The 560,282-nt window shown below is 41.4% G+C and overlaps 9 protein-coding genes and 1 pseudogene across 35 annotated transcripts; 3 read left to right on the forward strand and 7 right to left on the reverse strand.

The window, feature by feature from the left end:
* Window positions 1-40,208: 40,208 nt before the first annotated feature.
* On the reverse strand, window positions 40,209-124,284 carry LMLN (leishmanolysin like peptidase). Of its 3 annotated transcripts, none has more exons than XM_046002429.1 (17): window positions 124,066-124,284; window positions 113,583-113,680; window positions 112,893-112,923; window positions 111,971-112,053; window positions 111,346-111,463; window positions 108,827-109,005; window positions 104,982-105,087; window positions 101,790-101,884; window positions 96,503-96,620; window positions 93,777-93,884; window positions 88,963-89,039; window positions 75,440-75,550; window positions 64,746-64,878; window positions 62,345-62,504; window positions 59,690-59,820; window positions 55,064-55,274; window positions 40,209-44,195 (listed from the first exon to the last, which is right to left on the reverse strand). In XM_046002429.1, the coding sequence occupies exons 1-17, from the start codon at window positions 124,282-124,284 to the stop codon at window positions 44,095-44,097; spliced, it is 2,079 nt and encodes a 692-aa protein (XP_045858385.1). In that variant the 3' UTR covers window positions 40,209-44,094. The 3 variants fall into 3 exon arrangements, with proteins under 3 accessions (XP_045858385.1, XP_045858386.1, XP_045858388.1); XM_046002432.1 differs by lacking the exon at window positions 40,209-44,195 and adding an exon at window positions 57,036-57,114 and having other exon boundaries at window positions 55,176-55,274; XM_046002430.1 differs by lacking the exon at window positions 93,777-93,884.
* Window positions 124,285-127,965: 3,681 nt separating this feature from the next.
* On the reverse strand, window positions 127,966-131,363 carry RPL35A (ribosomal protein L35a). Of its 2 annotated transcripts, none has more exons than XM_046002434.1 (5): window positions 131,294-131,363; window positions 130,522-130,569; window positions 130,154-130,306; window positions 128,667-128,811; window positions 127,966-128,014 (listed from the first exon to the last, which is right to left on the reverse strand). In XM_046002434.1, exons 2-5 carry the CDS (start codon window positions 130,530-130,532, stop codon window positions 127,991-127,993), a joined length of 333 nt encoding a protein of 110 aa, XP_045858390.1. In that variant the 5' UTR covers window positions 130,533-130,569; window positions 131,294-131,363; the 3' UTR covers window positions 127,966-127,990. The 2 variants fall into 2 exon arrangements, with proteins under 2 accessions (XP_045858390.1, XP_045858389.1); XM_046002433.1 differs by having other exon boundaries at window positions 131,249-131,341.
* Window positions 131,364-131,614: 251 nt separating this feature from the next.
* IQCG (IQ motif containing G) lies at window positions 131,615-172,284 on the forward strand. Of its 4 annotated transcripts, none has more exons than XM_046001471.1 (11): window positions 131,615-131,802; window positions 137,561-137,629; window positions 138,915-139,182; window positions 144,670-144,884; window positions 147,348-147,476; window positions 152,856-152,937; window positions 158,958-159,119; window positions 160,108-160,182; window positions 170,018-170,149; window positions 170,861-170,962; window positions 171,811-172,284. In XM_046001471.1, the coding sequence occupies exons 2-11, from the start codon at window positions 137,622-137,624 to the stop codon at window positions 171,946-171,948; spliced, it is 1,311 nt and encodes a 436-aa protein (XP_045857427.1). In that variant the 5' UTR covers window positions 131,615-131,802; window positions 137,561-137,621; the 3' UTR covers window positions 171,949-172,284. The 4 variants fall into 4 exon arrangements, with proteins under 4 accessions (XP_045857427.1, XP_045857428.1, XP_045857429.1 ...); XM_046001472.1 differs by having other exon boundaries at window positions 144,673-144,884; XM_046001473.1 differs by lacking the exon at window positions 170,861-170,962.
* Window positions 172,285-173,231: 947 nt separating this feature from the next.
* On the reverse strand, window positions 173,232-297,990 carry LRCH3 (leucine rich repeats and calponin homology domain containing 3). 10 transcript variants are annotated; one of them, XM_046001999.1, is made up of 21 exons: window positions 297,719-297,990; window positions 248,812-248,956; window positions 246,708-246,834; window positions 243,624-243,729; window positions 239,454-239,590; window positions 238,064-238,173; window positions 229,125-229,218; window positions 228,047-228,167; window positions 223,901-224,049; window positions 220,122-220,198; window positions 213,503-213,554; window positions 212,954-213,103; window positions 210,113-210,163; window positions 208,554-208,607; window positions 203,839-203,910; window positions 201,887-201,935; window positions 201,272-201,379; window positions 199,405-199,523; window positions 198,617-198,754; window positions 182,678-182,755; window positions 173,232-176,160 (listed from the first exon to the last, which is right to left on the reverse strand). In XM_046001999.1, exons 1-21 carry the CDS (start codon window positions 297,978-297,980, stop codon window positions 176,038-176,040), a joined length of 2,322 nt encoding a protein of 773 aa, XP_045857955.1. In that variant the 5' UTR covers window positions 297,981-297,990; the 3' UTR covers window positions 173,232-176,037. The 10 variants fall into 10 exon arrangements, with proteins under 10 accessions (XP_045857955.1, XP_045857958.1, XP_045857952.1 ...); XM_046001996.1 differs by lacking the exon at window positions 173,232-176,160 and adding an exon at window positions 177,156-179,257; XM_046002002.1 differs by lacking the exon at window positions 203,839-203,910.
* A 2,869-nt stretch (window positions 297,991-300,859) lies between these two features.
* On the reverse strand, window positions 300,860-301,321 carry LOC123940159 (small nuclear ribonucleoprotein Sm D2-like). Its single transcript, XM_046002670.1, has one exon. The coding sequence runs from the start codon at window positions 301,270-301,272 to the stop codon at window positions 300,919-300,921; it is 354 nt and encodes a 117-aa protein (XP_045858626.1). The 5' UTR covers window positions 301,273-301,321; the 3' UTR covers window positions 300,860-300,918.
* A 2,648-nt stretch (window positions 301,322-303,969) lies between these two features.
* FYTTD1 (forty-two-three domain containing 1) lies at window positions 303,970-336,897 on the reverse strand. Its single transcript, XM_046002669.1, has 9 exons — window positions 336,671-336,897; window positions 330,955-331,083; window positions 320,325-320,473; window positions 314,626-314,738; window positions 312,993-313,089; window positions 312,476-312,537; window positions 310,345-310,419; window positions 308,989-309,115; window positions 303,970-306,359 (listed from the first exon to the last, which is right to left on the reverse strand). Exons 1-9 carry the CDS (start codon window positions 336,774-336,776, stop codon window positions 306,261-306,263), a joined length of 957 nt encoding a protein of 318 aa, XP_045858625.1. The 5' UTR covers window positions 336,777-336,897; the 3' UTR covers window positions 303,970-306,260.
* Window positions 336,898-348,566: 11,669 nt separating this feature from the next.
* RUBCN (rubicon autophagy regulator) lies at window positions 348,567-405,814 on the forward strand. Of its 11 annotated transcripts, XM_046002343.1 has the most exons (23): window positions 348,567-348,807; window positions 358,416-358,468; window positions 363,760-363,913; window positions 374,909-374,995; window positions 376,501-376,675; window positions 377,300-377,406; window positions 378,434-378,590; window positions 379,220-379,753; window positions 381,053-381,097; window positions 383,182-383,277; window positions 383,982-384,097; window positions 384,816-385,026; window positions 385,523-385,627; window positions 388,145-388,219; window positions 394,055-394,115; window positions 394,854-394,986; window positions 395,848-395,993; window positions 396,583-396,647; window positions 397,140-397,378; window positions 397,944-398,005; window positions 398,473-398,626; window positions 399,504-399,597; window positions 399,821-405,814. In XM_046002343.1, the coding sequence occupies exons 3-23, from the start codon at window positions 363,875-363,877 to the stop codon at window positions 399,997-399,999; spliced, it is 2,880 nt and encodes a 959-aa protein (XP_045858299.1). In that variant the 5' UTR covers window positions 348,567-348,807; window positions 358,416-358,468; window positions 363,760-363,874; the 3' UTR covers window positions 400,000-405,814. The 11 variants fall into 11 exon arrangements, with proteins under 11 accessions (XP_045858299.1, XP_045858289.1, XP_045858290.1 ...); XM_046002333.1 differs by lacking the exon at window positions 358,416-358,468; XM_046002334.1 differs by lacking the exon at window positions 358,416-358,468 and having other exon boundaries at window positions 385,526-385,627.
* Window positions 405,815-419,260: 13,446 nt separating this feature from the next.
* Window positions 419,261-421,004, reverse strand: LOC123940671 (annotated as a pseudogene).
* Window positions 421,005-439,518: 18,514 nt separating this feature from the next.
* Window positions 439,519-449,295, forward strand: MUC20 (mucin 20, cell surface associated). Its single transcript, XM_046003004.1, has 4 exons — window positions 439,519-439,632; window positions 443,579-444,907; window positions 447,081-447,172; window positions 448,839-449,295. Exons 1-4 carry the CDS (start codon window positions 439,536-439,538, stop codon window positions 448,905-448,907), a joined length of 1,587 nt encoding a protein of 528 aa, XP_045858960.1. The 5' UTR covers window positions 439,519-439,535; the 3' UTR covers window positions 448,908-449,295.
* Window positions 449,296-458,053: 8,758 nt separating this feature from the next.
* On the reverse strand, window positions 458,054-513,939 carry MUC4 (mucin 4, cell surface associated). Of its 2 annotated transcripts, XM_046003844.1 has the most exons (24): window positions 513,858-513,939; window positions 480,918-481,067; window positions 479,185-479,318; window positions 478,102-478,266; window positions 477,660-477,815; window positions 476,575-476,705; window positions 475,158-475,246; window positions 473,297-473,476; window positions 472,972-473,097; window positions 472,099-472,218; window positions 471,566-471,774; window positions 470,981-471,071; window positions 470,360-470,527; window positions 469,705-469,806; window positions 469,069-469,302; window positions 467,896-468,033; window positions 466,311-466,492; window positions 464,460-464,619; window positions 463,408-463,587; window positions 462,872-462,945; window positions 461,701-461,765; window positions 461,378-461,616; window positions 459,203-459,365; window positions 458,054-458,308 (listed from the first exon to the last, which is right to left on the reverse strand). In XM_046003844.1, the coding sequence occupies exons 1-24, from the start codon at window positions 513,937-513,939 to the stop codon at window positions 458,113-458,115; spliced, it is 3,534 nt and encodes a 1,177-aa protein (XP_045859800.1). In that variant the 3' UTR covers window positions 458,054-458,112. The 2 variants fall into 2 exon arrangements, with proteins under 2 accessions (XP_045859800.1, XP_045859801.1); XM_046003845.1 differs by lacking the exon at window positions 480,918-481,067.
* Window positions 513,940-560,282: the final 46,343 nt, after the last annotated feature.

Genomic DNA, 560,282 nt, shown 5'->3' on the forward strand with positions numbered 1-560,282 from the left:
CCCCGGTTTGTGCTCAATCTCTCTGTCAAACAAACAAACAAATAATTACACACACACACACACACACACTCCATATTATAAAATGGAAACAGTAATAGTACCAACCTTGAAGTGTCATTGTGCCATTCTATAGAGGAGGAAATGGAAGCTCAAGGGCACGAGCAGTACAAGGGATGTTCCCAGGACAACACAATTAGTACGTGCTTAAGCTTAAGTCTGAATTTAGAGCTGCCTGTTTCCAGATTCCCTACACTACTAACTGCAGGGATAGGTTCTACTCTGGGCCAGCTCATCCATCAGACGAGCCATGTTGAGAACAATTTGGGACCACATTGGCGCTGGAGCCACTTAGGCAGTGGCTCCTGTGAGCACAGAAGGGGGTATGTCATTTCCATTTGGCACATCCATGGACAGACCTGGACATCAATTAAGAAGAGGACCCCAACCTCGGAGCCCCTCTAGGGCAGGCACCATGTCTTACTGATAGCTCTCAGCAAGCACCTGGCCCAAAGCAGGCAGGAAATACATATTGAACTACACTGAATGGAGGTGTAGAGAGACCTGCCCTCAAGGACTGGTGCTCTCTGCTCTGGGTTTGGGCAGCTTCCTTTGGTTTGCCTTAAAAAGACAAATGTCTAGTCCTTAAATGAGACATGGGGAAGCTCATATGCCCAGATTTTAAGAGTTTTAATGGCTTCCATTCTTATTTCAAGGGCAAATTTAGTACAAGACAGATACCAATATGACATTTTGATTATAGTTTACTTGAGTCATTACAGTGAAACAATGGACAGTTTGCCCAACCTCGCCTTCATCTCTACTGTGCCTGCTCACTCTTCCTCTATTGCCAATTACAAAGGCAAATGGGTGTTACCTTAAGGGTGAAAAGTAAAAAGGATTGATGGGTGAGAGTTTAGAAATAACATCCTCTCCTTGAAATAGAATCAGTCTGGGACCTTTGATTCTGTTTCAGTCTTCCTTCCCGATTGATTTACTTCATAAATTCTTTTTTCTTCTTTTCCTTTTTATTTTTTTTCAGTGGTCTCCACACCTAACATGGGGCTCAAACTTACAGCCCCGAGATCATGAGCTTCCTGCTGTGCTGCCTGAGCCAGCCAGCTGCCCCCCCTTTCCTGATTTAGAGAGTGGTGCCAAGTCCGGAGTGTTACTATTTCAGGAGCGTCTAGGTAAAAAGAGCATGTGACTTTCATGTGCAAACCCTTCTCACCTACTTCGGTGCAGCCCAAGGTGAGTGCACTCTGGAGAACTTGCCCTACACAGGGCTGTTTCTCTGGACGGAAATCTCTTGTCTGGTGTGCATCCCCAGAAAGACACACATCGCCACCATCTTGTTCCTTAAATCTACAATGGTATCTAGATCCTGCAGCATGAGGAGACTGGATTGATTGTTTTTGATGATGAAAGCAGGAGGCTGCAACAGATAACTTCTTAAATCCTTTTTTAGCTCTAAAAAGATTACTGATCACATCCTATCAGCAGATGCTATACTAAATGTTTTTACATACATTATTTCATTTAGTTCTCTTAACAGCCTTAGGGAGGAGGTATCATTACCTTCTTGTCTAGATAAAGAAATCTTCAGATTCTAGAAGGTTAAGTGATTTGCCAAGGCTGCATAGCTCCCAAGTGATTAAACCTCATCTAGTCAATAAATGGTTCAGTTGTTAAACATCTGCCTTCGGCTCAGGTCATGATCCCAGGGTCCTGGGATCCAGCCCCGTGTTGGGCTCTCTGCTCAGCAGGGAATCTGCTTCTCCCTCTCCCTCTGCTCTCTCAACCTCTCTCTCTCTCTTTCGCATATGCGTGTGCTCTCTCTAATAAATAAAATAAAATAAATAAAATCTTGAACAAAAGATACATCAGATGATCTACTCAGAGGGAGGAAGACCTGTTGTAGCTACCCGGAAAATCATTTCAGCTCTAATGGGCTCCTGGGCCATCTCCTAATGGACCAAGTATCAAATGAGGTAAGCAGCTGAGAGCTAGGAACATGGATTAAAGTCAGTGTGTAATAGTGGGTGATTCTTCTGAAGCCCACACCCCCACTGAATGCAGTAGATAACTTCAACTTCCTGAGTCTCCCTTGCTTCTCTCATTCTGGCTTTCTCCCTGTCTCCAGCTTCCTACGAACTATCTATGCATCTCTGCCCTTTTTATCTTCACTGTTCCTTCCTGTGAAGCCTGTCAACACTGAGATGAACTGAATGCATGCATATTGACCTCCAGAACAGCGTTTCCCCAACTGAACTCCAGCGCCACCAATCAGCTATTTAAATCTGTTGCCAGGGATCCAGGATTAAGAGAGGATGAGATGGAATCTTCCAAGTGGGAAACATGCAGCTAGATCAGGGTTTCTCAAAGTGAGATCTGTGGACCACCTGCATTGAAGGTGTTTATGATAAGTAGAGATTCAAGGATCCCAACCCAGCCCTATTGATTCCAAATATCTTGGGATGTAGCCAAGGGTGTTGTATTTTTAACAAGCCCCCGGGAGATCTTTGAGCAATACAGTAGGGACAACTGCCTGGAATCGGAATCACAAAATGGCAGCAGTAAGTCAAATCCACTTGCAGATACATTTTGTTTGGGCCTTAGAGTATTTTATTTATTCGTTAAGATTTTATTTTTTTAAGGGTTAATAGTCTTTTTTTTAAAGATTTTATTTATTTATTTGACAAAGATCACAAGTAGGCAGAGAGGCAGGCAGAGAGAGAGGAGGAAGCAGGCTCCCTGCGGAGCAGAGAGCCTGATGTGGTGCTCCATCCCAGGACCCTGAGATCATGACCTGAGCCGAAGGCAGAGGCTTTAACCCACTGAGCCACCCAGGCGCCCCTTCATTAAGATTTTATTTATTTATTTGAGATAGAGAGAGAGTGAGAGAGCACAATCGGGGGAGTGGCAGAGGGAGAGGGAGAAGCTGAGCAGGGAGCCCAATGTGGGGCTTAATCCCAGGACCCCAAGGTCATGATTTCAGGCGAATCAAAGGCAGATGCTTAACCAACTGAGGCACCCTGGTCTTACAGTGTTTTCTTAAAAAATCTCCTTTTCTGGCATCTTGAAAAAATTCTTAAGGAGGCAACCCTAAGCCAATATTCAGATGACGATCATGTTAACGCTATGGTAGGGACCGTAGCATGGTCACTCAGCAGGCTCTCAGTCCCCAGTGCCTCCAGAGTCTTCCATGGTGTCATGTCCTTACCTTTTGACCTGGGCTCTTCTAGGACAGATACCAGGTTTTGTCATCCATGAATCCTCAGTTCCTAAAACCAGATATATCTATCTATCTATCTATCTATCTATATATATGTATGTACTTTAAGATTTTATTTATTTATTTGACAGACAGAGATCACAAGTAGGCAGAGAGGCAGGCAGAGAGAGAGGCGGAAGCAGGCTCCTTGCGGGGCAGAGAACCTGATGCGGGGCTCGATCCCAGGACCCTGAGATCATGACCCGAGCCCAAGGCAGAGGCCCAACCTCTGAGCCACCCAGGTGCCCCTAAAATCAGATTTATAGAAGAGAATGAATAAATGAGTGCTGAATGAATGAATGGGCACAAGTTTGATGATGTTTCCCATAGCTTGGATAACTTAACTGCAGATTTTCAAAAAGTCTGTTCCCGGGCATAGGATGGGTGTCTCATCCTGGTTTTGCTGCTGATACATTTTTCTATCACCTCACTACTCAGAGTCTAAGTTATCTTAACTACAAAAAGAATTATGAGGATGGGTTTGTCCCTGAATTCTTCCATCTCGAACAGTGTGGCGCTCTTTGGCTGCAGGTGGGCATTACGGTTCCATTCTTAAACTGTATGTGGAGAAGAGACAATTATGAAATTCAGTCCCAGCCAGTCTCTCTCTCTGAAGCCCCATACCTCAAAATGCCATGTGTTGACATGGCGGTTTGGAATCTTAGTTGACCTGAGGAGGTGGCTGAGCCTCACACAGTCGCCAAATGGCAGGTATTCATGGAGGCAGACTGGGCGAACTCACAGAGGAAATTCAAACAGCTCAGCCTAGAGCAGAAGGCTTGTCAGCCTCAGATCCCTGCTGATTAACCCGGTGACTCTCCCCTTCCCACTAACAACACTCAATCTCAAAAAACAAACAAAAAAACAAAAACAAAAACACAACCCAATTTCCTATGCTGATCCCAAGCACTATGTTGTTTTCCCCTTCTCTGCCCTTGTACATGCTGTTCTCTCTTCCTCAGCCCATTCTGCCATCTAGTAAATTCCCACTGGGCCTTAACACGCAATGAAAGGGATGCCTCTTGGAAGTGATCGTAGCCACTGTCCTCTCAAAGACCTAACTTTTCACTCTCTCCCTCCTCTTGCCTTGACCTTTGCCTTGTCCGTGTTCCTGCCATTGCATCTACCACAGTGCTCACTCCTTTATGTGCTTGTTCCCTACTAGACAGTGATGTCCTTGAAGGCAAGAATCTAGGAAACCTCACAGAAGCACAATCACTGCATGTCGAGGGAAGGCTAACCAGCCCTAAACCCCAGATATGCTGAGATGAGTCAGAGAAGAGCTGACCATTAACTCTTGCCCCGCCCTCCCGCCCACTTCCCTACCACACACACTTCTGCATTTTGAGATGCGGAGCTCACTGCTGATATTTAAAACGACAGGTGAGGTCACCCAGCTGCTGAGCATGCTGGGTCTCAACATCAGGACAGCATGACATGGGTTGTAGGGATTATGTGTAGGTGATTTTTTGTGGGTAGCACTTAACAATAACAGTACGGTGTAGGGCAGTATTTCCTAAGCTGTTATGAAGAATCCTTTCATCCTCTTTTGGAGAATGTAAATAGATACCGTATTAAAAAAGTAATCTGGTCAAAAAAAGTTTGGGAATGTCTGTAAACTATATTCCCCTCCAAGAAAGAAAAGTTACAGATGAGCATATTAAAGATTCAAAAGTCCAGGGATATGACCATATTAAAGACTAGAAGTCTGGGGATAAAGAACATGGTTTAATTTTGTTTCACCCAGCACTTCCAAAGGACGGTGTTGAGGAAGGAGCGCTGGCTTGGAAGTGAGAAGGCCTGCGTTCTCATTTCCCCTTTTCACTAATGCAGCTGTGCCATCTCAAAACAGACCCTTCCCCTTTTGCTGCCTCAAATTCTTCATTTGTAAAACGAAAGAATTGAAAATGAAAATCTAAATGTCATGGCTGGATTCAATTATTTCTAACAGCCTTTCTAATCCCCATTTCTCTCCTGCTCCAAGAGATGAACAACTCTGGCTTTGAAGCCTTTGCTGGTGCTAAAAGCCTCACACAGTGGGTACTTAGCAACCCACCCCAGGAACAGCTGGGAAGGAGCTTGGCCGTTCTCTTAACGCAGCTGTTTCTGTCAGATGGCTAGATCTGAAGGGGAATTATCTGGCAATTCTGAGCTGATGTGCCAACTCTGGGATGACTTTCAACATTGTAAGAATCGGTCAACCACTTTTCCTCTCCTCCTTTGCAAGACATTCACCATTGCAAAATCATTGCTCAGAGTGTCCAAAAAAATGAGAGATTTGACATGAAGTGAAACTCTGAGTTAAGAAAGAGCTTTGAGGAGGAGAGATTTGATAGCTATCATCAGTCAGGACTGTGAAAATGCCAAGTACCCGCAAGGAGACCAGATACCCAAGAATGTAGTGAGGAGAGTAAGGTCCCAAGTTCTGCTGGTTTTGAGAGAAAATACAGCCAGGCCCTTTCCCTTTAAAGTGCATTTGTGGGGGCGCCTGGGTGGCTCAGTGGGTTAAAGCCTCTGCCTTCAGCTCAGGTCATGATCTCAGGGTCCTGGGATCGAGCCCCGCATTGGGCTCTCTGCTCAGTGGGGAGCCTGCTTCCCCCTCTCTCTCTGCCTGCCTCTCTGCCTACTTATGATCTCTCTATCAGATAAATAAATAAAATCTTTTTTTAAAAAAAGTGCATTTGTGGAAAAGAAAGTACATCTGGCTCAAGTCAGAATTCGGTATCACGGAGTTCCTGTGGACAGGGGTCAGCCCACTTCCGCTGATGGCCCTGTTAGCATGATTCACATTCAAGAGCAGAGTCCACACTTCCTTGGCCAAAGGACAGCCCCCAAATAGCCGCCACTGAAGGCCCATATTACACATATGCAGAGTGGCGTTTCCCTCTGAATATCATCTCAGTGAAGTCAGAAATACTCAGCATAACCTATAGCCAAGATTTGCTTCATGTGTAAGGTGCACCCAGGCCAGGATCCTTCCTTCTTTCTTTTCCGCTGTCCTGAAACATTGCAAAGCGTTCCTATTGTTTTATTTGTTTTTTTTTTAATATTTTATTTATATATTTCACAAAAAGCGAGAGGGCATAAGCAGGGGGAGCAGGAGAGGGAGAAGCAGGCTCCCCGTTGAGCAGGGAGCCCAATAGGGGGGCTGGATCCCAGCATTTTTGTGGAGCCCAAAGTGGAGCTTAAACCAACAACCCTGAGATCAAGACCAGAGTTGAGATCTAGAGTCAGAAACTTAACCTGTTACTAGCTGAGGACAAAGCACAAGCTGACACCCTGCCACCTTCCCCCAACTCCTGGGTGGGACGTGTGTGACACTCTTTCAGGAAACTTCCAATGATCTTAATGTTAATGCTTTGCTAGAGGGAAAAACACCCTTGGTTTGATAATAGCAAGGCCTTCAGTACCCTGAGGTTCTCTTAGCATATGAGAGCCTTTTAGACACCTCCTTTTTTCTTTACCTCCCCCAACCCCATAGTAACCAATTGCTCCTCACAACCCCAGTGCAGCTCTTTCTGTCCACAGGTCCTGTCCCTGTGATGAAGGATAGTTGGAAGGCCAGCAGGCAGGGACAAACCACCCCGCTATCCCCCCACCCAGGAAACCATCCTTAAAAGGATTTTACACCACCCTGGAAGGAGTCCTCCACCCTTTCCCATGTGATAGATAGATGACAAAAACCTGATTGGATGACAGGTGCAGGTTAACCAGATTAAAACAGCCCACCAGGGGCACCTGGGTGGCTCAGTGGGTTAAGCCTCCACCTTCCGCTCAGGTTAAGATCCCAGGGTCCTGGGATCAAGCCCTGCATCAGGCTCTCTGCTCAGCAGGGAGCCTGCTTCCCCCTCTTTCTGCCTGCCTCTCTGCCTACTTGTGATCTCTCTCTCTCTGTCAAATAAATAAATAAAATCTTAAAAAAAACCCCAAAAACAAGAACAAAACAGCCCACCAACAAGCCCATAAAAACCCCGAGACTTAGAAGACTTAGAAACTCCAGTGGCAACCCTCTTGACACCCCTTCGTCCTCAGAAGCTCTTTGCTACTGCTCAATAAGCTTTGCTGCCCACCACTCTGTCTGGCCAATCTCTTCATTCTTCAAAGCAGTGTGATCAAGAACCACAGGGACCTACAGAGAAAAATTCTTGGAACACCCATGCTTTAATTAAACCACCAATTTGGAACGCCTGGTTGGCTCAAGTCAGTTAACCGGCTGCCTTCTGCTCAAAGGGTTGCGATCCCAGGGTGCTGGGAGTCTGGGGATTTCCTTATAAGGCCAACAGGTCCTGTTTTCTAGGGTAAGATAAACTAGCTAAAGCTGAGTTGGAAGATTGTGATTGGCATTAGGTTTTTTAAACGGGGAAGTGTTACCCTCATTGCCAGGTGTGCTGGGCCACGGGGGCAGCCTCCATTTTGTGGATCCCAATGTGTGAATTGACTTTATTACTATTTCAGGACTTGGCTCTGGGTATCATGGTCATGGAGCCAGAGTGGGTGTATATGGTACTTTTAATAGGAGTTGGGTTCAAAGTTAACATGTAGAACAAAAAGCAAGTATTATCAGAATTATTTTTGGAAATATTTTAAATCATCCCCATGGATAGTGAAATGGTCCCACTCTGAGAAGTACAGGACAGTTGAGGGACCTGGGTTTTAACTGAGGGATTATGTCGTTCATCCTATATTTCTCCAGGCCATTGATCATTGATTGATTCAGTGTGTGGAATGGTATTATTTAAATTGCTATTTCTTTCCTTTTTAAAAAAAAAAAAAGATTTTATTTATTTATTTGACAAACAGAGATCACAAGCAGGCAGAGAGAGAGGAGAAAGCAGGCTTCCCGCGGACCAGAGATCCCGATGTGAGGCTTGATCCCAGGACCCTGGGATCATGACCTGAGCTGAAGGCAGAGGATTTAACCCACTGAGCCACCCATTTTTAAGATTTTATTTATTTGAGAGAGAGCATGCAAGCAAGCAAGTACATGCCTAGGGGAGCAGAGGGAGAGAGAGAAGCAGGCTCCCCACTAAGCAGAGAGCCTGATGAGGGACTCCATCCCATGACCCTGGGATCATGACCTGAGCCAAAGACAGACACTTCGCAACTGAGTCACCCAGGTGCCCTACACTGCTATTTCCTGCCCAGAGTCTTGTTTTGTTCTGTTTTGGCTAAAACTGGATTTGTGTAAGTTAAGTATGTACATGACACCATTCGGTGAAATACAGAGAAAAGGTGTCTACATTCATTCTACTTGTTGGGTCCATAATCAAAGGAATGAGGCTGATACAAAGCAAAGGTCAAGCAAAGCTTTATTTCACGCCAAGCATCGAGAATCAAACTGACCGGCCAGGGCTGTCTCTTACAAAGAGGCGACCTCTGCCTTACAGACTAACTTTTATAAAGCAAAGGCCGTGTGGTTGGGCCTGGCCACACACAGGTGGCCAATGAGATTGTAACACACAGAGAAAGCTGCACAGTCATGCTAGGTCACACACGGGTGGCCAATTGAATTACAATTCACCCTTGTAGCTATTTGAACTAGCCTATCACCTTGGTCAGAATTGGCACCCAACAGGCACCCAAAGGGCAGGTCCCATACTCCTTGGTAGCTAGGGAGATAGTATGCGAGCTTTACTGATTGGATATCTCCACCTGACCCGACTCATCCCTGCATTCGGGCTCTTATCTCCACCTGACCTGACCCACCCTTGTATTTGGGCTTTGTTACCTGGGACTGGTTTCCCGGACTTGCTTTTAAGTAAGTTCCCCCGTTGGGGGGGTGGGCAGGGTCAGTTTAAGTTTTACTGCATAAACAAAATCACTGTTTAACTGGATGAAATCGCTCTGGCTAAATAGGTCCTTACATACTGACAGAATTTATCCCTTGGGTGTTGACTAGGATTAGAGGTGCCGGTACCAAAAGGGTCAAAGGCCTTCAGTCTTCTCTGGGATGTGTTTACTGTTATTTAAGAAGGAAAATGTTTCATATTTTTCTTCTGTAACAGGAAAAGATCCTTGACTCCAAGTCCCTCACACGTAGTCAGGGAAAGACAAGCATGGAAAGAAAAAAAATGATAAGATAGTGATAGCAGTGTGCTGTGGGAGGCTTCAGGGTGGGGGAGTAACGAATGCTTCCCTGCTAGTTAATCTCATGACTGTCCTTTTATTCTGTGCTCAGGGAGCGAGCATTGGTTGGATGAAGCTTTGCTTATTCTGCTTCAGGGTGACCTAGATAAGGCTTGGGCAGTTTGGCTTGTCTTGCCAGGTCCCTCCCCTGCTGCAGGGCAGGGCAGTTCTTTTTGTATATAGGTAGATGAGGAGCATGGACACCAGAAGGAGGCACCGGCAAGAGTCTCCAATCTGCTCTTTTTTTTTTTTTTTAAGATTTATTTACTTGAGAGAGAGTGTAGGTATGTGAGGGAGGGGGAGGGGCGAAGGGAGGGGGAGAATCTCAAGCAGGTTCCCACCATAAGCACAGAGTCCCATGTGGGACTTGACCTCGAAACTCTGAGATCATGACCTGAGTCAAAATCAAGAGTCAGACGCCCAACCGACTGAGCCACCCAGGTGACCCCGAATCTGCTATTTCTTTAGGCATCACAGGGTTGTTGCTAAGGGTGAGGGGGGCCTTAGGGCGGGTCACAGCAGTGTGGCTTTCCTGCAGGCTTGCCTTTGGCCATGCATTTACCTCCTCTTTGTCCTTTGTGAGGTGAAATGGACTGGAGTTATTATTCCCATACTAGAAACTTGGAACAAAAGCGTAAGAATCGGAAGCAGAGCGGTATACCCAACACTGGGTTGATTGACCCCCCCATTCTAGGGCCCTGTCCCTCTAACTACCTTCCATGTTCTTACTAACCACCTCAGAAGGGGGTTATAGATCAACTGAGAATGGAACCCTAAATCCACAGTAACAGAATCACAGAAAGCCCACTGGGTGAATATTCAGATAATTTTCCTGACACAGGCTATAGTGTGAATTCTGTCTCAGGCCTAGTGGGAAAACTCAAGAACTTTTTTCCTGTAAGTGAGGAACTTCTCAGTTGAAGGTTGTGCTTGGTTTAGTATAAATTGCAGGTTCTCTAGACTGAGATGGAACCCATCACATTTTACCTGTAAGATACTGGACAGGTTACGTGACCTCTCTGAACCCCAGCTCTTTATCTGTTGAATGAGAAAAATACTACCCACTTCACAGATGACTATGAGGAATGAAGAGAAGACAGACACCTGGCCCACAGCAGGTACTCATCATCCATTAGTCCCTCCCATTCTCTGGGCCTTTCCAAGCAGGGTCCTGGCTACCAAAACATCTGGTAGGACCCAGCTGGTTTGGTGAGTTAGCCTAGCGGGAACAAGAAGACCCACAAGTCATTTGGAACATTAATGTCTGAATCCATTGAGAGACTCTTCACTCAACTGTGCCTCTTTTCAGGAGAAGTTAGGCCTATGAGAAAAGGAGGAGGAGGAGAGAAAGAAAGAAGGAAATCCTGAGGACATCATTTTTACTGCCCCCCCCCCTTTTTCAAATACGTGAAAAGAAATTAAGATTAGCTGGCCATGACTATGGCCATCCTGTACTCATCTTTTCTTTGGATACATTTCAAGAAAGGATATGATGCTTCTTTCAGTGCTTGATGTTGGCAATGATCATGTAGTATAGGTTTTCATAGACTTTCTCCCGGATGAAGGTGTTTGATGATAGAGGACTCCAGTCATCAAGATTTTCAGGCATCTGGCTCAGCAATCAATGAGGTGAGGGCACAAGGCAGTATTCATATTAAATAGTTTTCCTCTAGTGTTAATACTGGATGGAGCGTGCTATTCTTGAAGATCTTTATTTATAAATTGGCTGAAGCCCTTTGGTCATCATAACAAAATTCAATTAAAGTTGGCTGAGGGGAAAATTGAGAATTTTATATTTATCTATGTTAAAAATGATTAAAGAAGACAATTTAAGTGACACAAACAAACATTATTTCACACTTCATGAAACAAGCAGTCTCCATGCCCAAGGTTCCAGAGAAGTGAAAAATGGGAGGAAGGCAGGAAACTTTTATAAGATAAAAAAATACAGAAAAAGCAGAAAAAAATAGAAAGTATCTGGCTGAGGCCACATAGGCAGCCTCGCTTTGGGTAAGAAAGAACAAGGAGATAAGAACAGAGTCCAGAGTTAGCTTGGTGTTTGGAAATCAGCTGACTGGATATACTGTGTTTCTGGTCACGTGGAACCTTTACAAGGACAGGAAAGTTGCCTATGTCCCTTTTGCTGACATGGCAGCCTGGCCAGGAGCAACTCCATTTCAGGCCATTTATCTCAGTATGTACATGTATATTCTGTATACACATTCATGTATATGTGTACTCTATGTATGTAAATTACATATAAGGATATAACATATATAATAATATATATAATAATATATATAATAAATTACATATAAGGATATGTATGGGAGTATCTCATGAGACTGGAATACAGGAATACAGTAGTGCTATAGGAAAGGGCTAGAACAGGGAATTGCAGTGCCATTGGGACATCTCCCTGCAAATCTACTGAGTTCTTTCTTCTCTCCTCCTCTCCCTCTGGTGAAATATGGCTATTAATCAGCCTCCTGAGAAAGTGATTGATGCTTACGGTTCTAACCATTTCTGAATCAGGGCAGTTTAGGTCACAAATCCCAAATCCTAACTTGGGCAGTTGTCCCTCCTGAGCCAATGAGCTATTAGAGCAAGCGGAAATGAGATACATAGTGCAGACATGGCTGGTGGAGCCTATCCACTGTGAGCAAGGAAGACACAGTCATTACGATTTAGGACCAAGAACTGGAAACTCTACCTAGACTGGGTATCCCTGCTGCATAAAGAAAGAAAAATGATCAAATATGAGCAAATATATCCAAAATGACCGGAGTGATGACTGAGAAGGATAAACAAAACAGGGGCTTGGCCTCTGGGTGAGATGAGATGGAGAAAAAGAATCAGGGCCTGATGGGGATAAAGGGGATAGGGCCAAGGGAAATCTTGAGTGTGAAACCTGGAGGTTAAGAGCAGGATTGTGCCGCTGAGAGTAGAAGGGAGAGAGAAAGGACAGCCTGGCCTGGTGCTTGGTTCCCTCGAATAGAACCTCCCTTAACTACTCCCACCTAAGCATTTTGCAATTCCTTCCCCTTCCAACATCTTGCTTCTAAATGGGGTCTGTGTCTCTGGTCTCTTATCTTCTTGCCTAATTAAAGGAAAGCTTTCAAAAGAAAATAGTGATGGTGGGCGCCTGGGTGGCTCAGTGGGTTAAGCCGCTGCCTTCGGCTCAGGTCATGATCTCAGGGTCCTGGGATCGAGTCCCGCATCGGGCTCTCTGCTCAGCAGCGAGCCTGCTTCCCTCTCTCTCTCTCTGCCTGCCTCTCTGTCTACTTGTGATCTCTCTCTGTCAAATAAATAAATAAAATCTTTAAAAAAAAAAAAAAAAGAAAATAGTGATGGCAAGAATAATAATAGTTTCCACTTACTAAGTGCCTCCTCTACCCCAGCTGTTTCACACAGTTTCTAATTTTCACAACTTTGTGAATCAAACATTACTATCCTCACTTTATAGACCTGGAAAAACGAGTCTCACTGTGATAAAGTAACTTGTCCCAAGTCACGTAGCTACAGGGCACAGAGCACAGAGTCAGATCCATGTCTGCTGATTGCTGCCCACCATGCCAGTGTCCTTGATCGGGGGATAAGGAATTGTGTTAGTTTCCTACTGCTGCTGTAACAAATTACCACAAACTTAGTGCCTACAACAACGCACACCTATTATCTTAACAGGCTGGAAGTCAGAAATCCTAAGGTCAAGGGTTTGGCAGGAATGCACTCCTCCCAGAAGCTCTAGGGAAGAATGTGCTTCCTTACCTTTTCCAGCTCATTGGCCACCTGCATTCTTTGACTCATGGCCTCTTCCTTCATCTTGAAAGCTGGCCATGTAGTGTGCTCAAATGTCTGTGTGACTTTGTTTCCATCTTCACATCTTCGTTCACTCTGATCCTCCTGCCTCCCTCTTGTAAGGACCCTTATAATTACACTGGGCTCACCAAAGAATCCGGAATAATCTCTCCATCTCAAGGCCCTTAATTCAGCCACATCTGCAAAGTACCTTTTGGCATGTAATAGAACATATTCACAGGCTCCAGGATTAGGGTGTGGATATCTTTGGGGACCATTATTCTACCACTGTATGGACATCCATCTCTTTGCTATATCTCCAACACCTAACACAGTGCTTGTCGCATATAAGTGCTTAAGAAATACTTTGTTAAACTGAGGAGTGAGGAATAGTAAACTAGATTGACTCTAAATCTTATCCTCACTTTTGTTTTCATTTTTATTTTAATTTTTGGTTCACCTATCTTGAGATATGATAGGATCAAAGGGACCAACTCCACGGCCAAGCCATCTGTTCTTTCAGTTGGTCCTAGATTTTAAAACAGACAGCCCTCAACACCTGAGTCTGTCATCTAAGGCTGAGTGGAGCACTAGGTTGTAAATAAAATCCTCAAAGTGTAGACTGGCTGCCTGTGACCTACAGTGGTGAGTGACCTACAGTGGTGAGGGTTTCAAAACTTTAAATTAAAACAGCCCAAAATTTAAAAAATAAGCAAAGGACTTCTTTCTTCCAAAGAAGACAGACAAATGGCCAATAAACATATGAAAAGATGCTCATCACCATTAACCATCAGGGAAATACAATGAGATTACTTCTCCTGTACTATGATGTTTATAATTTAAAAAAAGAAAGAAAGAAAAGAAGTGTTGGTAAGGATATGGAGAACCTGGAACCCTCATACCTTGCAAGTGGGAATATAAAATGGTAGAGCTGCTGTGGAAGATAGCTTGGTAATTATACAAAAAGTCAAACACAGAATTCCCATATTACCCAGCAATTCCATACCTAAGTATATGATGTAGGAAAGATGTTAGGGTTCGAAGCTGACAGCTCAAGAAAGAATTCTTGATCTGTCTTTGGTGCAAAAAGGTGGTTTTTTTAAAGCACAGGGACAGGACCTGTGGACAGAAAGAGTTACAATGGGGTCATTAGGGATAGTGATTATATACCTCCAAGTTGAGAGGGGTTAGGGATAGAGTAAGTCTCTAAGGAATTTTGGAAAACAAGGTTTCCAGGACCTTGACGGGGTTAGCTATTGTTAGGAAAAGGTCATTTATTACCATCTAATAAAACTTTAACATGAGACCCTTCAGATGCATATCAGTGGGCCATATGCTTGGGGGATGATTGCTGTATCTTGCACGGGTTTAGAGAGAAAGGAAATTTCCAAAGGAATTTTTTTTTTTAATATTTTTAAAAAGATTTTATTTATTTATTTGAGAGAGAGAGACAGGGATAGTGCCTGATGTGGGGCTCAATTGCAGAATCCTGGGAACATGACCTGAGCTGAAGGCAGATGCTTAACCTACTGAACGACCGGGTGCCCCCAAAGGAATTTTTATATGTTAAGGTAGACTTAGAGGATCCTGGCAGTTAGGTTAAGATTGCCTTTTGCCCTTAGCAAAGTGTCAGCATCAGGGCAGTTGGGTCCATAGATGAATGTCACTCTGCCTCTTCAAGGGCTTGTCAGTGGGCCGCAAGTAGTAAGGAAATTTAATAATTTTTCTTCTGCCTTTGTTTCTCACATCCTATATACCAAAAGAATTGAAGTCAGGGACTCAAACAGATGTCTGTACATCCACGTTCATGTCAGCATTGTTCACAAGAGCCAAAAATGTGGAAAAACCCCAAGGTCCACCAATAGACGAATGGATAAACAAAATGTAATATATACATGCTATTTAATATTATGCAGCCATAAAAAGGAATAAAATTCTGATAAGTGGCACAACATGGGTGAACCCTGAAAATATTATTTTAAGTTAAATAAGCTAGACACAAAAGGACAAATATTGTGTGATTCCACTTATATGAATTATCTAGAATAGGCAAATTCATCCAGACAACAAAGTAGATTAGGTTTACCAGGGGCTGAGGGGAGAAGGGGTTGGGGACTTATTGCTTAATGGGTACAGAATTTCTTTTGGGGGGAGTGATAAAAATTTTTGGAAACAGTGGTGACAGTCACACAACATTGTGATATACTTAATGCCACTGTATTGTACAGGTGAAAATGGTTAAAATGACAGAATTGATGAGGTTATATATTTTTTACCACACTTAAAAAATAATAAAAAGCAATGAATGAATAAATCATAAACCTTTTTGTAGGGGAAAGAAAGGCTTTCAGTGACTCAACACTGCTACAATGTAAGAAGCATAGGTCCTGTGAATCCCAAGATTCATAAAGGACAGAACGTTTAATTATAGGGGCTTGATGGAGACAAATACTTGGAGTCCTTTGTCATGTAACATAGGGAGCAGCTAAACTAGTTTTATCAAACCTCATCAGCCCTGGGACTGATACAAGTAGAACTGTTTCAGGATAAACTGATTTTAGGGTTTAAAGAAACCAAGCAGGAAAAACAAACAAACATCAGATGTTCTGTCTTCCATCTCACCAGGATTTAACACCACCGGGAACAGAGTGTGCTTGGGATGATAGATGATAGTAGAAAGTACAAAGGGGCGACTTTCAAGGAGGATGTGGCAAACAGAACTGCAAGCAAAGGTCCATAAGCGAAACATTAGAACAAGTTCCATGCAGAAATTTTTCATGTGCAATCATAGAAGAGAGTTCAAAGCCACATAACCAGAAGATATATTTGGTCTACGCAGTATTTAAATTAGTAGCTAATACTTACAAATTAGAATATTTCACTTTTGAAAAATCAGAAGGCCTGGCAAAAGTGGGTCCACAGTCTTGCCTGAAAAGCATCCCTGGCACTGAGAGTGGCTGCCCCCTTGGAAGGGCTGGGTGGTCTGTAGGTTGTCCCTTGCCCGGAAAAGCAGGCTTCATTCACCCATAGGTGAATACCACAGTACCACCAGGGCCAGTCCCCCCAAAACATCTGGCTCTTTAACATGGAAACTGTTAAAACAAAACAAAACAAAACAAATTACTGGGTACGCAAATATATTTTCTTTGACCTGTGTAAGGCAAAAACGTATTTAATTAGTTTAAATTTCGATATTGAAAAAAGGACTTCAACTTCCTCCATTTTTAAAAAGGATTATATTTATTTATTTGAGAGACGGAGAAATAGTGAGAGAGAGAAAGGGGGGTGGGGAAGCAGCAGAGGGAGAGACAGGCTCCCCTGGGCAGGGAGCCTGACATGATCCCAGAACTCTGGGATTATGATCTGAGCCCAAAGTAGACATTTAACAGAGGAGCCACCCAGGCGTCCCTCAACTTCCTCCATTTTGACCTCTAACTTTCTAATTCTGTTCTTCTTTCCAGCTTATCTCTCAATTCCGGCAAGACTCCGCCGGCAAAGCATCTCCTAATGGGAACCGAAACTACCCCGCTGGCAGTAAGGACAGCCCTGCGCCAGCAAGCCCCTCCCCCCATAAGAGTGATCCATTTGACCTTCACTGCCCACCTGCACTACCCAGCAATCTATGTCTTACATTTTCCGTATATAAACTTGGAACTATTTTCTGTATCTTGCAAACAGTCTTTGAGACCTAGTCCACGGTCTTCCCAATGTTGGCTTCACTGAGATAAGTTCCTTTCTTATTTCACTACCGCTTGTCTCTTTGCCTTTGGATTTTGTCAGCAGCAAGTGGCCAAACCTAGTCTGTTTGGGACTCCCAGAGCAGGGGCTCCTGTACCCTGGGGGCTCCAGCTACAGTACCCTGTATTGTTCTAGAACATTCAGGCGAAACAAGGGAAGGGCTGTAAGCTTGGGACTGTGTCTGCTTATTTATTGCTGAGTCCCTCATGCTTAGAACATTACTGATGCCCATAAATACAGGAGGAGGGGATGAAGACAACACGTGGTATTGCAGTAACCAAAACATTCATAGGAAAAACAGAGCAAGCTTGCCGTAAGGGAACGGTGCTTGAAGAAAGAAAATACAGAAGCACAAGACTTTCTGACAGATGTCACTGATTTGGGGGCAGAAGCCCACAGAGATGAGAATCACGACAGAGAACTGAGCTGGACTTAAAACTCCGCTTACTAGGGCACTAAGGCAAATGACAGCATTTACAGAAAGAATTTTAGTTATGTGGGGGAAAAAAAGGAATATAAATAAGTAAAATGGTTCCATAAACTTGTACGCTATATAAAATGTCCTTGGTAATAAAAGAAAAATGAATCTGGGGATCTCTGGTCATGGAGATGTCTCAGTGTTTCTCTCGGATTTGTGGGGGACAATCGAAGATGGGCTGCTTTGGCATAAAGATTGAGTTAAAAGCAATCAAGATGGCTCACCTGTCTGGCTCAGCAGGGTTGTGAGTTCGAGTCACTCATTTGGTGTGGAGCTTACTTAAAAAACAACCACCACCACCAAGACCCAGAAGATTCAGGTAAAGTGCTTTATCTCCCCCAAAAGCTGCTTAAAAAGAGTTTAGGTAGAAGACCTACTCCAGGAAGACAGCACGTATAACTGCATTATGATATGAACTAGGTATAGTGGACAGAGAGGAACCTAGCAGGGCCTTTTTGAGCAAAGTCCTCTCTGATGTGGAGAACAAAGGCGAAAGAAAAAATTAAACTTCTTTACAGCTTACAGCCCATGGACAAACACTTGAGACAGGCAGAGTGACCTGGAGCTTAGCTGTCTCAAAGTTAATACATTGCTAGAGGCAAAAGACAACCTTGGCTTGTTATTAGCCTGACCTCCACTATCCTATAAAAATCCCTTTGGGAACTTCCTTTATCTCTACCCCTTCCCAGCCAAATACATGTTAGTAATCATCCTCTAAACATATGGCCCACTGATACCCATCTGAAGGGTCTCATGACTAAGAGTTTGCTATGTTTCACAATTTCTTTTCCTTCGTGCCCATGGTTCTTGGTCACATCGTTCAGAAGAATGAAGGCATAGACCCGATAAAGACTGGTGGGCAGCAGATCAGAGTTTATGGGGCGATAGTACAAAGGTCCCAGAGAGGGAGAGGACCCGAGAGGGTTGCCACCAGAGTTCCTAAGTCTAGGGATTTTTATGAGAAGGTTGGCAGGTGGTTTTAATCTGATTAACCCCCCATACACCTGTCATCCATCGGATTTTTGTCCTCGTGCCGATCTACCTATCAGGTAGGTAGTTGTTCACTTGGGAAAGGGTAGGGGGCTCCTTCCAGAGTGGTGTAAAATCCTTTTTAAGGGTAGTTTCCTCTTAGGGTGGGGGCCCCTTGTCTCTACCTTCCTTTCTTCCGACGATTCTTCATTAATATAATGGAGAAGGGCTACTGTGGGTCTGAGATTACGCACAGGTTCAGTTGTCTAGTGAGACAAGGGAACTAAAGGAACCCCATGAAAAACTGCTTTCTTCACTCCTTAACCTGTTTCTGTGCTTGCTAGGACCTACACCCCTGCCTTACACATGCCTTAGAGAACAGATAATGTTATGAACTTGTAAAGGTCAAGGAGATAATGACCTCTCTTTTGTTTCCGGGTACCTGAGCGGACCACAATCCTCAATAAAAACCCCAGACCCCAAACAAAGATGAGACTCACCTTTCCTTTCCAGGTCTCCTCGACACTGCACCTGCACTCTCCATACCTTTGATACACTCAGCTCTCACTTTCTCTCGCCTCACATTTGATTTCTATCCTGTGCAAAGCCAAGAACCCTCTTGACTCGTCTTGTGGTACCTCTTCTGGACCCTTGAGGCTGGTCAACCTGCATCATCTAGCATCTTTATACACTCATACACACACACACACACACACACACACACACATATTCATTAATTCATTCATTCATTTTCCTGCTTATTGCTCACACTGTTTGAATACCACTGTCTCACCAAGACTGAAACAAGCTCCATTTTGACTGATGAATTTAGGGTTTGAGGCCTCATACGGCCAACATTTTATAAGCTTATGGGCCAACCAATGCTCCCAGACTTTTCTGGTCACCCTCCTTGCATTTGCAAAGCTGAATCAAGAAACTAGCTTTGCATGAGGTGTTCCCCAAGCCTCACCCTTGTCCTGTAAACAGGGCTGCCCTGAGTGTCTGGCTGCACAGTCCAGAGTGAAGATACAGACTTTAGGGCTCCTGGGTGGCTAAGCCTCTGCCTTTGGCTCCAGTCATGATCTCAGGGTCCTGGGATCGAATCCTGCATCGAACCCTGCATAGGGCTCCCTGCTCATTGGGGAGCCTGCTTCTCCCTCTCCCTCTGCCCCTCCCCACTGCTCTCTCTCTCTCTCACTCTCTCTCAAATAAATAAATAAAATCTTTTAAAAAGGACACAGACTTTAGGGAGCAGAGTTTGGCTAATTACTAAATTATTTCCTGAATTATTATTTATTAAGTATCCATGGTTTAGGTATAGGGGTGTGAGGGTGAACTTTAATGGATAAAGGGTCTGTCCTCATGGAACTGAGGTGCAATTGAGGGTGTAAGGAGGGAGAAAAAAATAAAGAATGATCCTTGTCAATGTCTTCTACAAATGGTACTTTTCAGATTCTAGCGTGCAGTCCAGCTGCTTGGCAAACTCATTGAAGCGGATTGCTGGACTCCACGCCCAGAAACTGATTCAGTAGGTTTGAGGAGGGCTCAAAGAATTTGCATTTCTAACAAATTCTCAGGTGATACTACTCCAAATGGAGTTTGCACAAATCATAGAACTCCAAGGTCACCTGTGAGGTGAAGGATTTCGTACTTTGCTTGCTCCTCTAAGTGTGGTTCCCAGGACTCCCTGGTGATCTTTATGAAAAGTACAGAAAGAAGTAAATTATTGATCCCTTCCCTAAAGGGAAGCTGCTCAGCTAATAAAAAAGAAGGAATTACTTAGTTAAATATGGAGAAATGACAATGTACTGCTATGTTAAAACTTTGAAGAAATTAAATGCTGATGAGAAACAATTTTGTTGATTGAATTAAAGGGTGTTTATAATAAAAGCATTCAGCGTTATGAGGTAGGATTCTTATACTATTGGCATGAGAATAAATAGCCATCTGTACCACAAGCCTTCAAAATAGTATTTTAATTCAGTAATTCCTCTTTTGAAATTTTGTATTAATAAACTAACCATTGGTGTGCATAAATTTTTTCGCCTTTAGAAAAACTAAGCCATTTATTTTGAGATAATTGTAGACTCACATGCAAGAAATAAAATCTTTAAAAAATTTTATTAAGTGAAAGTCTCACAAATGTATTTTTATTTTCTTCTTATTTTCTGAGTTCTACAAGTACCATCTATTATTCAAAAATTGTTTTACTGTGGTAAAATACGTACAACATTTTTAAAAAGATTTATTTATTTATTTATTTATTTATTTTAGAGATAGATAACAAGCACAAGCGAGGGGAGGAGCACAGGGAGAGGGACAAGCAGACTCTGCACCAAGGGCAGAGCCCAACGTGGGGTTCAATCCCACGACCCTGAGATCCCGACCTGAGCCGAGTAGGACACCCAACTGACTGAGCCAGGCAGGTGCCCCACATAACATTTTGAGTGTACAGTTCAGTGGCATTAAATACCTTTACACTGTTGTGAAGCCATCACCAGTATCCATCTCTAGAATCTTGTCATCTTCCCATACAGAAACTCTGTACCCATTAAGCAATAACTCTCCATCCCCCATTTCCTCCAGATCCCAGTAACCACTGTTCCAGTTTCTGTCTCTATGTATTTGACTACTCCACAGAAGTGGAATCCTATAATATCATTTGTGACTGGCTTACCTCACTTAACATAATGCCTTCAAGGTTCATCCATGTTGGAGCATGTATGTGATGCCACACTGATTATGAACCCATAGGCTACCACTAAATATAAGGCCACTTATAGTAAGCCTCATATTTATGAGATGTTCGCATGTTTGTAGCTGTGAATTACGAAGCTAAAGGTGAGTCTGGAGTCCCCAGGCTAAAGCATCTTTTGGACTGAATTTGGTGGGGGTGACCTGGTGGGAGACAGGCTGGGGAAACGACACATTCATGAGGACAGAAGAGTGGAGACCCAAGAAGCCAGCTCACCTGGCTATGCTCTGGAGCCTGAGTAGGGCAATACTGAAAAAAGCATAGAAGATGCTATGGTTTGAATGTTTATGTTATCCCCAAATTAATTTGTTGGAAATCCTAATGCCTGAAGTGATGATATTAGGAGGTAACATTCAGGAGATGCTTCGGTCATGAGGGTGGAGCCCTCATGGTTGGGATTAGCACTCTTTCTAAAGAGGTCCCAGAGAGATGCCTCATCCCTTCTGCCCTTTGAGGTTACAAAGAGAAGTCTGTGACCTGTCAGAGGGCCCTTACCCTACCAGGCTGGCACCCCGTGCTCAGACTTCCAGCCTCCAGACCATGTGAAATAAACTTCTGTTGTGTAAGCCCCCTAATCTGTCATATTTTGTTACAGCAGCCTGAATGGACTGAGACAGATGATAAAGGCAGAGATCGAGAGGCAAAATGTACATATGAACAGTTTTCATGTAATAAGAGATGCCGTTTCAAGCCACAGGGAACTGAAGCTGAGATGAAACATGTTCCAACTACTGTTTAGAGAAGGAGGTACTGCTGATTTGTGTAGTTTGGGTGGCAGGAGGCCAGGGCAACCACGCGGAAGAGGAACAACCTTTCCACTTGGGTTCGGATGGGCTCATACTTGCCCTGTGAGGCTCGTGCATGCACCACACTCTACCATGCTAATCGGGATTTGTTGTGTGGACTGCATGCCGAGTTAAGAGAAGGAAACTGAATGCAACAAAAGAGAACTGTCAGAAAACAGAGCAGTCAGGGGAGGTCAGGATCAAGTATGGTTTTGGAGGGCTGAACTTGAGGCAAGGTAGAGAGACCCCTTTCCCAAAATGTTTGCCTGGAGTTCTGCGGATGCTGGATTTCACTCTGGTTTGAACCAAAAGATAAAGTCTGGAGGACATAGGAGAACCTTGCTTTTTATGGCCATTGCTGGGGATGGAACCAAAGGCAAAACCTAGGACAGATGTTGCCCCAGGCACCCCAGTCTAGCTGGTGAGTCATGCCCTGAATTCTGATGGGAGTCAAGAGGCTGAGTTGGGAGATCACCTGCCTAATCTTAATTTGGTTCCTTGATATTTTTTTCACTGTTTTGCAGAACCACAGAGTAAGAGAGTCGAAGGAGCTGGAGCAGATGTGAAGAGGAAGGGCTGGTAGTTAAGGGATCCATGGGGACAATAGGAAGCTCCCCCTTTTGTTTCACCCTAACCAGCACAAAGATATAGTCCTGGACTGGGGCATAGCTACTGAAATGGGTAGGGAAACACAGACCCAGATGAAGGGGAAAAAACCACAAGATTAACAAAAATATCTCACAGCATGAAGGACTTTGGAAGCCACCCAAGGTCAACTTCCCATCTAAAGAAAATGATTACTAACATTTTTTGAGGACTCCCTTCACATTAGGGTGCTCTACTGCTTTAAATATAAGTCCTTTAATCCCCTCCAAATCCCAGGGACAAGAAAGAGGTGCCTCCTCACCCAAAAGGGAACCACAGAGGAACAAACAGAAAGAAATATTTTGCTTTGTCCTTTAGAGTCTTAGTCTCATAGTTTAGGCTCACAGGCCAAGTTTGAGCCCATCCGAACCCAACCGGAGAGGTTGCGCCTCTTCCGCATGGCTTCCCTGGCCTCCTGCCACCCAAACTACACGACAAGGCAACAGAGGTTAGGCAGCCAGCCTGGGATGGCAGATGGTGAGTGGTGGAATCTGGTTCAGAACCTGGGCATGCGCTCCAACACCTGCAGGTCAGCCATCAAGCAATTTGACTTTCCTTTTGGTATGCGTACTTTCAGAGCCCAACATCGCCATACACTTCTGCTCCCGCGTCCCTCCATTGGTGCCCCCTCGCAAACACATTCAAGAGTCTAAAGGACACAGCAAAATATTTATTTTTGTTTGTTCCTCTGCATTCCCTTTTGGGTGAGGAGGTACCTCTTTCTTGTTCTCTGTCCTTTTTCTATCCTTCTCCCAATGCCCAACCTTAGGAGCCCACCTGGCTTCATCCTATCGCACCATCTGTATTTAGGCCAGCAGGGCCCATTTGCCCCTCATATCTGAGATTGCCAAATCCCTCTGTCCTGGTCCTCACATTCTTACGAGGAGAAAGGCCATATTAAAAGACAATCACCAAACTGTGGAAAGAGCCAAGATGCCCTTCAACAGATGAGTGGATAAAGAAGACATGGTCTATACATACAATGGAATATTACGCAGCCATCAGAAAGGATGAATACCCAACTTTTCTACCAACATGGACAGAACTGAAGGAGATTATGCTGAGTGAAATAAGTCAAGCAGAGAGAGTCAATTATCATATGGTTTTACTTACTTGTGGAGCATAAGGAATAACATGGAGGACATCAGGAGATGGAAAGGAAAAGTGAATTGGGGGAAATCAGAGGCGGAGATGAACCATGAGAGACTGTGGATTCTGAGAAACAAACAGGGTTTTGGAGCAGAGGGGGTGGGGGATGGGTAAGCCTGGTGGTGGGTATAATGGAGGGCACATATTCCATGGAGCACTGGGTGTGGTACAAAAACAATGAATTCTGGTACACTGAAAAAAATAAAATTAAGATATTAAAAAAAAAAAAAGGTAAGCTTCTGGGCACCTGGGTGGCTCAGTTGGTTAAGCATCTGCTTTCCACTGAGGTCATAGGACTCAGGGACTCAGATTCCTGCTCAGCAGGGAGTCTGCTTCTCCTTCAACCTTTGCCCCTCCCACCGCCCCCCCCCAAATAAATAAATCTTAAAAAGACAATAAAAGATAAGCTTCCATCTTGCTAATATTGCTTACCTTTGTTAGAAGGAAAATTAATTAGGACCCAAACAGTCTGAAATAGGGGCTCTTCAGGCTGAAAATGAAAGTACTAGATACACCAAAGCTGTATCCTATTATTTATTTTTTATTTATTTATTATCTATATTATTTAGGGCAGTATTATGAGTTCAGGTCTCTGGCTGGCTCAGAGGGGAATTATAAACTCCTGTTTGCCATCAGCAGCCTTCAGTTTTCATGTTACTGGTGCTGGGAAACCAGGTTTCAAACAGGTCCAAAATGGGTAGCATATGACTCCACTGGGTCTAGGTTCACTAAACAGAGGTGCTGGTATGTGTCATATTTGAAGCTCAGCAAGCTGTTTCCCTAAGAGTCCCATAGAAGTTGAATATATCTTCTTGCTGAAATCCTCGTCCTCTAGGCAGGAATGAGAATGGAAAGAACAAGTAGATGAGACAGGGACAGAGAACCCCAAATGACTGCACCCCACTGGCAAGAACTCTAATCCTCAAAATGTCCTTATGTTCAGCAGAAATCCACTTCCAAGGGATCAAGTCTGCACTTCAAAACCCACAAAGAAAGGACCTTCTCTTCCCAATGACAACATTTAGGCTTCTGTTCTAAAGGAGAAAACTCCCTATTTCCTTTATATACATCTCCTCATTCTACTAGGCCACTTCCCAGACTTCCGTCGTCCTGTTCATTCTGCTCTGATCTACTCGAGTTTGCCAATATACTTTTTAAAATATGGCACCAGGAATAGAAAGATGTTTTCTTCAGAAAACAGTTATGTTGCACCCACAATGTCTGAACAAGGCAGAAGGAGACAACAAATGGAAGTGATTTTAAGGAAGTGAGCTTGAGGACAGGGAAGATGGTATTGAACCACTGTGCATAGAGGTTCAGATGTAAGATGATTTGGGAGTGGCTGTGTTTCCTGGTGGGAAACAGGAAATACAGACCTGATGGGAGAAGAGATGAAGACCAAAGGTATAAAGAGTCTTCAGCCTAGATGTAGGCAGTGATAACAAATCCACTGAAGAAGGGGGGATATTCCCATTTGCAGAAGACAAGGATGATCAGGCCATGCCAGACCCTTCCCCAGAGTCAGTATCATCTAATCGTTGCAATTTTGTAAGGTAGGAGTCCCAGCCCTCATGAGGAGGATGAGGCTGATAAAGTTAAGTAACTTGCCCCAGGACACTGAACCACTAAGTGAAGGGACTGGACTCCTATTCAAGTGAGTTCTCAGGGAGTGTGATGAAAGTCTTAAGAACTTGCGCCCAGACCTAGAGAGTCAAGTATGAGTCACGAGGAGCACAGGGGCATGACGGTTTCCCATGTAGACGGAGTGCAGATTTAGTGCTTAGGAAATACAGTCTATAATTTGTTGGGAAGCTGGGTGAGCACAGACCTTAATGGTTAGGAACACAGGCTATAAGGAGACCCGGCTTCAAACCATAGCTTTGCCCCTTGCATGTTGTGTGTTAATGGGAAAATTTCGCCACCTTTCTACCTTTTCTTTGTCTATACATTGGTGTGAGTAATACCAACTTTGTAGCATTGTTACCAGGATTAAATTAGATTGCTTTTGTAATGGGTATATTTTCATATATACGTAAGCAAAAAATATATACAAAGTATATATGAGAAATGCTTAAGTAGTAACCATTCAACAAAGGATACCTGTTTCTTTCTATGTAAATTACTCACTTATCTTTGGCACTCCACATTGAGCCTCTTTTTATTATTTAAAACAACTTTTTAAAGGATTTTTTTGAAGATTTTATTTATTTATTTGACAGACAGAGATCACAAGTAGGCAGAGAGGCAGAGAGAGAGAGAGGAGGAAGCAAGCTCCCTGCTGAGCAGAGAGCCCGATGTGGAGCTTGATCCCAGGACCCTGGGAACATGACCTGAGTGGGAGGCAGAGGCTTTAACCCACTGAGCCACCCAGGTGCCCCTAAAGGATTTAAAAAAAAAAAAAAAAATATATATATATATATATATTAAAGATTTTATTTATTAGTTTGACAGACAGAGATCATAAGCAGGCAGAGAGAGAGGAGGAAGCAGGCTCCCTGCTGAGCAGAGAGCCCGATGCAGGGCTTGATCCCAGGACCCCGAGATCATGACCCAAGCCGAAGGCAGAGGCTTTAACCCACTGAGCCACCCAAGCGCCACTCCCAAAGGATTTTCAAATAAGTAATCTCTACACCCAATGTGAAGCTCAAACTCACAGCCCGAGATCAAGAGTTACATGCTCTACTGACTGAGCCAGCCCGGTGCCCACTGGGCCTCTTTTCAAAATGGAGAACGAGTGTGGTAGGTTATAATGTGTCACTTGGCTTAGGTTGAGCTACTCTTCCCAGTTCCTTTCCATGGGTGTTTCCAGTTAGGATGATCCATGAGAGTTTCCTGAGATGGAGGGCAGAAGTGAAGGGACAGCCATCGTGTAGCTTGCACACGTTGTCATTTATTTTTGTCAGGAAGCAGCCAGGCCTACAACTGCTCCAGCTTCCCCTGTATCCTCCTCCAGCATCTCTGGCTTCTGGGCCAGGAGTGTGTGGTTAGCGCTCTGACGAAGGGTCCCAGCTTCCGCAGGACATCCATACCATCAAGGCTGGAGGCAACAAGGACTGTCCCCGTTTCATTTCATCTTTTGGCTCCAGCACGCACCTGCTCTCTTCCACCTTAGATCTGGCTTCTCTTCCCCACTGGCTGCCTGCTGACTATATATACACCTCCTCGTTATATACACACCTCTGACTTTATATACACCTCCTCGTTAGGGTTGCCAGACTTAACAAATAAAAATATAGGATGCTCAGTCCAATGGGAATTTCAGATAAACAATACATAATTTTTCAGTGCGGGTTTCTCTATAATTCACATTTGACTGGGCATCCTGGTTTTTTGTTTTCATTTCTGTTTTTTGTTTGCTAATTCTGGCAACACTAAGAGTGGAAGAGTAAGTGATTAGAGAAAGATGATTGCTGGCAGAATCCCATAGAGGATAGTGACTGTGAGTTTACAATGACACCAGTTAATACCCAGCTGAATGCTTTTCTCCAGCTGGGCTCAGCTGCTCAGGAGCAGGTAAGGCCTAGAAAACTGGATTCCTCCAGAGTTATGGTTTTACCAGGTAGATGCTGGTAAAAAGCACAAGAGAGTTTAGGGCAGAGGTCTGCAAACTTGAATTGATTGGTCACAGGGTCACTCAGAGGACTTTGTCAGAATGCAGACTGTGGGGCCCTTACCTGTCCCCGAAGTTTCTGATTCAGTAGGTCTGGGGTGGGACCCAAGAATGTGCACTTCTAATAAGTGCAGCACTTTAAGACCCACTGGAGTAGAAGGAAATGGGGGACCATGAGACTGAAAGTAGACAATGGGAGGGAGTGACAGTGGAGGGCTGACATATTCCCTGCCTGCACAGTGAGCACGAGACTGTGATGGTGACTTCAGGGGGGTTGTGTTCCTTCAATCTGTTCTTTGCTCTCTAATTTTGGGCTATGCATGCACTATCCCTGTCCTTTCCTAATGCTGACATCTGCCTCCCTTCTAACCAGGGAATTTTTGAGAACTCTGGTGTCATGACACTGGTGTCCAGTGTATTCTACGCGAAGCTGGCCATTAAAACAGATGCACTGGGGCGCCTGGGTGGTTCAGTGGGTTAATGGCTCGGGTCATGATCCCAGGGTCCTGGGATCGAGCCCCGCATCGGGCGCTCTGCTCAGCAGGGAGCCTGCTTCCTCCTCTCTCTCTGCCTGCCTCTCTGCCTACTTGAGATCTCTGTCTGTCAAAACAAAACAAAACAAAAAAACAGATGCACTGATGGAAGCAACAACCAATCACAGAGGTATGGAAGTGAAGGTCACAAGATCACAAGGTCACAAGATCCCACACAGAGACCTATAGGAAGGGAGGACGAGAGAGGGGAGAGGCAAAGGAGAATATGTGCACAAGGCATGAAAAACCAGAATGCACAAAGAGAAAAGCAAAACCCAAACAAAGAAAACTGCACAGAGCTAAGAGAAGTACAAATATATGAAGGTTAGGAAAGCAAAGAGGCTAACTGCCTCTGAGAGTTATCCCAAAGGAACTGAGTGATGAAGGAGAACAATGAGGCATCAGGAGCCATAGGGAAGATGAATAGAATCTTGTCATCTAAACTGTGTGTGCTGAGAGTGTTTGATCATGTCTCATGTACTCATCCTATATGCTATTGAAAAGTACACTACAGAGAACAAAATTGCCAAATTGAGGGCTATGAGTGTATGGGTGTAGGTGTGTCATTTTTGATTCTGTGCTTTATTACTCATGCTGTTTTTCCTTTTGCATGTCTCATTTACAATGACCTGGCAAGATAGTGAGAGCCATCATCAACATCACCATCATCATCATAATCATCGTAGGAATAACACAGTAGTGACAATAATAGCTACCATATGCCAGACCTGATGCTGCTCATATAAATTATCTCAATCAGTCCTCCTTTCCTTTCACAAACCCATGTGATTGGTAAATCATCCTCCTTTTTCAGATGAGGATACTTGCCAGTAATGGGATATGAGGCAAAGTCTCCTCCCCAAATCCTCCCACCTGTCCAACACTAACAGTCCAGGCCTAAGCTCTATATTTGTTCTGTTATGATCACATTTCTGAATTCAGCAAGGCAGACTTCCACTTGGGAGGTACAAGGGAAGGCTGGTCTGGAAAGCCAGGAAATGTGAGGTTGCGGAATGGGGAGGAGAAGGAGAAGAGGAAATTATTAATCTTACCTCAAATTTATTCCGATTTTCCACATTCTTCTCTAGGGTGTATAAATGAGAAAAGACCTTTAAGTAACTGTTCAAACCCCCTGCTTTGAAATCACAATGACAGAAGACTGGCACAGTGGATAGAGCTCTATGGGGGTACAGAACATAGAGCAAGGGGATATTGGGGTGACAGGGTCAGGGCTGAGGAGCTCCCAGAAGAGGAAATTCCTAAAGGCAAATAGCAATGATAGGCAAAGGGCTCCTATTCTTAAAATGTATAATGCACTTAATTGCAAATCAGTAAGAAAAAGGCAAACACCTCTAAAGGAAAAATGGTCAAAGCTGAATATGCACATCAAAAAGAAGAAATACAGGCAACGAATCAGGATGTGAAATAAAGTCAACAAAAAAAATTTTTTAGATAGCATTCATGGTTAGTGGTTGTGAGGCGAAATGAGTTATTTAATCCAGTAGAGGGCAGTCTGCATATAGGTATTTACGTTTACTTTTATTTTTTTACTGTGGTAAAGTATACACAATATAAAACTTACCACTGAGCTATTTTAAGTATACAGTTCAGAGGCATTAAGCACACTGACACTGTTGTGCAACGATCACCACCGTCTCTAGAACGTTTTTTACCATCTCAAACTGAAACTCTACACATTAAACAACTCTCCACTCCCCCCTATATTCACATTTTCATATGCTTTGTGATTTTATTTCAGTAATTGCTCTTCTAAGAATCTATCCTAAGGAGATAATCAGAAAATGTGAAAAACATATCTGTACAAGGATGTTCCCAGTTGAAACAACCTACATATCCATCAATAAGGATTTGGTGGGCACCTGGGTGGCTCGGTTGGTGACTGCCTTCAGCTCAGGTTATGATCCCGGAGTCCCGGGATTGAGTCCCACATCGGGCTCCCAGCTCCATGGGAAGTCTGGTTCCCCTCTGATCTCTCCTCTCGTGCTCTCTCTCTCAATTACATAAATAAAATCTTTTTAAAAAATAAGGAATTGGTGAAATAAATTATGCTGCTCAGGTACAATGAACACAATACAGTCTTTAAAAATTATGACGTTGATTATGTACACTATCAAGAAAACATGTCCATGATCTATTTAATGAAGGACAAAGATGATAAAAATGGGTATCATGACCCCATTATATAAAACTATGTATGTGTGTATCTGTGGTACTTCATTTTCTAGAGAAAAATAAATACTCAGATTCCCCAGTTGAGACAACATCATGTTTCACTTGATTAGGAAATATATTGTCCCTTTGGCATAGATGAGTGAAATTTCCAAATGTATCTGGCTATGCAAAATAGAATGTCTCACCTGTTGTCTACTACAGAGAAAGAATACCAGGTGCCTGGCTGACTTCTTGACCTCAGGATCATGGGTTCAAGCCCCATGTTGGGTGTAGAGATTACTAAAAAATAAATAAAAAACAAACCCCAAAAAACTACTTAAGTAATATGATAGCAATTGCATCATATTGGTTGACTAGAAATATCCTTCACTCCTCTCCATCTACTGTTGCATATTAGAATTTGAGCAAGTTATAACAGATTGTGATGTTGCAATATTCTTTAATATGCATAGATTGGTTATATTGTCTTTAATTGACTTGGGATGCATTTCTGCCCATGCTGGGTACAGCAAAACCAGGAAAATAATGTTATCTCATTACAACATTATAATGGCAACAAATCATATCTGTCTAGGACGGAATGGGATAGTTTTAAAATGGATAAATACAGGAGCACCTGTGTGGCTCAGTCAGTTGGACTTCTGCCTTCGGCTCAGGTCGTCATCCTGGGGTCTTGGGATCAAGCCCCACATTGGGCTCCCTCTTCAGTAGGGAATCTGCTTCTTCCTTTCTCTCTCTGCCTTTCCCTTCCACTTGTGCTCTTTCTTGTACTCTCAAACAAATTTAAAAAAATCTTTTGGAAAAAAAGGATGAATACCTCTGTTTCAATAGAGGAGACATATACTGCCTCTTTTTTTTTTAAACAAGGAAATATCAAAGGCTCGAGATTTATAAAATCTTGGGTCCATTTGTGACCAGAAGTGTGACTGTGAGACTAAAGTGCTTTTGAGAACTTCCCTGAAACCATCAATGCTTTAAGCCATCACTCTACCCACTTGCCCTTCTCTCCTGAGAAGAATCCACTGAAATTCTTACCCATAGCTCTTCCCTTGTTCTTCTTGTCTTCTATTTCTTCACCCTCCTGGTTTTTTCTCCCCTCTCTTTATTTATCTTTTCTGCCATGGTGGTTTCTAGATTATTGAGGCTCTGGGAACTGGATTCACAGATAGCCAAAGATGCCCTCTGTTGGGACTTATTTTTGCCAGTGTATTCTCCAGGGATCCAGTGGTTCTTTCCACTTTCCTGGAGAGCTGTGGTATAACTGACATCATTATCACTTCACACAGTTTTGGGATGGTGGTGTTGCAGGGTGGTGTGCAATGTAGGGTTCTGGCTGAATACTTTGTGTTCAAAAAGGATGACTCCTTCTAGAGGAGAAAGGTCCTGATGGGAAGAGAGTCTCTGGATAGGTTAAGAAGACCACAGTTGTGTCCCTTGGTGGTAGTGTTTGGCTTAGCTATGAAGCCTGGGCTGAATTTCAGCCAATGTAGGGAGGAGACTCACTTAATGGAAAATTTAATGTACTCTGTAGTCACTTTTTCATTTTTATGGAAATCATGTTGGAGAGAGGTTTTGCCACCAGCAAATATTTGTGATCTGTTTCCATGATGCCATGGGGGTATGCAGAACACTAGGGAGAGTTGTCTTTTAAACACTGAGTGATGAGAAAATCAATGCATATTTTATGGAATCAGTGGACCAAAGTGCACCTTGACCAAAGATGGGTTATTTCAGCACCAGCACCAGATCTCCCCCAAGAGCTGGGACCCACTGGTTCTACCTCTGCCAGGGACCATAGATAGAAGGAAAAAACAAATCTTTCTTTACAATCATAGGGATAAAGAAGAATTTTCTATTTTACGTTTATTAACCACCTCTCCATATGTTGGGCAAAATAACAAAAGCCACCTGCCTTCTGTGTTGCTCACAGCATAAAGAGGAAGACAAACTACCAAACATATAATTACCATCCAGTATGGGAGCAGAGAGAAGTCTTCATTCCACACTAAGATGTGGTGGTTGAAAGGCCAGGGAAAGGCTTTCTGCAACAGGTGATGCCTTGGCTGAGACTTGAGACAGAATTGAATTTGGCAAGTGTGGGCTGATGTGGGGAGTAAAGGCCTGTTCCCTGTCTCTGTTCTAATAATGCCTCTAAAGGCACCTGGGTGACACAGTTGGTTAAGCATCTGACTCTTGATTTCAGCTCAGGTCATGATCTCAGGGTTGTGAGATTAAATCCCGTGTCAGGCTCCGTGCTGAATGTGGAGCCTGCTTAAGATTCTCTCTACCTTCTCCTCTTGCCCCTTCCCACCCTCTAAAGAAAATAATAATGCTTCTAAGTATAACCATTAATCGCTATGCCCTTATTTACATAGTGCTTGTGGACTATATTTGCATACAAGTTTCTGAATGCACAAAACCCCCACAATGTTAATTTGGCTATTGGATGAAAAGCTCTTTTCTGTGGTTTTGAGCTGAATTCCTTTTGTGATGGACATATAGTGAAGTTCTTGCCTAGATGCACTCCTGTAGGGCTGGGACGGCAGTCACTTTGGATGCCTGGCTAACTTTCTGCAAGAAATTTATCATGGAGACGTGGGGTGTTCTGCAGTGCTCTAGGACCTTGTCCCTAGTGCATGGCAAGCAGGGCAAAGTCGCTGCAGCTGACAGAGCAGTCTCCTGACTCTCTACTTTCCCTTTCTTGTGGAGGAGACAGCAGCTCCGATGGAGCCAAGTTCTCCAGGATTGTTCTGGAAGACATTCTTACAGAACTACCACAGAGCCCCCTTTCTCCAGCTCTTCCAAGCGTCCTATAAACAGCTTGTTCCCGTAATAAATCACTCACAGCTTAAAAAAGTGGTTTCTGCTTCTTGTAACTGAACCCTGACTGATAAATCTTTAATGAACATTTTTCCTACTTTAGAATGGACGCTATTAACTCCATTGAGAAAAATATAAAATTCGAGGGGGTTTTAATTTTTTTTAGGGAGGGCAGAAGAAGAGGGAGAGAGAGAATCTGAAGCAGGCTCCATGTTCCACATGGGGCTTGTTCTCACAACCCTGAGATGGTGACCTGAGCTGAAGTCAAGGGTTGGACACTTAACTGACTGAGCCACCCAGGTGCCCCTTGAGCTATAATTTATAAAGACTCTGAGTCACAAAAACTAACTCAAGTCTTAAAGCCAGATCTCTCTGCTACCAAAGAATTTGCTATTATTTACCACATGTTAAAAAACAAAATTCAAATGAGTAAATTTGAAGATCTAGTTGGTTTTATTAAGCAATTCATGAATCTGGCAGCATCCCATCTAACAAGTAGAGGGGAGTTCATAGGAAGGAAATTGTTAGCAAAAGACAAGAAAGGACTGTTTTAGGCAAGATCACCTTCATAGATGGAGAAGGGCAGAGGTCTTGTTATGCAGAATACCTCATCTTCCTTTGGGGGATGGAGAAGGCCTAGGCAACAGATGACCAAATTTAGATTTCTCGGGGAGGTTAGAACTGAAATTAGGTTAGGTATTATGCTCTGGTTTGGTGACTTGGTCTGGCTCAAGAGTTACCATTTTGGGTCTGCGGTTTTCTTTTTAACATACCTTATGTTGATTCCCCAAAATACACATACATACTACTTCACACACAAAATCTTCTCTGCGTTGGTGGATAGTGTGTTCAAATTGTCTTTCTTTTTCAGGTTTCGTTTGTCTCTGTCTTCCAAATATGTTGTGAGGGGAAGCCAGCTAGGGTGGAATATGCCTGAAGAATCACCCAGTACGTAGCAGTGAATAATTTGTAGGGTCAGCCCTTTAACCCAGTTTAACCACTGGCGAAGGGAGCCAAGGCAGAGTGAAGCATGCAGCCCCATAGGACTAGGCCAACCTCAAAGCCCTGCTGCTTTCTAATGACGAGAAAGGTATCTATGAACCTGGAAAAGAAGGGGACTAATTTCTGAGAAGAGGTGATTTTTGGATTTTTATGTTTGAATTCTTTTTGGCATTTGGCTATTTTGCTTTCTTTTCCATGCAAGTGTCTTCCATGACTCTTCAAAAATCTATTTCTAGTGGTTTAATAAATGACATTAGAATTGTACTTGGGGAAAAAAACTAAGAATCCCCAGACCAAATGTCAAAATTAATTCCTGTTGGGACACCTGGATGGCTCAGTTGGTTAAGAATCTGACTCTTGATTTCAGCTCAGGTCATGATCTCAGCGTTGTGAGATCAGGCCCGACATTGGGCTCCATGTTGCATGTGGAGCGGGCTTAAGATACTCTTTCTCCCTCTGTCTGTTCTTCCTACCCCCAATGCACACTCCGTCTTAAAAAAAAAAAAAAAAGTTCCTGGCATATTAAAGAATAAAATGTAAAAATTAAAAGAACCAGAATAAAATATAGGCGAATAGTTAAACTGGAAATAACATAAATGCCCATCAGTAGGGGCAGTGGGGGAATGGCTAAATAAGTGATGGGTACCATAAAATCATTACAAACTATGATGTAAATCTAAGTTTACAGACCTGGAAAGATGACTGTTGAACCCGTAAGTAATAACTACAAGATATCAAACACTGAGTACAGTGATATCATTTTTATTTTTAGTAATCATATACCTCATCTAAATTTATGTGTATACATAATAGTCAAGTTTGAGAAGTGTTAGAAAAGAAAATACAGGCCAAAAATGGAGTATTTTTGTTAAGCCCCACATCAGTAAACCAAGACTTAACACTAACCTAACCTAATGGCTGTTTCAGCCTCTCCCAGGACTATACCCAACTAGTCAATCTGAATTACCTGGTCAGCACTAGTGAGGTAATCCACCTGATAGACTCCCACCTTTCCCCAAAGCATGGTGACCCTGACTGAAACAATCCTTCTTTGCTAGAAATGTCCTTTCTTTCCCCATCCCCTTCTGCAAAAGCCTTCTGCTGTACAGCTTTTTTTTTTTTAAGATTTTATTTTATTTTATTTTTTTAAATTTTTTTTTTATTTCTTAGACAGAGAAATCACAACTAGGCAGAGAGGCAGGCAGAGAGAGAGGAGGAAGCAGGCTCCCTGCCAAGCAGAGAGCCCGATGCGGGGCTCGATCCCAGGACCCTGGGACCATGACCTGAGCTGAAGGCAGAGGCCTTAACCCACTGAGCCACCCAGGCGCCCCAAGATTTTATTTATTTATTTGACAGAGAGAGAGATCACAAGTAGGCAGAGAGGCAGGCAGAGAGAGAGGAGGAAGCAGGCTCCCTGCAGAGCAGAGAGCCCGATGCGGGGCTCGATCCCAAGACCCTGAGATCATGACCTGAGCCGAAGGCAGCAGCTTAATCCACTGAGCCACCCAGGCGTCCCTGTACAGCTTTTTGGAGCTCCTTTTTATTTGTTGGATGGAATGTTGCCTGATTCATGAATCTTTGAATAAAGCCAATTAGATCTTCAAATTTAGTCAGTTGATTTTTGTTTTGCTTTAGATTAAAAAAAAAACACCACCATAATCTTTACACACAACGTGGGGCTTGAACTCACAACCTTGAGATCAAGATTTGCATGCTCCACTGACTGAACCAGCCAGGTGCCCCTTGAATTTTGTTATTTAACAAAGACTATGTACCAAACTGAGGCCCTCCAGGTTACCTTTGGAGGGATAGAAATGGAGGGGCCAGAAGAAGCAGGAGCACTTTTACTTCTTTCTGTATATAATAGTTCAAAGAGTGGTAGAACTATAAATTATTTCTATTATTTGTGCTCAGTAATTCTCTGAAGAAAAAATTTAAGCGACCTTTCAAAAGTGAAAAAAATATATAATAGGGGTAAGGAAGTTTTTCTAAGCATAACACCAAAGATGAAAACCATAGAAGAAATCATCTAAAGAGCTAAAACTTTCATCTAACAGACAATAAACTTGTAAAAGGCATTTGCAACCTAGAAAATCGTGGTGGATACTGTGAGTTAGCTCACTCAATCTCCATTCCTTCATCCTTCTGTGTATAGAGGGTATAAGGCTTAAAACTACATTTCTGAGATTTCCTTGCAGTTAGGATTCTGGATGTAAATTGGGTTCCGTCAGTCAGATGCACTCTCGGGATATTTAGAAGCAGCTGTGAAGCAGAGCCCATGTATCAGCTGCTGCTGCTACTGCTCCTGCTATTAGAAACCAAGGTTATGGAGACCTCCGTCTTTAGAGGCAGTTGCAGCCACACCCGGAGTTTCAGTGTCGAGTCATCATCCCCTTTGTGGATACTGAAGGCAGCTGTGGGCTCAGGAAACATACCAAAGGAAAGTAAAATCACAGAAAAGAGAACAAAAATGAAAGGAGCGTAAGGGACAAGAGACATTGTTGTCAACACCATAAAAAACACAGTGGGCAGAAATGAGAAAAAGACAAGGAAATAAAAAATTAAGGAGTAGAGAAAAAGTGGTAATATTGAGGACAAACATATACATAATTGGCACTCCTAGAGAGGAGAACTGAAAACAGTAAATAAAGATGAAATTTTTTAAAAATTAAATGAAATAAAAGATTTGAATCTACGGACTAAAAAGGCACATACTGTCTTCCAGGAAAAACTGACTCAGAACAGTCACAAAAAAAAAAAAAAAAAAAGTCTCCTTGCAAAAGCTTAAACCTTCAATATTCTCCAAATCTCAAACCGTATGCATAGCAGACAATGATGACTTCCTTTCTGACCTAGGAGCTTAGCTTCTAGCCACCAGACCTAACAGATGTGCTCCTGCTTCCCTCCATGTTCTATTTTATAGTGAATGGGGCGCTCCATTCCCCATGCTCTGCTCCCAGCTTCTATCTTCTCAGAGCCTAACTTTATCGGGTGTCTCAGTCTCTTGGATCTTCAGCCTTGCTCTCTCCACTATTTCCCATGCTATACATTTTATCTCTCCATCTTCAAGTGTATACTTCACTGTAAATGTTTGTTCAATTGTCCCCATCCTTCACTGGCTCCAGGACAGACACCATGTCTGTGGGTTTCTTGTGGACTATGGGAAGGCCTGTAGGGTGCCTGACAGGGTTGATGCCCAATACATGTTGAATAGAGTAAGTACCCAACAAAGACTATTCCCAAATTAAATCACTAGATTCAGTATCTCCACTGTGCTTAGGTATCAGAAAGCACTCTCAGTGCACTTAAACCTGGGAGTACAGAACAAAAGGCAGCCCCTCCCCAGTCCAACAGAACAGTCTGGTCATTCTGCATTCACTCGTTTTCTCTGGTCCTGTTAGCCTAATCTTTGGCTAATTCCAGCACTTCTTTTTCCTCTATGTATAGATTCACCTTCACTGTTTCTGCCTCTGGCCTAAATGATTTCTGAACCTATGCCTTTGGCTTATTGAGCATCTGACAGCCACAGCCAAGTGGTACCTACCCATCCCGGAACTGACCCACTGTTCTCAGCTCCGGAGTCTCCAGTCCGCTCATTTTCACTACCATGCCTCCTGGGGCATGGTGCACGGGACAGCCACACCAGACACTGCCATTCCAGACCTGGAAACTGAACGGTGGTATGGACATGATAAAACAGCAGGAGCAGACTGAAGGGGCATGGGAGAGTCTGGTTTCTACCAGATTAGTAAATTAGTGAGGGTTGCTGGCTCCCTCCCTCTGTATCAGTCTTTGAGAAATAATGGATGGATAGGATTCCCCATCCCACTTCCAAGCAATGATGCCACCAAACAGATATGTACACACACTTGAGAAAACAGGGCTGTTTTGAACTGGTGATGGGGAAGCACAAGGCATGACTACAGGCTCAAGTGGCGTGAGAGAAAAATGAGGCAAAACCAGAGAAAAGCCCCATCTATGGACATACAGCATGGTGCACAGTGCTGGTGCAGGGACTCTGGAGCAAAAATCCCAGTGGGGCAAAGCCACTAACTCACCTCAGTCTGAGCACTGACTTGCTTCAGACATTTCACTTTTTTTTTCCACTGTGAAGATACTTACCCCTAAGGGTTATTTAGCATCTATATAGCACTTAAGTGGCTCCCTCTTCACTCCTTTGTCAAACCTATTATAAGAAACGCAGATTTTACAGATTTTATTTACTTAATAGCAAGCATAAAACTTCACAACCACCCAATAATTTCATTTATTTTTTTTTTAAGTAGGTTCCAAACTGGGCCTCATGAGCCTGAGATTAAGACCTGACCTAAGATTAAGAATTGGATGCTTGGGGCATCCAATGGGTGGTTCAGTCAGTTAAGTATCAAACCCTTGATTTCAGCTCAGGTCTTAACCTCAGGGTTGTGAGTTTGAGCCCTATGTTAGGCTCCATGCTGGGTGTGCTGACTTTAAAAAAAAGAAAGAAAGAAAAAAAAGAGTCAGATGTTTAACCAACTGAGCTAACCACCCTGCCGCCCCGCCTCGCTTTAGAATAGTGGCATAACCTGTTTAAGACTCTGGAGACTGGGCTGGCAAACCGTGGTGTGGTGTATGACAATATACCCAACTCTCTTCTTCGTGGTTTATCTCACATTAAATTTTCATCACCTCAGTCAAATACATCAAAACCTTTGCTGTATACACACTCATGAACGACTGTAGGTGTGGCCCATGTAAAAATCTCCTCTGGGGTGCCTGGGTGGCTCAGTGGGTTAAGCCTCTGCCTTCAGCTCAGGTCATGATCTCAGGGTCCTGGGATGGAGCCCCGAATCGGGCTCTCTGCTTTGTAGGGAGCCTGCTTACCCCCTCCCCGCCTGCCTCTCTCCCTACCTGTGATCTCTCTCACTCTGTCAAATAAATAAATCTTAATTAATAAATAAATAAATAAATAAATCTCTCCGAAGCTGATTGTGGCCTTTTTGAAATGTCACTAGGGGTGAGGGAGAAAAAGCCAGGAGGTGTTCAGATACTGTGATTTGAGTATTTCCAAATGCGATGTCAGAAAGTTGTTGAGTCACTGTTTCTGTCTAAATTTAATAAAATTAACTGTTAGTGGCATTGAGTATTGAAGTGGCATTGAACCTAAGATATACTAAAGTCTGTAGGCAGAAAAATACCCATTTCTATACATACAGAATGGGAAATGTCGTGGCTATCTACTGGAACATCAGAGCACATATTTGGACTACCATCTCCAAATATGTCCAATTTAATTTAAACGTTAACAAATGAACTTCTGGAGCGAACACTTAACAAAATAAACCCTTCTGTTTCGGCAAATCTATCAGAGAGGCTGTAGACAAAAGACAGCTTATGGATAATGCCTACTAAATAAACTATATTTGATGAACATATTGGAAGGTAAACAGTGTAATATATAAGAAGTAGACAGTTTCCTCTTCAGTATGCTATGCAAATAATATTGGCTTAATTCAACTACTTGAAGTAATTTATTATATATAGTTTTAGCTACTTTTATGAACTATTTAAACTTCTAAAAATCTAAATATTATTATTAAAATTTTCCACAAGGGTCTCAGCTCAGCAACTAGTCACAAAGTGCTTGGATCCATGCCACAGGGTGGAATGCCTTCAAGTGCATATGAAGGCATGTCTAGGATATCCTTTATCAAACTACATTCAGGTGATGAAGGAGATTCACACCTCAAGAGTACTGCCACAATCTACTTATTGTAACTGCACTGAGTATGGTACGTGAATGTGCCAGGGTGCTCATGCAATGGGACTCGTGGCCCACAGCATAAAACAAAAGGGACTGGGATAATCTGCAGCCAGAGGAGCTTCCCCTGAACTGTTTTAGACTGCTCTCTTTTCTACATAACTCTTTGAGGAGGGCTACTCCCTACAGCTTTACATAAAACCTGTTCCCAATCTTTAAGTAGGACAATTCTAATCCATTAAAGTAGAAATCAAATTATTTCACAATTAACACAAATAGTGCTGTTAACAATTCCCCAAATAGTGCACATGGCTTGTGTTCTTCATCCAGGTTTTAAAAACTGATGGTAAATGGGCGCCTGGGTGGCTCAGTGGGTTAAGCCACTGCCTTCGGCTCAGGTCATGATCTCAGGGTCCTGAGATCGAGTCCCACGTCGGGCTCTTTGCTCAGCGGGAGCCTGCTTCCTTCTCTCTCTCTCTCTGCCTGCCTCTCTATTTGTGATCTCGCTCTGTCAAATAAATAAATAAAATCTTTTTAAAAAAAATAAAAAAAAATTAAAAAAAACTGATGGTAAGTAAAGACAAGATACAGATTAGTTTCCATTTTTATTAGTTTTTTTTTTTTTTTTACCAAGGAATACATTACATTTGAAGTTCAATAACACAAATAAAGATTAGTTCTTAAATCTTCTATTTACCAAAAATGTAAACAAAAAGAAAATAATTCATCACTTCCTTCCCTATTCCGACTGTATCAAATAAAGAACAAAACGAAGAGGAAGAGGAAAAAGAAGAAGAAGAATAAGGAGGAAGAGGAGGAGGAGGAGAAAAGGAGGAGGAGGAAGAGGAGAAGGAAAAGGAGAAAAAGTAATAGTAGCAGTAGTAGTCGTCGTCGTCCTTTCAGGAGATAGGTTCTTTCTTCAGAATGAGGAGCACAATCTTATTAAAATATATTCATCTTCCAGGGCTGCAAGGACATGGTATGAATGACTAGTGCCTACTATGAAATGGATCTGTGGGGTTATGACTAAAGTCCACCTCCTTTACCAGGACAGCTCAAATGCGCTCAGAGATGGCTCTTCTCTCTCCATTCAGTGTCCAAGGACACGGACAGCACCAGGGCACTGAGCCCGAGACACTGTCATGAACATGATGCGCAAGCTGGCATACTCTAGGACACAGATCAGAGCCAGCAGTGACCTACTGAGTCTGGATGAGTGTTAGTCATAGAATATTAGAACTAAAAGAATCTGACAAGGCAGCTAGCCATTTTACAGTTTGGTCTTCTAATAGTGAGGAGAATATTGATAAAATTTTATGGAATACTCAGATATGTTTATTTATCTTCCTAAAGCCATTTAAACTTCACTAATTTATGTTTCATCTTCAAATATTGATAAACTCTAAGCCAACATACTAGGCTGAAACTAATTTTAGGCATAATTTATAACATTTTAAGAATGTCTATTTGGTCTTAACAAAAATAAATATCCTTAAGAAATAAGTAAGGGAAAAGGATATTCTTCAGGAGACTATTAGAGGAGTCTACCTTAAGACTACCTGTTTGCCAGTTTCTTTAAAGCTGTCAGCTTATGTCTGCTCACATGGCTTTTGCTACCTTCCTGTAAATTCTGTTCTTGAAAACCTGAGAGACAAATTCACTTGTTATTTTTGACAATTGGGACCTTAATACTATCAAAATGAACCTAAATCGAACTGAAAACTGAGGTAGTCTAGTCCGTTTTTACATGCACTCCACACTTTTTGAGTCAGAAAGAGACTCCAGTCTACTGTCCCCAAATCAGCTAACTTCTCATTGTCCTTTAACGCCCCGTCTTACTTCCACCATGGCTGCAGTCTGCTAGTCTTCTCGGTGAACTGCTTTTGTTAATATAAAAGGCATCCTGCCACAGGATACCAACATATAGGCCATTTTGAATTCTTCAGTTCAAAGCTGAATTCTAGCCCACTAATTCAGCATGGAAATCTCAGATTTTAAGTCTGTTTTTATACTATGGCCATATTCTAAGTGACTCAAATGCTCCTCTTAACATTTCTTATAGGTTCAGTGATCTTCTAAGTCTTCACGGAGTATGCTACGAAGAATCAATGATAAGCAACCACTCTCAAGACTTGTTGAAGAGGAAGGAAGACACTGGAGCTGCTAGTTACCCTCAGAAACTCAAGATTTCTTAGCCATATACCTTATCAAGTTCCTTATTTGTGCAGAGAAAACACTAGGGTATTAGATTCCAAGCTTAATAAATATATATATAGAAAAAATGTCATCTATATTTTTTCCAGAAAGTCATTAGTGCAAATATAATTATATCAATAAAAAATAAAGCAAAAATATATTTCAAGTATAAAAAGCACCATGCTCGGAAACAATACTACCTAAATGGCATTACTGCACAACAGTCAAAATATAATTGAACCTACCACTGTGAATCTCAAATATATTATCCATCATATTTTTGGTGAAATTCTTTATACAACTTCGCAGGATGATTCATAATCACAATCAATATATAAGTTTAGAGTTTTATAATTTTCCTTAAAAATATACTCTATACTTTTCTTTGACCATTAAAGTAATGTGTGACAAAGGCAGAAAACTGAGCACTGGCCTGACACCATTACTATCAACTTGTCTTTTGCTGATGTCGGCTATGCTAGAGACGCCCAGCTTTTTCTTTTTCTTCTTTTTTTTTTACAATGACAAATACCTCCAATTTAAAACTGCTTGCAAATACATATTTAAAATTTATGCATTAGAAAAAGGTGACTTTCCTCTATTCTGGGTTGTAGTTTGGCTCCAATGTTAAATGGTCAGCTGGAATTACTTTTTAGTAATTATACTGCTTGCTCATTTAGCATAATCTCTTAAATGGAGTGCTCAATAACTATGCTAAATTAAAAGGCGAATGAATGAATGAATGAATGAATGAATGAAAAAATACTGTTCAGGTGTTTATAGGACTTCATTAACTTTACAGAGAACTGGGCATTACTCATCACTAAAAAACTTCGAATTGGAATTACTAAGAAGGGGTGGTAAGCTTTAGTACCAGAGCAGAATTGCTTCTGAGGATGAGAATCTACATGGTAACAGGAGCAGTGTCAAAAGCAGGAAGCAAAAAACATCACCTCCTTTTACCATTTGTTTGTTTTTGTTTTTTGTCTGCCAAACCCATTCCCCTGTCTGGTTTCTCTGGATAGTACGTAGGGACAGTGGGAATCTCGTTCATCCATTCATGTGCATTACTAATGTGCATTACTAATTAGATAATGAGGCATTTTGCTACCTTCAGAGAGTCATAGTTACTCTTGCCATTTACCTGAGCTTCACTGAACTTCTTCACTTTGACACTCAGAGCAATGGGCGGAAATCACATCATATCAAGAATATCACCTCCTTTTAAAGCACAGGCAATTTTCTGACTTCTGTGGACCGAGCCTTATATTGTGGGTGATGAATAGGCCCTACAACAAACTTATACTTTGCTATTAGTAAACCACCTTGTTTTGACTTGTATTTTTCTTCTTATATATAATTTTAAGATAGTAGATATTCTTCTGTAACAATTTCTTAGCCCACTTGAAAATAACTGCATATCTCTCTATGTAGTACCATAATTTCTTTTTATCTTCATTGGTCAAAAAGGAATATTCTATTTTCTTGGGTTACAGTTATCATAATTATTATTTGAAAAACATACAATTAGGTTTTCTTCTGTTTGCATGTCTTCAGTGTTACATGGCAGAGTATTTTTCTCTCTCTGCTCCCACAGTTTTTCATGTCATGATTAAACTACTGGAGAACACAACTGGAAGGGCTACCAGTGTCTAATGGTTCAGCAGTAAACTGCCACACAGCTGGTGTGAAAAAGCCAAGCACGGTCAAATCATAAGATTTAGCAAAACATTAAAAAAAAAAAAAACCTTTTAGAACAATGACAACAATGATTTAAGTATACCATGCACAGCCATTAAATTCAATATAACAGTGATACAGAAACCCAATTCAATTACTATCTGTAAGTCAAAGGAGAATTTAACTTTTGAGGACAGGATCCATAATTTATAATCTTATAATAGCCATTTTTTAAATTACTGCAGTATTAATGAGCTTTCCCACCATTTTAGGTTAATGAAAATGCTGGGGTATGTAATCACTCTGAAAATTTCACCAATTATTCCATTTTCAAAGGCAAATTTCAGGCAGGTTATATATTCTGACAAATAAAGACATGGTGACTTAGAATTCCTTCTCCTCCTCCAAGCCCTGAGGCTGTTGGGCTGCTGATGAAGAGTGACTGCTGTGAAGTTCTGCTTCAAGGACTGATTGTGGTCAAAGCTTCCAAGCCAAAGTTAGGAACGCCTCTTCTGCCATCTGCCTAGGCTGGCACTCTCCCAGATTTGTGCTTTGTTCAGAGGAACGTAACACAAAAGAATGTCTTGAGAATTCACTTTTCCATTCCTAGTGCCATACACACAGAAGAAATCCAGCCAGCAGAGGAAATAGATTGCCTAGCAGAAGCCAGAGAGTGACCACCAGGCTAGAGGAACGGGAACACAGATCTAGGATTGAAAAAAAAAAAACAAACTGACTTTCTGGAGACATTTTTAGACAAAAATCACACCAACTAAAAATTGACAGATGAGTACAGGTGACTATTAAAAGGTGAACAAGGACCACCTTGGAGAGCAGAATCAAGAATAACTTCCTGAAACCTATATATGCAAAGTCATTTTTATACATTTATAGAAAAAGAACAAAATATCTTATGCAAGAAGAAAAGACGATGTACCCACCATATTGAGGTTAAAAGTAGCACTCCAGAAAAGAAAGAAGTATCTTTAGGAAGTATCCCAACAAAGCTAAAGATGCTACACAGGGAAGTAAATTAATATCTTGGCTATTCTAACACGGGATGCAGGATCTTCTTCCTCTATTCTTGTCCTTTTTAAGTAGGGTAACCCTATAATTTATCATCCCAAATCAGGGCATTTTGAGACAAGCATTGCAATAAATTTCCCAAGATGGAGCCACTGGTGCCCATGGTGCCATGTCAGCAAACTGAAACTTAGATGACTTTTGTGTTCCCCTGCTTAACCAGAAACACAGTATAACTAGTAAACTAATCTACAACTGTCAAGCCAACTCTGGGACCTGCAGTTATTTCTTTCTTCCTTGATATTTCTAATAAGGTCAGATATGCCACCCCAGCCAATCAAATTAACCCAAGTATTCTTGTTTCCTGCTTGCAGTTCTTTTCCCTTATTTTGCAGTTCTCTCTGTACTCTTGAGATGGAGACTGCCTGCTTTATGAAGTGTGAAATAAAAATAACACAAGGGAACGCTATTAGGAATTATACCAAGACCATAGGTATATGGACTGTCCCAGGTAAACCAGCACATATGGTCCCTGATCTCTAAATATCTACCCATCTATCCATATTATCCCAGGCTGATATGGAAATGGCGAAAGAGGGGATCCTGGGTGGCTCAGTTGGTTGAGTGTCTGCCTTTGGCTCCGGTCATGATCCCATGGTCCTGGGATCAAACCCCATGTCCAGCTCCCTGATCAGCAGGGAGCCTGCTTTTCCCTCTCCCTCTGTCTGCTGCTCCCCCTGCTTGTGTGATTTCTCTCCCTGTCAAATAAATAAAATCATAAAAAAAAGAAAGAAAGAAATGGCAGAATATTCTATGGGCTTTGGGCACTAGGAATATATTTTAATTTAGTCCTGAGTTGTTCTCAGGGGTAAAATCTTCCCAAAACAATTCTCAGAATGGAAAGCATTTTTATTGCAGTCAAGAGACCAAGTTAACCTGACTTTATTTCAGAATAAGTGTCCTTTCTAATATTTTTATCAATAAAGAGCCAACCAAGATTCAAGTCTGACTTGCTTAAAAGGTAGGAAAAATAGGACTAGTCTTCAGCTATGGAATGAATGCAGTGAAAATGGCAAGGTACTTCTGAGCACTATACTACACAGTGTGGAACAAGTATTTTTAAAGAATTATTTTAATGCCCATAAGTCAGGTAAACCATGGGGGAACTTCTATTCTTCCTCAATGGAATCATGCTGGTATTTGTTAAATCTTAAAAAAAATCCCACTTAGAGAGGGCATCAAGATGACAGAGGAGTAGGAGACCTAAATTTTGTCTGGTCCCAGGAATTCAGCTAGATAGTTATCAAACCATTCTGAACACCTACACACTCAACAGTATAGTTGAGTTGTTATTTAGTTGCTGCTAAACAGCAGCAACTCTGTGAATAGAAAAGCAACCACATTCTGGAAGGCAGGATATATGCAGAAGTGAATCTGAGGCGATATACAGGAAGATAGAGTGTTAGAGTATTAGAGGGGCACCTGGGTGGCTCAGTGGGTTAAAGCCTCTGCCTTTGTCTCAGGTCATGATCCCAGGGTCCTGGGATCAAGCCCTGCATCAGGTTCTCTGCTCAGCAGGGAGCCTGCTTCCCTTCCTCTCTCTCTGCCTGCCTCTCTGCCTACTTGTGATCTCTGTCTATCAAATAAATAAATAAATAAAATCTTAAAAAAAAAAAGAGAGACAAAAAGCTTCCAGGACAAATAGAAACTGAAAGAATTTGTGATCACCAAACCAGCCCTATAAGAAATATTGAAAGAGAGAATGCAAAGAAATAAGCAAAGAGAGAATGCAAAGGTAACATAGACCAGAAAGGAACAGAGACAATATACAGTAACAGTCACAGACAATATACAGTAACAGTCACCTTACAGGAAATACGATGGCACTAAATTCATAATTTTCAATAGTCACCCTGAATGTAAATGGGCTAAATGTCACAATCAAAAGACACAGGGTATGAGATTGGATAAAAAAGTAAGACCCATCGATATGCTGTCTGCAATAGACTCATTTTGGACCCAGAGACACCTCCGATTGAAAGTGAGGGAGATCGAAAACCATTTCCCATGTTAATGGACATCAAAAGAAAGCTGGGATGGCAATCCTTAAATCAGACAAGTTAGATTTTAAACCAAAGACTGTAATAAGAGAAGAGGAAGGACACTGCATCATACTTAAAGGGTCTATCTAACAAGAAGATCTAAAATTATAAATATTTATGCCCCCAATATGGGAGTAGCCAATTATATAAGCCAATTAATAACAAAATCAAAGAAACACATCAACAATAATACAATAATAGTACGGGACATTAACACCCCTCTCCCTGAAATGGACAGATCATCTTAAGCAAAAGATCAACAAGGAAATAAGGGCCTCAAATGAAACATTGGATCAGATGAACCTCACAGATATATTCAGAATATTCCATCCCAAAGCAAAGGAACACACATTCTTCTCTAGTGCACATGGAACATTCACCAGAATAGATCACATTCTGGGTCACAAATCAGGTCTCAACTGGTACCAAAAGATTAGGGTCATTCCTTGCATATTTTCAGACCACTCGACCTCAATCACAAGAGGAAAGTTGGTAAGAACTCAAATACACGGAGGCTAAAGAGCATCCTACTAAAGAACAAATGGGTCAACCAGGAAATTAAAGAAGAATTTTTAAAAAGTCATGGAAACAAATGAAAATGAAAACACAACTTTTCAAAATCCTTGGGATGCAGCAAAAGGGGTCCTAGGAGGAAAGTATATAGCACTACAAGCCTTTCTCAAGAAACAAGAAAGGTCTCAAATACATGACCTAATCCCACACCTAAAGGAGCTGGAGAAAGAACAGCAAAGAAAGCCTGTGTTAAGCAGAAGAGAAATAATAAAGATTAGAGCAGAAATCAAGGAAATAGAAACCAAAAGAAACTAGGAGCTTCAGTGAAACTAGGAGCTGGTTCTTTGAAAGAATTAGTAAGAATGGACAAACCTTTGGCCAGACTTATCAAAAAGAAAAGAGAAAGGACCCAAATATAAAATCATGAATGAAAGAGGAAAGATTACAACCAACACCAAAGAAATACAAACGATTATAAGAACATATTATGAGTAACTCTATGAGAACAAATTAGACAATCGGGAAGAAATGGATGCATTCCTAAAGACATATAAACTACCAAAACTAATGTAGGAAGAAAGAGAAAAGAACAGACCCCAAAACAGGAACGAAATTGAAGCACTAATCCAAAACCTCCCAACAAACAAGAGCTCAGGGACTGATGGCTTCCCAGTGGAATTCCACCAAACATTTAAAGAAAAATTAATACTTATTCTTCTGAAACTGCTCCAAAAAACAGATATGGAAGGAAAACTTCCAAACTCCTTTTATGAGGCCAGCATTACCTTAAGCCCCAAACCAGACAATGACCCCATCAAAAAAGGAGAATCACAGACAAATATCCCTGATGAACATGGATGCAAAAATTCTAATGAAAATACTATCCAAAGGATTATTCACCATGACCAAGTGGGATTTATTCCTGTGCTACAAGCTTGGTTCAACATCCAGAAATCAATCAATGTCATACACTACATTAATCAAAGAAAGGACAAACACCATATGATACTCTCAACAGATGCAGAAAGAACATCTGATAAAGCACAGCATCCTTTCTTGATTAAAACTCTTCACAGTATAGGATAGAGGCTACCTATGTCAATAACATCTAAAAGCCATCTATGAAAACCCCACAGTGAATATCATTCTCGTCAGAAAGATGGCAGGGATGTTCACTATCATCACTGCTATTCAACATAGTACTGGAAGAACAAGCCTCAGCAATCAGACAACAAAAAGAAGTACAAGCCATCTGAGTTGGCAAAGAAGAAGTCATATGCACTTCTCACTCTTTGCAGATGATATGATACTTTATGTGGAAAACCCAAAAGACTCCACTCCAAAACTGCTAGAACTCATACAGGAATTCAGTAAAGTGGAAGGATATAAAATCGATGGACAAAAATCAGTTGCATTTCTATACACCAACAATAAGAGGGAAGAAAGATAAATTAAGGAGTCAATCCCATTTACAACTACACCCAAAACCGTAAGATACCTAAGAATAAATCTAGCCAGAGAGGCAAAGGATCTGTACCCAGAAAACTATAGAACACTCATGAAAGAAGTTGAAGAAGACTTAAAAGAAATGGAAAAACATTCCATACTCATGGATTGGAAGAACAAATATTGTTAAAATCTCTATGCTACCTAGGCCAATCTACGCATTCAATGAAATCCCTATCAAAATACCATCAACTTTTTTCACAGAAATGGAACAAATAATCCTATAATTTGTACTGGAACAAGAAAAGAACCCAAAAGAGGAATGTTGAAACAGAAAACCAAAGCTGGTGGCATCACAATTCCGGACTTCAAGCTCTATTACAAAGCTGAATCATCAAAACAATATGGTACTGGCACAAAAACAGACACAGAAATCAATGTAACAGAACAGTGTGCCCAGAAATGGACCCTCAACTCTATGGTCAACTAATCTTCGACAAAGCAGAAAAGAATATCTAATGGAAAAAAAGACAATCTCTTCAACAAATGGTGTTGGGAAAATTGGGCAGCCCCATGCAGAAGAATAAAACTGAACCACCTGCTTGCACCACACACAAAAATAGACTCAAAATGGATGAAAGACCCAAGTGTGAGACAGGGATCCATCAAAATCCTTGAGGAGAATATGACAATAACCTCTTCCACCTCAGCATAGCAACTTATTCCTAGACACATCACCAAGGGCAAGGGAAGCAAGGGCAAAAATGAACTCTTGGGCTTTATCAGGATAAAAAGCTTTTGCAAAGCAAAGGAAACAGTCAACAAAACCAAGAAGGAATTGGAAAGAATGGGAGAAGATATTTGCAAATGACATATCAGATAAAGGGCTAGTATCCAAAATCTACAAAGAACTTATCAAACTCAACACTGCAAAGAACAAATAATCCAATCAAGAAATGGGAAGAAGACATGAACAGACATTTCTGCAAAGAAGACATCCAAATGGCCAAAAGACACATGACAAAGTGCTCAACATCACCTGGCATCAGGGATATACAAATCAAAACCACAATGAGATATCACCTCACACCAGACAGAATGGCTAAAATCAACAAGTCAAGAAATGACAGGTGTTGGTGAGGATGCAGAGAAAGAGGAACCCTCCTACACTCTTGGTGGGAATGTAAGCTGATGCAGTGACTCTGGGAAACAGTACGGAGGTTCCTCAAAAAGCTGAAAACAGAGCTACCCTATGACCCAGCAATTGTAGTGCTGGGTATTTACCCCAAAGATGCAAATGTAGTGATCCAAAGGGGCACGTGCACCCTAATGTTTATAGCAGCGATGTCCACAATAGGCAAACTATGGAAAGAGCCTAGACGTCCATTAGCAGATGAATGGATAAAGATGTGGTGTATATATATAAAATGGAGTATCATGCAGCCATCAAAGAAATGAAATCTTGCCATTTGCAGTGAGTGGATGGAACTAGAGGGTACTATGCTAAGTGAAATATGTCAATCAGAGAAAGATAATTATCATATGATCTCGCTGGTATGTGGAATTTGAGAAACAAGGCAGAGAATCACAGGTGAAGAGAAGGAAAAATGAAATGGAATGAAACCAGAGAGGGAAACAAACCATAAGATGGACACTGGGGAGGGTATGTGTTATGGTGAGCATTGTGGATTGTGTAAGACTGATGAACCACAGATCTATACTCCTGAAACAAATAATACAGTATATGTTAATAAAAATAATATAAAATTGTGAATAAGGAAAAAAAATCCCACTTAGCTAAGAATGGTTCTTTTTATTATTTTTTTTAAAGATTTTATTTATTTATTTGACAGAGAGAGAAAGAGCACAAGGAGGCAGAGAGTCAGGTAGAGAGAGAGGGGGAAGCAGGCTCCCCAGTGAGCAGGGAGCCTGATGCGGGACTCGATCCCAGGACCCTGGGATCATGACCTGAGCTGAAGGCAGACGCTTAACCGACTGAGCCACCCAGGCGCCCCAAGAATGGTTCTTTTTAAAATGTAGTCTTTGTGTCAACAATATCAGCATCACCTTGTAGTGGACAGTGCAAACTATTGAACATCAAGCCAGAGTTGATGTGGTAGAGTGGTGTGGGCTGCATTAAGGAATAGACCATGAAGTGACTAATAACATAGGCATATCCCTTTATCTCCTGATTTTCATTTTGGCCCAAAGGAACAGGAGAAGTAGGCAATGTTTATCCACTGTTAGCACTAAAATTTAACAAGCTATTAAAACATTAATGGCCATTCTGGAACATTTGTTCTTCAAAAACACTGCACTTTCTGTGCTAGTACTAATTAAAACGAAAAGATTAAAAATGAGGGTTTCAAAATAAATTGGAGACAGTAAGTTCTGGGTTTTTATCTGAACTTCATTATTTATTAGTTCATGGATAATACATTACTTGATCTCTTTATACTTTAGTTTTCTCAGTTGTAAAATAATAATTCCTACATCATTAGTTTTTGTGATGGTTAAATGCAATAATAAAGACATAAAGCACTTGGCAAAGTGTCTAGCATTCAATAAATGGAAACAAAAATAACCTCTACGATCTGAAGAGACTTGAAAGAATTCAGAAAGAAATCTTTCATAGTCACTAATGGAAACTATTTTAGGCAATACAGAACAACTATCTAATCACACTCTAGCGTTTAGTAGTGTCAACTAGAAAAAAGAAAATAAAGTCAGAGTTTTACATTCTTTTTTTTTTTTAATTTTACCCACCCATTTGAGAGACAGAGCAACAAAGGAGAGGGGGAGGGCACATGAAGGGGGAGGGGGAGAGGAAGAAGCAGGCTCCCAACTGAGCAGGAAATCCAATGTGGAGCTTGATCCCAGGACCCTGAGATCATGACCTGAGCTGAAGGCAGACGCTTAACTGACTGAGTCACCCAGGTGCCCCCAGAGTTTTATATTCTAAAAGAAATTACAAATATTAGAAAAAGCTATGCGAACTAACACCTAAGAACACCAATAACAAAAATCAGAAGAATTTAGGGAGAATATCTTTTTTTTTTTTAAAGATTTTATTTATTTATTTGTCAGAGAGAGTGAGCACAGGCAGACAGAGTGGCAGGCAGAGGCAGAGGGAGAAGCAGGCTCCCCGCCGAGCAAGGACCCCCCAATGTGGGACTTGATCCCAGGACGCTGGGATCATGACCTGAGCGGAAAGCAGCCACTTAACCAACTGAGCCACCCAGGCGTCCCTAGGGAGAATATTTTTTACACTTCCTCCAGAATATTAGCATTTTTAATGTTTTAAAGGAATGCTTAAAAACCTAAAAAAATACTTTCCTAAGACAGATTAGGGATGATCATTTGTTTATTAATAAGGTTCATTATAGGTTAATTCTAATTATTAGTATTTCTCACACAAGCATATTTAAAGCATCAAAATAGTTCTATGACTTTAGTGGGTCATTAAAAAAGTATTAAATAGAAACAAACTATATACCTGAAAGAAACACTTGTCATTGTTTCTGGCACACAGTTCAATAAATATTCAGTAAAGACTCAATATGCTCAGTGAACCCATTAACAAATATGGTAAGTCAGGATATTTTAGAATTTCAACAGTGATGTGTGTATTTAAAAAGCAATGCCTAAAATGTATCTATTCTTGTAATATTTACACATTTTCAAAATTGCAGTAGTGATTTGGTGCTTTTGACCATGCTTCCTCATAGAAATGGGCAAGTTAACAGGGAAATCAATCACATTATAGCAGCACCATATCAGAAGGGTGACTGGTAAAGAGGGAGTAGAAGAAGCAGAGTATAGGTGCAGACTGCGCAGGTGGACGGGGCAGGTGATTTGCAATCTCCACCTCCCACCTCCTTTGAATAGATTCATTCGTCTTTGTCATGCTCCAAAGACAGGAAATGATCATCTCATAGCCCTTTGACCTGGTTCGGATTTTCTCTCATTCCTAGACACTCTTCTACTGTACTCCTAAGATTCTTACCCCTGAACCAGCGGGAATAACTATTTCAACTCTGCCAATGGCTCAATCCTTGCTCATGTCTTGGACAATGAGATGGTGACAGATTGTTACAGTTAACTGGGATTAGGCCTGAGGATAGGAACTCCCATCAGAACTGCTTTAACTTGTGGACTATCAGCCTTCTTATTCTAGCCAAAGCAATTTAACAGTAACAACAAAATTAAGTCATCATATCAGCTTTGCATTAAAAGTAAAAGTTAACTAAGAGTATTTAACACTACTTATACTATTTACCACACGAAAAGGGCCCAAGATCTTTTTTAAAAAAGATTTTACTTACTTGTCAGAGAGAGAGAGAGCCGAAGGCAGATGCTTAACCTACTGAACCACTCAGGTTCATTAAGATCTTTTGTTTTAAAGATTTTCTTTATTTGAGATAGAGAGAGAGAGTGACAGAATAAGCTGGGGGAAGGGGCAAAGGGAGAGGGAGAAGCAGACTCCCTGCTGAGTGGCGAGCCCCATGTGGGGCTCAATCCCAGAACTCTGGGATCATGACCTGAGCCAAAGGCAGATGCCTAACCAACTGAGCCACCCAGGTGTCTGGAAGAGGGATGTTCTTAATGACATCGAGAATGGTGAATCCTTGCAAGAAGGTTTTCAATTTCCCTTGCTCGAATCCATCAGAGTCACTATGTACGGCAGTTATAGCTTTATAAAATATATTTCTTAAATAATAAGACTCAAAAGTCAAAATTCCTCCTTGATCTGTGGGCTACAGAATGGATACTGTATTAGCAGGTATAAAAACAACATGAATCTCCTTGCTCATTTCCGATGGAGCTCTTGGATTACCAGGTGGATTCACAATGAGCAGCAATTTTAAAAGGAATCATTTTTTTCTGAGAAGTAAGCCTCAACACTGGAATTAAAATAGTAAATCATGCTGCAAACAGATAGGCTATCATCCAGACTTTGTTGTTCCACTTACAAAGCAAAGGCAAAGTAGATTTGGTTTAATTACTAAGGGCCCTAGGATTTTCAAAATGGTAAATTGGCACCAACTTCAACTTTAAGTCATCAGTTGCATTACCCCCTACCAAGAGAGCCAGCCTGTCCTTGGAAGCTTTGAAGCTAGGCACTGACTTCTCCTCGCTAGCTATGTATGTCCTCGATGGCATCTTCTTCCAATGGAAGCTTTATCTACATTGAAAATCTGTTGTTTAGTGTGGCCACTTCCATTATTCATCTTAGCCAACTCTGTATAACTTGCTATAACTAATACAACAGCACCTGCTACTTTCCCTTACACTTCTATGTTACAAAGACGTCTTCTTTCCTTAAACCTCATGAACCAACCTCCGCTAGCTTCTGACTTTTCTTCTGCAGCTTCCTCACCTCTCTTGGCCTTCACAGAAGTGAAGAGAGTTGGGGCCTTGCTGTGGATTAGGCTTTGACTTAAGAGAATGTTGTATCTGCTTTGAACTTCTATCCAGACCACCCAGACTTTCTCCACGTCAGCAACAAGGATGTTTCATTTTTTTTTTTCAATCATTCATGTATTCACTGTAATACCACTTTTCATCTCCTCCAAGAACTTTTCGTTTGTATTCACAGCTTGGCTAACTGACAAAACCAGCTGTTGACATGCTTTCTTCACTAAGTTGAATAATTTCTAGCTTCTGATTTAAGTTGATAGACATGTGACATCTCCTTTTACATAACACTTAGAGGACATGGTAGGGTTATTAATTGCCGTAATTTCAATATTGTTGTGTCTCAGGGAATAGGGAGGCCTAAGGAAGAGGAGGGAAATGGGAATTGTTGGTTGGTGGAGTAGTCAGAATACACACAATTACCAATTAAGTTCCGTTTCTAATGAGTGTGGTTCCTGGTGTCCCCAAAGAACAAAATTACAATTGTAAAAGCAAAGATCACTGATCATAGATCACCATCACAAATATAATAATAATTAAAAGGTTTAAAATATCATGAAAATTACCAAAGTGTGACACAGAGACATGAACTGAGCCAATGCTGTTGGAAAAGTGGTGTCGGCAGAGTTGCTGCCAAGGTTGGCACAAACCTTTCATTTTAAAAAATGCAGTATCTGTGAAGTGCAATAAAGTAAAGCAGAATAACATGAGGTATGCCTGTATAACTGAAATACATTTAATTGCTTTTTGTGTTTAATGAGAATTTTGTTTACACTTAATTTCAAAATGAATGGTTGAAACATTCAGTTTTTGTAATCCTGAATGATTTTTTTTGCAAATCAGAGGTCTTTAGAAAGGTTCCTTATCCTTCCTCTTACTGAACGGAAGTGTTGTTTACTCACCTTCAATTTCTAACAGTGGTGGTAAGGAGGCTTTCCCATAAAACTGCAATTAGAAGAGAAGATGCTCCACCTGTTTTAAGAGTTTCCACCTTTCAAGAGATTCCTTGAAGGGAATTTCCAACATTATATAAGAAAAGTCTTGTCTTTACTCCAACCATAGAGACTACTCACCTAGTGGTAGAGCTCTGGTCAAGTTAGTAGCTGGAGGATCTCTTTCTGGAGGACAGAGCTCACAGAAGTCCCAACATGATGGGCAGAGCAGGTTACCATCATGAATCCAGCCATTCATCTGAATACTGACAGGGAGGACCTGCCCAGCTCGACTACACAAATATGAAGTGTTCTGAACCCAAACTGTCAGACCTTGAGAAGAACAAGAAACCTCCAAATAGGAAGGGGAAAAAAACCAGATTAGTAAGATTCTCAAATAGGATATATGAGCCTTTTTCATCTACAGGAAAATACATTAGAATTTACTAAAAATACTGACTATAAAACACAACTTGGAATATAGGCATATCTTTAATCTCATATAAAGAAAGTTAAAATATTCAGGTTCTAAAAGAATTTTCACTCTGTGGTAGTAGCTCTTAGACTTTTTGTTTAGCATTTTTAGAAAAAATCTGAGGAAAGCTACAGACACTACTCTTTTTTTTTTTTTTTTTTTTTTTATTTTTTTTTAAAGATTTTTATTTATTTATTTGACAGAGAGAGAGATCACAAGTAAGCAGAGAGGCGGGCAGAGAGAGAGGAGGAAGCAGGCTCCCTGCGGAGCAGAGAGCCCGATGCGGGGCTCGATCCCAGGACTCTGGGATCATGACCTGAGCCGAAGGCAGCGGCTTAATCCACTGAGCCACCCAGGTGCCCCCAGACACTACTCTTTAATGATACAAGACAACACACAACTTAAAATACAATTTGGATTTATAGACCCTGAAGCCAAGTTGTCAAGAGTAACATTTCTGTAGGGGTGCCTGGGTGGTTTATAGTCTGTAGAGCATGCAACTCTTGATCTCAGGGTCCTGAGTTCAAGCCCCATGTTGGGTGTAGAGATTAAATAAATAAAACTTTAAAAATATTAATGATAATGATGATAATAAAATCTTTAAAAAAATAACACTTCTGCAGATTGTAGTATCCTCATTATACTTCAGCTCAAACCTTTGTCAAAGAGCCATTACTCATGTCATTTTCTCCACAAGTCATAAATTTTGTAAATCAAATTTTTATTAGTTATTTTAAATTGTAAAAATAATATCATTGTAAAAAAAAGTATTACAGCACAGAAATGTACATAATACAAATTTTTTATACGTTTTCACTATCACAGACCCTCTGCTCAGGTATAAAAAAGGTCCTAGTGATTTTATATGGACTGGTAACATCTTTATTTATTTATTTATTTAAAAGATTTTATTTATTTGACAGAGAGAGAGAGCACAAGTAGGCAGAGAGGCAGGCAGAGGAGGGCGGGGGAAGCAGACTCCCTGCTGAGCAGAGAGCCTGATGTGGGGCTCGATCCCAAGACCCTGGGAACATGACCTCAGCCGAAGGCAGAGGCTTGACCCACTGAGCCACCCAGACGCCCCAGGACTGGTAACATCTTTAAAGGTAGGACTCACATCTTAACTGCAAGGAGTAACTAATAAAGTCAATTTCACTTTATATATTTTTTAAAGATTTTATTTATTTATTTGACAGAGGGCGAGATCACAAGTAGGCAGAGAGGCAGGCAGAGAAAGAGGGGGAAGCAGGTTCCCCGCTGAGCAGAGGGCCCGATTTGGGGCTTAATCCCAGGACCCTGAGATCATGACCTGAGCTGAAGGCAGACACTTAAGTGACTGAGCCACTCAGGCATTCCTCAAAGTTGTTTTCTAAAAAGACTTCACATTCATTTCAATTGTGCTACTTCAGTTTAAATATTTCTGGAATCTCTCTCCTGGGCCCATCTTCAAACCAAGTGTGTGATTATGAATATGTCTAATGGTGGCAAATTTTTTACTTAGCAAGTTAATGTAATTTTTAGAAATAACTAAAAGTTGGCCAGAACCAAATCTAGTAAAGGTAGTTGACTAAACTAGGTAACATTAAGTTAGTATAGGTACGGGGATGTCCTTGTGTATAAGAAATACACAAGAAATACCTGGGGAAGAGGGTGAAGCAGGTCAGCAGTTTGCACTTAAATGACTCAAAAAAACTTTTGTACCATTCTTGCAACTTTTCTGTCAAAATAAATAAAACAAACAATAAATAACAAAATAGCTAACTCATGTTAAGTGTTTGGAGATTATACACATTTTCCCACAAAATGGTGGTTAATATTGTTAGCAAAATTAACTGACAACTCTAAGTACAGGGAAGCCAAGTACATTTATTCAATCTTTATACACAGCATTGCAAATCTGCATAATCCCTTTGCGGTGCTGTAATGGTGACAGACTTTTAAAACAGCCTGAAGGGGCGCCTGGGTGGCTCAGTGGGTTAAAGCCTCTGCCTTCAGCTCAGGTCATGATCCCAGGGTCCTGGGATCTAGCCCCGCATCGGGCTCTCTGCTTGGCAGGGAGCCTGCTTCCTCCTCTCTCTCTCTCTCTCTGCCTGCCTCTCTCCCTACTTGTGATCTCTATCTGTCAAATAAATAAATAAAATCTTTAAAAAAAAAAATAAAAAAAAATAAAACAGCCTGAAGATGGGATGCCTGGCTGGCTCAGTCAGTAGAGCATGTGACTCTTGATCTCAGGATCATGAGTTCAAGTCCCACATGGGATGTAGAGCTTACGTAATTAAAAAAAATAATAAAATAAAATAGCCTGAAGAGGTCATCCTCCTCTACCCTGCCACTATTCTAGCCTTATCCCCTTTAATATTTTCACTTAAGGTAATTTATTTCAAAAAAATTTTTTAAAATAAATGTGCTTATATGAATATGTTTTTTACACATATACATTTTACATCTTACATAAATGTGCTTATAAAAGCACATTTTTATCATGAAAAGTGAAAATTAGCTCAATATATAACAGGAAATGACTTCCTTAATTATATTTTAAAAAGATGTAATGTCTTGGGGAGCCTGGGTAGCTCAGTGGGTTAATCCTTTGCCTTCGGCTTGGGTCATGATCTCAGGGTCCTGGGATTGAGCACCACTTCGGGCTCTCTGCTCAGCTTCCCTTCCTTTTTTCTGCCTGCCTCTCTGCCTACTTGTGATCTCTCACTCTGGCAAATAAAATAAATAAAATCTTAAAAAAAAAAAAAAAGATGTAATGTTTCACGGCCATAAAGAATAGTAATTATTGGGGCACCTGGCTGGCTGAGGTGGTAGAGCATGCAACTCTTGACTTCAGGGGTGTGAGTTTAAGCCCCAAATCATGGGTAGAGTTTACTTAAAAAACAAAATAGAACAACAGTAATTTTTATTATTGGAAAAATTTGGAAAAGGTGTTTTGCTCCACACTAAGTGAAGGCAGTAAAACAAAATTTTGTATTATGATTACAACTAGGTCAAAACTATGAATTTAATAAATACATAAATCTGCAATGTAATTTATCAGAAAACGGTTGCTAGATTATAGCTGTCAGATTATAGCTTAAAAGTTATGTATTTTGAATTGTCTTTTGTAAGATTTCAAAGATAATTTTATATGAATTGGATAAAACGTGAATTTTATCTCAATAAAGCTATTATCAGTAACTTCAAAAGTAACAGTGAAATTACCAGCTATAGAAGTCCATTTAGATCTTGCAGCTGAAATGGTACAAAGAATTCTTATCTTTCAATTCTCAGGATCACACTTTCCTCTCTGAGATTCATAAGCAGAATACGTAATACTCTTTAAGTTGGATGCCCCTAAGTTACAGAATGCCTCTATCTTCATAAATTTTTTTTTAAGAGTTTATTTATTTGATGGAGAGAGAGAGAGCACACAAGCAGAGGAGCAGCAGGCAGAGGGAGAAGGATAAGCAGGTTTCCCCACTGAGCAAGGAACCCGAAGCAGGGTCTTAATCCTAGGACCCTAGGATCATGACCTGACCTGAAGACAGACCAACTGAGCCACCCAGGTGTCCCTCTTACTAAGCTTCTAATAAGAGGATACAGTCATTTCAAATCAGATGTGCAAATGAGACAACTAAGAAAAAAGTATTGGGGCACCTGGGTGGCTCAGTGGGTTAAAGCCTCTGCTTTCAGCTCTGGTCATGGCCCCAGGGTTCTGGAATCGAGCCCCGCATCGGGCTCTCTGCTTGGCGGGGAGCCTGCTTCCTCCTCTCTCTCTGCCTGCCTCTCTGCCTACTTGTGATCTCTGTCTGTCAAATAAATAAATAAAATCTTAAAAAAAAAAAAGAAAAAAGTATTTTGCTACTTTTGGATTTCTAATTACAAAGGAGAAACCTATTATTAATCTGTAGCTGACTTATTAATTCTTAAATCCATGCTTTCCTCAGAGCTTATGAAATAAAATTGCAAATTTTTTCCATTACAAAGTAATATTTGTTCAAAAACAAAATTACATATATTCCATTATTTCCTTGGGATATATGTCCAAAGTAAAATTACCATAAAACTTGCTGATATATAACAATTATATGTTTTTGTAAACAAATGGAAAAAGGTAATTTCTCTCAAGGAAATGACAATATTTTCATGAAACATAAGCATCCAAGCTAATATTTACATAAATAAGTTGAAAGTGTTAATCAGTACCTTGTATAAAAATATAAACTATTTTAAAATGTAAAAACCACTGATAACAAGATAAAATCATATAATATTTGATAATAATTATTAACAATCATATAGTTTACCTGATAACATCCACTCCCCCAGTCTGGGTAACTCAGCTTCCTCTCACACTTTTCCATGACAAATGCTGATTTCTGAATTAGACAAACTGAATGAGGTCCATACTTTTCAGCACCATAGTTTTTAAAAAGATCTGAAGCAAACCAAAGAATTTCTCTTAAAAATTGACTTTTGGCTCAAAGAAGAAGTTGAAGCATTCCATTCTCATGGTTAAAAGTTGCTTTAAAAATAGAATATGTTTAATGGAAATTTTCAATTAAAAAAAATCAAGAGAAATGGGCTCCAAAATCAAACTGGATTCTCAATAAAGGACTTAGTGGGAGGAAATTATTATATCAAAAATAGGAGATAAAACAGGCCTAAAGTATCTAAATGAGATTTACAGAGGAAATGGCACTAAAAATCATCTTTACTGGTTATCTAACTAGGAATCACCTCCAAGATGAAGCCAAGTAATTTATCTAACGAAGGCTTTTTTGTGGTGCTACAGAAAGTTTTTACAAAGTTCTTTTATTTTCATTGTATGCCATCTCCTGGAGGTCCATACCTAACATGCTGATGCAGTCTCAGACTCAGCACACCCATGCAGAGATACAGGATTAAAGGACCTCCAAATATCTAATAGACAAAGGAATGAGGCTCTTTACCCTGCTTAGCAACAATTTGTTCTCTTTAGGCTTAATACAATTTTCATCTTTTGAAAGTAGAGGTCTTAAAGATAGGTATTTTATGTCAGTTTTGAGAAATCTTACTTACATAACCTAAGAAAGAAAATATAAAACAGAATAAAACTTTTTAAAAAAAATTTATGAATATGTCAAAGTCCTTGAAAAACAAAGTGATCAGTGTCAAAAAAAGAAAAGGGGGTGGTTAGCTAACTACAGCCCTCAGGCCAATCCTGAAGGCTACCTGAAGGTTTTTATAAAGTTTTATTGAAACACTGTCATTAATTTACATATTGTCTATAACTGCTTTCACACTGTAATAGCAGAGTTCAGTAATTGCAACAGAGACCGCATGACCCACCAAGTTTAAAATATTTACTATTTTTCTTACAAAAAATTTTACTATCTTTCTTTTTACAATAAACGACTGCCAACTCCAGATCTAAAACAATAATGTGTGATACCATATCATTGGCAAACCCATAACTGACAGATCTCTGTATTTCTTGGCTTTAACATGGAACTGTTGAATAGTTATAAGTTTTTAGACATTTATTGAACAGATGAGCGATGAAAAAAAAATGACTGTACAAATCCAGTTAAATCTACCAGGTTTAATATAAAAAGAAAACCATTTTGAAAATTTAAAATGTAAATAACAGAATCTGTAATAAAGTATGGAATAATTGGGGATTAAAAAGGATCAGGTTTGGGGGCGCTTGGGTAGCTCAGTGGGTTAAAGCTTCTGCCTTCGGCTCAGGTCATGATCCCAGGGTTCTGGGATCGAGCCCCACGTCGGGCTCTCTGCTCCACAGAGAGCCTGCTTCCTCCTCTCTCTCTGCCTGCCTCTCTGCCTAGTTGTGATTTCTGTCTGTCAAATTAATAAAAATATTAAAAAAAAAAAAGGATCAGGTTTTGGGGTAACTGGGTGATGGACACTGGGGAGGGTATGTGTTGTAATGAGCACTGGGTATTATATAAGGATGACAAATCACGGACCTATACCCCTGAAACAAATAATAGACTATATGTTAATTAACTGAATTTAAATTAAAAAAAGAAAAAAGGACCAAATTAGAAATTTTGATGACCACAGAGTAAAAAACTACCTATTGCTCTTTATGTACATATCAGATGTGATAACATTTTGTTTACAGAAGTGAATACCCAATTGGCAATATATCTTACCACAGAGTATTATTCTGATATCCGGAGAATGACATGTTACTTCTAAATTACATAAAATGGGGGCGCCTGGGTGGCTCAGTGGGTTAAGCCGCTGCCTTCGGCTCAGGTCATGATCTCAGGGTACTGGGATCGAGTCCCGCATCGGGCTCTCTGCTAAGCGGGGAGCCTGCTTCTCTCTCTCTCTCTCTCTGCCTGCCTCTCTGTCTACTTGTGATCTCTCTCTGTCAAATAAATAAATAAAATCTTTAAAAAAAAAATAAATAAATAAAATGCACACTCCTCAGAAAAGAAAGCACAGGATACTTAATATGATTTAATAAAAAGAGCTCTGCACTGGAGGACCTTAGGCTGGTACCAATTAATAGTATTACATAGTTTCTCTTCATTTACTTGTGTGTCTCTCATCGGGTTTTTAGAAAAATAAAATGAAATGATAAAAATGAAAGTGCTTTGCAAATGGAAAGTGTCATGCAGATGTAAAGTACAACAAAAAAGCAGGGTGCACACATCTGCAAATATATCTAAACAACTAAATACGTGTTATGTGTCAGTTCTAAGCATTTATTATGTGAATTCATTTAGTTCTCGCAAGTACTCTATAAGATAGGTGTTATTACTCACTTGGTACAGAGGAAGAAACTGAGGTACAGAGAAATTAAGTTACTTCTAACAAATGGATACCAGTGGAACCATAATACAAATTTAAATAGTGTGACTTCTGGGTCCGTGCCCTTAATCCTACTTTATATTGCTAATATGTAATTTTAATATACGTACAACATTCCATTTCACTAGACTACTAACCTGGTTGATTCTCCAATATTCTACAATCTGAGCTGCGCTGATATTCACCACTTAAATGCCAACTGAATTCCTGACTGAAAGGGCAGTAGTCAGCGATTTCTACTGAACCACCATAATAAGGCAAATCTTCTGTAGGTATTCCACTTAGTTCATCGAAGTACTATAAAAAAAATTGTTAGGAAGACAGGAAAGTAAGAAACATTCTGTGTAATCAAAACAAAGTCCACAGACAATTTATAGTAACCCTCTAATGCCACATAATATAAAAAAGATATCACTGTATTTTTCTTCATATACAATAGAATATAAAGGCAATATGCTGCCTGAGCAGTATTTCAAGGTTGTTGTAGTGTTAGAAATAAATAAGGTAAGTATCTTAGTCTAAGTTTTTTACTAGATGATAGATTTGACTAGTGTTTTAAAAAGATGAATAGGAGGGGCACCTGGGTGGCTCAGTGGGTTAAGTCTCTGCCTTCAGCTCAGGTCATGATCTCAGGGTCCTGGGATCAAGTCCCGCATTGGGCTCTCTGCTCAGCGGGGAGCCTGCTTCCTCCTCTCTCTCTCTGCCTGCCTCTCTGCCTACTTCTGATCTCTCTCTGCCAAATAAATTTAAAAAAAAAATTAAAAAAAAAAAAGATGAATGGGAAAAGTTTTAAGAGTTGAAAAAACACAAAACTAATCCAGAGAATTAAGATACTTTAAATATAATGTACTTCAAGTATTTTTAGAAGACTTAATTTATGTGTTGTTTTGATAGATTTGAAAAAAGTAAAACTGTGATAATATGAATGAGATCATATATATAAAATACTTTGAGGGGTGCCTGGGTAGCTCAGTTGGTTAAGCCATCTACCTTCGGCTCAGGTCATGATCTTGGGGTCCTGCACAGGAGGGGTCTGCTTCTCCCTCTCCCTCTGCCTCCTCCCCGCCGCCTCCCTTTGCCTCTCCTCTGCCCCAACTCCCCCTGGCTCCCTTTCCTACTCCCGCTCCCCCCAAATAAATAAATAAATAAATAAAATCTTTAAAGGAAATACTTGGAACACCAAAGGATTGAGGCACCAGATGAAACTTAAAGATTTCACATTTACACCAACTCCTTGAATTATATTACTATGCCTAGAAATACAGTTGCCATCTTATGATATCTGAAGCATTCAGTGTGGTCATAAACATATGCAGGAAGTTCAAAATTTAGCAGCGATCGTTTTAAATTATCTACTAAGATACAACTTCTGACTACAGAATCCTTTGTAAATGTCAGGCAGAACTGAGGTTTCTAGAGATGGCCACTGCAGGAACAAACTTAAAGGTCCAATCAGAGATTCAGACTGAGTATGTGGGACCATGTCCTTCACCTTTTTTTGTTGTTGTTGTTAGAGAGAGAGGAGGGTCAGATGGAGAGGGAGAAAGAGACTTTTTTTTTTTTTTAAGATTTTATTTATTTATTTGACAGAGAGAGACAGTGGGAGAGGGAACATAAGCAGGGGAAGTGGGAGTGGAAGAAGCAGACTTCCTGCCAAGCAAGGATCCCGATGTGGGGCTCGATTCCAGGACCCTGGGATCATGACCTGAGCTGAAGAAGATGCTTAACCATCGGAGCCACCCACACGCTGGAGAGAAAGACTCTTTTTTTTTTTTTTTTAATATTTTATTTACTTGACAGAGAGAAATCACAACTAGGCAGAGAGGCAGAGAGAGAGAGGAGGAAGCAGGCTCCCTGCTGAGCAGAATGCCCGATGCAGGCCCGATCCCAGGACCCTGGGATCATGACCCGAGCCGAAGGCAGAGGCTTTAACCCACTGAGCCACCCAGGCGTCCCTGGAGAGAAAGACTCTTAAGCAGGTTCCATGCCCAGTGTGGAGCCCAGTACTGGGCTAGATCTCACAACTGTGATAATATGTTATGTGATAACATGATCTGCGCTGAAATCAAGAGTCAGATGCTTAACTGACTGAACCACATAGACACCCCTCCTTCACCTTTTGGAATTCACCTGTCTTTTTCTAAAGAACTTCCAAGACTTTTAATTAATTGAATTAGAGTGTCTCAGTTATTTTCTTTGAAAAATTTTGTCCTTTTGTGTTAATTCGAGGAAACTAAAGATGAAGACTTTGGAAACAATTAGAAAAAAATACAAACTACTTAAAAATAGATCTGATAAATATTCTAAATGCCTTTTGCCATTACTACAAGACTTTGCTAGATATTAATTGTTGTTGATTAGCACATTGGGTTTAAAGAATTTTAAGAATTCTTCTTTTTCTTTTTTAACTTATAGAAAACAAATGGGGCCTTTCATAAGTTGAAAAACTCAAGAGAATTCACTCTTCTAACTCAAAATGGAGACTTCTCTTTAAAAAGTTGAGTTGATTTCTAAAATTGTGCCCAAAACAAGTGTTACCTGGTACTCTGGAGGTAAAGGTTTTGAAAACTTCTGCAAATTACACACTGCAACTGCTCTCTGGTCCTGTCTGCAAGTTAACTGCAATGGGTTACTTCTGAGTGTGTCACAGAAAGGGCTCAGCATCTGTCTCCTGCACACAAAGATAAACACCATGGTATCAAACTCTAAAGAAAATATAAGAAATCCATTTTTGAGCTTATCTTTTCTATTATCATTTCAGCATACTTTTTAATAGCTTAATACTAAATGCTACATCAGGTTATGAAGTTATTTTTAAAAGTGTAAAAAGAAATGCTTAATGTAGATATGAAAGATTAATGCTACATGCACTATAATATTATTCTACCAGTATTAAACGTGATTCTATTTATCTCTTTCTCCAATTTTGCCAGTAAAATGGAGTTATGCAGACCTGATCTGCATGTTAAAGACAAATAATAAAATTTCTGATCTTGCTTAGAAATGCAAATCTTCATAACCAATATAATGGAGTCTAAGAAAGAGATGGAGATGATGCATTTCTGTCCTGCAGCTACAAAGAATTTTTTCTATGCCACAATCCAGTTCAAAGACTCTCTGTTGACAGTTTATTAAACTGAACACATTCACAAGACATCTTGTTTTCATGTGCAAAATGAAGACTGTGTGAATACTCCTAATTATTACAAGTTGTTCTGTTCTGTTAAACCTAATCTTGAAAGTACAATTTGGAAAAGATATATTGTAATTTTCCAAAGACACTGGAATCTATTGCTTTGTTCTGTAGAAATAACCTTCAAGTTAGTCATCTTATTGATAATTACAATATAAATTATATTAATATCATAACGGTAATATTATAAATGAAATTCCAGTGTTCTTAAACAATATAAATCCTATTAAGACTGACTGCCAAATTGTAATAGGAATATTGTTATTTTTCCTCTTCTCCCATGTGCTTACTGGGGAAAAAAGCCTAGGTTAGATTTCTTATTTTAAGGAAAACTGATACTTGCTTCATTTAAGTTAACACAGTATAGCAATAAAACATCTCTAGGGGAGTTACAGCTTCTTGAGATAAAATATGTAAAAGACCTACCACAGTCTTTGATAAACATGAAGCAGCACAGTGTAACAGGAAAGCAAACATCTAGAAGTCTTCACATAGACTTGGTTTCAAATACTAGCTTATTTGATGTTTATTTAGTTTTCCTGAGCTTCAACTATAAAGTGCTCCATGTCTAGCACATACAAGTTACTCAATAAATATAATTTCACTGTCCATACCACTTGTGTAAAATCTTTATATAAGGCAATCTTATAGCTTTCTATGATAAAGTTTCCAATGAAAATGACCAGTAGTTCTTACTGAGTCACTTCCTCAATACCACAAAATTCATTTCCTTTTTCTCTAACATAATACATAATTTACCTTGAATTAAAATATGAGTTTTGGCTAACTGGATAAAAAGGAGTAAGGAACTTAAAAAAAATACTGATTTAAAAAGCTCCAAAGTTGGAGTTGTTCAAGATTCATGGCATATAATTCTACAGCAGTTTGGCTTATTGAACTTTCTGCAGTGTGCTGTCCAATATGTCTAATTATATAGTGGCTATTAACCACTGTTCATAATAGCAATGTCCACATTGCTATTGGCTCTGTGAAAAGAGCCAAGATGCCCTTCAGCAGACAAATGGATAAAGAAGATATGGTCCATATATACAATGGAATATTATGCCTCCATCAGAAAGGATGAATACCCAACTTTTTTATCAACATGAACGGGACTGGAGGAGATTATGCTGAGTGAAATAAGTCAAGCAGAGAAAGTCAATTATCATATGGTTTCACATACTTGTGGAGCAGAAGGAATAACATGGAAGACATTAGGAGAAGGAAAGGAAAAGTGAGCTGGGGGAAACTGGAGGGGGAGAAGAACCATAAGCGACTGTGGACTCTGAGAAACAACCTGAGGGTTTTGGAAGGGAGAGGGGTGGGGGGATGGATGAGCCTGGTAGTGGGCACCAGGAGGAGGACACGTATTGCATGAAGCACTGGGTGTGGTGCATAAACAATGAATCTTGGAACACTGAAAAAATAGAATAAAATTTTTTTTGAAAACAGCAGAGAAAAAAGAAAATCCTGAAAGCAACTCCAGACAAGAGCTCTGTAACCTACAATGGCAGAAACATTAGATGGGCAGCAGACCTATCCACAAAGACCTGGCAAGCCAGAAAGGACTGGCGTGATATTTTCAGGGTACTAAACTAGAAAAATATGCAACCAAGAATACTATAACCAGCTAGGCTGTCATCAAAAATAGAAGAAGAGACAAAAATCTTCCAGGACAAACAGAAAATGAAAGAATTTGTGATCCTCAAACCAGCTCTACAAGAAATATTGAAAGTGTCCTCTAAGCAAAGAGAGAGCCCAGAAGTAACAGAGACCAGAAAAGATCAGAGACAATATATAGTAATAGTCACCTTACAGACAATACAATGGCACTAAATTCATAACTTTCAATAGTCACCCTGAATGTAAATGGGCTAAATGCCCCAATCAAAAGACACAGGGTATCAGATTGGATAAAAAAGCAAGACCCATTGATATACTGTCTGCAAGAGACTCATTTTGGACCCAGAGACACCTCCAGATTGAAAGTGAGGGGGATGGAAAACCATTTCCCATGCTAATGGACATCAAAAGAAAGCTGGGATGGCAATCCTTAAATCAGACAAATTAGATTTTAAACCAAAAACTGTCATAAGAGATGAGGAAGGACACTGCATCATACTTAGAGGGTCTATCCAACAAAAAGATCTAACAACTGTAAATATTTATGCCGCTAACATGGGAGAAGCCAATTATATAAGCCAATTAATAACAAAATCAAAGAAACACATCAATAATAATACGATAATAGTACAGGACAGTAACAGCCCTCTCACTGTAACGGACAGATCATCTAAGCAAAAGATCAACAAGGAAATAAGGGCCTCGAATGAAACACTGGACCAGATGAGCTTCATAGATATATTCAGAATAGTTCATCCCAAAGCAACAGAACACACACTCTTCTCTAGTGCACATGGAACATTCACCAAAATAGATCACATACTGGTCTCAACCAGTAACAAAAGATTATGGTCATTCCCTGCATATTTTCAGACCACAGTGCTTTGAAACTCGACCTCAATCACAAGAGGAAAGTTGGAAAGAACTCAAATACACAGAGGCTAAAGAGCATCCTACTAAAGAACAAATGGGTCAACCAGAAAATTAAAGAAAATTTTAAAAAAAAAGTCATGAAAACAAATGAAAATGAAAACACAACTTTTCAAAATCCTTGGGATGCAGCAAAAGGGGTCCTAAGAGGAAAGTACATAGTACTACAAGCCTTTCTCAAGAAACAAGAAAGGTCTCAAATACAAGACCTAATCCTACACCTTAAGGAGTTGGAAAATAACAGCAAAGAAAGCCTAAACACAGCAGAAGAGAAATAACAAAGATTAGAGAAGAAGTCAATAAAATATAGACTAAATAAACTGTGGAAGAGATTAACAAAACTAGGAGCTAGTTCTTTGAAAGAACTAGTAAGAATGGACAAACCTCTGGCCAGACCTATCAAAAAGAAAAGAAAACAGATCACAACCAACACTGAAGAAATACAAACAACTAAGAGAACATATTATGAGTAACTCTATGCCAACAAATTAGACAACCTGGAAGAAATGGATGCATTCCTAGAGATGTATAAACTACCAAAACTGAACCAGGAAGAAACTGAAAATCTGAACAGACCCATAACCAACAAGGAAATTGAAGAAGTAATCAAAAACATCCCAACAAACAAGAGCCCGGGGACAGATGGCTTTCCAGAGGAATTGTACCAAACATTTTTTTTAAGGATTTTATTTATTTATTTGACAGAGAGAGAGAGAGAGAGAGAGATCACAAGTATGCCAAGAGGCCAGCAGAGAGAGAGAGGGGGAAGCAGGCTCCATGCTGAGCAGAAAGCCCAATGTGGGGCTTGATCCCAGGACCCTGAGATAGATCATGACCTGAGCCGAAGGCAGAGGCTTAACCCACTGAGCCACCCAGGCGCCTCAACCAACAAACATTTAAAGAAAAATTATTACCTATTCTTCTGAAACTGTTCCAAAAAACAGATATGGGGGTGCCTGGGTGGCTCAGTGGGTTAAGCCTCTGCCTTCGGCTCAAGTCATGATCTCAAGGTCCTGGGATTGAGTCCCGCATTGGGCTCTCTGCTCAGCGGGGAGCCTGTTTCCCCCCAGCCCCCGCCTGCCTGTTTTCCTACTTGTGATCTCTGTCACACAAATAAATAAATAAAAACAAAAACCAAAACCAAAAAACAGACATGGAAGGAAAACTTCCAAATCCATTTTATGAGGTCAGCATTACCTTGATCTCAAAACGAGATAAGGACTCCACCAAAAAGGAGAATTACAGACCAAGATCCTTGATGAACATGGATGCAAAAATTTTGACCAAAATACTAGCCAATAGGATCCAACAGTACATTAAAAGGATTATTCACCAAGACCAAGTGCGATTTATTCCTGGGCTGCAAGGTTGGTTCAACATCCACTAATCAATCAGTGTCATACACTAAATTAATCAAAGGACAAGAACCATATGATCCTCTCAATAGATGCAGAAAAAGCTTTGACAAATTATAGCATCCTTTCTTTTTTTTTTTTTAAGATTTTATTTATTTATTTGATAGAGAGAGTTCACAAGTAGGCAGAGAGGCAGCGCGGGGCAGGGGCGGGGGGTGAGGAGGGAAGCAGGCTCCCCACTGAGCAGAGAGCCCAATGTGGGGCTCGATCCCAGGACCCTGAGATTGTGACCTGAGCCGAAGGCAGAGGTTTAACCCACTGAGCCACCCAGGCGCCCCGCATCCTTTCTTTTTTTTTTTTTTAAGATTTTATCCATTTATTTGACAGACAGAGATCACAAGTAGGCAGAGAGGCAGGCAGAGAGAGAGAGGGAAACAGGCTCCCTGCTGAGCAGAGAGCCCGATGCGGGGCTTGATCCCAGGACCCTGAGATCATGACCTGAGCCGAAGGCAGAGGCTTTAACCCACTGAGCCACCCAGGCGCCCCTTTTAAAAAAATATTTTATTTATTTATTTGAGAGAGAGAGAGAAATAGTGACAGAGAGCATGAGTGGGGAGGAGAGGAGAAGCAGACTCCCTACTAAGGAGGGAGCCCAACATGGGACTCGATTCCAGGATCCTGGGACCATGACCTGAGCTGAAGCAGATCCCAACTGACTAAGCCAATGATGCTCCCCTCCTATCTTGATTAAAACTCTTCTCAGTGTAGGGAGAGAGGTTCTATACCTCAATATCATAAAAGTCATCTATGAAAAACCCACAGCAAGTATCATTCTTAATGGGGAAAAACTGAAAGCTTTTCCCCTAAGGTCAGGAATACAGCACGGATGGCCACTATCATCATTGATATTCAAAACAGTATTGGAAGTCCAAGTCTCAGCAATCAGACAACAAAAAGAAATAAAAGCCATCTGAATCCACAAAGAAGAAGTCAAACTCTCACTCTTTGCAGATGATATGATACTTTATGTGGGAAATCCAAAAGACTCCATTCCAAAACTGCTAGAACTCATATAGGAATTCAGTAAAGTGGCAGGATATAAAATCAATGCACAGAAATCAGTTGCATTTCTATACACTAACAACAAGACAGAAGAAAGATAAATTAAGGAGTCGATCCCATTTACAACTGCACCCAAAATCACAGGATACCTAGGAACATATCTAGCCAGAAAGGCAAAGAATCTGTACTCAGAAAACTATAAAGTACTCACAAAAGAAACTGAGGAAGACACAAAGAAATGTTAAAATGTTACATGCTCATGGAATGGAAGAACAAATATTGTTAAAATGTCTATGCTAGAATGATCTACATATTCAATGCAATCCCTATCAAAATACCATCAATGTTTTTCACAGAACTGGAACAAATAATCCTACAATTTGTATGGAACCAGAAAAGACCCTGAATAGCCAGAGGAATGTTGAAAAGGAAAACCAAAGCTGGTGGCATCACAATTTTGGACTTCAAGCTCTACCACAAAGATGACATACTGTCATCAAGACAGTATGGTACTGGCACAAAAACAGACACATAGATCAATGGAACAGAATAGAGAACTCAGAAATGGACACTGAACTCTATGGCAACTAATATTCGACAAAGCAGGAAAGAATATTCAATGGAAAAAAAGACAATCTCTTCAACAAATGGTGTTGGAAAAATTGGACAGCCACAAGTGGAAGAATGAAAATAGACCATTTCATTACACCATATACAAAAACAGACTCAAAATGGATAAAGACTTAAAAGTGAGGCAGGTATCCATCAAAATCCTAGAAGAAAACACAGGCAGCAACCTCTTTGACTTCTGCCACAGCAAGTTTTTCCCACACACATCACCAAAGGCAAAGTAAACAAAAGCGAAAGTGTACAGACTGAGACTTGATCAAGATAAAAAGCTTTTGCATAGCAAAGGAAACAGTTGACAAAACCAAAAGACAACCAACTGAATGGGCGAATATCTTTGTAAAGGACATATCAGATAAAGGGCTAGTATCCAAAATCTATGAAGAACTTATCAAACTCAACACCCAAAGAAAAAATAAGACATGAAGAAGACATGAACAGACATTTCTGCAAAGAAGACATTCAAATGGCCAACAGACACATGAAAAAGTGCTCAACATCACTCGGCATCAGGGAAATACAAATCAAAACCACAATGAGATATCACCTCACACCAGTCAGAATGGCTAGTATGAACAAGTCAGGAAATGACAGATGTTGGAGAGGATGTGGAGAAAGGACAAAACCAGAGAGGGAGACAAACCATAAGAGACTTAAAAAAAAAAAAAATTAACATATAATGTATTATTTGTCCCAGGGGTACAGGTCTGTGAATCATCAGTCTTACACAACACACAGCACTCACCACAGCACATACCTTCCCCAGTGTCCATAACCCAGCCACCCTGTCCCTCCCCTCCACCCGGCAGCAACCCTTAGTTTGTTTTGTGAGATTAGGAGTCTCAACCTTAAGAGATAATAATATTTGAAAACCAAACAGTGTAATCTATCATATTAACAGAGTTTTTTTTAAAAAAAACACATGATTATATCAACCAAAGCAAAAAAAGCATTTGACAAAAGTCAACATCCATTGTAATAAAAACTCTCAGAAAAATAGGTAAAGAGGGGAACTTCAACTTGAAAAGAAGCATCTACAAAACACCTACAACTAATATTATACTTAACAGTGAAAAACTTAATGCCCCCCTCCCCCAACTGAATCCATGGATTAAAAAGCTCAACAGACTGGGTGGCTCAGTGGGTTAAGCCTCTGCCTTCGGCTCAGGTCATGATCTCAGGGTCCTGGGATGGAGCCCCACATCGGGCTCTCTGCTCAGCAGGGAGCCTGCTTCCCCCTCTCTCTCTGCCTGCCTCTCTGCCTACTTTCGATCTCTTTCTCTCTGTCAAATAAATAAAATCTTAAAAAAAAAAAGCTCAATAGAGCTAAGTTGTCAATTCTCCTAAAATTGGTATATAAGTTTAACACAATTCATAGAAAAATCCCAGCAAGATTTTTTGTAGACACGGTTATTCTGAAATTTTATGAAAGGCAAAGGAACTAGAACAGCTAACATAATTTAAAAGAGTAAAGTGAATCAGTTTAGAGGTTTTAAGACATAGTATCGCTACAGTAATCAAGGACTGTGTAGTATTAATGAAGTGACAGACACATAGACCAATGGAACAGGAAGCGAGAGCACAGAAATAGACCCATATAAATACACCCAGCTGATTCTCTGACAAATGCAAGAAAGCAATTTAATAAAAGAAAGACAGTCTTTTCAACAAATGGTGCTGGAGCAACTGAACATCCACATACAAAACAAAGAACCTTGATCTAAGTCTCCCACTTTATACAAAAATTAATTCAAAATGGATCTCAGACTGCAATATACAACATAAAGCAATTAAATTTTTGAAAAAGGAATACAAGAATCTTTGAGATTTAGGGCTTTGCCATTGACTTGATATTGAAAGTATGTCTCAGAAAAGGACATACTGATGATCTGGACTTCACCAAAGTTAAAAACTTTTACTCTACAAAAGACCCTATTAAGAGAATAAAAAGAAAAATTATGGATTAGGAGAAAATGTGTGTAAACCACATATCTGACAAAGGACTAGTACTTAGACTATACTAAAAACTTTCAAAACTTAACAGTTAAAAAGAAAGAAAAAAAGCAAACATTTCAATTAGAAAATTGGCCTAAGACATGAAGAGGTATCTCATCAAAGAGGCTATACAGACATCAAATAAGCACATGAAAAGATATTCAACATCATTAGGCATTAGGGAAATGCAAAGTAAAACCACAATGAGATATCACTACTATCTTTCAGAATAACTAAAATAAAGAACAGTGACAACATTAAATGCTGACAAGGATGTGGAAAAACTGTCATCACTTATACATTGCTGGTAGAATATAAAATGGTATAGCCATTCTGGAAAAGAATACTGGAACTCTGGAAAAGAGTTCAGCAGTTCATTAGAGAACTAAACTTCCAACTACCACATGACTCAGCAATTGCACTCCTTGGCATTTATCTTGGAGAAATGAAGATTTCTTTCCACACAAAAACCTGCACACAAATGTTTATAGCAGCTTTATTCATAATAGTCCAAAACTGGAAACAACCTAGGTATCCTCCCACATGTGAATGTTTAGGGCACCTGGGTGGCTCAGTCCATTAAGCAGCTGCCTTCAGCTCAGGTCATGATCTCAGGGTCCTGGGATGAGCCTGCAATGGGCTCCCTACTTAGTGGGTAGTCTGTATCTCCCTCTATCCTTATCCCCTGCTTGTGATCTCTTTCACTCTTTCAAATAAATCTTTAAAACAACAACAACAAAACATGTGAATGTTTAAACAAATTGTGTTACATGCATATCATGGAATATTATTCAGCTATTAACTTGAGGAAACTACTGATATATACAACCCAGAAAATTATGTGGAGTGAAAAAAGTCAGTCCCAACAGGTTATATATAGAATGAATCAATTTATATAACATTCTTTAAATGGCAAAATTATAGAAATGAAGAACAGATTAGTGGTTTCCAGGGGTGTAAGAGGGGCTGGAGTGGGAGGAAAGTAGGTATAAATCTATAAAATGGCAACATGAAGGATTCCTGTGGTACTGAAATGTTCTGTGTCTGATTGTATCAACGTCAACATCCTGACTGTGTTACTATACTACAGTTATTACAAGATGTTACCAATTAAGAAAACTGGATAAAGTATGTATGGAATCTCTGCATATTTCTTTAAAACTACATGTAAACCTATAATTATCTCAAAATAAAAAGTTAAAAAATATACATTTACAAGGGTACCTGCTGGCTCAGTCCATGAAGTGTGAGGCTGAGGCTCTTTTTTTTTTTAAAGATTTTATTTATTTAGGGGCACCTGGGTGGCTCAGTGGGTTAAGCCGCTGCCTTCGGCTCAGGTCATGATCTCAGGGTCCTGGGATCGAGTCCCGCATCGGGCTCTCTGCTCAGCGGCGAGTTTGCTTCCCTCTCTCTCTGCCTGCCTCTCTCTGTCTACTTGTGGTCTCTCTCTGTCAAATAAATAAATAAATAAATAAATCTTTAAAAAAATTATTTATTTATTTATTTGTCAGAGAGAGAGAGAGAGAAAACACACATGCAGAGGGAGAAGCAGGCTACCTGCTGAGCAAGGAACCCAATGCAAGACTCGATCCCAGAATCCTGGAATCATGAGCTGAGCCAAACACAGCCACTTAACCAACTGAGACACTCAAGAGTCCCAAAATGTAAGGCTCTTGATCTCAAGGTTATGAGTTCAAGCTTCACAGTGGGCATAGAGCTTACTTTAAAAAAAAAAAAAAGGCATAAACATATGAATGTGTGGGTATACACATCCCCCAAACTTGATGAGTGGACTTTTAAAAAGTTTGCTAGGTGATTCTGATTTTCATCCAGATTTGATAGCCATTATTCAAAAGTATTTTCATGTTTTTGGATACTGAATTAACAGCTGCATCTATGTTTATGAGTGCATTCTCTGAAGAAAATAGTAAGAATGATAGAATATGCAAAAATTTTACAGTTTATAATTTATTCATTATAAACTAAATAGAAATGCCTATGGCTCTCATTCCCACATTGTGGATTCTTTTCGTATATGATTTAAAACAATAATGTATCAGGACGCCTGGGTGGCTCAGTTGGTTAGGCAGCTGCCTTCAGCTCAGGTCATGATCCCAGCATCCTTGGATCGAGTCCCACATCAGGCTCCTTGCTCGGCGGGGAGCCTGCTTCTTCCTCTGCCTCTGCCTGCCACTCTGTCTGCCTGTGCTCACTCCCTCTGATAAATAAATAAATAAATAAATAAATAATCTTTTTGAAAAATAATAAAATAAAACAATAATGTATCTACTTATTACCACGAAGCACCACAGACGGTTTTCTGTACATTTTGAAATTGAACTGTTTAGGTAACATTTTCAAAATAGTGACATTTTAGGTTTAGGATAAAGAACAAAATCAGAAATCAACCATGTTATCAAAGATATAATGAGGAAATGTGTTCTTACTTTTGTTTCTGCTGGTCAATCCAGAATTTGCAGCTCTTCCTGACGAAGTCACAGCCCATTCCTCGGCCCCAGTCTAACTTCTCAGCCATACTGTAATTAGCCTTATACCAGCTGTGGAAATAATTCAAATAAAGAAGTTATAAATGTCATTTTAAAAACAATTCCAGCATACTAATTACAAATCTCAACAATGAGCAAACCAGGACCTCAAGACAGAGGAGCATTTACAAGCAAAGCACTTACATGGGAACTGTTGCACAAAATCATGTAATAAGCACTGGGAAACTTTGTCTTATGGTGAGGGTACTTTCATATTTGAAAAAAAAAGAAAATCAAAACCAAAATACGTTGTCACTGTAATTTTCAAAAATGACAGAAGTCACAGAGTAGAAAGTGGTTAAGGTGTGAGACAAAGGGACTAAGGGCCAAAGAAACAAAAAGAGAATGAGAAAAAAAGAAAAGGGAGTAAACTAAGGAAGAAATAGTGGACTTACTAGTTGGATAAACATTACCTAATCTCATTCAGTTGGCCCTAGTTTCTTGCTTTGTGGCCTTGAATTCGTGATATTCCATCAATACAAGTTCTCCTTGTGACTAAAAATTACACTATTATAATAAGACATATGAATACTTTTGTCTAAAATTAAAAATTTTTTTAAATGTTCTAATTTCAGAAAAAAAACCCCACATTTATTTGGTGTCCTGGCAAATTTATTTATTTATTTTTATTATTTTTTTAAAAAATTGTATTTATTTACTTGACAGAGATCACAAGTAGGAAGAGAGGTAGGCAAAGAGAGAGGAGGAAGCAGGCTCCCCGCCCAGCAGAGAGCCCAATATAGGGCTGGATCCCAGGACCCTGAGATCATGACCTGGGCCAAAGGCAGAGGCTTAACCCACTGAGCCACCCAGGTGTCCCAGTTTCCTGGCAATTTAATCAAAGCCTAGGAAGTACTTTTATTAGTTTTTTTTCCCCAAGATTTTATTTGAGAGAGAGAGAGAGCATGAGAAAGAGCACAAGTAGGAAGAGTGGAAGGGGGAAAGGGAGAAGCAGGCTTCACGCTTAGCAGAGAGCCCAATGCAGAACTCAATACCAGGACCCTGGGATCATGACCTGAGCTGAAGGCAGACACTTAACCAACTGAGTCACCCAGGTGCCCCTTTCTTCTTTATTCTTAATAATAATAAGATTAGTTTACAAAAACTATAAAATTATAAAAAATAGATTCTTACCATATATACACACACGCACACACACACACATACTATGTATATATACATATATATATATGTTTGAGAGACAGTCAAAGTGTGCACATTCATGCTAGAGGTTGGAGCAGAGGGTGAGGGAGAGGAGGGGGGAAGAATCTCAAGCAGTCTTGGTATGAGCCTGATGTGGGGCTCAATCTCATGCCCTGGAGATCATGACCTGAATTGAAACCAAGAGTTGATGCTTAAATGACTGAGCCACCCATGTGCCCCAGTTTCTAAACTTTTCATATTATATCTGTCCCTTTAGCATTACCAAAACAGTACATTAAAAACAAAGGCTCAAAGGCCAAGGGAATGACAAGAATTTTTCTCTCCATTCCAGCTACCTTCCCACAAAATCAAAATAAAAAAAGGAGCATCTTCAAAACATTCTCCTTTTTTAATTTTAATTTAAAAATTTTTAAAGATTTTATTTATTTATTTGAGAGAGAGAGAGCAGGTGGGGGGAGCGGAGGGAGAAGCTAAGAGGGAGAGAGAGAGGGAGAAACTGAGAGAGACACTGAAGACAAGAATCTCAGCATTCCAATAACCAAAATGCCAGCAGCCTTTGCAGCTATAACATGACTTATGTTAATCAGTTAATGTAGATCAAGTTGTCCAGATAGTAACAGATGCCCTCAGTATTGCACACTAGCAGTCATTTTAGTAGTGCCTAGGTTAGCCACTCCTTCTCCCTATGGATAAAATGTAAATAAGATTTCCTTGGGAATACCTAATATAGGTTGAGTACAGAGCATAGTATCAGCACTATGTTACTCAATCACCAGCTAAGTACTCCACCTACATTTCTTGAAACCCTCCCGATACCTTCTTTGTAGCTCTTCCTATGCTATGAGTCAACAGTTATTAAGCATTTCTTCTATGGTAGGCACTTTGTTTAATGATAAGGCTCTACCAGTGAGTAAACAGACACAGCTCCTCCCTTCATGAAGATTACAATCTAGTGGGGAATTCCCGACAGATGTTTTAAAAAAAATTACAACTGGGATGAGTGCTACAGAGATTAAGTATAAGCTGGTAATAGCAGCACATTAATAGGAAAATCTACATTAGTCTGGGGAATCAGGAGAGATCTGAGGAAGCAATTTTAAGCTAAACCCAAAGAATGAGCTCGAGTTAGCCGAGGGAGCAGGGGAAGCACTGGAAACAGAGTTTCTTAGGGGCATTAGAGGGTTGTGAAATCAATTTATTGTATCATTTACATTTATTGTATCATTGTAACATTTATTTCGCATTCTTCTAAAAATCAATAAAATAGGAAAAAAAGAACTGCATTGTTGGTAGTAGGGTAAATATATTTCCATGAACTTTGGTTCAGTTTTGTATACAATAGCTAATACCTGAGTTGGCACCTACATGGGCCAAACACTTTACTAAGGACTTTACATGTATTAACTCACAAAACGCTGAGGTAGGTATCACATTTTACAGATGAGAGAACTGAGGGAAAGAAACAGCAAGTAAGTAGGGTTCTGGTTTCAATGTCAGTGTTTTTTATAAAAAATTGGGATACAATTCATATCTTATAAAATTCACCCTTATAATGTATATAATTCAATGTTTTTAGTATATTCACAGGGTAGTACAACCATTACCATTACAGGCATATTTCATTTTCTTGCATTTCACTTTATAACACTTTTAGATACTGTCTTTTTATTGTTACAAATTGAAGGTTTGTGGCAATCTTGTGTCAAGCAAGTCTACTGGCACCATTTTTCTGACAGCATTGGCTAACTTCCTGTCTTCGTATCACACATTGGTAATTTTCACAATACTTTGAACTTTTTCATGATTATTATATTTGTAATGGTAATCTGTGACCCATGATCTCTCGTGTTACTATTGTAATGGTCTTGGGGCACCAGGAACCACACCTATATACAACAATAAATGTGTGTATTCTGACTCCTGCACTGACTATTCCCAGTCTCTCTCCCTTTCCTCAGGCCTCTCTATTCCCTGAGACACAACAATATTGAAATTATGCCAATTAATACCCTATGGTGGGCTGCCTGGGTGGCTCAGTTGTTAAGCATCCAACTTTTGATTTTTGGCTCAGGTCATGACCTCAGTGTTTGGGATCAATCCTCGTGTCAGACTCTAGATTCAGCGCAGTACTCCTCCTCCCATTCATGCTTTTCTCTCTCTCAAATAAGCAAATAAATCCTTAAAAAAGAAAATAACCTAAAGTGGCCTTCAAGTGCTCAAATGAAAGGAAGAATCATGGGGCGCCTGGGTGGCTCAGTGGGTTAAAGCCTCTGCCTTTCGCTCAGGTCATGATCCCAGGGTGCTGGGATCGAGGCCTGCATCATGCTCTGTGCTCAGCAGGGAGCCTAATCCTCTGCTGCACCAACCCCGCTCCAAGCCCCCACCCCTGCTCTGACTACTTGTGATCTCCGTCTGTCAAATAAATAAACTCTTTAAACAAAAAAAGAAAGAAAGAAAGGTAGAATCACATGTTTCTCACTAAATCAAAAGCTAGATATGATTTAGTTTAATGAGGAAGGCATGTCAAAAGCTGCGAGAGGCCAAAAGCTAGGCCTCTTGCACCAATTAGATAAGCTGGGAATACAAAGGAAAAGTTCTTGAAGGAAATGAAAAGTGATATTACAATGAATACATGAATACTAAAGAAAGTAAACAGCCTTATTGATGATAATGAAGAAAGTCTGAGTGGTCTGAAAGAATTCTACTGTGGGTAAAAGGCTACCAAACAGCACCCCATGCTATAGAGAAGTTATTCATTAAAGGAAGAGTCCACCAGTGTGACGAACTTCATTGTCTTCTCTTAAGAAATTGTCACAACCACCCCAACCTTTACCACCCACTGCCCTCATTAGGCAGCAGCAATCAACTAACTGAGCCACCCAGGCACCCCCTATTTTTAAATTATGGCATGTACATTGTGGGGTGCCTGGCTGGTTCAGTCAGTACAGCATCCAGCTCTTTATCTCAGGGTCATGAGCTCAAGCCCCATATTGGGTGCAGAGATCACTTTAAAAAAATAAAAAGGTATGCACGTTGTTTTTTGAGATATAATGCTATTGCACACTTAACAGACTACTGTATATTTATATGTACTGGGAAACAAACAAAAAATTCATTTGATTTGCTTTAGTTAGTTGAATGGTCTGGAACCAAACATAGTATTTCTCTAAGGCAAACCTATATCTAATTTCAGAACATTTACAACATCCCTCAAAAAACTATGTCCCCATTAGTAATCACTAATAATTGCTTGTGATCTCAGGGTCAAGAGATCAAGCCCTGTGTCAGGCTCTGCACTCATTGTAGAGTCTGTTTCAGATTCTCTCTCCCTATCCCTCTGCCCCTCCTGCTTGTGCTCTCTCTCTAAAAATCCTAAAAAAGAAAAAAGACAGAGATACTAAAGTGGCTATACCATTTTGTATTCCCACAAACAACGAATGAGAGTTCCTGTTGCTCCATGTTTCTGGCAGCATTTGGTGTTGTCCGTGTTCCAGATTTTGGCCATTCTAATAGGTGTGTAGTAGTATTTCATTGTTATTTTAATTTGCATTTCCCTGATGACCCTTTTTTCTCTGCTTTTTCTTTAATACAATTGCCATCTTCCATGATATATGATTAGGTGCCTTCTTAATGGCACCAAATAGCATCCTAGGATAGAACTCTGATTACCAGTCATGTTCACAGAGTACTGTTCTTAAGTATAATACAGCTAACTCATGGTTAGGCCATAATTAATGGATGATGGTCTTTTCAAAAAATGGATTAATGCACATATCTAAACCACATTAAATTTTAAACTTAAAAGTTCACAAACAGGGGCGCCTAGGTGGCTCAATTGTTGGGCATCTGTCTTCAGCTCACGTTATGATTCCAGGGTCCTGGGATGGAGCCCTTGTCTTGGGATAGCGCCCAGTATCAGGCTCCCTGATCAGCAGGAAGCCTGCTTCTCCTTCTCCCTCTCCCTCTCTCCTGGCTTGTGTTCCCTCTCTTGATGTCTCTCTCTCTGTCAAATAAATAAATAAATCATTAAAAAAAAAAAAAACAAGAAAAAACAAAAAAATTTAAAAAAAGAGTTCACACATAGTCTATTTCTTTCCTATAGTTGCTATCACTCCAAATTGTAGTTTTGAAATCCAGAAGTGGGAAGAATCCTGTTGTTGATGCTTCTTTTTTTCCTTCCTTCCTATCTCCTTCTCTTCCCCTTTTATTTCTTCCTTCCTTTCCCTTTTTCTTAATAAGATGAAAAGAAATGGTTTATTAAGGAAATCAAAATATAGTAAACATCAAAAACTTACAGAGTAACTATAAGTTTGTTTTTTTTTTAAAGATTTATTTACTTGACAGAGAGAAATCACAAGAGAGGCAGGCAGAGAGAGAGGAAGGGAAGCAGGCTCTCCGCTGAGCAGAGAGCCCGATGTGGGACTCGATCCCAGGACCCCGAGATCATGACCCGAGCTGAAGGCAGCGGCTTAACCCACTGAGCCACCCAGGCGCCCCTATAAGTTCTTATTTTAAGATTTTATTTATTTATTTGACAGAGAGATTACAACCAGGGGGAGGAGCAGAAGAAGGGTTGGGGGAAGCAGGTGCCCCGCTAAGCAGAGAGCCTGATGTGGGACTCAATTCCAGGACTGTGGGATCATGCCCTGGGCTGAAGGTAGACGCTTAACCAACTGAGCCATCCAGGCACCCTACAAACTCTTTTTGTAATGATGTTAAAATTACTGACAAAATGTTTTTGTCATTAAATAAAACATGGAGCATTTTTTCATATGCTTATCTATATACCTTTTTTTGGTGAAGGGTCTGTACAGATCTTTTGCTTGTTTTTAACTGGGTTGTTCATTTTCTTATTGTTGAGTTTAAAGACTTTTTTTTAAAGAGTTTATTTGTTAGAGGGACACCTGGGTGGCTCAGAGGGTTGAGCCTCTGCCTTCAGCTCATGATCCCAGGGTCCTGGGTTCGAGCCCCACATCGGGCTCTTTGCTCAGCAGGGAGCCTGCTTCCCGTCCCCCTGTCTGTCTGCTTGTGATCTCTCTCTCTCTCTCTCTGTCAAACAAATAAATAAAATCTTAAAAAAAAAAAAGAGTTTATTTGTTAGAGAGCAAGAGAGAGGGAGAACAGAAAGAGGGAGGACACAGACACAGAGAGAAGCAGGCTCCCTGCTGAGCAAGAAGCCTGATGTGGGGATTGATCCCAGGACTCTGGGATCATGACCTGAGCTGAAGGCAGATCTCAATCAACCAAGCCACTCAGGAGTACCTTGAATTTTAAGTTGTTGTTGTTTTTTTTTTTATGTATTTGGGTAATAGTCCTTTATCAGATGTGCCTTTTACAAATATATTCTCCCTGTCTCTAACATGTCTCTTCAATCTCTTGACTTCATCCCTTTTATGGCTGAATAATATTTCATCGTATGTATATAACCACATTTTGTTTATCCATTCATCAGCTGATGAACATTTAGGCTTTTCTACTTTTTGATTATAAGTAAAGTTGCTGTGAATATTCATGTCTTGGTTTTTCTGTTTACATGATTCAGTTCTTTTAGACAGATAACTGGGAGTAAAATTGCTAGATAATATGGTAAATCTGCTTAATTTTTTGAGGAACTATCAATCTGTTTTCCAAAGTGGCTGGATCATTTTACATTCCTCTTAGCAGTATATGAGTTCCAATTTTCCCACATCCTCATCAGCATTTGCTATGGTCTTTTTTATTATAGTCATCCTAGTAGGTGTGAAATAGTATCTCATTGTAATTTTGATTTGCATTTCCCTAAGGACTAATGATGCCAAGAATAACTTTGTGTGCTTACTGGCCATTTCTGTATCTTTTTTAGAGAAATATCTATTCAAATCCTTCACCTATTCTTAAATCAGGTTGCCTTTTTATCATTGAGTTATAAGAATTCTTACTATTTTCTGGGTACTAGATATTTATCAGATAGATTATTTGTAAATGTTTTCCACATTTTGTGAGTTGTCTTTTCCCTTTTTTGATAGTACTCTTTGAAAAACAAAAGTTTTTAATTTTGATGAAGTCTAATCTATCTAATATTTCTTTGATTGCTTATGCTTCTGTTATCATATTTAAGAAATCACTGCTGGGATACCTGTGTAACTCAGATAGTTAAGCACCTGCTTTTGGCTCAGGTCATGATCCCACCATCCTGGAATCAAAGCCCTGCATCAGGCTCCCAACTCAGTGGGGAGTCTGCTTCTCCCTCTCCCTCTGTTGCTCCCTCTGCTTGAGCTCTCTCTCTCTCAAATACCTAAATAAGATCTTTTAAAAAATTACTGCTTACCCCAGTATCATGAAGATTAATACCTAGGATTCTAAAGAGCTTCCTAATTTAAATTCAATTAACATATAGTGTATTATTAGTTTCAGAGGTAGAGTTCAGTGATTCATCAGTCTTATAGAATACCCAGTGCTCATTACATCATATACCCTCCTTAAGCTTCATCATGCAGTTACCCCATTCTCCCACTCTCTTCCCCTTGAGCAACCCTCAGTTTGTTTCCTATGATTAAGAATCTCTTATGGTTTGTCTCCCTCTCTGGTTTTGTCTTGTTTCCTTTTTTCCATCCTGTTTTGTTTCTTAAATTCCACGTATGAGTGAGATCATATGATAATTGTCTTTCTCGAATTGATTTATTTTCCTTAGCATAATACCCTCTAGTTCCTTCCATGTCATTAAAAATGGCAAGATTTCAATTTTTGATGGCTGCATAATACTCCACTGTATATATACACCACATGTTCTTTATTTATTCATCCAACGATGGCTATCTGGGCTCCTTCCATAGTTTGGCTATTGTGGACAATGCTGTTATAAATATTGTGCTGCAGGTAGCCCTTCGGGTCACTACATCTGTATCTTTGGGGTAAATACCCAGTAGTGCGATTGCTGGGTCGTAGAGTACCTCTATTTTCAACTTTTTGAGGAGCCTCCATACTGCTTTCCAGAGTCACTGCATCAGCTTGCATTCCCACCAATAGTGTAGAAGAGTTCCCCTTTCTTCCCATTTAAAAAAATATATTTTATTTATTTGACAGAGAGAGAACACAATTAGGCAGAGAGGCAGGGAGAGAGAGAGGAAGGGAAGCAGGCTCCCTGCTGAGCAGAGGGCCTGACATGGGGCTGGATCCCAGGACCCTAGGATCATTGCCTGAGCTGAAGGCAGAGGCTTTAACTCACTGAGCCACCCAGGCGCCCCCCTTTCTTCCCATTTCTTGGTTGGATTATTTGTTCTTTGTGATCCAGTCATTTGTCAGTAGGATACTCTTTAGCCTCCATGTATTTGAGTTCTTTCCAAATTTCCTCTTATGATTTCAATTCAAGTTTCAAAGGAATGTGGTCTGAAAATATGCAGGGAATGATCCCAGTCTTTTCGTTCTGGCTGAGCCCTGATCTGTGACCCAGTATGTGATCTATTCTGGAGAATGTTCCATGTGCACTCAAGAAGAATGTATATTCTATCACATTAGGATGGAATGCTCTGAATACATCTGTCCAGTGTCCATGTCGTCTAGTGTGTCATCCAAAGCCCTTGTTTCCTTGTTGACCTTCAGCTTAGATGATCTGTTCATTGCGGTGAGTGGGGTGTTAAAGTCCCCTACTATTATTTATTAGTATCAATGTGTTTCTTTAATTTTGTTATAAATTGGTTTATATATTTGGCTGCTCCCATGTCAGGGGCATACATATTTATAATTGTTACATCTTCTTGTTAGACAGACCCTTCAATTGTGGTAATAGTTTCCTTCCTCATCTCTTATTACAGTCTTTAGTTTAAAATCTAATTTGTCGGGGCGCCTGGGTGGCTCAGTGGGTTAAGCCGCTGCCTTTGGCTCAGGTCATGATCTCAGGGTCCTGGGATCGAGTCCCGCATCGGGCTCTCTGCTCAGCAGGGAGCCTGCTTCCCTCTCTCTCTCTCTCTGCCTGCCTCTCTGCCTAGTTGTGATTTCTCTCTTTCAAATAAATAAATAAATTCTTTAAAAAAAAAATAAAATAAAATCTAATTTGTCTGATATAAGGATTGCTACCCTAGCTTTCTTTTGTTGTCCAATAGCATGATAAATGATTTTCATCCCCCTCACTTGCAATCTGGAGGTGTGTTTGGGTCCAACAGGAGTCTCTTGCAGACAGCATATTGATGGTCTTGCTTTTTTATCCAACCTGATACCCTGTGTCTTTTGATTGGGGCATTTAGTCCATTTACATTCAGGGTTACTACTGAAAGATACTGTATTACCTATAAGTGACTGTTACTGTATATTGTCTCTGTTCCTTTCTGGTCTCTGTCACTTTTGGGCTCTCTCTTTGCTTAGAGAACCCCTTTCAATATTTCTTATAGGGCTGGTTTGGTGATTGCAAATTCTTTTAGTTTCTGTTTGTCCTGGAAGCTTTTTATCTCTCCTAGTCTGAATGACAGCCTTGCTGGATAAAGTATCCTTGGCTGCATATTTTTCTCATTTAGCACCCTGAATATACCATGCCAGTCCATCCTGGCCTGCCAGGTCTCTGTAGACAGGTCTTCTGCCAGTCTACTGCGTCCACCTTTGTAGGTTATGGACTTCTTATCTTGAGCTGCTTTCAGGATATTCCCTTTTCACTGAGATTTGCAAGTTTCAGTATTATATGTTGAGGTGTGGATCTATTTTTACGGATTTTGAGGGGGGTTCTCTGTGCCTCCTGGATTGAATGCCTCTTTCCTTCCCCAGACTGGGAAAGTTCTCTGCTATAATTTGCTCTAATATACCTTATGCTCCCACTTTCCTCTTCTTCTGGGATCCCATTTATTCTAATATTGTTTCACTTTATGGTATTACTTCTCTCTGAAATTCTCCCCCTTGTGGTCCAGCAGTTGTTTATCTCTCTTTTCCTTAGTTTCTTTATTCTCCATCATCTATATCACTAATCCTCTCTCTTGCCTCATTTATCCTAGCAGTTAGAGCCTCCATTTTTAAAAAGATTTATTTATTTATTTATTTATTTATTATCAGAGAGAGAGAACACATGAGCAGGAGGCATGGTAGGCAGAGAATGGAGCCCGATGTGGAACTCAGTCCCAGGACCTTGGGATCATGACTTGAGCTGAAGGCAGACACCTAACCAACTGAGCTACCCAGATGTCCCAGAGCCTCCATTTTTTAATTGCTTCTCATTAAAAGCCTTTTTAATTTCAACTTGGTTAGATTTTAGTTCTACCATTTCTCCAGAAGAAATTCTCTAGTGTCTTCTATGCTTTTTTCAATCCCAGCTAGTATCTTTGTTTATAATTGTTATTCAGTTTTACAATCATACTTATGTCCATATTGATTAGGTCCCTGGCCATCAGCACTGCCTCTTGTTCTTTTTTTGAGGTGAGTTTTTCTGTCTTGTCATTCTTGCAGAAAGTGGTCACTTTTCTATTTGTAGAATTGCAGCAATTCTTTTCTTAGATGTCCACTTGAGTTCACAGGTGTTCAGAATGACTTAATAGCTATCTAGCTGAACTCCTGAACCAAAACTAAGGTTTCCTACTCCTTACCATCCTGGACTCTTTGATTCTAAGAGTTTTATAGTTTTAGGTCTTATATTTAAGTCTTCGATCCATTTTGAGGTAATCTCTGTATATCATATATAGTAGGGTTTATTCTTTTGCATGTGGATAACCAGTTATCCCAGCACCATTTGTGGAAAAAAATATTCTTTCATCACTGAATGGTCTTGATACCCCTATCAATGTCTTTGCTCTTAACCATAATATATGTGTGTGTGTGTGTGTGTGTGTGTGTGTGTGTGTGTGTGTGTACATATGTGTGTGTACACTTTGGTCAACTTTCTTACTGTGTGAGATGTTATAAAAAAAAAAACTTCTAAAGAATATTTGTGAGGGCGCCTGGGTGGCTCAGTGGGTTAAGCCGCTGCCTTCGGCTCAGGTCATGATCTCAGGGTCCTGGGATCGAGTCCCACGTCGGGCTCTCTGCTCAGCAGGGAGCCTGCTTCCTCCTCTCTCTCTGCCTGCCTCTCTGCCTGCTTGTGATCTTTCTCTGTCAAATAAATAAATAAAATCTTTAAAAAAAAAAAAAAAAGAATATTTGTGAAAAGACTTTGGGCAATAGAAGGATCATTTAAAATGTAGTGAGATAGATAAGAAAAAACTACTATGGCAATCCAGACAAAAGATAATGGTGGCCTTGATAAAGGCAGTGGTGACCAAAAAAGTAGACAGACTCCACGGATATTAAAGAGCTAAAAATCATGGAAGACTCTTGATTGATTGGCTGTAAAAGGTGGGAAGAAGGAGTCGTCAAGGATGATTTCCAGGTTTCTCGATTGATAAATAATAATTTTTTTACTGAGAGAAGCAACTTAGTTAACCTATACTTATGTCTTATGGATTTAGGAAAGTTAATTTCCATGTCTATAACTTTAAAATACTGCCATATATTTAGAAACATCTGGCTATATTACCGTTGTGCTGCCCCAGAAAAAGGAAAAATGCTATAAAAATCGCCAGTGCCATGATTTTACTAGTGACTCACACACTCCAGTGTTTCTGTAACCTACTGGTATCTTAAAGAAACTAGCATTGTTTATAAAAGGGCTATAAATAGGTTGTTAAACAGAGAAACAGGACCACTTTTGCTGGCCATTACTTGCCCAAGAATAAATGGGAAAGAGTTATAATAGTACTAAAAGAAATCCAGTGTTTTCTTTTTTCTTTTCAAAAATATGGATTTCCCAACTTGGTCCACTAAAAACTATGAGAAGCAATGGTAACCTAGTAGGAATGAACATGGTGCCTACGTGGTGGTTTTTAGGTAGGCTCCATGCTCAGCATAGAGCCAAACAGGCGACTTGAACTCATGACCCTGAGATCAAGACCTGAGCTGAGATTAAGAGTCGGACACTTCATCAACTAAGCCACCCAGACACCTGCAGGTTGTGGTTTCTAAAATCTATTCTCCACTAAATGGAACCGGTGATTCTTAGAAGATTGGCTGATGCCTAGATCTAGGATAGGATGTTTGCCCATCAGCCTGGCACATCCTGTTATACCAAAAAAAGGAAGGAAGGAAGCTATTAAAAACTAGTGAGTCTTGTCAAAAGGACTCAGGAGCCCACAAAGAAAAAGACTCCCATTGGAGTAATTTTTTTTTTAATGTAATTTAAATTTTATTTATTTATTTTTAAACCGACTTCTCCAGCCAACCGTGCTCTCCCCGGTGCGGTAACTTTCCTTTGAGTCAGACATCTGCGTGAATTCCAGGAACAGCACTCTCTCTCCGGCGCACGTGGCTGCGCGGTCCCCTTTTCCTCCCTTCCGCATTCGACCCTCGGCCGGGATCAGGCCCTGCGGAGGTCCGCAAGGGCAGGGACAGCGGTGCGTCCTCAGGCATCCTCCCCGCAGGCCAGCCCCCACGCACCAACCCTGGCTGTCCAGTGTCCGGTGCCTCCGTCCGCCCCATCCAGCCGCTGCAGCCCTGAGGTCACGCCGAGGGGTGCGGAGGGGACCCTGCAGGGGCTCCCGGCCGGGGCGGGGGACGGGGGGCGGGGGACGGGGGCCGGGCACGGAGGACCGGGGAGGGCGGGGTACAGGCGGGCCCGGAGAGGCAGGTGGCACCCCCCGCCCCCCCAGGGCCACGGCCCCGACCCCGACCCCAACCCCAACCCCGGGCAGGGCGGCGGAGGCTGCGGGGCTTTCACGGGCGGGCAGTGCTTGGAGAAGGCTGACGGAGCGGCCGGCCGCCCACCTCCTCCCGTCCCCGGACCTCCCAGCGAGGGCGCTACTGGTCACCAGGCACCGCGCGGGCACCCCGGGGACCCCGAGGCCTGGAGGCCATGCTCCGGGGGTCAGGACCCCCGCGGGGGAACCACTGGAGTAATTTAAAAACAGTATTCTACTGCTTTACCAGAAAGTTCTATTGCTTTAATAATCAGGAATCTACACATCATCAGTTTCATTTACAACTTTAAAAACTTTAGTCTTCCTTTATATTAGCACGGCCTCTACTCATTAGAAAATAAATCTTACAATGCCTGGAATTTTGATCTATTCATTACTATACCTAAGGGACTTAAAGATTTATTGAATGAATGAATGGAGTTGGTATAAGTAAAGATAGCTAACTGCACAAAATTCAAATATTCTACTTCAGGGTAAAATGTATATTCTTAAGCTAATATTCATTTCATCTTAATATTAAATTTAATATTCATTTCATTTTAATAAACAATGCATGTAATATTCTCATAGCTGTCTTACCCAGTGTCTTCCATTAATGCCAGAGTGATTCGAGAGAAGACTCGGTTCTGGGTGTGAGAACCAGTCATTGCTTCATTCTGAAAATCAACAGATTTTAAATTAGAAAACTAGACTTCCTGAAATTCCCAATAACTTCCATTACTTTGATGTATATGTAAAATGTCTCAAGTGTGAGAGACTGACTTACTCACTTAAACTAGTGAAACATATAAACCTTCTTTAAAATAACAAGGAAGCTTAAAGAAAGATTTGCTTTCTGCCTTAAATATCTACACTGTATACAGTTTCCTAAAATGGCAGACAACCACCATTTAGAACTTTGATGAAAATGAAGATAAATATAAGCAAACAGAAATACTGTAAAAATATTACACAGTCTAGACAAAGTAAAATGAGTGGTTGAGACAGATGCCCATAAAATATTGGAAGGGATGGTTATTTGTCTGAATTTTTAAAAAATGTTTTTATAACCCTCAATCTTATAATCACAGAAATATACATTAACATGTGAAGCAAGTATCACAGAATCATAGTATCAAAGGAGTTCTATGAGGGACCTAAAATGTCATCATGGTCTACTATCTACTCAATGTTTTGTTTTTGGTTTTTTTTTTTTAAGATTTTATTTATTTATTTGAGAGAGAGAGATCACAAGTGGGCAGAGAGGCAGGCAGAGAGAGTGAGAGGGAAGCAGGCTCCCTGCCGAGCAGAGAGCCTGTCGGGGCTCGATCCCAGGACCCTGAGATCATGACCTGAGCCAAAGGCAGTGGCTTAAACCACTGAGCCATCCAGGCGCCCCTCTACTCAATGTTTTTATTCACATCCTAAAATTCCTACAACAGCTCTGAGTATTCTTCAAATCCTTATGCTGAATGCTGGATGGTCACCTCAAGTACTTTAATATCATTAAAAAAAGTAGTTCAAGGGGGCACTTGGGTGGCTCGTGGTTAAGTGTCTGCCTTTGGCTCCGGTCATGATCCTACGGTCCTGGATCAAGCCCCACGTCAGGTTCCCAGCTCAGCAGGGGCATGCTTCTCCCTCTCCTGGCCCCCCACTCATACTCTCTCACTTGCTCTCTCTCTCTTAAATAAATAAATAAAATCTTAAAAAAAAAAAGTAGTTCAAAGACACAAAGTTGATTTCAGAGAAAGGCAGCTATTAATGAAATTAATACTCTCAAGTCTCCACTGCAGAGTGAATAAATTTTCATGTGTGACTAACGGGAATCACTTGGAAAATCTGCTTAAAGAAAATTAAAAAACTGAAATTCCCATGGGAGAAATGAATATAATGTGTCTTCCATAAGTTTCTATCACTATTGATTTGTTGTCACCTGATAAGAATAGTCAGCACAAGCATTAATTTCACTCTTTTGTAAGCCACAGTTTGGAACTTCCCCATGTGCACTGACTCTTATGGGGATGTCCCTTACAGAGATCTGGAAGTTATGTCTATCGAACTGTCAAAAAAACAAACATGTATTAGTTCTTATTTGGGACATAGTACTTCTAAGCCAGGCTGGTTCTTACATCCCTCTGTTATGGCCTTATGCTTCTGTATCTGAGCTGGAGTGGGGTGGGGGAGAGGCATGGATGACAGCCCCTTGTCTGCTGTGTGACGCACAAGAGAAATGCCTGACTTCTGTCATGCTCCCATGCTGCACATTCTTTCCTGTATCCTTCTAAGTGACTCTTTCTTCAATGTGGCCTGTTAGGTCTTGTGAGCATGAATGCTCCTTCTTCTTCTCTTTTTTTTTTTTTAAGATTTTATTTATTTATTTGACAGAGAGATCACAAGTAGGCAGAAAGGCAGGTAGAGAGAGAGGAGGAAGGGAGGCGGGCTCCCTGCTGAGCAGAGAGCCCGACAATGGGCTCGATCCCAGAACCCTGGGATCATGACCTGAGCTGAAGGCAGAGGCTTTAACCCACTGAGCCACCCAGGGGCCCCACTTGAATGCTTCTTTAGTTGAACCTAAGAACACCCACTGGAATGCCTGAAAGGTATCACAGATATAAATAAACTGCTCACCACAACATTTTAATTTTTTTAATTTTTAAAAATTAAAAAAATAATTTTTTTTGCATTTCATTTTTTTTTTTATAAATTTATTTTTTTCAGCGTAACAGTATTCATTGTTTTTGCACAACACCCAGTGCTCCATGCAATATGTGCCCTCCCTATTACCCACCACCTGGTTCCCCCAACCTCCCACCCCCGCCCCTTCAAAACCCTCAGGTTGTTTTTCAGAGTCCATAGTCTCTTATGGTTCGCCTCCGCTTCCAATTTTTTTTTTAATAAACATATAGTGTATTTTTATCCCCAGGGGTACAGGTCTGTGAATCGCAAGGTTTACATACTTCACAGCACTCACTCACTTCACATACCCTCCCCAATGTCCATAACCCCCTCCCCCTCTCCCAACCCCACCTCCCCCCAGCAACCCCCAGTTTGTTTTGTGAGATTAAGAGTCATTTATGGTTTGTCTCCCTCCCAATCCCATCTTGTTTCATTTTAAAGATTTTATTTATTTGAGAGAAAGTTCGAAAGAGAGTGAGCACAAGCAGGGGAGCAGCAGGCAGAGGGAGAAGCAGACTCCTCACCAAGCAGAGAGCCTAATGTGGGACTCAATCCCACAACCCTGGGATCATGACTGGAGCTGAAGGAAGATGCTTAATCAAGTCACCCAGATGCCCCATCACAACATTTTTAAAATAAAAAATTTAGGGGTGCCTGGTTGGCTCAGTGGGTTGAAGCCTCTGCCTTTGGCTCGGGTCATGATCTCAGGGTCCTGGGATCGAGTCCTTCGTCAGGCTCTCTGCTCAGCAGGGAGCCTGCTTCCCTTTCTCTCTCTCTCTGCCTGCTTCTCTGTCTACTTGTGATCTCTCTCTGTCAAATAACTAAATAAAATCTTAAAAAAAAATCTTAGAAATAAAATAAAATTAAATTAAATTAAAATATTTAAAACGTTCATTAACACAGGACTATTGTTACATTTCACATAATACTACGTAATTGTTAAATCATGTTGGTTTATAATGACTTTTCCCTGGATTTTAATATTTTGTGGAACAGAGCAATAGCAGTTAAATATAAAGTACACTTAGACAGCTAAACACAGCCAACTGAGGAATGCTGGTACTGTGCATGACCCATTCACTCCATGTTCTTCCATTTGGTTCAATATGACCAGAGGCTCTGTTTTAAAAGTGGTTATTGCATGGCTCCTTCTAATTTTGTACATGTTAGTCTTGCCCCCATTACTCAATTTATAGCCTTCCTTACAACTACCATTGCTTTTTGTTGTTGTCTAAGGTAAAGAAATACTAAAGTAAATACAGGAGCTTATTTATTGGAAATATGTTTAAAACTGAGCTAGTACTTTTATTATGACTTACTGCTTTTCTTAGCAGTATGTTATATGTTTTTTCCATGAGTCTTGTTATTTTTAGTGTTTAATTTTGAAGAAAGAGTTTTTTTAGGAAAGCATACATTGCATTACAGGAGGAGCCCTGTACTGCTTTGAAAGATGTCTAATATACATCATTAAGTGGAAAAGAGTTGCACAAATATATGATTCCATTAAAAAAACAAACTGTATGTTGGTGCGTGTATCTCTACATTTATGTAACATTTCTGGAAGGATATACAAAAAATTTAAATAGTGATTACATCTAAAAGTAGAACTGGAGCACTAAGGGGAAAAGGAACTTTAAGTCACCATAGGTTTTTAAGTTTACATAGGGTCTACCTTATGGAAAAGCAAGGGAAGTGAGTGGAAAAGAGGAGGAAGACTTATTTTAGTGGCTGCCTATCAAACATTCGAGTTTTAAAAAGAGGCAAGGAGTTAACTAACTTAGTTAACTAACAAACAATAACCAGGAAGGACAGTTAAGATTCATTCTAGTTCATTATTGAACTTATTAACCTGAACTTATTAATAAGAAACTGCTTGTTGGGGCGCCTGGGTGGCTTAGTGGGTTAAAGCCTCTGCCTTCAGCTCAGGTCATGATCCCAGGGTCCTGGGATCAAGCCCCACATCGGGCTCTCTGCTCAGCAGGGAGCCTGCTTCTGCTTCCTCCTCTCTCTCCCTGCCTGCCTCTCTGACTAGTTGCAATCTCTGTCTATCAAATAAATAAATAAAATCTAAAAAAAAAAAAAAAGAAAAAGAAACTGCTTGTTAAGGGGCAGGGGGGAACCAAACAGAAAAAAAAAGAGAAAAATAATTTTACTTCATAACCCATTATACTGTTTGAATAACTTGAATAAGAATTACTTTTATTAAAAAGAGAATTACTTTTATTTATTTATTTTTAAAGTGTTTTTTGTTTTTTTTTTTTTTTTTAGGATTTTATTTATTTATTTATCAGAGAGAAAGCGAGAAAGAGTACAAGCATGGGGAGTGGCAGGCAGAGGGAGAAGCAGACTCCCTGCTGTGCAAGGAGCCCCATGCGGGACTCGATCCCAGGATACTGGGATCATGACCCAAGAAGAAGGCAGGCACTTAAGCAACTCAAGCACCCAGGCATCCTGAGAATTATTATTTTTTTTTTCTTGAGAATTATTTTTATTAAAGAAAAATATGTTTTGTAAAAATTTTTAAAAATATTTTATTTATTTATTTAACAGAGAGAGAGAGATCACAAGTAGGCAGAGAGGCAGGCAGAGACAGAGAGGAAAGCAGGTTCCCTGGGAGCAGACAGCCTGATTCGGGGCTCGATCCCAGGACCCTGAGATCATGACCTGAGCCAAAGGCAGAGGCTTAACCCACTGAGCCACCCAGGTGCCCCTCTAGTAAAATTTAAAAATAAACTGACCTCTAATAATCGCTTTTCCCAATGATTGAGCTCAGTGCCCATACCGCCTTGATTTTCGAGTTCCATTCCCTCCAGAATTGGACAGTTAAAATGTTTTCGTGCTTCATCCTAAGAATCGAAAAAATTAAATAAACCCTACAGAAGTATGATAACAGCAGATTCTTTATCTAACCTAATCTAAATATAATAAAGTAGCCGTTAAAGAACTACTTTGGTGAGAAGTGAGAACATCTTTTAAAAATATGGTTTTTTTGCACAACACCTAGTGCTCCATGCAAAACGTGCCCTCCCCATCACCCACCACCTGTTCCCCCAACCTCCCACCCCTGACCCTTCAAAACCCTCAGGTTGTTTTTCAGAGTCCATAGTCTCTTATGGTTCGCCTCCCCTCCCCAATGTCCATAGCCCGCTCCCCCTCTCCCAATCCCACCTCCCCCCAGCAACCCCCAGTTTGTTTTGTGAGATTAAGAGTCATTTATGGTTTGTCTCCCTCCCAATCCCATCTTGTGTGTATTCATGCATGATCCAGGCAGCTGCACAGCAAAGAGACACCTGCCTAACTATCACTCCAACGGTGTTGGGCGAGAGGCACCTGCCGGACCAGCTGGCCTCAGTGACCAGAATCTCCTCCTCTGACCTCTCCCTGGGGCACGTGACCCGGGCTCTGTGCCGAGGCATTGTTCAAAACCTGCACTCCATGCTTCCATTTCAACAGCTCAAGGATTGGGGTGTGAAACGGGTGATTGGCAGTGGGAATGCTCTGTCCAGGAATGAGGTGCTAAGGCAGGAGGTACAGAGGGCTTTCCCCTTCCCAGTGTCCTTTGGGCAGGATGTGGATGCAGCTGTGGGGGCAGCGCTGGTCATGCTGCAGAGAAATCTTAACCAGAGGGAGTCTTAGTGCATTTTTTGGCCAAAAGACTGTTGCAGATTTTATCTAACTAACATTCCTGACATGACCTTGGGGTCATCCTTGAACTGGACAGTTTTGTGGGCAGCTTTTAAGCAAAGCTCATTTTCAGGGAACCATCTTGACCAAGTACCTATCTTCATACTCTAATAATGCAGGCAGGACTCATCAGCTGGATCTCAAATCAGCACTTCCCAAGAGACTCAGTCGGGAATTGGTTGCAAATGTACATGTGGAAAAAAGAGGGAAAAAGAAAGAAAAGGAACAGTAGCCCAGCATCATGGTCAGCAGACTCTTCTGTGATTCACATGTAGACAAAGAGAAAATAAATGTGGACTTCAGACACCAAAAAAAAAAAAAAAAAAAAATATGGTTTTTACTATAATTAAATAAAATATTTTGATACTATTACACTCTTCTTTGCTAGTAAATTATTATTTCTCTTAATATTTTTTTCCTCTGAAGATTTGGGCTTTAAGGGACATTTCAAAAAGGCTACAGACTAACATGATTGCTATTTGTAACTATTGTTATTAACAACGTTTTTAATGAAGGTATAAACTGCTCTTAGTATAGATACAGTCTTTGAAACAAAAATAAATTCTTCATTAAAATATAATTTTGCTCACTTGGTTTTTTCTCTCCTTTGGTTAGAAATTTCCAGTGATGAGAAATATCCCAAGAGCAGTGCAAAAGTTCCAAAGGCAGGGGTGTTGGCTGGCTCAATCAGTAGAGCATGTGACTCTTGATCCTGAGGGCATGAGTTTGAGCCCCATGTTGGGGTAGAGTTTATTTTAAAAATAAGGGTGGGATGGTTAATTTTACATGTCAACTTGGCTAGGCCACAGTGTCCAGATATTTGATCAAACATTATTCTGAATGTTTCAGTAAGGGTGTTTTTGGATGAGATTAACATGTAAATTACTTTAAGTAAAGCAGATTACCTTCCATAATATAGACAGGCCTCATCCATTCAGCTGAAGACTTAAAAAGAACAAAGACTGACTTTGTCCAAGTAAGAAGGAATTCTGCCTGCTTACTGCCTTTGGACTCAAACTGTAACTCTTCCCTGAGTGTCCAGCCTTCCAGCCTACAACATCAGAGTTTGAGCTCCCCAAACCTCCTTACAACTTAGAAATAAAATAAAATAAAATTAAATTAATTTAATTTTCATTAAGGTAGGAGCTATTTCATTAAAATCAATTTCCTTTTCTCCCTCCATTTCCCCCCCTCTTTCTCAGTCAACACATTCTGTTGGTTCTGTTTCTCTGGACAACCTTGACTAATACAGACAGCATAGGAAAGGATAAGCAATTACACAAACAGTACCAGCGATCCTAAGAGGTATGATAGTAGAGGAGCACTGGCTTAAAGCAATGGTTTAAAATGGAGCCAGGGGAATTACTGCCAAATTTCCATTTCTTCAGATTTCTCTTGGCTTGTAGCTTTACTGTACTGCCTTTATATCATTTGTCTTATTATAGGTCCTGAAATTTAATCTTAAATTCTTTTTTAAAAGATATATTTATTTATTTTAGAGAGAGAGAGACAGTGTTCATGCACAATTGGGAGGAAGGGCAGAAGGAGCAAGAATCTCAAGCAGACTCCACACTGGGCACAAGTCTCACGAGGGGCTTGATCCCACAATCCTGAGATCATGACCTGAGCTGAAACTAAGAGTCAGACATTTAACTAACTAAGCTACCCAGGTGCCCCTAGTCTTAAATCTTTAAACAATAACGATTAGTAAAGAAAGAACCGTAAGAAAGGAAAAGAGGAGATGGGTCAGGAAACGTGAAGAAGTTGGGTTAATACGTACGACAACACGAGGTGTTACTAGAAGATACACAGTGTGAGAAACGATCTTATTATCTCGAACATTCCACAATCTCTCCACCTTTCGAACTACTTTATCACTCCATTGATATAATCCAAGACTGCAATTAAAGAATAAAAGATAGTCATTTTGCAAATTCACAACTTTAAATAGTAAAAGTGTTTATGAACATCAATATGAAATTTAAATATTTGACTTTACTACATACCAAGTCTTTGCAAAGTACTCGACATTTCTAATTTAATCTTTTCAACCTTCTGAGGTTATCACTATTTTTGTAGATAAAAAGACAGAAGTTTGGAGAGATGAAGAAACTTGCTCAAGTTCACATAGCTAATACTTGGTTCAGATGACAATGAATTACTTCCTTTTAATAAATTTATTGGATTGGGGTACCTGGGTGACTCAGTGGTTTAAGCCGCTGCCTTCAGCTCGGGTCATGATCTCAGGGTCCTGGGATCGAGTCCCGCATCGGGCTCTCTGCTCGGCAGGGAGCCTGCTTCCCTCTCACTCTCTCTGCCTGCCTCTCTGCCTACTTGTGATCTCTCTCTGTCAAATAAATAAATAAAAATCTTAATAAATTTATTGGATAAAACAAAAGCAAGTCCAGAGACATATCTAAGTATATAAGGAAACTTAATAAATAACAACAAAATGTCATTTTAAGTTATTGGGAAAGTGTAATTTACTTAATAACTGTGCTATAAAACTGGCTATCCATTTAGGAAAAAGGTTAAATCCCTATTTCAGACCACATACAGAAATAAATTCCAGGAAAATTCAGCAAAAATGGTAGACCTCTGAAAATTCTGTTCATGAAAGCAAAGAGGAAAGTCGCAAAATGCCTAATCAACCTTTTCAGAACTTTGTAAATTAACTAAAGACCTGCAGCAATCCAGGAAGGATTTATTTTTTTTAAAAATGGATAAATTCAGTAAGAACAGTAAGCTTTGTAGCATTTTCCCATGCCCTCACTCCAGTCATAAGGCAGCCCTGAAAACTAAGAGCCCACAATCATGGTGAAAGCCAGCAACCTGACAGCCACTATAGAGTGGGCAGATCATGGCTGACTGGAAGAACGCATTTAAAAAAAAAAAACAACCCATAATCCAACCATGTCCACAAGAAACACAGCTCAGACTCAAGGACAGAATTAGGTTGAGTGTAAAAGAATGAAACAGATGTACCATGCAAACTGTACCCATAAAGAAAGCTGGAACGGCTATACCAATATCAGACAAAATAGACTTAAAACAAAAATTGTTAGTAGAGATAAAAGAGGGACATTTTACAGAGATGAAAGTGTCACTCCACCAAGAAGATATAACAGTTATAAACATATATGTATCTTACAAAAGAACCCCAAAATACACGAAGCAAAAATAAATTCTGAATGAATTAAAGCTATGAATGTAAAAAATTCAAATAATAATTTAACTGAAACTATGAATGTAAAAAATTCAAATAATAATTTACCAGAAAACATTTAGGAGAGTATTTTTATAATCATTGAAGGGCAGAAGTTTCTTATTTTTTTTTTTTTAAAGATTTTATTTATTTATTTGACAGAGAGAAATCACAAGAGAGGCAGGCAGAGAGAGAGGAAGGGAAGCAGGTTCTCCGCTGAGCGGAGAGCCCGATGTGGGACTCGATCCCAGGACTCTGAGATCATGACCTGAGCTAAAGGCAGCGGCTTAACCCACTGAGCCACCCAGGCGCCTGAAGGGCAGAAGTTTCTTAAGCAACAGAAGAAAAAATATGATAAACAAAGTAAGTAAATGGGATAAATATTTGCAACAAATACAAAAAAGAATTACTATCCTTAAATTATAAAGTACTTTAACAAAATCATTAGAAGAGGAAAAATAACCCAAGACTAGCCCAAAAACATAAATAGGCCATGATCAAAGAGAAAATTCAAATGGCTAAAACCTGAGCAGTAGTCCTAGAAATACAAGATACCATCTTTTACCAGATAAGCCTAAAAAAAAGATCTATACTATCCAGTAGTGGTAAGGTCAGCATTCATCCATCATTGGTAGGATATAACAACATCAATTATAATGGACATAAATTTTGCCTTTTCCTATAATCCATATCCCTTTTTTTATTTTTTTTTCCCTAGATGACTTTTTCTTTTTTTAAGATTTTATTTATTTGACAGATAGAGAGAGATCACAAGTAGGCAGAGAGGCAGGCGGGGGCGGGGGGGGGGAGGGGAGGGAGGAAGCAGGCTTCCTGCTGAGCAGAGAGCCTGATGCAGGGCTCGATCCCAGCACCCTGAGATCATGACCCGAGCCGAAGGCAGAGGCTTAACCCACTGAGTCACCCAGGTGCCCCAATTACTTCTATCATTAACCCTACGAATCTCTCATTTTTACCACCAAAACAGAATAAAGAAGCTATATATTTTCCACCATTATTTTATGGAAATTTTAAACAGACATAATGTTGACAGAATTGTAAAGAGAACACCTGCATCACGGATAACCATATAATTAATACTTTGCTATATTTGCTGTATCATATATCTGTTCATCTACCCATGCTTTGAAGATGTTATTCTTTTTTTATTAGTTTATTTTTTATTGTATTTAAATTCAATTAGCCAACATATAGTACACATCATTAGTTTCAGATGTAATGTTCAATAACTCATCAGTTGTAACACCCCAGACTCATTACATCACGTGCCCTCCTTAATGCCCATCACCCATTTACCCCATCACCCCACTTACCTCCCCTCCTGCAATCCTCAGTTTGTTTCCTATAGTTAAGAGTCTCTCATGGTTTTTTTCCCCCTCCATGACTTCCCATTCAGTTTTCCCTTCCTTCCCCTATGATCCTCTGTACTGTTTTTTTTGTTTGTTTGTTTTCGTTTTTTTTTTTTTAAAGATTTTATTTATTTATTTGACATAGAGAGATCACAAGTAGACAGAGAGGCAGGCAGAGAGAGAGAGAGGGAAGCAGGCTCGCTGCTGAGCACAGCCCGACGCAGGACTCGATCCCAGGACCCTGAGATCATGACCTGAGCCGAAGGCAGCAGCTTAACCCACTGAGCCACCCAGGCGCCCCCCTTTTTTTTTTTTAAGAATTTATTTATTTGACAGACAGAGATGACAAGTAGGCAGAGAGGCAGACAGAGAGAGGAGGAAGCAGGCTCCCCACCGAGCAGAGAGCCTGATATAGGGCTCGATCCCAGGACCCTGAGATCATGAGTGGAGCCGAAGGTAGAGGCCCAACCTACTGAACCACCCAGGCGCCCTCTCTGCACTGTTTCTTAATTGCTTTTATCTTTTTCCATGGCAAAGTCATGTTTAACCAACCATAGCAATCAAACGCAGCAAGAAAATAAACAGCTTTTACCTTATTAATAATTCCTAATATCCTCTTCACTATCTACATTTCTAGACAAATAGTTTCTCCAAATAGATATGGAAGGGACAAATCCAACTCTTCATATGTTTATCAACTGTATTTCCTATTATTCTCTTATATCTGTTTATACTGTAAGATTTCCTGCTTTTGAGGAATATCCTGAGTACAAGAAAGCACTGCAAATTATCAGCTTAACAATAGTTCTTATGAGTGGCAACCTCTCTCCTCCTTACCTACATCGCTTATGTAGATGATGCCTATTTCACCACTTATGTTTCTCATAAAGACCACAATTTTAGGAAAGGCCAGACTCCTGCTACACCACCAAATGAATACAAACTATCTAAGAAGAGAAAATATATTTCCAATTAAAATTTGTTTCTTCACATGTACTTTAAAAAATATCATGATGAATAAAACATTATCTGCTTTAGTATTTAATTCTAGCTATTTTAATAGAGATCTCTGTAATTAAAGCAAAATATACATCAAGTGAACAAATTTTAAGTGTAAGGTTTAACTGTTTATTTCATATCCATATACCACTAATCTGATAAAAACAGGGAACATTGTCAGTATCACTGCAAGGTTTCCTTATGCTCTATCCCAATCTATACTCAACTTATATGCCATTTAACAGCTTGGCCCTTCAAGACCACTTATCTACCTTTTATCACTGCTCTTTTTTAACTCCATACAAACGGACTATCTGACCTCTTTTGCCCAACACTCTATCTGTGATATTGATATATGTTATTGCATGTAACAAAAGTGTGTTCTTTTTAGTGCCTTATAAGTTTTCTTTTTTTTTTAAGATTATGATTATTATTTTATTTCATTTATTTGACAGAGACAGTGAGAGAGGGAACACAAGCAGAGAGAGTGGGAGAGGGAGAAGTAGGCTCCCTGCTGGGCAGGGAGTCTGATGTGGGACTGGGTCCCAGAACCCTGGGATCATGACCCAAGCCGAAGGCAGACACTTAACAACTGAGCCACCCAGGTGCCCTGTAGTTTTCCGTTATATGAATACTCATAACATATTTATTCATTCTTCTATTGATGGATCTTTTGATAGTTTCTATTCTTTGGTAATTAATTACAAAACTGCCACGAACATTTTTTTTAAATTTTATTTTACTATTTCTTTGACAGAGATCACAGGCAGAGAGGCAGGCAGAGAGAGGGTGAAGCAGGGTCCCTGCTGAGCAGAGAGACCGATGCATGGCTCAATCCCAAGACCCTGAAATCATGACCTGAGCCGAAGGCAGAGGCTCAACCCACTGAGCCACCCAGGTGCCCCTGAACAACATTCTTGAGCATGTCTTTTTGTGCACATATCTTCTTAATGTAGAGATCTAGAGATCTGTTTTTTATATAAATGTATGCAAATAGCTACAGTTCTGTGATTGACATGCTATAAAAATTTTTTGATAATTTTTTTTTAGTGTTTCTTAATATTATTTATTTTAGGCCCTGACTCTATAGATTGCTGGTAACATGCTGCACTAAATACAGTTTCAGTTCATATACAAATATTGCCATAAGAGGCAATAATTATTAATAGACCAAAACATAATCAAACCACATTTTCCTATGGCCTAACTATACCGTACAGTATTAGAAGTTACAATGTGGTAAAAAAGAGCTCTGCTGGCAAGAAGAGTCCTGGTTCTTTGGGCAAGTCACTTAAGTTTTCTGCATCTTAACAGCTTCATCTCTAAAATGAAAAGGTAATGCTAAGTGACCTCTTTTATCCCGTTTTAATAGCTACAGCTTTTTTAGGTTAGCCATGAAGCCACTATTATTTATGGCACCTAACATGCCATGAGTCTCAGATTCTAGTCTTAGTGCCCTTCTAAAAGAGAAGAACAAGAACAAAAATAACAAATACCTGTAATTAAAAGGTGGGAGACCATCTGCAAATCTTGAAGTCAAAGGATTTCCATCTTTATCATGGTAAAATGCAAACAGGCCAGCAGAGAAACCCTATAAAAAAGAAGTTCAAAATGCCTCACAGAGAAAAATATCAAGACTGATTATACGCATCATGACATGCTACTATCAAAAGAGAACACTGATAGAACCTCATAAAAGCACCTGGCAAATATTTTTAAAGGAATTTGCCACAGACTGGAACTAGACAAAACTTCAGTATTGCATCTTATGAATTTTAAATTTCAATTACCTGAGGTAATTGTAAGTGAAGAAATCCAAAGTACTAGTGACAACATTCTTTGGTACTGGTATAAATAAGAAATAAATGTGTTTAAGAATGATTTGGATTTATCACAGTTTATTCCCTTCACATGAACTTATTACATAAGCTCTACAATTGCATCCAGGGAATGTTACCACTGAGAACAATTAACAATATAGTTTAGAGTAGGGAGTAGGCAATCAAATGCATTCATAAAAATTCAAAGTCTTTAATCCTAAAGTCCACATTTAATATATATCTGTACTTAACAAGACTGGAAATGTGTGTGTGTGTGTGTGTGTGTGTGTGTGTGTGTATACTTAGGAAAAAATGGAAACATATATCAAAATATTAGCTGTGGTTCTTTTGATGGTAGGGTAATGTGTAAAATCACTCATAGTCCCCCAATTTTTTTGTAATGTAAATTTGTTATATTTAGAGTCACAATTTAAATACTATTTTTAAGAAGTCTTTAATGAATGAGATAATGAATACTTCACATAAAGCTTCCCATTCACTATCCTTACCCTCCCATAATAGAAGGGCACACACACACAAAATTATTGCCATTTGATATCTCTTATTTCATTAGTGAGATTTCCTTTCTTGCTGTCTTTCCTAATCTAGTAACTCAGACAAAGCACTTTTGTAACTACTTCTTTATGTATGTTTTGTACACTAAGAATATGTTATAGCTGATATCTAAATAACTATCAATCACAAATGATCACTTAATTAACCAATTTCTTTGGCAAATTTCTTTGCTTACACTACTGGGGCCTCTGTGTCATTCAAGGCTTGACAAAATGATTTATGGAATCCAGATTATTCTTTTATTCCTGCATTTCTTCTTTTTTAATCTCTGAAGATGCAAAGGACACTTAATTGAGACAGCTAAGAAAATCTGAATAGTTCTTTATATACAATTCACTGAAGTTATACAAAGCTTAAAATAGTTATGATTTGCCTCATCCTGTATAATATTCTAAATACAAATTTTTTCCCACTCTATCAGCTTGAAAATTCTTCTAAACACTCACATCTCAAAAGCTTATTAGATATTCAAAGCACCACTGTAATTGATAGCTATTAGCATATATAACTTTAGGGGGAATCTCTGTTAAAAATATAATTCTTGCCATTGTCCAAGATGGTTTTTGAGACTTAAGCTAATATTTAAAATTTCTCAGGTTTTTATAATTTTTAAAATAATTCAAATACACAAAAAGTAAAAAAGAACTGGAGGCTTATGTATCTTCTTTAAGGTTAAAGTGTTAATTTTACTGTATTTTCTTTAAATTTTTAAGAAATAAAACACTGCAGAGTAAATATGGCTGAAGCCCCATTACCTAACTCTTTCCTCCCTCTTCCTAGAAGTAACCACTACCAAAAAAAAAAAGGAAGTAACCACTACCTTGAAGTCAATGTGCATAACTTTCATACATGCTTTTACAGTCAATGATATCTAGCTTTAATTTGTGATTCCTTGACTGCTAAAGTAAGTCTGAATACCTTTTCATACATTTTTCAGTCAATTGGAATTTTTTCTTTTGTGAATTGCCTGTTCATAACATAATCTATCTCATGCCTGGGATCTCTGCATTTATATTCACTTAAAACCTGTTGTTTTTCTTTGTTTCTCTCAACATCAAGTAACTGTAGTTTTTAGATCTTACTTAGAATGATCCTTGTCTTTCACCTCAATTAGCAGGTTCAGTTTACTTTTTTAAATAAAAGAAAAGGACATGATTCATGTTAGAATCCCCTTCCTTAAAGGACATAAATCCTGTCTGGTTACACTGGAGTTTCACTGAGTCATTCAATGCTGATTTTAAGACAGGCTTGCTTTTCAAGGTCATACAGGACAGCTCACTAAGTAAGACTAATACATAATTGCCACTAATTTTTTTTTTTTTGCCACTAATTTTTTTTAACACCCTACTATTCATAGCATGGTCCTAGGGCATTTCGGTTTTATCTTATTTAATCTCCAAGAAAAAAAATCCACTCTAGTATGTACTACTATTATCATTTTAACAAATGAAACTGAGGCTTGCAATGGCTAAATAATTTACACAAGAGCCCAAAGATTTTCAGTGGTGGAATTAAGAAGATTCACACCTAAATCTTGTGTGATCTATTCTCTCTCAATGACTGCATTTAATTCCATCTATTTTCTAAATACATAAATGGCATCAAGATAACATTTCCTAGGATCTTAGATAACTTTAATTAATTTCCTGGACATATTATAAAAGTTCACTAATCTGGACAAATAGGGAAAAAGGAAGAAGAGGTTCTGAATAAGTAAATTTAAATTTTAGAAAGCCTAAGTAGCTCAAGAGGGCTTTTGCAATCAGATAATAGCATTAACAATTATCACTTTAGAGGAAAGTAAGTTTTTCTAAATTACTGTTGTTTTTTTTTTTAAAGATTTTATTTATTTATTTGACAGAGAGAGACCATAAGTAGGCAGAGAGGCAGACAGAGAGTGAGAGGGAAGCAGGCTCCCCGCTGAGCAGAGAGCCCGATGCGGGACTCGATCCCAGAACCCTGAGATCATGACCTGAGCTGAAGGCAGCAGCTTAAACCACTGAGCCACCCAGGCGCCCCCCTGTTGTTTTTTTTTAAATAGTAATCATTTTCTCAAAACTCCTATTTACCCAATTTACTTGCTTAATTATTTTAGGTAGTATAACTTAACCAAGCCATTATCTTAATCATTAAAAATTCTCTATTGGCAGAGGCCTAATAATCTATGTTTTACTGACATAAACCTAAGAATCCAAAATTTAACATACACATCAACATGAGAACATAATAAGCAGAAAATCAAAGCACAAAAAAAAAAAAAAAAAAAGAACAGTAGTTAACAGCAAAATTTACCAGGGCATGAATAATCTCATGTTTTACTGTGGACAGCATCCCAATAAACTCCTGAGGCTGGGTAGAGATCATATTTGGACACAGGTTAGCATATCCTGCTATTGGCCTGTTAAAATAGACATTGAATTTTTTATTACATTCCAGAAAAATAGGTATTATGATATTTACTAACCACTACTTTTATCACCCCCCAAGTTTTTATTTAAATTCCAGCTAGTTAATATACAGTACAATATTAGTTTCAGGTACTAACCTATACTTTTCTATAAAACATTGACAAAGGTAAGAGAAGTCTTTGCTAAATATCAAATGTCATTTTATACCATAACACTAACTCACTATCTTATATTTTCAAGACATATACCTCTGTTTTCCTATGGTGTGTTTCATTAGCACCAGTCCTCACAAAAGGAAAGTTAATATAAAAAGTAAAATACATCTCAGTATGAGTTTATAAAATATGTTAATATATACCAAAAGAGGACTGAGAAGCTTAAATTCTAACACTAGTTTATTGCAAAATCATTTTTGACTTCAGCATTTAACTATACTTACAGGCACAGGGGTAAGCAGGTGGGTGGAGAGGGAAGCTAGACATACAATAGGACAATAAGCAAATCATTTAGGGTGCTCACCTTTCTTATGCTCATCTTGCTATTCTCCTTCTCCTGCCCTAACATGGCCTTCATTCGCATAAAGATTTTTTTTTTTTATCTTCCCATCATCTTCTTTCACAGTCTACATTTTAATTCTATCACTTTCTGAGCCTAGAACCTGAGAGTGGAAGAGCTGATTCACCCCTAGCATAATTCAGTCAGTTCCACCATGCACCTGTCTTTCAAAACTGTGGCAAACAGACAACAGTAAGGAAATCCAAAGTCCTTTCTCCCACCACTACCCTAACATTTTACCACTTAAAATGTAATCATCTTTTCCAAAGTAACATTTGCCTTATTTAAGTAAGAAACACGTGGCATACTTTGTTCACACTTGAGAACAGACTTACACTTAAAAAGTATGACTGTTACTCACTTACCAGAACACTGCCACACTGACCTCTAAAATACAAAATGGATGTCATGGCCAGGTTTAAAACCCATAGGGACTTCCCACAGCATTTACAATAAAACAGCCCTATCTCTCCAATGCATCTCCTTAAGTTCTCATCCTCAAAGCCAGTGTCCACAGAAGTGGCTTCTAACAGCAACAGGCACACATGGATTTTTCCTAACATACATCTTTCTCAAGCTCTTTATTTGGCTAAAGTTTACCAATGCTCGGGTTACACCTAAAGTTTCAATTTCAAAGAGGCTGTCTTTGCCATAATTTAGATTATGTTTCCCCCTTTTTTCCTTTTATGTTACAGCACCCTTTTTTCCCCTATAATTTATCACATTTTGAAATGACATTTATTTGTAAGTATATTTGGTATCTGTCTCCCTCTATAATTTGTATGTTCTGTGATGCAGGTACATGTGTCTGTTTTGTTCACCCAGTCTGCTGGCAACATATTAGGCACTCAAATATTCATGGAATGAATTAATGTGGCAGTTTTGAAGGAAAGTTTCTCAACTAAAAGATTAAAAAAGAACTGAAGTTACTTTTTCTTCCAACATCAACATCAGAAGAAACCAAATTCTCTTCCCAGATATGAGAAGACAAAGAAGAGTAGCTTCATATTCATGGATACAAATAACACTTACTCTTTTAGTTACTCATTTATATCAAATATGAACTGAAAGTTAAAACTGCTTTAAACATAACAGCAGTGCAAAGAAACTGAAACACACCCCTGGGTTATGGGATTCTCATCTGTGTGATGGTTCCTATGCTGGATTCTCTCATGAAAAGACAACTAGATACTTTAGGTATGTTCAGCATTGTCAGATGCTGACAGGAGATGAACTAATCTACAATATCCATCTCAACATGGGATTTTTATATCCCTCTCCCGACTTTTCCAAGGAAGCCACTCTGTTCCTAATACATAAGGTTTACTTTAATATCTTTTATTAAAAAAAAGTAATAAAAACTCATTGTGAAAGGATATATATCAAAACAACATAGAAATATATAAAGAAACACACGAAAATTCTGTTCTACAACCTACTTCCCTCTAAATTTCACAATCAGAATTAAATGCTATCAATAATTTGGGGGGGGGGTGCCTGAGTGGTTCGGTGGGTGAGGCCTCTGCCTTTGGCTCAGGTCATGATCTTAAGGTCCTGGGATTGAGCCCCACACCCAGCTCTCTGCTCAGCAGGGAGCCTGCTACCCACCTCCTGTCCCTCTCTGCCTGCCTCTCTGCCTATTTGTGGTATCTGTCTGTCAAATAAATAAATAAAATCTTTAAAAAATAATTTGGGGTGCTTTATTTTTAGCGTAACCAGTCATCCCAGTTTGTCCAGGACTGAGGGGTTTCCCAGGACACGAGATTTTCAATTCTAAAACAAGGGAAGTCCAGGCCAAATTGGAATGGCTGGTAATCCTAATTATTTCTTTTTCCTTAGCATATTCAAGTACATATATAAACTTTAAAACAACATGTAATCATATTATATATACTGTTTTACAATGGTCTTTGACACTCAATAGTATATTGAAAATGAAATTGTGTGTGTATGTGTGTGCACAATCCATACAGTTTAGTTCAAATTAAGATAACCATGATTTTGTAGTACTACTATTATGAAGGTATATTTCACACAGACATCTACATTAAGAAAGTACCTCATTTTATGAGATAACTTATCATTCATTTAGCACTCCAAATACCATATTTCCTTGGTACCGAGACACCATTAATTACAAAAAATCATAAAGCTAATAACTTCTCAGGAAAAAAGGAATACTCTATTAAATGCATGTATTTTCACTAAATAATTGTGTGTGTGTGTGTGTGTGTATGCAAAAACATATAGCACTTTCTTTTTCAGTATTACATTCAATCATTTGACTCTAAGCTTTCCAACATTTAGAAGCTAAAGATTTTTGAGTAGATTTCACAGATCATCAGTTACATAGCATCATGGTAACAGACTGCTTTGCATAATCCATGATGCTGATTTTGACCATATCCTTAACACCTTTAGGTAAACATATACCAGTGTTTCCTTTGTATTGCCTACTTGATTCAACTAATAATTTCATTTTTCTTTTCCTCAAATGAACAACACATCAACAGAAATGAAACAGCTCTTTAAATTCAGCTAATCTTGACAGGAACATTTAAGACCTCAGCAATGGTCCTAATATACACATGAACTGGTCACATTAACTCTCCTAGATTTGAGAATATTACAATCTATCCTGAGACATGGCAATTTCTACTATCTTCAACCGATTTGTTTAGAGTGTGACAGGCAATCTTCTGCATATACAATAACATTTCATTTCAAGCCTGCTTCACTGAGAAATTTTCAAAAAATCTTTTGTAAATAGAGTCTCTAAATATTTTAAGTGATAATTTATCTAAGTGAAGGACACAGCAAGTAATATAACAATTAGATGAACAGTTATTTTGAACATCTTACAGATTCAACACAGAGGTGCCAAAATTAAAGTTAAAATTGTTTCCTTAGGTATTTATTTACTTCCAAAGGGCTCTCCACAGTAGACTTTTCTCTGGAGTTGGTACTGACATTACCATATGAATAATAGTTCTATCACCTGACACTCCCCACCCCCACGCCCTGCCACCCCCACTCCTCCATCCAAGCTGGGTAGTTTCTTACTACTGGAGGCAATCTGGAAAATGCAAACATCCTGTACTCTTAAATGCTTAGGATTCTTTTTAAGAGTTCCCATATTAGATCTTGGAAAACAAGTCTCAGGGGAAAGTTTACCTGTCCATTTTTGCTTCCTGCTGACAATATGCTGCATAAGAGATGATGTTTTCATGGCTGCACCTCTCGGTGGCCAGAGCACCAACATACAGAACAAAGTCTGCATCCCGGACGCCCTCTTCATCTTGCACACCCACTGCCACACAGGACCACTTACCCCCACGGCAGACCCTGCATCGCTGCACCCGTGGTGGGCAATGGAAAATCAAACCAGAAACAAGGTTAGCTGTAGGGACTTTAATTTTATGTGAATCCAGATTCAAATTCGTATGATTTAACAGTTATTACCCTTCAACTTTTATCAAAATCCATTCCTACCTCTACTCAATTCCTAGCTCTAATTCTGAATTTATTTTGCTAAAATTTCTACTTTATGAGTGATAATAAAAATCTATAATCTTAATTAAAACAATCAATTGTTTTTTTAAGGGGAGCCAACCAGGATGTAAAAAAAGAGAAACAGATAAGGTTTTAAACTTTTAAACTTTGACACTTAGTGAAATTTACAGAGGACCTTCTTGTGTATGCGTATATATATGTGCATATTCCTAGGAATCTACAGTTATTTCAAAATTAATTAATAAAAAGTTTTTTATCTAATGGAAATGTATTTTTCTATTATAAAGTAATTCATGTATCTTGTTAAAAATTCATATAATACAAACATACACAAAGTAAAAAGTTAAAGTCATCTTTACCCTTTAAAGATGAGTTTAAAGGGTAAAGTCACCTCACCATCACTCTTATTTCTAGTTTTCTAATCAAACCTTTGCCCTTGTAACATCTGTTTTTTAGAGAACTTCTCTCTAAGCTCCTAAACAATTATGATCTCCAACTCACAGATTAAAAAATCAGTAAATTGTGATTTTTTTCAGTGTAAATAATGTTTTCATAGAAAAAACAGAAATCCTCATTTCATTACATTGTTTAGTCTTGTTTCTCTAATACATATATTTATAATTTTTCAGTTCAATTACTTTAACCTATTAATAGTGTTAAAAGAAGTTGTGATTTTTTAACATTTTTTTCCATGATCATTCATGTATTAAAAAAAAAAAATCAGGAAACCCTCAACCCATCAAGATGTAAGAAGCAGAATTTGGAGAAGCCAAGAGAATGAGAAACAAAAAATACTTCAGAAAAAAAGGAAAGCAATGCCTTTTTTCCTTTTTTTTTAAGATTTTTACGTTTAAGTAATCTCTACACCCAATGAGGGGCTCAAACAAACTCATGACCCAGATTGATCTGCATGCTCTTTTGACTGATCCAACCATGTGCCCCAGGGACTGTGTCTTAAAATGTCTACAAAATGCCTCTAAATTTCTTGGGAAAAAAGCTGGATATGCAATTAACAAGTTTTTTAAAATTTTTAAACGTGTCCCTAAAACCTTTTATACACTCCCAAGAAGTCTGAGAAAAGAAATGAAAGCTGAGCAAATTAGTTTTATTAGGGTCAACATATAGGCCTCTAAAAGCCTTATGGAGCTTCAAATAACTTAATAAAAAAAAATTACAAAGAAAACTTCATCGAAACGTATGCTTAATTTTGGTTACAAAATAAATGTTCAGTAATATATTCACTTTCTAGAAGTAACCAGAGAACAGCTCAATAGAGAAAAACAGCTAAGGCAATAATCATATTTTCAAATGTATATGTATAATAAATTGGTTTTCTGGTATACACATTTAAAATTTTTATCTTTTTATTGATAAGTAATATATCCTTAATATGAAAAATCAGAACATTACAAAATTACATAACTTACCAAAGAAAAGTCCCCCCACTCCAACTCTTAAAGAAAACCATTAATATTTTGGTATGGCTCCAGATTCTTTAGTGTGTGTGTATACTTCTAAATTGTTTCATAATTTTTTATTGTATATGTACATACTTTTTAATTTTTATGTTTTTGTTTCAACTTTATTAAGTTGAATTATCGATTATAATTCTTAAATAAAACAGGCTAACTGATTTCCAACTTTTTTTTCATTTAAGACCTTAAATATCTTTCCAAGTCAGTAGATGGAGATCTACTTCATTCTTTAATAGCTGCGCGGTATTCCACTATAGGATTATACCATAATTTAATACTAATATAGGCATATTTATAGTTTTGCAAAGATATCCTTGAACACATATTGCATATTTGCAAGTATTTTTATGGAATGTATTTCCAAACTGGGTTGAAGCACACCAAACATATTTTTTATTTTAAGAGATAATGTCAAATTGCCCTTCAAAAATACTTAGTATATACCTGCTAAAAGATGTTTTGGAAGATAAAATTCTGAGCTGAAATGATTCAGCAGCCCCAGAGACAAGTTGAAAAAAAGAAAAAAAAAGGAAAGAAGGTATCATCAAATTCATTTGAAAATAAATGAAAGAATAAAATGAGAAAAATGAAGCTTTTGAACTTAAGACTATAAAAACTTTTTGGTGACACTCACAGATTCAAAATCTCCCTCTCTCAGTTTATTCTAAGAGGAAAAACAGAGCTGCTAAGAGGAGGGTGAATTACCTGGAGGTGCTCCTCAGGCACTATAACTGGGCCACATTTTGTATGCTCTGCAAATTCCCCAGTACAGTATCTATGGGGATCATTTTCCTTCTGTAGGTATCGGTTTGTTGCACGTTGTCTTCAGTTCATTTGTACATCAAAATTCAATTAAAAAAAAAAAAACATAGAAAAAAAGAAAGAAAACTAGTTCACAGCAGTTAAAAGCATTAAAAAAAAAAAACCCAGCTACTATATTAGTTCATTAATGATAATTACTATTTTTGTTAGAAAAGTGGACTAAGAAAAAATTTTGGTTGCATGGGAAATTCTCCTAAGCTAGGTTTTCAGACACCCAAATACTTCATAAGCCTCTACTGTAGACACATGAGGGAGGAAGGGAATGTGGAGAGTAAGCAACTACACCCCAGAAAAAGATCCAGCAGGTCACCTCATAATAGAAAAACAGGGAAAGAATGATTACCTAACAGGTGCTTTCTTATTCCCTTTAAAAACACTGCAGTTTGTTCACTAAGGACAAACATAATAAAATATCCTATATGAGTTTCATAATTTGTCATACTGACAGAATGGGGAGGTCAGAGTACCAAACAACTAAAGAAAATGACCTGTATAGAATGTGACGTACCTGCTAAGTAAGATAGTGCCCGCAGGTCTCCGAACCTGAAAAGTCTTCTCCAAATAAGAAATAGCTTGTGGAAAAAGTTTATTCTAAATAAAAGTTGAAAAAAAAAAGTCAGAATTATGGTTAAAGGACGAGTATATTTAAAACAAGTAAGCATAGGATATTAATGACCGAGGGAAAAAAAGGGAAAGCTTTACAATTCTGGAATACAGATGCTAGTTAGTCAAAGATTGTGTGGAAAAAGAATGAGTCGAGGAGCAAAGTAATTTCCTTATTTTCTTAGTTGAGCTTGGGGAAAGAAAGCGAAGTGAAAAGCTCCTTCCCCATCTCTACTGAAATAGAATATTAGAATACAGAAGTCTCAACTAATCTAAATTACTTCAAATTTGGGAGCAAATTAGATGACTCCAACATTAAGGTAATTTATGTTAAGAAAATCTTATGTTTAGAAGATCTACTTTAATTTCACTGTATGTGTGACTCTGTAACAACTAAGACACTGTTGATGTTAGCACCTCTATAAGCAACTTCAGCATGTTATACATCAGATACATCCACGGGAATGAATATTTCCACAAGACAATAGTGTCCTCAATGTATTTCAAAAATCGTCTTTTTCAGTCTATCTTTAGCATGTTCTATTCCCACAAAACATAAGAGAACAAGGAAGAAAACAAGAAGACTAATTTACTATCAAATTGTAAAATGAGAAGACTAATTTAGTATCAAATAAGGACAAAATTTTGGTGAATGCATCAAAGAGATGCCTTTGAAGAAAATGATAAAAATGTTCACTACCAACACCTTCTATTCATTCATTCATTAAATAATCAGCATATATTTTCTTTGTTGAGGTATAATTTATATATTATAAAGTGTACCCACTTCAAGTATCAAATTCAAGCCATAAGTATTTATGACATACCTTTACGAGGTATCTTTTCTCAGGGAGCAATCTGAAAATCAAGAAAAACAAGAAAAACATAAGAATTGCCATGGTGGGCACAGCACTGTCTCATTAGTTCAGAATATATTTGGCAGGAGCCCCAAGGAATGCTCTGTGGAAGATCTAGTATCAGTCCTCTAAAATCTTAATTTACCTCAAGAAACATGTGTACCAACACAATGCTAGGCATGATCATGTTATTCCATTCTGTTGGGAAATTAAGGAGAAGGAAAGACATCAGTTACTCCTAATAGCTCTTCATACATGATTACAGATTCATAATTTATCTATTTTCTGAACCCCTCTTACACTAACTGAAAGATTAGACTATTATCCCTTTGGCTAATAATTTTGTAAATGTTCTTATTATATATATTAATATTTTAATTTTTCCTCCATGTTCTTATTGAGGAGGTGCCTTCCAGGTATGTTATGACCACAGACAAGTAGATACATACTTGCTCTGTTAAAACTGTTTATGATGTATAGATTGATTTTAATCATATCCCATGGTCATCATCTTTCCAGACTAAAAGGCATTATTAGCTTAATTCCAGCTTGAAGGTGCATTAGCATGTAGCTCCATGTATGGATCTTCAGGGAACAAATGGAAACATCTTTACTACTTTGATTCTTAATTTTAAAAAGACAAAATAATGGTGTACTTACTCGTCAATACTTTTATCATAGACAGTCTTGATTCTTAAATGTTCATCAACATCTCTTTTTACAACATGATTTGCCTTAAGATGAACTTTATTTATGACCTGAAAAATATAGATTTGAAAAATGTTTAAAGACTGTTTTATAGTTAGCTAATGGAGATTCTAACCAGAAAAAAATAAAAGAACTAAATAAATGAAAAGTTGTTTCATGCTCACAGATAGGAAGACTCAATATTGTCAGAAGGTCAGTTCTTCCCAATTTGATCTGTAGATTCAATGTAATCCCAATTAGAATCCCAGGAAGTTATACTGAGGACACCAAACAAACTGATTCTAAAGTTTATATGGGAAGGCAGACCCAGAATAGCCAACACAATGTCAAAGGAGAAGAACGAAGTTGGAAGACTGATACTATCTGACTTCAAGATTTACTATAATCTATAGTGATCAAAACGTGGTACTAACAAAAGAGACAAACATTTATTGAAGTATTCTTTAAAACAGCTAAGATACAGAAGCAACCTAAATGTCCTTTGACAGATGAATGGATAAAGAAGATATGGTATTACACAATGGAATATTACTCAGCCATAAAAAGAATGAAATCTTGCCATTCATGACAACACAGATAGATCTCTAGGGTATTATGCCAAGTGAAATAAGTCAGAGAAAGGCAACATGATTTTAGTTATATCTGGAGTCTAAAAAACCAAAAATGAACAAACATACAGTACAACACATGTAACAAATACAAGATACATATTGTAATCACTAGTGCAAATGCTCAAATATATTGCATTTTATTGCAATTTAATTACAATTTAATTACAATTACAACTCAATTTAAAAAGTAAAGCAAAGAGATATAGCTAAAAGTCAACAGAAGAATCAAAATAGAATATTAAAGAAGAGAGGAAACAAAGAAAAAAGTGGAACAGAGAAACAGCTGAACTGCAGACCCAAATCCAACTCTCAATAACCATATTAAATGTAAATAGACTCTAGAGCATTTCCATTAAAAAGCAAAGATTGTCAGACTAAGTAACAGAGCAAGATCCAACAATTTATTTTTACAAGAAACCCATTTTAACTATAAAGACCTAAAGGGGTTGAAAGTGTAAGAATGGAACAAGATATATTATGTAAACATTGATAAAAAGAAAGCCAGAGTGGCTATACTAGTATTAGACAAAGTATATTTCAAAAGAAGGAATACTATCAGGGATAAAGAGAAGGACAATACATAGTGCTAAATGAGTCAACATAACGATCTAAAACATGTAACCACCTAACACACAGTTTCAAACTACATGAAGCAAAAACTGAAAAAATAAACAAATCCACAGTTATAGCTGGAGGCTTCAACACTTACACCTCAGTAATCAGTGCAGACCAGGGACAAAATCAGTAAGGATATGGGAGACCTATGTAGCACTACAACTAACTTAACTGAACCGACATTTATAGAACACTTGCCCCAATAATAGCAGAATGTACATTCTTCTCAAGTGCACATTGCAACATTCACCTAGATAGATCACATTTTTGGCTCTAAAACAAATCTTAAGAAATACAGAAAACCTGAATCATACAAAGGATGTTCTCTATCCATAACAAAATTAGAGTGCAATTACTGAAAGAAAACAGGGAAATTTCCTAATATTTGAAAATCAAACAACAAACTAGATAATCACTAGGTTGAAGAGGAAGTCACAAAAGAGATTAGAAAATATTTTTATAAAGATCTTATTTTGGGGGCACCTGGGTGGCTCAGTGGGTTAAGCCTCTGCCTTCGGCTCAGGTCATGTTCTGGTCCTGGGATCGAGCCCTGCACGTCTTCCATCTAGTTGTCCTTGAGTTATACTTTTTTTTTTAAAATAAACCAGTAATCTAATAGTAATTTTTTTCTCTGAGTTCTATGAGCTGCTCTAGCAAATTAATCCAACCCAAGGAAGGGGTTGTTGGAAACTCCAATCTATAATCATTTGGTCAGAAGCTCAGGTGACAGTCTGGACTTACAACTGGTGCCTGAAATTGTGGAGTGTGGGCCAGTCTTACAGAACTGTGGAATCTGATGCTCTCACTGGGTAGATAGTGTCAGAACTGAGTTTCGGTTTGTGTAGGAGAGTTACTTGGCGGTGTGTGGAAAAACCCCCACACATTGGAATTGATACCAGAACACTTTATTACAGACATTTAAAAGATCAAAAGAGAATATTAAGAAGAACGTTATGCCCATAACTTTGACAACTTTAATGAAATGAAATTCTCTGAAAGACATAACGTAATCAAAACACAATGAAGAAATAACCTGAATAGTCCACTATCTATTAAAGAAAATAGTTCATAGTTTACAACTCCCCAATAAAGAAAATTCCAGGTTGAGATGTCTTCATTCATGAATTCTATTAAACATTTAAGGAAGAAACAATAGTGACTGTATGCAAGCTCTTCCTTAAAATGGAAGGGGAAGGAATATTTCCAAACTTATTCTCTGAAGCAGGCATTACCCTAATACTGAACCCAACAGTTACCGGAGAAAAAAAAAATCTACAGACCAATATCCTTCATAAATATATACGCAAAATTATCAAGTTAAATCCAGCAAAATGTAAAAAGGGTAATACATCATAACCAAGTGGAGTTTTAATCTAAGGAATGCAATGCTAGTTTATCATTTAAAAATTTCAAACAATGTAATTCACAACATCAACATACTAAAGAAAAAAAGCTACACAATTATATATATATATATTTTTTCACAATTATATTAATTGATGCCAAAAAGACATTTAATAAAATTCAGGGGTTCCTGGGTGTCTCGGTCAGTTAAGCATCTGCCTTCAGTTCAGGTCATGATCCTGGGGTCATGGGATCAAACCCTGACAGGCTCCCTACTCGGCAGGGAGTCTGCTTCTTCCTCTCCCTCTTATCCTTCCCCATGCTTGTGCGCTTGCTCTCTTTCTTTCTGAAATAAATAAAAAATCTTTAAAAAAAATTCAATATCTATTCATGATAAAAACTAAGAATAGAAGGTAATTTTCTCCACATGGCAAAGCACATTTGCCAAAAATCTAAAACCAATACACTCTTTTCTTTTAAGGGTTTAAAAAAAAAGATTTTAATATTTAAGATTTAATAATATCTACAACTAATATTCTTCTTTTAAAGAGATTTTATTTATTTGAGAGAAAGACCGCCAAAGAGCGCAAGTGGAGGGGGAGGGGCAGAGGGAAAAGGAAAAGCCAACTCTCTGCTGAGCAGGGAGCCCAGACCTGAGGCAGGGATGGTGTCAATCCCAGGACCCAGGATCATGACCTGAGCTGAAGGGAGACACTTAACTGACAGAGAAACTCAGGTGCCCCTACAACTAATATTTTTTTTTCTTTTTTAAAGATTTTATTTATTTATTTGACAGAGATAACATGTAGGCTGAGAGGCAGGCAGAGAAGGGGGTGGGGAAGCAGGCTCCCTGCTGAGCAGAGAGCCCAATGCGGGGCTCGATCCCAGGACCCTGAGATCATTATCTGAGCTGAAGGCAAAGGCTTAACCCACTGAGACACCCAGGTGCCCCAATATTTTTTTTTTAAAGATTATTTATTTGACAGAGAGAGACATAGCAAGAGAGGGAATACAGCAGGAGGAGTGGGAGAGGGAGAAGCAGGCTCCCTGCCAAGCAGGAAGCCCAACATGGGGCTCGATCCCAGGATCCCAGGACCATGACCCGAGCGGAAGGCAGACGCTCAACGACTGAGCCACCCAGGTGCCCCAGTGCCCCAATATTCTTTATAATAGAAGACTGAATGCCTTCCTAAGATCAGGAACAATACAAGAAAGTCTACTCTCACCATTCTTATTCAACGTCATATAGGAGGTCATAGTCAGTACGATAAAGCAATATTAATATATTTAATATAAGCAAAAGATACATATTGTAATCCCTAAAGCAAATACACACACACACACACACACACACACACACACACAGGTTAATAGTAAAAGAATGAAAGAGATATATCACATAAGCTCTATCATAAACAAGCTCAAGTGTCTCTATTAATCAGACAAAACAGACCTCAAGACAGGAAGTATTACCAGAAATAAAGAGTGATATTTTATAATGATAAAGGGTTAATATATCAGGAATTATAAATATGAATGTATCTAATAACAATGGATTCAAAGTCTACAAAGCAAAAACTGACAGAAGTAAAGAGAAAAAGAAAAAATTTACAATTTTAAGAGATCTTTAAGACCTTTGTATGAGCATCCATCAATCACTTTACCTTATTGACACGTATAAAAAGCTATAATCAATAACTATAGAATATATAGTCTTTGCAAGTATACATGAAAAGTTAAATAGGATACAGCATATGCTGAGGTATAAATAAAACAATCTCAAATTTCAAAGGACTAAATTCTTACAGAAGACACTCTCTAAATAACAGTAACAATAAGATCTAGAAAAGGACCCAATATTTAAAAATTATATTTAAACATTTTTAATAACCCTCAGATTAAAGAAGAAATTACCAGGGAAAATAAAAACACTTTGAATGAAACACAATTAAGCTCCCCTACTCTTGCGCTCTCGCTCACTCTCTATCTCAAATAAATCAATATAATCTTAAAAAAAAAAGACAACTCTCAATTAAAGATAAATAAATAAATAAATTACCAAAGATAACAGTTGGTTATTTAGGATATCTTTATGCCAATAAATTTAACAGTTCTGATGAAATAAAGTCCTTAAAAAAACAAGTTACCAAGACAGGCGCAGAATCAAATAGAAAGTATGAACTGACTTGCTATCAGAGAAATTGGATTTATCTAAACTTTTCTACACAGTGGTTGCTTGGGGCCAGACGTGAAAACAGGGACTGACTAGATAGATAGGTAGACGGATAGACAGATAGAATTTTAGTAATTTCTACACCCAACATGGGGCTCAAACTCATGACCCTGAGATCAAGAGTCTCATGTTCTCCTGGCTGAGCCAGCCAGGTGCCCCAAGGATTAACTAAAAATGGGCATAATGGATCTGTTTAAAGCGATGGAACTATTCTAAAACTGGATTGTGCTGATAGCTACACAATTCTGCAAATTTATTGAAAGTCATTGAATTGGACATTTAAGTGGGTGAATTTTTTTTTTTTTAAAGATTTTATTTATTTATTTGAGAGATCACAAGTAGGCAGAGAGGCAGGCAGAGAGAGAGGAAGGGAAGCAGGCTCCCTGCTGAGCAGAGCGCCGATGTGGGGCTAGATCCCAGAACCCTGAGATCATGACCTGAGCTGAAGGCAGAGGCTTTAACCCACTGAGCCACCCAGGCGCCCATGATTTCAATTTTATACAAACTCTTTTAGAAAATACAAGAAGATGGAACACCTCCCAACTCATTATGTGAGACCAGTAAGAATTACACTTATAAGGGATGCCTAGGTGGATCAGTCAGTTAAGCGGCTGTCTTCTCCCAGGTCATCATGTCCTGCATCGGACTCCTTGCTCAGTGGGGAACCTGCTTCTCTCTATATGCCACTCCCCCTGCTGTGTGCTCTCTCTCTCTCAGTAAACAAAATCTTAAAAAAAAAAAAAATGAACAAAAACTTCACTAAAAAAAGAATTTATAAACCAACATTACTCATAAACATAGATGCATAAATCTTTAACAATCTATTAGCAAACTGAATTCAGAGGTACATAAAAAGAATAATACATCCTTAAGTTAGGACCAAGGAGGGTCTATCAACAAAAAGCAATTGCTATTTACACAATTTAGTACTGGAAAATTCAATGTATTCTATCATATAACAAAATATTTTACATAATTCCATTTGTATAAACTAAGCTCTAAAATAGACAAAACTAATCTTTTTTTTTAAAGATTTTGTTTATTTGTCAGAGAGAGAGAGAACAAGCAGGGAGGGCGGCAGGCAGAAGGAGAAGCAGGCTCCTTGCTGAGTAAGGAGCCGGATGCAGGACTCAATCCCAGAACCCTGGGAACATGCCCTGAGCTGAAGGAAGCTGCTTAACTGACAGAGCCATCCAGGAGTCCCGAGACAAAACTAAACTATGTTTAAAAAAAAAGGGGGGGGGAATAATTGTTGCCTGGGGTATATGAATAGGGAAGACTGACTGGCAGAAGATGGGGCAGGGATCTTTCTGGAGACATAGAAATAATCGTTATCATGTGGCTACAAGCTTCTCATGAACTACATGACTGCATTTATTACGTTCCAATACATGTAAATTTAGCAGAAAGCTTTTAGGGGCACATGGCTGGCTCAGTTGGTAGAACATGCCACTCTTGATCTTGAGGCTGTGAGTTCAAGCTCCATACTGGGCACACAGATTACTTAAAAAAAAAAAAAGGTTTAAAATAATATTCCTTCCCACCTTCCTTGCTTCCTTTTTTAGAGCACTGAGGGGCAGAGAGAGATGGAGAATTCCCAAGCAGCCTCTACTCCCAGCACAGAGACCCAGGTAGAGCTCAATCTCACAACCCTGAGACCATGCATGACCTGAGCCAAAATCAAAAGCCAGACACTTAACCGACTAAGCCTCCCAGGTGCCCCAACAACAAACTTTTAAAAGTAACAAGTGGGATGCCTGTGTGGCTCAGTCGGTTAAGCGGCTGCCTTCAGCTCAGGTCATGATCCCAGGGTCCTGGGATCAAGTCCCATATTGGGTTCCTTTCTCATGGGGTAGCCTGCTTCTCTCTCTGCCTCTGCCTGCCACTCTGCCTGTGTGTGCATGCTCTCTCTCTCTCTCTCTCTCTCTCTCTCTCTGACAAATAAATAAATGGAATCTTTAAAAAAAAAAAAAGTAACAAGTGAGAGGATGGGTAATGGGTAGAAGTATATGAAACATGAATGAGAGAATATGGTAAGAGTTAAAGCTGGTGATGGGTCCATGAGCGTTCGTAATACTATTCTGGTTTTTTTGTTTTGTTTTGTTTTCATTTATACAACTAAAAAATGAAACTTAGAGGTTTTGGTTGAAAACAAGTTAAACGTGTCAAAAAAAATTTTTTTTAGTTGGTTCTATACCCAACATGGGGCTTGAACTCTCAGATCAAAAGTCTACATCCAACATGAGGCCTAACTTAGAGATCAAGAGTCTCATACTCTACCAACTGAGCCAGCCAGGCACCTCCCTACACCTTCCCTCCTACTTCCCTCCCAACATGTTTTGTACTTCCAACCACACCCCCCAAAATGTTACATAATTTCCTATAGCATTTAACAGAGGTGTAGTCACTAGTACGAGTACAATGAATACTTTTTTTTTTTAAGATTTTATTTATTTATTTGAGCATGAGTGGGGAGAGGGGCAGAAGGAGAGGGAGAATAAGACTCCCTGCTGAGCAGGGAGTACAGTACTGGGCTCATTCCTAGGACCCTGGATCATGACCTGAGCCAAAAGCAGATGATTAACTGACTGAGCCACCCAGGCACCTACAATGAATTATTCTTGCCTATACTTTTTTTTTAAATTTATTTACAGCATAACAGTGTTCATTGTTTTGGCATCACACCCAGTGCTCGATATTCTTGCCTATACTTTATGTTTAGGTTAAAACTAAGACAATGGTTAGAAGGACTTGCTATTATATAGTTTATGAAGAACCAGGGGATTTATTAAGAATGATTAAGTCTCAAAAAGAACTTAATAGCTTGCTTTTAATATCTGAAGCACTATCACAATTGAGTTTGTTTAGTCAAGAGGCATGAATAGGAATAGTGGGTAAAAATTTCAGGAAGAGTTTTCAGCTCTATAAAAAGAAGAACTTTATACTGGTGATCTCTAAAAAGTAAAGGGGCTGCCTCTGGAGATAATCTCCCTATCCACTGAGATGTTCAAAAAGAAGTTGGAGTTTTGAACACTGGCAATAATCACTAGATGAAACTGCTATATATGTTTCCTCCAATGGAGAGATTTTCAGTTTTTTGAATAGTGTTCTCTTCCTGTTATCTAAATTCAAAGAAAGAAGCACAGGGTTTTGCAGGAATGGTTTTTGTTCTTTTAGTTGTTTTTAAAGAATTCATCGGGGGGGGGGGGAGAATTGTGGATATATTGTTAAAGGGTACAACCTTGCACCCAGTAAATAAATAAGCCCTGGAGCTCTAATACAGCATAGTGACTATAGTAAACAATACTGTATTATAAACTTAGAACTTAGAACTAAAAATAAATAAAATTCAGCCAAAATGCAGTGTCATGATAAAAGCTGAAATATAGTTATAAGCTCCAAAGTTAGTATTTTGGCACATATGGTTATAACAGTATGCATAGAACACTTTGGAAATAATCACAAAAATGAGTGGTCTTAGATTTCTGGGCTGAACTGAAAATTTCTAGATTAGTCTTTCTCAATAAATAAGACGAATTATGAAATCAATCATAACATGCCACCCTGCCCCAGGTACTCTATCTCCTTTCCACAAGGAACACTGATTATTGTGGGTTCTCTAACTACTGCTGAGGAATCAGACATAAACCTCATCCAAAGGAACCTTACAATTTAACTGTAAAAGCAAGACTACAAAGAAATGCCTGAGAAATAAATCTTCCCCATACAGCAGTATTTGGTTTAGTGCCAGAAGAGATTACAGATAAGACATACTATGAAATGGAAAAAAACATTCTGCTGGAGTGGTTTCAGCTGACTGTCTTGAAGGTAGGGAACTTTAACTAGGATTAAAAGAATGTAGGGCACCTGGGTGGCTCAATGGGTTAAGCCTCTGCCTTCAGCTCAGGCCATGATCCCAGGGTCCTGGGATCAAGCCCCCAATCCACCTCTCTGCTCAGCGGGGAGCCTGCTTCCCTCTCTCTGCCTACCTGTGATCTCTGTCAAATAAATAAAATCTTTAAAAAAAAAAAAAAAGAGAGAGAAAGAATGTAGAGAGGGAGAAAAATGGAAGGAGGCAGGCACTTGCAGGGTAGGAGAACAGGGTAAAGCAAGCAATGTGGTGAAGTAACTTGAAAATAAACCTGAATTTTGTCTTAGAGAGCCCCCCAATAGCCTTTAGTTCTCCTAACCTTTGGGTCAGTAGTTTCCAATGTGTGGTCTTTGGACAAGTATCAACATCAACCACCTGGGAGCCTGAACTGCAAATTCTGCGTACCATCCCAGACCTAATGAGTCAGAAAGTGAGGGAGTGAGACACCAAACTGTGTTTTAACAAATCCTTTAGGTGATTCTGATGAACTCTCAAGTTGAAAACCACTGCTCTAAAATTGCCTAAGTAGAACTCTCAGCACAGGAAAGCCATCATGTTCTGAGTGCCTAATTCAGCCATTTTGCTGGGTGCAGAAAGGGAATTAATACTGTTAGAGTAGGCAGTCTGTTAGGTTCTCACAAGATGCCGCGAGGCCAGCAAAGAGGAAGTCATGGCCATCTATGAAGAAGAGGCGGGGCGCCTGGGTGGCTCAGTGGTTTAAGCCTCTGCCTTCGGCTCAGGTCATGATCTCAGGGTCCTGGGATCGAGCACCGCATCAGGCTCTCTGCTCAGTGAGAAGCCTGTTTCTCCCTCTCTCTCTGCCTGCCTCTCTGCCTACTTGTGACCTCTCTCTCTGTCAACTAAATAAATAAAATATTAAAAAAAAAAAAAGAAAGAAGAGGCATGTCCTGGCACCACTCCAAAAGAAAACCACAAGGGACTGTCATCTTGACAGCTTGAGTGACCTCAGCTCATTATACAGTTGTTTTATCATTAGCACTGCGGTTATGAAGGAGCTCCGCCTCTGAAATCTCCACGAGAGTTCTTTATCGGGCAAATAAGGCAAGAAAAAGGGCATAACCTACATTCCTGGAAGAGACCACCCTGTTTCCAAGAAATCCTCACTTCAAGTAATGAATATTCCACCCCTTTGTTAATAATTGTCAATAACAGAAACCGAAACCCAGTGGGCTCAGACCTTCCTTGTGCGCACCCTCTCGCACATCTCTAGAATGTAGTTTTACTTTAAGAAACTTTCCTGCTTGGGGGCGCCTGGGTGGCTTAGTCTTTAGGCGTCTGCCTTCGGCTCAGGTCATGATCCCAGGGTCCTGGAATCAAGCCCCACATCGTGCTCCCTGCTTGGCAGGAAGCCTGCATCTCCCTGTCCCACTCCCCCTGCTTGCATTCTCTCTCTCTCTGTCTCTCCCTCTGTCAAAGAAATAAAATCTTTAAAGAAAAAGGAAAGAAAGAACGAAAAGAAAGCTTCCTGCTTGTATTGCTTTTGTACCGTTGTCTGTCCTTGAATTCTTTCTCCTGGCAGACCAAGAGCCTCCAGCGACATCTTTTGCAGGGGCTGGGTCAAGGGCTCAGGACCCAAGGACCACCCGGAAACAAGGGCAGGTCCAACCCAAAGAGTTCAGTTTCCGGTCCAATTTCGCTTTCTTCTCCAACACACCTTGTTCCAGCAACTACCCTCTACACCTTCGCCTCTCGTGTTACTTTACCCTCACAGCGCCCGTTCCCGCCCCTCGGTCGCCCTACCTCAGTCTCAGAGGGGACGTGGTGCCGGCAGGGAGGGGAACTGTCCAAGGAGACAGGAATTGATGTGGAGCTTGCCCAGAGGCCACCCAACAGGAGTAAAACGCCTTGGACCCATAAAGACCTGCTCCATCTCCACTGGCTAGGGCCAGGGCCTGAACCCGAGAAACCTGCAACTCCATTCCATTCGGCCGCCATCTTCGGGCCGAGCGTCGTTACCATGGAGTACGCGACGTCTTCACCCTGCCGCTAGCCCCGCCTCTCGCCGCCGGCGGACAGACGATTTTCGATTGGCTAGCATCACCAACCAGATCGCCCCGGATGTGAACTGCGTCACGGTCGTCGCGTCTCAATACGGGAAGCCTGCCAATAAATGCCTTTTCGCGGCCCACGTGAGTTGGGCTGTAGGAAGACTAGTGGGTGTTGCACGGCAAGGATTGTTTAAGGCCGGTTCTCTTTAATTCAGTTTCTCACCTTAAAGGTAGGCATCCACCCTGGGTGCCATGTGGCTTAAACAAACTGATGTAGAACCTTTAACGGTTTAGCCCTCATTTTTACTTTTTATTTTCAGTCACCAATTTTAGAAGCATTTAACTAGTCATTTCTTATAAAATCAGTGTGTTCGTTCCTATTCAACCCCATCCCTTAACTGCTATAAAACAAAACAAGAATTAGGGGTGTCTGGCTGTCCTAGTGCAGCATGTGACTTGATCTCTAGGTAGTGAGTTCAAGCCCCACAATGGTGTGGAGCCTACTTAACACAAAAACTGCAAAAAACAAACAAAAAAAACCCAAAACAACCCACAAGAATTGCAACTGCATTTAACCCAGGAAGAGACCAGGTGGATCCTTGCCATTAAGGAAACTCTACCTTCAATCTAGGCCATCAGTAACTCTAAAAAAAATTGAAAATTGGGATATTCTCCCCAAGGCCCTTTAAACAATTAAAACTAGTAACTGGAAGCACTGAACTGGAACAGTCATTTATCCAGAACTGAATACTGTAAATTACTATACTAGGAACTGGGGATAGGAAAGAATAGCCCCAAAATCATACAATTCATTGGTAAAGATCATGTACTGAAACTGAAAGGTGGTGCATTCTACCAGTAAAGGCTCATTACATAATGAGTCCATCATCCCACAACTAGTGGAAATTGGGACTCCAAACCAATTTTATCACTTTCAGGACATGTGCTTTTTCCACTACAAGATGACATAGAACCTGTGAGTTCTGAACAGAAAATACCACCAGGAAACATCAAGTTCCTAGTTTTAACAGTTGTGTCATGCTGGGGAGAGGCTGTTCCAGAGATCTAGCAAACCAACTGCTAGCCATTTGAGTTCATTTCTCTGAAACACAGGATTCCTCCAATGGTACCTTTGGCTTGAGGACCATTTTTGTACTACCAAATCTCATTATGGGAACAGAAATGCATAAAGCCCTCTCTAATTTACCAAGTGCTGTATTATTAAATCAATTCAAGAGGACGAATTTCCATGCAAGGTTGTCTTGCCACTGCATTTACTCAGGTCATCCCAAGGATTCTTTTTTTTAAAGATTTTTATTTGACACACAGGGAGAGAGATCACAAGTAGGCAGAGCAGCAGGCAGAGGGGGAAACAGGCTCCCTGCTGAGCTGAGCCCCATGCAGGGGTCGATTCCAGGACCCTGAGATAATTACCTGAGCCACCCAGGCGCCCAGACCTCTTCTTTGCTCAACTGTCCACTTCCTGTTTATCATCTCCATTACTCTATCATCATCCGACTCAATACCATTTTCACTTAACTCTGACAGACTTAAGGTGTCACTTAAGGTGACAGACTTTATGAGATTTCCTCCTCTGTATGCCTAATCCAGGCACGAATGCCCAGCTGCCTTCCTGGATGTGTTCACAAGTGAGTATCCTATAGCTTCCTCAAACTCAACACCCTTCCACCGAAGGATCTCCTAGTTACCCAACTTTGTAAATGCACTATTACCCACCCACAACCAAAGGTAAGAAATGTTACCGCTGAAGACTTAGTTGGTTTTGAATTCTCTTAATCCTTAGTACAGCTTATAAAACCTGGCATAATCCGGCCACTTCTACTTATTTTCCAATTATTGCCCACAATTAGGTTTCAGTTACACTACACAACCCAGTAGGAGTTCCTTAAATGCCCTCTTTCACATAAATCATAAAGGTGAATTTTTATGAAATACCTCCCTAAGCATTTCTTCCTCTACTCCTAATCACTCTAAGAGTACTGATACATCTTTGGGGCAACTGGGTGGGTCAGTGTGTTAAGCAGTCCACTTGATTTTGGTTCAGGCCATCTCAAGGTCGAGATGGAGCCCCACATCCAGCTATGAGTTCTGCAGGGAGTCTGCTTGAGATTCTTTCCCTTTCCCTCTGCCCCTCCCCCAATTCATGCACTCACAAATTTTTAAAAAAGTACCAAAACAGCTACTTAAATGACACGTTAGTGTACATACTATTAGATTATGCTGTTTCTCAACAACTAAATCCCACTGGAGTAGGTCTGGGATTGGTACTTCTTGCGAGTGACCCAATTTTTCAATGTCAATTTCCTTATGATTCTAATACTCAAATTGTGGCCCTGAAATATACTCCTTAGACCTTGTGAAGAAAACATTAACACTGGACCAAAGCTGCATCTGACACAACCACCTCTTTTTCCTTTAAGTCATTCTTCCGAAGTTAAACCCAAATGAGACTACAGTACAAATACAAGGCCATTTCTGTGATACCTGGTATTTTTCCTTCTAACAACTTTGGCTTGAGGACCACCATTGGGCTTAGCACACCTTTCTTAGAACTGTTGTATGCTACTCTAAGTGTAATTAAAAACTGTAAAAGGGCTCAGTTTGACCAATTCCCAGGTTTCTTGTTGGTATCTTCAGTGGAATGTCAAGATTTGGTGGTTAATAAAAGGACTGCCTGGCTGCTACTGCAACAATCAAGTATCTACAGCCACCATACTGCAACCTGATGCCTTGGTTCAAACTTTATTTCAACAATTCAGAAAACTGAAATACCCTGCAGCCCTGCTTTAGTTTCATCTTACACTAAAGTATCTCAATCCTGCACTTTACATTAAAACAGGAACCAAGCTACACTATCTAGGCAACTTCCCCCTACCCCAATTCACTATAACTTTTTCTTGAGGCATATATTATTTTGCTATTTTCAACTTCACACATTATTACCAGTCAAGTGTTTTATACTGGCATGCTTTGTCCAGTAACACACCCCAAGAATAATCGCATCCTTTCCTATCTAAACAAGTTGCCAAATACCATCAATACAATCCTCATTTTAAGTTCTCAGAAGTATCAAGTTTCCTAACCAATCTATATTGAACAAGTGCATACATGCAAGGTAATTAAGGAGGTTGTCAAGATAATCTTAAGTTTCTTTTACTGACTCTCAATCTAAAGAAGGCAATCACATGTGATAAACCACAGCACAGAGTTCAAAAAAACTTATCGATCCACTTTGATGTGGGAACCTGGGAAAGTATTATGTATTTGTATTGGCTAATATTTCTGGCTTCTGTCCTTCCTGGAATACATGGTCTCCATTTGAACAAAAGCTTTTCAGAGAATATGTGCTCCATCGCTTTAAAACTTCCAACATACTCCTTCCCACTGCCTCCAATCAAAGCTTGTTTCCCTCCCCCATTACATGATGCTTTATATTAAGACACTCTAACCTCCCTACCCTCATTAAAACCCTCCTACTGTCTAAATTGTTGTAACTGCCATTACATACAGCTCCCTGGCTTCCTTGTACTCTGAAAATGCTGGATAATCGCCACCATTTAAATATAGCAACTCGTATTCAGGAAAAAGAAAATGGTAATCCATTTAACAAAAATACAAGAGAACAAATCTACACCTTTATTTACTTTTCATTAAATTTAAATCCTTGAGGGGTACAGCATCTAGAAAGAAAAAAAACACGGTGTAATTAGATGCATGTTATATACAAATATGAAAATGTCAGTGCGTACAATATGGATCTCCTCCCACTGTCCCATTACGTATCTCTAAAAGGGATCCAATGACTACTTATATCCTAGCAGGGAGAGAACTAAGTTCTTATAATATCTACATGAACACACTTTAATAACCGGTACAGGGAACACTGAAAATCCATTTAATTTTGCTTCACATGAGTATCAGTTTTCTTATATAAAATACAGCTATTAACAACACCTATTCTAACAAAGACTGTCACAATGAAGAGATGTGAATATCATGAATTATGCCAGGAGAAGGTGAATTTTTTCCAAAAATCACTTCTGTGTTCAATAAATCTTTGCCAGAAAATTGTTCTTTAAATACTATCCTCCCCACGCCAAGCTTTAGCAAAATCTGAAATCTAGATACAATCCATTTGAACACTTTGCCTTCACTTTCCCTCTAATCTCAGGGATCTGTTGTTTCATAATACATCTACACAGCAATGGACGATTTTGAAGCACAACTCATGGGGTGATTTTTAAAAAATCACAATAGTCTTTAGAGGTCAGAGTCCAAACCTCTGAGCTTAATCTGACCCCAGAGTATCATACTGCTAATAATTTTACTTACCACACGGATTCTGTGGCCAATGGCTTTAGCAGGAAGGTTGCTTCGGAATTTGGCACGAACCATGCCGCTGTTTCCATGAGCACGAGTTACTTTTCCCCAGATTACTCTGGTTTTGTTTGGTTTGCCACCAGGAGTCACTGTGTTGCTGGTTTTGAAAGGGGATAAAAGAGGTATGAGAATGCAGGCAACAAGTGTAGGGTGATACAAATTCAGGGTGACCTAGACCAGTGGTCACAAACTCAACAACTGTAGTTAACCACTAAGTCACCTGAGAAATTAAGTCTGGGGCGGGGCACCTGGGTGGCTCAGTGGGTTAAAGCCTCTGCTTTCAGCTCAGGTCATGATCCCAGGGTTCTGGGATGGAGCCCCACATATGGCTCTCTGCTCAGCGGGGAGCCTGCTTCCTTTCCTCTCTCTCTCTGGCTGCCTCTCTGTCTACCTTCATCTGTCAAATAAATAAATAAAACTTAAAAAAAAAAAATAGTCTGGGGCATCATTCATTCAACAAGTATTTGAGTACCTACAGTATGCCAGACACTTTAATAATGTATTTTTTGTTAAGTCTGTAAAACACAAAATTGCATTTTACCAAAAAAAAAATCCCTTTCAGATAACCAAATAGTTATGTAAAACATATTAATGTCAGATGCTAATAGATGCAATATTTTTTAAAAAAATTATGGAAAAGCAGAAGATATCATGGAATGAATCCTAGATGGGCTAAAGTAGAAATAGGGAGCCCTGAATGCCTTAAATGTCTTAAAGCCTCCTTAAAGACCTTTGTTTTCACTAAAGACTGGGGGCGGGGTGGTATCTGAGAAATGGACAAGCGATCTGAGTTGTAATTTTTTTTTAAGATTTTATTTATTTATTTATTTGACAGAGATGACAAGTAGGCAGAGAGAGAGAGAGAGGAGGAAGCAGGCTCTCTGCTGAGCAGAGAGCCGGACCGGGGTGGATCCCAGAACTCTGGGACCATGACCTGAGCAGAAGGCAGAGGCTTTAACCCACTGAGCCACCCAGGTGCCCCCTGAGTTATAATTTTAAAGGTCTTGTTGCAGGAGGAATGGGTAGCAAAGATGAAAGCCATGTCCACAGAGATTTTAACTGGTTCAGTAAGTTTGAGAATCAATGATCTAGATACATTTTTAAGCATGTATACAACATAATTTCAAGAGAGCAACAAAATGAATTAAAGTACATGAAAAACTGCTCTATTAAGAAGAGACTTTAAGGAGCTGGTTGCTTCCTTCAAACAGTTAACAGCTGTCATCTTTCTAAAAGCATTAAGATACCTAAATTCAACACTGCCCAGACAAATTAACATCCTTCTATAACCTTCCACGAAGTTTCTTAAAGATCCAAAGTAGAAAACACAACAGTACCAATTACTTCACCAGTATCTTTTGACGATTATTCTTTGAATAGGAAAATGAGACACATCTCAACTAAAAATTTAAAAGCCATTATTAGTACTATAAACTTACTTCTTTGCTTTGTACACGTAAGCACATCTCTTGCCTAGATAGAATTCCGTTTCATCTCGAGCATATACACCTTCGATTTTAAGAAGAGCTGTGTGCTCCCTCTGGTTGCGGAGACCCCGCTTATAGCCAGCAAAAATGGCCTTGGACCACAGCCTAAGACAAAACAGAGGGTAACCGTTAAGTTGTTAAAGGATCTCGCTTCCCTTCACTGGTTAAGATGTGACTTGCAATGAACTCTACTCAAGTTATCTGCAGCAAACACCTAATTTTTTCCCACCAGCTTTAAGCTCACATTTTAGTTCATGCTTGACAGACCAAAAAACAACAACAAACTACAAATATAAAGCAATTATATTTAAAACCCGTACCTTCCAGACATTATTCGGCGTTTTAGAGGAGTCCTGTTCCCAGTAGGCCTTAAAACAAAAAGAACCAGTTTAAAATGTTTCAACTCACGTTTCTCACCTGGTCCTCTCTACGTTTCTTAAACTTGTCAAGCACATTCCTTTTTGCTCGGCATTTCACAGTAAGAGTACGGGGAAACCTAATTACCCCGTGACATCTACATGAAGCACAGTCGGGTAACACTTTCCAACCTCAAAGAAAAGCCTGACACCAGCAAACTCCAAAACGAAGGCTACAACGAAAGTGTCAAGATTCCACAGTAAAAGTAGTAGCTCCTGGAAACCCCAGAAGGAAGTCCTGAGAAAATACATACCACGACCAGCAGAAAAAAACGAAGAGCGAGGAATCAGAGAAGCGCGCAGAAAGTAAGACTGAAACACTGAGTGGGAAAGGAAATGCTGAGGAAACGGAGACCGTAGACACAGTCAGGTCTGGAGTGGGAACACACAGAAGAGCCACTGCTTCCAAAGGGGTATTACATACAGGCAAAGTGTATCTATGAGTCGGCCAAGGCCCAGGAAGCAACACCGGTTACAGGAGCTCCCGTTCTCTGGGCGTGCGGGGACCAGCACAATCAGTCCCCCATCTCCTCAATCCTGTCCTTCCTGTTACTGGAATCCATAAAAATCACTCGCCGACACGGCCTCCAAGCCGCACCAGTGCCCTGCCGAGGCATATGGTTGAGCTCACCTCACTTACTTGCGCCCAAAGTTCAGCAACAAGAATTCCACTCACCTCCACAGGCCCCAAGATGGCGGAAAAAGAAAGGCAAAGTCCCCCCGCGTGGCCTTGTGGGATAAACACCTCCCAGCCCCGCCCCAAGTTTAGGTATCTTCCGCAATCGCCAGAAGGGAAAAAAAAAAAAAAAGCAAAAAAAAAAAGCCTCGGATGTCGTTTTTGACTGAAACAAACCATATTCTGGAGCACTCTTACAGTTCTTTCTCTGTCCTTTCGTCTTTTTGAGCTATAACACGTATTATTTCGAAACAGAAGGAGGCAATATGGTAGCCAGCTAGAGGCTGAGCGTTGCCCGGGAAACACCAGAGCTTGGTTTCTTAGGTGGAAAAAAAGTGAAGCGGGATCGGAGGATATCTCCACGCCTCGGGTATCCCAGATTTGATTCGCCGACATGGGGGTATCTTCCCCTGCTACTACAGAGGAGTAGGTGTACGGAGACTCCAATCCTATCGTGGAAGAGAAAGGCCAGGAGCACGAAGGCAGGAGGAGCTCTTTCTTCCTTTAAGGTTTTCCCGCTTACTCCTTTCCTTCCGCTCCTTTATCTCTTTCAAGAAGTGACCTAATTTCTTACCTGCATTCTTTGTTTTTACTCCAGAGTGAATAGGACTGCCCTGAAAAGGGCTTAATGCCTTTTAAAGATAACGCATTCCTCTGCCAGACAAACTCTAGGGGCGCCCAGCACCGTGCCTACAAGAAATGGGTCTTCGGTAAATACTTGCAGACGAGAATGAGATGGATTAGTGGATATCAGATTTACGTTGCCTAATTATTGCACATTTATTTGGGTTTCTCTATGGGCTTGTTCATTTATTCAGCAATTTATGGATGAACTACTATGTACCAAGCTTTGTTCTTGGCTCGGAGGACACTGCTGTAAACGAAAAATCACAGAAGTCTCTGCCCTCATAGAGCTTGCTTACATCCTAGTAGGGGGAGCAAGACAATAAGCAAGCAAATTATATGGCACATTAGAAGGTGACGTGAGGAAAATTTTCTCTATGGAGAAAAAAAAATTAAGCAGGGAGACCACTGTAAAAAAAAAAAAAAGAAAAAAAGAAAAAAGGCTTTTACTCCGAGATGAGAAACCATTCGGGGGTTCTGTGTGGAGGAGTGCTCAATTTGACTTCCATTTTAACAGGGTCCCTCTGTTGAGACTGAAGGGAAGCAAGAACACCAGCAGGGAGATCAATTAGGAGGCTATTGTAATGAACCTGATAGATGACGGCTATTGTAATGAATCTGATAGACAGAGTTGATAAATACTGGAATTCTGAATATATTTTCAGTGTAACCCTGACAGCGTTTGCTGATGGATAAGGAATGGGAGAGAGGAATAAAGGATGGCTCCAAATTTTATGAGATATCTATAAATCATATTTGAAGTCCTTTCTTAAATACGTCAGGATGGAATGTTCATACCTTATACCCCACTCTGTCTATCCAGTTTTCTCTGTCCCAGAAATACACTAAAAATCCTGCTATTAAATGTACTAGAAATCCAAATGTAAGTAGTCCTGGGAGGAATAATGCATTAAATGTGAGTTTTGTTTCTTTGTTCTTTCATTCACTCTACACATACTTCTTGAGCACAGTGCCTGAAACAGAATATAATAGTGAGCGTCACTATCATCCTCCTGCTTTCATAACACTTAACAGTTTAATGGGGGGAAATGACAACATTACACATTGTGAAGAGAGCTCTGCAGGAAAATAGGAGTGCAATGGGTGTTTGAAGAGTGGAGTGCTGATCCAGCCTGATGAATTAGGGAAAGTGTCACTTACAGAAGTGTCATTTAGGACATTTTTCAAACTGCAGGTGAGGGCCAGTAGTAGATTGTGATTATAATACTTTATAGTTATAGGCAAAATATGATAGAATCAAAATTATCAGAATATCATACATATTAAGGGTAAATTGTTATGTGAAACTTGTTTCAGTTATTTGCATGTATATATATTTATATATACATGTATGCATGTGCACACTATATATAAAAAAAATCTATGTAGATAGGTCATTGCATCAGTCAGTGTTGCCCTGGATGAAAATAGTGATAGAGTTCAGAATTTCTTTTTTTTTTAAAGATTTTATTTATTATTTGACAGAGACACAGTGAGATAGGGAACACAAGCAGGGGGAGTGGGAGAGGGAGAACCAACCAGTCTTCCTGTTGAGCAGAGAGCCCGATGCAGGGCTCAATCCCAGAACTCTGGGATCATGACCTGAGCCAAAGGCAAACGCTTAATGACTGAGCCACCCTGGCACCCTGAGTTCAGAATTTCAAAAAGGGTTTGCTTACAAAAATGTAGGCAGGAGTGAAACTATAAGGGATGACATAGAGTCCAGGGACATGGAGCAGAAATAGTTACCCAAGCCCCCAAGAGAGGGCAATGTGGAGAGGATTGCCTGCCAGTTGCCATGGCCTTTGATAGAGAAACAGAGCCAGCCCATGGTGATCTGGCAGGGAGGGAGTTGAGAGGATAAACACTTGGTCTCACTCTTCTACACTTACCGAGTCTCCTGTTGATGCGCTCCATTTGGGTCAGTCTTTCAGGGCATAAGAAATGGTGGAGACTGGATTTAGAGCAAATGACAGATGCCTAGCCAGATGCCACTGATTTAGGTTGGTACCTGATGGATCAGTGGGACCTTACAAGGTGAAGAATGAGGGGAAGAATGGTTCAAATAGAAGAAATAGCATGTGCAAAGACCCTGAGTTAGAAGGGGTCATGATTCCATAGAAGAACTGAAAGAAGTCCCTTAAGCCTGGAGCCAGGAGAACAAGAAAAGGACAGTGCCAAGTGGTTATCTGAAGAGGAATAGAGCTGGCCAGATCATGCAGGCCTTATGGGCCAAGTTGAGAATTTTAGCTTTTGTCCTAAGGACATGAGAAACCACGGAAAGGTTCTAAGGAAAGACACAATTAGATTTTCAGCTTTAAAAAATTGATTTTCTATTTTTTATTTAAAAAATAAAACAAGATGAAATCAGAGAGGGAGACAACCATAAGAGACTCTTAATCATAGGAAACAAACTGAGGGTTGCTGGAATGTAGGCAGGTGGAGGGATGGGATGACCTGGTAATGGACTTTAGGGAGGGCGTGTGATGTAATAAGCACTGGGTTTTATATAAGACTGATGAATCACTGACCTCTACCTGAGAAACCAGTAATATATGTTAATTGAATTTGAATTTTTTAAATGGGAAAAAAAAAATAGTTTGGGGCTGGATTTAAGAGAAATGAAAACAATTAGAAGTGTAATTTCAGTTTAAATGTGCAAACTATTCAAATAGACTAAAATGAAACATTTGGAAATTTGATTACATATTTTTTCCTTTGAAGTAATAGTTTTTTTGTGTGTGGTTTTTTTTTTTTTGTTTGTTTGTTTTAAAATACTGACTTTTAGAAGAGGATATCAAGGTAATTGGGAAATGACAGTTTTTATAAGAATCATGAGAAGCCTAACAGCCCATTACAAAGTTAGAGCTGGAATACTCTAGATTAAATAATGAGCTATCTCTTGAAGGTATTGATACACCAGCCATCTCCTTAGAAAACAAAGAAATGTTATTCTTCCACCTTCTGGACCATAAGAAACTTTCGCTGTGAAATGCTATTTGGTAGGCCTTCTTGTTGATTTTCATAGGTAACTCTTGCTTCCTTATTAGAACTTATCTCCAGCTCCTTTACATCATCACTTGTATTTCCATTTATAAAATAAAGAATAATGCATAATTATTCTTTAAAAAGAAAAAAGATCACATCCAACTTGGAGGCTATTAGAGTTGTTCAAGTAAGAAATAGCATCGGTTCCAGCATGGCATTGGGGGACATGGAAATAGAATATAAAACCACAGGACTTTGTGATGGTTTGGATTAAGAAATGCTGGTGTCAAGATGAAGGAGGAATGGGGGTGCCTGGGTGACTTAATCAGTTGAGCCTCTGCCTCTTGGCTCAGATCATGATCCCAGGGTCCTGGGATGGAGCCCTGAGCTCAACTCCCTGCTCATCTGGGAGTCTGCGCCTCCCTCTCCGCATGGCTCTCCCCCTGCCACTTCTCTCTCACAAATAAAGAAATAAAATCTTTTAAAAAAAATTTAAAAAAAGATGAAGGAGGAATGATTCCTAGATTCCTAACATTGAGGAACAAAAAGGCAGAACAGTGTGAGCACAATGGATACTGCATCAGCACAGCCCTATCTTACCTGCATTGTTAGGTCCATTATTAAAGGAAACAAGACTGAGACAAAGTGAAAGTTATTTAAAGCTTTATTTTATGGTAAGTATTAGAAGTTAGACTGATTGGCCAGCGGAACGAGACTGAAACAAGGTGAAAGATATGCAAAGCTCTATTCTATGCTAAGCATTAGAAGTCAGACTGACGGGCCAGGGCTGTCTCTGAAGAGAGCGACCACCCCCAGCTTACAGGCTCAAGAATTCACTGACTGGGGGCGCCTGGGTGGCTCAGTGGGTTAAAGCCTCTGTCTTCAGCTCAGGTCATGATCCCAGGGTCCTGGGATCGAGCCCCACATTGGGCTCTCTGCTCCACGGGGAGCCTGCTTCCTCCTCTCTCTCTGCCTGCCTCTCTGCCTAGTTGTGATTTCTCTCTGTTAAATAAATTAAAAAAATTAAAAAAAAAAATTCACCGACTGACCGGTCAGGGCCACCTCGAAGAGGGCGACCCCTCCCCATCTTACAGACTACCTTTTATAGAGCAAAAGTCTGGCCACACATAGGTGGCCAGTGAGATTGTAGTCATGTTAGGTCACATGCAGGTGGCCAATTGAATTACAATTTACCCTATAGTAGCTGTTTGAACTAACCTATTACTCTGGTCAGAATTGGTGCTCAAGGTTGGCACCCAAACGGCGGGGTTTACATTCTTCGGTGGTTAGGGAAAAAGTATGTGTGTTTCTTACTGATTGAATGTCTCCACCTGGCCCGACTCGTCCTTGTACTCTGGACTCTGTTATCAAGAACTGACCGACCTGGCCTTGTATTCCGGGCTCTGTTATTAGGAACTAGCTGACCATATTTTACTGGTTTCCCAGACTTGCTTTTAAGTAAGTTTCTCTGGGGGGAGGAGGGCAGGGTCAGTTTAAGTTTTACTGCGCAAACAGCAAAATGACTTTTAACCAAGATGGAGTTGCTCTGGCTAAATAGGTCCTTACAGCATGAAGCACATTTATCTATGCCCCAAGCCTAAAAAAAGGAAAAATAGAGAAACAACAACAACACATCAAAAGAACAAAACGTTCTTTACACCATGATACTTCCTCTTAAGACCGCCCTTGTACCAGAAAATTGGGCTAGTTTGGAGTATCTTTTTTTCAATTTACATAAAGATTCTGTTTTATATGTTTTCATTTTTACATATGATACTTCTGTTGTATGAGATATATTTGTATCCCCCTTCTTAGAGTCACTTTGTTGTGGACAAAATCATACTGGAAATTTACCATGATTCATTTAGCATAGAGCAAAATTCTCCATAGGGTGTTCTCCTTGTAAAGCTTGTTTAAGCAGAACGGATTTTGGCTTATGGAGGGGTAATGTCTTGATAGTAGTCGTAGTAAACTGATTTTAAGGAGAAATACAGCTTTTCTAAATAAAATCTCAAGTGTTCTTCTAAGTCCAGGTGCAATAAATTTTGTTATCTAGCAGGTCAGTGAGATGGAATGATCAAGTCAAATATTTTAATAATCAGAATAACAGGAAATTAAATCTATTACATAGATATTGCCAGTTAAAAAATCAGAATATAATAAAATGTGAAAACCATGTTGTATATTAATTTACCATAAGAAGAGATTCAAGGGGCACCTGGGTGGCTCAGTAGGTTAAAGCCTCTGCCTTTGGCTCAGGTCATAATCCCAGGGTCCTGGGATGGAGCCTCGCATCAGGCTCCCTGCTCAGCGGGGAGCCTGCTTCCTCCTCTGTCTCTGCTTGCCTCTCTGCCTACTTGTGATCTCTGTCTGTCAAATAAATAAATAAAATCTTAAAAAAAAAAAAAGAAGAGATTCAAAAATTGCATTTATCAATAGTTGCTGTTGTCAGTAGTTAAGCTGACTACTTAATAGTTCTGCATCACATGATGTCAGGGGTTCTTCCATCTCTGGGACTGCTCTAATAAGCAAAAAGAAGAGATCAGCTGCAGCTCTTATAATTCTTTAATTTTCTCTTATTAAAAGGGTATAGGAGTAATTTAATTGTTATTCAACACTCCCTTAAACTAATGTCAATGTTTCTTCTCATTTTAGGTGACTGGGTTTTTTGTGAGATTGTAAATGTACCACGGAAGTTACAGTTAATTTGAGAAGAATGGACGAGTATGTTCAAAATTCCAATTTATTTTGTTACCTATTTCTTTATTATCTATTTATTTAAATTATGCCTTATGTTGAATTTATTTATCTATTGCTGTGAAAAAATTACCCCAAAACTTATTAACTTAAAATATCAACATTTATTATTTCACATAGTTTCTGTGGGTCAGGAGTTTGGAAACAGCTTTGCTGGATGGTTCTAGCTTTAGGATCTATCATAAGTTTGAAGTTGGCCAGGGCTGCAATCATCTGAAAATTTGATGGGCTGAAAGATCCATGTCCAACATGGCTCATTTACAGAGCTGGGGAGTTGATGCTGGCTGTAAGAGGGTAAGAGGCCTTAGATCCATGCCCTCACAAACTTTTCCAAAGAGCTGCTTAAGTGTCCCCATGGCAAGGCAGCCGACTTCTTACAGATTGAGAGATAGAAGAGAGTAAGGGAGAAGCTGCAATGTCTTTTATCACCTAACCTTAGAACCCACAGTATCCTCCTGGTTACATAGGTTAGGGGTCCTATTAATGTGGGGGAGACTACAAAAGGGTATGGATATAAGAAGGTGAGAATCCAATGGACCAATTTTGGAGACTGGCTACTACATACTGTTTTTGTTTTTTGTTTTTTTTGTTTGTTTGTTTTTTAAGATTTTATTTATTTACTTGACAGACAGAAATCACAAGTAGGCAGAGAGGCAGGCAGAGAGAGAGGAAGAGAAGCAGGCTTCCCGCTGAGCAGAGAGCTGATGTGGGGCTCGATCCCAGGACTCTGGGATCATGACCTGAGCCGAAGGCAGAGGCTTTAACACACAGAGCCGCCCAGGTGTCCCTGTTTTTGTTTTTAATGTATTTATTTTTTTAAGTAAACTCTGTGCCCAATGTAGGGTTTGAACTCACAACCCCAAGATCAAGAGTCACATGGTACATTGACTGAGCCAGCCAGGCACTCCTGCCAAATTCTGCTTTTCATTAATCATGAGACACTTATGATTAGCATTTAAAGATGTTGCAAAAAAAAAAAAAAAGTGATTTGGCCCAAATTCAATTTGGTTAACCCATAGTATGGGTTACATAGAGTTTGTTAAACAGTAAGTGGCTTGCCTTTGGTTGGTCAGGATGTCAAAGGGAGATATTTAGCAGAACCGCATGTAAACTCATACTTTCATTCTTTATCTTGGTTATATGACAATATGGACGTCACAGAGGCCAATCTATATGCTGCCTATGCATTTGAGTTGAAGCAACTTTTAAACATTTGGTGTCTGACTTCTTTCTTTCTTTCTTTTTTTTTAAGAGGCCAACTAGAAGGCTCAACTCTTCCAGCAAAAGTCTGGCATTCTGAGGTGACAGTGTCTGTAATAGGCGAGCCACCCAGTGCTGTAGAAGAAGAAAAAGAAACAGCTGAAGAAACAGACAGAGAAGTCATCCCGGAAGTCATAGAGCCACTCTCCATTCTAGATGTGCTGAGGATCTCTGCAGTTCTGGAAGATACCACAGACCAGCTCTCTATTCTAAACTATATCATGCCAGTTCAGTATGAAAGAAGACAAAGCATCAGCATGGTATATACACTCACTATTATATAACTTTTGCTTTCTTGTCTTTTTATTTCTCTATCACTTAGAGTACTTATGCTATCAAATTTAACATGGGACATAGCACCTTTATCTCAAATAAAAAGGATTATAATAATTACCTGAGATATGTACTCTGAACTGATGGAGTAAAATAACTATAGCTCAAGATACATTGCCAGTCAGAATATACTTTTCTTCCAGTATGTTGGCATTATTCAAAAGGCCTATAGTAAATCAATATAAATATAGTACATGTACTGAGAGTAGCTAGTTTACTGAATTGCCCCACCTGTTTTATATTTCTAGCTTCTGAAAGCTAACTGAACCCTCTGGGGAAGAAATTCAGCTGGACCTTCTCAATGTTTCTTTATTTTTTTTTTTTTAAGATTTTATTTATTTATTTGACAGAGAGAGATCACAAGTAGACAGAGAGGCAGGCAGAGAGACAAGGGGAAGCAGGCTCTCTGCTGAGCAGAGAGCCTGATGCGGGGCTTGATCCCAGGATCCTGAAATCATGACCTGAGCCAAAGGCAGAGGCTTAACCCACTGAGCCACCCAGGTGCCCCATGTTTCTTTATTCTAAAAAGACTTTGTGGTATTGTTGAATATGTTACAACCTGTTTTTGTGAATAACCAACCAGGTCGTTATGTCAACCTTTCCACTTTTGGTGATGTTATGGACTCCTCCTCAAAATGCTATTTGAGTTATCAAAAAACTCAGCTTGGTAGTGAGCAAAATCTTTATAAATTTTTAGCTCTTTTAAATTTTCTTTAAAGATTTGTGTATGTGTATTTATTTGAGAGAGAGTGTGCATATGAGCCATAGGAGGGGCAAAAGGAGAGGGAGAGAGAATCCTCAAGCAGATTCCCTGCTGAGCGCAGAGCCCTACACAGGCTTGATCCCAGGACCCTGAGATCATGACCTGAGCCAAAACCAAGAGTCCGTCCCTCAACTGATTGAACCACCCAGGCACCCCAAGCTTTTGTAAATTTTAAAAACTTAGGTTATAGATATAAAATGAAAAGAACTTTTTTTTTTTTTTTTTTTTGAGAGAGAGAGAGAGTGAGAGCAAGCAGGGGATGGAGGGGCAGGAGAGTGAGAGGGAGAATCCCAAGCAAGCTCCATTCCCAGCACAGAGCTGGACGTGGGGCTTGATCTTACAATGTTGAAATCATGACCGAGCTGAAATCAAGAATCATATGCTTAACCGACTGAGCCGCTCAGGCACCCCTGAAAAGAACTTATAAGTACATATACACATTTATTACGTTCAGCAAAATTACATTATATACTTTGTACAGCATACATTGTTTCTGATTCTCTAACAAATGAAAATTGCTATATAAACAACAGAATAAATTGCTTTCCACATCTAACAGAAAAGAAGTTCATATTTATTGTAACTAGATAAATTTCCCTTTCATTGCTCCTTACTGCTTTTAAATTGTTGTTGTTGTTGTTGTTGTTATATGTATAGTCTGGGTTTGTAAAGCTTTTTTTTTTGGTAAAGCTTTTATTAAAGTTTAAAAGTTAAACAAAATTTTAATAGGACACTAGATTTTGTGTCAGGTGGTCTTTGTGGTTTAGTTGTATACTATGTGCAGTTCATTTCACTTTCTCGGTTTTCATGTTCTTATTTGTAAAATGTGATGGAGCTTTTTGTGTTTTTTTAAGATTTTACTTTTAAGTAATCTCCACACCCAACATGGGACTCGAACTCACAACCCCAAGATCAAGAGTCACTCCACTGACTGTGCAAATCAGGGGTTCCTAAAGTGTAATGGAATTTTAACTAAATGATCCATATCATCCCTTCCAGTGCTAACATCCTATGAGTTTTGGGGTAGTTTTAAAGTGACATTAATGGGTATATCAAGAATTTTGTAACAAATTAGTTTTTTTTTTATCAATTTATGAAAGGTAAAGAGATTGGAAACCCAAGAACTAAGCCTTTCAGTGCATTTAAAATAAGAGTCTAATTCATACATTAATCTAGTTAACAAACAGTAAAGAAGAGTCTAGTGTTTCCTTCCTATTTATTGTCTCCCTTAGTAGGAATCAAAAATAAAAAGATAGTTAACAAGATAAAGTTTTATGATACTTATCAATGATAGTTACTGTATCAGGCTAAAAAAGGGTAATTTGCCTTCAAAGAAACTCAGGAGAGGATAGAAAACCCAGATTTATAAACAGTTCAGCAATGGTCACCACTTTAGTAAATTAAAGAACGAAACTTTTGCACTGTTTTATTCTGGTTTATGATAGTGATCTTCAGTCACAAAATTTTCCAACTTAACAGAGGCTCTGCTTATGATTCATAGTAGTGTATAAAATAAAGACTTACACTCTTACCTTTTTTTAACCCCCATCCACTCTTTTTTTTTTTTTTAAGATTTTATTTATTTATTTGACAGAGAGAGATCACAAGTAGACAGAGAGGCAGGCAGAGAGAGAGGGGAAAGCAGGCTCCCTGCCGAGCAGAGAGCTCGATGCGGGACTCGATCCCAGGACCCTGAGATCATGACCTGAGCCGAAGGCAGCGGCTTAACCCACTGAGCCACCCAGGCGCCCCCAACCCCCATCCACTCTTATCTTGATTAATAGAAGCTTAACAGCCCTTTCCTCAATATAAGTTAGTTCCACAACCTTATAAAATTGCGAGTCTTTGAAAATAATTTTTTGTTTTTTACTTCATAATACTAGTTCTAACTTACAAATTTTACAATTCCATTGCTCTATAAGTGCATAGGATATATATTTTAAATCCTTAGTATGTATGTGGATGTTTCCTTTCTTCAAGGGCTTCACTCATATTGTTTAGCTTTAGAACAACCTTGGGATGAAAGGTTAGTTAGCTTTATCCCTCCTTTATAGCTATTTTTATAGCTAAGGACATCTCCAAATAGATTTTCAATGGTAAAATCATGGACTAGAATGATGAAAAAAAAAAAAAACTAATATACCAGATTCTACCAGAAGTGGGAGTAATTTGACCAAAATTTGGAAAGAGCTCCCATGAAGAGATACTGTTTCTCTTACCTTTTCCCTTAGGGTCTAATACCCTACCCTGTACATAGTGTATACTATACAAAAATATTTTTTAGTGAGTGGACTAAAACATTTAGCTAGTTCTTTAAGTTCTCTCTTTAAAAAATTCATATTTGTTTGTAGTAATCAGTAAATCAGGCTGCCTGACACAGTTGTCTCCTTTTCCAGATGCCCAAGTGTAAAGGTAGAGGAAAAATAGAGAAATAGAAATAGCTTCTTAAGCCTTACACTTTTCCTTCCCTACCTAAGCAATATCTAAAATAATAACCACCTTAAGGTTTTCTTATGTCCAGGTAAGTTTCAGTTTAACTGTTGAAATGCAACTTTTCTGTTCTCTTTGTAGTCAGTCAAACTAATTTTAATTAATTAATTTTTTTAGAGATTTTATTTATTTATTTGACAGACAGAGATCACAAGTAGGCAGAGAGGCAGGCAGAGAGAGAGAGAGAGGAAGGGAAGCAGGCTCCCTGCTGAGCAGAGGGCCCGATGCAGGGCTCTATCCCAGGACCCTGGGATCATGACCCGAGCCAAAGGCAGAGGCTTTAACCCACTGAGCCACCCAGGCGCCCCTAATTTAATTTAAAGGACTATTTTATTTTATTATTTTTTTTAACGATCTTATTTATTTATTTGACAGACAGATCACAAGTAGGCAGAGAGGGAGAGAGGAGGAAGCAGCCTCATCGCCAAGCAGAGAGCCCAACACAGGACTCGATCCCAGGACCCGGAGACCACGACCCGAGCGGAAGGCAAAGGCTTTAAACCACTGAGCCACCCAGGCACCCCTAAAGGAATATTTTAAAATATAATTCTTGGGGTGCCTGGGTGGCTCAGTGGGTAAAGCCTCTGCCTTCAGCTCAGGTCATGATCCCAGGTTCCTGGGATGGTGCCCCACATGGGGCGCTCTGCTCATCAGGGAGCCTGCTTCCCCTGTCTCTCTCTGCCTGCCTCTATGCCTACTTGTGATCTCTGTCTGTCAAATAAATAAATAAAACCTTTAAAAATAAAAATAAAAAATATATACATAGTTCTTAATTAAGGCAGCATTTTGTTTTGTTCTTGCCTACAAATGTTTTCCCCCGATCTGAATCTTTGCTTATTGTTAATGTAAAGAAAAATGCAGTTGGGTTTGTTTATTAACCTTTCATGGATTGTTTTTTTAACATTTCTGGACTAGTTGAAGTTTAGCTAAGGAAGATCGAGGCTTTATCAATATGCAGATAAACCTCTCTTCTATACATTGGGTCAGCACAAGAATTTAACTAATCATAACAAGTACAGAACTGACATAATTCTGTGTGCTTTTCCAAATGCTTTATGTGTATTTATTTTTTATTTTTTTTCCATTTTATTTATTTTTTCAGCATAACAGTATTCATTGTTTTTGCACAACACCCAGTGCTCCATGCAAAACGTGCCCTTCCTATTACCCACCACCTGTTCCCCCAACCTCCCGCCCCTGACCCTCCAAAACCCTCAGGTTGTTTTTCAGAGTCCATAGTCTCTTATGGTTCGCCATGTGTATTTATTTAATCCTCATAATAACTGTGAGGGCAGGTATTAGTATCGCTGTTTTACCAATGGGAAAATGGAGGCATAGCAATATTAAAACAGTTGTCTACGTCAATCTGGCTTAGTAAAAAATAAAGCCAGGATCCAACAAGGAAGTTTGGTTTCGGAGTCTTTAGGCATAATCACTATGTTATATGGCCTCTCAATAGCTAAAGCTTTTAGCAACAGATGAAATAGGAATCATCAATTAAAAGACATGTGCTGTTCCTCAGGTTGATGTCTACCCCTTAGCGTTCAAGTTGGGTTCTGAAAAATGAATTATTTTAGCTTTTTCCCACATGACTTTTGAAATCTATACCGCACCACTAATTTTACCAGTTTATGCTCTTTGGTATGATATTCCTTTCATTCTTTATATTTCATATTCATGTGTTCAATGAACACTTGAGTTTTCTATACCCTAGGCATTGTTCTGGGCAATGAGACTACAAAGATGGCTGCATTTCTTACGCCATCTTTTTCCAAAAAGAATTTGAGGTGAACCAAGATCTCTAAGACACTGCCCCGCCCCTCACAGAATTTACAATCTAATGGAGACATAAATACAAATAATTACAACATGGTAAATATCTGCTAGTAGAGATATTTCACAAAGAACTTTACCTTTGATCTTAGTCTTAAAGTTTACCAGGTGGTAAGTTGAGGAAAGACAGGCAAAAGGAATGTTGTCTAAAGGTAGGAAGGCACAAAATAGCAGGACGTGATTTAGGTCGCTGAAGAAAAGGGTAATTTTCTTTGTGTTGAGTACAAGTGGCAGAAGGTGAGGTTGAAAAATGTAGGCAGAAGCCCTGGTATAGCATTGTTTCTTTATTTTTAAAATCTGTCTTACATAAAACATCATTTCTTTCTAGAAGAAAAACAAGAGCTTAGAAAAACTTCCAGAGGCCTCAAGACCCTTAAGAATAACCAGTCCGTTCTTACCTAAAGAAGAAACCAAGTTGCCAGAAATCCAAAATGGAAGCCAATTTACCAATGAGTTTAACAAAATGCAAGATCTTGTCTTCAAAACACCTACAAGACAGACCATTATGTCTGTGGAGATACTGAAGAAAATTCAGACTGATAGGTAAAAAAGGCGCCCATATTTGGAAATGTAATAGTATATTTATGATGGATGAAAAATGGGTGCAGGAGTGGCTGACTGCTGTCTTCTCTTAGGGATTGGTAATTAGATGCAAAGGTACTGCTGATAACAGGATTAGCTAAAGACTGCCTAGAAGGAGTGTGGTACAGGTATGGTGGCTATATGATCATAGGCAAGTTGTCGAGACTTTGCGTCCAGTTTTTAAAAAGTGAAAATAATTATAGCAACTTTGCAACATCAGTGTGAGGATTAGAAATAAGGCTGCAGCCAAGTGCCTGGCACAAATTAGAAGCTGTTATAATGGCTTATCCACGAGTAAGAGACACCATTCAAGTAGCCCAACTTTTTTTTTTTTTTTTTTTTTTGACAGAGATCACAAACAGGCAGAGAGGCATGCAGAGAGGGGGCGTGGGGGGGGTAGGAAGCAGGCTCCCTGCTGAGCAGAGAGCCTGAGGCGGGGCTTGATGCCAGGACCCTGGGAACATGACCTGAGCCACCCAGGCGCCCCTAAGTAGCCCACTTTTAAGCTGAGTTTTAATCCTGAGAATTTCTTAAAGGCAGTCTCGGTTTCCACTGTCTTAATTAATCAGTTTTTTATCAGACTTGCTGACAAGGAAGTCTGTTAAGTTTTAAAGAGGATGTCACATTATGGTAAGAATTGTTAGTAAATGAATGTTTATAGTAATGACCCAGGGCCACTAGCCATATCCAGCCTGTAGTCTGTTTTTGAAAATAAATTTTATTTGAATACAGCATTGCCCGTTTGTTTACATATTTCTTGCTGCTTTTGTGAGTAGCAAAGCTGAGTAGTTGCAACAGAGAATTTATGGCCTGCAAAGCCAAAAATATTTACAGTTTCCCCTTTTATAGGAAAAGTTTGCCAACTCCTGTATCAGAGGGCTAATGTTTCTTGTGAAATCAGTCTGGCTCAGATTTGCATACATGACAGAAGGGTGTCCTGCTTAAAAATACCAATCTAGTTAATGTCCTTTTCATTCTTTGTGGAATGGCTCATATCTTTTCAATTTTTTTTTAACTTAAGTGTACTTAACTTTTTTCTTAATATAGTTATTGAATCTTTCCGTTTGAACTATTATCAGTAAATTATTATGTAAAATAGTGAGTGTAATTCTTGCTGACTCTATATGAAAACATTAAATAGCAGTTTTTAAAATTCTGTACATACTAGAGTATTATAAAAAGTAATGGAGCCGCCTGGGTGGCTCAGTGGATTAAGCGTCTGCCTTTGGTTCTGGTCATGATCCCAAGGTTCTGGGATGGAGCCCTGAGTTGGGCTCCTGGCTCAGTGGAGAGCCTGCTTCTCCCTCTCCCTCTGCGACTCTCCCTGCTTGTGCTCTCTTGCTCTGTCCTTCAAATAAATAAAAATCTTTAAAAAATAAAATAAAATGAAAAGTAATGGACTATGAGTCAGGACACCTGAATTATAGTTCTACCTTTTCTCAAATTAGTTATGTGACCTTGGGCAAATCATTTAACCTTCCTGAGCCCGAGTTTACTCATCTCTAAAATGTGAGTGTTTTATTAGCTCTTTTATTTTTTTTTTAAAAGATTTTATTTATTTATGGGAGAGAAAGAAAGAGGGGAGGAGCAGAGAGAGAAGCAAACTGCCCGCTGAGCAGGGATCCTGACACAGGGCTTGATCCCAGGACCCTGAGATCATGACCTGAGCCAAAGGCTGGCACTTCACTGACTGAGCCACCCAGATGCCCCTATTAACTCTTTAAAATTTTTAAAAAATGATTTAACTTTTGCAAAGTTACAAAATATTTTTAAAATGCAGAAAAATATAAAGAATGAAATAATGAATACTTAGGTATGTAAACACCAAATCTTAACCAAATCTTAACATTTTACCATGATTACTTTAGAGGTTTGTTTTTTTTTTAATAAAATACTTAAGATACAATTGGAGCATCTTCAATTGTATCTTCCCCCAAAGACAAACTCTCTTCTGAATTTGGTGTTTATTATTCTTTTACTTTCTCTTGTGACACTTTTATTAGGTATGTATGGGTCTTATTTAAACAATACAGTTTTATATATTTTTAAATATTATATACATAATATCATACTGTACATCCAGTGTTTGTTAGTCCTTGGTATGTAAGATTAAGGAAGTTCTTTTTTATTTTTAGTTTGCTAGGAGTTTTTGTTGTTTATTTTCAAATGAGTGGACATTGAATTTTGCCAAATGTCTTTTCTGCATCTATTGTGATGGCCATATGGTTTTTCTCCTTTGCTTTTGTTTATGTGTTGCATACTATTAATAGACTTTCTAATGCTAAACTATTCTTGCATTCCAGGAACAATTCCAACTTAGTCATGGTTTTTCATCCAGGGTCTTAACCTGTGTGACTTCTGTAGCCCTTTGTAAATGTAAGAAAATATATCTTATTAACTCATCCTTTTTGTGTCTCCTTACAGGCAATTTCTCAGTGATATAATTGCAGATACCATGCAGGAGTTGGAAGAGTCAGGCACTTTCACTAGTCTCAAGAAAGCCCTGAGCAAAGAGAGGGAAAACAAAATGCATTTCTATGATGTCATTGCCAGGTCTGAGTAATATTAGGTTTATTTGTTGTGTTGTATTTTTTTCTAAAGATTTTTATTTATTTGAGAGGGAAAGTGAGCGAGAGTTTGAGAGAGAGAGAATGAGAGAGCAAGCAAGCAAGCGATAGAGCACGCACAGTGGGAGTGGGGCAGAGGGAGAAACAGATTCCTCCTTAGGCAGGGAGCCCAATGTGGGATTCACTATCAGGACTCCAGGATTATGACCTTAGCTGAAGCCAGACCCAGGTGCCCCTGCTGTGTTGTATTTTAAAGTGCCATAAAACTTTTATCAGAAGTTCTTGATTTCTAAAGCAAATCAAATTTGTGCTTTCCAGGGAAGATAAATAGAACTCAGAAATTTAGGTGCTAATCCTAGTTCTGCTGGGACAATAATTCAGATTTCTGGGCTCCAGTTATGTGTATCTACAGTATGTCAAGAATAGTCTTCCTACTGTACAGTAATCTTTCTTTTTTTAAAAATGTTAATTCCAGTTACTTAACATACAGTGTAATATTAGTTTCGGGTGTACAATACGGTGATTCAATACTTCTGTACAATACCCAGTGCTCATTATGACAATTGCACTCCTTGATCCCAATCATCTATTTAATCCATACCCACCCCCTGATTACCATCAGTTTGTTCTCTATAGTTAAGAGTCTGTGTCCTAGTTTATCTCTCTTTTTTTCTTTGCTTGCTTGTTTTATTAAATTCCACATATGAATGAAATCCTATGGTATCTGTCTTTCTCTGACTGACTTATTTTTCTTATTAGTTTTATACTCTCTAGCTCCATCCATGTTGTTGCAAATGGCAAGATTTCATTCTTTTTTATGGCTGAATAATAGTCCATTGTATATATACCACATCTTCTAACCCCAGTCTTCAATCGATGTTCACTTGGGCTGCTTCCATATCTTGACTATTGTAGATAAGCTGCTAGAAACATAGAGGTGGATGTATCCCTCTGAATTAGTGTTTTTGTGTTCTTTGGGTAAAAACCTAGTAGTGCAATTACTGGATCATAGGGTAGTTCTATTTTTAACTTTTTGAGGAATCTCGATACTGTTTTCTGTGGCTACATCAGTTTGCATTCCCCCCAAGAGTGCAAATGGTTCCTTTTTTCTCCACATCCTCAACCAACACCTGTTGTTTCTTGTGCTGTTGATTTTAGCCATACTGACAGGTGTGAAGTTGATACCTCATTATAGTTTTGATTTGCATTTCACTGATGGTAACTAATGATGAAATTTGATGAACATCTTTTCAAGTGTCTGTTGGCCATCTGTATGTCTTTGGAGAAATGCCTGTTCGTGTCTTCTGCCCATTTAAAAAAAAATTTTATTTTAAAATATGTTTATATTTATATCTAATATAATATTATAATAATATTATTTATAATGATATAATATATATTATATATAATATTATTATTATAATAAATATATAAACATTTTAAATAAATATCCCAGGTCCCTGGGATCAGGACCTGAGTGAAGGCAGACACTTAACAGACTGAGCCATCCAGGAGTCCCTCTTCTGCCCATTTTTTAACTGGATTATTTTTTTGGGTGTTGAGTTTTGTAAGTTCTTTGTTATGGGTATCAACCTTTTATCAGGTCATTTGCAAATATCTTCTCCCATTCTATAGATTGCCTTTTAGTTTTCTAGAGTGTTTCCATCACTGTGAAGATTTTTTTTTTAACGCAGTCCCAATAGTTCATTTTTGGTTTTGTTTCCCTTGCCTCAGGAGACCTATCGAGAAAAAGGTGCCATAGTCAATGTCAAAGAAGTTACTGCCTATGCTTTCTTCTAAGATTTTTATGGTTTCAGGCCTTACATTTAGGTCTTTAATCCATTTTGAATTTATTTTTATAGATGGTATAAGAAAGTGGTCCAGTTTCTTCCTTTTGCATGTTGCTGTCCAGTTTTCCCAACAGTTGTTAAAGAAACTATCTTTTTCCCATTGGGTATTTTTTTATGCTTTGTCAAAGACTGATCGTATAATTATGGATTTATTTCTGAATTTTCTATTCTGTTCCATTGATCTACCTGTCTGTTTTTGTGCCACTACCATCCTATTTTGATGATGACAGATTTTCTTGTAGTTGGAATCATATAGTATAGCTTTTCCGGATTAGCTTCTTTCACTTAGTATTATGCGTTTAAGTTGCTTCCGTGTCTTTCCATGCTTGACAGTTCATTTCTTTGTTAGCACAGAATAATATTTTATTGTCTGCATAAACCACAGTTTATCTATTCACATATTGTAGGACCACTTGGTTGTTTTCAAGTTTTGGCAATCATTGAATAAAACTACCTTAAACATCTATGTACAGGTTTGTTTGTTTTTTTAAAAACTTATTTGTTAGAGAGAGAGAAAGAGAGTGGGAAGGAGAGGGGCAGAGGGAGAGAGAGAGAGAAACTCAGGCAGACTCCATCCTGACAGTGGAGCACAATGCGTGGCTCAATCTCATGACTCTGTGATCAGACCTGAGCCCAAACCAAGAGTCAGACACTTTAACCGCCTGCACCATGCCACCCAGGCACCCCTCTATGTACAGGTTTTTGTGTGGATGTAAATTTTTAACTCATTTGAGGAAATACCGAGGAGCATAATTACCAAGTTGTTTTGGTAAGAGTTTGTTTAGTTTTGTAAGAAGTTGCCAAACCGATTTTGCATTCCTGCCCACAATGAACGGGAGCTCCTGTTGCTCCACATCTTTGGCAGCATTTGGTGGTGTCAATCTTTGGGATTTCTGCCATTCTATTCAGTGTATAGTGGTCTAATTGCTGTTTTTGTTGTTGTTGTTTTTTTTTTAAAGATTTTGTTCATTTATTTGACAGAGAGAGAGAGCAAGACAAGGAACACAAGCAGGGGGAGAGGAAGAGTGAGAAGCAGGCTTCCCGCTGAGCTGGGAGCCTGACGTGGGGCTTGATCCTAGGACCCTGGGATCATGACCTGAGCTGAAGGCAGACACTTAACAACTGAGCCACCCAGGAACCCCCTATTTTTTTTTTTTTTAAGATTTTATTTTTCAGAGAGAGAGAACACAAGCAGGGGGAGCAGCAGGCAGAGGGAGAAGCAGACTCCCTGCTAAGCAAGGAGCTGGACGTGGGACTCAATCCCAGAACCTAGGATCATGAGCTGAGTGGAAGGTAGACACTTAACCAACTGAGCCACCCAGCTGTGCCTTCATTGCTGTTTTAATTGGGCATTGCTTTTGATAAAGAATAAAAAGTGAGCTGACTGGCCTTTATCTCTTAATGTGCTGAAATTTCCATTCATTGTGATGATGAATCAAAGTGTAGTTGGATCCAGAGAGATGAGACATCTTTTGATTTGGTATATCTAAAAAGGATAGGAAAAGACAGTTCACTAAAGGGGACATGTGATGGGCCAATAACCATAAAAGAAATGTTTACCTTCAAATCAATAGTACATGGGGCACCTAGGTGGCTCAGCTGGTTAAGTGTCTGCCTTCGGCTCAAGTCATGATCCCAGGGTGCTGGGATTGAGCCCCACCTTGGGCGGGCTCCTTGCTCAGCAGGGAACCTGCTTCTCCCTCTGTGCTCTCTCTCTCTCTCTGACAAATAAATAAATAAAATCTTTTTTAAAAAAGTATACCTTTTTTCATTTCTCACACTGGCCAGTTTTCTTCTTTATGGCAAACAACACCAGTGGGAATATAGTTTTAGATGTAATCTAGTGAGTTTTTTCCATGCCCCTAGTATAGTTAGAGCATCATTTTTGGTTCAATTAATACTTAGTATTTTGATGATTATTATGTGTGAATAGTTCACAGATGAGATATACAGTATATAATTATTAAATTTCCTTTCTTGAACAGCTTTTTTTCTTCCTAGAGTTAGATCTTGCCAATTTTTTGTCTGTTCTGACATTTCTGTTCCAACACCAGCGCCCAGCTCTTCACCAGAGCCCTGGAACTCCTTAGGATAGCCATACATATTAAGCCTTTTCCCCTTCCTTCCTTCCTTTCTCTTCTTTCTCCCCTTCCTCCCATTCCTTCCCTCCCTCCCTCCCTTCCTTCCTCTTTCTTTCTTTCTTTCTTTCCTTTTGAGACTTTGTTCTGTTCTTTTTATTTATGTAACTGAATCTACCCTAGGGTTCTGAATTTATTATTAGAGATAAATATTTTAGATCTTTCTTACCTATTTCTTGTTAATCTATAGATGGGAATTACATCATCTATAGTTTGGCAATGACAATCTCAATCTCAAGATTCTAGTTAAGTACATGCTTACTAAACATTCCTGAATGATAATACTTATCTAGATGCTACTTAGTGGTAAGGTGTTTTGGTTGTCTATAGACTGAATGTTCCTTGTACCCCACCCCACCCCCAATTTATATGTTGAAATCCTGTCAATGTGATGGTATTAGAAGGTGGGACCTTTAAGAAGTTTTGAAGTCATGAAGGTGGAAGCCTCAGGAATGAGATTAACGCCCATATAAAAGAGAACCCATTCCATCATATAAAGATGCAAGTGAAAATGACCATCTGTGAACCAGGAAGCATTTTCTCACCAGACACTGAATCTGATGGCACCCAAATCCTGGTCACAGCTTCCAAACTGTGAGAAATGAATTCTGTTACTTATATACTACCCAATCTGATATTTTTGTAATGGCGGCCTAAGCTAAGATAGTTTTTATTTTGTTTTGTTTATTCTTACATTATTTTATTTATTATATTGCTTCGTTATTTTGTTTTTCTTTAAACCTAGATAATGGCATTACTAGAGGTAAGCAGAGTTCTGTTTCTGAGTGCAAACAGAAACCTAAAGTCGTCACGTTCTCCTTCAGATAGTTTGAATTTGAATCCTGCTTTGCCATTTATTGCTTGTGTGCCCGTGGCAAGTGTGTTAAGTCATGTCTTCTGAGAGCCACCAGGATGAGATTGTTCATGCAAAGATTTTATCCGGGGAAACACCTGTGTGAGAAAAAAGGTGGAGGGAACCTTCGGACTCAATGCTGAACCGACCCCAAGTGGGAGAGGGAAGGTTAGGTGGAAGAGAATGTCCTGCCCTTCCTTCCCCCCTTCCTGTTCCTCCTCCTCTTCGCTTTTTCTCAGAAGCAGCTATTTGAAATACAACCTATACACCAAAATCTCCCTTCTGGTTTATTAAAACAAATCGCAGTGATCTGTAAAGTGTGACTAAAAGTGTGTTCCATGGACCAGCACCACTGTCAACATCTGAGAACTTGTTAGAAATGTGAATTCCAGGGCCCCGTCCTACCAAATCAGAATCTCTGGGGGTAGAGCCCAGGAATCTGTTTTTTTAACACTGGGGGTGAGTCTGGTACACACTAGAGTTTGAGAAGCACCCTCTAAACAAATCATTCTCACTTCTTCTAGGGAGGAAAAAGGAAAAAACCAGATAAGATCTCTTCAAAAACAGCTACTTAATGTCAAAAGAGAACGGCAAGCTGAAGTGCAGGTAAGAATCACCTGGGCAACACCCGAAGTTACTGAGCCAAAACGGCCACATAGAAGCCATCTTTCTTAAGCAAAGAAAAACTACAAATGAGAAATTGTTGTTTCTCCTGGGATGACTTTACTAAGGAGAGTAATGTATAAAGAGAGTAACTAGAGAGTTGTCTGGGATATGTAAGTAAGTCCCCAGTAGAACTCGGGGAGACCACAGCCCTCGGGAATGCTCAGCTTGTTCTTATGCCTCCCATTGCACTCAGGCATACCACTGACCCCTTCCTACGGGAGACCTTATCTCAGGCAGTTCTCTTGTATTCCAGCATCCCAGATGTGAGACTAGTCCCAGATGGGACATTAAGCACATTACAAACCTTATACGTGATGGTTAGGTTTGATAATGTCATCTGTATTATATTTCAAGTGCAGAGTGGATTTGATGGGCTTTTATAGTCATTAGGAACTAACCTGTTATCTAATTTACCTCTATAAGAAAATGCATCCCAAGTTTTAAGCTATAACCTTAGAAAACAATGGTTGGGATACACTGTAGGCAGTTAGAAATTAGTTCTATTAGGATTTCTAACACACTTAACAGCTTAGAAAGTTATAAAATAAGGGCTTAATGTTAGCTTTTGCCTAGCTATTTGGACAAGTTTATGCTTCAGATCAGGGAGTCTTCATTATTTCTTATATAGAAGTTAGAAGACTTTTTTAAAAAAAGATTTTATTAAGATGGAGAGAGCATGAGCAGGGAGAGTGGCAGAGGGAGACTGCCGCTGAGCAGAGAGCAAAATGCAGGTCTTGACTCAAGACCCTGGGATCATGACCTGAGCCAAAAGCAGGCACTTAACCAACTGAGCCACCCAGGTGCCCCAGCCAGTATGTTTTCAGATAGTTTTAAAGTTCTGCTTGGTTGCACTCCTCCTACTAGAATTCCAATTATCCCTATTTAGACTTTTTGTTAGTGACCTTTAGGTCTCTCTGTTTCTTAAAAAATTTTTTCTCTTTGTTCATGTGATTGAATAATCTCTGTTTGTCTGTCTTCAAGTTCACTGACTTTCTATCATCTCCATTCTACTATTAACCCCTTCTAGTACTTTTTTTGTTTTAAAATTTAGAAAATTAGTTTTAGAATTTCCATTTAGTTCTTTTTTTACAGTTCTATTTCTCTGCTGAGGTTTCTTGTTTTTTATTTATTATGAGCATATTGCTCTTTATTAAGCTTTGTTTAAAATCTTTATCTATTGAGATGCCTGATTGGCTCAGTTGGTAGAGCCTACCAACAGGGTTGTGAGTTCAAGCCCCACGCTGGATATAGATATTACTTAAAAAGAAAATCTTAAAAAAAAAAAAAATCCTTGTCTTCTAGTTCCAACCTTTGGCATCTTAAGGTTAGTCTCCCTTGAAAATGGTTCATAGTTTTCTTTTTCTTCAATATGGAGTCATTTTGGAATGTGTCCTGGACAGTGTGAATATTATGCTGCAGAGGCTCTGCATTCTGTTCTATCCCCCAAAGTGTACTGACATTTTTGTTTTAGTGGTCAGTTAACTCCATTAAATTAAAACTAAAAACTCTCACCGACATTGGGCAGTAGCTTACCTCAGTTCATTTCCTTTTCTCCTTAGCAGGGCTGCCTATGTTCTTCCTGGCACCAGTGTGCCTCAGGAGTGAGCCAAAGATTTGCACAGAATTTATACAATAAATGTGAAGCTTTTTCTCTCCTTTTCAGCATTATTGAAAACTATTTGGCTGTAGTTGTCCAAAAATCTGTTTTCTGGTTCTTTAGACTGAAAAGACTGCGCTGTTTTGAATGAGGGTTCTCACTGCTTTACACAATCCACTGCTACCCTCCACTCTGTAGTGTTGACTATGGTCTAATCAAGGTCATGGAAAGTTAGAAACTCAGCACATGCTGCACCTCTCTTACAGGTGTCTCCTCCTTCAGGCCCTATAGTAACAGTATTTAAAAAAAAAGATTTTATTTATTTATTTGATAGAGAGCGATCACAAGTAGGCAGAGAGGCAGGCAGAGAGAGAAAGGGGGAAGCAGGCTCCCCGCTGAGCAGAGAGCCTGATGCAGGGCTCTATCCCAGGACCCTGAGATCATGACCTCAGCCAAAGGCAGAGGCTTAAACTACTGAGCCACCCAGGCGCCCCAGTAACAGCATTTTTAAAAGCTGTCTGCCTTCCTATCATCTGTAGACTTCGCAGTCTCCCTTTTACAGTGCTGCTTCTACTGGATTGTCCTCAGAAGCCTGACAGTCATGACCAGTCTTGTGAAAAGCATCTGAAGTGCTTCCTCTTTGTTTTGATTACTGCAGTTTGTGGCACTCTACAGTGCTTATACAACAGGGAAAAAAAAATACTCCCTTGTCCTCTGTTGTAGTTAGGCATGTATAATATTGTGTATAGTATTAGGCATTACATTTAAAAAAGTTTACTCAGAGGAGATCAGTCAAGACAGTGAGGTGTACAGAAACTTAATCACAAAAGGGAAGAGGAAATTGGTACAATTGGAAAGGGAATTGTTCAAATGGAAAAGAAGGAATGGGTGGAATTGGAGCCTGAAACTTTAGAAGTCTGGATCTGTTTCATCTGCATCTTAGAATGGGGGACTCTGTAGCTCAGAGTTTATTCAGAGAGTATTCTAGAAGCTGGCACTATTAGTCATAGACAACTACAGATGTTAACTTAATACAGAACTGTATTTTTTCCCGTGGCTTTTGCCACTTAAATAGACCACATTCCCATTTTCCTTTTTCCCTCCAACCAAACCCTCCTCTCTACTTTGTGTTCAATTATGAAAACAGACACCACCATTAAAATCTTTTGGCTCAAACTTTTGTGGCAGCTGTTGGAGCCTTATTAACTATAATTGGTTGGCTGCTTGTTTCCATTACTAAATTGTGCTCCTCTGAATTCAAATAATGAGTACAGATCTGAAGGCATTTTGGTGATTTGTAAGTCAAGTTTGGTCTGCTTGTGATCTCTGTCAAATAATAAATAAATAAATAAAATCTTTTTTTAAAAAATGCTGTTGCTATGGGGCCGCCTGGGCAGCTCAGTCGGGAAATCGTAGACCAATGTTTTAAGACCGTATTAGGTTACATAACGTAATATCTTTTTCTTGCCAGAGGCAGAAACTCATAGAGTTTTAAGTCTGCATTTATGATCTTCATATTTTTACTCCAAAAGACTCAATATTTGGTTTGATAAAGAAAACTGACCAGAACATTTTTTTGAGTCTTTGAAAGTATATCTGTGTGTCGATGCTATTTAATGAATATCTAACTGTTCGACACCGTTAGATTCTGTGACAAACAAAACTGCAGTTATTTATATGGGCTGAGGTTTTCTAGAAAAGGTTTTCTGGGCTTAAGTGGTGTATAAGCAGGGCATCAAAGAAAGACTACATGGTTAGATAGGTATAAAGATTCCAGCCGATGAGGAAGTGAAGCTGTCACATTTCGCTCTAACTCAAGTCTTCCTAGAAATCCAGACTTTATCACTGACCACCATACAGCTTGAATCAGAAGGGAGGAGGGAAGCAAAGTGGAAAGAGATGGGAAAAGGAAAGAGAGTGTAGAAAGAAGGGGGAAAGTGAGCCAAAAAAGACCTTTCTTAAAATGCATTTAATGAACATTTATTGAGTAGCTAAGTTGTGCAAGACACTGGCAGGATTTTACAGTTGAGAAAGGTCTTAGGTTAAGTAAATTGCCCACAATCCTACAGCTTTTAAGAGGTTAAGAAGTACTGCAATATGTTAGCCAGCTGGACTGGTAACATGTTCTCGGCCAGAGATACTCATCTCCTTGGAGGGCTCTGGTACTGGCAGAACAACTAAATAATTGGAATGATTCCACAGAGTTACACCAAGAAGTCAGACAAAATGACTTGAAGAAAGTCTGACTAAGTTTAGGGGCCTATAATCCTTTAAACCGTGTTTGCTTTTCATTGTGGATAATCCTGACCGATTTCTGCTGTTTCTTCTAATGCTTAGAACTAACTCCACTCAGCTTACACGGCAGAACTAAAGTTGGTTGGTATTTAGAGAAACGGTGATCTCTGACTAAAGCAGTGTGTTTTCATTACTAATTATGTTTGCTTGTCATGCTGTCAGCTCACCGATCATGTCTCTATGAAATTACTCCTGCTGCGTCTGTTCTTCTCAAACCATCAGATGTTATCTCCCCAACTAAAGCCCTTCTGAGGCTTCCCATGGCCCTTGGATTACAACTCAAACTCCATACTAGTGCCTCGGAGGTCCTACAGGGTCCGTCCTACCTCCCTCTCCAGCCTCATCTTGTCCCACTCTCAACACTCTCTGGGATACTCTCCAGAGTTCTCTTTCAGTTTCTGGAATGTATCCACGTTTTTGCGGCTTTAGGACTTGGGTACTTATTTTTCCTCTTTCTTAGACTCTTCCTTGATCCCACTTTTCATGTGACATCCGTACTTACCCTTCAGGTGTCAGATTTAACATTCCCTTCTCAGAGAATCCTTCATTGACTACCTGATCTAATGTGGGCCTCCCTTGTTACTCTCTCCCTTGGCCTGTTGTCCTATTCTTTAAGAGTGTTTTGTGCCTTTAAAAAAGTTTGCTTTCTTTTTTAAGATTTTATTTACTTAATTTTTTAAAAGATTTATCTTATTTGAGAGAGAGAGAGAGAAAGAGCAAGTGGGCAGAAGAGCAGAGGGAGAGAGAATCCTGAAGCAGGCTCCCCGCTGAGCAGGGAGCCCAACATGGGGCTCCATCTCACAACCCTGAGATCATGACCTGAGCTGAAATCAAGTGTCAAATGCCCAACTGACTGAGCCACCCATGCACCCCTTAAGATTTTATTTTTAAGTAATCTGTACACCCAACGTGGGCTTGAACTCATCACCCTGAGATCAAGAGGTGCACATTCCACCAACTGAGCCAGCCAAGTGCCTCAAAAAGTTTGTTTTATTTTAATCACATCTCTATCACTAGACTGTAAGCTCTATGAGGGCAAAGACCATGTCTATTAGGTCTCCACTATTTAGGTTAGTATGGTGCTGAATGAATAGTTTTTAAATGAATGTTGAAACCTTAAAATTGCCAAGCACTTTGGGACCTGCAAAGAGTTTTTACATATTCTTAATTAACTCCTTATAATCACTTGCTGAGATATTCCAGACAGGGCTGATATTACTGTTTTTATTTTATAGCAGGTAAAACGTGCAGAGTTTAACTGACTTGGCCAGGCTGACACAGCTATTGGGGGCTTGGTTGAGAAGACAGGTCTTTTGATCATTTAGAGCAGTGCTCTTTCTACCAAAATGAGATGGTAAATGAGAGATCTCTGTGTATACAGACTATCTAAATAGTGTACTAGGAAAAAAACTCCCATTCCTGATGCTTAGAACTACTTAGCCTTCGTTTTCATGTATACTGTCCATGATTATTGTCTAACTTTCCTGTAGTGCAATAATAGTAAAATAGATCCATTTTCTTGTTGATTTATAGATACAAAAGATAGGCTTTAGTCACTGGCTGAACTGAATGCAGGTAGAATGTATTTCTTTTTACTTTATTATTTTAAAAACGATTTATTTTTATTTATTTTATTAAAAGATTTTATTTATTTATTTGACAGAGAGAGAAATTACAAGTAGGCAGAGAGGCAGGCAGAGAGAGAGAGAGAGGGAGGCAGGCTCCCCGCTCAGCAGGGAGCCCAATGTGGGGCTCGATCCCAGGACCCTGAGGTCATGATCTGAGCCAAAGGCAGATGCTTAACCCATTGAGCCACCCAGGTGCCCCTGATTTATGTATTTGAGAGAGAGAGAGAGGCTGGGGGGAGGGGCAGTGGGTAAGGGAGGGGGAGAGAGAGAGAATCTCAAGCAGATTCCCTACTGAGCAGAGAGCCCAATGCCAGGCTTCATCTTATGACCTTGAGAACATGACCTGAGCCGAAATCAAGAGTTGAATGCCCAAGGAACTGAGCCACCCAGGCACCCCCTGCATGTATTTTAATTTAGAAACTTGGTCTTAACCTCTACAGAGTCGGAATGAATATATTGCTCACCTCAGGGACCAGTTGCAAGAGATGAAGGCAAAAACCAACATGGAAAATCGCTATATGAAGAGAAACACTGAGCTGCAGATCTCCCAGACCCAGAAGAAATGTAACAGAGCTGAGGAGCTTTTGCTGGAAGAGATAGAGGTAATCACTGCTGCATGAGGAATGAAAACATTCGAGCTGTCACTCTTCATATTGCTTCAGCTAACAGAGGAGGAAGGAGGGGGAGAGTATCTTGATCTTTGCTCCAGCTCTCCTGCAGCTCTCACATTTGAGACCAGAAGTAAAAACAGAATGAGGTCTTGTGTATTTGCAGGCAGAGATTCTGATGGGCTGTAGCTGACATCCACTGTTTTTTTGTGACGACTTTGAAAATCAGTTATACTTTCTTCCCTTGGTCACTTTATCCTTATTTTATAAAACCACTTGCCATTTCTCCTGGTAATGCGGGCAAAACAAGATGCTTATTAAGTGTGGGTTTTTGCTGCTGGTACCTTTTATCCCTCCATTAAGAAATATAAAATCAAGAGAGCTGAATTTCATTCAAACCTTAATTTATAAAGCTGGAAAGTCACCATGGAAAATAGCAGGAGAAAGAAACAAGGGGCAGACCCTCACTAGAAAAGGAAGGCTCCAATGGCTAAATGAACAGTAGGTAGGTGGGAAGGAGCAAACATGTTATCCCTGGGGAGGAGGACTGCTTTCTCTGGGCCCCCACTTATTTGAAAGCTTACTCCCCTGGGTTAGTCAGATGACCCTGACTACAAAATTTCCTTGCACTCTGGAATTTCCTTTTCTAGGTTAAGAACCTTGTGCCCTTGAAGCATGGTTACTCTCCTTCAATTGACATCACTTTATCCAATTTATCCAGGCAAGCGGATCGTGGTCCTTTTGTCCTGGGCACTGGCGTGTGTCCCACACAATGCCTGACACATGGGCCAGCGACGTTTGTGAACATGAACTGGGTTTAAGGGAACGATTTGCCAATCCTATAGCAATATGGCAGGATTCTTGGGATCCCAGCTGGTAAAGAAAACTGAGATCTGGCCACAGCTACATCTCTAATCTCGAGAATTTCTCATTCTGAACCCTGCTGACAAGAATTCCTGATATTGCTTTATTGTTGTCACAGAAACTGAGGTTGAAAACTGAAGAAGAGAACCGGATTCATCTGGAGATTGAAACGTTCCTTAGAAAAGAGCAGCAGGTAGGTCACCAAAACTTTTCCACTCTCTGATGGGTTTGTGTTCCACTTATAAAATACATATTTCTTTATTCATTTATTTCTTCTCGTGTGAATTATATGTGACTGAAGTGGTTTTAATTAGTATTTCTAAAACTAATAACAAACTAAGCTGAATGGAGTTTAAAAAAAAATCCCTGTTGGATGAATAAGGAAAAAATTTCTAGCTTACAATTCAGCTTACCTTTGAGAAAGCTAATAAATTTTCAGTAAACAGTTCCAAATTTGTGGTTAAAGAAAATAATTTACACCTGCTATCTCACAGGGCTTTACTAAAAACAAAAACCTGGGCAGCTACTAGGAATGGGATCTTATACCCAGGCAGTTTAGGGATTATGTACCATGTTCCTTGTTCAAGTGTTGGATGCATAGTTAGCACGTGTTTAATAACAATCAGATGATTTGGTGCATGAATGAATAATGGATGGATGAAGTCAGTGTTTCCCAGATCGTCAGCCCAATAACACAAGCAATACAAAAATATTTTTCAATGAAAAATTTGAGACAGCACAGAAATACATAGATTTTGAAAAGAAAGAGTAAAAGCTCTCATAATCACCCCAAATTATTCCAGTAGTTCTTCCACATCTTTTTCTTGATATACATACTGGTTTATGTACCTAAATACTTACGTTTTTAGTATTTATCTGTCCATCTATTTATTTATTTGTTAATATTTCTGACATAAATAGGATCATACTACACATATTGTTCCAGACTCTTTTTTAAAAATATACTTTGTCTTACTGTTTCCAATAGCAGTACAACTGCTATATAATATCCCATTGAGGGGCAGACCAAAATTTAGTTAACCAGTCTTCTGCCACTGGACGTTCAGGTTGTTTCCAATTTTGCTAGTATAGCAATGCTAAACATTCTTAGCTATGTCTGTAAATGCATGGTATATGGAAAGTCTATTCATTCTTGCATATCACTGTAGATGCCTTATGCCCTCTCATATTAGTTTTAATGTTTTTCAGTTAATTCATTTAGATTTGCTATCTAGAAAATCTTTTCGACTGCAGACAATAATTTAATTTTATATTTTCCTTTTTGTTATTTATATGTCTGTTTCCATTTTGTGGCTTATTGTATAGCTTGAGTGTCAAGTGTAATGTTGATTAATAGTAGTGATAATGGGGCACCATTGTTCTATTTTTGGTCTTAGTGGTATTTCAGTCAGTATTACACATGAAATCATAGTCCATCCCGGGTTCTCATGTGCAGGTTAGGCCATTCATTATTCATTATTCAGGAAATAATGGGATGCTGAAACTCATAATAGGAATATCTTGATGGATTCAGAAGTAATTGATAATCTTGAACTCCCAAGTAACTCTGAGCTTCCCTTCCCAGTGGAAGTAGTCTGCCTTTGAGGGTCTGAGATTAGTCTTACTTTCTGTGAAAATGCCATAGTAATAACTTCATCTAAGTCAGATGCTCACTCTCAACACCCAGCACAATCACTCCTCTTGCCCCTGGACCCAAACTAGAATCAAATCTCAGCAAGTTTCAGGGTACAGGTTATTCACATATCTATAATTCAGAGGGAAATAGCTTATAAACCTAAGGAATTACAAGACTTTGCTTGTAATTGGGAGACATTTGTGGGAATGGATTCTAAGGGTGCTAGATCAACGATGGTGGGATATAATGCTGGACTGAATCATGTTCAATGATATGGACATACTTTAACTAGAGATCGTGGATCCCATGTGATAACTTGTGAAGCTGGAGGTGACTCTAACGGTTCACTTGAAACTGGACTCAGCGACTCAGCAGTGGCCCGTATTTAATGAGGTAGAGATGCCACAGCTTCCCTACTGGAATTTGGTGGAGAGAATCCAAACCCTTAGGGAAATGGAATGTCAGAGTGAATTTGTATGACCTACAGATCTGCTGCTGAACACCTACATGTAATGAGTTTGTGTGAGACATTTCTTCCCAGAGGACACTCCCATACTAAGACATTGAGAAATTTGTTCGTGAGGGGAGCACTCACATCCTCAAAAAGGTGTTTGGTTGCTTTCATAGGTAGGCCAGGTAAGCTCATGGGTGACATCATCATTGAAATGGCTTCCCTGCTTTCAGTGGCGATGATGGGATCCTGCAGAGCCAGAGGACATGAGGCAAGCACTTAACTGCCAAAGAAAGGTGAACACATTTACCATAAAGGGCAGCAGGGATGTACTGGAAATCAGAATGCCTTTCCATAGGGATATTTGGCAATGGCTAATTAATCATGGTACCCTATGAACAAAACTGATGAGCAGCCTGATAAAGAATTACTTGATGTATGTAACAGAAGAAAGTCCAGGTCTAGAAGCCAAAACCACAATAAAGAGTCATGGTTTCTCCTCCAATTTCCAGAACTAAATCAATTCAAAGACCAAATCCCCTTAACTGAAAGGGCCAGGTCCCCCTGAAGATGAACTCTGCAGCATTATGGCAGGTATATACTGTGAATCTTCCCCTAAGCCTACTCAAAGGGACCTGTGGCTATTTATTAGAGTTACTATACAGAAAATATCCAGGCTCTTTCAGATTACTAAACATTGGCTCTGATTTGATATTAATTCCTAGGGACCTGAAACAACACCGTGGTCGTCCCTACTCAAAATGAGGGATTATAGTGCTCAGGTGATCGGTGGATCTGCTTTACTCCAGGCCCACTTGTTCTGTGGATCCACCCTGTAGTTATTTCCCATTACTGAACATAGAATTGGAATAGACATACTGGGCAACAGAAAGAATTTCCACATTGGTTCTCTGATCTATGGAGTGAGGGCCATTATGGTAGTAAGGACCAAGTAGAAGTCTCTGGAACTTCCCCTTCCTACCAGCATAGTAAATCATAAGCAGATGCTGCACCCCTACTGCAAAGGCAGAGATCAGTGCCAGCAAAAAATAAAGCAGCAGAGGTAGTGATACTTACCACATCCCCATTTAGCTAAGCAGTGTGGCCTGTTGAGTTGAATGATCTTGGATAATGACTGTGGACTATTGTAAATGCAATCAGGTGATGACTCCAATTGCAGCTACAGTTCCAGGTGTAGTATCTTGACTGGAGAAATTCTTCAGAGGCCACTGGCACTCGGTAGGCGGCTGACCAAAGCCTGTGTCTCCAACCCAGTTTGGAAGAACCTCCAGAAGCAGTTAGCTTTTACCTAGCAGGGTCAACTGTACATCCTCACAGCCCCACAGCAGGGCTGTGTCTCTTCTGTTCTTTCTGTCGTAATATGGTCTGCAGAGATCTTGCTTGCTTTAACTTTCTACAAAACATTGTAGTAGTCCCCTTGCTGATTCTATCTGCTGAACAGGACAAAGCAAGGACTTTGGGTGCCTTAGTAGGACTTATGAATGAGAAGGTGGGACAGAAGCTATTTTTGGTACCAGTTTTGAATCACTGTTCAGTTAGGTGACAGAAAACACAGGAGTTCTTTCAGCAGGGAACGTTCAGCAAAAGAATCATTAACTGAGAGTAAGGGATTGGCTACAAAGAAAGGATAAAAGGGAACTCTAAAGAAACACCCTGAAGAAAGAACTCTACAGAAACCTCCTCAAAGGAGGGTATCCAAGGAAGGGAGGAACAGAAATGTTTGCTTCATTGCCCTGGGTCAGACAGAGCAGGTTCATAGGTAGTGGGATAAAGTGGACAAACTGGGAATGGTGGGTTCTTTGGTAAGCAAGAATCCTCCTGTTGTGTCAACAAACCTTGTTGGTGAATAAGTGGCATCAGTGTCCCACACGCATGCCACTGTCAGCCCTCTGCCCCAGGAACAAGAGAGGAAGGACCTGAACAAAGGAGAGACGCTCTCCTGTCATGTCCTTTCAGCGCCCTCTACTGACAAGGCTTATCACTGTGCGGGGGGCAAAAGAACCAAGTTAGAGCAAGCATCCTGGTTGACAGAGTTGGCCAGTGAAGGCTGCATTTAGAGTTGAGAGGCAATAAATTGATAGCCGGCACGAATGGGGGTTGATGAGGTTTACTCTGTAGGTTTACGGTAGGTAAACTTTTATCAAGTTAAATAAGTTTCCTTTTGGTCTTGCTGAGTTTTTTGTTTTTTTGTTTTTCCTTTTTAATCTGAAATGAGTTTTGATGTTTTATGAGATGGATTTTTTCCCATCCATTGAGAAGATATGGGCTTTTTCTTTTTTAATAGGCTAATAAAGTAAAATATAGTAATGAATTTATTGATGAATCATCCTAACGTTCTTGGGATAAACCCTGCTTGTTCATAATGTATTATTCTTTTAACGGACTGCTAGATTGATTTGTAGATTTTTATTTTGTATTTACATATTCCATAAACAAGATTAACCTATAGATTTATTTTTTAGTGTTCTTTGTACTGTAACAGTTATGGTAGCTTAGCAGCTTGAGTTGGGAAGTTTTCTGTCTTTTTATGCTCTGAAACCTAACAATACCAATAGAACAAATAGATTATTAAACTTTTTTTTTTTTAAGATTTTATTTATTTGAGAGAGAGAGGAGAAGGTCAGAGGGAGAAGCAGACTCCTTGTGGAGCAGGGAGCCCGATGTGGGACTCGATCCCAGGACTCTGGGATCATGACCTGAGCTGAAGGCAATTGCCTAACCAACTGAGCCACCCAGGCGCCCAAACAAATAGATTATTACCTGTTCCTTGAAACTTTGCTAAAATTTAGTCATAGACAATCTTGTTTGAGTACCATTTTCAAGGGGAGATGGTTAGCTACCTTTTCAATTTTTTAAACGATTATTGATGTCTTCACTTAAATAATCTCTTTTTGAGTCATTTTTGGTAATTTCTTACTAGAAAGAACTCATTTCATCTAAAACATTCATTTCAAATTTATTAGTATAAAGATGTGCTCCACAGTCTCTCACAACTTAAAAGTTCCTTTATTTATGTAGTCATTGTTTTCATCTTTATTTTATTTTTTAAAGATTTTATTTATTTGATGGAGAGATTGAGAGAGAGCACAAGCAGACAGAGCAGAAGGCAGAGGGAGAGGGGGAAGCAGGCTGTCTGCTGAGAAGGGAGCCTGAGACAGGGCTCGATCCCAGTACCCTAGGATCATGACCAGAGCCAAAGGCAGCAGCCTAACTTACTGAACCACCCAGGCGCCCCTCATCTTTATTTTAAAAAATTTGTGTCTTCTCTCCCTTTTTCTTGCTTAAATGATTTGTCAAAGTTTTGATCATTTTATTGGTCTTTGCAAAAACCATCTTTTGGCTTTATTGAGCAAATACTTTTTTCATTTTCACATTGGTTTTTGCTTCAATTTTGAGTAACTATTTTCTTATACTTCCTTTGAGCTTATGTCGTTAATCTTTGTCTAGTTTTTTTTTTTTTTTAAAGATTTTATTTATTATTTATTTGACGGAGAGAGAGATCACAAGCAGGCAGAGAGGCAGGCAGAGAGAGAGGAGGAAGCAGGCTCCCTGTGGAGCAGAGAGCCCGATGCGGGGCTCGATCCCAGGACCCTGAGATCATGACCTGAGCCGAAGGCAGCGGCTTAATCCACTGAGCCACCCAGGCGCCCCTCTTTGTCTAGTTTTTTTAAATGCTCTGTTCATTGATTTTTGAATTTTATTATTTTCTACTATATGCAACCCAGCATATTTTTCTGGGTAGTGTTTGGCTGAAGTATACAGGTTTTGATACATAATGCTTATGTTATCATCCCTTTTTTTTTATTTTTAAGATTTTTATTTATTTATTTATTTAGAGAGAGCAGAAGAGAGTGTACAAGCGAGCATAAGCAGGGGGAAGGGCAGAGAGAGAGGGGGAAGCAGGCTCCCCGCTGAGCAGGGAGCCTGATGTGGGGCTCGATCCCAGGACCCTGAGATCATGACCTGAGCCGAAGGGAGACGCTTAACTGACTGAGCCATCCAGGTGCCCTTAAAAGTGTATTTCTTAAATGTCCAGGTAGCTGGAGTTGGAGAAGAAATGTGTAGGCTTTCTATTGCTGACAACCCTTTGAGGTCTACACTGTCTTCCACTGTGGTATCGTTATGTGAAATGTTAAGACTTATGCCTGTTGGCATTTGTTGAGCCCTTATTTGGGCTTCGTATAGGCTCAGGTTATGTGAATATTCCATGGGTATTTGAAAAGAATTTGTATTCTCTGTTAGGTATAAATCTGTACAAATCTGTAATAGTCTGGGGAGCCTGGGTGGCTCAGTTGTTTGAGTGTCTGCCTTCAGATCAGGTCATGATCTCTGGGTTCTAGGATCAAGGCCCATGTCGGGCTCCCTGCTCAGCAGGGAGTCTGCTTCTGCCCCACTCTCCCCCGGCTCATGCTCTCTCCTGCTTGCTGTCTCTCAAATAAATAAATAAAATAAAATCTTTTTTCAAAAAAGGTCTAATAGTCTGTCAGATTCTTCATGTTGTTATTTATTTTGATCTACCTGAGCTGTTAATTTCAGAGACTTATAAGAGCCTCCCAAGATGAGGGCCAGATTTTGAATCTGTCAATTTCTTATATTTCTAATAATTTTTGCTTTATATATTCTAAAATGGCATTAGAATATAAAACTTCATAACTATAATATCTTTTTAATAGAACATGCCTTTTCTCAGGACAAAATAGCCCTTTTTGTCTCATTTAATTATTTTTGGCTTGCATTGTTTTGCCAGATACTACTTGCTAAAACTGCTTTCTTTTTGCTGTGATTATATTGTTTTAGCTGTGATTTTTATAAATGGTTCATAGATTGACTTTTTTTAAAATCAGAGACTCTTAATTTTGATAGGGAAAATTTTTTTTAAGATTTTATTTATTTATTTGACAGACAGAGATCACAAGTAGGCACAGAGGCAGGCAGAGAGGGAGAGGAGGAAGGAAGCAGGCTCCCTGCTGAGCAGAGAGCCCGATGTGGGGATTGATATCAGGACCCTGGGATCATGACCCCAGCTGAAGGCAGAGGCTTTAACCCACTAAGCCACCCAGGTGCCCCTATTTTGATACGGAAATTTACCTCAGTTTATTTTTATTGTGATTTTTAATTTGTTTGTATTTATTTTTTTCATCTTATATTTCCTGCTTTTCAAGCTTCTTGGTGTTTCTTTCCTTCTTCTGTTGGATTGATGGAATTTTTAATTTTTTTCTTAGTTAATTGTTTTAAAGATTTTGTTTGTCAGAGAGAGAGTGAGAGAGAGAGAGAGAGAGAATGTGAACAAGCAGGGGGAGGGGGAGGCACGGGGAGAAGCAGGCTCCCTCCCTGCTGAGCAGGGATCCTGACCTGAGTGGAAGGCAGATGCATAACTGACTGAGCCACCCAGGTGTCCCATATTGTTTGGTTTCTTGCTGTCTAGTGCAAACTCATTATTTGCATACCACTTTCTTAGTTTTGTAATATCAGCATACTACATGTGTTATTATTTTGTATATACTCACTTCAAAAATTTTTAATTTTTGTATTATTACTGTAAAAGAAAACCAGTATCATTTGCCATAAATAGAAATTTATATATCTAGAAGTTCAATAAATATCAAATGATATTATTACATTTTAGCCAGTTCTTTTTACCTGCCTGGAGACTGTTTTTTTTTTTTTTTTAAAGATTTTATTTATTTATTTGTCAGAGAGAGAGAGAGAGACAGAGAGAGAAAGATCACAAGTAGGCAGAGAGGTAGGCAGAGGGAGAAGCAGGCTCCCTGCCGAGCAAGGAGCCCGATATGGGACTCGATCCCAGGACGCTAGGATCATGACCTGAGCCGAAGGCAGCTGCTTAACCAACTGAGCCACCGAGGCGTCCTGAGACTGTTTTTTTTTAAAAAAAAGAAAAAAAAATGTTAACAAGACTTAGAGATGTTAAAGACATGATTGCAACAAACTGATATGTTCTCTTTAACTTGATCAGAATAATTGACTCACGTTCTTAAAAAATTCCATGTCAATGTACAACCTAAAGACTCCTCCTTTTTTTAAAAAACTTTTGATTAATTATTAATTGATAATTAAAATAAGCATCATTTATTGAAAGCCTTTTAGTGCCAGGCACCGTATACATTTTATCTATTCTTCATAATATTCCCAGGACATAAGTAGTAATATTCCCATTTTACAAAAGAAACAAAGCCTCAGAGGTATTAATTAACATGTCCAATATATACAGCTAGAAAATGGGAGACTGAAGATTTGAACAGGCCTCTGATAGGCTCTGAAGCTTGTGTTGTTTTCCTTGCGTTATGCTGCTGTTCTTTTCTTATATTCCACTTGTTTTATTTTTTAAAATTTAAATTCAATTAATTAACATATAATGTGTTATTAGTCTCAGAATTAGAGGCTAAAGACTCCTCTTAAGGTTTTATTTTTTTTTTTTAAGATTTTATTTATTTATTTGACAGACAGAGATCACAAGTAGGCAGAGAGGCAGGCAGAGAGAGGAAGCAGGTTCCCTGCTGAGCAGAGAGCCCGATATGGGGCTCGATCCCAGGACCCTGAGATCATGACCTGAGCCGAAGGCAGAGGCCTTAACCTACAGGGGCCCCATGAGGTTTCATTCTTGAGGTACATGATCTAGGAGTTTGGAAGTTATGCATTATATTCTTGGAGTGGTAACCCTTCACATTTTAACATATATATTTATACTTTGTTCAAAGCGTATTCTTTATACTTTGTTCTGTACTTTAACATATATATGTATACTCTGTTCATCTTAAGTCTAGAGTTAATCAATACTTATATCTTGTCTTTATCAAAGCGAAGTTTTACCTCTTCTCTTCCTCCCTTACATCCCATGTTGAAATCATTCATTACGTATTTCCATTTTATAAATGAGGGAACTGAGGCTTAAAGAATTTAAGTTAACATACTTGAGTGCCAGAGCTAGGAGCGAAACTTAGGTATTCTGTCTTCAGAGCCTGTCTGGTTTTTCCAGGAGACTATACTGCCTAATTTGGGATTTTAGTTCCAGATTATGATTTATTTTAAAAAGTATTTTATGTAGCTTAAATATACATGCTGTCATTTCTCACATGTACTATCTCTTTCTAAAATGAAATTTTAGATTTCATTGCTAAAATATACTCTTGAGTAAATCCTTTGGAAAGACCAGGTATAGTCTTTCTTTCCTCACATTTGAATGCTAGGTTAGCTAAGTACAGAATCTTAGATTCACATTTATTATTTTCTAGGATTTTGAAGACATTGTATCCTTCTCAATTGGTATTTACTGTTTTTTTTTTAAGATTTTATTTTTCATTTATTTATTTGAGAGAGAAAGAGAGCATGAGAAGGGGGAAGGGACAGAAGGATAGGGAAAAGCAGATTCCCTGCTGAAGAGGGAGTCTGACGACGCAGGGCTCCGTCCCAGGACCCGATAATGACCCAATAATGACCCCAGCCGAAGGCAGACACCCATCCGACTGAGCCACTAGGCAGCCCTGTATTTACTGTTATTAATCAAAGAACTATCTGATGCCATTCCTTATCCTTTAGAATTTTCTACCTACCCTTTATTCCTTTCCAATTTCCCTTATCCAGACCCCTGGAAGGCCCTCTTCCTTCTGTTTTTAAATTGAATAATATTAAGTATACAAACATTAAGCATATAGTTTGATAAACATTTGCACACACACACACTCTCCTGTAACTACCACCCACATAGAGAACACGTTTACAACATCTCAGAGTCTCCCTCCTGTCCCTTCCTGATCCAATCAAGCAACCCATCCCCTAGAGGTAGCCATGATTCTGCTTTTTTTCACTATAGGGAAGTTTTGCTGGTTCTCGAACCTTATATAAATGATTTCATAATAAGGCTTTGTGTCTGGTGGAACCATGTTTTAATGTTTTTCCAAACAGAAACTTGAGGAAAAGCTAGAGTTCTGGATGGAGAAATTTGATAAGGACACGGAAATGAAACAGAATGAACTAAATGCTCTCAAAGCTGCTAAGGCCAGTGACTTAGCACACCTTCAAGAACTTGCGAGGACGGTAAGGAAGCAGTCTCCATAGTCTAAGGCTGAGCACGCCTGAGGAATGGGCAGTAGCTGAGCTATGGTAGCTGCGTGGAGCTATTTCTGGTGACAAAGTGGAGGTGTGTCTGTAAACCACTGAGCCTCTTCTCCCATGATGACGATGACGGCATCCGGCATCCTTGATGGGGACAGTATTAGCGGCATCTGACAAGCCTCCATTGTGCTCGTTCTGTCCCAGGCACTTATTAACATTCCAAAGGACTTACTTCACCCTCACCACCTCTTGAGATAGATACTGTTACTATTTCTACTTTATGGTCTCTGAAGCTAATCTGTAAATTATGAATTTTAAAAAGCTCCTGATTATTGTTTCATCATTGAATAACTGTAAAACTTCCCAAATATCTCTTTTAAAAGATGACTGCTATTTTATGTGTACTTTCTATAAGTTTAAAAAACATTACTTTGAGGTCATTAAGCACACAAGTTACTAGTTCATTTTTATGCAAGATTTTATAGCAAATTTGCTCCAAACTGAAACATTTTTATATAGTTAGTATATGGATATTTATACCATAGGAATCCACTTAGTTTTTCTTTTCACTGGTTTATCTTTAGGTTTGGCATGCTTTATTTTCAAATTTTATATTAAAAGTGCAGGAGGGCTGGCTAGGCCACACCTTGCCAGGATAGTCTTATAACCTGGGGTCCATGTTTACTTTTACAGATAAGGGAATATGAACAGGTCATCATCGAAGATCGGTTAGAAAAGGAAAAGACCAGGAAGAAGAGAGAACAGGATGACTTGGAATTGAAGAGCATCATAAAGGTAGAAAGCCAGAGTTAGCATCTTTTTTTTTTTTTTTAAGATCTTATTTTTATTTGAGAGAGAACACAAGAGGGGGGAGGATCAGAGGGAGAAAGGAGCAGGGAGCCTAAAGCAGGAACCTGATCCTGGGACTCCAGAATCATGACCTGAGCCGAAGGCAGTCACTCACCCGATGGAGCCAGCCAGGCGCCCCACAGTTGGCATCTGAGGGCAGGCATCTTCAATTCAATAGCTGGCCTAACACTGAGCAACACAAAGTCTCTTATTCATTTATTATGAAGCATGAAACAGATCAGTAAGGAAGGATGGCCTTTTGTTATTACTGGAATTTGCCTGCAGTCCTTGGTGCAGGGAGATGGTTCACATAGCAAGGGACATGTCCCTAACTCTTAATCCAGGGGAAAGTGGTGGTCAGCAGGGGAAGCAGGACCTAGAACTTACGCCCGGAGGTCAAATTTTAGAATATTATTTATAGTCAGAACAACTCTTAGAGGAGCTGTTTTTTTTTTTTTAAACCAACTCTATCCCCAATGTAGGGCTTGAACTCATGGCCCCAAGAACAAGGTCATGTGTTCTACCAACTGAGCCAGCCAGACACCCCTGGAGGATCTTCTCAAAATCCCATTTATCTAAGTTATCCTAGGCTATCTGCTAGGTTCTGATAAGACCTGTTTTCAAACAAAGGTGGAGGGAATAAATAGAGTTCAGCATGCCTGGCGGCTTCCATGCTTCAGACACACACCATTCTTCAGACATAAGTTACTTTATGACAAGACAACTCCCTTATGCAGAAAGGATGGGGATTGGCAGACCTGTCCTATTGTACTCACTCCCCCTTTCTCTTCCAGCTCCAGGCCTGGTGGCGAGGCACTATGGTACGGAGGGAAATTGGTGGCTTCAGACTGCCTAAGAAGGAGAAAGATGATGGCAAGGATTCTAAACGTAAAGGCAAAGACAAGGACAAGCGGAGAGGCAAGAAAAAGTGACAGAGTTCTCATCTTTTCCTCTGGTCTTCTGGCGATGGGGAGGAGGACTTGGAGGAAGAAACATTTTGGCAGCACAGACAACTTGTCTCTACAGGTTGTTTCTTATTTGAACATTCCCAGGCGCTGCCTGTTCTCTCCCATTGCCTGTTGTATTAGTTTTCAAACCCCGAATTAGGACTATACCATCAACTTAGGGCTTCTTCGTATTTTGAAAAACTTCCACTGGGAAGAAGGATTTCTAGGAGCCTTGTGAAGATTCCTCTTGCTTTTTCTTACCAGAAAAAAGTTCACGGGCTTATTAGTTGTGATGCATTAAAACTTCAGTAATTTCTGTAATGTCTCCAATTCTATCTTTTGACTACAGTGAAAAAACTCTTGAGCAAAAGTCAAGTGTTCATTCAGAACTATAAGATGATGTTTATAAAGTGTGTGGCAGAATACAGACACTGTAAGGTCCAAAAGTTGGTTCCTTCCTGCCTTTTAGGTTAGTATCACCTGAGTGTTTTGTTGGGGTGCCAGGGGCATGGAATACATATCTTAAGTTGCTTCAGCTCTTTTTCTGGGAAATAGGTAGGCATATAAATTATAAATTAAAAAAATAATAAATTGGAATAAACGGAAATGTTAGGACGTACAACCCACATAGTATAAAGGCGGGGACCCAGGCCTGCTGGAAAACTAGCCTGCAGAGAGTTTTGATTAGTGAGACACCGGGGTCTATGCCTGTTTTGCTCCCTCAACAATTCTCACCTTCAGGATATTATGACTAAAAGAGTACAGATAATCCAAGCAGAGTGTCTTGGGAAGCTAAAGCTTTTCCTATTGCACAGCTGGTCATTTCTGAGAGAAAAGTGTCCAAATGCATCATGTGCATTTCACGAATTAAGCCTTATATGTAATCCCAAACGCAGGGCAATATGGCTATCTACACTTCCTCAGAAAAATTAAAAAAAAATTTATCTCAACGGCCTGTTATGAGGACCCCATTTCTCCTGATGTTCTTTCAAGGAACTAAATAAATAATCTTTCATTTTTGCCAAGGAAACCACGCTTTAGGTATGAACATTTTCTTTTCTTTCTTTTTTTTCCCTAAAGATTTTATTTATTTATTTGACAGAGATCACAAGTAGGCAGAGAGGCAGGCAGAGAGAGGGGAGGAAGCAGGCCCCCCGCTGAGCAGAGAGCCCGGATGTGGAGCTCGATCCCAGGACCCTGAGATCATGACCTGAGCAGAAGGCAGAGGCTTTAACCCACTGAGCCACCCAGGCACCCCTAGGTATGAACATTTTCAATTCAGCCTTTATTTCATGCGATTGAAGTGCTGCCTTTTATTTTAATGTGAACATGTAAGGTGGCGTACAGGCAATTTAAAATAACATACATGATATTGACATATTTATACTTAGAACTTACGCATTATATTTACAGACATACAAATATAGGACAATGTTTTACAAAATCTTTTACTAATTACATGTTTGCAACATTTCAGAAATAAAATGAAATCTGCTGTAAACCATCTCACTGCAATACATATATAAAAAGGTTTCTAAATATCCATGTTTTCCTTCATTTCTATAACCATTTTAAGTACTTGGTTGCTAAAAATTTGTCCTACTCATCGGCAGAGTCACACATCATTAGTCACTGCTAAGCTGTAGCAAGTAAGAGAAATCATTGACTCCTCAGCTATGAGGCTGTATTTAAATAAGCTATTAAAGAGAGTGACCTTCTAATAAGCCCCCTATTCTCTTCTAGCCAGACAAAGAAAGGCTCCTGCACCCAGCAGCTGTCTGCAGAGAACCTGCTGACTGCCAGTCTCCAGGGCTGTCAGGGGCCCTAGTGGGTGGCACTTAGCCTCCTCCTGTTCACTGGTCAGCCACTGCTTCAGGAGGAAGGAAGCTCATCAACGCTCAGTGGAACCCCTACAGGGTCTTTGTCTTACACTGGAGTCTAGCAAGGCTAAATGTTACATTTTCTTTCCAGTTTATTAAAAAACAAAAAAATGGTACATACAGAACACTGAATATAAAAATTTTCTAGCAAAAACATCTTGATTTAGAAAAGAAAGTATTTTTTTCTTTATCAAACCAAAACTGTACACAATTTTTTCCTAGTAATTCAAATACAAATTTGCATTAGTTTGATGAAAATATGTGAATAAGGTTGCACGTTTATGTGTCAGTTGTGAAATAAGTGGTAACTTCCACTTACTCCTATGGGATAATGAGTGGCCGATGTTCCAAATGTTGCATTATGTATGTCTTCTGGGATTATTCCTTACATAATAGGTGATAAACAGTCCACTTCTTTGCTGAGTTTCATTTCAATTGGCTTCTATTATTTGGAAATTGTACTGAGGCTTAATGTTGAGTAGAAGGAAAAATCCTTATAGTTTAAAAATGTACATAGCTAAATTCTGAACAAGTCTCTCTGATTGGTGGGTCTGTTTAGAACTGTAAATTTAATGGGGTCTGGCTCTAAGCACTTAAAAAACATTTTACTTTTGTCCTGTAAGGTCAGTGAAGGTCAGTGGGCTTTGAGATCAGATGTTTTATGTTCCTTAATTTTAAATTTTGACAAAGTGGTAATGTTCTGCTCAACCTGTTTCCCAGCGAGAACAGGGAGAAAACATTATTTTGACCAGATGCTCAACATGATTTTACCCAGTTACTTTTAGATGTTGCACTTACATGATAAAGAGTGAACATTTTGCTCAAATGCATGCATTGGTAAAGAAAGTCCAGAACAGTTCACAACCCAAAAAACCTCAGATAACTAGTATCTTCACTTACTCTACTTACTTGATTTATAAAGGCAGTGAATACCAAAAGATATGCTAACAACTAAAAGGGGTTCAAAAAATAGGATGAGAGAGACTTTAGTGGTTTAAGCTTGAACCAATGCTCCTGGCTTTGTGGTCCATGAGCCTTGGGCCCTCTTACCTGGCCCACAAATGAGTGAAGGCACCAGTGGTAGAATTTGACGAGCTAGATACAGAGACAGCACGTGGTTTTTTAAAGAAGCCCCAAGTGCCTTAATTCAGCCATGGAAACTGGCAGTTACTTGAAAGAAATTAAGAAATTTGGCTACTCTTTTATTCCTTTTGCTCTGCTTTCATAATCTTCCATTAGTCGGGGAGCTGGAAGTGTATCCGCCGTGAGTGGAAGGTACCTTCAGGTCCCGGTATCCTGTGAGCAGTGTGGGGGAGGTGGTGGGGGAGCTCAATGCAAACGATGCTGAGTAGTACACGTTACCATCCTAAGGATTTGGAACCCTTGTGTAGAGTGCTTGTTTACAATGTTCAGGTAATAGCAGAATGTCACAGATGAGAATCAAGCTTTAGGTGGTGGTGGACAGAAGTTGGGAGAAGGCCTAGGACACTGGCCTTAAATAGAACTTACCTCTCTCATTGCTTTACCGTGCAAAAATCTAGGCCTTCTACATTATATCTGGTTTGCTTTAGACATAAGTTTTTTTGTTCTGTTATTTTTTGTTTTGCCTTGGACAGACAGTCCAAAGTAATATAGCTTCTGATTTCAAATGAGACTGATAAACACAGTGGAGTCATTACTCTCCACATCATACCAAAAAATACCCAGCTTGGGAAAGTGGTCTCACTATGTCTGTTGAAAAGCTCTAGACCTCCTGGAATGAGAATCTACACTTTAACAAATGTTCCAGGAGAATCTAATGAGCCACCAGTTCCAGAAACAGGAAACGGGTAAAGATAGTAGCATGTCTGTACTTTCAGCAAAGCTAACTATCCCTCTGAGAGGCTGTCTTTCTGGAATGGGAGACAAGCCTGCTCTCTAGGAAAGCCCAGCCAGTTTAGGCTTCGGTGTCAGGTTCTCAGTGACGAAAGAAGGAAGTTTCACTTGCGAAAACCAACCGTGTCTTCCTAACACAATTCAATGGAAACGGATATAACCTCCCCTAAAATGGAGAAATGAAGCAAAATATTCCTGTCAGGAATCATGGAAATAGTCCCTTTTAAGAACACGTAAGAGCTTTGTGGAAGCAGCCAGCTGGCAGCGGCGCTCGCGTCCTGCTCCAGGGTGGCCGGGCCAGCGCCCGCGCGCAGGGTCCTCATGCAGCAGACAAGTGGTGCTGCTGCTTGGGCGGGGCAAGCTCCAGGAGAGCCTGCACCGTCACTGCGACCTGGCTCAAACCTTTCTCTTCTAAAATGTGCAGAGGCAAACATAATTGCTCCTGAAATGGGACAACGTAACATAAAAACAAACAAAAGAGAAAACAGGATGAACATCAATGAACTGAAAAAAACAAAAACAAAAACATAAGCACCTCTTCTCTCTTTCCTAAAGGTCAACTGAGATAGGACAGATCAGCACCTGGGGAACTGACTTCTGTTCATACGAGTTACACAGAGATGGCATCTGACACTGTCACTTTATTAGAACAAGTAAAACGCACATACAGGTCATTTGGAAAACTGGAATAAGGACAAGTTACAGACACAATACATACAACAGAGGATAACAGAATCCTATGGGGTCAAAGAAACATCCTTCATCCCCGATAAATAAAAGGGCAATGCAGATTAATAACATGAGGCAGGGAAAATGGAAAAGCAGTTCCAAGTTACCAGACGGCTCAAGCCCAAGAGATCTAACATTGTAAGAAAGTGCTCCAGAAATTACATAACATGGGAATGCGAGATGGGTTCATGCCATAAGCCAGACTGCACGAGGGAGGGAGTGATGCCCTCCAGCTGCATTATAATCCTGATTGTGAAAAGCAGGGCTCTCGTGCCAAGTAGGTGACACAGGGAAAAAGCCACTATTTCATATCCTCTTACTGAATGGACTGAATTATGTTGGAGAACAATGATGTGAGTTTAGTCAGGAATGTCTTAATTACCGTATATGTGAAAGGTGTTTAGATGTTTCCTAAAGGATGTCAAAATACTTCTATTGTGTTTGCCTCGTTAATGTTTGGTTAATCCTTTTTTTTTTAATATTTTATTTATTTGACAGAGAGAAATCATAACTAGGCAGAGAGGCAGGCAGAGAGAGAGGAGGAAGCAGGCTCCCTGCAGAGCAGAGAACCTGATGTGGGGCTCGATCTCAGGACCCTGGGATCATGACCTGAGCCGAAGGCAGAGGCTTTAACCCACTGAGCCATCCAGGCACCCTGGTTAATCCTTTCTTGAAAAAGAAAATGGCAGAGCTCAATAGCACCGATCATTGGTTTTTCTTTTAAGACTACATATTCATAAAAACAGACACTGCTCATAAGGGACAGAAAGTAGAATTCAGGTTCCAGTAAAAAGGAGACTACACATGTTTATTAAAGAAAACAGCTGAACTCTTCATTGGCACTTTACCTTATTATTAAGGAAGTTTTACAAATTAGTTGCAATAAAAAATATAACATTTATTTTGAACAGTTATTAGTACTTGTGCCTCTTACTCAAAATATTAAGTTATCTTGATAAAACAATGTATTATGATCTTTTGATCTTATAAAACTAGCAACCTTGTATAAATACTTTGAGTACTTTGTCCACGCAGATGAACTACCCCAACGTGAACCTGCAGGGTGTTTTGCTCTTGGGAGAGCCGTATTTTCTCTGAGGCCAATTCCCTGGTCTCTTCTCCAGAGTGCCCTGCCCTGCGTGTGGTTTAGCCATTCCTCCCGAGGCTTATGTTTTCCAGACAGGCTTATGTTTTCCAGACGTACATTTACCTTCCAGGCAGCTTACAGGGAACACCATGTGCTCTGAAGAGAATGTACAACTACTTCCTCCAAACCACACACAAGACCACATTTTTTTTATTTCCAAAAGGGAAAAAACTCCACAAAACTGAATGATCTTTGACTCAAGACATCTTAAAATCAAAACAAAGCAAACCTCCCAAACTCTGGAAGGTACTACTACTGTACAAAACTGGCTTTCAACACAGTGTTTGGTGTTTCAGCATTAATAGGAGATAGGTTTTTAATGTGTTAAATAACTGTCCCATTTGATGTGGAAGAAAACCAAAGCAATCACACCCTTAGGCTAATCACTTCTACAACAGAGTGTTCTGTTCCCTGCTTTGAGTTCAGTAGATTCCTGAATGTTCAGAAACCCTATCTATGAGCAGTAGAATCTGAATGCAATCATAAAGTAGTTTCAAGTATTAAGGCCAGCAGCTCACATACTAAACATTCTGAAGAAGACAATACCCGCTCACTGCCTTGGGGACAGGACAGAGACTGCTGCCTGGTCCTTAACCTGCTACCGTTGTTCAGACATAACCTCCTCAATAGCTTAATTCAATACCAGCTCACCTACTAAGATGGTTCAAGTATATTGGAAATTACATATATTTCACTTGTAAATTCTCAATAGGACTCTAGAAGTGAAGCTCAGTTAATGGTAACAAGCGTAGTAAATCTGGACAGGCGCCTACTCCTGAAAGGTCAGCTCCAGATCATCTGCTTGTCACGGACCATTTTATACGCACACTGGGCTCAGAATAGCAATCTAAGGAACCTGCCTGATCTCTGAACTGAACATTCTGATCAAATTAAAATTATTGATTAAATGGCCAATGCTTCCAGACGCAGACAGTAAATGCTTAGGTGGACCTGTGCCTTCCAATACAGGGACATCTCAGGAGTTTAGGGCAAAGCTCAATGCAGAGATCTAAGTGACCAGGTGCCTCCTCAACCAGAAAGGGTACAAATATTTTCCTTATGTGCAGCTGTTTAAAATGCTGGAAAAAAGGCCGTATGGGAATTTTATTAAGTCATTTGGAAATAAAGTTCTAAGTCACAGTCTAAGAATAGGTCCAGGATTCTATGAGAGACACCTCAGCACTTTTGATAAGAGAAACTAGGCCACGGGCCAGGAGAATGGACAAATGACCAGGAGAAAAAAATGCTAGTCTTTTAGTCTTTGTGAACAATCATTAGTGATTACTAATGTGATGGGCTGTTCATCTGGACATATGAGGGTAGGATTTATCTGCTTTACTGGTTAGCTCTTTGATGGTCGGGGGTAAAAAAAAGCACCTGTGTAAGTACTTCGTAATGAGACACAAACCTCCTTCACCAAGCACAGGAATGAGGTGGGAAATCGCTGGATACGATCTTTCAGCTAGAGGGGGAAGACCCAGTAATAAAGCAGACAGAGAGTTAACATTAAAGTACAATAAAATGCCACAAAACCCAAAAGCTGGATAGACAGAGAGATAAAACTGGATTCTTCTGAATGTGCCCCAAGAGAAAGTAGGGTTTCAACAGTTCTTTTAACACGGAGGTTTAGCTGAAGGATGTCAGAAGGGGAACAAAGATTGTCCTGTCCAAAGTGTGAGCAGGAAAGGAAAACAGAAAAACAAAGTTAGTGGATCGAAAACACAGATTTGAATACAGAATCCAACATGATCATCTCAATCATACTCAGAGAAACACATCCTAGCAACATTTGTTTACTATGAGGTATAAAAATAAAATACTGAAAAACAGAACTACAAAAAGACTCCCTCTGTGTGCTGAGCTTGATTTTACTACTAAATGGGATGAAACTGGCTTGTTGGTGACCAGTACACACACTCAGCATGCAGAGAACAGACTGGGTGCTGGCTCAGGGTTGTGGGAGGTCTCTAAGTGGTGAGGTCTGTGCCAGGCAACAGCTTCTTTCTCAAGGCTCATTCTTTCCTATTGGGGAATGGGCCAGAAACCAGGACAAAAGCTGGGGGGTGGGCTGAAGAGAGGGAAGTATTTGGAGAAAGCCAGGTAAATCAGGGCGGTCCCAGAAGAGGAGAGCCTAATGACAAGGAAACTTATTCCCCGGAGGCCAGGTATACCGACTGATTTGATGTTTCTCTCAAAATCATGTCAAGCCCACCTTCAAGTCCAGGTTACTAATATGTACGAAATGAACCTAGAGGGGTAAGGGGCCTTATAGATCACCCAGACCTTCCAGCTCACAGACAAAGAAATTAAGTAAGTAAATAAAAACACAACTGGACTGGAGAACAAGAAAATATTCTTCAACACAGAACATACAATAACTAGGACATGAGATGCTGGACTCAAGAGATGTTTTTGTCACCCATTACAGTTTTCTGAATGTAACATACTTAATAAAGGCAGAATAATTAAGAGAATACCCACATGCCCAGCCTTATCAGAGGTTTTCAAGAGTCGTCTTATTCTTCAGTGTTTCATTCAGAACTTATAAAAACACTTCAAAACTTGTGCTGAGAAGGGAAACTGTTCACCTTTCTAGTTTCTGGACAGAATTCTGACAAATATTTACAATATTAAGTTTTATGTTACATATTTTCAAAAGTGACCATTATTATATCCCTGATTTTCTTTATAAGTCAAAGAGAAGTGGGGGTGTTTAGGTAAAGGTCAGAGGGACCTGAGAAGGCCATTGCGAATCTATGAATTGATGTATTCATTCACTTTCCTTCACTTTGTTCTAAGCAAATAACTAACTTTTTAGCAGAAGTAGCAGCGTACGAGGAACCTGTCTAAAAGTGGTGGTGGTGACAGTGGTAGAGACTCAGGTGGAAGGCAGAAGGGAAGAGGGAGAGGGGGCCTCCAGGGACTGTCCACTTCCTCTTTCAGATCGAGGAGACTGAGAGGAAGGAAGGATGTGTTAAGAACCCCAGTCTAACCACCCTAGAAAAATACCCAGTCTTTTAAATTTGTATTTTTTTTCTGTTTCCTGCCTTCAAATAGCGCAGCTCTGGTAGGAACAGATCAACCCTAATAACCATCGCTTGGCAAATGCTGAATCAAATGCACATTTTAAGGTAGACTGTATTTTGCTGATTGTTGGCAGGTACCTTTGGAAAGAACTTCAGTGTACGGAGTTTAAGTCTGAGACATGATGGTTCTCTAAAGCCCAGAGTGCAAGTACAATGACGTAAAGCTGGTGAACAGTACTTTGCATGGGTCTGACATTGGCCAGGCGTGCTCCCGTGTCGTGCTGTTTGGGGCAGGCCGTGGGCACGCGTGTGTGATGTGATGATCATGTAGGAACACCTTCAACAGATGCAAGGAAGCGCTGACTGATGTTAGTGTATACCTATGAATATTAGAACCTGCTTATTAGTATGGAGAAAATGCATGCTATTTGATAAGAAACCTTATTAAGGCTCTCTATGGTTAAAAGTGGTTTGTTCTAAATGAAATGATCAGTCTTTAGAAAACAGGGGTTTTCTAAAATATATATATTACATAAAATATATATATATTTATATATCTAAAATATATATATATACATATATAAAATATAAAAGTGAAAAATCTGCTCTGGATTTGTCCACAGAAACAAACAAAAAAAGGTCCTTGCTAAATACCACAAATGTAAATTTCAGTCATTTTTATAACTCAGATTTGGAAAAAAAAAAAACCACAAAAGAAAACAGTGAAAAAGTAGATTTACAACCTACTTAATAAAAGGGGAAAAAACAATGGCGGAAATTCACTGTGGCTCACAGATGCTCTATAGAGCCGGACTTGTTCTCTTCCACCTTTTGCAGCACATATAAGAGCTGCAACGGGAAGGCTGCCCATGGGACGAGTGGTGTTGTGACCTCCTCAATGCAAGGTTAGCTGCGAGAGAGGACCAGGGAGCCATGAAAAGGGAGAATCACTGTTGTGAAAGCTGTTAGGACAAGGGCTTCAGTTCAAGAGCAACACTGGGGTTGAGTCCAGGCCAGTCCTGGGGTTCTGACAGGAAGGTGACAGAGAATTCAGAAGGTGACAGAGAAGAGTCATGATTTTCTTTTGAAGGTTGGACACCAAATATGATGACAGGAACTGTTAGGGTTACAGTTAATGGAACAAAGTATCAAATAGCACCAAGTGGTTATTTCTTTAAGCGAATCTGTGTCTCATGTCATTAAATATAGTATTTTTTTAGGAGTACCATGCTTAGTTGGTTTAACATCATTGTTTTTAAAAGGATAACCAAATAAAAAGTGCATCAAGTTCATGTCTCTTAATCGCATGTATAAAGTTTAACTATTTGTACTATTAAAGGGCAAGAAAGTTGTAACTGAGGAACCTAGAGACTTAACTAAGTTTCAAGAGCAGGACAAATGCCTAGAAATGGCCTCCTGTGTGCTCAATTCCAAAGAATCAGAGCTTAGTGGAAACAGCTAGTGAAATCTGAGTGTGTTTTCTGATGTGGTTAACAGCATTGTCTCAGTGTTTGTCAGTTTGGATGACACACACTGTTTATGTAGATGATGTTAACAGGACCGGAACAGCAGCACAGAGAGTGACTATTCTAGATCTGTCCTATTTTTACATTTTTCTAAGTCTAAAATTATTTTAAAATAAACATTTTTAAAATGTATTAAAGTAAATGTCAAAAAACCTGAAACCAAAGTAAGCATTCTCAGTCTGAGATGCACTCATTCTGAAGCCCGGAGTCTTATGTATGAAGATGTACACAAGCAAGCAGGAATGTTTCAGAAAATGTCAAAATATCTATTTTGATTACTTAGCTTTAAGTATTATAATATATTTAAATTTATATGTATATTATTTTTTTCACTTGTCATTGGAAATAATTAAGGAAAACTGCTCACCAGTATACTGACTGACACTAGTAACACAACATCATGCTAAGTAATTACCAACTTTGTTTAAAGCGAGTCCTGTAAGATTTTAGATATACTCTCATTTCTGAAAAATTTTAGAAAAATAATACCCAAGTCTCTTTAGGCAACATAAGAAACGATAAATTTATTACCTGAGGTACACCAATTTTTCTGCAAGCTTCTAGGAAATTCTCCACATTCCGCCTGCATTTTGCCATAGTTAACTTAGGCTACAAAGGAAGGAAAGTGTTGTGTTACTCTAAAGTTTAAAAATATACTCTTGCCAGTTGCTTTGTAAATTCAACACTCTAGACTACAGGGTTAGCAAACTTTTTCTTAAAGGATCAGATAATAAGTATTAGTCTTCAAGGCCACAGGAGATCTGTTAAGAGCTTAAAAGCAACCACAGGCAATATATAAGCAATGGGTATTCCAGTAAAACTTCGTTTACAAAAATGGGGGCTAGCCTTGGGCCATAAGTTTGCCACTCCCTACTTTAGACATTTTACTTTGATTTTTTGTAAGGCAAGTGCAAAATACAGAAAAATTTTAGAGACAGCTATTTAATTTTATCCATTTTAAAATAATATTGACTGAAGAAAATTTGTAGTGACAGCAAAGAAATTACCCCAAACCCTATCATTCAAATATAATCACAGTCAAACTTTATTTCCTTGCAGTCTTCATGAAAGAAGATAATTTTTAAAAAAATCAACATCTTTTACTCATAAATATACTATGGGTGCATCACGTCTCTACTCAGTGGTAATTCTGGAATGTTCTTAAACATGAATTTTATTTTAATTTTATTTTTAAAGATTTTATTTATTTATTTGACAGACAGAGATTTCAAGTAGGTAGAGAGGCAGGCAGAGAGAGAGAGGAGGAAGCAGGCTCCCCGCTGAGCACAGAGCCCGATGCGGGGCTCAATTCCCAGGACCCTGGGATCATGACCTGAGCCGAAGGCAGAGGCTTTAACCCACTGAGCCACCCAGGCGCCCCTAAACATATGAATTTTAAAAGACTGGATTAAAGAACCTGTTTTCCAAAGGATGCAGATTTCCCATAGTTAATTTCCCTAGCTTCTACTTATTAAGCTTGTTTCTGGAAAGGTCTCTTACTAACAACAAAGTGTTATCACATGACCTAAAGTTGTGAAAAAAACTTTTTCACCTAGTGGGTTATGTATAGGTTATAATATAAGGAAGAAATATGAATTCCATTTCCCAGAATGATTAACAAATTCAAATGTTCAAATTCATTGGCTGTTCTCCAACATGTTTAAGCATCAGGCACAGAAGCCAAACATCTGCACGAACTCTACCTTAGCGTCTTTACACACGTAAGCAGATGGAAGCCTGTACCACCTCTAGAAAACAAAGGTTTCACTTGTGAATACCTGGGTTTTTCTTCAAAGATGGAATGAGATAAAAAAAAAAAAAAAGATGGAATAAGATACTCCATCACGAGCAAAGGGGAAATTAAATAAATATAAAATAGTGTCTGAAGAATTATAATCTCAGCCTGAGAAAGGAAGCAGGGGCTATGACTGGCTTTATTATAACAAATAAGAACGTGGGATAAAAGGAAAAGAATTTAAAGAAAATTTTTTAAAGGGGCACTTGGGTGGCTCAGTTGGTTAATTGTCCAACTGACTCTTCATTTTGGCTCAGGTCATGATCTCAGGGTCGTGAGATTAACCTCTGCATTGGGCTCCGCATCTTAGAAAGCAGTCTTCTGAAGATTCTCTCTCCCACTCCCTCTGCCCCTCCCACCCACCACGCTTTTGTGCACCCTCTCTAAAATAAATAAATCTTTAAAAAAAAGTTTAGGGGCACCTGGGTGGCTCAGTGGGTTAAAGCCTCTGCCTTCGGCTCAGGTCATGATCCCAGGGTCCTGGGATCCAGCCCCGCATCGGGCTCTCTGCTCGGCAGGGAGCCTGCTTCCCCCTCTTCTCTCTGTGTGCCTCTCTGCCTACTTGTGATCTCTGTCTTTCAAATAAAATCTTAAAAAAAAAAAAAAAACAGTTTAACTGAAAATAAATGTAAAAAATTTTTTTAAGATTTTGATTTTTTAATTTTTTAGAAGATTTTATTTATTTACTTGACAGAAAGAGAACAGCAGCAGAGGGAGAAGGAGAAGCAGACTCCACTGCTCAGCAGGTAGTCTGATGTGGGACTTGATCTCAGAACCCTGGGATCATGACCTGGGCCGAGAGACAGACACTTAACCAACTGAGCCAGCCGGGTGCCCTAAAGATTTTATTTTTAAAGTAATCTCTACACCCAAATGTGGGGCTTGAGCTCACAACACTGAAATCAAGAGCTGCATGTTCCACTAATAGCCAGCCAGGCACCCCAATAATAATTTTTGAATTTCAAATCGAAGCACTTTCAAAAAGGTCCCAAAAGGGGATAGGAATTAGGTTTCTAGGAGAGTACCCATTCTCACCCCATTCTCGCCTCTGCCAAGTTGTTTCACCATTGAGGTAAAAAAGGTTTTTTGCTTGTTTGTTTTGTTTTTTAAGAGAGTAAAATATTAATGGCAGAAACATTAATGGTAGAATCATGATCTTAACAGGAGGAAAAACACCATGGGGGTTCACACTGGCTAATTCACACTGGAGCTGGGTTCCTTCTCTTCCACTTTTTACATGTGAAAGAGCAGGTGTTCATTGGACAAGTGATATGGTCTTCTCAACTCCTGGCTAAAAAGGGAGATGTAAGGTAAACGGAGGCACAAAAGAACAATCACTGTGGTGAAAGCTTTTAGGACAAGGACTTAACTTTAAGGGAAGTTGGGCAAATAAACACAAGACAAATGCTTTTTACAAATGCTTTTCACTGGGAGACATTCCCTCTCCTATACCAGTTTCCCTTTCTGCCTTTAAAAATGGAAATAGAGGGGGGAGGAGTCAAGATGGCGGAGAAGTAGCAGGCTGAGACTACATCAGGTAGCAGGAGACCAGCTAGATAGCTTATCTAAACATTGCAAACACCTACAAATCCAACGGGAGATCGAAGAGAAGAAGAACAGCAACTCTAGAAACAGAAAATCAACCACTTTCTGAAAGGTAGGACTGGCTGGAGAAGTGAATCCAAAGCGACGGAAGATAGACTGCGGGGGGAGGGGCCGGCTCCCGGCAAGCAGCAGAGCAACGGAGCACAAAATCAGGACTTTTAAAAGTCTGTTCCACTGAGGGACATCGCTCCAGAGGCTAAACCGGGGTGAAGCCCACGCGGGGTCAGCATGGCCCCAGGTCCCTTAGGGTCACAGAAGGATCGGGGGTGTCGGAGTGTCACAGAGCTTGCAGGTATTAGAACGGGGAAGCCGGCTACGGAGACAGAGCCGAGGAGTGAGCTCGCAGCTCGGGGTTACCTTGAACCGGTTGCAGGCTGGGTGAGCTCGCAGTGTGGCCGGAGGCTGGGGATACGGGAGTGATTGGGCGCTGTTCTCTGGGGGCGCACTGAGGAGTGGGGCCCCAGGCTCTCTGCTCCTCCGGCCTGGAGACTGGGAGGCCACCATTTTCATTCCCGTCCTCCAAAATCTACGGAAAGTGTTCAGGGAACAAAAGCTCCCGAAAGCAAACCTGAGCAGATTACTTAGCCCGGCCCTTGGTAAGGGTGGTGCAATTCCTCCTCGGGCAAAGACACTTGAGAATCACTACAACAGGCCCCTCCCCCAGAAGATCAACAAGAAATCCAGCAAGGACCAAGTTCACCAAGGACCAAGGAGAGCAGCGGAATTCCAGTGGAAGAGAAAGCAAAGCAGGGAACTCATGGCTTTCTCCCCATGATTCTTTAGTCTTGCAGTTAATTTATTTTTTTTTTCAATTTTTTTTTCTTCTTCTGCTAAATTTTTTTAAACTTTTACCCTTTTCTTTTTTAATGTTTTTAACTAGTTTATCTAATATATATATTTTTTTCTGTTTTATATTTTTTCTTTGTTTTCTTTTTAATTTTTTCTTTTTTTTTCTGAACCTCTTTTTATCCCCTTTCTCCACCCCCCCCACGATTTGGGGTCTCTTCTGATTTGGTTAAAGCTCATTTTCCTGGGGTCTTTGCCACCCTTTTAGTATTTTACTTGCTCCTTCATATACCTTTTTTTTTAAAAAAACATTTTATTTATTTATTTGACAGAGAGATCACAAGTAGTCAGAGAGTCAGGCAGAGATTGAGGGGGAAGCAGGCTCTCTGCTGAGCAGAGAGCCCGATGCGGGGCTCGATCCCAGGACCCTGAGATCATGACTTGAGCTGAAGGCAGCGGCTTAATCCAATGAGCTACCCAGGCGCCCCAACTCCTTCATATACTCTTATCTGACAAAATGACAAGGTGGAAAAATTCACCACAAAAAAAAGAACAAGAGGCAGTATCGAAGGCTAGGGACCTAATCAATACAGACATTGGTATTATGTCAGATCTAGAGTTCAGAATGACGATTCTCAAGGTTCTAGCTGGGCTCGAAAAAGGCATGGAAGATATTAGAGAAACGCTCTCTGGAGATATAAAAGGCCTTTCTGGAGAAATAAAAGAAATAAAATCTAACCAAGTTGAAATCAAAAAAGCTACTAATGAGGTGCAATCAAAAATGGAGGCTCTCTGGGGGCACCTGGGTGGCTCAGTGGGTTAAGCCTCTGCCTTCAGCTCAGGTAATGATCTCAGGGTCCTGGGATCGAAAGCCACATCGGGCTCTCGGCTCAGCAGGGAGTTTGCTCCCCCTCTCTCTCTGCCTGCCTCTCTGCCTACTTGTGATCTCTGTCTGTCAAATAAATAGAATCTTTAAAAAAAAATAAGGATTCTTTTCATTTAAATAAAAAACTAAAAAAATAAAGACAACCTAATTAAAAAATTTAAAAAAAAGGAGGCTCTCACTGCTAGGATAAATGAGGCAGAAGAAAGAATTAGTGATATAGAAGACCAAATGACAGAGAATAAAGAAGCTGAGCAAAAGAGGGACAAACAGCTACTGGACCACGAGGGGAGAATTTGAGAGATAAGTGACACCATAAGACGAAACAACATTAGAATAATTGGGATTCTAGAAGAAGAAGAAAGAGAGAGGGGAGCAGAAGGTATATTGGAGAGAATTAGTGGAGAGAATTTCCCTAATATGGCAAAGGGAACAAGCATCAAAATACAGGAGGTGCAGAGAACCCCCCTCAAAATCAACAAGAATAGGCCCACACCCTGTCACCTAACAGTAAAATTTATAAGTCTTAGTGACAAAGAGAATCCTGAAAGCAGCCCGGGAAAAGAAGTCTGTAACATACAATGGTAAAAATATTAGATTGGCAGCAGACTTATCCACAGAGACCTGGCCGACCAGAAAGAACTGGCATGATATATTCAGAGCACTAAATGAGAAAAACATGCAGCCAAGAATACTATATCCAGCTAGGCTATCATTGAAAATAGAAGGAGAGATAAAAAGCTTTCAGGACAAACAAAAACTGAAAGAATATGCAAACACCAAACCAGCTCTACAGGAAATATTGAAAGGGGTCCTTTAAGCAAAGAGAGAGCCTAAAAGTAGTAGATCAGAAAGGAACAGAGACAGTATACAGTAACAGTCTCCTTACAGGAAATACAATGGCACTAAATTCCTATCTCTCAATAGTTACCCTGAATGTTAATGGGCTAAATGCCCCAGTCAAAAGACACAGGGTATCAGAATGGATAAAAAAACAAAACCCATCAATATGTTGCCTACAAGAAACTCATTTTAGACCCGAAGATACCTCCAGATTTAAAGTGAGGGGGTGGAAAACAATTTACCATGCTAATGGGCATCAGAAGAAAGCTGGGGTGGCAATCCTTATATCAGATCAATTAGACGTTAAGCCAAAGACTATAATAAGAGATGAGGAAGGAAACTATATCATACTCAAAGGGTCTGTCCAACAAGAAGATCTAACAATTTTAAATATCTATGCCCCTAACATGGGAGCAGTCAACTATATAAACCAATTAATAACAAAATCAAAGAAACACATCAATAATAATACAATAATAGTAGGGGACTTTAACACTCCCCTCACTGAAATGGACAGATCATCCAAGCAAAAGATCAACAAGGAAATAAAGGCCTTAAATGACACACTGGATCAGATGGACATCACAGATATATTCAGAACATTTCATCCCAAAGCAACAGAATACACATTCTTCTCTAGTGCACATGGAACATTCTCCAGAATAGATCACATCCTGGGTCCTAAATCAGGTCTCAATCGGTATCAAAAGATTGGGATCATTCCCTGCATATTTTCAGACTACAATGCTCTGAAGCTAGAACTCAATCACAACAGGAAATCTGGAAAGAACCCAAATACATGGAGACTAAACAGCATCCTTCTAAAGAATGAATGGGTCAACCAGGAAATTAAAGAAGAATTGAAAAAATTCGTGGAAACAAATGATAATGAAAACACAATGGTTCAAAATCTGTGGGACACAGCAAAGGCAGTTCTGAGAGGAAAATATATAGCAGTACAAGCCTTTCTCAAGAAACAAGAAAGGTGGGGCGCCTGGGTGGCTCAGGGGGTTGAGCCTCTGCCTTCGGCTCAGGTCATGATCTCAGGGTCCTGGGATCGAGCCCCACGTCGGGCTCTCTGCTCGGCGGGGAGCCTGCTTCCTCCTCTCTCTCTGCCTCTCTGCCTAGTTGTGATCTCTGTCTGTCAAATAAATAAATCTTAAAAAAAAAAAAAAATAAAATTAAAAAAAAAAAAAAAAAAAAAAAGAAACAAGAAAGGTCTCAAGTACACAACCTAACCCTACATCTAAAGGAGCTGGAGAAAGAAGAAACCCTAAATGCAGCAGGAGAAGAGAAATCATAAAGATCAGAGCAGAAATCAATGAAATAGAAACCAAAAAAACAATAGAACAAATCAACGAAACTAAGAGCTGGTTCTTTGAAAGAATTAATAAGATTGATAAACCCCTGGCCAGACTTATCAAAAAGAAAAGAGAAAGGACCCAAATAAATAAAATCATGAATGAAAGAGGAGAGATCACAACTAACACCAAAGAAATACAGACAATTATAAGAACATATTACGAGCAACTCTACGCCAACAAATTTGACAATCTGGAAGAAATGGATGCATTCCTAGAGACATATAAACTACCACAACTGAACCAGGAAGAAATAGAAAACCTGAACAGGCCCATAACCAGTAAGGAGATTGAAACAGTCATCAAAAATCTCCAAACAAACAAAAGTCCAGGGCCAGACGGCTTCCGAGGGGAATTCTACCAAACATTTAAAGAAGAACTAATTCCTATTCTCCTGAAACTGTTCCAAAAAATAGAAATGGAAGGAAAACTTCCAAACTCATTTTATGAGGCCAGCATCACCTTGATCCCAAAACCAGACAAGGATCCCATCAAAAAAGAAAACTACAGACCAATATCCTTGATGAACACAGTGCAAAAATTCTCACCAAAATACTAGCCAATAGGATTCAACAGTACATTAAAAGGATTATTCACCATGACCAAGTGGGATTTATTCCAGGGCTGCAAGGTTGGTTCAACATCCGCAAATCAATCAATGTGATACAACACATTAATAAAAGAAAGAACAAGAACCATATGATACTCTCAATAGATGCTAAAAAAGCATTTGACAAAGTACAGCATCCCTTCCTGATCAAAACTCTTCAAAGTGTAGGGATAGAGGGCACATACCTCAATATCATTAAAGCCATCTATGAAAAACCCACCGCAAATATCATTCTCAATGGAGAAAAACTGAAAGCTTTTCCGCTAAGGTCAGGAACACGGCAGGGATGTCCATTATCACCACCGCTATTCAACATAGTACTAGAAGTCCTAGCCTCAGCAATCAGACAACAAAAGGAAATTAAAGGCATCCAAATTGGCAAAGATGAAGTCAAACTATCACTCACTGCAGATGATATGATACTTTATGTGGAAACCCCAAAAGACTCTACTCCAAGTCTGCTAGAACTTGTACAGGAATTCAGTAAAGTGTCAGGATATAAAATCAATGCACAGAAATCAGTAGCATTTCTCTACACCAACAACAAGACAGAAGAAAGAGAAATTAAGGAGTCAATTTACATACCACCCATTTACAATAGCACCCAAAACTGTAAGATACCTAGGAATAAACCTAACCAAATTGGCTAAGAATCTATATGCAGAAAACTATAAAGTACTCATGAAAGAAACTGAGGAAGACACAAAGAAATGGAAAAATGTTCCATGCTCCTGGACTGGAAGAATAAATATTGTGAAAATGTCTATGCTACCTAAAGCAATCTACACATTTAATGCAATCCCTATCAAAGTACCATCCATTTTTTTCAAAGAAATGGAACAAATAATCCTAAAATTTATATGGAACCAGAAAAGACCTCGAATAGCCAAAGGAATATTGAAAAAGAAAGCCAAAGTTGGTGGAATCAGAATTCCGGACTTCAAGCTCTATTACAAAGCTGTCATCATCAAGACAGCATGGTACGGGCACAAAAACAGATGCATAGATCAATGGAACAGAATAGATAGCCCAGAAATAGACCCTCAACTCTATGGTCAACTAATCTTCGACAAAGCAGGAAAGAATGTCCAATGGAAAAAAGACAGCCTCTTCAATAAATGGTGCTGGGAAAATTGGACAGCCACATGCAGAAAAATGAAATTGGACCATTTCCTTATACCACACACGAAAATAGACTCAAAATGGATGAAGGACCTCAATGTGAGAAAGGAATCCATCAAAATCCTTGAGGAGAACACAGGCAGCAACCTCTTCGACCTCAGCCACAGCAACATCTTCTTAGGAACATCGCCAAAGGCAAGGGAAGCAAGGGCAAAAATGAACTATTGGGATTTCATCAAGATCAAAAGCTTTTGCACAGCAAAGGAAACAGTTACCAAAACCAAAAGACAACTGAGAGAATGAGAGAAGATATTTGCAAGCAACGTATCAGATAAAGGGCTAGTGTCCAAAATCTATAAAGAGCTTAGCAAACTCAACACCCAAAGAACAAAGAATCCAATCAAGAAATGGGCAGAAGACATGAACAGACATTTCTGCAAAGAAGACATCCAGATGGCCAACAGACACATGAAAAAGTGCTCCACATCACTCGGCATCAGGGAAATACAAATCAAAACCACAATGAGGTATCACCTCACACCAGTCAGAATGGCTAAAATTAACAAGTCAGGAAATGACATATGCTGGCGAGGATGTGGAGAAAGGGGAACCCTCCTACACTGCTGGTGGGAATGCAAGCTGGTACAACCACTCTGGAAAACAGCATGGAGGTTCCTCAAAATGTTGAAAATAGAACTACCGTATGACCCAGCAATTGCATTACTGGGTATTTACCCTAAAGATACAAACGTAGTGATCCGAAGGGGCACGTGCACCTGAATGTTTATAGCAGCAATGTCTACAATAGCCAAAGTACGGAAAGAACCTAGATGTCCATCAACAGATGAATGGATAAAGAAGATGTGGTATATATACACAATGGAATACTATGCAGCCATCAAAAGAAGTGAAATCTTGCCATTTGTGATGACGTGGATGGAACTAGAGGGTATCATGCTTAGTGAAATAAGTCAATCGGAGAAAGACAACAATCATATGATTTCCCTGATATAAGGACGTGGAGATGTAACATGGGGGTTGGGGGGGTAAGAGAAGAATAAATGAAACAAGATGGGATTGGGAGGGAGACAAACCATAAGTGACCCTTAATCTCACAAAACAAACTGAGGGTTGCTGGGGGGAGGGGGAGTGTGGTTATGGACATTGGGGAGGGTATATGTTATGGTGAGTGCTGTGAAGTATGTAAACCTGGGGATTCACAGACCTGTACCCCTGGGGATAAAAATAAATTATATATTTTAAAAAAAATGGAAATAGAAACAGTTTAACTAACTAGCTTCTCTTATTACAAAGAGACCTTAGCTAAGCAAACCAAGATGTTGGTCTGGGTTTGCGAGAGAAGGCCAGGGTGTGTCAACAGGGCACCATGGACTTTAGTAGAAGAAAGGGACTGGGCATTTCATTCTACAAAAGAAGAATCCCCTTTAAAAAAATATTTAAGGGGGGGCGCCTGGGTGGCTCAGTGGGTAAAAGCCTCTGCCTTCAGCCCGGGTCATGATCCCAGGGTCCTGGGATCGAGCCCCACATCGGGCTCTCTGCTTGGCAGGGAGCCTGCTTCCTCCTCCCTCCCTCTCTCTCTCTCTCTCTGCCTGCCTCTCTCCCTACTTGTGATCTCTATCTGTCAAATAAATAAAATCCTAAAAAAAAAAATATTTAAGGGGTGCCTGGGTGGCTCAGCGGGTTAAAGCCTCTGCCTTCGGCTCGGGTCATGATCCCAGGGTCCTGGGATAGAGCCCCACATCGGACTCTCTGCTCCACAGGGAGTCTGCTTCCTCCTCTCTCTCTGCCTGCCTCTCTGCCTACTTGTGATCTCTGTCAAAAAAAAAAATTTTTTTTTAAAAGGGGCGCCTGGGTGGCTCAGTGGGTTAAGCCCCTGCCTTCGGCTCAGGTCATGGTCTCAGGGTCCTGGGATCGAGCCCTGTTTTGGGCTCTCGGCTCAGTGGGGAGCCTGCTTCCCCCTCTCTCTCTGCCTGCTGCTCTGCCTACTCGTGATCTCTCTCTCTCTGTCAAATAAATTAAAAAAAATCTTTAAAAAAAGAAGAACCCCTAAATTTCTGAAACTCTACCATTCAGATGCCAACATTCATGGGAGGGGAGAGTGAAACAGGTCTGATTACACAGGTAGAAGAACAAGGTTTCTATGCAAACAACAGGACAAAAGGATGAAGAGTTCATGTTGCTAAGTTAAAACTGGAAAAAAAAACTCCGAGAAGGCTCAGAATAGTGATCATGGGAACTAACCAAACATTACCTCCACGAAGGCTACTAGCACCCGAAGACATAAAAGATGTCTCTGTGTTTGCTGGGGGTGGGGACATGGGGGAAGCAACAAAAGAGAAAATGTCCTTCGAATCCCCTATATGCAGCACGGTTCTGACTGATGAAGGTGAAGAGGAAGGAGGAACAATCAGCTCTCTCCCCAGTCATTTCTTCCTTCAGCATTTACCCAAATTCCAGGGATACAGGAGAGTATTTCATAAATGGGATCAAACTCCTTATAGCCTGGAGAAAGCTGTGAATCTCCTCTTGAGAAAAATACAAATGTATGCAAATTAGGGAGTTCATGGAGCCTGAAGAGCCCTGGGAATGTCTGATCCTAGGCTACAAATGTGTCCAACAGAATGGCTAGTCCAAAGAACCCACGCCATAGACCCCCCATCACCATGGAATGCAGGACTCATGATTTTGCCTTAAGTCAAGTCTCACAAAATCTGCTATCCTCTAAAGGTTTTCCAGAAGTTTGGATAACATAATACATGGTTTTACAGCCATGTATAGCCCGTTCTAATTCTCTAATGTACAGCCTGATCTGAATAAGAAATCTTATGCAGGTTTTGGAGGACAAAGCAATTTCAACAGGACCATAATCTAAACCAAAAGGAACAAGAAATAAATAATTCCCCACTATTCTGAAATTTGAAATGGTTCAGGAGTTTTTCAGGTCATTTACCTTGGAGATGTGGTTCATTCAGTGAGTTGTTGATGATTTTTGATATGATTCCCTAGTACATTTCTAAGAACGTGAACCATGCTACATAACACCTATGGCTATTAAACCGAACAGCAGTTTAGCAAACATCATTGACCCTCTCCCAAAATAACAAAGAATGATGAATTATAACCTATCATGCCTTTCTGAGTTTCTTCTGAAATGCTTGGACATAAGACCTCCCCTTATAATGAGGCATCTTTTTTTTTTTTTAATTGGGGAAAAGAAATCCTGGTTCTTAAAATATATAAAGAAAGTGGGTTTTTTTTTTTTTAAGTTATATACTCAGCATTGTAATTAGCCATTTTCCCAAGAATTACAATAAATCCTCATGCTTTAATGAGCCCTAAAGAAACTTCTATGGTTTTCCATTTGTATATGGCTTTAATTTTATAGTCCCCTCACAAAGTAACTTCTGCAAAGAAAGTAAGTTACAAAGCTCTCTGTATGGCCAGAAGAACAAAATAAGCAATATAGTCTAAGACAAAGGAAGGCAATCCACAGCAAGGAAAAACAGATGCAAATATTTATACTGAAATAGAGTATTAGAAAAGAAACCTCATTAAAACAATATTAACTTATTTATAAAATCATTATCACAATTTTAAAGTAGGGTTTTTGGTCTGAGGTGTTTTTTGTTTGTTTTAATTAAAATGCTGGATAATTTTCAGCTGGTTTACTCAGAGTCCATTTGTTTTTAACTCCCAAATGTTATAATTTGGAAAGTGTTAATATTTACATTTCTCTTAGCTGTGTATGTCATTTATTAATCAAAAAGATTCCCTCTTTTTTTTTAATTTTTTTTAATTTTTATTTATTCATTTGACAGAGAGAGAGATCACAAGTAGGCAGAGAGGCAGGCGGGGGGAGTGGGGGAAGCAGGCTCCCCGCCGAGCAGAGAGCCCAATGCGGGGCTTGATCTCAGGACCCTGAGATCATGACCTGAGCTGAAGGCAGAGGCTTAACCTACTGAGCCATTCAGGTGCCCCTCAAAAGATCCCCTCTTGAACAGTTTTATTTAATAGGCCTCCTTGAATTTTTCTTTTTTTAAAGTAATCTCTACACCCAGTGTGGGAACTGAACTCATAACCCTGAGATCAAGAGTTGCGTGCTCTACTGACCGAGCCAGCCAGGGACCTTTTAATAGGCCTATTTGCTTTTAAATGTCAAAGATATTTCATGAAAGACTTCTTTTGTTTTTGGTTTCTAAAAGAGAACTTAATGTTCTTGGGAGACTGCATCACTTGTATCTCATCTTTGTACCTTCTGTCCTGGCCGAATGCCTGGCACTGGATAGGTACTCACAAACAGGAGTTAAGTTTTGTTGTTGACTTCACTAGCAAGTTTTAAATTCTCTCATCTCATGTTATACCTATATTTCTAACAAGAAGATCCAACTGTTTTATTTCTGTAGGCAGTTAAGTATTTGTAAAACAGTTTTACTTTTCCTCTGTGTACTTTACACTCTTACACGGAAGGTGCAGTTTTCTGGTAATCAACGTAAAGAACCTCCGTCACCCTTACTCTCAAATTCCACTTTCTATATTAGCTGTTTGCTACTTCCTAGGCATCCCCTCTGGAAATGAAAAATGACAGGTTTGCCCTTTTTCGATTATTAAAACAAGTTCTCCCTCCTAACTCAGTTGACAGAAATGGGGAAGAACACAAAGTATGAATAAACCCTTTCCTTACTGGTGTTGTGAAGTAGCCCGTCAATGCCTATTCTTTCTATCACCTTTAGGACCAAAACCAGGTCCTTCCAGTCTCTGGGAGCACAGCTGACTTTGGTAGGACTACTGTTCCTCTCTGCCTCTCCTACACAAAACTGAAGGCCTGTTTTCAGAGGTCACTGAATTAAAAAAAAGTGGCTACCAGTTTTCCTTAGAAGCAAATGCAACCCTCCATTTGTAGATGTGCCAGAGGGGACAGGGCCACATCATCACCCCCGGGACCTTGGTACAAAGCAGCTTTTATAATTAGAAGAATACAAGGTCCTTGGGAGGGATAAATGATTTGTATCTGGAGGGGTAGCAAGCTGAGTGTCTGAAAGCGGCCATCTACAGGCCTATATAGAAGAGTCAAGAATCTGTAACAGGAAGTGCCTGCTAAATAATAACAAATGACCGGAAATGAGATGAGGTCAAACCTTCTGAAAGGTCAGACAATGTTTTAAGAATGTTACAAATGAACAGCATCCTTGGGAACCTTGATTATATTCTGGTTGTGTGTGTGTGTGTGTGTGTGTGTGTGTGTGTGCTGAGTAGGGGGGAGAGGATGGAACATAGCTGTGAAAGATATTCTTAGAAGGGCGCCTGGGTGGCTCAGTGGGTTAAGCCTCTGCCTTCGGCTCAGGTCGTGGTCTCAGGGTCCTCTGCTCAGCAGGGAGCCTGCTTCCTCCTCTCTCTCTGCCTACTTGTGATCTCTGTCAAATAAATAAATAAATAAAAAGAAAGAAAGATATTCTTAGAACAACTGGGGAAATGTGAATATAGCTTATGGATGCTGTTGGTGTTTTACCCAATAACACTTCATCTTACCTTATACCCTGACTCCCACTGGCTGCTAGTGGCTCGCTATATTCCCTCCTCTTTCAGCCTGTTCCCACAGGAAGCCCCTCTCCCACCTTAAGGCAGAAGGACTTGGCCCCCATGTCAGTCAGTCATTGGCTATAGGCTATAGAATGGAGCAAGATGGCCTAGGACAATTCTCTGAAATATTTTGGGGGTAAAGTTTTATATTATCTGCAACTTTTATTTTTAAGATTTTTTTTATTTATTTGTCAGAGAGCGACAGAGAGAGCACAAGCAGGGGCAGTGGCAGGCAGAGGGAGAGGCAGGCTCCCCACTGAGCAAGGAGCTGGATGCAAGGCCCTGGGATCCATGACCTGAGCCAAAGGCAGACACTTAACCAACTAACCCAGCTAGGTGTCCCTATCTGCAACTTTTAAATAGTATGATTGAAACAAACCACATACATACACACACAAAGCAAGACTGCAAAACAAAATGAGTGTCAGATCTAGGTAGATGTTTTAAGAGTGTTTCTCGTATTAGTTTCAATTTTTCTGAAGGTTTGAAATTTTTATAATGAAAATTTGAAGGGGAAAAAAAAGGAGAGTGTGTCAACCCTAAACTTGCTCCTGTTGTGGGTTACCAGCCTGATGCTGACTTCCAGATCTGACCAGTGGTCTTAAAAAAAAAAAAACCTGCCAGTCATCCTGAATGCATATTTTCCCTCATTTTCCACCCAAGGTTGGTCACTAGATCATGCCAATTCAACTCCCAAAATAGATTCATCATTCTAAACTGCAATTATAATTATATTTTCCCCCTCAAATTCTTTCATTGTTTCTTCATTGTCTCCACTAAGATAAACTTCTAACTCCCCAACATGGTACATAACACCCTTATCACATGGCCCTTGGCTTACCTCTTTAGCTACATCTCCTACCACATGTAACCACACTGTGTGTATCACCTACTCTAAACAACTTAGGAATTCCTTGAATATGTCATGACTGTCCCTATCCTTTGAATCTAGGCATATTATGCCAAGGATGCCTTTTTCCCCTTTCTGTTCCTTTTTTAAAGCAATAATCTTCTGAGTCATTTTATTTGTTTTTTGTTTTTTATTTTTAATTTAATTTTTTGCGTGTGTTCCAAGGTTCATTGTTTATGCAACACACCCAGTGCTCCATGCAATTACGTGCCCTCCTTAATACCACCACCAGGCTCACCCAACCCCCACCCGCACCCTCCCAAAACCCTCAGTTTGTTTCTCAGAGTCCATAGTCTCTCATAGATTTGTCTGTTTTTTAAAAAGTAATCTCCATCTTGATGAAGTCCCAATAGTTTATTTTTGCTTTTGTTTCCCTTGCCTCTGGAAACATGTCTAGTAAGAAGCTGCAGTGACTGAGGTCAAAGACGTTGCTGCCTGTGTTCTCCTCTAAGATTCTGATGGGATTCCTGTCTCAAATTTACATCTTTCATCCATTTTGAGTGTATTTTGATGTATGGTGTAAGAAAGGGGTCCAATTTCATTTTTCTGCATGTTGCTGTCCAGTTTTCTCAATACCATTATGCCCAACATGGGCAACTCAGTACTGACTGAGCCAGTGAGGCGTCCCTATGCTGGCAAATTCCTACTCACACTTTTAAGAACAAATTCAAATTCTACCCCCTCTGGGCAGGCTTGCCTGAACTCTCCAGGCAGAGTTAAGTGGTCCCTTTTTGTATTCCTACAGCAACCTCTTACATAGCTCTCTTATAACAACTGCTACTAATCGTTGTTACCATGCTGATCTTTTCTCTCACAGAAGTGAGACTTGGGAAGACAGGGACTGGACTATTCCTATTTGTATCCTGGGCATTCTGCACAATGCTTGCCATTGTATATAATAAATATCTGATGAATAGCCAGCTTTTTTTTTTTTTTTTTTAAGCATGATGTACTTACTACAGCTGGTGAGGGGACGTGGATGCTGGGGACAGATCGAGGCCGCACGTGATTGGCCAAGTGGCAAAGAACAACACCATCGGTTAGAGCTGCTCCAAGGTCACAAGGCAGTGATACTTTCAGCCGGTACTCGATATGCTAAAAAAACAGGAGAACGTGTAACATGTTAACTGAAGAGTGGCTGACACAGAGGACATAATGGAGTTACAGTGAAATATATTTAATTAGGAATCAAGATAAAAAGCAAATAACTTAAGTACCACAATCCCTATTTTATCCTTCTATGTCAAGTCAGTAACTTAATAAGGAGATCTAATACATATATACGGCAGCCAGGCCACAGTATGGGCAAAATACAGGAGAAATTCATTTACAATTTTCTGTAATTACAATTAAAAATACAACAGAACTAGAGTTTCTTTCAATTCCAAAATAAAACAAACACTACAGTGATGTTATATGTATACGTATTTGTGTTGTCCATACACGCAAGTTATTATTACTCTTAAAAAATGTCCTTACATGAGGCAGAAAAAAACTTTTAATTAAATTAGTAGGGCCAGGAATTGAGCTTTATAGAATAACTCATCTCATTTTCCTAGTAAAAGCTGAAAAGAATATCCTTCATAGCAAAATCTCTTTTACGTTTATCACACAATGGCCAACACAGTACACAATAGGCACTAATTGATTCTATTAAAAACTGTAAGCCAACGAACAGGTGATTGCAGGGTTATGAGCTCTAGCATTAACACTGCATAAGTGTAACTGAAAGGTAAGGTACACACTTTCCGAAGTTGATCTATTAATTCCAGCTCTTCTTCTCTCTGTCTTGAATTCGGTCTCATTATGGGATCTGTAGAATCAGTGGTAGGAGCAGAAGATGAAAGAAGGGGTGAAGCATGACCTAAAAAAATATGAATATGTAAGACAGAATGGCGACTGCTAGTGATGGAAAGATACTTAGATCCACGTGGTCACAGGTTCCGCACAAGTACAGCTCTTCCCACTTCTGGGCTCTTAAAAAAGTTTTTATAATGAAAGCTCTCAAATATACATAGTAACAGGGAGAAAACTGTGTTAAAAATTACCAAATGTCCATTACCCATTTAGTTCAACTACTTTTGTCTGATTAAAATGTTTTTATTGAAAAAAACAGAAAATTATGCAAATCATTAGCGAACAGCTCAATAAATTATAACAAAGTGGACACAATCAGGTCAATAAATGCAACATTACCAACACCCAGAAGTCCCTCTCATGCTCCCTGCCCATCAGTACCTGAAGGTTACTTCTAATGACACAGGCTTTAACTATGTCCTTGACTTGTAATACCATGATTAGTGTTGAGCTTTCTATAAATGAAGCTATAGTGTATATATGTATGGTTTCTGTGCTTGGCTTCATCTGATTGACAATGTTTATAAGGTTTATCCATGTTGCTGTATACATTAATCTGTTCACTTTTATGGCTTACATGGTATCCCATTACATGGATATGCCAAAATTATTCATCCACTGTATCATTAATGGACATTCTGTTTGGGCTATTATGAATAATGTTGCTATAAATATTTTTGTACCTATCTTCTGGTAAACATGTTTACATTTTTCAGAAAGCAAAACTACTGGTCACAGGATATACAAATGTCAACATTATTAGATAACATAAATAGTTTTCCATACTAATTTACAATCCCACATGCAGTGCAACTCTGGTTTGATTACAAATCTCACTGTTAGGGCACCTATTAGTTACACCAAAAGTAGTTTGTTTGTTTTTTTAATTATTTAATTAATTATTTACTTATTTGACAAACAGAGATCACAAGTAGGCAGAGAGGCAGGCAGAGAGAGAGGAGGAAGCAGGCTCCCCGCTGAGCAGAAAGCCTGATGCAGGGCTTGATCCCAGGACCCTGGGATCATGACCTGAGCTGAAGGCAGTGGCCTTAACCCACTGAGCCACCCAGGCACCCCCCAAAAGTAGTTATTTTTGACTTGAAATGTTTGTTCCTACTTCCAGATAACCTCTTTGGAGGCCAGGCAGATATATGTCATATTAACTAAAAAACATTAGACTGAGTAGATTAAAAAGAAGAATTACTTGGGCACCTTAGTGCCTTAGTGGCTCATTCAGTTAAGCATCTGCCTTCGGCTCAGGTCATGATCTCAGGGTCCTGGGATCGAGCCCCATGTCAGGCTCCCCTCTGAGCAGGGAGTCTGCTTGTCTCTCTCCCTCTCTCTCAGTACTCTCTCCCCTGTCCCTACTCATGATCTCTCAAAAAACAAATGAATAAAATATTAAAAAAAAAAAGTACTGATTCATTTCTTTAAAAACACATAAAACAGCTTTTATCACCAGAAAAATCTGGAAAGGAGCTCTTACAGAAAAGAAGAACATTCCCTAAAGCCCTGAAAGAGTATTTAATTTTTTTCAAACCTATAATCTCCTTTGGGTGTTACGAAGAAACTAGTTAGATTCAAACAAGATTCTCCTGCTTTAATGTTAGTGAGATCACAGACAAATGCAGAGTTTAAAGCTTTTGCCAAAGTGAGACCTCACAGTGAAAGTTGAAAAGCATATAATAGTTAATGTTATTATATAAAGCACCCCTCTCCCCCCGCTGCTGCCACTTTGTAGTCACTGTGACCTACCTTTATTTGCTTCTGCCCTGACAGCTGCTCGGAAAAGGAAGCTTTCAGGGCGCTGGGCCTGGTTTCTCTGAATAGCAGCAGGAAAAGAATATGCAGGGGAATGATGAACTACATCAGCATGGAAAAGCAAAATAAGATTAAAGGAGATGGAAAAAAAATAAATATAACAACAGACACACGTCACAGAAGTTCAATAAATAGTACAAAGATCGAATCAAACCTAGTAATGAAATAAGATGGTAATTTTGTTTATTAATACAAAATCTGGTACAGAAAAGTAACCTTGAAATCTAGAAGGCTGCTTGTATATATATTTAATAGTCATATTATTTTTGCTGTATAAATCAAGGTAGAATGAACGTTACAATGTTGAACAGATTCTCTTGTTGCAAGTGATGGCCCTACTAGCTCATGCTCATACATTCATATCATATGGCTGAGTAGTTAAACAAACAGTTGAATTAAAAAATGGAAAATGTGCAGGAAGTTCCCAATTTGGGATCTGATTTCTCCTCTCAGAAAAGGAAGCCACAGCTAGCTAAGAAGTTATTTATCAAGAAAGTCTCAGCAAAGAATTATTCTTCATGTGGCTAACTGTCCCTTTGTGTCTATTACCTGTTTCTGTTGCAGGTGAACTTGTTATGGCATTAGATCTGTCATCATTCTGTGGAGAAACAGAGATATGCTAATAATTATTATTCAAGACAGGGTACTTTCCACATTTATGATTACCTGCAATAAAAGAAAAACATGCAACTCTCCTTCAAAATTAAGTCTAGAAATGAGAATCTGGTATAAAGATTTTTAAAATCTAAGTGACTTGCATTCTAGGATATGGACATAATTAGTTCAAATCACTTCAAGCCCATGAACTATATTTGAGAACTCTTGGAGAACTGGGCCAAAAAACAGAAATTGGCAGGAACTCGACTTTTACTTGTCTGGTTAAGCAATAAAGAAATAAACCCATTCCTAGATATTTACCTGCTATAAAGTAACTGGGATACAAAAAAATTAGTCTTTTCAAACTAACCATTTACACCGCAGCAGGTCTTGACAGACAGAAAGGTAGACTTAACATACAACGGCTAGCACATTCAGATTGGGCCTTTTTCAACTATGATTCTGGGTGAGAATAAGCACGAGGTATCCATGGAGTGTAATGAATTAGCTTTTCTCCTATACATCTCCTATACTAGTTATACACCTTCCTTGAGAGAATTTTGAAAAGAATCCCTCAGTTTTCCGTGTTGTTATTCAAAAAGGAACCTAGCTGAGAAAGCCTAGCACAGGGTCAACATTGAAGAAAATTCCAAAGTTTCTTCCAAAGCCCTCCAAGTAGGTGGAGCATTTTCAATAACAAGTAGAGAGAAGACTTATCAGGTTTACAGATGTTATAAAGTCGGGGCCAGCATGACGCAAGAATGTGAAAGTATTCTGCTAAATCAGAGAAGTAAAAATGTTCAAAAAGCAAAATTACTATTTAGAAAAACAAGGTACAAGATATGGGAGTTAATGATCATTTTGGAGTGTAACGGAAATTTGAGAATTACAGTGGATACTGAACAAAATGAGAAGAGCCCACCTAATGCTCAGAGTAAGACGTGAAAAACCTTGTTTCATGCTCAGCACCACGTGGGCTCGAGTGAAAGATATGTTTCTGGTTGAGGACTGTGGAGCCAAAATGGAAGGCAGAGAACTTGAGAAAGCTCAAAAGAATTAAGAGACTGAGAAAGGCACATAAAATAACTAGAATTTCTGTAGTGAGAAGACAAGGGCAGCACTGTAATAGTTTCCAAATATAATGATTCTTACATAAAGAATGCTAAATGACTAGAAAATCTCCATACTGGAAAGAAAAGAAGAAATAAGTGTACACCACAGGGAGGCAGACCTACTAAGTCAGACAAGGTGAGAACTTTCTAACAGGGAAGATTATCAATAATTTCTTATGTATCATATGATAACAAATGTGGAATTACCATTCCTAGAGGCCTTCAAGAAATAAAACACCACAAGCTCTTTATATAGGCTTGCAGGCCCTATTCCAGCTCTGCTATTAAGCTCGAAAGCAACCACAGACCACACATGAACAAATGGGAGTGGCTGTGCCAATAAAACTATTTACATAAACAGGTGGCCTACGGGCCATAGCTTATTGACTTCTATTACATGAGGTTTTGAGCGGTGACACTTTTGGGGACTGGGACTGAAATTATTTTGCATACACATCAGACAACCAAATTAAGTTCACATTATTTATCAGCCAAAGTAAAATAACTCATGACAAAAAAATAACCTCTGATAGGAAAATCAGAGTGACATTTCCAACAGAATCTCAATATAAAGAATAACTGCAGGCTCCGTGAGTGTATCTAGTACAGTAAATCTTTCAAAAATTTCAAGTGGAATTAATGTTAAATTCACAAATAATTTCATAAGCTTATAGATATTTCATGCACTCCTATATTTTATATTGCCATTGGACCAATCTGTTGGAAAACTTAAGACCTCCCATGCACAACCCCTCCCCAAAGCTTCTGGTGCATTACAGGAACAAGCGATACCTTAATAGGCATGAAGGCAGAAGAATGAGGCAGGGCAGCAGCACAGCCCACTTGATTCAACCCTGACAGCGACTAAATTTTAAAAGAGAAAGAGAAGAAACAGAAGGCAGTATTTATGTTAGCAAAACATCAGGCAGGCAGGGCAGATCTGGTCAATGAAATTAGAAAAGGAAAGGTCATGGACAAACTTATAAATGGTTTACTAAGATTTTGATAAGGCAGAAAGAATATTTTGGGGGGAACTACCCATAGCTTATAAAATGGTTTTCCCACTTGTATAATTTAAACTATTTCAGTACTTCATAACACATGGATCAAGAAATGAAAGGGCGTTGGGTTGTCGGCTTATAGGAGGCCAAGGTACACTCTCTTCAGTCATCTTGAATCTGGGTTCATCCAATACCAGCTGCCTCCACCATGCCACCTAAGCTCAACCTCGAGGACCTCATACCTGAGGTACACCGCTGGGGAAGTCAGTGCCCTGTCTACACTGGCCCGCAAGGGCAGCCCTCTGGGTCTGTCTCCAAAAAAGATTGGTGATGAAAATGCCAAGGCAACCAGTGACTGGAAGGATCTGAGGATTATAGCACAACCGACCAACTGGCCATTCAGGACGGACAGGCTGAGATTGAAGTGGCACCTTCTGCCTCTGTCCCAATTATTAAATCCCTCAAAGAACCATTAAGAGACAGAAACAAGCAGAATAATAAAAAGCACAGTGGGTATCACTTTCAATGAGATTGTCAATACTGCCTAACCGATGTGGCACCAGTCTTTAGCCACAGAACTCTCTGGAGCCATTAACGAGATCCTGCAGACTGCTTAGTCTCTGGGATGCAATGTTGATGGCCGCCACCCTCAGGACATCATAGATGACGTTAACAGTGGTATAGCAAAATGCCTGGCTAGTTAAGAACCATAAAGTAAAATATTTTCATAAATGATTATGTGACAACCAAAAAAAATCCCCCCAAAACCCCAGGCATGATTTATTAAAAGTGGTTTTATGCAGAACTAAAACTGAGAACATCAAAATTTTTGAGCATAGTCACCTTAGAAACTGAACTATTAAGTCCTGTGTTCTTCCTATGATGGGGAAACAAATCCAGTCAAAGAGCTCATTTTAACTGAGCAGAACTGGCATGAGTAAGAACAATATTTTTTCAATGTTAATCCAAATTACATACATTATAATTCAGTGTAACAGCTCTGATGTGAGAAAACAGGATACGAGGATTCTGTGTCACACCTTAAGGATGAATTTCATTTCTGCCTCTGTGTCCAAATGACCTATAAGAGGATGAGTGGAATTCTCCTTCTCTTTGAATCCTGTATTTCTTCACCAACCTACATACAACTAGCAATATTTGCTATATCTATTAGGTAAATTAGAGGTATAATTAGAGACAATGTTATTAGAATCTACTGTACAGAATTTTGATTACAGATTAAACTGCTCAAAATGTGACAGTTATTTTAATCTGGCAAAGAGCAGAAATCAAAGAAGACAGCATTGGTAAAGAATGGGCATTGGTAAGACTGTACCTATTAAAACAACAAAATGCCAAAGGCTTAAATATATTAAAGCTTTTATAAGTTAAATAACTTTGAAAAATGTAAACTAGGATCACAAATACGTGAATCATGGAATAAATCAACTTAAACACATGTGGATGTTAAGAAAAAGGTATGTAGATTACCAATAAAATAGAATTATTTTTAAAGACAGTTGATAGTAAGGTTTCCTTTGTGGAAGTTGGGCAAAAAAAAAAAAAAGAAAGAAAGAAAGAAAGAAACACTGCAGCCTAATCTATCTTAAGGCAGAAAAAATGAAGGAAATGTACCAAAGAACAGGACTGTAAAAATAGTTAACACTGTCTATGCTTCACCTCTTCCATTTTCTGGGCCTCTTTATAATCAAATGCACTGGGATTACTGTCAATCTCAAATATGAAAAGGCTAAAAGCCACTACATTGTCAGAGACAACAGGAGTGGAGGGAACAGGAAGTGAAAGGAGCCTAGGATAGTCTCGAGTTTCTGAGATGAGACATAGATGCAGATGGGATAGAGACGAAAGCAACAGACGCCTGAAGGGCAGCCCTAAGAGAAGGTTTGTGTCATGGATATTAAACACCACTGATAGTTATTTCAAATCCTATACGTCGAGGTCTTTAAATCAAATTTAACATTTACACCTTGCTGAATCATCAGACCTTTTCATCATGAAACAATTTAATGAGCGATTATTATATAGCATTTATGTGTTCACTGAGGAAATATTTATTGAGCACTTAACACATCCCAGGGACAATGATAGGGACTGAGTATACACAGGTAATTGCAATAGAGAACACCCCTGTGCCCAGGAAGCTTACAGCCTGTAGTCTAATAGGGAAGAGATACAAAACAATAAATGCCCACCTAAAAGTACAAGGATGAGAAAAATGACAGTGGTGGTTTGGGGGTTGCAGGTTGCAGAAAAACTGTTTTAAAGGTGTGACATTTAAGCTGATACTTGGTAGACAAGTATCAAGGAATTACCCAATGGATCTATGCAGGGAGGGAGATGCAGTCCATGCTGAGGGAAACTGCATCTGCCAAAGGTTATGAGGTAGAAGCGGGTTGGCCTTATTTGAAAAGCTGAAAAAATGCTGGTATAGCATGAACCTAGAGAGATGAGACAGAATGTGCAGGAACTTGTAGGCCACGTTAAGAAGTTAGGACTTGGGGTGCCTGGGTAGCTCAGTTGGTTAAGTGTCCAGCTCTTGATTTCAGTTCACATCATGATCACAAGATCATGTCACAAGATCGAGCCCTGCGTCGAGGCCCAAGTTGGGCTCCATGCTAGTAAAGTCAGCTTAAGATTCTCTCTCCCTCACTCTCTGTCCCTCTCCAGCTCCCTCTCTAAAAAAAAGGAAAAAGTTAGGACTTAATTCTATCATATAAAGCCATCGAAGAGTAGTCTTGAGAAAATCAGAGGTATGCTTTGAAACACTCTTTTTTGCATAGTGTTGGCCATTACTTGGCATACAAAAGTACGTGAGATGTGGTGCTTGCTTTTCAAGGCCATCTCATTTAGGTCAAACAAGAATACTGATGAGAAAAATACAAGTGCGTGTGGTCTATAAATGGCTAAAATCCATTTTAAATTTCACACTGAGGGAATTCAGTTGCTTTTCCAAGTTTCACTTTTTCCTCGACAAAGAAGCGTGGGCACTCAGACTTCTATCACTTCCTGTATGTGTTATTAAATCTCGCCTCAGTCTCCTAAGTTGTTTTCAATTACAGTACCAGAGGCAATACACCGTGGTGTTTAATGCAGGTTCTCAAGTCAGCCAGATCAAGATTTGAACCCACTCTTGCACTTACTTACTTAAGTGATGTGACCTTGGACAAACTGCATTCTGGACAAAACATTCTGTGCCTCAGTAACAGTTTGTAAAACGTGACAGGTTTAACCCTCCCTGTTAAGACTGCTGTGAGGAGTAAAAGATAAATTCCGGTAGTGTCTCTCAATATTTTTCTGCATTAAGTTACTTGCTTCTCATGACAATTAATTTCCACTAAAACTCCAGAGGGTGGTGGTTTTATTTCGCTCTAAGACTGCCCAGTTAAAATGTGCTTTATCCATCTCAAAGGAACTTATCATTGCAGAACACACAGAAGCACTGACAATGGAAGTCTATGTGAGAAGATGCTCACACCCTAGTCTGCAGCCCACGCAGCGGTGCGCACAACGGCAGCACATACCAGCACGGAAGCCAGGAATTCCTATACACACTACACTTTTGAACTGCTAATTTTCAACATACTGTAAAAAATATCATAAAACATCATGGGGAAAGCAGTTTTGTAAATGTTAGGATTCTCTTGCAAGGCTGACAAAACTTTCTAAGATCTTCAATACAGCTCTTATGTTATACTCATTTTCAGCTGATGAAAGGCACTAAAAGTAAACCAGTGTTAAAAATGATCAGTAGGTGGGGTGCCTGGGTGGCTCAGTGGGTTAAAGCCTCTGCCTTCGGCTCAGGTCATGATCCCAGGGTCCTGGGATCAAGCCCCACATGGGGTTCTCTGCTCTGCAGGGAGCCTGCTTCCTCCTCTCTCTCTGCCTGCCTCTCTGCCTAGTTGTGATTTCTCTGTCAAATAAATAAAATATTTAAAAAAAAATGATCAGTAGGTAACATTCCAAGTTAATGTTTTCCCAGAATTTAAAAAAGGGGCGTGGAGGGATAATCCTGAGATGTAAGTTTGGGATTTTCAGTAGCTTAAAATAGATAATAAAACAGCACGGCAAATACACAGTTGTGTAATTAGTCATGGAGTAAGTTAATTCATTTGACACTCAGGTGATTCACCAACCAAATTAATGATTAATAAAGTAAATGCACCTGGAATTAGAAATGACATTTATAAAACAAATTATGCTCCCTCCTCCTAACCCACATACAAAGCCAACCATGGATCGCAACGTGAACGTTTTACTTTTGGAAACACTAACAAAGGTATCTGAATCAGAGAGGCAGATTGCTGGAATACTGGGTAAATCATGAACAGTAATGTACGAAACTGTTCTATCTATTTGTAAAGCATTTAGTAATGATGCTCATCATGTTTTATGATATTTAGATACTTTCTGAATGAGCAGTATAATAACTGTTCTCCAATCTCCAGACACAGCAATATATAACTCCATTTCATGCAAGGCTCTTACCACTAACAAGGCACTATCATCAGTGTGCTGAGACCTTCTGGATGGGAAGGGACACTGGAGAGGTGGAGAGAAATGGAGCAATGTCAAAAACAAACTATGCACACACATGACATATTTCACAAATACACAAGCGAAGAGATATATTAAGACACACTGAAGATGCTAACATATGGGATCACATTCACGATCATTTTGAATTCATGTAACCTAACAGCTAATAAACTGATTCTGAATCATGATTTTCTTCTAAAGAGCTTAAACAATTTCAAATATGATCTTATTGCTTAAAAACTGACTAAAGCAAGGAAGGAACAGGGATTATTCTCTATTCACAGACGAGCAGGCTGAAATATAGTTGTAGCAGTAACAAAGAATTAGTAGTCATTTAATGAGTCAGTAACAAAAGCAATAAACCCAAGAGTCATGAGTTCTAGCCTGTGCATCTCTTCATTACTTTTCTCGGACAAAGCAAGAGTACACCTGGAAAACTTAAAAACTGTACCTTATTTTCCGGAGAAGTTTAAATTTTTAAATAATGACTTTACTCCAGAATGACCATTAAGAAGGAAATTTGGGAGTAAAAAAAGAAGACGGTATTAACTTTGTCTGTGAAAGGTTTGTACCTTTATTATTACCTTGTGAAGAAAAGACTACTGAAAAAGCTGGGTTACTCTTTCAGGTATTATACCAATGGCTAATATCTGAGATAACCAGAAGTAGTGACTATATGTCCATTGAGATAAAGAAAAAAAAAAAAAAAACCTTTATAATGGATAATTAAAAACATTTCAAACAATGCATTTTACCATTCCAGTAACACCCGTGCTTTAAAAACCTCTGTGCTCAAACTTGTAAAGCCCCTTGTTAGGTTTTTAAGTAATTTACTTTATAGAAAGCAGATTCAAAAGTCATATTAAACAATGCCTTTATGCATTTTTAAGGAAACAATGATCATAAACTGAAAAAAACAAGAAGGCAAAGAGACAGAAAAATGGCTTTTAGTAAAAAAGCCAACTATAATAAAATATTCAGTAAGTTTCATTTTAACAGATCAAAACAGGTACATTTTAAAAAGGTTAAGCTATTAATTTTACATGTTTACTTATAATGAAAATGTACTACTTAATATTATAAAACTGTATATGCCATATAATCAATAACATACACACTCAGGAAGTGAACCCTGGAGCTGAAATCTATGTAGTATCTTTTACTTCAATACCAATAGCATTTACCCCTGTCACACACAGCTCTCAGGTCTCCCTCTCACTACACACTCTGCTTTGAAATGGATGAGGGAGATGATACCTCTGGTGGGCATATGGGAAGGGAATAAATAATCTCCAGATGCATTAGTCTAGATTAAAAAACCCCGATCTATAGGCTTGGATAAACTCCCTGGCCCATGTCACCTTCTCCCGAGTAAGTAGAATTTTGTGAGGGGTAAGGAAAATGGGAGTATTTTGACCACTGAGAACACATGATAATCACATACAGAACATTTCATTTCCATTGCAATAATAAAATATTCCAAAGAAAAGGTGATTATATAGACTTACCTCACCATCTAAGGGGGGTTGTTGTTTTTGTGGACTTTGTGACGCTTTGTGCTACACACCCCCAAACCCCCAAGAAAGGGAAGTTGGTTAGAATCTGGAACACTGGAAATGATAAATTCTATTCACCAAGATAATCACCCACATTAACTTCTGTATCTCTCACATGCAGCACTTTTCTAGATTTACTGGTTAGAAGATGCTGCCCTTCCCCTTAAACAGCTTATAATTTAAATGAGGAAGGCAATAAACTGACAGACAGTATTTCATAGATCTATAAGCATCTATAAACAGAAATAGAAAAAGTATGTTTTTCATATGTTCATGCACACGCACGTTCACAACCAGAATGGTAATCTCTCACTATATTCCCTCAATGAAACCATTCTCTTTTTGTCTAGTGTTAACACCTCTAGCTCTCTCCTTCGGCCAGTCTTCAGGTTTGCATTTTCAACAGTCTGTGGATATTCTATTTGTAAACCCACTGTCACGTTATGTTCAACATGCTCAAAAACAAACCCAGTTTTCCATATTAACTGGCTCTTTCCCCCAATTTGCTAATTTCTGTTACTATGTCAAATAATAATACTATATACCATCTCTATAGTCACTGTTTTACAATGTACTCTTCTTTTTAAATTAACATACAATATATTATTTGCCCCAGGGGTACAGGTCTGTGAATCATCAGGCTTACACACTTCATAGCACTCATTCTTATACACATTAACTTAAGTGATTCTTCATACTCTCAGAGATAAATGAACACCATAATCATATTTATTCAAAGACAAAAGAATTGAAGACAAGAGAGGTTAAATGATATGTGCAAGATAAGTCACCAAGTTGGCAAGTAGCATAACTGAGAATGTACCTACATCTTTTGACTACGAATCTTCTATATTCTTTCCACAAAGCTAGCCTCCTATTCAAACTATTCTTTTAGCCTCAAAATCTTGCTTTGGGATCATCGTTTTTTCACTCATCTTCAATGATTTATTCAACATTCACTACATTTATGTATAAAACATACAGATGCTTCTCTTCAAATCTCTCATTTATAGAATCCATTGTGGTGGTCAGGGGTGCGGCACTCACCACACTAGTAAAAGTTCTAGGTGCACCCATAATAATTCTGAGTTAATATTTAACAATTAAATACTACACCTATGGGGAAATTAAAGGCACAGAACCATTCTTTCCCAAAGTCGAGCACATACTGAGTAGCTAAGCCGGATTCAAATTCAGATTATTTCTGAGGCTAAACTCTTACCACTGTGTAACAATGCCTCTCTTTACGAACCTCAGAAATCATGTGGTTCTACGCCTTCATTTTGCACCCCAATTATTGCCAATTACTCTCTATTTCATTTACCTCATCTTTCTTTCTAACATATTCTAACACAAGTAGACTAGTTTTTTGGAAGTATCTTTTCCCTGTTTTTCTCCTGTTTTAGAACTTCTAATTGTTCTCTTCTACCCAACAGATCAAGATCAAACCCTAATTTAGCATTTAATCAAGACCATCTACAATGTGATTGTTTTTTACTAGCTATGCGGCTTCTAGAGAAGGCAAGCTAAGTGACTTAATTAATGTAGAATACACAGAACAGTGCTTAGGATATAGTATGTGTCAGCTGTTATTACTTACAGACAGCCAGTATAGCATTGTGATCACAGATTATCTAGGGTTTGGAGCCACCCTTTTTCTTTTTTTTTTTAAAGAAGGTTTTTGTTTTCTGCCAACCTTATTTCCATTTTCTGTTCAACCTGTCTTGATCAAAACAGTGCTCTGCCACTAACTAGCTGAGTATTTAACCTAGGCAAATTGTCATCCTCTCTGAGCATCAAAGATCATCCTGGGTTTGATACATTTGAGAAAAAATAAAAGAATTCTATCATGTGTATGGTACTTATACCATGTGTAAGTACTTACGGTACTTTCACTCATGTGTATGGTACTTACAAAGAGGGTTTTTGGCTAGAGTTATGAAACACAAGAGAGAAAGCTCTAGAGGCCAAGAGTGATTCATTCATTCAATCATTCCTTTACAAATATTTACTGAGCTTTACTGTGGGCTAAGACCTGCTAAGATCTAGGACTGCAGCAGTGAATAAATAAGACAAACATGCCCCCTGTCTTCATGGGGCTTACAGATAAATGGGAGAGACAGATCTCAAACAGACAAACAGAAAATGATGAGAAAAATCCAAGGTGATTTCTGAACAAAACGACTTTAAGTGATACAGGCAAGAGAAAAAAAGAAAAAAAGAAAAGAAAAGAAACAGGTTTAGATGCAACTATAGAGGCTGTAAATTTAAAAAAAAGAAAGAAGTATTAACAGGAGTTGTTGCCCGAATAGGTGCAGAGAGAAAAGAAGGGAAATCCTCAAAGATGATTCTGAAGTATTAAGCCTGTTAACCTCTAAAAGTTTGGTGCTCAGCAAAGGAAGTCAGAGACGGGCTTGGATAACAAGCGTTTACATGTACATAGCACTTTACAGTTTATGTGGCACTTTCCTGTCTTATTGATCTTTATTAATGTACTAGAGATTGAGGAAGTGGCAGCTGGACAGTAAAGTGAGACATCTAAAGAGAGACTGCTAATGAAGAGGAAGAGACTACTGTCCCAAGAACAAGATGATCACTTCTCAGCCTAGCTAGAGGAGGACAATTCATCTAATCACAAGTAGGAGACAATTACACTACTTACTCAAGATTCCTTATAGTGACTTAAAAGGAAGCTGACACTTTAAGACAAACACTGATAGCCTCAGCAAAACAAATAAGCACTTACTTCTAAAACACTTTAGGAATTTCAATGAAATATGGCAAAAATTTCACCTTGACAAAGTCCAGGACAGCATCTCTCTGGATCTGTTTGGTCCTTATTTTCTCCTCCTCATACTGTAGGGCGGCAAGCTGGGCCTCTCTCCGAGTTCGCTCTACTAACTGTTCTCTTCTCCGATGAAGTTCCAAGTCTGTATGTGATAACTGGAACAGAAGTATTTTGCACATGCAAGTGGGGATAAAGGTCCACTTGTCAATATTCCTAAGCAATTCAGGAAACTACTGCTGACCCAAACAATTTCTACTTTGCAGTCACCTAGAATTTCTTTACATGTGTTTATTGTGCATCTTTTCCCATCTTTGCACTGTGTTCTTGTATGTGCTATAGAGCCATCATGTCAGTAAAGATTTACCTTCTGTCTGGTGTCTAAAAAACACTGCTAGTAAGTATTAGCTGCACATGTTGCAGTGACTGTATTTCGGAGGATTCAGGAACTGAAATTTACACATATCTGGCAATTTAGGGTACTTAAGTGTTATAAAAATAGAAAATCATCTTAGTTTAAAAAAAAAATCAAAACTGAAACGATTTTTTTTTTTTACCTGATTGTGACTTGGTGATAGTGACATGACAGAAGATGGCTCAACTGGAACCCTGACCCAAAAAAGGGGGGGGGGGGGGAGACAGAAAAAATTCTTTGATAAGATAGGCAGATATATAAAAGCTAAATAAAATTTTATTGTTAATGTAGCAAACTATTAATCAATAGGCAAACTGGTCAGCAATGAAAGACTGACTGCATTTTGTAAACCTGAGCCCAAGTCATTAAATGAAGTTACAGGAATATGAGATGCCTCCAACTCACATTTCACGTGACGGTATCATTGATCAGTCTACAGACAGCTAACAACGGTCTATATCAGCCAGTGCTGACCAGACAGATATTTGAGATCACTTTTCAAACAGTATCATTTCTTTATAGCATACATAATTATTATCTCATTATTACCATGATTGAAACAAGACATATATAAATGAGATCATTTTATATACAAAGTCATTTTACCCATAGGATTCTGGAAGATGACAGAACCTGGCAACTGTTCTTATAAAGCACTCCTATTCCCATTTTCAACTGATGTAGCAATTTTAATAATAAAAGTAAATATTCTGATTTTTATTTTTAAGAAAGAGATAAAACCTGATTTGATGCTTTAAAAAAACCAGCAAAAGTTGTTTCTCAGTTTTATTAGTGCTAAATCTTACAGTTTGGTGTTTATCTTTTTCCTGAATTGGATTTAGTGTTTCAAGAGTCTGTTACTCATTTGTGTCTCACCTAACAAAGTTGGGAACAGTGACACTGTGACATTTAGGACCTGAAATTTTAAGCTATGATTATTAGCCTGTCAGGTTGACTTAAATGCATTAAAACAGTGTGTTACCAGGGAAATAAAAACAAACCTCCCAAAGCTGTCGTAGTTTCTTATTACCAACTAATAAAAAACCAAATTCTTCAACCTGGATTTCAGGAATCTTACCCCATTTCAGAAACACACCCACTATGGAATCTTTTCTCTAATAAGATCTCTTCACTTATCATATACTAATTCCTTACTTCAAGCCTTTTCTATAGATTCCAACCTATGGAGAACTTCTTAGAAAAGGTGTTTTTTAGAACCTTCTTGTTCTTTAAAATTGGGACTTTTCCTCTTGATGTACATGTGTAATCAATACTTCTGCATTTGTCAATCACGATTTGTGTCATTTTTTGGGCAACGTTCTTCAGAGGCACATAGAAACTAACAATCTTTGAGCTCCTACCATGTACTATATATTTGATACACAGTGTTTCTCAATTATTCTTCATGCAATTTTAGGAATAGAACTATTATAATCCTCATTCTACAGTTGAGAAGCTGAAGCATGGAAGTTAAGTAACTTTCTCAAGGTGATACAGCCAGTAATCCTTATCTACCTGATTTGAATTCTTATCTGACTCAGTGGTAGTCTGATTATTCTTCTATGTACGCTGCCTACGAGAATTGGAGGTACCTCAGAAATCATGGAGCCCATGCCACTAACTTTACAAAAGAGAAAACTAAGGCCCTCAGAAGTTCAATAATAGCTACTAGGGCCAGAGCCCGGATCAGAATTCAAGCTCCCTGACTTGGAGATTGGTGGCTTCTACTATTCCACACTTCCCCACTTTACAGTGGCAGAATGTAGGAAAGAGAAAGCGAAAAGCATGGAGACCTAAAAGCATATGGGCACACGTATAGAAAACAATTACCCGCAATGGCAAAAACTAAGCTGTGAAAAGTTAAAGATGGTGGCAAAGAGTGAAGCATGGCAGATGGGAGAATAAAAGTGGCAGTGACAATGGACAGCTCCCTCAAGCCAATCACCAGGTGCTAAGGTGGGCCCATCACAACTTGGCTTCTCCAAGGAGCAACCTTGGAGCCACCATGCTTCCTTATGCCATATGGCCTTTTCATCCATGAATATGGTTCTCAATAGGAGTGTCACAACATTTCAGATAATTGTTTTGTTGCACAAGATTGTCCTGCACATTATAGGTAGTTTAGCTTTAATGCCTGCCAGTAACACCTATAATCATTTTGGCAACTAATTCCCAAATCAAATAAATACATTTCAAATATCCACTAAGACTGGTACTAGAACCTACTGAGAAACACTGGCTTACATTATACTTCCCTAAATTTAAAAAAAGGTAATATGTAAAAAAGCAAAACTTAAGCCATACTCTTGTTCTCTTTCTCTTCACATTTCTTTTCTTATATTGGTTCCACATCTTTGAAGTATTCACAAAATTCTTTTTTTTTTAGTTTCCAGGTATTAAAAAAAATAAGTTTAAAAAAACCTGTTTTTGTTTATTTTTTTTTTAAGATTTTATTTATTTATTTGACAGAGAGAGAAGCACAAGCCAGGCAGAGCGTTAGGCAAAGAGAGAGGGAGAAGCACGCTCTCCACTGAGCAGGGAGCCCGATGCTGGGCTTGATCCCAGGACCCTGGCTGAGATTATGACCTGAGCCAAAGGCAGCCGCCTAACTGACTGAGCCACCTAGTTGCCCCTAAAAAAACCTGTTTCATATGACTTCAAGAGTATAGCCATATTTCTTACCTTTACTAAAATAATTAAAATACTAACCCCTAGGGGTGCCTCGGTGGCTTAATTGTCAAGCGTCTGCCTTTGGCTCAGGTCATGATCCCAGGGTCCTGGGATGAGCCCTGCATCAGGCTCCCTGCTCAGCGAGGGGCCTGCTTCTACCTCTCCCACTCCCCCTGCTTGTGTTCCCTCTCTCGCTGACTCTCTGTCAAACAAATAAAATCTTAAAAAAAAACCTAAACCTAAAAAGCTTTGACAGATTAAATCATAATTTTTTTAAAGGTATAGAACAAATTACTTAAACCTAAGACAAGGTTTAAAATAACACTGAAGTTGGAAAAAAAAAATAAACTTCCTTAAATTTTTCACTAATCCTTCCCAACATTTATCTTATTAGCACGCCCAGGCAGTACATTCTTAGTAAAAAATTTTCAAGAGAAGAGAAGAGTAGGTTGGTAGAGTAAGATTTCCGGCTGAAATATAACCAGTAAAGAATGAGACACAAGTGAGTCCAGTACCGTGACTAGTCTGGGAGAAGCAACATGGGGTAATTGTTAGAATCATGGACTGGGGCGCCTGGGTGGCTTAGTTGGTTAAGCCTCTGCCTTTGGCTCAGGTCATGGTCTCAGGGTCCTGGGATCAAGCCCCGCATCGGGGGTCTCTGCTCAGCAGGGAGCCTGCTTCCCCTCCTCTCTCTGCCTGCCTCTCTGCCTTCTTGTGATGTCAAATAAATAAAATCTTAAAAAAAAATCATGGACTTTAGAATTAATTGTAACCTAGGTTGAATCCAGGATCTATCATTCTTTAAAATTTTTAATGATTTTATTTATTCGAGAGAGAGAGAGAGCACAAGTGGGGAGAGGTACAGGGAGAGAGAGGGAGAAGCAGGCTCCCCACTGAGCAGGGAGCCCAACACAAGGCTCAATCCCAGGACTCTGGGATCATGACCTGAGCCAAAGGCAGAGGCTAAACTGACTGAGCCACCCAGGCACCACCAGGGTCTGTCCCTTAATAGAGGGTGACATAAATGAATATAGATGGCAAACTAGGTCTGGAAGCACAGGCTCCAATAAGGGAAGATTCCCTCAGTGCTGGCAGAGCAAGAATTTCTAAGAAAGTCATAAAAACAAGAATGTGTGTTGGAGAGGATGTGGAGAAAGGGGAACCCTCTTACACTGTTGGTGGGAATGCAAGTTAGTGCAGCCACTTTGGAGAACAGTGTGGAGATTCCTGAAGAAATTAAGAATAGAGCTTCCCTATGACCCTGCAATTGCACTGCTGAGTATTTACCCCAAAGATACAGATGTAGTGAAAAGAAGGGCCATCTGTACCCCAATGTTTATTGCAGCAATGGCCACGGTCGCCAAACTGTGGAAAGAACCAAGATGCCCTTCAACGGATGAACGGATAAGGAAGATGTGGTCCATATACACAATGGAGTATTATGCCTCCATCAGAAAGGATGAATACCCAACTTTTGTAGCAACATGGACGGGTCTGGAAGAAATTATGCTGAGCGAAATAAGTCAAGCAGAGAGAGTCAAGTATCATATGGTCTCACTTATTTGTGGAGCATAACAAATAACATGGAGGACATGGGGAGATGGAGAGGAGAGGGAGTTGAGGGAAACTGGAAGGGGAGATGAACCATGAGAGACTATGGACTCTGAAAAACAACCAGAGGGTTTTGAAGGGGCGCGGCGGGGGGGGGGGGGGGGGGGGAGGTTGAGGAACCAGGTGGTGGGTAATAGGGAGGGCACATACTGCATGGAGCACTGGGTGTGATGCCAAAACAATGAACACTGTTATGCTGTAAATAAACAAATAATAAAAAAAAATAAATTAAAAAACAAAACAAAACAAACAAACAAAAAAAACAAGAATACTGGGTTAAGGTTAGGTAGGCAGATTTTTGGCCCCTATGATTTCCACCTTCTGGTGTTATTTCAGTAAATGTGTTAAATGCCAAAAAGGACTCTGCAGATGAAATTAAGGTTCCTAACTGGTTGACCTTAAAGTGGGAAAATTATCCAGATGGGTCTAATGTAATCATGGGAACCCTTAAAAGCAGAAGGTGGGGGCAAATGGAGGGAGGTGGTCTAAGCTACAAACTTTAGCTATAAGATAAATGAGTATTAGGGATGTAATGTACAACATGATGACTATAGTTAGCATTGCTATGTGATATACAGGAAAGTTGTTAAAAGAGTAAACCCTGAAAGTTCTTATCACATGGAGAAAGAAAATTTGGTATTGTATTTATATGATGGCTATTAACTAAACCTATCGTGATCACTTCATAACATATGTAAATCAAACTATTATGCTGTATGCCTTAAACTTATGCAGGGACTTATGTCAATTATTTTTCAATAAAACAGGGGAAAAAAACCAGAAGAGGAAAGCAAGAGAGTTTGTGGGATGTGACAGAAAGGGAAATCAGAGGGGCGCCTGGGTGGCTCAGTGGATTAAGCCGCTGCCTTCGGCTCAGGTCATGATCTCAGGGTCCTGAGATCGAGCCCCGTGTCGGGCTCTCTGCTCCACAGGGAGCCTGCTTCCTCCTCTCTCTCTGCCTCTCTGCCTACTTGTGATCTCTCTCTGTCAAATAAAAAAAAAAAAAAAAATCTTTAAAGAAAGGGAAATCAGAGAGACTGAAAATGTGAGAAGAGATTCAAAATGGCTTGCCATTGCTGACTTGAAGATGGAGGGAGCTAGGAACCAAGGAATGTGGGCAGACTCCAAAAGCTAAAAATGGAGTCTCAGCTAATAGTCAGCAAAGTAACAGGGACCTCAGTGATATAACTATATGAAATTGAATTCTGACAACAACTGCATGAGCCTGGAAGTGGATTCTCCCCGGGGGTTTGCAGGTAAGAATCTAGGCCAGCCAGGGCCATGACTTTGGCTTATGAGACCCTAAGGGGAAAATGAAGGCAAGAATGAAGGTCTGCCCACACTTCTATCCTATAGCACTGAGACATTATAAACTGAGATATTAATGTCTTAAGCCACTAAATATGTGGTAATTTGTTACATGAGTATTAGAAAACTAATACATAAGGTAACTGAGGGGGAAAAATTAAGCTGGCTTTTACCTTGGGAGTTTCTATTAAATTCTAGAAATCTTGAGCTTTACTTATGATGGATGCAAGAGGTAAGAGGGACAGGAGATAAAGCACGGGACCTCCCAAAGTGGAAAAACACAACAGCAAACCCCCCTCAATATAAGGACTCATGGCAACTAAAAAGTCATTCTGAGATAAATTTCAAAGATATGAAATTAAACTAAATCCCCAAGAACTAACTGATAAGACTAAAGAAGGCAAATTAAGAGAATTTTCTCTTTCACTCTTCTCCCCACATTTTCTTTACTCATGTATATCTCAGTTTCCTAAATAACTTTAATATCCCATCAAGTGTAAGTAAAGATTTATGTATGACACTTTCTACAAAGGAAATTTACTGTTGTTTAAGAACAAGTTTATCAAGTCTACTGCTTTAACACTTCATAACAGAGAGGAAGCAAAGACCCAAAGACTGTGAATTTTTCAACTACTGTGATATGGTGTATGCAAGAAACGTTTGGAATTCAAAAATAAGCAACAGTGCTCTAATTGGTCAAGTTAATTTCAGAAATATTCTGTGAGGCACTAAGTGTAGTGAAAAGATCATACCAATTGAGATAGGAAGGAGGAAACATACTGATGTCTCTGTCTGGCTCCCTGTTTCTAGTCAAAAGTTTAAGCAAAAAATGAAAAATAAAAAATTCAGGACTCCTGAAACTCATTTAGCCTTCTTTATGCATAAATTCAGACATATCACCATAAAATATCACTGCCATTAAGTACTGTCAAATCACATAATTATACACATAATGGTTCAGGCAATCTGAATTTAGAATCAATAAATCAATTTTACTTCTTTTTCTATTATATGAGCACAAAGCACACTGTCACTCAGCTCTACATACATGGTATCTAAAACAGAGTCTAAATATCTTTGCCATACATATGTCTGCACAAAACCAAAACCATTTCATGCTCTTACTAATGAGTTTTAAAGATGGAAACAAATGAGAATTGGTTTTTTCAAACCTGTTTTGATGTGAATATCTTCTCATGTCCTCTGTTTTTTGAAACTCCCTCAGAGGTACTGGCTTTATGGGTAAACCCTAGGCCAAAAAAGCAGAAATATATCAATTTAACAGATGTATCCAAAATACTGTCACTGCATAATCCATATCTGACTTGGCATTTAGGGATCTGTAGATTACACTAAAAAATATTTTAACAAAATTTTCAAATGTGAATCTTTTTTTAAGTGTGAATTTTTATGTTTAAAATATTCATTGTAGGCTATATTACTGCCTTGGTAAACAAAACACTATTCATAATCCCAAAATACTCTTTAAAAAAGACTTCCTTCTCACTCTATTATATAATATATATATATTATATATATATATATACACTGACCATACAGTGATATCTACTATATGCTAAGATGTTAGAGCTTGGAGAGTATCTAAGGGGTCATCTAGTAAAAACTTCCATCCAGAACAGGAATTCCCACCTGCCCTTCCCTGACTTGTGCTCGGCCTCACTTGTGTATTTCTAGTAATAAGGAGATCATTGGACAGATTACATTAAAAAAAAAAAAAAAAAAGATTTATCTGAGAGAGTGAGAGAGCACAAGCCGGGGTGGACAGAGGGAGACGCAGATGTCCTACTGAGTAGGGAGCCCGACATGGGGCTTGATCCCAGGACTCTGAGATTATGAAGTGAGCCAAGGGCAGACACTCAATTGAGCCGCCCAGGCGCTCCAGGCAGATTACACTTCTTTACTTATTTATTTATTTACATTTCTTTACATATCATCACAAATTGTTACTTATGTTAATCATGCAAATAGTCCTGGGGATATTGGTGGAATATTAAGATACAGCAAAAAGTAATTTCTATTTACGGTAAAATATGGTATTAACCAAAAGAAGAATATTGACAATTTATTTATAAACTAAAGAATTAAGGTCATTTCAAAAAGACATGACTGAGGAAAACTGAACTGTCCTCAGTGATATGGACCACATATTGAGAAATAAAATTACAAAGAGGCTTATAGGTAATCACAGCATTTATTTTGTCAAATAAGAATGGAGAGAAACAATAACATCTGATTTCAACACCAAAAATAAACATTAAAATGGGTCAGTTAAAAATGGGAATCGAGTTCCACACCAGGCTCCTTGGTCAGCAGGGAGCCTGCTTCTCCCTCTGCCTGCCGCTCCCCCTGCTTGTTCTCTCTCTCTGACGAATAAATAAATAAAATCTTAAAAAACAAAAAATAAAAATCAAATGTAAAACTATTTATAGTCTATCTCCAAGAAATCTAGGTAATCACATAGAACTAGAAAATCTTCTTTGGTGAACCCTGCAAAGGGCTAAAGAAGACTGTTTTAAAGTCAGACATGAGGATCATATAAAATGAGATATAATTAGAGAACTCTGATCAAACAATAATTACTCTAATTTAAGTGAATATGCCTTCTTAAATAAACAAAAATCTCTCCTAGTATGTTAACATCAGTGATTCAATACACTGGTTTTACATACTGCCATTATCTAAAATTACTGCAAGAGGTACATGAAATTTTCATGACGAATATGACATTGGCTTAATTTTAAAAGTAAATGTAATACCCGGCCTCCTGGGTAGGGTAGCTCAGTTGGTTAAGTAACTGCCCTCAGCTTGGGTCATGATCCTGGAGTTCCAGGATTGAGTCCCATACTGGGAATACCTGCTCAGTGGGGAGTCTGCTTCTTCCTCTGACCCTCCTCCCTACATGCTCTCTCTCTCTAATAAATAAATAAAATCTTAAAAAAAGTGAACGTACCCTATAAACATGTTATACCCTATTTTATCATAATACCTCTATGTATGAGAAGTACTATAACAGAATTACGTAATAGCGGAGTGTTCAAAATCTCAAATAGATACTTTTCTGTAGCAACCCATTCTTAGATAGTATTCTAGAATGTAACACTTTAGGGGTGTCTGGGTGGCTCAGTCATTAAGTGCCTGCCTTTGGCTCAGGTCACGATCCCAGGTCCTGGGATTGAGCCCCACGTTGGGCTCCCTGCTCAGGGGGAAGCCTGCTTCTCCCTCTTTCTCTCTCCCCGCTGGCTTGTGTTCCCCTCTTGCTGTCTCTCTCTCTCTGTGTCAAATAAATAAATAAAATCTGGAAAAAAAAAAAAAAGAATATAACACTTTAGGTGGTTGTTAAACCATCTAAAATAATACTGCTTCATGGGTACCTGGGTGGCTCAGTGGATTAAGTCTCTTCCTTCTGCTCAGGCCATGATCTCAGGGTCCTGGGATCGAGGCCTGCACCAGGCTCTCTGCTCAGCAGGGAGCCTGCTTCCCCACCCCCTCTTTCTGCCTGCCTCTCTGCCTACTTGTGATCTGTCTGTCAAATAAATAAAATCTTAAAAAATAAAATAAATAAAATAAATAAAATAATACTGCTTCATCACATTTTTATAGATGCCAAATTTTAGAAAACCTTATGACAGAAGTCATAACATAAAGAGCGTTATGACAGAGAATCATAAAGACTACCACACAAATATAGCTGGACTTTAAAAAAAAAATTACAAAACAGCAAAAACAATGGATTAAAAAAAGATACAATTTTCCAGTAGTAGTATAATAGGCATTTTTATTTTTAGTAGAAATACCTCATCTATACATAAAAAAATAACTACCCATAAAATAATCAAAGAGAAAGACCACAAGGAAAAAGACTCCCTTTAAGATTACAATGTGCATTATTAATCTTCATTTTTTTGCAAAGTAGTCACCCTTTGTTCTAGTAAGAATGTTCATATCCTGAGAAACATGTAGTTTCATTAATTTCCTGGTATACTACTATTGCTGGGCTGCAGGACTTTGATTTAAATATCTTTATCCAACTTTGAATATAAGAGTGTCTTCTGAACACCAACAAAAAATACTGTTCAAAAGTCTTCAGACAGGGAAACTGAAGGATTCTTTTTTTTTTAAAGAATGATAATATCGTTCCACAACACATCCCACTTGAGTGATTATCCTCTATTTCTAAAAGGCTAAATACATCACTCTCCAAAAAGGCCCCAAGTGTTTCTCAAATAACCCCTGCTCAGAGCTTGGGACCAACTCCAGACATTAACATCACACACACTGAAGTGGAGCCGTTTCATTATGCTGACTAGATACACTGAAGAATGCAATTTCCACTGGAGCCCCTTGGGGGATTGGCAGTGATTCTACTGTGGGCTGAATGCTCATTTGTTTTCTAAGGCAACTCAATGCTCCACTATAAGCAATACCCAAGAACTATAATGGCAAACAATTTATATTCTGTGTGACTTAGCATAAAAGATCCAATATAATTAAGTACATTATAAAAATTCTATGGTTAAGTTTATATGTTGCTCCAAAGTCTGCAATTCGCTTCGATCCTTGTAATTACTAATGAAGCTATGATGTAGCAGTTGATAACAATAAAAAAAGCAGTAAGAACAAGATGAGTGAAAAGCATTACATTCATTTGCATTTTCTTCAAGGGCATAGAATACTCTTAGGACTCCTCCTATTCCTTCTCCAAGATTCTGAAATCTGTCTTTTTATTTGAAAAATAAAGCTAAACCCTACTTAAGACTACTGACTTTTTACAATAAATCTGAAAAATTCAGTCATGAAATTGGGACTGAACTTTATAAAACAAATAACTGGGCCTAAACCAATAAATCACTAATATGACAGAAATTTATATCATCATGAACTGTTTTTACTAGGGGACAGCAACATATTGAGGCTTAAAAGTGTGTACTACCTCATGAGAGATTCGCCGTTGTTCAATATACGCCATAAACTGGGAACTGAGGCTGTCTGGTTCCAGGCCCTTGGGCTGTCTCATCTCATCCTCTTCCTCCTCTGCAGTACAGCTATCAATGTAGTCGATCTGGTCCAGATCATGGTCCACTGTCCACACCACACAAACACACACCAGAAAAGAATAGTCAAATTCAACAGCCAATAAACACATTCAGTTGCATTCTTTCCTTTTCCCTACTATTTTCTATTCTGAAAGTGGGAGGAGTGAGAAGAAGTGTAAATTAGCTAAGCCTTTCTTTTTAAGTCCATGGCCACTCACAAAAATAAGTTCTAGAAAAATCTTAGTCCTAATTCACTAAAGAATGCAGTAATTGATAGTAATTATGGAATTACAGACCTCTAGTATTTCTTTTTTCTTTGGATAGCTCTTTACTGTTTTAAACCAGACAGTCTAAGTTTGTGAGACAAAGAGAGGAAGAATAATTTTTAAACATTGGGGGGTACATAATTCTTTTAGATTGCCCCCTTCCCTCCGTTTTAGTTTAAGGGCTTAATCCTACCCTTCAAGGAACTGGGAGGCAGAAAACCTAACACAGTCAAGTCAAAATGAAAGAGAAAGGCAGGAGGAAAGTAAAGAAACAGCTTTAGAAATCAGAAATAAAGAAATAAAGAAACAGCTGTTGACCACTGTTTCTCTTCCTGTAACTGTTGTCCATATTTAGAACAATGATTTTCTTATTTAAAAATTTATTTTCTAGAGTCAGCAGTGTAGATATTTTGTAGCAGTTTGGGGTCAGAGGGAATCTTTTGAGAATTTCTGCTTCTCAAAATGCTTTGGGGTAAAGGGCCTATAAGTAAGATATAGCCATATCATTTTTCTAATATGTTTGGGAGTGCCCTATTATTTTACGTTTAAAAAGTAACTTTTTTCTTTTTTTAAGATTTTAATTTTAAGCAATCTCCATACTCAACCTGGGGCTCAAACACACAACCCTAAGATCAAGAGTTGCATGCTCCATCAACTGAGCCAGCCAGGAGCGCCCAAGAGTAACTATATTTAAAAGCTGGCTAAAATGGCATAGTAGGGGGAAAAACCTTGCTACTAAGCTTTCTTTCTCCAGAGACTAAACCCCAACCATTATTGTACGATGTTCTACAGACTACTTATAAGTGACAGTTGCTGGGAATAAAGAACTCAGAGAAGTCTATTTTTCTGTTTTCACGTTCAATTATTTCTTTCCTCTTTAAAACAAGCTTTTATTTATTTGAGAGAGAGAGAGAAAGAGCAGGGGGAGGAGCAGAGGGAAAAGGAGAGAGAGAGACTCTCAAGCAGATTCCGTGTTGAGAATAGAGACCAAATGAGGCTCAATCTCACAACCCTGAGATCATAACCTCAGCTGAAATCAAGAGTCGGACACCTAACCATCTAAGGCACCCAGGCCCCTCAGATTCACTTATTTCTAAAAAATTCCATATTGGCCATTAATATAAAAATGAATTTTGAGTTACCAGAGTTAATAATAACAGGTAAAAGGATGCAAAGTTTATAAATCTATATCCATATTAGAAACCAGGTACATAAATCCATCTTTTTCAATGAGGTACAATTTGTGTGACTAATCAATGGTTCATTTTATGACTACTTCTCAAGAAAGCAACATCAACTTTACATACTATCTAGATCAGTACAGTTCAAGAGAAACAGAATGCAAGCCATAAAAGTGAACCATATAAGTAATAAAAATTATCTAGTAGCCACATTAAAAAAAGTCAAAAGAAAATGTGACACTAATTTTAATAACAGATTTTACTTTGTTTAATATATCTAAAATAGTGTCATTATAGCATATAAGCAATATAAAGTATTACTGATATTTTACATACTTTTTTCCCCCCGCATGTAAATTCTTCAAAACTCAATGTGTATTTTACAGTTATAGTACATCTCAATTTAGAAAGGCCTCATTTCAGGGGCACCTGTCTGGCTCAGTATGAAGAACAAGCAATTCTTGATCTCAGGGTTGTGAGTTTAAGCCCCAGGTCAGGTGTGAAGATTACTTCAATAAAGAAAACTAAAAAAAAAAAAAAAAGGTTAGAAAGGCCTCATGTCAAATGCTCAATAACCACATGTTGCTAGGGGCTACCATACTAGACAGCACAGATCAGAACAAAAGTATTTTAAGTCTGAAACTAACTAAGGGGAAAGATATCTCATATGAAAGCAAGATTAAAAAGAAAACCACTAAAATGTGAATGGAATGGTAAGTAACAGGAGTACAGAACATAAAATGGTAAGGAAAAAAAAGAGAGCAAGTCACTTAATTGAAATCATCATTCAGGGATGAAAGCTCTTTTTTTTTTTTAACATTTTATTTATTTTATTTAACAGACAGAGATTATAAGTAGGCAGAGAGGCAGGCTGAGAGAGAGAGAGGAGGAAGCAGGATCCCTGCTGAGCAGAGAGCCTGATGTGGGGCTCAATTTTAGGACCCCGAGATCATGACCCGAGCTGAAGGCAGATGCTTAACCAACTGAGCCACCCAGGCAGACCAAGAAAAAGACTTAACTACAGAGAATAAAGTGATGGTTACCAGAGGGGAAGTTGGATGGGGGATGGGTTAAATAGGTGATGGGAGTTAAAGGAATGCACTTGTGATGAGTACAGGGTGGCTCAGTAGGTTAAGCCTCGCCTGCGGCTCGGGCCATGATCTCGAGGTCCTGGGATCAAGCCCCGAATCGCACTCTCTGCTGGGCAGGGAGCCTGCTTCCTCCTCTCTCTCTGCCTGCTGCTCTGCCTACTTGTGTTCTCTCTCTGTCAGATAAATAAATAAAAATGTTTAAAAAAAAAGAATCTTTAATTTAAATTACACATTTTTATTAATTTTTTTATTTTTTAAAGATTTTATTTATTTGACTGAGAGAGAGAGAGAGAGCCAGAGGGGAACACAAGCCAGGGGAGAGGGAGAGGGAGAAGCAGGCTTCCCCCTGAGCAGGGAGCCCAACGTGGGGCTCAATCCCAGGACCCTGGGATCATGACCTGAGCCAAAGGCTCAGACACTTAATGACTGAGCCACCCAGATGTCCCTACATTACACAATTTTAAATATCAAAATAAATAAAACTTGGATTCAGATGCTGTTGAAGAATACAATCCAAGATGAATGAAAAGGTGAATGTTAAGAAATGCACTGAATTCCTAGAAGTGGTCAAATAATGACCAAAGGGAGAATCTTAAAAAGGGAGAATGGTGGGGCGCCTGGGTGGCTCAGTGGGTTAAAGCCTCTGCCTTCAGCTCAGGTCATGATCCCAGGGTCCTGGGATCGAGCCCCACATTGGGCTCTCTGCTCAGCAGGAAGCCTGCTTCCCCCCTCTTTCTGCCTGCCTCTCTGCCTACTTGTGATCTGTCAAATGAATAAATAAAATCTTAAAAAAAAAAAAAAGGGAGAATAGTACTTTAAAAGAGAATCATGATGAAATCAAGATTAACAAAGATCTATTCCAAGTAAACAGTCTTTAATGAAGTTTCCTTCCAAAATAAAAATAAGTGAGAAACACTGTATTTTTTTTTTTAAGATTTTGTTTATTTATTTGACAGAGAGACAGAAATCACAAGTTGGCATAGAGGCAGGCAGAGAGAGGGGGAAACAGGCTCCCTGCCAAGCAGAGAGCCTGATGTGGGGCTCGATCCCAGGACCCTGAGATCATGACCTGAGCTGAAGGCAAAGGCTTAACCCACTGAGCAACCCAGGCACAAGAAATACTGTATTTTAACTGAAAGCCTGAAAACTTAGAGAAATTAAAGTTTAATCTCAATGGAAAACAACTTTTTTTCAATCATATGAGGAAATCTTTAAAAGAAGAGCTGGAGGGGCACCTCGGTGGCTCAGTCACTTAAGCGCCTGCTTTCGGCTCACGTCATGATCCTGGGGTCCTGGGAGTGAGCCCCACATTGGGCTCCCTTCTCAGTGGGAGATCTACTTCTCCTCCCTCAGCTCCTCCCCTTGCTCGAGCTCTCTCTCAAATAAATAAATAAATAAGAGCTGGAGAAGCTACAGATACACAAACAAAAGAAACGAATGTGAAAATGACCACTTAAAAACACCAGAGACTGTAAAGACTGGCTGTGGTCAGGAGTTCCACTCACCTCCACCATTTGTTACTACTAAACTGCTCCGAGTCTCCTGGTACTGGCTTTCTCTTCGCAGTCTTTGTTCCTTAGTTATTTCTGCTACTCGAAGAGGCAGATCTGAGAATTCATCTGTAGGCTTAAAAAAAAAAAAGCGGTACTGTTTAAAAACATCATTTCAAACTTTAAACAACACAGTACTGAAAGCATGGATACAAGTTTATACTTAAGAAGAAATAGCAAAAAACTCCTGGAAATGAATAGTATTAACAGTGTCTCAACAATGTCAGTGTATTAATGTCACTGATATGTACACTTAAGAATAAAATGGTATATTTTATGTTATGTATATTTATTTTACGTAATTTAAAAAAAGCGATGGAGGGTTATACATCACTTCACAAATAAACATGAATTTAAACTATCTACATATATGTATCTGCATGGATACAGATACAATTATGTACACACCTGCTGGTACATACACAAGCAATTCAAAATTATAAATGGGTTGTGGTCTAAAGTTCATTTGCTTTGGAATGAATAAAATAATGCTACAAATGGGAGGTTATCAGTCTTGTTAATAAAAGCTTATTTCATCATTTAACCCAACTGAGAGCAAAAAAAGATAGAAAGCAGAACAATAACTAAACACAAGAGAAAAAAGATATAATTAATTAGGACAATTATTTATCTTGAGCATATTAATAGTCTTCACTGAGGTTCCTGTCTTATTACCCATCAGCCTATCTTGTCAACTTGCAGCACCCCTTCTGCAACCTCTGCTCAAGGTCACCCAGCCCTGCAAACTTTAGGCTTCAGTTATAATTGGCTCAATTCCCATTTGGCTTTCTAGGATATTAAACTATTTATACAAGACAATAAGGTAACAAACATGTAAAACGCGTGGTAAAAAGATGGCAAAGAAACAGAGCATCATTTCTGGATAGCAGTACTCTGTGGTTTTACATCTTCCTTGGCTTTTCCATATTTTATGTAAAGAGAAATTGAATCCAATTAAGATACTTTTCATTTTCATCATTTTATTATCTCTTAATCAGGTGTTACAACATGCAGAATAAAAGAAACAACTTACTTCATTCCCTGACCATCTCTTATCACCACTGTCCACACTATTGAAACCTGAATCAAGGGCTCCATAAGGGCGACCTGAGTACAGTTCTTCATGGCTGCCAAAGAGAGACTCTAGTTACTGGGTAGTTTGAGGTTTTAAAATTATCATTTAAAATAAATTAAATGCAATTTTACTAATAAACATTATCATGGCATTTATTGCTTTAATTCATTTAGAATTAAATGGGCATTCTTTTGACTTTTTAATATTAAAAATTCCAAACTAAAATAAACAGTATAATGTATACTAGTATATTAATATAACAGCATTCATTGTTTTCAAAAATGTCAACAGTGCCATTCTTATTTCATCTATGCTTCTAACCCATTTACCATGCCCTCCAATGCAAGGCTTGAGCTCACTACCCTAAGACAGAGACCTGAGCTGAAATCAAGAGTCGGACACTTAACCATCTGACCACCCAAGTGCCCCCCTCAATTCCTTTTTTTTTTTTTTTAAAGATTTTATTTATTTATTTGACAGAAAGACAGATCACAAGTAGGCAGAGAGGCAGACAGAGAGAGATAGGAGGAAGCAGGCTCCCTGCTGAGCAGAGAGCCCGATGCGGGGCTTGATCCCAGGACCCTGGGATCATGACCTGAGCCGAAGGCAGAGGCTTTAACCCACTGAGCCACCCAGGCGCCCCCCACTTTTTTTTTAAGAGAGAGAGAATGAGTGGGGAAGGGCAGAGGGAGGGAGGGAGAATTTTAAGCAGACTCCACACCCAGCATGGAACCCGACACAAGGCTCAATCTCATGACCCGGAGATTGTGACTTGAACTGAAATCAAGAGTCAGACACTTAACTGACTGAACCACCCAGGGACCTCTCAATAGTGCTTTTTAAAGGTAAAATTCATATACACTGAAATGTACACACCTTAGCTACATACTTGATAAATGAATTCATCCTTGTAATATACACTTCTCTCATGATGTAGGACATTTCTACTCTGAAAATCCCCACACATCCCTTTCCAGTCAGCTCCTCTCATTGTGCTATCGTGTGCTCTTAAGAGATAACCACTCTTCTGATTTTTTTCACATTAAATTAGTATGAAAGGCAAAATAACAATCCCCAAAGATCTCTAAGATCTAACCCCTGGAACCTATAAATATGTTTCTTTACATGGCAAAGGGGAACGAAGGTTGAAAGTAAAATTAAGACTGCTAGTCAGTGATCTTAAAATAGGGCAATTATTGTAAATTATCTGAATGGACACAATGTAATCAAAAGGGTCCTTACAAGTGGAAGAGGGAAATGATGGCTTGAAGATGACTTTTGGTTAAGAGACAAGGAATGTGGACAGCTTCTCTCTAGTAGTTGAAAAATGCAAGGAAATGTATACTACTCAGAGCCTACAGAAAAGAACAAAGCTCTGCCAGCATCTTGATTTTAGCCCAATGAGACCAAGACTTAGATTTGTGACCTAACAAAACCATAAGATAATAAATTTGTGTTTAAAAATCTAAGTTTGTGGGGGTGCCTGGGTGGCTTAGTGGGTTAAAGCCTCTGCCTTCAGCTCGGGTCGTGATCCCAGGGTCCTGGGATTGAGCACCGCATCGGGCTCCCCGTCTCTGCCTGCCTCGCTGCCTACTTGTGATCTCTCTCTGTTAAATAAATAAAATCTTTAAAAAAAAAAAATCTAAGTTTGTGGTAATTTGTTATGGCAGCAATGAAAAAGTAATACAATTAGTTTTGCTTATTCTGGAACTCAAAAAATAGAATCATATGTAATTTTTTTCTAATCTGGCTTTTTTTTGTTCAGCACTCTGTTAGTGAAATTCTTGATGGTTTTAATACCTTCAAGTAGAATGGATAAATTATTTAAGTGTAGGCTTAACTTAAAAACAAAACCAAAAAACCTCCCAATCTGTTTTTGGAAGTAGCTGTACCATTTTGCATTCACACCAGCAATGCATCTGAATTCCAACTGCCAACACTTGTGTTGTCAGTCTTTCATCTCAGCTCTTCTGGTGAGTGAAAAGTGGTATCTCACTGTTGTTTTACTTAGTATTTTTCTGATGACTGATGATATCGAGTCTCATTTTGTGTGGGTGTTGGCCATTCATTTATCTTCTTTTTGTGAAAGGTCCGTTCTTTTGCCCATTTCTAAATACACCAGTAATCTCAAAAATAGTCTGCTAAAAAAGCCAGCCACAAAACACTACATAATGCTTGATTTCATTTATATGAAACTCTAGAAAAAGCAAAACTGTACTGAGAGCAGATCAGTAGCTGCCTGGGGCTGAGTGAAGGGGAAAGGACTTATCTACCGTAAAGGGGCCCATAGGTGATGGAAATGGTATCTGTCTTGATTGTGTTGGTAGTCTCATGACTGCATCATTTACCAAAATTCACTGAACTGCACACTTAAAATAGATAAATGTTATGATTTGTACATTATATCTCAATAAAGCTGTATAAAAATCTTCTAAATTCTTTTGTCAAAGGGGATGTCCCATTTTACAATTTTGCAAGCAGTGTATGAGAGCACTCATTGCTCCACGTCCCCACTAAACATCTGGTGTTGTCAGTTTTTAGTCATTCTAGTAGGAGTGTAATAAAGTCTTGTGCCTTAATTTACATTTCCATGATGATTAATGATACTGAGCACTTTCCTGGGTGCTTACTAGTCATTTGTATATCTTTGTTAAACATCTAATCAAGTCTTTTGTCCAATTTTTAATAGGGTTGTCTTTTTAGCATTAAGTTGCAGATACCCTTTATAGTTTAGATACAAGTCCTCTGTCATATGTATGTGTCATATACATATATTGCAAAATTTTCTCCTGGTCTGTGGTTTGTGTATTCATTTTCTTAGTATTTTCTTTTCATGAGGATATGCTTATCATTTTGCTGAACTCTAATTTATCATTTTTTAAAAAATGGTTATTGCTTTCTGTATCCTCAGAAATCACTGCCTATCCCATGTCACAATGATATTCTTTTACACTTTCTTTGAAAAGTTTTATAGCTGTAGTTTTTGCTTATTCTTAAACATACTTTTAAAGAAATCTAAAACACGACAAGGCTTATTTTAAAAAAATGGTCTATTAGCATTTTATTTTATAAGCATGGGGCTGAAAAGCAACTTTCAAAAGTACAATTTTAAAATTATGTTCTTCTAGTACTGAATTTTGTATTTCATATATTCTTACATAGTTCATGCACATAACTTTAATTTTGTAAAAGGAGGTTAACCATTTCTACTCACATGACTTTATATAAATGAAAGCTTTATGTCAACTAAAAACAAAACAAACAAAAACCCTATGTGAACAAAAGACAGTCTTTGTAACTTATCACTTTATGGATAAAGATTTTACTTTGAATGTAGTAATTAATATATACATCTATTTGTCCAGTGTACTAAATACACTCTGATTATGAAGATCCAAAAATACAGGTACCTTCTGGCTATCTTCCTCATTTTCCCACCCTCCCCCATTGAGATAATTTAGCAAAAGAAAGTCTCCTAGCAGAATTCTAAAATTACTTTTCTAGCAGCGTCTGGATGGCTCCATTGGAAGAACATGTGACTCTTGATCTCAGGGTCATGAGTTCGAGCCCCATGTTGGATGCAGAGATTACTTAAAAACAAACAAAAATTTACTTTTCTAAAAGAAAGTAGTTAATTTCTCCCAACTTTTTACTTTGGAAAAATTCGTATCTATACAAGAGTTAGGAGAGCAATACAATGAATATCCATTTGCCCTTCATCTATATTTCCTAATTGTTAGTAGTGAAGTAAAATGTCTTATTTATAGCGGCTATGTGATAGGTCTGCTTTTATGCTTATTTTAGAGTCCAGATCTTACACATAGGTAAGATCTGTTATCACAGCAAAGTCAGGCCGAGGTACCCAATTTTAAAAGCTTTCTAATGAAATTATATATTAAGCCACACTTTAAAAATTCTGCAGCTGCGAAAAGATGTATGTATATTTCAAAATTTACTGAAAAGTATTTTAAAATATGTATTTTTTCCAAGTAAAGATTTTCCAATCTCTAGAAGACACTGTTCTATATAACGATTATTCTATCAAGTGGCCGACTGAGATAAACCTAAATTTACTGTAGTATTTTTCCAGTGGGTAACATAAACAGAATTAATAGAATCTCTGCATTAGCTATCATTTTATTTATCTCCTTTATTTGTTACCTTTAGCTTCTCCACATACTCTTGTTCAGAGTTTAAACTGATAAGATTAAAATGGGATATACAGGTTTACAAACCCCTGGGTTTGTTCAGGATTTTCTTGGTTTTAGAACTTGAAGTCCTGTGTCCCAGAAAAACCCTTAGTCACAAGCAAATCAGGACAGATGGTCACCCAATGAATAAATATGGCCCTCAGGAGGCCTGGCAGAGTTCTGCCAGTCAGGCTCCAGCTATGCCCTATCTGAAAGTCCAAACTCCTTAATAAACTACCTAGCATAACATGGACTCAGATGTGTAAGTGCCTTTTCTGTAACAGGAACTTGAACTGTGAGTCAGTCAATAGAGTGCAGTGAGGAACATAAAACATGGCTATTTTCATAGTTTAACAGATCTGAACCAATGACATGGCACCATCATTTACTAGCTTTGTGACTTCAATTAACTTGTTTAACTTCTCTCAACTTGTTTCCTCGTAAGTTAAAGAAGAAAAAAAGATTAATAACACCTACCTCACAGATTTGCTATAAAGACTGAGAAAATACAGGCTACGGATTTCCACAAATACTATTACAAAGGACTAAATAAAACTCATTATTATTGTTTCTATGAAAAATGTACCCTAAAGAGAGCATTTGCAGTTACAACAAGTCACTATATCTGCTTCATTTGGGTTTAGTTCACCAAACATTTACTGAATGTCACACAGTATTCTAGATGCTAAGAATACAAATATGAATAAAGGATGATCATTGCTTTCACAAGGTTGAGCTTGCTGGAGAGAATTAATTCTGTTACTCAGATTGCAGAAGAAGGACTTTTCTTACTAGTGGCTTAGTCTTTCCTTAGATTTGGTTCACTGCCACACTACCATACATGAATCTATTTAGTCTGTAATATATAGCTGGTCGGCAAAAAAGCATAGGTCACTATAGATGACTACTGAAAAATGCATGTGCCACCATGTAAAACTTAAAAGTTATTACAACAGTGCAACTTGCTGTAGGAGTTGGAAACATTTATATCTAGAAATAAATAAAACATTTGTGACCTTTATAAAAGAACTTAAGGAAGACTGGTTGTAGTTTATTTATTATGCAAAAGTAATTAGAAAGTTACATGTAAGGAATGAAAGAAAGTACCACCTAATTTGCACTGAACACCTGAAGAGCTACAGGATTAAGAAAAATTATCTTTAGCAAGACAGGACTCTTAGGACTAAACTGGTTCTAGATCACCATAGATAGCTAGAAACTATAATGCCTAATATTTACATAGGACTTTATGGTCAGCCAAGCATTTTCAGAAACAGGTCATTCAATCCTAGAACTACTGTTAGGGTATAACTGGGGTAAATAAAGATCATGTTGAAGAAACTGAAGTCCAGAGAGGTTAAGTGAACTGCCCAATAGTACAGACATTCTCACTCCATGGTGGCATTTTGAATAAAGATACTGCTAACTACAATGCAATTTCATGAATCTGTATTTCAGTAAAAAAGACATGAAGGTACAATATCCCATTCACCACTGCATGAGGAGTTGAAGGAAATGTTTTATTTATATTATATATAAAAATATTATCTAGGACATTCTGAAACAATTACAAATAATATAACATAACTCCAAAAAAATGGGAAATACAGAATACAGATTAATCTAGTAAGCACGGTGAGGGATTACTATAGGGACTGGAAGACATCAGATCTATAATTACTAATTCCTTTGGAGAGACACAACATGTTTATGCTATTTAGACTTTCCATTTAGGATACATTTCTCCACGGATTCAAGCCTTCTTTTTGTCTTAACAAATACACACGTCTCTTGCCAGGCTTTTTTGAAAAGTTTTATGTTTTTAAAGTATTGTGATGAGGATTTCTATATTAAAAAAAATTAGGCCAAGACCAATTACTTCTCAAGACTGAGGAGAGAATGGCAGAAAAAAAAAAGGCTCTGCAATCAGCACCACTGGCCTTAATCAAAGCTCATTATCCAAATAGGGGCTAGTGTTTCCTCTTTAGTCTTTGGACACCCTCATATACATGTCCCCAGTAGTCTTCATGAAATGCCTGACACTCAAATCTCAAAGGCAGCAGTAGCAGTTTCTGTTCCTACTCCCCTATTTCAGGAGAGGAAAACATTTTCTTAACAAAGATGATTAACTCCAAGGGGAAAAATCAATTAGTATAGATGTAAAATAAAAGCTACATTTTTTTTTAGATTTTATTTATTTATTTGACAGAGAGAGAGAGACAAAGTACAAGCAGAGGAACAGCAGGCAGAGGGAGAAGCAGGGTCCATGCTGAGCAAGGAGCCCAATGCAGGACTCCATCCCAGGACCTGAGCCGAAGGCAGAACCTTAACTGACTGAGCCACCCAAGTGTCCCTGTTTATTTGCTGTACATCTTTCAAGAGCATAGGACTAGAACACATTTAATGAAAATTTTGAATAGAAAAAAACAAAAATTTTCAACAAATAAGACAAGAGTTCTATATTATAAGCAATTTACCAAGGTAAGAGGAAAAAGACTTGTAGGAAAAAAAAGGATATAATGAATAGAGAAAATTTTAAAATTCTTGGCAATATAATGGTCTGGATCCCTTCATATTCTCTCCACTGTCAAAGTCCATTCTCCAAGAGAGGCCTAGAGCTAGCAGAGTATACCAGAGCTAATCCTTACCATCTGCCAAAACCTTTTATTTCTTAACCTTAAACATCACATACCTGCTTTTAGTCTTCTCAGAGTTAAAAGTGTTAGGACTGAGACATTCTTGTAGGAATCTTTTATGGTACATGTATGACACTGGTTAATTTCTCCTTGTGTATTTGTATAAATACATTAAAACTTGTACTACTGTATGCTTAAACCACCAGATTAGAACTAGTATTTTAAATACCCTTCATACTGTCTATGAAACTTTTTAATCTAATAGCCAGGCCAAAAACACCCCAGAATGTCATTACAAAATTGTTCTGATAACTTTAAGCAGAGGAAAGTTAGGAGGTAAATAACATTTGTGTGACCAAACTCACTGTTTATTCCTTTAATAAATACTTGTTAAGTATCTACTGTGTGCACCAAACACTCAGCTGAACTAAGGAATACAGTGGTGAAGAAAAAAGACATGGTCTGTGGCAAAGCGCAGAAGTCAAGTTCTTTTGGAGTAATACTTAATTTTCTTAAGAAATCAGGTTCTGGGGGCACCTGGGTGGCTCAGTCAGTTAAGCATCTGCCTTTGGCTCAGGTCACAATCCCGGAGTCCTAGGATGGAGCCCTGCATTGGGCTCCCTGCTCAGTGGAGAGTCTGCTTCTCCCTCTGCCTGCCCTCCCACCCTAGCTTGTGCTCATTTTCTCACTCATTTCTCTCTAATAAATAAAATCTTAAAAAAAAAAAATCAGTTTCTGTATTTTCAGATAGCTTGAAATTACTCCTTTATACCATAAGCACTTATTTAATTCTAATAATTTCTGATGAAAAAAATTTAAACTGTATCTAAAATTTAAACTTAATGCACATTTCCTTTTATTGGAAATTATATATCTAATATACTTAGTATTTACATGATGAGCATTAATTATGGTACTGTGCTCTAACATGGCAATAACTTAAAATATTACTGAACTATGGACGGTTCTTTGCATATATGCCTAATGATATCAAGGCACTGTTTTTAGAGTGTTACTGCTTTTAAATATCTTGTTAAAATTATGAAATATGTCATATAGATAAAAAATGGATAAAACAGACATAGCTTTTAAAACATTATGAGACATATGTTTAAAGCCCCTTTATGCCTCTTTCAGACTCAATCTTCCTTCCTCTCAGAGTTAAACACTAACTTGTATTTTTTGATATGTGTCTGCTTTTTACAGTTTTATTTTCCTTTCAAATTATTTTTTGTACTTTTAATATGTCTGCTTTTAGAAACGCTACCAAAATAGAAATCTGTGGATCTGTTTTAGACTAGGATACTGAGAAGCAAGCTCATTAGGAGTGTGCTCTTACATATAATGTGAGAGGTTCTAGGAGAAGGCCTATATGAATTAGGAATAAGGCTTATATGCATTATGGCACCTTCACTAAGACATCTATTTTGTCTGTTAAAAGGCCTTTTGAATTTATTTACTGCTGCTTAAGATTCTTCCAGATGGTTGGAAATGCCAAAGAGATAACCCTGTAATTCAGGTGTTATATAGCTGAAGGATTCATCAACTAAAAGATCCTGAAGTGACATTAATGGTCATCAAATCCAACCTCTCCATTCCCTAAAGAAAAAATGAACCCCCAAAAGTTTGAGTGACGTGTTTTAAGTCACGGAATTAACACAGAATTTAAAAAGAGCCAAGGTTGGCATTCAAGTCACCAAGACCAATGGTTTTCAAGTAGGAACCCTCAGCGGGTATTTGGCAATATCTGGAGTCATTTTTGTTTGTCACACTGGGAAGGTGCTACAGAAGCCAGGAGTACTGATAAACATCTTCTGATGTACAGGACAGCTTCCCAAAACAGAGTTATCTTGCCCAAAATATCAACAGTTGTGAGGTGGAGAAACTCTAACTTAGAACTACACTTTGTCAGATCTCTGTAATCGACTGTTTACTTAATACAAACATTCTGAGAAAAGCAGTGTCAAAATAGGTTATTTCCCTTTAGTTAAACATTTAGGCAGATTTAAGGGTCCAGTTTGATTCCCTATAAGATGGACTACATTAAATAAAGAAAATAAAATATACTCACCAGGAGCCAAAACCCAAGGGTCTCCTATCATAATCTGGCAGATCTGGAGCAATCTTACATGCCTGTATGTTCAGGTACTTAAATATGTGAATTTTGCCTTTAATACATATCTAAAAAAAGTAACACATACACGCAAATTATTACTCACCTGAAATGTAGGTGTCCCCTGTTAATCACAATCAGCTTTTTATTTATTATATATTAGAAACAGCAGGCATTTCTATCAACTACATATAGCGATATTAAAAATCAAATACTCATTATAACATATTATTAGTTATCCTATGTGTTTAAGTGCTATAAATACAGATTTTTTGTTTTCTGGTCAAGAATAATTTTCAGTAACATATAAAATAAATAACTTATGATTATAAACACTGAGAGAATACTAAATAAACTTATCACCCTGATTAGTTAGGCACAGTCAGGGATTTAAAGCATTGTACCCGACGGATTACACTGGCAACTTTTGCTTTAGAAATTCAACAATCATGCACAATTATGTTTTGAATCCTACTTTCTCTAAGAGGGAAAAGCAGAATGATTATTAAAATTCTATTTCTGTTGACAGAATTCAAAATACAAATTCTTTAGGATTATGAGATCCTTCTATAGTTATGAAGTTTACTCATAAAGCTTTATAGTTGCATCCAGAGGCCTGAACAAGACCATCATCAACTACAGAGTTCAAATGCTACAGTGAAAAATATAGGCTGGCACATGTTGTGATGAGCAATGGGTTTTATATACAACGAATGAATCACTGAACACACTGAACACTGTATCAAAACTAATGATGTACTATATGTTGGCTAACTGAACATAATAAAAGAATAAATTAAATTAAATTCAAAAATATACAGGCTGCTAAATTTTTTCAGATTATGGGATGGCTGGAATCTATATGTAAAGTTACCTTATAATTATTATTAAATAGTTTCATATCCATCACTGATAAACAAATGACCAAACTAACTAAACGAGGAACTTAAGATTTTAAAAAATAAAAAGGTACAAAAACACTGGTCAGAAGAAACTCACTGATAATCTTTAATTCTGAAAAACAAGTATTTTTATGTGTCTCTCGTGTTTACATTGCCTACATGCAAGTTTTACTAGAAAGAAATTAACTCAAATTGTATTAGAGAAACTTCAAGAAGAACCCTTCAGCCTAAAAAAGTAAGTTAATTTAGTGAAAGCCGAAACACTTCTGGAAATATTACCTGCCCTTCATCCCATTTATTCAGGGCTTCTAAAGAATACGTATGTGTGTGAGCTTATTTTAAAAGAACTTCATTTCCAACAAAAAGATAAATGCATAGAACTTCAGTTTGTAAATTTACCCTTTGTTGAAAAGTTCCCAACATACTTCAGACCCACTAGAGTTTACCTGGGCAGGAGGAGACTGTAGTGGATTGTTATCTAGGGTGATCATCTGTAGGTGCCTGAGGTTCCGGTAACAAACAGGGATTGCTGTAATTTTATTGCAGGAGAAGTCTAATCGTATCAACGGCAGTTCTGCCAGCTCTGCAGGGTGATAAGAAGGAAATGAACAATTCATGATATTTCAAAACTAGACAATTTTTACATGAGCTTCTAGTTAAATAATAGCAAATTTAATATATTTATCTCCTTTCTCAATAATGAACTGATATTGTAAAATGAAATCTAGTTGCTTACAGATGGGAATACTAGTAAAAAGCGCTCACAGAACTACAGAAACCAGAGGCCTGATACCACAGAAATGTAGGCATAACCAATGGATTAGATGATAGTATGTACAAAGAACAAGTTAAATGCCTAAATTCCCAACCTCAACTCATGCAGCACAACCCCTCTCTAATCACCACAAGGGTCAATAAGTTATTCTCTAGTGAAACCGAATCAAAAGCCTTTGAATTCAGGAATCTCAGGCACAATGGAAAGTCACGATGAGCTGCCAGTTGAAAATGGGAGGATTTAAGAGGAAGACTACGCAGTGAAGAGACCTCAACACTTTCCTACCCAACCCCATTCCATCCTTAGTTCTTGAATGCCTGTAGTCAGTCCCTTCTTATCTATGGGGGATATGTTTCAAAACCCCCAGCGATGCAGCAACTGCAGATAGTACCAAATCTGACATATACTATGATTTTTCCTATACATACATACCTGTATACATATACATGATAAAGTTTAATTTATGAATTAGGCATGGTAAGAAATTAACAACAATAACTAATAATAAAATAGAACAATTACAATAGTGTAATAAAAATTATGTGAATGTGGTCTCTCTGCTAGAAAAGGAGGAATTAGCATTAGGCACATAAAAAAACTAAGCAAAAACAAAACAAAACAAAGATGAAAACAGCAACAAAAATAAGATGTAGAAAAAAGGAATAAAATCATAGTACATCAACTGAGTTGGCAGGGAACAACATTTATATAGTTATAGTAACATAAACAATAATACTTTGATCAAAAGTTGTGATAAAACTACACTGGGAAGATAGTAGGAGGGAAGTAAAGCTATGATCGTGATAGTGTCTAAGAAAGTTAAACCATGGGGTATCTGGGTGGCTCAGTGGGTTAAAGCCTCTGCCTTCGGCTCAGGTCATGATCCCAGGGTCCTGGGATCGAGACCCACATCTGGCTCTCTGCTCCTCGGAGAGCCTGCTTCCTCCTCTCTCTGTCTGCCTCCCTGCCTACCTATGATCTCTCTCTCTCTGTCAAATAAATAAATAAAATCTTAAAAAAAAAAAAAAAAAGAAAAAAGAAAGTTAAACCATCATCTATCAGATCGCCTGGATGGCTCAGCTAAGCATCTGCCTACGGCTCAAGTCATGATCCCAGGGTCCTGGTATTGAGCCCCGCATCAGGCTCCTTGCTTAGCAGGAAGCCTGATTGTCCCTCTCCCTCAGCCTGCCACCCTGCCTACTTCTGCGCATTCTCTCTCTCTCTAATAAATACAATCTTAAAAAATAAAAATAAAAATAAAAAAAATAAACAGTCATCTACCATAACAGGAGCTGACATAAATGTCAAGACTGATGAATCCAGGGGCACCTGGGTGGCTCAGTGGGTTAAGCCTCTGCCTTCAGCTCAGGTCATGATCTCAGGGTCCTGGGATCGAGCCCCACATCGGGCTCAGCAGGGAGCCTGCTTCCCCGACCCCCACCTCTCTCTGCCTGCCTCTCTGCCTACTTGTGATCTCTCTCTCTCTCTGTCAAATAAATAAATAAAATCTTAAAAAAAAAAAAAAAAAAAAAGACTGATAAATCCAGTAAAGCCCGCTGTTTAGAAATGTCAGCAAATGCTAGTGGAAATAGTCAAAGGCAGAAAAGGTAGATGCTTCCAGACATTAAAACTGGGGAGGCAGAGGGGTGCCTAGCGGCTTAGTTGGTTAAAGGTCCAACTCTTGATTCCAGCTCAGGTCATGATCTCAGGGTCGTGAGATCGAGTCATACGGCAGCTCCACATTCAGCACTCAGCAGGGAGTCTGCTTGAAATATTCTCTCTCTCTCTCTCTCTCCCTCTTCCCCTCCTCCATGTGCATGTGCAAGCACACTCTCTCTAATAAATAAAATCTTAAAAAACAACAACAACTTGGGAGGGAGATGGTTGAGGCAGCAGAATGCTATTATTGATTTTGAGCTTTTTATACTCAACTTTCTGAATGATATATTTTTATACTATTTTTATACTATTTTATACTATATGTATTTTTATATTATTTGACTTTCTGAATGATATATTACTTTATAACAATTAAAATTTAAAATCAAAATGGCAATAAGAGACATATGTCTTATCTACCAAACCACCAATTAACAAGCATGAACTTACACACTAACATATGTAGCTACTGGAATAAAGTTTTCTTCCCATCTCAGTTTAGCTGAATATGCTGAGATTACAAGATAAGCTTTAAAGCCACTTAAAATTATATGTGTGACTCACCATTTTCCTGTAACATATATTTAAATTTTGATAGAGAAATCAATTAGATGATAAAACTATTAGACTGTAACTGTCATTTAAAACCCTGAATTTTCGGGGCACCTGGGTGGCTCAGTGGCTGCTGCCTTTGCCTCAGGTCATGATCTCAGGGTCCTGGGATCGAGTCCCCGCATGGGGCTCTCTGCTCGGCAGGGAGGCTGCTTCCCTCTCTCTCTCTCTCTGCCTGCCTCTTGTGTGCCTGTCTACTTGTGATCTCTCCCTGTCAAATAAATAAAATAAAATCTTTAAAACCCTGAATTTTCATTTTCACTAAAATCCCAATGTTTTCATTAATTGATTTTGTATTAAGTCCATATTATTATATTAATAAGCCTTTAAAGATCAATCACCGTAAGTGGGTCCTGAGTAGAAGGGTAATCTTGGATAGAAATTTTGGGTTATGAGACCTATGGCATGATTTTGGTCAGCTCTGCTGGGGCCCTTCATTCATATTCCTGAGGGGGTAGAAAGTAGACCCAGGAGGAAATGAGGAAGGGCTCTAAAATTAAAAGGTGTAGAGGTTACTGAATAAGTGAGTAAGAGGAAAGTTATGCAGGATTTTGGCTAGTCTGACCACACTAAGTATATAAAAGTGGACTAAAAGGTCACTTACTGAGACAGTTTGACATCCAAAATGTCAGTCACACTTGTACATGTTAGAAGTTAGAACTAAAAATCATACTGGATTAAACTGGTGTTAACATTTGGATTCCACAGTGAACAAAAGCTTCATTAGTTAATTCAATTATTTACTATACAAGTCGATTTTTGTAGAAGAACCTAGAGCATCACAGTCATGAAAACACCTTCTAAAGGACAGAGGTAAGGGAAAGTGGATGGGAGTACAGATGACACAGGAGCTTCCAGGAGCTGATCACTACTTTGGCTGGATATTCATTGCTCTCATTTATATATGAAATTTTCCACAATAAAATTAAAGAAATATACACTCTGATCTAAGTTCTCCCCATTTTCATTTCTTTTTATGGCTTCTTTCATGAATACATATTGGAAGGATTGATAAATTATTCTTAATTTGTTTAATCATTTTTATCATTTAGATACATATACCAGAGCCTATAGTAAGCCTAAGAGAACCAGCCTCCCAGTGCAGTCTCTCACTGCATTCATTATTCATTCTACACATCACCTCATTAATTAGCCACAACCATTAATTAGCCTCTCTCTGAACATTTCCAGGGAAGACAAAGTTCAAGTTAAGTCTATTTTAAGTCAGTGCAAATTGCAGGAATATTTTTCATTACACTAAACTATTTCCTCATCAAAAACATGATCTATTTCTCCCAATAGCTGCAAGTACTAAAACTTTCAGGGACCCTACCTTGCATTATTAATTAATTCTGACACGATCTAAAAATACAATCACTGGTTAACAGTTACTGGAATTTTTCACTGAAGACTCTAACTTTAAAATCTGTAAGGAAACATATAGTAGCTGAACTACTGTATCTCAAACATTGCCTATAACTCGTATACATTTTTGATTGTACCTATCAGTCTGAGAGATCTTCAAAATAAAAAAACAAGTAATAACAAAACAATTACTTCAGTTTCTTACCTTCAGGCAAACGTACTAAATGGTTTCTTCTTACATTAAGGTCTCTCAAGGCCTCCAAATTACCAATTTGGGAAGGTATTGTTTGAATTTCATTGCAGCTCACATCCTATCTCAAAAAGATACAATGTAAAGAGTTGTTCTACTATTACAAATTTGTCCACTTTAAACCATGTGTAAAATGAGGTTTGATAAGGTAATACCTATGTCTTAACTATTAAAATAAAAAAAAAAAGATTCTGTGTCCCCTTGTTAATTCTAAAAACGTAGAGGCTTCTGACTGATTTTACACATTTTATATGGATCTACACTAATTTTATGAGCAGAACAAAAATTAAATGACAAGATATGGACAGAAGGCCTAGGATCAAATCAAATGAAAATTCTAGTGAAAAGGTAAATTAGAAAAAATTATAACAACAGATCTATTTAGGACAATATTTTATAAGTGTTCTAATGAAATCAGAAGAAAAAACAAAATAATAATAAAAATTATAATGATAAAATTAATTGAAAGGAACTCCTATTTTCAAAATACCAGCTCACCTGCTCAAGAATGTAAAATAAAAATGCTCAGCAGGGAATCTGCTTCTCCCTCTGCCCCTTCCCCTCTCATGCTCCTTCTTTCTCAAATAAATAAATAAAATCTTTAAAAAATGCATTGAAGACAACTCAAAAAATTCTTTATCAAACTGAAAGTGAGGGAAAAAATACTGAAGTACACATAACTCATAGGCCATGGAAAAAACAGACACTGCTCTATTGGCATCTGATAAAGCTGGTACCAACACAAATATTATGTGGGCCTTCTGGTATACTGGTCAACATCTTGATTCCACTAGTTCTGAGAAGAGGCTGACTACAGATTCTAAGACTGACAAATTCAGAATTCCCTAATTCTGAGACCAGCCAGAAAATGTATAACATTTTTCCATGTATAACAGCAGGAAGTTGTCTAGGTTAGTAAAAGTTCCAAGATGCCACATTAACACTTAGAACTCCTTTAAGATAGGAGTTAAAAAGACAATATTAATAGACTTACTATTTGAAAAGACCACTTACCAAAACTTCAACAATTTTCAAACATTATTTTTATTTTCCCATAATACTCTTAGAGAAAATATTACTTTACTACAATTAATTACTACAATTAATGACTGAAGTAGAATCAATAGCTATACTTTTTAGTCCAATGCTCTGGGCATCAAAGTCAAAAGGAAGAGAAGTTGGGATAGGGAAAACTGAACCTGAGCCAGAAGGTAATAGTAATTTATAATATTTCTCTTGGAAAATGTGTATCTTGAAAGACTGAAGTTTACTTTCACTTAAAAATGAAGGGAAGGGTGGTTCAATCAGTTAAGCCTCTGCCTTCAGACCCGCACGGGATTCCCCACTTGATGGGAAGTCTGCTTGTCCCTCTGCTTCTGCCCTTCCCCTTGCTTGTGCTTTCTCTCACTCTCTTGCTCTAATAAATGGATAAAATCTTGCAGGGGGAAAAAAAAAACAATGAAGAGAAATAGAGGCACCTGGCTGGCTCAGTTGGAGAAGCATGTGACTCTTGATCTTGGGGTCTTTAGTTTAAGCCTCATGTTGGCTATAGGGACTACTTAAATAAATAAACTTAAAAAAAAAAAGGGAAATAAAGGAAAAAAGCAATAAGGATGTTGTGAAAACATGTTCTATCAAGTAGAAATCAGGAGCTTTGGGATTATTAATTCTCACTCTGAGGCGCCTGGGTGGCTCAGCTGGTTAAGTGACTGCCTTTGGCTCAGGTCATGATCCTGGAGTCCCTGTATCAAGTCCTGCATCGGGTTCCCTGCTTGGCAGAGTCTGCTTCTCTCTCTGACTCTCCCTCTTCTCATGTTCTCTCTCTCTCTCTCAAATAAAAAATAATAATAATAATAATAATTCTCACTCTGGCACAAACTATACGACTGAGGGTATTGATTTACCTCTTCTGTAGACAGCTAAAAGCTCCTTCTACAAGATATAGCTTAGGTATTTATGATTCAATAAGCAGATACAGGAAGGTCTGATTTGAAAAATCAGAATCTGAATCACAAGTAAAATTTACTGTTGGTTCATATTAATAACCCAAGCTCTGAAGAAATGCCAACAAACCTGTATTTTGGACTTTATTTCCTAGATCTTATTGTCTCTAAATAAATAGTGGTTTAGTATTTAGACTCCAGATTTAATATATTTGTGTATTTTTACATGTGACCTTTTATATTCATAATCCACCTGAAAAAAGGGAGCTAATGTGTGGTCCAGTTAAATTACATGTGTACTTTTTGTTCATGATGTCTATCTTTGTTAATAAATCTACATGAAACTATCCTTCCAAATCTCAATGGATATTATTTTATTTGACCATTTCAGAAATATAAAACATGGGCTCTGAAGTTAAGGTAGGTTGATTTCAAATTCTATTTCGGTTATGGAACCTTGAGCAAGTTACTTAACCTACCTAAGTGCTACTTTCCTCAGCTGTAACATGATGATAATTATAATACCTAATTCATAATGTTACTGTGGTGTTTAATGGGAAAAGTCCCATTCCCATGCCCAGAACATAAGTACTCAAGAGTAACAAGGAGTAGTAAATGAAAGTCAAGCTTCTCAGAAACCATAAAGCAGTAAAGAATAGTTTACTTTATAGAAGGAGAGGGGTGCTAGAGATAGCATGTAAGACAAAAAAAATAAGCCTGATCTTTGTAGTGCCCGTTCCCCTGTAGGGGCTCACCAAAAATCGGAACACTGACACTATTAAGATTTTGAAAAATTCAAATGCATTATTAACTTATATCTCAAAAGTTTAGTAACATGGAAATCAATGAATACTGGTTAAAATGTAATTCTAATGACTTTCTTGGGAGAAAGTGGGCCTATTAGACTTGCACTTTAAGTACTTTAACTCTGTCCTGAAGCACTTCAGTACTGATCAACCAGCAAAACTTCACTATTCATACCTGAAGAAAACTAAACAACACACCTTAATAATGGGTCTTTATCACATGACAGATTATGGTATGACTATGGATATACATATATGTGGGACAGTGAAAAAGTAAAACATTAACTTACAAGTTCTGTTAAATGTCTGAGATGTCCAATTTCCTCTGGAAGTGACACCAATTTGTTATTACTAGCAATTAAGACTTTCAGTGGTAAATTACACAAGTGCACTGGTAACGTTGACAGTTGGTTCCGACTAAATGGATAAGTAGAGAAAGAGAGGAGTAAGAACCCACCACTCAAGAAAGAAATTTCCATCTTTCCTATTCTACACTCAGTAAAGTGACAAACCTAAGTCTTGGAAGGAACAAACAGGATATTAGATTTGGATTCTGGCCTCCATTTCCTCACATATCACCTTTGTGATTTTAAGCACAGCATTATTCCCTTTTTACACAGATTCCTCATATATAAATTGAGGATCTTAATACCTCTTCTACCTATCCTACAGGACCCTGTACCATAAAACTCCTTTATAAATAATGATGTGCTATATAAACACAACATATATTATTTATTTAAATGACTGTTATGAATGATAAAGTGATTTAAAAATACAGCAGATGACTGTTATCCTCTCCTGTCTTCCAAACAAGAGTTATAAACATTAAAGTAGTTGTATCTACTTCCCTCACCATTACATACATTATAATCAAATGTATATAAATGATCCAAATATAGTTCTATGGAAAACAAGTGACAGGCTGTGATTTCAAATATGTCACACCAGCTGAAGTACAGGTATAGAAATCTTTTATGGGGCACTTGGTTGGCTCACTTGGTTAAGCAACTGCCTTCGGCTCAGGTCATGATCCCGGAGTCCCGGGATCGAGTCCCACATTGGGCTCCCAGCTCCAAGGGGAGTCTGCTTCTCCCTCTGACCTTCTCCCCTCTCATGCTCTCTCTCACTTTCTCTCAAATAAATAAATAAAATCTTAAAAAAAAAAAGAAATCTTTTATATATATAAAAATATGCAAAATCAGTACTAAAAGTACACATCTATCATTAGGATAAAAATAAGTTAAAATTTTACTTATAGAGATTTAACCTATATCTCTATGATCAGTTCACCCCATTTCCAAGACCTTTTGCTGATTTGACTAATATTGATCATGAGCCTTTAAAACTTTTTCAATCAATAATTCTATTCCGGGATGCCTGGGAATTAAGCATCTGCCTTTGGCTCAGGTCATGATCCTGGGGCCCTGGGATCAAGAGCAGGGAGCCTGCTTCTCCCTCTCCTACCCACTTATGCTCTCTCTCACTATCTCTGTTGCTGTCTCTCTTTCAAATAAAATCTTAGTAATAATAATAATAATAATTATTATTATTATAACAATTCTATTCCTAGACATTTATCTTAAGGAAAGAGAAAGATAAACATTTACATACAAGAGTCTCTGCCAGTATTACTTTTACCATGGCAAAAACCTGAAATAAACTAAATATCTGAGAGGGAAAATGAGTTTTAGAAGTATATAAACTACAGAATAAAATCTTTACATACAAAAATATTTCCAAAGAGTATATCATGCCAAGGGGAAAATCTCATTTAGAAATTTGATTGAAAGCCTAGAGAAAAAGGAAAACATCACTTATAATTATAACTCAAATACAACATTTTGATGAATTTTCTTTATATTTTTCTACATTTGCTCATTTTTTCCAGTGAACATTTATAACTTTTATAACCAAAAAAATAGTGAAAGAAGTCTTCCAAGATATGAAAAAATAGAAAGGAGTTAAATAAATGCATTTACACATTCAGAACTTAGTACACAAAAATGCAAAATCACAAGAATGAAAGTACTTTCAGATCTATTCTCATTTGATAAAGCTTATTTGAAAATGTAATTGAAGAATCACTACAAGACTACTGCAAGCCTATCAGGCCAATGACCCTCACAGTTTGTTAATTACTGCAAAGCTAAAGGCAAAGGGAGAAAACTAGAAGCACATAAGAAATATTGTTAATGCAGCCTAAGAATGAATATGAATAGATAATGTAAATATGAATAGATAATGTAAATCTGATATGAATAGATAATGTAAATTTCAGTGATACTGCAGATATGAATAGATAATGTAAATTTCAGTGAAAGGGAAGAGAGAACTGAAAATACCATATAAAACTAGAAATTAAAAAAAAAAAGAAAGAAACAGCATCCTTACCTAATATTTAAGAATGTTAGAGCTTGTAGGTTTAGAATTGCCTCTGGTATATACCGAATACAATTTTGGTATAAGTTGAGATTCTCGAGAGAAACAAAATGACATGCTTCTATGGGAATCTCTGAGAGACGATTTCGTGACAGATCTGAAAGAAAAAATAAATTAAGTTTTAAGGTCAAACATTAGAACTTATTTTACCAAAATGTTGGATAAATAAGCAGGTTTCATGATTGTCTGAATTCCCAAGAGTTTCCATGGTGAAGAACAGTCCAGAGTAAACATTCAAATATTTATTATTCAATTGAAAAAAACATTTTAATGTACTCCTCTTCATCTTTTTGCTGGGAAATACTGATTCCTTCTAAGTCTCCACATATACTTAAAAAATAAAACCAGTATTTTTTCGCAAGTAACACAAATTCTAAGGCATATCTGTCTACAATTACACCAAAGATCATACTAAGTATCAAATATCCTAGGAAACAAATAGATCTTAAAATCCACCTTCCCAAAAGCACAGACAGCATTCTGGGATTTTTAAAAAAAACAACACAGAACTTAAAAAAAAAAAATTGCCCCCCCCCGCCCTTTTAAGATTTTTTTATTTATTCATTTGAGAGAGACAGAGAACAAGCAAGAGCATGAGTAAGGGAGACAGTCAGAGGGAGAGGGAGAAACACACTCCCTGCTGAGCTGGGTGCCTGACACCGGCCTCAAACCCAGGAACCCTGGATCATGATCCAAGCTGAAGGTAGATGGTTAACTGAGTGACCCAGGTGCCTCATTATACTGCCCCTTTCTTTACCGTCAAAGACTATCAAGGTCATGTCAAAAGGAGTCAGGAACCATTCGGCTTCTAGGCCAAAGATGAGACAAATCTCAGCTTCAATGGAGATATTAACTACAAAGGACTCAAATGTATCACATAAGTTGAATTATATTAGTTTATAATGACATCTCCCCCTTCCCCCCAAAAGATGATAGAGAACCCATTCATTATCTCGTAAACTGATAAAAGTAAGGGGAAAACATTTAACTTGCCTTTCCTATATGAATTGTATCACTGAGTAACCAAACAGATGAAGTGTCTGTATAAGTGTTCCCCTTATAAATTAAAAAATGATAGAATGTCACCATTTTGCAACCCTCAATGAATTAATGGATCTAGAATTGAGTATTAACAGCTTTTCTTAAATACTTTTTAAAAATTTTTTAATTTATTTGACAGAGATCACAAGTAGGCAGAGAGGCAGGCAGAGAGAAGAGAAGAGCAAGCAGGCTTCCTGCAGAGCAGAGAGCCCAATGCGGGACTCGATCCCAGGACCCAGAGATCATGACCTGAGCTGAAGGCAGAGGCTTAACCCACTGAGCCACCCAGGCACCCTATTAACAGCTTTTTTTTTTTTTTTAACAACGAGACAATCAGAAATTGTATGCCTCCCTCTGGAAACATAGAAAATCCCTTACCATCTTGCCAGAGGGACAGAACCTGCATCTACTGAAGCTTTTGCTAACTTTCAGGAAATGGAGAAGACAAAGGCATCTGCTGAAATAAAGTCACTCTATCATTATCCATTTAGATCTAGTTAAATATACTGTGAGATTCACTTGCTTACCACTGTTTTCTCTCTTCTTCTACCCTATCTCAAAGTCTCTGTTGGCAATTATTGGTGAGAATCATTTACTGACAACTTCTCCTAAATGGAGGACTTGTATTACTGTGTGTCCACAAGTATCTTGGTTTCACCACAACATATGAATAGTACCTGCTTAGGTATAGGCACAGGTCTTTTCTTAGGAACCTGTAAATGTTATTTTACTACTGTCTAGCTTCCAGGGTCATATGGAGTACTCTGGCACATATACGATGATTTTTTCCTTTGTAAACGGCTTGTTTTTCTTGTCTCCCCACCATCCTCAACAGTCTGGTCTGGAACTCAGCAGGCTCTTTCTTTCAGTTTTTCTTTAAACCAGAGACATACTTGCCTAGTACAGCTTTAGTTACTGCACCTCCTCCATTTGTTGTCTCTCCTTCCATAGATACATATATCTATATCTATATCTATATATACCCCCACTGACTACCACCTTTCGCTATACTCTTCTACTTAATGTTCCAGACCAGGAATTTGAGTCTCACCAATAATCACCCTTTCCACAAGTTAATATATAAAAAAGCTCCTGCTTTTTGTTTTCTTTTACGCTATGATTAGAAGCATGTCTCTTGGGGTGCCTGGGTGGCTCAGTGGGTTGGGCCGCTGCCTTCGGCTCAGGTCATGATCTCAGGGTCCTGGGATCGAGTCCCGCATTGGGCTCTCTGCTTGGCAGGAAGCCTGCTTCCCTCTCTCTCTCTCTCTCTCTCTGCCTGCCTATCTACTTGTGATCTCTCTCTGTCAAATAAATAAATAAAATCATTAAAAAAAAAAAAGAAGCATGTCTCTTTGTTACTCTTGAAAATCTAAGATGATTTATTTTGTTTTGCCTGTTAAATCTGTCATCTATCTCTTCCAGTTTCTACTTCTGTTTTACTTCACTGAAATCACTTGTTCTAGATGCAGTCCTTGTTCATCCTGTCTCCGGCTGCTGGTGTTCCTTTAAGTGAACTATTTTCCTTTGCCATTTATGGCTTGCATCATCCTCAGAGCTCATCCTTCAAGCTGCTCAGAGTCCCTTGAAAGGCAGTTAACACCAAAATTGTAGAAGCAACCTCTACAATGGGATGGAATTAAGCTTTTAATCAAGGGACAATTCTTTCTGAGGACTCAAAAATTCTGACAATTGCCCCACAGGCTTTTGCCTCTTGTTTTCATTTGGATCACAGTATATTCCCCAAACTCACATATTCCCTCTAGGCCCCTCCAGCTTACATGCCTCAGAGCTGTTTCACTCTCAAGTGATAGTTAGTAACTGAAGTTGGGAAACAGATCACCATCTTGCCAAAATGCCTCCCCATATTGTATTCATTAGGAAAAAGTTTTAATGCCCTAGTTAACAGAGACCATCAAATACTTAAGACTAAAAATTTCCTATAGAATCACACTATAGTTTCTTTCATACTAAATGCAATAATAATTCTTTTTTATCAATTCCTATTTAAATTTTATTACTATAATTTTAAAAGTTGAAGAAATGAGGAGTGCCTGTCTGGCTCAGTTGGAGGAACATGTGGCTCTTGATCTCGGGGTCATGAGTTTGAGTCCCACATTGGGTGCAGAGATTACTTAAACAAATACATAAACTTAAAAAAAAGTTGAAGAAATTAAAAAAATTAAATTCATTGCAAACTGCTCCTTATTTAAATTTAACCCTCCAAGATGACAGCTCCAGGCAACAGATTAAATTTAGGCAGGGATTATGCTTAAACATGATTTAAGCTTAAATTAAACCTTAAACATGATTTAAACTCAGTCTGTTAAGCATCTGCCTTTGGCAGGTCCTGGCATTCAACTCTGCATCAGGCTCCATGCTCAGGGGGAAATCTGCTGAGTCAGCTTCTACCTCCCTCCCCACTCAAGTGTTCTCTCTCAAATAAATAAATACATAAATAAATCTTTAAATTACTTAAAATCCAGAAAAATGAAACAAATAACTTCCAACATTTTTTTATCCCCATGTTAAGCAGGGAAAAAAATAACAGCAAGATATACACTAGGCTTAGATGCATTTCAATAAATGGGTACTCCTTATTTTTTTAATATTTAGCAAATTTAAGACATAATCTATTTTTGAAACCAGAGTTTTGGATAAGGGTTCTTACAAGTTCTTCCACTTAAACTATTTTTATTTCAATTTGGGAAGACAAGTAGCTGCTTCCTTATGTTAAATAAGTAATTTTTTACATGCTATAAATCTATGATCATATTACAGAAAATACTGCAAAGAACTAATGGTTTATAAAAAACATTTTTGTCATACTCCCTCAAGGAAGAAATAATTTTATAATCAAAGAAATGTGTTTTAAAAAGCCTTCATGGGTGCCTGGGTAGCTCAGTTGGTTAAGTGTCTGACTCTTGGTTTCAGTTCAGGTCATGAGCTCATGGGTTATGAAATCCAGCCCAGGCTCAGCGGGGAGTCTACTTGGAAGATTCTCTCCCTCTCCCCTTACCCCCACTTGTGTGCTCTCTCACTCTCTCTCTCAAATAAATAAATTTTTATAGAAGCCTTTAAGAAATAAACTTCAGATTAAAAAATTATGGGTATGTAGTATTCTTAAAACTCTTTTTCTGGTTACAAAAGCAATGATGCTAACTTCATATGAAGAGAAGACTGCATAAAACATATACGCATTCGAAGAAATAAAAATATTGCCAGTACCCTAGAAGCTCCAATGTAGCTGTTCCTGATCATAATCTTTTCCCTCTCCAAAAGAGAAACCAATCTACTGATGTAGTGGTAATCATTTCCTTGATAGTTTTAACACTTTATAATTTTTAATACTAACTACCTATTATTCTGGAAATCAGAAGTCAGAAATAAGTCTCATTGGGTTAAAATCGAGGTGTGTTGGCAGGGCTACATTTCCTCTGGAGATTTAGGGGAGAATCTGTTTCCTTCTATTTTCAGGTAAGGTGTATCCTGCAGTAGTTCCTTCATTTTCACTGTCTTCATAGTTCATTTCTATATAAACATGCCACAGTTTATTTGCTTATCCTACTACTGATGAACACTTCAATTACACATTGATCTAGATAAATATCTAGGAGTGAAAATGCCATGTAATAAGATGTAGGGATCTTCAACTTCACAAGAGAATGACACTTTTCCAAAGTGGTTGCACCAATTTACACATCTACCAGCAGTGTGGAAGACTTCTTGTGGCTTCACATCGCTTCCAATACTTGTTATTATGAGATGTCTTAATATGTTTATTATATTTTAAAGATTTTCATACAGTGGCATTTCATTGTGATTTTAATTTTCATTTCCTTTATTATTAATGAGGTACTATAGCTTTTCATTTGTTTATTGTCCATAGATTTCCTTTCTTTTTTTTTTTTTTTAAAGATTTTATTTATTTATTTGACAGACAGAGATCACAAGTAGGCAGAGAGGCAGGCAGAGAGAGAGAGGAGGAAGCAGGCTCCCTGCAGAGCAGAGAGCTGGATGTGGGACTCGATCCCAGGACCCTGAGATCATGACCTGAGCCGAAGGCAGAGGCTTAACCCACTGAGCCACCCAGGCGCCCCCATAGATTTCCTTTCTTATAAAGTCTTTTGATTTGTTGGAGATCTTTATAAATTCTGAATATGGATCTGGTATCAATTATATCTGCTGCAAATCTCTTCCCCCACTTTGTGGTTTGAAGTTCCACACTCTTTGTGGTATCTCTGATGACAGTCTTCAATACAGTAAAATGTCTTATTAATCTTTTCCTTTATGGTTAGTGGTTTTTACAGTTTTAAAGGAAAACCTTCCCTTTCTAAGTTTATAAAAGATATATTCTTTTTTTTTAATTTTTTAAAAGATTTTATTTATTTATTTGACAGAGAGAGATCACAAGTAGGCAGAGAGGCAGGCAGAGAGAGAGGAGGAAGCAGGCTCCCTGCTGAGCAGACAGCCTGATGCGGGGCTCAATCCCAGGACCCTGAGATCATGACCTGAGCCAAGGCAGAGGCTTTAACCCACTGAGCCACCCAGGCGCCCCTATAAAAGATATATTCTTCTGAAAGTTTTATAGTTTGACCATCATATTTACTATACCAGGTATTGTTTTTCTAGTATAATATGAGGTATGAGGCCAATTTCAATTTTTCCTACAGGGATATCCATTTATCCCAGTGACCACTATTGAAAAGATCCATCTTCTCTCCTATTATTTGCCAGTAACACCTTTGTCATATACCAGGTGTCTGTATTTGTATGGGCCTATTTGAAGGCTAATACACTGCACGATTGTCAGTATTACTCAGTCTTAATTATACAGCTGGATAATAATTCTTGCCATCTAGCAGAGTGATGTGTTCCTAAACTGCTAAGGTATTCCTACCTCATCATTCTTCAAGTATTTCTTGGCTTTCTAGGTCCTCTGCATCTCCTTTTAAGCTTTAGAATGGGCTTGTCTAGTTTCATGAAAACACTTGCTGGAGATTGCAGTGAATCAAATATCAATTTGAGAAGAAATAACACCTTTACAATATTGAATTTTTCAATCCATGAACATTTCCACTAATTAATAAAAGTCACCTTTAATTTACCTATTAATAAAGTTTTATCATTTTCCTCAGGAGGGTTTTACACATGTTTACTTGCTTTATCCCCAGTTCTACTGAGATGATCATAAGATTTTTATCTTTACTTATATTAATATTTTATAAGTATATTAGATTAGAAATATTTTCTAGTTTCCATTATGATTTGTCTTATTCTGTCAGAAATGTATTCTTTAATTTCTGCATGTAAGGACACTCTAATTACCTTTTTTGTTGATTTCTAACAACTTTATTATAGTAAAAGAATACTCTTGGGGTGCCTGGGTGGCTCAGTGGGTTAAAGCCTCTGCCTTCGGCTCAGGTCATGATCCCAGGGTCCTGGGATCAAGCCCCACATCTGGCTCTCTGCTCAGCGGGGAGCCTGTTTCCTCCTCTCTCTGCCTGCCTCTCTGCCTATTGTGATCTCTGTCTGTCAAATAAATAAATAAAAATCTTAAAAAATGTACTCTTTATGTTTTTTCAATCCTTTGATATTTGTCTGCATTTTCTTTATGGATCAGCATATGGTCCATTTTTATAAATATTCTGTGTGAGTCTGAAAAGAATGTATACTCTACATTGCACATAATGTTCTAATTAGGTCTATTAGGTCCTATTTGTTTGACTGCATTGTTCAAGGCTCATCTTTACTTTTTGGGGGCAGTTTTTTCATATCAACTGCTGAAAGAGTTATATTACAGTCTTCTGTTACTATTACTATTGCTATCTTTTCTACTTATCTCTGCAATTCTTTAGCCTCTTTATATATTTTGGGATTTTGTTACTGTGTTCCTACAAAATTTTAAATTATTAAATTTTTCTGATAAATCCAATTTTTATAATTCTTTTTTTTCCTTAAGATTTTTCTTTATTTATTTGACAGAGAGACACACAGTGAAAAAGGAACACAAGGAGGGAGAGTGGGAGAGGGAGAAGCAGGTTTCCCCGAGCAGGGAGCCTGATGTGGAGTTTGATCCCAGGACCCTGGGATCATGACCTGAGCCAAATGCAGACACTTAACTGACTAAGCCACCCAGGTGCCCCTTTAAGTTACCTCTTTTATTTCTAGTATTGTTCTTTGCTTTGAAATTTCTTCATTTGCTTGGTTCGGTGGACTGATTTTAATGTGACTCCCATGATCCCTGTTCATGCCCTTGTATAACAACCCCTCCAATTGAGTATAGGTGGGACTTCATAAGTAGCCAATATACATTTGACCCTTGAACAATGTGGGTGAGTTAGGAGTGCCATCCCCCGACACAGCTGAAAACTGGGTATAACTTTTGACTCCCTCAAAACTGAACTCCTAACCTACTGTTGATCAGAAGCCTTACCAACAGCAGAAACAGTCAATTAACATACACCTTGTATGTTATATGTATTATATACTGTATTCTCACTATAAAGTAATCTAGAGAAAAGAAAATGTTTAGAATATCTTATGGAAAATACATTTATTGTACCATACTATAAAAAATCTGCATGTAAGTGGACCCATGCAGTGCAAACCTATATTGTTAAAAATCAACTTAGACTTGCTTTTAACCAACAGAAGACTGCAATGGAGATGTATGTCATTCCTGTGGTTATATCCATGTTTCTCTCTGTTGCAGCTTTGAAGAGTCAAGCTATCATGAATTCTACCACTGAAAGGAAATAAATTCTGCCAACAATCTGAAGGAGGCTGGAGGCAGACCCTTCCCGACTCAAGCCTCTTGATGAAAACACAGCCCTGGTCAACACTTTGAATGGAACCCTGCCGCAGACCTAGCTAAGCTGTGCCTGGATACCTGATCAGACACTTGATCCAAAGGAACCATTAAGCTCTTTAACTGCTAAGTTTATGATAGTTTGTTAAAGCAAAGGGAACAATATAGTTAATTTATCTACAGAATATCTTTCAACACTTCTGAATCATTATGTTTTACATGTGTCTCTTATAAACAGCATATAGATTTTTGCTCTTTTTATTGCCCAACAATCTTTATCTTTTAACTGATACACTCTATATTTAACATAATTACCTAATGTATTTGGATTTTTAAAACGGTCATGTTATTTCTAGCTGATTATCTACACTATTGCTAAAATCTCAATTATGTTCAAAATAGTGAAGTACTCAGCTAGAACACAGACTCATTCTCCAATTTTTTTAATCACTCAAGTTCAAACTAGTGGAATATGGATATAGAATTTAACTACATTTGACTTAGTGACTAATTAATGTAGGAAAATATCATTTACAGGCAGTGTCTTGAGTCCTGTATATAAACCAAATGCTTCAAAAGACCTCATGTTTTTCTGAAGAGGGAAAAAGACTTCTCAGCTTTGAGAACTATCTTTACACAATAATGCCAAAGAAATGCTATATATTTGCAAATATATCAGTTGTCCAGTATTTTCTATTTCATGATGGAAATGCTTTTGTCTATTCAGTTCCTTAGGACAGAATTCTGGAATCACTCTTTTTTTACAATCTAAACCTATCAACAAACACCATCAGTTTATTGGTCCAAATATATCTTGAACCCATTCATTTCTCCTTATCTCCTCTGTCACTGCCTAATCTAAGATTCAAATAAAACAACACATGCAAAATTATTTCATAAACTAAAAAACACAAAGAGGCACACATAAAGCCAGCTTCCTAGGGTTGAGAGCAATACAACAAAAACAAATAACAAAACTCCCCAAATTATATGGAATTGTGCTAGGTCTGAGTGCAATATAATAATTTATGATCTTTGGTCACCAAAATAAAGCAATATTGGGGCACCTGGGTGGCTCAGTGGGTTGAGGCCTCTACCTTCCGCTCAGGTCGTGGTCTCAGGGTCCTGGGATCAAGTCCCGCATTGGGCTCCCCCTGCTTCCTCTTCTCTCTCTCTCTCTCTCTGCCTGCCTCTCTGCCTACTTGTGGTCTCTATCTGTCAAATAAATAAATAAATTCTTTAAAAAAAAAAAAAAAAAGAAGCAATATTGCATTCAGTATACCCTACTTCTAAAAGGCAAAAATGCAGAAAACATTTACTTAATGATTTACATTAAAATGTTTAAAACCATTTCCTTATCTTTTAGTGACAGTTAAATAAGCACAAAGGTTAGTGTATCTTTGTGTTACTAAAGTAAGCTTTTGATTTCACACATACTCACAAGACTAGTTATTGTCACACAAACCTCCTAAGTTTTCAACTCTGTGTCTATGTAGTCAATCCTAGCTTGTTTTCTAGACTGCTAATTCAATTGAGATTTGCCAAGTACTACAAAAAGCCACAAACCGGATAATAAACAACTTTGCAATTAAGCTATTAAGTTACTTCTATGTATCATATCCTGCATGTGGCCTTGGTCTTTCACTAGCCATTATCTTTTCTTCTAATGCTAGTGACATGGGCCAACAACTATACCACTCTTTGGCACAGACCTTGGATGTATTATTCAGTTGAGCAAAGCATAAAAAATCCATTTTGGCCTGATAAAAATATGAGAAAATTTTTGGCTAAAGGATAAATCATGAAGTCTCAGTAACTAAACTAAATAACTAGACTAAATCATGATAAATCATATAGTCTCAATAACTAAACTAAACTAAATAAATAAATGTTTTAATAAAAAAGTTCTAGCACATTATGTTTGTAATAAAATGCCCAATTATTTTCCATATTTACAAAAGTCTTACCCTCAATGTCAAATTCACCTCAGAGATACTGCTGAGTTTTAAAATCATATGTTAAAGAAAAAAGCCTAAAAAAATAGTAAAAAGCATCCTAAATATTAATGGAAGGGGTGTATAAGAATCTAGATTCATACACCAAATATTTAATGAGTCTCTTATGTTATAAGGGTAGGGACTATGTATGCTTTGTTCGACTCCATACAATTGGCACTCAGTAGTGCCACTGCACATAGTATGGAGCTCAATAAAATATTCGTTCAAAAAATGAGCAAATAAATGGATAAAATAAATAAATAAATAAAATGGATAAAATAAATGGATAAAACTGTCAACTCAGAAATGAGTAAGAATCCTGTCCTCCCTTATCTATAGAGCTTCTATAGTAAGACTGTAACATGATTAACATAGCTAAGAAAGGCCAAATTACAATTTTATCTTCCTGATTTTTTTTGCTGTTTTAAGAAGCATTATACAACCTCGATTGAAAATAACTTACTTCTAAACAAGTACTTACATAAAATGAGTCAAATTCAACTCTTCAGGGAAAAACTGTTATGTCTTTCAAACTACAGATAAGTATCTTAGATTTATTTATTTGAGAGAGAGAGAAAGACAGAGAGAGAGACAGACAGAGCGGGGAGAGGGGCAAAGGAAGAGGGAGAGAAATCGTGGAACAGACTCCTAGCTGACTGTGGAGCCTGACGTGGGACTCAATCCCAGAACCCCAAGATCATGACCTGAGTTGAAATCAAGAGTCGGATACCCAGGTGCCCCAAATATCTTATAATTTTTAAAAAAGGCTGAAATGGGTTATAGCTGTAAAAGAGTGCTTTAGGTATATAAAATAGTAATACTGGACCTTTGTTCCATTTTGAAATATAAAATGTTTTTAACTTATGATATTCCCTTTCTTCCTATTTATAAAAATTACATGCACATTGATTTATAGTCCTATTTGCTACATGGATGCAGATTTTCATTTTATTTAAAGGGTTATAATCCATTAGGAGCCAGATTTGATTATGAGAACGCCTGTATCTTTTTGATATGCCATCTTCATTTTTTTGAGCATTTCCTCATATTCTAACACAACAAGATGTTCCAGGTTTATCTTGTAACCTTCCATGTCGCAGTTCTGCAATCAGCGATTTCTCTTTCACCCTTGTGTAACCAACTTCTGTGGCAAATTACATTTGGAGGATGGGGGCAGGAGACAGAAGGGAAAGCCTCCAACCCCTAGGAAAGTTACAGAATAAATGGTTGTTGGGGTTTTTTGTAAGCCAGTAAGCTTTATAGTGGTCGGTTACACAGCAATAACCAAGAAAACAGAAATTGGCACCTGGAACTGAAGTGCACTCTAACAAAAACTTATAACACCTGGTGTTGGCTTAAAAGAAGGCATCAGGAAGTGGCCCTAAGCCTGTTAGTGATGCAGGAGGGGCAGTGAAAAAAATGCTACTGAAGGCTGGAGAAAAGGGCACCCTAGTTCTGTCCCAACAGAACAATTCCGGCAGAACAATTAAAGAAACTAGAACCTGCTGTAATTTGGTAGGTAGAAAGGGTACCTAATGGGTTTAAATCACCATAAATACATGTGGCTATCTGTAGTGAAACACATAAGAGTTAAGAAATATATGACAACAAGGGCGCCTGGGTGGCTCAGTGGTTAAGCATCTGCCTTTGGCTCAGGTCATGATTTCTGGATCCTGGGATTGAGCCCCGCATCGGGTTCCTTGCTCAGATGGGAGCCTGCTTCTGCCTCTCCCCCTGCTTGTGCTCTATTGCTCTCTATCTCTCTCAAATGAATAAATAAAATCTTAAAAAAAAAAGAAATATATGACAACAAAGTATTATTAAATCTTTTTTTTTTTTTTAAAGATTTATTTATTTGACAGATAGAGATTACAAGTAGGCAGAGAGGCAGGCAGAGAGAGAGAGAGGAGGAAGCAGGCTCCCAGCCAAGCAGAGAGCCCGATGCGGGGCTCGATCCCAGGACCCTGGGATCACAACCTGAGCTGAAGGCAGAGGCTTTAACCTGCTGAGCCACCCAGGCGCCCCAGTATTATTAAATCTTAATGAGAAAGGGTGTACATATATTTACAACACACATATAAATATATTCCTGCAATCTTCTAATTACCCTCCCTTATTTTTAGAAATATATTACACATTTTTCCTTTTCAAATAATGTAGAGAAAGCAAAAAACATTAACCAACTTAAAAGATCCTTTTTGCTCACATAGTAAAGAACATGAATTTCTGCTTAGAATGGATTTGTTTCACACAGTATTAGAAAACAAACTCAATTATTTAGTCTATAAAGACCATCCCTAACTGTGACTGAATTCTTATATAGTTGACCCTTGAACAACTTGGGTTTGAACTGTGCAGATCCACTAATGTGGAGATTTTTTTACAAATGTAGAAAATGTATTCTCCTCTTATGATTTTAACATTTTCTTTCCCCTAGATTTATTGTAAGAATACTGTATATAATACACATAACATATAAAATATGTGTTAACATGTTTGTATCAGTAAGACCTTCCATCAACAGTAGAGGATTAGTAGTTATAGTGGGGGGAGTCAAAAGTTAGACTTAGATTTTCAACTGTGCTGGGGGTCAGTTCTCCTAACCCCCATGTTGTTCAAGGGCCAACTGTATTTGCTTCCATCTTGAAATAGTGTTTATCACATACTCTGCCAAAAAAAGTTTTCAAAACCAGGGGCGCCTGGGTGGCTCAGTGGGTTAAAGCCTCTGCCTTTACCTTGGGTCATGATCTCAGGGTCCTGGGATCCAGCCCTGCATCGAGCCCGCACTGGGCTCTCTGCTCAGCAGGGAGCCTGCTTTCCCTTCTCTCTCTGCCTACTTGTGATCTCTGTCTGTCAAATAAATAAATAAAATCTTAAAAAAAAAAAGTTTTCAAAACCATACCCAGAGGGGCACCTGGGTGGCTCAGTGGGTTAAGCCTCTGCATTCTGCTCAGGTCATGATCTCAGAGTCCTGGGACTGAGCTCTGCATCAGGCTCTCTGCTCAGCAGGGAGCCTGCTTACCCCTCTCTCTCTGCCCGCCTCTCTGCCTACATGTGATTTCTCTGTTAAATAAATAAATATAATCTTAAAAAAAAAAACCATACCCAGAAACAATAAAATTTAGAGAAACACTATTATCTTAAATGAGACATATAATCTAGTCAGATTTTAGTCCTAGTTCTACCATTTTTTTTACCATCTTAATTTCTAGCACATCTCAGAATCTCTTACTCTACACTTTCACTGAGACGCTTTCAATTATTTTACCTTTTTTGCAGGGAAGAAGCATACTAAGAGGTACTTTTTCCCAAGTCTATCTTTTCCATTATCTGTTTAAGAACCTTATGATTTTATGAATTAGAAGTGGTTAATTCTGACTTTCAGGGGACAAACTTAGAGCCCGAAGACCTAACAGTAGTATGGCTCCTTAAACAACATTTATCTATTTTCATCCCAGCTAATTTATTAACTTTCCATTTCTATAAAATGAGAATGTTTGAGACTATGAAAGTTAGTTACAAGATCCAGAAAAAAGAACATAATCATTTAACTAACATATTATTTATTGCTCACTTCTGATAAGATAGCAAAAAAAGAAAAATCCCTAATCTTTATAACACAAAAACTTGTTAATAACTAAAATCTCTTAAATGAAAACAATTATAAACATCTAAGTGGTATTTCAAATGTTTAATTCAACAAATTCTTTCTTTGTTCTTAGGAATCTGCTCAGTTTTTCTCCTTCTTTCAAACTGTTACAATTGCCATTCTCCACAGAGGACAACTCCTAGGACAGCCCAAAGCCCAACACAACCTTCTTTTTTCTCAGAGCAGTGTCCGACTTCTACACTAAACTGCCTGGGATCATTTTCTTTGACCAACCAGATCTAATTCAATCTCTCTTCTGACCCTCCGTTTTTCTCCCTATTCTCATGTAAGCTATCAGAAGAAATAATGTGATGCTGTATCTGTTAAAAAGGAGCCACTTATTTGAATCACAACCAAAGTAAGCTAAATTCAGTTGAATCAATTCATACAAATATCTTGAACTTAAACTTAAGTTTTCCATATCATGACAGATTGGTTTGAATCTACTCATCTATAAAGAACTTTTTCAAGTGTTTCTAGCTCTTATGTATGAACAGGTTACCTAAAGCATACAGGATAAAAAGGGGATGCCTGGATGGTTCAGTGGGTTAATAGGTGGTTTCTTCAATAAATTTTTTTTTTAAAGATTTTATTCATTTATTTAACAGAGAGCGAACACAAGCAGGGAGAGCATCAGAGGCAGAGGGAGAGGGGGAAGCAGACTATCCGCTGAGCAGGGAGCCTGATGTGGGGCTATATCCCAGGACCCCGGGACCATGACCAAGCCGAAGGCAGATGCTTAACTGACTGAGCCATCCAGGCATCCCTCAAATAAATAAATAAAGCCTCAAAAAAACAAAAAAAAAAACAAAAAACAAGCACACAGGGAAAAGGTACCAAGGAATATCTTTCCCAAACTTCTCTTAAAAAAGATGCTTTGGGGGTGCCTGGGTGGCTCAGTTGATTAAGTGTCTGTCTGCCTTCTGCTCAGGTCATGATCCTGGGACCCTGGAATCCAGCCTCTGGAATCCAGCAGGGGCTCCCTGCTCAGTGGGGAGCCTGCTTCTTCCTCTTTCTCTCCCCTCTGCTCACGTTCTCTCTCTCTTTCTCAAATAAATAAATAAAATCTAAAAAAATTAGATGCTTGGCCTACTGCTTATTAGCATACACACATACAGTAAGACATTTTTTAGAGTGTTCGCTTAGTTCACAATGTTCCTAATTCGTCTCATTCACAGGGGCTGGCTCTCCCTCCCTCCTTTTCAGAATTGTATAGACCAGTGATTCTTAATCCTAAAGACACTCTCAAAGGAAGTATCACTGAACTCTGGGCTCTTGTCAATCTCTATACCCTGGTAACTCCTGTCCCTCCTTTAAGAGCTATCTCAAACATAATTTCCTTATACCTTTCTTGACTTGTCTAGGCACTCAAAGGATTTTCTATTTCTGTTTCTATTACCCCACTACAGTAATTACCACATGGTACTGTTAATTCTTCATTAGAATTTAAGTTCTTTGAGACGAAAAGCTTTGTGTCTTTTGCATCTAACACAACACCTGAATTATTAAAAGGTCAATTTTAATTGCTAGAAGTAAGGTAACTCAACCCGCTAACATCAGTTATTTCATACTGAACAAATCTCTACTTAGCTATTTTGTTTTTTATTAAAAACTGAAAAATTAATCTTTTCTAAATAAAAAAAATTTATTTGGTAGGTAACTAGTTAATTTTTAAAATGTGGGCTCCATGAAGGGATTTATAAGAAAGGATCTTTAGTAGAGGAAATGTAGGAGACATACCTATAGACCAGGTCAGATTCCAACCACATCACTACCAACCCTCTGCAAGACAATTTAAAACTAAATGGATTATCTGATAAGAGATTAAAATTCCGGATATATTGTTTTTAAAAATCCTAAAACTCAACAACAAAGCAACAACACAATTAAAAAACTGGGCAAAGGAGTTCAAACAGAAGATACATGAGCAGCCAATAAGCACAAAACAGGACAGTCAATATCACTATTCGTTAAAGAAATGCAAATCAAAACCAAAATGAGATTCCACTTCACATCAATTAGAATGGGTATTATTTTTTTTTTTTTAAAGCTTGGAAATAACAAGTATTAATGAGGATGGGGTTAACTGTAACCCTTGTTCTTGCTGGTAAGAATGTAAAATGGTACAGCTACTACAAAAACACTATGGTAGTTCTTCAAAAAATTAAACATAAAATTATCCAGCAATTACATTTCTGAGTACTATACCCCAAAGAATTAAAGGCAGGGACTCGAACAGGAATTTGCACACCAATATTTGTACCAGCATTATTCACAAGAGACAAAAGGTAGAAACAATCCAAATGTCCATTAAAGATGAATGGATAAACAAAATGTAGTAAATGCATGCAACAGAATAATATTCAGCATTAAGGAGGAATGAAATTCTGATATATGCTACAATGTAAATCAACCTTGAAAATATGTGCTAAGTTGAAATAGACTAGACACAAAAGGCCAAATAGTGTATTTCACTTATATGAGGTACCTAGGACCGTCAAACCCAGACAGACAGAAAAGTAGGGTGGTTACCACAGGCTGGGAGGAGAGGTAATAGTTAGTTTAACAGATACAGTTTCAGTTTGGAAAGATGAAAAAGTAGTAGAGATAGCTATAGTGGTGATGGTTGGAAAACAATGCGAATGTACTTAACTGTACTTTTTTTTTTTTAATTTACTTGACAGACAGATCACAAGTAAGCAGAGAGGCAGGCAGAGAGAGAGGGGGGAAGCAGGCTCCCTGCTGAGCAGAGAGCCCGATTCGGGGCTTGATCCCAGGACCCTGGGTTCATGACCTGAGCCAAAGGCAGAGGCTTTAACCCACTGAGCCACCCAGGTGCCCCTTAACTGTACCTTTTTTTTTTTTTTTTTTTAGTATTTTATTTATTTATTTGACAGAGAGAGATCACAAGTAGACAGAGAGGCAGGCAGAGAGAGAGAGAGAGGGAAGCAGGCTTCCCGCTGAGCAGAGAGCCCGATGTGGGACTCGATCCCAGGACCCTGAGATCATGACCTGAGCCGAAGGCAGCGGCTTAACCCACTGAGCCACCCAGGCGCCCCCTTAACTGTACCTTTTAAAGACAGTTAAGATGGTAATAAATTTTAGGTTAGGTACATCTTACCACACTAACAGATTGAATGTGTAGTACTCAAAGTAACAAAATCAATGTAATCTGCCTCTATTTAAAAACTACCTTAAAAATCTCTTTAGGGGCGCCTGGGTGGCTCAGTGGGTTAAGCCGTTGCCTTCGGCTCAGGTCATGATCTCAGGTCCTGGGATCGAGTCCCGCATCGGGCTCTCTGCTCAGCGGTGAGCCTGCTTCCCTTTCTCTCTCTCTGCCTGCCTCTCTATCTACCTGTGATCTCTCTCTGTCAAATAAATAAATAAAATCTTTAAAAAAAAATCTCTTTATAAAATTATGAACTTTTCTAATAACAGTATCTTACAATTCAGCAATAAACTAAATAATACAGAAATGACAGAAACACAAATTCCAAAATCCTTGAACATCAAATCTCAAAAGTTAGTCTCACAACTGTGTAAGAGAATGTCAGTTGTTTATTAACTTCTTTCCTTCCTAATTCCACTTCTCTTTCCCAGAGAGAAAAATGTCCAACATTTCATTGTATTCAGTTATGTAATTATGATAGAATTTATCTCTTTAAATCTTTAGAGTCAAGCCAGGATAACCTAAGTTCATTCTAGTCCAAACACAAATGAATGTTTTCAACAGTATGGCATTTATTAAGAAACGTTAGCAGTCAAAAGTTCTATGTTCTTCTAATAATTCCTTCAGGCCATCCCACGCAATGACATCATCCTTACCAGATAAAGCCCATTATGCAATACCCACATATACAGTACTATCACTTTCTAAGAGAACAGTTGCTGTTATGAATGTTAAAAAGATTATGACAAATATTCTCTGTTAAGAGATTTTTAACACTGAACAATGTAAACTTTAACAGAATATAATAATATCCTTTAATATATTAAGAAAAGGTAAATACAAACTATAAAAAATTTCTAAAATACATACTCAAGATGAAATAAAAGATCAAGTCCCTAAAGAATTATGTAAAAGTATTAATTTTAAATATGATTTGGTAACTATTTAACAAACCACAATGATACTGTGCATGGTGTTTCCCACAGACTAACAAATACCAAGGAGAAAGACCATACACAGTTGCCCATTAATTGAAGATACTGTGATACCTGATAAAAGTTTGTTACACTTTTGAAACCCTCTTTTAAATTTGCCACATTAAAAAAAAAACAACCCTATACTTAGCTATTTTTCCTGTATGTTTTCAACTACTATTCATTCCCATGAAAATTTTATTGAAAGATAATGCAATGAAAATAATTTTTTTTGAAAATAATTTTAACTATTAGTAAAATTATGTAACCCAGGGAGGTCAGAAATGAGAATATTTTCTAATGTTTTTCATTCTAAAGTCACAACATTTGTATATAATTCTTGGGGTTTTTTTCTTTTTTTAAGATTTTACTTATTTATTTGACAAAGAGACAACAAGAGAGGGAATACAAGCAGGGGGAGTGGAGGAAGGGAGAAGCAGGCTTCCCATTGAGCAGGAAGCCTGATGAGGGGCTTGATCCCAGGACACTGGAATCATGACCTGAACAGAAAGTAGACGCCTAACGACTGAGCCAGCCAGGTACCCCAGGTTTTCTTTTTTAAATTGTTTTTAACTTTTTATCAAAGGCAGTAAATTTATACAATTTTAAATGCCAAGTAGATTTCTGCTTCCAGGAAGACAGAACAGATATATTGTTCCCTATTCCACCTGTTAAGTGCAAGTTAAACCGTGACCATTGTCTCTAACATAAACATAAGAAGACTCTAAAGGGTTAAAAGAAGACAACTAGGAACTTCAAGACCCAAGGAACAACATAATGATCAGTTCCCTGGGTTTTCTTTTTGCCTCATTTATCCTAGACTTGGAGTTGATGTCTCCAAGTTGGCAACCCAGAAATATCCATGGGCAGAGACCCAAAAAAGAAGAAAAAGGGTCCCAACAAAAGCCTGCTCTCTCTAGTCAAAGGACCATGAAAGGGGCAAATTAAACAATAACTGCCCTACTCCAGCCAAATACCTCAAAAAAATTATGGCCTCACCCTCACCTATGCCAAAAAAGGCGAGTGGGGAACCTAAACTTTGGTTTTCCACCCTTGCGGGACTAGATAACTCAGCATTTCTGTGGCTCCTCCCCAGTCTCCACTGGTGTGGGCAAAGGTCTGGTAGGGAGCTGGGACTTCCATTCCTGCCAGAAGGTCATGTGGTCCCCTCCCCACCATGTAGAGTCAGTGGAGACCACATGAACCTGGACTTCCACCACTCCCCAGCAGTAATGAGGCACCCTCCAACTTCCTACTGGTGTGATGTCAGAGGAGGACTAGTAAAGTCAGGCCTTTGACCACTGTCCAGGAGTTGGAGAGGCAGAAAGAAAAGATAAATGGCTTCTTCTAAGATTACCATTCCTTTTCAGAAAGTAAGGGCCATGAAGAAATCTCAGTTCCTCAGAGGAAAAAAAGAATGGGAAGTGTATAGGGTAAGTAGTAAAAATGTCAAGGACTGAAAATTTTTCAAAACCTCAACACGACGCTAATTTTAAGTGTTCTGCATTAGAGTTTAAAAATTCAGACCACCAAGACTATGGTGTCATTACTGAGATAGTGGGAAAAAATGAGAGAGGCATATTTCAAGAGAAAGTACCACTGAGCCTATTTGACTTCTGAGTGAAGCAAATACTTTAACAAGATCCAGTCCCTGTAATTCATAACCCCAAAAAGTCAAAAACAACTTGAACTAGAAGGACCCAGGAATTCAATGATGGAGATGATGATAATCAAATTTTGAAGCAGAGTATCAGAATAGGGAATTAGAGAAAATCCATTAATGTCTTATTTTATTTACAATATTGGAATTCATACTGAATGACCACTTGATACGACCAGTTCAGGGAATATCTATTTTTCTGTGAAAGCTATGAATTTAACTATTACAATTTATCATTCTTGTTTTATTTTCATGTAGTATTTACAGAGATACCAAACTGTGCCTCATTATGTGGCAGGTCTTACTTTTAACCAGCTGGAAAATAAAAAGTATATCTTATGATCAAAACAGTCATGTTTTTAAATGATATAATGACATAGTTTCATGTTTAACAGTTCTAACTCAGAAATTAGAACTTTACGAATGCTTTGAACAAAAATATTACAATCTCATCACAACGAATTAATGGCAGCAAGTCTGGCCTTCGTTGTGGCCTTTGCTAGGATTAGAAAATCTGGTCATGATTCTATAAAAAATTTCTTTGCAAGGAGGTTCAATTTGTTGTTAGCAGGTATTTGTTGAAATTAAGAACATCACATTAAATGAATCTGCTGTCAAATCTTTTTAACAGAGTAAGATATTATCAGAAAAATAGAGGTAACCTGTCCTCCCATTTTAAAATATCTGTGAATATTAGTAAATGACTTGCACATGTACATCTGAAAAAGTGTAATATAGAAACCTAAGGATTTCTACATATTCCTTTTTCATTAAAGACTAATACGTATTTTTTGGTATAAAGACTGACCAAGGGGCACCTGGGTGGCTCAGTGGGTTAAAGCCTCTGCCTTCGGCTGAGGTCATGATCTAAGGGTCCTGGGACTGAGCCCCGCGTGGGCTCTCTGCTCAACAGGGAGACTGCTTCCCCCCTCTCTCTGCCTGCCTCTCTGCCTACTTGTGATCTCTGTCTGTCAAATAAATGGATAAAATCTCTGGGGGAAAAAAGGGCTTTGGTGAGGCACCTGGATGGCTCAGTCAGTCAAGTGTCTGACTTCGGCCGAGGTCATGATCTCAGGGTCCTGGGGTCAGGCACCTGAATCGAGCCCTGCGTGGGGCTCCCTGCTCAGTGGGGAGTCTGCTTGTCCCTCTCCCTCTGTTCTTCCCCCTACTCATACTCACTCTCAAATAAGTAAAAAAATTTTTAAAAAAGAAGAAAAAGGTTTTTGTTGTTATCAATATTACCTTTTTCTTAGCATAAACTAGAATATTTCTAAGCTATAGAGTCTGTAATCCTTTTTAAACCTCTGTTTATGGTATACTTTCATCGAAAATACTGATACCAGTATCTTGTTACTAGTGCAGGTAAGAAAGGGAAGAATTTACAATAAACTGGTAATATATTTAGGTACATAGGGTTTATCTCTAATTAAATGTTTAAACCTACTTTCAAGTCCCATATTTACACTTAATTTCATAGAAATTTCTTATTGGATATGTTATATCCTCAACAAATACCATAAAATGAATATGTTTAACTCTCACTTCAGACTATTTTATGCAAAATTTTGACAATTTCAGTTTAATGAAAGAATTTCAAACTTGAATTTATAATTTATTATGATTGGATTAATTTCGGTCTAGTACTTGATATTGTTTCAACAGTCTTCTTTCATAATGGTATAGTATTTAATTTGAATATCTTTCATTCTGGTATAGTATTTAATTTGAATATATATTTCCCCCTACCCCGGCCCCACCTTGGTTTTTAAATGTTTGGCCTAAATTTATTTTAACTACATGAAATAAACATTTGTTTAGAACAACATTCATGTAAAACTCTCTCTGAAATATATGCAGAATTTCTCTCTTGGCTAAATGTATTATCATTACCTTCTTTATAATTTTAATTGGTTTTCCAGAAATGATTTCTTCATAATATAATTGTGAAATCAAATTGAGCATCTTAGCCAACAGACACATGAAAAGATGCTTAACAGCACAGATCATCAGAGAAATGCAAATCAATAACAATAAGACATTACCCCACAATTGGCAGAATAGCTTAAATAAAAACAGAAAAAAATAACAAGTGTTGGTGAGGACGGGGAGAAAAAGGAACCCTTGTGCATGTTGGTGGGAATGCAAACTGGTACAAGCCACTGTGGAAAACAGTATGGAGGTTCCTCAAAAAATTAAAAATAGAAATACCATATATCCCAATAATTCCACGATTGGGTATTTATCCAAAGAAAATGAAAACACCGTAATTTGAAAAGATGTATGTATCCCTATTGTTTACAATAGCCAAGATATGGAAGCTACCAATAATGTCCACCTATAGATGAATGGATAAAGATGATGTGAGATACACACACATACACACACACACACACACACACAATGGAATACTACTCGACCATAAAAAAAAATGAGGCCTTGCCAACTGTGACAACATGGATCCAGAGGGTATTATCCTAAGTGAAATAAATCAGAAAAGACAAATACCAAAACAAGACAAACAAAAAGCAGAAACAGACCCACAAATACAGAGAATAAACTGAGATTTGTCAGAAGGGAGGGGGTGGGGGATGGGAAAATGGGTAAAGGGAGGCTTCCAGTTGTGGAATGAATAAATCATAGGGATGAAATGTGTAGCCCAAGGAATACATTCAATGGTATTATAAAAGGGTTGTATGGTAACAGATGGTAGCTGCGCTTGTGGTGAGCATAAAATAATGTATAGACTTGTTGAATCACTCTGTTGTATAGCCAAAAGTAATGTAACATTGTATGTTAACTATACTGGAAATAAAAAGTATTTTAGTATTTTGGCTATTGTGGACATTGCTGCTATAAACATTGGGGTGCATGTGCCCCTTCAAATCACTATGTTTGTATCCTTTGGATAAATACCTAGTAGCGCAATTTCTGGGTCATAGGGTAGCTCTATTTTTAGTCTTTTGAGAAACTTCCATATAGCTTTCCACAGTGGTTGTACCAGTTTGCACTCCCACCAACAGTGTAAGAGGGTTCCTCTTTCTCTGCATCCTCACCAACATCTCATTTCCTAAGTTGTTCACTTTAGCCATTCTGACCAGTGTGAGGTGGTATTTTGTTGTGGTTTTGATTTGTGCATGTTACATTCTCCCTGATGCCAAGTGATGTTGAGCATTTTTTTCATGTGTTGGTTGGCCATTTAGATGTCTTCTTTGCAGAAATGTCTGTTCAGGGGCGCCTGGGTGGCTCAGTGGATTAAGCCGCTGCCTTCGGCTCAGGTCATGATCTCAGGGTCCTGGGATCGAGCCCCGCATCGGGTTCTCTGCTCCGCAGGGAGCCTGCTTCCTCCTCTCTCTCTGCCTGCCTCTCTGCCTACTTGTGATCTCTCTCTCTGTCAAATAAAAAAAAAAAAAAAAAAAAAAAAAAGAAATGTCTGTTCATGTCTTCTGCTCTTTTCTTGACTGGCCATTTTTTTTTTATTCCAGTATAGTTAACATAAGTATTATATTAGTTTCAGGTATACAATACAGCCATTCAACTCCATACATCATGCACTGCTTATCACAATGTGTACTTCTTAAACCCCTCGCCTATTTCATCCATCCTCCCACCATGTTTTCTCTGGTAACCATCAGTTTGTTCTTTATAATTAAGCATCTGTTTCTTGGTTTTTCTCTCTTTTTCCCTTTGCTCATTTGTTTTGTCAAATTCCACATGAGTGAAATCATGTGATATTTATCTTTCTCTGACTCATTATTAGCATTATAGCATTATACTCTCTAGCTCCATCCATGCTGTTGAAAATGGCAAGATTTCATTCTTTTTTTTATGGCCAAATAATATTTCACTGTATATACACCACATCTTTTTTATCCATTCTTCATTCAATGGACACTTGGGCTGCTTCCATATCTTGGCTATTGCAAATAATGCTGTTATAAACACAGGAGTGCGTGGCATTCCTTTGAATTGATGTTTTGTATTTTGGGGGTAAATACCCAGTAGTGTGATTACTGGATGGTACAGTAGTTCTATTTTTAACTTTTCAGGAAACTCCATAGTGTTCCAGAGTGGCTGCATCAATTTGCATTTCTACCAACAGTACACAAAGGTTCCTTTTTGTCTACATCCTCACCAACACTTCTTGCTCCTTGTGTTTTTTATTTTACCCATTCTGACAGGTGTGAGGTGATCTCATTATAGTTCTGATCTGTAGTGCCCTGATAATGAGTGATGTTGAGCATCTTTTCGTATGTCTATTGGCCATCTGGGTGTCTTCTTTGGAGAAATGTAGAAATGGAAAGTTTTTAAAAAGAAGCAACTGTTTCTGCATGCTCATAAAATCTTTAGGTCACACTGACAATCGTCACATTTTGATATGTGAATTCTTATTGCCAGAGTAAAGGTCTCATTTTTACAACACCATGAAGCACTGTATTTCTTTGGACCCTTCCATCCAATTTCTGTCTACCACCTGGAGGATGCACCAGGTCCAAGAGCTAATAACTGCCTGTGAGCAGTCAAAGTTTGGAGCTGGGTGCTTAATAAACACACAAAAAAGGGCTTACTGGAAGAGCTATTAAAGTGTCTAAGTCCAAGAAGCCCCATGCATCATGTTTTATCAGTTTTCATACATTTTCTCAGGAAAATAATGTATACTGAATAACTTGAAAAAGCAGCTTTTTTTCCACAGCTATGTTTTTCACATATCCTAGAAGAGTGGGATGCTGAAAAATGCATGTAGGCTGACAAAATTTTGGTACATAGTTCTAAAGCTGGGCTGTGAGAAAAATATTAAAGAAATTTAACAAGAGGAATGAAAAATTAAAACAAACTTTGAACTGTATGTTAATTTATCTAAGAAAACTATCCTTCTATTTTGGAGACCTGAGTTCTACTCTTGTTTTGCTGGTGACATATGCTGGACTAGGATGATACACAAACCACTTAATTGTGAAATGTAGAAATTAGGTAATGAAAAAGGATGAGAACTCTATTTTTAGAAAAAGGTATTATATAAATGCAAGGCATTATTATTAATGATGGAAACTTTGTTGCCAACATAAAATTACTATTTGATAACTTCTCATTTTAAATAATGAAAATTCTAAAAATAACTAAGATAATGATTTTTTCCAAAAGGTTTTAAAAGAAAACCTTAAAATGATAATCAAAAAGTACAAAGTAAAATACAACTCTTAAAGTAAATTCAGGAGGAAATTAAATCATATGTTACAAAAAATGACCAACAAAAACTTGGGGAAAACATGATACAATTACCAGTGCTAATAATCAACCATCTTACCCCTTGGTTGTGGGGGGGGGTATGTCAATTCAGAACCATGGTAATACAATGTACCAATTTAATCCTGGTATATATAGGTCTGAAATAGAACCCAGTAATATGTATTTCTAACAATTTCCCAGGTGATGCTGTTGCTGCTGGTCTAGGAACTATACTTTGAGAACCAATACTCTTTGGTAAGCTATGAATATGCCCAACAGAACTGTGTATTCACAGAGCAGACTTAGAATCCAATTTCTAGGGGACCTGGGTGGCTCAGTGGGTTAAGCTTCTGCCTTTGGCTCAGGTCATGATCTCAGGGTCCTGGGATTGAGCCCCGCATCAGGCTCTCTGCTCAGCGGGGAGCCTGCTTCTCCCCGTTTCTCTGCCTGCCTCTCTGCCTAATTGTGGTCTCTCTCTGTCCAGTAAATAAACCTTAAAAAAAAAAAATCCAATTTCTATCCCAAGACAATAATTTTAGTATTATCTGAATATTTGCAATATGCATATTTGCAAGTAATTTGAATATCTGCAACCAAGAGCAATAGTTTTTTTTCTTTTCTGAGAAAAGCTAAAAGATTGGTATTCTTTAATTATTTCTGTTTCTGTATTTGCCCGCATTTAGAAAATATATCAAGAAACTTGAACACGTATTACCACAAAGCTGTAACTGTTTGTGGCAGTAGGTTTCTTACTCCAGAAACATAAGAGAATAAAAATAATTCAAACTTTAGATACTCTAATGGTAACAGCAATACAATGAGTTAGAGAAAAATGGAAAATTATGAGTCATACCAAGAACCTGGAAGAGTAAAAAACTGCTTTTGGGACAAGACAGCATAACATATGATAGCAAAGAATATATTGTATTCTGCTAAAACTGTAATTGCTCACAGAGGAACAGATAATATGAAGTAATTCAGTACTATTTATTCTGGATAATAATATTATTTTATACTAAATTTATGTAAGAATTGTTAAATTACTTATTGTTTAAATATCTTTTTCTATAAAGTCATTATGCATATGGACTACAAATACTCCTTTTGCTTAAAGAAAGATATTAAATCTTTGATGAAATTGGTCTTGATTAAACTGCTGGAAACATGTAAAATTTGACTTAGTGTTGAGGAAAGGAAATTAAACTCAGGAAACTTCAAAAATATAGTTTCGGTGTCATTACATAAATGAGATTTATTGAAAATGAGCAGCCACAAGTTGGCATTTAGATGTTGGTATTTCTAAAACTTTTAAGATTATTTATTTACTTATAATAAAGTATTGAGGGAGAGAGCAGAGTATGTGAGAACATAAGTCGGGGTGGGGAGCAGAGGGAAAGAGAGAAGGAGGCTCCCTGCTGAACAGGGAGCTCCCATGCGATGCAGATACGGGGTTTGATCTGAGGACCCTGGGATCATGACCTGAGCCAAAGGCAGATGCTTAACCGACTGGGCCACCCAGGTGCTCATCTAAAACTTCTGACAGTATTTTAATTCAAAATATAGTTTGGTATAGTAATAAACAGTAACATAGTACTAATAACTAACAAAATTTGACTATACTGGGTATGAAAGAGAAGAAAGGCTGTTAACTCAGATGAATAGTAATAAACAGTAACACAGTACTAATAACTAACAAAATTTGACTATACTGGGTATGAAAAAGAAGAAAGGCTGTTAACTCAGATGAAAACATAAGTAAGAATCAACCAAAAAGCTTTAATGTTAGAGTAAGAAGAAGATTCGGTCAGAAGAGGGTTAAAATTGTCCATATTCATGGCTTTGAAAGGCTCCTGCTCCTTCACATAAATTATCTAAGCTGTCCCTGATGCCATCCTATCTGGTATCAGTTGTCATGTGAAATGATACAAAACAAGGTTCCAGGAGACAGGCTATATAATCCTATACTGTTCACTAAAAGAAGTCATGGCTCCTTAAGGATAATAAATGCCTTCCCTAGGGGAGGGGGAAACAGTATGGATCTAAAATATCTTTCTGTTCTTGAAACACAAGTTTTAAGTTCTCAGCAACAGTGCTGGCTGGCGTGGGGAAAGAGGCCTGTTCAAGAGGAAGGTCACCACACATGTGGGATGCAGGCAGTGACACTAACATAGAATACAACAGTTAGAAACAGCGCTGTGTAAATATTTTCAATCTCTAAGAGATCATAAGTCCAAAGGATCCTGAAAAAGAAAGATAACATGCAGGGAGCTGTGAAGAAATCAATACCTATTCTTTTTTTTTTAAGATTTTATTTATTTGACAGAGATCACAAGTAGGCAGAGAGAGAGAGGAAGGGAAGCAGGCTCCCCACTGAGCAGAGAGCCCGATGTGGGGCTTGATCCCAGGACCCTGAGACCATGACCTGAGCCGAAGGCAGAGGCTCCAACCCACTGAGCCACCCAGGCGCCCCAATACCTATTCTTTTGTGACAAAAGAAGAAGATAATCAAGACACCGTTCTACAGAAAATATTTTAGATTCTACTTGTCATTATCTTATGTTGTAAAATAAAGAAGTGTTTACAAACCGTGTGTTCTATTGTAAGACAGAAAATTTAATAAACCTATGCTGGTCATTGTTGATTTGTTCATCTCAGGAATGTTCAGTTCCTATTGTTATTAAACAATGGTAAGCAATTTGTCATTAAACAAATCAAACAATTGAGCTAGTAATGATTAGGGCTCTAAAAAGCAGGTATCAGGGCACCTGGGTAGCTCAGCTGGTTAGGGGTCAGACTTAGTCCTAAGATATGGGCTGCTCTCCCTCTCCTGCTCCCCCTGCTGTGTTCTCTCTCTCACAAATAAATAAATACAATCTTAAAAAAAAATATTTTTAAGCAAGTATCAGAAACAAACATACCAATGGGAATTAAAGGCCTGCTTATAGTGTAACGATTTTGATAAAAAGTCCCAATTCTCATAATAGAAGTAGGGACAAAATAACACAAGGAGATTGAACTCTGGACACAGGCTGGGTGTTTCCACCTACTAAGAAGACATACAAAGGTTTTTTTACCTTTTTAGCATAAACTTTGGCAAGGGCCCAGGTAAGCCAAGGCACAGTTCAAAAGGATTTGCTGATATCACCAGCCATATACATATCCATGATATGACCAATGATAAGCATATATATCATATCCTAGGAAAAGGTAACTGGTGTCATAACTTTGTTCTCTGACTACTGTACTCCCCCAAACAGTCTTTTCTCTTTTTTAAAATTTTTTATTTTTTTAAAGATTTTATTTATTTGACAGACGGAGATCACAAGTAGGCAGAGAAGCAGGCAGAGAGAGGAGGAAGCAGACTCCCTGCTGAGCAGAGAGTCCGATGCAGAGCAGAGGCTTTAACCCACTGAGCCACCCAGGCGCCCCTCTTTTTTTTTTTTTAAATAGACTGGTGTTAAAGGGCTCAATTTGGTCAGTATTTGTGGCATAGGGTTAGAATAATTGGGGCCAACTACTTGCTAGAGAACCTCTGAGAAAAGAGAGCAACCTCGATTACCTGATTAACTTTAGAGCAGTGCTTCTCAAACTGTGCTGTTTTTATTATTTTTTTAAATTTTATTTATTTATTTGAGAGCAAGAGAGAAAGCATGAGAGGGGAGAAGGTCAGAAGGAGAAACACACTCCCCATGGAGCTGGGAGCCCGATGCAGGACTTGATACTAGGACTCTGAGATCATGACCTGAGCCAAAGGCAGTCACTTAACCAAGTGAGCCACCCAGGTGCCTCTCAAACTGTACTGTTTTTAGAATCACCTGAGGATCTTACTGAAATGCAGATTCTAATTCTACCACAGGGTCTGAAAGTCTGCATTTTTTTTTCTCTCTCTCTTTTTAGGAAAGCTCCACACCCAGCATAGAGCCCAACTCAGGGTTTGAACTTACCACCCTCAGATTGAGACCTGGCTAAGATCAAGAGTCTGATGCTCAACCAACTGAGCCACGCAGGCACTCCTAAATTCTGCATTTTTATAAGATCCTAGGTGATGCCGTGTCTCTGATCCTTAGACCATACTTTGAATAACAAAACTTTAAAAGACCACAGAGCTTCCTGAAAATTTCAGAAGAAAACACTATGTAGTAGTATCCCAGGAAAAGCAGGGCAGAAAAATTTAAAAGAATAATCATGACTCTGAATAATATTTATCAACCAAGAAAACAGAAAAGCTTCTATTACTGAAACCAAATAATGACCAAGAATTATTCAGACCACAGATGTAAAAGGCTCATCAATCCTCAAGTAGGATAAATACAAAGAAAATCAAAGACAAAGAAAAAAAAATCTTATAAGCAGCCAGAGAAGAAACATGTTATCTTAAATCTATCATTAACAAAATAAACTGAAAGCTGATTTTTCAAAAGAGATATGGAAGTCAGAAGATGATGTACTGATACCTTTTTCTTTTAAAGATTCTACTTATTTGACAAAGAGAGAGAGAGAGAGAAAGAGAGAATGCACACAAGTAGAGGGAGAAGCAGAGAAGGCTCCCTGCTGACCAAGGAACCTGAGGAAGATCTCAATCCCAGGACTCTAGGATCATGACCTGAGCCCAAGGCAGATGCTTAACTGACTGAGCCACCTGAGCATCCCATACTGATACTTTTGAGTTGATATCAGTTGAGTTGAAATGGGGAAGGATGAAAGCCCTGCCAAGCAAGAATTCTGTACCAGAGGGGAAAAAAAAGAAAATTATAATTTTTCAGACAAAACTTAACAAAAATTCTGAATGAATTCAATGCCAACAGACCTAGACAAGTTTATGATACATCAAGTAAGGGGTCAATCATTTATTTATTCAAAAATCTAGGGATGCCTGGGTGGCTCAGTCGCTTAAGCAATAATCCCAGGGTCCTGGGATCAAGTGGGGCTTCTTGCATGCTTCTCCCTCTGCTTGCAGCTCCCCTTGCTTGTGCTCTCTCTCTCTCTCTCTTGCTCTCTGACAAATAAATAAAATCTTTAAAAAAAAAAAAAAGTCTAGTCTACAGTGTGGCACACACTACTGTAAATGCTAGGGCTACAGACAGACCCGGCTGTTATTCTAATGAAGCTTATATTAAAATGGAGTAAGCAGGGACGCCTGGGTGGTTCAGTCAGTTAAGCTACTATCTTCGGCTCAGGTCATGATCCCAGGATCCTGGGATCGAGTCCTGCATTAGGTTCCTTGCTCGGCAGGGAGCCTGTTTCTCTCTCAGCCTCTGCCTGCCACTCTGCCTGCTTGTGTGCTCCCTCTCTCTCTCTGATAAATAAATAAATAAAATCTTTTTAAAAAATTAATAAAAATAAATAAAATAAAATGGAGTAATCAATCAACTTAATAAAACATCTCCAAATAGGGACATACTAAGAAGGAAATAAAGAGTAGCACTAGAGGCTTTAAAAAAAAAGGGGGGGAGTGCCTGGGTGACTCAGTGGTTTAAGCCACTGCCTTCGGCTCAGGTCATGATTTCAGGGTCCTGGGATCGAGTCCCAGATCGGGCTCTCTCGGCAGGGAGCCTGCTTCCCTCTCACTCTCTCTACTCTCTCTGCCTGCCTCTCTGCCTACTTATGATCTCTCTCTGTCAAATAAATAAATAAAATCTTTAAAAAAAAAAAAAAGAGTAGCACTAGAGGGAAAGTGGTTCAGGACATCTGAATAGAGCTTATCATTAACCTTTGCAAAGAGGTGAGTTTTGAGGGTAAGGAGCTCATAACAATTACTGATCACTTACTATGGGCTAAGAACTCAATACTTTATATGTATTTACTCATATTTGAGCTAAGGATGAGAAGCATATTTGAATCTAAGGATGAGAAGGATCCAATCACACAAAGATTTGAAGAAGGGCATTCCTTGAAGATCTGATAGCAAGTACAAAGGACACAGAAGGAAAATAAGTTTGATGAAAAGGAAGAAGTGTAAGTGAACTAAAACATACTGAGCTAGGCCCAAGAATGAATCAAGTTAAGGCTTATGAAATAGGCAAAGGTCACATATAAAAGCCTTTTAGGCCCCGGTAAAGCATCTGCATTTTATACATATGGCAGCAGATAACTACTACAGAATTTTGTTTGATTTTATAGGGAAGTGACATGAGCTGATTGACATTTCAAAAGTATCATTTTTGGCTGTTGTATGGAGAGTGCTTTCAAGAGGCGAGAGTAGAAACTGGAAGAGTAGTTAGGAGGCAACTACAGCAGTTGATGGCAACAATGATAGGGTTTGGGCTAAAGCTTCAGCAGGGGAGACACATATGTGGACAGACTTAGGATCCACTGAGGTAAATATGTTTTGTCACTAGATTGAAGAGGGTAGGAGAAATAGAGAATAAAGGATGACAGGGCCTGAGCACAAATGGTGGTAACACTCACGGAGATGAGTTCCTACTTCAAGAAATGGATATAGGGGGCGCCTGGGTGGCTCAGTGGGTTAAGCCGCTGCCTTCGGCTCAGGTCATGATCTCAGGGTCCTGGGATCGAGTCCCGCATTGGGCTCTCTGCTCAGCGGCGAGCCTGCTTCCCTCTCTCTCTCTCTCTCTGCCTGCCTCTCTGTCTACTTGTGATCTCTCTCTGTCAAATAAATAAATAAAATCTTTAAAAAAATAAATAAATAAATAAAAAAGAAATGGATATAGTGTCATTTACAAGGAGAACAGGGTGTTAATGTCAGTTTCTTCACTCCATCTCTCTTTCTCTTGTTTTTTTTTTTGGTGGGGGAGGAAGTAGGAGCAGCAAATCAAGAGTTATTCTGTTCAAGGTAAATCTGAGAGGCCTCTTAAAACATCTGGTGCAAATATCAAGTAGGCAACTAAATATGTTAAGTCTGGAGCTCAGGTGGAAGGTCAAGGCTAAAATTATTTGTTAAATGAATACAACACAGTTCAAAGTTGACTAGCTGAAGTCAGTCTGGGGGAGAGGACACAACTTAACTCACACGCAGGCCAAAGCACAACCTCTGAGGAGATTCCTCAAAACCCTTAGGCCTCCTAAAACTTAAGAACTCCAACCCAGCCTACCCTTTTTATTTTCTAAATGAGGAAAGATAATAAAAGACTGCCTTAAGCCACACAATTAACAGTAACAAATCAAGGCTAAAACACGTAAATCACCTTATTTCCAAAGTAGCATTGCTCCATCCCCCCATCAAATCTATGTAAGCAGCTCAGCCATTACTAAATATCTCATCCCCCACTTCATTTACACACTGGTTTGTTTCACCTGTACTTGAGGAGTCCATCCTCACGTATGGCACTGCTTCAGGACATTTCTTCAATCTTTGTCTTCTTACATCCTTTTCTTTTGAGCAGGTAATAGCTCTCTATTCTTAGACTCCATATCTCAGACTATCTCCCCTTTCCCAAATTGGCTCAAAGTAGAGCCTATGATGTTTTCAAAGATCAGTAAGAGGCTAACCACAGTTTGAATCAGTAGTCTCCAAGGGAGGAAAGTGAGAGTATTATCCAGAGGATACAGAAAATGATGCCCCCTGGAGTATGAAGGAAAAACATAAGAACTTTCATTTCTATTTCTATTTAATTTTTCCTTTAAAATTTTGTATTTTATGTATATTTTATAACACATATAATTTTAGTACTTTAGTACATACATATTATTTATACACACACCCACACAATTTGCTGTCAAAAATTTTTTTACTATAGGGACCACTGGCTAAAATGACAGCATACTGTCCTGAGGTATTGGGATTAGGGACACTGCAGACATCTGAAAGGATAAGAGCTAGGCAACACTGTTCACCTTCTGTCTCCCCAAGTTAATGCAGGCTAAAAAGATACTCAGGATACTCTCCAAATTTAAAAAAAAAAAGAAAAGAAAAACTGAAGGTACGCCTAGAAAAAAATCTAATTATTAAATCTTTTCCTCCTCTTCCAGCTGGACCAAGAAATAAAGTCTGGCTATAGAAAAATCATTATAGGGGCGCCTGGGTGGCTCAGTGGGTTAAGCCTCTGCCTTCAGCTCAGGTCATGATCTCAGGGTTCTGGGATCGAGCCCCGCATCGGGCTCTCTGCTCAGCGGGGAGCCTGCTTCCTCCTGTCTCTCTGCCTGCCTCTCTGCCTACTTGTGACCTCTGTCTGTCAAATAAATAAATAAAATCTTTAAAAAAAAATCATTATAATTACAGTCAGTAAACTGCTTACCATTTAAAGCTTGTTTAGTGTGCATTATAATAATTATATACTCTACTAAAGGCTTACTTGGTTACTTGATTTTAGTTGTAAATACAACTAAATAACTTGATATAAGTTGTAAATACAACTTATAGTAGACACATGCCATTTTTAAAGGCTACCCAGATTCTAAACATTATTATTATGTTTGGGCAATCCAAGCAAGACTTTATCAAATAGAGTTCTTATCTCAACAGAACCTGAAAACAGCCACACAGTATAGTTGCTTTCTCAGCCTCTCTTGGGCCTAGAGATATGGCTATATAACCTAGGTTACCCCAAACAGACACATCCTTCCCCAACTTTGAATTGAAAGCAGAGTAGTAATAATACATCCCAGTATCCAGAGGCAGTGGCAGCAAAAGTTCCAGTGCTGGTGTGTGGTGTCCATTATCCCTGGTGTTGGTGATGCAGACTATGGGGTCTATCACAGTGGCTGGGGACTATTACAGTGAAGGTACCACTGCTGGTGGTATCTTCCAAGGGCAACCTCTGCCAGATGATTCTGGGTATTATTTCTGGCTACCTATTCTTCCAGCTTGGTTCCCCAATCCTTCCACAGATTTGGAAGGCTACTCAGGACCAGAGTTGATTTCTGTTCCTTATAACTAAGAACACTACGTAACCATACATGCTCAATTTTAACAGTTTACGTTTCATGTAATTTGGTTTTGTCAACAAAGTTTTTCAGTGACACTTCCGTTAAAACAAATCAGTCTTTCAAGTATTTATTCTATACTAAAGTGCCCAATGTTGCAAAATGATGTTTTATACTTTTAGAAAAATTAATGTTCCAAAAAAAATCAAAGAGAGAATTTAAGAAAATACATGGAGAAAAATGAAAATGGAAACATAATGATGGTCCAAAATCTTTATGATGCAGCAAAAGCCGTTATATAGAGGGAAGTTACAAGAGAGAAGTACCTCAATTAACAAGAAAAATTCCAGTCTAACCTTACACCTATAGGAACTAGAAAAAGAGCGAAGCCCAAAATTAGTAGAAGTGGGGAAATAATTAAGATTAGAGTGAAAATAAATGAAATAGAGACTAAAAATGCAAAAACAAACAAACAATGAAACCAAGAGCTAGTTCTTTGAAACAATAAACAAAACTGATAAACTTTTAGCCACTTAATCAGGAAAAGAAAGAGAGAGGACTCAAATAAAATCAGAAATGAGAAAAGTAGAAATATAAACACCACCACAGAAATATAAAGGACTATAAAAGAATACTATGAAAAATTACATGCAGGGGGCTCCTGGCTGGCTCAGTTGCTACAGCATGTGACTCTTGATACTGGGGTTGTGAGTCTGAGCCCCATAAAGGGCATGGAGATTACAAACAGAAAAACAAAACAAAACAAAAAAAGGCATCCATATTGGTAAGGAAGAAGTAAAACTATTTGCAGATGACATGATACTTCTGTACAGAAAACCCTAAAGATGCTACAAAATCCTATTAGAATAAATGAATTCAGTAGTTTCAGGATACAAAATCAATATACAAAAATCTGTTGAGTTTCTACACCGGAAAGAGAAATTAAGAAAATCCTATTTATAATTGCACCGAAAATAATAAAATACCTAAGAATAAATTTAATCAAGGAGGTGAGGTGAAAGACCCATTCTCTGAAAACTACAACACACTGACAAAAGAAATTGAAGATGACATTAACAAATGGAAAGATATACTATGCTCATGGATTGGAAGAGTTAATATTGTTAAAATGACCATACTATCCAAAGCGATGTACAGATTCAATGCAATCCCTATAAAAAAATACCAATAGTATTTTTCATAGAACTAGAATAAATAATCCCCAAATTTGTATGGAACAACAAAAGACTCCAACTAGCCAAAGCAATCTTGAGAGAAGAACAAAGCTGACATTATCACAATCCCAGATTAAGATATACTAGAAAGCTATAGTAATAAAAACAGCATGGTACTGGCACAAGAACAGACACAGAAATCAATGAAATAGGTCAGAAAGCCCTTACACTTTAATGGTCAATTAATCTATGACAAAGGAAGAAAGAATATACAGTGGGAAAAATTCTCTTCAATAAATGGCGCTAGGGAAACTAGACCACTTTCTTATACCATACACAAAAATGAACTCAAAATGGATGAAATATTTTTTTAATTTAATTTTTTCTCAGTGTTCCTAAATTCATTGTTTATGCACCACAACCAGTGCTCCACACAATACGTGCCCTCCTTAATACCGATCACCAGGCTCATCCAACCCCCTACTATTCCCCCCTCCAAAACCCTGTTTGTTTCTCAGAATCCACAGTCTCTCATGGTTTGTTTCCCCCTCTGATTTCCCCCAACTTGTCTAAGACCTGAATGTATAAAACTCCTAAAAGAAAACATAGGCAGTAATCTCCTGGACATTTGGCCTTAGCAACATATTTATGGATGTCTCCTCAGACAAGGGAAATAAAACCAAAAATCAATTACGGGGACTACACCAAAATATAAAGATTTTGCACAGCCAAGGAAACCACCAACAAAATAAAAGGCAACCTATCGAATGGAAAATATTCATAAACGATATATCTGATAAGGGGTTAACATCCAAAATATTTAAAGAAATTATACAATGCAACACTGAAAAAAAAATAATCTGATTAAAAATAGGCAAAGGAAAAAGAAAAACAAAGCTGGTGGCATTCCAATTCCGGACTTCAAGCCCTATTACAAAGCTGTAATCATCAAGACAGTATGGTACTGGCACAAAAACAGACACACAGATCAATGAAACAGAACAGAGATCCCAGAAATAGACCCTCAAATCTATGGCTAACTAGTTTTTTTTTAACATCTTAATTTTATTTTTTTCAGTATTCCAAGATTCATTATGTACCACACCCAGTGCTTCATGCAATACGTGCCCTCTGTAATAACTACCACCAGGCTCACCCATACCTCTACCCCCCTCCCTTCCAAAACCCTCAGTTTGTTTCTCAGAGTCCACAGTCTCTCACGCTTCATCTCCCCCACTGGTTTTTCCCAATTTACTTTTCCTTTCCTTCGCCTAATGTCCTCCATGTTATTCCTTATCTCCACATGTAAGTGAAACCATATGATAATTGATATGGTCAACTAATCTTTGACAAAGCAGGAAAGAACACCCAATGGAAAAAAGTCTCTTCAACAAATGGTGTTGGGAAAACTGGACAGCCACATGCAGAAGAATGAAACTGGACCATTTCCTTACACCATACACAAAAATAGACTCAAAATGGATGAAAGACCAGGCCCCTGAGATCATGACCCAAGCTGAAATCAAGAGCTGGATGCTTAACTGACTGAGTCACCCAGGCGCCCCAAAGGACTGACTTTTAGCACATGCACCATCTCTCTTACCCTCTAAGACACCAATTAAAGAGGGTCTGAATGCTTGACTTTTCGACATCAAAGGGAAATATATTCACTGGTATTATCCTTGAGAATGTTTTGACTGAATTCTACTTTATCACTGAAGTCCCAAGGGTGTCCACTAAACCTAGTCACACAGAAATCAGTTGTCATTTTCAAAGCTAAGAAAGTGAATAGACTAAATCATTCCTGTTTTCACTTTCTCATTCACTCACTTATTCATTAATCCATCCACTCGTCCACTCAATAAATTCTCAAAGGGCATCTGACATTGTACTATGTGTTGTACAATAAAAAGAGAAAAAGAACTCTCTATGGTAGGCAGAATCCTAAAATGGTCCTCCAAGATTTCCTGCCCGAATCCCTGGGACTATAAATACAAAATATACTCTGGTTATGTTCCATACATGGCAGAAGGGATTTTGTAGATATAATCAAAGTTACTAATCAGTTCACTTTGAATTAAACTAAGGATGATCTGACTAGACCCAGTCTCATCACACAAGCCCTCTGGCTGGTAGCAGAAGTCAATGATTCTAAGCATGAGAATCTGACACACCACTGCTGGTCTGAAAGTGAAGAGGGCCACTGTAAGGAATGCAGGTAGCATCCAAGACGCCAGAGTGACCTGAAGCCGACAACCAGCGAGAAAATGGAGACCTCAGTTTTATAACTGTGAAGAACTGAATTCTGCCAAACCCTGAATGATGCTGGAAAAAATACTTTCCCCAAAGTCCCCAGACTGACCAACACACTGATTTTGGCCTTGTGAGATAACTCAGCTGAGTCCAGTTTTCTTTTTTTTTTAAAAGATTTTATTTTTTTATTTATTTTTTTTTTTTTTAAAGATTTTATTATTTTACCTATCTGACAGAGAGAGAGATCACAAGTAGGCAGAGGCAGGCAGAGAGAGAGGAGGAAGCAGGCTCCCCGCGGAGCAGAGAGCCCGATGCGGGGCTCGATCCCAGGACCCCGGGACCACGACCCGAGCCGAAGGCAGCGGCTCAATCCATTGAGCCAGAGAGAGATCACAAGTAGGCAGAGAGGCAGGCAGAGAGAGAGGAGGAAGCAGGCTCCCTGCGGAGCAGAGAGCCCGATGCGGGGCTCGATCCCAGGACCCTGAGATCATGACCTGAGCCGAAGGCAGCGGCTTAATCCACTGAGCCACCCAGGCGCCCCTGAGTCCAGTTTTCTGATCTATAAACTGAAAGATGGTAAATTGGTGTTGTTTTAAGCTAATACATCTTAGTACACTTATACACAAGTTTCTTTGACATATACATCTCAGAATCTGGAATTTCTGGGCATAGAGTATGTGTATTTTTAAATTTTGCTAAGTATTTTTCAAAGTCAACATATCAATTAACATTCTCATCAGCCTTGTATGTGTGTCCCCAATGCTTCACATTTTTCCAGTATTTGGTATTATCAGTTTTTTAAGTAGTACCTCAGTTTGGTCTTATTCTCCATTACTCTGATTACAAATGAGGTTGAGTACTTTTTCACACATTTATCAGTCATTTAGGATTCCCCTTTAGTAAGTACTAGTTTAAGTCTCTCCTCAGTTTCTACTGGTTTGTCTTCTTGTTTGCACAAATTCTATACATATTCCAGATATCGTTTGTTTGATGTGTCTACTCGAAATCTTTTGCTTACTCTGTGGTTTATCTTCTCATTCTCTCTGATGTGAGATCATTTTTTTAAAAACCTGTATTTAGGGGTGCCTGGATGACTCAGTTGGTTAAGTATCTGCCTTTGGCTCAGGTTGTGATCCTGGAGTCCTGGGATGGAGCCCCACATAGGGCTCCCTACTCAGTGGGGAGTTTGCTTCTCGCTCTGCTCCTGCTCCCTGCTCATGTTCTCTCTCTCTCAAATAAATATCTTTTTTAAAAAAAGTTTAAAACCTGTTTTTAATGGAAAAAATCTACTACTTAGTTTTTGCAAGAAATAAGTTTAACAAATCGTTAAAACCCATGGCTTAAGAATTTCTTCAGGGACACCTGGGTGGCTCAGTCGGTTAAGCATGTGACTCCTAATTTCAACTCAGGTCTTGATCTCAGGATTGTGAGATCAAGCCCCAGTACCTGCTCCACGCTGGGTGTGGCACCTATTTAAAAAAAAAAGGGGGGGGAATACTTTCTTCAATAAATAAAACTCTAGAAATTTAAAAGAGCAAGGAAGAAAGCTAAAAGTGAATAAAGAAATACCTTAAATTTTTAGGACTAGTTATGATTCTAAAATTAGTTACATTGCATTTGATATTGCTGGCTACTTCAGGAACTCAAAATAATGTTCCTTTGTGTGAATTACCATATTTACATATTTTTTTGTCAGCATGACTGGAATAACTGTTTCATAAGTAAACTGAAAAGAATAATGCACATGTTCACTTTATAATATTTGATAACATTAACCGTCCAGCCCATAAATACAACCACAGTAAAAAGAAATGGAGCCCAAGAAATCCTTGACCCCAATACTGCTGCCATTCCTCTAGTCTTAACACTGATTTAGTGGTGATCCAAGACAAATCTTCTGAACCCATCTGAAGGTGCCATCTTAAAATTCACCCTTCATATTTCTAAAAAATGCCAGTACGATTGAGTCCAGATTTCCCCCTGAAACAAATCCAAGTCTTATTTCATATGCCTTTATATCTAACAGCCATAATTTCCCCATGGTCTCTGCCTAACTATATAAAGCACGCATGCCTGTGTACGTGTGTGTGTGTGTGCATTGATAAATAACAGGTCTTTTTACCTCAGTCTTCCCTATTGGTTTGATTTTTATTTATTTATTTATTTATTTATTTATTTATTTATTTATTTCAGAGAGAAGGAGCACAAGTGCATGAGCAGGGGAAGGGGCGGAAGGGAAAAAGAGGGAAGGAATCTCAAGCAGACTCCATACTGAGGACAGAGCTCCATGCAGGGCTCAATCTTGTGATCCTGAGATCACGACCTAAGCAGAAATCAAGGATTCCACAGTAATCAACTTAGCCACCAGGTGTTCCCTCAGTCTTCCCTACTGTGTTGGTACAATATAGAATTGTGCTGCTTGTCAGGCAGAAGAGAAAGGAAGCAGTATGTGGATGAGAATATATTAGAGCTATAGGATTTCTCATTTTGAATGGAGGTTAAGTTGTAAGGGATATGAATGTTATTTTCTGAGAAGTATTCTGTATCCCACATTCCAATTCAATATGCATATTTTCATAGCAACTTTGTTACAAAGAATAGTAGTATATACAATATTATATCCATGCTTCTGAAACTGGGATTCTGAATTGGCAAGGGGGGTAGTGTTACAGAAAAGCAACAGAATAAACATCACAGAAACCTACTAGGTTTGGTTTATCCTACTGGCTGGTAATTTGAAGCAATAGATTTGTCATTAAAACAAGCATGAAAATATAGAGTGGAGGGGCACCTGGGTGGCTCAGTTGTTAAGCGTCTGCCTTTGGCTCAGGTCATGATCTCAGGGTACTGGGATCAAGCCCCACATCATCCTCTCCCACTCCCTCTGCTGTGCTCCTTCTCTTGCTGTCTCTCTCTCTGTCAAATAAATAAATAAAATCCAGAAAGAAAGAAAGAGAGGGAGGGAGGGAGGAAGGAAGGAAGGAAGGAGGGAAAATATAGAGTGGAATTCTTCAGAAGTTTATTTATTTGATAGACAGAGATCAGAAGTAGGCAGAGAGGCAGGCGGGCGGGGCGGGGGGGGGGGGCGGGTAGAGCAGGCTCTCCGCTGAGCAGAAAGCCCAACGCTAGATCCCAGGACCCTGGGATCATGACCTGAGCAGAAGGCAGAGGCTTTAACCCACTGAGCCACCCAGGCGCCCCTAGAGTGGAATTCTTAAGAAAATTCCAAGACTTCAAATTTCAAGTTCCCCAGTGAGGCAATTTCAAGCTCTGCACCCCAGACCTTCTCTGAGGTTAGAGGTACTCCCATCTTTATACAGAGAGAGATATGTGGGAGACCATCGCTGTTAGGTATAAACAAGTTTGAAATGTGAGTTAAGCCAACATTCATGTTTAGGAAAAAAAATACTAGGTTTTTGTGTGTGACCTATAAACCTATCCAGGCTACATACAATATGTAACACTATTTCTATGAGAAATAATACTATTTCTGCTTTTGAAATTTTGTTTGTAAACTGCTTAAGTTTTTTGAAATTGCATATAATTTGCTAGAACAATTCCACTTCTAGGAATTAACCCAAAGGAAATAATAAGAGATATAAGCAAAGAATTATATTTTAAAATGTTCATAGTGTTATTTACAATAATGAAAAATCTGAAATAGCCTAAATGCCCAATAAAAAGGGTCTGGCTAAGTATAAAGATTTAATTAAATACACCACAGCTATTAATAAGAAAATGTTAACAGACGAGACACAGTATTTCTAATATGCTCTAAGATGGAAAAAAGTAAACTACAAAAAGCTGATACCATCTTCTTCAATATATATATGTACATGCATTAAAAAAAAAAAAAACCCTGCAAGAAAAAACAAACAAAACCCTAGAAAAATATGTCAAAATGTCCACAGTGGTTATCCATACAGTAGTACCATTCCCTTCTTTCCCTTTCTCTCCCTTGTGTATTGTTTTTTCAGATTTTCTACAGTAAACATGTATTACAATTATAAGAGTTTAAATTAAATATATAGTTATATATAAACACAAAGAGCTCCTAATTCTTTGCTACCAGCTGGTTCTATGACACAAGGTAGAAACAGAAAAAGTAAATCTTTTCTCCCTGAATTTATTTTCTTCTTGAAAAAACTATACTCTTCAAGATGCACTGAGTACAGAATGAAGAGATATCATCTCTCAGCTATCATCTGTCAGAATGACACGGATCAAAAGGAATGAGAAGATCAGCGGGTGCAAAGTAAAGACAACTCATGTATTGTTGATACAAATCTAAGCTGAACAATCCTAGAAGGACAATTTTACAACGCGTATTTTTCAGAAAACCTAAATTGTGCATACCTTTTAGCCAATCAATTTTATTTCTAGGAATTTATACTGAAGAAATAATTGGACAAGTATGCAAATATATACCTACTAAGCTATTCTCAGGAATACCATATCTAACGAAGGTTACATATAAAAATAATCACAATATGCATCAAGAGGATAAATTAAATGACAGCGTATCATACAGTGTACTACCATTAAAAATTATGGCTCCATCAGTTAAGTGAGGGACTCTTCGTTTCAGCTCAGGTCATGATCCCAGGGTTATGAGATCTAGCCCTGCCTGCTCCACACTCAGGGCATTGTCTGCTCAAGATTTATTCTCTCGGGGCACCTGAGTGGCTCAGCGGGTTAAAGCCTCTGCCTTCGGCTCAGGTCATGATCTCAGGGTCCTGGAATCGAGCCCAGCATTGGGCTCTTTGCTCAGCAGGGAGCCTGCTTCCTCCTCTCTCTCTGCCTGCCTCTCTGCCTACTTGCAATCTCTGTCTGTCAAATAAATAAATAAAATCTTAAAAAAAAAAAAGAAAAAAGATCTGTGTTCTCTCTCTCTCTCTGTCTGCCCCTCCCTCTGCTCCTGTGTGTGTGCACATGCTCTCTCTCAAACAAATAAATAATCTTAAAAATAAAAATTATTTTACAGGTCTTATTTTCTGGTATTGTATCTCATATAGTAAAAAAAATACAGATAATAAAAGAGGCTTTGTGATCCCATTTTTGTATCTTAAAAAGTAACAATGCATATACATTTTTAAAAAAGATTTTATTTATTTATTCTAGACAGAAGGAGTGAGCACAAGCAGGGGGAAGGGCAGAGGTGAATGAAGAGGGGTAAGCTGAGTACCCCCTTGCCGAGGGCAAAGCCCTATGCGGGGCTCCAACCCACCACCCTGGAGATCATGAACTGAGCTGAGACTAAGAGTCTGATGCTCAAGAATGTGTACATTTATGAAGAAAATGTTTGGCAGCGTTCCAACCAGTATTCACTACTAAATTAATCCCTGATAAGTGGAATTATAAATTATCTTTAATGTCCTATTTAAAACTTTTCATACTACAATGAACATGTAAAGCCTGTAAAATCAGAAATGATTTTTAAAGTCTACTAAACTGAACCAGTCTCATTAATCAAATAAAATTAGTTTTACTGTTTTCTACTCTTTCTTCATTTCTGAGGCTCTTAGAATATTCTTCCGATTTGAACACCTAACACTCAGTGGGTGGCAAATGTGTCAAATATATATTAATGCCTCTATTAACAAAAATGACATGCTTAACAATGGCGGTCTCTGTGAACAAGATCTTATTTCTGAACGAAAAAATTGTATCTCCCCCCCAACATTGAGATGCTCTCAAGGATCATGTAATTATGATTCGATGCCATTTGCTACTACCTCTTCTCTTTGCCTCTGCCTTCTCATCATTACTGCACAGTGTTTTTAGCTCTACACACCAGGATATCTTACTGTCTTCGTGGATATAGAAAAACTTTGCCAAAAGAAATATGATTAGAAAATAAATGACACAGAAAACAAATTTCAATTCCAGTCAAAGTGGTGCCCCGACATCACTGTCCAATATAACTTTCTGTAATGATGGAAAGGTTCTACTGTCTGTGCTGTCCAATATGACAGGAAGTGGATCTGTCTAATGTGCTGTGTCCAATGATACATGTGGCTACTAAGCACTTGAAATGTGGCTAGTGTGACGGAGGAACCAAATTTAAATTTTTAACCTTTTTCTTTTTTTTTTTTTTTTTAAGATTTTATCTATCTATTCGACAGAGAGAGAAAGAGAGAGAAAGGGCCCAAGGGCAGGGAACAGCAGGCATAGCTAGAGGGAGAAGGAGACTCCCCACTCAGCAAGGAGCCTGATGTGGGGCTCAATCCCAGGACCCTGGGATCATGACCTGCACTGAAGGCAGAGGCTTAACTGACTGAGCCACTCAGACACCCCTAAAATTTTAACTTTATTTTAATTTTAATAACCACCTATAGCTAGTAGCTACCCAATTGAATAGCACTACTCCAGAAAAATTCACAGTACATACTGTGGTCGATAAAAAATATATGTAAGAATCCAAGAGCAATATGATTTCCACTTAAGACCTACACTCCAGGGGCACCTGGGTGGCTCAGTTAAAGCCTCTGCTTTCAGCTCAGGTCCTGATCCCATGACCGCCTGGGGGGTGGGGTGTCTCTGCTCAGCAGGGAGCCTGCTTTCCCCTCTCTCTCTCTCTCTCTGCCTGTTCTTTTGCCTACTTGTGATCTCTGTCAAATAAATAAAATCTTAAAAAAAAAAAAGAAAAAGAAAAAGACCTACACTCCAGTGCATATTTCAAAAACTAATGAAATCATAATTGTACAGATTACCACCTTGAAAAATTACAGGCTGCTTCCTGAAAAATTAAATGGTCTTTTAACAATCCTCATTCTTTACCTAGGAAATAAGCATCCACTTCTTAAAAGTCTCAATTCTTGTGGCGTTAGTAACACTGCATTGTCTTGGCTCATCCACTACATCTAAAATTTGTTTTCTTTTGTGGTGTAATCTTAGTCTCTCCCTCCTGCTTTCCACTACAGGCTGCTCCCCAGAGCTGAGTCCTTCATTTCTTGTTTTCTGTCTTCTACTCAGAAGAGATTTTTCACAGCTTCAACAATGACCGCTTTTTGCCTTCTATGAAATAGCACCATGGCACTATATAATCTTAAAAACATCATTTAACCTCTGAGATACTTCTCGTTTGTAAAATAACTTAAATGGTTATTATGGTTATTTCAGCTTTAGGAGTCTTTGAATTCTAGTAAAGGCCTATTTATGGCACTTTATTTCTGGGGTTTTTTCTCAGGCAGATTCTATTTCTTGCCTTTTTAAATGCTGGTGTATCCCATGACTGAAGAGTGACCAACTTTGCCATTCTCCATACTCTTTCTCCAAGAATCTCATAAACTCTTCATTAGGAGTCTCTGAAATGTATGGGGTAGCCGGGACTTCACTCTTAAAGCTCCAGTTTTAGGGGCACCTGGTTGGCTCTGTCAGTAGAGCATGTGACTTTCTTGGGGTTATGAGTTCAAGCCCCACACTGGGCAAAGAGTTTACTTAAAGGTTTTTTTTAAAAAGCTCCAGATGTACATTTCTATTCATTGCACAGAATTAACTAGATGTGCTACCAACCCCTTTAAAGGTGTCAAGCAAATCAAAGAAATTCTGTGTAGCAAACTTCTTTGTCAGTATGGCTTAGTGATCAAAAGCCAAGTTTTCGGATTAGATGTATCCGAATCTGAATTCCAGTTTTGTCACTTATTAGCTGTGTAACTTTGATTAAATTAATGTCAAGTCTCTTTTTTTCTTATGTAAAATGGGGTTTAAAATAGTACTTACAACTCATATTATTGTTGTATGTGCATGTTTTATATATACAGCTTAGAACAACACCTGAAATATGCTAACAGCTCAATAAATATTAGCTATCATCATCAACAGCATCACCATCTTCCTATTTCTCCAGATTGAATAACTCAGTCATTTTTGATGCATCCTGTCATTTAAAAAAAAATAAATTCTATCAGCATTTGTATATTTTCATTTTCCAATATGATCTCTATTTTTCATTCCTTCGAAAATTTAATAATTAATGCAGCCACCCAACTAGATTACTAGATTTCTTAATTCTTATAGGTTAAAGTCTCTTCTTATTTTTTTCCTTTATATTAGTTAGTACAATGCCTTACACATAAAAGTTTTGCTGTTACGAGACGAGTCACATAATCTTTACATTTATCTACTTATTCCTCCATTAGATCCCTTGAGTTCACTGAGGGCAGAAAGTGTTGGTCTTTTTTGTATATCTGCACCTGCCAAATTCCTTAGCAAATGTTTGTTCAACGAATGAATACTGATTAGTCTCCTATCTCAATCCCAATAAACCGATCCTCAATCTAGCTTCCACACATACAAAGGGTAGCCCATACACTCTCGAATCCAACCATTTATTCTGACCAAACTGGCCTGACCACAATATTATCAAGAGCAGTCTCACAGTATCAGTCAGGACTCTTGATTTCGTATCAAAAAATTCTGCTCAAATTAAGCAGAAAAGGGAATTTGTTAGTTTGCATAATTTGAAAGTTCAAGAATAGCACTAACTTAAGGCCTGGCTATTGATTCAAAGATTCAAACATTATCATCAGAACTTGGTCTCATTCTTTCCATCTTTTGGCTCTGCCTTCCATTTATTGGTAAGTTCCAGGCTTAGAATGTATTCTCTCAGCAACCGCAGAGTCCAAACCATGCCTCTTTCTCAGTAGTTCCAATAAAAAATTCACAATTAACAGACATGTGTAGTGACTGGAAATGTGCCCATCTCTGAACAATCACTATGGCCAGAAGGATGGCCTACATTGACTGGTGAAGCCTGCCTCAGTCATGTGCACACCTTTGTGTTAGGGCAGGGCACCCATAAAACTGAGAGGGGTGACTTCCTAGAAAAACTGGAGTATTGTTATCAAATGAAAGGGGAATGCATAATGGACTGGCAAAATTAACTTATGTGCCATATACTCCAGAATTTATTTTGCATGTTGTCCATCACTGCCAGCAATGGCTTTTCCTTCTTATTCCTGCCTATCCAAATCTAAGCTATATCCTTTCTGCCCTAAAAAATCTTCAGGGATTTCCAAGACTTTCCTTATCCACTGGATGAAGTTACCTATTCCCAAAAAAATATTTCCCTTTTCCCAAAGAGCTATCTTTTAACAAACAAGAGTGAAAAACCTCAAGAAAATGTTCCTGATGAATTCTAATCATGTCAAGTTATAAATGGTATGGCTAATATATGCTCTTTTCTTAGAATGTAAACTCTTGAAGGACAGCAGGTCTACCAGATACAGTCTATACATTATGAGAGAACAGACTGCATGACAACTTTGATACATATCTGTATCTATATATATTATACATATATATCAGATACATAATTATATATAAATATATATTATAATTATAGATATTATACTATCTATATTAATCCTAAATATTATAATATTTACCTATACCTGTATCTACCTATATATATATCTATATATAGAGAGAATATTCAAATAATTTTCCTGGCTTTAAACATTAAAGAATGTAAACAAAACATTTTAGCTAACATAAGTTATATCTGAATTCATCAAAGTGCCTAATACTGCAGGTACACTATGGTTTTGGAGTCACCTCACACTAGGATCAAATCCTGGCTAATACTGCCTCTCCTGGCCTTTAACTACAGGTCTTCAAGCAAATTACCAAACCCTAAACAGCAACAGTAATATCTACCTGCACACAGGGAGGCCATATGGTACAGCAGACAGAAAAGTGTTAGATGGACCTGGGCTGAAATTCTACCACTAATACTAGTTACATGACTTACTCTGAGGGATTCCTCATCTGTAAATTCCCAGTGCCTCTTCATATGTAAATTGGGGATAATAATGCTTAGTCCATTGGTTGTTTTGAGCATTTAACAAAGCAATGTATTTTAAAACACCTAACAATGAAGAGCAAACAGTGTATACTCAATAAATGATGATATCCACATTAAATTATCTGTTTAAAGTAATTCAAAGGGACACCTGGCTGGCTCAATCGCATGTGACTCGATCTTAAGGTTGTGAGTTAAGGCCACACTGGGTGTAGAGATTAAAATTAAAACATTTTAAGGGGCACCTGGGTGACTCAGTCAGTTAAGCAACCAATTCTTGATTTCGGCTCAGGTCATGATCTCAGGGTTGTTGAGATCCAGCCTGTCAGCTCTATACTGGGTGAGGACCCTGCTTAAGATGTTCTCTCTCCCTCTCCCTCTCCAAAAATAAAAAATAAAAAATTTTAAAAATAAAATAATTCGGGCACCTAAGTGCTCAGTTGGTTAAACAACTGCCTTCGGCTCAGGTCATGATCCTGGAGTCCCAGGATCCAGTCTCGAATCTGGCTCCCTGCTCAGCAGGGAACCTGCTTCTCCCTCTGACCTTTCCCCTCTCATGCTCTCTCTCTCTCTTTTGCTCTCTCTCAAATAAATAAATTAAAATTAAAATTAAAAAATAATAATTCAGAGCACAGTAAGGGAAAAATTTATTGAAAATTTTTGAATTATTGAAAATTATGAAGAAAAATTTATTTTTCTTCATAAATAGCTTTGGGTTTTCTTTATTAATAAAATATTTCTTCAAAGCAAAACATGTTAGTCCTGCAACTCTTTAAAAGCAGGTGAGATAATGAACGAGATAAACTCCTGTAATCAACTTGTTCTTTAGCTTCAGGCTTAATGTAGTAATACTGAAATGACTCACACCAATATAAAATCACTGTATTACCCATCTCCTGAACAATCATATGCCATATAACCATCTCCTGAACAGAATCAGGAAATCTGGGGTATGACTGACAATTTTAGATGTTGTCTATCAGAACATATGCAAAAAGCACATGGCTGTTCATATTTACCTTAGCAAGAAAGTTTAATTTTTATAACATTCACTAAAAATACAAACTATCTTCAGCACAACTGTTTCCAGAAAGAGATTAAATAATTAGATGTTTAATTTCTTCCATTTTACACTAGTGTGAAAGTTTCTCTAGAAAGAAGTTTCTTGAAGTAGTTTAACTGTTCCATTTATTTTTTTTAACACGAGTGAATCATATGTAATACTCATCAATCTTTAACGAGTGCACAAAGAAAATTATTGAATCAAATTTTAAAATAAGTTTTTAGATTTTATTTAAATTTATATTAAATTTTATCTAAGTTTTAAATTTCTAAAATAAAGTAAAATGGAATAAATGTAAGACATAAAGTACCACACATTCTTTCACTATATCAAAAAAACACTATATCAAAATCAAATACTTAGCTACATCATACTCTACAAACCTGTATAAGGGATTTATTTCCCCTCCTTTGTGTTAAACATGAATAGACTCGGTTTTTAATCTACACCCTAAGGAAGCTATATTTTAAACACAAGAAAAACATTACGTTGAACGCCTCAGTCATCAGACATTGTTCTCTACAACTAAGAAAACCAAATAATACCCAATTCCTTATTACCCTTCCTGTGTTCGAAATACGTATAAAACAATGTTTATTATTTTTTTTAAAGCATTAAATACAGACACGGTAAACAATATATGTCTTCTTCTCTCAACTTTTCTGGGAGGCATGAGGAGATAGAAAAGTAATGGGAGTCTGAAGTTATTTTCACAAGTAACTCTCCTAAGCCAACTCGATAAAGGTAGAGAAAGAAAAGTTACAGCCTAGGGTTCACATTAAAAACAACTCTCGAAGAAACGTCAGTGCTTAGATCAATGCTTCCCCGACAACGCAGTGACCAACGCTGCTCTGCTCTATTAAGAGAGATACAATCCCAAATCTGAAAGGGCCTGCAGAAACCGGGGCGGGGCAAGGGTCTACCCCATGCAGCCGCAGAAGTTAATTTTCTAGGACAATAAAACAGTAGTCCTCTATTCCTACGGTGCTCTCCCCCGAGAGATGCTGCAGTCCGCCGCCTCGCCCCAGGCTCGGGGTCTGGCCCGCAGGCCCGGGGGGCTGGCCGGGTTGGGGCAGTCGGCTTCTCCCCGTTAGCCGGGTCCCAAGCAGGCGCTATGCACCGGTTGCTCTACCTCCCTCCGAGTCCTGCCACCGTCTGGGGCGACCTCCCGCCGCGCCCCAGGCCCCACGTCGGCAGGGATGCCCCATGCCCCACTCACCCGCCCGGGTGGTGTCCGTCAGGTCGTGGTTGGCCGCTCCCCGGGGAAACTCCCTCAGTTTCCGGCCGCTCAGGCTCAGCACCCCGGTCACTGCCGCCTCCTCCAGCGCTCGATCGAGAGAGCGGCTCCACGAACCCGGGCCAGGACCAGGGCCTGTCCCGGAGCTTGGGCCGCAATTAACACCAGAGAGGTTACCTCCCGATGCTACTGGGCCAGAGTACTCTGGAGCCGTGGCCACAGCAACCAAGCCCGCGGCCGCCATTTCCAGCAGACAACTCTCCAGCCCACGGCTCAGCGCATGCGCTGCCAGAACTGATGGGTGGGCGGGGAAAGGGGCAAATAGACCCCGGGCGGTTCTTGATGGGCAGGGCTGCAGTGCCCCTCCGCACCCAGGCGCTTGTCTCCGCCTATATCGAGGTTTTCAAGGGAAATTAAAACGGAACTCACATATCTGGAGCAGCCCTCTCCTCTAGACTCCCGGTAGCATTTTTACCATGCCTCTACGAAAATATCTTTTAGAAAACGCTCTTAACAAAAACTTCTCTGCCTTCCTCCCGCAATACGGGAGGGTTAGATTAAGCATTAAATTAAAGCTTCTCAACATTGCTGCTACCAGAAACATACGCATTGAGAGGGAACCCTGGGATACGACATATAAAACGTTTTCCCAACTGCTGCCATTCTACACGCCAAGTGATCTAGATGGAGACCTGGATTTATTAACTATTATTGTCAGAGGTAAAAGTAAGTACTAACCTGGCTACCAAACTCATGATCCTCATTGAAAGGGTTATATAAATGTTTTGGGTACTCCCTCCCTTAAAAAAAAAAAAATAGATCTTAACAAAAATAAAACATTTTAAATAGTATTTGTCCTTTTGGCAAGATTTTATTGTTGAACAAATCAGGATGAACAGCATTAAAGTCTAAAATTTTTGTCTGGAACCAAAATTGAGGAAAAGAAAATATGACTATAATCTAAACGTTGGAATTAGAAATAGAATGGAAGAAATGATAAAAAAAAAAATCACTCTTAACTGAAAAACTGGAAACTTCACTTTAAACCAATTAGGTCTCATTTACATTGCAACCAGTCTCTAGCATATTCTTTTACACATTTAAGTCATTCCTGCTATATGATGTACAATCAATCAACTAGTATTTATGGGAAATAAAAGAGGCTGTCAGGGCCCTTTCCCTAGGAGATTACAATCTAATAACCAGACAAATATAGCAATTAGAGAATAAGACAAAACAAAAGGGTAAGTAGAGGTAGTGGGGTTAAGCTATCAGAATTCAGAGAAAAACAGCAACAGTTAATATCTATCTGCACACAGGGAGGCCAAATGGTATAGCAGACAGAAAAGAGTTAGATGGACTTGGGCTGAAATTCTACCACTAATACTACTTACATGACTTACTCTGAGGGATTCCTCATCTGTAAATTCCCAGTGCCTCTTCATATGTAAATTGGGGATAAGCCATTCCTGCTACATGATGTAAGTTCCCCTACAATCAATCAACTAGTATTTATGGGAAATAAAAGAGGCTGTCAAGGCCCTTTCCCTAGGAGATTACAATCTAATAATCAAATATACCAATTAGAAAATAAGACAAAACAAAAGGCTAAGTAGAGGTAGTGGGGTTAAGCTACCAGAATTCAGAGAAAAAGAATCTCTATCATGGATGAATGCTTTTGAATTAAATCTGAAGGACTATGAAATAGGCAATAGTAGGAAGGTGAGAGCAATATTCCAGATTGGGAGAAGTATCAACATGAACACACACAGGTATGATTTATAATGGTCCATGTGGAGAACTTTTTTTTTTTTTAATTTTACTTATTTATAAGACAGAGAGAGAGACAGAGAGGCAGAGAGAGGAGGAAGCAGGATCTCCGAGGAGCAGAGAGCCTGATGCGGGGCTCGATCCCAGGACCCTGGGATCATGACCTGAGCTGAAGGCAGAGGCTTTAACCCACTGAGCCACCCAGGCACCCCATGTGGAGAACATTTAGGGCCAAAGCCAAAAATTTCATGAGCCAGCAGAAGAAAATAGGGTTGGACAGCCTACCTATCATTCAAAGCCCAGCTCTTCAATGAAACTTTGATTAGCACTTCCCCCAACTACTAGACGGAAGAGATTATAAAAACATTTAATTTTAGAGAACAAAGTTGGTTAGTAACAGTTGCTCAGAGAGTCGTTTTATGAACTCTTAATACTACATTCCAGGTTCTCCAGCAGCAAGTTGCATGACCAATTATCAATGTCTGTTATGAGCATGGATTACTGCAATAGCAAGTGATGTGTCAGCTCAAAAAAAATCCAATGTATGATTTTTTTTTATATTGTTATTCTGATCTTTCTAAATGTTTTGTTCTTCTTAGAAAGATTTTAAGGTATTTAAGAACAGGACCTCATTTTGTATTTTTTTAAAGAAACATTTCAACCTCAAAAAAATGTTTCAACTACAGTGACTAAAGCATCATCATATATTCCATATTAAATGCTACAATGCTAAAGTAATCAGATCTTTATAAAATTCACCATTGTCATCTGAATTTGATTACCTATTACATTCTACATTTACACTAAATTCTTCTAGCAAGTTCTCCATAATATGGCCTCATTTTCCTACTTACCTACACATGTATCTCGTAACTGCAACATACCATGCTAATCCTGGTCTCTAAACTTCTGACCAAGTTTATAGATTGACATTACTTTGCCTATTAATTTTAAGGATTTTAAGGTCATTAATACATTAAAGTCTGTAATTTTAAGGTCATTAATACATTAAAGTCTGTAATTACCTTCCATACTCCAGAGCTGAGTATTTTAATAGGAGCTAAGGATGAATGGAAGCACACACAGATGAGTTAGGTACTAATACAGCATAGGTTATATATTACTATGAAAATGGCCGCTTGGTTAGAGAGAGAAAAATTTTTTTTTAGAACACAGTAGATAAACCTATAGGTATTTGAAATCCAAAAGAAAAGCCTGTGGATAGGAGGAGAAATGAAGATGCTATATATATCATGAGAACAAGTCCTAGGTAAAGAAAGGCTGGAAGAAAAATAGATCAAGGTGTTAATTTTTTTTTTTTTTAGAAAAAACACAGGACTTTATTATTCCCATTACAAAGGGCAGGTCTTCGCAGGATGAGGGCAGGAATTCTGACGGCAGGGAGGAGGCCCCTATTTGCCGGCGATGAGCGGGTTCCGCAGGACCACGATGACAGAGTCCCCGCGCAGGAACATCTTGGAGATGTAGCGGTCCTTGTTGACTGGCTTGGACTTCTTCTTGCCCTTGCCACTCTTGGGGACCTCGGTCCACATCTCCTTCACATTCTCTAACACCATGTTGCAGTGCCTGTCAAAGGCCTTCACGCGGCCCAGGAGCTTCTTGTTGCGACAGTTGATGAGCACCTGGGTGTTGTTCTTGACTGACTGTGTGAGCACAGAGAGCGGACCCGTGTTGAACTCTTCCTCCTCCTGCTTCTGCAGCTCCTCTGGGGTCATCTCACTCTTGGGCTTGTTGAGGAGGCTCATGGTAGTAGTGGTCGCGCTCCCAACTCAGCACCGTCTCCGCGTTGCTGCTGCCTCTGAAGGGTCAAGGTGTTAATTTTTAAGACTTCTAAGGATTTCAGCTCTCATCTACAAAGGTAGATTATGAGGGAATTCTCATCCTATTCCTTCGGTCTTCCCCAGAAAATAAGTGAGATCATCTTGTGAGAATGAGATACAGGAAATGGAATCACTGTGAGGATTTCACCAAAGTGTCTAGTGATGAATAAAGGTGATGAGAAACAGTTGCAAAAAGGCTAAGAGCAGGGGTTGCCTGGGTGGTTCAGTGGGTTAAGCCTCTGCCTTTGGCTCAGGTCATGATCCCAGGGTCCTGGAATCGAGCCCCACATTGGGTTCTCTGCTTAGTGGCAATCTTGCTTCTCCCTCTCCCTCTGCTGCTCTCTCTGCTTGTGCTCTCACTCTGTCAAATGAATAAATCTTTAAAAAAAAAAAAAAAGGCTAAGAGCAAAAGGGCTACAGTCGTTTGTAAGTCTGTAACTTATTCTACAGCTGCTCTGTGGAAGTAGGAGCTGAAAAAAAATAGGCAGTGAGGGTTAATGAATGTTAGGCATTGATACAGAGAACTTCTAATTCTCCGAAACTCATTAAATGAATACCAGGGGCAATAGTTTCACTCTAATCTCAAGAGTTTTCCAGTTCTGTATCTCACTACCTCATGCAGAAATAAAGTCCTTTCCCCCTTCTACTCACTAGAAGTACGTTGTGGTCACTCCTTTAAGACTCCATTTTTATAAACTCAAAGCAGTGGGACCAATCTTACCCTCTTCAAATGTAAAGCACAGAAACTGGCTTGATGAATACATTTAATAAATCCCTTTCTGACTCCTTTAATAAGCAGTACTAATAACTGACTTTTTAAAACTTTACATAAGAAAATTTAGATAGTATGATTTTCTTCTCATTAAAGGAAAGTGGAAATAGTAGAAACCAGACACATACACATTAGGGAAATAATTTCCTATTCATCTTTAAACATCAGTAAACCTCATCCAAAATACAGCTCAGAACAAGGGATTTCAGCTCCAGCGTGGTATTACTTCCTGGTTTCATCAAGCTTTTTGGTAATAGATAGAAGTAACATAAAGCTGGGAAGAAGAGGTGTTAGAAGTCAACCATTTATAAGAAAATCTTTAAATCCCTATTTAATGGCCCACAATTAGCGTAAAATTCCTGTTGTAAATGCTTGGGGTTTATTGTTCTCACTTTTAAAAGGGAATAGCTTCAAATTGATCTATGTAAGAACTGTCTTTAAAAGGAAGCTTAAATCGCTTTTTTTTATATACAGTGAAAACAGAACAATAATTCTGATGAAACTTCAAAAATCAGAAATGAAGAAATCATTTTCTGCCCTGATAACTGCGTGTATTCAGAATGTATGGTTTTTGTTCTTTGTAGTCCAAAGTCAGCTATTTTTCTCTCACTCTTACCTCTTTAAAGTAGTAAATCTAGTCACATTAAAGAAACAAAACAAAGGAGCAAAGGGAAAAGAGAAAAAACAACAAACAGACTCTTTTACTATAAAGAAATGGTTACCACAGGTGAGATAGGTGGAGGAATGGATGAAATACGTGATGGGGATTAAGGAGGGCACTTGTCATGATGAGTACTAGGTGATTAAAATATTTTTTTTAATTTTTTTTAATATTTTATTTATTTGACAGAGAGAAATCACAAGTAGGCAGAGAGGCAGGCAGAGAGAGAGGAGGAAGCAGGCTCCCTGCGGAGCAGAGAGCCCGATGTGGGGCTCGATCCCAGGACCCTGGGATCATGACCTGAGCCGAAGGCAGAGGCTTTAACCCACTGAGCCACCCAGGTGCCCCTGATTAAAATATTTTTAAAAAATTAAAAGTTATCCTGAAACTGTGTATACTGTGTGAATTATAAAGCTGACAGTAAAACAGGATGTACATATTTATTTGAACAAAAAATTATCATTGGGCAATACAGCCTACAAGTTTCTTCATACTTAAAAGTATTTTATGATGTGTTTGTAATTTAAATTGTGAAATTTATGCCTATTAGAAAAAAATACATAATGTCTAATTAGGAACACTGGCCTTTTCTAAGACATTTATATAACTTTAATACCAAAATAAGTCTCAAAAATCATGGTAGAGTAGATTTACTTGTCATGCTATAAATGCTAAAGCATGGCTATTACCATTTCTTAGGTATCTGACAACCAAACATCATTCCACTACTTTCTTTGGATGTTCAAGTCACAGAAGCAGTTTATTATGACATGAGAATTAAAAGACCTGAGCTCAAAAAGTGACTCTGCCACATGTAAGTCTTGAAAAGCTGAGTCTCTCGTCTGATCTCAGAAGCTAAGCAGGGTTGGGCCTGGTTAGTACTTGGATGGGAAAAGCTGAGCCTCACTTAACTAAGATACAGACCGAGAAGTTGAAATGATCTTGAAAGGTTCATCTAGCTTGAAATTCTGCATTCTAAGTAAATTTGATTCTTTATTTTAAACTCCTCCTGGCTTCCTGTTTGGAGCTTATGAATGAAATGGTCAAAAGGCAGTCAGAATAGGAGTCTAGACTGACTTAACAATTTAACTGGTAGTTTTTCAAACCCCCAAAATTATAAATATCACTACAAAGTTCTTTGTAACACAGAACAATCTAAAAACCACAACTCGATCTTTATAGCTAAGAATAAATGTGAGACCTGTAAGATTTTATTTGTTAAAAATGAACAGCTTCAGAATAGATCTAAATTTGTAACTTTTCCAAAAAACACCAAAAAGTACAGTGTAAAGCATCTCCTCATTAAATACAAACTTTCATTTTGTGATGCACTGCATCAATGTTTTGCATACACCTTGATGCAAAGGAAATTTTAAGTTGTCCTGTTTAAAAAAAAAATTTAAGAACTGAAAAAGGATGACTACAACCACATCCCAAGAAAGGAAATTTTCCTCCAATAAAGCATATTCTTTTGTATATATACAATGTTAGCACTCAAGAATTTTAATTTAGTTATAACAAAGGCAAAATTTTATATTTAAAAAGAAAATGAAATTAGAGATGCACAAAGAGCAAAAGTTTAATATACCAAAGACACTGTTGTTTGATGCAATTAATGTCAGTATTTGGGACAATTTTTAAGGTTTTCAAGAAAAATGGCATTAATATACAGTATTTAAAATAAAAAAAAAGAAAGCATCTTTATACCATATTTTCACAAACTTCTAAAGACAGCAAATCTGTGCTCAGTTGTTTTTCCTTTGCTTTAAAATAAGCTATCAGTAATTCTAAACCAGTCTAAAATAAGATGGACTGTTAATGAATGAAATATAAGCATCTGTACTTGCAAAAATGTTTTGCAATGAGTCCTTGGCCTATGGAGACTACAGTTTATTTTCAAATTGTGTGACTGGCTTCCAATAATCCCTTATCAGTAGACTTAACTGGCAAAATACCAGATATTAAGGATCAGATTTAATTCTTTGGTATAAGCATGAAACTGTTAGGTGATACTTTTCCGTGGCTAGCATAAACCAAAGTAACCCAAGGAGCATGAGAGAAAACAGTGACATCTAATATACAATGCAAGGCAGGCAAGAGTGATGACTTAATGTTTTGTTTTGTTCTACAGGGAAAATCAACACCAATATACTCTAGGGAAACTAACACCTACTTAGAGGTTTTAACATTATAGCAAAACAAAAGCTTAAGCTTCACAATGACTGGACTTGTAGCTGGACTGTGTTACTGCATTTTGGCATTATACTGTAACTTATAGTATACAACCATCTGAGGACTTTCAGCACTAGCTTGGCACAACAGATTAATTCCTCCCACTCCTCTAGAGTGTGGGAGAGGAAAAAAAAAACCCTCTCACCATAAATGCCTAAACTTTATACATACAAGAAAGATATGAAACAAGGTTACAATGTAACTCTATTACCATTTCAGGTATTTTTCTTTGTGACATATACGAGTATGTTTTTTATTTTGAAACTGCATACTGTGTCATTAGCAAGCTTAAAAAGCTTATAAAATTTAACTTTTTTGAATAAGTCTAGGACTTTATGGCTATCGGTTTTACCATCAAAGTATCTAAGGAACTCAATCCATTTTGATAATTTTAATTCTTCTAAATACATTTGAAGAATTCTTCATGGACACTAGATGCAAGACTACATTAAATTCAAACAGTGTATCTGTGTCCTGGGTTTTGAAGATTTTCACCTCAGTTCCCTGTCCTCAACCTGCTACTTCCTCCTGTTTTCTTCATTTTCTAAACACAATTTTCAGGTTTTTACATTGGACCTTCTCTTCCAAGATAATTTTGTAAACACACATTTATTTATAGCCTTTAAATATCAACATTTTAAACAAAGACTAATGCCTAGAGTCACATTTCTTGTTAAAAGCTCAGTATTAAAAATTAACAACTCTGGAGGATTAACCTAACGTCATCTGAAAAGTAACCCAAATTCCAGATATTCCCAAAAATCTTAAAACTCAAAACTGGAATTCTAGTGATTTTTTTTAATATATCTAATGAAGAAAAGTCAACTGCACTTATTACATCAACAGCAACAAAGGAACCTACTCATATCTCTGAAGACCAAGATTTACCATGGCAAAGTGTAAAAAATGAACAAAAGTGATGAGATCCTAAATACCACTATCATAAAAATAATAAATTTCTATCATTCTGTGTTCTTTCTGCTTCATGAGGAACCAAAGAAGTCAAACAGAGAATTGTTCTGTCTGGACCATGAAATCTTAAGAACAGATAGGTATATTCCCTGTTACTCTTTCAGGGAGTTACTTATACATGTTTAAAAAAAAAACACACACTTCAAAAATAAAAATAAGAGTTATTTAGCCTTGTGAATATTTTGAAATAAAGTTTCTTGAATTTTTGTGATGAACTCTTCAAGCAATTCCACTTTTAAAACAGAGTCATCACTCAAAAGTCCCTTTGACATGGATCTATCCCACAGTTACAAAACGGCTTCCTCCTTTGTTGAACGTGAGAGTGGCTCTTTGTTCCTTCAGGATCCCAAATCGCTCATTCAAAGTCATCCCTGTCTAGAGAAAACAAAATAAAAAAATTAACAACTTGACTATTAGCCATATTTGCTTAAGAACAATAATGTGATCATAACAGTAATTCAAAGCAACAACTAACATTTCCTAAATATTTATGCATACAAACTCATTTAACTCTAACAAAAACCACATATATGAAATAGGTGAATTTAGTGAGATTCAGAGAAGTTAGTTAACTTGCCTACTTGCAGCTCCAGAATTTCAACCTAGTGATCTGACTCACAATCTCTACCTCCTAACCCCTATAAATGCCTACAGTACACACTATATAAAACTCATTAACATAATGCCCACAAGTCATACATCCAAGTTTCTCTATATGAATTCTTTTTAGGCTCTACAAACATTGCCACAAATTCTAGTGATGTCTCTGATAAAAGACAAAATCCACTTGTGAATATTTGAAACCTATTTTTTTAAAAGATTTTATTTATTTGTCAGAGAAGGGAGAGAAAAAGTGCAAGGGTGCGCACTAGCAGGGGGAGCAGCAGGCAGAAGGAGAAGCAGGCTCCCTGCTGAGCAAGGAGCTCGATGTGGGACTCCATCCAAGGACCCTGGGATCATGACCTTAGCCAAAGGCAGAAGGCTTAACTGACTGAGCCACCCAGGCGTCCCTGAAACATACTTTCTTGAATTTCTATGAGTTTTTGGATTTCAAATCAACATCTGGTTTTTGATTAACAATAGAAAGCACAACCAAATTATATGTCACCATTTCTTTTCTTTTTTTTCTTTTTTTTTTTTTTATGTATTTGACCCACAGAGAGAGATCACAAGCAGGCAGAGAGGCAGGCAGAGAGAGGAGGAAGCAGGCTCCCTGTTGAGCAGAGAGCCCGATGCGGGGCTCTACCCCAGGACCCTGAGATCCTGACCTGAGCCGAAGGCAGAGGCTTTAATCCACTGAGCCACCCAGGCGCCCCCGTTTCTTTTTTTAAAAAATATGTATGTATATATACATATTTTAAAATTTTATTTATTTAAATGACAGAGTGAGTGCACAAGCAGGCAGAGTAGCAGGCAGAGGGAGAGGGAGAAGCGGGCTCCCCACCGAGCAGGGAGCCCAACACAGGGCTCAATCCCAGGACCCTGGGATAATGACCTGAGCAGAAGGCAGTCACTTCACCAACTGAGCCACCCAGGCGCCCCTATGTCATCATTTCTGAAAGAAAAGTAACCATGACAAAAAAAAATAAAAAGTAAAACAAACTTGGTCAAACTTCTGTCCATACTCCCTATTTCAATTCCACACATATCAATAGATACCAAAAAAAAAAAAAAAAAAAGCATTTGACAAAATCCAACATCCATTCATGATAAAAATTCTCAGTCAATTATGAATAAAGGGAACTCCCTCAACCTGATAAAGAGAATCTACTAAAAACCCACTGCTAACATCATACACAATGGTGAAATATTTCATGCTTTCTCCTCATGCCTGGGGATAAGGCAAGCACACCATGCTCTCACCACTTCTATTCAACATTGTACAGAAGGTTCTCGCCATCACAATAAAGAAAAAGAAAAGGTTTAAAGATTGGGAAGGAATTTGAAGGATGACATGATTGTTTACAAAGAAAATCCTAAGGAATCTACAAAACTGCTAAAGTAGTTAAGTGAATTTTAGCAAGAATCACAAGACACAAAGTTGAATGTAATATAAAAACTGTCAAAACCACAGTGAGACACATCACCTACAAGCACTTGGAATAATCAAATGACAGGCAATAACAAGTGTAGATGAGGATGTGGAGAAATTTAGAACTCTCATACATGCTGGAAGGAATGTAAACGGTGCAGCCAAATTGGAAAACAAGTCTGGCGGCTCACAGATGATAGGATCTAGGAATTCTACTGGTAGGTTTTTATCCAGGGGAAATGGAAACACCTACTCATACAAAAGACATGTACATGAATGTGCAGATGACCATTATTCACAACAGCCACAGAATGGAAATAGCCCAAGTGTCTATCAACTGATGAATGAAAAATTAAATACAGTATATCCATATGATGGAACATTTTCAGCAATAAAAAGATCATACCCTATGGATGAAACATGAAAATACTATGCTAACTGGGTGTGATGCATACACAATGAATGTTGCAACACTGAAAAAATTAAATTAAATTTAAAAAAAAGAAAAGAAAATACTATGCTAAGTGAAAGAAGTCAGCACAAAAGACCACATATTTTATGATTCTATTCATATGAAATGTCTACAATAGGCTTATCTATGGAAACAAAAAGTAGGGATGCCTGGGTGGCTCAGTTGGTTAAGCGTCTGCCTTCGGCTCAGGTCATGATCCCATGGTTCCAGGATCAAATCCCACATTGGGCTCCTTGCTCAGCAGGGAACGTGCTTCTTCCTCTGCCTCTCACCCCAACTTGTGCTCGCTCTCTCTCTCACAAATACTTAAGAAATCAAAATTTTAAAAGTTAAATAAAATAATAATAATTATAATAAAGAAATAAAGTAGATCCATCAGTGGCTTCCCAAGGTTGAAGAGACTTAGGATACCCTATTTAATTCATTACACACTTTTTAAAATTAATTAAGATATTCTCAATCAATGGTCCACAGAAATACAAACAAACAAAAAAATTTACCTGTTTTCCAACACTATTTATGTCAAATTGTAGGGGGACACCTTTAGGGACCTTCTTTACATCAGATTGTTCCCGTTTTGTCAAGAATGAGGGTACAGCAGTACGAGTTAACCGTGGTTTCTGAGTTCTGTTAGGAAAAAAGTTAATATGAAATCAGATAAGCTTAATAATAAAAAATAAATAAAATTATTTGGTACATAAGACATCTTGATTTGTACACATGTTCCAATGTATAGGGCTATTCTGTGTTCTCAAAAAAGTACACCAGTCCTCCTTTTTCCATAGGGTATACATTCCTAAACTGCCCCTCACCCCCACCAGTAGATACCTGAAACTGCAGATAGTACTGAACCCCTACGCATACTATATGTTTTTTCCTATACATACCTACCTATGTCAAAGCTTAATTTGTAAATTAGGAATGGTGTGAGATTAACAATAACTAATAATAAAACAGAACTGTAGCAATATACTGTAATAAAAGTTGTGTGAAAATCGTCTCTCAAAATGGTCTCCTTTCTCAAAATGTTATTACTCACCATGTGAGATGATAAAATGCCTAAATGATGAGATGAAGTGAGGTGATTAATGTAGGAATTGTGCTGTAGTTGTCAGGCTACTACTGACCTTCTGACAATACATCAAAAGGAGGACCATCTGTTTCCAGAGCATGGTTGACTGGGTAACTGAAACCATGAGAAGTGAAATCACAGACAAGGGGTACTACTGTACCTGGTTCTTAACTAATATAGAGACTAAAATTTATAATCACTCATAGAATACCTCTTTAAGTAGAATTATAAACTTTTCAACAATTTGGAATTATTGGGGACTCATCCTCTGTTTTCTTCATTTACTAAAATGGCTGAAGAGATCAAATACAAAACAAGCCTATAAAGTTTATAATGCAATAAACATAATGGAATGGTTAAGTAAATTAAGGTTATCCAGATAAAAGAACACACGAGGAAGTCTTTAAAAAGAAGGCAGATCTGTAGGTACTGAAAAGTAAAGAGGAGAAAGTAGCAAATACATATATAGCATTCCCTCATTTATCATTATACATAAAAAAATAAATGTATATACTACTTAGTATACACCCACCAACTTTTTTTTTTTTTAAATAAAAACATGAAACTGTTAAAAGTGGCTACTTTGGGGCTACAGAACCAGGAAATAAAAAAAATTTTAACTTTATAATATACTATTTCCACCCTGTACTACAAGTATTACTTTTATCTTTGCCTCAGTTTATCTTAACTTGGATATCATGAGAAGTCCAATGCTTTTCTATTACCTACTGAATAGGTAACCACTGAGAGGTTATAATTTCTGCACAATAAAAGGGAGACTTACACTGGACACTGCACTGCTCCAGGATTGTCAATAGAGACAGTCAAAATTCCTCCATTTGTGGTGGAAGTCCGCCATCTAGTTTCAAAAAACCAAAAACTTCATTGAAGTGCAAGTTTATAAAACCTGTAGTATATTTCATATAAAAACATGCATTTTAAAGTAGTATCACTTTTTCTTAGCTTTTAAAAAATACGAAGCCCTACAATAATATAATTAATCAGCATCTTGGGTATAGGAACCAGAAACTTAAGCTTATTAAGTATTTTTCAGTGTAATAAATATATGTACATTAAATTAACTAATACAGAAAAGACTCTAATGAAAAGTAACAGTTCCCAGTTTTCTCCCCCAACTTACTACTCCCCAGAGGCATAACTTCCCCACACTCCAATGGCAGCAATTTTAACCTTCCCTATTTTTACTGTTTGCTAGTTATCTCCAGTTCACTGTTCAAGATGTGTATGTAATATTTTGCTATGATAAAGTTTTAGGTTATCACATTATCCTCTAGTTTCCCTACCTACCTCTGAACATTTTGATATCTATATATCACTATTTAACTTCCATTATAACTTCATATATACTTAAATCTCTTTTAGTTTCTTAAATCTTTCTTTCAATCTCTCTCAACACCATCCCCTCCCAACTTTGTATGAAAGAATAGTAATACCTCTACTCCTTCCTTTCACCTCTTCTCCCACTTTGTACCTCCTTTTTTTTTTATCAGCTCTACTGTTGTATTTATGTTACTCAAAATCGTACATTTTCATCATATTGTTAACCAAATAAAGTATTATGTGCTTTTTCCCCCCCTACAGGTTTATTCTCAAAAGTTCAAAACAGGGGCGCCTGGGTGCCTCAGTGGGTTAAGCCTCTGCCTTTGGCTCAGGTCATGATCCCAGGGTCCTGGGATCGAGCCCCACATCAGGCTGTCTGCTCCGCGGGGAGCCTGCTTCCTCCTCTCTCTCTGCCTGCCTCTCTGCCTACTTGTGATCTGTCTCTCTCTGTCAAATGAATAAATAAAATCTTAAAAAAAAAAAAGTTCAAGACAAACAGCATTTATATTATTACAATTATATAGGCATTGTTCATTGCAGAAGCAAACAACTTATTATTATTTCTTTCCTTATGGTTCCCAATGTCATGACTCCCATGCAAAAGAGTATTGTGAACACCAAGTTCAAACAGTTTTTTTTCTTACACTCTGCTCATTTATAGCTGGCATCACATCTGGACTAACACCATGTTTTGTACATTTTGTTTTTCAAAAAGTAGCCATAGTTCTAAATAATTTAATCTCAAAACCTGATCTTATTGATGGAATTAGAGTATTACAACTCACACGTCAGAAGTGCAATTCTAACAGACAAAAAATATATTTTTAAAGAACTTTTATGGGGTTAGGGGATAAACAAGAATATGTGAGGAAGAAAAACATCCTATTATAAAATTAAAGGTTTACAAGTTTTCTAAAATCTCTATTGGATTTTTGTGTACTTATTCCCTGAATAGGTTCACTTATATAAAGGCAGTTACAGATAATAAAATCTATTTCATTAAAATGGAATAGGTCATTGATCTCTCTGATATGAGGACATGGAGATGCAACATGGGGGGTTGGGGGATAGGAGAAGAATAAATGAAACAAGATGGGATTGGGAGGGAGACAAACCATAAGTGACTCTTAACTTCACAAAACAAACTGAGGGTTGCTGGGGGGGGGGGGGGTTGGGAGAGGGAGAGGGGGGTTATGGACATTGGGGAGGGTATGTGCTATGGTGAGTGCTGTGAAGTGTGTAAACCTGGCGATTCACAGACCTGTACCCCTGGGGATAAAAATACATTATATGTTTATAAAAAAATAAGAAATAAAATGGAATAGGTTGTTAAATTTTTTTTTTTAAATAGAGTGATGTATTTGTTGCTAAAACTCATAACACAGACATGTGAAAATATAAAAGGCTCTTGGGGGAAAATAACAAAGAGCAAAAAGGATTCATCTATTTCAGGTCAAGGGTTAATATACTTTTGGTCTCATTTAATTTCTTCTGGACCAGAGCACACAGTAATCTGGGTTGCTAGTATTCTGGGAATTTTGAAATGACATCTTGAAAAACAAATTGAAACTTACTGACGAGTTCTCTTTGCTACTACATCGTCTAGCAGTTGTTCTGTGTTCAACTGGGCCTGAACCTGAAGGGGGAAAAAAAAAAGGCAGTAGATCCCATAGAAAGCAGAGGATTTGAATCCAAAAAGCGATCCTGCTCTGTAACTTTATAACCCAGTGTGGTGTGTGTATGAATGCAAGAGAGGCATGTGACTATTCTGGCAATACCTCTTTGTTGGGGTTCCTATATCAGAACAAGTGGTAAAACAAATTTATACCTAAGTAGCACCTTAAACTCCTAAGATGCTGCTACTGATGACAAGAGAGAGAAAACAAAAAATAAACCACCAAAAGAACTAATCTAATGTCACAGTCTCCATATCCCAAACCCAACCCCTACACCTCAACCATGGACTATGATTGAGGATTATTCAATCCTATGATTGAGGATTACTACTAAAGGTAGATGTTTAAGATCCCTTGAGTAAAAAGAAAGCACCAGCAAGGGTTGTTTTTTTTTTTTTTTTTTTTTTTTTAATACCTTTAGGCCTCTTCTGAAAAGAAAAGTTGCCTGACGAGTATCTTTCTGATGACTTAATTTATTTCCACTCCTGCTAAAATTGGCTGGAATGTTATTTCTGCAACAAAAACACACACATAGTGAATAGTCTCAGCCATTTAACAACTCTCAAACATCCTGAGAAAAAACAAGCAAAAATAGTTAAATTCATAGGTTGGACATTTGAGGTACACTAAACATAAAGACTCTGAATTATTTTCTTATTTACACAAAGCTATTGAGATTCAATTTATAAATATCTTTCTGTAGCATGCTACATAACAACCTAGTTAATTCTGAATATTCCAACATAGAATATCTCTTCTGAAAACATTAAAAATAGCATTTTTAATGCTATTTCTTAAATTTGCTGAAAAACATATGTACAGATTTATTTACAGGATTTGTAAAAAGAAAATCACAGCTAGGCATATCATAGTCAAACCGCTGAAACCCAAAAGTAAAGAGAAAATCTTGAAAAATAACACCTACAGTTTTCCATTCTCACTCAGAAACCTTTATATATTAATATAAATCACACGGAAACTTACAGTCTTCCACTGCTTGCTCTTTCACACAGGGCAATGTACTCTCAATTATATTTGACTTGACTTTCACCAATTCCCTTCTAATTTCTATGTGAAGTCAGTAAAATATGAGAGAACAAATTTTTCGTATTTATCTAGGTATGTATTTTTTATAAACACTTAACAGATTGCCTAATCTTACCTCCAATTTTAGAGAGACTCAAATTTTCCTAGCTAGCTAGGTCATTAATGCCTCATGTAATGGACAAGTTCTTATTTAAGTAGTTCCCATTTTCCAAAAGCTACTACACCAAATGATTCCCAAAAAAAAGAGATGGTAGTTAAGTGAAACTGCAACTCCAGACATTCTGCTTTACTTAGTTTTTGTTTTTGAATTATCTTCCACAAGAGATGAATAAGTGGTATTTGAAACTAGAATAATATAGACACTTAGCAGTTTATCAACTTCCTTTCTGCCCATTTTATCCTTACAGAAAACAATGTCATAACAATAGGTCACATTTTTAAGTTTCTGTTATGCTTTCCATTTAACGTAATAATCTCAGCTACGGAGCGCCTGGCTGGTTCAATAGAGCATGTTAACTCTTCATCTTGGGGTTTTGATTGAGAGCCCCGTTACATATCAAAATTACTTTAAAAAAAAATTCAGCTTAAGAAGCATTCATGCAGAATTCTTTGTAGTTTGCTTTTTCAACAAATACACTGTTTTCTTAAGAGTACTTGAGACCAAATAGCAATTTTAACTTTTAGAATTCCCAATTTTGAATAATTCCTGCAGAGGTGTTTTTACCTAACAATCAATTTTTTAATTTTATTCTATATGCAAACAGAGATAATGAAGCAGACAGATGCTTTTTAAGTTTCCAATTTGTTAAATTCATCAATAATAGTGGGTCTAAGCAATAACAAAGCCATTACTGAATGCTTCCATGTTGGATATTCAGAGAGACATCCCAAATATCTGTCTTGAAAATGACCACTACAAATATATTCATTAATCATTTAGGTGCAAGAAGTGTTCTTTATTTATTCAGTATAACACAGTATTACCATATTTGAGTACTTACTTTCTGTTTAACTGGTTAGGTCTCTTGAGAACTGCAACTGCTTTTCTCTGTACTTCATTTTGTCTCAGAAGGCTGGTCTTCCTTTTTAATGCTGGAAAATATCGTTCTATATTCTTTCAGAAGGCAAAAAACTATGTTAAGAGATTGCTTTTTGCTATACACCCTACTACAATAAACATTTCTGAATCAGAATGAACAAAGACTTCTGAGATGTGCACATTATTAGAGAAGCTAAAATGACCTGAAAATCTCCAGTCTAAGGGACTGAAAAGATAGCAACCACATCCATACTTAAAATACTTTCAGCAAAAGAAGAATCCTTTTTTCTATTTTGGACATGTTCACTTAGGTATTCTGGGGGATGCACAGGGAAACATGGCCCTAGAGCTCAAGAGAAGAATCAGGAAGCCAGAAACATAAACTAAGGAATCACTTATATAAACATGATTTTTGATTACCAAGTGAAGGATAAGAGGGCCAAGTTCCAAAACAAATGTGTGAAAAAAAGGAGGTTATGACAGCAAAGAAGTCTGAGTAGAGAGTTACAGAGAAGAAAAGGAATCAAGAAAATAAGCATGTGAAATGTACACTTTTTCTCCCTTACATATATAAATTCAATCCAGCATTAAAGCCTAATTCAGATTGCCATATTTTCAATGATTTTTTCAAAAGTTCTTGGCAATATAAACTGCTTTTATCTTTTTTTCCTAAAGATTTTATTTATTTATTTGACAGAGAAACACAGAGAGGGAGGGAATACAAGCAGAGGGAGTGCGAGAAGCAGGCTTCCTGCCAAGCAGGGAGCCCGATGTGGGACTCGATCCCAGGACCATGGAATCATAACCTGAGCAGAAGGCAGACGCAGGCTACCTTACCTATAAACAGTATCTTAAACTTATCTAGATTACTTTATAGTATTTCAAAAACATCAACTGACTAAAAAAACAAAAATTTTAAGTCTTCATTTTCATGAACATTTGTAAAAGAAGTAAATGTAAAGTCAAGGATAAAGAATATCAAGAGTATAGGGGAAATGTTAGGAAATTTAGAGTAATAACCCATTCCAAACTTTGTATTCTGTCTTTAATAATATCATCAAGTATCATTTTATGGGTAAATGTAAGTTCCCTCTATGCTGCTGTCACATGTTTTCTTCCTTCAAAATACCTCCCATATTACAACCATACAGTTATTTGTATGATAATTTATTTAATGTTTACCTCAGTTCTCCATGAGGGATTTTTCTATTGAGTTACTGCAGAATTCCTTACATCTAGCACATAGTCAGTACTCAATCACACTAATTAAATGATAAAAACACAGACTAAGATAATAACAATCCATTAATACATGCTGAACATATTCCATGGATCTAAGATTTGTATATATATATAAATGTGTTTTTTTAAAGTGTAAGGGGGGGGTGCACCTAGGTGGCTCAGTCGGTTGAGCGTCTGCCTTCGGCTGAGATCATGATCCCCATGTCCCAGCTCAATGGGGAGTACACTTCTCTCTCCCTGCTTGTGCTCTCTTTCTCTCAAATGGATAAATAAAAATAAATAAATAAATAAAAAATAGTGAAAAGGTATGTTTTTCTTTCACAATAATTTTGATATAAAAAATTATATCTTGAGTGGAAAAACTTTAAGGTATTTAAATTTTATGTCAATTTTACTAAGGCATTATTTAACATACAGTAAAATTTTAGGTGTACAATTTGATAATTTGAGTTATTACATATTATCACGTAATGACATCATAATCAAGATATAGAACACTGTGCTCATTCTAAAACATTTCCTTGTGCCCCTCTGCAGTCAATTCCCTTCCATGACCTTACTCCCACCCCAGGCAATGACTGATCTGTCACTACAGTTTAGCCTTTTCTGCAATTTCAAATAAATGGAATCACACAGAACATAGTACTGTGTTTTCCTTTTGCTTAGCATGATGTTTTGAGGTGTATCTGTGCTGTCATATATATTGATGTATTCCTTTTTTATTGCTAAATAGAATTCCATAGTATAGAGACATTTTTTTTTTTAAAGATTTTATTTAGTTATTTGGCAGAGAGAGATCACAAGTTGGTAGAGAGGCAGGCAGAGAGAGAGAGAGAGAGGGAAGCAGGCTCCCTGCTGAGCAGAGAGCCCGATGCGGGACTCGATCCCAGGACCGAGATCATGACCTGAGCCGAAGGCAGCGGCTTAACCCACTGAGCCACCCAGGCGCCCTAGAGACATTTATTTTTATTGTGAAAACCAGACAAGTGATTAAAACCACCCATTAGTGGGAAATAACTATATATACACAAGAGCAACACAACTTTTTCTTTTAAGATTTTATGTATTTATTTGACACACCGAGAGAGAGAGAGAGAGAGAGAGAGAGAGATCACAAGTAGACAGAGAGGCAGGCAGAGAGAGAGGGGGGATGCAGGCTCCTGGCTGAGCAGAGCCTGATGCGGGACTCGATCCCAGGACCCTGAGATCATGACCCAAGCCTAAGGCAGCAGCTTAACCCACTGAGTCACCCAGGCGCCTGAGCAACACAACTTTTTAAGTTGACGAAAGTACTAAATGGTTTACTATTACCAAAGTTAAGTTAAAAGTAATACAGAACCTGGATTGCTCAGTTGGTTAAGTGTCTGCCTTCAGCTCAGGCCATGATCCCCGAGTCCTGGGATCAAGCCCCGCATCAGGCTCCTTGTTCAGTGGGGAGTCTGCTTCTCCCTCTCCCTCTGCCCCTCCCCCATGCTTACATGTTCTCTCTCTCTCTCTCAAATAAATAAATAAAATACTTTAGGGGGCGCCTGGGTGGCTCAGTGGTTTAAGCTGCTGCCTTCGGCTCAGGTCATGATCTCAGGGTCCTGGGATCGAGTCCCACATCGGGCTCTCTGCTCAGCAGGGAGCCTGCTTCCCTCTCACTCTCTCTGTCTGCCTCTCTGCCTATAAATAAATAAAAAAAAAAATCTTTAAAAAAAAAAATAAATAAAATAAAATACTTTAAAAATTAAAGAAAAATTTAGGGCACCTGGGTGGCTCAGTGGGTTAAGCCGCTGCCTTCGGCTCCGGTCATGATCTCAGAGTCCTGGGATCGAGTCCCGCATCGGGCTCTCTGCTCAGCAGGGAGCCTGCTTCCCTCTCTCTCTCTCTCTGCCTGCCTCTCTATCTACTTGTGATCTCTCTCTGTCAAATAAATAAATAAAATCTTTTTAAAAAAATTTAAAAAATTTAAAAAACATTTTTTTAAAGTTCTATGGAACATAACATACTCTTCAAGCTTTGGGAAATTCTGAATCGAACAGATACAGAATTGATACTGATGAAATTATTTATGTCACTGGAAAAATCCCTAAAGAACATAAACACAACTTTTACCTGATGATTTATTTTAACCCACTGAGCCACCCAGGCACCTTCCTGATGGGTTATTTTAAATTGACTCTAAACAACAAAGAGAAAAAAAAATTCATTACTGGAGACAACCATTTCCCTATTGGCACAGCTACTTGCTCTCAGTAAATACTAGTTATATAAATGGTAGGCTATCTTCCCAGCCATTCCCTTCACAGATAAGAAAATGTATTTTGGGGGCACCTGGGTGGTTCAGTGGGTTAAAGCCTCTGCCTTCGGCTCAGGTCATGATCTCAGGGTCCTGGGATCGAGCCCCAAATCGGGGTCTCTGCTCAGCGGAGAGCCTGCTTCCCCTCTCTCTCTCTCTGCCTGTCTCTCTGCCTACTTGTGATCTCTCGCTCTCTGTCAAATAAATAAATAATCTTTAAAAAAATGTATTTTTATCAAAATAAAATCTCGCTAATTCACATAAGCTATGGAAAATGAGAGATAAAGTAACAACATCTAATTATCGTCAGAACTTTTTTAAGGTGTAAATTTCCCAAGTACATATAACAATTCAAGGCCAATTAAGCTATTATGGTAACTTGTTTAATGAACAGAAAAAGATAATGAGTTATTTATATGGAAAAAGGTTTCTAATTTGCTAGAAAATAATCTGCTTCACAAGTACTGTATTTTGTCCTAATCAGACTATTAATCTTATTCTGGCTGAGGAAAGGGTTTTAAGAAACAGCACTTTTCAAACTTTACCTTTGCCAAAATCATTCAACTTTGAATAAATAGATCTTACTATTCAATACGTTCTTACATTCTATAATTAACATTTTCAATTTTCACTATTTTCTAACAACTCAAAAGACCACATGTAGTAATTTAATATTTTTACTGGGTCAAGTAATTAGAAAGCAGTTAAACCCAACCTTCCTTTCAGTATCCATATTTCATTAACGTTTTCCTATTTTTAACAATCAGTAAGCTGTGTGATAAAAGTTTTAGAGGCAAAAACAACTGCTGGTGGTGGCAGAACTGAAAAGTTATGGAATCTAAGACAGTTGTGGCTCTTAACCAGAATATGCACATTAAAAATTATTTAAAGAGGGGCGCCTGGGTGGCTCAGTGGATTAAGCCGCTGCCTTCGGCTCAGGTCATGATCTCAGGGTCCTGGGATCGAGCCCCGCATCGGGTTCTCTGCTCCGCGGCGAGCCTGCTTCCTCCTCTCTCTCTGCCTGCCTCTCTACCTACTTGTGATCTCTCTCTCTGTCAAATAAATAAATAAAATCTTTAAAAAAAAAAAAAAAAAAAAAAAAATTATTTAAAGAATGAGGTCCTGAATTTTTTAATAAGTATGTATTACATGCATGATCAGAGAAACCAAAAAAAAATAAAAAACAGAAGAGCAGAACATGGAAGTCTTTGGTGACTTGGACTTCTAAACTTAAGAATTGAAGAAAAAACACTTGTGGAACTATCTGAAGGAATGCTTCAGCCAATTCAAAAATTACTCATTGAGAAGTAAATAAAACTTCACTTAAAATATGAAAAGTAGTTAACTTACAATGGGTAAACCATTGTAGCCTAATTAAAAATTGATATCTACCCCAGAGAAATAAAAACCTATGACCATACAGACTTACTTACATTCACAGCCACATTATTCATAATACCCAAAACTGGAAATAACCGAAATGTCCAGCAACTGGTGAATGAATAAACAAAATATGGTATATCCATAAAACAGAGTATTATTCAGTAATACAAAAAGGAAAACATTATAACTAAATGCCAGACCACATACTATCATATGATTCCCTTTATATGAAATGTGCAGAAAAGACAAATTTATAGAAAACCTACAGAACATACATTAACGGTTGCCTGAGGCAAATGATGAGGTATGACTACGAATGGACATGAGATTTCTTTTTAGAGTGACAGAACTGTTTTAATATTAGATAGTTGTGGTAACTGTACAACTCTGTAAATTTTCTAAAATTCACTGAATTGTACAATTAAAAAGATGCATTTTATAGTATAGTATAAAATTATACCTCAATAACCTGTTAAAAACTGTACATACACAAACACACACAAGCAAAGGAAATCAGAAACCTATAAAAAAATTTCACATTGATTTTATATAAGAACATGGAAATTTAGGTATTCTTCATGAATGACAATGAATGACAATGATTTATTTTTTACATTAGATCCAAAGCACTACATAAAAAAAATCAAAATATTCAAATGAAATACTCTCTCAAGGAAACATTGTACTCATTCACAGAAATATTAGCACAACTAAAAGGAAGGGGTATCTGATGCAGGATTAAGCCATCATCCTACCTTATCACTTAGAGGTGGTCGATTCATAGGACTAATTCCTTTTCGAATTCCAGTTGCTTTCCTAGCTGCAAGGCCAGTGATAACTCCATAAGGACGTCTCTTTCCAGGCATTACTCTTCCTCTACGGCTCAGACTATTCTTGCCAAAACCTGTAGGAGGTTTGAAAAAAAAAAAAAAAAAAATCAATCTAAGAATGCAACTGAAGGGCACACAGTTCATAGGGTATTCTATTTCTTTTTTTTTTTTATATTTTATTTATTTGACAGAGAGAAATCACAACTAGGCAGAGAGGCAGGCAGAGAGAGAGGAGGAAGCAGGCTCCCTGCGGAGCAGAGAGCCCGACATGGGGCTTGATCCCAGGACTCTCAGATCACGACCTGAGCCGAAGGCAGAGGCTTTAACCCACTGAGCCACCCAGGCACCCCAAGGGTATTCTATTTCTTAAGCAGAGTGGAAGGTACGAGGGTTTTATTTTTCATTTATTATTTATATAATATTTCTTATATCACTATTATATATTATTGCATTATTTACAAGTACTTCTTTTGAAATTACATAATATTTCATTTTTAAATAGATAATAAACTGCACCAGCAAGGGTTTTGTTGGTGTAATGGACGGCAAAGGACTATAAGATTCTCCTGTATCCCTGGTAGCTACCCTCTCTTGCGTTACTTTCTCAATGAACAACTTTCTCTGTGCAATGTGGTGTCCACTAACATGCACTTACCAAATACTTGAAATATGACTAGTCTGAATTAAGATGTAATAAAAAGGTACAATATTTCACTAATTACTTTGTATTAATTATATGCTACAAAGATATTTTGGATATATAGCATTAGATAAAATATATTATTCATATGTGGCTTACATTTTATTTCTATTGAAAGACACTGAATTTGAGTGGGTCATTATCTCATATCCCATTTACTATGTTGCAATCTGGCTTATTTTTCATTTCTACTGTATTAAACTGCTTTTCCTAAAAACCCTATTGAGTTCCAATGAATATATTTTAATCTCTATGCCATGTGACAGAACTTGACTTTGTCTTTCCACTGTATTTTATTTATTTTAATATATTATTTAAGATTTTATTTATTTATTTGAGAGAGAGAGAGGCAGCCAGAGAGAGCACAAACAGGGGAGAGAGGGAGAAGCAGACACCCCACTGAGCAGGGAGCCCAAAGAGGGGTTCGATCCTAGGGTCCTGGAACATGACCTGAGCCAAAAAGGCAGCTGCTTAACTGACTGAGCCACCCAGGTGCCCCTAAATTCTTCTAATTATGAAAAAATTAACATGTTCATTGCAGAAATCTTAATATAAAGTACAAATGAAAATAAAAGTCACCCATTATCCCACCATCTTGGGACAACCACTAACATTCCATCTCTTGCTAGTCTTTTCTTTTAATCTTACACATCTAAAAAATTAACATTTTCGGTTTCAACTATTTTTTAAGCAACTCAAAAGACTATCACGGAGCTAATTCACAATTTTGTAGTACTGTCTAGAAGGTACACTGAATCAATCTTCCTGGCAACAATACTCCATAGTCTATGTATTATTTTGTAGTGTGCATTAACACTGCATTGTAAATATTATCCCAGGGCGCCTGGGTGGCTCAGTGGGTTAAAGACTCTGCCTTTGGCTCAGGTCATGATCCCAGGGTCCTGGGATCGAGCCCCACATCGGGCTCTCTGCCTGGCGGAGAGCCTGCTTCCTCCTCTCTCTCTGCCTGCCTCTCTGCCTACTTGTGATCTCTGTCTGTCAAATAAATAAATAAATTCTTAAAAAAAAAAAAAGTAAATATTATCCCATGTTTTTAATATTCTTTCATTGTATTATTTTTTTAAGTAGGCTCCAAGCCCAGTGAGGAGCTTGAACTCATGACCCTGAGATCAAGAGTCACATGCTCTACAAACTAAGCCAGCCAACAGGTTCCCCTCATTGTATTATTTTTTAATGTGCCATACTTGATCCAAAAACCTCATAATGACCACTTCACTTACTTCTAATATTAAATTATTATAAATAACATTTTGGGGGGGAGGTGAAGATGCAACAAACTTTTATTTAACTCATTAATAAAAGCATAGCATGGAAACAAATCCAGTTCCAAAGGATTTTACATTCAGTGGCAGAAAAAAGGAGTATTTAAATAAGACAGCTATAAGAAGACACAAAACCGATAAATGTCTTATGGGGGTGGAAGGAGCATGATTTTCAGGGTTATTTTTTCTACTGGACAATTTCAAAAACCCTACTTTATCAATTATATATAAATTTACCTCTGACTTTACAGAGTTGCAAAGTATCAGTAATATGCACAAAGAACATTGTTACAAGGACATACGCTTGTTTTTTAAATTTTTTTAAATTTTTTTAAAAGATTTTATTTATTTATTTGACAGACAGATCACAAGCAGGCAGGGAGGCAGGCAGAGAGAGAGGAAGGGAAGCAGGATCCCTGCTGAGCGGAAAGCCCAATGTGGGGCTCGATCCCAGGACCCTGGGATCATGACCTGAGCCAAAGGCAGAGGCCTTAACTCACTGAGCCACCTAGGCGCCCCGACAAGGACATACGTTTAATCAATACTATATAGCAAGTCAAATTTACATCTCTTTAGATTTCTAGAGGTAATATTTTCATACACATCCAATCATTTCTTCAAGATATAAATTTCTAGAAGTTGAAATGCTATATCAAATAGTAAAGCAAATTAAGGAATTTGGTTCATGTAGTAAAAAATCCCCTTTAGAATGACTATATTTATTCATATTACCAGGAACATAAGGGTGCCAACTTTTTCCGCATCATTGACAATGCTGAATGTTCTTTTTAATCTTTCTTACTTAGCATTTGAAAAAAAAAATCTTGTCTTCTTTGGTAGTTCACTATTGAGAATGAACATTTTCCATGTGTTTTTGGCTACTGCTATTCTACCACCCATGAACTGTCATGTCATAAGCAGGTTTCCTGGGGTCAAGTTTTAATACCCTTTGATACTTTTTTTTAAAAGATTTTATTTATTTATTTATTTATTTATTTATTTATCTGAGGGAGAGACAGAACAACCAGTGGGAGCAAACAGGGAGAGGGAGAAGCAGGTTCCCCATTGAGCAAGGAGCCCAATGCATGACTCAGTCCCAAGGACCTGGGATCATGACCTGAGCAAAGGCAGACACCCAAGCAACTGCACCACCCAGGCGCCCCAATATCTTTTGATACTTGGAAAGAATTTTACTAAATTTATAATCAATTTTTTAGGAACTGACATCTTTACAATATTCGTGAACAAAGCATGTCTTGCCATTTATTCAAGTCTTCTCATCACTAAACTCAGTAAAGCTTTAAACTTTTCCTCACGTAAGTCTTATGTCTTTCTTGAGTTTATTACTATGTGTTTTATGTATTTTGTTGTCAATCACAAAAAGACCCCTTTTCTAACAATTTTCATATTGTCATTCCTGGGATTACCAAGAGCTATTAAGTTGGTTTTTTTTTTAGTTTTTTTTTTAATATAAGCATTTTCTTTTTTTTTCCTTAAAAATTTTTTTTAATTAAATTTTTTTAGGAGCTATTAAGTTTTTAATTAATACCTTTTAATCGGCCATCCCACTGAACTTATTTTTTTCTTAAAGATTTTATTTGACAGAGACACAGCGAGAGGGGGAACACAAGCAGGGCAGTGGGAGAGGGAGAAGAAGGCTTCCCACAGAGGAGGGAGCCAGATGCAGGGCTCGATCCTAGGACCCTGGGATCATGACCTGAGCCAAAGGCAGATACTCAATGACTGAGCCACCCAGGAGCCCCGCACTGAACATATTTTTAGTTCTATAGTCTTTCAAATTATTTTCTTGGGGGGAAAAGTGAATTATATTCTTGGAATTACTGAGCAACAACTGTTATCACCTATAAATGATAGTCTTTTTTCTAATTGCACCCCAAATCCTTCTATTTCTTAATGCAATGGCCAGAAGTTCCAGAGAACCATACTAAGTAACAATTGTGATACTGGGCATTTTTATTTTTATTTTTTTCTTAAGATTTTATCTATTTATTTGACAGAAAGGGAGAGAACACAAGCAGAGGAAGCTGCAGGCAGAGGGAAACAGAGAAGCAGACTTCCCACTGAGCAGGGAGGCCAATGAGGGGCTCAATCCCAGGACCCTGACCTGAACTAAAGGCTTAACCAACTGAGCCACCCAGATGCCCTGTGCACTTCTATTTTGGAATTCTAATTTGCGGGGGAATGTCTTCAGAATGGTATCCTGTATAGTACGATACATCTGCAATATGGTAACAGGTCTTCTAAGGGAAAAGTTTCACAGCCAAACGGGAAAAAAAAACCCAAAAACTGGCTTTCTTTACTATAGGATTTCTTAGGACTAATGTGTGTGCTCCATCTCTAAGTTGGGGATAACAGGGTATATATTCCCAAACTTACCTAACTCCAGAATGCTTTTGTGTAGTGTGCATTATTTTGAGAATGGAGTTCAACAAGACAGGAAAACTTGTTTTAATGGTTGAACCATTTACCAATTTACTGCCCTTCAGCTCCCAATTCACTCTTTACTGCCCTGCTTCTATTATAGGAATATTTCTCTTACCAGCTGGCACAGTGTTAAGTTTTCTAAGTAGAGGGCACTGGAGAGACTCTAGAGAAAGGATTTTTTCTTTCAGGTTCCAATGCACCCCTCAAGACTTATTCTAGGGCACAGAACACCTAGTGGCAGTCATTATCCCTCCCCTGTAAGATGGGACTTGTGAGGCATGAGAAGCACTAAAGGCACAAAATCTAAGTGTGAATTACACCTTAAATGCTGGGCCCCAGGCATCAGTCCGGATCTAGTCCCAGCCATCACTAGTTCTGGCCCTACTCATCCTCCATTGAATTTAAGTTGCATCACCTCCACAGGCGGCTTCCTAGTGATTCCACCAGAACGGCAGCTCTGTGTGACAGAGTTCTTCCAGATTTGTTCCCTTCTTGGGTACTCTGCCTCAGTCCTAAAGTACTGATTACTTTTATAATCGGAGGAAAAGCAATAAAGAAACAACTTTTTAAATTGTAAAATCAAATTATTGGGTTTTTTAAAAGTTTTATTTATTTAAGTAATCTCTACACCCAATGTGGGGCTTGAACTCATGACCCTGAGATCAAGAGTCACACACTCTTCTCACTGAGCCAGCCAGGTGCCCTTTGAAACCAAATTATTGTTATCCTATGTTCTTTGTTATTCTATTCTATTCCCTTCTAGTTCACTGAAACCAAATAAAGAGGAAGCATTTTTTTTAAAGATTTTATTTTATTTATTTATCTGACAGAGAGAGAGATCACAAGCAGGCAGAGAGGCAGAGAGAGAAAGTGGGGGAAGCAGGCTCCCCGCTGAGTAGAAAGCCCGATGCGGGGCTCGATCCCAGAACCCCCGGATCATGACCTGAGCCGAAGGCAGAGGCTTTAACCCACTGAGCTACCCAGGTGCCTCAAAGATTAAGCATGTTGAGGGAACCTGTATACTTAAATCTACAATTACTGTTATTTTTATTTGTATTAAATATGAAACAGATACCATTAACTCTGTTAACACACTGTGCTGAGTACTTTAAACAAGAACTTGATGGGTTGATGACATCTTAATTGTGCAGGAGAGCAAAGTGAGGTGAAGGACAGTGACTACCCAGATGTCACAGTTACAAAATGGCACAGCCATCAGTCTAGGTGCAAGTTAGTGTAGCTCCAAAATCTGAACACTTTCCAAACTGTAATACAAAAACTAAAGAATAAAACGTAAAAAATATAAGCTAGGATGCATTTCCAAAGAGAAAAAAACAATTATTACAGAAAAAGTGGGCTCTCAGCTAGGCATTATAAAACAGCAAAATTTGAATAGGAACATAAACATAAACTTACAAGTACAAAGACATGGTTAACCACAACATAATGAGATACAGTCTAGGGAAAAGAATAAGAAATAAATGAATGTTGTGTCCTCAAATCAGAGGGCTTCATGTGGGGATAAAGAATGTATGTGACAAGGAATGAGGGGTCAAAGAATTCATGATCAAGTTACATCAGTCTTGAAGCAATACCTTTGAATCAAAGAGGGAGAAAGAAGGCAATGAGACCATTTCAGATGCTACTATAGTACTCAAATGTGACATGATAAAGAATGCAGAGTGGAACAATGAAATCTGAAAGCATTCCAAAAGAATGAATGAATTAGCAAAGAGAAAGATTAAAGTGAGAAGGAATCCATTATTATACCAAAGCTTTCAGTTTAGATGAGAAAGACTCATGAGAAAAGTGTCATTAACAAGAATGAAACTGATTTAAAGGAGAAAGTAAAAGACAGAATTCTATTCCTGGCTGCCTTCTATTTATGACTGCTGTAGTCATTGTTACCGTACTCATTATCCTTTCCACTTTTATTTCTATGAGTGGCTTCTCTACCTTCTAGCAAGTTTAGATCACCCATTCCCCCTCCCTCCCTTTATACCTTTAAACAAACTTCACCAGCTGTACCTCAATTTTAGCAATGGTTCTATTTTTCACCCTTTCATTGTCACATTTCATAAAGACAGACCTATACATACTGTCCAATTCTCTCCCCTCTCCCCACTTACCTTCTAAAAGTGTCTTATATTCTAAAAAGTATTCTAGAGGTACTAAACACATCATCTAATATAGTAAGTCCTTTCTTAGTTTTATTTTTTTAAGTAAGCTCTATGCCCACATGGGCTTGTACTCACAACCCCAAGATAAAGAGTAGCATGCTCTATGGACTCAGCCAGCCAGGAGCCCCATCTTTTCTTAGTTTTCATCCATTCCAGCCCCTCTAGAAAGTTCTCTCCAGTCTTTTCAGAGCATCTTCATTCTTATTACTTCAACTACTACCACTATGAAGACCCTTTCTTTCACATTTTCAGCTATACTAGAGCAGCAGTTTAACCCTAGCCATGTTATCAGAACCACGTATGGAGCTTAAAAAAAAAATCCCTAGGCCCAACTTCTGCAGATTCTGCTTCAGTAAAAACAGAGTGCAGCCAGAACATCAGTCTAGTTTATAAAGCTCCACAGGTGTGACAATGAAAAACTAGAAACAGGAATTTTCATTTTACGTTTGAATCCTTACCCCAATCCCTTCGTGAATTTCTCTCATGTATCTATCAACTTGCCTCAGTACTTTCTGGAGTCTGACCACTTACACAAAGATTTGAGGGGTTTGGGGGAAATGTCAAATCACAAAGTGATGCAATATTACTGGCTCCTTTCCAAAGCAACATACAAATATTCCCCGATCTCTTCTACCTCTAAAAGAAACACCATTCTCAAACATTTTGGTCTCTGGACCTCTGATTTTTTTTTTTTTTTTTTTTTTTGGTTAAGATTTTATGTGTTTATTTGAGAAAGAGAAAGTGCACAAGTAGGGGGAAGGGCAGAAAAAGAGGGAGAAGCGGAGCAAGGAGGCTGATGTGGGGCTGGATCCCAGGACCCTGAGATTATGACTTGAGCCGAAGGCAGCCGCTCAACTGACTGAGCCAACCAGGCACCCTCAGAACTCCTTTATACTCTTAGTTATTGAACTCCTCAATAGGCACCCTCAGAACTCCTTTATACTCTTAGTTATCCTTTATACTCTGGAGTTATTGAACTCCAGAATTTTTATTTCTGTGGGTTTATATTTATTGGTATTATCATACTAGAAATGAAAACTAAAATATTTAACTATTTACTTCATTAAAACAATAATAAACCCAATACAGGGCAAATAATGTATTTTTAAAGAAAAATAACAATTACTTTCCAAAAAAACCCCAAACTATTTAAAAGGAGTGATAGCACTGTTCTGTACTTTTGCAAATCTCTTTGGTGTCTATCTTAATAGAACACAGCTAGATTCTCATATATGCTACCACATTCAATATAATTATCACACGTCATGTAAACTCTGGAAAACATTTGTGAAAGGATAACAGTGAAAACCCAATTAATGCCTTAGTATTATTATAAAAATTGTTTGACCTTGTGGATCCCTTGAGTGTTGGGGATTCCCCAGGATCCCTGCACAACACTTTGAGAACTGAAACTGTATACTATTCTACCACCGAAGAATATTCAGGTTGTTTATACAAATATTTAAGTGACTAAATTACATTTTGGGCCAAGAGTTGGAAGATTTTATTCACTTATTTGTTCAGCCATCAAAAATAATTTACTGCGGGGCGCCTGGGTGGCTCAGTGGGTTAAAGCCTCTGCCTTCGGCTCAGGTCAGGATCCCAGGGTTCTGGAATCGAGCCCCGCATCGGGCTCTCTGCTCAGCAGAGAGCCTGCTTCCTCCTCTCTCTCTGCCTGCCTCTCTGCCTACTTGTGATCTTTGTCTGTCCAATAAATAAATTTTAAAAAAATAAAAAATAAAAAAAAATAATTTACTGAGAGGGGCGCCTGGCTGGCTCAATCAGTAGAACATGGGACTCGTGATCTCGGGGTTGCAAGTTCAAGCCTCAAAGTTGGGTGCAGAGATTACTTAAAAAAAAAAAAAAACTTAATAAATAAATAAATTAATAAAAATAACTTACTGAGAGTCTGCTAAAGGCTATCTATCTTATGTGTTATTTTACCTCAAGCTAACATGCTCATTGACATTACAATGTAGAAATCTGAACTTTCAACCAATCAGAGTTTGAGACAATCTTCCATCTCTCTGCACATTCAGTGACAGAAGCAGATGTTCTGTTTTAAGCTCTGCCACATGTAAGTGGAGAACAAACAAGCACAGGTTCAATCTTACAAGATCCTAAGCTGCCCCTAGGTATCATTTATCTTAAAGCTCAGATCATAACCCCCATAAAAGGAAAGCTTTTCTGATCCTTCATGGACCAGATCCTATTTCACCTTATCCATAATCACCACTGATTTTCTTAGCACAAAATCTATCTAAAGTACTATAATACTGTTGGAATTTCTCTCATGACATTTCTCAACTCCATGTTTTTTGTCCTATCTCTAGATATTCCTTGAAATTCCCTAGATATCCCTAGAAATTCCTTGAAGTAAAGAATCACAACTCTAAATATCCAAAGAACCTGATCAGTTCAGGCCATTTATCATGTATTTAACATGTGGCTAGTGTAAAAAATATATTTCTGGCTTCTGTGAACTCTGAAATTATTTTAAAGCAAATCATGTATAAAATATGGTATTCTGAGTAACTTTTAAGAATTTTTAAATACAAATCACTGGGATTAAATATTCATCTGCTTTAGTAAGTATCTTTCACAAAATTTACTTGCTTATGTTCAGCTGTTTAAGAAATTACTAGAGAAGGGGCGCCTGGAGGGCTCCGTCACTTGAGCATCCAATTCTCGATTTCACCTCAGGTCATGATCTCATGCGACATGGGATTTAGCCCTGGGTGGAGTCCCTTGTCCGGCTGCATCTGGCTCTGTGCTCAGCAGGGAGTCTGCCTGGGATTCTCTCCCTCTGCCCCTCCCATCACTCATGTGCACACATGCATGCACAGAACATGTGCGCTCTCTCTCAAATGAATACATCTTTTTTTTAAAAAAAGAAAGACATTAGAGAACAATAAAATTTTGGGTAGGGTCTAACCTCAGTTACAGACATATTTTGAGGGTGTGATGGCATATTAACTATCAGATAATAGAACTTGTTATAATCATCCTCAGCCCAGAGATAATTGTTTTCCATGCTTTATAACATACAGGATAAAAGTCAACTTAGGCTCTAGTTCATCAAACATTTTTTACATGTGTAAAAAAGAGCTAGAGTTAAGGTTTATTCTAAAACACTGATATAACTGCTAAAAAAATTAATAAGTCATATACAAGTAATAGGGTTCTGTTACCACCTTAAATCCACTTTGGAACAAGATGGCTGTAAATAAATAAGCCTCCAAACTGCCAAAAATAACTGTGTATGTAGAGTTTCAAGATCATTAGGTCACATCTGAGGCATCCAATTCTGCGTCTTACCTCTGGAATATTTAACAAATCCTAAAAGTCCTAGATGATAATAAAAAGAATCTGAAAGTATTTTCCAAGCAGATTTGTCTTCACGTATTTAAAAAGTTCTCTTATAAGAAAAGAGAGTTTGCTTCCTGTAACTCTACATAGAGTTAACAGCTGGGCAAGATTTAATTCAAATTGAGAAAACTTCCTAGTAAATAGAGCTGTCTCCAATAATGGAGTTGTCTTATGAAGTAGTATGCTTAGTATGCTCATTCACTAGATATATGTATGCTGGAGTTATGTAGTTATCCACCAGATAGACTGTTAAAGAAATACCTAACAGGGAAGGAGATAAAACTCCATGATATGTAAAATCCTTTGTAATACTGTAGCCCTAAATATAATTTACACTATTTATATACTGAGTGTACCTTAAAAATGACCTAACATTTTTAAGAAACAGGGTTATCACCGACTTAAAGCAACTTAAAATGTTTACCAGATTTCAAGATTAAACAAAAACCTGAGAGTAGAAAAAAGGCAAATCACAAAGGGTACTAACATATTTCCTCCATGTTTTAAGTATGTCCTAAAAATAGCATTCTATGACCCAAAGGAATAGCTCCTTATTAAAGCTTACTTGTAAAACTTACCAGAATTCTGTTGGATTCCCCATCGTACTCTCATCCTGAATTGCCGGGCACTACTTTGCTGGAGTTTTCTATTTAGTCTCGGAAAATTCTGCTTCTTTCCTTCCTTTCGATTCAATTTGATGATATCATCTGTGATATAGGAAATGTGATGATTATTTTCATTTTAACCTAATGACTCAATTACTCAGTCTCATTTTCTAGTTAATAGTCCTATTTCCCTAACTTCTTTGCTATTTTGAAAGCACTTTTATAAGATGAAAATAATATAAAAACTCAAATCAGCCAAAATACTTGCAGTACTGAAGAAGTTTTATAGGAAAAGTTCAATTTAGTAGCCCAAAGCAGGTCTACCAATTAATGAAGATTTCTGTTATCCACGGTATTTCTTTTTTTTTTTTTTTTTAAAGATTTTATTTATTTGACAGAGATCACAAGTAGGCAGAGAGGCAGGCAGAGAGAGAAGAGGAAGCATACTCCCCGCAGAGAAGAGAGCCCGATGCAGGGCTCAATCCCAGGACCCTGGGATCATGACCTAAGCCGGAGGCAGAGGCTTTAACCCACTGAGCCACCCAGGCGCCCCTATCCGCAGTATTTCTTTACCCAATGCACATAAATAAGCAAAAGCTTATTTATAAAAATTATTCATATTTACTTTCCATAATCACAGAAGTGTCTAGTTTTTAAATAAGACCACCTTCCAGGGGCGCCTGGGTGGCTCAGTGGATTAAGCCTCTGCCTTCGGCTCAGGTCATGATCTCAGGGTCCTGGGATCGAGTCCCACATCAGGCTCTCTGCTCAGCGGGGAGCTTGCTTCCCGCCCCCCTTCTCTCTGCCTGCCTCTCTGCCTACTTGTGATCTCTCTCTGTCTCTGTCAAATAAATAAATAAATAATCTTAAAAAAAAAAAAGACCACCTTCCAATAAAACCATAGGCAGTAAAAAATAAATAAGTAAATCATTCAATTAAGAGTACGTTTCTAAAGAATTCCACCTCAATTCAGCAAATATGTATTGAGCATACTTTGTGTGCCATGAATGTATGTGACAGGCTGTGCTACAATGAAAACAAACAAAAGTAAAATATGGTCCCTTTCCTCAGTTAAGTTTAAAATTATTGATGGAAACAGACAAGTAAATAGCTAATATGAAATAAAATAAGTATATAATAAAGGTATAATACAAAAAAAAAATCCCTTCCTCTAGCAAAATAATCCAGAGTTACCTTACTTTACTCCTCTAGCAAAATAATTCAGGGTTACCTTTGCTTTCTACCTGATCTTTCAAATCCTCATTGTTTTCAAAAACACTTTTAAACTCTCCCAAAGTAATTTACAAACATCACATTGCTCTAATACCACAGCACAACAAATGTACTTCAGATTTCTATTTACAAATTTAAAAGATTTACAGAAGCCAAAAATACTCATTTAAGAAATATCCAAATACTCTGTCCACAGTCCCAACTCCAATATTAATTTTAATGACTGATAAAGAAAATAAGCCTGGTCAACAACTTAATAAAATTTCACAGAACTAATTAACCTCAATTATTTTTTCCAAACTGCTCTAAACACAAGAACCTAACAACAATATTAAAATAATTGGTCTTTTCTAAAGTAAAAGAAGGAATTATATATTACAAGAACCCTTTCTTATATATTACACTACCTAACCCATCAGTAATCTTTAAGACTCTTAACCACAAATATTCATTAGAATATTTGAAATCTCCCCAAAGTACCTTGTTATCTTCTTGAGGTCAGTCCTTCCCCTAAAATAAATTCATCCAAGTAAAAGACACTCAAAAAGATTTGTTTTAAAATAAAAGGGTTTTGGGGCCCCTGGGTGGCTCAGTTGGTTAAACGTCTGCCTTCAGCTCAGGTCATGATCTCAGGGTCCTGGGACCCATCTCCACATTGGCCTCCCCTGCTCAGTGGGGAATCTGCTTCTCCCTCTCCATCCTGCCTCTCCTCACCCCTCATTTGTACACTCTTTCTCTCTCTCAAATAAAGAAATAAAATCTTAAAAAAAAAAGTTTCATGGGGCGCCTGGGTGGCTCAGTGGATTAAGCCACTGCCTTCGGCTCGGGTCATGATCTCAGGGTCCTGGGATCGAGCCCCGCATCGGATTCTCTGCTCCGCAGAGAGCCTGCTTCCTCCTCTCTCTCTGCCTGCCTCTCTACCTACTTGTGATCTCTCTCTCTGTCAAATAAATAAATAAAATCTTAAAAAAAAAAAAGTTTCATGAAGTCAGATATATGAATATGTTATATTCTCGGGGTGCAGAAAGGAACACTTTTAAACACTTCTGAAACACTGCTTTCTTCTAACAAGGTGCTACTCTTTTTTTTTTTTTAAGATTTTATTTATTTATTTGACAGACAGAGATCACAAGCAGGCAGAGAGACAGGCAGATAGAGAGGGGGAAGCAGGCTCCCTGCTGAGCAGAGAGTGATTGGGGGGGGGGGGCTGGATCCCAGGACTTGGTATCATGACCTGAGCCAAAGGCAGAGGCTTTTTAACCTACTGAGCCACCCAGGCACCCCTGTGCTACTTATTCTTCACCAGAAGTCTGTTTTTTTTTTTTTTTTTTTTTTTTTTTAAAGATTTTATTTATTTATTTGACAGAGAGAGAGGTCACAAGTAGGCAGAGAGGCAGGCAGAGAGAGAGGAGGAAGCAGGCTCCCCGCGGAGCAGAGAGCCCGATGCGGGGCTCGATCCCAGGACCCTGAGATCATGACCTGAGCCGAAGGCAGCGGCTTAATCCACTGAGCCACCCAGGCGCCCCTTCACCAGAAGTCTGAAACCTCAGAGCCACGAGAGTACACCAAAAAAATGAATTTGCTGGGAATCATTTAAAAAAAAAAAAAAGGCAGAAGCACCTGGGTGGCTCAGTGGGTTAAGCCTCTACCTTCCGCTCAGGTCATGATCTCAGGGTCCTGGGATCAAGCCCCACATCGGGCTCTGTGCTCAGCAGGGAGCCTATTTCCCCCTCTCTCTCTGCTTGTATCTCTGCCCACTTGTGACCTTTGTCTGTCAAATAAATAAATAAAATCTTAAAAAAAAAAAAGGCAAAATATAATTTTGACTAACCAGGTTAATTTTAAAACAAAATTTTATAAAGTATAAACATAACAAAATTAAAAGTAGCAAAGCATATAAAATATGAAATTGCTTTATTTTTACATGTTTATTATCTAAATCCTCATGTTAAATGATCAACTGCATTCTTCCAATCTAAAAGAAAAAAATGACTTTTTCCTACTCAGGTAGATAAGTTATGTATCAGAAAAAAGCAAACAAAACAAACAAAAACCCAAAAATAACCATTATGATGAGGTATTTTATGAAAAAGTTTCTTCCATGACATTAGGAGTATATATACATGATAATAAAAACAGTAGTAACTAAGAAACGTTGCTCTCATTTAATTCTCACAATAATTCTATTAAGTATTATAACACCCATTTTCAAATTAAGAAACTGAGCCAATGAGGCCAGCTATTGGTAACCTTGGTAGGTATTCTATATGAATATTCGTACAGCCACAATTTAAAACAAACAAAAATCAGATTCTAAACCACTGTAGACCTGATAATGTTTTGGAGGGGAGGGGGGTGGGAGGTTGGGTGAGCCTGGTGGTAGGTATTATGGAGGGCTTGTATTGCATGGAACACTGGGTGTGGTTATAAACAATGAATTGTGGAACACTGAAAAGAAATATATGTATTTGAATATATATGAATATGAATATGAATATATATGATACGAATATCTATTAATATGAATAAATATATGAAAAGAAATATTATGTACACATATACATATATGTATACATAAATATACATATATACATAAATATACATATATGTATATTTGTTTTATGTGTTATATATTATATATTATATTATAATATTATGTATTATAATACATGTATGTATATATGTATTAAATATGCATACATATACATATATGTATACATAAATATACACATATATTTATGTATATATGAATACATAAATATACATATATACACAAATATACATAAATGTATGTGTATATTTATGTATACATATATGAATATGTATACATATTTAATACATATATATATACACACATATATATACATATATAGCTTACTCTGTACCAGGTACTGTTGTAAGCAGATTATACATGCCTTTTGACTCATTTAATAGGACAGACAACCTTCTGAGACAGACAAGCACTGTTGTTACCACTTTTTACACATGAAGCACTGAGAAATACTCTGCCTGTGACCACATGGCTATTAAGTGGCAGAGGATTTGAACTTTCAGTGTGGTTCTGGATTTCATGCTCTCTATCACTAGGATCATACAGTTATCTCTAATAACTCACAGAGTTATTACAAAGCTAAACTGAGTTAACATACAAAATGTTTAGGTTAGTGCCTGCAAGATGGTAAGCACTCAATAAATATTCGTTATTAAATTCTTCTTGGTCTTAGCTGAAAAGATTTCTCATTTCTTTAGAGTTCACGATTATCAGTAAGACAAGACTTGAGGCCAAACCTATTATTTCTAATGATTTACTTAATTCAGATATTAGATTCTGAAGTGCGGTAATCGCAGCAATCCGAGAGTTCTTGATTTTTTACTTAAAACTCTGCATATAAACCACAGCAAAACAGAAAAATACCGTCCTTGGAAAAGTTAACACCTCTGTATCCACCTGTCAGGTACTTTTCAAACACTTATCCGAAAAACTAATGCCCACAGAAACAGCAGGCAGAGAACCCCATCTGATAACAGTTAACTTGAGTCTTAACAAAAAGAGAAAATTTTAAACCAGCTAATCCAGAGGCTAATGCCTCACTAGGATTAGATCTGTATGCTTAATTGAATCACCGACCCTCCTACCTTTTACAAAATACGCCCCGAACCACCCCACTCTTCCTCAAAGGGGCTGGACCCCATGCTTCACCCGGCTTCCTATTAATCCATGCCAATCTCCTCGCTTCGGTTTTCGCTTTTTTCCTAATTAGCTAACTTTAAGGCTTAGGTAAGGAGAGCTCGCCTTTCTAGGTACCTCCTAATAAAACACCATCTGATGAAACCCTTGCCTGATGTTTTCTGACAAACGCCCCAGGGTGGGCGCCCGATGTGGCCCCGAGGTCTGACGCCCCGCAGAAACGGCCAGTTCTCGGGGGCGTCTCTGCGCTGCCCGCACCGCGCCAGGCCTACGGCCTGGCCGCACAAAATGCCCAACTAAGCCCTCCCCTGAACAGCGACTCTAACCAAACGCAGATCCAGTCGGGCTCTCCAAGGGCTTCTTGGGCGAGGATGGCTCGGTCGGACCTCTCCCCTCGATACCGACACCGCCAACGAACGAACACGCTTGAGGGGAAAGCCGCCGAGTTTTCCTCACAAAGAGCCCGGGCCGTCCGCGAGTGGTGGCGCCCCTCGACCCTCCAAACCCCCCCCAGCCCGCAGCGCCGCCCACTCCCACCGCCCCTCCTCAAACACAGCCCCGCCGAGGGGACCCCCGCGTCCCTCTGGCTCAACCACCGCACCAGGTGGCGCTCCCCGTGTCCCCGCGGGCCCTCACTTGGTTCCGCCCACCCGCAAGGAAAAACTCGACCGACAACTGCGTCCAACCGCCCCTGCCCCCACAAACCGCGGCACTTGGTTCCACCCACACCCTCCCCCCACTCCAACTCGGTCCAACTAGGCTCCTTACCCAAAGACATATCAATTTTGTCAAGGTTTTCATTGCTGCGGGCTTTCGGATGCGGCGGCGGCGGGGTCGCCGTGGCTCCCACTAACCGGGTACCAAACCGGTTCATGGCTGGGGACGTCGCGCTGGAACAGTCAGCGGAGAAGGCCGGAGACCGAGGCCTGCCACCTCCCACTCACGCACGCAGCCTAGCTGCACCGAGGGAGCGCGCACGCGTGCTGGCGGCGCTCTCGCTCTCCCACCCGCGGCTGCGACCGGGGGGAGTGGCTACAGAGACCAGCGGCCGGCGAGAGCGGCCCCACGCCGGGGCTTGCTCCTAGCGGCCCTTCCCGGACGGGAGGAAACATTGCACCCGCGGCTCTGGACGCTACAAGGCGGCTATTGTAGTTATTCGCCTTTCTGCCCAAATCGGGGGATACTGGACCCTGAGCACCTCGGGATCGCATACCCTAAATGAGATTGTGTTCCTCCGACACCTTCCATTCGTCCTGCTTCAGAAAGGCCCCCTAAGCTTTTGTACACACGAACATTTCACACTCCACTGCAATGTAGCCTCAGAGGCAGGAGATACCCCATACATCTTGGATTGCAGAAGTACGTCCCCAGCTCCCCTCTCCCAGGCAGCTCCTCCACCTGCAACATGCGAAGTCTCCACGTCTGGATGGAGAGCAAAGCTGCAGTAACAATTCTTGCGTCACCTTACCAATAAAAGCAAATGCTAACGTTTCCCGCATCTGTACCACTTCTCAACCGGCACTCCCGAAATACTTTACACGGCACTAGCTACCTTAATAACACTTCACCTTCCCTTAGGAGAGGGGTAAGTACCTCTGCTTGTTTGGCTGCATTTTTCTCTAATTTATTTGCGTTGGGAATTGATAGGATTCGTTTTTCTTTCTAATCATCCTTGTAGGAAAACTGAATATTTGATTAATTCCTGCATAATAACTTTTTTTTTCCTATTTACAAAACATGATATTCCCTCTCTTCTTACCTCTTTTTCTTCCTCCAAAGCAATGTGTTTGTATGGAAGCATTTATGTTATATCACCCTCATAACAGCTTACAACTATCTAAGACATTTGCATCTAAGGAAAAAACCAGGGACAGGCATTCCCTCCATTTAGAAATCTTTGTCACCTTCCTCCTGTCCGCTTCCTAAAATTTCTTTTTGCATGGAGATGAACCAGTGACCTTAAGCATCCCCAAACCACGGTAGCCTGTACTTAAATATTTTCCCCCCAAACCAAAACTATAACCATAGGAGAGTGAATCAGGCCAGGACACACCTATGAAGGGGTGCAAGAAACTTTAATGGTAGAGGAAAGTTTGGATGAAAAATCCCAAGAACAATACTTGGCATGTCAAGGAGAGTAGCATATATGCTCTTAGGACAATGTGCTTGATTTTATTACTATACCACCCAACAGCCACCACCCCTCCCCCGACTACTAAAAACCAGGGAAAATGGGTTCTAGAGAGAAAAGTATGAAAGATCTAGGTTTTACTGAGTGGTACCTTTTTCACTCACTTTAGTCATTCACTGTACGAACTTGGGAAGCTCGGTCTTATAGTCATCTGCAAAACAAGAAGTAGTTATACTAACTACATGCATTATAAGTAATTATTCTTGGATTTCTTATGGTTCTAAAGTCTTCTACACACGAAACATTTTTTTTTCACACTATCATTCTCTCCCTAGAAATAATTTCTGTAATCTCTGCTAATTTGTGGGAGTAATCTACAGGAAAGAACATTAAGTTCTTAATGTTGTGGAAGAAAAGTAATTTTGCACTTCAGATAAGACAGATAAGAAAAATCCCAAATGTATAAAATCCCACCCTCCACCAATACATATAAAGATTCCCTTTTATCCTGATTTTCTCCCCCAAACTGAAGTTCAACTCCAAATCTTCTTAACTTTAAAGGGAACATGCCCCAATATTTCATTAAGCAATCCTAGCTGTTGCATTTCAGACTTTGAGATTTTCCCCACAGGCTGAGGGTCTGAGTCTCAGAGCAGTCACCCAGATTCCAAAGGGAAAAACAAGGAAACAAGCAGCATTGTGTAAGGATAGGTCAATCACACGCAAAATAGTAGAAACCAAAACAGCAGCCTGAGACATATACAGCAAAAGTGAAGTGGAAGACAAACTGAGAAATCAGAACTGGGGGTTGTCTAAGAAGTTCATCTGCCAGCCACAAGGGCTGGAGGTAAAAGGTCAACCTTGCATTTTCTGGGGCATGAGAGGCAGGTACTCATTTAATTATATACATTGAGCACCAGGCATTGTAATAGGCTCTGGGGATAAAATGTAAGTGAAGATGGATTCAGCCCCTATCTTCATACAGCTTGCACAGCAAAAAAAAATTTTTTTGAGCACCTACTGGAAATAAGTACAGTACCAGACACTGAACATATAGCCATTGTCTGGAGTACAGTAACTCAGCAGCTTCATCCAAGTCAGAATAAACACGGAATTCAAGTAACTACCCTTTTTAGAGGCTTGATTTCATATACTACACATAAGGCAACGTCTAGGATTATCAGATAAACTACAAGATTGGCTACATTTGAATTTCAGATAAATAATGAATAAACAGCAAATTTCTTTACTACAGGGTGTTGCATGCTATATTTAGGGTATGTTTATATTAAACAATTATTCATTAGGTATCCGAAATTCAAATTTAACTGGGAGTCTTGTATTTCTACTTTCGCTAAATCCAGCAAACTTAACATCATACCTTTCTATCAACATGTTGTGAGTCTCTTCTCACAATGTGCATGGAAATCTATATTCTCTTCAACGGTAAGCACAGTTCATATGTTTCAGTCATTATTTCTATCAGTTTTACATTTCTCCTAAGTCCCTCTTTTTTCAGCTTCATTGAGGAGTAATTGATAGACAATAAAAGACAATATTTAAAGTGTGCAGTTTATATATGGGCATATGGTGTATAAACCTGCAAAAACACCACCATAAAGAGAATAATAAATATATCTATCATCTCCAGAAGTTTTCCTGCACTTCTTTATAATCCTTTCCCCAACCACTACTTAAGCAACCACTGATCCCACAGATTAATTTGCATTTTCTAGAATTTTATATAAGTAGAGTCATACAGTATATACTCTTTTTTTAAACTGGATTACTTCACTCAGCGTAACTGTTTCCAATCTGTATGACTTTTATTTTTTTGCTTGCCTGATTGCACTGACTGGGGACTCCAGTACCATACTTATTTATTTATTTAAAGATTTTATTTATTTATTTGAGGCAGAGAGAGAGAGAGAAAGAGCATGAGCAGGCGGGGAGGGAGAGGGGGAAAGGCGAACTCCCTGCTTAGCAGGAAGACTGATGAAGGCTTGATCCCAGGACCCCGAGATCATGACCTGAGCTGAAGGCAGGCACTTACACGACTGAGCCACCGAGGTGCCCCTCCAGTTCCATATTTAAAAGGAGAGGTGAAAGTGACAATCTTTCCCTTATGACAAACCTCAGGGGGAAAGCATTATCTTTCACCATTAAGTTAGGGATTTTTTTGGTAGATGCCCTTTATCAGGTTGAAGAAGTTTCCTTCTATTCCTGATTTGCAGAGTTTTATTCATGAGTGAACATCAAATTTTATCTATATATTTCTGCATCTATTGAGATGAGCAAATAGGGTTTAAAAAAAAATTTTTTTTTGGAGTGTTGAACTATCCTTCCATTTTTAGGAGAAAGCTACTTGGTCATGGTGTACTATCCTTTTTATATATTGTTGGATTTGGTTTGCTAATGCTTTGTCAAAAATATTGTTTTTCTTTCCATGAGCGATTTTTTTAAAAAAGATTTTGTTTATGTATTTGAGAGAAAGCAGTGGGAGCTGGAGGGGCAGAGGGAAAAGGAGAAGCAGATACCCTGCTGTGCAGGCAGCCTGACTCGGGCCTGGATCCCAGGACCCTGGGATCATGAACTGAGCTCAAGGCAGACACCCAACCGACTGAGCCACCGGGGCACCCCCTCATGAGTGATACTGAGGTGTAGTTTCCATTCCTTGTAATGTTTGTCTGATTTTGGTATCAACAGTTGCTTTTCAGGACAGGATTTTTGTTTTTTTGGAAATTTGTAAAATTTATATTACACCGGCATATTAAGTAAGTTAGGTATAATTTTTATCACCTATAGGTATAGTATGTATTAGTTAGGTATAATTATTATCAGTATACCTGACTCCCTTAAGCTACTTGCATCCACAGTACAGTTTTTCTTCTCTTTGCTGCTCAGTTCTTATTCTACCCCATTTGCCACTGTCTCTGCTGCAGTAGCTTTTTCTTTGCCATTTTGCTATAGCTTCCTGTTCTCCTTGTGCTTAGGATTCATTCATTTGTTCAGAGTTTGAGTTCCTACTATGTGCCAGATACTGCTACAGTACAGTGAGAAAACAGAGTAGAATAGCAGATACATGACAGGCTGGGTTGCAGGCATAGCGAAGGCCTTACTGGTCTCCATGTCCTTGACCGTCAGTTTTCTCTGACTAGAGAATTTAATCTAGGCCGGCAGGGGAACTTGAAGGGAAATTCTTCATGGACTCATGGGTTGGATCTCTGGTTCACTCCTTATTAGGCTTTGTCTTCTCTGGGCAGGGTAGGCATCCTGTCAATCAAGAATTCTAGTCACTTCACTGAATGACTAGTTGTGGAATTTTCTAAAGCTACACATATTTATGTAAGTCACAGTTTCTCCTTATTTACACCATGGTTTCCTTTAAAAAGTATATTCTTGATTTGTACTAGACAGTTTGGTGGTCTAGGAAGGCTCTAGAAATTCAGGATTCCAGAGTCACGAGGCCTTGAGCATTCTTTCTTCTCCCCATGCTTCTTCTCCATTTGCACTTTGACCTCCTTTTTCTGGGAACAAGAGTCAGGGCTGGACTCTCATCTTTCTCTTTCCCTCAGGAGAAGATCCATTCTCTTGGCTCAGGTTTATTCAGCTAGAGTTTCAGAGAGCTGAGACAGAGACATATAGAATATTCTTCAAATGTGTTAAGGATTTCCTTAGCCCTGAAATAAGATTTTTAAAAATTCCATTGTAATTTCTTAATTTCTGAATTTGTACGTATTACCCATGGAAGACAACGAGCTTTCCCATATAACTGAATAAATGAATGAATACGAAATACTTAAAGTAGGTGGAAAAGTTGCTGTGAAGACAGAATAGAACCAGTCAACAAAGACCTCACAAAATTCTACAAAAGCTTTAAAAATCATCCCATTTGAGAGGTGCGTGGCTGGCTCAGCTGGTAGAACATGTGACTTTTGACCTTGGGATTGTGAGTTTGAGCCCCCCATCGGGTGTAGAAGTTACTTTTAAAAAATATAATCTTTACCAAAAAATAAAGCTTATAGCAGTTCATATCAAATGAAACTTTTTTTTAAAGTTATCTTCACAGACAATGGGGGCCTTGAATTCACAACCCGAGATCAAGAGTAGTATGCTTTACTGATCCAGCCAGCCTGGCAGCCCTATAAGCTTTATTAAAGAAGAGAAGAGGGGGGAAAAAAGAATTTTGGTAAATCAGTAAATTCGATAAAGTCAGTGTATTGGTCTTGGCAAAATTGGCTAAAGACTTCTTAAAATGCTAAACTGTGGGAAAAATGGAAATTACTTTAGAACGATATTCAAAATTCATCATTATAAATGAAGAAATTTCCATGTGAAGTATTAAAATTTTAATTGCATTGATTTTAGGATGCAGTGACGAGAAAACAAAACCATATTAAAATCCATGTTTATTTTCAAATCTAGAAAAACGTTGTAAACATAGTGTAATACCCTTATACCCTTCACCAAGATTCACCAGTTATTAAAGCTTTGCCACATTTGCTTTCTCTATACAGACAATCCCCAACTTACGGTTTGACAGAATTTTTTGACTTTAGGATGGTATGAAAGTGATAAGCATTCAATTGAAACTGAACTTAGTGTTCTAAATTTTGATCTTCTCCCAGGCTAATGATGCTCTTAGTAGATACTCTCTCATGGTGCTGCGCAGCAGCACACCTCCCTTTCAGCTAGGTGACCTGGAGGGTAAACAACTGATGCATTTACGTCTGCTCTGCACTCATACAGCCATCTAGTTTCTCACTTTCAGTATTCAATACATTGCATGGGATATTCAACCCTTTATTATTAGATAGGCTTTGTGTTATAGGATTTGGGCCAGCTGCAGGCTAATAAATAGATATGTTCTGAGCATTTTTAAGGTAAGCTATGATGTTCAGTAGGTTAAGTGCATTTTTAAAAAAAGATTTTATTTATTTGAGAGAGAGAGCATGAGCTGGGAGGGGAGAGGCAGGCAGAGGGAGAAGCAGACTCCCTGTTGATCAAGAAACATGATGCAGGACTTAATACCCTGAGATCATGACCTGAGCCAAAGGCAGATGCTTAACAAACTGAGCCACCCAGGTGCCCCAGTTGAAGTCTATTAAATGCAATTTCAATTAATGATATTTTCATTTCACAATGGGTTTATCAGGATGGAACCCCATTTTAAGTGGAGGCAGATTGGTATACAGATATACTGATAGCTGTAATTCTTTTAATTTTTAAAAAGATTTTTTTTTTAATTTATTGAGAGAGAGAGAGCGAGCGAGCAGGGGCAGGAGGAGGGGCAGAGGGAGATGGAAAAGTAGGCTCCCTGCTGAGCAGGGAGTCCAAAGACTTGGGGCTCCATCCCAGGACCTGAGCTGAGGCAGACACTTAACTGAGTCACCCAGGCATCCCCAGATGGCTGTAATTCTTATTTGTTGTTGTTGGACAATAAGAGAGTAAATTGCAGACATCATATAGAATATATCTCTAAGGATATTCTTTTACATAACCATGCTAAAATGATCAAATTCAGAAAATAGAACATTGATGCAATTCTATTCTCCGATGTACAGTCTATATTTAAATTTTGCCAATTATCCTAATAAATAATTATTCTCTATAACTTTTTTTTTCAAACTAAGATCCAACCCAGGTTTACATTTTGCATTTCTTTGTCCTGCCTTTGTTTCCTTTAATCTCATAAAATTTGTCAGCTTTTCTTAGTTTTTTATGATATTTATATTTTTGAAGATTGAAGGCATTTGTTAGACTGTCCTCAATTTTAATTTGTCTTATTGTTAGCCTGTGATTAAATTCAGGTTATACACTTTTATCTTGAGTACTATGTAAGTGATGTTGTGTCCTTCTCAGGACTTAACATTAGGAGGCACAAGATGTCATCTTGTCTTATGGGTAATTTTACCTTTGATCACTTAAGGCTATGTCTGCCAGATTTCTCCATTGTAAAGGTACCTCTTTTCCTCATTTCTAGTGAGTAAATGATCTGTGGGCAGATAGTTTGAGACTGTATAAACATCCTACTTCAGAACAAATTTCACTAATGGTTTTAGCATCCACCCATGATCCTTGAATAAACCAATTATTACAGTGATGGCTACAAAATAGTGATTTTCTAAGTCTATCATTCATCTGCATTAATTACTTGACATTCTACTGCGGAAAACAGTTTTCCCTTCCCCCTTTCTTTCTTCCCTTTTCTATTTATTTATTATTTGCATACTTATTTATAAATGCATGTAAGTTTCCATAGAAATTCAGACTCATCCTGTGTTCAAAAATTCTCTCTTGAAAAGTAAAGGGGTAAAGAGTGTAAGGACTGTGCTTGCCTTTCAAAATACTGTGGATATGTATACATTTCATGGATTAACTCATTTTGATGCTCAAATTCATTTGACTTGGCCAGTGGGAGCCATTCCTTAGCTTTTAAAATTTAAATATTTTTTAAAATGTTACTAAGTAATTTTAGTGAATATAATGAAAAGAACATATTCTTGAATATAATTGATATTTAATATATTTAAGAAGATTACTTAAAGAAAAGACTTTATTTATTTGACACACAGAGAGAGAGAGAGAGATCACCTGCAGGCAGAGCAGCAGGCAGAGAGAGAAGGGGAAGCAGTCTCCCTGCTGAGCAGAGCCCAATGCGGGGCTCTGTCCCAGGACCCTGAGATCATGACTCGAGCCAAAGGCAGATGCTTAACCCACTAAGCCACCCAGGTGCCCCTAAGAAGACTACTTCTTAAAGTGAGATGAAAACAGAGGGGGAGGCAAACCAGAAGAGATGCTAAGCTCTATGAAGCAAACTAAGGGTTGCTGGAGGGAAGATGGGTGGGGGGATGGGGTAACTACGTGATGGGTATTAAGGAGGACACTTGTAATGAGCACAGGGTGTTATATGCAAACGATGAATCAATCAATTCTATCCCTGAAACTAATATACAGTATATGTTAACTAAATTGAATATAATAAAAAATTTTAAAAAGACTACTTGAAACCAAATTTTGGCAAATTGGTAAATGTAATGAGCTTTAAAAATCCATTATTGGAATAATTGATTCTTTTTTTCTTTTTAAAAAGATTTTATTTATTTATTTATTTGACAGAGATCACAAGTAGGCAGAGAGGCAGGCAGAGAGACAGAGAGGGAAGCAGGCTCCCCGCTGAGCAGAGAGCCCCATGTGGGGCTTGATCCCAGGACCCTGGGATCATGACCTGAGCCGAAGGCAGAGGCTTTAACCCACTGAGCCACCCAGGTGCCCCCTGAATAATTGATTCTTGAGTGAATTTCGCCTTCTGCCATTGGTACTCTAGGACCCATTACTGTTTGTATAAAACTAGCATCCTGGTGATCTTGAAAACATTGATCAAGATCAAGCAATCTTCTTCAGGTTTTTTGATTTCTAAAATATTACCTTAGCAAGCAGTTCTAAGTAAGACCATTACATTTATGTGACTTATTGAACCCTCATGCTAGATATTTTTGCATATTTGACAATTTTTGCATTTGGGCCTCAGCAGCACAATATTGTTCTAACAATCCTTGGTTCATGACATACTTTGGTCATCATCTTCCATGCATGGCCCATTTTTATTTGGTTAGTTAATTTTTTTTAAGATTTTATTTTTTTATTTGACAGAGAGAAAGAGAGAGTGAGAGAGAGAACACAAGCAGGAGGAGTGGGGGAGGGAGAAGCAGGCTTCCCGCTGAGCAGGGAGCCAGCCGGATAGGGGGCTTGATCCCAGGACCCTGGGATCATGACCTGAGTCAAAGGCAGTTGCTTAATGACTAAGCCACCAAGGGGCCTGGTTAGTTATTTTATTTTATTTCATTTTCTTGGTTATTTTTTTAAAGATTTTTATTTATTTTATTTAACAGATAGAGATTACAAGTAGGCAGAGAGGCAGGCAGAGAGAGAGGAGGAAGCAGGCTCCCCGCCGAGGAGAGAGCCCGATGCAGGGCTTGATCCCAGGACCCTGGGATCATGACCTGAGCCGAAGGCAGAGGCTTTAACCCACTGAGCCACCCAGGTGCCCCTTTTTTGGTTATTTTAAATAATAAATAACTACTTATAATTTGAAAACTGTGTACCTACAAACCCACCACTGAAAACAAAAGCTAGAACAGACAATAGCCCTATGACCTAGCAATTCCACTTCTAGGTATGTACCCAACAGAAACCTTTGTTTACATACAAGAGGGTACATGTAAGATAATATTAATAGCAGCACTGTTTACAATAGCAAAAACCTAGAAACAACCCAAATGCTTATCAATGAAAGACAACACGAATAAACTGCTGTATTCACACAATGAACCATTATGTAGCAGTCAAAAATCAATGAACTACAGTGACATATGATAATGTGAATAAACATTATCAATGTAACATTAAGCAAAAAAACCTAAGGCCTCAAAGAATAAATACAGCTCACTATACTTTTTGTGAAGTTAAAACACAAAAATTTTAAAAATAATTTCTAGGTATATAAATTGATACAAAGAAACTAAAAAGGGAAGCAGTGAAATCATAAAGCAGGGATTCAGGATATGGCCATCTGGGGTGAGGGAAAGCAGAAAGATGGGATAGGGGGACACATGGCTAATGTAGGTCATTACACATTTATTAACTGCTTTAAATATGTTTAAACCCAGACTTGGGTGTAACCTTTCTCAGAACTTTTACTACAGAACTGAGTCTTTTTACAATTTTAGTTCTAGAATTTCCTGATAAAGTGGGCTTTCATGTAAATATGCTAAGATCATGTGGCGTTATTTTGGATTATACCACCTGCCAAAAACGAAGTTCATACAATTGTAGAAATACAAGCGAAATCCCACTGATTAACACTGCCACTTTCTAAAAAAGTATAACCCTTTAGTAGGACAATATGAAAAAGTTTGAACAAGGTGTATTTTTTATATAAATGGAAGTTGAAAATCATAACTTCATTAAAAACCTCCTTCATTTCACTTTTAATTCACGAAAATGTTTTCTCAAGTTTGAAAATTCCTTTAAGTCATATATTATTTTTAATAGAGTAACTAGTTTTCCACGGAGCTAACCTAGAGACCCCTCTCACAGAGTAGTATTGATTCTATTGCTTTACAATTGCACTAATCCCAACCTCCTTACTCCCTACTGCCCCACTTCAGGCCTGAACTTGCAAACTAGTAATTCAAAGGCACATTTAACCTATAAACCTTTTTTTTTTTGGACTGTGTAATGTTTACAATAAAAAAAAAATTGTTACCGATTTTTTCTAAAAATTAGAAGTTGTACTTAAAAATGAAGACTCCAGCTTCTATTGCAAAATCAGAATACTAGGCAATTCTAGGCCTATATACCCATTTTGCAACATTCAATCATAGAAATGGTGAGACTTCCCTTCTTGGACGAACTTTCCAGTTCAGAGTTTCTGCCACTCTCCTACAACCAGCTCACTTCTCTCATTGGCATTACTTGCTTGGCCTCTATGGGGATTTTCAATCTCCTCTCATATCCATTTTTCCAGTCTTACCTCCAACACGGTACATTCCCCATTCCCTCTCCACATTGTCAAAAGTAGTTTTCTAAGCAAGTTTGGTCAAACCACTTCTTGATCTGCATATTCTTAACTTGCTCCTAATTGTTTTAAGGATAAAATCCAAATTCTTTAAAATGGCACTTCACGATTTAGGGTGCTTGCTCACCAACACCATTCTGTTCCCCACCTCTTCCCAGGTCTTATTACTACTCAGAACCAGTACTTCTCAAACCAGGATGCTTCCTTATTTCTGGGCCACTGTTTCTACTTTCTCTTCTCCTGGCTAGTTCATACTTATCCTTAAAAACTCTGCTCTGGGGGCGCCTGGGTGGCTCAGTGGGTTAAAGCCTCTGCCTTCGGCTCAGGTCATGATCTCAGGGTCCTGGGATCGAGCCCCACATCGGGCTCTCTGCTCCGCAGGGAGCCTGCTTCCTCCTCTCTCTCTGCCTGCCTCTCTGCCTAGTTGTGGTTTCTCTCTGTCAAATAAATAAAATATTAAAAAAAAAAAAACAACAACAACAACAAAAAAACTCTGCTCTGACCAGTTCTGCCGAAAAACTTCCCCGCAAAGGCTTTCCCTCCCGCTTTTCCTTTGCGATCCCAAAGCAACTTGTGCTCTTCAGTTTGTGAGTTCTTCATTAAAATGCTTGAGGTCCCCAAACATCGACAGGTGTTAAGCCAGGGTAGGCTGAAGCGGGTTAACTGTACTTGGATTAATATCAGCGTTATTTCCTAGTCTAAACTTCTGATCCCGTCTGACCCCGAGTGTGAAGCACGACCTGAGTGTGTAAGGACTCACACCCATACGTATTCCACAACCTAACCTTGGTATTCCCCGCCTAGGGTACGGCCGCTAGCACGCAGCCAGAGGGTGCATCCGCCGCGAGCGCGGCCTCGGATTGGGCCGGGCGGAGCATGCCGGGAGCGGCCGAATCTTCGAAGTGCTTGCTGGGAATTGTAGTTCTTGGAGCCGGAAGTGGGGGTGGCCGGGATAGAAACCGCAGCTGAGACAGCAATCACCGCGCCTGCTGTCAACCCGGGTGTAGTGCATCACGCTGAGCCCACCCACCGAGGGTGCCTTCCTCCTCTTCTTAGGGCTTCGGGAGCCCTTAGGGACGAAGCGGCAGGGGCGCCTGTCTTCAGAGAGGAGGCAACCTCGTAGCCCCGGATGCGGCCGGAGGGCGCGGGAATGGAGCTCGGCGGCTGCGAGGAGCGCCTGCCGGAGGAGAGCAGGTGGGCTGGGAAGGGCGCGGGGGGTCGGAGGCCGATGGTGCACCGAACCACCCGGAGGATTGGGAGGGCTCGGAGATCTCCCGCAGAAGTGTCGGGCGTGATGGACTTTGGGCGACCTGTTTGGGAAGAAATTGTGAGAAGAGGGACTGGCAGGGCGTGGATAGGAGGGAACAGGTTTAATATGTTGAGGGCATATTAAACGGGTATGATATGATGAGGGCAGGGGGAGCAGGAGAGGAAGTGGCTATTGAGAGGTGCTTTTGCAAGCGAGAGTCTGTAGATAGGAGTATGGCACAATGTTGGGGGCCTGAGTGAAACTTGAGGTGACAGTATATCGGACCAATATTAAGAAGATTGGTGGTGTAAAAATTTCTGGGCGCAAAGGTTAGGTACTATGACTGGCCTAAAAAGAAGCTTAGGCGGAGATGACTGTGAGGAAGACGACGAGAAGGAAGGCCTGTGTATGAAAGTGGACGATTGTAATGGCCATGTTGTGGGGGAGCGGGCTTGCTAATGAAACTAGAAATTGTGTGCGTGCCTCTGTCAGAGTGGCAGGATCTTTCTGTCATTTCCTTTTCGTCTTCAAACCCTTCTCTCCTTCCCCACAATGCAATTTAGCAATTTCACATTTATTTATACGAAACTATTGACATTTAGTTCATACCCTTTAGAAATGGAGGATTTAAGATTTTACAAACTACTTTGATTAAATGGTGACTTGTTCTCTGTATAGGTGCTTCCCATATTTAGGGTTTGCTTCAGTGAGAAAACATCAGCAGGGGGGAAATTAATGAGATGCTGTGCCCAGGTGAAGACCTGGCTGTTTTTAAGTTTGACTCCTCTTTTATGTACACTGTTAACTTGTGGCCTGTGTACAAAATGTGGACTGACAAGCCTGGGTTCCTGCCTGAGATGTATGAAAGATGAGTTCAGTGAAATTGAAAATCTAACTTCCCTTTTCCACGTTTCAGTTTCTGCTTATGTATATTTGGCTATTTATTCTTCCTCCAGATGTCTGCGAAATGCTTTGTGTGAAAGGTCCCATATAAATTTTAAATAAGGTTTTGATTCAGTTTTCTTTTCCTTTACCAGTTCATGTGGGAGAGGCTGAGTTGGAAATTTCAAGTTCACATTTCCTCCCCATCTAGCTGGGTTAGTTATTTATTTGATGTATTTAAATAAACACTTATCACATGCCAGGTACTACTTAGGAGCCTTACAAGTATTAATTTATTTACTTCTCATGACGGCCAAACAAAACAGGTATTATTATTATCCCCGTTTAATAGATGAGGAAGCTGAGACATGAACAGGATAAATAACTTGCCAATTTCCTACAGTGAATCCTGGTGGAACTGGAATTCAAGCCCAGGCAGTTTGGCTCCAGAGTCTGTACTTTTCATACTCATGCTATGCTGCCTCATTATGTTAATATACTGGGACAAAGAAATGTATAAGATAATGAATTTTATAGCATTCTTTGCCTATCATTCAGGCCAGTGGGACAGCTCCTTTGCAGGTATATTTTTCTCTCTATTATTTTTTCCATGCTTACCTTTTTTTCTTTTTCTTTTTTTATTATTATTATTATTTTTTTTTATTCTGCCCCCAAGGGGGGGCAGAGAGAGAGGGAGAGAATTCCAAGCAGACTCCCCGTGGATTGTGGAGCCTAACATTAGGCTCAGTCGCAACCCCAGTTGGTTGCTCAACCAACTGAGCCACCAGGTGCCCCTCTAATGCTTGCTTCTTAACCAAGCAACTCTAGTCAAAATTTAATTTCTGCAGTGGGATTATCCCCACAAGGTCACTGGTATTGTTGCTATAGCCTACTCTTTGTTGGTGGCTGAGTTAACTCAGAATGTGTTGTTCGATGAAGTTTCATGGCACCAAGGTCTCCTTAGCTCCAAGTAGACAACTGGCACATACGTACCGGTGCCTGAGAATTGAGGCATTGTGGCTGGGTCATTCCTAACCTAACTTTCTATGGTCAATAAAATACCCAGTTCAGAAAAAATCTTCATGATGAGATGGCATCATTTTTGTAAAAGATTTTATTTACTGGGACGCCTGGGTGGCTTAGTCGGTTAAGCGTCTGCTTTCAGTTCAGGGCATGATCCCAGGGTCCTGGGACCGAGCCCCGCATCGGTCTCCCATCTCTTCGTTTGGCGGGGAGTCTGCTTTTCCCTCTACCCCTCTCTGTCTTTCTCTCTCTCTCTCTCTCTCTGTCAAATAAAAAAAATAAAATCTTTTAAAAAGAAAGATTTTATTACTTATTTGATAGAGTAAAAGAGCATTAGCGGGGAGGAACAAAAGGAGAGGGACTCTGTGCTGAGCACTGAGCCCAATGTGGGGCTTGTTCCCATGACCCTGAGTTCATGACCAGAGCTAAAATCAAGAGTCAGATGCTTAACCGACTGAACCACCCAGGCGTTCTGAGATGGCATCATTTTTATATACAAAGGATAAACTTATCAATATATTTCTGAAAATATCAGTATATTTTCTGAAAGCAATTGATGTAGTGAAATGTGCATTATAACCAGGTAGACCTGCCTGTGAATCCTAACTTTACTGCTTAATTTGGCTCATCCATCTGAGTAGGAAAAATAATGCCCTCCTGACTGGTAACTTGTGAGATTTTGAAAAGATAATGTGCACGAAACTTCTCATGGGGTGTTTGGTATGTGCTAAGTACAAAAAGTGTCTACTTGCTGTCTCCTCCCCAGTTTTCTTGAAAGAAGGTAGGTATGTGCTTTTCTGGTTGTTGTTCTCAATTGTACTTCTTGTTCTTCTTCCTTCCATGGCTCCTCTGAGTTCAGCGCTCCTCTCTGAGGATGGGGGTGTTAGCCTAGCTTTTCACTTTATCCTTGGAGTTTAGTTATTTCATAGGAACCCTTAATTTTCATCTAGCTAGTTATCACTCTAGCAAAACACTATACTGCTAGGGATAATGCTTCTCTTTGTTTAGTTGGGTAGTAAGTGCCAGCTGTTTGGAGGTTGTTCGGTGAAACTACTAAACGATGAAAGGAATGGTTCTTCTGGCTTTCCTCTGCCACCCTACACTGCCTTGGGCTATGCAGTCTGAACTTGGAACACAGCTATATGCAGTTTTTCTGGTGCATTGATCCAGATAGAGTCAAAATTGAAGTATTAAAATCCTTTTTAGTGTCTCCAAACTGAGCTCAGTCCATTGGTTAAAACTGTTGCATCTTCTGTTCTCTATCTCAGTTAATAGCATTTCCCACTCAGCAAACCCAGAAGCTTCAAAGTGAAATTTTACTTTCCTCCTCATTTCCCTTATCCAGGTAGTTTCCAGGTCCTATGAATTTTGTTCCTGATTTTTCTCTGGGAGCTTTATTTCTTTCTCCATTTCCAAATATATTTGCTTGTATTACTGAAAAATCCAGGGAGTAGTATTGCTTCAGGCCTGACCAAGTATAGGTGCTTAAACAAGAATTTGTCCCTATCTGTGGGCTCCTTTTCCCTATGTGTTGCCTTCATTCAGACTTTTCTACAGGATAACCCCAAGCAAGCCAAACCAAACCAAACCAAAACAACAAACAAACAAACAAACAAAGCAATCCTAATAGGTATAACAAAAACAAAAATTTGGAGGCTGACTATTTTTGGATTGACCTGAGTTATGTTCCCCTTCTTATAATCAGGGTATGGAATATGCTACTCAGTCAGGCCCAAATTATGTGCCCAACCCTGGATCCTGAGGCAAGGGTATACTTTCTTGGAACTTCATAGACCAGAGTATATGGCAGAAGGGTGATTCCCCTGTGGAAAAGGAGAGTTCTGTTACCAAAAGAAAGGGACATGAATTCTGGGCACATATAACCAATGTATTCATCGAGGACCCTTATGATCTCTCATTGTAGACTGTCTCAGTAGCCTCCTAACTGACCTTCCAGTCTGAACTCTGGCCCTAATTCCAGACAGTCTCCACATAACCACCACCTTAATTATTTGGAAGCAAAGTTATTATAGTATTTTACTCAGAAATGTTTAATCTTTTCTTCTTGAAAAATAGAAAATAGTCAAAACTTGTCCCTGACATTTAATCCTTGCTTTAACCCCTGCGACGTTCCCAGTTACAAAACCATGGCATTCACTCCCTCCTACATGTTCTTCTTCACCACTCTCATCCTTGTGTCTCCACATTCCCTGCCATCCCTCCTCCTTCACCTGGAAGGCTATTAGTCATCTTTAAATAATGCTCCTTTAGAAGGCATCCCTGACCTGCCCTTCTCCATCTATCTTTGTAACACTTCTCTCTGAAGAGCATAGTTATGTAAGTCCCATTTCCCCCATTTCATTCTGAATACCTTGAGAGATGGAGACTCTTCGTCTTTAACCACCATAAGCCCAGTGCCTCGCACAGTGCCTAACGTAATCGCAGCACCTAGCTGCTTTATCACTTCTTTTATTAAATAAAATCTTTTTGTGTGTGTTTTGTAATCTTTCCTCCCTGTTTCACCAGCCTGCCTATCTGGGTGATTATAGACTAGCTCTGTCCAACATAATAGCCACTGGCCACATGTGGTGATTTAAGTTTAAATTAATTAAAATTAAATAAAATCTAACTTTTTCAGTTTTTTAAGTCATATTAACCAGATTTCAAGTGCTTAATGGCCCCTGGGGCAACTGACTGCCATATTGGACAGCACACATATAGAACATTTCCAGCATCATAGAAAGTTCAATTGAACAATGCTGTTACAGATTTAATTCTGAGTTTTTCAGGAAACAACTAGATCATGCTTACCTGTTTTTAGTTCCTCTGCATCAGGCTGACTTGAAGTTTAACCCACACTTGATTGAGAGGAGAGAGGATTATTAAAGGAAATCATAAATTATTAGTGACTAAATAGGGACTTCGCAAACTTCCTTTGTAAGGCCATGAAATTTATAGAAATCCTGCTAGATCATAGGAGTAAAGAGATGATTGATTTTTTTACTAGAAAATAGCAGGATCCCATAATTTCTACAAGATTCTAAGACAGTCTCCCTATGAGCTTTCTCACTTGGATGCTTTAAGAGCATTAAGAGCCATAACATCATTCCCTCTCCATCCCCTTCAATACCATGATTTTATTATTTTTTAAAAATTTTAAAAAATATTTTATTTATTTGACAGAGAGAAATCACAACTAGGCAGAGAGGCAGGCAGAGAGAGAGGAGGAAACATGCTCCCTACAGGGCAGAGAGCCTGATGCGGGGCTCGATCCCAGGACTCTGGGATCATGACCTGAGCCAAAAGCAGAGGCTTAACCCACTGAGCCACCCAGGCACCCCCATGATTTTATTTTTGCCTCCTCAAGAATCCTTTGAAAGTTTTAAATTTTCCAAGTTTTTTTTTTCCCCTCTTTGTTCTACTTTTGTTATTTGCTTATTGTCTTATTGCTTTGTGGGCAGACAGTATGCCTTGGAGGATTGATTAACTTTTTTTTATTTTATTGTGTGTACTTTAGTACAAGGCTAGTTTTTGTGATTGTCCTATGCTTTAAAAAAGTGTTTTTCAGGATATAGTTTTCTAGATTTAAAAAACAACCTGGGGCGCCTGGGTGGGTCAGTGGGTTAAGCCGCTGCCTTCGGCTCAGGTCATGATCTCAGGGTCCTGGGATCGAGTCCCGCATCAGGCTCTCTCTGCTTAGCAGGGAGCCTGCTTCTCTCTCTCTCTCTGCCTGCCTCTCTATCTACTTGTGATCTCTCTCTGTCAAATAAACAAATAAAATCTTAAAAACAAAAAAACAAAAAAAAAACAACCTTATTATATATAATGTTATTCAGCTCTTCTAATCACTTTTTTAGTTTTGGTTTTCATGATCTGATAATTAATCTCCCATTATGATTGTTTTTTCTTTTCTATTTTCACTTTTTTAAAATTTTATTTTTAAGTAATGTCTATATCCAAGGTGGTACTTCACCCACAACCCTGAGATCAAGAATCTCATGCTCCACTGACTGGTCCAGCCAGGCACCCCTCAGTTTTCTTTGTATGTTTTCACTTCATGTATGTGTTTTGTTATATATATATATGCACATATATGTAAAAGTATATATAATTTTAATATATAATTTATACATATTTTATTTTATACATATTTTATACATATTCACTTCATGTATGTGTTTTGTTATATATATATATGCACATATATGTAAAAGTATATATAATTTTAATACATAATTTATACATATTTTATTTATATATTTATATATTTTTATTTATCTATATTTTATATATATCTTTTAGACATATATACACACATAAAATTTTTAAAATTTAAAATTTAAAAATTTTTAAAATTTAAATTTTTAATTAAAAAATTTTTTTAAAGATTATTTATTTTAGAGAGAAAAAGAGAGAGTGCATGCATGCACAGGATGGGGAGGGGCAGAGGAGGGGAGAGAGAGAGAGAGAGAATCTTAAGCCAACTCCTTGCTGAGCATAGAGCCCAAAGCAGGGCTGGATCTCATGATCCTGAGATCATGACTTAAGTTGAAATCTAGAGTCGGCCACTTAACTGACTGAGCCACCCAGACTCCCTTGTTTTATATTTTTGAGGCCATGTTATTAGATAAAATTAGTGAGAGCTATATCTTCATTATGGCTTCTTTGTCTTTTTAAATGATTATTGCTTTAAATGCAATCTTGATATAATATCATAATTTCAGCTTACCTTTTTGCTTGATTGGTTCTTTGTGGTTTTTTTTTTTAAAGATTTTATTTATTTATTTGACAGAGAGAAATCACAAGTGGGCAGAGAGGCAGGCAAAGAGAGGGGGAAAGCAGGCTCCCCACTAAGCAGGGAGCTCGATGCGGGGCTTGATCCCAGGACCCTGGGACCATGACCTGAGTTGAAGGCAGAGCCTTAACCCACTGAGCCACCCAGGTGCCCCTTTAAGATTTTATTTATTTACTTGACAGATAGAGATCACAAGTAGGCAGAGAGGCAGGCAGAGAGAGAGAGAGAGAGAGAGAGAGAGAGGAAGAAGCAGGCTCCCTGCTAAGCAGAGAGCCTGATGTGGGGCTCAATCCCAGGACCCTGGGATCATGACCTGAGCCGAAGGCAGAGGCTTTCACCCACTGAATCTCCCAGGTGCCCCTGGTTCTTTGGTTTTAAATAGTTGAGTTTATTTCATTGACTTTTATTTTTATTTCATGTCTGTTTTATCTTAATTCTGTCATCTTTTAAAAATGACTTTTTATTATGTTCTTTTGCTTTTTCTTTGCCTTGGCGATATTTAAGATGATCTAGTATTAGTTGTAATGATGATTAGCTTTTACTCTAAAATAGTGTCTCTAAAACTGGAGGCAACTGAAGCACTGTCTTTCCTCCCCTGCCTTTGCTATCAAAGGGGGGAGGGGTGTGCCTCCTTGCTTATAAAGTGTTGTGCTACCCAGATCTGACTGTAAGGTAATGAGATTGGCTTTCTTCTATGACTCAGGAAATTAACCTTACTGTTTTACAATAAAACCTTCTATGTTTCTACCATTCTATTAAGAAAGCAGATTTGAATCTCTGTTATATACAAGATACTTCCAAATCTGAGGAAGTCTTCCTAGCTTTCCTACTTAAGCAAGAGTACCCTGAGCATAATCAGGCCTTGGAACCTGTGCTTATGAAGAGGAGATATAGCCTGGTTTAAAATCAGTTGAGAAATTCTTTAGATGCAGAGCACAGTGACAAGTCTTAATTTGTGTTACAGACAGTCCTATCCTAGATAGTTTTGGCAGATTTTTCTCTGAGGCAGAACGGGTAAGAAGGCTTTATTCAGGTACCCCTTCTGATGTAGTTTGACTTACTATATTTAGGCACTGGAAATTCGAAGAGGGAAAAGAACAGAGAAAAGGAATATTATTATCTACCCTATGATGGTGCTTTCTGTAGATTATCAATCACACTGAGGGAGCTGAAGCTTAAAGAATTTAAATGGCTTACCTAAGAATGCTTGGCTAGTTTGTGGAGAGCTAGGATTCAAATTCAGGTTGGCCTGACTGTGAACCTTGCTCTCTTTCTGCTGCATGACATTTTCTCCCTCTTTCTAATAACAGCACATAAGAAATAGAAAAGACACGGTCTCTATCCTTAAGGAAACAGATTACATACAACAACAATTAAATAGCATTTTTTTAAAGGATCATCAGGAGGAATGGTATATTGACAGCATATGTTATGGGGTTTCCAACGAGGGAGTTATAGCTTGTCAAATTATTTAGAACTTCTTAGGAGAAGGTTAAACTAGAGCTGAACCCGAATCCCTGAATGAGACAAGAGGAGAAGTATTTTAAGTGGAAAGATCTGCTAAATAAAACCATGGAAGTAGATATGAGGTTGGCATGTTTATAATAGAGTGTGGTGGTAAGAGAGACTATTTTCAAATTGAGGAGTACTGACGGGAATGTTGGTATTTAGACTAGGGCTACATGATGGAGACTTTTTGAATTCCATACCAAGGAGTTTATATACCATCAGTGGTTAGGTTTCTGACATAAGGGATTTTCCTTTTGGTAAATCTGCTTATTGTTGAAATTCAATAAATTTAATATTCAAATGTAGTGTGATTGGTGAGGGATTTGTTGAATAGATTTGAAATTACAGACATGCCTAGGAGGACCACTTATTCCCCCCTAGACATTAAGATTCTGCTGTCAGCCATTTAAGAGATGGAACTAGCCAATGTTTAGGTTCTCCCAGGTGCCCCAGAGCTGAGAAACTATAGTAAAGTCAAGCATGTTTTTTTCTATGAGCATTATTTATTTAAAAACATCATAAATATTAACTGCATGCTGTACTCATTAAATACTGTATAATTAAAACCAGAAAGTATGGAGCCAGATAAGAAAATTAAACAAAGTAAATGTAGTAGTCTATTGTTACTTAAATGTTACCAATAATTATTTCACTTAACTATGTTTTCCTCTACTTTAAAGAAGGAACCTATCACTTCTTTTCAGGGAGTGCTTTTTGGTATTAAAAGTCCCGGGTGTTTGCCTGACCACAATCTTTCAGCCTAAAATGCCCTTGCCACTTTGGGATTTAAAAATCCTTGATGGTACTTTCTAGCCTCTTGTTTGCTAATTTTGTTCAGATTCTCGATCTTTCTTTAATTGCTTGAACTGTTTAGGAAGGGCTAAATAGGGATTCCTGGGTGGCTCAGTCGGTTGAGCATCTGCCTTCAGCTCAGGTCATGATCCCAGAGTCCTAGAATTGAGTCCTTATCAGGCTTCCTGCTTGTCGGGGAACCTACTTCTCCCTTTGCCTGCAGCTCTGCTGCTTGTGTGCTCATGTGCTCCGTCTCTCTCTCTCTGTGACCAATAAATAAGTAAAATCTTTAAAAATAAAAAGAAAAGCTAAAAAGAAGGAAGAGCTAAACAGTGTCTCTCCTCTGTATTTCCCTCACAGAACTAGAGGTAACTATTATTACATATATCCATTTATCTCAATATTTTTACTTGGGATCATAAATACAATTTTATATTCTACCTTTTATACTTTAATATATCATTAACTTTGGAAACATTTTCTAATCAAAGATTTTAATGGTTACATGATATTCCATCATTTAGATATCACATGCCTTTCTTCACATTTCAGGGATCAAATCATAATCTGACTTGGGACAACCTGACCTTCAGTCTTGATTTCAGGTAGATACAACAATTCATTCAGATAAACAACACACTGTAGAGGGGGTATGCCTATAAGTTGAAGCTATTTCCTTGTCCTTCCTAAAAAGGGCACTGGGGATCGAAGATATGCTTATATGTATTTCTTGGATTGAATCTCACTTTACAATCACTTATTATGTATGTTATTTGTCATATATTTCACTTATTTTTAGTGATTATGTGTTAGTTATATGGCATAGCACTTTTCATTTATTTATTTATTTATTATGTTTTTATTTAAATTCCAGTTAGTTAAATAGTGTAATATTATTTTCAGGTATACAGTATAGCATTTGGACACTCCCATATATTACCTGGGACATTGCACTGTTTTAAAGGGATAAAATTTGTGGGGCACCTGGGTGGCTTAGTTGGTTAAGCATCCAGCTCTTGATCTTGGCTCAGGTCATGAGGTCAGGGTCATGACATCTAGCCCTGCACCAGCTCTGCGCTAGGTTGCGTATATCTTTTCAAATTAGTGTTTTCATATTACGTAAAGAATATGGGTAGTAGAATTACTGTATCATAGGGTAGTTCTATTTTTTAATTTTTTGAGGAAACTCCACACTGTTTTCCACAGTGGCTGCACTACTTTGCATTCCTGCCAACAGAGCAGGAGGGTTCCTTTTTCTTCCACATCCTCACCAGCACTTGTTGTTTCTTTTGTTTTTGATTTCGGCCATTCTGGCAGATGTAGAGTGATACCTCATTGTGGTTTTGATTTGCATTCCCTTCGTGATGAGTGAGGTTGAGCATCTTTTCATGTGTCTGTTAGCTGTCTGTATGTCTTCTTTGTAGACATGTCTGTTCATGTCTTGCGCCTGTTTTTTAATTGGATTATTTATTTTTTTGATGTTGAATTTTGGAAGTTCTTTATATATTTTGGATACTAACCCTTTATCAGATATGTCATTTGCAAATATTGTCTTCCATTCTATAATTGTCTTCTAGTTTTGCTGATGGTTTCCTTTGCTGTGCAGAAGCTTTTTATTATGATGTAATCCCAGTAGTTTATTTATGCTTTTGTTTCCCTTGCTTCAGGAGACATATTTAGAAAAAGATTGCTACAGCTAATATCAGAGAATTACTGCCTGTGTTCTCTTTTAGAGCTCTTAGGTTACAGGTCTCACAGTTAGGTCCTTAATCCATTTTTTTTTTTTTTTTAGATTTTATTTATTTATTTGACAGACAGAGATCACAAGTAGGGAGAGAGAGAGAGAGGAGGAAGCAGGCTCCCTGCCAAGCAGAGAGCCCGATGCGGGGCTCGATCCCAGGACCCTGGGATCATGACCTGAGCGAAAGGCAGAGGCTTTAACCCACTGAGCCACCCAGGAGCCCCAGGTCCTTAATCCATTTTGAGTTTATTTTGTGTGTATGTAAATTGGTCCAGTTTCATTCTTTCTCATGTAGCTGTCCGGTTTTCACAACACCATTTTTTGAAGAGACTGTCTCTTTCCAGTTACATCTTCTTGTCTCCTTTGTCAAAAATTAATTGACCATATAATCCTGAGTTTATTTCTGGGCTCTCCATTGTGCTCTATTGATGTGTGTGTCTGTTTTTGTGCCTGTACCCTATTGTTTTGATTACTATCGCTTTGTAGTGTATCTTGAAATCTGGGCTTGTGATACTTCTAGTTTTGCTCTTCTTTTTCAAGATTGCTTTGGCTATTTGGTGTCTTTTGTGTTTCCATGCAATTTTTAGGATTGTTTGTTTTAGTTCTGAGAAGAATCCCTTTGCTAGGGATTGCATTAAATCTGTAGATTGTTCTGGATAGTATGGACATTTTAACAGTATTTGTTTTTCCAATCCATGAGCATGGAATATCTTTCCATTTGTTTGTGTTGTCTTCAATTTCTTTCATCAATGTTTCATAGTTTTCAGAATACACATTTTTTACCTACTTGGTTAAGTTTATTCCTAGGTATTTTATTGTTTTGGTGTAATTGTAAATAGGATTGTTTTCTTAATTTCTCTTCCTGCTACTTCATTATTAGTGTATAGAAATGCAACAGATTTCTGTATATTGATTTTGTATCCTGTGATCTTACTGAATTCATTTATCACTACTAACAGTGTTTTGGTGGAATGTTTAGGGTTTTCTGTAAATAGTATCATGTCATCTACAAATAAGGAAAGTTTTACTCCTTTTTTTTTTTTTTAAACCAATTTGGATGCCTTTTATTTCTTTTTGTTGTCTGATTGCTGTGGCTAGGACTTGCCCTACTATGAATAGAAGGGGTGAAAGTGGACCTCCTTGTTTTGTTCCTCTTGTTCCTGATCTTAGGGGAATAGCTCTGCACTGAGGATGATGTTCATTGTGAGTTTTTCATATAAGGCCTCTATTATGTTGAGGTATGTTCCCTCTAAACCTACTTTGTTGAGCATTTTTATAATAAATGGGTGTCGTACTTTGTCACATGCTTTTTCTGAATCTATTGAAGTGATCATGTAGTTTTTAATTCTTTCTCTTGTTGATGTGGTATATCATACTGATTGATTTGTGAATACTGAACTACTCTTGTATCCCAGAAGTAAATCTCACTTGATTGTAGTGAATGATTATTATAACATATTGATGCTTTTGGCTTGCTAATATTTTTTGAGGATTTTAATATACATGTTCATCAGACATTGGACTGTAGTTCTCTCTCTCTGTCTTTTTTGTAGCGTATCTGGTTTTAGTATCACGGTAATGCTGGCCCCTTAAGTGTTAGTTCTGATTGTGAGTCTAAAAAAGTCAAACTCATAGAAACAGAGAACAGATTGACTGGTGGTTGCTAGAGGTGGGGGGTGTGGGGAATGAGGGTGAAGGTGGTCCAAAGGTACAAACATCCAGTAATAAGATAAATAAATTCTGGGGATGTAATGTACAGCATGGGTGACTATAGTTAACAATACTGTGTTGTATATTTGAAAGTTGCTAAGAAAGTAGATCTAAGTGTTCTCATCACAAGAAAAAATTTGTACTTATGCTCGGTGATGAATGTTAACTAATTTTATTGTGGTGATCATTTTACAATATGTATATCAAATCCTTATGTTATACACCTTGAAGTAATATAATATGTCAATTATATATCAATAAAATTGGGGAAGAAAGAAATGGCACAAGTGAGTTTGGTGACTCGAATGTTGAGTGGTGTAAGGTTGTCTCCCAGTTTGAATAAATTTTTGGTCTTAAGGTCTTGAGAGCGGAAGACCAGATTGAGATTCATCTGACTTTCTCTTTTTAGATGACACTTTTATACTGGACCTAGCTTCGTTCATCTTATTTTGTCTTTACTGTACTCATCCACTTTTAAAAATGACTCAGAAAGTGTACAAATAAGTTAGTTTTGAATACAGATAGAGAAGATTCAGAATGCTTCTACCACATAGGTATTTAAATGATGTAAAATAGTATGATGAAAGTTACCTGAAAAAAAATTATTCCTGTGACTGTCCTTGGAAAGTATTAGGAGTAGTATTCTAATGAGAAATGGAAGGGCAAGGTAAAGTGTGCAGTATAACAATTTTCAGAATTTTCCTCTTCAGTACTTCAGATTGTTCAGAATAAACCAAAAGTTGACTGATTTGGGGGCATGTCCCTAAATGACTTAGTGCAAAAAAACATTTTTTTTTAAAATTTCTTTTCAGCATAACAGAATTCATTGTTTTTGCACCACTCCCAGTGCTCCATGCAATACGTGCCCTCCTTAATACCCACCACCTGGCTCCCCCAACCTCCCACCCCCTGCCCCTTCAAAACCCTCAGATTGTTTTTCAGAGTTCATAGTCTCTCATGGTTCACCTCCCCTTCCAATTTCCCTCAACTCCCATCTCCTCTCCATCTCCCTATGTCCTCCATGTTATTTGTTATGCTCCACAAATAAGTGAAACCATATGATACTTGACTCTCTCTGCCTGACTTATTTCGCTCAGCATAATCTCTTCTAGTCTTCTCCATGTTGCTGCAAAAGTTGGGTATTCATCCTTTCTGATGGAGGCATAATACTCCATTGTGTATATGGACCACATCTTCCTTATCCATTTGTCCGTTGAAGGGCATCTTGTTTCATTCCACAGTTTGGCGACCATGGCCATTGCTCTTGTAAACATTGGGGTACAGATGGCCCTTCTTTTCACTACGTCTGTATCTTTGGGGTAAATACCCAGTAGTGCAATTGCAGGGTCATAGGGAAGCTCTATTTTTAATTTCTTGAGGAATCTCCACACTGTTCTCCAAAGTGGCTGCACCAACTTGCATTCCCACCAACAGTGTAAGAGGGTTCCCCTTTCTCCACATCCTCTCCAACACACGTTGTTTCCTGTCTTGCTAATTTAGGCCATTCTAACTGGTGTAAGGTAGTATCTCAATGTGGTTTTAATTTGAATCTCCCTGATGGCTAGTGATGATGAACATTTTTCATGTGTCTGATAGCCATTTGTATGTCTTCGTTGGAGAAGTGTCTGTTCATATCTTCTGCCCATTTTTTGATATGATTATCTGTTTTGCGAACAAAATATTTTTGTCTTTATTTTAGCTTAAAAAACTATGGGGGGAAGTCATGGATAATTTGTATTCTTTTTTTTTTTTAAGATTTTATTTATTTATTTGACAGAGAGAGATCATAAATAGGCAGAGAGGCAGACAGAGAGAGTGAGAGGGAAGCAGGCTCACCGCTGAGCAGAGAGCCCGATGTGGGACTCGATCCCAAGACCCTGAGATCATGACCTGAGCCGAAGGCAGCAGCTTAAACCACTGAGCCACCCAGGCGCCCCGATAATTTGTATTCTTAACCATAATACTTGTGTGCAGGTATACGTACTCAGTGCATGGAAATATAGTGAATAAAAATTCATTTTTGACTTTTTTACTTGGAAAAAGATTTCTGGTTTTGAGCAATGCCCTCATCTCTTTATATGTTGCTCATGTACTTGCTCATGTCATTTCCAGCAATGGATCTTAATGGGTCACACTCCTAGAAACATGGGTTATAGGTTATTTATGTGAGAAATGAGATAATAGATGAAGATCACCTTACAACGCATAATATGTCACATTAAGATTGAGGGAGTTTTCTTTGTTTTGTCTTGTTTTTTTAAATCTTAGTGTTCTTTACAACTTAAGTTCTTTCAGAATTGGGTTTTATGCCCAAGTAAAAAATTATTAGGGGATAAAATGTTAGGATATAGGACAGGAGGCTTCTTGCCTTAGACTTTCTTTGACATGATTAGGGTCAGGTACAACAAAGTTAACTAACCATTGGTATAACTGATGCCCTTGCAGGAGGGAGCACTGGCAGTTGCTGGGTAATTTGAAGACTACTGTGGAGGGTTTGGTGTCAGCCAACAGTCCCAACGTCTGGTCCAAGTATGGTGGCCTGGAGCGGCTTTGCAGGGACATGCAAAGCATCCTCTATCATGGGCTCATCCATGACCAGGTATGTAAACTTATTCTTTTTTGCCAGATTGGCTACACCACTTGTTGGAAAGAAAAAATTGCATTAAGGTGTTGGCAGGGAGAAGATGAAGGCTCCTGGTCTGAGAGTCCTTGAGGGTAGGACTGTAACATGATGATCATGAGGAGGACAATAAGGACAATAATGATGAATCACTAGGATTTTTCTCTTAGGAGCACCCTAGGAGAAGTATTTACAGAATATTGTCATTTTTAGACTATCCTTTGAGCATCATTTTGTAGGTAACTGGTTGATTCTTGGGAGTGGTAGTTTAAGTTATAGCTCAATTTTTTAAAATATAAACTTTATTAATGTTGAGTTTCTTTTCTGTAATATCCTCAAACACTCTAATAAACTTGGAGTATTGATAATGAGTGGAATGTAATAATACTTAATGGTTTTTCTTCGTCTTTGGCAGTTACTCCATTTGCAGTGTTTTAGATAAGGTTCAGATCTGGGTATAATTGTCAAGTGAGTCATTGGCTCTGGTATCCTACTTTAAAAAAAAATCAGACCTCACAAATATGTGCATAATCATGTGTTCCCAAACACTCATGCTCATCCCATGTCAGGGTCTAAGTACTCTTACCTGGAACTCTCTCCCTTGAGCCAAGCTTGTCCTTTTCTTTTTCTTCTTCTTTTCCTTTTTCTTTATCTCTCTTTTTAAAAATTTTTTTTAATATTTTATTTATTTGACAGAGAGAAATCACAACTAGGCAGAGAGACAGGCAGAGAGAGAGGAGGAAGCAGGCTCCCCGCGGAGCAGAGAGCCCAATGTGGGGCTCGATCCCAGGACCCTGGGATCATGACCTGAGCTGAAGGCAGAGGCTTAACCTACTGAGCCACTCAGGTGCCCCTATCTCTCTTTTTAAAAAAAGATTTTATTTATTTATTTGACAGAGAGAGAGATCACAAGTAGGCAGAGAGGCAGGCAGAAAGAGAGGGGGAAGCAGGCTCCCCGCTGAGCAGAGAGCCCAATGAGGGGCTCCATCCCAGGACCCTGAGATCATGACCTGAACCAAAGGCCAGAGGCTCAACCCACTGAGCCACCCAGGCGCCCTGTCTTTTTCTTTTTTCTTTTCTTTTTTTCTTTTTTTTTTTTTTTTAAAGATTTTATTTATTTATTTGACAGATAGAGATCACAAGTAGGGAGAGAGGCAGGCAGAGAGAGAGAGAGGAGGAAGCAGGCTCCCTGCCAAGCAGAGAGCCCGATGCGGGGCTCGATCCCAGGACCCTGAGATCATGACCTGAGCCAAAGGCAGAGGCTTAACCCACTGAGCCACCCAGGTGCCCCTCTTTTTCTTTTTTAATCAGAATTTATTCTCAACTAGACTAGCAGTTACACTGAAAAAGAACTAATCAAATAATTAGCGTTAAAGGAATTCATAATTGATAGGATTTAATATGCTACCCTTCCTTCTAAAAATATGTGTATATTCTGAACAGTATCTTTAAACTAATGTTCTTATTGAATATTTTCAGAACTCAGTGGAGAAGTTGGCTTAGGTTAGATTTTCTTTATTTAGAGTAAGTTCTGAAAGTGAGGCTCTCTCAAAGGGTTTCTTATTCTTCGTTTAAAGATTTTATTTATTTATTTGACAGAGAAAAACAGATCACAGGTAGGCAGAGAGAGGGAAGCAGGCTCCCCTCCAAGCAGAGAGCCTAATGCGGGGCTTGATCCCAGGACCCTGAGATCATGACCTGAGCTGAAGGTAGAGGCTCAACCCACTGAGCCACCCGGGTGCCCCTCCAAGAGTTTCTTAATGGTTACTGTTTTTCAAACACCGTTCTAGGAATTTGGAAGCAGCATTGTGTAGTAGAATGATAAAAGTCTTTGGAATCAGATAGAACCCAGATTGAAATCTAGACACAATGCCCAGGTCCTTGGGCAAAAAAAATGAAATAGTAGTTACTATTACAGATTTCTGAGTTGGACTGTTCATATTTTAATCCCAGCCTCAGCACTATGTGGTATGAATAAGTTATTGCTTTATGTCTCTGTTTACTCATTTGTAAAATGAGATAACACTGGTACCTACCTCATAGGATTATTGTGAGAATTGAATGAGATGATATACATAAAAAGCTTTAAAAAACATAAGAAATTGACAGTTGATCTTAACTATTAGGTAATGTTAATTTTTTGAGCCTTGTTTTTCTCATCTATAAAAATGAGGATAATATTGTTTACATCATAATGTTTGATGGAAAGATTAAATAAACTAGCATAAAAATTTGCATAGTACAGTTTGTGGCACACAGGAAGTAATAAATGTTTCTTTCATTTTTTTTAAAATATTTTATTTATTTGACAGAGAGAAATCACAACTAGGCAGAGAGGCAGGCAGAGAGAGAGGAGGAAGCAGGTTCCCTGCGGAGCAGAGAGCCCTATGCAGGGCTTGATTCCAGGACCCTGGGATCATGACCTGAGCCGAAGGCAGAGGCTTTAAACACTGAGCCACCCAGGCACCCCTGTTTCTTTCATTTTTTAAGTTTGAAGTTACATGTAGTCTGATGGGAAAAAAAATAGTTATAGTTATGAAGACGGGAATTTATAGAACAAATTAGTTAACCCACTACAGTCCTGGTTTTGGCCATACCACTGGTAATCTTGCTACTGAAATTTAGGTAAAATGATGTCCATGTTATCAGATCCATGAACGTTTCTTCTCCTTTGAACCCTGTTTGATGTTCTTCACTGTTGACCATCATCACACCTTGGCTTTTACAGCATTATTATCTTCTAATGTCATAGGGTCCTCCTACCTCTGTGACCATTCCTTCTTAGTTTCTTTCCCTGGAATCTCTTCTTCTTGGATTTTAGCTTTTAATGGGATTCTGTCCTACGTCCTTATCTCGTCTTTCTTTGTACATTTTCCGGAAACAGCCTCATCCACTTGCATTGTTTTAACTATCACCTATGTATTAAAGACCCCCAGCTCAGACACCTCTGCCGAACTCCACATCCATAAGACTAGCTATCTGCTATACGTTATCATCTAGCAGTCTGTCGTACAGGCCAAGCGGAATGTGACCCAAAACAAACTTATTTTCCTCATGAGATTGCCCTTCCTCCTATTTTTAACACTGATTTGTGGCATTGCCAACCACTCAGTCTCCCAAGCCAGAACCTTGGGAATCATGCCACATGTTGTATAAAAACTCAATATAAGTTTCCCAGGCTGATGACCAAAATAACTACCAGATTAGTGTCGCTACCATTTAGTGATTAAGCACTTGCATCTTGATAGCAAAAAGGTTCTTTTCTTGGCTCTGAGTAATCACTCTTTTCTTGTCGTCTAGAGTAATCACTTCCCCATATTACAAGACAGTTTTCCCATCTGTGCCAGAAAGAGAAAATGTCATAATGAAATAGTAAAGTAATGGGATTCCAAATGAAGGATGCTTGGTAAATGCAAAATAATATTAGCGTATCTTGTTAGAATTATTAACGAATGATATCTGTGAAAGCATGTGATTATCAGAATGAAAAATATTAAAGTATATGGTCATCTGCAAAAAAGCTTTAGTGTTAATAAGTGAAAGCAGAGTAAACCAGGCAAAGCTGTCATGCATACACTTTTGCAGACTGTAATGGAAAGAATCATAACCAGAAGATCCATACCAGTTTCACTGCTACTCTCTTCTGCCTTGTGAAGACCTAACAATTAATGGCTGTGTCAGGGACTTATTTTTCCCTCTCATTTCCTCCCGAAAGATTAAGGCTTTCAACAGGAAGCTATTCTGGGTGTTGTGCCCTTGGAGAGGGGGAAGGGATACAGTGATTCATGCTGGTCATATCTGTTCTGCGCTTTCATAAAGATGTGTTATGGAATGTGAACTTTATTTTTTAAATCACTCAGAGCCTTATGAAAGCTGTAACATCATGATCATATTTTTAGAGGTATCTCATTTTTCCTGCCAGCCTGCATCTGGGCTACTTTTTAGTTTTCCCGTACGGCAAGGCATATTTGATCTTTTCCTTTCTACTGCTTAGAAATGTGGAGACATTCAGTCCCTAAGATTCCTCAGCTAAATAGGAGAAATAAAAAGATCCCCCTCTTTTCCACCACCAAGAAGCAGCCTCTTCTAGGCAATATAGGTGGTCTAATTTTAAAAATAACAATAATAACACAAAGACTTCTGTGTGTTTTTTTTTCCTGAATATATTAGTTACATATTTTTATTTGTTGAAAATTTGGAAAATAGCAAAAAAGAATTTGAAGAAAGTAATTATCACCTTCAAGTCAACACCAAGTATTATTGCTTCTTAACATTTTTGTAGTACTTATTTTTTGTCTGCGCATTTTTGTACTTTTTAAAATATTAAGATTATACTATACATATCATTCTGTAACTTGCTTTAAAATATTTAATTTTTTAAATAAATAGTACATTTATATGGTTTAAAAAAAGCATATAACTATAGTCAGTGAAATATCTTGTTTCCTTCCAGTCCTGTAGGTAACTGCTGTTTACCAGTTTCTTTCCAGAGAATTTTTGTGTTTATAAAAGACTTTATGAATAATTTTCTTTGCTACACTTCCTGATTTTTTCACACAAATAAAAGCATGCTATAATTACTATTCTGCACCTTGGTTTTTTCTCTTGATATATCTTGTAATTCATTCCAAATCATTATATAAAGCATTTTTTTCTTTTTTACATGTATCATTTTATAATATTCCATTGTATGTACCATAATTTATGTAGCCAGTTCCCTGGTAATGGACTTTTAGATTACTTCCAGTCATTTATAGTTAGTAACAGTGCTATAGTGAATAAACTTTGCATATAGATCATTTTGCCCTTTACCATAGGATATTCCTAGAAGTAGAATTTTTAGGCTAAAGCTTATGTGCATTTCAATTCTGATAGATACTACTAAATTGCCCTTCAGGAAGTTATGCCTACTTACATCCTCACCAACAAGGTATAAGAGTATTTGCTTCGCCAGTATAGAGTGTTATTAAACTGTAAACTATCCCCAAAATGATAGGTAAAATGTTACATTTCTCTCATTATGAAAGATGCTTATGAGAGCCTTATTTTTCTGTGAACTTTTTCCAGTTTTCCTTAGATTATTAGTCTTCTATGGATTTGTAAGAGTTCTTTATTAATGGTATTAATCCTTTGTCTGTAATGTGAATTGCAAATATTTTTCCTGGTTTGTCTTTTGCCATTTCAAATGGTGGCTTTTATATGCAGGAATATCTGATGGGGAGCAGAGGGAGAGGGAGAGAGAATCTTTTATTTATTTATTTACTTGTTTGTTTTTTTAGAGAGCACACACACAGATGCACTCGTGGTGGGGAGGTGCAGAGGGAGAGAAAATCTCAAGCAGACTCTCCACTCACTGATCATGGAGACCCACACGGGGATTGATCTCACAATCCTGAGATCATGACCTGAGCCATAATCAAGAATTGGATACTTAGGGACACCTGGGTGGCTCAGTCAGTTAAACGGCTGCCTTCAGCTCAGGCCATGATCCCAGAGTCCTGGGATTGAGTCCCACAGTGGGCTGCTTGCTACGTGCGTGGAGTCTGCACTCCCACTGCCTGCAGCTACCCCTGCTTGTGCTCTCTCTCTCTCTCTCTGTTTCTCTCTCTCTCTCTGACAAACAAACAAATAAAATCTTAAAAAAAAAAAAAAGAGTTGGACACTTAACTGAGCCATCCAGGTATTTTTAGTAAGTCTCTGATTTTTAGTAAGTCAAATTGATCATTTCTCTCAGGGCTTCTGGGCTCCGTATGATGCTCTGAAAGGGCTTCCCCACTGTACGATTATTAAAAACATTTCTCCATGATTTCTTCTATTAATGGCCTAATTTTTTACATTTAAACTATTTCATCTGTAATTTATTTTGAATATACTTAATTCCCTTGACACACAGATCTATTTCTGGTTTTTTATTATGGTCTCTTGTTCTCTATTTTGTGTCATCACCACTCAGTTTTAATTATTGTAGCTTTTCATTATGGTAGGAATAGCCCCTCACTTGTACAAAGACATATGTTGTTGATTTTTTCCCCTGACATTCAAACATTTGTCATTATATTTACCCCTTAACTGCTTCATCATTTTTGGATAAGGACAGGAAAACCTTATACAATGTGATCTGAATCATTTTCTGATTAAGTGAGGGCAGTTAAGGAGTCATTCCCACATTTCATTTTATTTTAAAACATCTAAAATTACATTTGTTCAACAGTCTTTAGAAAATAGAGCCAAAACCTTTTCTGGGAGTATGGATCCACTAATGGAGTTCCATATCATCTTTCTTAAATACCTTGTACTCATAATATGTGATACAGGACTTCTGATTTTAATTTCTTTATGCTGGACTGGCAGTTTAAAGATCCTATAATGTGAGTATAAAACCAACATTTTTAGGTTTTTTCCTTCCAACTTTGAAAGTCATTTTGCCTCTACATAATTTGACATCAAGTTTTTATAGAAGTTTTTGTGTGGGCATAAATTTTCAGCTCCTTTGGGTAAATACCAAGGAATGTAATAGCTGGATCCTATGGTAGGAGTATGTTTAGTTTAATTTAGTTTTTTTTTTTCAAAGTTGGTAAGTATAGTTATTTTTTCCTTTTTTTAAATTAACATATAATGTATTATTTGTTTCACGGGTACATGTCTGTGATTCATCAGTCTTAAACAATTTACAGTACTTACCATAGCAAGAGTATTGTTTAGTTTTGGAAGAAACTGCCAAACTGTCTTCCAAAGTAGCTGAACTGGGTCGCCTGGGTGGCTCAGTGGATTAAGCCTCTGCCTTCGGCCCAGGTCATGATCTCAGAGTCCTGAGATAGAGCCCCACATTGGGCTCTCTGCTCAGCACGGAGCCTGCTTCCTCCTCTCTCTCTGCCTGCTGTTCTGCCTACTTGTGATCTCCTCCCTCTGTCAAATAAAAAAATTAAAAATGAAAAAAAATAAAAAGTCCAAAGTAGCTGTACCATTTTGCACTGTCACCAGCAATGAATGAGAGTTCCTTTGCTCCACATCCTCACCAGCAATTAGTGTTGGCATTGTTTTGGATTTTGGCCATTCTAATATAAGTATATAGTGGTAGTGTGTTGTTTTAATTTGCATCTCTCTGATGATATATGATGTGGCACGTCTTTTCATGTGCTTATTTATATATCTGTATATCTTCTTTGACAAGGTGTTAAGGTCTTTGACCCATTTTTTGTTGTTGTTTATTTGTTTATTTACAGCATAACAGTGTTCATTGTTTTGGCATCACACCCAGTGCTCCATGCAGTACGTGCCCTCCCTATTACCCACCACCTGGTTCCTCAACCTCCCACCCCCTCGCCCCTTCAAAACCCTCTGGTTGTTTTTCAGAGTTCATAGTCTCTCATGGTTCATCTCCCCTTCCAGTTTCCCTCAACTCCCTCTCCTCTCCATCTCCCCATGTCCTCCATGTTATTTATTATGCTCCACAAATAAGTGAGGCCATATGATACTTGACTCTCTCTGCTTGACTTATTTCGCTCAGCATAATTTCTTCCAGTTTGACCCATTTTTTAAGTCATATTGTTTGTTTTCTTATTGTTGTGTTTTAAGAGTTCCCCTTATGTTTTGGATAACATCCCTTTATCATATGTGGCTTTGCAAAAATTTTCTCCCAGTTTGTGGTTTGTCTTTTCCTTCTCTTGACATTGTTGGTCACAGAGCAGAAATGTTTAATTTTAGGAAAGTCTGCCTTATCAGTTCTTTGTTTCATGGGTCATCCTTTTGTTCTTATATCAAAAAAGTCATTACCATACCCAAGGTCATCTAGATTTCTAGCTATGTTATCTTCTAGGAGATTTATACTTTTGCATTTTACATTTATGTCTATGACTCCTTTTGACTTAATTTTTGTGACATGTGTAAGGTCTGTGTCTAGATTCATTTTTTTCATGTGGATGTCCAATGTTTCAGCACCATGTTGAAAATACTATCATTGATCCATTGTATTGCCTTTGCTCCCTTGTCAAAGATTAGTTGATTTTATTTATGTGTCTGTTTCTGAGCTCTCTATTCTGTTTCACTGATCTGTTTGTCTGTTTTTTTCCCAATACTACATTGCCTTGATTACTGTGCCTTTATATAAGTCTTCAAGTCAGATAGTGTCAGTCCTTTTTGAAGAAAAACTTTGCTCTTGTCTTTCAATATTGTTTTAGCTATTCTGGGTCTTTTGCTTCTCCATATAAACTTTACAATGAGTTTGTTGATATCCAAAAAATAACTTGCTAGGATTTTGATTGGATTGTATTGAATCTATAGATCAAGTTGGGAAGAACTGAAATTTGACAATATTGAGTCTTCCTATCCATGAACATGGATTATCTCTGTATTTATTTAGTTCTTTGCTATCTTTTTTCAGTGTTTTATAGTTTTCCTCATACAGATCTCATACATATTTTTAGATTTATATCTAAGTATCTCATTTTGGGAGTGCTAGAGTAAATGGTAATGTGTTCTTATTTTCAAATTCCACTTGCTCATTGCTGATATATAGGAAGGTGGTTGGTTTTCATATTAACCTTGCATCCTATGATCTGGCTATAATTACTTACTAGTTCCAGGAACTTTGGGGTTGATTATTTAGAGTTTTCTACTTATATAATCATGTCATCTATGAACAAAAGCAATTTTATTTCTTCCTTCCCAATCTGTTTGTCTTTTATGTCCTTTTTTTTTTTTTTTCCCTTAATGCATTAGTTAGGACTTCCATTAAGATGTTAAAAAGTAGTGGAGGGGCGCCTGGGTGGCTCAGTGGGTTAAAGCCTCTGCCTTCGCTCAGGTCATGATCCCAGGGTTCTGGGATTGAGCCCCGCATTGGGCTCCCTGCTCAGCGGGGAGCCTGCTTCCCTCTCTTTCTGCCTGTCTCTCTGCCTACTTGTGATCTCTGTCAAATAAATAAATAAAATATTGAAAAAAAAAAGATGTTAAAAAGTAGTGGAAAGAGAAGACACCTTTGCTTTGTTCCTGATCTTAGTGGAAAAGCTTTGAGCTTCTCATCATTAAGTATGATGATAGCTGTAGGTTTTTGTAGGTTCTTTATCAATTTGAAAAAGTTCCCCTCTATTTCTAGTTTACTGAGAGTTTTTATTATGAGTGGGTGTTGGGTTTTGTCACATGCTTTTTCTGCATCTACTGATATGATCATGTGTTGTTTTTTTTTTTCTTATTTAGCTGTTGATATAATGAATTCCATCACATTCTGTTGATGTGATTTGATGTGTTGATTTGGAATGTTGAACCAGCCTTGCATACTTGGTGTAAATCCTGCTTGGTCATGGTGTGTAATTCTTTCTATACAATATTGGGTTTGATTTGCTAATTTTTTTTGAGAATTTTGCATCTATGTTCATGAGAGATACTGATCCATAGTTTTCTTGTGTTTTTTTCCCTCATCTTGGTGTTAAGATAATCCTGGACTCATAGAATGATTTAGAACAGTATTTTCCTCTGCTTGTATTTTCTTCAAGGGACTATAGGGAATTGGCATGATTAAATGTTCAGTAGAATTTACCAGTAAACCTATCTAGGCCTGGTGCTTTGGTTTTAGAAAGTTATTAATTGTTGATTCCATTTTTCTTAGGAGATATAGGCCTACTTAGGTTATCTATTTCTTCCTGATGAGATTTGGCAGATTGTATCTTTCAAGGAATTGATCTGTTTCACCTAGGTTGTCACACTAGTGACCGTAGAGTTGTTGATAGTATTCCTCTGTAACGTCCATAATATCTATAGTGATGTCCCCAGTTTTATTTCTGAGTTAGCCTAGAATTTTGTCTGAAGAAAGGAAAACAAGTTTAGATCCTAGTCACATAGATGTAACTAACCAGAGGACATGCTGGAGTTGATATTCCACTGCTGCCCATCCCTGGCCACTCAGTGTTCACTAAGCCACAGAATAGAGATCAGAACACTGCCACACTGCTGCCAAGATCTTAAAGGTCTCCATGACTCCAGTTGGCAAAAGAGCCTGTACAGTTGACACTTCTTATTATCACTTCTGCCTTACCAGTCTAGGTGAGAACCCACCCATTTGAGATGACATTTCAGTTGCCTTTTGGGTCATATATTAAGTTCCAATTTAAGGAATCTTTCTAGGCTGTTTATTTCATTCTGTTGGTTAGTCTGTCTCTTAATGCTTGTGCTAGGTTTGTACTTCTCAATTATTTAGATTTCAGTTTTAATCTGTGCCCAGTAATCTTAGAAAGGATTCTCAAAAAATAAGAATTAGATTTTCCTAGTATAAACATTTGCCTTCTCCAGTTCAGGCCTTCTCCAGTATGAGACTATTTTATCTAGCATTGATCATTTCTTTGACTCTAAATACAGCCCTTTCCTGACCTGGATAGCATGGGAAAAGCAGGTCTTTCCTTACTTGGTTTTGCAGTAAGAACTGAAAACATACATCTCTGATTTTTAACAAATAACTTATAACAAATAACTTTAACAAATAACTTCACTAGTTTTAAGATTTACCTTCTAGGGCTGAATGGTGGAGAGATAAGGGAGAAATCAGATTCTTTTCATTGTGTGACCTTCTATGTTATATGCATGCATTACCTGATCAAAAGAACAATTAAAATGATTTTGGAGGCGCCTGGGTGGCTCAGTCGTTAAGCGTCTGCCTTCAGCTCATGTCATGATCCCAGAGTCCTGGGATCAAGCCCCGCATTGGTCTCCCTGTTCCGTGGGAAGCCTGTTTCTCCCTCTCCTACTTCCCTTGTTTGTATTCCCTCTCTCACTGTGTCTCTGTCAAATAAATAAAATCTTTTAAAAAATGGTTTTAACATTATCCTTAAAAAGGGTGAACAGGTGTATATCTCCTAATTGCTGCTGAGAACCTTTGTTGAGGCAGGGAAGGTTAGGCTTTTTTTCCCTTCTGTCTTTGAATGTCAACACCGGAACTAGATTTGGTCTAAAGTGGTAGTGATTTCTTCACCTTGTATGTTCCCACAGCAGGTTTGTTGCCGCCAGACTGATTACTGGCAGTTTGTGAAGGACATCCGCTGGCTCAGTCCCCACTCAGCCCTTCATGTGGAGAAGGTAAGAAAGGAAAAGTAACCACAAGGCTTTATTGTTTGATGTTCTGTCTGAAGAGTCTCCTAGGCTAGAAAGATGATGTGTGTCAAGGTTCCTATTAACTGAGGAAGTTATTCCTGTAGGACTAATTTGGAAGGGAGGATTATTTGCCTTAAAAAATAAACCCCGGGGGTGCCTGAGTGGCTCAGTGGGTTAAGCCTCTGCCTTCAGTTCAGGTCATGATCCCAGGGTCCTGGGATTGAGCCCCACATCGGGCTCTCTGCTCCGCAGGGAGCCTGCTCCCTCCTCTCTCTGCCTGCCTCTCTGCCTAGTTGTGATTTCTCTCTGTCAAATAAATAAAATATATAAAAAAAAAATAAACCCCGTTAGACCCATTGCCCCAGACCACTTTCTCTCCTCTGGGGAAGGGGTGAAAAAGTTTTGTTATTTTTAAAAGATCTGTGTATTAGGATCAGAATGAAGCTATTCAAAATCCTAGGAAAATGTCAAGAGGTTCCCTGAAGTGCTTGGGGAAGTGGGACTGCGATTTCCGATCAGGGTAACAGCTCGTGGAGGTTAGTGACTTGGCCAGCTAGTTCCAGAGCAATCACTGCCTAATGTATGTATATATTTACTTAACTCTTCATGATGGAAGATTTCAAATATATATCAAATTAAGAGAACCCTGAAATATCTATCTGTTATACTTATCAATATCTAGCCAGTTTTGTTTCATGTATATCCCACCCACTGCCAGGTTCATTGCTGAGATGATGTCAGGAAGAGTAATTTGTTTTCAAAAGATCAGGGAACCAAATCACAAAGTGTCAGACTGGCCTTTTTTTGTGAGAAAAATCCAGAGCCCAGTCGTTTTCTTATGTAGACTCTCTTTGTCCTTTTCACATAATTTTTCTTACCATTCCTCCCCTTCACCTCCAGCTAACTTCCTTTTCTAAAATATATTGCTGTGGTTGTTTCTTTTCAGAAGCTGCCTGTGAGACCTTGCTTTTAGAAACAGCCAAGTAGAAGGAGCTTCCAAATAGAGAATGCTATGACTAGAGCCAAACGAGATGCTCAGATGGCTTCTCTTTGGTGGTGAATCTTAGGTGACATCTTCCCAGATCCTTTCCCCTCAGGTTTTTGTTGCATTATTTTCTATAGACCACCTGAAACGGAGGACTCTGTGAGAGCAGCCAAGAGGTCAAGTTTATCCTTCCTCTGAGTACCACAGGCTGGATGTCTCTTCAGATCTAGAACATAAAAAGACAGATGTAGCAGCTTTGTCCTCTCGTAGAGCTGCATATCAGGTCTCAACTGCTTCAGTCTTCTCCAGTGGTCTAGTCCAGCAGTGGGGCCTCTAATCCTTTCCACCCCTGTCCTCCCTCTGTAACTTTTAGATGCTCGCTGGAGGCAGAGTCCCTTTGATCCCTGCCTCTTCCCTGACTCCATTTAGTTCTCGGGTCCTTAGGCCTCAGTCTTGCCATCTTTACCAGGATGCGTGTTTTGACCCATGCCTCCTTGCCTCCCAGTTCATCAGCCTGCACGAGAACGGCGAGAGCGGTGCGGATGGTGAGAGCGGGGACAGTGACAGCAGGCGCGCCGTGGCCGAGCTGTGGCTGCAGCATAGTTTGCAGCGGCACTGTCTCTCTGCCCAGCTCCGGCCTCTGCTGGGGGACAGGCAGTACATCAGAAAATTCTACACTGGTACGTGGAGGCCCCCCACCCAGGATCCTTGCACACTCTTCTCCATCTCTTCCACTTTACTCTTCCTCGAGAGGCTGACTCTCCCCCCAGGGCCCGATACTTTCACTTGGTGGAACAGAGATTCTAATCAGAAGCATGCATCTGGTCTTCTTCTTGTGCAGAACACAGTCCAGCTGGATGTCAAGGTCTTCCCTGACTCCCACAGGTGCAAACCGATAAGAACCACCACCATTTACTGCGAGTTTCCTAGGTGCCAGTCACTGTAATGTTCTGTTTATACATGCACCCCTCCCAACAGCCCTGAGAGCTGGGTATTAGTACCCCTGTTTTCCGATCAGGGAAGCAGAGCCTGAGGAGGCCAAGTCACCTACAGCCAGGATTCAAATCTGGGACTTTTGGACTTTGAAGCCTCTGGGCATGGCCTCTCCTATACTGTGTGTGTATCACTTAGCCTCTCCTGTACTTATGTATCCCTGATTCCTCTTCTCCCTGCAGTGGTGTGATTTTCCTTAAGTCATTTTGACCTGTTGTGTCTTTCCTTCCCTGAGCCACTCCCAGGCTGTACAGGGAAACTAAGGATCTCCCTGTTGGGCTCCATCGCAATGGTAGCATTTCTCTCCCCAGACACTGCTTTTCTGCTAAGCAATGCCCACGTCACGGCCATGCTCCAATGCCTGGAAGCCGTGGAACAGAACAACCCCCGCCTCCTGGCTCAGCTTGATGCATCTATGGTAAGGGGGCAAGGAGTGATCTCTCTCTCTGCTGGGTCCCTGGGCTTCCCCATGATAGAACCTTCTGTAGCAAACTCTTTCTTTGCTTTAGGCAGTTGTGAACTGAAAGGCTTTTGTTTAAAACAAAAAAAAAATACTTGGAGAAGGGGAGTATCTACTGAAGTAAAATGTCTAAGCATAAAGTCTGTTTAAGGAGGGAGGTGTCTTTTTTTAAAATCCTTTTTAAAAATCCGTAGCCTGAGTAAGCAGTTCCGTAAGGGCAAGCTTGACAAGCCAGGGGAAGAGGATGATTTTGAATGAGCGGTAGGATTGAATCCAGAGTAGGATTGTAGAGTGTCCTACCTGGTAGGACCTAGTGTGACACAGGACCATTTTCATCCTTGAAGTATAAAGAAAATTTTGTTGCTTGGTATTGCTTATTGTTAACCGTCCAGTTCACTCACCCCATCACTAATATCAGTGCCTCAGCTAGAATGGAATCATTCTAAAGGAGTCCTGACTCCTTTTCAGGAGGGAGCCCCTCTCTCTCGTGGTTTTTAAATTTTGATTCTTGGTTACCACCTATTAAATGCTTTCTGTGTGCCTGGAACACATGTGTCATCCATTGAATTCTCACGACTCTATAAGGGAGACATTAATCTTATTTTATAAAGGAAGCCAGCTGAGGGACAGAGCAGGTAAGTCACTTGCTCCAAGTTGGTAAGCAGTAGGGTCTGGACATGAACACTGATCTGATTTCTGACTCTATGCGCATAGTCTGAAGAATTTTGTTGTATTGCTTCCATGATAAAGCACTCCCCGTGTCCCGCCTGGGGTTCTAGTTTCAGTAGCTGTGCTGTATCACAGGACTTCAAGGTTTCAAAGTTGTGTGCTCGAATAGAGCAGTAGAGCTGTATGTCCAACCTGCGGGCTCTGGCTGTAGTTCCAAGCCTGCTACCAAAGGTCAGCTTCTACCAGCATTTCTGTGGGGCCAAATATTCCTCCTCACAGGCCCTCTGTCCTCAGCTCGGACACGTTTGTTTTGTAGTTTGCCCGGAAGCATGAGAGCCCGCTGCTGGTAACCAAGAGCCAGAGCCTGACAGCTCTGCCTGGATCCACATGCACGACTTCAACCAGCTACGCTCAGCATCCCTACTTTGGGTCCTTCTCTAGCCTCCACCAGTCCGCATCCAACCAGGGCTCAGGTATGGGGGCAGGATGGGGTAGCCAGGACATGCATGCCCAGCCCTGGAAAGGAGGGAACTTTGTGGGTGCACGAAGGTCTAGATAGAGCTGTGGGTTGGTGCAGTTTGGTCACATTCCATGTCTTGATAGTGGATATCTTAAGAAGTTGTATAGTAACTAGCCTAAGGTAATTCAGCAGAATCATGAAAGTAGTAGAGGAAAGAGAGATGTTTTTAGATTCCCCTGGATTTCTAATCCCCATTACCAAGAAGGTATTTCAGTAATAATAGCTAACACTTACTGAGGGCTTGCCCCATGCCAGGCTCTGTTATAATCAATTTATACGTATAACTTCATCTGATCCTCAGAACAGTCCTATGCCGTGGGTGTTGTCATTGCTCATTTTATAGGTGGGAAATATACACTAAGAAGCGCTGAAGCCACTGTGTCAAGAGCCCACGCTCTTACCTTACCCAGCTTACCTGCTTCTAAGCAATTTCTGCTTATTTCGCATGGTGTGCCTTTTCTAAGGCGATCCGGTGTCCCGGGCACCCAGTCACAATAGGGAGTTTGGCCCTTAGTTGTCGAAAAGTCCTTCCTATGTACAAAGCTTTCCAGCTCACCTTTTTCTCCCCTTTTTATATCCTAGAAAGAAGATCCACTTCCTTTTCACTCTCTGGCCCTCCCCGGAAACCTCAAGAAAGCAAGGAGCATGTCTCACCAGCGCAGGATCAGACCTTCCAAACCCCCCTGCTTGCAGTCTCCTCATTAGCTGGGGATCCCCCCTCAACCCCAAATGAGATGAGCTCTGGCACTTTGACCAGCCCCCTAGAAGCATCCCAGGTCAGCAGCCAGAATGATTCTGCAAGCGATGCCAGTGAGGGGCCTGAGTACTTGGCCATCGGCAACCTGGATCCCCGAGGCCGGACTGCCAGCTGTCAGAGTCACAGCAGCAATGCTGAGAGCAGCAGCTCCAACTTGTTCTCCTCCAGTAGCTCGCAGAAGCCCGACTCTGCTGCCTCTTCCCTAGGCGAGCAGGAGGGAGGTGGGCAGAGCCAGCTGTCCAGCGTCCTTCGCAGGTCCAGCTTCTCGGAGGGGCAGACACTCACTGCCACCAGCGGAACAAAGAAGAGCCACACTCGCTCCCATTCGGACACCAACATTGCCTCCAGAGGAGCCCCAGGTAATGATCGTCACCAGCCTCTACTTAGTAAGTTATGTTTCTGATGACACGGTGGGCTGTCCTGCTTATAAAGAAAGAGGAAAGTTGATAGTGTGATATGAATACCCAGGAGATCTCTCTAAGAATATTGATGTTTGTTCCCTTATACATTGCCAAATAGTAAACGTTTCCCTGGATTCTTTGGGCAGTTCCTTAGCGTCAGAGGATAGTGCGACTTGTCACAGTTTGAGTTTTTAATGTTTCTCTCAGACAGAGGGGAAATTCTTAGGAGCTTTGAAAATAATCCCATTAAATTCCTTCCCTTTCTGTGATTCCTGAGAAGTGCGGGTGTAATATGAGAGAGGCAAAGTGACACTAGGATACATGAGTGTGGGATGATGGGACCGAGGAAACCAGTTGGCGGGGGGGCTGACTGTTGCATCACTAATCCAGGTTGGAAGGCAGCCCAGTAAGGAGGCCCTGGCCACTGAGCCCATCCTCATGCAAACTCCAGCTGCTAGCAGAGGGCACCTTCAGCATGGGAGACCTGGGGCTCGTTGCTTTTGCCATTTCCCTGCCATCTTCTGTCATGGGTTGTTAGTGTCTGGCAGGCTTTGGTTGGGTTTCATTTGTAGGAAAACTTCCATAACAGCAAGTGTAACATGGATCTCTGTGCTCAAAGCTAGTTCTGGGTAGGAAAGCTCCAGAAATAAAATACAAAAAAAATTTTAAAAAGAGGAAGATTTCCTGTAGCAACTGGAGCTGCCATTGATTTCTCATTATAATTTCTAGAAAGGTGAGAGCTGAGGCCCTCATCAGAAACTTGTGAGTGACAAACTTTTTTCCGTTTTCCATTCAAGATGCAGTTTGCCTTATTGGAACTCTCTAGGAAAAAAAATCTCCATATCAAAGCCTGTCTTCCCGCGAACTTTCTTAGATGTGAAGAGTACTTGGGTTAACTCCTAGCTTCACATCTCCTGCTGCAGGCCTGCTGTCTGTGTAGTCCAGGCCCCTGGTCTTTGAGCATGGAAAACTTCCCTGCCCCCATTCTTGAATCCACATGGATTCCAGAAACCACGGTAACCTGCATTGGAAAGGGGAGCCAGAGAAAACCTAAGCAAAAGGGTCTGAGGGAGAGGGGGTCGTGCGTAGCTTCTTGTGAGTCAGCTGCCTCCGTTTAGTAGCTGAGGATTTCAGCACTACGGTTCCCTCCTGGGGGTTAAGTCCCCACCTCTGCTAGATAAAAGGACGCTCTTTTTCTCACTCTATTCTCATTTCCTCTGTTTGGACTCTTCTCTGCACCTGTCTGTCTACGAACAGGAGGCCCCAGGAATATCACCATTATAGTTGAAGATCCCATTGCAGGTTTGGGAGCCAGTCCTTTCTGTCTGCCACCTCCTCCTCCTGTGCCCATCTTGCTTAGTTCAGAACCTCCTTTTACATTCTGGTGTCAAATCAAGTCTGGTGAGGCTGGGTAATCCTGCTGCGGTTCTTGGACCTGTCTCTGAGATGCCACCGATATAGTGCATCCTACGTTTTCTGCCCATGACTTCCAGATGCCTCAGTCAGTCTCCCAACAGCTTCTGGGAGGCAGAGTCAAGATTTATCAATCCTGATTTGCCCAAAGGTGAAACCGAAGCCTGCTATTTGTCAAAGGCATCATGATGAAGCAGTGGCAGAATTTTTTTTTTAATAACTGAGTACTTACTATGGATTACTTTACTTTCCTTGAATTAACACCAGAATGTGTTTTTCCCCCTTTCTGTGTTCTTGGATGTGGATGCATGTTTTCTGCCTCTCCCAGAGTCCCATTTCCTTTTTCTTTCACCTATTTTCCTTCCTCCATAAATCCCATCCCACCCCCATTCCCGTTACTGCACAGGTGTTTTCTAGTGACTTAAGTCTGTTTCTTTGGTTTTCCTGGTGGTGTTCATATTAAATATTGTGTTCAGTTCTGGGTTCATGGAGATATTAGTAGTAGAATATGTCTGCACGACAGAGTAGGGAGGGAGGGCTGAGAGCTGTGGCCTCCTGGTGAAGCCACAGAGTATCTTAGCTTGAAAAGGGGAAAGTTAAAGAGGAGGAAGTTGATAGGACCTCTGTTTGGAAGAGCACTGTTTTGCTTAAGGAGCTGAGAAATTGTAAGAAGACTCAAGTGAGTGTGAGGACTTAGAATCAGAGCTGCTCACTTGAAGGACCAGTATCAGGAGGTAGTTAGCTCAGGAAGCAAGATTGGATGGCCTTTACATGTTGTAAAGGAATAGGGTGCTGGTGTTGGAGTTTGTGTTGGGCACTAAATTTTATTAGGGACCTCAAAGGTCCCCTCCAAGTCATAGTTTCTTACCAAGGCATCCTGGTGACTGCTGGTCTGTCTTCAGTAGTGAGGAGGAGAGCCCACTGCCAGGACCAGCAGAAATCTTGGAGACCCAAGGAAAACACAAAGTTACCTTTTATCACATAGTAGCATTTTTTTTTTTTTTAATTAAGAGGCGCAGCTGACAAGCTGGCACCATCTGCGGGGGATGTGGGTTGGATGCAGCTCAGTCATTCCCTCTCCAGAGCATCCTGCTCATTTCCCAGGCACCCACCTGCTTTTCTGCCTGCTCTTCCTTAGGTAGCACTGGGAATTTTGTGTTTTCCTTTGGAGAGTATAATTTTCTCATTTCCTGCGAGCCCTGCCTGCTGCTCTTTCTCTACTCCTACCTCTCATTGTTCCTTGAAAACTTCTACCCGCCCCCCTGCCCTTCCTACTTTGCCAGGCTTCTCTTGAAACCTCTCCCTTCCTTCTCCAGGAAGGCTGCACGTGCAGCCCTGTGGCCGAGCTGTTTGGATATAGGGCCATCGTCCTTGGCTTCTCGAGCATTTTCTTGATGCTTCTTTTAAGGAAATTGCTGGATTTTATTTTTTCTAATTCAGAAGCAGGTTAAATACATAGGTATGACAAATTTCAGGTTCATTTCCAGTTCAAGAGAGGCTATGTGCCAGTCTTCCTAGTGTAACCATTCTGAGATTGTTTAAAAGCCCAGTGTCAAGGTATCAGAAAAGTTCAGTGTACCTACCTTTGTTTTACCATATGAGGACTGTTTTCTACATTGGTTCTTGTCAAGAGGATGGAAATCGGCCAATATTCCTAGAACATTTGGTAAGAAGGTGGAAGAAAAAAGAATTAATTTCATGAGTCCATTTTGATTTGATTCTTTTTCACCTTTGTGTTGCTGCATTCTGGGTCATGTTTTCTCTTTTCCTCTTGGAATATACCGAGTCCCCATCTCCTTTCCTCCATGTGTGTTCCTGCATTTTGGACTGTTCCCCATTGGTGTGCCACCTCTCTCCTGTGTGGGAGGGCATTGGGAATGGGAGCAGTTAAATGTGAAAACCCCTAAGTTAGGAATGTATGTGTTGCTCACCTCGTATGTGTGTTTTTACTCCCTGGTGGTCACTGACACTAGAATCCTGCAATGATAAGTCGAAGTTGAGAGGCCCCTTGCCCTACTCTGGCCCAAGCAGTGAAGTCAGCACACCCAGCTCTCTGTACATGGAGTATGGTGAGTACTAGGAAGGCCAGGGCTGCAGCTGTGTCTTTCCTCGGCTCTCCCCTCGTGCTTGCTAAGCTCTGAGCTGTCTGGCTCACGTTGGCTCCATGGAGGGTACACACCGTACAGTCTCACCCTTCCTTTCATCATTTATAGCCCCCGTGCTAGAAATTGCACAGCCCCGCCATTTCTCCTGCTCCTTTCTGACATAAGGGGTCCCACCCTTTCTTAGGCTGTGGGTGTTATCACTGTGAATGTCTGTCGCTCCAGATGGAATGGCTCTCTGAGTGGGTGAGAGGGACCTTGAAAAGAAGCTTTGAGTGTTGAGGCTGAGTTACCAGAAGATAAGCTCCACATGGAAATCATCCACAGGAGGAAGCTATTTGTTCCCTTGTCTGATTCTCAGCACAGGTTTTTTTGTTTCCTTTTTTGTAGGGTAGGAGGCCAAGTGTGTCATCTTTACATTTTGATGGCAAAAGGATTGTCTCTGGGCTCTTTTCATTTATTCTGTTCTTTAACCAAGAGGCTTAGTGCTTAGGGATTCTGAGATTCAGAGTAATTCCTTTAGAAGGTAGACATCTTCTTTCCAACCTGTTACCCGGGAGAACTTGGGGTGTCACTAGTGGTAAAATCATCAGACTTCTTAAGAAGCTTGTCTGTTACTGATTTGCTTTCCAAGTCAGAGCTTTTCACATCCACATTCTGTTTTCCCACAGAGGGTGATCAGTACCTGTGCTCTGGGGAGGGCATGTTCCGAAGACCATCAGAAGGACAGTCCCTCATCAGCTATCTGTCTGAGCAAGACTTTGGAAGCTGTGCAGACCTGGAAAAGGTGAGGAGTCTAAGGGACACTGAAGAGCCCGTGAGTTAGGGCGTCTGGCCTGAGGGGCTTTGGGGCCATTTGTTCTAAAGAGGTTTTGGATACACAGCAGGAAGATGAGCAAAGACCACTGGTGAAAGTGAGTTCAGAGTAAAGATGAGCTCAACATGGTCAGTCTCTAGAGAACTTTTCAGGGAGTATCAGCTCCTCACTGAGTCCAAGATACTACGAATTTTGTGTTAGAAGCTGCCTTGGGAAGTATTGAATTTTAGCCACATGGTTATCATTTCCTTGACCCTGGAACTTAGGTCAAAGCTGTTTCCAGAATCAGCTTCTCTGTTTTGTTCTAATATGTTCAGATATGTAATGAATAATGTCTCTGTAGCACTTTAGAACTTATAAAGCACTTTATCCTAAGCTATTACATTTACCTTAATGCTTTGTCTACAGGGGTATGGCTTTAGGAAAGACCTAAAAAGAAAGATACCAAATTCTGGATGTCTTCTCTGTCATAGTTTTATGTAGAAAGTAGGACAGGAAGGCCAGGCATGGCAGGTTTGAGAGCAAAGAGGAAGTAGAACAGTTTTTTGGCGTGTTTGTTCACCCTGAGTGTTTTGAATGAAAGCAATGTGTGTGTTAGAAGCTCTGCTTTCCAGCATTCCAACCAGTGAGGGGTTCAACACATCAAGCCCCTCACTCATCAGCTTCTTTGGTGCTCTCCTTTCCCCAGGAGAATGCGCACTTCAGCATCTCAGAGTCCTTGATTGCCGCCATTGAGCTCATGAAGTGTAACATGATGAGCCAGTGCCTAGAAGAGGAGGAGGAAGAGGAGGAGGACAGCGACAGAGAGATCCAGGAACTGAAGCAGAAGATCCGCCTTAGGCGCCAGCAGATCCGCACCAAAAACCTGCTCCCCACGTACCAGGAGACTGAGCACGGAAGTGAGTGGGGCTGCGAGCACCTTGTTTCTGCTGCAGGGCTTCGGGCTAAGACGTGGTGCCTCGTGCACTTCCTTTCTTGTCTGTCTTTGAGATGTAACCAAGCCAAGTGTTCCTCTGCTGTCAGATTTTTTTTTTTTTTATGTTGTTCTAATTTTTTTTCCTGTCAGACCCAGAGTCCTAGAGTTCATCCATTTCCTACTTCAAAAATATCTTCCAAAAAATAGGTTTCCGGTATGAGAACTAAGATTGCTGGTCTCAGAGCCACTTCCAAGACAGTAGTACCTCCTGTTTCTGTGGAACTTTCAAAATTTCAGGAGTAAAATGGGGGACACCCAGCAAGAAGAGCTGTTTCCATTTTCCCCAGCATCACTCCTAGCCAAGGTTCTATTTCCTTTGCTGTTGAAGTCATACCAGGTCCCTTTCATTGTGACCCTTGGAATAGGTAACCTCCTTCTGTCCCACTTATTACCTTTCTTTCTTTCTTTTTTAAACATAGCAGGCTTTCGGGTCACGTCTAGCAGCTCCCAGTTTAGTTCACGTGATTCAACGCAGTTTTCTGACTCTGGTTCTGCGGACGAGGTTGATGAATTTGAAATCCAAGGTAAGGAGTGACACTATTTCAAGCCACATTCATTACTGTTTCTTTCAATTTGAAGTCATAGACTGAGAAGCTTTCCCTAAGTATAGAGAATCTTCAATATGGTCCATTTTGGAATATTGTCAGAGACAGCCTCTCTTGCCAAAAACAAAACCCTTTTAGTAAAATTTAAGCAACAGAGAACACTGAAAGGAAGTGCCTCAGAGTGGTCTGGCTGCTGCAGTCACCTTGATGGATCTCAGTTGCACCTTTCTCTTGGATTTTCACTCCGATTCCTCCTGCTCACAGCCTGGGGCTGACCCATACCTGCTTGAAATTAGAATCCTATTCTCTTGTGTTCCATAACACAATCGAAATTGTTTCAAAGTGTTTAAAAGGAGCTTTGTTATAATCCTAAGAGAAAAGGACAAAAAGAGTCATTGTGGGGGAGAAAAGCAAAACAGGAAAAAAAAAAAAAGAAATTTAGGAAGTAGAGCTTTATATTCTGTTCTATCAGTGCTAAGCAAGTAGCTTAGCAGAATCACAGACCCTCGTTGTCGTCGTAGTAGTTGTTGTAAGTATATGCACAGAGAAGGGGAAGGGGTCTAATCTGGGAAGGCAGTTGCATTAAATCAGGTTAGCCCATGATTAATGGATTAATCCATTCCTGCAAATCATAAATTTCTTCAAGTTCTCATCAGTGCGACAAACAAACCAAAAAGCAGTTCTGGGACATAAGTTTTCCCCCATGAGTTATTTTCTTATAGAGGTGAATTGTATCTGTAATTCCCCGTTGTAAGATGATGATGAATAGATCTTTTTTTATAGATCTTTTATATCAATCTAGAGAATTGAGGTAATTTACTTTTCACCTGCGCAGACTTCCAATAGTAATATCGGAAGTACCTGGTGGTACTTGGATTTCTTCTCCATTCAGAAATACAATTTTTAGACATATTTTTCCAGGTCTCTATGTAGTCTTCCTTCTTTGTTCTCTTTAATATATCTGATTTCTGTTCATGACAATAATCGCCACTTAAAACTCCATTTTGGGGTTTTTTTTTTGTATGTGGTTTTCCAGTATTTCTCTAGTTCCCTGACACCAACTGAGTATCTTGCAATTTAATTCTGACATGAACACCTGGAGGTCGTATAGACCCCACAGTTTAAGGGCTCAATCCCACAGGACATTGCAGATGTCAACCACAAATGGGGTTACCAGGTTACCTACTCTTCTCCCTGGCCAACTACAAATTCAGGGGTTTTCCACGACCCCCAGTTTCCATAATTTGCTAGAATGACTTACAGAACTCAGGAAAACTCTATAGTTAAGATTACTTTTTATCATAGAGGATACAAATGAGCAGTCAGATGGAGAGGTACTTAGGGCAAGGGCCCAGTTTCCCAAGCACAGGAGCCTCTGTGTTGGTGCACTCAGGGTAGGCCGGACTGCCAGTCCATCAGCATGTTCACCAACCAGGTAGCTCTCCCGCTGACAGTCACCAGCGTCAGGTTTCATGTCATAGGTAGGCATGAGTGCTTAAATCATTGGTTATTGATGATCGAACTCAATCTGCAGGCCCTCTCCCTTTTGGGGTAATGGAGGAGGGACTAAAAATTCTAATCCTCTAACCTGGTGGTTGGTTTTTCTTCTGGCAACCAGCCCCATCCTGAAGTTATCTGGATGCTCCCCAAGCTTACCTCATTAGCATAAACTCAGAGCAGAAAGGGACTCATTATGAATAATAAAAGACATTTGTGTCACTCTGGAAATTGCCAAGATTTTAGGAGCTCTATGCGGGAAACTAGGCAGAGATCAACTCTATATTGTTTCTTATATCACAATCTGTGATTGACTTGATATCCAAATTAGAAAAAAGTAAAGGGTTCTGCCCTATCTCTTGGATCAGCAGAATCTCACGAGGGTAATATTAAGATAAATTCAAAACACTGCTTCATTGTGTGTGGAGCAGCCCACACTAAGTGTTCCTTGGAGCAAAGCAGGGAGCCCCCAGGAAGCTGTTCAGTCTGGAAGGAACCCCATTCGAAACAGGGTGTGGCGGAGGCATGGAATGCATTCCTATGGGAAGCTGTTGTCACACTTGTGGCCCCAGAGTTGTTGTTTAGGCAGCTAACTCTGGTCAGCTCAGGATGGAAATCCTTAAAGGAAAAGACTTTAGGGGAGGGTTTCTCAACCTCTAGGCCAGATAATTCTTTGTTGTAACAGACTGTCCAATGCATCGTAGAATGTTTAGCTTCCTCCCTGGCCTGCACCCAAATATCTGCAAGGGTGCAAAATCTCCCCTGGTTGAGAACCACTACCTTCGAGGTCTTTAAGGCCAGGCTGGTTTGGGGAAGCTGCAGCGATGGTGTGCCAGGATATACTGAGTGCCCACCTGTGGATGTGATCCTATAAGCAGTTCATCTTTTGGAGCAACATCAAGTCCTGATTCTAGGAACATATGGTACAGAACTGTCATTCTCATTGATTTACCTCCTGTCTGAATACTAAAGGGCCCCCTTTTATAATCATTATCGCAGATGGTAGCGAAGGATCTAACCTGACTCACATGTCAAAGAACGGACTCTCAGTGTCAATGGCCTCGATGTTTTCAGGTAGCCTGTGCTGGAAGTGTGGGTGTGCTCATACATGCATGTGTGTGAATGTTCGCATCAGCTTATGTACATCCTCTATCTTGTGACACCTGTCTATAAGGGTTAGAGAAGTAGTGGGCGAAAACCAGACTTGAGCCAGCAAAGAATATTTCAAATGCTCATTTTCTTCTTCATATGACCGCCAGTAATCCTCCTTCCTGAGATCGTCCTTGTTGATTGTTCCCTACAGCGATATTTATAGACTGAGTGGTCATTACAACTGATGGAGGTGGTAGCAGTTTAGAAAGCAATGGTCAGGTGAAGAGATTTTAGTTCAAATCACTAGCTAAGCCACGGCTACATGTTCAGACAGCAAAAGTCAGATAGAATGGTATGGAAGCGGAATGTGTCTTTAGAGTTTTCAGTTTGCAGAGTCAGTTTGCAGAAAGCTATCTCTTCCTGGTGTTTTGTATACAATTAGGATTTACTGCTACTTTATGTTTGGCCTTAGTAATTGCTTTATGATTCAAACGGGTAGGCTTTCTGTAGGTGGGGTTAAATGAAAGGAGCAATTTTCAACTCAAAGTGCTTTAAAACACACACCAGCAAAACTCAGGACTTTTTATTAAACAGTTCATTTAAAAAAGAAAAAAACTTTATTTATTTGACAGAGATTACAAGTAGGCAGAGAGGCAGGCAGAGAGAGAAGGGGAAGCAGGCTCCCTGCTGAGCAGAGAGCCCGGTGTTGATGCCGATTCAGGCTCCATCCCAGGACCCTGGGATCATGACCTGAGCGGAAGGCAGAGGCTTTAACCCACTGAGCCACCCAGGTGCCTCTAAACAGTTCATTTTAACTAAGAGTTTCAGTCTCCTTTTTCTCTATCCCCAAACAGTTGTAATTTATTCTAACATCATCTTCCCTTGCTTGAGAAGTAATTATCCTATCACTTGTTTAACTGGTTTCTTATGTGTTTACAACCACAGTCCATTTGTGGGTACATTGACTGACTGCCTGCCATTTGTCTGTCAGAGCGTATTCAGTCTGCTTTAACCATAAGGCAGACTTTTATTTGGTCTCTCTGGCATCTTTTCTTCCCCCATTTTAGGAACTTTAAAGTTTTTCATACATTTTTATACATTTATACATTTTATATATATGAAACATTTTTCAACTAAAAAACTACTTTTTCTTGTATCCGCAATCCTAGCGCATTATGGGAGTTGGAGGGAAAGCAGTCAGAACAAGTTCTCTCAAAAGTAGTAGCTTGTTTTACCTTCTTTCTACATATGGATTCTTATTTATGAAAATATCATTTACATTTCATCTTTCTTTACTCTAGACTTCTTTATTGCTTTCTGTTCCTTTTCATCTGTTTCTGGTTTATTAGCAGTACAAAATTCTTTCTAAAAAGTGTCATTATACTTCTCGTTAGCAGTCTTCTGATTATATCCGGAGGTTTACAGATGTGTATCTTTTTGATCATCCAAAGTGATTTATGCTATTGAAAAACCTCTCAGGATACTTTCAGAGGAAGGTCATTAAAATCTATAAAACCCTTGGAAAAATTTAAATGCTTAAGCATCATTATGGATGGTAATTTCTTAGATCCTGATTCATTGAGTAGAGCATATAGAACTATTTCCTTCAGAAACACATTTGGAAATTACTTCCTCCTAGCAATAAAGTAGATATAAACCTTGTGATCACAGAAAGCTTATTCATAGAAAGCTTTATATTCATCAACCTACTCCTTTCAGTAATTTTTAGTAAATTTACGAAGTTGTGCATCCATCACCATAATCCAGTTTTAGAATATTTATATCACACTAATAAGATTACTTGTGTCCATTTACAGTTAATTTCTGTTCCCACCCCAAGCCCCAGTCCATTGTTAATCTGTTTTCAGTCTCTATAGATTTGCCTTTTCTGGACATTTCCTATAAATGGATCCTACAACATGTGATCTTTTGCATCTGGCTGCTTTTATTTCATCAGTTCCTTCTGATGGTATCTGCCACACTGGTATGAGGTCATTCATAAGCTCCCAATCCCGGACAGTCTTTTCAGCCTCTTGAGGTTTAGGGTTTTGTTCTCCACCCCACCTTCCCCTTTATCACAGCTTTATCAATTATTCTTTATCTTCCTTTGTTGATTCTTCTAGAATTTAAGTCTTCCACATGCACTATCTAGTCATGGTCCAATCAGGAAACAGAAACCACAGAGTAATTTGAATAGGGAAGATTTAAAATAAAGAATTATTAACTGTCGTGGGGGACTGAAGTAATGGGAGACTGGCTCATAAGGCATGAAAAGAACTCTAAAGAACAGGAATAGCAGATACAGATAGCAGTCAGTGTCCCTGGCCTGAGGAAGAGCACCCAGGAAGGAACACATGTAGAAGATACCCACATCCCCAAGGCTCAGATCCAGACCTCCTGGCTCCCTAGAGGTGGATACGTTCTCTAAGGCTGCAGAGCTGCCCTAAGAGAGGGCCTGGGGATGCTGTACCAGGCCAACAGCCCCAGGAAACCCTTCTGTGGGGAGCTGGCAGAGGCAGCCACTAGGGAGGTGCCAAGATACTCAGAACTGAGCTGAGGGACGCTGGGGAAGGTGGTGCACGGGAGGTGCCAGGCCTGTGGCACTTGCCTGAAGCTTTCCCAGGAGGTGCCGGGGGGAAGCTGTTTATGAGAAGTTCCGCCGGTGGCACTCTGCTGGAACACCACCTTCATGAAGGTGTGCTTCCTCAGGGGAAAGTCATGTGTCCTACATGCAGGAGTCTGCCTAAAGGAGCACACCAGACTCGGCAAGAGAAACCCCTTCCTCCTCAATGTCCCCACACTGCCGGCTCCTGACAAAGCTTAGCATGGTGCCGTCTGGCGAAGGGCCACTGTATGAGTCCGGTTCCATCATTATGGAGCAGACAAAAAGAAGGGCAGGTTTGGAGCTGAAAGGCAATAAGTTGATAACTGGCATAATATACAAAGACAGAAGTTCATAAACCATGTTTTCTGACAAGTTTTTCAATTATGTCCAATTCAGGGTAATCAAGTGCTTCTCCCCATACTGCCCTTCTGAATATTTTTTTCTTTTTTAAAAAGCAGAGTAATTAAAAAAAAAAAAAAAGCAGAGTAATTGTGATTCTCCATTTTAAAATATTTCCTGTCTAGTCAGCAGTTACAGCAAATTCAATGGAGTTAGACCTCCAAGTGCGTTGGGTATCACCTTATCTGCTAGAAGGAAAGCAGGAAGGAAACCAGTGTCAGACTGGCCAGTAAACTCTGAAGCCGAATCTCTTCCTGTGCCTCACTTTGTTTAAAAATTTGCAGATTTTGCCAAGGTTTTAACCAGTTCTTTCCTGATCATCCCAATACCAGTGTCTGGGCATGCAAAATTTCTTATAGCGTGTCATTTTGAATTTTTTTCAGTCAGTAGTGATAACTTTATCTAAAGCATCAGGAGCATTTGAAATCAGTTCTCTTAGGAACAGATCCTTGCCAAAGAATCAATTAAAAGTTTCATAATTAGGTTAACATCTATCCAATTGAATGGCCTCCTCTGCTCTTTACTTCTTAATTTTCTGTCTTGGACCCTGGAAAAATCCTTAATTTTCATCCAGATCTTCAACCAGTGTACAACCACATTAATGAAATTACGTGCTCGAACTGACCAGAGACTCGGCAGAATGCAGCAGAGGCCCATGACCCACAGGGCCTTCACGGTACTTGGCCAGTGTCAGGTGGGATGTCTCTTTCGATGTCGGGCTACTTCTCCCTCTCTGCTCCCAGGGTGAGAGTGTCACCCTGTGTGGTCCACCAAACCTGTATGGTCCTCCACACTCTTGGAAGTATTCATGATTAGGTAGGAAGCCATCATACCTCTGGTAAAAAAGAGGAAACGTGGTAAAGTAGGACTGGACTATATATTCCAAAGAGCAGAGAATTATTTTTTTTTCCTCTCAAAGAAAAAAATAACTTCCTCTCTGTGAAGCTGAAGAACTACTAAATAGTTTTTTGAAGACAATGGTTTCCTTAGCAACCATGAGTTATCACCACTTCTCTCTGATGTGCAGAATTTTCTTTAATAGCCTGGGCCTACAGTAGCAACATTGGTTAGCTCTTTATTCAAGATATCTAAGATTTTCTCTCATTTTTCTATCTGTCACTCCCAGCAGGCTGGTATTTGCTTTTTTCTTTTAGCCAGTTTATCATTTATTTAGGAAATATTTTCTGAAACCCTATTATGTACAAAACAGTCAGGTTTATAAGAGCAAGACAAGACTCATGTACAAATTCAAAGCAGTATAAGTATTATTCATATAAATACTACAAACCAAATGATCTATGAAGATCTGCTGTTGCCTAGAATTGTTTTTTCCTTCACTAGTACTATTTGGAATGGAATAGGCAACTAGCAATGTATTGAGATCTGGATTTTGGTGGTATAAAGTCAGAAAATGTGATATAGGTGAACTTTGTTAAATAAAATAGAATTTGCTATTTACTAGTCAAAAATTTTGTTGCTGTCTTAAATCTTTTCTGTGCTTAGAGAGCATATGAAAATTCATTGACAGGTATTAATTCTGTTCTCTTGTGTATATAGCTTTGAAAACATTAATTTGTTAGGAATATTCTTTGAATATACAGGGCTTATATACAGAGCCCCGTACTAAGTATTTTGGATCAAGCAGAAGAATTAGACATGCTCTCATTTCCTCACAAGGAGATTTTATGATCTAGTGGCACATATAAAAATATATATATACAGAGGAAGGATGAAGAACAGTTGAGCTACTTATGGCCAATTGCCAAGTGATGACTAAAGCTCCACTGAGGGCTCAAATGCAGCAAATTGATCATTGTGTAGCTTTAATTAGGAAAGGAATGTCTTTCCAGCGGGCATCAAAGGAAACGAGGGATGAGACTTACCACAACAGTCTTGTTTTCATGACTTGAATACACTCTATCTGCCTTTCTTGAACATGAGTGTTCTTTTTCACATTTTCCCCATCAAACATATTTGGGAAGACAAGATCCTTAGAGGTTCAAGCATATCATTATTGGGAATCCTCTTCAAAATCCTTTAGCGGAAATAGGCTTTGGAAAGTCTGCCATAGATTCCTACCATTATGCCTTCGAGTTCTATAGAAAAGATAGTGTTGAGTATCTCCATGAACATTTGTTGATTACCAGGCATCCAAGGAGCTGCCAAGTCATAGAGAAGTTCGATTCCTGTTCCACCAGACAGAAAGGAAATCCTTCCATGAAGCTTTTATAAGGATACAGAAGACTTCGCACATTCGGAAGCAGTAGCAATAGTAGTCAGACGTTAGGAGCAAAGCTCCAGTTCCACCTAACATCGAATGAGTTACCTCCGTGATCCAACTTCTGCGTTAAGTCCGATTTTGATATAAAAAAGAGCTAGGCAGAGTTCCTATCTTGAGATTTTATCATTTAAGAGGGCTTGAGATTTAGAGAATGAGGAAGAGATTGGAATAATTTTTTTGTGTTTCTGCTTGATAGAGGGTGTGTCCCTGTGTGCCTTAGGTTGCTTCCTTTTCTCATTCACTGTTTTGCACTGAATCTGAGTTTGTGTTCCCACCTGGATTTGTAGCCATTTGGACTGTCTCCATGCTGTGCATAACGTCACTAATTCAGCCTTGTTGTGACTCGAACAGAGCCAAACTATAAATTATGTGTAGAGCTTCACTTGGTCTCTGCTCCTTATCCTGCGTAGAATGTAGCTTGTAGTCCCTACCCTGAGCACTGAGCTGGCAAAAGCTTGGAATGGTTTCCATTACTATCCCTTACCTCCTCCCTTCCCATTTCCTGCTCCCCTTATCTCTGGTTTTCATTTAGATGCTGACATCAGAAGGAGCACAGCTTCAAACAGCAAATCCTTCACTTCTTCGCAATCCTTGTAAGTACTCCCCCACCCCCAATAAAACCTTAGGTATATGGAGAAACAAACCCAGTTCTTGGTGTATGGATGGGAAAGGCCATAGATGAAGCAGCCACATTCACAAAGAGACAAGGTAAAAGTTAAAGTGATGGGCCTACCTGTTGGTGGCAAGTCCCCTGGGATCATTTGTTTAAACGGGGTGGGCTCTGGTGGAGGCGAAATTTGCAGTATGGATTGTTTCTTCTCTGCTGACTCTGATGATACCAGAGGCCCCCAGAAGATCAGGTCCCCAAAGAGAGAACAGTGATCATGATTTCTGATTATGAAATCTAATTGAACTGGTTTCACACTGTAGATCCAACTAGGGGAAATAATGGGCCATTTGGGAGCAACAAATAGTCCTTTATTGTTCACAAGGCAGTTTTACTCCATTGGTTTTGTAAACAGGTCTTATAACCCCGTTTTGCAGTTAAAGAAACTGAAGCTTTGAGAAGGGAAGTGATATAGAATCCTTAACTAACAGTGCTGTATAATTCTATTAAGTGGGATTTGAGCCAAAGTCTTCAGACCATAAGATCAGTATATTTTCCTCTCTACGTGTGTCTGAAGATGATGAGAAAAGAAGTCAAGCCAACTGGGGGTGCTGGGAGTGTTTTCAGCCTGGAAGTCACAAGGCATAATATCAGATCCTGGAGGGAAGGCTCCCATCTTCCTGTCTTTTCTCTACACTCAGCCTTCCTTGAATCTCCTTTCCAGCTCTCACTGCTTTCTTCACTCTACATCTGCGGAGGCAGTGGCCATGGGACTCTTGAAGCAGTTTGAAGGCATGCAGCTCCCAGCTGCCTCAGAGCTGGAATGGCTAGTTCCAGAGCATGATGCCCCTCAGAAGGTATGCATCAGCTTTTTTCTTTTCTTTTTTTTCCCCCAAAGGATTTTATTTATTTGACAGAAAGAGGGAGTGTGTGCAAGTATGAACATGGGGAGCAGCAGAGGGAGAGGGAGATGCAGACTCCCTGATGAGCAGGGAACCTGATGTGAGACTTGATCCCCGGACCTGGATCATGACTTGAGCCGAAGGCAGATGCTTAACTGACTGTACCACCCAGGCGCCCCTCTTCAGCTGTTTTTTCTCCCACCGTCCAGCCCCAGGAGGCTGTGAGTCTTTCTGATGCTGTTCTCTTTTTCACATGCCCCTCTTCTAGAGTGAGTCTATGTATTTCTTTCCTTACTCATAGAAGCCATTTGTTACAAGTGTGTTGAGTGAATGAATGAATGAATGAATGAATACATGCTTGCCTGGGTTTTCCCTGGCAATATTCAAAATAAGAGATAATGGCTCCTTCATTCTCCTTATTCCACATGACTGCTTACCAGACCCAGAGGTGGAAGTCCTATGTTGTGACCACCTTTGAGACACTGAAGAAGTGAACTGTTTATATTCTTCTTTGCTCTACAAGTTGCATATAGCATAGCAAGGGCCCTGGGGTAGGTTCAGGGACAGCATCAGCAACGGGTACCACCACAGTGGAATGCCATTTCTGTTCCTTTTGCTTCGTGGAACACAATGCCCACCCTTCTAGTAGCCCGGTGCCTTCGTGGTTTGTTTTGAGGGCCAAGGTTCCTTGAACACCTTTACCTGAAGTATTCTTGAAATGTCTGTCATTAACTGTGTTTCTGTGATGGCCAACGGGTCAAGTCAGTGTTCCCCCAGACTATCTGTGTTCGATCACCCTGTGCTTTTCTCCTGCAGCTCCTGCCCATCCCTGACTCACTGCCCATCTCACCAGATGACGGGCAGCATGCTGACATCTACAAGCTGCGAATTCGTGTTCGTGGCAACTTGGAGTGGGCCCCACCCCGGCCTCAGATCATTTTTAATGTTCATCCAGCCCCGACGTGAGTAGCCAGTGTCTCTGTCCTTTGGGAAATGGTTACATCCTCTGGGTTATCGGGGCAGTCTCCTCACCTTTTTGTCTCTGCCTCCGCCTGTAACTCCTGCACAGTTCTGTTCACTCAGTAGCTGAGAGAGGGGATTGTCCGTCTTGTCACAAGTCTTACTCCTGCTCCTCCTGTTGCTTCCCAGAGCTAGCGGCAGATGAGGTCTGGTATCACTGGCCTTCCCGACTGTTGCCTTCCTCCCAGTAGTTTTGTGAGATTTTCTGGGTTTTCCTCTCTTAAGATGGTTGCTTTTCTTTCCTCTTGTTCTTTTCTCTGTCCTATTTCTCATCTCTTACATTTGTATAGGAAGTGTGGTTCATTACTGGAGGCTGTCCCTGCCTAGACCTAAATCCTTACCTAGTAATCCTCAGTTTGAATTGGTTCTCCCAGTGGGTACATTGGGTCCAACTCGAAAACACAATATGTGAGCTCCCCCTCTCCCCATACTTACTTAACAGGAGCCCTGTGTTTGCCTCCTTATCCTTGACATGCCAGAGGCCTTGTGTAGCTAGTATCTGCCAAAGCTGTCCCCTCCCCCTCTCCTCAGGAGGAAGATCGCGGTGGCCAAGCAGAATTACCGCTGCGCAGGGTGTGGCATTCGGACCGACCCTGGTGAGCATCTTCTCCCACCCCCATAGCACCCCCATAGCACCTCCAGCGGCTATACCACCTCACACACTCAGCAGAGTCAGGGAGGGTCAGGGAGTTAGTGAGAGGAGGCGGCAGAGCAGAACTAGGAAACGGAAAGAAGGGGCCTGGACCTGGAAGGTAGGTCTAGGCAAGATCACTGGCAATCAGAGAGAAGTTATTTCTGGGAGCACGTTACCAGCATTGTGCACTGAAGAAAACTGGGTACTTCAGGCCAGGTGCTTGGAAGTTGGATCTTACCATCTCTGGCAAGGTTTGCTTCCTCAGTGACCTTCAGGGGGACACAAAAACCACAGGCCCCACTCTGTGGGTTTCTGCTAGCTTTGGGAGCGCATACTGAGGTGGATGGAGCTGGGTGGTCATCCCTTCCTGCTCTTTGAAAAGGGGCAGGGGGCTGCCTCACTGGCTTGTAGATGGGAAAGCCACATCTGACCTTTGATTTTCTGGGTTTTCCAGATTATATCAAGCGGCTGCGGTACTGTGAGTACTTGGGCAAGTACTTCTGTCAGTGCTGCCATGAAAATGCCCAGATGGTCATCCCCAGCCGGGTTCTGCGCAAGTGGGACTTCAGCAAGTACTATGTCAGCAACTTCTCCAAGGACTTGCTCATTAAGATCTGGAACGATCCTCTCTTCAATGTGCAGGACATCAACAGTGCCCTCTACAGGAAGGTCAAGCTGCTCAATCAAGTCCGGGTGAGAGCCTTGAAAGGCAACATCCTGGATTACCCTCCTCATCCCTCATCCCCTCCCTCTGTTCGTACAGGCTTTGCCCGGGTCACCACACCCCTCTCTGTCATCATGTCAGAGCTGGAACCATCTCCTCACTCATGCTTTCTCTGCATATGTTCCCAGTCCCCGCCCTTCCCTACCTCTCTGTCTAGTTAGAGCCTCAGACCTGACCACGGCCACTCTGAAGCCATAGATGGCACTCAGTGACAAAAACAGGAGTTCTCCCTGCACTGAACGTATACTCAAGGGAGGAGAGGGTAGCAGGTGGGAAATTCAAATTCTGGATTTCTCAGTGGCTCTCGATTGTGTATGTGATTTGGGAGTCCAGCTAAGCAGAGGGGGGCACCTCTCTGATGGGAGGTCATTTTAAAGCAAGACGGATATAGAAAATCATTGGGCTCTGGCTGCTGCATGCAAAGCTTCTGGGTCCCCACGGTTCAAGGGTCCTGGTCATTCTAATGGTTTTTTTCTCTCGTCTCCATACCTGGTCTTACCCCCCACTCAACCACCACAACATCTTCCTCTTCAGCTGCTACGGATTCAGCTGTATCATATGAAGAACATGTTCAAGACGTGCCGACTGGCCAAAGAGTAAGTCTTGTGTGGAGGCCAGAGGCCTCTTGCTGGGTTAATGTCTCTGGAAGAGACATGCCCCAGCAGTTGTCCCTTATTATGTGAAGAGGGAGAATAGAGAGATTTGCAGACAACTCAGAAATGGTAAACAAGAAGCCTGTAGCAGGAACTGTGTCTCTGTTCTTCTCTCTGGAAGGGGAAGTCTCTGGTTCTTCTATCCAGGGCAGACCTACCACGCTTTGCAAGCTGGCATGAGTCACTTGCAGAAGGGCATAAAAGGCCCTTCTCCTATCCAGATATCTAGTAGTGTGGAGGGTCTGGGGTGGTCTGGAACGCCTAGGCTGGCTGAGTGTTGCCCACCCTCATTGCCTCTGTCTGGGACCCTTCTCTTCCCTGTCCTGCTTCTGAATAGAGATCCTCTGTTTTGATGGGCCGCACAAAATGTTCATTTTCTATGCCTGCTTACTTCCCCTCACTTCCTGTAGGCTTCTGGATTCCTTTGACACAGTTCCAGGCCACCTGACCGAGGATCTCCACCTGTACTCACTGAATGACTTGACTGCAACCAGGAAGGGGGAGTTGGGGCCCCGGCTTGCTGAGCTCACCAAGGCAGGGGCTGCCCACGTAGAGCGATGCGTGGTGAGATGGTCTCCCTTTAGCACGGAACTGGGCTCTTCTTTAGGGATATGGAGAGTAGGATGAACTCAGGTTCTTGCCATGCATTTCTAGGAAGTTGACATGGCCTGTCAGCACTATGACAGAAACTGGGCAGGATTGCTATTCCCTGGGTTGGGGAAAGGCTAAATCATCCAGATCTGAAGAACCCAGAATTTGAAGAGGATGTGGTGCTGGCGTAGCCCCTGGGTAACGGGCAGGACTGAGTGGGGCCTTCACTATAGAATTGTCCTCATGTGGGAGGAGAACCTGGAGCTAGAATCTGGACCAGGTCTCTGCTTTATCATTTTCAGTCGGTGTGACCAAAGGAAATATGTTGCCCTCTCTGCAGTAAGCCTCAATTTTCTAGTCTTTAAAGCAAAGATAATAATACCCCTTGTCCTTTCCTCTCGGGATTTTTGAGAACTGATGACATAATTTACATGAAAGCATTTTGTACACTTCATTCTATAGATGCAGGTTATTATTGTCCTTGATATACCCATTGTGCCAGAAATTCAGAAGTTCCATTTTTAGAATTTCACATCTTGGGATATGCCCGGTATATGTTCCTGTGACAGTCCCGGAATTAGAGCCTAAAACAGGGCATATGTAGAGATCCTGTGTAGATCTCTCAAGCTCTCTTGTAGCCACTTTAAAGCTCTGTCTCACACTGCCCAGTCCTGGCCCCAGTTTGGCTCTCAGGCTCCCGAGTCCAGCTGGCTCTCTTCCCAGAAGGCACGAGAACCCCTGAGAACCCACTCAAGTCTTATTTATATTTTGCTCTTTTCCTCACTTGTGTTCATCCCCTGGTCCCCGTCCCTGGTATGAAGCCCCTCATTTTGCTGCCTTTCCTCCCCAGCTCTGCCAAGCCAAGGGCTTCATCTGTGAGTTCTGTCAGAATGAGGATGACATCATCTTTCCTTTTGAGCTCCATAAGTGCCGGACCTGTGAAGGTAAGGGCCGGTGCCTGCTGTTGAGTGGGCAAACAAGACTGAACCCAAGGCTAATTGATTTCCCTCAGCCTTCCCTGTTAACAGGAGTTGAATTTGACTCCACAACTCCCTGTTTTCAGCCCGGGTGTACCAAGCCTTGGTGGCAAGAAGGGGCTGTGGCAGTGACTTACTTCCAGCCTGAGATAATACAAGTTGTTTTCTGTTCTCTTCCCAACCTGAATAGAGTGTAAAGCATGTTACCATAAAGCTTGTTTCAAGTCTGGAAGCTGTCCCCGGTGTGAGCGGCTGCAGGCCCGGCGGGAACTGCTGGCCAAACAGAGCCTGGAGTCTTACATGTCAGACTACGAGGAGGAACCCACGGAAGCCTTGGCCCTAGAGGCCACCGTCCTGGAGGCCACCTGAAGAAGGCGCATTAAACCCTCTTTCCAGCGGCCAGGGTCACACGTAATGCAGAACTGAGCCACCCTTTCAAGGACTTTCCCCACTTGAGTTTTTTTTTTTTCCTTTAATTCTTGTCATCATTATTATTTTTTTTAAAATGACTTGTCTAACATCCATGTAAATCAACCTTTGTTAGGTTGGTGGGGTCCAATCTGTTGTGACAATTTATAGGTACTGGGTATTTCCATCAGAACTGACACATGAGTCCTTATGTGAAGCTTCTAGTGCCTCTGTCGGGAATGGACGGTGAGACCCGATTCTTCTGACATCTGTGGCCTTCTCTACTTGGACCAGATCTGGTGTCAGCTGCATTTCAAGTATCATTTCCAGTTTTATTTTGTTTTAGTTCTGGAGCTTCCGAGTCAGGTCTTTTGCAACCAACTGACTTCTCCTTTGCTGCTGAAATAGGAGGATGGAGTTTTCTCTCTCTGTCCTGGAATGGAGTCAGACTGGGCCCTGAGGAGAAGCAGCAGAGAATGGGACTGCATCGTGGGCATCCTGTCCAACTTATGTAGGTCTTTGTGAGGCCATGGAAATGGCATTCTTACCTGGAATCCTCAGAGACGCTGAGGAGGCACCTTGACGACCTTGTTTGAGATCGTCTAGGCATTGAAGATGTCACAGATTACCCCGGTGGGGTTGAAGCAAAGAAGCAGAACTGTTACTTAAGCCAGGCCCCTTCATGGCCTTCCATCAGGCAGAAGCGAGGCTGCAACTCTGTTGCTTCGAGAGCATTTATTCAGTCAGAGGAGCTGTTGGCCTCCTCTTACGTGATAAGGTCTCTTTTAGTCAACCTAGCTCTGGTGCAGATATGATCTTTCAAGCTCAGGCAAGTCCCCGAAGCCATCCTAAGCTGCAGACAGAAACTCCATCCACCGTCTTATTTGTGGGTCTCTTGGCACCGTGTCCTCTGTTAGACGGTCATTTTGGTTCTGAGTGAAGGTATGGCCCCACTCCATTCTTATCCCCTTCCTGCATCAGAGCTGGAACCCTCCTTGGTGGCTGAACTCTTGCCTTAGTTTCTTTTGTTAAAATCAAGGTGGGGGCAGGGAGATTTCTGCTATTAGTCGGGTGAGAAAACTTGGCCATTTGTGGGTGTGAGTGTGAGTGTGAATGTTCCTGTTATGCACTGAACTCTGTAGTCTGGTGATATCCATATGTTCACTCATTCTTTTCATATTACTAATTTTAACACACCTTTAACATACCTTTTCTTAAAATGTGCGTTTTGATGGGACCGTGAATATGTTTGTGGTGTTCTTTACATTGCCGTAGCCCCGACCCCCATCCAGCACGCCGGTCAGGGCTGCTGTTCTGAGGGCTGGTAGCTCTGTGAATAAGAGCCCACAGCACTTTTTCCCTGGGCTTGACTTCTTGTGTACCTGTCTTTCCATAATTGGCTGCTAGTAGAAAAAACTTGGTTTGGATGCTGCCCCAAGAAGCTGAACAGAAAGCAGCACACAGTTGGTGGAAGCTGATGAGTGACTGAGCTGGAGACAGCCAGGAGTCTCACAGGAAGTGAAAGGGGCTATAGGGTAATGGCCAGAGCTGAGGCTTCACCTGGGCTAGAGGGAGCAGGGAACAAGTGACCCATGGCATTGGTCTCCTTCCTCAGACTTAGGATCAGGCCAGAAGACTCTGAGGCTCTTCTCCCTTCAAGTCATGGAGGAGGCTCTGAGGCCAAGTCCTGTAGCCCAGCCCGGTTTTGAGGGGCTAACTAGGAGCTCTGTTGTCCTTCAAAGAGCTTTGGGAATGGCCCCATATTACTCAAGTCTTACTAAGGGTTAGGCCTCAGATTCTTGTTAAAGAAAAAAGCTGAGCTCTGTGTCCAGTTTTGGTATACATTACACATCTAGCTCCTTAGTCTTAAGTCACTACACTGGAGGAGAGAGGCACTGTCATTATTGTCCCGCCTGTTTTGTATTAGCAGAGGACCAAAGGAGGGAAAACCTGACAGTTTCCAAAGTTGAGCTCAACGATTTTACAGGCTCCTGGTTTTTCACTTATTTTTCTCCACCTTCCCTACTCCATCTTCTTAGATTGCATAGCTGTTTTAGTGACCCTGACACTCTGCTGTCATTACTGTCCAAATACCCATTTATTTATTTATTTGAGAGGAAAGAGAGAGAGGAGAGAGTATGGGATGTTTTGAAAGCACTTTGCAACTTACAGCAGTATCTAAAAACCCCCAGCTGTTGTGAGGAAAAGTATGAATGCACTGAAGAGCATTCCTTCTAAATGAAATGGGAGGGAAGAAGTTCTTTTTTATAAATAAAGGGAAGAAAGTTACAGGTTGGCTTACAAGGTAGAGACAAGGTTCAGACATAGCAGAAGAGTGGAAGGCAGGTATTTTCCACTTTAATGAGGCTGTTATTGACTTTCTCTGCCAAGGCTTTAGAGCTTCTGTTGAATTAACATAAAAGGAGCAAGAGTCTAAATAGAGATGTTCTGTTCATGTACAACTCGTGTTCTGAACTGGATTTCTACTCGCTGTAATTCATACACAGCCTAACAGTCTGTTGTCATCTTCAATAAACTAAGGAAATGAAATTCCCGCCTTTTATTTGTCTGCTTTGACTATCAGGAAATGGTATTGCGTGTCTACTGTAAAGCAGGCATGTTTGAAAATTCAGGAGGTTTCTGAATTCTGATGCAAAGAAAACTGGACCTTCCAAGTCAGGAAAAGTGGGTGTGAGAATGAGTTGTCACTGACTTGCTGTGTGACCTCAAGCAGATCACTTTGCTTCTCTGGATTTCTGTTTCTTCATGGATCAAAGATACGGGTGCTAGTCCTTACCAGTGCACGAGGTGTGCCCCCCTACCCATCCTTTTGATGTGAATATCTTATTTTAAAATGAGGTAGGGGCACCTGGCTGGCTCAGTCAGTGGAGCGTGCGACTCTTGATCTCAGGGTTGTGGGTTCAAGGTGCAGAGGGTACTTCAAAATAACAAATTTTATTAAAAGAAAATTAACAATAAGTGAGGTAAATCTTTCTCTGATTCTCACTTCTGTGAACACCTTGCTCTGAGTTTCTCTCTTATGCTCTTGGCCCACTGGAGCTCCAGCTTCCCCTTTGCAACTTTCTGAGCAATTCTGCTTTGATGTCCCTTGGTCATCTCCCACTAATATGTCCAAACCCAACACAAATATCGTATTCCCCCTAATCTAACCAATAGTCACCCCAGCTTGAAAATTTGGTTGTCTTCAACTCCTTCCTCTCCAAGTTAGCTAGCATGTTTAGCTAACAAAGCATTATCTCCTTCCTACCACCTGTCATCAAGTTCTGATTTTTTCTCTTGAAAATAAATCTGCCTTGTCCTTTTCTATCATTAGCACACAAATTCAGGTTCTTATCTTACATCTCAACCATCTCTAGCCATGCCAGTCTCTTCTTATTTAATCATCCATCAAACATTTGGGTACCTGCTGTCTTCCAGTTTCTGTACTAGGCTCTGTGGCTATTGCTGGGAGAAAAATGGAGGCACTTCATACCCCTAGGGCATTTAGAGTCTTGAGGGGGAGATAGACGTGGCCCAAAAGTCACTGAAATGAATATTGTAATTACAAGCTTCAATAAGAGCTGTGAAGGAAACAAGTAGATGCTACTACCTTAAAAAACATCATAATTTAAATTGGAGACAAGTAAGTCCCCTGATGAGGCAGGGTAGGGAGAAAAGGATTCCAGATGGGGACTGTCATATGTGTTGGTGCTGACACAGGAGGAGTTTGGGCAAGGAACTGCAGGAAGGACTGAATTGCAAATTTTAGCTTTTATTCTTAGAACACTGGAAAGCCATCGTAGAGTTCTAGTCAGAGGAGTGACTCAGCTGGTTAAAATGTCAGTGTGTACTTTCCAGAGAATAAATAGAGTAAAGCAAGAGTAGAAGCAGTGGGATCTTCTAGAGGGTTGGCTGTAGTGACTCAAGAGAGAAATTATGTTGATTTGGACAAGGGCATGGAACATTGTCATCACTGTCCGCTCATTACCCCAGACCTCTGAAAACAAGGCGCATTCCAAATGTTCTACAATGACTTGGGCATTTTAAATCAGTGAAGGAAAGGCAGAGGATCAAGAGATTGAAAAGATACTGGGAGAAATGACAGAACCCATGAAAATTAGCAACTCAGTCTCAGAGAGCACAGAGACGAGGACAACCCTAGGAACCTCCGCTGCAGGATTTGCGAACTGCTTGAGCCTGGCTGCTTGTGAGGCAGGCCCAAGGGTAAGGACTGTTCTGGGGACTCACTCCCAAGTATTAGGACACACCCCAAAGAAAGGGGAGCTGTGAGTTGGGGAGTCATCCACTGGGGCCTTGACTATTATTCATCAATCCCTGTGGCCCCAGGAGTATGTACGTTTGCTCTATCCTCTAATGGTATAGAATAGGCATAGTTTTTATAGCATCTTGGTTAAAGTGAGGCCCAAGCCTGCTTCCTTTTTCCTATGAACTTCTGGCTTAGAGTATGGGGAAAAGGGAACACTCTGCCCATCCCGTCCTGCTGACTCTTCTGCCCTGGTCAGCTACAGTCTTCTCCCATATTCAGTCTCCAGGATATCCAACTGCTTGCTTAAAATATTAGGGATAGCAGCTGCCATATGGTCTACGCTTACCCATTGCAAGCTTGATGTTCTCAGGATCAAAGATGAATGTGATGAACAAGGAAAGAGAATCTGCTTAGCACTACTCCTTTAGGAGTATGGAGAACATGAGGCTGTGTTTTACCTTTACACTTGCCGCCTCCTTCTTTCCTGTGAACTACTTCTGAAGGCTTTGGAGGGACATCAGAGATTTAGTCATTAATTTTCCTGGATTCTGTCATTTATCCCAATATCATGACCGTGTCTTCATACCAGACCAGCGAGGTAAGGGTTAGTGGGTTAAAATAAATCTTGAGTGGTGGGAGAGCTCTTAGGTAGGTGGGAGTTTTAGGGACCAGCCTTCTGAGAGGCTGCAGCAGGCCAGTAAGATGCAAGCCTGCAACCCAGCGGTACAGCCCTGATGACCTGGAATCTTTTGGCCACTTTGTCACTGTAGGTACATCCTGTCATTTTTTTCTCACTGCTCTGGGAATATCTCACTTGTTTTCCTGTTAAACAGTGATGCTTGAAGTTCTCGACTTGCTTTATCTCCCCACTGGCCCACGGCAGGAACAGAAGCTAGCCTCCCAGCTTCTCCCCCAAACCCCTGTTTCCACAGCCAGCCCCCCAACGGCTTCAGCACTAGCAATGGTGGAGGGTGGGGGGACAAGCAAGTAGAAGGTTCTTTCTCTCCTTTCCCTCCTTACCTCCTAGCCTTTGCCACTTAAAATCTGAGAAGAAATTCAGCCTAGATGCCAGCCATAGTTCTCCCTGCGCCATGAACTAAAAGAAGATTTGTAATCTCTGCCTTAACCACTGGAAGCCCCACAACCACAGATCTACCTAAAAGAAAGTCCTGACACAGAGAAAAGTAGGAATGAGCCTACAGAGGAAAAGGAAATGAAAGAGAACTGCTTCTCTCTCTTTCTCTTTTGTTTGTTCAATAGTTCTTTAATTTCCAATACATTCACATGCTTAAAGTCCACAAAAAAGTATACAGTGAAAAGGCTCCCATGTCTGTAGCCATGTGCCCAGTTTTTGCCTCACTCCCTTTAGGAGTCCCTCATTACTTTTCTACTTATTCTTAGAGAGTTTCTTTATGGAAAAATAAGCAAATAATATATTCTTTTTATTCTGGGGCTCCTGGGTGGCTCAGTTAGTTAAGCGTCCAACTCTTGTTTTCAGCTCATGTTATGATCTCGGGATGCTGAGATCAAACCCCATGTTGGGCTCTGTGCTCAGTGGGGAGTCTGCTTGAAGATTCTCTCTCTCTCTGCCCCTCCCCCAAATGAATAAATCTTTAAAAACCCCAAAATATATACTTTTTTAAGAAAAGTTTTATTTATTTGAGAGAGAGTGAGGGAGAGAGAGCATGAGTGGAGTTGGGAGAGGGGAGGAGGGAAGAGGGAGAGGGAGTAGCAGAATTCCGGCTGAGCAGGGATCCAGGCTTGGGGCTTGATCCCAGAACCCTGACATCATGGCCTGAGCTGAAGGCAGACACTTAACTGACTGAGCCACCCAGCTGCCCCCAAAATATATACTCCTTATTCTTCACCCTTTAAAAAAAAAATGGTCTATTATATGTACATTTAAGTACCTTGCTTTTTTTTAAAACAGTGTCTTAAATAATTTTCTGTATCAGTACATGAAGAGTTTCCTTATTCTTTTTATAGTGGCACATTTTCCATTATATGATTGGACAATACTTGGTTCAACAGTTACCTATTGATGAGCACTTAAGTTGTTTCCTATCTATTGTTGTTACAAACAACGCTGTAATGAAAAATCTGGTCGTACATTATTTTATATGGGTGCAAGTGTTTGTAGGATAAATTCTCCAAAGTGGAACAACTGGCACAAAATACGGGTGCATTTGTAATTTTGGTAAATATTGTCAAATTGCCCTCCAGAGTGGGGATGAGGAGATTGGAGTAGGGGAGAGGATGGAAAACATTACTGTGAGGTCACACTCCTTTGGCTAAAACTCACCACCATTTCTGTCTACAAGATAAAGTTTGTTTCCTTCCCCTGGCACATACAGGATCTTCAAAACATGGCCACACTTTAGCTTCCTAACTTCACTTCCTGCCATTCCTTGAACTACTTGAGGTTTCCCAACTATGCCTTGAATCCTTCTTCCTTTGAAGAGCTAATTCAGCTATATCCTGGTTTTCTCTGATTTATTCTCTACCCATTCTCCGAGAGCCCTTAGCACTCTCTCAGGGCCTCTGTTAGAACACTTCTCATGCCGTCTTGTCATTTAGCATTTTCTCTAAGAGCACAATGGACAAGTGAATGAACGGGATGAATGCGTGAATGGCCAGGTGGCCATCGGAATGTAAGGAACTGCCTGTTCTACATGGGAACAAGACTGGTCAGAAGTACACTGTGGGACAAAGGACAGGAATGTTCTGACTTTTCCTCTGACTACCACCCCTCTTAGCTCTCTTATTTCTTTCCTTGGGACCAAATCTTTGTGGTGGTTACTTTCCTAAATCGTAAAGTGATAAAAATACACTCATCTCCCTTCTCTTCCCTCAGCTGCTTTGCAACTGTTCATGTGTTGTTTTGTCCAGCAGCCATTATCAGGGAACATAACATTCCAAATGCCCTTTACTCACCTTATTATTAAACAGCCAGCCTTTCCTTGCCAGGGACTAAACTGGGAGACAGAATGATATTTAGATGCCCTAAAAACACCCTAGGGATTTAAAAATCTTCATGTCTACACAGTAAGCTGAGAGAATGATAAAGCCACATGAAAAATTACTGAAGCTGTTAAAATGTCCAAACATTTTCCACCTAGAGATAGAAAAATAGCTTATAGTACAAAATCTTACTTGTTCTAAGAAGCATAGTTTATTGTTACAAATTAGTTGTGGTTCACACAAAGTCAAAGCCTGATTCCCAGCAAGTTCTCAAGCTTCTCAACATTTAACTTAGATTTGAGATCTCCATAGGCTAAGCTCAAGAACACTGTTCAAAAGGTGGGGGGAACACCAGACCAGCAACCAACCAATCAACCATCCATCCATCATGCTGGACATGGAGCCTGCTGGAGACTCTCTCTCTTTCCCTCTGCCCCTCACAGCCCACCCCCAACCCCACTCGCACTCTCTTTCTCTCTCTCTAAGGAAAAAAAAAAAAAAAGTATGGAAATAGAATAGAGCAAGTTTACAATGGAGAAACCTAGCCAATACTACCTTAACTAAGTGATTGAGGTTAATACCACCATTGACATCATATGGATATTATGCATTCTGGATATAATATGATGAGAAGGGCACATCACTTCTATGGTGTTCTTTTTAAAAACCCATAACTAGTCATGAGGGAAACATAAGACAAAGCCGATTTGAATACTTTCTACAAAATAGCTGACCTGTACTCCTCAAAACCGGCAAGGTCAGGAAAAACAAGACTGAGAAACTGCTGCACACCAGAAGAGCCTAAGGAGACATGATTAAATACGGTGTTCCGTCCTGAATTAGATCCTGGAACAGGAAAAGGACATTAGCAGTAAAACTGGTTAAATCTGAGTAAAATCTGAAGTTTGATTAAATGTAATGTAAAAATGTTGGTTTCTTAGTGTTAAAAAATGTAAGATGGTAACATTAGCAAAAACATTTTCAAGAACTCTCACACTATCTTTGAAACCTTTCTGTAAGTCTAAAATTATTCAAAAATAAATTCATATATAAAAAATATATATAAGGAGTGCACTTGTGATGAGGCAGGTGCTGTATGGAAGTATTGAATCACTAAATTGTACACGTGAAACAAACATTACACTGTATGTTAACTAACTGGAATTTGAATAAAATTAAAGAAATATATATATCATTATTACAACTATGAAAAAATAGCCCTGGAAAGAAAAAATACATAAAGGAAGAGAAGGAAAGAAATAAAAAAAATACTAAAATAAATGAGTTTCTATTGAAATGATGGGATTATGCAGTAATTATTTTCCCTCTTTGTGTACATATTGAAATATTCGCAAAGTGGTCATTTTATGTTTTCAGATGTAAAGAGCTAATTTTGGTTTGGTTTGGTTTGATTTTTTTTTCCCATTTTATTTATTTTTTCAGAGTAACAGTATTTATTGTTTTTGCACAACACCCAGTGCTCCATGGTTTGGTTTGATTTTAAGGAAAAAAAAAATTCTTTCCCGTGAAATGCAGAGGGAATGTACAAAAAGTATATAGATATTAAAGAACAGTGAAGACAGCTATTGCTTTAAAATACTACCTAAACATTCTTTAGCACAAGATAAGGTGACCCAAATTGGCCCAGAAAATATCCAGGCCTCCTCCCTTGTTGATCTTCCAGTCTCTTGCCCAGTCCCTCTGAGAACTGGTGTCTCTCTCTAGGCTTTCTGACCCGAGAGCACACCAGGAAGGGGACACCTTGGAGTTTCCAAAAACGATTTGCACATCCAGACTTAGAAATATTGGTTTCTATCCTTGATAGTTTTCAGGGTCCCCATTATTACCTTAATCCCGGAGGAACTGGCTTCTGGGTTCATTCCAACTAATTAGGGTCCCTGTGAAGGCTGGGACAGATGAGGTAGGGGCAGAGACAGGACTAGTGGGATGCAAAAAAAGTTCCCCTTACTGCCAAGTTTTACAGTGGAAGGCCCAGGCAATTTCAACTAACCAGTTTTCCAGAGACTTCTCAGATTCTAGCTATTTCAGACTACAAACAGCACTATTTGACTATGGAGTGGGGCTCCCATCATAAGCAGAAACTAATATGGGCAGAAACTACTCCTTAATTTGCACTTACTTGCCCTTACCATGCCCCCTTTGGACTCAAACAGAAGTAAAATCTTAAAACTCAGGATGAGGAGTTTACCACTCAAACAAATATTTATGCAATCTGCATTCTTTCCACAACGTACTAGTCAACTCAGGAGCCCCAGAGAAAAGCTAGACAGAGCAAGGCTTCTTTTTAATCCTTAGTTAATATCTTTCCCCACAAAAACCTTACCAGATTTGTGTTTTTAACCCACTGACCAAGGGGTGGGTACCTGGATCAATCTGGACTGCCTGAACGCTTTCCCTAGACTATGAACCTTAATAAGTTAACCAAAGACCAAAAACATGGATGGGCACTTATTCAGTCTAGCATGACCATGAGGCTGTCTGCCTGCCTCTCAGACTCTGGGGCTGCCAGGTTCTTACCCTGTTCTGAGTCTAGTTCTTTAGCCTTCCCTTCACATCTTTTTAGTATATTTCTTTGTTTCTTAAGTTAACAGGAATAGGCTTCTGTTTCTGACCAAGAATCCTGGTATTGTCAATGAACAGGTGAAAGAGAATGCAATGATTGGAATAATCCACAAGTTATGCAATCAAATACTGACTTTGTCTGATTTAAACTGTTCCAAATCGAAGATGGCAGAGAAGTAGCAGGCTGAGACATCAGGTAGCAGGAGATCAGCTAATGGCTTATTAATCCATTCCAAACACCTACAAATCCAACAGGAGACTGAAGAGAAGAAGAGCAACAATTCTAGGAACAGAAAATCGACCACTTTCTGAAAGGTAGGAATGGCGGAGAAGTGAATCCAAAGGGACAGGAAGATAGACCGCGGCGGGGAGAGGCCAGCTCCTGGCAAGCAGCGGAGCAACGGAGCACAAAATCAGGACTTTTAAAAGTCTGCTCCACTCAGGGACATTGCTCCAGAGGCTAAACCGGGGTGAAGCCCACGCGGGGTCAGCGTGGCCCCAGGTCCCGCCGGGTACACAGAAGGATCGGGGGTATCTGAGTGTCGCAGAGCTCACAGGTATTAGAGTGGGGAAGCCGGCTACAGAGACAAAGCCGAGGAGTGAGCTCTCAACCCCGGGGGTACCTTGAGCCATAATCCGTGGCACAGGCCACTGCTTTGTGAGTGGGGTCCCCACAAGATCCGGGGAGACCCTGATCTGGAAGAGCTCAGGGATCTGTGCGGTTTGGAGACTCCAGGCGGAGCTGTGTGCTAGAGACAGAGATGCTTGGTCACAGGATGGGTGAGCTCAGAGTGCAGCCAGAGGCCAGAGAGACAGGAGTGATTGAGTGCTTTTCTCTGAGGGCACACTGAGGAGTGGGAGCCTGAGCTCTCGGCTCCTCCAGGCTGGAGATTGCCGGGAGGCTACCATTTTCATTCTTGTCCTCCAGTGCTCTACAGAAAGCGTTCAGGGAACAAAAGCTCCCAAAAGTGAACCCGAGTGGATTACTTAGCCCAGCCCCTGGTAAGGGCGGTGCAGTTCCACCTCCGGAAAAGACACTTGAGAATCACTACAACAGGCCCCTCCCCAAGAAGATCGACAAGAAATCCAGCCAAGACCAAGTTCACTTACCAAGGAGAACAGCGGAATTCCAGAGAAGGAGAAAGCAAAGCATGAAATTCATGGCTTTCTCCCCATGATTCTTCAGTCTTGCAGTTAGTTAATTGATTTTATTTTTTTTTCTTCTGCTAATTTTTTTAACTTTTACCCTTTCCTCTTTTAACGTTTTTTAACTAGTTTATCTTAACAATACCTTTCATTTAAAAAAAATCTTTTTGAACCTTCATTATTATTGTCATATTTTATCCTTCATTGTATCTAACTTTATTTTTTGTATACACATAGGTTTTTTCTTCTAAAAAATTTGGGGTACAACTTCTTCTAGTAGATCAAAATATACCCTAAATCTAGCTCCGGGCTTTTTCTAATCTCTAGCCTGAGCAAATTCTCTCCATTTTCTTTTTCTTTATTCTCCCAACCAACTTACTTTATCAACTCCTTTTTAGAAATTAAAAAAATTTTTTTTCATCTTTATAGGCATATTCCATCCCTTCATTATGTTTACCCTTATATATGTTTTTCATTCTTTAAAATTTGGGGAGGTAGTTTCTTCTAAGAGACCAAAATACTCAAAAAATTAAGTGGGTGACCCTGTTCTAGTCACCAGTATAATATATATTTATTTTTTTCTTTTTTATATTTTTTTCTTTGTTTTCTTTTTCTAATTTTTTTTTCTGAACTTCTTTTTATCCCCTTTCTCCCCACCACGATTTGGGATCTCTTCTGATTTGGATAAAACACATTTTCCTGGGGTCTTTGCCACCCTTTTAGTATTTTATTTGCTCCTTCATATATTCTTATCTGGACAAAATGACAAGACGGAAAAACTTACCACAAAAAAAAAAAAAAGAAAGAAAGAAAGAACAAGAGGCAGTACGGAAGGCTAGGAACCTAATCAATACGGACATTGGTAATATGTCAGATCTAGAGTTCAGAATGACGATTCTCAAGGTTCTAGCTGGGCTTGAAAAAGGCATGTAAGATATTAGAGAAACGCTCTCTGGAGAGATAAAAGCCCTTTCTGGAAAAACAAAAGAACTAAAATCTAACCAAGTTGAAATTAAAAAAGCTATTAATGAGGTGCAATAAAAAATGGAGACTCTTACTGCTAGGATAAATGAGGCAGAAGAAAGAATTAGTGATATAGAAGACCAAATAACAGAGAATAAAGATGCTGAGCCAAAGAGAGACAAATACTGGACCATGAGGTGAGAATTTGAGAGATAAGTGACACCATAAGACAAAACAACATTAGAATAATTGGGATTCCAGAAGAAGAAGATAGAGAGAGGGGAGCAGAAGGTATATTGGAGAGAATTAGTGGAGAGAATTTCCCTAATATGGCAAAGGGAACAAGCATCAAAATCCAGGAGGTGCAGAGAACCCCCCCGCCCAAAACCAACAAGAATAGGTCCACACCCCCTCACCTAATAGTAAAATTTACAAGTCTTAGCGACAAAGAGAAAATCCTGAAAGCAGCCCGGGAAAAGAAGTCTGTAACATACAATGGTAAAAATATTAGATTGGCAGCAGACTTATCCACAGAGACCTGGCAGGCCTGGCCATGCCAGAAAGAACTGGCATGATATATTCAAAGCACTAAATGAGAAAAACATGCAGCCAAGAATACTATATCCAGCTAGGCTATCATTGAAAATAGAAGGAGAGATAAAAATCTTCCAGGACAAACAAAAACTGAAAGAATTTGCAAACACCAAACCAGCTCTACAGAAAATATTGAAAGGGGTCCTCTAAGAAAAGAGAGACCTAAAAGTAATAGATCAGAAAGGAACAGAGACAATATACAGTAACAGTCACCTTAATTCATACAATGGCACTAAATTCATATCTCTCAATAGTTATCCTGAATGTAAATGGGCTAAATGCCCCAATCAAAAGACACAGGGTATCAGAATGGATAAAAAAACAAAACCATCAATATGCTGCCTACAAGAAACTCATTTTAGACCCAAAGACACCTCCAGATTTAAAGTGAGGGGGTGGAAAACAATTTACCATGCTAATGGACATCAGAAGAAAGCTGGGGTGGCAATTCTTATATCAGATCAATTAGATTTTAAGCCAAAGACTATAATAAGAGATGAGGAAGGACACTATATCAGACTCAAAGAGTTCATCCAACAAGAATATATAACAATTTTAAATATCTATGCTGCTAACGTGGGAGCAGCCAACTATATAAACCAATTAATAACAAAATCAAAGAAACACATAGACAATAATACAATCATAGTAGGGGATTTTAACACTCCCCTCACTGAAATGGACAGATCATCCAAGCAAAAGATCAACAAGGAAATAAAGGCCTTAAATGACACACTGGACCAGATGGACATCACAGATATATTCAGAAAATTCCATCCCAAAGCAACAGAATACTCATTCTTCTCTAGTGCACATGGAACATTTGCCAGAATAGATCACATCCTGGGTCATAAATCAGGTCTCAACCAGTATCAAAAGATTGGCATCATTCCCTGCATATTTTCAGACCACAATGCTCTGAAGCTAGAACTCAATCACAAGAGGAAATTTGGAAAGAACCCAAATACATGGAGACTAAACAGCATCCTTCTAAAGAATGAATGGGTCAACCAGGAAATTAAAGAAGAATTGAAAAAATTCATGGAAACAAATGATAATGAAAACACAACAATTCAAAATCTGTGGGACGCAACAAAGGCAGTCCTGAGAGGAAAATATATAGCGATACAAGCCTTTCTCAAGAAACAAGAAAGGTCTCAATAAACTGTTACAAATCATGCCTGTGTGATTCTTTTCATCTACTTTGTTTATAACTCAGTGCTTGGATACTGTTCCTATCCTTTAGGAACATAAAGTTTCGTTATAAAATAGGACTACACAGGGGGCATCTGGTTGGCTCAGTCCATAAGTGTCTGCCTTCAGCTCAAGTCATGATCTCAGGGTCCTGCTCAGCAGGAAGCCGGCTTCTCCCTCTCCCACTCCTCAGGCTTATGTTCCCTCTCTCACGGTCTCTCTCTGTCAATTAAATAAATAAAGTCTTTTAAAAAATAGGATTGCACAAATGAAACCATTGGATATGGAATATTTACTATGTGTTGAGAACTCTGCTGAGTTCTTTATATGTATGACCCATTTCATCCTACCAACCACCCTATAAAGTCAACACCATCAGCATGTCCATTGGGAGAAGTAATCAAGGCACAAAGAGTTTAAGTAACATGCTCAAAGTGACACTACTAGCAAACAGTGGAGACAGAGCCCAAATACAGGCAGCCTGGCTTCATAAACCCCACTCTTCACCACTCCCTTACACATGCAATGAATCATGATGGAGTTCTGGAAGGTCCAAAGGGGGGAGATGAATGTGGCCAGAGTGGCTAGGGGAGGCCTCGAGGACTTCTTGGTTCTGGAGCTGACTCCCTTAGGCTGAGTGGGATTTCATGTTAAGAGGAGAGGGAAGAGCCTCTTGGGGAAGAGAGGAGTCAGAGCAGCAGGAGTGAAAACACAGAGCTGGGACTAAAAATAGCCTTTAGACAACTAGGAAAGTACAGAGAGAGGTTCCTTTGTTAATTGTTCAAGAACAATTGGATAATGATGGGAGGGGGTCAGATCATCAATGGTCTTGAATGACCTGTAAACCGTCAGGACTTTACCCTGCAGCATTTATAGGGAGTGACAGTAAACAACTTTTTTCTATAATAGAAAATTGCAAACATGCACAAAGATATTGAGAGAAGTATACTAAACCCATGTGTACCTGTTATCCAGATTTAGCAATTGTTAAGTTACAATTGTATTTCATCTATATCCCTAACCACTACTCCTACCAAGGTTATTTTGAAGCAAATCTCAGACATCATATTACTTCATCTGTACATATTTCAGTGTTATGTAGGAAATTCCAAGAAATCTATTTTTAAAACCCTGTTAGAAATAATAAGTGAGTTAGTTTAGGGGCCCTGGGTGGCTCAGTTGGTTAAGTGTCTGCCTTTGGCTCAGGCCATCTTCCCAGGGTCCTGGGATTGAGCCCCACACGGGGTTTCCTGCTCAGCGGGGAGCCTGCTTCTCCCTCCTCCTGCTCTTGTCCGCTCCCTCTCTCTCCCCTTCTCAAATAAATTAAAAAAAAATAAAAGAAAGAAAAGTAGTAATAAGTGAGTTTAGCAATATTGCAGGATATAAAGTAATCATACAAAACCCAATTGCCTTTCTATATTCTGGCAATGAACATGAAAATTACAAATTTATAATCACTAAAAAAAAAAAACCACTTACGTGTAGATCAAACAAAATATGTACAGGATTGGGGTGCCTGGATGGCTCAGTCATTAAGCATCTGCCTTTGGGATCCCAGGGTCCTGGGATCAAGCACCACATCGGGTTCCCTCTCCCACTCCTCCTGCTTGTGTTCCCTCTCTCGCTGTGTCTATAAATGTTTACAAATAAATAAACTCTTTAAAAATATATACAGGATTTGTATGCTGCAAGTACAAATTGCTGATGAAAGAAAGATCTAAATGAATGGAAAGATAGATTATGTTTGTGGATTGGAAGACTCAACATTGTGAAGATGTCAGTTCTCTCCAAATTTATACGCAGATTTGAGGCAACTCCTATCAAAACACCAGCAAGGTTTTTTTGTCTATATGAACAAGATTATACTAAATTTTATATGAAAAGACAGAGAAACAAGAATAATTAAAATAATTTTGAAAAAGAATAAAGTAGGAATCAGTCTGTCAATTTCAAGACTTATTATGTAGCTATAGTAATCAAGGACTGTGTGGTATTGGTGGAGGGACAGACACATAGTTTAATGGAACAGAATAGAGAACCCAGAAATAGACCCACACAATTCTGCCTACCTGATTTTTGACAAAGAAGCCAAAGCAATTCAATGGAAGAAAGATAGTCTTTTTATAAATGGTGCTGAAGCAATTGGAAATCCGTAGGCAAAAAAAAAAAAAAAAAAAAAAAAAAAAGAACCTTGACTTCACACCTATACAAAAATTAATTCAAAATAGATCACATACTGAAATGTAAAATTATAAAACTTTTAGGAAAAAAAATCTCAGGATCTCTGGTTAGGCACAGAATTCTTATATTTGACACCAAAAGCATGATTTATAAAGGGAAAAACTGATAAATCGGACTTCATCAAAATAAAAACTTTTGATCTGCAAAAGACCTTGTTAAAAAGGACGAAAAAGCAAAGCTGCAAATTGGGAGAAAATATTTGCAAACCACACATCAGACAAAGAGCTACTATCTAGAAAGTACTCTAAAAACTCCATAGTAAATTGTTGTATGTCCATTACATCTCCATGGTAAAAGAATTAAAGAAAAAACTCAACATAATAAAATAAACAATCCAATTAGAATATAAACAGAAGATAAGAAGAAACATTTCACTGGAAAAGGTATACAGATGACAAAAACAAGCACATGGAAAGGTAATATAATTAATCATTAGGGAAATGAAAATTTAAGCCAGAAGATATCACTGCATATCTATCAGAATCACTAAAATAGAAAATAGTAAAAATTCTAAAGGTTGGCAAGGATGCAAAGAAACTATCACTCATTCATTGCTGGTGGGAATATAAAATAGTATAACCAATCTGGAAAACATTTTGTCAGTTTCTTGTAAGACTAAACATGCAACTATTATACAACCCACAAATTTCAAACTTGCACATTTATCCCAGAGAAGAGAAAGCATATATTCACCCAAAAACACGTGCGTGGATGCTGATGGTGACATTATTAGTAGAAAACTGGAAACAACCCAGACATCCTTCTATAGCAGAATGGTAAAACAAACTATACTATTATCGATATTTAGAATATTACTTAGAATTAAAAGAAATACATTACTGATACACACAACAACTAGATGAATCTCCAGAGAATTATTATGCTGAGGGAAAAAAGCCAATCCCAGGAGCGCCTAGGTGGCTCATTTCGTTGAACAACCAACTCTTGATTTCAGCTCAGGACATGATCTCGGTGTCCTGGGATCAAGCTCCCGTGGGGCTCCCTCCTCAAGGGTGAGTTTGCTCAAGGATTCTCTCTATCCCTCTGCTCCTCCTCCTCTTTACCCATGCTCTTTCTTTCTAAAATAAATAAATAAATCTTTAAAAGAAAATAAAGAAAAAAAATAAAAAAGCCAATCTCCAAAGGTTACATTCTATAGGATTCCATTTATATAACATTCTTGAAAATGACAAAATTATAGAAATGGAGAACAGATTAGGGGTTGCCAGAGGTTAAGGAGGGGTGGGGGTAGGAGGGAAGTGAATGTGGCTATAAAAGGACATGCAGGATCTTTGCCATGGCAGTGTTCAGTTAATATCCTGTTTGTGTTATTGTATTAAAATTTTCACGAGATGTTATCCTTGAGGAAACTAGGTAAAAGTATGTGGACTGTCTCTGTATTCGTTCTTAACAATTGCATGTGCATCTATAGTAATCTCAAAATAAAAAATTTAATTGAAGAAAATTAACTTTATAAATGACTGAGAAAGAATCAGCCCATGCAGTGGGAAAATTCGTACCCCAGCTACGGAGAATAGAGCAATATGAAAGAGAATTCAAAATTAATTTACATGCAAGTGTAAAGAACCAAAATTAGCCAAGGAAATTCTAATAAGTTTGCTGTAACAGATATCAAAATGTATTCTAAACCTATCATGGGGCGCCTGGGTGGCTCAGTGGGTTAAAGCCTCTGCCTTCAGCTCAGGTCCTGATCTCGGGATCCTGGGATCAAGCCCCACACCCGGCTCTCTGCCCAGCAGGGAGTCTGCTTCCCTGCCCCACTGCCTGCCTCTCTGCCTACTTGTGATCTCTCTCTGTCAAATAAATAAATAAAATCTTAAAAAAAAAATAAGCCTATTGTAATTAAGATAGTGTGGCTCTTATACAGGGAAAGACAGACAAATTAGAACAATGAAACAAAATGGAAAGTTCATAAATGGATCCATACATGTAAGGAAATTTGATATATGACAAAGGTGGTATCACAAATTAATGGGAAAGGGATGCATTATTTGGTACATGACTGTGTCATGCTGGTTACCCATGCAAAAAAAAAAATTATTTTAGATCCACACCTCAAATCAACACAAAAGTTAATTCTAGATAGATTAAAGACCTAAATTTGGAAAATAAAATTTTAATACTGATGTGGCTTAAACTGTGTCCCCCAGAAAGGTATTTGAGCTCAAGTCCTAACCCCTGGTATCTATGAATATGATCTTTTTGAGAACAGGGTCTTTGCAGATACATCCAATCATGTTTACACTAGAGTGCAGTGGGCCCTAAGTCCAATACAACAGATATCCTTATGAGAAGAAGAGCCAGAGACCCGCCAGGAGAACCCCATGTGACAGGAGAAGCAGAAACTGGAATGATGAATCTGTAAACCATGGAAGGCCAGGGACGGCCACCAACCAGGAAGAGGCAAAGAAGGATCTTTCCCTAGAAACTTCAGACAGTTTGACCTGGAACTTCCAGAACTGAGAGAACACAGTTTTCTTGTTCTCAGCCATCCAACTTTGTGGTAATTTGTTACAGCAGCTTTAGGTAATGAATACAAATACATTTATTTATTATTTGTTTATTTAAAATAATTCTTTTTTTTAAAGATTTTATTTTATTTATTTGACAGAGAGAGAGATCACAAGTAGGCAGAGAGGCAGGCAGAGAGAGAGGAGAAAGCAGGCTCCCTGCGGAGCAGAGAGCCCGATGCGGGGCTTGATCCCAGGACCCTGAGACCATGACCTGAGCCAAAGGCAGCGGCTTAATCCACTGAGCCACCCAGGTGCCCCAAAATAATTCTTTTTTTAAAAGATTTTATTTATTTATTTGAGAGAGAGAGTTAGAGAAAGACAGGTAGTGACAGAGACAGCAAGAGAGAGCACAAGGAGGGAGGAGAGGGAGAAGCAGGCTCCCCACTGAGCAGGGAGCCAGACATGGAGCTCGATCCTAGGACCCTGGGATCATGACCCCAGCCAAAGGCAGACACTTAAATGACTGAGCCAACCAGGCACCCCTACAAATACTTTTAGTAGAAAGCCCAGTTTTACTTAAAAAATTAGAGGTAAAGAAAGATTTTATTTTCACTAAGAACACCTTTAATAATGCACATAAAAGTAAAAGTCTTCATCTTACAGATTTTCTGCACTCCAAAAATACAATAGCTTGGAAAAGAACATTGAGAAAACAAAAGCCAGTGTCAAAAGATGGATTGAAACAACTAAAACCATACAGGTTTTATGTAACCAATTGTGTATTTTTCCTACTGTATCATCAAGATACTGTATCAATACTGTATATTTTCCCAACTGTATCATCAGAAGTCTGTTCCTACAGCTGGCTCCATTGCTCGGGGTTTAAAGAAATACCTTTTCTTCCAGGTTTCACTTCACCTTCTGGATCCATCCCAATATTCTCTCCTATCCATCAGGACTCTCCCTCTAAAGTCCTGAACGCTGACGTCCCTCATTTCCCCCTATTGGAAGCATGCTGGCATCGCCATTGCTGTCGCTCTGCTCAGGGGACCACAGGGTTCTTGAAGTTTCACCAATCTCTTGCTTCTTCACAGGTTTTTCTGGAACTTGCTTTTTCCTCTTAGCTTTTTGTCCACCCCACTGCCAGAATGGCTCTCAGAATAGCTTGAAGGAACAGGGTCCCTTTGATCGAGGCACCGCCCCACTCTTGCCTCCAAGGTGCCTTCTGCTCTCTTGCTTGCCCCTGATGGAGAACCCAAAGGGATGGAAGCCTTCGAGACAAAGATTTCTTAAACAATTCGCAGAAAGTACAAGCCACAAAAGAAAAGACGATAGATTGGCCTTCAATTAAAACATAAAGCTTCTGCATGGCAAAGAAACAAGAGGAAAAGGCAAGCCAGACACAGGGAGGAAGATATTTACAAGACCTGTAACCTGCTGAGGGCTAGTAACTGGAATTTATAGAAGAGTTTCTTATCCTCAGTAAGAAAAAGATAACCTTATATACGCTCATGAAAACAAAGTGATAGAAATGAGCAAAGGCTACAGATAGACAATTTGAAGGAGAGACACCTCGGTGGTCAGTAATCTCAAACTTGGTAGTAGTCATGGGAATGCAAATTAAGGCTAGAATTAGTTGCGATGTCACACCTATTGGATTGCAGGGCGGGGAAGTGAGATTATCAAGGGTTGATGATAATACAGAGAAGAGCAACAAGAAATCCTTCCGCATTGCCTGTGGGAGATAGAGCCCTGTAACCACTTGGAAGAGCTTTGATCGCATTTAGGTATTGAAGATGTGTACCCGCTATGACTGAATAATTCCATTTCTAGATGGTGGAGGAGAGGAAATGTCTAGGAATGTTTATAGCATCATTGCTTATAATTATGGAAAACTGGAACCAGACTAAATGTCTATAAACAACAGAGTGGCTAAATGTCAAAAACTCATAATGCAGGGTCACGTGGGTAGCTCAGTCAGTTAAGTGTCTGACTCTTGGTTTTGGCTGAGGTCGTGATAAGGGGTTCATGAGATCAAGTCCAGTGTTGGGCTCTGTGCTTGGCATGAGTCTGCTGGAGATGCTTTCTCTACATCTCCCCTTGCCCCTCCCCTGCTCACTCTCTCTCTAAAATAAATAAAATCTTAAAAAAAAAAAAACCCTCAGGGGCGCCTGGGTGGCTCAGTGGGTTAAAGCCTCTGCCTTTGGGCTCAGGTCATGATCCCAGGGTCGTGGGATCGAGCCCCGCATTGGGCTCTCTGCTCAGCAGGGAGCCTGCTTCCTCCTCCTCTCTCTCTGCCTGCCTCTCTGCCTACTTGTGGTTTCTGTCTGTCAGATAAATAAATAAAATCTTTTAAAAAAACCTCATAATGCAATAGATTTTATTGTGATAACATATACATAACAAAAAAATCTATTTTATTTCTTATGTTTTAATTGAAATATGTTGGCATACAATATCATATTGGTTTCAAGCCTAGGACATAATGATTCAACATGTATATACATGACAAAATGCTCACCACAATTAAGTTTAGTCACCATGTGTCGCCTTCAACACATTTGACTATATTCCCTGTGCTAAATATATTCACGTTGTTCTGGAGCCTTCATCACTATCCATTCCTGGAACTTTGTCATCACACCATACTGAAACCCTGTACCCATTAAACAGTAGCTCTCTGTTCCCTTGCCCCCCAGCCCCTCATAACTGTGGCTCTACCTTCTTTCTCATTAGTTTGATCATACCTTGTACCTCATGTAAGTGGAGTCATACAGTGTTTGTTTTTTTGGTTATTTCATGTAGCATATCTTCTTTTTCTTTTAGTTGTCATATCTTTTAATTTATTTTTTATTTAAATTCATGTAATTAACATATAGTGTGTTGTTAGTTTCAGAACTAGAGTTCAGTGATTCATTAGTTGCATGTAACACCCGGTACTCATTATATCACATGCCCTCCTTAATGCCCATCACTCAGTTACCCCATCCCCCTACCCCCTGACCCCCCAGCAACCCTCAATTTGTTTCCTATGATTAAGAGTCTCTTATGGTTTGTCTCCTTCTCTAGCTTTGCCTTGTTTTATTTTTTCTTCTCTTCCCCTATGATCTGGTTTTGTTTCTTAAATTCCACATATGAGTAAAATCATATAATAGTCTTTCTCTGATTGACTTATTTTGCTTAGCATGATATCCTCTAGTCTCATCCATGTCATTGCAAATGGCAAGATTTTTTTTTTGATAGCTGAATAATATTCCATTGTATATATACACCACATCTTCTTTATCCATTCATCAGTTGATGGACATCTAGGTTCTTTCCATAGTTTGGCTATTGTGGACATTGCTGCTGTAAACATTGGGATACACATGCCCCTTCGGATCACTATATTTGTATCTTTAAGGTAAATACCCAGTAGTGCAATTGCTGGGTCATAGGGTAGCTCTATTTTCAACTTTCTGAGGAACCTCCATGCTGTTTTCCAGAGTGGCTGCACCAGCTTGCATTCCCACCAACAGTGTAGAAGGATTCCCTTCTTTGCATCCTTGCCATCATCTGTCATTTCCTGACTTGTTAATTTTAGCCTTTCTGACTGGTGTGAGGTGGTATCTCACTGTGGTTTTGATTTGTGCTTTCCGGATAGCATGATGTTTTCAAGGTCCACTCATGTCATAGTACGTGTCAGAATTTCCATCCTTTTTAAGACTGATCCACTGTGTGCAACTAGCACATTTTGTTTATCCAGTCACTATTGATGAATATTTGGCTATTGTGAATGATGCTGTTGCGAGCATTATTGTACAAATATCTGTTTGAGTCCCTGCCTTCCATTCTTTTGGTATAGACTTAAAAGTGAAATTGTATCATATGGTAATTCTATTTTTATTTTTTGAAAAACCACAGTACTGTTTTGTACCATGGCTGTACTATTTTACATTCCTCTCATAATGCCATTCTGTAAAGTAATTGAAATGAATGATAAGAAATAATTATATAGCATGAATTCTTCTACACACGTCATTCCCTCTGCTTAGAATGTTCTCCCTTTCTGTTCAGAGCTCCACCTGGATAAATCCTAGCCATCTTCTGAGTTTGGGGATAAGCAGTATCCTAAGGAAGTCCCTTCCACCCCCACTTCCCAGGCCCCCGTTAGGTCCCCTCCTCTGCTTCTCCCTCTCACGCTAATGTTGTGTTGTAATTGCCCATTCGTGTGTCTCTTACCACTAGGCCACTGAAGCTTCTTGAAGGCAGAACCATGTCTGTCTTGTTCATTGTTGGATCCTCAGTGTCGGCAGAATATAGGTGTTTAAACAGTACTATTACATCAACAGACGAGTTTTAAGAATATGATGGAGTGACAGCATTTAGAGTCCTGAGAACTCTTGAGACTTTCTGTGTTCCCTGCAGCAACTATTCGAAGGCTGGTAGAAAGGGAAGGGGTGTTCTCCATTTCCCAGCGTCCAGAATCTCTAAGATGGAAGGAACTTCTGCCAGTCATTATATCTGGCCTCCCACCAGGGCCAGTCTCCACCAGACCTTCCCTTGCAGCCTGGTCTGAGCACCTCTAAAGATGATGACTACATGGTTATTCTTTCAGTTACGTGTTACAGAAACCCCAGCTAAGAGTGACCAACAAATAGAGGTTTATCGTCCTCAAATACTAAGAAGCTCTGACTCTGGCTCAGGGTTATCTTTGGGGCCCAGGCTTCTTCCATCCACAACATGTTGCCTTTTCATCCTGGTGCAACTGTTGTCTCATGACTCATGACAATGGCCTCACATGCCACTGGGGACAGGTGGAAGCGAGAGGGGGAGTGCCAGCAAGTTTCCTTGTCCCTTTTGTAAGAAAGCTAAGCTCCGGAAGTTCTCCAGCATATTTCCGTCTCCATCTACGTCTTACTGGCCAGAGCTAGATCACTGATGACCAAGGGAAGGGAGGTTTGGAAAGTAAGATGTAAACGTTCCTGTCCCTACAGTGGAAGGTGACAGGGTGTGGTCAGGAATGGCTGCTGAGTCTGTCTTAGGCACTCACCAGCTCTTAACAGCAGACCCTGGGCCACTTGCAAGGAATTAACAGACGCCTAATTGGGCCAATGGTAGTGACAGGTTCCAGACTTCACTAAGGCCTTCCTAGCAGGCCTATTGGGTCACCTTACTATTCTCATCTTCCTGCGGTAGACAGTCACCATGCATGTCTATCCCTCAACTTTCTCCTGTTCTTTTTTGTTCTGTTTTGTTTTTGAGAGAGAGAGAAGGGGAGGAGTGCATGAATGGGGGGAAGGGCAGAGAGAGAGAGGGACAGAGAGAATCCCAAGACGACTCAGTGCTGAGCTCGCTTGCCCGGAGCCCAACACAGAGCCCATCTCACAACCCTGGGATCATGACCTGAGACAAAATCAAGAGACACCCACTTAACTGACTGAGCCTCCTGGGCGCCACTTAAATTTGGAATTTTAGCCCCAACCTTTGGATCTGTCAGCATTCTAGTAGCTCTGTGGTATAGACAACTTACACCAACTCTGGAGAATAGGGCTGCTCAGCTGAATTACCTGCCCAGGAGGGCGTCTCCGAATACCTCCACTAGTCTGATTGAAAGAACACTGCAGCAGGAGCCAGGAGGTCAAGATTCTTACCTCAACTCTACGAAAGCTGAGCTGTGTGAACTTGTGGTGTTTCTTGCCTTCTCTGGGTCTCAGTATCCTTATCTATAAAATGGGGACAGAGGGTGTGTGATTCAGATTAGATGATCACCAACATCCTTGAGAGCAATATCATTCTATTTTCTCTGATTCTTCTCCTCCCACAGGTCTGGAAGCCCCAGGAGATGGGAAAAATATTTTTTTTCCTTGTCTGTGTTACCTCTGCTTGTACAAACTAGTCTGAGCAGCTGGACGCCTGTGCCACTGTCTTGGTGCCATAGGCCTGCCTTCTGCCAGTGGCTGCCCAGGTGTGAGTTGGCCCCTCCCCAGGATGCAGACACCAAATGAGCTTCCTGGGATAGGTGAGTATTAAAAGCCCAGGCCTTGGTCCTTGGAACACTCTGTCTCTGCTCAGTGCCTGCGGCCATGTGTCCGGTTCTCCTCCTCCTGCTGTGGCTGAGCCCTGTGGCCCCAAACCAGGAGACAGGTGAGAGCAAAGGAAGCTGGCCTCTAGTCTCTTTCACTCATTCATTCAATCATTTTTGTTCCTGGCATGATTCATCTCCTAGGGGACTAATGTTCACTAATTCATTAATTAAATTATTCATTTACTCAGCACCTACTTGGGCTTAATGTGGCTTCTCTGTGGATCCATCCACCTTCGTACGTGTAAGGTGTCCTTGGGTGATTAGCTTGCGAAGGTCTCTTTTGGCTGGGGAGCCCAGAGGAGTGTCCAAAAGAGGTTCCTGTGAGCGGAGGCAGCATGGGGCTCTAGAACGTGCACTGTGGGGGAGATGGGCAGAAAGGTGTTGTGACAAGCCTACGTCTAGAAACAGGCAGACTCAAGAAATGACTGCCACGCACCAAACTATTTGCTTGGCTAAAAGATCCCCGGAAATGGGGTGGGATGGTAAAGTTGTAGTCATTAGATGGCCTCTTGTGAGAAAACTAAATGCCATTGGTAGGAATACTTTTTGCGGGAAAGGGAGCCTCCAGGGGCATGCTAAGTAGTAACAACAGGTAGGTTATTAAATTGCTTTGCGGGAAGGACTTCTGAGGACTCTTCAGTTTTGCTGAGTGGGATTCGTAAGTTTGGCGCGGAGCGGGATCACTGGGAACTGCAGAGGGGAGGAAGAGGCTGCCCAGTGTCCCCTGAACACACCCTTTGCCAGCACACTTGCTCTCTTCTCTATGACATTGTCAGAGATGTTTCAGGAGTACTGCTCTGGAAGGGCACAAACTCTTCACAGGCCCAGTTATTAGGATCTTCATCCACTCCTGTCTGGGCCCCACCGCTTGTCACTTTCACTAGCTTCTGGGTCTGAAGCCAATAGGATGGTCACAGAGCCACGTGCTCTTCTGCCTCCTCACTAGGGGGCCATTTCCTGATGGGCTCACTGCCTCTCCACCAAATCCCGTGGCTCTCTCCTCTTACCTGGGGTAGAGCACAAATTGTACAGCATGGCAGTGTTCTGGTGACTCAGAGTTTGATGACACTGTTCACTAGACTGAGATCCTGGAAGGTGTTTTCTTTTGCAGGGTCTCATGCGGCAGGGCTCTAGACTATCTGTCCATGATCCACCATGGTACCTGGCTCAGAGAGTCACTCATCAGAATAGAATGGATGAATGAATGAATGAATGAATGGGTCCTTGGTCTCTTCCTATACTGTCATTGTTGTGATAGAACCAGTCAGTACTGGTTACGAGCTATAACTGTGTCCTGACCTTGGACACTGTGGGAGCCCAAGTTCACTTCAGAGTTTTTAAATTAAATTGAATTTAAATTATTTGACATCAGCACTATAGTGATGCATTTCTTACCTTAGATGAGCTGGTAGGGAAGGCAGATACACACCTCCAGAAAGAAGTCTGTAATACCAGACAGGGATTAATGCTGTGTAAAAAGCTAGAATCAATAGGTTTTAAGAGTAAAAGGAATAAGTTAATCCCAATAAATGTAACTAATTCCTTCCCTCCCAGTTGGGAGAATGTAGGAAGGTCTTTTGAAATAGATCAAATTTCTTTAAAAACTTTTTTTATTATGTAAATTTTCAAAGACGAACAAAAAGAGAGAGAATGTATAATGAACCCAGTGTTCTTATTGGCTAGTTTCAAAATTATCAATGTTTTGACCAAATTCTTATTCACCATATTAAAAAATATAATCACAATACCATATGAAAACTGAAATAAAGTAATTACTTACCACCATTTAAAAAAAGATTTTATTTATTTATTTGAGAGAGGGAGAGCATGAACACAAGCAGGGGGCACAGCAGAGGGAAGGGGAGAAGCAGGGTCCCCACTGAGCAGGGAGCCTGATGCGGGACCCCAGGATCATGACCTGAGCTGAAGGCAGCCACTTAACTGACTGAGCCACCCAAATACCCCACTTCATACCAATATTTCTCCAATTCTCAAAAAGACCTTCTTACAATCAGCTTATTCAATCAGGATCCAAAGGTTTCATTTAACTGGTCTATTTCTTAAGCTTCTTCAAATCTCTCAGTCCCTTTTTTTCTTTTTCTCATGCTGTTTTCTAATTGAAGAAACCCGGTCATTTGTCCTATAGAATGTCCCATGTTCTGGATTTATCTCATTGAACCCATGTGGATGTGCCTCCGTCCCCTGCATTTCCTGAAACCTGGTAATTAAGGTTCATTTTTTCAGTCAAGAACACACCATACATGGGGCTGTGTACTTCCTCTTGCATCCGGAAGGAGACACACAAAGCTTAGTGGTCCCATTTTCCTGTATTCAACTTGATCAGCCAGACGCATCTGGTGTAGGTCCATTATAAACCTTCCCCCTCAACCTTCTCTAATGGCTTTAACCTCAGTGACAATTGCTGCATAGATCCATTTTTTTTTTTTTTAATTAGGGGCTGCCACATGCTGGCTTCTAATTCTATCACTCCTCCTGCATTTATTAGCTGGAGTTCTATAAATGCTTTTCCCTTGTCAGCTCCTTGGTTTGTATGGAAAGGCTGGATAAATGTTTAATTCTTCATTTCTCATTTTCAGAATAATGAGCTTGTTCCTTAGCAACCCAGGGAAAACTGAATTTAAACATGACCTTGAAGGATAAGAATGTTTTCTTTTAGTGGCTATGGGAGGGAAGGGCGTTTCACGCAGAGGAAATAGCTTTAGCACAGGCTCCAAAGCAGCGGCGTGCGGGGTGTTTAGAAATGGGCAGAGATGCTAGCAATCCGTTTTGAATGAAAAGCTTGGCGTGGTGGGAAAAGCGGGGAAGAAGTCAGGAATCCTGGTTCTACCCCCAGCTCCGTCACCCACTCAAGCGTGACCTTTGGAAAGTTTCCATTTTTAGATCCGTGGCTTTCAAACTTTTGTGGCCACAATCTACAACAATAAATATATTTTATGCGGTGATTTAGTACATACATACATGTATATAAAAACAAACAAAATTTTCAAAAAGAACTTCGAAAAACATACTTATATATACAATGTATGTGGATATTTTCTATTCTATTCTATCCTATCCTATTCTATTCTATTCTATTCTATTCTATTCTATTCTATTCTATTCTATTCTATTCTATTCCATTCCATTCCATTCCATTCTACTCCATTCCATCTTATTTAAATTAATGCTGGTCATGACCACTAAGTTGATTTCTGACTCACAAATGGGTTACAACTCTTGTTTGGAAAGTCCCTGGGGCTTTTTTCCACCTCCGGCCCTCTTTGAACCACCCCTGGTATTGGTGACCACCTGACACTGAACCAGGCTCTCGGGAGGAGGGGATGTGAAAAGGGGAACTAATCATTTTCAGGAGGCTTCTAGCTCATCAAGAGGCAGAAGCCAGGCCACTCTCGGAGGCCGCCACCCCAGCCTAGCCTGCCATCACCTTGAGAGGTCTGACCTCCCAGGTCGCTGCTCCCCTTTCACCAGACACCTGCTGGGGACTGTTTCCATAACAGGCTGAATTGGCCACAGCCAGCCCCCCATCCTCTCAGGGTCCTGCTCCATGTTGATCTTGTCAACTTTGGAAGGCCCTCAAGTTTATCCCTAAACAAAGCCCCACGCAGGTACTAACCTAACAGGAGGTGATTGGGTAGGTCAAGGTAAAATAGGGGGAGAACAGCATTGAGAATCCTTTGAGTCCGTTGAGAACTCCTGGGGCTCATTCCCACCTGATCCACTGACTCAGCAGATGACCTGGGTCACATCCTTACCTGCCAATGCCTTGCTTTCCCTTTCCCTTAAAGAAGATAAGCCCCCTCGCTTTGTAACGGAGAGGCAATGGTCAGATGTAATTGAATTGATCAACCTGAGAGAATGGACGGAATTAGGGTTGATGAAACCGTTTTGTGAATAGGGACCCTGGAGACCTTCCTCCAGCTCTGTGGGGGTTTTCTCTGTCCCTCTTGTCACACTTCTGTCTGTTTTCTCTATCGCTTCTCTTTCTTCCTTGCTGCCCCAGCCCTGCCAACCTCCTCCTCTTGTCTCTCTCTCCTCTCTTGCTCTTCTCCCTTTCTCTCAGCTCAGTCTCGTTCCTGTGGCTCTCTTTTTAATAACAGCTTTCCTGAGGTATAATGAATGTAACATAAAAGTCAGCCTTTTAAGGTGTACACTTCAGTGGTTTTAGTGTATTCAGAGTCGTGCAAACAACACCATTGTCTAATTGCAGAACATTTCTTCACTCCTCAAAGCGGCCCCATACCCATCAGCAGTCACTCCCTGTTCCCCTGTATGTATGCCTGGCTCCAGGCAGCCATTACTCTACTTCCTGTCTCTATGGACTTTCCTGTTGTAGACACTTCACATCAATGGAGTCATACAATATGTGGCCGTTTGTGACTGACTTCTTCCATGCTGTAGTGTGTATTGATTCCTGTGTATGGCTGAATACTGTCCCATCGTGTAGGTGGACCATAGCTTGTTTCATCCATTCATCAGTTGATGGACATTTTATTGGTTTCCACTTTGGGGTTCTTACAAATAATGTTCCTATGAACATTCACGTGCAGGTTTTTAGGGGAACATGTATTTTCAATTCTCTTAAGTATATATCCAGAAATGGGATTGCTGCATTTTATGGTTTTCACTCTACGTTAAACATTCTGAGGAACTGCCAAACTGTTTTTCTCTGGTTTTCAGAAGGGCTGCACCATTCTTCAATTCCACCAGCAATGTCGGGGGGTGGGGAGGGAAGTGTTCAATTTCTCCACATTGTCACCAACACTTGTTTTTGAATGGGTGTGAAGCGGTATCTCACTGGGATTTTGATTTGCATATTCTTGCTAACAAATGTTATGAGCATCCTTTCATGTGCCTATCAGCTATTGATATTGTCTTTGGATATATCCTTTGCCCATTTAAAATTGGATTATTTGTCTTTTTTTTTTTTGTCGAGTTATAAGAGTTCTTTACATATTCTGGATAAAATTCTTATATCACGTGTGTGATTTGCAGATATTTTCTCTCATTCCACGGATTGTCTTTTCACCTTCTTGATACTAGCCTTAGAAACACAAAACTTTAAAATTTCACTCAGGTCCAGTATATTTTTTCTTTTGTTGCTTGTGCTTTTGGTGTCATATCTGGGAAATTGCTTAGTCCAAGGCCGTGATGATATACATGTATGTTTGTCCCTAAGACTTTTGTAGTTTTAACTCTTATGTTCAGGTCTGTGATCCATTTTGAATTAATTTTTTTAAAGGTTTATTTATTAATTCGAGAGTGAGAGTGAGCGAGAGAGCAGGTGGAGGGGCAGAGGGAGGGGGAGAGAGAATCTTCAAGCAGACTTCCTGCTCAGCGAGTAGCCCAATGTGGGGGTCAATCCCACGACCCTGAGATCATGAACTGAGCTAAAACCATGAGTCGGGCGCTCAACTGACTGAGCCATCCAGGCGCCCGTACATTGATCTCTTTTTAATGTCCCTTTTTCTCTAGGCAGCTGCTCCCAACCACAGCCCCTCTGCTGCCTTGGAACAGACCAACACTGCAAGAGAGGAAGCTGCTACTGTGATGATTTCTGCCACGTGGCATCAGACTGCTGCCCAGACCGCCATGTCCTCTGCAACCCAGGTAACTCACATCACAGGGGAGCTGGCTGCTGTGATGGGTGGAGGCAAGCCCTCTCCGTGTATCTTGGGCCAAGACCAAAGAGGTCCTTGACAACCCTGAGATTGTTGTATTTTGTCCATTTCATATCAAAAGTGCCCACACATTCCTCCCAACTTTGTTTCCCTCCTCCTCCTCACCACCCGCTGCTCCCCTCTTATTTACTTTACCAGATCCTCACAGGGAGAGGTTAAGCTGTTGGTGGTTGGGGATCAGGGTGGAGAGTGGGGTGATTGGGTTCCACCTAAATGCCCTTCCATTTCTTGCCATATAGATACCTCTTGACCTTACCCATGTAGACTTTTGAGGCAACACAGGAATCTACAGAGAGGGGCTAAGGATGTTAGGCAGCAGGAGGGGGTGTGGGATTCAGGAAAGAGGACAGGAGCTTTCACCTTGTGTTTCTCAGCTTCTCAGAATACCAAGATGGCGCTGCAGATGGTTCTGAGGATGGAGAAGCCCCCACGCCCTGCGAGACACAATCTAGACAGGATGCAGAGCATAGTGAGTGCCCTAGAGATTCTCCCAGAAGGGGTGGTGACAGCCTGCTCCTGCCTCCCTGGTCTCCAGGCCCCAAAGACAAGCACCAACTACCAAACGAGAAAAGAGACCTGAGCTGGGGCAGAGCTCCATGGCAACCATGGTTTTTGGGCTAGGAGCCATGGTTTTTGGGCTAGGAGTCATGGTTCCTGACCATGGACACTGACACTTGAATTTTGTATCATTTTCATGTGTCATGAAATAGTCTTTTGACTTTTTTCAACCACTTAAAAATGTAAAAAAAACATGCTTAACTTGTGATCTGAACCAAAAAATCTGTAGTAAGTCAGATTTGGCCTACGGATTATGGTTGACGGCCCTCAGCATCATCTCTAAATCACCCTTCATTCTCTGTTTTTCTTCTGTGCCTGGCTTCAGCCCTGACTTGTCCAGAGCTTTCTCCCCAGCACTGGAGCATATAGTGAGCCTTGGGCAGAAAGGAAGGCAGCATGGTACAACGGAAGGAGCATGGACTCAAGAGCCAGAAATACCTAGGTTCAAACCCTGTCTCTACCACTTGGGACCTGGGTGACCTGAAGTACCTCCTTCCCATGACCCTGTCCTCATCTGTGTCCTAGAGCTTGTCTTGTAGAGCTGTTGCAAAAGGGCCTTGGTCGATATACAGCAAGACATTAGCTGTTACTTGGGTCCATGCAAAGACGACGAAGAGGGTATAGGCCTTTTCTTCCTGCTCACTTAGGTCCAACAGCTTCTCCAAACCAGCTTTCCAGGGATGCCTCTCTCCATCTCCGTGAAGGGAATCAAGAAGAGAGTCTGATATCCCCGGTGAAGCCCCACCCGAGCCCCCCCCCCACCTTCCCACTGCTAGGCCTGCTGGGGCCTCATCACTGGACACGGTGTACTTGGCTTCTATCCTGCATGTTTCCACATTGGCTCACCCAGAGGAAAACAGAAATCTGCAATTGTCATAAACACATTTAAATCAGCCCTACAGAGTATAAAACATAAATTTGGCTCATGGAATTCATTGTTTGTGGTGGTTACAATGAATATAGCAAACATTTCTTGAAAGTGGCAAATGACAAACTAGTGCTCCTTTGGCTAAGTGATATCTGCCTCCTTCCTCAATATTCCTTCCCAGACACCGTGTCATTGCCTTTAAGTCCCCAGATAGCCTGGTCTGTGCCCTGTGGCCTCAGCCCACCCACTTGTCTTCCCAGGGTGAAAAGAGAAGCAGGGGGAGCTTCCTCCGGTGGGTTGGCACTGGCCTCCGGGGAGTTCCCTTGTGTGAGGATTTCAAAGCTCCAGGAAGGAGCTTTCTCTTTCGCCTTCTCTCAGACCTCGTCTTCCTCCATTCCATGAATAGATCCCTACACTTCAGCTGCCTGCACTCTAGGCCTCAGGATCTTCTTTTAATTCTCTCTGCCCCCGCCTTCCTCTGCAAGGGCCAACTCTTTCTACTTCTACTTCACACACAGTTTATATCTTTTCCTTCTGTAGTCTCACTGCCAAAGGTCACAGCATCCTAACTGGTCCTCTTGCTCCGGGTTCTCCACTGACTGGTCTCTGCCCACATCGTACTGCTCAGAGCAGAGCTCTGGAGTTGCCAACCATCACTGGCTTCCCATTGTCTCCAGAACAAAGGTTAGCCTCTCACACGTGGCTGCAGAGTCCTCCATGGGGGGCCCCAAGGCACATTTCTGGCTTTATCTCCTGTTAGTCCCCTTCCCCAATTCTATGTTCCAACTAAATGGAATGACCCATGGTCCCTATTCTTGCCTCCCTCTAGGCTTTTGCTCATTCATTTTTTTTTTAAAGATTTTATTTATTTATTTGACACAGAGAGAGAGATCACAAGTAGGCAGAGAGGGAGGCAGAGATAGAGGGGGACGCAGGCTCCCCACTGAGCAGGGAGCCCGATGCGAGGCTCGATCCCAGGACCCTGAGATCCTGACCTGAGCCGAAGGCTGAGGCTTAATCCACTGAGCCGCCCAGGCGCCCCTGCTCATTCTTTACATTGGTTTCCAAGTAATTGCATATGGCAAAGGATGTCCTGTCAGAGCCCAGTTATCCACCAATGGTTCTGTTTTAGCTTAGTTTCTCTGAAAGCAGAAATGGAATAATTTATTTGGGAACAGAATTCCAAAGAGCAGGGGTGAGGGAAACGGGAAGTGACACAGAGAATAAGGGAGAGCCAGCACAAAGACGCATTATCCAGTTGGCACAGCCATGGCTGACTGCCTGATCCTGTGGGGACTTCTAAACAGCCTTATGAAAAGTTTTTGGAGAACCATCTGTCTCGGGGATGAAATAGGAAAATATCCAACTATCCATATATCCATCACCTCCCCATTCTTGTGGTTTATAGGTTGCTTTACCGGGTGCTAATTCTCTTGGTTCTTTGTTGCTGTTGTGTGAGAGTAGAGCAGCTCCCAGAAACATCCCAAGGCTTGGCGTCAGGGAAAACCTGGGAGAGAGCAAATGGAACGTGGCAAGGCACTTCACCACCAGTTCCAGAAAGCTGGTCACTGTAGCAGGGGCTGGAGTAGGAGCAAGGCCAAAAGGACTTGAATGGTGCACAAAAGGTGTTCCACACCCTGGCTTTTGGGGACACAGGCTTTATCGCTCCAGCTCTTCCAACCATGGATTTTTTTCTCCTGCCCAGGGACAGAGGAGCCTGGGGGAAGGGTCAGCCCTGGGCCTTGTTTGCAGAACACACCTCATACAACCAGAACCTGGGATCTCCCTTCCTTGTTAGGAAGTGTTTTTCTGGTGAGGTTCTGTGGGATGTGGCATCTCCCATTGGGATCATCCCGTGGGCCTCATAGAGAGCCCAAAGATGCTGATTTATGGGCTCTTTCTCCTCTCTTCACTCAGTGCTTACTTTCCTTCCAAAGGTTCAAAAACTCCATCTCCTCTTGTTGCTCCTATCTCATCCCTTTATGCTAGACAGGGTGCCCGTAGTTAAGTTTATCCAACTGAAGGGACAGTTTCTGAGATATTCTAACCCTGGAACAGATTTCGCTCTAGTTGTGTGTATGTGCGTGTGTGTGCATATGTGTGTGCATATTTCATTTCTTTCTGGCCCTCCATCCTCCCTCTCTGTTTCTTCCAGACACCTTCGCTGTGAAAGTCAATTCCCTGGCAGCGGCCTATCATCTGGGAAAAGCCCTGCTAAAACAGAGGCCTTGCATTATAAGCCAAGCTGGTGATGCAACTTAAAATTACAACTCATATTTCACATTCATCCACATTCATAAGAATTTCTAAAATTACAAGAACTGATGATATCAGGTGTTGCGGAGAGTATGGGGGAACTGGAACTCTCACACGTCGCTGGTATAGTGGAAGCCGGCACAATTGATTTAGAAAACTGTTGGATACCATACACAAAATCTAAACACATGTATGCCCAATGACTCAGCAATTCCACTCCTAGGTATGCATACCCAAAACATATGCAAGACTGTTCACAGCAGGGGCGCCTGGTGGCTCAATGGGTTAAGCCTCTGCCTTCGGCTCAGGTCATGATCTCAAGGTCCTGGGATAGAGTCCCATATCAGGCTCTCTGCTCGGCAGGGAGCCTGCTTCCTCCTCTCTCTCTCTCTCTCACTCTGCCTGCCTCTCTGCCTACTTGTGATCTCTCTCTGTCAAATAAATAAATAAAATCTTTAAAAAAAAAAAAAAGACTGTTCACAGCAGCTTTCTTCAGTATAGTGAAAAACTGGGCACCTGGGTGGCTCAGCTGGTTAAGCATCTGCCTTTGGCTCAGGTCATAACTCTGAGGTCCTGGGATCAAGACCCACATTTGGGATCAAGACCCACATTGGGATCCCTGCTCAGTGGCTAGTCTGCTTCTCCCTCTACCCTTCCCCCTGCTCATGATTTCTCTCTCTCTCTCAAATAAATAAATAAAATTTAAAAAAAAATGAATAGTGAAAAACTGGAAACAATCCAAATGTCCATCAGTAGAAAGTGGATAAATAAATTGTGGTATACTTTATACAATGGAATACTATCTAACAACAAACTAGAATGGACTATTATTACACACAACAACACAGCTGAGTTTCACAGGCATATGAGAACAAGAAGCCAGACACAAAAGAGTGTGTATTCATAACTCCATTTGTATGAAGTTCAAAAATAGGCAGAACTAATCTATGGTGATAGAGGTAAGAATGATTTGGGGGGAAGATATTGACTGGAAGGGAACATGAAGGGGCCTATTGAGATGCTGAAATATCTTTTATCTCTGAGTGGTGGATACCTCCTGAGTGTATTCATATGTAAAAATTCATTAAGTTGTAGGATTGATGTAGTTTACACCATGTGGAGTTATTCCCTAATAAAGAGATGAATGAACAAGTGGACAGAGGGCCCCCTGGAGTTTCCTGTATGATAGCCCAAGGAATAGGGGTTAGGGCGGTGGGCCCATTCTCAGGTCCTTGCAAATTTAGATGATTCTCATCCCCCTTTCTGTGGTAAATCTGCCTGACAGGATCTCATCTAAACAATCTGTGCATACAACATGTTTTGAACTTGTAGGGATGCATTGGACCCCCAGAGTTGATATAAAGGTACTTTAAAGTCAAAACATTGGAGCTTCAAAAGATGTAGAAAGAAATGTTATCTGACTAAAGAAATGTTAACTGACTAAAGCAGAACTTTCCAAAAATACAGCTGCCATTAATCTCTCTCTGAGTGATTTCCTAGCCTATTCAGCTGCCATGGAGACAGACTGCCTAATAGAACTTTCTATAACTTCCCAGGAAGCCCTAAACCACCTTCCCCACCTCTTTCACTCCTACTCCTTCATTACGTTTGGTATATAAATCTTGATCTCTAGTTATTCAATGAGTTACTCAATGCCGAGCAACTTCCTGGGGCCCATGTCAATAAATTGGTCTTTTCTCCTGTTCATCTGTCTGTTTTCAATTAATTTGTGGGTCCTCAATCACTGGACCCAAACTGGAGGAGCAAAAGTCTTTTCCTCCCAACAAATCCAGAACAACTTAGCTGTGGCCTATAATTCAGTGGTCGAGCAGGTTTACAACCTTGTATTTCAAGGATATTTGGCCAAGTTGACTCTTTTATCAGACTCTTGGCAGACTGGTGCTTAGGACTTGACTTGATAACACTTGTCCTGAAACACATTCATCCCTACAATATGCATTGGTTTCATTGTGGGGAGAGGGGTTCTAAATACTCTGATGAAAAAGCCAGACCCAAAAGGTACTGACAGCTCTATCCTTCCAGTTGTTAAAGCCGAAAAGTTTGTACTTTTTTCTCTTTTCTTTCTCTCTTTCTCCCTCTCTTTCTTTCTTTCTTTTCTTAAAGTAGGCTCCACACCCAGGGTGGGGCTTGAACTCACAACCCTGAGATCAAGACCTGAGCTGAGATCAAGAATCAGACAATTAACCGACTGAGCCACTCAGGCACCCTGAGAAGTTTGTACCTACTCTTTACTTCTGTTTCTTTGACATCCCCCATCAATCTGGCAGGAAATCATGTGGATGGTATTTTCAAAAGATATCCAGAATATGACCAACTCCCACCATGTCCTCTGCTACCTCCACAGTCAGAGCTACTACCCTCATCTCTTGCCTGGACTAGGGAAAAAGCATCCCATTCTTAGCCCAGCTGCCAGAGTGATCCTTCTAAACTGAGATCCCCATCACTCCTCTGCTAAAAAAAACTCCCAGGGGTTGTTCCCACCTCACTCAGAGTATCAACCCCAAGGCTGACAAGGCCCTTTTTCTTTTTCTTTTTTTTTAAGATTTTATTTATTTATTTGACAGAGAGAGAGAGATCACAAGTAGGCAGAGAGAGAGAGAGGGGAAGCAGGTTCCTGCTGAGCAGGGAGCTGGATGTGGTGCTGGATCCCAGGACCCTGGGATCATGACCCGAGCCAAAGGCAGAGGCTTTAACCCACTGAGCCACCCAGGCACCCCCAAGGCCCTTTTTCATCTACTCCCCCATCACTCTGTCCCCCCTTCACCCCCACTCTGCCCCCTAGCATGGCTCCAGTCCAAGGCCCTTTGGTGCTCCTTGGACCTGATCCTGCCTTGGGCCTCTGGACCTTTCTCTTGCAGCTCCCACTGCTTGGAATGCTCTTTCTGAGGTATCCGCCTGGCTAACCTTCTCACCCATTTCAGATCATCACTTAGATCTCACCGTGCTGTTTAACACAGCAAACTGCACTTCCCCCCTGCCTCCCCAATACCAGGTTCTTCTTTTTCCCATAGTATTCATTCCTACGTAGTTCACTTGTTTATTGTGTTTATTGTTTGCCATCTCTTTCCACGAGGAAGTTGGTTCCATGAGGTCAGGGATCTGTTTTACTCCGGGACATATTCTAAATGCCTAGAATAGTGGCTGGCGAATAGTGGGTGCTCTATATATGCTCGTTAAGTTAATGAAACCAGCCTCTCATGTTCATGCAGGGTGAGAGCTGAATTTGGCTGGGAAGGAAAAAAAGGTCCAGAAACGTTCTGGATTTGATTATTAGGGCCCCAGGGTCAGTAGTCATGTGCTCAGGTTTGGAAATCCCCCCAGACATAGAGGAAGATGCACCAGACAAAATTCAGCAAACTCAGGGAAGTATTCAACGAGGCTTTCCTGCCAGTGGGGTCCTGGTTAGATCCCATCATAGGCAACTGGGCTGGAGATGAGTTGTTGGTTTAAATGATAGCAAGAGAAAGGAAATGGTGAGAAGTCTGTGATGGGCATGAGAAAGACACCTGAATACTTCAGTCTGCGGATTAAGGCACTGGCTGCTGGAATGAGGAAGTCCTTCTCCCAGCCCGGGTGGGGCAGAGAGGCTGCCCAGGAGGAGAGGGAAGTAGCTGAAAGGAGCTATGCATTCTTTCTTTTTTCTTTTCTCTTCTTTTCTTTTTTCTTCCTTCCTTCTTTCCTTCTTTCCTTCCTTCCTTCCTTCCTTCCTTCCATCCTTCCTCTTGATTTCTTCATTCCAATGAGTTATTTATTTGTAACTGGAGGTGTGTTCTTTTTATTCCCTTCTTTACCCACACCCCTATCTGCCTCTCCTCTGGCCACCACAGGATTGTACTCTGTATTTATTTAAGAGTTCTCTGTTTTTGCTGGAGTTTCTTCCGTCTTCTCTAGGGGGAAGCCCCACACTGGATTGCACACACGCACGCACGCTACTAGACAGGCCAAACAGAATTCAGGTCATTGCTGTGGCCCCGGGGTCTCCCTCCTCACCAGAAACCCCCAAAGGGGAAATCCATCTTCCCATTTGATAAAGCGAAGGATTTAGGTTGAATGGGAGGGTAGAAGGGCTCAGCCTGTCAGGAGTACTCTACAGATCAATGGTGTAGTTGGAACTGGGTTTTAAGATCTCAGACTTTGCATGCTAGGCAGTGTCCTGGGTGGACCCCCTCAGCCTCTTCTCACAGAGTCTTCCTCCCCCCCATGTTCTGGAATGACTCCCTTCTTCTTCCAGGCAGCAGAGTTCTTAATCCCAGCGCAGGGTGAAGTTCTAGAAGACAGCATCCCACCCTAAATGCAGAACCTCGGACTGCATGGCCAAGCAGACCTTATTGATTGAAGCCCAGCGAAGGCAAATAACTTGTCCAAAATCACACAATTCTTGGGCCACAGTTAAGGATGGAGCCGGAAACTGAACTTAGGTTTTCTGATTGCACTTCAAAGTTCCTTCCAGCAGTGGGATTTTGTGATTTCTCGATGCTGAGCCACTCTACTCTAGAGTGGCTTTCATCACAGAACTCTGACCCTGAAATCCCCACAGTACCTTGTCTGCCACTGACCGTGGCCATGACAGCTCATTCCTTGGCCCCTGGAAGGGCTAAAATTCTTTTCTAGGGCATTTGGGAATATATTCTTCAGCCTCACTCCCCTTCCTGTGATCAAATCCCATAAGCTTCCCTAAGTCATCACCCTCACATTTCCCTCCTCCCCGGCCCTGTACTCTGACCTGCACACCTACGCTTTCCCTTCTCCCGGCTAGTGCCTTCCCCATCCCACACTCCAGTCTGGCTCTGGACACGGTCCTGACTCTGACAGGGATGCAGAATCACAGGAGTCATCAGAAAGACGTTAGAGGTCAGAGTCCCGCTCCACCCTGTCCCCTACAGACCTTTTTTTTCAGTGGGGTGGGGGGGGGAGAGCCAGTCCTAAGCAGACACTGTGCCAAATGCAGAGCCCAACGTGGGCTCTGTCTTATGACCCGAGAGCTCTCATACTGAGCAGCTCAGATGCATGGATACTCCGTGAGCCACAAGTATGCAGCAGGAGCTGTGTAAGAGCATTACTTTCTTGTGTAATCCTCACAAAACAACCCAGCAAGGTAAGGACAATGCCCATTTTATAGATCAGGAAGTTCAGCCTCAGAAAGGTTCATTCATTTGCCCTAGATCACTGAGCTAATAAAGTCTAGGATTAGAAATGAAGCCCAAGTCTGCTGAACTAAAAAACTAAGTCCCATGCACAGGGGTGGGGAGGGGAGAGGAGGAAGGGTTGTAGAAAAGGGGGAAACGTGAAACCCCATCTTCCCTGGCCTCGCTGGCTGCAGGACCGAGGCGGTGAGTATCACTGTGGAAATGATTCCGTATCTCACAATCAAACTCCTCCAAGTGTCCAGAGAGGAGAGGTCGCTGGGCCGGGGATGGATGGGAGGGTTAGCTTGCTGACAGCCTGTGACATGCACCCTGCCAGCTCTCCGCCGGGGCATTTGTGATTACCTGGCTGCATTCTGGAAACTACCCAGCCACACCAAGGCAGGTGAACCGCCCTCCTCCCCAGATTGAGGAAGCAGGAAAAGGTGGCAGCGGGAGGCTGTGGGCAGACGTGCTGGGCGATGGTGACCAGAGCTCCCCTGAGGATGGGCTTTCTCTGGGGCTTGGCTCTGTCCCTTTTCTTCTGCTGGGAGGCTGGGGCCCCCAGGAGCTCCGCAGGTAAGGAGGCAGGGGCTTCTCTCCCAATAGAGCTCTGGGTGTGAGTTTCTGTACCAGCAGCCCTCTTGGGTTAATTACAATTAACCATAAAGCTGCATCTGAAGTATTCCTTGATAAATAGGATGTCAGCTGATGCACGTCTGACACTGCAGTCCATAGAATCAGTGACGTCCTCGTGCTGTGACTGTGGGTTTGTTTTTCTGCGTGGGAGTTGGGGGGCAAGTGAGGCAGAGTGGTGGGAGGGGATAAATCTGACTAAAGCCAAAGAAAGTGGCTTGGCCAGGTTCTAACTCCTCCAAGTTTATTTCCCAGCCCAGATTTCCTTTAAAAACTAGTTTTTGTGTGTGAAGTCTGTCACCGACTGCTTGGGGAGGGTGGATTCTGAGGGGGGCAGAGCTGTTATGGAAGAAGAGAACTAACCTAGCGGTGTAATAGGAACCTTGCTAAGCTTGTTGCATGCATTGTTCTTTTTTTTTTTTAATAGACTTTTATTGGAGAGCAGTTTTGGTTTCACAGCAAAATTGAGCAGAAAGTACCAAGATTCCCATATCACCTCTGTATACCCGCTAGACATGGTGTCTCCTTCTATCAGCATCCTGCATTATCTTTTTTTTTTTTAAGATTTTATTTACTCACCTGACAGAGAGAGACACTGTGAGAGAGGGAACACAAGCAGAAGTGGGAGAGAGAGAAGCAGGCTTCTTGCCGAGCAGGGAGCCTGATCGGGTCTTGATCTCAGGACCCTGGGATCATGACCTGAGCCGAAGGCAGACACTTAACGACTGAGCCACCCAGGAGCCCTCTGCATTATCTTTATTTATTTTTTTTTAAAGATTTTTATTTATTTATTTATTTGACAGAGAGAGAGATCACAAGTAGGCAGAGAGGCAGGCAGAAAGAAAGGAGGAAGCAGGCTTCCCGCTGAGCAGAGAGCTGGATCCCAGGCCCCTGAGATCATGACCTGAGCTGAAGGCAGAGGCTTAACCCTCTGAGCCACCCAGGCACCCCTGCACTATCTTTTTAAAAAAAGATTTTTTAAAAATTTTTTATTTTTTAATATTGTATATTTATTTGACAGACAGAGATCACAAGCAGGCAGAGAGGCAGGCAGAGAGAGGAGGGATGCAGGCTCCCTGCTGAGCAGAGAGCCCGACGGGGGCTGGATCCCAGGACCCTGGGATCATGACCTGAGCTGAAGGCAGGGGCTTTAACCCACTGAGCCACCCAGGTGCCCCCCAAAAGATTATTTTTTAAAGCAGTTTAAGTTTCATGGCAAAATTGAGAAGAAGGTGCAGCTATGTCCCAGATGCCCCCGTGCTTTTAATCTTCACAATGACCCTGAGAGAGAAACACGAGTCTTACTCCTACTCACCCCCGCCCACAGAGGTGATGGGACTGAGGCTTCCCAGGATTCAACAAGTCACCTGCAAAGCCACCTTATTCTGCAAGCACCCAGCCTCCAGACCACTTTGTCTCGTGTACGCCTTCATGATCTGCCTGGCTTGTGCTACACATTTTCCGTTTTAATTTAATCTAATCTTCACAGCCTATGAAATATGTACCCTTAGTTCCGTTTTACAGATGAGAAAATGCAGGTTTGGAGCCCGGAGACTTGATCAGGGTCCCATGGCTGGTAAGAAGCAGAGCAGGGACACAAACTCAGGGTCCCAGTACACACACCATCCTCTCTGCCAGTTTGAGGCACGACTGGGAAAGCAGCAACAGGAGCACAGGGCCGGGTCGGCTTTGCTGTGCTTGAGCAGACCTCTGGTGGGTCGGAGACTTGGGTGGGGGGTGTGAGGGTCCCAGTGGGTGTGAAGTAGCTGTGGGTTGTGAAGCACAAGGAGGTTTCAAAGCAGATTGATATCATGGGGCTCCTGGAAAAGGAAGAAAATACTTCAGGGGAAGTCAGTGGTCAGACCCCAAGAGCACTGCGTGGGTTGACACAGAAAGGCTTCGATTCCACTGTGCGGAGACCCAGGAAGCTCAGAGAAATATCTTGGGCTTTGACGTGGGGAGCAGAAAGTATATTCCTGTAAAAGCATGATTTGTGAACAACTAATGAGAGTGGATATGTCATGACTCTCCTAATCTGCGTATGGGGACAGCCTGACATTCTCACTGCATTAAAGAAGGTTGTGTGCTCTCAAGTGGCTCTTGGAGAGGACAAGGCTGGGGAGGGATGCTTAGTGACCCTTGCAGGCTTTGGTATATAAGACTTTCCCATTCCTCTTCTCCTCTGGTCTTCGCTACCACCTGCAAGGCAGGTAGGGTAACCCTCGTTCCCAAGGGAGGCTTGGAGAGGTCTAGTAACTGGCTTGCGTAGTAGGTTGCAGAGTCAGGATTTGAACCAGTCAAGCATGGGACTCCAGAGCTAGTAAGCAATAGGCCTAGGGCTGGAGCCCAGTCTTTGGTCTTCTGGCCCAGTGCTCTTTTATCATTCAGGGAGAGACAAAAGAGGACAAGCTGAGGACCTGGGGCCCAGTCCTGACAGCCAGGGTAGAGGTGATCAAATGATCCTGTAATTCCATGGGGTGCTTGGGTACTTTTGGGCCAGTAGACCTCAGTAAAGACCATCTCAAATCATTGGAACCCCAAAAAGGGGGGCTTATATTTTGATTCTTGTCCTTCTAAGAATAGGGTTACTGGAAAACCACAGGGCATCCCCTTACATTTGAATTTCAAGAAACAAAGCTTTTTTCTGTAAGTATGTCTCAAATATTACATGAGAAATACACATACTAAAGACATAATTTGTCATTAAAATTATTCCATGTTTATCTGAAATTCAAATTTGAATTTAATTGGGCATCCTGTATTTTTATTTGTTAAATCTGGCAACCCTCCCCTGAAAGGGTCCTTAGCCCACTTACAGAGAGAGCCCTTCCCCCTCCATAGGTGGGAGAGGCATGCTCGTAGGTGCATGAAAAGATCCTGCTGTAGCCTCCGCAGGCAAGGAGTGCCACCCACCACTCACACAACCTCCGAGGTCTGTCAAATGGCCAGAGATGTTCTGGCCTGTGGAGAAACGCTAGCAGCATCTCTTTAAGGATGCTTAAGGATCCTCTTTAAGGATCCCTTAGCTCCCTGTTACCTGTGGAACATGGCTGGTGCATCATTTCAGTAGTTCTGGAGTCCCATCCCCACCATGTCAGATGAGCAGGGATGGGAAGCTTGCCCCTTTCCCAGGGATTCTGCCTGCTTCCTTCCTCTCCCCCCGTCCTCCCAGGTACCTCTAAATACAAAACCACAGTTGTTTTCTGGGTTTGAAAGGGTTTTACTTCCATGGGGAAACATCTGCTGGATGAGAAAAGTATCAATGGGAAAGTGACAAGGATTCTTTCAGAAGGTTCTGAGAGTTGTGGTCCCTGCTCTATAGGTGTTGGCTCACTTGGACCTCTGCCCTCTTTGCTCCCTCTTGAAGCTGGAGTCTGGCCCCATGCACCCCCTCTGATGGCTTCAGACCAATAATCAACTAGATTCTGAGGATTGCTTGCCTCAGAAGCACTTAGGGTCATCAGAAGACGTTAGACAGGCTGGGATGCCTGGGTGGCTTGGTGGGTTGAGGCCTCTGCCTTCAGCTCGGGTCATGATCCCATGGTCCTGGGATCGAGCCCCACGTCGGGCTCTCTGCTCAGTGGGGAGCCTGCTTCCTCCTCTCTCTGCCTACTTGTAATCTCTGTCTGTCAAATCAATAAATAAAATCTTAAAAAAAAAAAAAAAGAAGACATTAGACAGGCAACCCCAGTTCCATGGCTGACACATGGGACTGGTCTTCCTGATGATACTGCCTCCTTCTTCCTTGTACGTAAAGATGAAAAATGCCATAAAAGCAACTTCCCCTCCCCACTCTCCTCCCAGGGTACCCAGGGCATAAACACAAGAACATGTGTAAAATTAGTCCAATGGGACTCATGGCTTACAAAGTTGGTCTTACGTAACACAGGCCCCAGCACCAGCAGACCAGGTCCTTTGGTGACGACAAACCACATAGAAGAGCCTGCCATGACCCCTGGAATCGGGACAAATTCAGAGAGAGACTTCCAGACCACTGACCTTGTTGAGACCTCTGTGCCAAGCCATACCCCTTTGGAAACTCAAACCCTGAGTGCCCAGACCTTTGATAGGAACTTAATCCTGGCCAGCGCCATTTCAGAAGCAGAGACCAGGAAAACTGAGACGACTTTTCGTGCAACAGAGACCAGGATCTTCACACAAATGACACCGTCCAAGTTCACGGTTATGATCACCACTCCTATGAAGGCATCAGCCACAAGTGGCAGCCCCATGGCAACTGGAAGGACCGCAGTGGAGACTGTCATAGGCCGTGATCTTGTGGAAGCTGTCTTTGACACCCTTTGTACTGATGACAGTTCAGAAGAGGTGAAGAGGCTCATAATTGATGTCTTGACATCAGCTCACACCTCTGCAGAAGACAAGGGCCTGGCCTCGGACAGCAGCGCCTTCTCGGACCACTCAGTTCTGGCCATCACTGTCTCACAGGCCCTGGCACCCGACCAGAACGCTTCGGCTAAAGACTGGCTTGCCTACAGCCTCACTGACATGGAGGTTACCAACTGCAGCGTCACAGAAATACTAACAACTGCCATCAGCCTTGGGACCTCGGATGTAGCTCTCGACCCCATAGGAGGAAAGACCCCATCTTCCCCTGATGTGTCAGCTTTTCTTCATTCCACTGAAGCAGAACCACACCTCACCAAGACCATGACCTCTGCAGAGATTTCATCAGCGGCCAGTGCCACAGAACCAGCCACACCTGATACCCCAGTTGAGACTCTGCTACCTGCTAACAGCACCATAGAAGGAGGAACAACAGCAGCTGAGCCCATGACCCCCAGCACAACTTTGGTGACAGTCAGCATTGGACCCTGGGAAGAAACTGCAGTCCTCTCTATGGAGATGACAAGCCACACCGAGGTCTCGGGAGTGGTTACGATCTCCACAGAGACCAGGTCAACGGTAGGTAAATTGGCTTCCCCTGCTACAGCTGACAGCCACAGCCACGGAGCCACTAGCAAGAACTCCAGCCCCTCACAGCCTCGTACCACAGACAGCACAATCGATGGGTCTGTCCCCATCAGCAGGAGCACTTTTCCTTCTGCCCACCTGATTATGGCCAATAGCAGCCTCGAGGCAAACATCACCTCAGTCAAGACCACAACCTTAGCCAAGACCTTGAAGACAACCAGCAGGGCTGGAGGGAAGGCACCAACTGCTCTGCCCACCACTGCTCAGACCACAGAAGCTACTGCAGGTCAGAGGCTCCTACAACTAGGATCTGAGGGATGTGGGGTTTGGAGTTTCCAGGGTATCTGTGTGCTTAATAAGGGGTAGGGAGGAAGGAAGGCTCTGGGGCCTATTCTGAGTCCAGTCTCTGATGGCAGCTCTTCATGATCTTCTAGCAATTCTTGCCAAAGTCAGAAATAAAGCAGAGCTAGAGAAGTGTACGGAAAAACTGTGGGGCTAGAACTCTGGAGAAATGGCGTGAGATCCTGGTTTTGCCCTTAACAACCTAGTGACCTAGGACAGGTCCTTTCCCTCTCTGCTCTCTGGCCTCAGTTTCTCCACCAGTAAATGGGGTTGTGATGGGTGAACAATGAGGTCCTTTCCAGCTCTATCCTTCCGTGATATTAATAGTTGAGTGACTACTATGCACCAGGCGAGGCCCCAAATTTTATTCAAAAGCCACAGTCCTCACAGTCTTGAGGCTTCTGGTATAGCTAGAGCCACACAGAGGGGCACCATGTGAACATCTGGCCCAAGCTGTGGCCTCTAAGCAGCTGGGACCCCATGAAGTGGGACTTACTGGTTGTGCCTGCTGGGGTTGGAGCCACAGTGACTTGAAACAAATAAACAAACAAATTGGGTGAAGGTTTGGGGTTTAAAGCTTCATGTCTAAGAAAACATACTTTTTAGGGAAGAAGCCGCTTGTGAGAGGCTGCTCGGTCAACCCAGCTCCTGGTCAGCCTGGAACCTCCACCTCATCTTCCTAACACTGTCCTCGTGCCTCACCCCCGTGGTGGCCTCAGCCTGTCCTGCCTTTGTGGGGAGGTGAAATAAAAATATTAATCACAACCCCCTTACCAAACATCATGTGTATTCAGCAGAGGTGATAGAAACATATTGCCCCACCGGTCAGCGCTGGCTTCAGAATGTTCTCGCTGACGTCAGGCAGTGAACTAAGAGCTTTGCGTGTGTACTCTCTTCTAGTTAAATCTTCAAAACCACCTGACAGGTGAGGAAACAGATTTAAAGACGGTGAAAAGACAGCATTGGGACTCTAAATGAAAGTCTGGTTCCATCTCATAGTCTCCTACTGTGCTTTTATTTTTTTAAAGCACAACTGATTGATGTATTTTTCTTTTAAAATGCTTTTCTTAGGGGCGCCTGGGTCGCTCAGTGGGCTAAAGCCTCTGCCTTCGGCTCAGGTCATGATCCCTGGGATCGAGGTCCGAATCGGGCTCTCTGCTCAGCAGGGATACTGCTTCCTTCTGTCTCTCTGCCTGCCTCTGTGCCTGCTTGTGATCTCTCGCTCTCTCTGTCAAATAAATAAATAAAATCTTTATTTATTTATGCTCTTCTTTATTATTTGTCGATTAGATGATACATTGACACAATTTAAAATTCAATAGGTACAAAAGGGGTCAGCATAAAATATTTCTGCCCCACTGCTGTTCCCCAACTCCCCAGCTATCTTCATACACATGACCAACAGAGTCACTTTCTTCTGAATAGTCCAGCCATGAAATATGCATATGGTAGCCAAAACAAGAAAGAAAGAGGTATATATTGATATTGATACAGTATCAATACTGGTATCTATCTCTATCTAGGACAGGTCCTTCTAAATATAGAAGTGTAATCTAACAGTATTCTGGTAGGAAGAAATGACTCCACGGTGGCTGGGGAAGGTAAGGGGGTTAGGGCCCCACAGAAGGCAGAAGTTTCCCCCAGAGTGGCTAGATTGGGAAGGCTGGATTGAAGCTTCTGCCAATTTAGAGCTGGACGAATTGGCTGAGGCTTCCCCTCTGAGAGCTGGCCTCTCACTGGCGCTCTTCCTGTCTGGATCCTTTCCCAACAGTCCATCCAGAACTTCCAGGTCTTGAGAACACTCTAGATTTCACTTTCATTGCTCGTTCTTTACACTATTCTTTTGACTTCTCCAAATGTGGATGGGGCCTTTAGACATCCTTTCCTTCACTCTTGTTGGGAAGGCACTACAAGGAGCCTTGTTATTGGAAAGAGGGAATCCCTTTTTCTCTTTGTGGTGAATAATTGTAAGATCCCATGTGAGTGCGGACACATTTACACATGAGAGTGAGCCCAGAGGTGCAGAGTGGGGGACAGAGGCTGGGTAGCACAGGTCATGTCCCCATTCCTGAACTGACTTACTGATAGGTTCATCTCCTGCTTTTCTAAATTTTCAGGTGGGGATGGAGGCTTCCTCCTCCTGCAGCTGAGTGTTGCCTCCCCAGAAGACCTCACTGACCCCAGAGTGGCAGAGAGGCTGATGCAGCAGGTGAGTGGGAACTTTCTGGGCCAGGAAAGTAGAGGAGAGTTACAGGAACTAAATCTAATCTGCTTGCCTTAGCTTCTGTCTGTTGGGAATTCCCCTTCTGTGTTATGTAAAAAAAATGATTTCCCTCACCCCCAATTTCCTCAGGCTGTAGGAAGGCCAGGACTTCTAGCCCTTGGAAGGTCAATTATATGAATGGGCAGGACTTTGGGTTACAAGTAGCAGAAATCCAACTCATTGGAGCTTACACAGAAAAGACAAGGTATCGACTGAGAAACCTAAAAGTCACTTGTCCATCTTCAGTTATGGCTAGATCCAGCAGCTTAGATATGATCATCAAGATTTTCTTTCTTGACTTCTCTTAGCTCTTTGTTCTTCGGAATCTCTCTCCATATGTAAGGAAAGGTCGCTGGGACAGCCCCAGATTCACAGGTGCTTTCCTCTCCCAATACCTGCATATTACACTAGGGAAAGACTAGTCTTAAGGCCCTGCAAGGTCCACCATAACTGACAGCTCAAACTGAACCACATGGAATGAGAAAGACAGGCCCGAGAGGAACTAGGAATGCTAGGCAGAAAATACCCCATAGATGTATATTCTAGATGGGGACCAAGACTGGGATATTTTTGTATAAGTTGGGAAAATTCCCCTAAGACCCAGGTCACTGGACAAAGCTTCCAGTGGTGGAATTCTGGGGTCAGAGCTTTTGGGGATGGTGTGAATCATTGGAAGGTTAGACTAGGTCAGCTCAGCCTAGCTCTTGTGCCCACATCTTGATGCCAGGAGATAAGAATAGGGAATATCTGGGTGCTTGAAGTTCTCTTAGCAGAAAGGGGCCCATCAGGGCTCCATAATAAGGAGTTCCCTGGGTGGGTGCGGGTTGAAACGGGACAGCCAGAGAAATGACAAATGCCTACAGCACATGATAATCAAAGTAGGAAGTGTGAATCCTAGTCAAAGAAGGAAGCCAGAAGGGCACCTGGCTTAGTCGGTTAAGACTCTTGGTTTCAGCTCAGGTCATGATCTCAGCTCGATTGTGAGATCGAGCCGCTCACTGGGGTCTGTGCTCATCGTGGAGTCAGCTGGAGATTCTCTCTCTCTCCTTTCTTCCTCTGCCCCTCCCACCCTGTTTCTGTCTCTATAAAATAAATAAATCTTAAAACAACAACAAAAAAAGAGGGAGCCCAGAATGGTGTCATATCTGAGCTCCCAAACTGGTAACTATTTCCGCAATCAGAAAGAGGCCTGGGAGAAAGGAGCCGATCCAGACCTGAAGGGCAGGAAGCAGGCTGTGCTGGTGTTGGGTATGAGTTCTTTCTGGGAATGGGGACAGACAGAGTTCTGGGCTCAGACAAAGAGCAAACTTTGGAGCCATATAGATCAAGGGGTGAATTTCAGTTCCTAACTGTGTGACCTTGGGTAAGCTATTCTGTATTAATTTCCTCCCTTATAAAATGAAGTTACTACTACTTGCTTTATAAGGTTGTTGTGAGGTTCAATACATACTGTGCATGAAGCTTCTAGTCCATGCCTAGTCTGTGGGCGGCTCGGGAAGGGTTGCTGGCCTCCTCATACATCCTGTCCCACTGTCCCTTCCTGTCCTTGCCCTGTGGTGAGCTCATGGGCCAGATTTGGGCTGGAAGGATCCCTGCTTCTTTTGCCCTCCAGCTCTGCCAGGAACTGCATACCCATGGATCTCCCGTCCACGTCTCTCTGCTGCGCATCAGGAGGGGCTAAGGAACACCTGCTGTGCCAGAGGGGCCAGTGCTGCCTGCCTGCCTGCGGCCTGGGACACCCCCTCACCCCATACACAGACTGGAGCTACCGCGCTAAGATATACCTGGAAGATTCCCAAGAGGTCAGCTAACCTAAGGCCTTACCCAGACATGGCAGCGGGACCCTGGCTCACATATGCCTCTCTGTGTGTGTGTGTGTGTGTGTGTGTGTGTGTGTGTGTGTGTGTGTGTGATGGTGGGGGTGGGGTGGGAGTGGAGCTTCCCTTGTTCCAAAGATGTCCTTGGACTTCCATTGCCACATGTGTTACGTTTCAGTAAAGAGTGATCTGATCACCCATCTGTCCACCCTCTTGGTGCTCCCATCAGCCATTAAAATTCCACACAGTGTGGCCCAGAGGCGATCTATTTGATCAATATGGGATTTCTTTGGTGTTGACATTTTTATGATATGGGGATTTCATGCATCCTCCTTACTCCCTCCCTCCTTCATTCTCCCCTGGTTCTTGGTTGGGACCTCGATTACAGCACTTACTGAGGCTGGGCCCGGAGCCCGTTGAACTCTGAGCTCCTTCAGAGCCGGGCCCATATTTATCTCAGCATCCCCTGAACCTGAGCAGAGTGCCTGGTCTGTGGTAGGATCACAGAGAATGTTTTTTGGATTGCCTTGACTTTCAAGTTCTGGATACAAGCAGATCACAAGGTCTGCAGTACTCGATTATTCCTCCCCTCTAGCTCATAAGTCAAGTTATTATTATTATTTTTAAGAAATTAAATGCAGCTATGGGGCACCTGGGTGGCTTAGACGGTTAAGTGTGTGACTTTTGATTTGGGTTCAGGTCATGATCTCAGGGTTGTGAGGTCAAGCCCTGCTTCAGGCTCTGTGCTGGGCATGGAGCCTGCTAAAGATTCTCTCTCTCTGTCTCTCTCTCTCCCTCTGCCCCTACCCTACCCCTAAAAAAAATTACATGTAGCTAATCTTTTTTCCATTGAAAAACAAACAAACAAACAAAAAACTTGCTTATGATTTTGTGATTTTGAAAAATTCAAAAGGACCAAGAAAAGAAGACAAATGGCAAGAGGAGTGGTAAAGAAAGAAAAACATTTCTAAAATCCCACTTCTTATGTACAACTATTGTTAGTGTCTACACTCAACCTCTCTACTTGGTCTGAGATGTTTTACGTTCAATATTTGCAAAGTCAGAGTCTTTTTTTTTTAAGATTTATTTATTTACTTGACAGAGGTCACAAGTAGGCAGAGAGGCAGGCAGAGAGAAAGAGGGAAGCAGGCTCCCTGCTGAGCAGAGAGCCCGATGCGGGGCTCGATCCCAGGACCCTAGGATCATGACCTGAGCTGAAGGCAGATGCTTTAACCCAAATCCCAGGATCCTGGGATCATGACCTGAGCTGAAGGCGGAGGCTTTATCCCACTGAGCCACCCAGGCACCCCACAAAGTCAGAGTCTTAATCTTTCCCCCAAACCGGCTCTGCCTTCGACTTCATCATGTTAATTGCATCCTCCTGTTGCTCAAACCTAAATTCTCAAAACCAGTCTTTATTCCCCTATTTCCTTCACACTCACTTTATGTCTAATTCTTTGCAGAATGCTGTTGGCTCTACTCTTGTCAAAATACACCTGGAATCTGACCCTTCCTCACCATCGCTGCTGCTCTCACCTGGTGCAAGGAGCCATGGTCTCTCACCAGGATTACTCAGACCCTCTTAGCAGGTCTCTCTGTTTCTACCTTTATCCCCCAACTGCACTGTAGTCCCAGCACACCAGCCAAGGCTGTCGCTCTGCAGTGTAAGGCAGACAACGCCTCTTCTTGGGTCCAAACTCTCCCATCTCATTCAGACAGAGTCAAGTTCCTACAAGGGTTTGCAAAGAGGTGTGCAACCTGCGCCCCTCCCCCAACCTCTTTAACTTGCTCCCTGCGCTCCAGCAACGCTGACCTTCTTGCTGTTCCAGGAATCCATCAGGTTTTGCATGCATTCTCTTGCCTGGGGACCTTTGCACATGTTGGTCACTTTGCTCAGAGGGCTTCTGCAGATAGCCACCGGTAACACCTCCACCTCTTTCACCATCTTGGTGGGTCCCCCTGGCCACCCCCTCTGTTTTGATCTTCTTCCTCATGCTGATTACAACCTAACATAATACATATTTTATTGATTTATCCTTTTGTTTCTCCTCCTCAACTAGAATGGAAGAGTTCGCTCACTCCCGTATCCCTAGCATCTAGCACAATGCTTGGCACATAAAAAGGGCTCAGTAGCAGCGCCTGGGTGGCTTAGTCCTTAAGTGTCTGCCTTCGGCTCAGGTCATGATCCCAGGATCCTGGGATCGAGTCTCACATCAGGCTCCCTGCTCAGCGAGAAGCCTGCTTCTCCATCTCCCACTCTCCTTGCTTGTCTTCCCTCTCTCACTGTCAATTAAATAACTAAATAAAAAAAGAAATTCTAAAAAAAAAGGTGCCCAGTGGGGTTATGGACATTGGGGAGTGTATGTGCTATGGTGAGTGCTATGAAGTCTGTACACCTGGTGATTCACAGACCTGTACCCGTGGGGCTAATAATACATTATACGTTTATTAAAAAATTAAAAAAATTAAAAATTTTTTAAAAAGTGCCCAGGAAATACTTGTTGAATGGAGGAAACAAGACAACTCCGAATATTGCTATGAATAAGGGAAATATGTGTATTCAATCGATCCCTGCCTCTTGCAGAGGGAGGCAGAACAGGTTTTATAAAGGAGGCTGAACAAAAATAATGCACATATTCTTCCCAGCATATTTGCTGAGCACCCACAACAGAAGAGAGACATGTTGTGTGGGGGATGCAAAGCCGTCTCTTCCCCACAGGCTAAACTTAGTAGGGGAGGGTAGACAGGTACACAATTACAAATTGAAAGAACTTATTTACACCATATTCTGGCAAACCCAGAACCTCCTTAATATACAAAGAGCTCTTACGAAGCAATAAAATGGCAAACATGCCCCATGAACGTCAGAGTATAAATGTCTTCCAGAAACAGGAATATAAGTGCCTGTTTTCCATGAAAAAGAAACTTCACTAGCAAAAAAAAAAAAAAAAAGGGGGAATTCATACAGTGAGATATTGCTAATTGTGTGTTAAGGACTGTTCTTACCAAAGGAATAAAACTCCCAGCTTTGTACATTAGGGTCTTTGTGATATGGCCTTGGCCAATTTTCTTAAATTTTTTTTAATTTTTTTTTTCTTTTTCTTTTTTACAGAGAGAGAGAGAGAGAGATTACAAGTAGGCAGAGCAGCACCCAGAGAGGGGAGGAAGCAGGCTCCCTGCCAAGCAGAGAGCCCGATACAGGGCTCGATCCCAGGACCCTGAGATCATGACCTGAGCTGAAGGCAGAGGCTTAACCCACTCAGCCACCCAGGTGCCCCATCTTGGCCAATTTTCTTAACTCCATGTCCTACAGACCCATCTCCTATGTCCTATGTTCCTTCCACAGGAAATGTCTCAGTACTTCGCAGTCACGCCGCCTTTGATCCAGAGAGTTTGCACATCATGATTCTTGCCCCCAGAAGGTTCCCCCTCTCTCTGGTGCCTTCATCTGGAAAACTTCTATTCATGCTCCAAAGCCCAGTTCATTCAGTGCCTCCTTGTGGTGGCTCTCGGAAAATCCCCTAAAGAGGATCTAGTTTCTTAGTCTCTTTATGTTTCTGTTACAACACTTAACACACTACATCCTGGTTTATTTGCTTCCAAGCTTGTTAAGTCATAGATGTTTCAGGACAAGTACTGCAAGGGAGTCATCGCTATGGCCACAGAACTTCGCGCAGAGCCCTGCACGCAGACGGCACTTGACTGTCCGCGGAACCACGGAGAGGAGTGGCCGTGGGAGCTGTCGACCCGGAAATACGGGCACTGGGCTCTGAAAATAGGGAAATGGAATTTTTTGAAGTCAAACAAAATATAAATCTAATTATATCATTATGAATAAGCCACATTATAAATAGGCATGGGTGGAGAGTAGTTGGCGTAAGTATGTAACACCTATTACATAATTCCAATTCTTAAATAACTTTTCTTTTCTTGCTTGGCGTTTATTTGAATCAGAGATACCTGATAAAGTGGATAATTCATCTTAAATACCTGCATATAAGGACATACATGTACATTCAAAACTGATGGCTGTTCTTGGAAGCCAAAAAGTATATAAAATACAGGCTCCACCAGTTAGAAGCATTTGGGAATTAAAGTGTGTAATACGTATGCACGCGTGCACTCACACACATGCATGTGGGGAGGGCGTGAAAGAGAGAGAGAGAGGAGAATTACTGGAGATGACCAGAATTAGCAGAAGTAATGTTACCAAACCAGCAAGAACCAGAAGGCCTGGGGAAAATTCTCCAGTTATTTAAGACTCAAAGGTGTGTGTGTCTATGAGGTGAAAGTGCCACATATTTCATGCGGACAAAGATGGGTGTGGACCCAAACAAGAAAGGCTGTCTAAAGTCACCGGTGACTCACAGGCCATGATGAGGACAACGTGAGGGGGATCTATTCCGCAGAGACTTGGGCTGAAGCTCCTGCCATAGCCAGTCCTTCCTTCAGCCTCTGTAGGGGGACTGGCCACCAGTGAGTGGAAAGCAGGGAATGGCAACTGATCCCATGGGTGTACCCCAAATTCAGATAAGTGGACATCACTTTTTGGTATCAATGTACATTTGCATAGCATGCCAGTTATCTATTATTTGCCATCAGTTCTTTATTCTAGTCATAAAAGTGACCGAATCCAAATCACACAGATCCAGCAGGTGGGCTGATGAAGACTCGTGTTGTGTCCTTGATCTGACTGCACCACTCAACAAGTGACCTTTTCTTGCTGCACAGACACTGCCTTACTTTTTCTTTTTTTTTTTAAATATTTTAAAATTTATTTTAGAGAGAGAGCAGGGAGAAGGGCAGAGAAAGAGGGAAAGGAAGAGAAGCAGATGTCCCACTGATTGGGGAGCCCTACATGGAGCCCGGCCTCACGACCCTGAGATCATGACCTGAGCTTAATTGAGAGTCAGATGCCTAACCGACTGAACCACCCAAGCTCTCCAGCCTCCTTCCTTTTTTAATGACACCCTTTCTCTACATGCTCAGCGCCTCAGCCATTTTGACCAGGTTGCCAGGTAAAATATAGGACACACAGTTAAATGAGAATTTCAGATAAACAATGAATACTTGTAAAAACATATGGGTGTCCCAAACACTTCATGGGTCATCTTGTACTAAAAAATTCATTGTGATTTTTCTGAAATTAATTTTGCTAAATCTGAAACTAAATTCTGAAACTAAATTTGCTAAATTCGACAGCCTTACTTGGAAGGTCTCCTCTTCAACAAGTGTCCCTACTCCTCTTTTTCCCAGTCTGTGGGCTTCCTTCTCTGTAGCAAGCCCCTGAGCTTCTCTTAGGCTTTGGATATCTTTTTCTGTCCTCCAATATTTCTTCTGTCCTCCCGTACCTTCACCCCTCCACCATTGCCCAGTGAGAGGAGAAGAAGCTTAATGACTGAAGATAGATGAGGGGAAGGATTTTGGGTTGGGGTGGACTTGCTTCCCATTTGCCACCTTGCTTTTGTTCTTTTAGGCTTCCTCTTCACATGCTTGAGGACACACAGTATCTATACCAACCATGTCTTGCACAGCATGGATCAATCCCTTGCCAAGAGTCCTCACTGGGTTGAGGATGAGATGTAATTTTTGGACTTCATGCTTAAAGCGAGCCTTCCTCTCCCTGACCTGGAGCCACACTACAAAGTCCTCATTGCATAACTTAGTTTTGGGATTACAATGGTCCCAGTAAATTCTGTCTCACCAGTCCAACATGTTTATGTGGCCCCTCCTTCCTCATTTTATACCTCCTTTTTCCTAAGTGCTGGACACTGCCCTCTAGCCCATCCCTCTCTCTCTAGAGACATATGTGCTTAGTTCTTTTTATTTAAGTGTTTACAATCTTTTGAATTAATAAACCTGATTTTTTGGAGTACTTTTATGTTCACAGCAAAACTGAATTAGAAGTACAAACCTCCCATATCTCCCCTTCCTTCCCCACACTTACAACCTCCCCCACTACCAACACCCCCCACTGGAGTGCATTGTTATAATCCATGAACCCACATTGACACATCATTATCACCCAAAGTCATCAGTTTATACTAGGATTCATTCTTTTCTTTTGAATGTGAAGTATAATTGACATACAACATTATATTAATTTCAGGTATAAAACAGTGATTTGGCATTTATATGTCTTATGAAATGATCACCATAATAAGCCTAGTTACCATCTGTCACCATATAGTTAATATAATATTATTATCTGTATTCCCTATGCTGTACATTACAACACTTGAGTTATTTTATAACTGGGAGTTTCTAGCTCTTCATCTTCACCATTTTGCCCACCCCTCAGTACCACTTTCCTTTTGTGTGTGATAGCTGTAGGTTTTAAATTTTTAATTTAGTTTATTTTATTTTTAGAGAGAGAGAGATTGTGTGCGTGCACATGCAGGCATGGTCAGAGAGGGGGTGGGCAGAGGGAAAGGGAGGGAGAGAATCCTAAACAGACTCCATGCCCAGTGTGGAGTCCAGTGTGGGGCTCGATCCCATGATTCTGAGATCATGACCTGGGCTGAAATCAAGGGTCCAGTGTTTAACAGACTGAGCCACCCAGGAGACCTGCTGTAGGATTTTTTTAAAAAAATCAACTTGAGGAAGTTTCTGTTCATTCTAAGAATTTGGGTGTTTAAATTTGTCAAATGTTTCTTCTGCAACTATTGGTATAATCATATGATTTTTCTTCCTTATTCTGTTGCTGTGATAGATTACATTAATTGATTTTTGAGTGTTGAATCAGTCTTGCATACCTGGAATAAATGCCACTTGGTCATGGCATGTAATTCCTTTTATTCATTGTCGGATTTTATTTGCTAGTGTTTTGTTGAGGATTTTTGCCTCTATGTTCATGAGAGATATTGCTGTATAATTTTTTCTTTATTTTTTTTTCCTGGTTTTGGTTTTAGGGTAATGCTGGCCTCCTAGAATGAGTTAGGAGGTAGTCCCTCTGCTTCAGTCTTCTGAAAGAGATTATAGAGGACTGGTAGAATTTCTTCCTGAAATGTTTGGTAGAATTCACCGGTGAATCCATCTGGGCTGTGTGCTTAATTCTTGTTAAATGAATGCTAGGATTGGGGATGCCTGGGTGGCTCAGTCAGTTAAGCATCCCAGGATCCCGCATGGAGCTCCTTGCTCAGCAGGGAGTCTGCTTCTCCCCCACTGCCCCCTCCCCATGCTTGGGCTCTCCTGCTCTCTCTCTCTCTCTGACAAATAAATATAACCTTTAAGAAGAACTTTAACTTATTATTTTTTTATTTCTTTTTTTTAATTTGACAGACAGAGATCACAAGTAGGCAGAGAGGTATGCAGAGAGAGAGAGAGAGAGAGGAGGAAGCAGGCTCCCTGCTGAGCAGGGTGGGGGCTCGATTCCAGGACCCTGAGATCGTGACCTGAGCTGAAGGCAGAGGCTTTAACTCACTGAGCCACCCAGGTGCCCCAAGAAGAACTTAAAAAAAAAAAAAATGAATGCTAGGATTAAATAAATGTGTGTGTGTGTGTGTGTGTGTGTGTGTGTGTGTGTGTGTGATTTAAGTAGGCTCCACACTCAACATGGGGCTTGAACTCATGACCCAAAATCAAGAGTTGCATGCTCTACCAACTGAGCCAGCCAGGAGCCCTAAATAAACATGGTTTTCTATGGAGACTTGATTATCCTTTGGGACAGCTGAGGGTAAAGCCACAACCTTACACATATGGGAGGGGCTTTGTCTGCTGGGAGTAGTCATTCTCTCTGAAATGCAGACTGTTAGGAGTCTCTGCTCAGGTCAGAGATCATGTTTCTCCTGAGCTTCCTCCTACACCACCTGCTCACCTGCGAGAGTGAGGCTGAGCACCGGGTTCATATCATGGGACCTGCTTTCCAACACCATGGCCACACTTGTTTGGACTAGTGATGAACAGTTGACATAAGCTGGGCTAATCAGAGTCCCCCTCCAGGCAGTTGGGACTTAGGACGAAGAGCCAGCTACCCAGTTTCCGCACAGAGTTGGAATTGAGGTATTCTAGACCCAGGAGTTGTGGACCGGTTTTTTGTTGGACTTGTTACACCAGAAAGGTGTCAAGTTCTGTAGGCTAGGAGAGAAGATGAGGTGGAAACTGGTCAGGTTGCTGGGAATGGGCAGAGTGGGCCAATGGACTGCGGGGTAGAGAGGCTCAGAAGACTCTAGTGGGGTTCAGAAAAGGACAGAGAAAATATATTAGGGATTGGGTACTCCAGGTCAAAGGAAGGGGTGGGTGGCATGCTTCTCAGATTGGTTCTTGGAAAAGAAGCTGGAATGGTTTAATCCCTCATCTGGGGAGCACAGACAGTGGGGACAAGAAGCAGATAGGTAAAGGCACTGTGTATTTATCCTTTTGGAACTGAGAGACAGCGACCAGCAAGGCAGCGAGGGTTCCTGGTTGAGTCTAGGCTACTCCATCTGGGGGCCTCAGAAGGCCAGGCTTTGGCTTGTGTTTCTTTCCCTGGGAAGGGGGAGAAAATGATGTGTGGAGGCTAAAGCAAGCATCCGCCTGGGTTGGAGCAAGAAGCCTCCCCACAAAGAGTAAGTGTGGGCTGAATAGGGCCTGGGTTGAACCCACCTCAGCTCCTCCACTCCCCGTGCCTAGCCCTTCAGCCACCAGAGGAAAATCCCAAGAGGAACCCATGGCTTTGGGAACAAAAAAAGTCTGAAGGATTTTACTGTAATAGACTTTAATTAGAAGTAAACTGGAGGGTTGGTTTTGTTTTGTTTTTTTTTAATACAAATGGTTTTTAACTTAGAGTGATCACTTCATTCTTAACTCTGACGTGTGTGTGTTTGTGCGTCAGTGTCCTTGTGGGTACATTTGTGAGAGAATCCATCCTTTAACTAGGTGGTCTTTATGGCCCCTTCCTGTCTGTCCCAGGGTCTACTGACAAGGTGTGATCTTGTCTTTATTATTCATTCCCTTGAAGAATCCTGAGCCGCCTTCAAGCACCTTCTTCTTTCCGGTCTCCTCAAAGGAAGAGCGTGGCCGGGGTGTCGGGGTGAGGCTGGGTGGGTCCTGAGGTATCCTAGGCCACTGCTGCCCCTTTGGGGCCAGGCCTCAATTTTCAGAGTCCAGGGGGTAGGAGTAGTGGTTCCCGCCGTAGCACCAGAAACGCAAGACCACAAACACCACGGCCCCCAGCAGCAGGAGGAAGCCCAGGGCTCCGAAGAGGATGCCGAAGAAGGCGCCGAGCTTCATGCCCAGGTGCTCACAGCGCTCTCCCCAGGGCGTGTAGATGGAGAAGGGCACACAGCTGTGGACAGAGACAGGGACTCAGCTGCAGCAGGGAGGCCCCAGGAGGTTTCCCACAACAGTCCAGGCTCCCCTCTAGGAAAACCGGCGGGCATGCAGGGTGGCACCGGGTAGCGGGGACTGGTGTGGGCTGCACCTGGCCTTGCACCTGGGCGCAGCTGCACCTGGCCGGCGGGGTGGGGCCGGCTGCTGGCAAGCAGGTGCAGATAAGACCCCCAGCTCCTCCCAGCCCTCCTTGGACCTGGGAGAGGAGAAGGCTTGGGGTGGGGGGATCTGGGGTTGTAGTGGACACGAGGGAAGACCCAGGGCATCGATGCGCCTCAAGAGCCCCAGGGTGGTGCTGCCCTTCTCCTCCTTAGCTGGCCTGTAGACTCAGTGCGCTCCCCTCTCTGGAGGCCCTCCGACAGCTGACGAATCACAGGGTCCTAAGACGCCTGTTTGAGAGGGCCTCCCCCGACGGGTGCTCTTAACGAAGGGCAGGGCCGGGCCTAGACACAAAGCAGTGTGTGCCTTTCCCACAGGAGACAGCAGAATGTTCACCCCAGAAGCCAAATCGGGTGGAAGAGTTTGCCTTTGGAACCCACATCCCCCTACCGAACTCACCAGCTACGTGGGGCGGGTTCTTCACCTGTTTTTTTTTTTTTTTCTCTAAAATGGCGCTAATGCCTACCCAGTGGCTAAGTTTGAGTTTCAGAGATAATGTAGCATCTTTATTCTCCTCACAGAGTGAGCACTCACCTGTCTTTTCCATGATCCCGGCTCTCTCTGTTGTAAAGGACGCTCTGCCCTAACTTTGAGACCCCACAAGGGACCGTGTCATTTTGGGGTTCCTTGCAGTATCTCTGCCCGGCTGGAGTCCACCAGCTCGGCTCCTCCTGCCCTCTCCCCGACTCACGTGCAGCGGGGCCCTTGGGGCAGGTGCTGGCACTGGCCTCCATGCTCACAGTAGCCGCCACTGCACGGGGACACGCAGGTGAGGCCACTCTGGGGACTGTAGACCAGTCTGTAGTCCTTGTAGCTGCTGCAGTTGAAGTAACTCTTCAGCACACTCACGTTCACTGCCAGGAAGGACACGGGTGAGCGGGCAGAGCAATCGGTAACCCCAAATTGATACCTCTCCCATCAAGGTTTCTGTTCTCGGGCATTTACCCTGAGGAACCACTGGAAAAGCACACCAGTGCGTACGTTCATGAAAGTCCGGAGAAGCACGGTGTATAGTAGCAACGGGTCTAATAGGCGGGATTGCATTAAATAAGGGATATTTTACAACCAGTAAGCACCATGGGGTGGAAAATGCATTGGTTGAAAGAAAATGCATTGGTGGAAAGAGCATGTGCTTTGAAGTAAACCAGACCCAAGTGGAAATTCAAACTCTACTATTAACTAGTTGTGTGCTTTGGGGGAAATTCCTTAACTCCTTCAGCTTCAGTTTCCTTATGTTTAAAAGGAAATGATAATCTTGGGACCGACCTTGCTGCGAATTCTAAAGGACGGAATATATACTAGTGTATCCATTACATTGCCTAACACAGTGAGCACTCAATACACAGTCAGTCACTATGGGTATAACATTCTGTTTAAAATACAGCACACTAGGGGCGCCTGAGTGGTGCGGTCGGCTAAGCATCCGACTCTCGATTTTGGCTCAGGTCATGATCTCAGGGTCGTGAGATCAAGCCCCTCATCAGGCTCAGTGCGCAATCTGCTTAAGATTCTCTCCCTCTCCCTCTGTTGCTCCCCGCTCTTGCTCACTCTCTAAAATAAATAAATAAATCTTAAAATAAAATAAAGCACACTATATTAAAATGTGTGATAAAATAATATATCAAATGGGAATACACACACAAAACAAAAAACAGTATGTTCACAATTGCGTAAGTAATGAGGTTATCAAACAATAGGTACTACTGATCCCCTCCCCCCTTTTTTGGTGGGCAACAAAGCAGTTTGTTGAGCTTTAGTACAAGCTCCTGAAGAGGGAGGGGACCCAAGAGGCTTGCCCTACTTGATCCCTTTATTATAAAAAATACTGGTATGTGTGGAGATTCCTATGCATAGAAGAACATTTAGAAGGCTATGTGCAAAAATGGACTTGCCTTTGGGGATTGGAAACACAGGTGATTTTTTCTTTTCTTTTTGTTAATTTGTGTTTCCTCAAGTTTATATAAGAAACATATTGTGCTTACATAATAAAAATTATTGGGGGGTTTTGGTTTTTTTTCTTTAACAAAAGGCATAGTCAGGTCTGGGTTGGTTGTTCCTTTATCCCCACCCCTAACGCCTTATCGCACATACACAAAGTAGTTGGAGGATTGTACATTGTTGCCCTGAGGAGGGAGGAGGCACGTCTGAGCAGAAGCTCTTGCTTGGTCCCACCCTCCAGTCACGCAGCAGCTTCTGTTGGGCTTGGCATGGTCACTGACCTGTTCTCTGCCTCACTCCCAAAATAGGATGGTCTATTCCCTTCCTTCTCTGGTGTGCTTACCAACTGATCTCATTCTTGTTCCAGGATAATCAGGGACCATCCCAGCTAAAGGGGACCTCAGAAATCCCATCTCATTTTTCAGATGTGGAGGTGTTAAGTCTTGGGTTGGGGATGACTTTTGCCCAGGGTCATACCTTTCAAGGAGGGGAAATCTCTTGGCCAGGTCTCCAGCCTTCTACTTAATATCCTCTAGCTGGAGGGCAAAGGCAAATGGGATGTCCCTGTTTATGTTTATAAAGTGCAGTGGTATTTTAACAAAATCATTAACAATTATATGAAAAGAAAGAAAGCCATCAGCAGTGATGGTCAGGAAGGTGGCCATTAGAGTCACAGCTCAGTGAAACTGTCTCCCTGGAGATTCATCAAGCAGGATTTTGTGCTCCTGCTCTTGAACCTAGAAAGCTGGTGGGCTCAAATGTTTACAATCTCTCTCAAAAATCACCAACAGAAAACCTAAATTACTTCCTTCTGGCTTCTCTGAAAACCATTCCACCATGGGTTGCATGGGCTGAAGATCTGTGATCACCTTCCCCGTGTACCTCCTCCTTCAGTTCTCCCGTGACCATCCCCAGGAGAGCGACTCACAAGCTAACAAACTCTCCACGTCGTCCCTGGAGATGGGGTGGAAGTTCACATCTGTCCTGGGCCCCTTGCTTCTGTTCCACTGCCTCCACGAGGCCTGGGGTAAGAACGCCACCACCACTGCCTCCAGCAGCTGGGTGTTGAGGAAGTCAATGACAGGACCGTGAGGGAGGTACTGGAACTCCGAGATGACCCTCCAGCGTCTGAGTAAACTTCCGGATGCTGGCGCTGTCTCAGAATCACTGTGTGGGAGGGGTACAGTGAGGTACGAAGGGTGCAAGTGGAGGGACGAGACCTGGGGACCCGGTGGGGACAGTCCCACTTACCTTGGTACCACTTCACTGTTTCGGAGAAAGGCCCGCACATTCAGGTTGCGCAATCTATAGGCCACCTGAGGCAGAGGATGGGGGTGGGGAAGCAGGAGTGAGGCCCAGTTCAAGGAGGAGATCCCTTCCACTGTACTGTGGTTATTTCTTCCCGCCTGGCTCCTTCTTTGCACATGAGCACCAGGACCAGTAGAATGCTTCTCATCCTGTTCTGCAGACCCACACCCCAGCCTAGCCTGCTGACCAGCATGAGTCCCTGCTCAGTCAGAGTTGGTTGGTGAGTGAAGGACTTGGCCTACCTTCCTGCGTCCAATGACAAGGGGAGAATCTGAGATGAATGGTCCCTACATTTGCCTCTGTTCCCTGGTTCACCCACACATTCTCTCCCCACACGGAGAGTGAGCACTGATTATGTGTAGCCAGACTTCGGGGATGGTCAGGAGCTGGGGGGCGGGATCAATAGGCGAGTGACAGCAGATTTTAACCTCATGGAGTGGAGTGCTGTGAGCCAGTAGCTGTAGTAATAATACTTCTTATTATAATTTTTGAACACTTGTATTTTAGACACTGTGGTGAGTTCTTTACATACATTATCATTTAAACCTTGACACAGCCCATAGACATAGGTGCTATTATTATTTCTGCTTTGTGGATGAAACAGCAAATAATTTTTCTCGTGATTACATCTGCTCTAGGGAATGGTAGAGCAAGGATTTGAACCTGGGTGTGTAGGGTTCAAGAGCCTCAGTAATTCAACTACTGTGTGACTTTGCCTGTGGTTGAGGAATGGACAAGGGCCTAGGAGCCAAGAAGAGAGAGCTGCTGGTTCCCTCTGGGAAGTCTGGGAAGGCTTCCTGAAAGTGAAATGCCTTTTGTGTTTCTACCATATGAAACCCCAGAGCAGGTCTCTAAGAACACTTAGAAGGAGAGGCTGGGGGGACTTGGCTCCCTGAGACCCTAGTCTGGTTATTCCAGTCCTCTTGGAGATCTCTGTCCTGGGGCTTCCTGCCTTCCTCACCCCCAGGCTTCGCCAGCGCAGGAGGCTCCAGCCTCCTCTGGCAACTGAATCCAGAGGGATGGCTAGCTGCAGAACACATCAGTGAGGGCTAAGACTCTGCCCTCAACTGGCCAAGAGCGCCCTCCCCCATCCAGAGCTGGCCTGCACACTGACCGAGGCATTGACATCTGTCACAGAGGCATTTTCTTCTTCACTGACCCAGAGCTGGATGATTCTTAAGGGAAGGTCTAGAAATGGGAGAAGCAGATTCACAATCACCTCACGGTTTACATAGACTCACCCGAGAAGGTCACTGGGCCAAGTTAGGGAGACGGACCCATCCTACGGTGACAGAAAATCACCAGAGGAATCAGGAGAAGGGGCTGAGTCTGATCACCCTCACCCTAGGGCCCTTCTGACTGTGGTCAAGGGTTCCTGACTCTTGACTCTCTGGGCCACGAGGTGACCTCCAGTCTTTCCTCAATGCACTTCTGAGACCTGGAATTCATGCTGCGGCAGCTGCCCCCCCCCCCGGCTTCCCCTCTCCCCCCACTGCCACCCGCTCCCAGAGCTGGAAACTTCGGCTCACCTGAGAGAGATCTGACGTTCTGCCCTGTGAGCTGGAGGAATTGAGCTCTGCTCCCCCACCCAGGTCCCTCGTCTCCCCTCAGGGTGAGAGAATTGTGGAGGCAGAAGGCATCTGGAGGTACCTTGATGGAGGGTTGGAGTGAAGTTGTTCCCAGCCACGAAGCAACGGGTGTCTGTGAAGGCCGGGGGGCAGGTGCAAACGGGCTGGCAGCCCGACGCCTGGGAGACATAGCAGTGTCCCTGATTATAACAGTAATTCACAGGGCAGGACTTGTTCTGACAGAGGGGAGAGGTCTCCAGAGCTGTGGAGGGAGCAGGGGGTGAGGTCAGCAGACCAGGTCGGGCAGCAGTTGGGGGGCCCCAGCCCACAGAAATCTCCTTCTAGGATGGGCTTGGTTTCTTTCTCCCCAAAGCTTGCTCAGTCCACATTCTGCTTCTGAATTGCTCTGAACCCCGAACTATTCTTCCCCCTCTTCCAGAAAGTTCCTCTGCCAGATCGGTATTCTCCCACTTCTGCTGAGAGAATGGCACATCTGCTTTCTGCACTTCCCTCCCTTCTTCTGCCTTATATTCTACCCGCTCTGGCCTCTCAGAAGAAATGGGGGCCTCTAGAATTCCTCCTAGCACTGTAGGGGGTTTAGTGAAGCCTCCGGGTGATTACCCTCAGCAGGACTCCAGTGGCTCAGAGGTCAAGGAGCAGGGAATGGGAGGAAGACTCAAAGAGAGGACTCACCCTTGCCACCAGATGCCCGTGGCAGCCCCCCAGATGGCCCAACTGAGATGTGGAGATGCTGAGCTTTGTGTCTCTGAAGATATAGGAGAGGAGCCTGAGAGCCCCAGCTTGCCTCTGGTTCCCGGGCTGCTGCTGGACGTCTGCCTTGCCCTCCCCCGCCCCCCACCAGGCCATCTTCAGTATCTTGCCCAGGTTTCCCCCATCAGGACCTCAGGCTACACCCCCCCACCCCGCCCGCCACTCCCCGACGCCTGCACAATCTCTTCTCCTTCAGCCTCACACCTCCCTGGACGTCCTGACCTCCTTACCATACCCAACTGTATTGAGTATTCTAAACACTTGCTGGAAAAGGGAGAGAAACGGTTTGCCCCATGCCCTAGGCCCTCCAGGCCTCCACTGTCCCCAGAGTCTCCTACTGCCGGGGCCCTGTCCCCAGCTCACCTGCACAGTGACGCCCGTCCCCAGTCAGGTGTGGAGGGCAGGCCTCGCAGCCCTTCCCAGGAATGCACTGCACACTCTTGAAGCAAGGCTCCTCACAGCGGTTCTTAGAGTGTTCGCAGTAGTGGCCAAAGGTGTTCCCGTCACACTTGCAGCTGGCCACCTGGAACGGGTTGCTGATTACCGGGTAGCCAGGAGGCTGGACCACTGAAGGCTTCTGGGTGTTTCTGTACTGACCCCTCTGGTCTGAGAATCCATGGACCTCGAGTCCTTGTCTTAATTCTGCCAGCATCTACTGAGCACCTTCTTGACCAGGCTGTGGTCCTGTATATCCTTGCCAAGCCCACTGGGCCTCCCTGGGCCTTTCCTCCCTCCACACCCCTATCCTCTGGCCCCTCTGCCTGGTGCCAGCCCTGGGATCTCAGCCATACCATATCTCCTTGCCAGAAGCCCTTTTTAGAGTAAGACAGGGGCTGAGCAAATACTCTACTATCCCTTGAAACCTGGATTTTACAGAAGCTCAGTTTCCTGCTCCATCCTCCCTGGCTGACTCCTCAACCAAGAAGGCAGAGCCACACTGCTAAGCACTGTGAGAACACACAGCAACCGGCAAAATGGCGCAGGCAGCTACTGAGTCCCCAGACCTTGTCCAGCCCCCTGGCCTCTCTATTCTGACACCCCTACGGAGATGACTCTAGAAATCTCCCGAAAATGCAACCCCCCAACACTTTCTACTTCCAAGACTGGATATTCTGGGATACCTAAAATAATATATTGATTTTAATCTGTTTCTCACAGTTAGAATCTTAATTCCTGTCTTCTACCCTCTGGGCTACTCTACCTCTACCCCATTCAAGTAGGGAATCTGTGCTCATCCTTGAGGGGAAGGCTGTGTGTAAGGGCTGAAGGGGTGGCGGGGTACTGCCAGCAAAACACTTCCCCTTATGGCTCCTGCTTTACAACCCAAACAAAATAAGAAAAACAAAATTTTTAAAAAAGAAAGGGGCAAGGTTCCTAGACTGAGGCCAACTGTCTTGGTTAAGACTTGTAGAAATAAAGATTTTCTCCAAAATGAAGAGATCCTTCTTTTAGCTGGAAGGAGACAGTAAAAGAGAAAACAGAGGGGTTTGGGCTCGTCAGCGTTGTAGGGGATCTGCCTCTCTCTTCCCAACACCATAATGAAGAGACCCCAGAGAGAAATGGCTGTGTGGTGCCTCTGAGCAGATGGGAACTTGGGTTTTCTGTGTCTGAGCGGGGCACAGAAGCCGGAGAGCACCTCCCTGGGACCAAAGAGGACGGAACATGGAACCTGTGACCTGTGTAGTCTCATGCCCAGGGACCACAAGGATGCCTTTCTGCCCCTACTTCTCCATGCCTTGTTCTAGAACCATGAACTGTCTGGGGTGGGGTGAGGAGGTGCAGTGCCTGAGTGACTCAGTCAGTTAAGCACCCAGCTCTTGATTACGGTTCAGGTCATGATCTCGGGGTCGTGAGATCGAGGGCCTGATTGGACTCCCTGCTCAGCAGGGAGTCTGCTTGAGATTCTTCTCCTGTCCCTCTGCTCCTCCGCCAATTTGCTTTCTCTCTCTCTCAAATAAATAAATGAGTCTTCAGAACTGTGAATCTGGGAACCCCTGGGGAGTTTTAAAGGTTGCTGAGGTAGATGTTTCCTGTAAACCTGGCAGAATGGGAGCTAGGAGATAAAAACCTGAGACTGGTGTTGACACTCCTCGTCTACTACAGCTCCCAACACACACGCTACCACAGTGGGACTGAAGTATGACATCCCTTCAGCTCCCACTGCCTTTCCTCTCAACAAGGAGACCTCCCTCCCCTGCTCCTCCCAACACTCACCTCCAGGGAGGAACCGCCCACCCGGCTGGTCAGATTGTACACACACTGGCTTTCTTTCCCGCAGGCACAGACCACTGTCTTTGGCTGGAGTACAGATGACAAGTTGTCTTCGACGTTTCTTGCTAGAATCTCCAGAGCAAATGGTTCCAACGACTTTGGCGTCCATAGCAACGTCCCATTCTCTGCCCCAGGGAAGACAAGACCATGGAGAGCTGGGAGCCTTGACTGTTGTGTAGTCTGACACATCCTGGCATCTGACAGCCCTAGTGCTGATGTTGGCCTTCCCACACCTCTCTCAGATCACCCCTCAAATGTCATCAGGCTTTTCCTCGCACTAGGCTGTTTTCCTGGAATGATCCTGGTCATACGCCAAGCTGGAGGTAGCATGAGCCCCACTAAGTGATTGTAGTGGGACTCTTCACAGAGGAAGGTAGTTGCCCGCTGAAAAGACCCCAGAGCAACCGTGCCTGTGCCTGCCTCAGGCTGGGACATCCCAGGAGGGACAGAGAATAAGGCCATAAACCTAGGATCTTCCTGCCCCTGCTCCAAGCTACACTGCACACGAAACTGGCTTCCCCTTCCCAGCAGCCCCATCTCTTGCCCTGATTTCTTGCCCACCCATCTCACTTTGTAGACCTTTGACACCAGACTACAGTGAAAACATTGCTACATATCAGCAAGGACTCTTCTGATCCAAACCTGTCTTACTTACAGTGTCCAAGAAAATAAGCAGGTCTCCTTAACATAGAGGTTTGAGAGTTGTTGGTAGTAGGGGACAGACAAGAGTAACTTCCAGGCTGTCCCTCTGCAGGAGAGGAGCCCATGGGAGGAGGAAAATCTCCTGATGCCATTGGTTAGCACCAGGGAGGGTGCACACAAAGAAGTCCTTCTAACGCACACAAACAAAATGAGGCAGAGAGGGGTGCTCTGAGCTTCAAGTAAGGTCCCTAATGGCTTTGGTTTAGCAAAGATCAGTCACTAGTATAATTGGTGCTGGCCAAAGAAGGTAAATTGCATCCTGTGGGCTTTGACTTTTTGACCCAGATCATGGTTATAGGACTAGGGGTCGCCACACCATTACTGACAGGGAGAATGAGGCTTTGCTTGGTCCCAGCACGGAAAAGTCAACAAGGCAAACATCGCTGGCCAACGTAAAAATAATAAGAAACATACCAGATGAAGGTATTTGTATCTTTAAATTCTGTTCCACCTTATATCCTTCTTTTAAGAGACTTGAAAATGCTGTAGATTAGTATTTTTAAAATTGTTATACTTTATTCTAATAATTTGGTAATTTCATAAAACTGGCTAAAGATGATTGCATGTCATTGGATTTGAGGTGAAATGACCTTTGAATCACTTGTATGGGCCCTGAAGCAGCATAGCTAGCTGGCCAGATTGCCAGAAGACCGTCACTGTGATTCACTGGGGACACTATCTGAATCAGAGGGCCCGTTCTCAGATATGCGGGTCCTGGATATACCGATAGAAAAGGGCCATGAAGTTCCCCAGCGTGTAATGATGCCAAATTACCTCCAGCTTGACTCTGACCTCGTCCCTTCCACCTGCAGCCAAGCGCTCTTACCAAAGATCCTGAAGTCAGTGCTGCTGTTCCTCAGAGTGAATGTGACCTTCTCAGAGTGGCTGGTGTACTGAACCCGCGTGGTCTGCCCCATGCGGGCTTCTACCACATGCAGACCCTTGATTGAGGGTGGGTACTTATCTGAAACACAAAGACACTTTCTTGCCTCCAGGCCTCCTCTCTCTTTGTCTAGTCTTCTGGTTTGTGTGAGGCGTTCTCAGGGCTCTGATCCACCTCTGGAAGCAGGAATTATTCTGTGTACCTGCCTTCAGATCTCTGTAGAGCGGGACGGGGTTCTATTTAGAGTCTCTTTATCTTCCCCTCCAAGGTGGGGTCAGGTCAAGTTCCCTCCTAATCAGAGTGTATGCTGGGCATGGTATAATGTGAATCAGAGACTAGGGTCATTCCGACCACCACAGAGTTTTCCCATTGGGAGAGGGCTGGAAATGGTCAGGCTAATCTCCAGATGGGCTAATTTCCAGATGTCAGGAAATAGAGGAATACAGTGGAAATGCTATTTTCATGTCATTATTCATTCATTCAGTCAGTCAGTCACTTAACACCTTTATTGAGCGCCTACCATATGGCTGTCTCTGTTCTAGGTAGTGAGGACACAGCAGGAAACAAATAATAAAAAAAGATACCTGTGAAAATTAGAAAATATGCTAGATAGTTTCAAGTGCTAAGGAGGAAAAACAAAGCAGGGAAGGTGAACAGGAAGTATGGGTAAACGTGAAAGTTTAGACAGGCTAGCCAAGAAAGGCATTGCTGAGAAGATGACTCGATTTGCATAGAGCCTCGAAGGGGGTGAGGGGTGAGCGTGGGGCTGATCTGGAGGAAGGGTGTTGGGCAGAGAACAGTGTGTGTAGAGTCTGGAGTCAGGAGTGAGCCTGGTGTGCTTGAAGAACACCGAGAAGCCAGTGGGGCTGAGGTAGAGGGAGCAGGGCGGGGAGAAGTAGAGGAGGAGTTTGACTGCTACTGGGGTCATGTTGGAAAGGGCTTTGAAAGTCATCACAGAGTGAGCTGGGGAGTCGTGGGAGGGATAACAGAGCAAAAGAATCTGTTAATTTTTTTGAATGTGCAGCTTAAAGGAATGCCATGAAGGGGGGTGCTCCTTATCTGCCAGCCGACCCCTGTCGACCCCGCCAACGCCTCCCTCTGCTTCATGCCACTTACTGAGGGTGGTGTTCATCTTCTGGTATCTTCTGAAGAGCATCTTCGTGCTCAGGCCGGTGCTTGCGCTTCTTGTGGCCAGGCTGTCATAGATGCACTGTTTGTCTCCATCACACGCGGAGACCAGCGTGTCATTCAAGGTTTCGTTTCCCCTCCATTGGGAAAAGAAGATAGGGGTGAAGTTGGAAGGCAGGTGGTCATCTCTCTTGCCAAGGAGTCTTGTGTCACTGATTTCCCCTAAAACATATGGAGGCAATGGCGGGGGGAGCAGGGATGGGTCTCCAGTTATGATTTTGGCCGTGTCCACCCCTTGCCCTCACTCACTCTATATGCCTTGGGGCGAGGGAGGGAGATGCGGAGGGAGGGAGTGACTTCTGTCTTTTGAGGCTGTAAATCCCTACTCTAGTGAGTGAAGGCCACCACTGCCCTTGTCCTCTCTTCCAGGAAGAGAAATGCAGCTGAGATGGGATTGGAGGGGACAAATCTGGGGGGCCCCAGAATCCTCAGCATTTCCTCCTGGCCTTTCCACCTCTCCCTCACAAAGGATGGAGGTCTGGTTCCCACAGGCTGAGGGAGGCAATGCTTCCTTCATCCCAGCTCGGCCCCATCTACCCCGAGGACTCTGAGGCCCAGACTTACAGGTCATTCCATATTGAAAAAGCAACTCTTCAGTGCTATTGCGGGGAATGGTGGAGCCGTTGGGCATCCTGAAGTCATCATCTGGATTGTCATTCCAGACTCCTGAGGGTCAGAGTAGGAGGTTGACCACCCTGGGTCTGTGACTTTCCCCTTCCCTGGGGAGCATCCAATGGGGCACGCTCAGGGTATGACGGGGAGGAGGGGGCCTGGGAGGCCTCTTCCAGTTGCGTCTGTTCTCTGTTCAGTCCTTTCAGAGGTGGGGAGGGGCAAGGAAGACCGTACCTCATAGCCCGCCCCTCTGTCTCGGGGATGGAGGAGGGGGAAATGAAGGAAGAAGGGAGGGGAAGTGGGGCTGGAGGCAGTGAATGGGCAGCTGCTGGCTCTTCCTTCCCCAGAGCCCATCCTCAAAGCCCCCTCAGCTTCCCTGGAACCGGAGCTTTAAGATGACAAAAAGTAAGGCTGAAAGCAAGCTGAAGAGAGTCCTTGTCCCTCCCCACCTCTGCACAGCCTCAGGGTTCTGTTCCCAGGAGGCCGAGGAAGAGAAGCTCAGCCTGGGACACCCACAGGCCAACTGGACTGGCAGTTGCCTGTGGTCTGGGGTCCCCGCTCCTTCTGCTGCCGCTGCCTCAGACTCAGAATCCTGCCTGCTTCTCACCCAGGAGGCCTTCTGTGCGGTTTCGATACTCCTCCGGGAGGCCGCAGGAGGCATGGAGGATGTTGGAGAGGGCAATCACTGAGATGGTCACGGTCCCGTCGAAGGTGGCTGACACCAGGGAGCCATTGCGGGTCACGATGATGCCAGTGGTATTGAACATCTCCCGGCCTGGAAGGTTGGGAGATAGAAGAGGAAGAAACTAGCATTAGAACCCTGCGGGCCCAAGACTTGGCAGTAGTGAAGGGTCAAGGTGCAGAGGGGAGACTCTGAGAGCAGCTCCGGGGGTGGCCTTGGGATACCTTCTCCGGTGGCCCGGAGCCAACCTCACAGGACACCCCCTCCTTTCCTGGGGACTAGAGATGGGCATGAGGCTATCACTGCCCTGGAGGAAGGAGAGACGTGAGGAGGGAAAGCCCAATGCCTGGCTCCTAGGTGAAGAAGCCACCCAGGCCCAGCTGATGAAAGAAGAGGGGGTGAAGCGGGGTTGCCGACCTCCTCCCCGCCCTCCCCTCCCCTCCCCGCCCCGTGCCCCTGCCTCCGCGCTGCTCCCGGGCACTGGGCGCCCCCACTGAAGCTTGACCCAGGGAAGCAGAAGGGGGCTGACGGCTGCTCCCAGCCTACCTTCTGGGTCTTCACGGTTAGTCTCAAATGTCACAGTCTGGTTATTGACCTGCACGTGGATTGTGTCATTGGGCTCAAGGAGCCATCGGACCTGGATGGGAATTGGAGGGGGTCTAAGCCTGACCTGCAAGTGGGCCCAGAGGCTGAGATAGAAGGCTGCAAGGGTTTGGACCCGAGCCCCGGAGGAAGAGGGAGGTAGAAGGATGACGAAGTTGTGCTAGCTCAGGGCTTAGAGGGCTCAGCAGGGGCTGGGCTGGAGCTCCCTGGTATCAGCTACCTTTGACGGGACTGTGACCATCTCAGTGACAGCCCTCTCCAACATTTCTCAGATGATCTCATTTAAATCTCACAAGAGCCCTGTGAGGTAGGTAATTTTACTCTCCCCATTTTGCTACAAGAAAACTGAGTCACTGGGAGTTCCGTCATTTCTTTGGGATCACGTGGCTGACGGAGCTCTGACCCGAATCCCACTGTCTCTGGGGTTGACTCTCAAACCACTGCACTGGCCAGACATGTCCTCCCTTCCTGCTGTCCCATCCCCTTCCTCCTTCTTCCTCTCCTCCTTGGGGCCCCTGCTTCACTTACTGTGATGGGGTTCAGTTGGCTGGTGTCATATTTAGCTGCAAAGGCGATGAAATTGGTGGCCTGGGCTGAGCCGGTCTGGGCGGTGCGGCCCTGCAGCAGGAACGAGGAGTTTCCATCCCAGGCCCGGACCAGCTGGAAGTCCCCCAGCCCATTGAAGGTGAAGTTGGCACCATCCAAGGTGCTGATGTGAGGGTCCCCAAACATCCAGGCTGGAAGAAAGGAAGAGACCACAATGGCACGACCGGCCAGGGAAGGATCTGGGATTCCCCCACTGCCTCCAACTCAAGCCTGGGAGACATTCATGGAGTAGAGAACCATCCCCAGAGGCCCTCTTGCACTTTTGTGCCCCTGCCAAAATTTACATCATTATCTCCGCTCCCTGACCCCTTCTCCAACTCCAGGTACAAAGCCCCTGTTTGCCTCTGGCCACACACTAGACCATCTCCACTTGGTGGCCATGGCCCTGCCCCAGGAAGCTTGCTGTCCCTCCCCAGTGGCCCAGCCTCAGCCCCGTGGGGCCCCAGCAGCCTCACCGGGCCGCGGGGGCCGGTACCCGGCACAGCTGATGCGTGGCCGCCTTTGGTGGTACAGGGCACAGAAGAACGGCTTGTCATTCCAGCGGCAGCACCAGTCCCATGGCTCCAGCTCCTGGTCTGGGGGAAAGAGTGGCATGTGGCAGGGAGACAGAGGGCCTGCAGAGCCTGGCGGAAGGTTTGGTGAGGCAGGATGACACGGGAGTCGGGCACAACTTGGAGCAGATCCTGCCCTGCTCCATGGCCTCGGGCCATTGAACGTCACTGTCTCCCTTGTAGGCTTGCTGGAGCTGTGTGTGCAGCAGAGCCCCAGGGGTGCACCCGGGGGGCTCGGAGCTTTCTCTCCCGAAGGGTGGGTCTGAGTCCCCCTGGAAGACCGTGACTGATGGTCTGGGGTACCATGGGGGCTGCTGTGATTGTCGGAGGTAGCAGGGTGGCAGGGGACAGAGGGGGGAGCTACAGTACCCTGGTCCCCCAAGCCTGTGCTCTCTAGCTCCTCTGGAGGGTCTCTGTGGGAGGTGACAGTCAGCTGATCTGGGTCCAGAGGGACAGGATCAGACTCGGTCCCCTCTCCTTCCCTGGAGAGAAGTCTCCACTCTTGTCTGGGGCTGGGGGCCAAGTGAAGATGGGGCGAGAGGCACTGGATTGTAAATCCCCAGGAGGTCAGCTGGAAGGGATATTGGAAGCTTCCCAACGTTACAAGATCAGGAAATTAGTGGCAAAAGAGGGGAGGCAGCTGGGAGGGAATGGGGAAAAAAGGCTTCTTTCTTCGGGTGCCACTGCTTGGCTGGGAGCCCAGGCCTGGTCTCTGACAGAGAAGGGTAGAGAGAGCTTCAGAGAAGGCGGGGATGAGATCTCTGCAGACACACTTACCAAATTGCCAAGGAGCATGCACTGTCCAGCCCTGGAGGAGCTCGCCCCAGGGCCCGTAGCGGCAGCACACGCCCCCGCGCCAGGAAGAGAAGCTGCACAGCTGCCTGCTGCCGAGACCCCACCAGCCTGTGACAAGGACAGACATGCTCAGGCCCAGAGGTCTGGAAAGAGAGGTAGGGGCGGGTATGAAGTGGGGGTGAGGTGGGGGGTTCGGGGAGGTGGCGAAGGGGTCCTGGAAGGAATAGGTCAGGTGTGAGCAGAGGGTTGGTGGGTGGGCTTAAGGGGCACGGCAGGGATGACCCAGGAGACAGGAAGGGGGCATCACCCATGCTGATGGGCTGGAATCGTAAGTCCCATAGTCCCTGCTGCCAGGAGCAAGGGCAGGAGATCTGGTTCCAGCCCCATGTGGGCCCCCAAGGCTGTCTCTTCAACCACTGCAGGCACTGGAGACGGTAGTTGGGCCTTTCTTCCCCATGTAGGCTATAGACCTGCAGGCCCCGGACGCCTAGAGCAGCAAAGGAAGGAGGGGTTATCCCAGGGCCTCGGGCCACAAGCTCTCTGCTTTAGCAGCCTAACTCATCAATGCACGTTCCGCATGCCGCCACCCTCCACCCCGACTCTGGACAGCAACTCCAAGGAAGGGACGCAGTTCAGACTGGCCCCTTTTATGAGACATCCAGAGGCCCTTAAAACCCTGGGACAAGTGCTGGGCAGAGCAGACTCACCTGCATGCACTCAGAGCCAGACCCCAGCCCTGAGCTTCTGTCCACCAATTCTCCAACCCTCCCGTCCGCCCTCTGAACTCCAATGCCTTCCGATCTCCCCAAACTCGTCCTTCCTCATGCGTCCTCTATCTCACTAAGGGGCGCCACCAGCCACCAGCTCAGACCTTGGCTTTCATCCCTGACCCTCCCCCTCCCCCAGCACAGACTGCCAAAGTAGCCAGGACAGCAGCCAGCTGGGGGCTTGCTCCAGCACCATGAGGCTGAGGAAGCATCCTCTGGGCCCAGAAGCCATCCTCAGAAGGGGCAAGTAACTGGGAGAAGAAACCCTGCCAGGGGTTTGAATTTAAGCTTTAACTGTAGGTTACATACTGCCCACCCCAAAAGCCAGGAGTGAGAAGGGGCCTCCAGAGTCCAATAAGACACAACAGGACATAATGTATTAGATTTTGAGCCTGTTCCCACACAAAAGAAGAAATTGTCAAGATAACTATAATTTGTTAAGGTTTTGAAAAAATAATTATTTTATCTTCTCTACAATGTCCTGATATCATGGGAAACAAATCAGATATTCTTCCCCCAAACACACAGAGACACACACACACACAGACACACACACACACAATCGTATTGTGCCCTCTAGGTCACAAGAAGATGCATCTTGATAGAATGGCCCAGAATCTGACAGGGAAGTTCTCTCCACAAGATGGCACCCACGATTTGACATAGCTTCTGTGTACCAAAAGTTCTTGTCCCAGAGCAAAGAGAAGTAGATTTATGCTTCACAATCTACATGGCTGATTTCCAATGCTAACCTCTCCTACATTCAACTCACATTTTGGGAACTATAATTTCTGTCCCGTTGGGGCCTCTGGACAACAGATTGAGTCATGTCCCATGGAGCCTCCTGATACGGAAGCCCTGGCCTTCTTAACAGAGTGAAAGCTCCTTGAGGGCAAACAGAGTCAGTCTTTTTCCTTTTTTTCTCTGCCTCCTTCCTATTCCTGTGCTCTTGGCACCCAGCAGGTGCTCAATAAATGATGACTGGCTAGATGCCAGACTTCTGGATCTCCCCCCCCCCCCCCCGCCCCCCGTAGATTGCCTGCGGCTCTCATCTGGGTTCTTATTCCAGCCCTGGGACAGGACACTTGGACCTAACGGCCTATTCATACCCCCACCTCCTGGCACAGCCCTGTCCTCACTTCCAGGATCTGGTCCCCTACCGAGAGACCTGGCTTGGCTCATCCCAGGGAGGAGACATAGCCCCGGCTGTGACTGTGCTGTGTGACGGCACAGAAGGTACCAGATGCAGGCCTGATTGCACTTGTGGGTCAGATTGTGTGTGGGATGCCCCGGGGCAGTGGAGATGCTAGAGGGCTGCCTCGCTAGGACTCTCATGACTCCTGGAGTTGAGGACAGAGAGGATTGGAGTCCAGCTCGTGTGTGAAGAAGTGGCGCTTTTACCTGAGTTGGAATTCAGGAATTGGTCTGGTAGATACTTCCGCCACAGTGGTTGGGATGTCAGTGGGCTGTTTTCAAAATGCCCGTCTCCACTGCAGGCAAAGGGGAAAAATCGCACGCCTCCGTCACACACGGGGTCTTTCCTCTGGGTCAACGAGTTGTACATTCATGCCACCAGTGAGACAGACTGTCACTCAGTGTGCATAGTCATTAGATACCAGTCATTACACAGTCAGTTCATCAGGCAGCTGGCATCTCTGACTCCCAGCAACAAGCAAGAGAGGGCAGAGATGGGGGGGCAAAGGGAAGGAAGGCTCTGATTTATTCTATAGCTGACCGCTGACTGCCAGAAGTATGCACAAGGCAGGGGTGTGCACACAATAGGGTTCAGGCCTTCTGATGAGTTTCCCTTCAATGGGGGAATTGGACAGAGGGCTGGGGAGGGGACCGGATGTTGTGATGCTAAGAGCCAGTCTCTGCCTCTGAGCAGTGACTCCCGACTTTCCTCCTCTCTGCCACAGGATGGGTGAGGCACATGGGTGGGACACCCTCCGTGGGCTACTCAGGAGAGTGAGCAATCCCTAGCTGGTGGAATAATTCTACTTCTTTCTCTTTCATAGCACATCAAAAAGCAAGGGAAAGCAATAGAATTATAGGGGAAACCCTGAACACCATCCAAGAGAGTTTGCATCAATGACCAGTAGCGCATCATGTGACCTTTACAACTGACTGCACACATCAGCATCTGGAAATAGTGGTTGAGAACTGTTGTCAGAGACCGAGTCACCTTCACACACAGGAATCCATGGCCCCGTCCATGGCTCCCTCCCTCTACTCTCTGTCTTTCCCACTGAACACACATAAGCTGTTGGTTCCCCTAGATGAGGGACTAATGCTCAGCCCAACAGAAGTCAGGAAGGCAGATTTCAGCCTCAAATATCTGGGTGCAAGTTCCTGCTTTGCCACTTCCATCTCTGTGACTTTGGGCAAATTACTGATCTATTTTTACCTCAGTTTTCTTACCTGTAGAATGGGTAGTAAGGAGTATCTCCTTCATGGGTTGTGATAATTAGATAAAATAATGCATATTAAGTAGTTTGTATAATAAATGTTGGCTGGTATTACTATGATACTTGAGAGGTCAAGAGGGGTTGGGTAATGTCAGTAGAAATCAGAGGTCAAAGCTCTGGGAATTATCATGAAGCCTGGGGATTGGGTTGGGAAAGAGAATGGCAGGTGAATGGGCATCTTTTAATTTGAAACAGCAAGAAGTGGGAGCTGGAGTTGGTGTGAGTCAGAAACATCAGCAAGAAGGATTCACAACCTGTCCTGGGGGGATTGGGAGTGGGTGTGCCGCCAAAATCCTGCCCTGGACCACTTCCTGTATCTGCTCAGTGCTGACTGCCCATCCCCGTCCTACCTGGAGAAGCCCATGAGGACCGGGTTGCCTGGGCGCTGGGTCACATCCCACTGCATGCCGCCATTTTGGTAAAGAAATAGGGCATAGGACCTGCTCCCGTCCGTGGAAAGGATGGCCTGGTAGGTGTTGGTCTGGAGGTCGGTTGGAGACAAACATAGGGTTGCCTGCGAGAGATCTGGGGTCTCCTCCCTGGTGTCCCATTACTCTCCACACCATCCTGCCCGGACACACACATCATCTTTTCCTGGCCTCCCCAGAAAATGTTTTAGGATTGTGCAGGACAGCTTTCACCCTGGGGATCAAAGCACCTATCGTAGTGCATTTGCCTTCTTCGTGACTTCTCTCCAGGGATGGGTGATAAAAGGCTCTGGTTTAGGATCCAGTGAGAAGAGAGTTTGTGTAGAAAAGCTTCAGGACTCAGAAAGGTTAGCCACCACCCCAGAGCGCCAAGGGAGGCCTATTTAGCTTCCTCTGGGATATTTTTAAACACATTGTTTAAATGTCCCCTCAACCTAAATACTGTGGATGGACCACAGAGGTCCTCCAGATACTGGAGGTCTTCTGGAAGCAGATGCCAAGCACTGCTTGAACAAAGTAGGTAACAAACGAACTCGTTGAACCAATGAAGAAGTGAGTTTCTAGACCATACAAGGGCTGTAAGAGCTGAGTCCCTGGGGGAAGACTGAGGACACCATGTAGGCTGACCATTGCCCTTGGATGGCTCTGCACTGAGAGCCAGAGTTGGAAGTCAGAAAGCCTCAGTTCCAAGCCTGGCTTTGTCATTTGCCAGCTAGGGGACCTTGAGCAGATTGCTTAACTTTTCTAACCATCATCTTCTAAAACGTGGATAATAATATCAGGTTGAGTCATATATATACAATTGCCAATAGTCAGCCATTTTTGACTTACAAAAATTCTATTTCCTATGTTTTAACCCAATGAGTACTAGGTGAGTGCTCAGCAAACAGGGTGGGGGTGATCTGTCCCTGAGTTGGAGCATATGTTAGAAGAGTGTCCCCTGCCTAGGGTTCTAGAATGTCTGACTTCCAGATGGTTCACAGGGAGCTGTCCATTGTTTCACTCACCCCGAAGGTCCACCGGGCGGGATAGGAAGGGGCTTTGACCCACGTGACCTTTAGGGTCCACCTTGCTTTGTAGTTCCCGGTGTAGGTGAACTTTTTAATCCAAGACTCCACCTGCCAGACCAGCAGGTTGTGTTCATTATAGAGTGTCTCATATTCCTAGGAAAGGAAAGCAGATAAGACAAGAAAATGAGGGTCCTACCTGCAGGTATTTTCATGGTTGTGAAAGGGTATTCCCAAGTCTATGTAACAGTCCTGTTCTGTTTCCTCCCCACCCTCATATTTAAACATCATCCCCTGCCCACACAAAGCCCAGGCTCGGACAACAGTAACACATGCACACACACACACACACACACACACACCCCACACCACACCACATAGCCCTTTGTCTCTCTTTGCTGGCTGCTGGGGGATCCTGAATTCTGGGCTTAGAAAGGCTCACCTGGTAAAATATGGTTCCTCGGCCACTGGAAAAATCAGCATCGTCCCAGAATGGAGCCACCAGGGCCACAGGGTCCCAGCCTGTGAAGCCTCTACGAGGGGGGTTGGGGTAGGAGAAAACCTGGTACTCTGACTCCGGGAAGATGATCTGCCCATTATCTGTGAACTGGGCACAAAAGTTCTTCTGATTAGTGTTTAGGGAGGGAGGAGGAAGGGACAAAAATATCCCAGCACAGAAGCGGCTCCTCAGAAGTGTGACCCCTCAAGAACCTCTCTGGGTAGAACTGCAGAGATGTCAACAACTTCCACAAGATCGTTTCATTCATCTCCCTGTCTGCTGGGAGAGCCCCCTTTACGTAGTTCTCACACAACAGATGTCCTTCATCTGCGGGACACTCCTCAGTTTTAAGTCCTTCCTGACATGGTAGGTTTTCCCCTGCTTCCATAGCCAACCCCATCTACAAACAGGCCCATCACAGAGCAGAGGCCTCTGGGTGAGTCCCCGCAGAGCCATCCTGAGGCTCCATCCACATCAGAGGGGGCTAGACAATTGCTACACTCAGTCGCATCTCTGGGTTGCCCTATCTTAGTGTGTCCTGCCCCAGTCCCCATGCCCACCACTGAGGCCCACAGGGACCATGACCACCATTCCGTCTCTCCTCCAGGAGACATGGCGTCCTTGGACCGAGGAGCCAGGAAATACTCATAGAAAATGTAAACAGCATTAAAAGGCAGTTTCCCAAGTAGAGCTTCCAACTCATTAAAAAGGCTCTGAAAAAAGTGGAGAGCTTAGTGGGCTCCCAGACCTCTCTATTGAGGTAAAGACACTTTTTGTCCATGAGGGGAGGAGGGCCTTGCCTAGCTCAGTCTTCCTCAGTCAGCACCTAGGCACTAAAGAGTATAAATGCAAACTGTGCCAGAGGCAGGGACACAGAAGGTGTCTAACAAGTGTTGTTTGTTGCATTCTTCCTTCCTCTGGACCATACTCATTGTCACAGGGCCATCTCCAAGCCTTGGAGAGAGAAGCAGAGTCTGGGAACACAGGTCACGGGTCCTGTCCTTTGGGCTGCAGCTGGGGACTCACATAGAGGTAATCCCGGAGAGAGAAGCCAAGAGGGAAGCCAATCTGGGGCTTGAAGAGCGGCGAGGTGAAGTCCGAGATCCTCTTGACAAACTCCTGATCTCCAACACTTGGCCCATAGGGGAAGAGGGAAACACCTGGGCCAGCACAAAGAAGGGCAGGAAATTCTCACGGGTGCTGACTACTTTAGGGCTGACAGAGAGCTTTCCCCAAGATACCCCTTCACCCAACTCGGAGCCCTCAAGGACTCTTCTGTCCCCCTCTCTGCTTGCATTTAACCCATCTCTTCATTTTACCCCTTCAGTGGGTACTCTCATCCTTTACCATTTTGAAGAAAAACAGGTCCTACTGTCAGAACACCAACAAGTTATTCTGCATCTATTATGATTCTCATAATTCTTTCAAGGGTTCAAAGACAAAACTCCAATGTGAAGATCAGTAATTGAAATAACCATTTCCAGGGGGAGGTGGGATTGGGAGAGGGGGAGCGGGCTATGGACATTGGGGAGGGGAGGCGAACCATAAGAGACTATGGACTCTGAAAAACAACCTGAGGGTTTTGAAGGGTCAGGGGTGGGAGGTTGGGGGAACAGGTGGTGGGTGATGGGGAGGGCACGTTTTGCATGGAGCACTGGGTGTTGTGCAAAAAGAATGAATACTGTTACGCTGAAAAAATTAATAAAAAGGGAAAAATAAATAAATAAATAAATAAATAAAATGAAAAAAAAAAAAAAAAAAGAAATAACCATTTCCTAAAAAGAGAATTATTTCCTAGAAAGAGGCTTATTTCCCAAGATGGTATTTCTCTAGATACAGTGGGTGGACCCACCAGAATTTGTCCTTGGACCCCTTAGAAGTCTTTGGGCTCCAGTTCAAGAAAGCTTGTCCTAAATACTTCTCAAATTGGTCTCCTCCTTTCTTTCCTGGCAGCCCTCCCCTGGTTTGCTTGGAATACCACAGTATCTGTATACAACTCTCCTGGCCTTCTGAAAATTCATCCAACACCCCAAACACCATAGCACCATTCATAAACACAGATCCTACCATGTCCTCCCTGGTTCCCTCACATGACAGCCTCATTTCTCAATACTCTTCCCTTTGTTTCCAGCACCCCCAAGTGCTTTGGGGATATCCTCCCCATGCAATATTGGGACTACTGTTCATATCTAGATCTTTATTCCAGCTCTTCAAGCCCTCTTGCCTGCTTGGGATGTTTCCTCTTCCCCAACTCCTATTCATTCCAGAAAGCCTTTCCAGAAAGCCTCCTCTTCACCATGAGCACACCCCTCCATCCCCTAGGGACCTTCCATTGTGCATGTCCAACACCCTACATTTATTCCTCTAATCGCACCTATCAAGGCAGGAGCTCTGTCTCCTACTAAACTGCACCTTGATCATTTCTTAACTCCCCTCCTAGCCCAGTGCCATGTACAAAGCCAGCCCTCAGTACCCAACTCTCGTGCTGTCTCAAAATCCCCTGTGAGAGCCTATGATCCGAGAGAGCAGTCTATGAGCAAGCAGACTGAGGTGGAGTTACAGCACCCCTCTAAAGGGGATATGGGAGCACCTGGACTTCCCATGGCCCAGAGGAGGCAGTTCATGGAACCAGCTCCCCCAGCTACCCAAAAGAGCTCTCACTGGTAGATCTCACCAAGTTGCCATAACTTCAGCACCCACTCCAACTCAATTCTCTCCATCGCAATATGGAGAGCGCCCAGACCTACAGAATCACTAACCTTTCTTGGGCTTGACAGGGAGTGGAGCAGGTGTTGAGTGTGTGCCTATGGATGTTCTAGGAGAAAAGGTTGTACGGGTCTGGGAGGTTGTTGAGGGTGATGGTGTTGTCCTTCTCTGGCTGCCTATCCTCACTGAGGTGGTGATGGTTCCTGGGCATGCAGAGACAGAAAACTGGAGTGGGTCTTACAGGCAGAAAGTAGCAGAGTCAAAGAGAGTGATACACTTCAGGAGCTGGGAGAGACAGCTAGAAACTCTCCTCTATCTTCTGCCCAAACCCAAATTGATCCCTGCACATAAGCAACTGTCTTCTGGGGTAGAGGGAATGGTGAAACATCACTCACCACATTCCCGCTCTATTCATCTTGTGGCCCTGACCTCAATGCTAGCCTGGTAATGCTAGATCACCATCCACTCGCAAGCACTTAACTAGGCTGACCTGAGCCAACTGGGCCACCCTGAGAGACCAAGCCCTGGAGGCCCCAACTACCTGATGTCTGAGTCCTCACAGTGGAGCTTGACAATGCTGTGGATGGTGGGAAAGGGCTGGTAACAGACAAATGAGTAGAAGGACCTGTGAATGGGGTGGTGGAACTCCAGGTGATGAGAACACCAGGGGCTGATTGAGAGAATGAAGAATTACTGGTTGAACTATAGAAATTGAATATGGTCTGAGCTGTGCCCATATCACTAGACGTAAGAGACTCAGAGAAAGCACGGTCTGTGGATGGATGAGTGACATCTGACCAAGATGAAGGTCTGTGGCTCACACTGGAAGGCAATGAAGAGATTGTTGTCCGAGATGTGTCCTGGGAAATGCCCTTGTTACCAGTGTGTTCACTTAGGGAAGAAGGATTTGATGTGATCACTGTTGAGATGGTGCTGGTGTGAGATTCTCCGCGGGTCTCCGTGGTCTGACTCGTGTGGTCCCGAGATGATGCCGTGGACTCTGGAGCAGTACTGAGGGAAGAGTGTGGTGCCGAGGTTCCCCCAGTTGCCCTTGTGCCTGTGACCCGTGAGGTGACCGGAGTTGCACTTGTCTGGTCAGACGGTGACATGGGTGTTGTGCTTCCTCGCGGGGTGGCCGTTAAAACTGGTGTTGTGGGGCTCTCGGAGGTCATGGCAGGTGTGTTGCCCACAGCAGAAGAGGACGAAATGTCCGCGGCAGCGGCTGGTGACGTCGGCATTGCTGACCGTGTGGAGGTCTTGTCGCTCACACTGGAAGGACTGGAAGTGCCTGCTGTCCCCGAGGTGGCTGTGACGTGGGACATCTTGCCCGTGGGAGCGGATCCACGTATGGAGGATGAAGGAGTTGATGTGATCACTGTTGAGATGGTGCTGGTGTGAGATTCTCCGCGGGTCTCCGTGGTCTGACTCGTGTGGTCCCGAGATGTTGCCGTGGACTCTGGAGCAGTACTGAGGGAAGAGTGTGGTGCCGAGGTTCCCCCAGTTGCCCTTGTGCCTGTGACCCGTGAGGTGACCGGAGTTGCACTTGTCTGGTCAGACGGTGACATGGGTGTTGTGCTTCCTCGCGGGGTGGCCGTTAAAACTGGTGTTGTGGGGCTCTCGGAGGTCATGGCAGGTGTGTTGCCCACAGCAGAAGAGGACGAAATGTCCGCGGCAGCGGCTGGTGACGTCGGCATTGCTGACCGTGTGGAGGTCTTGTCGCTCACACTGGAAGGACTGGAAGTGCCTGCTGTCCCCGAGGTGGCTGTGACGTGGGACATCTTGCCCGTGGGAGCGGATCCACGTATGGAGGATGAAGGAGTCGATGTGATCACTGTTGAGATGGTGCTGGTGTGAGATTCTCCGCGGGTCTCCGTGGTCTGACTCGTGTGGTCCCGAGATGTTGCCGTGGACTCTGGAGCAGTACTGAGGGAAGAGTGTGGTGCCGAGGTTCCCCCAGTTGCCCTTGTGCCTGTGACCCGTGAGGTGACCGGAGTTGCACTTGTCTGGTCAGACGGTGACATGGGTGTTGTGCTTCCTCGCGGGGTGGCCGTTAAAACTGGTGTTGTGGGGCTCTCGGAGGTCATGGCAGGTGTGTTGCCCACAGCAGAAGAGGACGAAATGTCCGCGGCAGCGGCTGGTGACGTCGGCATTGCTGACCGTGTGGAGGTCTTGTCGCTCACACTGGAAGGACTGGAAGTGCCTGCTGTCCCCGAGGTGGCTGTGACGTGGGACATCTTGCCCGTGGGAGCGGATCCACGTATGGAGGATGAAGGAGTTGATGTGATCACTGTTGAGATGGTGCTGGTGTGAGATTCTCCGCGGGTCTCCGTGGTCTGACTCGTGTGGTCCCGAGATGTTGCCGTGGACTCTGGAGCAGTACTGAGGGAAGAGTGTGGTGCCGAGGTTCCCCCAGTTGCCCTTGTGCCTGTGACCCGTGAGGTGACCGGAGTTGCCCTTGTCTGGTCAGACGGTGACATGGGTGTTGTGCTTCCTCGCGGGGTGGCCGTTAAAACTGGTGTTGTGGGGCTCTCGGAGGTCATGGCAGGTGTGTTGCCCACAGCAGAAGAGGACGAAATGTCCGCGGCAGCGGCTGATGACGTCGGCATTGCTGACTTTGTGGAGGTCTTGTCGCTCACACTGGAAGGACTGGAAGTGCCTGCTGTCCCCGAGGTGGCTGTGACGTGGGACATCTTGCCCGTGGGAGCGGATCCACGTATGGAGGATGAAGGAGTCGATGTGATCACTGTTGAGATGGTGCTGGTGTGAGATTCTCCGCGGGTCTCCGTGGTCTGACTCGTGTGGTCCCGAGATGTTGCCGTGGACTCTGGAGCAGTACTGAGGGAAGAGTGTGGTGCCGAGGTTCCCCCAGTTGCCCTTGTGCCTGTGACCCGTGAGGTGACCGGAGTTGCCCTTGTCTGGTCAGACGGTGACATGGGTGTTGTGCTTCCTCGCGGGGTGGCCGTTAAAACTGGTGTTGTGGGGCTCTCGGAGGTCATGGCAGGTGTGTTGCCCACAGCAGAAGAGGACGAAATGTCCGCGGCAGCGGCTGATGACGTCGGCATTGCTGACCGTGTGGAGGTCTTGTCGCTCACACTGGAAGGACTGGAAGTGCCTGCTGTCCCCGAGGTGGCTGTGACGTGGGACATCTTGCCCGTGGGAGCGGATCCACGTATGGAGGATGAAGGAGTTGATGTGATCACTGTTGAGATGGTGCTGGTGTGAGATTCTCCGCGGGTCTCCGTGGTCTGACTCGTGTGGTCCCGAGATGATGCCGTGGACTCTGGAGCAGTACTGAGGGAAGAGTGTGGTGCCGAGGTTCCCCCAGTTGCCCTTGTGCCTGTGACCCGTGAGGTGACCGGAGTTGCACTTGTCTGGTCAGACGGTGACATGGGTGTTGTGCTTCCTCGCGGGGTGGCCGTTAAAACTGGTGTTGTGGGGCTCTCGGAGGTCATGGCAGGTGTGTTGCCCACAGCAGAAGAGGACGAAATGTCCGCGGCAGCGGCTGGTGACGTCGGCATTGCTGACCGTGTGGAGGTCTTGTCGCTCACACTGGAAGGACTGGAAGTGCCTGCTGTCCCCGAGGTGGCTGTGACGTGGGACATCTTGCCCGTGGGAGCGGATCCACGTATGGAGGATGAAGGAGTTGATGTGATCACTGTTGAGATGGTGCTGGTGTGAGATTCTCCGCGGGTCTCCGTGGTCTGACTCGTGTGGTCCCGAGATGTTGCCGTGGACTCTGGAGCAGTACTGAGGGAAGAGTGTGGTGCCGAGGTTCCCCCAGTTGCCCTTGTGCCTGTGACCCGTGAGGTGACCGGAGTTGCACTTGTCTGGTCAGACGGTGACATGGGTGTTGTGCTTCCTCGCGGGGTGGCCGTTAAAACTGGTGTTGTGGGGCTCTCGGAGGTCATGGCAGGTGTGTTGCCCACAGCAGAAGAGGACGAAATGTCCGCGGCAGCGGCTGGTGACGTCGGCATTGCTGACCGTGTGGAGGTCTTGTCGCTCACACTGGAAGGACTGGAAGTGCCTGCTGTCCCCGAGGTGGCTGTGACGTGGGACATCTTGCCCGTGGGAGCGGATCCACGTATGGAGGATGAAGGAGTCGATGTGATCACTGTTGAGATGGTGCTGGTGTGAGATTCTCCGCGGGTCTCCGTGGTCTGACTCGTGTGGTCCCGAGATGTTGCCGTGGACTCTGGAGCAGTACTGAGGGAAGAGTGTGGTGCCGAGGTTCCCCCAGTTGCCCTTGTGCCTGTGACCCGTGAGGTGACCGGAGTTGCACTTGTCTGGTCAGACGGTGACATGGGTGTTGTGCTTCCTCGCGGGGTGGCCGTTAAAACTGGTGTTGTGGGGCTCTCGGAGGTCATGGCAGGTGTGTTGCCCACAGCAGAAGAGGACGAAATGTCCGCGGCAGCGGCTGGTGACGTCGGCATTGCTGACCGTGTGGAGGTCTTGTCGCTCACACTGGAAGGACTGGAAGTGCCTGCTGTCCCCGAGGTGGCTGTGACGTGGGACATCTTGCCCGTGGGAGCGGATCCACGTATGGAGGATGAAGGAGTTGATGTGATCACTGTTGAGATGGTGCTGGTGTGAGATTCTCCGCGGGTCTCCGTGGTCTGACTCGTGTGGTCCCGAGATGATGCCGTGGACTCTGGAGCAGTACTGAGGGAAGAGTGTGGTGCCGAGGTTCCCCCAGTTGCCCTTGTGCCTGTGACCCGTGAGGTGACCGGAGTTGCACTTGTCTGGTCAGACGGTGACATGGGTGTTGTGCTTCCTCGCGGGGTGGCCGTTAAAACTGGTGTTGTGGGGCTCTCGGAGGTCATGGCAGGTGTGTTGCCCACAGCAGAAGAGGACGAAATGTCCGCGGCAGCGGCTGATGACGTCGGCATTGCTGACCGTGTGGAGGTCTTGTCGCTCACACTGGAAGGACTGGAAGTGCCTGCTGTCCCCGAGGTGGCTGTGACGTGGGACATCTTGCCCGTGGGAGCGGATCCACGTATGGAGGATGAAGGAGTTGATGTGATCACTGTTGAGATGGTGCTGGTGTGAGATTCTCCGCGGGTCTCCGTGGTCTGACTCGTGTGGTCCCGAGATGATGCCGTGGACTCTGGAGCAGTACTGAGGGAAGAGTGTGGTGCCGAGGTTCCCCCAGTTGCCCTTGTGCCTGTGACCCGTGAGGTGACCGGAGTTGCACTTGTCTGGTCAGACGGTGACATGGGTGTTGTGCTTCCTCGCGGGGTGGCCGTTAAAACTGGTGTTGTGGGGCTCTCGGAGGTCATGGCAGGTGTGTTGCCCACAGCAGAAGAGGACGAAATGTCCGCGGCAGCGGCTGGTGACGTCGGCATTGCTGACCGTGTGGAGGTCTTGTCGCTCACACTGGAAGGACTGGAAGTGCCTGCTGTCCCCGAGGTGGCTGTGACGTGGGACATCTTGCCCGTGGGAGCGGATCCACGTATGGAGGATGAAGGAGTCGATGTGATCACTGTTGAGATGGTGCTGGTGTGAGATTCTCCGCGGGTCTCCGTGGTCTGACTCGTGTGGTCCCGAGATGTTGCCGTGGACTCTGGAGCAGTACTGAGGGAAGAGTGTGGTGCCGAGGTTCCCCCAGTTGCCCTTGTGCCTGTGACCCGTGAGGTGACCGGAGTTGCCCTTGTCTGGTCAGACGGTGACATGGGTGTTGTGCTTCCTCGCGGGGTGGCCGTTAAAACTGGTGTTGTGGGGCTCTCGGAGGTCATGGCAGGTGTGTTGCCCACAGCAGAAGAGGACGAAATGTCCGCGGCAGCGGCTGGTGACGTCGGCATTGCTGACCGTGTGGAGGTCTTGTCGCTCACACTGGAAGGACTGGAAGTGCCTGCTGTCCCCGAGGTGGCTGTGACGTGGGACATCTTGCCCGTGGGAGCGGATCCACGTATGGAGGATGAAGGAGTTGATGTGATCACTGTTGAGATGGTGCTGGTGTGAGATTCTCCGCGGGTCTCCGTGGTCTGACTCGTGTGGTCCCGAGATGTTGCCGTGGACTCTGGAGCAGTACTGAGGGAAGAGTGTGGTGCCGAGGTTCCCCCAGTTGCCCTTGTGCCTGTGACCCGTGAGGTGACCGGAGTTGCACTTGTCTGGTCAGACGGTGACATGGGTGTTGTGCTTCCTCGCGGGGTGGCCGTTAAAACTGGTGTTGTGGGGCTCTCGGAGGTCATGGCAGGTGTGTTGCCCACAGCAGAAGAGGACGAAATGTCCGCGGCAGCGGCTGATGACGTCGGCATTGCTGACTTTGTGGAGGTCTTGTCGCTCACACTGGAAGGACTGGAAGTGCCTGCTGTCCCCGAGGTGGCTGTGACGTGGGACATCTTGCCCGTGGGAGCGGATCCACGTATGGAGGATGAAGGAGTCGATGTGATCACTGTTGAGATGGTGCTGGTGTGAGATTCTCCGCGGGTCTCCGTGGTCTGACTCGTGTGGTCCCGAGATGTTGCCGTGGACTCTGGAGCAGTACTGAGGGAAGAGTGTGGTGCCGAGGTTCCCCCAGTTGCCCTTGTGCCTGTGACCCGTGAGGTGACCGGAGTTGCACTTGTCTGGTCAGACGGTGACATGGGTGTTGTGCTTCCTCGCGGGGTGGCCGTTAAAACTGGTGTTGTGGGGCTCTCGGATGTCATGGCAGGTGTGTTGCCCACAGCAGAAGAGGACGAAATGTCCGCGGCAGCGGCTGATGACGTTGGCATTGCTGACCGTGTGGAGGTCTTGTCGCTCACACTGGAAGGACTGGAAGTGCCTGCTGTCCCCGAGGTGGCTGTGACGTGGGACATCTTGCCCGTGGGAGCGGATCCACGTATGGAGGATGAAGGAGTTGATGTGATCACTGTTGAGATGGTGCTGGTGTGAGATTCTCCGCGGGTCTCCGTGGTCTGACTCGTGTGGTCCCGAGATGATGCCGTGGACTCTGGAGCAGTACTGAGGGAAGAGTGTGGTGCCGAGGTTCCCCCAGTTGCCCTTGTGCCTGTGACCCGTGAGGTGACCGGAGTTGCACTTGTCTGGTCAGACGGTGACATGGGTGTTGTGCTTCCTCGCGGGGTGGCCGTTAAAACTGGTGTTGTGGGGCTCTCGGAGGTCATGGCAGGTGTGTTGCCCACAGCAGAAGAGGACGAAATGTCCGCGGCAGCGGCTGGTGACGTCGGCATTGCTGACCGTGTGGAGGTCTTGTCGCTCACACTGGAAGGACTGGAAGTGCCTGCTGTCCCCGAGGTGGCTGTGACGTGGGACATCTTGCCCGTGGGAGCGGATCCACGTATGGAGGATGAAGGAGTTGATGTGATCACTGTTGAGATGGTGCTGGTGTGAGATTCTCCGCGGGTCTCCGTGGTCTGACTCGTGTGGTCCCGAGATGATGCCGTGGACTCTGGAGCAGTACTGAGGGAAGAGTGTGGTGCCGAGGTTCCCCCAGTTGCCCTTGTGCCTGTGACCCGTGAGGTGACCGGAGTTGCACTTGTCTGGTCAGACGGTGACATGGGTGTTGTGCTTCCTCGCGGGGTGGCCGTTAAAACTGGTGTTGTGGGGCTCTCGGAGGTCATGGCAGGTGTGTTGCCCACAGCAGAAGAGGACGAAATGTCCGCGGCAGCGGCTGGTGACGTCGGCATTGCTGACCGTGTGGAGGTCTTGTCGCTCACACTGGAAGGACTGGAAGTGCCTGCTGTCCCCGAGGTGGCTGTGACGTGGGACATCTTGCCCGTGGGAGCGGATCCACGTATGGAGGATGAAGGAGTCGATGTGATCACTGTTGAGATGGTGCTGGTGTGAGATTCTCCGCGGGTCTCCGTGGTCTGACTCGTGTGGTCCCGAGATGTTGCCGTGGACTCTGGAGCAGTACTGAGGGAAGAGTGTGGTGCCGAGGTTCCCCCAGTTGCCCTTGTGCCTGTGACCCGTGAGGTGACCGGAGTTGCCCTTGTCTGGTCAGACGGTGACATGGGTGTTGTGCTTCCTCGCGGGGTGGCCGTTAAAACTGGTGTTGTGGGGCTCTCGGAGGTCATGGCAGGTGTGTTGCCCACAGCAGAAGAGGACGAAATGTCCGCGGCAGCGGCTGGTGACGTCGGCATTGCTGACCGTGTGGAGGTCTTGTCGCTCACACTGGAAGGACTGGAAGTGCCTGCTGTCCCCGAGGTGGCTGTGACGTGGGACATCTTGCCCGTGGGAGCGGATCCACGTATGGAGGATGAAGGAGTTGATGTGATCACTGTTGAGATGGTGCTGGTGTGAGATTCTCCGCGGGTCTCCGTGGTCTGACTCGTGTGGTCCCGAGATGATGCCGTGGACTCTGGAGCAGTACTGAGGGAAGAGTGTGGTGCCGAGGTTCCCCCAGTTGCCCTTGTGCCTGTGACCAGTGAGGTGACCGGAGTTGCACTTGTCTGGTCAGACGGTGACATGGGTGTTGTGCTTCCTCGCGGGGTGGCCGTCAAAACTGGTGTTGTGGGGCTCTCGGAGGTCATGGCAGGTGTGTTGCCCACAGCAGAAGAGGACGAAATGTCCGCGGCAGCGGCTGGTGACGTCGGCATTGCTGACCGTGTGGAGGTCTTGTCGCTCACACTGGAAGGACTGGAAGTGCCTGCTGTCCCCGAGGTGGCTGTGACGTGGGACATCTTGCCCGTGGGAGCGGATCCACGTATGGAGGATGAAGGAGTTGATGTGATCACTGTTGAGATGGTGCTGGTGTGAGATTCTCCGCGGGTCTCCGTGGTCTGACTCGTGTGGTCCCGAGATGTTGCCGTGGACTCTGGAGCAGTACTGAGGGAAGAGTGTGGTGCCGAGGTTCCCCCAGTTGCCCTTGTGCCTGTGACCCGTGAGGTGACCGGAGTTGCACTTGTCTGGTCAGACGGTGACATGGGTGTTGTGCTTCCTCGCGGGGTGGCCGTTAAAACTGGTGTTGTGGGGCTCTCGGAGGTCATGGCAGGTGTGTTGCCCACAGCAGAAGAGGACGAAATGTCCGCGGCAGCGGCTGGTGACGTCGGCATTGCTGACCGTGTGGAGGTCTTGTCGCTCACACTGGAAGGACTGGAAGTGCCTGCTGTCCCCGAGGTGGCTGTGACGTGGGACATCTTGCCCGTGGGAGCGGATCCACGTATGGAGGATGAAGGAGTTGATGTGATCACTGTTGAGATGGTGCTGGTGTGAGATTCTCCGCGGGTCTCCGTGGTCTGACTCGTGTGGTCCCGAGATGTTGCCGTGGACTCTGGAGCAGTACTGAGGGAAGAGTGTGGTGCCGAGGTTCCCCCAGTTGCCCTTGTGCCTGTGACCCGTGAGGTGACCGGAGTTGCACTTGTCTGGTCAGACGGTGACATGGGTGTTGTGCTTCCTCGCGGGGTGGCCGTTAAAACTGGTGTTGTGGGGCTCTCGGAGGTCATGGCAGGTGTGTTGCCCACAGCAGAAGAGGACGAAATGTCCGCGGCAGCGGCTGGTGACGTCGGCATTGCTGACCGTGTGGAGGTCTTGTCGCTCACACTGGAAGGACTGGAAGTGCCTGCTGTCCCCGAGGTGGCTGTGACGTGGGACATCTTGCCCGTGGGAGCGGATCCACGTATGGAGGATGAAGGAGTTGATGTGATCACTGTTGAGATGGTGCTGGTGTGAGATTCTGTTCTGGTCCCGCTCGTCTGTGTTGTGCCAGTCTGAGAAGTTGTTGAATTTCCTGGAATAGAAGATGGAACAGAGTGTGTTGAGAGTCCTTCTAATTCAAGTGTCATTAAGACTTTTGAGGTAATTGGAGTAAAATTGCCCATGTCCTGTTGTAATTTGTGTTTTGTGTTTCTGACAGTGGCATTTATTCAGGTCTTACCTTCCACTCTTCTGACATTTTCTTATTTGTGTGGTTGACATTTCAGTACAATTTTTCACAAGGAGGTTACCAGGTAACATCCGTTCAGTTGGTGGAATAAGGATTATCCCCTTTACATATATGAATGAATGTCTTATGAGACATGGGATTCTACTTCTGTGTAACTGTGGAGTTTTTAACTATTTCTGTACATGTCCATATCCATATCATAATCCCCCAGGCTAAATGGGTGTAAGAATTATTTATTTAACCATGGCTAATATTGTTACTCACATAAGTAACAATTAGTCTTAAATTACATGGTAACGGGGGCACCTGGGTGGCTCAGCGGGTTAAGGCCTCTGCCTTCGGCTCAGGTCATGATCCCAGGGTCCTGGGATCGAGCCCCGCATCGGGCTCTCTGCTTGGCTGGGAGCCTGCTTCCTCCTCTCTCTCTCTCTCTCTGCCTGCCACTCTGCCTACCTGTGATCTCTATCTGTCAAATAAATAAATCTTAAAAAAAAAAAAAGAAAGAAAAAAAAATTACATGGTAACGAATGTTTGTGGTAGCATTTTGTCTACATTAGCATTTAGTTTGGAAGATAGTAATGGAAAATGGTGGAGTTTACCTCCTACTTTCCCCATACCCGTGTTACAAGTCATCACCCATGTACTTCAGTTTTGATGAATGTTTTATTTAAAATACACCCACAGTTCATGTACTCAACAAATTTCAAATGTCATCCATCCTATACACGTATTTCTCAAGCACTACAATGGAGTTGGGTAGCTTTCTCTTCTTTTCCCGGCCTCTCTTTACTCTCCTTAATCCAGTGTTTATCCCTCCAGATTCCTTCCCAATTTGTGTCTTCATCCCATCAAAACTTTTTCAGTTTTAACCCCTACTGTTATTCTTGTGATCTTGTTGTTTTTTTTTTTAAAGATTTTATGTATATATTTATTTGACAGCGGGAGAGAGAGATCACAAGTAGGCAGAGAGGCAGGCAGAGAGAGAGAGAGAGAGAGGGAAGCAGGCTCCCTGCCGAGCAGAGAGCCCGATATGGGACTCGATCCCAGGACCCCTGAGATCATGACCTGAGCCGAAGGCAGCGGCTTAACCCACTGAGCCACTCAGGCGCCCTTGTGATCTTGTTTTAAACTTCATTTCTTTCTATTAGTCCATCTGAACCATGCCAAAAATTTACTGGCCTATCAGAAACTTCTCTGGAGAGCAAGAATTTGTAAATAGTTGTGATCTTGTATGTTTGAATCCCGGACATGCCTAAATACATTTCCTTTTGACAGCAAACATGTCGACCACTTGTACTATCTTAAACAAGTTGTTTATTCAGTGTTAAGCACTTGGAAGTACACCCAATAATACAATAGAATGTGAGGACTCACATTTGAAGTGACTCCTTCTTCTGTGGAATAGTGTGGGTTTCTGTCATGGGGATGGGAATCCTGTCTTCTATTCAGGTAGTTATATTTATTTCACCTCACTCTTCCTGAGGACCTTCCTTGTGGGGATTCCTCTACCTACCATCCAGAACTTTTCTTCCTTACTTTACCTTTTCTGTTAAGTAGAAGTCGAATTAATTCTATTTGGTTTTCAAAATCATGTGGGTTCTTGAGCTCAGGTCATCTCCATTTCTACAAACCTCAGCAAGCTAGTTCTAAAGATACAACCACCTTAAATTGTCATATGGGCCATGACCTGTGCCCCAAACTACTTCTAAGACCAACAAAACTGTTTTTATGTTCTTTTTTTTTTTTTTTTTTACAATCAGAAAGGGGAAAAAATCAATGTGATAATAGTGAATATATAATAATTAATCTATCCTTGGCCACATTTTTCTTTAGTCCAACACAGCTGTAAAATGAGTTTTTTTTACAACGTGAGGGCCCCAGGAGGGCAACAGTGCATAGGGTCTGTGAAAGTCATTGTATGGCCCTTTATCTAGGCCGCCTGAACAAAAGCATGGACCTATTGGTAAAGAGATAGGCATCATAGTAGAAATTCATTTATGACAATCTAATTTCATTTAATACTTTGCATTAGTTCAGTAACTTAAATTGGTTTTTTTCTCCAAAAACCTTCTTTGGTTTCCCTAAAAAAAAATTTTCCCCTTTGCAGTTATTGAGATACAATAACAAATCCAGTTTTAACAAATTTGAAGTATTTAGGTCTTTCCTGAAAACCCTTTTCCATTTACCAAGAGATGTTGTTCTCTTAACTATTATGAACATCAAGACCAAGATACTGCTCCTTCTTTGAAGAGAGTTCTTTTCTCCAAGGTGACAATAGCCAATTTCAATATACTTACTGGAAGAAGGAGATTTTTCATGATTGGCCAAATTTGAAATACTCAAAGTATTGATAAGATTAATATTTAGAAGAAAGGGAGTAGGGAGTGGGTGGTTGGGTTATGGACACTGGGGAGAGTATGTCCTATGGTGAGTGCTGTGAAATGTGTAAGCCTGATGATTCACAGACCTGTACCCCTGAAACCAATAATACATTACATGTTAATAAAAATGATTTTAGACAAATAAATAGAAGAAGGGGCTTCTCTAGATGATTGAGGGCTCTGACATATATAGTCAGAGCCCCAATAGTAAATTTGTCAACTACATGTGCTAACTTTTTAAAAACCCTATAATGTGAATGTCCCTTTTAAATGAAAAAGACATCATCAATTTTTTCAAGAAATTTAGAATTAAATTAAGTTTTCATCTTTTTTATTTGATTTGAAGTGGCCAGTCTTTCTTGATGAAGTTGCCAAATATTTCTTCCCTTAAGACAGCCCTGAGAGGTCCAAAGAGATGAAGACAAGTTCCTTCCCGATGGACAATAAATAGTGTCTATGTGGAAGGAAGACATTTAGTCGCACAGCACGGTACGCATCCCTGACTAGCTAGGTGGCACTGAGCCTAAATGAGCCCAAGGTTGAGTCAGGACAATAAAACCTGCTCCAGGTCGGAGATTAAGATATGCCTACAGGTAAACTTAAAGGAAAAATTCTGCAACAACAGCTCGGTGTCTAGGTACAAGATTCCTATAGAGTGACTATCTCAGGACTGTAACAACCCACAGCAGTCTTCGTTATGAAGAGGAGGGCAAGGTTAGACTAAAACGGTTACCAGCCTGTTTTAAACGCCCCAGTGGGAGAAAATGTTAGTTCTTACAACCTGAACAATAATTTTTTTTAAACAAACAAACAAACAAATTAAAGGTCTACTTTCTCCCTTCATTTCTAACATTTGTTCCAATCTAGCAGAAACCTAAGGAGTGAGAGTACGTACTCTACCTTGGTCATTTTATAACACGATGTTAATTTAACTGATCATGCCTATTTTCCCCCCCAATTTACTTGCTAGGCAGAATATTTAAATACCAGCCTGTTTGGTTTAAAATATTTGACTGTGCTCCCACTAGTCACAGACAAATTCTCAGTCAACCAGTAGGGCAGACTATCCTCCTGAATTTTATCTTTAAGGATCTTGGGTCTTTTAGAGCAAAGAAGAAACCAAGAAACAGTGAGTCTTTTTTGTTTTGTTTTGTTTTGTTTCTTTCAGGAACTTATTCTTTTTGGTTTTCATTGGCTCCCTAGCTATACTTAAACTTTTTTTTAACCTCGGTGTTCCTAACTAGCTGGAGGGATGATGTTGGTGAACATCGTCAAAAAGATGTGACACACTCCCCACCCCCATTGACCCAAGAGCTGGACCCCAGGCACTTGCAGTCTCCTTGCCCCTCCCTTTATCCTGGGAATGTGGGTTCCATGTCCAATTTCCTACTCCCAGAGGCTGCTCCAAGCACAGACTTAAGATAGTGACGTAGTGTTGGAAAAACCTACGGGACATAAGTGACTCAGCCCAGTTAGGGCCTCTCTATAACCTTGTAAGATTTGGCAGGCGGGTGCCAGGATCTGTTCATCTTGCTGCTGACTAAGACAAGCCTGTACTTATGTTCTCTTTGCTATTATTAAAACTGTCACCTACCAACTTGGAGTGGCCCACCTCTTTCTTATGTCTCTCTCGACCCTCTGAACACAGGGGCCAGTTTCAGATTACACCTGGGAAGTTCACAGGAGGGTCACAAATGAACAGATGAAGTTCACAGAGAGACAAACGGCCAGAGAAAAAGGTTCAAAAGCAGTTTCTGGAGTTGACTATATTTCTACCACTTTCTCTTCTTAAGAAAGCAATTTGGATGAGGTGCCTGGGTGGCTCAGTGGATTAAGCCTCTGCCTTTGGCCCAGGTCAAGATCTCAGGGTTCTGGGTCCTGGGAGCAAGCCCTGTATCAGGCACTCTGCTCAGCAGGAAGCCTACTTCCCCCTCTCTCTCTGCCTGCCTCTCTGTCTACTTGTGATCTCTCTCTGTCTACTTGTGATCTCTCTCTGTCAAATAAACAAAATCTTAAAAAAAAAAAAGAAGAAAACAATTTGGACATTCAGGTTAGTGAGAATGATTATGAGTCAGCTTTAATTTATTAAAATGTAAGTGACTCAAAAAAATATAAGAGACTCACTTGCCAGCTTCTGTGCCTTTTTTTTTTAATTTAAGGCTTTATTTATTTATTTGACAGAGAGAGAGAGTACAAACAGAGGGAGCAGTAGAGAGATGGAGAAGTAAGCTCCCCGCTGAGCAGGGAGCCCAACACAGGACTCGATTCCAGGACCCCAAGATCATGACCCAAGCTGAAGGCAGGTGCTTAACTGACTGAGCCACACAGGCACCCCTGTGCTTTGTTAATAGTAGTTAATGAAAGGTGACATACTTCTAAGTTGGCGTGGACAGACGCATGGAATGAGCTGCAGACTGAGCTTGGAGGTCCTTGGGTACCTTCTTAACCCTCAAATGAGTCAGCTTTAAAAGGAGACTTCTATATTCAGAATGATGAGTAGATTTGCTTATAGGACTTCCATATTTATGCCTGAACTCTCTTCAGTAAAGTTGCAAAACTAGTTTTCTCCAGATAAGGTTTAGATTAGAAAACATTCCCAACACAATTATTATCAACTTTATTTCATTTTCCTAAGAACATAAATAAGAGCATTGCTCTATTACCTGACTTTGAATCACCAGACAGAAGTTACAGACATGCCAGAATTACTAAATTTATTATAAATTCTTGGCAATTAATATATTTTCAGAACCTGCATCATCTCTGTTACAATCAATATCAGCAGCAAAAGTTTCATGACAGCATAGCCCAATTTTTTTAAGTAAGTATTTTTGTTTGTTTATAATAGTAATACAACTCCATTTCCAGCAATATGGAAGAAGAGATAAGCCTTTAAGGGCAAAGCCTTCAAATGTCAGATAATGTATGCAGAGCTGACTGAGATCAGAAGAAAGGAAAGAAATACTCAGGAGTGAAAGAGCTGAAACCTGAGATGGTAAGTCAGTGTCCCACAGGATCTGCAGCTCTTTGAGATCTAGAGTGCTGAGTTTTAAAGGCTTCATGGGAAAAGGAGACACATTCTTAGATCAGGACACTGTAATTGAATATCTCCTGCATAAATCTGGAACCCTCAGAGAAAAGGTGAACAAAAAATTCAGAAAGAGGGGCGCCTGGGTGGCTCAGGAGGTTAAGCCTCTGCCTTCAGCTCAGGTCATGGTCTCAGGGTCCTGGGATCAAACCCCACATCGGGCTCTCTGCTCAGCGGGGAGCCTGCTTCTTCCTCTCTCTCTCTGCCTGCCTCTCTGCATACTTGTGATCTCTGTCTGTCAAATAAATAAATAAAATCTTTTTTAAAAAATCAGAAAGAAAAAATGAAAAGAAAACTGAATGGAGGATATAATTAAGAGAAGAACAGAACATACTGAAATAGAAACAATTGAAAATAGAATCAACCAAGCTGAAAGTAGGTTCTTTGAAGATACAGTAGACAAACTTCTGGCAAGGTAAATTAGGACAAAGAAAGAAAAGAAAGAAAGAAAGAAAGAAAGAAAGAAAGAAAGAAAGAAAGAAAGAAAAGAAGATAACAGAAAGGAAGAATATTAGGAATGAACTTAACTTTGCATCTTAAGGACCTAGAAAAAGAAGAACAAACTAACTCAAAGCCGGAGAAGGAAAAAGTAATAAAGATTAGAGCAGAGATATGTGAAATAGAGAATAGAAAAATAGAGAAAATCGATAAAACCCAAAGTTGCTTCTTTGAGAAGACCAGTGAAATGGATAAAACTGTAGCTAGGTGGACTAAGAAAAAAAGAGAGAAGACTCCAATTACTGACATGAGAAATGAAAGTGGGGACATTACCACCAATTCTACAGAAAGAAAAGATCATAAGTGAGCACTGTGAACAGTTCTACACCAACAAATTAGATAACCTCCATGAAATGATCAGTGTGTTTCTGAGAAACACAAAACCTGTCAAGACTAAATCATAAAGAAATAGAAAATCTGAATAGATCTATAACTTGTAAGGAGACTGAATCAGTGATCAAAAATCTCCCAACAAAGAGAAGCCCTGGGCCTGATAGTTTCTTGAGAATTCTACCAAATACTCAAAGAAGAGCTAACACCATCCTTTTCAAACTTTTCCAATAAACTGAAGAGGAAGGAACACTCCCTAACTCATTCTTTTTTTTTTTTTAGATATTATTTATTTGTTTGAGAGAGAGAGGGAGTGAGGGCGAGAGCAGGAGCAGAGGGAGAGGAAGAAGCAGATTCTCCACTGAGCAGAGAGCCAGATGTGGGGCTCGATCCCAGGACCCTGGGATCAAAACCCGAGCTGAAGGTAGGCACCCAACTGACTGAGCCACCCAGGCGCCCCACCCTAACTCATTCTTTTAGGCCAACATTACCCTGATAACAAACCCAAACACACTACAAGGGGGAAAAAATATATCCCTTAGGACCAGTATTTCTTACGAGCACTGATGCAAAAGTCTTCCACAAAATAGAAGCAAGCTGGATTTAGCAGCATATTAAAAGGATTATACACCATGACTAAATGAGATTTATTCCTGGAATTCAAGGATGATTCAACATACAAAACTTGATCAGTGCAATACACCACATTAATAGAATGAAGGTGGGAAACAACATGGTCATCTCAATTGATATAGAAAAAACATTTGACAAAATTCAACACTCTTTCATGATAAAAATGCTCTCCAAACTAGGAGCAGAAGGAAACTACCTCAATATAATGCAAATTATATATTGAATTCCCACAATGAACATGAACATCATACTCAAGGTGAAAGACTGAAAGCTGTTTCTCTTAAGATCAGAAACAAAGCAAAGATGCTTGCTTTCACCATTTGTATTCAACATAGTAGTGGAAGTTCTAGCCAGATCAATTATGAAGGGAAAAAAAAAAAGGAGGAAGAAAAGGAAAAGGAAAAGAAAAAAAAGGAAATAAAAAGGCATCCAAATTAGAAAGGAAAAAGTACAATTATCTCTGTTTATAGATGACATGATCTTATATGTACAAAACTCTAAAGGTTCCACACTAAAAAGTTATAAAACTAATAAGTGAATTCAGCAAAGTAGTAGGATTCAAGATCAACACACCCTGAATCAAAAAATCAGTTGTATTTCTAAACACTAATAATGAACAATCCAAAAAGGAAATTAAAAAAACAATTCTGTTTACAATAGCATCAAAAAAAATACTTAGGAATTAACTAAGAAGGTGAAAGCCTTGTACAATAAAAATTACAGGGCACCTGGGTGGCTCAGTGGGTTAAGCTTTTGCCTTCTGCTCAGGTCATGATCTCAGAGTCCTGGGATCGAGCCCCGCATCAGGCTCTCTGCTCAGCAGGGAGCCTGCTTCTCTCTCTCTCTCTCTCTCTCTGCCTACTCGTGATCTCTCTGTCAAATAAATAAATAAAATCTTAAAAAAAAATAAAAATTACAAAATATTGCTGAAAGTCATTAAAGAAGGCATAAATAAATAAAAATAAACCCCAAGTTTAATAGACTTAATGTTGTTAGGATGTCAGTACTATCCAATGTGACCTACAAATTCAATGCTGCCACCCCTGTCAAAATCCCAATGACATTTTTTGCAGAAACAGAAAAACTTATCCTAAAATTCATATAGAATCTCAAAGGACCCTGAACAGCCAAAGCAATCATGGAAAAGAAGAGCAAAGTTGGAGGGCTCACACTTCTGATTTCAAAACTTACTACAGACCTATAGTAAATGAAACTCTGTAGTACTGACATTAAAGACAGACTTACAGACCAGTGGGATAGAATAGAGGCCAAGAAATAAACCCTCATATATATTTTCAAATGATTTTTGACAAGGAAACCAAGACTATTAAATGAGAAAAGTACAGTTTGTTTTTAAATAAACAGAGTGCTGAAAAACTGGATATCCAAGGGGCGCCTGGGTGGCTCAGTGGGTTGAAGCCCCTGCCTTCGTTTGGCTCAGGTCATGGTGTCAGGGTCCTGGGATCGAGCCCAGCATCTGGACTTCTGCTCGGCGGGGGGCCTACTTCTCTCTCTCTCTCTGCCTGCCTCTCTGCCTGCTTGTGATCTCTCTTTCTCTCTGTCAAATAAATAAACAAAATCTTTAAACAAACAAACAAACAAAATGGACATTCACTTGCAAAAGAATGAAGCCAGGCCCTTGAAGAGGTGTTTGTATACCGATGTTCACAGCAGCATGATTTATAATAACTAAAAACATAAAAGAAACCCAAGTGTTCTTTGATAAGTATCCACTGAATGGATAAGCAAAATGTGGGAAATACATACAATGGGACGCGATACAGCCTTAAAGAAGGAATGCAATTCAGACATATGCTGCAACATGCATGAATATTGAGGAAATCATGTCCAGTGATATAAGCCAGTCACAAAAAGACAAACATTGTACAACCTCCACTTAAAGGAATCACTTAGAGTCGTCAAAATCATAGAGACAGAAAGTACAATGGTGATTGCCAGAGGCTGGGAGCAAAAGGGAAATAAGGAGTTATTGTTTTAATGGATATGAAGTTTCAGTTTCCCAGATGAAGAGTTCTGGAAATGTGTGGTGGTGACAATAGCAAAACATTGTGAATGTATTTAACGTCATAGGATTGTTACTTAAAAATGGTTAGGACGGTAAATGTCATGTATGTGTATTTTACCATAATTTAAAAATAAGATGAATTGAGAAAAAATAGAAATCTGATAGAAAATATTTTAAATTGAATCAACAGTTAAAAAATAAACCTACCCACAAAAGGTAGGTTAAGATGATATTATAGGCAATTAGATAATTCCAATTTTATACAAACTCTTCCAGAGCTTAGTAGAAGAGGGAATACCCTACAACTAATTTTGTAAGGTTATTATAACTTTAATACCAAAACCAAAGTATAAGAAAGGAAAATTAGCCTGGGTGGCTCAGCCACATCACATTAATAGAGCCTTCAGCTCAGGTCATGATCCCATCATGGGGCTCCTTGCTCAGTGGGGAGCCTGATTCTCCCTCATTCGGCTTCTCCCTCTGCCTGCCACTCCTATTGTGTGTTCTCTCTCGCTCTCTCTCTGGCCAATAAAGAAATAAAATCTTTTTAAAAAAGAAGAAAGGAAAACCATAGATGAATAAATATCAACAATAATATAGATGGAAATGTCCAAAAGGAAATACTAGCAAACCAAGTTCAACATTCGATTTATAAAAAAAAAAAATCATCATGATCAAGCTGGGTTTAAGCCAGAAATGCAAAAATATGGAATTTTATTAATGTAAGTCACAATATAAACAGAATGGAAGGGGAAACATAATCATCCCAACAGTTGAAGGAAAAGCACATGACCAAATTCAATACTCATTCCTGTTAAAACTCCAAGCAAACTAAAAAAAAAAAAGTGAACTCTTAATCTGGCAAATGATGTCAATAAAAAACCATTAGCAAACATCATACTTGAAGATACAATATTGAAGATAAAATATTGGAAACATTTTCTTTAAAATTTAGAATGAATCCATGTCAATTACTTATTTGACATTATGCTGAAGGTCTAGCTAGTGCAATAAAACAAAAAAATAAAAATAAACAAGGATATGAAGTAATAGAGAAGTTCTTTTTGGTATGAAAAGGAAGAAATACCCTGTGATTACTTGTAGATGCTATAATTGTTTACATATAAGACCCTCCAAATTTCAAATTATTAGCAAAGTTCTACATATATGATTAAAAATAAAAAAATAACTGTATTTCCATACATTAGCAAAAGGAAATATTTTTAAATGATAGTGTTTATGATAGTGACAAATATAAAATACCTGAGACTAAATCTAACAAAACAGGTGCTTAATCTCTGTGGACAAAGTTATACCACTTCATTGCAATATATTAAAGAAAATCTATTCATTATTTTAAAATTGCAAAAGAGAGATAATTGAAAGACCCATACCCCATAATGTCACTACCCAGACAAACACATTATTTTATTTTTATTTATTTAAAGTCAATTAATTAACATAGAGTGTATTATTAGTTTCAGGGTAGAATTTAGTAATTCATTAGTTGCATACAACACCCAGTTGTATGCACCCAGCACATACATCACGTGCCCTCCTTAACGCCTATCACCCAGTTACTCCATCCCCCCACCCCCCTCCCCTCCAGCAACACTCAGCCTGTTTCCTATGGTTAAGAGTCTGTTATGGTTTGTCCCCCTCTCTGATTTCGTCTTATTTTATTTTTCCCCTCCCTTCCCCTATGATCTTCTCTTATATAATAGAATATTACTCCACCATCAAAAAAATGAAATCTTGCCATTTGCAAAGACGTGAATGGAACTAGAGGGTATTATGTTAAGCGAAATAAGTCAAACAGAGAAAGACAATTATCATGATTTCACTCATATGTAGAATTTAAGAAATAGAAAACAACATTGGGGCGCCTGGGTGGCTCAGTGGGTTAGGCCTCTGCCTTCGGCTCAGGTCATGATCTCAGGGTCCTGGGATCTAGTCCCGCATCCGGCTCTCTGCTCTGCAGGGAGCCTGCTTCCTCCTCTCTCTCTCTGCCTGCCTCTCTGCCTACTTGTGATCTCTGTCTGTCAAATAAATAAATAAAATCTTAAAAAAAAAAAAAAAGAAAACAACATTAATGTGTGTCCTTCCAGCATTTTTTTGCTTTAAATATATATGTATATATAGTTTAACTTGGCCAAAATATTTAACTTTGCATCCATTTTTAAAAACTTTATCTGATATTATGATCATCTCTTTGTGTATTTATTCTTTCTAAACATAGCCTGAGGAGACAAATCTTTTATGCCTTGGGTGGTATAGTTCCTTCTCTCCTCCCTTTTGGAGGCAAGGAAGTGCTGGTCAGGGGCTGGAGTGGCAGAGTGGGGGGGATTGGGAGGGAGGGACTGGGTCAACTGAGCCCAACAGCAAGATCTTGGGTGTTGTATGCAAAGTTTCCTTGCTGAGCTCTGGGGGCCCCTTTTCCCAACAAAATCATACCCTCCACTGAAAGCTTTCACTGCCACCATTCCCATTTCCATTTCCATTTCCCTGCAACCGTGCAGCATGAGGGCAAGTGTCTCTCCTGGAACACTGAATTCCCTGTGCTTAGTAAGCTCTAACTATCCCTCTGGAGACAATGAGAGCCCAAGGAACATGTACACTCTACCGGTTCTTTGCTTTGCTTGTAAGATTTTCCCTAATAAACCTTATTTAATGCTCATTCCATGTGTCACTAGTAGGTCTGTGTAAGTGTGTGTGTGTGTGTGTGTGTGTGTGTGTGCATGCGTGTGTGTCCAGGCTCCTACGGAACATTGGATGTTGCCTTTATACATTAAATAATATTCCATCATAGGGACAGCCCCTATTTAACTTACTGGTGGATGCTTAGGCTGTTTCCAATGTGTTGCTATCATAAATAAATCTTTGATGACTATCTTTGGGTATAATATTTTGTTTTGTTTTCATTATTTCAGCTCATTTCCTTAACAGAAATTTCTGTAAGTAGACTTACTGGTTAATGCTGTCATTAACAACTTTCGTGTCATTAATTCATACCACCATATTTCTTGACAGAGAAGTCATGCTGATTTACAGCCCCATTAGCTATTTCCCAATACTCTTTCCCTTTGTGTTTTTTTTTTTAAGATTTTATTTATTTATTTGAGAGAGAGAAAGAGAGAGCATGGGGGGAGGGAAAAGGAGGGGCAATGCGAGGCTCGATCCCAGGACCCTGAGATCGTGACCTGAGTCGAAGGCAGATAGTAACCAACTGAGCCACTCAGGTGCCCCTACTCTCCCCCTTTGGAAAACATTTGTACTTGGCAGTACCAGTTCTAAATCTTGTCCAACATGGCTGTGTCCTGCTTTTGAACCTTTGTTTAAAAGATGTGCCTGTCCTGCGCTGAGTTGACTAGAATCTCCCGCTCCAATGAATAAGAAAACAAGTGAGCCCCCTCAGGTTGATAACTCTTGTTTTCTCCTGTAGGGGAGAAGGCGCAGACTTAACAAGTCTCTAAATCTGTTGGGCTTGTCTTTAGGAGGAAGAGATTAGCATTAGTTATATTAAAACTACACTACCATATCTGTCTTTCACCACCATTTAAATAAACCTTACGCCACTCCTTCCATGGATTAGTCAGCAATGTAGGAAAACAGTTTGCTAACCTCAAGTGAATTATTCCTCCACAAGAAATCCTGGTAGGGGAGAGAGCCATAAAGGAGCTCTTCTTGGTAAGAAAGTGGTTCTCAGAAGATAGGGTGCCTCCAAATCCCTGGGGTAACTTGTAGAAGTGGATTCTGGGGCCTGCCACCGGAATCTGATTCCCTACGTAGAGTGGGGTCCAGGAATCTGCCCTTCACACATGTGCAGGGTGATTTCGATGCCCGTGATCTATGGACCACATTTTAAGGAACACTGTCCTTAAAACAAAATAATAGTATCTGCTCTTAAGAATTTTTGGTAAGGGGCAGCTGGGTGGCTCAGTCGGTTAAGTGTCCACCTTCAGCTCGGGTCATGATCCCAGGGTCCCGCATTGGGCTCCCTGCTCACTGGGAGCCTGCTTTTCCCTCCCCATTTCCCTCTGCTTGTGCTCTCTCTCAAAAATAAATAAATAAAATTGTAAAAAGGAGAAGGAGAAGAAGAAGGAGAAGCTATTTTTGTAAGCTAAAGCCACCTTACTGAAGTTGTAAGGCAATGAAATCTGGGGGCTTGATCAAGCATGATTCTCAAGAATATTCCCAGCCTTATTCTTGGTGCTCAAGTTTTGCTGGAATGAACCGACCTCACCTTTTAACAGCATGCAAGCCCAGCTCTTCAGCTCCTATCAGATTCTTAGACAACTGAAACCTGTCGTTCTCGACCTGGCCAAATGCATAATGTATTTGCAGAGCTGAGAGCTAGGGATTTGAGTGTGAAGAGTTGATATTTGAGAGAAACCTTTTTCCTCTCTTCTCCTCTCCCTCCTTTCTCTATGAGAGTCCTTCTTCTACTTCACTGAAAAGACCATCTAACTTGATCTCCTATGTCCCAGAACCCTCTCCACTAGGAAACGTCTCTGCCTTCACCTGGTCCCTCATCCTGGCCCCCCAAATGGGCTGAATCCCTACCAAAAGGCTACACACAGAGAGACACACACAGCCAGACCCGGTGCCCAGTCTGCTCCCCTCTTCCCTCCTCGGGTGGCTCAACCTATCACCTGTCTCTGTCTGAGAGTCTCCTTCTCTTCTGCTTACAAATGCATTTCAGTCTCTCTTTCTCTCTCTTTAAGATTTTATTTATTTATTTGACGGACAGAGATCACAAGTAGGCAGAGAGGCAGGCAGAGAGAGGGGAAGGGAAGCAGGCTCCCTGCTGAGCAGAGAACCCGATGCGGGGCTCTATTCCAGGACCCTGAGATCATGACCTGAGCCACCCAGGCACCCCCGTTTCAGTCTCTCTTGACCTAAACTAAGTCTTTCCTCCATCCTTACCCCTTATCTTTTTTTTCAGCCACGAGCATCCTGAAAGTCAGGTCTATCCTCTCCACCTCTTTTTTACCGTCTATCTACTCCTTATACTCTGCCCTCCACCCCAGTCACCTCACCAAAAACACATTCCTGAAAAGTTATAAAAACCCTCCTTCCTAATCACCAAAACCAATTTTCTTCAGTTCCCATTAGTCTCTGAAATCCAGCACCAACATCCATTCATCCCGTCAACAAAAGATTTACTGAGCACCCACATCAAGATTCTCCTCAGCCAATGTCTCCTCACTATTGGCCCGGCACTGCCTCCTCAAATGGAAGGACTGCTCATCCAGTGCTCTCCTCATTCCTTCTGCTCTCTGGGCCATTTCTCTCCTCTTCTCAGCTTCCAGAGGAAGTCAGTCTTCTGGGTGTCATCTCCAGCTTTTGCCTTTCTTCCTACATCTTCTGTCTGGCTAGACTACATCTATTTTCACACCTTACAAATCTATAATTCTACCCTGGCTTCACACCCATTTTTCCAGACTCACCTTTCCAGTGATTACCTGGCTGGCCTGTCAAATGCAACATGTCCAAGCCAAACTTCCTCAGACTGTTTCTTCTGCCTTCCTATGTTAACTGTAACATCAGCCCCCAGGTACTCAGGACAGAAACTCCCTGAGTCCTCTTCGATACCTTTGTTTTCCTTGTCCGTGACATCACAGTTTGGCACCAACTATTATTCCTCCGAGTTATTGCTCCCATCATGGTCTCTCGTTCACTTTGCCGTGTGAGCCTCATTACTCTGAATACTGAACAGCAGCCGCTAACTGCTCCTCCTGGTTGCCCTACTCCCTGCCTTCAACCACTGCTGGCTTCATCTTCAGCTACGAGAACCGCGAAGGAGAGTGTCTCATCATCTCCTTAGCAGGGATCTTTGAGAAAATGACTGCATTGCCCTCTGTGCAAGGCAGCTGTTTGTATCCTAAGGACATGGGTCTAGTTGTCTTATCAGGGCCACGGAGATGGGTGACTGGAATTGCTCCTGTCATCCTCTTACAACTGTGATAAGGAAATCAGGATCCTGAAACATGTGTCCTTAGAGGGAGGCCATTTGGTTCTGGCTGAGCCTGTGGTTGAGAAGAGTGTTCAGTAGTCTTGTCCGTAGGTCTGTCTGTACTACAGAGTGGTTTCTGTAAGGAATGCCCATTAGCAAGATGTTTCTGTTGCAGACATTGTCTCCTCTTTGAGTTTTTGTATGTCAACTGACTTGTGGTTAATTCGTCAATACAGTTGGGAATAGCAATTTCTTTTGTACTTCTCTCACTAGGTACATTTTGACTCTATAAACAGTAAAAATGTTGATACTGCATATTTGTATAGGGCTTTATAGCTTCTTTTAATTAATAATACCCTAATTTCACAGATGAGGAAACTGAGATTTGGAGAGCTGAGTGACCTGCCCAACCCCACATGCCTTGTAAATGACAGGGTGGGGACTCACAGTAAGAGTCAAGGCTTGGAAACTGTGAGGTATTACTTGGCTGTGGGACTGTCACTGAGGACATGGCCTCTCCACAGTTTGAGCTCTTCCAACCCTTCCTCAGGAGAGCTGAAGTAAAGGGTCGAGAAAAGGAGACTGACCTTCCCCGAATTCTTAGTCGGCCACAAGCAGAGTGTTCTGAGCCCGGTTCAGCACATTTTCAGGGTCAAATGATGTGATACCAGGCTATTTCTGCCAATTTTCCTGGTGTCTCCTTTTCTGTGATGATGCCAGTGAGTTACAATGGTTGTTGACCACTTGGGGTGACAAAAAGAAAACTTCTTAAAAGAAGTTTTCTCAGAGGAGTTTCCATCAAGGGCTAGTGAGGGCACCAGGGCTGGCAAGGAGGTGAGGCATTCCTCCCTCAGAGTCCTGGAACCTTCCATGGGTTTCTTGACTACCATGGCAGTGAGAGAGCGCTCAACAAGGCAGTTACTAAGAGCGCTCAACAAGGCAGTTACTAAACTGTATCTGTTAGGATGTATCTAATACTTGCATGAGTCCTCTCAGGGCAACAGGGATGCAGAGGTTGATGGTGTTGATAAGCATTGTTTCTTTTTTGCAGCCCTCTGGTGATTCCACAGGTAGGAGGGGGTAATGGGTGTGTTGTTGACTCAGCTGAAGGAGTGGTGGCCGCAGTGGTGATGGCGGGGGGGGGGGGGGGGGGGGGGGGGGGGGGGGGGGGGGAGAAAACATTCTCACAGCTGGTGAATCACTCCTTGAGGAGAAACAAAGCCTCCGTCTTACATGTGTGCATTGTGGGCAGAGGTTTATTCTTAGTGCCTGGTCTGTTTGTCTTGAGTTATTCCTGGAACTGGACGTGAGGAACCCATGAGCCAAATCACCACAAAGTTTCAATTTTCTGATGCTATTTCCTGATTGGTGGGGCTCTTTGCCAAGCTGTGCCTGGGGCAGTAGAGAGCTAACTAAGGAAGCACCCACCTGTGAATATAGCCATGAAGAGAAAATGGATGCATGGGTGGGAAGCAGGTGGCCTGGAAGTTATAAAGAGGTTGGCAGAGGATGGCAGGACTACCTGTCTGGCCTCCCTATTTGGGAGCCAAGGGCAATCTGTGTGTGTGTCAGCCTCAGAATCGGCACAGCTCTCACCCTAATAGTTGGTAACTGGGTTCTGGGTGCTACCTCAGCCCCTCTCACAGAAGAAGAACTAGGTCATGGAAGCTGTTGCTCACACACAGCTGGGTTGGTGCTTCTCAGGATTGAAGACTGTCATTCCCTCAGAAATTCTTGACCAAGGAATGAGATTTCTGAGCCGTTCCTGGGCTGTGCGTGATTTCAGGATGCCACCCCTCTGTGGTCAGAGTTTGGGAGCAGGAGAGTTCCCAGAAATGACCTTCTGTGGGTGTCAGATGATAGCTACAATGGCTATTGGAGCCACAGCTGTAGGGACTGACAGGTAACAATGGAGGCAGCGGTAGCTATGGTTTGTGTTTCTACTTTCATCTTAGAGGAAACAGGAACTGTGACTAGTTTTGTGTCCATTGGGTATTTTTCCTCCATTGTTCTTAGAATTTAAGATGAGGAAAGTCGCTAACTCGGAATGTCCTTGGGATTACTGATCTTGAGATATCTTCAGCGCCTAGAATGGTGGCTGGCATACAAGGATCTCTTCATGGATATCTGTTGAATAAACAAATTCATGTGGCCCCATCCCCTGGTCTTTGGTTCCTTCAGCTGGGGTTTGGAGAGAGTGTGAAGCTGCACCTGTTTCTCCTGTCACTGTTGCAGCGGCCCCAGGGCCAGGAGGAGGCCAACACGATGGCTGCTGCCTGGGAAGTATGACCACCACTACAGCAGATGGTAGCCAAACTCCTGAAGGCAACCGTAGGCTAGAAGGGTGTGCCTGCCTCAGATGGAAGCCAGGGAGAGATGAGCTCCAAAACCAAAGGGTGGAGGATAGAAATCGAATTTCTGAGGAGGGGCGGGGGGAGAAGGTTGGAGCTACACTTGTGAACATGTGGTGGAAGCTGGATTTTGACATTTCTTGACTAGGTTCTGGAGCTTCTGGGGTTTTCACCAGGGTAACCTTGGTGCTGCTCCCCAATGCTGGATGACCTGGGCAGATGACCTGTGATAGTCTGCAAGGTGAAGAAACACCTAGTGGATAGACTTCAGTGGGTATAGTTGGAAAAGAAAGACAAAGTTCTTGCCTCGGAGCCAACTGTGAAGAGCAGTCTAAATTTTTTTTTCACAGTGCTTCTGACCTAAATGTTTGAGATCAGCTTAAAGGAGGTGGCTCTGTTTACTAATGAGGAAAAGGAAGGAGATGCTTGAAGAAGCTAATTATGAAAGAGGCTTTTTCAATACCTCAGTTCCGTCAGCACACAGTCGGCTGGTCTCTGACTCGGAAAAGAAAGATATGAAGCAAGAAAGCAAGACTGTAGTCACTGCTGTGATTTAGTGGTTGCTTGGTTGTTTTAGCTGTGATTCCTCACAGACATGGTGTTTCTGACCCCCCCTAACTAGATCCTTTCTGAGCCTGACAGGAACAATGAACAGCAGAATCTGACATGGCCATGGAGTGGCTAAAAGCGTGGGTTCTAGAGTCAAAGTGACCAACATTCACTGTGTGAGTTGGACAAGTTACTTGACCTCTCTGAGGCTCGAGGTCCTTAGCTGTAAGAGTGGGATGATGGTAGGTAACAGTAACACCAATGCGTGTGCTGCACGGGAAGTACTTAGCTCAGTACTTCAGCTCAATAAATGGCACTTAGTGCTGCCTATTATCTTGGTCATTACCAACGTCTGGGATCCCGGTGAAGGCAGCTGCCCTTGTGACCTGCTGCTGTTTTCACGTTTCCGTTCCCTTCTCTGATCTCCTCAGCGACCGTCGGGCCAGCCATAGTGTCTTCTGCCTGGACTTCTACAGCCGGCAGCTAACCGGTCTCCCATTTCTCCCTTGGCCACTTCCAATCCATTTCCCTCCACTGTATCCAGGAATCACTCCAAAATTCAAATCTGATTATGTCACTCCTCTACCTGAAACCCCTCACTCTCTGCCCCTTCTAATTCCTTAAAACCCATAAGCCATTTCACAGTTTACCAGGCCCTGTGTGATCTAGACAGGCCTACCTCTTTCAAGTCCTTCCCAGTCAAGTTCTTTCCTGCCTCTGCACGTCTTTCCCTGCCTGTGCTCCTTCCCCCCACTGTCTCCCCTGACTTACTACTCTGCCTTCTCGTCTCGGCTCAGAGGGCAGCCCTTGGTCAGAGAGGCCTTCCTGGACTTAACCTATCTAAATGAAGTCTCCCTACTTTGCTCTCATCAGAACATTCGTTCAACATAATACCACAGTTGTGGTTGGGAATTTTTCTGTAACTATTTTCTTTCTTTCTGCATACTAGATCTTCGCTCCAGGAGGCTGGGCCCTGTCTGTCCCATCTCTCACAGTGTACACACAGTTCTGCCCTAGAACAATGTCAGGCACTCCTTAAATAGTTGTCTAATTAACCCATGTATGAACAGATGAACGAACCAACGAATGAATGAATATCTCAGTGGGGGTTGTGAGTGCTTCTGTTTGTCCTCATAGGTGGGCTGGGCTGGGCTGGAGATGCCTCTGTAAAATGTTCGTTATGCAGTGCAAACCCAGGAAAGGAGGAGGAGTCAGGAAATTTGGATTCTAGTCCCACCTGCCCTACTTACTGGCTGGGTGACCTTTAAAAACTTTGGAGGCAGGAACCACACGCGACTTACTCGTCTTTGTATCTAGAGCGCTTGGCATGAGTAGAGGTTCAACACTGAATGAAGAACTCCAAGTTCAAAGCCCATCGCCAACAAGCCTTTTGAGACTCAAGTTGCTATTGTAGTTGGGGGCATTTACGAAGAGAGTAAATATCTATGCAGACCTTAAAAACGCACACCGAGCTGCCTGCAGCAGAAGCCAGCAGCGCCGTGATGGTGGAGGCCTCGGGCACAAGCACACACACCCAGTTCCTGGGGCCTCTTCAGGGTCTCAAGGAAGATGCTGAGCATTTGGACCTCTACAAAGTGCCAGAAGCTTCCTGGGGCACAAGTTGACTTCATTTCAGCTCCACACCTCAGCACTGTGCTGGGGAACAGGTATACAGTGACAACTAAGGGTCTGCTTGCCATGAATTCAGCTCAGGGGAAGGAGAGACGAGCATTCTAGGAGGACATTTGGAAGAAGGAGGACAGACGCCTATAAAGTCTTCCATCTTGCCCTTCAAAGAAGTGGCCCCAAGAGTGGCAGGAGGCACCTATCTGAAGCATTTCAGGGTGCCAGCTTTACGGAGTGCCATGAAACCAAGGGATAGACAGCAAAAGCAGTTGTTGGAGCACATAAAAATTCAACTGTTTCTTGGCCTCTCCTGGCCACGAAGACATAAATCACTCTCCAGTCAGACACTGCCAGGACAGCCTCAGCCTCCAGAGTCGAGCCCAGAAATCAAGGGTGGGGAGGAGGTCACTGGACAACACCCCGAGAAGCTGTGGGCCCAGCTCTGGCGGGGTGCAGAGGAGCTGCCCAACAGCAGAGCCAGCCTTTAGGGGCAGCTCAGGCCAGAAGCCACATTCTAACTAAGCCAAGCCAGCCCTTGCAAGCCCACAGGAAGGACAAGGGTGGCCTTTTGGAGGTTCGAGAATGCCTGCATTAATGAACACACCTTTGCCCATAGAGATGTCCATTCCATTCCTGGCTTCACCCTCCTCACCCCCAATCTCCCCAGCTCTAAAAGGGAGCAATCCCTTCTCTCCAATAAGATTTTATGGTTCTTCTACTTTACACCAGAGATGACCTCATTTTATGCTCACCACAACCCTACGAACTAGTCGCTTGGACTAGCAGAATGAGGATCCTCATTCTGCTAATAAAGACACCAAGCTAAAGGGACTCTTCTCATGTCCCCAGGGCTGGCTAGGAGGCAACACTCACTCAAGGTTTTCTGACTTGAAGTTTCTGCTTTTTGCTGTACATTTGGCTGAGCCACCAGCCTAAATTTGACCTGTTTTCTTACTAGGACCTCTTGTTCAGGGGCTCTCTCCTTGGTGTCTCCAAGCGTAGCGAGAGTCTCCTGGGGTGGAGCATGAGGGTGGGGACAGATGTCCTGTGGCCTTGGTGGCAAGCTATATAGGCCTCTCCCAGACAGACTGGAGGTTCTCTGACAGAGGGACAGCAGGAGACCCAGCCCCGTGGGACCCTCTGTGACTCCGTCTCCTCTGGCCTGCGCTTGTGGCAGCCTGTAACCTCCCAGTGGTGGTCCTGGGCAGAGCAGCAGTCCCTCAGTTACAGGGACACTGATAGGATTGGAGACTGGGTTTGATTTCGACCCAGTTTCCTTGCTGTGGGGCATGGAATCAGGGGTGCCAGGCTTCTTTCTGAGTCATTCTCCCCTGAAGCCACTGGCTCTCTCTGTCCAGCCCACCTCTCTCCACCTTCCTTTACCCCTTTGACTTTTGACAGCCAGAGCTTTTCCCTAAGAAAGCCCTTACCACTGCAGCATCTTCACGGGAACCCCAGGGCTTTCCCTCCAGCCATGCGCAGGGGCTCTGCCTGGGTGAGGGTGCCTGCAGCAAGTGTGGAAACAGACCCCAGATTCTGCCAGATGGGTCACCCTCAGCGATCCAAGGGAATGGGACTGAACAGTTTCTGCTCGCCCGGAAGCTCCCTGGGGCACCCATGAGGGGGGTTAACTACCTGTCCTGTGGAGACTCTTTCCCTCCATGTTCTGCACATGCTCAGTCAGATGCTTGGGGCAGCTCTTCCCACCTCACACCCACCTCCTTTCCAGGCCGGGCTCCATCTTGTCCCCTCAACAGTGCACGGGCCCCAGCACTCCAGGACATCACTGTACATCTTCCAGGCCCTCACCCTCGTGGTCCTTTCCTCCTTCTCTTGTTCATATCCCGTGGCTCCCCATGGCTTTTCCTGGCCACCCACACCGCAGTTCTTGCCCTCTGGGCTCTTCTCCTACCAACTCCCTGACTCCTCCTGAGCAAGAGAACCCTAAGGCAGGGCGAAGGGCAGAGTTGGTACTGAACCCTTTTCTGCTGACTTTATGTCACAGAATATCAAAACTTAAGAACGTGGGAATCCAGAGGTCATGCCATCCACCACCCGACTTTTTATATAGGGGAACCAAGGCCTGGAGAGAGAGAGAAGACAACAGGACCTGGACATAGTGACCAGATCTGTTAGTGCCAAAGCCAAGACTGGGCCCCAGGTCCCCTAAATTCAAGTCACCTGCTCCCCACTCCCACTGTCATGACTCCCACAGACACTCCTTCTTCCACAGCCCTCTCTTTTGCTCCTAAGTGGCAGGCCACCAGAGGCTCTGGAGGCTCCTTCTGGCCTCCGTTTCCTTACCACGTGATGGGTAGGTTGGGTGGAGGGGAGGGGGGTGTGTGCGGTTGGAGGGTTGGACCGTTGGGGAGATGGTAGTAGTTTCGTTTGCTCTTAACCAAACCCTTACACATTTCAAGGAAGGCAGAACATTCCACTTCCCAGTTCTGGGTTTCTTACTACCTGTAACAGAGTAAATTCCTTCTGAGCCACTCCCAAGAAATGATCCCTTGCCTGAAGCTGCCCCAGGCCTGTCGAAGAGGGGAAAGAGCTGTGAATTATTTCTTCAGTTTGACATGCTGACCCCTCATCCTCTCCTGGCCCCCAGAGCCCCTCGGAAGACGCAGACACCCGGAAACACAGAATGAAACCCAGTCTTGGAGCCAGAGAGGGGAAGCTTGGAAGGGGGAGGACTGTGGGATGTCAAGCGGACTTCCTCAACAGGCCTTGCTTCCGCCCCCCACACCGGCTCCATTCAGAGTGGAAGTGGGGGTGTGTGGAGAAGGCCAAGATCAACACCAGGCCTATGAGCCTGGCCCTGAGGGCATTAGCCCAAGCGGAGTCTTTTCAGGCCCAGGTCAGAGGAAAGAAGCCAACAGTCTGGCACCTGATCCCCTCCTGTTTCTTTCTTTTTTTTTTTCTTCTTTTTTTTTAAGATTTTATTTATTTATTTGACAGCGAGAGAGAGATAGATCATAAGTAGGCAGAGAGGCAGGCAGAGAGAAAGAGAGAGGGAAGCAGACTCCCTGCCAAGCAGAGAGCAGAGAGCCCGATGTGGGACTCGATCCCAGGACCCTGAGATCATGACCTGAGCCGAAGGCAGCGGCTTAACCCACTGAGCCACCCAGGCGCCCTCCCCTCCTGTTTCTAAGCCAGTCTGCCTCTCCTCTTCCTCAGCTCCTTTCTCTCAGGTCTGCGCGTCTCCTCCGGTTTTCCCCTTCCCCCATTCTCTCTCTCTCTCTCTCTCTCGCTCTCGCTCTCTCGCTCAATTTGATGCATCTGTTTCTCACCTGTCTTTTCCTCTGACTCTGCATCTTTATGTCAGTTTTCCCTCAGGTCCTGTCACCCAGCTTTTCCGTTTTTACCATCAGCCTCTCTTCTCAATTCTCTCTCCCTTTTTCTATAGTTCCACCGACTGTCTCTTTCTCCCCATAAAATAAAGCCCTGTTTCCCCTCCATGGGTTTCCCCAAACCAGGCTGCTCCTGTCCACCACACACCTCTCTGATTTGCACTGTCTCTGTCTCCTCTTCTCTCTCTAGTGTTCTCCCACCTCTCCCCCCACCTTGCCCCATCCCTTCTCCTCATCCCTCTCCCTCCCTCCTTGTCTCCCTCTCCCCCTCTCATCCTCCTCCCCCCCCCCCCCCGTCTCCTTCCCCCCACCTCTCTCACCCTCTCTCCATGAGAGCCCCAGCAACCTGAATTCAGCCTTTCCATGCCCCAGGTGCATCACTTACCCAGGATCATTGGCCAAAGGAGGCAGAAACATAAGCAGTTCAGGAACACCCAGGGGACCCTTCTCCATTGGGCCCCCCTCATGGCTCCGGGAAGAGTCCCTCAGGCTCCCCCAGGGAAGCTCCTCGGCACAGAAGCTATGGTGTGAGGAAGAGAGGTGAACTTGTCCCCACCAGCTGCTGGCCTGAGACAGGTATATTTCCCTGAGGGGCCAGAGTACCGAGGGAGTAGGACAAAAGAAGGCGGGGCGCCATGCCAATCATCCTTGCCCCGTCCTTTCTTTCCTCAATCTCCACCTCTTTCCCCCACCAGGAAAAAAAGAAAATACTGATACACCTATTGCTCTGCCCTGGTCAGCCTGAGCCAGTTAGGGGGAGGGATGGAAGGGGGATGTGGCGGGCTAGAAGCCAGGATGCACTGGGAATGAGTGGGCCACTGTTCTGCCTGGAACGGTGGGCTGCCCCGTCCTGCCAGAGCTCTGGACAGCCGCTGTGGAAGGCAGCTGGGTGGTTTCAGGAGACAGGGGAGGGGAGAATGGAGAACGAAAGGGGCCAAGAGGGAGGGAGTTTGGGGCTGCATGAATGGGAGAAGAGTGAGATTTAAGAAGCCCCTAAGAAACACAGGGAGAGGGGGAACAGTGGGGTGAGAGGTAAGAGTCAGAAATACCCTGTATATAGCGGACCTAGGTGCTTCTGACAATTAGCCTCTGACTCTTGGTTTCAGCTCCGGTTATGATCTCAGGGTCATGAGATCAAGTCCAACATCAAGCCCCACTTTGAGCCCTGTGGCTGATCAGCACATAGTCTGCTTGAGATTCTTTCCCCCTCTCTCTCCCTCCCCCTTGGCTCCCCCACACTTGCTCTCTCTCTCTCTCTCGCAAATAAATAAATATATAAAATCAAGAAAGAAAGGAAGAAAAAGAAAGAGAGGGAGAGAGAGGGAAGGAAGGAAGGTAGGAAGGAAGGAAGGAAGGGAAGGAAGGGAAAGAGAGGGTAGGAAGGAAGGATCCTGTGTGCAACTTTTGGAAAGGGTTATTGGGCTCAGAATATCTGCTCAGCACCAGGCACATGGTGGACTCTCCCCAAATGGTGGGTGTCTTCTTTCCAGAGGAGGGAGCACAGAGCCAAAGTCCAGAGAACCCAAGGCAACATGGGAAAGTGGCTTCATGGGTAGTGGGGTTGAGGGTAGAACCTGGGGAGAAGTCATAGTGACCCCATAAGAAACTGTAGGCTTCTCCTGGAGGTCTTGGGATTCGGGTCACCCCATTTTTATTTATTGGGACTTGCCCACACCAAGAAGGGGCAAGAACCCCAGACAGAGTGTGCTGAGCCCAGTTCTGACGGGAAGATATTTGGTATAGCTCCACAAAAGAAAACAGTGGAGTTCTTCCCCCACCCCTTGCCACAGCATGAATGCGGGCTTCTGGTTCCTCAGGACCTGGTTCCCTGAGTGTGGGGGATGTATGGAGTGATGGGTCCCAAAGCAGGGAACTCAGGCTCATAGACACCGCAGAGGCCAGGACGAAGAATGAGCCTTTCCCCATCCCCAGGCAGAGTGAGCCATATTTCAAGACGAGTAAATGGCCAACGCCATAACGCCACCACAGAGGACCATGAAGGCCTCACCACCCCATTGGCTTCTTGCCTTCTGAAGCTGTAAGTCCAATTACAGCCAGAGCACAAAGGCCAGACCTTCCAGTTATAATGTGGATACTGCCGAAATGTAGCCTGGTGTCCCCCTCAGTCCTTCTACTGCTGTATGGATGAGTTGATCCCATTCTCTCCTGGGAGCAGAAAACTCATAAAGGTAAAGGGGGATTTCAGGCAGAGAATACCTAGACAGAATAGGAGGAGGATATTACTGAAGAGAACTTACGTAAACACCAAGGTCCAACTTGGCTTTCTTCATCACTTTTCTGGGCCAGGACTTGCCCACAAGTTTTCCCATTAACTTGCTGTGTGTTTTGTTTGGTGATGCTCTCTGGACTACACTGTCCATCTACAGGGTAGAAAAAAGCATTACAGATTAGACCAAAGTAAGAGTTGGACATATCACTGACCTGACCTCACAGATAACCTCCCATCTTCCTATGCAGGGAAGATCAGAGGCACAGAATGTTCTTTGGAGGCCATGCGGTGGCCAAGGTTCCACTGGGTATTAGGACACCTGGGCTTGAAGCCCAACTCTGCCGCCCAAGGTGAGCCACGGCCTCCTGAACCATGTTTTCCTCATCTATGAAACAGGGGTAATATGTCAAAGAAAAATGAGAGCTGGACAGTAGTTAAAGCAGTAAAAGCAGATTTTATTCAGGACTCTTAGAGTAGGGGTAAGAACTTCAGGATAGAGCCAAGCTCAACTCCAGATACAGCATGGACAAGTGGGAAATTACAGCCAAGGAGCAGGGCACAGAAGGGGGTCAGTGGATGGAAAACCAGGAAGAGAAAACATCAGGGGTAAGTGGGGTTCTGGCTAAACCAACCTAACTGGGCTCTTGCTGAAGAGAGGCCAGGCAGTCAGACATCTCCTGGGGGGCAGCAGGGGGTGCAGAACCAGATCAGACATTGAGGGAATCAGATATTGAGGAAGGAGCACCCTTGCTGAACTGAATTAGCAGGGTTCTTGCTAAAACTGGATTTTACAAGGAAGTGCATAGATGGGCCTAAGAAGGTTCAGGAGCTTAAGATCTAATCAAGCCAAGAATCTTTGTCAAGTACACCCGCTTCAAAGGTTGTGAGCTCATACATGTTAAAGTGCTTTAGAAATGTTAAGACACCGGGAAAAGGCACTTGGCTCTTCATTCCATCCTAACATTATCCCTAAAGGTAGAGATAAATGAGGACAGCTGGGGGACAAGGAGGAATTTGGAAGAGAATTTCCAGGTCCATCTATCTGCATGCCAGGGTCTGTGCTATGTCCGCGTAGGGTTTTAGACATTGGCGTGTACACATCTCATTCATTTTTTTCCCTGGCTACCTCCCGTTCTCCTCCTGGTTAGCCTCTGACTCTTGGTTTCAGCTCAGGAAAGAGTCTTTCTGCCTGGCTCCTTCTCAACTTGCCCTTTTCCCAGAGCTGCGATGCTTCTGTCTCTGCAACAAATGCCTCTGTCTGTCTTTCCTTCTCCCCTCCCAGGACATCTGATGGGGACACAGAGGGGTGGGTAAGAGGGGAGGCAATGAGTGGATTCTCTCCATCCTGTCTGGTGGAGACCTCCTGGGCTTCAGACCACAGGGTTTACTCACTGGGAGGAACCTGAAACTAACTTTATTTTTTTTTTTTTAAGATTTTATTTATTTATTTGAGATTGAGAGAGAGAGCACAAGCCAGGGGTAGAGGCAGAGGGAGAAGCAGATTCCCCATTGAGCAGAGAGCCCGATGCAGGGCTCGATCCCGGCACCTGGGGACCATGACCTGAGTCGAAGGCAGATGCTTAACCAACTGAACCACCCAGGTGCCCCGTCGAAACCAACTTTAAGCTGATATTTTATGGGGGCACCTAGAGACCTCAGTCTGGATTTGGGGTATCAGTAAATCGGAGCAAGAATAAGATCTTCATGTGGCTTGGGTTCTGGGCAGTGAAGTCAAGATCCTAAAGGGAGATCTCTCTTCTAAGCTAATTTAGTGGGAGGTCCTAGGTTTTTGTGGGTGGAGGTGCTAGAATTGCTTACACCCTTATAATATATGCCCTAAGAGACCCTCGTGCTGCTAATAAAGTTCCTTCCGAGCAGACTTACTGCACCTGGACTGAGATGGGGCAGAAAGTCAGATATTTATTAAATCTGATTTATGAAGTCCTGAACAAAAAGACTTGTAACTAGAGTGTCAGGCCCCGTGTATGACCCCATAACCCTGTGAGGTACATATCAGCCCTTTTCTCACGTGGGTGGGAATCCAGGTTCAGGAAGAGGCGCGTCCTCCTGTCATCACTGAGTCATGGTCCAGGTTGGGCGATCATGTGAAACTGGAGAATGTTCGCGCCCCTGATCGCACCTGGCGCAGAGCACACAGGAAGTCACAAAGCCGTAGCTCTGGCCTGGGGCGGCCTGCCTCCAGAGTGAAAGAAGGGATCGAACAGGGGCTCAGGGCTTACTCGGTGCCGAACCGTTTGTTCAGTCTGCCCACCCCGGGCAGACATGGAAACGTGCCTTTCAGGAAGGACAGTTGTCCCAGCTGAACGGGGCGAGGCGAGTGGACAGGTTCCAGCTGCTAGCCCCTTCCTGGGGCACCCCAGCTTTCAAGCCTACCTCATGTTCTTTCTGAGCAATGCAGTGGGGCAGGTACTTGCCCCTCCACCCCTCCTGCGGGACTCCTCTAATGGGTGTCGGGTCACTACGGAGGTCACCCAGATGATGACGGGGAAACTCTACTTCCCAGGGTTTGGCTTCCAAACCCCCTTGAAAACGGGGGTCCAAGGCTTGGGCCCCATAAACGCCCCCGTCATACTCTCAAGATTGGGTTTCTTAGCCCATGTCTTTAAAAGTGCCGAGTCTTTTCACACCAATTAGCTCATTTCCCTTCCCATTTTCCTTCTGAGGCAGAGGGGGGCATAATGTTTACCCAAACAGCATCTTCCTTCCTGGGGTCCCTGTGAAGGAGGAGTCGTTCTGAGTGTGTATGAAGAGGCAGAGGGAAGCACTGACTTGAGGCCCAGAATTCTTTATTTACCCATTCACTTAGATTTAAAGAGAAGAAAACAGAGGCCAGGAAGTTAGCCTCAGGGCGAAATCAAACGCTCACCCCCAGGGGCCCAGATTTGCTCTCTGTGTCCTACAGTTAGGTTTCCCTTTCTAAATTCTGAAAGAGAAAGAGAACTCAACATAACTTTGAAACATGCTGACAGAGTCCAGACCAGGCCTAAAGTAGTCTTTTAAAATAAGGCTTCCTAGTAGTTTTTTTCCCCATTATAAAAGTTATGCATGCCCATTATAGCAACCGTGGAAAATATTTTAAAGTAGAGAGAAAAGAAAACCATCACCAATGATTCACCACCAAGAAAAGCCTCGTACATTGATAGTTTTCTAGCCTCTTCCCCATGAATAGCTCATATACATAGTTTTAATCTATCCTATCATAGATAAAATTCAGATTCCTACTTTACCGTGTAACTTTAAAGATTTTATTTATTTATTTGACAGAGATAGGGGACCACAAGCAGGGGAAGAGAGAGAGGAAGAAGCAGGCTTCCTGCTAAGGAGGGAACCTGACGTGGGGCTCGATCCCAGTACCCTGGGATCATGACCTGAATGGAAGGCAGATGCTTAACCAACCGAGCCACCCAGGTGTCCCTGCCATGTAACTTTAAACCCAAGTATTTCTTCCTGTCACTATGAACACTTCATTCATATCGTTTTCATAAAATTTCATTGAGTGGACTGCTACCATATCTTATTTAGTTATGTTGGACACGGGTTATTTACAGTCGTCTTTACTACAAGTAATGAAGTGTTGAGAGTCTTGTGCCTAAAGCTCCTTGCATATTTAAGCTCATTTCCTTAGGCTAGAATCAGGCCTTGTGTGTTTTTGTAGGCTGCTCTGACCTTCCTTCTAGAGCAGGAAGTCAATTACCATTAATTAGCTGTGTCTACAGGATGTGGGGTTGTTCTTAGACACTTGGGGTACATGAAGTCTCTAATGCTAACAGTCTAATGGTAGAGGTGAAACCAACAAAACAAGACAACTACTCAGGTGAGCTTAGAATGACAGGTGGATTAAGGACTTCAGATGGGTTGAGGAACAGGTAGTCCCTTAAGGATGCCTTCCTGGGGTGGTTTCCCAGCCATGATCCATGACCAGTTGCCTGTCTTCTCATTTGAATACCTGAGGCTTGATACATAGCCCAGGAAAATAGTCTAGAGAAAGTGATTCAGAACGAATTGGAAAGAGAAATGTGTGTTGTGGGTGGGGGGAGGGAGGTTGGTACTAAGCCAAGGGGTTAGAGCAGAACAAGATGGGAATGGTCCTGCAAAAAAAAAACCTAGCTGAAGGAGGCCAATGCTCCCCTAGAGAAAGGAACCAGCTGGCAGGGAAGGCCAAGGGGAGCTAAGGGGAGCAGGGCCAGGGAGCCCCAGCAAGCCCCGCTCCCCAGTGTACGATGAAGGCCACAGAACTCAGATGGAATGTTAGCCTGGCACTCCAGCAGCTGAGTTAATCTGTGAGCCTGTGTGCCAGGCACTGTGTCTGACCCGGGGGATGCTGGGACGTACAGGCCACAGCCCCTGCCTTCACAGGGTCACAGTCTAGAAAGATCTAGATGTGGGCAGAGGGATGTGTAGTGACAGGCTCTCTGGGTCCATGGCCCTGAGCCCCGGGGGCACGTGGGGCAATGGAGGAACCTCAGGGACAGCAATCCGAGAGGATCTGAGTCTCAGTTTCCTAGGGCTCCCATAACAAAGCACCACAGACTGGGTACCTGAAAGTGACAGGAGTGTATTCTCTCACAGTTCTGGAAGCCAGAAGTCCTCAGTCAAGGCACTGATAGGAACATGCTTTTCCAAAGTCTCCAGGGGATTCTCCTTGCCTCTTCTAACTGGTGGTCACTGGCAGCTCTGGTGTTCCCTGGCTGGCAGCTTCCCCCCTCAAACAACCGTCTTCTCCCTATGTTCGCTCTTCTTGTAAGGACATGAGTCTTTGGAATAGTAGTGCCCACGTTCAGCCAGTATGTTCTCCATTTAACGTAACTCATTATATCTGCGAAGACTCCATCTCCGGGGCTGCCTGGGTGGCTCATTCCGCTGAGCATCTCCCTTTGGCTCAGGTTTGTGATCCTGGGGTCCTGGGATGGAGCCCCGTGTTGGGCTCCCTGCTCAGTGGGGAGTCTGCTTCTTCCTCAGCCCCTCCCCCATGCTCGAGCACCTTCTCTCTCTCACAAAAATAAATACATAAAATCTTAAAAAGAAAAAAGTCAAGCTCCAGATAAGGTCACAATGAGATTCTTGGTGACATGAATCTTGCAAGGACACTAATCCAACCCCGCATAACCTCCGAAGAAGGTGTGGGGAGGGTAAATGTATGAGTCATTACAGTGGAGGACCTCTACAGGGAGGCCGAGCAGGTGGGCCCCGTCAGCCTGCGCTGACTCTGAAAGTCCCAAACACCTGCCTCTGTCACCGCTGAACTAGCAAGCCAGTCTGGGTGACCAAAGGAAATGTTGGGACTTGATTCCTTGATCAGACTTCCCAGGAGTAGGAGGCTGGGCAGGCAGCAGACCGAGGAGCTCCCAACACTGCCTCCTTACGGCTGTTCGGAGCCCACCCCCAACTGCCCAGGAGGCTGGAAAGAAGTGGTGGAGACAACAGGGCAGGGCCCAGCTGGAGCTGACCACCCCTGCCCGTGCTCCGTGATTTCAACCCGCTCTTTCAAAGGTGGACTGACGATAGCTGAGTGAAGGCCTCAGACTTCCTGGTTTCCCTCTGTCCAGAGAGGAGAAGAAGTGTAGGCAAGGGGAGAGGGACAGGACAGTAAAAAATATAAATGAAACCTACCCTGTCCCCTGGGGAATCCCACAGTCGGTATGGCAGCCAACTCCCCACCCCCCACACCAGATGCCTCCCTGCTCCCCAAGGGTGGGGAACAGCCTAAGCATTTCCCCCTTTTCCTCACACAATCCCAGACTCTCCCTTCATGGGAAAAAAGTGACTTCTCACCTTGCTCTGCTCCCTTGACATTACTTCTTCAGGTGTGCCTAGAATGTTGTCTCCCCCAACCCTCATTTGCCGCCCACACTTCTTGGAGTCCTGGAGAGCTGGGGCTCAGGGGAGGGGAGAAGGCAGGAGGATAGTGATCACTAAGCCTGTGTCCCATGTCGCAGGTGGGGGTGCAGTACTGTAAGATGAGGTTTGCTCTGAGATGAGCATGAGGTTCTGGGGTCTAGAGACTGCGTTAGCCAGTGAGATCACAGGTCCCGGGGGCGAGCTTGCAAGAGGGGTCACCAGCTGGCTTTCCTTCCAAGGAAGGAGGATGTGCTAGGGACTATGATCAAGCCCCAGAAGACCGAGTGTGTGTTCCAGAGGGAAGAACAGGGGCTTTGGAATCACCATAGACAAGCTGTTTCCCAGCTGAACCTCAGTTTCCCCATCTGCACAATGGGAATAGTAATAATTTCTATGAGCTTAACAAATAGAAAGTTCTCTATAAATGTCAATATTCCCTCCTCCGACCCCTACCCCTGGGGAAGGCAGACACAGAAAAAGAGCCAAAGAGTTGTTTGGAGCAAGAGCCCAGGGTTGTTCTGGGGGGCAGGGTCAGCTCTTTGAGGGGGTTATGGTATAATTCGTGTCGAGTGGCTAGCTTGGGAAGGGAAACAGATTGGGGAGGGCTCAGGAGGCTAGTGTCTCCAGCCGGCTCCTGATAAACTGGGAGAGGGTCAGCTTGGCTACATCAGGGGAGTTGATGTTAATCTTATGCAGATTAGTTTATTTTATGCCATGATCATGCAAGCCGGTAAGTTCTTCAAGAACTATGGTTTAGTGGTTGGGGGAGAGGAGCCTGCTTGAAAGAATGAGGTTTGGAGAGCCAGAACCCATGGTACAGAGTCAATCTACTAAAAAGATAATGTGCAAAGGCAAGGACAAGGCAGGTCCTTGTGGAAGGACCGGTGGAAGGATACTTTTCTGGAAGGATACTTATGATTTAAAGGGTTTCTTTTAATTCTGATACTAGACTATCTCACAGAAAGCCTGCAGGCCCTAGATGCCACCTGACTCTGCTGGGAGTTCAAATGTAGGCTCCAATATCTTATAAGTAATATGTAGTATAATAAATATTGTGATATGTGATATAATAGTATCTATTAGATAGAATTATTACATAAGCCTAAGTTAAATGGGAGATTGGTTTTTTAAAAGTGTTTCAAAAGTTATCATGGCTGGGGGCACCTGAGTGGCTCAGTCAGTTAAGTGTCTGCCTTCGGCTTAGGTCATGATCCCAGGGTCCTGGGATCCAGCCCTGCATTGGGCTCCCTCCTCCGCAGGAAGTCTGCTCCTCCCTCTCCCTCTCCCACTCCCCTGCTTGTGTTCCTTCTCTCGCTGTATCTCTCTATCAAATAAATAAAATTTTTTAAAAAGTTTTCATGGCTGCTATTTTCTGAAGAGCCCCTGAATGTGTGATTCCCTTTAGCGTATCTGCACAGCCAATCTCTAAATCCCGGTCCCTCTGAGACCCGCCTCTCAGTCCCGCCCTTCCTTAGTGTGTCCCTCTGCCAAGAGGTAGGCACCTCAGGACCTGGCTTTCTGAAGACCCTCGCTGTGGGAAAGCCTAACCCCCAACCACCTCACGCCATCAGAGTAAAGATCACCGCAGTTTGCTCAAAGTATTAAGAACCTGAACCCAGCCCTGTTGTTTGGTTTGAGCTTCTTCTTCCTTCCCACCAGTCCCATGTGGGAGAAAGGTGCAAGATTAAAATTCTCAAAGATTTAATTCATATCTGTGAGTCTGTGTTTCTGTATAAATGACCAATGCATTAAAAAAAAAAAAAAAGCAAAAAACAAAAACTGACTTCTTGTACCCTTCTCAGGGTCTAACATATGGCCTTTAATCAGATGCATACAGGGCGTGAGGAAGGCCAGAAGAAAACGGGAGGCCCAGGAGGGGCGCACCTAGCAAACTTACAGCCTCTGTTCAGGCCTCCGTTCAAGGCCAGACTGGTCAAGGCTGCGAAAGGGCTGCTGTGGCCCGGGTGTCTGGGACACAGGAGGACAGGCATTCTGATTGAGGCAGATGGGGAGTCCAGACCCTGGGGGTTGTAACCCCCAGGTACCGCAACCCTGGTGTGCGGCTGGAGGAAGCGTTAAGAATAAAGGAGACTCTTCGTCAGCTCGGTAGTAGCTTAATGCTGCCAGCCTGCGAGGCCCCATGAGCAATGCGAGAGGTACCAGTGGCTGACTCACCCCAGTTCCTTCAAATGTGAGTAAAATCTGTAGGTACCTGGTTGGAATCCAGAATAACTGCCTGGGGTAGAAGAACCCCAGGAAAGAGGAAATTGCCAAGAAGAGCCGGAGGGGCCGATGGAGCCTCCCAGGGGCCCGCCTTGTAAGAAGCAACAGCAGCCGCCTTGCTGTGCTGGGAGGTGGGTGGGGTGCTTTGTGCAAAGGGGAGCTTGTGTTTAGGGGTTCTGTAGGGGTGGGTGTCTTTGTTTCCTAGCCGGGATGGAGGACTTTGAGTCCATGGAGGGGAGTGAGAGAGAGAAGGTAGGTGGGAACCAGAATGCGCAAGTCCTCATCTTGGGAAGGGGCTTTCTGCAGGAAGAGCTTTGGCCAGAGACTTCTGGCTTCTCTCTGGTGCCCAAAGATGCTTCAAACGTTCAGGCCCTTTTTTACTGGTTTTGTGCCCACTTCCCTCCCACCTCAGAAAGCTCTGATAAGGCCCCCAGAAAGCCTCCACCTGCTTGCTGGGAGGAGGCCAGCCCTCATGTTGTCTCAGGGATTCCTGCGGCGACTTGCTTCTCCCCGCAGCAGCTCTTCCATCTCTCACTCTCCCTGGCTGGTCCTCACAGTACCTCAGGTTTGGCTGAAGCTTTTGCTAGTCCCCAGGCAAACCTTTGCTTCCTTACCTGCCCTCCTGCTCAGTTACTGCCTGAGGCCCCCCGGGTGCCCAGAGTCCCAGCTTTGTCTTTCCTCTTGCTTCCCTCCTGGACTGTCCTGAGCACAGTCATGCCACAATCCATTTACTGAGCTGAAAAGCTATACCTACCTGATGTCAAGAACTGTGAAGGGCCCACCCCAGTGTCATGGATTCTGGCAGAAGACTGGAGACTCCGGGGTCAGAGACAAAGGACTTTACTACTCCAGACACACCAGATAGCATGAACTTCATGTTCACATTGGCTTCCCTTGACCCCTAAGTCCCAGAGGGGCAAAAAAGAAGCAGGTGCAAATGGGTTCTGTGACACAGTAGGCTTGTGTCCCTGCTGAGAAATGCTGATCTTAGGAAACTCCGATCTTTTTAAGAGGCTGCCTGCAAACCTACCCACCCTGCCCCCAGAGGTAAACATTATGTTTATTACATTGGACAGCAACCAGATCTGCTTCTGTCCCAGAGAGAGAGACACTATCTCTACCTCTCAAGGCTCTTCACCATATAAATACCCTTGAAAAGATAGCCTAGAACAAAAGGCCATCTGTATTTCCACTCCCGAGACTTGCAAAAAAACACGAGAGACTCATGGAGAATTGTCTCCTGATCTCCGAGACCTGGGGAGTCCCCTGGCCTGAGTTGACTGGGGTGACTCATTCAGCATCATACACACCCTTCCCCAGGACTCCATGTCCAGCACAGTGCCAGTCCCCAGCAGATTCTCAATAAACATTTGTCAAATGGATGGATGAATAAATGAGTCTTTATGGAATTCTGCTTTATAGCCTAAAAACAGCTAAAACGTTTTTTAAAACCACAAAAGGAACGACAACTAACATTTGTTGAGTTTTTGCCACGTACTGGTATGGTCAATTCCACTGTAACCAAAGCTGGCTTGACTCTCTCTCTGTCTAAAATAAACAAAACCTTTTTTTTAAATATATTTTTTATTTTTTTATAAACATATAATATATTATTAGCCCCAGGGGTACAGGTCTGTGAATCGGCAGGTTTACACACTTCACAGCACTCACCATAGCACATACCCTCCCCAATGTCCATAACCTCACCCCCCTCTCCCTACCCGCCTCCCTCCGGCAACCCTCAGTTTGTTTTTGTGAGATTAAGAGTCTCTTATGGTTTGTCTCCCTCCCGATCCCATCTTGTTTCATTTATTCTTTTCCTACCCCCCAAACCCCCCATGTTGCATCTCCACTTCCTCATGTCAGGGAGATCATACGATAGTTGTCTTTCTCCAACTGACTTATTTCATTAAGTATAATACGCTCTAGTTCCATCCACATCGTCGCAAATGGCAAGATTTCATTTCTTTTGATGGCTGCATAGTATTCCATTGTGTATATATACCACATCTTCTTTATCCATTCATCTGTTGATGGACATCTAGGTTCTTTCCGTACTTTGGCTATTGTGGACATTGCTGCTATAAACATTCGGGTGCACGTGCCCCTTCGGATCACTATGTTTGTATCTTTAAGGTAAATACTCAGTAGTGCAATTGCTGGGTCGTAGGGTAGCTCTATTTTCAACTTTTTGAAGAACCTCCATGCTGTTATCCAGAGTGGCTGCACCAGCTTGCATTCCCACCAACAGTGTAGGAGGGTTCCCCTTTCTCCGCATCCTCGCCAGCATCTGTCATTTCCTGACTTGTTAATTTTAGCCATTCTGGCTGGTGTGAGGTGGTATCTCATTGTGGTTTTGATTTGTATTTCCCTGATGCCGAGTGATGTGGAAAACTTTTTCATGTGTCTGTTGGCCATTTGGATGTCTTCTTTGCAGAAGTGTCTGTTCATGTCCTCTGCCCATTTCTTGATTGGATTATTTGTTCTTTGGGTGTTGAGTTTGATAAGTTCTTTATAGATTTTGGATACTAGCCCTTTATCTGATATGTCATTTGCAAATACCTTCTCCCATTCTGTCAGTTGTCTTTTGCTTTTGTTGACTGTTTCCTTTGCTGTGCAAAAGCTTTGGATCTTGATGAAGCACAATAGTTCATTTTTGCCCTTGCTTCCCTTGCCTTTGGCAATGTTCCTAGGAAGAAGTTGCTGCCGCTGAGGTCGAAGAGGTTGCTGCCCGTGTTCTCCTCAAGGATTTTGATGGATTCCTTTCTCACATTGAGGTCCCTCATCCATTTTGAGTCTATTTTTGTGTGTGGTGTAAGGAAATGGTCCAGTTTCATTTTTCTGCATGTGGCTGTCCAATTTTCCCAACACCATTTTAAACAAAACCTTTTAAAAACAAAACAGCTTGTCTTAAAAAAATAAAATCCACTTCTAGGAATTCATCCAAAGGAAATCACAGGCCAAGTATACACAGATGTATGTACATAGCAAATACTGGGGGCTGCCTAATGGATCAGTACTGGGATTTGCTGAAGTTCTTATGATGCATTAGTGCATGGAATATAATGCACTCATCACAAATGATCATGTGGAAAAATATACAGCAATCAGGGAAAAGTCAATAAAACATTGTTAAGTAAAATGTTTATAAAATGGTTTGTATGTTTATAATAGTTTCTATGTGATCCCAAAAGTTTTTAAAAGAGCCAAATACAATGGGGAAAAAAAAGAAAAAGAAGAAGAACCTAGAATGAAATACTTCCAAATGCTAACAACACTGGAGTTTGCTGAGTGGTGGGTACATTTTATTCTTCTTGCTGAAGGTATTTTCCACAAGTATTGTTTCTAAAAAAAGAGTAAACATTTTGTGCATTTTTTCAATGAAGATTGGCCTTCCTACATGAGTTGTTCTCAGGCGAGCGCTGATAGGAGTCTGAATCCTTGAGCAGACAGCCGCAGGATTCCAGGCCTGAGGGGACCTGTGGACCAGCTAACGCAGTGCTATCCCCCCCACTTATGCTGAGCACGGGACAGCAGAGCCTCAAAACAGTAGAGTGGGTCAGCAGCAGTACTTGAAAAAACTGGGGTACTTGGGTGGCTCAGTGGGTTAACCCTCTGCCTTTGGCTCAGGTCATGATCTTAGGGTCCTGGGATCGAGCCCCACATCGGGCTCTCTGCTCAGCAGGGAGCCTGCTTCCCCCACTCTCTCTGCCTCCCTCTCTGCCTACTTGTGATCTCTGTCTCTCTCTCTCTCTCTGTGTCAAATAAGTAAATAAAATTTTTTTTTAAAAAGTAGATGAGAATTAGTTTTTTTTAAAATTATGTGTGTGCCTGTGTAGAGATAACTACAACATGAACTATATTTTTATATAGGTTGTAGTTTGAAAAAAAATTTGAGGGGTGCCTAGGCGGCTCAGTCAGCTAAGCGTCCAACTCTTGATATCTGCTCAGGTCATGATCTCAGGGTCGTGAGATCAAGTCCCACACCAGGCTCTGCACTGGGCATGGAACCGGCTTTAGATTCTCTCCCTCTCCTTCTGTCACAACCCCCATCCCTGCTTGTTCTCTCAAAAAAAAAAAAAAAAAGTGAAACATAGTACTCTATAGTAACACCACCAAGGGCTGCCCAGCCCTAGCTGAGCCTAATGATGGGGAACTCACTACCTTTGTCTAGTTTCTGGCAATACAAACTGTTGGACAGATTTCCTTGTATTTAACAAACTCTGGCTTCTCTTCATGCCCAGTCATGGCCAACCCCCTCCCCCCGGGCAGCACCTGAGGCCTTGAGGGCAACTCCACGTCACACCTGAGTCCAGGCTGGCTGCCCCCTCAGCTCCTTAACCACTCTCTACTTCCAGGTTTTGAGGCCCTTGCTTTCCACTGCCTCTTCTGAAGTCATCATCTCTCCAGCCCCCTGGTTCATGAAACGTGACACACATAACCCTCTCCCGGACGGAGGCCATCTTGCTCATTAACTGGTCCATGAATTCCATCAGTGACCATTCAGTGAGCACCGCTGTGTGCTGGGCTCTGTACTGGGAACAGGAGGGACGCCCAGAGAGTAAGCCCCAGCTGCCCCCACAGGGAGACCCCGTCTGGTGGGGAGAGGAGCAGTGATTATGCTATGATCCCCATGAGGGCAGGCTGAGGGTCAGCCGGGCTCACATTCACCGAATGCCCTCAGCATCTGTTCAGCTGAGCGGAGGGAGGCCAGCCTCTGGCCCACGCAGGCCTCACCTGCCCCCTGCCCTCTTCCTCCTCTGGGTCTCAGCCAGCTCCCGATGGGGCTGGTCTCTCCAGCAGGCAACCCCAGGCCGCACACACCTCTCCCTTCCCTGTCTCCCACCAGCAGACACCCAAAGGTTCGGGTGGGCGAATAAACCGGAACCATCCCCACAAGAGAAAATGGACTTGCTGCTTGCCCTAAAGCTCTATGCCCGCTCTTTTGTGCTGCTTGTCTCATTTGTCTTGTCATTTTCCTATGCTACCATTTACTGAACATCTGCTGTGTTTGGCATTTTGATATATTATCCTTAATCACTGGACTTTTTTTTTAAGATTTTATTTGTCAGAGAGAGCACAAGCAGGGAAAGCGGCAGGCAGAGGGAGAAGCAGGTCCCCAGCTGAGCAGGGAGCCCGATGCGGAACTCAATCCCAGGACTCTGGGATCGTGAGCTGGGCAGAAGGCAGATGCTTAATGACTGAGCAACCCAGGCGTCCCTTTTTGGACCTTTTTCGAATGCGTGTGATTATTCTGTTTTACAGATGAGAACGTTTAATACAGAGGTTAGGTTTTTGTACAAATATTTATCAAGTGCCTATCTGTGACAGGGGTGGGGCTGGCAGCAGAGAGCAGCACGGGCTCCTCTCTCCCTCCCCCTGCAGGGGCCTCACAGTCCTGCCCCAAGTGCTTGTGCCTCTGAGTTCTATTTTGGCTTCACAAGACCAGTGTGAAGAAGAATCTATTGGGGTCATTCTCCCCCTTGCCCTGGGGAATCCACAGAGGCCCAGCTGGAACACGATGGCTTCTGGTAGGTCAGTGAGTAAAACTATGGCTCTGGGGCCAGGGAGGGCACTGGGCTGGATTTGTCCACAGGCGGCCGGGGTGGTCCTTGCATGCCCCAGAGGTCATGGAATAGCAGCGACTCCTATTGTCATCAACCACTTGGTGTCAGGAGGCTAGATAATGACCTCTGAATTTTGATCACAGGGGCTCTCTTGCGGATTTTTGGTTCAGGGAGGTCACAAAGTTTCCAAAACCTGGATAGCCTCCCCGCTGTGTGACCTTGGGCAGCCACTCCCCACTCTGTGCCTTCCTTGGTTTCCTCATGTGTGAAATGAGGTTGGACAAGTCAGCCACAAAAGTCCCTTCCAGCTCTGATGCTATCAGACTCTGAGTCTGCCTGGGTGCGTCCCTGATTCCAGAGGGTGCTGGCCCAATGGGCGTTTTGGGGCCAGGACGATAGTAACCTAAGTGCCAAGAGGAACAAGGAAGTAAGGGAATGTTTCAAATTCAGTTTCAATTTGGGCTGCCATGGGAACTGCAGAGGGAAGTCACAGACTGACCCAGGTCTTGTCCCCAGAGCAGTAAGGAGGTGGCTGTGAGCTCAGGCCCCTGGGCCAGGTGGAGGAAATAGAATTGGCTTCCACAGGATCCTGGCCCAGGTAGGTAAGAGGATCCCCTAGAGCAGGGGTCTGTCCAGTCTCCACAGGCCTACAGGGAACTCCCTCTCCTCTCATGACAGGATGGGCCAGGGCAGTGGCTGAGGAAAGTGACATCCACTGGGAACAGGGGACAGGGAAGGCTTTGAGTCTCAGTTTCTACAGCTTTTTGCCACCACCCAGAACCCCAGCCAGGCTTTCACCTTCCGCTGGCCCCTTCTCCCCAGATGTGAGCGCTTGGAGCATTTGCCTCTGCCAGGAGGGCCTCCACGCTCTGTCCACCCTTGCAGAACTCCCCCCATGGCCCCTGCAGGCCCAAACCATCTCTCAGCCTCCCAGGCTAGAGCAGACATCTCCTCCTGGCCAGTTCTCCTGGCTTCAGCCAGAAACCACTGTGAAACCTGGTCTGCAGCAGCCTGGTTGCTCTGACCTCCCATTTCCCTGACCTCTCCTCCCTCCACTGCCCTCCAGTCCTGGGCATCTACCAAATCTCCTGTCAGCTCCTGATCTCACATGTCCCTGACTCATCTCTCCTCTCCCTTGTCATACTTCCCCCTTTTCTCACTACCTCCCCCACGCACCTTTTGCTAGGTGGCCCTTTGCTAAGAACACTGAACGATGATGACCGTCTGGCCCACAGCAAATTTAACACTCATGAAAGATACACGTTTCCTAGAGCCCATAATTCTAGAGCTGGAAGGAGCTCAGGGGGGGAGGTTGCAAGGAGCCCACCGGTCTAACTTCTCGGCCCATACCAGGAGTGAGTGCCTGGCCTCTGAGGAAATGATTCCTGCTAACCAAATCCACGGAGGACTGCTGAGCTATAAACCAGAATGCCCATTTAGTAGCTGAAAACACAAGCTAGAACTCCCAGACGAGCGAAGCACATGATGCCTATTGATTTCTTCTCCCCTATTCCAGTCAACTAAGCTCCAGTGGTTACTGTCCCTTTGCAAGGATTAGAACACCTGTGTCTGATGACAGGGTGTCTGACCCGTCATTCACAACTTCTGGGTATGTGGAGACTCAAACTAGCTAGAGTGGGGAGCCTGGAACCAGAATTAGGGGAGAGGGGAGGGAAAGCTCCATTGCCCCAAAGCAGAACACTGTCCAGTGAGCTGAGTCCTTTTCCAAAACAAGGATCCTTCAAGTCTTCAAGCCAATCAGGTTTGGAGAATGTTGCTTCCTTCCTCCCCACCACATCCCCACTCAGAAATTCACTACGTATGTTGGCCTAATCAAGGCTCTCAAATGAACATCATTTTACAACAAATTTTCCAAATTTCTTTGGCTGCAAAGCTTTCCCCCCATACTCCCCGATACCCTTCCCTGGCTAATGCTGGGCTGTGGCTTCAACAGTTTCTCGAAAGTGGAGAGCTCAGCTCCCGCATCCCTGGCCTCTCCCTTCCCATCAGGCTGCCCTGCCCACTTCAGCCTCCTGGGCCCCCTTTCTTGTTTTCCTTGTTGACCAACCTCTTCAAGCAAATTCTTTCTTTATCCCTGTTATTTGCATTGTTTGGCACTAACAGACCTTCTAAACCCTACTGTCAGCATGGGAAGCTGTTTTTGTGTTTAAGATGACTTCTATACTAGCAGCAGAGGAAGAAAGCACTATTTAGTAGAACAAGCTAAAGGAATTCAAGACAAAACCATAAACTGTGGGTGCACTGAGCTCATGAAGGAGCAGATATTCTTGAGGGATTTAGAAATGCAGAAGTAGTCCAGGACTGAGTTTGGGGATGAGGTCTGAGGAGAGACCAAGATTGCTCTGACCCACACAGTGAGCAGAACCTGGAGAGTCAGAGGAGATCTTGGAGGGATGGAGAGGGGAAGCCTTGGAAAAGGAGAGGAATCCTGATTGAACCCATAAAAACAGAGACTATCCAGTTAAATTTGAATTTCACGTAAACAACAAATAACTTCTTAGTATAACTCATGCAATGTTTGGGACATACTTATACTAGACTATTTGTTGTTTATAAGGAATTCAAATTCGGGGACGGGCAGCTCTCAGTGCAGTGTGGCCAAGGAGCGAGAGACCACAGTCAGGGTTCTGGGGCAGGTGGGCACCTCATGGCGATGGGGGACCAGGCCTAGGGATCAAGGAGAGAAAGGCTTTGTCTCAGATGTGGGTTGACAGAGAGAAGGAGAGAAAAGCACAGCTGCTTTGTGTAAGGAGGGAGCCCAAGAAGCCATGAGACAGGAAACTGGAGTGGTGGGGGAGGGGTAAGGTGGGGAGGGTGGGAGGGTTGGGGGGATGATCTGGCATAAGAGCATCACCTCCACCCCCAGCACTAAACAGCTCTCAGTGCCCTGCGGGGGCAGCGCTGGACTTGCCGAGCAGGGTGGGATGGGGCTCGATCCAATTCTCTCTCTTGGCTCCAAGGACAGGATGACTGGTTGACCTTTGGGTCACGTGTATTTGTATATATGTGTGTCTGATCTTTTCTATTACATGTTAGTTTTACTATTCCAACTCTCAGAACCCGGTGATACCTTATTGTTATCCTTAAAAGGGGCCTCAGAGACCAATTATTTCAGGGCCTCGTGGCAGACATGAAAAGCCAAGCCCCAGAGGCGTGAAGTGGCTTGTTCAAAGTCACGCAGCCAGCCAGAGCTCAAACCCCCAGCACGTTCTACAGCAATTTCTGCTAATCCAGCCTCTCTCTCCATAATCATGAGAGAAAACTCTGTGCCTCTGTTTCCTCATCTATAAAATGCTGACAGTATCATGTCTCAGGATCATCGTGTGGATTAACTAAAGTGATCTGTGCTTAGAGGTGTCTACCCTGGCCACATGCTCAGTGAGGGCTGAATGCTTTTCTTGTCATCTGTTCACACCTGTGTTGTTTCAAGTCCTCTGAAAAGCAGCTGCCATGACAGGATTAGACACACAAAAGCTTTAATGGAAGGAGTACTTCTGACAGGAAAACGGGAGTTATCTACCGCTGAACAACAAAGTACTCCATAATTTAGTGGCTTAAAACAACATTTAATATTTCCCACAGTTTCGGAGGGTTAGGAGTCTGGAGGGGCCAAGCGAGATGGGTCTGGCTCAGAGCCTCCGAGGAGGCTGTGGCTGGGCTGTGAGCAGTGGGGGCTACAGTCAGCGACTCGTGTGGCCTTTGGCTGGGGGCCTCCGGTCCTCATCTTGTCGGCTGGAACTGCTCAACAATGTGGCAGCTGGCTTCTGAGGCAGAAAGGGAGACAGACAGAGAGAGAGAAGGCAACCAGGACAGAAGCTGCAGTATCTTTTATAACTTCATCTCAGGAATGACATACTATCATTTGTGCCATGTTCTGCTGGTCACACAGACCAATCCTGGTACAATGTGGGAGGGGACTATATAAGAGCATGAATACCAGGAGGCGGGAGCCATCTTGGAGACTGGCCACCACAGGGAGGGCACCAGAAAAAGTGAGAAGAACCTTCAGATCATGATGCAGGTCTGACCCCTGTGAGAGAAAGAGGGAAGAAAGGATGACTGAGTAGGAAGAATCCTAGACAGGAGCCTCGTCTGAGAAGGTTTCTGTGAGGCGCTTAAAATGTCCCTATGAGAGAGTCACCCCTCGGGGAAGTTCCATGTTTTGCTGGAATGTGCCTTCAGTATACGTTCTCTGTGCTCAGGTTCTGGCTGAGAGCAGCACGGGGGACACATGTTGTTTGAGTGAAGGTGGTGGAGAGGCAGGGGGACAGCACTGGGGTGTCCGTCCGTTACGTTCCCTGTAGCAGGACATCTGAGCAGTGCCTGTTCATGGCTGTCACAACACCAGAGTATTTTCTCCCTCCCTCTGACACAAGTATTTAATCAAAGAGGCTGTTCTTCAAAAGATAGTATTGTGGTAGAGGGGACAATAGGCCCAGGGAGCTGTGAAGCCGAGAGCCAAGTCAGTCACAAGCAAGTGATTTTCTTTTCATTCAACAAATATCTTCTACATTTCAGCTCTGCCTAAGCCTGAGGACACACAGCCCAACCTGAGCCAGCCTGCCAGGGAAACTCATAAGGGCTTCCTGCAGGAGGTAATGCCTTAGCTGGGTCTCTGAAGCTAGAAATTAATCAGACAAAGAGAAGAAAGTGCTCTCAAGCAGCAGGAGAAGCAGAGAAGCGAATGCAAACATCCCGAAGTCTCCTCTCCGCCCACCCTGGAATGCAGAGACCAGGGGCTCCAGGGGGCCCTGGGCCAGCAATGGGTGAATTAATCACCAGCAGTTAGTCAGTAAAGTTCTAGGCAAGTTTCTGGGACTAACCCTGGCTCCCTGCCTTGTAGGCCTCCCTGCCTTGTATTCATTGAGAGAATAATCGAGAGACAGACCCTGGCTAATCAGTCAGTCCTCAGATGTGAGCAGATACGGAAGAAGGTAGGACCGGACTAGGTGGAGGAGGAACCTGGCGGTGGAAAGAAAGGTGACTGGTACAGGGAGGGCCAGACCGCAACTCTTCCCTCCCTTCCAGGAGCTTCTACCTGCTCATCTTCCTGAGGGAGCTGGCGTGCAGAACCAATGCACTGAGGAGGATTGCAGGACTGGTGCAGGGCCGGGTTAGGAAGGGAGGAGGCTCACCTGTGCTCACAACCAAAACATTGTGTCCAAGACACCTGCTGTCCTCTCAATGCCCCCACCCCTCTCCTCCTCCCTTCCTCCATCTCCGCCTTCCTTCCTTTATTCCTTTAAAAAAAATTCAATATACAAGTGTTATAGAAAACCTAATGTTAGAGAGTGAAAAATCAAATATAAATAAATAACCCTACTAATTATTTTTGCTCCCGATCTTCTCATCCACACATATATTTTAACATGGCTGGAGTAACACTAGATATAATTTTGTATTAGTTGTTTCATTTAATTAAGCATGTCTTTATAATTTTATAATTATCACATGTCTTTATAATTTTATTGAGTTTGATTAAGTAGTTCTAGTGTAATTTAATTAACTATTCCCTTATTATTGAATATTGAACATTTAACTCATTTGTTTATTAGTTGGTTTGCTTGTTTAGCTATTATACATAGTGCTATGGTAAATATCCCAACAGCTTCTCCTTCTATTCGTCATTTCCCTAGATAAATTCCCAGAGGTGGTATTATTGAGTCAAAGTTTATAGATCTTTTATTTGTTCTTACTATATAATGCCAAATTACTTTTCAAAAATTTTGCAGTTAGCAATGTATGAGGCTGCCTGTATTAGTCAGGATTCTCTGGAGAAAGAGAACATCTTTCCCCCCAGTAATATACATTTTTATATTATACATAATATACACATACATATATATATGGAGATAAAAAGAGAGATTTATTTTAAGGAATGGTTCACACAATTGTGGAGCCTTGGTGACTCCAAAATCTAATGGAGGAGGCTGGCAAGATGGAGATTCAGGAAGAGTTGAAGTTCAAGTCCAAAAGCTGCCTACTGGAGCATTCCCTCTTGCTCAAGATGGTCAACATCTTTTGTTCTATTCAAGCCTTCAACTGATTGGATGAGTACCACCATGTTATGGAAAGCAATCTGCTTTACTCAAAATCCACGATTTTCTTTTTAATATTTTATTTATGTATTTGAGAGAGCAAGAGAGACAGAGAGAGTGAGAGCATGAGAAGAGGGTAGGGGCAGAGGGAAAGGGAGAAGCAGGCCCCTGGCCAAGCTATGAGCCCAATGTGGGTCTCGATCCCAGGACCCTGAGATCATGATCTGAGCTGAAGGCAGATGCTTAACTAACTGAGCCACGCAGGCGCCCCTAAAATGCACCAACTTAAATGTAAATCTCATCTAAAAACACTTTCATAGAAACATCCTGGATAATTTTGAGCAACAGTCTCTCACTGGAGGGACCAAACATGGGGGAGGTATATAGGGAAAATTGTGTTGACTCTTCCTGAGTGCCCAGAGTGACAGCCTAGAGTTAAAGGAGGCTTAAAACTTATAGAGAGGAAGATGGCTCCGAAGACTACCAGAAGAAGGCCATGGAGATGGCAGAGCCTGTTTCATGGGACAGAAGCAGTAGGGGGTGAATGGGGGGAGAAGACACAGATGAAGACACTGCACAAGAGAAGGATTTGGGTAGGCATTAGAAATGGGGTGGTGTCCAGGGGCTTCTGTGCCCAAGTTCTCTTATCTTGGTGTCACATCACATCCAGCTCCGAACGTGGACTTGTGGATGGATGTGGGTCAGCAGACGTCCGGGCTTGGACAGGTGGCATCACCGCATTCTTCTGCACTGCTGTGACAAGAAGACAAAGGAAGATATCAACTGCCAGTGGGTGGGCTTTCAACCCCCTTTGGGCCCATGGCCCCTGGTGACAGGCTGACAGCAAGAGGGAGGGCTCCAGGCAAGGCAGAGCTGTTTGGAGAGGGGAGGGGCCACCTTCATTAAAGGGAGGTTGAGGACTTCAACCTGAAATAGAGTCAGGCCAACACCAGGAAGGGAGGGATAGAGTGGGGGAAAGGAGGCGTGGTGAGCATGGAAGATGGCAGGCAGAGCGGGGATGCCTCTTGGCGGGGCCTGAGGAGCCGGTGTGAAAGCCTCTGTTTGGAGCCCACACTGTACCCCACACTGTGCTCAGTGCCTTCCCTGGAGCACCCATTCAACCCCACCTCTTAACTATCCTCTGGAAGGGGCTACTATCCTCACTGGCTCAGGAGGAAACTGAGTCTCAGAGAAGTCTAAATCAGTGCTTCCCAAAATGTAGTCCGTAGACCCATGCTGGTCACCAGGAGGTAAGGACAGCAGTTGAGAGAAGGTGTCTGGAAATTTCTACAGCACTTTGACAGAGAAGTTGCGTATTTCTCGTATCTAATAGTAAACAACTGGTATACAACAGCTAGGAATAAACTCTAAAAGAACTGTGAAAAAGTCATATGGTGAAAAATTTTAAACCACTAATAAGGGACTTTAAAAAAGTCTTGAAGAAACGGCGGAGGACATGTCATCTTCCTAGGTGAAAATCTTTAATGGTGTAAAGATGTTAGTTCTCTCTATATTCATCTCTGCACTTAGAATTTTTTGGAATTTGAAATTGTGATTCTCGAGTTTATATGAAAAAATAAATTTTGAATAAATGACCTAACATCAAAACATGAAACTAAGAGTAATTTCAAGTTCCTAACCCAACAACTGGTAAATGTATCAAGGCAAGGGAATTGTATTTAGAAAAAAACACATGGAAATTCAATGAAGATTTTGACAATGTTGAAACCCTGGTACTAAGAGGAATCCCAAGAAATAATATATATATTTAATAGACATGTCTTTAGGGATGTTTATCTCACTTAGGGTCGTTGGAAACATTTCTTATTTGTGGGGCCCATCAATAAATATTCATTGGAAACTTTAAAAAATCTAATTCTACAAGGAAAAAAGTTTGAGTAGGTTGCTTCACAAGATAGTGATTTGAAAACTAAGATACTTTTGGGGAAATTGACAAAGCTCACAAATGCTTGGCTAAAATGTGAAGGGTTGGAAAATAGGGCCCATAGCTCTAATTCAACTGCTGTTTGTTTGTGTAATTAAAGTTTTAAGGGAACGCAGCCAGGTCCATTCATTTTCAGACTGTGTATGTCTGCTTTCATGCGATGATGGCAGAGTTGAGTAGTTGTGACAGAGACCGTATGGCCCTTTATAGAAAAAATTTGCCAAGTTGCTCTGTATGATCAAAGTAGAATAAATTAAAAGTGCAATGAAGGGTAGCTAACTTATGCCATCATTTACTTTTTCTCAGAAGAAATGTCCTAGGTGGGGCGCCTGGGTGGCTCCGTGGGTTAAAGCCTCTGCCTTCGGCTCAGGTCATGATTCCAGGGTCCTGGGATTGGGTCCCACATCAGGCTCTCTGCTTGGCGGGGAGCCTGCTTCCTCCTCTCTCTCTGCCTGCCTCTCTGACTACATGTGATCTCTGTCTGTCAAATAAATAAATTTTTTAAAAAATCTCCTAGGTAAGCATCATGCTTATTTATATAAGCACGTGCTTTATAATCATAAAATGGTTATAAATCCACGCTACAGTTGAATAATAAAAGATAAAATAAAATTTTGGAATATGATTTTTTGTATATTTCATTTTTTTAGTAATTCATTTCTTAAAAAAAATTTATTTATTCATCTGGGAGAGAGAGAGAGGGAGAGAGCACAAAAGCAGAAGAAGGGGCAGAGGGAGAAGCAGACTCCCCGCTAAGCAGGGAGCCTGTCGTGGGGCTTGATCCCAGGACCCTTGGAATCATGACCTGAGCCAAAGGCAGATGCTTAACCAACTGAGCCACCCAGGGGCCCCTAGTAATTCATTTTTAATAACATTTTTAAAGAATAATTTCAGATTTACCGAGAAATTGCAAGGGTAGTACCAGTAACCATCCACACCCATTTTTCCCTTGACATCTTATGTTAGTAAATACATTTGTCACAATGAATGAGTCAATACCGGTACAGTATTAACTAAAGTTACAACTTATTTATTTATCCATGCTTGCTCAGATTTCTCTACTTAAGGTCCCTTTACCCTTCCAGGATCCCATCCCGGAAACCACATTACATTTCGTCATCACGTCTCCTTAGGCTCCTTTTGGCTGTGACGGTTCCCCAGATTCGTTCTGGATGATCTTGACAGTTTTGAGAAGTACCAGTCAGGAACTTGGTCTTACGTCCCTTGATAGGAATTTGTCTGATGTTTTTCTCATGATTAGACTGAGGGGATGAGTTTTGGAGAGGACCATCACAGAAACATAAAGTGCCATTTTCATCGCATCCTAGCAAGGGTACATGCTCTCAGCATGACCTGTCATCGCTGGTGTTGACCTCGATAACTTGGCTGAGGCAGTGTGCCAGCTTTCCTCACTCTTCTTGGCCCCTTTCCGTACTGTACTCTCTAGAAAGAAGCCACTACATGTAACCCACCCTTTAGTGTTGGGAATTACGTTGCCCCTCCCGGAGCGGGCGGTATCACATCAAGTATTTGGAATTCTTCTGCATAGATTTGTCTTTTCTCCCCCATTTACTTATGTGTTCATCATTTTTTTCCACCAGCATGGATCCCTAGATATTTGTTTTATACTTCAGATTATAATCCATTACTCCTTTACTTATTTTCTTGATCAAATTGTTCCAGCTCTGGCCATTGGGAACTTTTTCAATTAGCTCCTGTGTCCCTTTGACATACCTCATCATTGTGTTTGGTTTTTATAAGCACTTCCTTACTTCCTTCACTTCTGCCAGATGCTGTTGTCCATCTTATATATTTCTTGCCTCAGTCCTAAAATTAGTCATTCCTCCAAGGAACCCAGATTCCTTTTCACGGGAGAATGGCATTAGAAACCAAGACCTTGGGACACCTGGGTGGCTCAGTTGGTTAAGCAGCTGCCTTCGGCTCAGGTCATGATCCCAGCGTCCTGGGATCGAGTCCCACATCGGGCTCCTTGCTCGGCGGGGAGCCTGTTTCTCCCTCTGCCTCTGCCTGCCACTCTGTCTGCTTGTGCTCACTCTCGCTCCTCTCTCTCTCTCTGACAAATAAATTTTTAAAATCTTTAAAAAAAAAAAAGAAAGAAAGAAAAAAGAAACCAAGACCTTGACACTAGGTGTACCCACTGCCACTTCGGTGTCTCTCGGATGATTTACCCATATACTAACCTACACACATATACATATTTATAAATGTTCTTTATATGGCTTTCCGTATTGATAGTGAGCTCAACATGAGTTCATACTGTTCTTTCCAACTGCAATCCGTTTCCACACGGATAATTCTAGCCTCCTCCTCTTACTCACCTGGAACCTCCCTCTCCCGACAGAAAGGCACTTGGCTGCCACCATCACCATTCACTTAAGGGCTCAGTCCCAGTGTGTAGAGTGTTGTCAGGATTCTAGCCTGCGCCCCCACGAGGAGGAACTCATACAGTGTCTTTTGCCTTTAGTCTTAGAAATGTCACTCGTTTGCAAAGTTTCTTACAATGGCATCTTTTCCCCCATGCCTTCAGTAAGACTGTTTTGTACATTTGCAATACAGTTAGACTGTTTTGTCGAATTCTGCCTTCCATCCTGGGATTCCTGACCTCCTCAATGATCCTTGTTTCATCTGCCTATGTAGGTTCACTTTATGTGCTATCAAATTCTATGGGTTTTGACATGTGCATATCTTGTATGCCTCACTACAGAATCAGAATCCTATAGAATAGTTTCACTGCCCTAAAAAACCCATGTGCCAGGGTGCCTGGTGGCTCAGTCGTTAAGCATCTGCCCTCAGCTCAGGTCATGATCCCAGGGTTGTGGGATCGAGCCCTGCATTGGGTGTCCTGCTCAGTGGGAAGCCTGCTTCTCCCTCTCCCACTCCCCCTGCTTGTGTTCACTTTCTCGATGTCTTTGTCAAATAAATAAATAAATAAAATCTTTAAAAACAACAACAACCGTGTGCCTCACCTTCTCAATTCCACTCTGCTCTCCCTCTCCCCTTTCCTCTTAGCAACCACTGATCTTTTTACCCTTGCTCTAATTTTGCCTTTTGCAGAAAGTATTGTGTTCTATAAAAATATTGATCTAGGGGATGCCTGGCTGGCTCAGTGGGTTAAAGCCTCTGCCGTCAGCTCAGGTCATGATCCTGGGGTCCTGGGATCGAGCCCCACATCAGGCTCTCTGCTCCGTGGGGAGCCTGCTACCTCCCCTCTCTCTCTGCCTCTTGTGATCTCTCTCTGTCAGATAAAGGAATAAAAAAAATCCTTAAAAAAAAATAAAAACAAAACACACAAAGTTTTAAAAAAAATATTGATCTTAATGAATTTTAAAAACATGTTTTAAACCTGATTCTTCACCATATATGGTTTAAGAAGCAGTGGTCTTGGGTGCCTGGGTGTCTCAGTCGGTTAAGCACCTGCCTTCAGCTCAGGTCATGATCCCAGAGTCCCAGGATCGAGCCCTGCATCGGTCTCCTTACTCAGCGAGGAGTCTGCTTCTCCCTCTGCCCCTAGCCCCATTTATGCTCTCTCGCTCTCTCTGAAATAAATAAGACCTTTAAAAAAAAGAATAAAGGGGGTGCCTGGGTGGCTCAGTGGGTTAAAGCCTCTGCCTTTGGCTCAGGTCATGATCTCAGGGTCCTGGGATCGAGCCCTGCATCGAGCCCCGCATTGGGCTCTCTGCTCAGCAGGGATCCTGCTTCCCCCCTCTCTCTCTCTGCCTGCCTCTCTGCCTACTTGTGATCTCTGTCTGTCAAATAAATAAATAAAATCTTTTTAAAAAATAAAAAAAGAATAAACTACTAAAAAAAAAAAAGAAGCAGCAGCAGCAGTGGTCTAAATAACTTGTTCTTGGTCACTCTGCTGCCACAAGGCGGAGTGAGAATGTGAAGGCACATCTGTCTGGTTCTGAATTTTGAGCTGGTTCCCAAATCTGTCCATTGTTTCTTCCCCATTGAAGCACTAAGAGGGGACCCCTCACTCTGAATGCTACTCTGAAACAATTTAGGAGCCTGTTGGACAAGGTTATGAAGGAAAAAAAAAACATAGGCAAGCCACAGTTATTAAAAGGCTTTATGTGGACTCAGGAAGTTGGAGGAAGAAGGAGGAAGAAAACTATGCCTCTGACCCTGGGCATTAGGGAAACTCATCGTGTCTGGGGGGATTCCATAGCCCACGTGGAGAGCCTGCCTAATGCCAGGCCCTTGGCTGGGCTCTAGGACATGAGGAATACGTTCCCCAAGAATTTCCCAGCCTAGCACAGTATTTATCAATGCATATACAATCTAATACACACATTATAAGAAGAAAACATTAAAAGAGTCTTCCAAAAACATAAAAATATAAGACTCGGGGAAAGGAATGGGTGGTAGGATTTTTACCCACTCAACGGACAACAAAGGCAGAATCCCATGAGAAGATCAGTATGTGTATTTATTATGCTTTCAGATACGAGGAAAATAATGGAAAGACTGTGTGAACCTTCTGCTCCATGTGGTGAGGGCCAAGAATTCTAAATGGAGATGGGAAGTGTGGGAAAGAAGTTCAGTCCGAAGGTACCAAAGCAGTCACTCTTGGTGATTACAACGAGGGTGGAAGACTTTGGGTTTAATCTGACCCCAGAGAAACCAACCCGTGAGCAACTCCGAGGGTTGACACTGGGGAAAACCAGATTCTGCGCTCCCACAGAGCTGGCTCTGAGGCCACGCATGTAACGAAGAGCGTGGTAGCTCCTTTCCTAAGACTGTGTAGCTATGAAGCCAACCTTACTCCTCCCACGAAAATGTAACACTGGGCACTGCAAAGAGGGCGAATAATTAATGTGAAGGGTGACCTGACATTTGTCTCTGTGGGCACAGACGTAACGCAGCCGAGGGGTCTCTGTGGTTCTATGTGTTGGTAACTGGCCTCTTCCCGGAGTCAAATATCACAACCACCACCTACAGGCCAGTTCCATTGGCCGCCTCACATGCTCCAAATTCACATCTCCCAAACAAACTCATCGTATCCTGAGCCTGCTCTTTTCTTGAATTGATGTTTTCATTGCTATAAATTTGCATAACATAAAATTCATCGTTTAACCCATGTGAGTGTACAATTCAGTGGTTTTTGTATTTCACAGTGTTGTATGACCTTCATCATTAGTTCCAGAATATTTTTATCACCCGCAAAACAACCCTGCCCTCAATAAGCAGTCACTCCCCATTCCTCTCTCCCCTGAGCCCCTGACAACCACGAAGCTACTATCTGTCCCTATGAATTTGCCTGTTCTGAACCGTTCGTGTAAATGGGACCATACAACGTGCGTTCTTTCAAGTCTGACTTCTCTCAGCGTACACTTTCAAGGTTCTTCTGTGTGGTGGTACATGTCCCTACTTCATTCCTTTTTAGGGCCGAATCATATTCACTGTACAGATCTAGTACAGGTCTTTATCCCAAACCTGTTCTTGGGCTGGCCTTCCTTACCTCTTGAGTGGTACCACCCTTCCCGCAGGTTCTACACCAAAAATTAGGGTGCCTTTTTTGATCTTTTGCCCTCATTCACCTTCATAACGCATTCAGGTAAGATAGAAGTCTTGTGAATTCTATCCCTCTCTCTATCTCCATCCACCCATCCTGCTATCCATCAGCAGGGACCCTACCCCAGTGCAGGACACCCTCCCCTCTCACCCAGATGACTGCCCCCTCCCCCTAGGCTGTCACCCTGCCTCCAGCCCTGTCCCTTCCGTCCACCCTTTACAACCTGGTGGGCATGATCTTCCTTATTTTCAGAGCTGACCATGTCTGCGCCCGGCTTAAAATCCTTCACTGCCTACCCACTGTCCTTAGGATAAAGTCCAAGTTTCTCAGCACGGCTTACAAATCCCTGCTGGCCGCTCTCAGGCTTGTCTTGCATCCTGCGCTCCAGCCCACCGAACATCTTGTCCTGAGCCAGCCAGGCTGTTCCCCTGACAAACAGCAGCTCGTTAAAAAGACTCCTGCCGGTGGCCACTTTCTGTCTGACGCTCTTCATCTCTTGCCCAGGCTGCAGATGGGACTAGAACCCACACAAGCCTCTCCACGGCAGCTGGACGCCTTGTTCACACCTCCACTGAGATGTCACTGCGTCAACTCCACAGATAGGCCTTCCTTGACAACGCCATGCCACCATCCACCCTGGTCACTCCACTTCAATTTTAGCACTTATAACGACTTGAAACCTTATTAATTTGATTGCTGCTTTGTTATCTATTTCCCCGCACTAAAATGCACTAAAATGGCACTAAGTGCCATGAGAGCAAGAATCTTGTGTTTCTTATTTATCTTGGAACCCAACCTCAGAACACAGCATGTCACACGGAAGGGACTTGATCATCATATATTAAATGACTAATATATGGGGACACCTGAGTGGCTCAGTTAAGCATCCGTTTTCAGCTCAGGTCATGATCCCAGAGTCCTGGGATCGAATCCTGCATCTGGTTCCTTGCTCAGCAGGGAGACTGCTCCTCCCTCTCCCTCTGTCTGCTTCCCCTGCTTGTGCGCTCTCTCTCTGATAAAAAACACATACATAAAATTTTATCTCTGATAAAAAATAGATAAAATATATATAAAATAAATGACTAATACACATTTAATTGGAAATAGATCCTATTTGCTAAAAATCACATAATGTTTTTTTAAATTGAGGTGAAATTGGTATAGAACAGTATACAAGTTGCAGGTGTGCGCCAGACTCTGATCTTTGTACACGCTATGAAAGGATTGCCACAGCAGGTCTAGTTGCCATGTATATACCACGCGGCCATCTTTTCAAGATTGAGACAGCTCCATATGTATTGATTTGGAATAATTTCCATAATATGTTATGTGGGTAAAAAAAGATGTAGAATGTGCTGACCCCTACAGCAGCAATGTCTATAAGAGCCAGACATTGAAAGAGCCCAGATGTCATCAACAGATGAATGGATAAAGAAGATGTGGTATATATATTCAGTGGAATATTATGCAGCCATCAAAAAATGAAATCTTGTTATTTGCGACGACATGGGTGGAACTAGAGGGTATTATGGTAAGCGAAATAAGTCAATCAGAGAAAGGCAACTATCATACGATCTCCCTGATAGGTGGAATTTAAGAAACAAAACTGAGATGCATAGAAGAAGGGAGGGAAAAATAAAATAAGACATAATCAGAGAGGCAAACAAACCATAAGAGACTCTTAATCATAGGAAACAAACTGAGGGTTGCAGGAAGGGATGTAGGTGGGGGATGGGTTCACTGGGTCATGGGCATCAAGGAGGGCACGTGATGTAATGAGCACTGGGTGTTATATAAGACTGATGAATTAGTGACCTCTATCTCTGAAACTAATAGTGCACTATATGTTAATTAATTGAATTTAAATAGAAATAAAAAGAATGAAAAGAGAGAGAAAGAAAGAAAGAGGAAAGGAAAAGAAAGAAAGAAAAAGAAAAGAGAGAATACTGTGCAGAGTGGTGCTGCCCAGCAGAAATGTAACGTAAGCCACACACGGAATTGTAATTCTCTAACAGCCACATTAAAAGTAAAAAGAAACAGGTGAAACTAATTTTAACAATACATTTCATTTAATCCAGTATATTCAAAATAGTATCATTTCAACATATTAATATGAAAAATTGTTAATGAGATATTTAACTTTTTTTTCCTATGAAAGCTTTGAAATCCTAAGTCTTCAAGGTGTACTTTACCCTGACGACACATCTCCCTTTGGGCTGGCGGTGTGTCAAGGGCCCCACAGCCGCCCACGCTGGGGCCGACTCGGTGCATGGCAAGCACCCAGCAGGAGACAGCTCCGCGGCCTTCATGTCCCCAGTCATCTTTCCCACTTGAAGGCTTTCTGGGACACTGGTGACTGACCATGGGCCACAGGAACAGTTGGAGGACCCCTTAAATGTACACCCTAGATCCCGCCCATGGCGCTGCTTAGATGCCCCAAAAGGTCTGCCATTCAGGGGGACATACAGACTCCTCCTGTTTGTGCCCTGACGCTGCCTCCCCTAGGAAGCGGACTAGCTCCCCTCATCCCAGCCCCGTTTTCCTCATCCTCTAGGTGAAATTGGTCAAAATCAAACAATCAGCCAGTCCATCAACTGCGGCCTTACTTTGGGCTAATTGCTTGCCAGGCCCTGGCGCGGGGCTGGGGTGGGGGGATGGGGGACATGAGATACCTGCTTCTGGTCCTCCTGGAGGGCCCAGGCTAGTGGGGACTCTCTCCCCAGCCCCCTTCTCCCACTCCCTCTGCCTACCCCTCTTCTTACACTTGATCCCCTTCCTGCCTCTCTTGGGGCCTGAGATCTCTGCCCTAGACCAGCAGGCGTGACAGGCGGCTCCCCCGGGTGCTAACCACACTCTTTTTGGGCTTGGTTTCCATTCTAGAGTTCAGTCTGGTCTCTGCTTTTCCTGGGGAGGTTCCTGTGTATTAGTCACTGTGCTCAGGGAGCACAGGATGGCAGAGATGATGCGGTCACTAGGAGAACGGGGAGGAAGTCTGGCCTGCAGACCAAGGACTTGGCTCCTGGCCTCACAGCATCTGGGCTGCTCCGGAATGACCAAGGCCAAGCTCACGGAAGTCACTTGGGGTGCCACCTGAGGAACGAAGCCTTGGGCTGTGGTCCCATCTGCCCACCCAGGCTCTGAGGCCCAGCACAGTTCAGGGAGGCCCAGGTGCACTCAGCTTCGAGTTCCTGGCATTGCCCTGTGTCCACATAGAGGGTGGCCCTAAATGAGGTTTATTCTTTTCTGTGATAAACAAACCTGGCCACAGCCTAGCAGCCATGCAACTCAATAAACGACAAACACCTGCAAAGCAACCCGTAGGGGAAACCGGAAGCCTTGGGTTCAAATCTTGCTTGCTTCCCACTTACTTAGCTGTGTGAACCTGGGCAAATTACTTAACTTTTCTGAACCTGATTTTCTTAGCTAAAGAGAGGTAATAGCAACACTTATCCCCTAAGCTTATTGGGAGGATTAGATGAATAACATGTAAAGTTCCAAGCACAGGGTTTTCTCCAGGGGACTGAAGGTTGGAAATGAGGACAGTGATGACTCCTAGAGGACAGTTTGGGAAGTGCTGGGGGTGCTTTCCATTGTCAGCATGCCTCACGCCACTGGTGTAAAAGGCCCGCAGTACACTGAGCAGTAAAGTACGAGAAAATGCCCTCTATTCTACACGGCAAAGCAGGTTTTTGCATAATTTTAAGACACACTGAATTTCCAGGAAAGCAACTACTGGGTAAATTGAGGGAATTTCATGAGTTTTGTTTGGCATTTTACCAAGAGTTGTTCATGGATTTAGAAAATCTTACCACTGACAGTATTGTCACTTGTGGTATCTGAGCGGCCACAAAGTGAGCTTTTCATACTCTACTGTGCACACGCATCCCCTGAGGACACTGCTAAGGTTCCAACTTCATCCAGCCGGTCTGAGGTGAGAGTGAGTCTGCAGGTGAGAGTGAGTCTGCAGTTCTCCCAAACCCCCAGGAGGGGCCGCTGTTGCAGGGTCCTTAGCGCAGGTGCACCAGAACCTCACCGAGAACGTGTTTTATTAGAGATTACTTCTCTTTTTTCTTCCTTTATATGACAGGGCACCATCTTTGGGTGAGTTCCTCAGGGAACTCTGAGAGACTCTCAGAGACATTTGTGTGTCCCTGGGGTATGTTCTCAGAACACCCCCCCCCACCCCCGTGAGGGGTGGGAAACGCAGGACCTGGCAGAGGAAGTTGTGCCATGATGGGGTCCTGGGAGAGGCCTCCGCTGACCCCTGCCGAGCCCAGAGCATACAGCTGGCCCTTCAGAGATGTCTCCCGTTGAAGCAGGAGGGGCCGGCTTTTATCCCCCATCAAGGGGTCCCTGGATGTGATCCTAGCATAATCTTTGGTCTCTGCAATTCCTAGGGAGGTGTCAGCTGTGAGTGGTCCAAAGCCAACAGTCCTGCCACTGGAGATGGGGAGGACCTCATGAGGTCCAGGGATGACCTGGACCTGCATAAGGGATCCAGGCAGGACACCTGGCATCCTGTGTGAGCATATTCAGAGTTTTTAAATAGCGCAGGTGAATAGGTAATATTACCTAGGAAATTTCATTTTACCATAGTAAAGAGGATGTTTCAAAATATTTGTTACAGAAAGGGAGCTTTGGGTTTAATTTAGAGCCTTTGAACATGGTAATTGGTGTACGTGTCTATTTATACAAATAATAGCTCACCAAACTTGACATTGATTGGGTGCTTACTATATGCCAGGCACTGTTTTAAGCACTTGAAGATCCATCAGTGAACCAAGTAACAAAGCCCCTACCCCTGTGGAGGTTACATTCTAGCAAGGAGCCAAGGGGTTACAGACTGTGATCCCGGTTTTCAGTTTTGGGTCCGCATCTGCCCTCCGGGTGGTCCGCTGCCCATCCCTTAACCTGTGCCAGTCAGGGGGTACCTCGTTCACGGCGAAAGCCTCTCCTCTCTTCCTGCTCCATCCAGGCTGTCTGCTTGTAACTGTTTCTCATCCTTTTGGCTTCATCGCTCACCTCACTCAAGATCTCATTACTAGCCCTAGAAACTTCCTCTGGCTACTTTCAGCAGAAAAGGAATGTGTCGCAGATCCTCTAGGAGGGTAAGAGGGCCACCTAGTAATGTATGACAGCACTAGCCCAACGCCTGATGAATTCCACCCTAAGCACCCAACAAAGGAAAGTAGAACCCTTTCTTCAAGGAAGATGTCGTCTGAGGCCTCCTCAGTCTCTCTACACACTGTTCACCAGATAATAATCCTCAGGCACAGAAAGAGCCCCTCAAAATAAGTGGCTGACATGGTGGGAAAGTGGATAGTAGAATGGACCCACACACGATCCCAATATTGACAGCATTATTCAAGGACTTAATAATAACTAGGATTACCCTGTTGAGGGAAATGGGGACAGATGGGTGAGAAGGTCTTCTTCAACAGCTGAAAGTGCTTGTCACCAACCAGCATGCACTGTGAGGCAGACTGAATGAAGCTCTCATGCTGAAGGAAAATGGCCACAGATAGAAGCACAGACCTGCAGGAAGAAGATGAGGTCATTAGAAAGAATAAATACACACGAAAATGATTATGCAAAAATGCTTAACTAAAACAAGCTAGTAAAGGAGGAAAAAGTGGAATAATAAATCTCGCCAAGTTTAAAAGGACTCCGAGGGCTCCAGGAGGGAAATCACATCTAACAGGCTGAGGAGAGTTTCCAGAGAGCCAGGACTGTGACCCGGGCAGGACTGCTCCAAATGTGTAGGTTGTTTCCTTCGGGGAAGGGAGGATCGAGGTGGTAGACTGGGATAGATTTTATTACTGGCCCCGTCTCCTCTGCCCCTCCCTCCGGCACCCTCCTTGTGTGGAGCCCCGTGTTGCCAAGCTTGGCCATGCCACTTCAGTTGGCGTGGAAGTAAAGTGTGTGCATTTTGAGGCAAAAAGTTCCCGGATTACTACCTTTGTGCTGTTTTCCAGCCCCCTCTGCAGTGAATCTCTGGTATGTCCAAGATAGGGGGTCCTTCATCAGCCTGGGCCCCAAAATAAAGGGCAGAAAGCAAACGCTGTTTTGGTGACGTGAAGGGCGGGCGGTGGCTCAGGAGTGGTTCTGCCTCAGCTCCAGTGGAAAACCTCTCCCAGGGTTCTGCTCTGACGGTTTGGATGGTTTCTTGCCCAACCTTTCATTCGATCATTTATTTATTCATTCATTCAATTCTTACTAAGTGCCTGAACCCAAAGGTGCTGAAAAACAAAGATGATGGATTCAGTCCCTGCCCCCTTGTCCTAGCCATCAGGGGAAGAAGTCAACAGCTCTGGGGCGCCTGGGTGGCTCAGTGGATTAAGCCGCTGCCTTCGGCTCAGGTCATGATCTCAGGGTCCTGGGATCGAGCCCCGCATCGGGCTCTCTGCTCCGCAGGGAGCCTGCTTCCTCCTCTCTCTCTGCCTGCCTCTCTGCCTACTTGTGATCTCTCTCTCTCTGTGTCAAATAAATGAATAAAATCTTTAAAAAAAAAAAAGAAGAAGTCAACAGCTCTAAGAGAGCAGCACTACTCACAGCTGGGGTGGGGGGCGGGGGAGCGTGGTTGTTGAGTCAATGCAAACAATTTGACAAGAAAACAATAGTAATACGATAAAGACCATTAAATCCCCCCAATCTCTTCCAATCCTGCCAGTGTCCCCACAGACATGTTATATAGCTGTCACCAGCGTTCTAGGGCCATTTGAGGGACACCTCTCACTGCTTCGGCAAAGCCCACCCACAAGTCAGAATGGATTCACGGGGTAGTCTGAGCCCCATGTTTACTGAAATGCCGCAGAGCCTGGGCCAGGAAAGGGAGGTGCTCAGACCTCACCGCAGGCAGGCCAAGGGCTAGCGGGGAGTCACACGCTCAGGAGATGGGGCATTACTGTGGAGCAGGATGACTGTCAGGCCAATGAGTTTAGGAGGATAAGGGACACTTCCTTTGGATGAAATTGGGGTACGCATGGCTGGGTGAGCCAGAGGCCACCTTCTGGGGTTCTCAAAGCCCACTTTGAGCTTTTCCTCTGCCGCTTTCCCTCCCCTAGATCATCTGGCACCCAGGCCCTCACTGACTCATTTCTGGAAGAAATGTGCCCAGACTGGAGCCCAATCAAGGAGCTAAAGAGAGGGTCTCAGGCCAGAGGCCTTTCCACAACAACCTTCGGTACCACTGGCCCCTCCGTGGGGTGATCCCAGTTTCTGTCCTGAGTGTGGGTCCTCAAGGCTCATCTACATCTCAAGGCCCCAGGGACAGCCAGGTAAGGGCCCAAGGGGAGAGAGGACAGAACAGTTATTTTTGTCAATGAATGTGAACACAATTTTCTGCTTTTTTCTGAGAGTCTAGGAGCTTGAATTTCCAGCCCGGCTCCTCTATAGACCCTCTGTGGAATCAGGAACCATCAACCTCAGATAATTTTCTAACTCACTAATAAACACAATTATTACAGTGGGTCTGTTTCTATCATGTTTGATTTCCTTTGAGTACAAAATTATACAATGGAACCGCTATCAATAGCTACATAACCAAAGCTGAAAGGCAGATCCCTGTTCCAGTCTTGAGGTCTGCTCTTTGAGACCCTGAAAAGTAAATGGTGGCAGGTGGACCCGGGAAGAAACCCAGACCTCAAAGGAACAGCGAACCAGCAGGGAAGCTTGCATTTTTTCTTCCTCTGGCATCTCCTAGCTTGGACTCAGAAACAGCTGAAAACTGGAATTGTTTTCTGGGGGCAGAGAGAAGGAATTCCAAAGAAGCTCTCTATTTCTGGTCCAAGGAACAGGAAAGGGACTCAAGCGTCAGAATGAGTGGAGGAAATCTACACTCATCGTTCTATCCCCGCTCCCCAACAAACCCACACCAGCAGTGGCGGCAGCAGCCAGAGAGGCAAGCACAGCTCCAAGGGTGAGGACCCTTGTCCCTGACCAGACAGCCTGTGGTCCTAGAAGGACGAGAGAAACCCCATTGCTTCCCCCCGCCCGCCATTCCCTCTTTGCTTGGTCCAAGTGGGGATGTGTGTGGTAGAGCACATAAACTCAAGTCCTGGCTGTCACACCAGAGACTCAGAAAGAGGGGTTGCGGGGAAAAAAAGGGCCAAGAAGGGACACCTGGGTGACTCAGTTGGTTAAGTTCTGCCTTCAGCTCAGCTCATGATCCCAGGGTCCTGGGATCAAGGCTCCCTGCTAGGTGGGGAGCCTGCTTCTCCCTCTGCCTCTACGGCTCCCCCTGCTTGTGATTGCTCTCTCTCTGGCAAATGAATAAATAAAATCTTTAAAAAAAAAAAAAAAAAAGTGCCAAGGAGATTGTGAAGAGGAGGAACCTCAAGAAATCAACCCCATAAAGGTGCAGATGAATTCCTGGGCTCATCTCCCAGCCACCCATGCATGGATCGGGACCTAACCAATGCACCAAAGGCTTTGGGAACTGAACTCTGGGAGAGATTGCCACCCAGGGCCCTAACTGGCCACCACATGATGCATACATGGGCAAATGGGAAGGACGCTACCAAGCCCTAGCAAAGATGACAGGCAAACTGGCACTGGAAACACAGCTCACAGAAGGCAAGTAGTAACTTGTGGTCTGAACCTAACTGGATCAATTACGTATTAGAACAAACAAAACAACATTGTCCATAGGCTTTATAAGACCAGAGTCTTATAAGAGAATTTTCACAATGTCTGCATAACCAAAAACTACTCAATGTACAAAAAAAACCAAAAAATCTAGCATCTGAAGGGAAAAAAAAAGACAATCAGATATCAATCTCAAGATGAGGCAAATGTTAGAATTATCTGGGAGGCTTTAAAGCAGCTATTTTAACCATGTTCCAAGAAGTAATAACAAGTACTCTTGACCTGAATAAAAAGATCATTTCAGGGGCGCCTGCGTGGCTCAGTCAGTTAAGCTGCTGCCTTCAGCTCAGGTCATGATCCCAGGGTCCTGGAATAGAGTCCTGCATCAGGCTCCTTGCTCAGCAGGGAGCCTGCTTCTCTCTCCACCTCTCCCTACCACTCTGTCTGCTTGTGTGCTCTCCTTCTCTCTCTCTCTCTGACAAATAAACAAATAAATAAAATCTTAAAAAAAAATTTTTTTTAAAAGATCATTTCAGGAGAGATATAAAAAATTTAAAGAACCAAATGGAAATTACAGTGGTGAAAAATACAACTGCCAAAATTAAAAATTCACTGGATGGCACAGTATCAGAGTGGACCACAAGCCATGGGCTCCACAGATTTGCAGACTAGGGAGGAGCCACGGAGGCCAGCTACAACCAAGTGGCTTTGATCCCAGAACCCTTGGTGTGGCAGCCACGGAGGTCTATGTGCCAATCCGTCCAGTCTTCCCTGGCCCCAGGCACATCAGATCCCTGCTCAGAAGCCCGCTGGGCTGCCCTTCCAACCTACTGTTTGGATTTGCTTTACCACTTCTCTGTGAGCCCATCTCCCCATCCTGGTGTCAGCTCCCTATGGAGGGGCCTGGTGGTTGTTCCCTCTCTTCATAACGCCCTGCACACAGCAGGAGGCACAAAAAAAAAAAAATGGGATCTGGCAGGCCAAGAACTCACCTCCAACTTGGCCTGTGGGGGAGAAACAAAAGTTAGCAGGTAATAGGATCTCACGACTGGAAACCCTGACACTTTGGCTCCCTCACAACTGATCAGCCCCCTTTCTGCACTCCTGAGCTCTCTGTAATTAAGAGGAATCATATACATCAAAGCTTTTCAAACTTTCTTTAAGGATTTCATTTTTGCCAAAATTTAAGAAAAAATATGGGGCACCTGGTTGGCTCAGTTGTTAAGCAACTGCCTTCAGCTCCCGTCATGATCCCGGAGTCCCTGAATCGAGTCCCATATCGGGCTCTCTGCTCAGTGGGGAGTCTGCTTCTCTCTCTGACCCTTCCCCCTATCATGCTCTCTCTCAAATAAATATAATCTTAAAAAAAAAAAAAGAAAAATGTCATTAGATGTAGATGTGCTTAATCAATACCTTGCTAAAATAGCACGATGGGTAATTATTTTGTAAAGAAGACACCAGATTAAATGCTAAGCCCAGAAAGAAGTTGATTAAATAGAAGAAAAATGGGAACTACTTGTATGCCCAACCAAAGGGCAAAGACTGAGGACATTTAAGCAGATATACTCAGGGGGCTATGTTCATGAAAGTACGAGGAAGTGAACACAGTGAGGGGCACGGGGGAGACCAAAGAGCAAGATGTTAAACGGTGGTTGTCAGACTACACATGAGCTAAAGACCTTATTTCTTATGTTCCACAAATTCTAAAATGAGAACGTTCTTTGGACAAAGAAGAAAGTGCTTTCTGGGGGAAGAATAAAACAAAACAAATCACTCTGTTTCTTTTGGTAGGGGGCGTAGCTGGAACAATGGCTTGTCTGATGTCAAGCAAACACCATGCTTGGTAGAACATTCGCAGTTTGCTCCTGACCAATCCTCAGCATCTAGATCAGTGTCAGATCTAAGGGAGGAAGGCAGGCAATGTTGGTTGAATAAACGGACGGATGGCGTATTTGGAAATACTTGATACTTGACTTTTTAAAATACCTAGTAGAGACATAAAGGAGTTGAAAATAAGAATTATTCCAAATGGGAACTATGTAACTGAGGCAGAGAAAAATAAAGGCACATGACACACATCTGTTAGCCTCCTCACTTGTGGGTTAGGCTTTTGGGAAACAGAGCGTAAGCATCAGACAAGACATGGTGCTCATAACCCCAGGGCTCTGGGCAGCCGAACCACTTCTACCAAACACAGGCCAGACATGGATTTTCTGCAGCTCTGCCATCCCTCTCTGACCAGCTCTCCCTTACCTCTAAGGCCACAACCTTCCTGAGGTTCTGAGGGGAAGGAGGTAAGTGAGAAAGAGGGGCAGCTGACAAGATAAGAAGAGGGAGAGTGGGGGGGCTTCCCCTGAGGCTGAATCCTTCAGGAGGCCTGAAGGATTCTCTCAAATGTCATTAGATGTCCAGTCTTAAAACACTGCATGGTTTTCACCACGCAGTGCTGAAACGACGTGCTCACTGCGTCCAAGGGCCTCCCTGGTGCTGGCAGGGAGGAAGGGACTGGGGAGCCAGTGATTTGCCACCATAGACAGGATGTCTTACATTAATCCAATGAATGTATTCTAAGTACCCGCTCACTCAGTTCCAACAGGGAGGAAGGGAGGAAGGAGAGAGGGAGGAAAAGAAGGAGGGAGGGAAAGGAGGAAGGAGGGAGGGGGAGGGGCGGGACGGAGGGAGGAAAGGAAGGCAAGAAGGAAGAAATGCGAGGTAACAAGGGGAGGGAGGAAGGGAAATGAAATGAAAATGCTACAAAAGCAAATAATTGACACACTTTCCTGGAGCACATAAAGAGGAGTAAGATACAAGTCTGCTCTCTACAACTTAAACCCTAATCATAGAGGCAAAACCATCCCCTGAGGCCACATTACCAACTTTTTTTCTGGATGAGATCTCCCTGCTTCCAGGCACCCCTGTCCAGCCACCATTTCCTACCACACAAGTGCTTCTGTGATTTCGGATCTTTGCTCCTTCGAACCTGCCCTTTCGTCTCATCCACCCAGAGTCCAGAGCGCCTGGTCTCCCTCTAGGGCAGCTCCGGGGCTGGAAAAGCAGCGCGGGGCAGCGGGCATGTGCCAAGCGCGGGAGGCAGCCTGGCCCCGAGGGGCTGGGACCGCCGTGGGGAAGGTGGCATTCTGCGAGGCTTGGAGACCATCAGCAGGAATGCAAGCAGTCCTTGGACAGGTGTAGAACCAGGCTCGGTGGGGATGCCAAGAGACACTCTTCTCCTCCAAGAACAGGCTGAGAATACCCTCAAAAAAGAAACAGCCGTGACAGAAGGTGCTTCTGGGAGAGCCAAGCAGAAGGTGCATGGAGGGAGAGCCAAGCCCACGTCCCATGCCTGGAGAGCGGAGAAAGGCAGAAAGCAGGACTCAAGGCCAGTGAAACCAGAGGGTGGGAGATGAGGCCCTGGTCATGGTGTCTAGCAAAAGGGCCATTAGGACAGCAAAACACAAGTAAGCCATTTAAGAAATGGAAGACAGACAAATGACCACAAGGACATGAAAGCTGTTCCACATCACTAATCATTGGGGAAATGCAAATCAAAACCACAAGATACCACCTCATGCTTATTAGGATGACTGCTATTTAAAAAAAAAAAAAAAAAGCATGTTTTATGGTATGTGTATTTTACCACAATAAAAAAAAATGGAAAAAAAAACCCCCAAAACTAACAGGAAGCCATTTTTCAGTAGAACGGGATACAGAAGTTTAAAAAAACACACTCTCATATCTCAGAAATAATCAATTTTAATGTTAATTGAATATTAATCAAATACTCTTTCAGGGATTCTTTGATTTGCTGTGTTGATTCCCATTCCGTGGATAAAATAGTTAACATTCAACCAATCCTCTATAACAAAACATTTTGATGGCTTCCAGTTGATTACTATTATGAACGCCTGGCAATTAAATTCCTTGCATACATTTTTAAGTGAATTATTTATTCAAAAAAGGGCAGTTAGGATGGGTGATGGGTCATGGGGGTGGGTGGATGGGACAAAGCAGGGAGCACAGCTCTGGCCTGAGAGACCAGGGGCTCCTGGCAGCCAGGAGGGGTTACCCAAGGCCCGCCAGCTCTCTGGGATTAGAGCAGAGCTGCCTTTAGTTCAAGCCTTTACACACTTGATCATTTCCATGACCCCCCGGAAATCTTGGTAGAACTAAGATTCTAGTTCAGTAGGTCCAGGATGGGATTTGTGTTCTGCATTTCTGACAGGTTTCCAGGTGATGCTGCTGTGGCGGGACGTCATGCTACCCTTTTAGTAGGCCTCGGGATAAGGGGTGAACATGGGGGATGGGGCCTGTGACAAGGCTGGTGACAGGACTGGAGAGGTTTCCCTCAGGATTTGGTTCTGTGGTTTGTAAAACTCCACCCTGACTCTACCTCACAGAGGCGGGCAAGAGAAAGGAGTTCTGAACACTCTGTGCCGGGGCCACAAAGGGGGCAAGTCACTCATCCTGGGCAGCCTCCTGGTTGTGGCAGCAGGAACAGGGAAACCCACAAAGGCAACTTCAGAGAAGACTGGGGCCCCAATGGGAATGTCCCCAGCTGGAAGACGCATACATTTTTGCTTCTCTTTTTCTTGTGGAAAGGAACATTCGCCATAACCTCTCCGATCCCGTCATCACCTTCAATAGTTACCAACTTGTGGCCCATTTCCTCCAACCATCCAGACTATTCTCAACAGATCACTTCACTCAAAAATATTTTTGTTTTTTTAAGATTTTATTTATTTATTTGACAGAGAGAGAGATCACAAGTAGGCAGATAGGCAGGTAGAGAGACAGGAGGAAGTAGGCTCCCCGCTAAGCAGAGAGCCCCATGCGGGGCTCGATCCCAGGACCCCGAGATCATGACCTGAGATGAAGGCAGAGGCTTAACCCACTGAGCCACCAAGGCGCCCCCACTCAAAAATATTTTAAAACATATCTCCAGAATATGAGTCCTCTGTTTACTAGTTATATGCTTTGTTTTAATAAAGAAGAGAAAGCTTTCTCAAAAGCCATTTAGCAGTATTTGGTAAAATAATTTGTCACCAAATACAGGCACCTGGGTGGCTCAGTGAGTTGAGTGACTGACTTGATTTCGGCCCAGGTTGTGATCTCGGAGTCATGGGACTGAGGCCCACATCAGGATTCATGCTCAGCGGGGAGTCTGCTTGAGATTCTCTCCCTCTTCCCCTCTCCCAGCTCTCCAAAGCCCGCATACATTCTCTCTTTCAAATAAATAAGTAAATCTTTTAAAAGATCATTTGTTACAGAATAGAAATGTTAACAAAACAGTGGATTAAATTAACAAAATTTCTGCATTTCATTTCTACAGAATGAAAACCCTGCAGTGTTTTAAGATTGGACATCTAATGACATTTGAGAGAATTAATTTCACGATAGGAAAAAGTATCTTTGGTATAAAATATTAAGTAAAAAAGGGTTATAAAATAGTCGAAGCGGGGGGCACCTTGGTGGCTCAGTGGGTTAAGCCTCTGCCTTCGGCTCAGGCCATGATCTCGGGGTCCTGGGATCAAGCCCCGCATCGGGCTCTCTGCTCAGCAGGGAGCCTGCCTCCCCTCCCCTCTCTCTCTTTCTGCCTCTCTGCCTACTTGTGATCTCTGTCTATCAAATAAATAAAATCTTTTAAAAAAAAAATAGTCGAAGTAGGATGACCTTAATTTCATGACACTAATATACGCAACACGTATGTGCAAGGAAAGAAACTGGAAGAAAATATATCAAAGTTCCAGGTGGCTTTCTGGGTAATTTTAATTTTCTCATTGTGCTTTTCTGAGTGTTCAGTGAACAATGAGAATGTATGGCAATCATAAAAACGTTAACAAAACATACAGTAGTGCCTGGGGTTTCCCAAAGGGTGCTGGTGTCATCCTAGGACTTGTCACCGGTGAGTGACTGCATGCACTCCTTTAGCCCACAGCACCCTCCCAGGCAGCCCCTAGTTTCTTTTCTAGATTTAGGACTGGTCTTCAGAGCCTCTTACCCAGTCCGTTTTGCTGGCATTAGATCCTAGCTGGCCCCCATTTGGCTCCAGATGGTGGGCAAACCGGTTCCCTCCCCTCCCAGGTTCTCTGGGATGAGTCCTTTAAGCACCAATGGGCCCGGGCCAGCAGGTTTTGGATTTAACGGATTTATTGGGCAATGACTTTACACAATCTTCTCTCTCTGCAATCTGAAATTAAGCCAGACTGCAATGTCTTATTTGGCCAATAGGTGGGGCTGTGCAACACAAAAGCACTAGTGCCCAGCGGTTCTGAAGACAGATTTCAGGGATCCTTGTAATAATTGCTGGAGAGGGCAAGCTGACATAGCATAGCTACCTAAGGGCATGCAGACAAACTTACCACCTGCCACTATCCCTACCATCATCACACAGGAATAGTCATTTCAATATAAATGTAGGAAGACAGAAATCTCAGGATAAAGGCAGTTCTTGAATGTGAATACATTTTAAGAAAAACTCCGTTGTATGATTCTTATTCTTATTTCAACTCAGACCAATGAAAACTTGACCCTAGACCAGCACTGGTGCTGAACTGGCCTTTGGGAATCCCTGCTCTAGCCAAGGATTCCAGGAGTTGAAGGTCCCTCTATTCCCTGACATTAAATTTCCATAAAAATCAATTTGCTTCAAATTAAGAACACCTTTATGTTCCCAGTATGCAGTGAGACATATCTACTAGATCTTTCCTCCACTCATGGTTAAAGTGGAGCAGTGAGCCACTGTTAAGCAGAGCTATCTCTTAAAGACACAGGTTGGGGATGCCCAGGTGGCTCAGTCAGTTAAGCGTCTGCCTTCGCCTCAGGTCATGGTCCCAGGGTCCTGGGATCAAGTCCTGCATCAGGCTCCTTGCTCAGTGGGGAGCCTGCTTCTCCCTCTGCCTGCTGCTTCCCCTGCTTGTGTGCTCTCTGACAAATAAATATTAAAAACAAAAACAAAACACCACACAGGTTGATCACACCGTTCCTCTGCTTCTTCTCCTCTGCTGTCAAAAGGACTCAGGATATCACACCAGCAGCTTCATGATCCAGGCCTGCCTCACTCACCAGGATCAGAATCGGACAAGAGCCACCTCCAGCTCATCCCAAAAACACAACAGAAGGATGACTTCCAGCCTTACCGAACTTCAGCACTTAAACCCAGTCTGTTCCCTCCAGCTGCAATGTTGACATGCCCCTCACCTTCCTGCTACCTGCCTAGTCTTTCCCAGCAAGTCAGCACAATGTCACCTCCTCCAGGAAGCCACCTCCTCTGCTCCCAAGGCGCCTGGCACATAACGATCTGAGAGTACTTATCATCTGGTTAGAATGGCAGCGTCCCCTGGGCACTGTCTGTTCAGCTTGTGTTACCTCCTCAGGATCTGACACAGTAAGGTACCCAGTGAATCCTTTGCCGATTCATTGATTCTCCTTGTTGGCAAACAAGCCCAGGTCAACTTTTTCAAAAGCCTCCCTTAAGATCTTTTTAGTAAACCCAGGAGATGCTGGCAAAAGCTGGCAGGCTGGTTGGAGTGAAACAGCAGGAAGCCCTGGGACTTAGGGAACAGGGGATCTGGCAAAAGTACATCTGGCTTCCTGAGACACTGAGTAGCCCCCGATCCTTCGGAGTCACCCTTGCAAAATACCTTTCTGAAATGTACTAGCTCTGCTAGTACATTTCAAAAACTGAAGTTGAAAATGTCTATGAGTGACAAAAAGGAATGACTCTGTAGCAAAAGAACAAATTATTTTTAAAAAATAAAATAAAATTAAGGGAAATGGGAAGAGAAGACAAGTGTGTGTACACCAGAGTTGTGGTGAGTAATGAGAAACAGCAGGAACATGAAGAAATAAAACGTACAATGATTACAGTTTACTAGGTACTTGTCATGGTCCACGCACTAAGCGAAATACTTGATCTGTGCAACCTCATTTAATCCACACAACCATTCTAAAAAGCAGGGATGACTGTCCCCGGGGTTATAGGCTTGGAAAGGTTAAGTAACTTTTCTAAGATCAGACACAACTGGAATGGAATCTAGATCTAACAGCAAAGCCCCAAATTAACTTAATACTAACTTCTCTTTGGTGATACATTGTGACCAAATATTCTTAGGGGTGCCTGGGTGGCTTATTCAGTTGAGCATCTTACCTGGGCTCAGCTCATGATCCCGGGGTCCTGGGAACACCCTCATCAGGCTCCCACTCAGCAGGGAGTCTATTCCCTCTCCCAACTTGTGCTCACCCACTCATACGTTCTCTAATAAAATCTTTAAAAGTAAGCATTTTTTATTTTTTTATTTTTTTTTAAAGATTTTATTTATTTATTTGACAGAGAGATCACAAGTAGACAGAGAGGCAGGCAGAGAGAGAGGGGAAAGCAGGCTCCCTGCCGAGCAGAGAGCCCGATGCGGGACTCGATCCCAGGACCCTGAGATCATGACCTGGGCCGTAGGCAGCGGCTTAACCCACTGAGCCACCCAGGCGCCCCAAAAGTAAGCATTTTTTAAATCGCAGTTAAATATAATTGAATTCTTGACTTAGCACACAGGGTATGCTGAACACGTCTTGATCTGAAGGCTCCAGACCTCCCAGGCCTGAGGGCCCACCCCGCAGGCCAGCCTGGAGCAGCAGATTCACAGACAGCTCCCAAGACCATCCTAAGTGGTCTTTGTGTTTTTAACAAATCTAAACCATGAGCTTTCCTCTCCATGATTTAGCTCTCCTCCTGCCCAGAGGCACGGTTAAGCCCCAAGGGCTACTTCCCTTGATCCAGTCATTTTCTAAGAACCACTAACAGACTAATCATTT

The sequence above is a fragment of the Meles meles genome, chromosome 4 (genome assembly GCF_922984935.1).
Source record: "Meles meles chromosome 4, mMelMel3.1 paternal haplotype, whole genome shotgun sequence".
NCBI classification, from domain to species: Eukaryota; Metazoa; Chordata; class Mammalia; order Carnivora; family Mustelidae; genus Meles; species Meles meles.

Coding starts and splice junctions, on each gene's coding strand:
- LMLN (XM_046002429.1), bottom strand. CDS start 124,284: ATGGTAACGACGCTCGGCCCGAAGATGGCGGCCGAATGGAATGGAGTT. Junction 96,621..101,789: donor CTCCCACCTTTTAATTACAG/GTATTTGTTATT, acceptor CTTTAATTGCAG/TCTTGGATTATATCAATGGA. Junction 59,821..62,344: donor AATATTGGAGAATCAACCAG/GTTAGTAGTCTA, acceptor GGTTTGCTTCAG/ATCTTTTTAAAAACTATGGT.
- RPL35A (XM_046002434.1), bottom strand. Junction 128,812..130,153: donor TACGTGTACAAAGCAAAGAA/GTAAGTTTATAG, acceptor TTTCAAAACCAG/CAACACAGTGACTCCTGGTG. Junction 128,015..128,666: donor TTGGCCACAGAATCCGTGTG/GTAAGTAAAATT, acceptor TTTTCTTTCTAG/ATGCTGTACCCCTCAAGGAT.
- IQCG (XM_046001471.1), top strand. Junction 144,885..147,347: donor AAGAAAATTCAGACTGATAG/GTAAAAAAGGCG, acceptor GTCTCCTTACAG/GCAATTTCTCAGTGATATAA. Junction 160,183..170,017: donor TCCTTAGAAAAGAGCAGCAG/GTAGGTCACCAA, acceptor TTTTCCAAACAG/AAACTTGAGGAAAAGCTAGA.
- LRCH3 (XM_046001996.1), bottom strand. CDS start 297,980: ATGGCGGCCGCGGGCTTGGTTGCTGTGGCCACGGCTCCAGAGTACTCT. Junction 220,199..223,900: donor AACGGCGAATCTCTCATGAG/GTAGTACACACT, acceptor TTTTTGGCCTAG/GGTTTACCCATAAAGCCAGT. Junction 213,555..220,121: donor AGATATTCACATCAAAACAG/GTTTGAAAAAAC, acceptor TTTTTGGGTCAG/GGTTCCAGTTGAGCCATCTT.
- LOC123940159 (XM_046002670.1), bottom strand. CDS start 301,272: ATGAGCCTCCTCAACAAGCCCAAGAGTGAGATGACCCCAGAGGAGCTG.
- FYTTD1 (XM_046002669.1), bottom strand. CDS start 336,776: ATGAACCGGTTTGGTACCCGGTTAGTGGGAGCCACGGCGACCCCGCCG. Junction 314,739..320,324: donor GACCACCTCTAAGTGATAAG/GTAGGATGATGG, acceptor GCCTTCTGAAAG/AATATAGAACGATATTTTCC. Junction 306,360..308,988: donor TAAATAGTGTTGGAAAACAG/GTAAATTTTTTT, acceptor TGTTTTCTCTAG/ACAGGGATGACTTTGAATGA.
- RUBCN (XM_046002333.1), top strand. CDS start 348,743: ATGCGGCCGGAGGGCGCGGGAATGGAGCTCGGCGGCTGCGAGGAGCGC. Junction 374,996..376,500: donor CAGCCCTTCATGTGGAGAAG/GTAAGAAAGGAA, acceptor CTTGCCTCCCAG/TTCATCAGCCTGCACGAGAA. Junction 377,407..378,433: donor CTCAGCTTGATGCATCTATG/GTAAGGGGGCAA, acceptor TTTGTTTTGTAG/TTTGCCCGGAAGCATGAGAG.
- MUC20 (XM_046003004.1), top strand. CDS start 439,536: ATGGTGACCAGAGCTCCCCTGAGGATGGGCTTTCTCTGGGGCTTGGCT. Junction 439,633..443,578: donor GGCCCCCAGGAGCTCCGCAG/GTAAGGAGGCAG, acceptor TACGTAACACAG/GCCCCAGCACCAGCAGACCA. Junction 444,908..447,080: donor GACCACAGAAGCTACTGCAG/GTCAGAGGCTCC, acceptor CTAAATTTTCAG/GTGGGGATGGAGGCTTCCTC.
- MUC4 (XM_046003844.1), bottom strand. CDS start 513,939: ATGAGGGGGGCCCAATGGAGAAGGGTCCCCTGGGTGTTCCTGAACTGC. Junction 473,098..473,296: donor ATTCCAGCCCATCAGCATGG/GTGATGCCCCCT, acceptor TCCTTGTCACAG/GCTGGTGGGGTCTCGGCAGC. Junction 463,588..464,459: donor GGACGGGCGTCACTGTGCAG/GTGAGCTGGGGA, acceptor CTCCCTCCACAG/CTCTGGAGACCTCTCCCCTC.